Genomic DNA, 508066 nt, shown 5'->3' with positions numbered 1-508066 from the left:
TGGGAGCAGGAGTGTGGTCTTGCAGAAATGATCAGGAAAGCTCAAGTCACTGCCTCTTCACTCTCCTAGCTACATCAATACAATATGCAGCTACCCTACCTGGTTTGGCTGACCTCCAAATGAGTCAACTGGTTTTTAACTTGGTGCTTTTAGAATGCTCTGGTTGATCTCTAGAGCTTTCTACCTCACTTTTCTCTCATATTATCATCTAGTTCCCCCTACCTCCTCCTCTGTCATTTCCCTCCCTTGAACTGCCTATCTTGTCTGGTTGCTTACTCTTTAGCTCTGTTGTATTTCTGCCCTCCCTGCCTCAGAAGCAAACCTATGCACCATAAAGCATTTTGCCTATCATAGCAACTTGATTTCTGGAGAACTGACCTAGTGTTCCTTGCTCTATCCTCTTTGAGCTCCCTGGGTGAGATTCTAAAGATTGTCTGATAAGTGTGTTTCATTCCTCTACTGATTTGGTATCTATGTTCACTCTGGAACTCCCCATCTTTCCCCTTTTTCCACAAATCCTGTCAACTCACCCTAAATACATCTATAAATTATCTACTGCTGCAGAATGGAAATAAATGCAGCTACTTTGCTGGCACTGACTTGTGGCTTGGCTCTGACTCAACCTCTTGGGTGCAGGCAAGAGTAATAACTGAACAGTGGCATGTCAGCCAGTGGAAAGAAATGGCTTGGAAATAGACTGAAGCAGGTAGGATATCGGTCTTTCTTGGACATTGTTCTGGATGAAATGATAAAAAACAATTGAAAGAAAATTGGTCCACAAATTTAGGTATAATGATCAACCTGAATAAGGTGTCTGTACTACTAGTCTTCAACTACAAATAACAGAAAACAATGTAACCTCGGGCAAAATAGGGAAATTTATTATAAGTTAGGGTGTGTCACAAAACCCAAGGTTAAGCAACTTACTGGACCTCAGAAATGGACTAGAACAGGCAACTTCAAAGTCTTCAGAAACTCGGACAACAGGCAACATCATTTATTCTTCTCTTTATGTTTCTCCTTGTTTCATCATCTGTGATGAGTAGCTTTCTCTGCTCCTTAGAAAGCATGGGAAAATAGCTTGCCCATACTGCCAAGGCAGTATTGTTTACTTTCTAACCTTCAGCTACAGGGAAAAAAAATCTCTCCCTTCCTCCCTGTCTCACTCTCTTACTCTCTCTCTCTCTCTCTCTGTTTCCCCTGAAATTTCAAATTCCTGGAAAGCGCTTCGAAATAGTCAGGTGCTCCTCCTTGGGCCAATCAAGTTAGGCCTAGGGTTGGGACAGCAGTTATAACCCACATCCACTTTAAGGATCCCACCCCTATGAGAATGGAAGTAGAAAATGAGGGATAGTTTAATGGGTCACCTGAAATACACAGTCACTCCAAAAGGGATTTACTCAGTGGCCAAGCAGAGGGCATGCATCTGAGAACAAGCCCCAAAGGGCTTTGCTTCCTCAGTAACTGCTCTCAGTTTTCAGTTCCTTAAGAGTGAAGAAAACAAAGATTTAAACTCTGATGGGTGTTGTGGCTCACACCTGTAATCCCCGCAATTTGAGAGGCTGAGGCAGGCAGATCACTTGAGGCCAGGAGTTCAAGACCAGCCTGGCTAGCATGGTGAAACCCCATTAAAAACCCCATTTTCTATTAAAAATACAAAAAAATTAGCCAGGCATGATGGCACACGCCTGTAATCCCAGCTACTTGAGAGGCTGAGACACAAGAATTGTTTGAACCCAGGAGGTGGATGTTGAAGTGAGCCAAGATTGTGTCACTGACCTCCAGCCTGGGCAACAGAGAGACTGTCTCAAAACAAAAACAAAAACAAAAACATGAAATGCAAGAGGAAGTTAAAGTAGTGAAATAAAATGGCTAGCAACCTGTTTAGTGGGTTGAGTCAAACCTAACTATGACTAGGACTGTAACATAGCAAACACTTAAGAAATGTTAGCTATTATTATGGCAATCAGAAGAGGCTAAGTGCAGTTGGACTCTGAGCAAAAGGGATTAGACAATCTTTGCAGATAGTTGCTACAGAGCATGAAGGAGCCTGAGAAAGGTTTCCACTATGTAGGAGAATATACCTCCTTAGGATCCAAGACTCAGGCTGCTACATACAATGGTCTCTTCCTTGTACAGGGCTGATCAACAATGACAAATTCTTGGGTTTGGGCTCTATTTTTTCTAGATTCTGTGCAAACTTTTCTTTTGTTATGACAACACAACAGTTACCTCATCCTTGTTACAGTTGAACCCAACCAAGACAACTCTCTGCACATCCTGCTCCCCCTCCACCCAAATAATTCTATTCCAGTCGTTTCTGCTTCAGAATCAGCCAGATTGAATGTGTAAAGTTCCTGGTGTTTTTTATTATGCTTAGAAGACATATAGTCTCCTTAATAAAAATATGGAAAACACTCAAGTAACAATATAATAAACACACACCATCCCTCCAGGTCGACTACCTTTTGCTAATCTCCATTTTCTGTTGATTTCTTGAGAATTCCAACTGGAAAGTCTCTTTCTGACCTTGTCCCCAAATGCACCCTTTGGGGCCTGTGACTTCCCCTTGATAGTGGAGTCACATCATACATACATGTGAAAATAAGAATATAAATAATGGGAGTGAATCTGCCTACCATTCCACTAAGTAAGTCTATGTCCCAGAATGAGTGAAGGTTGGGAGACTTGAATCTGCTGTTCAATTAGGTGATTTCAGTTTCTGTGTGCTTCTTGTAATGTATTTCATCATCTTGAGTGTGTTACTAGTGTTTAAGTATATTTACTTTTCATGCAGTAGGGGCCATAACCAGAAGCCAGCTACTTAATCTGTTGCTTAATTGAAGAAACAGGGATCTGTTCCAACACTGACCTCACTGATAAGCGTTATGTAGATCTTTAACATGGAGCCTTCATAAATGAGTTTCAATGATAATTTTGACTATATGTCATTTTCCCTTAAATTTTGAATCCCCTTTAGAATCAGGCCTCAATATAAAATGAAATTTTACTGTACGAACTATAATCTGCTGGCTGAGAAAAATGGCTTTTTTCCCCTACCAGCTTACTAAGAGTGTGTGTTTTAGACAAGCTACTGCAAAGTAGGTATAGCATAGAGAGAAGAGAAAAAGGGTTGGTCATGGACACCAACCCTCTGAACACTTGGCCAGTGGTTGTGAAATTTTCTAGTTGGTGCTTGAGGACTGGGGACTGGAGATGGACATTGTACCCTCCATATCCCACCTTACAACCTGTCTTAGTCCATTTGTGCTTCTATAACAGAATACCTGAAACTGGGTAATTTATAAAGAACAGAAATTTATTTTCTTACAGTTCTGGAGGCTGGGAAGTCCAAGATCAAGTGCTGGCAGGTTCAATTGTCTGGCAAGGGCCTTCTTGCTGCATCACATTGCCATTAAGTTCCAACACCTGAATTTCAAAGAGGACACATTCAAACCATAGCACAACCTAAGATTCTATTCTGCCAGTAAAGCAAAGGTTTATGGAAAAATAATGAATCAGGTAGTATATTTTCAAATTAGCATCCAGGAACAAGGCAATTGTAAAGATATGTGGGATGAGGAATGGGGAATAAGATGCAGAAGTTCTGTTAAAAAGAGGACATTTGTTGGGAAGGGATGGGATCCTGAAAATTGGAGTAGGGGACTATGAGAAGATCCCAATGAAGCTGGGGACATCAGACTCCTAAATTCTACAGAGTCTTCTTTGCCAGCCATTCTAGTCTTGTCTGAAAAGGTTAACCCTGCTTTGCCTGAAGAACCTGCAGTGACCTTCCTTGAGGTAGTTTCCTTGCAAGGCACTGATGAGTTTCATGAGGACTTACCCACAACCCCTCTTTGCTTCTAGACATACAGTTCGGCTCAAGTTGCAGGAGGCCTTGAAAGGTGTGCTACACACCAAAACAACTGCAAGATTTTTTTTCAGTTTATATAGATAGAAATCTGGGGAATATGTGTGGAAGTGGATATTAAGGGTGTGGGATAATTTTGGAAGGAATAGGAAGTTGAATCAGGCTAACTTTATTAATATAGGCCCACTAAGAAGAAATAGTGAATTGAATGTTTTAGCTCAATGTGTTAGGGCGCTAACAGTTTGGTTGGTTGGCTGAAACATGGACCAAAAGTGGCCTACACCAAATGAAGTTGAAATGACAGAACTGTCTTGGTATACTGTAAAGGAAGGGATTTAAAGGCTTAGGAAGATTAGAATGTTAGAGTCAATTTATTGTTTAAGATCCCTTCACCCACATTGGGAGAACACATCTTTCAACATGGTTGTGAGAAATAGATTTGTGAGGGGGAACCCCTGCATCTTTGAAGAGTTCTGTGGTTGCTTTTCTCTGTAGGTCAGAAATTATAGTGGGAACTGCTGCCACCAAACTGGGATCCCTGAATGCAATAGAGGCAATCGGATCCTGGGGCAGCAGGGGCCAAATGGCAGAACTAAATCATCAAAGACAAGGTGAGTGTGGTTGCTGTGATGGACAGGGGAGTCAAAGCAATAATCAAAATAGTGTAACTTTCGGAGACCTTTGGCATTGGCTGGTTGATCATCATGTCCCTAGAAAAGAAATAGATGGATATAAATTCTTCCTTGATCTGTATAAGCAGGAGCATTCTAGTTTGAGTGAACAATGTCTAACTTGAATCACCAAAACATAGACTCACTGTCCAACGAACTCCCAGACTTCAGCCAGTTAACAGACCCACAACCCCTTGAATGAAGGGGAAGCCCTTGAGGAAGAATCCTGTTATACTGCCAAAACTTTATACTGTTACTCTTCTTTATAGACTTCCTCAAAGGAACCTATGGCCATTTATCAAGTGGCTATGCATTGGGGAAAAAGAAATAATCAGACATTTTGGGTATTACTGGACACTGGCTCTGAAGTGACACTCATTCCAAGAGACCCAAAATGTCACTATAGTCCACCAATTAGAGTGGGGCTTATGAAAGTCAGGGGATCAATGTAGTTTTAGCTCAGTTCTGTCTCACAGAGGGTCCAGTGGATCTCCAAACTCATTTCGTGGTTATTGTCCAAGTTCCAGAATGCATAATTGGAATAGACATACTCAGCAACTGGCAGAGTTGGCACATTGGTTTCCTGATTGTTGATTGAGGTCTACTATGGTAGAAAAGGTCAATAGGAAGCCACTAGAGCTGCTTCTACATAGGAAAATAGTAAACCAAAAGCAATACCATAGCCCTAGAGGGATAACAGAGATTAGTACAAACATCAAGTACTTGAAAGATGCAAGATAGTGATTCCCACGACATCCCATTCAACTCACCCATTTGACTTGTGCAGAAAGCAGATGAATCTTGGAGAATGACAGTGGATTACTATTAACCAGGTATTTATCTCCAATTACAGCTGCTGTTCCAGATGTGATTTTGTTGATGAGCAAATTAATATATCTCCTGTTACCTGGTAGGTAGCTATTGATACTTATTAATAAAAAAGACCACCAGAATCAGTTTACTTTCAGCTGACAAAGCCAGCAATACATCTTTCACTATCCTATGTCATGGGCATGTCAACTCTGTGGCCCTCTGTCATAATTCAGTCTGCAAGGACCTTGATCACCTCTTCTTGCCACAAGCCATCATACTGGTCCATTGCATTGATGATATTATGCAAACTGGACCTAGTGAACAAGAAGTAGCAACTACTGTAAACATATTGGTGAGACATTTGCATGTCAGAGGGTAGAAAAAAATTCAGGGAACTTCCAACTCAGTGAAGTTTCTAGGTGTCCAGCGGTGTGAGGCATGTTGAAATATCACTTCTAAGATGAAGGATAAGTTGTTGCATCTGGCCCTTACTACATCCAAGAAAAGAGGCACAATGCCTAGTGAGCCTCTTTGGATTGTGGAGGCGACAAATTTCTCACTTGGGTGTGATACTCCTGACACATTTACCAAGTAACCTAAAAAGCTGCTAGTTTCCAGTGGAGCCAAGCGAAGGCTCCACAAAAGTTTTTGGCTGCCACGCAAGCTGTTCTGATATGTGGGCTACTTGATCCAGCCGATCTAGTGGGACTTGCAGGGTCAGTGGCAGGTAAAGGTGCTGTTTGAAGCTTCTGTAAGGCCCCTATAGATTAATCAAGTTCAGGCCATTAGGATTTTGGAGCAAAGCCCTGCCATCCTTTCTGAATAACTATTTTATTTTTGAGAAACAGTTTTTGGCTTCCTAGTAGGCTTTTTTTTTTTTCTAGGGAAAGAGAGGAAAGAGAGACAGTGTTTCACTTTGTTGCCCACGCTGGAGAGTGGAGGCATGATCATATAACCTCAAATTCCTAGGCTCAAACAATCCTCCAGCTTCAGCCTCCTGAGTAGCTGAGACTACAGGTGTGCATCACCATGCCTAGCTAATGTTTTTACATTTTTTCTTTTGTAGAGATGAGGTCTCACTGTGTTGCCCAGGCTGATCTCAAACTCCTGGCCTCAAGCGATCCTCCTGCTTCAGCCTGCCAAAGTGCTGGGACTACAAGTGTGAGACACCATATGAGGCCCTTACGGGGTCTTAGTAGAGACTGAACACTTAGCCATGGACCATTAAGTTACCATGCAACCTGAGCTACTTTAATTTGTGTGAATAATTTCTTAGACACGACTGTCTGTGTATCTTTTAATTATTGTGTGGTACTCTATACTTACGTTGTTCTACTGCCCACCCCCCACCACCCCGATTTAATAATACTATTGCCGCTAGTACCAGGGAGATTGTGGGGAAAACTCATTTGTAGCATTGGAGAGTTGCACTTAGTATAGTTTGTAGGGGCAAGTACTTTGTAAGGGGGTGGGATGGGGGGTTGCTACTCATTAGAAATCTACTGGAATTTTGAGCCAAACACAAGTGAGGGATATATCATCCAGGGTCAGACAAGCAAAACTTGTGACAGGGGAAGTCATCTGATTCCCTTACAGGTTCTCCAGGTTCCCTCTGCTGCCTGTATTATCTGAATACCTATGAAGGCAAGTTTGTGTGACTTAGTGCAATTCCAGATTGTGTTAATAGGAGCTTATAATGTTAAAGTCAGACAAGCTTGTGTGTTATCTGTCTTGCACTCAGCACCTAGATCAACTAAACTGGTTATGAGCTCAGCTCACCATTTCACATTTCACATTTGTGTGAAATTACCCTCTGGATGTTGTCATTGGATAATGATAGAATATGTTCATCTTGCTAAGTGAGGTTTTGAAAGGTGCTTGGCCAGGGGAGAGGATTATGCTATATGTACTAAAATCAGGTTGGTAGAAGCAAGCCCAGCATGGTTGGATTTGCTGTCTTATATATCGCTGTGGCCAAAACTATATACAAGTTTGGTTTGGTGGGCAACTTTCTGTTTCTACTTGCCCAAATTAGTGTGTATTGGTACTTGGATTTCCTGCTGATTGCTAATAGTAAATAGCATCAGTGTGTTTCCATGGGCATGGAATAGGTTTCACAGATGCTCTTAATGGTTCAAAACAAAAGTTGTCAATTTAGCAGCACACAAAATTATATCCTAAACTGTGAAACACTCACACGTGGGATCTTTACAGATGGATCAAGTTATTTGGAAAGTAGTCGTCAATTATATTACACATGTGGCCCATTCCCTTCCCTGTTTATTGCAATATTGCTGTGCTTCAGTGGAGGACCATGGCCTTCATTTTAGGGGAAAATTTTCTAGGATGGCCATTTATACAGTTTTATTAGCCTCAGGGGTGGTCCCTTGGGAGGTGGCCATGTGACTATACCAATACATTTAGCTTCACTACTAGGCTTCTCATTACTGCTTCTGTCTTCTGTAAGCTGGGGCATTTGCTTTATAAGGTGCCCCAGAGGAGTAACATTGGGTGGCCATTTTGCTTAAATATTTTCTAAGTCATTGTTAATGATGGTCTTGGTAAACCCAGCAATTTTTATAATAGTTGTAAGCAAGTAGTTGGTCAATTTGGGTAAATAAGCTTCTATACAGAGAGAGGTTGGATTTCTCCATGGGATCAAATATGTTTTTTACATGAATTGGCTTTGCTTTAACACTTAAGAAATATGATTCTTTTCTGTGAACAGCCAGAGATGCAACTGTTATAGAGTTTGCTTCCATTTAAGGTTGTGTAAAACTTGCAGTTGATATTGTGAGAGGTTGGGTTAGGGAAGCATTGCCAAGATGGTGGTTGTTCCTGATTTTTTAGACATGCTTTGGCCCAAGTAATATGTGGTAGACATTGCCTTCCTTGGATACTGACTGTTGTCTAGGAAAGGTATATTGGTCAGGGTTTCTCCAGAGAAACAGAACCAAGAGGATGTATATGTGTATGCATGTGTGTGTATGTGTGTGCATGGAGAAAGAAAGAAAGATTTATTTTAAGGAATTGGTTCATGTGATTTGGAGGACTGGCAAGTCTAAAATTTGATGAGATAGGATGGCAGGCAGGAGCCTCAGGGACAAGTTGCAGTTCCAGTCCAATATCTGTTGGCAGAATTCCTTCTTGCTCAAAAGAGGTCAGACTTTGCTCTCTTAAGGCCTTCAACTGATTGGATGAGGCCCACCCACATTATGGATGGTAATCTGCATTAGTCAAAGTCCACTGATTTCTTCAATTTAATTTATTTTTTAAATTGACGAATAAAAGTTGTATAGTTTATCATGCACAACATGTTGTTTTGAAATATGTATACATTGTGGAGTGGCTATATCATAATGATTAACATATTCATTACCTCACATACTTATTTTTGTGGTGAGAACTCTTAAAATTTACGCTCTTAGCAACTTTCAATAATACAATACCTTGTTATTAACTATGGTCACCATGTTGTACAATAGATCTCTTGAACCTCTTCTTCCTATCTAGCTGAAATTTGGTATCTTTTGATCAACATCTCCCCAACCATACCCTCTAGCCCAGTGCCTGGTAACCACTGTACTACTTCCTATTTCTATAAGTTCAACTTTTTAGATTCCACATTTCAGGGTGATCATGTTGTATTTGTCTTTGTACAGAAAGACAAACATAAATCTAGCTTATTTCACTTAATATAATGTCTTCCAGGTTCACCCATATTGTCACAAATGACAGGATTTCCTTCTTTTTTTAAGGCTAAATAGTACTTGTGTATATGAACCACATTTTCTTCATTCATCTGTTGACAAACAGGTTAATTCCTTATCTTGGCTATTGTGAATAATGCTGCAATGAACATGGGAGTGCTGGTATCTCTTTGAGGTACTGATTTCATTTCTTTCAAGTATATATCCAGAAAAAGGATTGCTGGATCACATGGTTCTATTTTTATTTCTCCCTTTTAAAAAATGAGATCTCACTCTATGATTCAGGCTAGAGTGCAGTGGCATGATCATAACTCACTGCAGCCTTGAACTCCTGGGCTCAAGTAATCCTCCCACCTCAGCTTCCCAAGTAGCTGAGATTATAGGTGTGTGCCACCATGTTCAGCCAATTTTTAAAATTTTTGCAGAGATGGGGGCCTCACTCTGTTATCCAAGGGGGTCTCAAACTCCTGGCCTCAAGTGATACTTCCACCTTGGCCTCCCAAAGTGCTGAGATTACTAGCATGAGCCACCATACCTAGCCCTATTTTTTATTTTTTGAGGAACCTCCGTACTGTTTTTCATAATGGCTGTATTAATTTACATTCCCATCAAGAGTATATAAGAGTTCACTTTTCTTCATATCCTCTCCAAAACTTAACTTTCACTTTTTTGATAATAGCCATTCTAACTGGTGTGAAGTGATATCTCATGGTGGTTTTAATTTCCATTTCCCTAGTGATTAGTGGTTTTGAGCATTTTTTCATATACCTGTTGACCATTTGTATGTCTTCTTTTAAAAAATGTCTATTCAGAGCCTTTGTCCATTTTTAAATTAGGTTATTTGTTTTCCTACTACTGAGTTGTATGAGTTGCTTATATATCCTAGATATTAACCCCTTATCAGATGTAAGGTTTGCAAATATTTTCTCTCATTTCATAGGTTGTCTCTTCACTCTATCAATTGTTTCTTTGCCTGTGCAGAAGCCTTTTAGTTGATATAATCTCATTTATCTATTTTTGCTTTCCTTGACTGTGGTTTTGGGTTCATATCCAAAAAATCATTGCCTATATCAATGTCATGGAGATTTTCCCCTAGGATTTCTTCTAGCAGTTTTACAGTTTTAGTTCTTATATTTAAACCTTTTATCCAGTTGAGTTGATTTTGGAATATGGTGTGAGATAAGGGTCTAATTTCATTCTTCTGCATGTGGATATCCAGTCGTTCCAATGCTTTTCTTTCCCTATTGTGTGTTCTTGATACTTTTGTCAAAAATCAATTGACTGTAAATGAGAGGATTTATTCCTGGGGCTCTCTCTTCTGTTCTATTGGTCTATATGTCTGTTTTAATGCCAGTACCATGCCTTTTGATTACTATCACTTTGTAATATATTTTGAAGTCACGTATTGTGATGCCTTCAGCTTTGTTCTTTTTGCTCAAGATTGCTTTGGCTATTTGAGGTCTTTTGTAGGTTCCATACAAATTTTGGGATTGTTTTTCTATTTCTATGAAAAACGTCATTGAAATTTTTCCTTCCCTTTTTTTTTTTTTTTGATGTCATGGAGGACTGTAAGTCATTGAAATTTTTATCAGGATAGCATTGAGTCTATAGATTGCTTTAAGTGGAATGGACATTTTAACAATATTAACTTTTCTAATCCATGAACATAAGATATCTTTTCATTTATTTATGTCTTCATCAGTTTCTTTCATCAATGTTTTATAGTTTTCAGTGTACAACTCTTTCATTTCCTTAGTTAAATGTATTCCTAAGTATTTTTTGATACTATGATAAATGTGATTGTTTCTTGATTTCTTTTTTGGATAGTTCATTATTAATGTATAGAAACACTTCTGCTTTTGTATGTTGGTTTTATATCCTGTAGCTTTACTGAATTCATTTATTAGTTCTAACAGTTTTCTATGGGTTTTCTATAAATAAGACCATGTTGTCTGCAAACAGGGACAATTTAACTTCCTACTTTCTAATTTAGATGCATTCCTTTCTCTTGCCTAATTGTTCTGGCTAGGACTTCCAGTACTATGTTGAACAGAAGTGGCAAGAGTGGCCATCTTTGCTGTCCTTAAGTGCCATCAACTCTCAGCTGCCTTGCAGCTTTTGTGGGATTTAACAAGTAACAAATTCTGTTGGGTTTTCCTGGTATACATCTTTCTAGGAAAAAAAAAGAGAGCTGTATAATGATTTTTCGTTTACATGTTGAAAAGTAATTATCAGTTCTACATAGCAGCAGATGCAGGTTTTTCAAAGATGCAGTTTGATTTATCAAACTAATGTGCAGACGACAATACTGGCTTTGTTACTCTATGTTCAGCTAATTTAGGTTTGTGAGATTAATTTGGGATTTTTTTGTTTTGTTTTGCAAGACAAAGAAAACTATTATTTGTGCAAGCATTACTCTTTGAAATAAAAATTGGCATGTAGCCAATGTTTCCTGCCCACACTTATTTTTTCTACAGACCTTTAACATAATTTGACTTGGAACTAATGGTTTCTTTATTGGATTTCTTATTTATTTCTTTATAGATCATTCTACTTCAAAATATGGATCACATTAATATATTGGCAAAGTGTCATTGTGGAACAAATACAACCATATTGAACTATTTCACATTTGAAGATGTTTATATATCAGATATATAATCACTGGGAGAAATCTGAGAAAGCTATATTGACGTTACTTCCTTTTTTTTTTTTTTTTTTTTTTTTGAGTCAGAGTCTCGCTCTGTCACCCAGGCTGGAGTGCAGTGGCGCGATCTCGGCTCACTGCAAGCTCCACCTCCCGGGTTCACGCCATTCTCCTGCCTCAGCCTCCAGGCGTCCGCCACCGTTCCCGGCTAATTTTTTTTTTGTGTTTTTAGTAGAGACGGGGTTTCACTGTGGTTTCGATCTCCTGACCCGTGATCCGCCCGCCTCCACTACCCAAAGTGCTGGGATTACAGGCATGAGCCACCGCGTCCAGCCTTGCCTTTACTTCTAACATTTAACTATAGTTTCTTATAGCTCTTATCATGTCTCTTACATTACACAGTGTAGGCAGGGCCATCTAACTTACCAACTATTTCCCCTTTTGATGACCGATACCTTCCTTCATTTTCAAAGGAATTTACTGATCATGAGGTTGGAAAATCTGTACTTCTCTTGCTTATTATGTATTAATGATCATAAATGTCTAGATTCACCAGAATATCTGTCTCAGTGAGGAAAACATATAAAGCCACTTTATTGCATTTTGTCTTTTAATGTTACAATTTGAGATCTGTATATTTGTACACAGCAATGTGTTTTTTATTAAAATAATGTACAAATAAAAGAGTGGCCATCTTTGTCTTGTTACTGAGCTAGAGGAAAGGCTTTCAACTTATTACCATTGAGTATTATGTTATCTCTGGGTTTGTTACATATGGTCTTTATTATGTTGAGGTACATTCCTTCTACACCTGATTTGTTGATAATTTTTTATCATGAAGGAATGCCGAATTTTGTCAAATGCTTGTTCTGCATTTGTTGAGACGATCATATGGTTTTTGTTCATCATTCTGTTAATGTGCTATATCACATTTATAGATTTGTGTATGTTGAACCATCCTTGGGATAAATCCCACTTGAATATCATATATTATCCTTTTAATGTGCTGTTGAATTTAGTTTGCTAGTTTTGTTTGAGATTTTTGCATCTATATTCATCAGGGATGCTGGCCTGTAATTTTCTTTCTCCTTTTCTTTCTTTTTTATTTGAAAGAGGGTCTCACTCTGTCACGCAGGCTAGAGTGCAGTAGCACAATCACATCTCACTGCAGCCTCAACCTCCCCAGGCTCAGGTGATCCTCCCACCTCAGCATCCCGAGTAGCTGGGACTACAGGTGTGTACACTACAGGTGTTTTTGTGTTTTTTTTGTAGGGATGGGTTTTTGCCATGTTGCCCAGGCTGGTCTCAAACACCTGGGCTCAAAAAATCTTCCTGCCTCAGCCTCCCAAAGTGCTGAAATTACAGGTGTGAGTGACTGTGCCCAGTCATCCCATAATTTTCTTTTTGTGTAGTGTCCTCTGGCTTTTATACCGGGGGCCTTATAAAATGAGTTTGGAAGTGTTCCCTCTTTTTCATTTTTTCTTGGAAGCATTTGAGAAGAATTATTAGTTCTTTAAATGTTTGGTAGAGTTCCTCAGTGAAGCCATTAGGTCTTGGGCTTTTCTTTGATGGGAGATTTTTATTACTGGTTCAATCTCCTTACTCATTATTGGTGTCTTCAGATTTTTTTATTTCTTCATGATACAGTCTTGGTAGGTTGCCTGTGTCTGGCAATTGATCTGTTTCTTCTAGGTTATCCAATTTGTTGGCATATCATTGTTCATAGATGTCTCCTTTGTATTTCTGTGGTATCATTTATAATATCTCCTCTTGCATTTCTGATTTAACTTAGTTAAGTCCTCATTTTTTCTCTTAGTCTAGCTAAAAATTTGTTGATTTTGGGCTGGGCGTGGTGGCTCATGCCTGTAATCCCAGCACTTTGGGAGGTCAAGGCGGGTGGATCACCTGAGGTCGTGAGTTCTTGACCAGCCTGACCAACATGGAGAAACCCCATCTCTACCAAAAATACAAAATTAGCTGGGCGTGGTGATGCATGCTTGTAATCCCAGCTACTAGGGAGGCTGAGGTAGGAGAATCGCTTGAACTCGGGAGGCAGAGGTTGTGGTGAGCCAAGATCGCACCGTTGCACTCCAGCCTGGGAAACAAGAGCGAAACTCCATTTCAAAAAAAAAAAAAAAATTGGTGATTTTATCTTCTCAAAACACAAACTCTTAGTTTTGTTGATCTTTTCTATTGTTTTTATAGTCTCTATTTCATTTATTTCTGCACTGTTATTTATATGTCCTTCCTCCAGCAAACTTTGGGCTTAGTTTATACTTTTTCTTTTCTAGTTTGTTGATGAGCAATGTTAGGTTGTTTTGCTTTCTTCTTTTTTGATGTAGGTGTTTATAGCTATAAACTTCCCTCTTAGAACTACATCTTTTGAGAATGGCGATCATTAAAAAGTCAGGAAACAACAGCTGCTGGAGAGGATGTGGAGAAATAGGAATGCCTTTACACTGTTGGTGGGAGTATAAATTAGTTCAACCATTGTGGAAGACAGTGTGGCAATTCCTCAGGGATCTAGAACTAGAAATACCATTTGACCCAGCAATCCCATTACTGGGTATATACCCAAAGCATTATAAATCATGCTACTATAAGGACACATGCACACATATATTTATTGTGGCCCTATTCACAATAGCAAAGACTTGGAACCAACCCAAATGTCCATCAATGGTAGACTGGATTAAGAAAATGTGGCACATATACACCATGGAATACTATGCAGCCATAAAAAAGGATGAGTTCATGTCTTTTGCAGGGACATGGATGAAGCTGGAAACCATCATTCTCAGCAAAGTATCACAAGGACAGAAAACTAAACACTGCATGTTCTCACTCATAGGCGGGAATTGAACAATGAGAACACTTGGACACAGGGCGGGAGACATCACACACCAGGGCCTGTTGGGGGGTGGGGGGCTGGGGGAGGGATAACATTAGGGGGAATACCTAATGTAAATGATGAGTTGATGGGTACAGCAAACCCACATGGCACATGTATACCTATGTAACAAACCTGCACGTTGTGCACACATACCCTAGAACTTAAAGTACAATTAAAAAAAAAGAACTACATCTTTGGGTTGTTTGTTTTGTTTTGTTTTTATGTATTTCTTTCTTTTTGTGAGACAGGGTCTCACTCTATTGCCAAGATTGGAGTACAGTGGCATGATCATGGCTCACTGCAGCCTTAACCTGCTGGGCTCAAGCAATCCTCCTGAGTAGCTGGGATGACCATGTGTGCCACCATGCCCGGCTAATGTTTTATGTTTTGTTGAGATGGGGTCTCACTAGGTAGCCCAGGCTGGAGTCATACTTTTGGACTCAAGCAACCCTCCTGCCTCAGTCTCCCAAGTAGCTGGGACTATAGGCATGCACCATCTCACCTGGTTTTTGTAAAAAATTCATTTGGCCGCTCTATGTCTTGTGACAGGAAAATTTAATCCTATTACATTCAAGGTAACTATTGATAGCTAAGGACTTACTACTGCCATTTTGTTCATTGTTTTCTGATTGTTTAGTAGATTTTTCCCTTTTATTTCTCTCTTGTTTTTTTCTGTGATTATGTATTTCCTCTAGTAGTAGTATTTTTTTTTTTTTGAGACAGAGTCTTGCTCTGTCGCCCAGGCTGGAGGGCAGTGGTGCAAACTCGGCTCACTGCAACCTCTGCCTCCTGGGTTCAAGCGATTCTCCTGTCTCAGCCTCCCGAGTAGCTGGGATTACAGGCATGGGCCACCACACCCTGCTAAATTTTTGTATTTTTAGTAGAGACGGGGTTTCACTATGTTGGCCAGGCTGATCTCGAACTCCTGACCTCAGTGGATCCGCCTGCTTCAGCCTCCCAAACTGCTAGGATTACAAGCGTGAGCCACCATGCCTGGCCAGTAGTATGTTTTGATTCCTTACTTTTTATCTTTTGTGTATCTGCTATAGGTTTTTGCTTTGTTGTTACCATGAGGCTTACAAAAAGCATCTTATAGTTATAACAGGCTAATTGAAGTTGATAACAACATTACTGTGATTGCATAAAAGAACTCTACAATTTTACTCCACCCTTCCCGACATCTAAAATTTTTGACATCACAATTTCCTTTTTTTGTATTTCGTATCTCATAAAAATTATTGTAGCTATTGTTATTTTAATAGTTTTGAATGTTAAACTTCATACTAAAGATTTAAATGATTTACACATTGCCATTACAGTATTAGAGTATTCTGAATATGATCATGTACTTACTTTCACCAGTGAATTGTATACTTTCATATGCTTTTGTGTTACACTACTAGCAGGATTTTTTCTTCAGTACTTTGAATATATTATCTCATTCTCTCCTGGCCTGCAAGGTCTCTGCTAAGAAATCTCCTACTAGCTTTATGGAAAGTCCCTTATACTTTATTTGCTTCTTTTCTCTTGTTGCTTTTAGGATTCTCCTTTTGTCCTTAATTATTGACAGTTTTATTATAAGATGTCTTGGTGTAGTCTTGTTTGGATTGAAGAACTTTGCCTTTCCTGTACCTGGATATTCACATCTTTCTCCAAATTTGGAATGTTTTCTGCTATTATTTCATTAAACAAGATTTTGACCCCTGTGTCTCTTATTTAAGAACTCTTAGCTCCAATATTTGCTCTTTAATGCTGTCCCATAAATCCTATATACTTTCCTTATTCTGTTTCATTCATTTTTTTCTCCTCTGATTGTATATTTTCAAATAAACTGATTTTCTACAGCCATACCATCCTGAACAAGCCCAATCTCATCAAATAACCTGATTTCTAGTTCATGGATTCGTTCTTCTGCTTGATCTATTCTGCTGTTGATGTTCTTTTACATTTTTCATGTCGTTTATTGTATTTTTTTAGCACTAGAATTTCTGGGTTTTTAAATATAATTTTAATCTCTCTGTTAAATTTCTCCTTCTTGTCATTTATTATTTTCCTGACTTCATTGAATTGTTCCCCTGGATTTTCTGGATTTTCTGGGTTTTCACTGAGCTTTCATAAAACAATTATTTTGAATTCTTTATCTGGCAATTTGTATATCTACATTTCTTTGAGGTCAGCTACTGGGAGATTATTGTGTCCTTTTGGTTGTATTATGTCTCCTTGGTTTTTCATGTTCTTATTGATTTACATTGGTGTCTGTGCATTTAAGGAAGTAGGGGCTTATTTCAGTCTTTTCAGACTGCCTTTATCTTGGGAGGCCCTTCACTATTCAGCCCACCCAGAGATTCTGGGCTGGCCGTCTGGCACGATCCAATGGCAAGATTGCCATCAGAGTCCTTGGGCAGGCTGGCCAGGCACCTGGGACAGTAGGTAGGTGGGCCTGACACCTGGGCCCACAGGGTTGAGTCTGAAGCCTCAATCCCCTGGTGTGGAACTGTTGGTTGGTTGTGCATGGATGACCAGGGGCCTGGGTTCATGTCAGTGAGCCTGGAGCCTATATCTATGGGAGCCAGCTTGAAGCCTGGGTCCACAGGTGCTGACCTGGTGCTGGAGTGGTGGGCCTGCAGCCTGAATCTATGGGGCTGGCCTGGCACTAGGACAGTCCTGGAGCCTCAATCAATGGGGCAAGTCTGGATCCTAGGTCTGTGGGGGCTGGCCTGGAGTCTGGGTCTGCAAGGGGTCTTGGAGCCTTCATTCATAAGGTTCAGCCTGGCACTCAGGTCTGCTGTGTTGGATCTGGAACCTGGGTATGCTGGAGCAGGCCTGGACCCTGGGTCCTCTGGGGCCTGGGGCCCCAGTAACATGACTGGAGCCTGGGACTGGCCTGGTGCTGGGCCAGTGTGAAGTCTGGGCCTGTGGGGGGGTAGTCTGGTGTTTGGAGCTTGCTAAGGCTAGCCTGGAACCGGGGGCTATGGGAACCAACCTGGAATTTATCTGCTGGTCCCAGCCTGGATGCTGAGTATACAGATTCCGGTCTATAGGGTAGGTCTCCGAGGGCTAGCCTCAGTCCTTAGGCCTTGGGAACCTAGATACATAGGGTCAGCCCTGGAGCCTGGGTCATGGAGACCATGCTAGTGCAGGGGTCTACTGGGATAGGCCTGAATCCTGGGTCTGCTAGAGCATGGGGCTGCAGGGGCCAGCATGGAGGGTGGAGTCAAGGTGACCTGCCTGGTACTGGACAAGCCTGGAGCCTGTGTCCACAGGTACCCACCTGGTTTTTGAGGCCAGAGGTGCTGACCTGGTGCTGTGGCAGGCCTGAAGCCTGGGGCTTCAGGAGCTGGCTTGACACTGGGTAGACCTGGATTTTATATCTGCAGGGGCCATCCTAGAGGCTGAGTCTACAGGTGCTGGTCTGATGACTAGAGCTGCAGGGGCCAGCCTGGTGGTGTGGTGGGCTTGAAACCTAGGGCCATAGAGGTCAGTCTGGTGCTAGGGATGGTCTGGAGTTTAGGGCTACTGCAGGCATGAAGATCAAGTTCACTGGGCAGGCCTGGAGCCTCAGGCTGCAGGATCCTGGCTGGTGCTGGGGTGGGCTTAGAGGCTCAATGAGTGGGTACCAGCATTGAGCCTGGGGCTGCAGGAGCTGGCCTGGTGCTGGGTGGTCTTGGAGCCTGTCCATAGGGGCCAGGCAGGAGGCAGGGCACCACAGGTGTTTGCCTGATGACTAATGCTGTAGGGGTCAGCCTGGTGTTGGGGTAGCTTTGAAGCCTGTGGCATGGGGACTAGCCCAGTGCTGTAGGGGCAGGGGGTCCAAAGCCTGGGGCCACTGGGGTGGGCCTGATGCCCGAGGCCACAGTGGCTGGCTTGGTGCTGGGTGGGCCTGGATCCTGTATCCACAAAGTCTGGCCTGATGAACTAACTAGGGCTGTGGTGACCAGTTGGTGCTGGGGTGGGCCTGAAGCCTGTGGCCATGGAGGCCAGCTGGGTTCTGGGGGCAGTTCAGAGCCTGGGACTGCTGAGGTTATCCTAGTGGTGGAACAGCCTGGAGACTGAGTCCACCATGCAGGCCTGGAGCCTGATGTTGTTGGATTTTGCCTGGTATCAGGCCAGGCTGGAGGCTCAATCCGTAGGTACCAGCCTGAAGTCTGGATCTGTGGAAGCCTGCCTGGTACTGAGTTTTACAGAGGCCCTCTCTCCTTCCCCCAAGCAGAGGGTATCTCCATGTTGTGCTGTCTAGAGCTAGGGGAGAGGTAACATGGGTAATGTAAACTGGTTCTTCAATGTATCTTTTCTTATTTTTGTGCTACACCCAGGTACTGTAATCTCTCACCTGGTTTTCTTAGCTCTTCTGAAGGTATTTTTATGTGTGGATAGTTTTTTTAATTGATGTTTCTGCCAGGGGACAAGCACTGGAGAGTCCTATTCCACTATCTTGCTGATGTCCATCCAAAAGTCCACTGATTTAACTATTAACCTCATCCAAAAAACATACCTGCACAGAAACACCATCAGAGAAATATTCAGAATAATGTTTGACCAAATATCTAGGCACCATGGCCCAGCCAAACTGATACATAAAATTAACCATCACAGAGGAGGTTCATGGTAAAGTGCCAATTTCTTTCCACCCCAATAAATGGGGCTTGTACTGGAGGAGGAGAAAGATCATAATAATGAATAGAAAAACTGGCCGGGCGTGGTGGCTCATGCCTGTAATCCCAGCACTTTGGGAGGCCAAGGCAGGTGGATCACGAGGTCAGGAGATTGAGACCATCCTGGCTAACACGGTGAAACCCCATCTCTACTAAAAATACAAAAACTTAGCCGGGTGTGGTGGCAGGCGCCTGTAGTCCCAGCTACTCAGGAGGCTGAGGCAGGAGAATGGCGTGAACCCGGGAGGCGGAGCTTGCAGTGAGCCGAGATCACGCCACTGCACTCCAGCCTGGGCAACAGAGCAAGACTCCCTCTCAAAAAAAATAAGAATAATAATTAATAGAAAAACAGGCCAATAGTTGTTAGGGCATACATTGTTGGTAGGGTTTACATTTATCATCATCCCGGGATTAGGAATTATAATTACCTCTGTAATCCCAGATAGTTTGTTGGTATTTCTTGTGGATTACAGTGTTTTTAATTTGATTGCAACAATCATGAACCTCCTAGTTGCAATATTGGGTGCATACTATCATAAGGAATTTCTTTTTTTAATTAATTCATTTATTTATTTATTTTTATTTTTATTTATTTATTTATTTATTTATTTATTTATTTATTTTTTGAGACAGAGTCTCGCTCTTTCGCCCAGGCCTGAGTGCAGTGGCGCTATCTAGGCTCACTGCAAGCTCCGCCTCCCGGGTTCACGCCATTCTCCTGCCTCAGCCTCCCAAGTAGCTGGGAATACAGGCGCCCGCCACTATGCCCAGTTAATTTTTTTGTATTTTTAGTAGAGACGGGGTTTCACCGTGTTAGCCAGGATCGTCTCGATCTCCTGACCTATCATGAGGAATTTCTTAAATGAGATTTGATAGACAGTGGACAGTAGTTCCAATTGCTTGATTACACTAATTAATAACAGTGGGTTTCATTTTATTTGAAGTAAAAATTGGTTCACAGGGCTTAGAAGGCACCTATGGGTCACCAGCAATATTATAGACTCTGGCTTGGCTGGGATAAGTGTTGCTAGCAATAGTAGAGATAGGAGGTAGAATGCTAGCTGGAGTGTTGATATCTGTGATCATGTTAGTAGAATTAACAAATCTGAATAACCAACGGAGTGGTTTTCATTGTCCCTAATCTGAGCAGTGTTGTGTATCTCCCTTTGGTATACACGTGGCATGCTAAGGTGATCCACCAATGGACATGTAGTTAACACTTGAGAATAGGAAAAAGTTAGGAGTCGTCTATGGCCAGCAGTAATGAATCTGTTTTTCCCCTTTGTATTGCCCAAGGGCAATTAATTTCACCTCCGAGGAAGCAGATCCAGATTTGTTCCACAGTGTCTTTAGAGGAGCAAAGTATGTGAGTCACAGATAAGTATGTCTGTCTTTCTCCAGATAGTAGTGGGTGGTTTTCTCCACTTATGCTAGATGATGAGCAGGCGCAGGCTGAGGATTATTCCAGAGTTGATGGTTTACTTCAGGTCCTCATTGGGATTGAGGAGGAAGTGGCTAGGCTCTGTATTTTCTATGAAGAGAAAAGGAAAAGTGAAAGTATCAGGTGAATGTTCCTGTGCTGTGGGTGGTAATGTCGGGGCTCCCATGTCTGTAAAAACTGGTAATTGTGTTGCATTAAGTGTGGGTATATACAGCAACAGAAGTTACAACATCTCTGTTGGTGGTCTCCCGGTTTGTTGTAAATTTAAGTATGATATAGTTGTGCCATAGGGGTGTGAATTTAATGTAATCAAGACTATGAATAGTATTTTTAACTATTTACAGGACCACTGTCCTCAAAGTTCTCTCAATAGCCATTGCTTCTTTAAAAATTAGCATAGAAATTTATTTGAATCCAAAATAATATGGTTATATCTCAGTTATCCTTGTTTTAAAAGCCCATTACATCTTTTTTTTTTCTTGAGATAGGGTCTCACTCTGTTGCCTAGGCTGCAGTGCAGTGGCACAATCGGGGTTCACTGCAGCTTCACCTACCAGGCTCAAGTGATCGTCCTACCTCAGCCTTCTTAGTAGTTGGGACCACAGGTACATGGTACCATGCCCAGCTAATTTGTGGACTTTTTTGTAGAGACAAGGTCTCAGTATGTTGCTCAGGATGGCCTTAAACTTCTGGGCTCAAGCACTCTTCCTGTCTCAGCCTTCCAAAAATTTTGGGATTACAAGTGTGAGCCGCCATATCTGGCCCCATTACAACTTTCTTTTTTTTTCTTTTTTTTGAGACGGAGTCTCAATCTGTCACCCAGGCTGGAGTACAGTGGCGTGATCTCGGCTCACTGCAACCTCCACCTCCAGGGGTCAAGCAATTCTCTGCCTCAGCCTCCCGAGTAGCTGGGATTATTTTTTTGTGTGTATTTTTAGTAGAGATGGGGTTTCACCATCTTGGCCAGGCTGGTCTTGAACTCTGAACCTCGTGATCCACTGCCTCGGCCTCCCAAAGTGCTGGTATTACAGGCGTGAGCCACTGCGCCCAGCCACAACTTTCTATATCTCTTGCTCTAGGATGATAGGGCAGGTGAAAAACCTCAGCAATATTCTTTCATAAAGCCCACTGTTGCATTTGCTTTGCAGTGAAGTGGGAGCTCTGATCTGATTGTATAACTTGTGGTACTCCCAAAATCTGTAAAAACTGTTTTGTTAACTACTCAATAACATTAGGAGAGGTTGGTGCCTTACATAAGTAAGCCAATAGAAGGCCTTATCTGCATTGTTAAGGCATATCTATTGGCTCCTACTATTGCAGGGAAAGGCCCAATGAAGTTGATTAGCCAGTTCTGATGTGGCTCTCCTCCTCTGTAAATTTCTCCAATGTCTACATTTCTGGCATGTGGTATAGTCCCTAGTGACTTTTTGTAAATGTCTCTGTACTCCATCAGCTCCTATATTAACAATCCATTTTCATAACCCCATGATGTCCAAATGCCCTGACCTCTAGGGTACCCACCAAAAGAAGGGGTAGGAGTGGCTCATCTCAAAATTCTGGGAACTCTCCCTTCTTTAAGAGACCTACCTGTTTTGATTATCTGGTTAGTTCATTGGCTTTAGGGTTTTATCATCACTTCTCTGTGTCTTGTTTGGTATTAACAAAGATATGGTGCACTAAGATGGGCAAAACAGAAACTAACATGACTGCTTTTTTCTTGTATCCCTTGACCTCAAATGTCTTGGCCTTGTGTTTTCCAGCTGTGATTTTTGCCAAAGTTCTGACCAAGTAGTTAGCCCATTAGCCACCAACTAAGTGTCAGTGAAAATAAAAACCTTAGGAAAATGTTTGTCCAGGACATTGCCTATTGCTAGGAGTATTGCACATGGCTCAGCTCATTGGGCACTTTGTCTGTCCCCCTTATGAAAATTAGGGTATTTGCATAGGTGTGATAGGCTGTGGCTGTCCATTATCTGGCTCCCTTATACCCCGTGCTAACTTCATTGGAAGACAAGCCATTGTTCTTGGTTTGAAAGTGTTAACCATCCTCTTTATTCCATATTGAGCAAAAGGTGAAGGCATTTCTGGAGGTTATGGCAAGTTAACCTCTGAGGCGGGGTATGTGGTTATTTCCTCATGGAGTTGTTACACTCCAATAAGGACAGGTTTAGCTCTATCCTGTAGATACCATATCCACTTTAATAGGAAGTGCTCTGTTACTGATACAATTTTACAGGGAGATTTTTCCATTACCCAGGGAAAAATAGGAATCTCAATCCATACGGTAATTGACTCTGTTTCAGTAAGGGCTTCGGTTTCAGTAAGTGCTCAATACACTGCCAGGAGTTGCCTCTCTAGTGGTGAATACCTTTGGGCTGAGTCAGGAAGTCTCATACATCAAAAGACCATGTGTATATAAGCATTTACTTGTTATTTGGTTCAGAGCCTCCAGAAGGCAAATCTTTAAGTAGTCTGCTATGATTTGAATGTGTTCCCCAAAGTTTTTTGTGTCGGAAACTTAATCCCCAATGCAACAGTATTGAGAAGTGGGACCTTTAAGAGGTGATTAAGTCATGGGGGCTCTGCCTTCATGAATGGATTGATGTCATTATAGAGTGACTGTGTTCCTTATAAAAGGATAAATTTTGCCTAATTCCCTCTCTCTTTCTCACCTATGTGATGCCTTTTGCCATAACAGCAATAAGGCCCTCATCTGATGCTGGCACCTTGATCTTGACTTCTCAGCCTCCAGAACTATGAGAAATAAATTTCTTTTCTTTATAAATCACCCATTCTCTGTTATTGTGTTATAGCAGCACAAAATGAACTAAGACATGGTTGAAATTCATTGTTAAGTCCTGTTCTCAAAGCACTGGTGGAACTTTCAAAGCAATAGCCTCCTTTAGTTTAGCATTTGTTGTTGGTCAGAGCCCTACTGGAAAATGAAAGACTATGGGCTTTTCAATATATAGGAACTAGCAAATATTGGAGGTAAGGAACGTGTTGGCACCAAAATCCAAACATTGGTACCAAATGTTAAGCCTTCTTTACCAATGGGGGAGGTTGGAGTGCTAGGAGCTTATCCTTTACCAGATCAGGAATAGTTTGCCCTCCTAAATTCCAGATATAGCCCCAAATTTAACAGACTGTGATGGCCTTGTATCTTATGCAGGACAATTGCCCATCCTTTCTCAGTGAGGTGTTTACTCACAGTTATGATGGACTGTGAGACAGTCTTAATCAAGTACAGTGAGGAGGATGTCATATATGTAACTCAGCCAAAGCCAAGTTTCTGGTGGAAACGCAGGGTACACATTTAGGTCCTGTTTGCAAAAACTGTGCAATTCCAGAGCTATTTAAATTTCCGATAGGTAACTGGGAAAAGGCATACTGTTGACCACCAAAGGCAAAGGTACATTGTGATTGACTTTCCTGTGAAATTTTTACTGAATTGAACATGTTAGCCAAGTCTGTAACTACAAACGATTTACCCTTGTTGTTTTGAATGTTGTTTACTAAGGCAACAATATCTGGTGGGGATGCTCTAATAAAGAGAACAGCCTTGTTAACTCTCTTTAGGCTAAGTTGGCCACCATTTGTTAGTAGTGGTTTTAAGCACAGACCATATTGGAGAATTTAAAGGCGAGCTGGTAGGAATCAGTGCCTTTCTTTAACTAAGGCAGCTATGAGAAGTCATAATCCTTCAGTGTCTTGCCTTAGCCAGTACTGTGGTATATTTACCTTCCACACCAATAGGGGAAGGTTAACTGATTCCCACTGGGCAGCACCCATCAATAGTGTAAAAGCCTTAAGTTTGTTCCATGAAGTTACCTGCTAACTGAGGAGGTCCATTCTATTAATGGGAAAAGGGGGTGAGGGTGGAGAAGAACTAGGACAAAAGCATCTTTGAGCAGAAAGTGGGCCAATTTTAATAGTTAAGCAAGTAATTTCCCACTTAATTAGTCCTCTTTGGAGAGGTCGGGTAAGTGGTCTCTTTAAAACATGAGTGATTTGGGGGATTGGGGAGATTTGGGTACCCATGTACAACAAAACCAGTCAGCATTATTTCTTTTTTGGAGCCCAAACCACAGTTAATGTGGTAAATGGTGATATTCTACCAGAAGAGGTTCACTTCCATGACCATTGGATCCCTATGTGGAAGTGAGCTTCTGTTACTGACAGAGATCAAGAACAAGTACAGAAGGTAAAAGGGCTTTGAAATGAGAAGACTGGCTGAGTGTGGTGGCTCACGTCTGTAACCCCACCATTTTGGGAGGTTGAGGCTGGCGGATCACTTAAGCTCAGGAGTTCAAGACCAGCCTGGGCAACATGACAAAACCCCACCTCTACAAAAAATACAAAAATTAGCCGGGCATGGTGGTGTGCATCTGCAGTTCCAGGTACTCAGGAGGCTGAGGTGGGAGGATGGCTTAAGTCCGGGAGGTGGAGGTTGCAGTGAGCTGAGATTCTGCCACTGCATTCCAGCCTGGGTGACAGAGCCATACTCTGTTTCAAAAAAGAAAAAAAAAAAAGGCTGGAGCCGGGCACGGTGGCTCACACCTGTAATCCCAGCACTTTGGGAGGCCGAGGCGGGCAGATTGCCTGAGCTCAGGAGTTCACGACCAGCCTGGGCAACACGGTGAAACCCCGTCTCTACTAAAATACAAAACATTAACCAGACATGGCAGCGTGCACCTGTAGTCCCAGCTACTTGGGAGGATGAGGCAGGAGAATTGCTTGAACCCAGGAGGCGGAGGTTGCAGTAAGCCGAGATTGCACCATTGGACTGCAGCCTGGACGACAGAGTGAGACTCCATCTCAGAAAAAAAAGGCCGGGCGTGGTGGCTCACTCGTGTAATCCCAGCACTTTGGGAGGCCGAGGCGGGCAGATCACAAGGTCAGGAGATTGAGACCATCCTGGCCAACATGGTGAAACCCTGTCTCTACTAAAAATACAAAAATTAGCTGGGTGTGGTGGCACATGCCTGTAATCCCAGCTACTCGGAAGGCTGAGGCAGGAGAATCGCTTGAACCCGGGAGGCGGAGATTGCAGTGAGCCGAGATCACGCCACTGCTCTCCAGCCTGGTGACAGGGCAAGACTCCGTCTCAAGAAAAAAAAAAAAAAAAAAAAAGAAATGGGAAGTCTGCAACCGGTTGTAATCTAACTGTAGTAAGTATTATGATTGTTGCACTGATTTACCAGAGATCATCCAATTTGGGGCCTTCTTCCCCTTTAGGGTGCAATAATCCCTCTTGTTCATCTCAGGGTTCTTGCTTAACCAGGGCCCTGACTGTAGGTGGTTTGTTTGGCCTAGGAGGGAGGTGACCTTACTGTTGATAGTTATTTTAATTTAGGCCAGGTGGGGTATTGTTTGTAGAATTAACAGGCAACACTTGGCTTTGAATTTGTGTTTCATGAGTTTCTACTAAATCTAGGGCATCTATGGCCTCTTTACTGTTTTAGTATTAGCCATCATTGCCAGTAAAGAGGACATAACATATATTTGTTGAGAGCCCTCCTGAAAAACAACTAGATGGATTCAGGATTTAATTCAACATCCTCTGGACTTGCCAAGTCATCATACCACAAAATATGTGTTGCCTGATAAGCCCACTCCAACATCCCCAAATAGCGGAGGAGATCATTGGCCTTGACTAACATTTTCCATTGACAGTTGGCTTAGGCTGTTAAAAGGCCTACGATAGCCTGTGCAGCCTGTAAAGCCATAAAAAATCCATATCAACAAGATATATTTGGGCCAACATCCAAAGTCTGTTCTGGGGATCATTACAACCTTCTGTACAAATTGTGCAGGATCCTTTAATAGAGACACCATTTTTTCATCTCATACTATGGCAGCCAACTGTTTAATGTCAGTGCCCTTTAGGTGGAGCTAGCTCTTTGCCAGGTTCCTTCTATATAGCTAGGCAGACCCTTTATCATTCAGTTTCTGGGCTAGGTCTTTAAGGAGAGAAGCAGCCTCAAGGTGAGAGAGAGGATATATCTCCTCCACCAAGTAAAAATTAGCACCTCTTTTTTGGTCCTCCCCTTTTGTCTTTTCTGTCTTTATTACTTTGCAGGTGGTTACCAGCAAAGCAGAGGGCAAGTCATCCCAGTCACTACTGTGGTGACACCATGCTGCTTTTTTTTTTTTCTAGTGAGCACCAGTCCTCCTCTACAGGTAGTTTGGGGGGGGGGGGGTCCTACTTCCTCTTCAGGTGGCATGCTGATGAGAAGCTGCCTAGAGCAAGGTCCAGCTTATATCTTGTGATTTGGAGCACATGTATAGCAGGACAGTGACTTCTTTTAGAGTCCTGGGAGGAGCAGGGGTATAAATTTCCTTAACTTTAGTCACTTTGAGCAATGCAGCTGGGTGCGGTGGCTTGTGCCTATAATCCCAGCACTTTGAGAGGCAAAGGCAGGCAGAACACTTAGGGCCAGGAGTTCAAGACCAGCCTGGCCAACATGGCGAAACCCCATCTCTACTAAAAATACAAAAATTAACTGGGTGTGGTGGTGCACGCCTGTAATCCCAGCTACTCAGGAGACACAAGAATCGCTTGAATTCGGGAGGTGGAGGTTGCAGTGAGCTGAGATGGAACCACTGCATTCCAGCCTGGGGAACAGAACAAGACCCTGTCACCAAAAAAAAAAAAAAAAAAAAAAAAAAAAAAAGGATGGGCGCAGTGGCTCACGCCTGTAATCCCAGCACTTTGGGAGGCCAAGGCAGGCGGATCACGAGGTCAGGAGATGGAGACCATCCTGGCTAGCACGGTGAAACCCCATCTCTACCAAAAATACAAAAAATTAGCCGAGTGTGGTGGCAGGCGCCTGTAATCCCAGCTACTCGGGAGGCTGAGGCAGGAGAATGGCATGAACCTGGGAGGCGGAGCTTGCAGTGAGCCGAGATCGCGCCACTGCACTCCAGCCTGGGAGACAGAGCAAGACTCCGTCTCAAAAAAAAAAAAAAAAAAAAAAAACCCAGAAAAAAAAGAAAATGCTTTAGCCAGCTCAGCCCAAGAATTGGGATCTCAACATCCTTCCAAGGAAGGGATAGAGTGACAACATTCTCAACAACATAATTGTGTCACATCAGCAGAAGCATACTAACTGCTTGCAAAGGCATCTTTCCCACCTGCATTTAGGTGACCTACCCTAATCTGACGCATCTGCCTTATTAATTAGCTCCTTTGCCTACTATAGTGGTCCCCAAGGACAAAGATGTCCTCTCATCTCAGAGTACTTCAAATCCTTAGCTGAGCTAAGGGAGCTCCTTTCACTGTAGCTGTTATGGGATCAGGGGCAGCCCACTCTTGGTCCAGAAGCATGAACTCTTCTCCTTTTCCTGTTTGGGACCGTGGATCTTACAACTTCTAGCACCTGCCTAGCGAGGGACCCAGGTGGGCTGGCTGATCTTTCCTGGGCAGCTTAGCATTTCTGACCATAAAAGTTCTAATGATGTGAGTTCACTAAAATACTGGTGCTACAACTTGGCCAGGCGAATGAGGTATATAGGGAGACCACAAAAACTATAGAATGAAGTACAGCAAAGAGTGATGCCATGCCAAACTGATGCAGAGGTATTCCAAATATTGAATTCCAATCACTTAAAGGCCTTCCAAGATCAATTTGCCTATTTATTGTCCTACCGATGGGAATAGACCTCTTCCCAATTGCTTGATCACCAGGATCCTATAGAACTCACTTGTAGGATTTTGAGGCTGAGCCAAAAAAGATAACCACAAGGTGGCAGTAGCACATAACAAGCTTTGTTTGGGTGGCACTTGGAGAGGTTGCTTGAGAGAGGAAGTCCTTCACAGCAGGAGACTATCCAGAGGCAACTGTACCGGGTCATTACTCAGAAGGGGAAAGGGCAAGGGAACTCCCAGGGGAAAGCTGAGGGCTGAATCAGAGATAGAGTTTATTTGTGTAGGTTATATTACTCAGCAGCAAGATGGGGAGTGTATTAGTCCATTCTCACACTGCTATAAAGAAATACCTGAGACTGGGCAATTTATAAAGTAAAGAGGTTTAATTGACTCATGGTTCTGCAGGCTGCATAGGAAGCATGGCTGGGGAGGGCTCAGGAGACTTTCAATTATGGCATAAAGAGAAGGGGAAGCAAGCACGTCTTGCATGGCTGGAGCAGGAGGAAGAGGGGTTGGGGAAGTGCCACACACTTTTAAACAACTGGATCTTGTGAAAACTCTATAACAAGACAGCACTAGGAGGATGGTGCTAAACCACTGGAAACCACCTCCATGATCCAATCACCTGCAACCAGGCCCCACCTCCAGAATTGGGGATTACAATTGAACATGAGATTTGGGCAGGGACGCTGATCCAAACCATATCAGGGAGTTTCTGGGTTAGAGAGCATCAAAGGTCAGCATTAGCTTGGTTTTTTATAGATACAGGGTTTGTCTTATCAATGTCTAGCAGATGTTAGGTATAGTGTTGTGGAGTATGTAAAGCAGGCTGGCTGTAACTGGCCAATCTGCCAGAATCTGCTTAGTTGATTTATATTTAAAACAACTGGATGTGTAAAAATTTTAGGCTTTTGAGCTACAGGTACTAGCCTGCTGTGAAGAAGTAACAATATGGGGGCAATCTTTAGCTTAATTATATAACAGTAGTAGCCATACAGTTTATAATTGAAACACTTTGATATAGACTTTATTTCCTGGTCATTGGAACACTTTGATTGTAGACATTGTTTCCTGGTGGATATCAATGACACATCTCCTCAGAGGGATTGTTTCAGATCTGGCCATGCGATGGTGTAATGAGGCCAAAGAACCAGCAAACCCTCTGAGTACTGTATCTGATATCATAAGTGTTTTCCATTGTATCTAATAAGGAGTTAGAATTAAACCCTGAGTTTATAAATCTTCCAAACAAAAACTCAAAGGGAGAAATAACACACTTGCTGAAACAGGTGACCTTATTTTTAATAAAATCAATGGTAAAGTGTGATAAGATTCTGGGCTATCACAAGCCAGTGGTTTGATATTATTTAGCCAAAAAATTCTTTAGAGTATGGCCTTACTCTTCCATCACGGTATATGCAGTCAACTCTATTCCTTTCCTTGTCGTCTCACAAGACACTTAGGATCAAGTGATTCCTAGCTAAGAAACAAGTATGAAATCATCCCATTCTGGATTTGGATGAAAACTGGTAATAAAATCAAGTAAAACTCCTGGAGGATGCATTGGTTAAGAACCAAGCTTAGTCTATAAGTGTAGCAGGACAAGCCGCAGACAAAACTCCTCAGACGCCGGGTTAAAGAAGGAAGGAGCTTTATTCGGCCGGGAGCGTCAGCAGACTCACGGCTCAAAAACTGAGCTCCCTGAGTGAGCAATTCCTGTCCCTTTTAAGGGCTTATAACTCTAAGAGGGGTCCGCATGAGAGGGTTGTGATCGATTGAGCAAGCAGGGCATACGGGACTGGGGGCTGCATGCACCGGTAATCAGAATGGAACAGAACAGGACAGGGATTTTCACAATGCTTTTCCATACAATGTCTGGAATCTATAGATAACATAACCAGTTAGGTCAGAGGTCGATGTTTAACTACCAGGCCTGGAATGCAGCACCAGGCTGTCTGACTACTGATTTCACTTCTGTCTTTTCTTTAACTCCTACTTTTTCTTTGAGGCAGAAATTGGGCATAAGACAATATGAGGGGTGGTCTCCTCCCTTATTAGGAATTGAACATGAGATGGCACACATATTTATGCTGTATCAAGGTCACAATTATCTTACTGTATAAAACTGAAAACATCACTATCTGGACAGTTGGACATGTTTATGGGGAAAATTATGTTTATCTTTATTTCTATGCTCTGTACTAGTAGGTTGGTTCATTAATAAATATGTGAAAACTTTTGTTTAAAAAAATTATTTAGAATATGCTTCATTCATTCTTCTTGTCCATAAGACTGGGAATAATAAGGAGTATTGTAAATTACTGGCAATTTTTTTTTTTACAGAGCTCTTAAGTTACCATAGAAATGAAATAGCTTTTCCCAACAGATTCCAGATATTTAGAATTCCAAAGGTTGAGATGATAAAATTCAGTAAGGCCTTGATCACTGTTTGAGCATCTGCTTTAGCTGATAGGAGCACTTCCAGTAATTCAGACATCATATACAATTATTCTAATCAATATCTCTTACCTTCTGAGGACGGAAACTCTATAAAATCCGTTTGCTACCAGATTCCAGGTAATAATGCCTTCAGTAGGCTTCCTTAGCTTCCTTATGTGCCCCCTGTAAACAATTTTTCTGACAAGCAACATACCTTTGTATTATATCCTGAATTATTTGATCTTTATTCCAAGTGTGATAAGATTCCAAGGTGTTCAGTATATTTCTTTTGTTTAAATTAGTTTGTTGACAATATGAAAAAGGCATCCAAGGTACAACAATTGAAGTGCAGGAATAATTTTATTGTATAATTCCCAAAGCCCTATGGTGTTCTTAGATACCCTTGGTTTCCAATTTTCTAAATCTTGTGAAGTTGCACGTTTCTGAAATTGTGAATAGGAATCCCCGGATATAAGTAATGGTGATTAAATTTCTCCAGTCAAAACTTTAGTAGCCTTTTTCACAGCTTGGTGTGCAAATTAAATTTCTTTAGACGTTTTACTGTGTCTGGTATGCACACCACAATGAATTACAGAAATCTGTTGGAGAAGCTGGGATAACTCTAAAAGATTGAGAATTAGTTTACAATGTGATATTTTAGTTCACATGGATGTTAGAAAGCCTCTATTCTTCCATATTTGTTTCATAGCATGATAGACTCCAAATGCATATTTGCTATCAGTATAGATATTTACTTCAAGATTGGTGGCTAATTTAAAAGTTTGTGCAAGAACTATGAGTTCTACTTCTTGGGCTGATTTTATGTTTGCAGAGGATAAGCCTCTAAAACCTCATAAGGAGATTCTGGGAATATGGGAGAATAGAAAGTCCCAGGAACCGGCCGGGTGCAGTGGCTCACGTCTGTAATCCCAGCACTTTGGGAGGCCAAGGCGGGCAGATCACAAGGTCAGGAGATCGAGACCATCCTGGCTAGCACGGTGAAACCCCGTCTCTACTAAAAATACAAAAAAATTAGCCAGGCGTGGTGGCGGGCACCTGTAGTCCCAGTTACTCGGGAGGCTGAGGCAGGAGAATGGCATGAACTCGGAAGGTGGAGCTTGCAGTGAGCCAAGATTGGGCCACTGCAGTCAAGCCCAGGCGACAGAGCAAGACTCTGTCTCAAAAAAAAAAAAGAAAGTCCCAGGAACCTATCTCCCCACATAGACAATAATCACACTGGAAGAATCTGTCTGATGTAACTCTTTGGAACTCTGGAGACTCCAAAGTCTGGAGACTTCTGAATGCTTGGAACTTCCTTGGAAAGGCTTAGATAGTAAATTGTGGTTAATTCCAATCAATTTCAGCTCTTAGTATAGTAGCAACTACCCATCCCCTACTCCCAGCCACGTGGCATGCAGGTGTGCACATATTTCTGGAGCAACCTACACACAGCTTGTAGGAGCCAGGGTAGGCAACAATGGACCCTGTCCTCCAAATATCAGGGATTCATGCTCTCTAATCACTAATTGCTGCTTTTAATCACAGAAGTGCAGACAAAGAGGTGGGTGGCCATTGCTGTTCTACTTCCCAGTATTGTTTCAAGTCCCTCCCACTCTGGCTAAAGTGACTTCCAGGGCATTTTAAGGTCTGGTTCTCTTTTCTCTCCCCTTCATTTTTCTCTTTTTCCTCTTTTTGGGGACTAGGACATTCAAAAGCAACTGCATACACAGGGAAAAGTAGAAAGTGACTGTGCACACCCAGGGAAAGTTACAGACTCAGAAAAGACCTATGAAGACCTTAAGTTTATACCTCAGGCTGCTCCTTGGTACAAAGATAGCCTACAACAATAAGAAACAAAAACAAAACCAATAAGCACTAACAAAAAAAGTAAACTCTGGGGGAAGGGGGATATCTGATATCCAGTATTACCACATATTAGATTCAAATGTCCAGTTTGCAACAACAAAAACAAAAAAACACAAGGCATACAAAGAAACAAGAAGGTATGGCCCATTCAAAGGAAAAATAAACAGAAACTGTCTCTGAATAAAACCTGATAGCACATCTACTAGAAAAAGACTTTAAAATAACTGTCTTAAAAATGCTTAAGGAACTAAAAGAAGATACGGAGAAAGTCAAGAAAACTGTATGAACATAATTGAAATATCAATAAAGAGATAGAAAAACTAAAAAGAGGCTGGGTATGGTGGCTTATGCCTGTAATCCCAGCACTTTGGGAGGCTGAGGTGGGCAGATCACCTGAGGTCAGGAGTTCAAGGCCAGCCTGACCAACATGGAGAAACCCCATCTCTACTAAAAATACAAAAAAAATTAGCCAGGCGTGGTGGCGCATGCCTGTAATCCCAGCTACTCGGGAGGCTGAGGCAGGAGAATTGCTTGAACCTGGGAGGCAGAGGTTGCGGTGAGCTGAGATCACACCATTGCACTTCAGCCTGGGCAACAAGAGTGCAATCCTGTCTCAAAAAAAAAAAAAAAGAAAAAAGAAAAACTAAAAAGAAACCAAAAAGAATTCTGGAGCCAAAATGTATAATAATTGAAATGAAAAGTTCTCTAGAGGTGTTTAGAGGCAGATTGGAGCAGGCAGAAAAGAATCAGCAAACTTGAAGATATGACAATGGAAATCACCAAGTCTGAAGAACAGAAAGAAAAAAGGTTGAAAAAAGTGAACAGAGCCTAGGGACCTATGGAACACCATCAGACAGACTAAAATATGCATTGTGGGAGTCTCAGAGGAAGTACACAGAAAGAAAGGAACAGAGAAAATATTTGAAGAAATAATGGCTGTAAACTTCCAAAATTTGATGAAAGACATGAATATAAACATCCAAGAAGCTCAAAAATAAAATCCAAGTAAGATTAATTCAAAGAGATTTACACTGGCTGGATGCAATGACTCATACCTGTAATCTGAATACTTTAGGAGGCTGAGATGGAAGGATGGCTTGAGCTCAGGAGTTCAGGACCAGCCTGGGTAACACAGTGAGACCTCATCTCTACTAAAAATAATTTAAAAATTAGTTGGGTATGGTGGCACATGCCTGTACTCCCAGCTACTTAGGAGGCTGAGGCAGGAGGATCACTTGAACCTGGGAGATGGAGGCTATGTTGAGCTATGATCATACCACTTTACTCCAGCCTGGGTGACAGAGTGAGACCCTGTCTCAAAAAAGTGAACCAAAACAAGCCAAAGAGATTTACACTGAGATACATAATAATCAAATATTCAAAAGACAAATATAAGAAGAGAATCTCAAAAGCATCAAGAGAAAAGCAACTTATCACATACAAGGAAATCATCAATAAGATTATCAAGGGATTTCTCATCAGAAACCTTGGAGACTAGAAGGCAGTCAGCTGATATATTCTAAGTGCTAAAAGAAAAAAAAAAACCCTGTCAATCAGGAATCCTATATCTGGCAAAAACAGTCTTTCGAGAGTGAGGGACAGCCAGGTGTAGTGGCTCACGCCTGTAATCCCAGCACTTTGGGAGGCAGAGGCGGGAGGATCATGAGGTCAGGAGTTCAAGACCAGCCTGACCAACATGGCGAAACCCTGTCTCTACTAAAAATACAAAAATTAGCTGGGCATGGTGGCACACGCCTGTAATCCCAGCTACTTGGGAGACTGGGGCAGGAGAATCGCTTGAACCCAGGAGGCAGAGGTTGCAGTGAGCTGAGATCACGCCACTGCACTCCAGCCTGGGCGACAGAGCGAGACTCTGTCTAAAAAAAAAAAAAAAAAAAAAAAAGGAGTGAGGGAGAAATTAAGATGTTTCTAGATAAGCAAAAGCTGAGGTCATTTATTATCGCAAGACATACTATGCAAGAAATGCTCAACGGATTCTTCTACACAGCAAAGGAAATAGTCAAAAGCATGAAGAGACAACCTGCAGAATGAGAGGATATATTTGTAAACTATTCAGCTAACAGGGGGTTAATATCCAGAATATACAAGGAACTCAAGTGACTCAACAGCAATAAATAAATAAATAAATAAATCTCTGATTTTAAAAATGGCAAATAATCTGAATAGACATTTCTCAAAAGAAGACATGCAAATGACCAACAAGTACATGAAAAAATGTTCAACATCACTAATCAACAGGGAAATGGAGATCAAAACTACAATGAGTTATCATCTCACCCTAGTTAGAATGGCTATTATCAAAAAGAAAAAAAGAATAACAAATGTCGATGAGGATGCAGAGAAAAGGGAACTCATACATTGTTGGTGGGAATATAAATTAGCACAACCATTATGGAAAACAGTTTGGAGGTTCCTCAAAGAACTAAAAATAGAACTAACATATGATCCAGTAATGCCACTATTGGGTATATATCCAAAGGAAAGGAATATCAAAGAAATATCTGTATTCCCATATTTATTGCAGCCAAGATTGTTTATTCACAGTGGCCAAGATATGGAATCAACCAAAGTGTCCATCAATAGCTGAATGGATAAACATAATGTGGTATGTAAACACAATGGTGTGAAGCCCCATCTCTACTAAAAACACAAAATTAGCCAGCTGTGGTGGCACATGCCTGTAGTCCCAGCTACTCAGGAGGCTGAGACAGGAAAATCGCTTGAACCCGGGAGGCAGAGGCTGCAGTAAGCTGAGATCATGCCACTGCACTCCAGCCTGGGCGAGACAGAATGAGACTCTGTCTCAAAAAAAGAAAAAAAATTGCATTTACAATAACACCAAAAAGAATGAAATACTTAGAAATTAAGTAAGGAGGTAAAAGACTTGTATGATGAAAACTATGAAACATTGCTGGAAGAAATTAAAGACATAAACAAATGGAAACACATCCCACGTTCATGGGTTAGAAGATAGGCTTTTTTTTTTTTTTTTTTGACAGAGTCTCGCTCCTTCTCCCAGAGCAAGAGGAGCATGATCATGGTTTACTGCAGCCTTGACCTCCCAGGTTCAAGTGATCCTCTCACCTCAGCTTCTTGAGTAGCTGGAACTACAGGAGTGCACCACTATGCCTGGCTAATTTTTGTATGTTTTGTAGAGATAGATCTCCCTATGTTGCCCAGGCTGGTCACAAACTCCTGGACTCAAGCGATCTTCCTGCCTCAGCCTCCCAAAGTGCTGGGATTACAGGCCTGAGCTACCATGCCCAGCGTATAAGAAGATTTAATACTGTTACAATTTTAATACAATCCAAAGAAATCTATAGATTCAATGCAATCTATAGCAAAATTGCAAAGACAGTTGTTGCAGAAATAGAAAAACCCATCCTAAATTTACATGGAATCTCAAGGGACCTCAAATAGCCAAAACAATCTTGAAAAAGAACAAAGCTAGAGGACTCACACTTTCTGATGTCAAAACTTACTACAAAGCTACAGTAATCAAAACAGTGTGGTACTGGCATAAAGACAGACATATAGACCAACGGAGTAGAATAGAGAGCCCAAAAGTAGCCCTTATACTTACAGTAAAATGATTTGTATGGTCAGAAGTTGGCCTAATTGGAAACTTACATTTTGAGCCTGTTAGGAGCTGTTTTTTTTTAAGTTCTCTATGTTCTATTTGATCCTATTCTTCCCATGGGAACTTCTTAGTTGGCTGAAACCCCCTTCTTGAACTCCTACTGACTGTATGCTTCACCAACTCTGTCCACCTGTTTTTCTTGTGGGTTTGATTTTACTGAGGATAATTTGGAACTTCATTGGCCTTTTGGAAAACTTAGGATCTCTCCAAACTAGTCATTTAAGACCTCTTCTTTCCTATTGCTTTTCCTTCTTCATCCTCCTTTTGCCACCTTTGAACTTCCATTCAGCTCCCTTCAGTTTTTTAATATATCCCCCTTCAAACTCCTATCTCACCTTGTTCTCTGTCTACCTCTGCCAGAACTTTCTCCTAGCTGCTCAGTCACCTGAACTTTACCTCCCCGCCCTGTCCCTGCTCTTAGTCAACCCAGGGTCCTCAAAAAGCAACTTCATAAAGCTAAAAAGAAAAAACCTTAATTGGAAATAAACTTGAAATTTTATCTATTCAGATGGACTTTGGAAACATCCTGACAGCTGCTAGATGCCTCTTCATTCACTCACCTAAAATTTAGTCCACAGCCTCCATAAGATGACTTATTGAGGAAGATGGAAATCTTAAAAATCTTCCCCACAAATATTGGTAAACAGGTAATCTTAATTTGTCCCACTTGCCAAAAAAAAAACATAATTCAGATAAAAATATAAAGTGGAGAAAAAAATGAATACTAGCTATTTTATATAAACTAGTGAATTTATATTAATATGCTTTACTGATTTATGACTAAAATTTTAAAATGAAAATCACAGAGATCTCTGTGTCTACATATATGTTTTTGTGTATCGGTATATGTATATTATACATGTGTGATTTTTTTTTTTTTGAGACAGAGTTTCGCTCTTGTTGCCCAGGCTGGAGTACAATGGCACGATCTCCACTCATGCAACCTCTGCCTCCCGGTTTCAAGTGATTCTCCTGCCTCAGCCTCCCGAGTAGCTGGGATTATAGGCATGTGCCACCACGCCCAGCTAGTTTTTGTATTTTTAGTAGAAACGGGGTTTCACCATGTTGGCCAGGCTGGTCTCGAGCTCCTGACCTCAGGTGATCCACCCACCTCGGCCTCCCAAAGTGCTGGAATTACAGGCGTGAGCCACAGCGCCTGGCCCTTTAAAATATTTTTTGACACTCAAATAGATAACTAGGTATTGTTTTATAGTGATCTGTGATCCTATTTAATCAAGCATTCAAACCTTTTAATATTTTTGACAAACTTCCAAAAATCAAATTTTAAATGAAGTCTTTTTGACCTCCAACTAAATTTGGTATATTCCAGAGGGCCTCTGAAAAATCTCTAAAGACTTACTCTCTCTCCTTATAAAAAGAGAGATATTGGCTGGGCACGGTGGCTCATGCCTGTAATCCCCAGCACTTTGGGTGGCCAAGGCAGGAGGATCTCTTGAGCCCAGGAGTTTGAGACCAGCCTGGGTAACATAGGGAGACCCTGTCTCCACAAACATTTAAAAAATTAGCCAAGTATGGTGGCGAATGCCTGTAGTCACAGCTACTCAGGAGACTGAGGTGGGACGATCACTTGAGCCCAGGAGGTTGAGGCTACAGTGAGCCATGATCATACCACTGCACTCCAGCTTGAGCAACATAGTGAGACCCTGTCTCAAAAATAATAAAAATAAGGGCAGGCGCAGTGGCTCACGTCTGTAATCCCAGCACTTTGGGAGGCTGAGGAGGGCGGACCACAAGGTCAGGAGATGGAGACCATCCTGGCTAACACGGTGAAACCCCATCTCTACTAAAAATACAAAAACAAAATTAGCCTGGCGTGGTGGCAGGCACCTGCAGTCCCAGCTACTCGGGAGGCTAAGGCAGAAGAATGACATGAACGCAGGAGGCGGAGCTTGCAGTGAGGCAAGATGGCACCACTGCACTCCAGCCTGGGCGACAGAGCGAGGCTCGGTCTCAAAAAATAAATAAATAAATAAAAATAAAAAGTCATTCTCATAAAAAATAAAAATAAAAAGAATATTAAACTAATTAGGCTATTGATATGTTAAATTACATGGAAAGCATTGTCAAATAAAAATATTTAAAAATTTTTTAATGGTGTTTAACCTTCTTTATATTATATTTGTATGGGTACCTGTTAGTAATATAAATGTTTCAGAAATTGTATGAAGTTCATAGAAATTTGTCAATACCCTTGCTCTTTATTATATGTCCAGCATAATTATGTTATCAGTCACAATTCCAGTTTTTATGTTAAAATGTTGTATGCCACAGAAATAACTAAATTTGCTTATCAAGTGAACTCTCATCAGATCTTTAACTTTGACTATTTTAAGTCTTTTGTCATCACAGATAGTTTTTACTTTACTTTGATTCTTCTGTGAATGCATTATAGAACAAATGCTTCATCTTCAAAGAAGCTCATGAGAAAGACAGGTACTCTGAAATATAAACCTCTGATAATTTGAGACCATGCCATTCCATTGAGTAAGAATTTCCAGAACGAATGAAGAACTTGATGGATTTGTAAAACTGCTAACCCAAGATTAAGCAGAACAATAATTAATTACATGAAACTGAATTAGCTGATGAGGGTGATTATCTTTTTTTTTTTTTTTTGAGACGGAGTCTCACTCTGTCACCAGGCTGGAGTGCAGTGGTGCCATCTCAGCTCACTGCAACCTCCGCCTCCCGGTTTCAAGCGATTCTCCTGCCTCAGCCTCCCAAGTAGCTGAGACTACAGGCATGCGCCACCATGCCCAGCTAATTTTTGTATTTTTAGTAGAGACGGGGTTTCACCATGTTGGCCAGGATGGTCTTGATCTCTTGACCTTGTGATCCGCCCGCCTTGGCCTCCCAAAGTGCTGGGATTACAGGCGTGAGCCACAGCGCCTGGCCGATGATTATCATTTTTAATGACTTTTTGTTTGAAACATTGCCAGTTGAATGTTTTGTTTTCCAGATTTAAAGAAAGTCTTTTCTTTTAAGCTATCTATAACTTACAGCAATTTGGTAAAGTATACCTTTGTGAACAAAGATGAAACAATTACTTCTCCCTACCTGATCCCCCAGAATTCAGAAACTCTTAGTGAATGTTTTTATGTTCATGGCAATATAGTTATTCGCATAAATTCAGCAAGAATCTGTTCTCCTTGTAACAAGACACAATTGGAAACATTGGTTATATTATCAAAACTTTTATTGGAATCTCATATTTGAGAATGATGTGCATAGAATTAACTTATGGTCAAGTTGTTTTAAGGAACTAAGGTTGACTTTATGAAACCAATGCCTACAAAGCCCTCTTGGAAAAATCAGCATGCTACCTGGCTTACAAGGTTCCCAGACTTTCAGGTGAGTAAGGAAATTCACTTTCTGGCATGTCTAGGAACCTCAGGATATTTTGGAGACCTCAAGAAGGAAGAATTTACCCAAATCTGTAGGTATTGCAGGTGAAGTCTAATGGCAAGATCTTAGCTTGGCTTCATAGCCTTAAGAAGCTTTTAAAAGTCCATTCCAAGATTTCTTATTAAAAGTTTCAGCAAGACAAACCAAAAAAGACCTATGTGGTGAGTTACAATTCTTGCTTCATTTATGTGAATAATATGGCCAAATCTCATGAGATCAGACTTATTTTGTAAACAAGAAACAGAAGTGGGGTGACTATAGAGGGAAATTTTATGTTTCAATGGAAAACTATAGCACACTCTTGTGGGTTATTATAGTCCTGTTCATTGTCCTTGAGCTATGTTTTTTTTTTTAACCTCTTGTTAAACTCCATTTTACTTTCTACATTTTTATCTTCCATAAATTAGACTGGATCCTACCATTATCACACATTTTGTTAGTTGTTACCAAATTATCAATTCCAGTTTTCACCAACATCTGATTACAATTCTCCAAATTAACATGTCCATTTTTTCCCCTATTCTCCTGATTTGGCATGACTGAGAACTAAAACTTGAATGCCTAGATCTTCATTGAGACTATTTAAAGAAGCCTCGCAAGCTAAAGCTGGATGCATCCATGCTCTTTTCTAGGAAATAACCATGACTGTGACACTGATATGTATGCTATCACCAAAGACATTCAAACTGCAAACCAGGAAATTCATCAAATTGCCACTGCTATCCTCACTCCATAATCTAAAGATGTTTTGAGACCAACATCTAGAAATCTTAACTTGCTGTACTCTGGACGCAGAAACTGGGTTTAGTATCTGTTCCAACCATTAGTCTTTGTTTTCCTTCTTCTTCTTCTTCTTTTTTTTTTTTTTTTTTTGAGATGGAGTTCTCCTGTTGTTGCCCAGGCTGGAGTGCAATGGCGAGATCTCAGCTCACTGCAACCTCTGCCTCCTGGGTTCAAGCGATTCTCCTGCCTCAGTCCCCCTAGTAGCTCGGATTACAGGCGGATGCCAGACGCCCAACTAATTTTTGTATTTTTAGTAGAGACGGGGTTTCACCACGTTGGTCAAGGCTGGTTTCAAACTCCTGTCCTCAGGTGATCTGCCTGCCTCAGCCTCCCAAAGTGATGGGATGACAGGCGTGAGCCACTGCTCCTGCCCTGTTTTCCTTCTTTTTCCCGGAGAAATCCCCCTTGTTTGAATGATGATTTAGACCACCCAGCAAATACCCTCTACTACCAGTTCTGAGCAGATGGTTCAGCTAGTCCTGAATGAACAAAATGGATTTATATTATTCAAAGTAAAGAAAATGTATCTTATTTATTTAAACAAGAGGAGGGAATGACAATGAAACTCTCCTTGACCAAACTTTAGTTGGTCTCCTCTAAGCCCTCTTGTCAAGTAGTCCTTGACCTTGGACTTCAGTGTCTATCCTTTTTGGGCCTGCATTGCCCAATTTTAGCAAGAATCCTGCTTATTCAATTTAAAGAGAATCCCCCCAACACATACACCTTGATATCTGATCGCCATGGCCTACCTTCAACAAGAAATGTGTTAGGTTAGTTTAGCAAGAATTCCCTCTACCCTTGATGTCTCCACTTAGTAATTTTACAGGCTCAACGTGGTGGCTCACGCCTGTAATCCCAGCACTTTGGGAGGCCAAGGCGGGCGGATCACAAGGTCAGGAGTTCAAGAACAGCCTGGCCAATGTGGTGAAACCCTATCTCTACTAAAAATACAAAAAGTTAGCCGGGCATGGTGGCAGGCACCTGTAGTCCCAGCTACTCAGGAGGCTGCGGCAGGAGAATAGCTTGAACCTGGGAGGTGGAGGTTGCAGTGAGGTGAGATCATGCCACTGCACTCTAGCCTGGGCAACAGAGCGAGACTCCGTTTCAAAAAAAAAAAATATTTACAAATACCAAGTGACTCCCCCTACCCTGCATGTTGGTTATAAACCCTACTTTTTCTTTATTCAGAACTGAGCCCAGTTCTATATCAAGGTCTTATTTTCCTACTGCAGTAACTTCTGAATAAAATCTGTTTTTACTACTTTACTGTTTGGCTCTGCTTTTCTTTAATAGTGCATATGCTTAACCACATCCTTCAACATTCCTCAGTAAGGTTAGCTTAAATTCAGTTTCCCACAAAAGTTGATTTTTTTTCTAATGGCTCCATGATAGAATATCATGTCACAATTTATTTTAAAACTATTTTCCTCTTGTTAGACATTTACATGATTTCAAATATTTTCCCATTATAAGCAACACCATGATAAATATCTTTCTTTTTTTTTTTTTTTTTTGAGATGGAATCTCACTGTGTCGCCCAGGCTGGAGTGCAGTGGTGCCATCTCAGCTTACTGCAACTTCCGCCTCCTGGGTTCAAGCAATTCTCCTGTCTCAGTCTCCCAAGTAGCTGGGACTACAGTCGCACACCACCACACCTGGCTAATTTTTGTATTTTTAGTAGAGACAGGGTTTCATCATATTGATCAGGCTGGTCTCAAACTCTTGACCTCAGGTGATCCACCTGCCTCGGCCTCCCAAAGTGCTGGGTTTACAGGCGTGAGCCACCATGCACGGCCCATGACAAATATCTTTATGCATAAAACATGATGCACATTTCTAATATTTTCTTTAGGCTATCTAGAAGTGGATGCTCATGAAGATGAATATTTTTAAGCTTTAGTACATATTGATACACCATCTTCTGAAAAAACTTTACTAATTTACACTCCCGAGAGCAGTGAATGAGAGGACTTATCTCACCAAAGATAGACATATCTTGTTGATAGACACGAAGATAGACATATCATGTTGCAGACGGGGAAAAGGTTATTAAGCTTTTTATAAGAAAGAATGATGGAATGAGGTCTTGCTGATTGAAACTAATGTGGCTGGACATGTTTTGCATATAATGTGAACTTGTCTGTTTTAGCATAACAACTTGATAGTAGTGGCAAGTTATAAGTTATCAGTGATAATTAAATATAGGCTGCCTAGAAGAATGGCAGTTGAGGGGGCATATAACATAGGTCCATATGACTAGTGTCTGAGAAGCAGATTCACAAATAGTAGTGCCTGGAGTTTCTGGAGATGATACAGTGAGTTGCCTTTTATTTCTGCAGTTTTTCAGTTCTTTCTAAGCCTTACATTTTTAATAAAAATGTTTTTAAAAGTAATACATGATAATGGTACAAAATTCAAAAGGCAACAAAAGGTACATCATGAAAAGTATGTATTCTATGCCTGTCCTTCAGCCATCTAACTTTCCTTCCTTGAGTCAACCATTATTATCAGTTTCTGGTTTATCTTCCCAATGATATCCTGTGCAGTTACAAAAATAAATCTCTCTCTTATATAGTTCTCTTTTGTCCTCTCACCCAAAAGGTACCATATAATACATACTGTTTTGTACCTTGTTTCTTTCAGTCAGAAATTTGGCCTGGATATCATGCCATATAAGTATACTGCAGGAGCAGAAAGGGTGTGATACCTTTAATCCCCATCGTAAGGGTCACAGCAGACACTTCTATAACAAAAGACAGGTTAACAAGAGAAAAGCATAACAAGTTTATTTGATTACAGTTTTATGTGACACAGGAGCCATCAGCTTGCAGATCCAAAGACCCAGGGTAAACAGTATATTTTTATCCTTAGGTATAATGAAGCATGGACAGCCATGTAGAAATATGATTGGCCAAAATGATGTGAGCTAATAGTAATAGACTGAGGAGAGGCAGGGGACACCAAGCAAGCCCTGTCCATTCAGCTTATTCTTGGCCTCTTTATGCAGCATACCTTCTTTATGGGTATAGGACAGGACCCTCTCTGGAATGGGGGTCTTGTCACCTACACTCAAAAAGGTAGATCGGGCCGGAGATGGTGGCTCACATCTGTAATCCCAACACTTTGGGAGGCTGAGGTGGGTGGATCACCTGAGGTCAGGAGTTCAAGACCAGCTGGCCAACAACAACAAAACAAAAAAAATTAGCGGCCGGGCACGTGGCTCACGCCTGCAATCTTGCACTTTGGGAGGGCGAGGCGGTCAGATCACTTGAGGTCAGGAGTTTGAGACAAGCCTGACCAACATGGTGAAACCCTGTCTCTACTAAAATACAAAAAAATTAGCCGGGCGTAGTGGCTCTTGCCTATAATCCCAGCTACTCAGGAGGCTGAGGCAGGAGAATCGCTTCAACCTGGGAGGTGGAGGTTGCAGTGAGCCAAGATCGTGCCATTGCATTCCAGCCTGGGCAACACAGTGAGAGTCAGTCTCAAAAAAAAAAAAAAAAAATTAGCTTGGCGTGGTGGCTCATGCCTGTAGTCCCAGTTACCCAGGAGACTGAGGCATGAGAATTGCTTGAACCTGGGAGGCAGAGGTTGCAGTGAGCCGAGATCATGCCACTGCACGCCAGCCTGGGCAACAGAGTGAGAGTCAGTCTCAAAATAAATAAATAAATAAATAAAGACAGGTCAGATAATTTCTTTATGACCAGTCTTTACAAAACAAGATAGATGAAAAGGTTTTATGGCTGGCACTGGGGAAAAGGGGTTCTGGTTTCTATGACCCCCCATGGGGAACAGGGATTTTAGTTTCTGTGGCTAGCCGTGGGGGAGAATGAGAGGTGAGAGACAAGAGAGCAGGAGAAGGTCAGAGAGAAACTTTGTTTCTGAGGCTCTTTCTGAGGCTTTCATTTTGTTTGCTTGTTTTTTTTTTTAATTTTTAATTTTTGCGGGTACATAGTAGGTGTGTATATTTATGAGGTACATGAGATATTTTGATACAGGCATACAATATATAATAGTCATATCAGGATAAATGTGGTGTCTATCACGTCAAGCATTATCCTTTGTGTTAGAAACAATGCAATTATACTCTTTTAATTGTTTTAAAATGTACAATGAAATTATTGTTGACTACAGTCACCCTGTTGTGCTATCAAATATTAGACCTTCCTGGCTAATAAGGTGAAACCCCGTCTCTACTAAAAATACAAAAAATTAGCCAGATGTGGTGGCATGCGCCTGAACTCCCAGCTACTCGGGAGGCTGAGGCAGGAGAAACGCTTGAACCCGGGAGGCGGAGGTTGCAGTGAGCCGAGATCCTGCCACTGCACTCCAGCCTGGGCGACAGAGCGAGATTCCGTTTCAAACAAAAACAGAAAAGAAATCTTTACCCAGTCCAATGTTCCAGAGAGTTCTCCAATGGTTTTTTGTTGGTTTGTTTGTGTTTGTTTTGTTTTGTTTTTGAGAAGGAGTCTCGCTCATGTCGCCCAGGCTGGAGTGCAATGGTGCAATCTCTGCTCATTGAGATCTCCGTCTCCCAGATTCAGGTGATTCTCCTGCCTCAGCCTCCGGAGTAGCTGGGATTACAGGTGTCTGCCACCACACATACCCAGCTAATTTTTGGATTTTTGGTAGAGATGTGATCGCACCATATTGGCCAGGCTGATCTTGAACTCCTGATCTCAGATGATCCACCCGCCTTGGCCTCCAAAGTGCTGGGATTACAGGCGTGAGCCATCGTGCCCGGCCCCAGTGGCTTTTTTTTTTAAGTAGTTTCATAGTTTGAGGTCTTACAGTTAAGTCTTTAATCCATTTTGATTTGATTTTTGTATATGGCGAGAGATAGAGGTTCAGTTTCATTCTTTTGCATATGGATAGCCAGTTTTCCCAGCACCTGAGGCCTTCATTTGGGGTAATTTTTTTCTGAGTCCCAACAATATAAAAAGCTTATTTACATATGTAAGCATATATTCATTATTCAACATATATTTCTTGAGCACCTACTAGGCGCCACACTTGTTCTACACACTGAAATACAGCAATTAACAAAACACAGAAATATCTCATCCCTCATGGACATTGTGTCATAGTTGGAAGGAAAAGAACCAAAACAAAAAGGTAAAACATATGTTAAATCATAGAAAGTGTTATAGAAAAATATAAAATGTTTGTTCAGCCAAACTGAATGTATCCTTGATCACTGTGGGGTACGTGCAGAGGGAAAGTGGTCTGCCACCTGGGCTGAGCTTGCCAAAGCCTAGACAGGCACAAGAGCAGGGAAGAGTCCTGCTCAGAAATCAGGATCCAAGACCTGAAGACCTTCAGGATCAAAGACCAATACTTAGCATGGAGAGGACCCCTTGCCTTCTCCTCCTGACCCAGCCGGTCCTCCTGAAAACAGAAACCCCACTAGAAGGAGAAACACCTGTCCACTGACATGGTCTTGAGCCAGGAGGTCCCTGTCTGAGCAGGGCAGTGAAAGAAGTCTGAGACAAGAATTGTGTCCTGGACTCTGCAAATTCATCAAAAGTAGCAGTTCACTCTTTAAGGAGATTACAATATATCCCTATGCACATAAAGACCAAGTGGAAAGTAGGGGATCAGAGGCCTGCAAACTGTGGTGAGGGCTGTCCCCTGAGAGGTGGCTAGTGATGGGGGTTAGGGGGTCACAGAAAGTAGAGGTTACAGATCTCTATAGCAAAGCAGATTGGAGTAGCTGCCCTCCTCCCCTTACTCGCTCCTTCCTCCCTATGCCCCTTGCAGGAAGGAGCCACAAGGAGACTGACTTGGATTCCACAGAAAAAAGTACTTTCTACTGATAAGAAACAGAAAGGGGCTGGGCGCAGTGGCTTACGCCTGTAACCCATCACTTTGGGAGGCCAAGGCGGGCGGATCACGAGGTAAGAAGCTCGAGACCAGCCTGGCCAACATGGTGAAACCCCATTTCTACTAAAAGTACAAAAATTAGCTGGGTTCGTGCCTGTAATCCCAGCTACTTGGGAGGCTGAGGCAGGAGAATTGCTTGAACCCGGGAGGCGGAGGTTGCAGTGAGCCAAGATCACGCCACTGCACTCCAGTCTGGGTGACAAGAGCGAGACTCCGCCTGCTCAGGGGCCGGGGCGGGGCGGGGGGGTTTGGGGGGGGAGGGGTGCGGGGCGGAGATACAGAAAGGCCTGCCTCAGGAGGAAGTAAGCACCCGGTCATCAAAGAGAATATCTAAGCAGAGACGGAGGGTCCTTTGTCATTCAGCCAGTGGTTAAACTCCAGGACACTTGGGGGCCCATTGACCCTAAAATGCATTGATCCTCTGTATTTGGAGAAGGAACTCTGCTCAGTTTTGTCTAGCCAAGTCAGGTGATTCCTAGGATTTTTGACATAATAAGAGTTCAGAAACACCCCCAGGGACCAGAGGCCTTTCCTGGGGTTTTGCAAAGGAGCAGCATTAGCATTCTTTACTGCTCTAATCAGCATCTTAATTGCCAGTCTGTCTCTCAGTCTTTATACTAAGTACCTGGTGCATATTCACCCTCCACCCCCAACCTCCAGTTAAGCTTGAGGGCAAACCTGATATTCCCTAGACCATCTGTATTCCACCTCCTCTCCCTCCCCCTTTTAGAGAGCTCAGGAAATTGGTTTTCATCCAACAGGCTCCTGTTGCTTAGTAACAGAAGCACCTGCTCCTAGCAACCAGGAGCCACAAAGATGCTGCAGAAAGAGGGGGCTGTCTGGACCCTGCTCTTGCTCAGCTATAGACAGCTGGCCTTCCCAATATTTTCCTCATCCAGCACAGACACTCTGTCTCAGATGCCTGTTCTTGAAAAGCTGATCTCTGGGGCAGCTGCTGACCTCACCCCCAACCTGCCTGCCTGGAGCCCCTCTGAATCTCACCTCCCAGGCCACCAGGAGGCAGCTCATGATCACAACTTGGTGGCTCTGGGAAGTGCCCCCACTTAAGAGGGAGAGAGGTAACCAGCTATGTTGGTTTCTTCAGTCTGGCCTGGTGGGTGAGAGTAGGGTGTGCCACACAGGCTCCTATAACCCTGGGTGAGAGCGATTCCTGCCCAGGATGTAGGTGGGGGAGTGTGTCATAATCCAGTACATTTGAGAGTGAAGAGAGACCATATCATTCCCTCCTAGAGATCAGGAAACTGAGAGTAAGGACTGGCTCGGGCCCACACAGCCCTTCGGTGACAGCTGATTCTGAAGCAATGCCAGAACGTGGGGCTCCCCAACATAGTCAGCATCCATGAGACTGCCAGCCCACCGTGCAGTGCCAGAGGCTTCTGCTTCCCCTCCCCAAAGGACACCAAGAACACATTTCTCCACTGCCTAAGAAGACCCCAGCCATCTTGCCTTCTGGGATGGCCCGAGCTCAGGGTGATCGCCAATGCAGATTTTTCCATTTGACGAGCTGCTTTCCTAGAATTTTTGAAATAACAAGAGTTTAGAAGTACCCAGGAGAGGTCTGTCCAGAGCTCTAACTCTGTGGACTGGTGCTAATTGGCATCTTCCTTAGTCACAGATTTCTCTGACCTTCACAGGAGGTGCAGGTGCGTGCATTCCCTCTCCGTCTCTCTGGGGCTTCAAGCTCTGAAAGTGGGGCTGTCCACCAGGAGTAAACCACGGAAAGTAGGGGTTGTGAGGACTTTACCCCCATTCCCATTCCCCCAGCCCTGGGCCAGACTCTCAGGAGGGAGCAAGCCTTCGGGCTGTGAGCTTCTTTCTTGCTTCTCCCCTCCCTCTCCCCTTTCTTCCTCCCAAGAAAAGGTCTTCTGGTCTCTGCCTTCCATTGCCTGGCAACCAAACCAGCTGCCATAGGCTGAGAGGAGCAGCACAGACGCTGTTCAATGAGGGGCTGAAATGAGAGGGTGCAGTTGCTGTCTCCAGTCACAAGCACCCATCGGCAATACCACTGGTGCTCACACATTGCATACAAGGCTTTTCTTACATTTGCCAGCGTTATGTCTATTTGAAAAGTCTTCCAAAGGACAGATATGCCACAGTTAGGTAAACTGCTCCACACTTCACTATTTCATATTTAAAACTTGTCGTTATGGAAAATTTCAAGTCTATACACAAGTGGAAGGACATAGTGACCCCTCCTGTACACAGCATCCAGCTTCAGCGATTATCAGCACCTGGCCAGTCACACATCATTGGATGCATAAGTATTTCAATATGGAGCTCTGAAAGATAAGAACCCCTTTTAGCATAACTACAGTGTTATTATAACACTTAAAGTAATTAGTAATCATTCCATAATATCGTCAAATACCCAGGGAATGTCCAAACTTTAAATGTCTCATGTCTCATCAATGTTATGGAGGGTTTATGTTATGGTGTTTTTTCCACTTTTTGTAGTCAGGATGTAAATAAAGTCCACACATTAATCTATGAGTTCCTCTTCAGGAATATCATGAAATTACAAGGAACTAGGATTGTTCTGGAAACCATGGACCTGCAGACTCTTCCTGAGACCCCTGTGAGCTCCACTTAGAGTTACAGAAGGTATTGCTAGTTCCCAAATTTTGAGATGAGACTGAGATTCAAGACAGTGAAAAGAAGAACTCAGTGTCACCCAGCTACCGAGGGACTGGGTCAGGTTGTTAACTCATATCAGGAGTCCAAACTCCTATGTGTGCCATGATGACCACACTTTGACACCCTTACCTGCCCTACCTCCAGAAAGGTGAGGGAAGCCTTTAGGAAGGGGGCAGTAAAGGCCTCCACCACTGCTGCCCCCACCCTTGTACTAGTCCAGGTCCTACCCAGGATCTGTCAAAACCAGTGCAAGCCCACCTTCTGTGATCTCCCTGGCCCATTTCTCTCCTCCCAGGTGACTGCCCTTGGGTGCATGTACCTCAGTCTCCCCCTCACCCAGAAGAAACTTTTATTCCTAAATATCTGTGCCCCACACCCCCGGTGAGCCTCATCCAGAACTTTTGGAAGCAGCTCCCCAAAGAGGTGCTGACTGCCTGAGTGAGGGGCCTTCTGTGTGTGCGTGTGTGGCAGGGGAGGGTGCACTGCAAGTACAGGGAAGTCTCCGGGGAGAGATCACAGATCCTAGCCAGGGAGCCAGCCATCAGCAATGCCAGAGTGACAGTGTCCCTCTTGTCCTCAGCAGGGGCAAGGGAGTGTCCAGGCAACATCCTGGGCCTGAGCATCCTGAGGACAGGGGCTTTGGCCTCACCTCTCCCTCCCATAGGCCTTTTACCCTCTGGGGACAAGAAGTTCTCATCTGTACAGCAAAGATACTCGAGAAAATCAGCCAGGCTGTCCTGTGGTTGAAGGAGGCCTCTCAGCTTGGAGTAATGGAAACTGATCTGGCCAGAGAGTCCTAGCATCAGGTCTTGGTCTCTGCTCTTACATTATGCAGCTCTGTGACCCTGGGCAGGGACCTTCTTTTGTGGGACTCAGTTTTCTTATCTATACAATGAAGGGGCTGGACCAGCTGCTCTCTGGGGGCCCATTAGCTTCCAGGTTTCTATAATCTCCAGGAAAAGGAGACCCATACATTCCTTGGTAAATGGTTTCTGATCTTAATTACCTTTACTGTCAGGAAGATCTTCCTGCCTTTTTGCTTCTGTCTCTGAGCCTTGTTTCCTCTGGCCGAGGCCCTTGTCTAGATAAGCATGTTTATTGTCCCAGAAGTGCCTGGGCAGGCAACAGGCATTTTCATCACCACAACTCAAGCCACCATGGTGGGAGAGTGGGGTCTAGACCCCCGCCAAGTCCCTGCTCCCAATCTCCAAGGTGTTCAGGAGGGGGCAGTGTTTAGGCCACAGGTAGAAGAGAGATCATGGAACCGACGGGCTCCTTGCTCTTCAAGGAGCCCAACTGCCCGGTCTTCCAGATAAGGAAGCAGGAACTTTCCCCAGGAAACACAGAGCTAGGGAAGGGAACAACTGGGACCCCTCAGGAGGGATCTTTCCTGAGCAGGGGTGGGGATGGTGAAGAGGAGAGCCAGTCACCTAAGGAGCAGAGTTGGGGCATGAACTAAAACCAGTTTATGAAAGACATCCTCAGGGAGCTCCTGGGTCCTCCTCGGGGAAGACAGAAAACACACACAAAAACACACACACACGAACACACCCCAAAGAGAAGAGATTAGAAGCATATCTGACTACCAGGTACCTGAGATGGGACTCTAACCTGACCACCCCACCCAGGGGCCACGAGTCTCCCAGCAGCTTCATGTATTCAACAAATAGTGACTGAGTTACCGGGCATCAAACAGTAAACAAGAAGGACATGGTCCCAACCCTGTCTCTCAGGAACTTGCAGCCCAGCTAGGCAGGGGGCAGATGCTCAAGAGAGGATTCCAATCCAGGGAGCTACCCCAGGCTAAAGTAAGCCAGGGGACTGTGGGAACCCAGAACAGCCCATCTCATGGGCTCAGGAATGGTCCTGTGCTGCAGGCTGTGTCCTGGTGAAGCTCAATTAGATCCTCTACCTTGTCACAAGGACAGAGGACTCTCTGTATCCTGGGTTCTTGCCTTGGTGTATTGGAAGAATCGAATCACACCTGGGTTTGGAGAATGAGTGCAAAGTTTATTGAGTGGAGGTGGCTCTCAGCAGATGAGGGAAGCCAGAAGGGGATGGAGTGGGAGGGTTTTCCCCTGGAGTCGGGCCGCTCAGTGGCCTGGGCTCTCCTCTGAGTGTCCCGGCCAAACTCCGCGCGTTGCTCTGCTGGTCTGGGCTTGCGGCGCCGGTGCCTGTTGGTGCGTTCCTCTCGACGTCCAGCCGCCCGTGTGTTCCTCTCGACGTCCAGCCGCCCGTGTGTTCCTCTCGACGTCCAGCCGCCCATGTGTTCCTCCGCTGATGTGCTCCTCGTCCAGCCGCCTGTGTCTTCTGCGATTTGCTTCTCTGGACGTCCAGCAGCTTGTATGTGTGTGTGCTAGGATCTGGGGGTTCTTAAAGGCACAGGATGGGGGCGTGGCAGGCCAGGGGAGGTGTTGGGAAATTCAACATTTGGGCAGGAAAACAAAAATGCCTGTCCTCACATAGATCTGTGGGCACAGGCCCGGGGATGGAGTCCTAGCCAGAGACCCTGCCCTTACCCTCTTCTGTATCATTTAAAGGGACTACGATCTTCCCTTTCCAGCACTTCCCTTCCGTATCACTGGCTGTGTCCATTTCTGGAGGGGTCAGTTCTGGTTTCTTGGAGAAGGTAGCCTTAGGGAGAAATTGGTCTCCCTCTTCAGGACAGACAAGGAAGGTTGAGGATGTGGATGACCTTCAGGCACTTTTTGTCATCTCAGCGAGAATTGGGCAGCTTCTGGGGCTTGGAGGAGAGCTGAGGCTATCCTTCTTTAGGCTAGGGGTTCTCAAAGTTTTTTATTTTTGGTTCTCAAGGTTTTGGAGTTGGTACCCCAAAGGTCATGGTTGACGCTTTGGTGTTTTTTCCAAGCAGAAATTGCATATTGAAACTGGGTGCCCCTTCTCTTGCTGTCTGTGGGGATGTAAAGTGTGGGCTGTTGGGCCTCAGATAATGGCACAATTTTAATCAATTGTTCTGCAAAAAGTTTTCTTCTCTTCCTTGCTGATGCAGAGGGCCAAAATGTTACCTTCTTCAAACCAGTGTCTGTGATTTAGCTTCCATTGACCTTGACAATGAACATAAAGGTCCCTGAGCAAGGCTGCCCCTTTTGTACATCCTTGCTGGTCTTCTCCTATGTATGGGGGTGGTGGTGGGGGATGACACTGGACGGAAGGGGGAACGAATGAGAAAACGTCCTGTAGATTCTACATTTAATGTGTTCAGTGACATGCAGAGAAGTTTAAGTGGACTTTTTGAAACCACCTTTGCAAAAATGATGACAGTAAGAGAAATCTGACATAGTTGAGTCCATCTTGCTTCTAACCTCCAAGTAGTCCTTGGTCACTTCTGGGCATAGGCCAAGCTAACTTTGGGAGGAATTTAGTTTATGGTTTAACCTTAAAGCAAGGATGATAATAGCCTTTTCCAAAACTAAGCAGCCTTTGTAAGACTAATGAAAGGTCACAGGTTAGGATTATGAGAGGAGCCTGAATTCTGCTAAGATGTAGGGTATAGTTAGACAATAACCAGCCATTGTTCTGGAGGTCACAAGATTTGTAACTTCTTCAATTACTCCTGTGGATAACATCACTATTGTAGAACCTAAGATTGGTCTTCTGAGATATTTTTCAGACTTTTGCATTCTGACAACCAACAACTGACCCCACCCAGAGGCGGACTCAAGACTCATGACCCAACTGATCCCATGCACGCCCCTCAACCAGAGGCAGTCTCAGCACATGATCATAGTTTTCCACACCTCTATGATTGCATTCCAAATCAGTCAGTAGCATGCATTCCCTAGTCCCCTGTCCACCAAACTATCCCTGAAAACCCTAACCTCTGAGCCTTTCGGAAGACTGATTTGAGTAATAACTCTGTCTTCTGCATGGCTGACCTTGTATTAATAAAGCTTCTTTCTCTACTATAATAACATGATCTCAGTGAATTGGTTTTGTCTGTGCAATGGGCAGGAAGAACCCATTGGTTGAGTACACTTTCAAGGAAATACTAAGGAAATTCCTTATTTTAGCTGCCTGGTCAGTTCCATTGTTCAGGTTTCTGGGTCTTCCTGTTTCAAAGGCTGGTTTGTAAATCCTGAGCTATTGAGGAGCTGTATGTTTTCTCAAAAGAGCAGATGGGGCCAGGTGCAGTGGCTCATGCCTGTAATCTCAGCACTTTCGGAGGCCGAGGCTGGGCAGATCACAAGGTCAGAAGTTCAAGACCAGCCTGGCCAACATAGTGAAACCCTGTCTCTACCAAAAATACAAAAAATTAGCCAGGCATGGTGGTGGGCACCTGTAATCCCAGCTACTCGGGAAGCAGAGGCAGGAGAATCGCTCAAACCCGGGAGGCAGAGGTTGCAGTGAGTGGAGATCGTGCCACTGCACTCCAGCCTGGGCATCAGTGTGAGACTCCGTCTCAAAAAGAAAAAAAAAAAAAAAAAAGTAGATGGGCCCTCTGGTCCCCAGCATAACCCCCACCCCCACCACTGACTCTTCATCCACCTGGGGGTTTTTGCTCTTGGCTGCTAGCCCAGGCAAGAGGCCAGTGCCCATGGAAAACAGTGGGTCTCCAGTCCTTTGGGGGTGAGGGTTCCACCTCCCTTCTCTTTCCCCGACCAAGCCCCACCCCATCAGACTTTGGATAAGGGAGAAGGCACAGGCATGGTAGCATTGGCAACGAATCTGTCTTGCATCACATTTTAGTCAGGCTCTTCTAAGTCCTCTTCCTGATTGCACCTGGACCTTGGCCTCATCCTTGCCAGACCTGCATAGCCCCGATTTGCAATAATCTTGTTAAGTCAGTTTATTTATTTATTTATTTATTTGAGATAGAGTTTCACTCTTATAGCCCAGGCTGGAGTGCAGTGACATGATCTCGGCTCACTGCAACCTCCACCTCCTGGGTTCAAGTGATTCTTCTGCCTCAGTCTCCCCAGTAGCTCAGATGACAGGTGCATGCCACTACACCCAGCTAATTTTTTTTTTTTGAGACGGAGTCTTGCTCTGTTGCCCAGGCTGGAGTGCAGTGGCGTGATCTCGGCTCACTGCAACCTCCACCTTCCAGGTTGAAGCAATTCTCCTTCCTCAGCCTCCCAAGTAGCTGTGACTACAGGTGCGTGCCACCCCACCCAGCTAATTTTTGTGGGCTTTTTTTTTTTTGAGACAGAGTCTTGCTCTGTTTCCCAGGCTGGAGTGCAATGGCGTGATCTTGGCTCATCACAACCTCCGCCTCCCAGGTTCAAGCAATTCTCCTGCCTCAGCCTCCTGAGTAACTGGGACTACAGGCGTGTGTCACCGTGCCTGGCTAATTTTTGTATTTTTAGTAGAGGCAAGGATTTCACTATGTTGGCCAGGCTGGTCTCGAACTCCTGACCTCGTGATCTGCCTATCTCGGCTTCTCAAAGTGCTGGGATTACAGGCGTGAATCACTGCAGCTGGCCATAATTTTTGTATTTTATTAGAGCCAGGGGTTGGGCACGGTGGCTCATGCTTATAACCCCAGCACTCTGGGAGGCTGAGGTGGGCAGATCACAAGGTCAAGAGATCGAGACCATACTAGCCAACATGGTGAAACCGTGTCTCTACTGAAAAAAAACAAAAAACAAAAATTAACTGGGCATGGTGGTGCGTGCCTGTAGTCCTAGCTACTCGGGAGGCTGAGGCAGGAGAATTGCTTGAGCCTGGGAGGTGAAGGTTGCAGTGAGCTAAGATTGCGCCACTGCACTCCAGGCTGGTGACAGAGCAAGACTCCGTCTCAAAAAAAAAAAAAAAAAAAAAAAAAAAAAAAAAACATAGAGATGGGGTTTTACCATGTTGGCCAGTCTGGTCTGGAACTGCTGACCTCAAGTGATCCACCCACCTTGGCCTCCCAAAGTACTGGGATTACAGGTGTGAGCCACTGTGTCTGGCAACGTCAGTTTAAAAAGAATCCCCTCATTCTTAATATCTGATCACCCTAGTCTGCTCTCAGAAAGAATCCTGTTTGGTTAATCTAGCAAGAATCCTCCCTTATCCTTGATGTCTCTTAGTAATTTTCCATCCATCAATTGTACCCCCTGGCTGCACCTGCCAGTACTCTGCTCCTTGACTAGAAATTCCCAGTCCCTCAGAATTCAGTATTCAGCTCCTCCTCACTATTCAGAATTGAGCCCAGTTCCATATTGAGGTTTTCCTCTCTTGCAATAGTTTCTTCTTTCTTTTCTTTTCTTTCTCTTTTCTTTCTTTTTTTTTTTTTTTTTTTTTTGAGACAAACTCTCGTTCTTGTCCCCCAGGCTGGAGTGCAACGGCGCAATCTCGGCTCACTGCAACCTCCGCGTCCTGGGTTCAAGCAATTCTCCTGCCTCAGCCTCTCGAGTAGCTGGGATTACAGGTGCCCGCTACCATGCCCGGCTAATTTTTGTATTTTAGTAGAGATGGTGTTTCACCATGTTGGCCAGGCTGGTCTTGAACTCCTGACCTCAGGTGATCTGCCCGCCTCGGCCTCCCAAAGTGCTGGGATTAGAGGCGTGTGCCACCGCGCCCGGCTCCCCTCCCCTCCCCTCCCCTCCCCTCTCCTCTCCTCTCCTTTCCTTTCCTTCTTGACTGAGTTTTGCTCTTGTTGCCCAGGCTAGAGTGCAATGGCACGATCTTGGCTCACCGCAACCTCTGCCTCCCGGGTTCAGGCGATGCTCCTGCCTCAGCCTCCCGAGTAGCTGGGATTACAGGCATGCACCACCATGCCCGGCTAATTTTGTATTTTTAGTAGAGATGGGATTTCTCCATGTTGGTCAGGCTGATCTCGAACTCCCGACCTCAGATGATCCGCTGCCTCGGCCTCCCAAAGTGCTGGGATTATAGACATGAGCCACCGTGCGTGGCCCTTCTTCTTCTTCTTTTTTGAGATAGAGTTTTGTTCTGTCACCAAGGCTGGAGTGCAGTGGCCCGATCTCAGTTCACTGCAATCTCCACCTTTCAGGTTCAAGCAATTATCATACCTCAGCCACCTGAGTAGCTGGGATTACAAGCATGTGCCACCACACCTGGCTAATTTTTGTACTTTTAGTAGAGATGGAGTTTTGCCATGTTGGCCTGGCTGGTCTCGACCCCTGGGCCTCAACTGATCTGCCCACCTTAGCCTCCCAAAGTGCTGGGATTACAGTTGTGAGCCACCACTCCCCACCATCTCTTGCAATAGTTTCTGAATAAAATCTTTTTTTACTGATGTCATCCAAAAAGCCACCAGGATGGCTAAATAGTAGAAAGGAGAGCTTTATTAGTAATACTGGTCTGCAAGCTGGGAAGAGAAAGTCTCTAGCACAGAGAGAGACCAAAGGCACTCTCTCTTCAAAGAAGGGAAGGACGGATTGGGTCGTATACCTCACAGGGCTGGTATCTCACATATTCAGTAGGTTTTGGGGGGAAAGCTATACTATTTATGAGGGGAGCCAAGCACATGCAGGTTGGCTAAACATGTATGTAACATACATCCCATGTTCACTTTGGGATGAGGTTTCGGCATTAAAATGAGGTAGAATTTGGCTTTTTATGTCAAAATTTAAATTACAGGACACAAGACAGTTTGTGCCCATCCTCTATAAAGTGGCTGAAACTGGCAAAAAGTCTTCAACAGCTCGTCAGAAAAGAATGTTTTTAAGGCTGGTCCTCTGTCCAGTCAGAGTTATAGTGGTCTGAGTTGTTAATTACAGTTATCATAATTTTCCTGATAATTTCTGTTGTTAAGTAAGAGTGTGCTTTTTCTTGTAGGAATTTGGAAATTTGCCATGCCAGCCAGGCCCTGAACCCTGGACCCATAGGTAACTTTTTTTCCTTAACCTTAGGGTCTGTCTTAGTTGAAAAAGAGGAGTTTATTTTGGTCTCTCAGAGCACACTGGCTTAACTAGTGTCTGGCTCTGGTTCTGTTTTGACAGTTTTTTTGGTGCTGTGACTGGGACCTAAATGGAAACCACACTGTCAGACTCTTGGACACGACAAGCAGGTCTCCCAGCAAGCACTACTACTTTGTCTCCAGTCAGCTTGCTCATTTGGGCATCTTGTTTTTAGACCAACTCCAAAATCTAGTGCTTTGGATAAATGTCAGTTTAAGCATGTTGGGCTAGATTTTGATTCTTAAGATTCTGCATATACTCTAGAAGCTGGATTAGAGTTCCAGGTAAATAGACACTGGGTTAGAGTCCTGGGGTTCTCTGTAAGAGTTTAGTGTCTCTAAGAAACAGGCTGGATTAGAATCCCAGTTTTCTCTGTTCATAAATGTAGGGGTACCATTAGTCAAGGACATGAGCACTTCTTAATCAACTGAAATCCCCTCCCCCATCCCTTTTTTTTTTTTGAGACAGGATCTCGCTCTATGGCCCAGGCTGGAGTGCCGCGGCATGATCATAGCTCACTGTAACCTCTGCCTCCTGGGCTGAAGTGATCCTCCCGCCTCAGCCTCTGGAGTAGCTGGGACTACAGGCGCATGCCACCACACCCAGGTAATTTTTGTATTTTTTGTAGAGACAGGGTATGACCATGTTGCACAGGCTGGTCCCCAACTCCTGGGCTTAAGTGGTCTGGAGCCCACCTTGGCCTCCCAAAGTGCTGGGATTACAGGTGTGAGCCACTGTGCCCGGCTGAAATCCCCTCCTCTGAAACTCCTGCTGACCACATGCTTTGCCACTATAGCATTGTTTACTTTCTTACTGGGAAAACTTTACTAAAACTCTCTTGACCTACATGGCCCCTCTGGAGCTCCTGGAATATCCCCAAGTTTGTTTATCTAAGAAGAGCCCTAGAACAAAAAGGAACAAAAATCTTGAAAACACAATTGTCGGCCGGGCGCGGTGGCTCACGCCTATAATCCCAGCACTTTGGGAGGTCGAGGCGGATGGATCACCTGAGGTCGGGAGTTTGAGACCAGCCTGACCAACATAGAGAAAACCCGTCTCTACTAAAAATACAAAATTAGCCAGGTGTGGTGGCACATGCCGGTAATCCTAGCTACTTGGGAGGCTGAGGCTAGAGAATCTCTTGAACCTGGGAGGCAGAGGTTGCCATGAGTCGAGATTGCGCCATTGCACTCCAGCCTGGGCAACAAGAGTGAAACTCCGTCTCAAAAAAAAAAAAAAAAAAAAGAACACAATTGTCCACTTGTTTCACCTGGTATGAAGAAGTTGAAAAATGGCCAAATAATTCATACCTCACTCAAACTATTCAAGCTCTTAATGACTTCAGAAAAGTTTTTCTGGTCCAGTAAGCCCCTAGAGTCCTTAACAGCATCCCCATATTCCCCTCTCAGCTCACCTTTGTATCCTTCTCTCCCAGAATGTCCTCTACCAGTTGCACCCCCAGCCGATCAATCTTATAGCTGTATGGTTCACAAGGCCTCCACCTCCTGCAGATGAAGCCAAGTGTATGGCTGGTACCTGATCCCAAGTGAGTCCAACAGAAGAGATAACATTTAAACCTAGGTATTGGTCTGAATTACATGCCATCAACAAAGACTTTCCTGACCCCCAAAAGAAAAGGTAAAGGTGTGTTGAACAATTTAGAACTGTCCTAGGGGTATACTCTCTGGGTTCCCCAATTTATATCAAGTTATCCACCTATTGGTTGGTCCTTTAGTTTAAAAAAGCCAAATGGACCACCATTCCAGAAGACTTTCAAGGATCTCAGACTACCCCCAATTCTCATCAGAAAATGAAAGAAGTAAAAGAAAAATTATTAGGAGAGGATCCATCCCTCAGATCTATCACAGAGACTAGATTTGTCATATATTCAAAATTGTAAACAACAAAAGGATGAAACCGTAGCTAATTATCACCCTCAATTGTTGCCATCGAGACAACATGAAAAGAGCGTTTGGGCCTGAAATTGGCTTGCCAAACAGCCTCTGCTCTGGCCACAAACTTTGAAAATAGTCTCAGACTGGAATTCCATGACATTTTCCAGAAAACTTATATTAGCTGACAAAATCCAAACATGTCTGAACTCCAGACATTAGCCCAGCATTATGAAAAGAGTATTTTTTAAAAATTGGAAAATGCAGAATACAAGCTTATGGCATTGACATTAAAATAGTTAGAAAAACCTGAAAAATTTAATCTATGGCAAACTCCAAAATCACAGGTTCCCATTCACTGGGACACCCACCAAAATTGTAAGGAAGAAGGGCATGGTGTCCAGGTTTTCCTGGACCTCAAGAGGAAGGATAAAAACTGGAGCCCCCCTCCTTAGGGGGCCTTCTGGTTACCTCATCAGAAAATTGTTGACTGTCCTCCAATGCTCTCAACTGCCATTAAATTCACAAGGGAAAATTACCCTACAAGTTGAAGGGCACCACCAAAGTTTTCACTGATACCAAGGCAATGCCTTATACCTTTAGCACCACTTCATTTTTTGCCCTCCTTCCTTGGACTCACCCAACTACCAGTGGTGGGTTTTGATAATTTGCCTCACAATTTGCTGCTTTCTCAACCTTTTAACATTTCTATGAGACCCATCAAAACTCAACACAACTTCCTTCTCATTCTATTACCCCAGTAAAACTCTTAGGAAAGGATCTTCTTATAAATTGGGGTTTTAAAATTTATTGTACCCCTGAAGGACTTCTACAGGTCCCTGACTCCTCTCCTTCATGATTATGTCTCCTAACTTTTTTTCTGATCTGAGTTACTTTGCCCCCTTCAACCTAGAACTTATTTAACTGAAGATTTAAATAAAGTATTAGACAGAATTCCTGCATTAGGGGCAAAAAAACTCCACCGAGATTGGGTGCATATGGGATGCAGAGCTCCCTAAGGTAGAAATAAATTCTTCTGTGCTCCTCCCCAAGATTCCCAAATATCATTTAAAACAAGAAGAACAAGAGTGACCCTGCTCAATAATCCAAAGTTTATTTGATAAAAAAACTTCTTGTCACAACTTCTAATCCATGCAATACAACCATCTTGGCCACTAAAAAACAAAATGGAGCCAGGTGCACATCTGTAGTCCCAGTTACTTGGGACACTAAAGCAAAAGGATTGAATGAGCCCAGGAGTTTGAGGCTGCAGTGCACTATGATCATGCCTGTGAATAGCCATCATACTCCAGCCTGGGAAATACAGCGAGACCCTGTTTCTAAAAAGAAAAAAAAAAAAAAAAGGAAATGATATTGGTTAGTTTAAGATCTGAGCTCTATCAATAAAATTGTCAAACACAGATTTCTTTTGGTGCCTGATCCTAACACTATCCTGTTTGCTACCCTTTCTAACACCCAATATTTCATCGACATCAATTTATGTTTTGCCTTTTTGCAGTAATCCCCTTCATAAGAAATCTCAATACATGCTTGCCTTCACCTGCGAAAACCCACAATATACCTAGACCATTATGCCCCCAAAATTTACCGAGACCCCTACCTCTTTCTTGCATACATTAAATGTCCAGTTGAGGGACTTAAAATTCCTAGGAGACACCACTTTAGTCCAATATGTAGATGACCTCCTCCTATGTTCTGACATTTATGACAACTCCCTTTTGGACACTGAATACCATCTTAAGGCCTTAGAAAGGGCCATAAGGTGGCTAGAGCTAAAACTCAATGATGATCATTGTGTGTGTTATACCTGGGTCATGATTTCTCAGCCATGAGCAAAACTGTCTCTGAGCCTCTACTATTTAACATTTTACTTTCCCTGAAACAAAATGACAACCAAGAGGAAATGGTAGAGTGTGGACACCTAATTTCTCCATGATTGCCTCATTCCTCTATTCTATGACTAGGGAGTCTCCCCAGACCCAGTAGTCTGGGATTCCCTATCCAATGATGCTTTTAAGGTCCTTAAAGGCTCTCTGCTTTCACCTTCTACCCTTGGATTTCCCAAGTACTCAGCCTTTTTCCTTTTTTGTGCATGAATGAGAGAGTCATGCCCTTGGAGTATGATTCCAGAAGCATAATGGTCACCACTCAGTTGGGCATATTTGTATGTGTTTACTTCTTTTTTTATTCTGTAACATTGATCTACATGCCTATATCTCTACCTATATCATTCTATCTTGTTTATTAAACTATATATTTTAAAATAAAGTAGACTGATTCTTCCCATTTTATCCTTGTTTTTCAAAATTGCTTCAGCTATTCTTTCTCTATCAATTTTAGAATAATCTATATCTACAAAAAATCTTGCTGGGATTGTAACGGAAATTCCATCAAACCTGTATATCAATTTGAGGAGAATAGATATATTTTATTTGTTGAGCCAATCCATGAACATATGATTCTCCATGTATTTAGATCTTTGATTTCCTTCATCAGTATTTTTTACTTTTCAGCATACAGTTACTGTACATGTTTCATTAATTTACACTTAGTTATTTCATTTTTGAGTGACTATTAACTGATATCATATTTTAGTTTTAGCATCCATGTATTCATTACTAATATATAGAAATACAATTGATTTTTGTATGTTTTCCTTGTTTCTTGCAACCCTGCTATAATTATCAGTTCCAGGAGGTTTTTTTGTGTGTGTTTTTTCCCAGTAATTACTTGGGATTTTCTCTGTAGACAATCATGTCATCTGCAAATAGGAACAGTTTTGGTCTTTCCCCTCTGATACGTATGCCTTTTATTTTCTGTTACTGCCTTATTACACTAACTTGAACTTCCGTCACTATGTTGAAAAACACTGTGAGTGTAAAATCCTACATCCTTGCCTTTTTTTTTTTTTTCTTTTTTCTTTCTTTTTGTTTTTTTGAGACAGAGTCTTGCTCTGTCACCTAGACTGGAGTGCAATGGCGCAATCTCAGCTCACTGCAACCTCTGCATCTGGGGTTCAAGCGATTCTCCTGCCTCAGCCTCCTGAGTAGCTGGGATTACAGGCATGCACCACCATGCCCGGCTAATTTTGTATTTTTAGTAGAGACGAGGTTTCTCCATGTTGGTCAGGCTGGTCTTGAATTCCCGACCTCAGGTGATCCACCCGCCTTGGCCTGCCAAAGTGCTAGGATTACAGGCATGAGCCACCATGCCCAGCCATCCTTGCCTTTTTTCTAATCTCCAGTGAAAGGCATTCTGTCTTTCACCATTAGGTATAATGTTAACTGCAGGTTTTTTGTAGATGTTATTTATTGCATAGAGGAAGTTCCTTTTTATTCTATTTTTCTGAGTTTTTATCATGAATGAAAGTTGGATTTTGTCAACAGCTTTTGCTGCATCAATTCATACAACTATGTGATTTTCCTCTTCAGCATATTAACTTGGTGGCTTACATTTATTGATTTTTGAATATTCATGAGGGTATAAGTCTGGGCTCCCCACTAGGCCTTTGCTGGTGGTGAGACCATAATATATATATATATTTTTTGAGACGGAGTCTTGCTCTGTCGCCCAGAGCTGGAATGCAGTGGCGTCATCTCGGCTCACTGCAACCTCCGCCTCCCAGGTTCAAGCAATTTTCCTGTCTCAGGCTCCTGAGTAGCTGGGATTACAGGCGCGTGCCACCACACCCAGCTAATATTTGTAATTTTAGTAGATACGGGGTTTCACCATGTTGGTCAGGCTGGTCTTGAACTCCTGACCTCGTGATCCACCCACCTCGGCCTCCCAAAGTGCTGGGATTACAGGCATGAGCTGCTGTGCCCGGCCGAGACCATAATTTTTTTTTCACGATGTTTGCCTGAAGGAGAGCAGTTATTGTCTAAAAGTTTTCTATCTTTCTAGGCTGTGTCTTTTCTGGCCCTTTGGCTGATAAGAGCAAGCTTTTCTTGGGGCTTTTTATGTCTGTGCCTATTGAAGTTTCTGGGTTGCTGGCTTCTTCTGCTTCAAGTCTGGATATATGAGGTTAAACAAAAAACCAAGGAACTCACTACTGTGTAGTTCCTTGGTTCAGAGGTCCCTAGCCTGTTTGACTTCTTCCCACCACCTTTCAGTTTTCTTTTTTTTCAGACGGAGTCTCGTTCTGTCGCCCAGACTGGAGTGCAGTGGCGCGATCTCAGCTCACTGTAACCTCTGCCTCCTGGGTTCACGCGATTATCCTGCCTCAACCTCCCAAGTAGCTGGGATTACAGGCGCACACCACCATGCCCGGCTAATTTTTTTTTTGTATTTTTAGTAGAGATGGGGTTTCACTATGTTGGTCAGACTGGTCTCGAACTCCTGACCTCGTGATCCACCCGCCTCAGCCTCCCAAAGTGCTGGGATTACAGGCGTGAGCCACCGTGCCCAGCCCAGTTTTCTTATGTGTATTTTACATACAATGTTCAGAGGTATTTGTTTGCATTTAGCCAGAAGAATAGTACATGTATTTTATCTTCTTGGAAGCAGAAACCCTGTTAGCCCTATCTTATTTTTTAACAGATATTTTGTTTGTAAATCAGGAAGACGCTTCAATTTTATAAAATGCTTTTTTAGTCTCTATTGGTGTGTTTTCCTGTTTGTATCTATTAATACAGGGCTTATATAAGCAGTTTTACCTAAAACTTGTGTGGTGGATGTTATATAGTTGTCTACCCATGTCCCAAGGCATACAGCATGGGTTATGGACTCAAGTACAGAATACTGGCTGTGACTTTTGCAAGACTACAGGGAGTAGTGCACCTGAAAGTCTTCCACAGGAATGTGTGTTTTTTGCTTCCTGATCCTTGCTTTTGCTCCAGAGAGACTAAAAATAAGTTGTTGTTTTTTTTTTTGAGATGGAGTTTCGCACTTGTTGCCCAGGCTTGAGTGCAATGGCGTAATCTTGGCTCACTGCAACCTCCGCCTCCCGGGTTCAAGCAACTCTCCTGCCTCAGCCTCCTGAATAGCTGGGATTATAGGCATGTGCCACCACGCCTGGCTGATTTTGTATTTTTAGTAGAGACGGGGTTTCTCCATGTTGGTCAGGCTGGTCTCCAACTCCTGACCTCAGGTGATCCACCCGCCTCGGCCTCCCAAAGTGCTGGGATTACAGGTGTGAGCCACTGTGCTCAGCCAAAAATAAACATTTTTATGAGAAATGTTCCAATTTTTAAATGTTGACATGTAATTCACAAATACTGTTAAACAATCTGTGGGTCAAACTAAACACATTTGTTAACCTGATTCAGTAAGAGGGCTACCATTTCATGTTTACTGACATAAAGATATTGATGAGTCAAAATAAGGCTTTCCTTCCCCTGAGACTAGAAAAGATTTCCTAGAGACAGGAAATGTAGAGGGCTTAAAAGGCTGAGTGTATCCTTAATAAAAGGACACAGACTCTTCCTCCTCCAACTGTGGGCCAAACTCCTGAGGGCATGGGAAATGAAACTCCAGATTTGGAGGAATTCAAACACAGAATCCTGTGTTCCTCCTTTCCTAAATAGAGTCCAGCACAGTGATGAGACCCAATAATTTTTGTTTGCTCAGTGTGATGTAGGAGTTTCAAGTTGTGTCTTGGCAGATTGGACTGAGATGGCCCCACTTAGGGGCTGAGAGTCACAGAGAATGACAGAATTAATCTCTAGGAGCCCAAGAGGGTCACAGAAGTGGAAAGGAACTCAGCCGAATGGAAGGGATCTTTTAGCTGGGAATGAAAGATTACACTTACGGTGTTCATAAAAGAGTGTGGCTTCAATGAGATACTATCTCACACTAGTCAGAATGGCTATTATTAAAAAGTTAAAAAATAACTGATGTTGGTGAGGATGTGGAGATAAGGGAACTCTTATACACTGTTGGTGGGCAAGTAAATTAGTTCAAACTCTATTGAAAACAGTATGGAGATTTCTCAAAGAACTAAAAATAGAACTACCATTCAACCCAGCAATCCCACTACTGGGTATCTACCCAAAGGAAAAGTACTCATTCTATGAAAAAGACACCTGCACTCATGATTATCACAGCACTATTCACAATAGCAAAGTCATGGAATCAACCTAACTTCCCTTCAACAGTGGACTGGTCAAAGAAAATGTGTTACAAGGCCGGTCACGGTGGCTCACACCTGTAATCCCAGCACTTTGGGAGGCCGAGGCAGGCGGATCACGAGGTCAGGAGTTCGAGACCATCCTGGCTAACACGGTGAAACCCCGTCTCTACTAAAAATACAAAAATTAGCCGGGCATGGTGGTGGGCACACCCGTAGTCCCAGCTACTCGGGAGGCTGAGGCAGAAGAATGGCATGAACCCGGGAGGCAGAGCTTGCAGCGAGCCGAGATCACACCACTGCACTCCAGCCTGGGCGACAGAGCGAGACTCCATCTCAAAAAAAAAAAAAAAAAAAAAAAAAAAAAAAAAATGTAAACAGACACTATACAAGGACATGTAAAGACAGCAAACAAATCTACAAAAAGATTTGAAAAAATAATATGGCCAGGCACAGTGGCTCATGCCTGTAATCCCAGCAATCTGGGAAGCCCAGGCTGATGCATCAATTGAGCTCAGGAGTTCAAAAGCAGCCTGAGCAACATAGTGAGACCCTGCTTCTACAAAAAAAATACAAAAATTAGCTGAGTGTGGTGGTGCTCACCTGTAGTCCCAGCTACTCAGGAGGTTGAGGCGGAAGAATTGTTTGAGCCCAGGAGGTTGAGGCTGCAGTGAGCCCAGATTGCACCATTGCACTCCAGCCTGGGCGACAGAGTGAGACTCTGTCTCAAAAATAAAGAAATAAATAATGTGGCTTCAGTTACAAATAAGTTACATTTTTTAACCCTTTGAGTTTATGTGTCAAAAACTGTACCCCTGTACTAGACTTTCTGCTATAAACGGTATCATATCCTAGGTTTGACATTATTATTTTATAAACCAGTTTCCATTACAACTTCAATTTTCTCTTGACACAACAGTTACCTCTCCCACCCTCAGTTTTATTTAGAGTTTAAAAGTGCTTTTTCTATTTTATAAAAGTTTGGTTGTTTTTCAAATCTGAATTTTAAAAATGGATTCCAGCATATGAAACTCAATATTTTTATATCTGAGAAAATACATTTTGAGCCGGGCACGGTGGCTCATGCCTGTAATCCCAGCACTTTGGGAGGCTGAGGCAGGCGGATCCCCTGACATCAGGAGTTCGAGACCAGCCTGGCCAACATGGCGAAACCCCATCCCTACTAACAATACAAAAATTAGCTGGGCATGGTCGTACATGCCTGTAATTTCAGCTACCCAGGAGGCTGAGGCAGGAGAATTGCTTGAATCCGGGAGGCGGAGGTTGCAGTGAGCCAAGATTGCGCCACTGTACTCTGGGCGACAGAGCGAGACTGTCTCAAAAAAAAAAAAAAAAAAAGAAAATATATTTTCAGAAACTCCTAAATATAAATATGATTTTCATTTCTGTGAAGAGTATTTTTCAAATTACTGAATCCCCAAACTCTGCTTAATCTTAATGTTTATACTTGTTTTCTTATATACTTATATATTTAAAAAATATGTAAGTCCAGGCTGGGTGCAGTGGCTCACACCTGTAATCCCAGCACTTTGGGAGGCCAAGGCAGGCAGATCACTTGAGGCCAAGAGTTGGACACCAGGCCAATATGGCAAAACCCTATCTCTACTAAAAATAGAAAAATTAGCTAAGTGTGGTGGCAGGCACCTGTAATCCCAGCTACTCAGGAGGCTGAGGCAGGAGAATCACTTGAACCTGGGAGGTAGAGATTGCAGTGAGCTGAGATCGTGCCACTGAAGTCTATCCTGGGCAACAGAGTGAGACTCCGTCTCAAACGAACTATATATGTATATATACGTCCAAACTTTGCCATCAATATCTATATGTCCATGATTTGCTGTTAAGGTTTTTTGTTTTGTGTTTTTAAAGACAAGGTATCTATCACTCTGTCTCCCAGGCTGTAGTGCAATGGTGTGATTGATCATGGCTCACTGCAGCCTTGACCTCTCGCGCTCAAGCAATCATCCCGCCTAAGCCTCTAGAGTAGCTGGGACTACAGGCATGCGCCACCACACCCGGCTAATTTTGTATTTTTTGTAGAGAAAAGCTCACTGTGTTGCCCAGGCTGCTCTCAAACTCCTGGGCTCAAGTGATCCTTCTGGTCTGGCCTCCCAAAGTGCTGGGATTACAGGTGTAAGCCACTGCGCCCGGCCTGTTAAGATTTTTTGTTTCTGTTTTTTTCTGATTGCTCTCTCTCTCAAAGCAGCTCATATACATTATACATTTTGTTTCTGGTTTATTTTCATTAAACTACACACTCTATGCAGGGCCAGACAGAGATGTCTCGTTCAATGTTGTTTAAAACCTAATGAGGCCAGATAATTCAAAGCCATCAATATGATAAAATTTAAGTTACTTTGGCAAGGTCATGGATTTTCAGAATCAGCTTTATTTGCCCTATGGATCTCTGAGGAAATATAACCTCCTCAGGGTGCCCTTGTGTATCTAAAACAGAACCACATTCTTTCCCTCTTTCCCCCACATACACATTCTCTTTTTATCCTTTTACCTCCTGTTCTTTCTCTCTATGGCAATTTACCTTCATCTGACACACTATTTTTCTTGTTAATAGATTCTAGGCCTGTGTTTCTAAATTTGTTCTAATTTGTTCACCATTTAGATCCAGCTCTTCCAATAGTGCCTCTTAATTAAATGTGTTAAATCAAAATACAACAAAAGAACCCCTTAAGTGATTGGTGCTCAGAATGACTATTTAATAACTAGATTTGCCCGTGGGGCAGAAGCAACACGTTAATTGTGGGGCATCTACCAATGATTAACTTTTTTGAGGTTTTTTTTTCTAGCTCTTTCCTCCTTTAACATGGTAATTAAAGCTCACTTGCCTGAGAGTAGCCTCAATCTATCGACCTTTCGGTGAGTGAAGTTTTCGGAGAAAATAATACAATTATCAATCAGCAAAAGGGTGGGGGGTGGGGGGGAAGATTTAAGTGGTAACCTCACTGGGACATTCCTTGGCTAGATGTCGGGATTTGCCGCAGCGGTAGCAGTTGACCTGGCCTCGCCTTGCTGCAATTGATGGCCACGTGGCCAATCTCGCCGCATCGGTAACACTTGACCTGGGCGCAGTCTTTCTGAATGTGCCCAAGTTTGCCGCAAGAGTAGCATTTCTGCTCTTTCTGACGATCACAGTCACGAGCCAGATGTCCTAGTCTGCCGCAGGTATAACAGTGTTGGCGTCTCTCTCGTTTAGGATCCTTACAGTCTTTGGCGATGTGGCCGCTTCTCCCACAGTTGTAGCAGATGTTTCCGAGAAGGACACAGTTCTTAGCATTACGACCGGACTCACCACAGCAGTAACAGGTGTAAGATAGGGTGGTGGAACCACATTGAGAACCTCTGCCATGGCCTCCACCTCTTCGCCCTCCAGCTCCTCCTCTAGGGCATCCCCGAGCCCAATGGCCAGAGTGTCCACACGCGAAGAAATCCTTACTGCTCATGGCTGCGATGCGATCTTCCAATGAGCAGGCCCACCTCGGCCCCGGAGGCCCCGGCGCAACCCCGCTTTGGGCGGCTTAGAAAGAATTAGCTGTTTTCCGCTAGGTGTCTCAGTGATGTCATACAAGGTTTGCACACGGCCCCATTCACGTGTCACGGACATTCCTGACGCCCTTCCCGCCCGACTTTCCTCCTACTCAAGAAGCCAAAAGCACAATAATCTGTTAACTGAGTAGTGTTGTTTTCCGTTTTTGTTTGTTTCAACACTTGAATCATTGAGTTTGAATCCTTTCCTATTTAGAAAATTAGACTTGTAGAAGTTTTCATAATTTAAGACTTAGTCGGCCGGGTGCGGTGGCTCATGCCTGTAATCCCAGCTCTTCGGGAAGGCCAAGGCGGGAGGATCACGAGGTCAAGAGATTGAGACCATCCTGGCCAACATGTTGAAACCCCGTCTCTACTAAAAATACAAAAATTAGCCGGGCATGGTGGCGGGCTCCTGTAATCCCAGCTGAGGCAGTTGAACCAGGGAGGCAGAGGTTGCAGTGAGCCAAGATCGCGCCATTGCATTCCAACCTGGGCGACAGAGGGAAACTCTGTCTCAAAAAAAAAAAAAAAAAAAAAAAATTTGGTGTTCCAGTGGAGGTGAGGGGGACAAATTGTGTCGACTTCTATCCCATGATCTTGCTCTGTCCCCTGGGTTTCTTAATTCACTAAATAATTGGAACTCATAGTTTGAAGCATACTATTTAGAGGCATATGTGTAAACATATCTTTATATTACGAGTTATTTATTTATTTATTTTAGACAGGAGGAGTCTTGCTATGTTGCCCAGACAGGTCTCAAACTCTTGGGCTTGAGCAATCAGCCTCCTGAGTAGCTGGAACCACAATCATATGCTGGCTACTATGACTTTTTGATGTTTCAATTTTAGACATTATCTGTGTCTTTCCATTTTGGAGGATGAACATTTAGTCTTCTTTTACCACCCACCCTATGCACTTGCACAGTCCAAACTCCTCATTCCAACTATGCCTCCCTTCACTTAATATTGGTTGGGACAATATTCAATGTTTTTATAATTATAAGTATGTAAATGATACTCATGCCTGAGCCATTTGGAGAGTACTCTGATCACTTCATTACCTGCATGGTTTTTATGTTCTCTGGAGTTAGTTATTGTCATTCTTTATTTCTTTAGTTTCTCATATATTTACCTAAATACTATTTAATAGCTATATCTGTGTGTTTATCTTTATACCAGTACCACATAATCTTGATTACTGTAGCTTTGCATTATACTTTGAAATTGGGAGGAGTAAGGCCTCCAACTTTGCTCTTTTGATGTGACTATTCTGAGTTCCTTGCATTTTCATATGAATTTTAGGATCAGCTTGTCAATTTCTGCAAAAAAAGGCAAACGGGTGTTTGATATGGATTATGGAATCTGTAGATCATTTTGGAGACCATTGTTATCTTAAAAATATTGAGTCTGGCCGGGCGCGGTGGCTCACGCCTGTAATCCCAGCACTTTGGGAGGCCGAGGTGGGCAGATCATGAGGTCAGGAGTTCAAGACCAGCCTGACCAACATGGTGAAACCCTGCCACTATTAAAAATACAAAAATTGGCCAGGCATGGTGGCGCATGCCTGTAATCCCAGCTACTCAAGAGACTGAGGCAGGAGAATGGCTTGAACTTGGGAGGTGGAGGTTGCAGTGAGCCAAGATCGCGCCACTGCACTCCAGCCTGGGTGACAGAGAAAGACTCTGTCTCAAAAAAAAAAAAAAAAAAAAAATTGAATAATTAAATACATGAGCACAAGTTATTGTTTCACTTATTTAGGCTTTTATTTTCATTCTCTGATATTTTGTAGTTTTCAGTATACAAGTCTTGCACATCTTTTGTTAAATTTTTAAAGTATTTCATCATTTTTGATGTTATCTTAAATAGAATTATTTTCTTATCATTTTTCAATTGTTTATTGTTATTGTATAGAAATACAATTATTTCTGTATGTTGATCTTGTATCTTGCAACCTTGCTGAACTGATTTAATAGTTCCAGTAGTTTTTTAGTGGATTCCTTAGGATTTTCTATAGACAAGATTATGTCATCTATAAGTAAGGATAGTTTATATTCTTCCTTTCTAATCTGGATGCCTTTTATTTCATGCTCTTGCCTAATTGCCCCAGCTAGAACTTCCAGCACAATGCTGAATAGAAATAGTGAAAGCAGACATTCCTGTCTCGTTCTTTATCTCAGGAGGAAAGCTCTCAGTCTTTGACCATTAAGTATGATGTTAACCATGGTTTTTTAATTAAAAAAAAAACTACATACTTTTTTATTGGGTTAAAGAAGCTCTCTTCTATCCCTAATGTGTTGAGTGCTCTTATTATGAAGGGGTATTGAATTTATCAAATGATTTTTCTGTATCCTTGAGTTTGCCTTGCCTTTTGCATTGGCTATAACCAACAGTAGTACATTGTTGAATAGCAATTGTGAGAGTAAACATTATTGTCTTCTTTAAGATCTAAAGAGGAAAGCTTTCAGTCTTACCACCTAAGTATCATGTTAGCTGTGGGCTTTTAGTAGATGCCCTTTACCAGATTGAGAAAGCTCCCTCCTATTCCTAGTTTACTAGGTGTTTTTATCATGAAAGTGTGTTGAATTTTATCAAAGTGTGTCCACTGAGATGATCATGTTAGTTTTCTCTCCTCTATTCTGTTAATATGGTGTATTACATTGATTATTTTTCATAGGTTCATCTAACCTTACATTTCTGAGATAAATTCCACTTGGTAAAGGTATGTAAAGTAATCCTTTTTATATGTTGTTGGATTTGATTTGCTAGTATTTTGTTGAGGATTTTTATGTCCATATTGATGAGGAATATTGACCAATAGGGATTTTTTTCTTGTGACATTTTTGTCTGTTTTTTGTTTCAAGGTAATACTGACCTCATAGAATAATTTTGGAGGTCTTCCCATCTCTTCTTTTTTTGGAATAGTTTGCAAAGAATTGGTATTATTTCTCCTTTAAATGTTTGGAACATTTCATTAACGATGCCATCTTCGCCTGGGCTTTTCTTGTGGGAAGTTTAAAGATCACTAAGTCAGTTTCTTTACTTGTTATAAGTCTATTCAGATTTTATAGTTCTTCTTGAGTCAGTTTTGGCAGTTTGCATTTTTCTGGGAATTTGCTGTTTCATCATTTTTTCTAATTTATTGGCATAGCGTTGTTCATAGTATTCCTTTATACTGCTTTTATTTTTGTAATGATGAACACTCTTTCATTCCTGATTTTAGAAATTTGAGTCTTCTCTCTTTTTTCTTGGTTGGTCTAGCTAAAGGGTTTTTCGAAAAATGAACTTTTACTTTTTTGTTATTCTCTATTATTTCTATTCTATATTTCATTTATTTTCACTTTAATTTTTATTACTTTCTTTTTTCTGCTTGCTTTAAGCTTAATTTGCTTTTCTTTTTTCAGTTTCTTAAGGTGGATGGTGAGATTATTACTTTGAGATCTTTGTTTATAATGCAGCTGATTATAACTGTAAATTTCCCTCTAAGCATTGCTGTAGCTGCATTCCATAAATTTTGGTATGATATATTTTCTTTTTCATTTATCTCAAAGTATTTTCTAATTATTTTTATGATTGCTTCTTTGACCCTTTGGTTATTTAGGAATATAATGTTTAATTTCCACATATATGTGACTTTTCAAAATTTTCTTCTCATATTTATTTGTAATTTCATTCTGTTGGCATTGCAGAACATATAATTCCAATCACTTTACATTTGTTGAGGCTAGCATGCAGTCTGTCCTGGAAAATGTTTCATGAGTGCTTGAGAAGAATGTTTATTATGCTGCTATTGGTTGGATCATTCTATAGAGGTCAATCATTGCTGATTTTCCATCTACTTGTAGTATCCATTATTGAGAGTGAATTATTCAAGTATCCAACTCTTATTGTTGAATTACCCATTTGTCTATTCAATTTTGAAAGTTTTTCCCATGTATTTTGGGACTTTGTTTTTAGGTGCATACATATTTATGATCATTATAGTTTCTGGATGAATTGATCCTGTTATTATCATAAAATGCTTTAACTTGTTAAATATTTCTCAGAGGTGTCACATTTCTCTCCATCTCACTACTATACTAAGCAGGACACCATCACCTCTTGGCTAAGTGTTTCTTCTAAAATGTAAAGATGATCACACCACTCTCATGTTTAAAATCTGTATTCCCAATAATAACTAGATTAACTCTGTTAGGCCTGAGAGAAGATGAAACTTTCCCAAGATCAAATTAAGACTGTGAAGAAGGACTAGATCCCAGGTTTACCAACTCCCAGTTGAATATTCCCTTTACTATATCGTATCTACTATGGAGCTGGGTACTCTTGATTAGCCCACTGAACCTTTATTTAATTCCCCTTCATGTTTAAGAAGTTGTAAATTCAAAGTGTTCACTTTTCACACACGCTTGCAGCTATGGGCCTGGAGGTAAACTAGGTTACATCAATTAGAATCAACTTCTCAGCATTTGAAAAGCATATATGAAGTGAAAGCCATCTTCAAGCCACATTTTGCCTGTTTTTGCTGGCAAGTGAGTTGTGCAGACTTACCACTCAAATGTAATAGCATTTTAGCATTAATTCTCCAGCTTCCTATGCCAATAATCAGTTATAGTGGCAGCAGCAGCAGTGTTTTTTGTTCGTTTGTTTTTTGTTTTTCCTTTTGTCTTTCAATTCCCCAGATCACAGCTCTCTGAGTTCCTGAATTCATGAATCTGGTTGTAGCCTCAAAGGTCCTAATAACTCTGGTTGGTCAGCTTTATATTCTTCTGGGAGTCATTCCTTGAGACTCTCCCTAGAAAGTGTTCTTCCTTTCCTTACAAGTAACTTGTAAGCATCCAATTTCTTATATTAAGTTCCTTCATCTAAAATCCAGGAGGGTTTTTTGCTCCTTGCACTGAACCCTGATTAATTCAAACATCTCCAAAATTATAATAACTTCCTTAACAACATACCAGTTCTCTTAAATAACACTGTTTATTTTATAACCAGATATTTTTATTGTTTATACAGAAGAGTAGATATATTCTTAGCCCTAGTATATCTCTTTTTTTTTTCCCAACTGAATTTTGTTGTAAGAGGTAAATTTCTGCAGAATTTATCAGGGAGTTAGTAACAAGATCAATTCTCTTTCTTGGTCTCTTAGCCATCTTATTCACATATTCAAACTAATTAACCTTTAGCAATGAAATCAAGGCCTTTGTTAAGTTTGTTATTGTACCATCTTGCCAGCTTCTTCACTTCCCGTTACCTTCTTTTTCATTTTGTTTTGCTTTGCTTTTTGAGACAAGGTCTCACTGTGTCACCCAGGCTGGAGTGCAGTGGTGCAATCAGGGTTCACTGCAGTCTTGACCTCTCGGGCTCAAGTGATCCTCCCACCTCAGCCTCCCAAGTAGCTGAGACTACAGGCATGTGCCACCGTGCCTGGCTACTTTTTTTTTTTTTTTTTTTTAGACAGAGTCTTGCTCTGTCACCCAGGCTGGAGTGCAGTGGCTCAATCTTGGCTCACTGCAACCTCCGCCTCCCGGGTTCAAGTGATTCTCCTGCCTCAGCATCCCGAGTAGCTGGGATTAAAGATGTGCACCGCCACGCCCAGCTAATTTTTTGTATTTTTAGTAGAGATGGGATTTCACCATGTTGGCCAGGCTGGTCTTGAACTCTTAACCTTAGGTGATCTGCCCGCCTGGACCTCCCAAAGTGCTGGGATTAGAGGCATGAACCATCTCGCCCAGCCTACTTTTTGTATTTTTTGTAGAGATAAGGTTTTGCCATGTTGGCTACGCTGGTCTTGAACTCCTGGCCTCAAGTGATCCTCCTGCCTTGGCCTCCCAGAGTGCTGGGATTATAGGCATGAGCCACCATGCCCAGGTAACCTTTTTTTTCAAAGTCACAAAGAACACACCAGTTCTTCTTGTGCCAGAGGAGATTAGTACTATCATGAAAAATTAATGGACTCTAGGAAGACAAAAGGTACTTCTTGTTTTCCAAGTTGTTTTACATTTTTGTAATGGTAGCTTTTGGAAAGTTAAGGCCAGTCCCATGTCAGATTTAGTCAACATACAATTTGGCAAGGTAAAGCTGAATTCAAGGGACTGAGAGAGTCTTCTTGACTACCTTTCCTTCCTGTGCCACAACCTCAATTGAGAGTATTCATAGGTTTCAGGAAATCTGTATTAGTCATGGTTCTTCAGAGAAAGAGAACACCGTGTGTGTGTGTGTGTGCATGTGTGTGCGTGCACACACACACACATGCATGCATGTGCGTAAAGAGAAAGAGAGAGAGAGATTTTAAAGAATTAGTTCACATGACTATAGAGGTTGGCAAGTCCAAAATCTGCAAGGTGGGCTGGCAGCCTGGAGCTCCAGGAAAGAGCTGATACCGTAGTTCAAGCCCAAAGGCCATCAGACTGGGAACCTAGAGAAGAGCCAATGTTGCAGTTCAAAGGCCATCTGTTGGCAGAATTCCTTCTTACCCAGAATAGGTCAGTCTTTTGTTCTATTCAAGTCTTCAACTGATTGATGAGGCCGACCCACATTATGGAGGGCAATGCTTTATTCGAAATCCATTAATTTAAATGTTAATTTCATCCAAAAGCACCCCTCACAGAAACATCTAGAATTATGTTTCACCAAATATCTGGGCATCGTGGCCCAGCCAAGTTGACATATAAAATTAATCATCACATCCTCTAGAAGAAGCCCAGTCTCCTAAGAAATGTATAGGATGGGGGAAAAGAGAAAAATAAAGTCTCAGATGTTAGCTTAAAATGAGTGGATACAACAGAGGTTCCCAAATTTCTTCCTTACCACTCCTTAGGAACGGCTTGTGAACTGGGAAGTTTAGACAAATAGGTAGGCCTAGGACTCTAAGTATTTTACAGGGTTCAAGATTTACCAGCTGTGTCTCTTTTTCTTTTTTTCTTCAAGATGGAGTCTTGCTCTGTCACCCAGGCTGGAGTGCAGTGGCTCGATCTTGGCTCACTGCAACCTCTGCCTCCTGAGTTCAAGCAATTCTCCTGCCTCAGCTTCCCGCATAGCTGGGATTACAGGCACCTGCCACCATACCCGGCTAATTTTTGTATTTTTAGTAGAGATGAGGTTTCACTGTGTTGCCAGGCTGGTCTCAAACTCCTGACCTCGTGATCTGCCTGTCTCGGCCTCCCAAAGTGCTGGGATTACAGGCGTGAGCCACCGCACCCAGCCCGTGCCTTTTTCCTGAATTTCTCTTCTTAAGGGGCCATGGTACATTATGGAAGTTTTTCAAAATAAAGAGACGTGGAAAGAGTAAGTAACTCAATCTGTAAGAATTATGTGCTGATTTCAATTTTATAATACTTTCAAAAAATGCAATGTTGTCCATTTATTAAAAATAGTGAAGATAATTAATAATTAGGGGCATGGAAAAGCAGTGAAAACATCACAATATTGTATCTATAAAATGTTGATGTTTGTCTGTGCCATTGGTAAATAGTGTTGGTGGGGGAAAAGTTGAGTCTCTTATGCATTGAACCTTTGGGGTAATGTGTAGTGATTTCCATATGGCTGAGCCTAGGACCAAGCTCCTTGCCTGAGATGAAGGTAGAAGTAGAAGTTCCTTGGAAGAAACAGAACTAAATCTGTTTGCTGATGAATATTCATCTGTGCATGGTAAAAACACAGCCTCAAACACAAATATAGTGTCATAAAAAATGTTAACGTTAGGCCAGGTGCAAGGGCTCCCACCTGTAATCCCAGCATTTTGGGAGGCCGAGGCGGGCGGATCACGAGGTCAGGAGTTCGAGACCAGCCTGACGAACATGGTGAAACCCCATCTCTACTAAGAATACAAAAATTAGCCGGGCGTGGTGGCGGGCGCCTGTAATCCCAGCTACTCAGGAGGCTAAGACAGGAGAATCGCTTGAACCTGGGAGGCAGAGATTGCAGTGAGCCGAGATCGTGCCATTGCACTCCAGCCTGGGCCACAGAGCAAGACTGTCTCAAAAAAAAAAAAAAGTTAATGTTAAAACATTATATATACATTTTTTCTTTTTCTTTCTTTCCTTTTTTTTTTTTTTTGAGATGGAGTTTCACTCTATCACCCAGGCTGGAGGGCAGTGGCATGATCTCGGCTTACTATAACCTCTGCCTCCCAGGTTCAAGCGAGTCAGCTGCCTCAGCCTCCCGAGTAGCTGGGATTACAGGTGCCCGCCACCACGCCCAGCTAATTTTTGCATGTTTAGTAGAGACGGGGTTTCACCATGTTGGCCAGGCTGGTCTTGAACTCCTGACCTTAACTGATCTGCCTGCCTTGGCTTCCCAAAGTACTGGGATTACAGGTGCGAGCCACTGTGCTTGGCCCCCACCTCTTTTTTTTTTTTTTTTTAAATAGAGACAGGGTATTGCTATGTTGCCAAGGCTGGTTTCGAACTTGTGGTCTCAGGCAATCTTCCTGCATTGGCCTCCCAAAGTGCTGGGATTACAGGCATGAGCCACCACGCCCAGCCAAAACATTATATATTTGAACAAAAATCATAAGAGAACACAAAGATGCTTGCTATGGTTTGAATATGTCTCTCAAAGTTCATATGTTGGAAATTTGATGCCCCATGTGGTGGTGTTGGGAGGTGAGGCTTAAAGGGAGGTGTTTGAGTCATGGGGGCACCACTCTTATGAATAGCTTAATGCTATTATTGAGGGAGTGGGTTTGTTATTTCAGTAGTGGGTTCCTTATTAAAGGATGAGTTCTGGCCCCCTCTTGCGCGCACTCTCTCTTTCTCTATCTCTTTGCCCTTCCACCATGGGATGATGTAGCAGGAAAGCCACTGTCAGATGCCAGCTCCTCAGTCTTGGACTTCCCATTCTCCAGAACTGTGAGGAAATAAATTTCTGTTCTTTATAAATTGCCGAGTCTGCAGTATTTTGTTACAGTGGTACATAATGGACTAAGACAATACTAATGGGTATGAAGTTTCTTTTTGGGGTGATGAAAATATTCTAAAATTGATTGTAGTGGTGGCTGCATAATTCTGTGAATATACTAAAATCCATTGCATTGTACACTTTAAGTTGGTTAACTGTATGATATGTAAATTATATATTAATAAAACCATTAAAACAGAAAAATAACAGAGATAAGAGCATTTGTTAAAATAGTGTTGTAGAATTTGGGGTAAAATTTCTTATATTTTAACTTTTGTGTAATAATAAATGATTATTTTAATTTAGAAGAGGTTCTTTGTACCACTGAGATTTCGGCATTTCTTTTTTATTTAATGCATGCCTATTTCTCTTTTTTCTTCTTCATATGCACATTGTTGTATAATTTTTTGGGCGTATTATATAACAAATGCAAACCCATTTTTCTCTGAATAATGTTGATATAACATTCTTAAGTTAATTTGAGAGGATGGTGATGTATAAGTTTATGAGTTTTAGGATTTATGAATTTGCGGGTCTCAGTTTTTGGTATTTCCAAACTGGCTCTTTTAGAAAGCAATAAGAACCAGACACCAAAGTAAAACATAATAAAGAGAAACAAAATATTATTTTGTATTCTTTCTAGTTCACACCCAAAGAGGGATCTATTTCAGAGCCTCTTAAGTAAATAATGCCATTTCCCTCAAAATTAATATTTGAGTTCTTACAGAAGACAAGAACAGGCCTTGTAGTAAGCAGTGAAGGACATTGAATCTCATTTTTAATGTCCAGACAATACCAGGGTTGTGAATAGAAAGAAAAGAGCTTTCCATGTTGGTGGTCTACTGCCTCTTACCCCCAAATTGATTGAACACTTTTGCAGTTTTTGTTCTGGTTCCCTGTCTCTGGATCTTCCCTGTGGGTCATCATCAAAAAGGTGTTCTCTTTGCCCAAGACAGGCTGGTTGAGCTCACCCTGAGAGCTGCTTTGGAGAGGATGTGTGGAAATATTTTTTTTCTTTTTTTGAGATGGGGTCTCACTCTGTTGCCCAGGCTGGCAACATCATAGCTGGCACAATCATAGCTCACTGTAGCCTCGACTTCCTGGGCTCGAGTGATTCTTCCACCTCAGCCTTCTGAATAGCTGGGAGTACAGGTGCGCACCACCACGCCCGGCTAATTTTTGTATTTATTTGTAGAGACGGGGTTTCGCCATGTCACCCGAGCTGGTCTCGAACTCCTGAACTCAAGGGTTCCGTCCACCTCGGCCTCCCAAAGTGCTGGGATTACAGGTGTGAGCCACCGCGCCCGGGCTACAATTATTTAAAAAAAAATTTTTGCGGTAATTTTTACAAATTTCAACATCAGGCATAGGAGGAGAGGAGTAAGAGGCCCAAGAGGGCTGCAGACTGGCAGGGAAAGTGAAGAATTGAAGGGTAGACCACTAACGATAGCAGAGGAAATAAAGGTAGATGGTGGGCTAAGAATAATGGGAGAGGGATTGACGAAAGAAGTATGGGCTGAGGGAGGGATGATGGTGGAGGCCAGTGTGACCGAGGGGAGGGGAAAGGTGGAAGAAGCAGAGTGGGATAGCGTCCTGGGAAAGAAGTGAAGGAGGTCGGTGGACCGCTAAGGGTTAGACTCCTAGAGGCTGGAGAGCGGCGCGTGGGGGAGGCGGGGCGCGGAGGGGGGGTTAAGGGGCGTTAGCAGCGCATGCGCTGGAAGCACACTGCGGCGATTCTGGAGAGGTTGTCCTTTTCTGGCATCAGCGTTGCGGCTCGAGGCAAAGCTGGTCCTGTGCCTGCTGTCCATTGCCGCTAAGGCCTGCTGCTGCCATTCAGGCGTGTCTCTCTCTCTCTCTCTCTTTCATGCCGCTCTCTCCACCCCATCTTGGGACGGCCAGCTCTAAGAATTCCTGCTACGACACTGAATTCAACCAGGAGGTAAAGGAACGATGTAGGGGAAGAACAGAACATGGAGGGCGGCGGAGGGAACTTGGGCCAGGAAGATCCTTAATTTGTGCATTTTTCCAGTTCACGGGAGGAAAAAATGGAATACGTTACAGGCCCCAGTTTTCCAAAAGGATGTTGAGCATTTGCTTCCCATTGTGAAAGGAATGCGGGTTCCTTTCCTCTAACTAGAGTCAAGGCACCTGAGCATCGGTGTTTTCCATAATGTTCCCTGTTTAAAACATTTGTGGTTCGTCATTTGTAGCAGATGTATTTAAAGGGCGAGGCCTTAGGATTATGTTCATCCGATGGTTTGTGAAAGTTTTCCTTGCCTTTGTTCAGGTTGACCGGTCTTATGTGAATCCTGGGGTACTCTAGCCCCCTCCCTTGGAGTTGGGACCGATTCCATCTAGATCTGGGATTCACTCTGATCACCTGCAACGCCTTCTTTCCCCGATTCAACTTCCCTAGTTTATCGCATCTACTCGCATTAGGGAAGGCTGGTAATGGCTCTCCTTGGGCACTGGGGCAGAATTGTGGCGAGAAACACGTCCAGATAGCATCAGGCATGCATACTGTATACAAATGGGAGCAAGAAGAGAGAGGACTATCGCGGTGCGCAGGGTATTTGAGAGGCTGGATGAGGAGGCGCGGCGCCGAGGGGCGGCGCTCAAGCTTACAGTATTTGAGAAGACCTGAGTTAAGGGGACGGGCTCCAGTGGGGCGGGGGTGGGGAGAGGGAGGCACGCATGCGCAAGGCTTGAATGGCGTCGGGGTTGGAGGGTTGGAAGGTCGGGAAGTGAAGGACTCGCAGGCATATTTAACAACGCAAAGTTGCTAGGAGTTGGTACCAGCGTTTGGGAGGTAGAGGTGGCGCTCATGCATATTTGAGACAACATCTGGATGGTTGGGGAGAACGGTAAGGAGGAAGCGGCGCGCATGCGTATTTCAGACGGAGTGCCGGGGAGGGGAGGCGCTCAGCATTCGGGTAATTAAGGTTGCAAAATGGCGAGGGGGGAGGTAAGCTGTCTTTGCTTGGCCATCTTGGGCTAGCAGGCCTTGCAGAGAACTACCTTTTTAGCTGAGTGAAGGGATCAACCTGAGTTGGAGTTCTCCTATGCTGTGGCCAGATCCACTAGAAATTAACCCAGAATCTTAGCCTCTCAGTGGCCTATCGGTAAGTGGGTACAAAAATGAGGAGGCGATGATGACTCTGCAAAAGGTTGCGGCAGCTGGCGGTGCGTAGGAAATGCGTAAAAAGGGAGCACTTGGAGACAGGCCACATTTGGGCAGTACGCATTCGGAGGGCTCTCTGGCTTTCCGATCTTGGGTCGCTGTACTTGGCTCTGAATACAGTCACCCCATCAGAGTAGCAAAACACTGTGGTTGTAGTGTGAGAATCCAATGTTAATGTTGGCCGAAAGCTCTTGATTTTCTTCCCTGAGAACATAGGCGTGAGGATTTGGATGTGTTTCCAAATGCTTGTTACTCTTTGCCGTAAACCTGGAATTTGGACCTATGGCTGCCTGGGACTCATACTGTCGTGGAGAAAGATTGAAAAGTAGTTAATGGCAGTGGTGGTATGAAGGTAACCTGGGCTTTCACCCTTTCCTTTATTTTTTCTTCTGTAGAACTTTCAGCACGGTTTTGTCAAGGGAGAAGATTAGAGTTTCTATTTTAAAGGCAGATGTACTGTCATGACTCTCTGAAGACTTGCTGTTAATCGCTAAAACTAGTAAGTTAGCACTTAGATACAGACATAGTTAGAAGGAGCACAGGATTAAAAACTGAAAAAAACATCTTTTCCCAGTAATCCTAGCTATTATTTCATGGTGGTCCTTTTCCTTCTCTGGGCCTATTTCTCTCTCTCGCTCATTTATTTATTTACTTTTAGACAGAGTCTTGCTCCGTCGCCCAGGCTGGAGTGCGGTGGCGCGATCTCAATTCACTACAACCTCCGCCTCCCGGGTTCAAGCGATTCTGATATCTCAGCCTCCCAAGTAGTAGCTGGGGTTACAGGTGCGCGCACGCCCGGCTAATTTTTGTGTTTTTAGTAGAGACGGGGTTTTGCCATGTTGGCCAGGCTGGTCTCGAACTCCCGGCCTCATGTGATCCGCCCGCCTTGGCCTCCCAAAGTGCTGGGATTACAAGCGTGAGCCACCACGCCCGGCTGCTGGGCCTATTTCTCTATCTGTAATAATGATTAAACGTCAATAGCACTTACTACGTTCGAGGTTCTGGTCTGCGTGCTTTTACATAGGCCGTAACTCATTTGGTACTCTCGACAATCTTACGAAACACAGTACTGTTATTAAGTTTATACAAATGAGAAATTTGAGGGACACGAGACTAATTTGTTCAAGGCTTTACAGCCAGTTGAATGGCTGAGACTGGGTTTTTATCCAGGTGGGATGGCTCCAGAAGCATGTGCTTTTAAGCATTATGCTTTATTCCCTAAAAAGAGGGGGCGAATTTAAAGGAACCTTCTTTTATGATTTCAAAATTTGTTTGTAACTAACCAAAACCATTTGAGAAAGAAGACCTGTTTTCTGTTTCTGACTGTGCAGACTACAGGGTTACATACCTAGGAGACAAAAGATAAAGAATTGTTGATTTGGTGCCTAGTGGGGTGGCTATCCTTAACTACCCTTGTTTTCTGTGCTTTTTGTTCTGCAGAGGGTCTAAAATGGCCGACTGCGGCAGGCTGGACACACCCTTCTTGTTTTGCCTGATTTTCTGTCTGATCTAATGCTTTGAGACATCTAACCAGTCATTTACTGCAGTAGTTTTTTTTTTAACCCATTATTAGTATTTCGTGTTGATCTAAATATACAATAGTGATGGAAAGGTTATTGTCTTTTTTCTTGTAATAAAAGACTGAAAATACATTTGTTTTATTTTTATTATTTGCTTAGGATACATTCGTGGAAGTGGAGTTAGTACATCAAAGGGTATGAACATTTTAAACTCTCAGTATCTATTGCCAAATTTCTTCCTAAAAAGGTTGTATCAATTTTTACTCATACAAGCGCTGAATGTTGTTGTTTTTTAATTTTTAATGGATAAAAACCAGTATTAATTTTTCGTTTGCCTATTAGTTTGGATTTTCTTCCTCCATATATATCTCAGCAGTTTTCTTTCATGTAATGATAGTTCATATCTTATGTTGATTTATGCGTTGAAGTTTTAGTTTACTGTTTATTATTATCTGTTTGTGTTCTGTAAATAAAGATTAGTATTCAGACTTTTGTAATGTTATAAATACCTACTCCATGTTATTGTTTGCCTCTTAATTTTTGTCTTTAAATTTTTGGCTAGTAGAGATTTGAAATTATTTGACAAATTTATCTTCTATTTTGTGATTTTTATTCTATTGTTTAAATTTGAATAGCTCCCTCAGTCTAGAAATTTGGTAAATATTGTAACTTTGCCTGAGGGTAACTATCAAGCATGGGAGAAAAAACATCCATGATTTTACCACCCAGAGATAACTATTGTTAATACATTTATTCACTTCATTCTCTGCATTTTTCTTTGCAGTTGATAATATATGTGTACTATTTTATATTGTGTTTTGTTTTTAACATTATAACATGCGCATGTCCATGTTAAACATTCTTTGTAATTGTCATTGTTTCATGATGTTCTGTTGTATGGAAGTATTTTACAGATTTTCAGTATTTTAAATTATGTAATGAATATCTTTTCATTTGGTTTTTATTATTTATTTTGGGTTGTTTATCGAAGAGACTTCTAGAATTAGTTATTTGTCAAAAGATTTGAACATTATAAAGAATTGGCATATTTACTTTTCAAAAAATTAATGTCAGTTTTTGTACCCAGTCATTTAGGTACTTATAAAAAATGTTTTTGCTTTTTTTTTTTTTGCTGACTCCATATGTAAATGAATGAATGATATCTCTGTGGGGTTTTTTTGTTTTTGTTTTTTTCTGAGACAGGCTCTCCCCCTGTCGCCTAGGCTGGAGTACAGTGGCGTGATCATGGCTCACTGAAGCCTCAACTTCCAGGGCTCCAGAGATCCTCCTACCTCAGCCTCCTGAGTAGCGGGAGTACAGGTGTGTGCCACCATGTCCAGCTAATTTTTAAATTTTTTTGTAGAGATGGAGTTTTGCCATGTTGCTCAGGCTTGTCTTGAACTCCTGGGCTCAAGTGATTTTCCCACCCCGGCTTCCCAAAATGCTGGGATTACAGGGGTGAGCCACCATACCTGGCCGATATCTTTGTTTTGTGATACAGTTCTCTGATTATTAGTGAGGCTGGACTTTTAGATCTTAATTACTAGCTCTTATTTCCTTTTGTGAATTATTCAATTTGTGCCTGAATGTTATTTGTAAGTTGCAAATGTCGTTTGTTGCAGATATGCTCCCAGTAATATTTGTTGCCATTGAGTCTGAAGAAATGTTTGCAATTCCAAATATAACTGCTGTGTGGATACATGTCTGGTTCTTGGTAGCCATTTTGAGATAACATTTGTCTGACCTCTATCTTATTTTTGTTTTTATTTTTAGAGTGGAGGTCTTGCCCAGGCTGGTCTCGAACTCCTGGGCTCAAGCAATCTTTCTGCCTCCGCCTCCCAAAGTGCTGGGATTACAGGCATAAGCCACCTTACCCAGCCTTGTCTGACCTTTAAACAGAAATCCATTTCTTTTTATCTAAAAGGAAAGCACTTTTGAGTACTGTACAACAGTGGTGCTTCCTGGCTCTGGGCATGGGGAGAAGACAGGGCAACATTTTGTCCCTAATGAGAAACTAATTTAGACAAGAAACAAAACAGCGGTCCCTTCTCCCCCATCCATTCAGGGACTGGTCTTATTTTAAATATTTCTGAGTGGTCTGAGGGAGGATATGGGCAATATTGAAGTGTCCACATTTATACATACTGTTAAATGCTTTGGGGATGTGAAATGCTAATAGGAACACGCTAGCATGTGAGAAGGCACCAGGAGTGGGCTAATTGGCAGAAAGGAACAGTGTATAGGCAAGAGCAGTGAAATAACTTTAGGGGAAAATAGTATGTTAAGCTTATTAAATAACAGCCTCATAGAGACATTGGGTCCCAAAACAGTGATCTCAGTATAACTGTCAACAACTTGCTGATGTTATCAGCCCTATTTGCTGGTCAGAGACAAAAAAGCCAGTAAAAACCTAGGTATTATTAAGAAAGGTATGAGGCACAGAAAAATGCCATCTTATCTTTGTATAAAACCATCTGAACCAAATAACTATTACAGTAATAATCTTGCCTCAAGGAGTCTGTTACTATCACTCACATGATTTTGAAAAGGGAGTGGGCAGAGTGTGTTATCTCTCTGTTTCATTTTTCTTGTTTATAATACATAGGTGAATTAGATATTCTCAAAGGTCTTGGAGGGGTCTAATTCTGGTTTCCTGAAACTGAATGTTATTTCTAGTTTAGAGAATCTGTTTAATTATGTTTATTAAATAAACTTTTCTAACTTATTCCTACTCTGATCTGTATATTATCTATTTTGTATTTAATAACATTCTAACTTTTTTTTTCCAGTGAAGGATGAGGATTATTGGATTTAGAAGTGCCAAATGAGCTATTACTTACTGCTTTTTGCTATCCGGTTACACTGGGTTAATCCAGTTAGTTGTAAGCTCCCATTTTTCAGCATTTTGCTAGCTGTAGATATTAAACCAGGCTCATGTGGGTAGTAGGGTGGGGAGGTTAAGAGGAGTATAAGCAAAAAGGAAAAAAAAAAGCTCATATTTTAGAGGAGGGGATTGAGAAGTTCCTTTATTGGAAGTCTGTGCATGGAAGTCCCATTTTACATCATGCCAGTGTCTAGTTCCCAATTCCGTCTATGGCCACGGGTTAGGGAAAGCCTGAATATTTGAAATAACCGAAAAGCATTTAACCTTTGATTTCTATAATTTGTTCCTCACCTCTCTTGATGTTACAGCCAGCAGCAGCCTGGAGCAGCACCCCCTGGGAAGAAATTTTACATCGGCCATTATAATACAACCTGATAAGTGTTATAGCACTTATCAGATTGTATTGTAATTGTCTGTGTATATGCCTGTCTCTCTTCCTGTTATCAGTTAGACTGTGAGCTCCTTGAGGGCAAGGAAGGTGTCTTCATCTCCAGAGCCCAGCCTGGCACATTAGTAGGCCTCAGTAAATGTTTATTAGATGAATAAATGAATGACTCATCAGCAAACATTTATTGTGTGCCTGCTAAAGTGAGCTCCACAGGCTCTGGATTGTCAGCTGTTTCTTCAAAAAGCATGTGGTCAGAAATTTGATATTTCTGTATATATCTTCCTAAGAGTTTCTCATGAGACAATGCCATTTTTGTGTTTGGATTTCAGTCCTTGATATTTACAGATGTTGCAACTGTTGCTATTGCTGACACTTGCTTTCTTGGTGGGACTTGAGTGATAACTGTTAGATTGGGGCCTCATCCTCAGGGCCCAGGTAATCATCCAAATAGTATTCTTAGATAGGACTTTGCATTTTTCTTTCTTTTTTTTTTTTTTTTAAGGGACAGGTTCTCACTCTGTTGCCCAGGCTGGAGTGCAATGGTGCGAACACGGGTCACTGCAGCCTCGAACTCCTAGGCTCAGGTGATCTTCCACCTCAGCATTCTGAGTTAGGACTATAGGTGTGTGCCACCACCCCTGGCTAATGTTTGTATTTTTCGTAGAGAAGGGGTCTCGTTATGGTGCCCAGGCTGTTCTTGAACTCCTGGACTCAAGCGATCTACCTCCCTCAGCCTCCCAGAGTGCTGGGATTACAGGTGTGAGCCACTGCACCCAACCAGACTCCATATTCTAAACCAAGGGTGGGCAAACTTTATTGCCCATGGGCTACCTGTTTTTGTAAATACCATTCTATATTGGAACACAGCCATGTTCATTCATCGATGTTTTACCTGGGGCCGCTTTTGCGGCCCAGTGGCACAATTAAGTAGCTATTAGGTTGGTGCAAAAGTAGTTGCTGTTTTTGCCATTAAATATATTGGAGACATTGTGGCCCACAAAGCCTTTGTAGAAAAAGATCTGTGCCCACTCTGGATCATCACTCGACAGTGATGGTTTCATTTCTCATTCCATTCACCAGACCAGAAATTCATATTTATTTACTTCATTTGTCATTGCTTGTGACAAGTCTTTTTCCTCTTTTACAGATAAGCCAGCTAAGACATGTTTTAAAGTAGAAGATTATAAGACCTCCCCCAGGGTCCTGCAGTCAGTCAGTTATACCCTGCCCTTCAACATCAAGCTTTGAACCTCTACTCTAGAAATACCTTTTATTATATTCAAACTTGAAGCACGTGGACATAGCATGCTTTGGTGCCTTCGTCCTTGCCCCCCTCCTTCCTACACAGTTCTTTGCAATGAGAATATGGGAAATAAGGACTTAATGTGAGATAAGGCAGAAAGGTAAGCTGAGGCAAATGTTTAGAGGGTCCCTAACACTAATTTTTAAATGAAGAAGTGGGGTGTCTGAAATACTCATTTATTTAGATGTATACAGATAGTGAGCCTAGACTTCCAAGAGCTTAGAGCCCCTCCCCTTGTGCCTCCCCAACTTTACATGTACTATCTTGGTAACCTGCCTATGAATACATGTTGATTCATTTCACTTCATTAAAAAGTCGGAGAGCTCAAAGTCATATTTGAGAAAGCTAAATCTAAAACAAAATGGAGGAAACACTGAATAGGTTCATCTCGTTGGATAGGATCATCCTAGGAATAAAATATAATAGAAGGAAAGGTCTTACAGCCATATTTTTAAAGCTGCTTGCTGGATTTTTCCCAAAATTGTATTGTGAAAGTTGTCAAACATACATACAGAAAAGTTGAAAGAATTGTACGGTGAAAAGCCATGTACCCAACACCTAGATTTTATAATTAACATTTAACTATACAGTCATGTGTTGCTTAAAGACAGGATATGTTCTGAGTAATGGATCATTAAGTCATTTTGTTGTTGTGTGAACATCATAGGGGAGTGTACTTATACAAACCTAGATGGTATAGCTTACTACACACCTAGGCTATATGGTATAGCCTATTCCTCCTAGGCTACAAACCTGTACAGCATGTTGCTGTATTGAATACTGTAGGCATTTGGAATACAGTGGTAAGTATTTGTATATCCAAACATATCTAACATAGAAAAGGTACAGTAAAAACGTGGTGTTATTATCTTATGGGACCACCATTGTATATGCGCCTGTGACTGAAATGTTACTATAAGATTCAGGACTGTTTGTGTTATCACAGTAACTCATCTTTGTTGAATAGGTTTTAAAAATCTGTCTGTCTTCTGTGTTAATGTCATCTGTATCTGACCCATCATGGTGCTGAAAAAGCTTCTTTTCATTCTTATTTTTGTCTTCTAAGTCAGCATGAATACCAGCACAGCCCAACTATGTGTAAGCAGATCTGTGCAGGAATGAGAGTCCCAGGGAGAGAATCCACGTTGTTTCTGAAAGAAAATGGCTATAGCTCACTGTTGTTTACTGGAAATAGTAGGGGGAAGGAAAGATGGAAGTCCAGGTCCAGTGTCATATACTGCCCTGCACCTTACTCACTTCTCTGCCTTTAGGGTAGGTGGTTTTCTGAGCAGCTTCTGCTTGGTTCTCTCCTTTAAGGCTTGCTAAAGGAGAAACAACAATGTCATATTGAAATGCCAATGAGGCAATATTTAGCATTAGAATAACTTTGGAATTCTAGCAAATGGAATTTTAATTTGGGCTACTGTCTAATAGTATTCTTTGAGCCTTTTCTGTTAGCAACAGCTGCAGTTTCAATTAGGAAGCACCATGAAATTTTGTTTATCTTTATCCATGGACATGATAATGGTAAATGTTACCTGTTTGTGTCTCTCTCCTTTGATTTAAACTCAAGGGTAGAGATGTGTTTTACTGATCTTTGCAAATCTCTTACACTGTAAGATTTGTATTCATTTATAGGGATATACCCCCAAATATATGTTTAACATTATTTAAAAAAAGATTTAGATATGGGCATATTCACGGTGTTCATAACAGTAAATAATGGAAAAACTTACCTAGTCATGAATAGGAACTTGGTTAAATACATTTTGGTGTATTCATGTAATGGGACAGCATAGCCATTAAAAATAAAAATAGTCTTGAAGATAAATATTTGACTTGGAAAGAAGTATACAGTATATTAATTGAAAAAGGGCTAAAGGGCAATAGTATAGTTTCATCTAATCATTGTAAAATAAGAATTCATGTTTGTGTATGTACATGGAAGTTGTTGGATGAACATACCCCAAGTGTTAAACTTTTCTGGGATTCTGGCTGATTTTTTTTTTTGAGACGGAGTCTTGCTCTGTCGCCAGGCTGGAGTGCAGTGGCGTGATCTCGGCTCACTGCAACCTCCGACTCCCTGGTTCAAGCAATTCTCTTGCTTCAGCCTCCCGAGTGGGATTACAGGCATGCGCCACCACGCCCAGCTAATTTTTGTATTTTTATTAGAGACGGGGTTTCACCATGTTGGCCAGGATGGTCTCGATCTCCTGACCTTGTGATCCGCCCGCTTCGGCCTCCCAAAGTGCTGGGATTACAGGCCTGAGCCACCGCGCCTGGACTCTGGCTGATTTTTACATTCTTTGCCTAATATAGTTCTGGAATTTTGTTTTTTTTTTTGCAGTGTTCATCTATGACTATCAAAGTTAGAGGCACATTGAAACTATTTCCATTTTGAAATTGTTGACCTGAACAGAAGTGGAATAAATGGGGGTGGTGAGGGGTTCTGGAAACTGGAGAAATTTAGTTTGGAAAAGAACTGGGTGGGGTGGGGGGAAGGGAATGGTGGAAATAAGATCACTGCCTTCAGAGGAAGGCACTAACTACCACCTACCCCTCTATTCCTGGCTCCTTAGTGCAAGCATTTTCTGGATCAGTGTTTACACTTCTCATTTATTTCACAGTTAGGCCCTCTACACATTCCTTTTCTGCCCTTGTCCCTCTGGGCTTTAAAGCTACAATAATTGCTAGTGGCAGCAGCTGCTTATGAATATGCAAGTCTTGCTCTAGTAAATGGTGGCCTTAGTTGCTCCAATAAAGAGATGGCTCAAACCTATCAAGGCTCCTGCTTCCCCTCTCCTCTCAGCTAGGCAGCACCAATCTTCCCTATCTATGGTGGGAGAACTTTCTGCCTGGGTCTCATGGTCACTAGTAGATTAGAGGACAGATACTTTCTTGCTGGTGGTAGGTAAAACAGTTAAAAATGAGTCCTGGGTAACTGCTCCTTGGGACTTCCAGGGGTTTGAGTTGAGGGTTGCCCTCATCTCACTGAGTAACAGGACACTTAGCAGTATTGGCTTGTGCTGCCAGCATATAATAATAACAGTAACCTGGGCTTTGGGCCATTGCTGAATTGCCAGATTTCTGGGTTACTTTTCATGCTAAGCAGCTAGGGACTGAGAAACTTACAGGCAATAGGCTGCTTCCTTAGAAAGAAAGGACCCTTTGGCCGGGCAGCGTGGCTCACACCTGTAATCCCAGCACTTTGGGAGGCTGAGGTGGGTGGATCACCTGAGGTCAGGAGTTTGAGACCATCCTGGCCAAGATGGTGAAACCCCATCTGCTAAAAATACAAAAATTAGCCGGGCGCGGTGGCAGGTGCCTGTAATCCCAGCTACTCTCACACCACTGCACTCTAGCCTGGGCGACAGAGCAAGACACTGTCTCAAAAAAAGAAAGAAAGAAAGGACTCCTTGATGGTCTTTGGCTTGTATCTCATGACTCGAGCCTGTTACTCCAGTGGTTGATTCTTGGAGTTAGGGGCATAGCCACTGGTCTGCCTAGCTTTTTGTGGTCCTATTGATAACCCAGACAGCTGGGTGAGGGAGCAGATAATGTTCAATTCCTTTTCACTTAAGGTAAGGTGAGTCGTGGTGGGAGTTGAGATTGTAAATGATAGGGTCTTGGTCCAAGAGCCCAGAGTTTTGTAACCTTTTCCTATCAGTGTGAAAACCAGATGCCATCTGATGACTAGATGAAGGTTTCATTCACCTTTTGCAGGCTGTTTTGATCAGGACTAAAGAATGTAGGTTCATTAACTACCAGACACAGAAGGGCCACTAAGGGGTCAAGTTTGCCCACTTATTCAAAGCGATATTGAAGTCTAAAGAGGGGAAGAACTTGAAGGAAACTATGAAGATAAGCACTGGAGTTCACATCTGGGTACTAACACTTTGGTGTAGTCATTGGTACCTCTGTACCCAGGTTCTCTCGTTTAAAATAAGGGCAGGAATCCTTACTAACAATTGTAGACCTTGCAACTGCCTTTGCCAGAAAATATAATTGTGATGCTAAGTGTGAATGCTTAGCAAGAGTAAAATCTGAGATCCATGGTGTGGCTGGCTGGATAACTTGACTAAGGTATAAAAATAAAATTAAAGCTGGATCTCAAACCTTGACTGTTCCATCTTACGTTTGTTTCTTTTCTTCTCCCTGTCCTATAGGTGATGCCACACTCAATCAGAAACTATGCTACTGCTGAAGAGGTATATTGAGCCCTGCCTGGTTAACCTCCAGTGAGGTTATTAGAGAATTGGGAGAGGCTCAAATCAGCATCCTGCACCTAGTTATCAAACCATTGTGAAGTCTTGGTAAGTGGCCAGTGGCTTTGGTGGGCTTGCCCAGTTAGTGGGATGGGGTAGGGTAAGAGTGCTTAATAGGCACTAAGCAATTACTGGATATTTTCACATTATGATATGAAAAAAAAGTCTTAAAATATTCAGGCTGTACTACAGAATAAAGAGTCTAACCTCTTTTTTCCCTATTCTCCCATTTTTATAGATGGGGGAATTAGAAATTGCCCAAGATTATATGAGACCACAGTAGATGGCACAAATTGCCCAAGATTATAGCTAGTTGGCATAGAAAATGGATTTGAGTCCAAGCCAGTACTGTGTCTTCTACTCAGTGCTTCATCTAGGTTCTATCAAATCCAAGGAAGCCATGTGAGACAAAAATGTTTTTATTTCACAGTAAAAGATTTTTTTTTCTTTTTCTTTTTTTTAAATTAGAGATGGGGGTCTTAAACTATGTTGCCCAGGCTGTTCTTGAACACCTGGGCTCAAGTGATCCACACACCTTGGACTCATTTCACACTAAAAGATTCTGTAATAGCTCCTGAGATTTTACTCCTCTGATGTTGGAAATTTCCATAGTGTGAAGTTTTGTTATGCATAAAATCACCTGGGGTGCTTGTTAAACATGCAGATTCCTGGATGGCCAGAAAACTTGTCATTGGTCAAGAGCAACATTAAGATCTGCCTGTTACTCATACTGATGCTTCCTGCCCAGCAAGTTCATCAGAGGGCGAGGATGAATTACGGTTGCCATGAATGTCCTTGTGAGGCAGTTGGGAAGCCTTGGTAAGTTGTCAGTGGCTTTGGTGGGGTTCCCCAGTTGGTGGTAGAAAAGAGAAGGGAAACTGGTCGTGATCTGGCCCTTTCTAGCTTTCTAGCTTATTAAGTACTTACTAAGTGCCAGAGACTGTTGCAGATATTAACAAAGTCTTACCATGGAACTTTCATTCTTGTGAAGTTAGACAAAGGGATAAGTAACCAGTAAATGTATAATGTATCATAAGTGTTATATCAATTGTTTTTTCCCATTATAATGTAAAAAATTGCACTTAAAAATGGTTAGGTTAAACTAAGCAACATCTTGTGTTTTTCTCCCTTTTTCCCATTCTCCCTTTTAATACCTGCCACAGTTGCTCAATGCAATGGAGGCTGACCAAGCTGAGTGTCAGGAAGGTCATAGATGATGCAAACACTCTTTTCTCTTTTTGTAACTTCTCACTAGGCTGGATTGTGAAGGATATTTGAAAAGTATTTTAGAGTCCACCAGATCATCCATGTGAGTGACCATGCAGCAAAAGAAGGAGGGTCCTCTCAGTGATTAAGGTAACATAGTGATTAAGGTAAGTAGGGAAAGAGAGGCTTACTTTGCCCTGATTCTTGTCAGGGAGGCTCTTAGAGATGCCATTTCCAGAGCATAAGTGACAGGCCAGCATTTTCAAAGCTTGCAACTTATTCTATAATATATCCTTCTTAAAACAATTCATGTAGATTATATGCTCACCCAGTCTGGGATCACTCCTGCAGAAGATCAGAAGAACTGAAATATAGGTGACATAAGCTCCTGCTTTTGTAAATGTTTTGTTGAAACACAGTTGTGTTCATCCATTATTGTCGATGGCAGCTTTCATGCTACAGCAGAGTTGAGTAGTTGGGAGAGAAACCAAATGGACCATAGAGTTTGAAATATTACTGTCTGGCCCTTCACAGAAAGTTTGCCAATTCCTGGCATAGGTTAAATAAATGTACTATATCCACAAATCCTCCTCTCCCCATTTTCCTTTCAATGGGACTTGCATTTACAGTTGATCCTAGAATGTATGGAATCTCATAGTAATCAGCTTGCTTCTGAATTTCTTCCCACTCAAATTAAGCTCACTCAGAAAGCACATTCACAAATTGGGCTACATATACAGAAGGAGCTATGTTTTATATGCCTCACTGTAGTCAACTCATTTATCCTATATGTATGGTTCCCCCATTTTTTCCTTCTTTTCAGGGGTAACTTTTAAACTTGAGCCATTCATGAGTATCCAAAAAGTTACAACTTATGTTCTCTAATTAAGACTTCATCCTTATTTTAGTATACTTCCCCTCTCTGGCTTTTTTGCATATTTCTGCAGATGTCTTGACCTTTCTGGGGAGTAAGCCCCCTTAGAAGATTAATTTTCTGTAGTTCTCTATTGAGGAAATACATGACATTTAGCTTTTTAATAATTTGATGCCATTCATTGAGTACCTACTGTGTGCTTTATGTACCCTGTCTCGTTGAATTTTTACAAAAAACTGAAAGAGTTAGTTTTGTGTTATTACTACCTCCATCTCAAAGATGAGTCTTGGAAAGCTTAAGTAACTTTAGGTCACATTGTAATCAGTGGCAGAACTGGGACTTAAGAACATAATTCATGACTGCATTTTCTTTTCTTTCTTTCTCTTTCTTTCTCTCTCTCTCTTTTTTTTTTTTTTTTAAAGAGATAGCATCTCACTCACTATGTTGCCCAGACTGGTCTTGAACTCTTGGGCTCAAGCAATTCTTCCACCTCCGCCTCCCAAAGTGTTAGGATTATAGGCATGAGCCCTCATGCCTGCCCCTTGCATTTTCTATTTAAGTGATCTTGAAGTTTTTTTTTTTCTTTTTTAAATCTCGGAATTTGGCCTTTAGTAAGCATAGAATAGCAAAGTGTAATACCTGAGCTGGGGGAAAAAGTCCTTGAATTCTTTAGGAAAGACTTAATTGGTGGGTACAAAGTGAAATGCTCACTGGAATCAGGAATCAGAAACCAGTTCTGATCACCTATCCCTACATATCCTTCTTCACTCTGCCCTGGCATATCATGGTTGATGTACATAGCAATGATCATCCCTTCTGTAATCCCACTTGACAGTTTAGAAGTGGATTGATAATACTCTTCTGGCTTAAAACCCTTCTTCTCTGGGCAGGTGTGGTGGCTCCTACATTATCCCAGCACCTTGGGAGGCCGAGATGGGAGGATTGTGTGAGCCCAGGAGTTTGAGACCAGCCTGGGTAACATAGCAAGACCCTGTCTCCACAAAAAAATAAAAAATTAACTGGGCACGGTGGTGCTCACGCCTGTAATCCCAGCACCTGGGGAGGCCGAGGCGGGTGGATCACGAGGTCAAGAGATCGAGACCATCCTGGCCAACATGGTGAAACCCCGTCTGTACTAAAAATACAAAAATTAGCCAGGCGTGATAGCAGGCGCCTGTAGTTCCAGCTATGGGAGGCTGAGGCAGGAGAATCAGATGAACCTGGGAGACGGAGGTTGCAGTGAGCTGAGATCACGCCACTGCACTCCAGCCTGGTGACAGAGTGACACTCCGTCTCAAAAAAAAAAAGAAACGATCACATCCAGATGTCCTGTTACTGGAAGGGCACCATAGTTTATCCTGCACCTAACACTAATACACCTACTCTGGGAATTCTTCTACCTACAACTATTTATTTATCTGATCCCATCTGGTATTAAAGTTCTAAAAGTTAACAGAATTCTTAAAGGTTCCCAATGCCTCCCAGAAACCCCATCATCTCAAAATCACTAGCTATTAAAAGAAGCAAAAAAAAAAAAAAAAAAAGGTGGCTCCTGACCTAGTCTCTTTGAGTATGAAGACCTATTTACTATGTAAAGCTGTCACCTGCCTTGAAAAGATTAAGACAGCAAGAAAGTTCTTAGAAAGTGGGTATGTGGCTGGCCTCAGATAAGGATAAATTGCTGAGAAGAAGGAGTTGGGTTTTTTTTGTGTTTTTTTGTTTCTTGTTTTTGAGACAGGGTCTTGCTCTATCTCCCAGGCTGGAGTGCAATGGTGCGATCACAGCTCACTGCAGCCTCAACCTCCCAGACTCAAATAATCCTCCCTCCTCAGCCTCCCAAGTAGCTAGGACTACAGGATGCACCACCGTGCCCATTGTTTCTATATCAGGGTCTTATAATATGGCAGACACAATGGCCTCCCACAGAGAAATGAGCCATAAAAGGACCCTGTAAAAGCAAGGATGGCTCATTGTTTTAAGACAGCCAAATGTATGGCACTTGGAGAATTTCAAAGAGTAGAAGGCCTTCTTGATTGCACTCCCCTTTAACAGCCTTGCCTCTTATGGGGCTATGTGGATCGTTGAAATGGTTCACAAGTAAAGTGAAAAATGGTTATGCGTAGTGTGTCAGCCCCACCCTAAGCTCCCAGAGCCTCCATTCTGAGTACAAAGGTCAGTTTTCTTCTCGGGACAGGCCAAGGATGATGGGGTTTTAATTTCTCTCCTGATCCATGGCAAAGCATTCCTAAACTAGGCACTGGAAGTCTTGGTAACTGGAAAGAGACATTCACCAAGATGAGGAAGGCCAAAACCAAGTGCCTTATATAGTCCCTAGAAAGCATTTCATTTTATGGAACAATCTTTGGTCTCTCTTTTTTTTTTTTTTTTTGTGAGACAGTGACTCAGGCTGGAGTACAGTGATTAGGTCACTGCTCATTGCAGCCTCAACTTCCCGTGCTCAGGTGATCCTCTCACCTCAACTTCCCGAGTAGTTGGGACTGCAAGCAAGCGCCACCATGCCCAGCTAATTTTTTGTATTTTTTTGTAGAGACGGGGTTTTCCCATGTTGCCCAGGCTGGTCTCAAACTTCTGGACTCAAGCAATCCACCTGCCTTCGCCTCCCAAAGTGCTGGGATTACAGGTGTAAGCTACCATGCCCAGCTCTGGTCTCCTTTCTTAATCCTGTTGAATAAGGAAGATTTTTTTTATCTGAACCCTCCTCTTACTCTTCTTTCTGTTCTCCTTCCATGATCACTTTGTCCATCTTCCTCTTTGTCATAGGCATGTCCTATTTCTAATTCCCTTTCTCTTTTCTTTGGTAGGCTAGCCTTCGAGACTGCATTACCCTCCCCAACTTAAAATCTTTTGATAACCCAGGCAGCTGGGTTATCCCCAATTTAAAGTCTTTTTGTTGTAGCTGTATGGCATTTATCTAGAGCATGGGGTACACACAGTAGGTTTCTCTCCTCTCTTTTTTAACATATTTATTATGTTTATGCATGTAAAGAGTTTGTTGTTGGCCAGGCCTGATGGCTCACGCCTCTAATCCCAGCACTTTGGGAGGCTGAGGCGGGAGGTCAGGAGTTCGAGAGCAGCCTGGCCAACGTGATGAAACCCTGTCTCTACTAAAAATACAAAAATTAGTGGAACAGGGTGGCTCATGCCTGTAATTGCAGCTACTCAGGAGGCTGAAGTAGGAGAATCACTTGAGCCTGGGAGCTGAGATCGTGCCATTACACTCCAGTCTGGGTGACAGAGGGAAACTCTGTTTCAAAATCAACAACAACAAAAAAAAGTTTAAAAATTGGAAACCACCAAAAGGTAGTATTAAAAGGGAAATAAAAATTACTCATAATCCCAGAACGCAGTCATATGCTATTTTTAGTCTTATTTTATTCAGCCATTTTTCTCTTTACACAAACTTTTTTTTTTTTTTTTGAGATGGAGTCTCACTCTGTTGCCTGAGCTGGAGTGCAGTGGTGCGATCTCGGCTCACTGCAACCTCCGCCTCTTGGGTTCAAGCGATTCTCCTGCCTCAGCCTCCTGAGTAGCTGGGACTACAGGCGACCGCCATTACACTCAGCTAATTTTTTGTATTTTTAGTAGAGACGGGGTTTCACCATGTTCACTGGGCTGGTCTCGAACTCCTGACCTCATGATTCGCCCACCTCGGCCTCCCAAAGTGGTGGGATTACAAGCATGAGCCACTGTGCCCTCCCTACAGGTTTTAAAATTTATTATTATCTAAATATTCATTTTAAATGTTAATTTTAGTGTACTTCTTTGATTATTTTCTTTAGAGAAATTTCTGATTTCAGAACCAAGTTTATTAGCATTCACTGTATACATTAGCACCATTAAAACTAGCTAGACCCAAGAAGCAGTATTGAATGGGTACCCCTTCTTTACTTTCCTCTGATTCACTCTACTCTGGTGCTCACAGCTAAGTAAGTATGTACAGCAATGGCCTGTCATTTGGTCGATTATCTTTTGTGCTCTGAAATGTCTTTGTTTTTTCATCTGCTCTCAATACCTCTGTGCTCTGATCCTTTGTATATAAGGGTAACCATATTTGTTCTTTCCTGTGAAATAATAATTCTTTTCCTTCCATTCAGAGTAGCTGCCTGACTCATACAATGAATAAAGTCACATAGACTCAAAGAGTGGAGATGGAGGTCGGATGTGGTGGCTCGTGCCTGTAATCCCAACACTTTGAGAGGCTGAGGTGGGAGGATCGCTTGAGCTTGAGCACAGGAGTTTGAGATCAGTCTGGGCAACGTAGTGAGATCTCATCTCTGCCAAAAAATAAAAATTAGCTGGGTGTGGTGGTGCATGGCTGTAGTCTCATGTAGTCCCAGCTACTTGGGAGGCTGAGGTGGGGGGTCACACATACTTTTTGTTGTTACTGCTTCATCATTGGTTCTGATCACTCAGTGTTCTTTCCCTTACACCAGATCATAATACAGTATTCTGACTAGGCAACTTAGCTCAGTTTATTACGAATAGCCTTAATTAATTTGGTAAATTACTATGAATGAACATTTCATTCATTCTGCTAGGTCTAGGTTTTGCCAGCTGTTCCATTAAGGGACACTATGGCACGGGTTGGCAAACTTTTTCTGTAAAGGGCTAGGTAGTCTCTCTATTCAACTCTGCTGTTGTAGCATGAAAACATCCATAGACAATATGGATACAAATGAGCATGATTATGTTCTGATAAAACCTGATTTACAAAAACAGGTAGTAGGTTGGATTTGGCCCAGGGGCCATAGCATGCTGACCCCTGCTCTACAGTATACATACACAAAGACTTTCAAACAAAGATGTATACAATAAAACAACCATTCAGAGTTATTTGATTCACAGTGTGTATAATATAATAAAAATAATACAGCTGTATTTGAGTCAGCACTGAAAAGTCTCTTGTGATCTGTGTCTTACGTGCATGAATTGCAGAATATTCATACGAATACCATGAATATTCTTCACGGGCCATGTTATTACCATCCCTTAGAGGAATCTCTTCCTTGTCGTGGGTCTTTCTTTGTATGGCTTAGAAGTGATGTTGTCTTTATATTGTGTTATTTGTTCTTAACTTTACATTATCAGCTCTGGTGTGCTTACCTTTTTCACCAACGTGTCTTCTACCCTACTTACCTCATAAGTGAATCTAATACAGAGGTTATTTTGGATATAATCATTATCTTAACAGGCAAGATAGTGGGCTGTGCTATTTCAAACCCTAAATTTGGCTTTCAGGATTATGAAGTATTAATTCTTCCACTGATATCTCAAAAGGTGATCTGGACAAAGGAACAGGTATCTCAGGTAAGCAATTGTTGAATATGAAAGTAAATATTCTTCTTTGATCGTTTGTTGTATTTGTTATGTTTAATAGCTTTCCTAATAATGAACCAACTTTGCATTTCTGGAAGAAGATTCGTACTTTTTTGAGACGGAGTCTTCTTTTTTTTTTTTTGAGATGTAGTCTCGCTCTGTCGCCCAGGCTGGAGTGTAGTGGTGCAATCTCAGGTCACTGCAGCCTCTGCCTCCTGGGTTCAAGCAATTCTCCAGCCTCAGCCTCCCGAGTGGCTGGGATTACAGGTGTGCATCGCCATGCCCAGCTAATTTTTTGTATTTTTTTTAGTAGAGACGGGGTTTCACCATGCTGGCCAGGCTAGTCTCGAACTCCTGACCTCGTGATCTGCCCACCTCAGCCTCCCAAAGTGTTGGGATTACAGGCATGAGCCACCACGCCCGGCCAGATTCATAGTTTTCAAGAATTTTGAATTATATTTGCTAAATTTGATATTTCAAATTTTATTTTCTATTTTATTTATTATTTTTTTCCTTTATTTATTTATTTTTTTTGAGACAGGGTCTCACTCTGTTGTCCAGGCTGGAGTGTGGTGGTGCTATCATGGCTCACTGCAGCCTTGACCTCCCAGGCTCAAGGGATCCTCCTACCTCTCAGCCTCCTGAGTAGCTGGGACCATAGGTGTGCACCACCACACCCAGATAATTTTTGTATTTTTCGTAGAGACGGGGTTTCTCCATGTTGCCTAGGCTGTTCTCAAACTCCTGGGCTCAAGCTATTTGCCCACCTTAGCCTTCCAAAGTGTTGGGATTACAGGGTGGGCTACCATGCCCGGCCTTTTTCTGTGTTCAAAAGTGAGTTGTTTTGCGGGGGATGGCAGTCTTTTTCAATTGTTGATGTTAGGGTCATTAATGAAATCTTTTGTTGCCTATTGTTTTAAACTGAACCAATCTCAAATATATCCCATGCCATTAAATATACTTTAATAACATCTTTTAAAAATTGGCACATAATACACCACTGCATGAATGTAAAAATTTAACTTGTATCTGATATTTGGAACCTTGTTTTAATTACTGCTCTTTTAATTGTGTGTAAATAGTGCTACAGTGAATAACTCTATAGATAAATTTTTGTACATATGTGTGTTTTATTTCCTGAGGTTGGATAAAATATATGGTCCTTCTATTAGTGTATAAGAATGCCCGTTTTTTTTTTTTAACTTTTTCACCAGTACACTATGTTAAGGTTTCAGAAGAATTTGCCAATTGTAAAGGTAAAAAATGGCCTTTGATATTTTAATTTGTATTTCTTTGATTCCTAACAAGATAGAACAGATAAAAATCTTGGGTCTTATTTTTGAGTTTATTTTTCACACTTAGTTTTAGTCTATCATATGTTGCAGATATTTCCCCCAGTTTGGCCTATAAATTATTAATTTGTATGTAGCTCAAATATCTTTTTCTTTATGGTTTATTCTCCACTTGCATTTTATAATAGGAAGATAAATATATTTTTTATAGTTCATAATTCCTTTATACTTTTTATTATTTTTTTAAATACAAATCTTTCCCATTGGGAACCTTTTTGGTGTGTGGTATGTAACTGATTTTTCTAAATGTTCAGCACATTCAGGGTTTGGGGGGTTGTAGTAAGGGTACTTGTGGAGCTCTCAACAGCAGGACTTTAAAAATCTTTTCTCCAGTGCTCTGCTTTTAACATGACTTAAATATTCTCTCAGCCTGTTTCAGTTTTCCTGCCATTGGCTTATGCTATCTTCTATGAGGGGAGTTAGCAAACTTTTTCTATAAAAAGCCCAGTGGTAAATATTTTAGGTTTTGTGGGCCATATGGTTTCTGCTCTTGTAGCATGAAAGCAGTCATAGACAATACATAAATGAGTGAGTATGGCTGTGTTCCAACAAAACTAGTTACAGAAAAAGGTAGTGGGCTGGATTTGGTTTATTGGCGGTAGTTTGCCAATACCTGCTTTATGACACTGTACTCTTACAACTTCTGCTCACCTAGTTTCTGCTTCGTCATAGTGGGCTTTCTCATAGTTATGCCTCTGATTTTCCCTTGTAACTTCTTAGAATACCTTCTTCACCTCTCATCTTTGCTACTGATTACCTGTTTCCATATTTCACAATTTTAAGTTTCCGAGAGCACAGGCGATAGCTAAATTAAGATGCTTTGCATGTTACCACTATTATGTACTTTGCTTGGCTGTCTACCCTGTTGCTTCAATATAACCAATTCCAAATAGCTGCATTCCTTTTGAGGGTCTCTTCCTTGCAATCCAGAGTTCATTGCAAGAAATGGGGTGATTTGGATCATTTTAAGGAAGTTTATGGAATTCAACTCTAGTGTGGTATCATTAATGTAATTAAGCTCTTCTCTCCTTATGTGTATCATGTTGGTCCTACTACAGTTTGGTTTCCTCATACTCTGTCTTCCTCTAACCTCCTGGTTACTGAATACTTAGATTTTTTTTCTCATTCATAACTTGAGCTTTTGCAACTACTATAGGTGTGACCTTCCTTCTACATTATCTTTCTCTCTACAGACTATCGACTTTAGCTCTTGCTACTCTCCATGTTGCCAAGTTGTCATTAAACTGAGAATCTGATTCCCTGTGGGTTAAGTTTCCTGAGACCGCAGGGATAGTAGTTGCTATTTGGCAGGTCTAGGACATTTCCCCCTACTGATTACTATGTGCAAATGTATCTCTTTCCCTATTTATGATGCAAAATTGCTTTAGCCTAACACAATCCAGCTACTATAAGTGTATCCAGAATCAAGCTCTAAAACTAGAATGCAACCCAGTCATGTAGCATCCAGAAGTACCTGAACCATCTTTGGAACTTGACAGTTTCACAGTTAACTCTGCAACCTTACTCTCCTTATATCCTGATGCTATTTTATATGCCTGTTAGGTTGTATCAGATCTACATTCTGATCTATAGTTTGGAGATTATAATTTTCTAAGCAACCCTTTGTGAGGTCACAGATACTTTTTGTTTGTTACTGGTTATAGGCATTATTGGTTCTCATCACTCAGTATTCTTTCCCTTTTCCCTTACACCAGATCATAATATAGTATTCTCTCTCTCTTTTTTTTTTTTTTTGGAAACAGGGTCTTGCTCTGTTGCCCAGGCTGGAGTGCCGTGGTGCAATCTTGGCTCACTGCAACCTCCGCCTCCCGGCTCAAGTGATTCTCTCACCTCAGCCTCCCAAGTAGCTGGGAATACAGGCGTGTGCTACCATGCCCAGCTCATTTTTGTATTTTTTGTAGAGATAGGGTTTCACTATGTTACCCAGGCTGTTCTCAAACTCCTGAGCTCAAAGCGATCTGCCTGCCTCAGCCTCCCAAAGTGCTGGGACTATAAGCATGAGCCACCATGCCTGGCCCATAATATAGTATTCTGACTTGACAACTTAGCTAAGTTTATTAGGAATGTCTTTATTTAATTAATTTGGTAAATTACTAGGAATGTAGTAGTTTACATTACTGCTATGAACTCCCTTCTTGCTACATACTCACTTCCTCATTTCTATTCTTTATCCCATTGCTAATGGATAGTTTCTGCTTATTTATTTATTTATTTATTTATTTTTTAACTAATAGAGACAGGGTCACGCTGTGTTGCCCAGGTTATTATTGAACTCCTGGCCTCAAGTGATCTTCCTGCCTTAACCTCCCAAAGTGCTAAGATTACAGGCATGAGCCACCATGCCTGGCCAGTTTTTGCTTATTTATAGCTTCTGACTCCTGTGCCTATTCCTCACAAGTTGATCTTATTTAAATCTTTCATGCTTCTTACGTAGCTGTGGTATGTTCTTTTACCATGTATCCATTCACTTCAGCTGAGTTTCTGTTCTTCTGTTTTTCCCAATTGCAAATTTAATCTAATTTTCTCACGTCATCCTTGTTTGGGGAGGGCTTTCATGTTACAAGTCATAGGCTGTTGATCAGCGTGTAGACATATGCCTTTGAGTCTGAGCTTTACTTTCCCTTGGTCTGATCAACTTTGGATTTGGAGGAGGGGTAGTTGGTCATAAGAATGCTTTCTTAGCAGGCTTGTTTGCCTGGCTAAGGAAGTTTTTCTTTAGAAAGATTTTGGGTGTGGGTAACACTATGACACATTCACTCTATCTGGTTTAGCTCTTTAAAGCTGCTTGATTGCAGCATCTACCAAGTCTCTTAAAGACTCACCTTCCCCTGGGTAAAAGTTCTAAAAGTTCCATGATATCACAAGCTGGTTTGCACAACATCATCAAAACAAAGAGGATTCTCTTCAGGTTCGTAGCCAGCTTCCTAAACTGCATTCCTCTTAGGGGGCTGTTCTGCTTCTTACTATTGGTTAGGCACTTGTGATTGCTAGAAACAGATTCTCTGTTGAGCTCACATAATGACAGGTTATTTGCAGGCCACCTGTGGGGAAATAATGGTGACTTGGATCACATGCAGTTTCACATACAGGTGATCTTTTGTGTCTGTGTGTTTCACATCTGTGGATTCAGCCATCTGTGGATCAAAAATATTTGGCTAAAAAATATGGATGGTTGTGTCTGTACTGAACATATACAGACTTTTTTTAGTTGTTATTCCCCAAACAATAGAGTATAACCACTATTTACATAGCATTTATATCGTATTAGGTATTATAAGTAATCTAGAGATGATTTAAAGTATATGAGAGGATGTGTATAGGCTGTATGCATTTACTAGAATATTTTATATAAAAGATTTGAATATCTGCGGGGGATTCTGGAACCAGTTCCTCTGTGGATACCAAGGGACACCTGTTTAGGGGGACCTTAATGTGATTATGCCTGTTAGGGATGGGAACTGGATTCAGAGAAGCTCTAGAAAACTCAGCAGCCAGAGCTTGTACATCTTTCCATTAGCATTGCGCCATTTATTTAACTGAGCTACTTTGTCTCTCTGCGTATCTTTTTTTTTTTCTTTGAGATGGAGTTTTGCTCTTGTTGCCCAGGCTGGAGTGCAATGGCACAATCTCGCCTCACCACAACCTCTGCCTCCTGGGTTCAAGCGATTCTCCTGCTTCAGCCTCTCAAGCAGCTGGGATTACGGGCACCCGCCACCACGCCTGGCTAATTTTGTATTTTTAGTAGAGACGGGGTTTCTCCCTGTCTTGAACTCCTGACCTCAGGTGATCCGCCTGCCTCAGCCTCCCAAAGTACTGGGATTATAGGTGTGAGCCACTGTACCCGGCCTCTCTGCTTATCTTTGGTGTCTTATAATTTCTGCTTTTTAAATATTGGCTCGCCCATCCACTTTGTTTTTTCTCCATCTCTCTTTTTTTTTTTTTTTGAGACGGAGTCTCGCTCTGTTACCCAGGCTAGAGTGCAGTGGTAAGATCTCAGCTCACTGCAACCTCTGCCTCCTGGGTTCAAGTGATTCTCCTGCCTCAACCTCGAATACCTGGGATTACAGGCACCAGCCACCATGCCTGGCTAATTTTTGTATTTTTAGTAGAGATGGGGTTTCACCAAATTGGCCAGCCTGGTCTCGAACTCCTGACATCAGGTCATCCTCCCGCCTCGGCCTCCCAAAGTGCTGAGATTACAAGCATGAGCCATTGCGCCCAGCCCTCCATCTCATATTTTTAGCCTATTTATAGGTTCTGCTTACTTATGGCTTCATCTTCCTCATAAGTTTTGCTTGCTTATGACCCTCTTGACCTCACCTCTGCATTGTGTTGGCTTGCTGTGTATCCTTTCAGCTTCAGTTTCCTTTGCGAACTGTGATTACTTTTAATAGCTCGATTCCAATTCCTGAAAAGACAAATTTACTAGGCCTGTTGTATCCCAGTTTAGTTAAGATATTTATATACCCACAGCAACAGTTTGTGGATCTTCACTTTTGTTTTCTGCCATTAATATGATGATTACCCTGTTTTGCTGCTTTTACTTTGCTTGTTTCTTATAGCTTAGCTTATAAAGTATCCATTAACAACTGACTGTTGGACTTCTCTCTCTTTGTTTCAAGGACTGCAATTGCAAATGCCTGTAGGATCCAGATGCCATAAATGTATAAGATGGTTCTGGTGTTTTCTTCTTTTCTTGAAACACTGTCTTGTGTGTGTGAGGGGGGTGATCTTTTGTTCAGTCATTTTTGATAGAGACATTAGAAGAGCGATTTCTTTAAAATATAAACAAGGGTGCAAATGGGATGGTAAAGGGCAACTGACGCTACTAGGAGGATAGTAGGGAGTGTTTGACATTGTGTGTAATTGGGACATACATATTTCCTCCAAAAGGGAAGACTTTAGTACTTCTGCTGATTGTTGCCTAGTGGAAATGTCTGCCTAAGATTACCAGTTGTCTACAAAAAGCCTGATTGGCTTCAGGTTTTTTTTTTTTTAATTTAGATATGATTTAACGTATATGATAGGATGTGTATAGGTTGTATGCAATTACTAGAACATTTTCTATAAAGGTCATGAATATCTGTGGTGGATCCTGGAACCAATGGGGTTGGGAGGGCAGCTTCAATTGTTTTAAAATGTTTCAGGCCAACAGAATATGCTTATAAATGCTTTTATAACCTCATAGCTTCTGTTTCTTTATAGTTTTGGCTTATTTGTAATGTTTCCTTTTTCTCATGTGGTACAAAACATGGTTATGTACCATTACCTCTTCAACTCAGCCAGTGGCTTGGCAGTTTCCCTTGTGCAGTGTTTAAAACTGGGCCACAGTTTTGAATGCAGTTGTGGATATTAAAATGAAATAGATTAGGAAAGAATAGATTAAGATAGAATACAGATAAGAAAATAAGAAAATATCAGCCTTCATCTGGCAAAGAAAATACCAGCCTTCATCTGGCAAAGGGCATCATCAGGCATCACCAGGAGGTGCTCTGTATCCATAGGTTCCCTATCTGTGGGTTCCACCACCACTGATAAAAAATATTTGGAAAAAAATACAACAATGCAAAATAATACAAATTTTAAAAAATACAATATATTTATGTGGTGTTTACATTGTATTCGTTATTATAAGTAATCTAGAGATGATTTAAAGGGACGGGAAGATATATGTAGGTTATATGTAAATATACCATTTTATATAAGGAACGTGTATATCCATGGATTTTAGAATCTGTAGGGATTCCTGGAACCAGTCTTCCATGGATACCGAGGGATGACTGTATTGTTCTGTGAAATTTTTGTCCCAGCTACATATTTGTATGTATGTATGTTTTTGGTCCGGTATAATTGTATAATATTTCTTACTATGGGTTAAACAACTTTATAAGACATTGTGAGGAACCTGGTATCCTCTGGACTAGATCATTCCCGTAGACAGTTCCATTGTGCACACATAGTATTTCGTTAAAATCAGGTGACTGTTTAAAAATTAAAAAGATTTTAGATAAAAATCTAGATTTTTACTTTCTCCTGAAATATCAGAAGATGGGGTCTAAATTCACACTGAGGCCAAGCAGTGGTAGGCTCATTTTAAAGAAGGGCTTTCTGCTCTCTGGTTTACCCCATTGTATACTAATTAGCCTGGTCTTACTTTTATATATTACCTGAATAGCCACTTAGGGCATTTTGAACACGTGGCTTGCATTGCTTTGTCTTTTTGAAATCCGCTGTGGCAGGCCCAAACCTTGCCTTTGGTGGGCTTAAGTAAGGTCTGGTTTCCAGTACAAAGGCAAAGGCAAATGAGGATTATTAGTATTCCATTTTGCCCTATGGATATTCTCAGTGCTTTCTACTGGAAACTCACAACCAATTCTGAATATGCCACATACTGTGTGATTTGCCCTTGCTGTCCAACCCTGTTCTTGCTGCCATTTAAAAATAATCAGGCCAGGTGTGGTGGCTCATTTCTGTAATCCCAGCACTTTGGGAGGCCAAGGTGGGTGGATCATTTGAGCTCTGGAGTTCGAGACCAGCCAGGGCCACATAGCAAGACCTCGTCTCTACTAAAAATTAAAAAAAAAAAAAATTAGCTGGGCATGGCGGTGGTTCATGCCTGTAGTCCTAGCACTTTGGGTGCCAAGGCGGGAGGATCGTTTGAGCTCAGCAGTTCAAGACCAGCCTGGGCATCATAGTGAGACCCTGTCTCTATTTATAAAAAAAAAATGAAAAAAAAAAAAAAAAAAAAAAAAAAAGAAAACAATCAGGCCAGGTGCGGTGGTTCCTACCTATAATCCCAGCACTTCAGGAGGTCAAGGTGGGTGGATCACTTGAGCCCAAGAGTTTGAGACCAGCCTGGGCAACATAGTAAGACCCTGCCTGTACTAAAAATTTTAAAAAGCATTAGCTGGGCATGGTGGCTGGTACCTGTAGTCCCAGGCTGACGTAGGAGGATAGCTCGAGCCTGGGAGGTGGAGGTTGCAGTGAACCATGATAGTGCCACTGCACTGAAGCCTGAGCAACAGAGCGAGACCCTGTCTCCAAAAAAAAAAAAAAAAAAAAAAAAAGAATCACGTACGAGGAAGAGGTTGTGAAGCTATACATAAGACAATTGGCAATCTTGTATTTCACAAGAATCTAATTAGAGAATTTGGGTGGCCAATCCCCTCAGCATAGTAAGGGAGTCAAGGAAGCTTTTAAGAACCTCATCAGTTTTCTACCTTCCCTGAACAAGTGTCTCTTATTTGTAACTAAATTTGTCAGCTTAACAGTAAGCAGTAACTGGTATTAGACTCAATTTTTCAACTAGATTTGTAATTTGGCACAGTAATGAAATCTTAAGCCCATGCACCTATTCTGGGCTTCTTGTTTGTTTGTTTTGAGACGGAGTCTAGCTGCATGCAGCTGGAATGGAGTGGCACAATCTTGGCTCACTGCAACCTCTGCCTCCCGGGTTCAAGCGATTCTCTTGCCTCAGCCTCCCGAATAGCTAGGATTACAGGCACACACCACCATGCCCAGCTAATTTTTGTATTTTTAGTAGAGATGGGGTTTCACCATGTTGGCCAGGCTGGTCTCCAACTCCTGACCTCAAGTGATCCGCCTGCCTCAGCCTCCCAAAGTGCTGGGATTACAGGCGTGAGCCACTGTGCCTTGCCACCTATTCTGTTTTGAACTTCATTTTCCTAACAACATCCTGAATTACTGAGCTTTTGTATCACTTCATGTTAAAGTTTTCATTCTTATGTACCAAAGTACTAATTTGAATTTGTAATGAGTCTGATGGTATATTTCAATTTTTTGCTTTGAGGGACTGGCTGCTACATTGCAGAATATCTTATATCCCTGACTGCTTTCCACTAAGTGTCAGTGGTGACCCCAATCCAATTATTATGACAACTGAACATGCTTATGCATCCCTCATGCCTTTATTTTTTATTTTGGGAAATCTTTCAGCTTCAGTTTTTGCTGATATTTATGTGATTCTTTGTTCTGCAATTCAAATTTCTGGGAGCCAAACAGTCTCCTTGGTTCAGATTACTGTTTTTTGACTAGAGCTTCTCACTTCAGATTCTGTCATAAGATTATGGCTTAACCTATGGTTGTCCTTTGATTTGGTGCCATATGAAATAAAACATTATTTTCTATGGCTATGTATTAAGAATTTTGTGCAATTCTGTTTTTCTTAGAAGGCTGAGGGTGTGTTGTCAGACACCATGACTGATGTGACAGGTGTATTTTATTATGCGGCCGCCAGGCAGACAGGCATTTCTTCATATTTATATATTACTTAAATTTAATATTATTTACATAATTTTTTTTTTTTTGAGACAGAGTCTTGCTCTGTCGCCCAAGCTGGAGTGCAGTGGCACGATCTCGGCTCACTACAACCTCCGCCTCCTGGGTTCAAGCGATTCTCCTGCCTCAGCCTCCTGAGTAGCTGGGATTACAGGCACCCGACATCATGCCTGGCTAATTTTTGTATTTTTGTATAGATGGGAGGTTTCACCATGTTGGCCAGGCTGGTCAAGTGATCCGCCTGCCTTGGCCTCCCAAAGTGCTGGGATTATAGGGGTGAGCCACCACGCCTGGCTATTTACATATTTTTAAACTAGAGCCCCTTAACATATTACAATTTTCATGTATGGAATCTCTAATGTATTCACCCCTGCCAGTCTAGATAGTAACACAAATTGCTGTCTAGTTCTTGTGTCCCAGAATGATGGTATGGGGTAGCCTGAAGCATGAGCCAAATTAATAGAAACAGAAAGTAGTTGCCAGGGTGTGTCAGGGTTGTTGCCAGGGGCCGGGGGAGGGGGAAAAGGGTCATTGTTTAATGGGAATAGAGTTTCAGTTTTGCAAGATGAAAAAGTTCTGGAGATTGGTTGCACAAAAATGTGAATATACTTAATACTACTGAACTGTATATACTTAAAGTGGATAAAATGGTAAGAAAAATAGAGCAACAATATTTCACTAAGTAGGCAGTTTACACTGAATATCCTTGGGGACATCAGAATATCCTTGAGAATATTAAAATACAGCATCTTCAAACAAAAGTAAGTTAAAGGACTATCTTTGATGCAGCCTCCCAGTTCTCTATATCAGGGTCCAGCAAACTGGCCCAAGAGCCAAATCTGGCCAACCGCTTGTTTTTATACAGTCTGTGAGCAAAGACTGTTGTTTACATTTTTTAATTGTTGAAAAAAAATCAGAATTATAAAACTTAATTACATCAAAATTACAAGAAATTCAAGTGTCAGTGTCCATAAATAAAGTTTTATTGGAACACAGTCACATTCATTCATTTTTTTTTTTATTTTGAGACGGAGTTTTGCTCTTGTTGGCCATGCTGGAGTGCAATGGTGTGATCTTGGCTCACCGCAACCTCCGCCTCCCGGGTTCAAGTGATTCTCCTGCCTCAGCCTCCCAAGTAGCTGGGATTAGAGGCATGCGCCACCACGCCCGGCTAATTTTGTATTTTTAGTAGAGACAGGGTTTCTCCATGTCGGTCAGGCTGGTCTCGAACTCCTGACCTCAGGTGATCCACCTGCCTTGGCCTTCCAAAGTGCTGGGATTACAGGCATGAGCCACCGCACCCGGCCTCATACTCATTCTTATGTGTGTCATGTATCGCTGCTTTTATGCTACAGTAGCAGAATGGAGTAATTGGGACAGAGACCATATAGCCTACAAATCCTAAAATATTTGCTGCTTGGCCATTAATAAAACATTTAAAGTCAGACTATTACAAAAGTTGCCAGGTCCCTCACAGCATCATCTTTGATAGCTTTAAATGCCTAATTGGCAGCCTTGTCATGGACTAGTAGGGACTATTATCATTCTGTTCTCTTATGTTTGGTGGGGATTCTTATTTCCTTACTCCCTACTGTGACACTTTAACCAGTTCCAGAAAACTCATTCTTGGTGAGCTTCAGTTGTGGCTGAAATCCCTTTAGCAATTTCTATAGGCTCTTGTATTGTTAAGAACCAGACATCTCTTGGGCCAGCCAAGCAATTGGGACCACCTAAGCAATTTGGACCACCCATGGCTGGGCTTGGTCAGCCTCTAAGATGGACAGGGATCTCATAAGAATTCAAGTAAGGAATTTGAGTAAAGACAATTAAAATTTAAAGAAAAATTTTAATTCAGTTTCCTGAGTTTGGAAATTAGTTCCAAGACAGATCTGGGAATGTCAGCGCAAGAGTTTGTGTCATCCATCCTAGTATACCACCTTTAACATTTTTTAATTCCTCTGTGTGTTTGTTCAGTGCCTTCCTCATTGTTGACTCAACCTTTACTTTACCTCCTAGCTTAGTCTGCATTCTGCTTCCCCTTCAATTTTCAGCTATTCATAATTAAATGTTGCTTGTTGCCCCAGTGTATGAGATAGTGCCCAAAGGTATTTATTTCATGTTTTCCAGCTTTCTTGCATTTCACAGATTCTATTTATTTTGCATTTCATAGACTTTATTCCTTAGTGTAAGAATTTCAGTGGCATAACTCTGCCCTGCTTGGGAGTCACTTTTTGAATCTTTTAATGATATATAATGGCACTTGGAAAGTGTCCCCCACACCTGATACTTTCTGCTTTGGACTACAAGGCAGATCGTATTCTAAAAATCATTGCTGTCTAGGACTGCTTCCCAGAACTATGTTCTCCAGAACTATAGGTGGAACAGTTTACCTTAGATGGGAATGTGAGTGTGGCCACCACTTGATTCAGATGTGTTCATATTGCATTTCTACATCTTGGCCGCTAAGCACATGTGCCCTTCATCTTATATATACGTTTCTGAAGATGCTTCTGTTTATACTATTCCAACTCTTACTGAAGCAGCAGTGTTAGAATGTCAGCCAGATGCTATAGTCTGAAGTAATGTCATGAGACCGTTTTAGAAATTTACCTGCCACTTTCACAAGCCCAGGAGGCGGAGGCAGGAGTATTGCTGAGCCCAGGAGTTGAAGACTGCAATGAGCTATGATCGCGTCACTGCACCCCAACTTGGGTGATAGAGCAAGACCCTGTCTCAAAAAAAAAAAAAAGGTAAAGAGATACTAATAAATAATTCAGATAACACATAAAGAAATAAATATAGTCAAGATAAGCTATAATCTTGTCACTCAACTAAAACTATGAAACTTTTGGTGTATAGACTTTTATTACTTTTATTTTTTTGAGACAGAGTCTCAGTCTGTCACCCAGGCTGGAGTGCAGTGGCAAGATCTCGGCTCATTACAAACCCTGCCTCTCAGGTTCAAGCTATTCTCATGCCTCAGCCTCCTGAGTAGCTGGGATTACAGGTTTGTGCCACCACACCCAGCTAATTTTTGTATTTTTTAGTAGAGATGGGGTTTCTTCATGTTGGCCAGGCTGGTCTCAAATGCCTGGCCTCAAATGATCTGCCTGCCCCGGCCTCCCAAAGTGCTAGGATTACAGGCGTGAGCCACCGCACCTGGCCTTTGTATAGATTTTTAAATGCTAGACTTCTTTGATATTATTGAGCATATATTTTATCTAATTATGACACCTGTTTTGATTCTGTGCTTAATTAAGCAATTTTATGATTATAATTTGGCTATAGGAAAAGAATGTATGCTTTATATGGAAACAAGTATTCTGGTTACATTGATGGGTATATTGTAGTAAATTAATAAACTGGCACATTGAAGATTATTCATCTTCTTATGTCAGCTGTGCTGATTGTCCTTATAATTTATCTTTGCACAGTTGACTAATTGTTTCCTTACCAAATGTAATTTTAGTCATAGAAGGTGCAGTGAATACTCTCAGGACTCTGAAATATGGTTCATACCCATGGAAAAAAGCCTAACAAAAATACTGATAGCATGGTTCCAAAGCGGGCATGAGGAGGAATATGCATTTGGAGGTGTTAGAGAAGATAATATGATAATAATCAGTTACTATAGTTTTGTTAGGAGAACCTCCCTCATTTTTTAACTGTACCTAGATAACGAACTTTGTCAGTTTATTTATTTTTTTTAATTTCTTAATTTTTTGAGATAGGGTCTCTCTCTATCACTCAGGCTGGAGTGCAGTGGCATGATCATGGCTCACTATCCTCAACTTTTCAGTCTCAAGTAATTCTCCCACCTCAGTCTTCTGAGTAGCCAGGACTACAGACATGTACCACCATGCCTGGCTAATTTTTTGGATTTTTTTTTGTAGAGACGGGGTTTCTGCCATGTATCACAGGCCGATCTCAAACTAGGCTGGTCTCAAACTCCTGGGCTAAAACAGATCACCCGCCTGAGCCTCCCAAAGTGCTGGGGTTAGAGGTCTGAGCCACCGCACCCAGCCAACTTTGTCATTTTAGAGATAGCAGCATATGCTTTATCTTGGTCCTGAGGCATGGTTGCTGGAGGTCAAGTCTATGCAGTTAGCTACGATGGGCCACGGAAAGATTCTAAACTTCTTGTAGTCATCCAAGTAGGTGGATTGCATGCACTATTTGTAATTGAAAAGTATGAGTTCCTGTTTTTTTGTTGTTGTTGTTTTTGGTTTTAAGGAGCTGAGAGTTTAATAGGCAAGAAGGAAGGGAGAAGACAGAAGGAAGAAGCTCCCCCTATACAGAGGCAGAGGGAGGGGGGATACAAAGCCGAAAGAGGAGGTCCCTACCTGCTAACCATACCAGCCAGGTATATATGCAGAGGCTGGAGGAGGCGGTGTTTGATTTGCATAGGGCTCAGGGGATTGGTTTGATTAGGCATTTCATTCACATGGCCCATGGAAAAAGCTGGCCCTCCCACTCTAGCCTTTTAATATGCAAATGTAGGGTGCCATGATGGTCTACACACGTGGGGATATGTGGGGGTGGCCATGTTGCCAGGAACCTGTGGGGAAAGGGCAAGAAGGCCCGGGGCATCTCCATGTTTGGGTGGGCCCAGTTTCTAATGGCCTGCATTTGCATATCAATGGTTGCTGGCCTGGCTCTGAGAGCCAGGGCTTTGCAAGAAACTTTTCCAGAGGTGCTTTAACAAACAAAAACTTCCCAAGGACCCCTTTTCCTACAACATTCCCCCCTGTGGAGATGCCACACTAACTGCTGTTAGGGGGTTTGGGGCGATGACTCTTTCTGGCTACTTCCTGCTGAAAAGGGGCATCGAATGGGGAACAGCAGCTAAGGCTCCTTCTGGGGTCGATCTAAGGATCCTCGGAAGAATGGCGTGTGGTTCAGTTTACAGCACCATTTGAAGTTTGATTGCTTCTAGGCGAGAAGAAACAATTTGAGTTATAATATTGAGTATACAGGGTCCAAATATCAATACAAGACAGATAAGCAAGAGAGTGCTTAATAAAGGGGTTAACCAATTCCATAAAGAAGACTGGAATTTATTAAAGAGGGATTGTAGCCACTCGGGCTGAAGCTGGCATTTTCCCTGAGCCTGTCAATAATTTTGATTTGATTTCTAAGTACGCGTAGATTTTCCTCTACTTTACTAGAGTTGTTAATCCAAAAGCAGCATGTTTCATTTAAAACTACATTACTAAACCTAATAAAAAGTCCTAGCAGACTCAGTGATAGTAAAACTTTCATGCTTCCTTTTTGTCAACTATTATCCTTGCTATAAGGATAATAATTAAGCAAAATACTACAGCAATGGAAACTCTCTGTCCAATATTTCAGTTAGAAGGTGGTACCATGTGTAACGCTATTGCAAATAGTAGGGTGAGGACAGCAGTTCCCACAAATGTGGTGTGGCAGGTAATTTCCATCTAAAATTTTACTTGCCAAGATATTAGAATTCCCCTTTGGGGGTCTATGAAGTTCCCTGGTTTTATTTTCCCAAACAGAAACCTCCAGGTTATGGGCACTTACTTTAATTATCTGGCAGAATTTGCAAGATAATTGCCCAGAACTAGCATATTGATTCACATTTTTACCTTACCCATCCCTATTCTTTTATTCCAAGCTGCAGAAGATCACCACGTGATTCACAGGAATAAGCAAGGTTAGTCTAAAACATAGGCAAAAAGCTTAAAAACAATTAATGAGAGTAGGCTTTAATGACAAATTTATGATAAGCTTTGGGGCAAAATTTTTCTCTCCAGTCCTCATTTTTGGTAAAAACTATGAATAAACTTTAGTCTTATACTTGGCCTGATTATTTGCATAAAGTGCAGCAAGAATGGTTATTTTTACATAGGCCTTTTGGATTGGCTTTGATGAAACTCTGTTCCACAAGGAATTTCAGATAAGACTTAAAGCCGAGCCCAGCCATGGGTTGTATCCTTTAATACCTGTGAGTTGGGTGATCCTCTCCTCTTGAGTTCCCAAGATAAACTCTGAGCTTCTATACCTGTTAGAAAGTGACATTCTTTACTGACCACAGGTTAGGAACCCTGTGTGGGGACTGTGCAGACAAGGTATGAGGCCAGTTCTCCACAAGGGGCTTTTATTGGCTTTGCATGTCAAGCTTGATTCCTTAAAGGGAAACACACCCTTTCAGTCAAAGCCTTGGTAAAATAACCAGTTTTTCCAATTGTGTCCTGTTGACAAAGAAAAATGGATTCGTATTGCACTGATGCAAACAACTATATTGCCATAAATTAAGAGTACTCACAGATAGTTTCCAAATTCTAGGGGAACCAGGCAGAGAAAAGTAAACATGCTCCAAATTTTGTTCACAGGGGTATACCTTACTCAATCATTAAAGGCCATAAATAGTTTAAAATAACTTCCCTTGACTCTGAAAATCAAAACAAGGATTAGCAATATTCCAAGCAACAGTCAAAAAGGTTGCTTTAACTTTCTGAGTGTAGTCCACTTAGTTAACTTTTGTTTTGCTTGGTATTTGTCAACATGTCAATTCTTTGAGTCCTGTACATTCTTTATTTCAATGTTACAATCTTTAAGGCTATTAAAAACCTGCATTTAACAACACCTGTTAAAGTCCCTAATATAGCTTTATTATAAACTGTCTTTTGAGAAGGAACAAAGGAAGACAACAATTGTCTGCGAATGACAAATTTCCAGGATAGTTACAGTTAAATATATGACTAAGAAAGAAGTTTACTTATCTTCGTGGTTTACAATAACTTTACCCTTAATTATGATTGATAGCATATACTTAGACATTAGAATTTTAGAAATCTCATACAATTTTGGAACATATTAGTATTTATTCACCAAAATATAACTTACAACAATATAACTTTATAGCAATAAAGAAGATTGGACATCATTTTGGCAATCTCATGTGACTAAACATGTCAAGTGATCTTGTTTACCTCTTTTCTGAATATTTCAGGGGCCCTCTGAACCATCCAGAAAGCCAGGCAGCAGTAATGACAATTTCCAGATTGCCATAAATTATTTTGTAAAAATAACTCAAAAGGCAAAAGCCTTTCATCAGCCTTTACTATGATATGAAAATTTTGTTCAAAGCAAAATTTTTCCCTTGCATTAGTTTATTAATGTTAATTCCAGTTCGTTTCCATGAACCCTTATAGATTATCCCGTCTAATCCTAACCAATTTGACCATGAGGTGAAATCTTTACAAACCTTTTGTAACCCTTTTACTAAAGGGCAGATTAGTGTCTTAAGACCTCCTTGCTGTGCTTCTATTTTAATGCTTAATTCATGAAAAGACCGTATAGATGCTATGGGAGAAGATGGTGTAGTGCTTCTACCATGCATTTCATTGCAAGGCAACCCAAAGCCAATTGGCTTATTTTGTAATCAGCCCATCCCTGATGGGCGTCTCATCTCCCAGTGGGGGATGGGGATGTTTCCTTATCTTCCAGGTGGCCAAGAGCATGCTTCTCTGTTTTGTAACTGCTATTAGCCATCCCTTACTGTGTATTTTCTACCTAGTTATTACACACCAAAGCTCTCTCATAATGCAAAGTAATTTCTGATAACCCCCAAAACTCAAAACCGTCAGATAACACAGTGCAAAACAGAATAAAGCCTTTGATTTTGAGAGGGATCTATCTCCTTTTAATTCCTGGGGTTTCATGAGGAAAACAGGCTTTTTCTGAAAACAGGGTTTGCGGTGCCTCCTCTGTTTTTCCCCAGGAGTCCCATACTACCAGAAGTTATTTTAGGGCTTTTTATGCATGCATTAAGAGGGGTAAGACAAAAAACGGAGAAAATAATTCAGTCAACTGAGAAGAAAAGAGCCCTTTTCCAGAAAAGCAAGATTCAAGAAGAGAAAAGCATAAAGGCCTTTAAATATACCTATAACTTGAATATTTACTTTTAATTAAGCTGAGCACTCTTTAAGAAAATCCTTTTAAATCCCTTGTTACTTGACTTTAGCCACACCAAGCAGTTAAGATTTTCGGCTTTTGAACTTTACAGAAAGTACCCTTATAGGTGAAACCAACGAGCCTTAATTAGGTTATGATTTAATTACGAGTGTACAAGGTATTTTTAAAGGAGTGATAGACAGCTTTTGAAACTGTCATTGCAAAACTGTCACTGAGACAGTCAAAGAGATCCCACCCAAACAACTCCATTTTGTTTCCAGGTTTCCAGCCCTCAAGCTGTCCTTGCCCATCTCTGGGTGTAGGCTAAACCAACTTTGGGAGGAGCCTGGTTTACAGTCTATAGTCTAAAACAAAGACGATAACAGCGGCTTCCCAAGATATATTTCCCTCTTACCTGGGGACCAGTCCAAGAAACTAACCACAGGATTAGAAACCATGGCCCAGGAGCTGGAGGCCACAAGATTTTGACCCTCCCTAAACTGCTCTCAAGATCAGTACTTAAGATATTTTGTAAACCCTGCCCTTGATAGATCAGCTGGCACCACCCAGATTGACAAACTGGCTTATCTGATTTAGCACAAAAAGACAGCCACCATTGTAAAATGGCGGAGACTAAAACAAAGTATTGCCATGCAGTTACAGATGACATTCCCAAAGACATGAAACAAGATGGAGACCTGTAGCCGACTTTGCCACTGACCGCTTTGCTGGACTGGCTTGAACAGCAGGCTTATGGGGTCCTGGGCCTGCATCCTAACCTAAGATTCCCTTTCTTTGACAGAACCATACAGAAAGACATGCAAAGCACACAAGATTGTCTACAGCTTAAGGCCAGCCTTACAAATCCTTTTTCATTAGTTATACATTTACAGAGAACATCAACAGTGATCCTTATTATCCCTTTTACCGGTTTGCACAAGGAGAGAGAAGCCAAAAGCCCAACTGCTAAGAAATGTTTACCCTTTTGCCGGCACATCAGGCTTCTGGGTCCACTTTCCCCTAGCTCAACTCTATGCCAAGCATTTTAAGATTTGGCAAATTAACTTTTCCTAGGTTGGAACAACATTATAAAAGAGACAGAAGCCATTTTAAACCACAAAAGAAGGAAAAACACCTTAGAAAGGAGTTTCAATTAGGGTTGTTAAGAAGTAATACCTCTCTTCCTATTGGGAATGGTGTTTCCCCTATTTCTTTGCCTTCCCTATTTTTCTCTTTTCCCTTCTGGCCCACTATAGGAGACATATTGCTTATCTCCAAAATTTTCTTCTGCTTGCAGAGCTGCCTGTTTTAGCAGCAGTGAGGGTTTGACTTAGCAGCAACATAACATCCCTCCATATGAGGTCAAATACGTGAGTTAAATTTTGGAAAGCTTCTATATACCTATCAGGGTCGTCAGAAAATCAGCCTCAGTTTGCCTTTACTTGCCTAAGGTCATTAAAGGGGCCCAAAATAAGAGGGACCATCAGATGATTTCCTTGAAAGTTACTTTTTTAATTTTGGGGAACTAGTTTCCCTGGACCTGCCCGATATGGTTGCTAAAAGAGCTGGCTTGATCTTGCAATGTTGCAAAGGTCTAGTAAAAAGACCATACCCTTGTGCAAAAGAAAATAAGCCACTTTTTCTTCAAAGTTTCAAGGTCGAAGGAGTCCCAGTGCTTCAACATATACTCCATGGGAGTGCACATTGAAGACGATCTGTTACCCATCTAGAAAAAGAAGTGAGAATAAAAGCGTCCTTTTAGTCTCCTTCCTTTCAGTATGTGATCCAGGGTGGAGATGAAAACAATAGAGGGCATCCCCCCAACTATTTTCTCTCTGTTGCTCCAGGATTCCCGGCACCTGCTTAAATGTGCCACCCATGACTGCAGGTGTGACCCTCCAAGCTGTGGCACCAGAGGAACTGAGTTCCTTGGTCACGCTGTCCCCAAGCAATCAGTACTCTGCCTTTTATTTCCCTTTGACCTTCTAGACTTGCGTGGCCTGTGTGCCTTCCAAAACACGGATTTCAAGAAAAACCATGTAATTGGGCAAGGCCCCTTTAAGGGAGGGGGAGTGCTAGATTGAACTGTGTATTCTGCTATTATAGCCCATGCTAAAGCATTTACTCATGGAAGAATGGTTCTGGTTAACTTCCGGACTCAAAAATCCCCTTACTAATTCAGTACTGTCTTAATAGGAGACAAAATCAATGCCTTAAAGGAACGTAGGAGCCTAATGGCCGTTTTCCTGCCAGTGGGGACAATATCGAGACTAAAATTCGGCTAGGGAAGACATCTTACTCCTAACTGTTAAAAGCAAAAACTTCCCGTTCCCAAAAGAGGCCTAGAGCCTGATTTCTACTAGGCGGCTTAGAAATACCATGTGCTTGCCAGGGAAAACAGAGAGAGAAACATTTATTGAGTTACTGCCTGCCGTGATTCACGATCTTTTCTGACAGACCTGTTTTCCCTGAACTGTAAAGATTCCTGCACATTGAACACCCAGAGAGAGGGTAAGAGACCACCAATAGAAAGTTTGGTGACAGGGTAGCTGGAAGAAAGTCTTGAGATTAAAGGACAGATTTGAAGTTGAGATCCGCTCCATACTCACCAGTCTGATGATTGAATTTTCCTTTTCCCGCCCATGCACCAAAATGATATGGCTCTGATGAGTGGAGGAACACCAGGGTTCTTGTTCCTCAGGCTGGTTTAGATAAAACAACATGGACACATGTGGAGTGGTTTTAAGGAGTGGAGAGTTTAATAGGCAAGAAGGAAGAGAGAAGACAGATGGAAGAAGCTCCCCCTTACAGAGACAGAGGGAGGGGGGCACCAAAGCTGAAAGAGGAGGTCCCCCAAGTTCCTGTTTTTATTAGCCTGGAACTTGATAGTAATGACATTAACTGAAAGTAGGACATAAACTATATATTTTAGTTTAATATGTAAAAGGATCTTCTGCATCACTAAAGAAGAAAAGTGTCTTGCTGGGAATGAGATTAGGAAACAAATTTGGGAAATACCATTGTTCCTTTTTTGTGGAGAAAGGTACCCTGTCCAAAAAGAAAAATGTCTTGCTTTGCTAGATAAATGCACCGTTTTGCCTAAAAACCAGTGTAACATTTTATTCTAAGTCAGAAGTAATTACTGAGCTGTGGTTTTGTGTTCTGTATGTATAATCTCATTTATTGACAGTTCTAACCTAGTAATGAAAGTGCAACAGGAGAATTATAACCAGAAACATCTAACTGTTATATTATACATACATGTACTGTTTAACTGTAATTGTGAAAATGCATTTTGAAAGTTGGAAAAAAAGAAAGGTTGCCTCTATGGTTTGGCAGCTTAATACCGAAAAGTAGACAGTGTCTTGCGGGTCATAGATCATGGGACTCAACATAAAGTCATACAGCTAAGACTTGTTACAGCAACATAATAAGCATATATAGCCTTTCTAAGGTTAGCATAAGGGAAAAAGAGAAGGTAGAGTCTGGAGGAACCAGCGTGCAGGTCTCCTTATGCTCTCTCCCTCTCATGAGTGGTCATACAGAGCGCATTCTTGTAGCAATAAAAATTTGGCAACACGTGTGCCATGTTTCTGCTCGAGGAGCCCATTAGAGACTTGGCACCCAAAGTTTCTATTGTAGGTTGGTCCTGTAGGCACTTTCTGCTTTGCATGTACCAAAATTCCACATTCCCAGAAGGAAAGCAGGTATTCAACATGACCCACTTTTATTTGCACAAACAATCTAGTAAAAGGCCAACCTTGGCAGCAGGTCTTCCTAAGGATACTAGTCTCAGTCTGTGCACATAAGCTGAATGTGTAAAATGGTTAAATACTGGACCCTTCTGTAACTGATCACATGCAAACTGCTTAAGGGCAGAAGTGGGCCAGTTTAATAAGAATGAGTTTAAATACATGATTCCTGTTGTATTTGGGGCATGCTAAAAAATACTGGGAGTCCTTTAGGTTAAGTTAAAGACAATAACCTAAGCTTACAGGATTTTAAACAAAATCTTTGATATATTGGCTGTTTTTGTTTGCTTCCTTTTGCTCTCATACTATGCATAGAGTTACCTGAAAGAATTGTGTTAATTTAAAAATTTGGATGTCATTCCTTCCCCACAGTTTACTTGGAAATTGGTGTTCAAATATTTGGAAGGAGCCATTCTTTTTTTTTTTTTTTTTGAGACGGAGTCTCACTCTGTCGCCCAGGCTGGAGTGCAGTGGCGCGATCTAGGCTCACTGCAGGCTCCGCCTCCTGGGTTCATGCCATTCTCCTGCCTCAGCCTCCCGAGTACCTGGTATTACAGGCACGTGCCACAATGCTCAGCTAATTTTTTTGTATTTTTAGTAGAGATGGGGTTTCACCGTGTTAGCCAGGATGGTCTCGATCTCCTGACCTTGTGATCCACCTGCCTCGGCCTCCCAAAGTGCTGGGATTACAGGGGTGAGCCACCGTGCCCGGCCTGGCACCATTCTTTAAGAAAGAAGTACAAGGGAATATTAGATTTTTATTGTGTGGTTTCACATCAGTGTAATTAGAATATAGGAAATTTGTTTAAAATAATAGGCCTTTTCATTTGACGAGATTTAAAAACACAGATTGGCTGTGGTATCTGGGCATAATTTGATATAGATAATAGTATTTTCCTCCATATCGAAAATTGAGGTAAGTTTTATAACCTCTTTGATGCATTTTCCTAGTAGAGTTAAAAATGTTGAAGTATAGCCACCAAAACATTCATGTTGGTTATCCTTTTTTTTTTCCTTAATGAAAATGTACTACTTTGGTGGAAAAAAGTTAATAATTTCGTTAGTTGGTAGGTGAATAATGAGTGATAGAGACTGTTCTGACACCAATTGTCTGACACCAACTGGGTATCCTGCAATTCATTTCAATTCTGACACTAACTACCCAGAGTTAACACAAACTACCAGGCACACAAAGTGTTCATCCACCAGGAAGCTCCTTGAACTTTGAGTTTGCAGAGTTTTATTGGCCACATGATTAACTTCCTTCTCCAGCTCCTCTTTAATCTCTGAACATCTGGGGGTGTGGCTAAAAGTTCCAACCCTCTAACCATATGCTTGGTCTGTCTGGCATGGCCAGCTCGTCCTTTCAAACTATGTGAGGGCCTACCTTGAGTCACCCCCAAGTATAAACTCAGATATAGTCCAAAGGGGCTTCTTATGAATAACAAAGACACTTCCATTAATCAGGAAATTCCAAGCCTCTCTAAGCTCTGTACCAGGAACAGGAGACAAAGACTAGATTTATTCTTCATTATATGACAGATACATTTTTATATTTTGCCTCTGGTTTTAGTAAAGTTTTTGTTGTGAAGAACACAAATGCCAGATCAAATGAGGGGGCTGTAATTAGCAAGGCTGCAAGGGATTGTGAGCAGTAAGGGAGATAGGGATTTTACTGGAAATCCACCAAAGGAACTGGTATGTAGCTATGCCTCTCAGTAAGGGGAACTAGAAAGCTATTAGGAAATCAAGGCATCTGGAGAAACTATGTGTGTGTGCCCACCAACATGTTCATGTTTGCGCTGCATTTTTGCTTTGTCATCCTCTTGCCTCAGGTTGTTTTGCTCTCTTGTTTGACTTTCTATGCCCTTCTCTACCCTAGGGCTTCTACTTAGAGTTTCTGCTTCCACAGGACTCCTTACAGCTTAAGTTCTAGTTTATATGTGGCTATGCATATTGAAAACTTGGGTTCTTTTTTTGGAGACAGGGTTGTACAGGCTGTTGCACAGGCTGTATTGCGGTGGTGTGATCATAGCTCACTGCAACCTTGAACTCCTGGGTTCAAGTGATCCTCCTGCCTCAGCCTCCTACCACCCCCTGCTAATTTTTGTTATTGTTGTTGTTGTTAGAGAATGGGGTCTGGCTATGTTGCCCAGGTTGGTCTTGACCTAAGGGCCTCAAGTGATCCTCCCACCTCAGCCTCCTAAAGCACTGTGAATTTCAGGCATGAGCTTGAGTTCTTATTAACTGTCAGCCTGACTGGCTCTTTCCTAGCTAGGCTAGTCAGCTCGGCTGAGGAGTCAAGGGAGGACAGGCTTATTACTATGGAAAGCACTTCCAAAACATTAAAATGTTTCTCTTTAAAGAGTGTTTATCAATGCTCAAACCTGAACCAGAAAAAGAAAAAAGAAAAAAAATGGAAAAGAGTGCTTAAAATATTAAGGATATTAAGCATGTCAATCCTTTTCTTATTCCTAATACCAAAAGAAGAATTCCTAAGATAAAAGATTGATAAGTGTCATGACATGAAATTTAATTGAGTTTAACATATTTAAGTAAATATTTGACTTTTGATTTTGTAAGATCAGCCGGGAGAAAGGACAAGAGAGCAAGACCCAAGTTCAGGCAAGCTTTTATTAAACCCGCCGGCTGCTTTATCACAGACAAAGGAGGCAGCAGCAGCCAGCTTACAGAATGAGGGGTTTATATTGGGGAGGGAGTTTGAGGGAGTTCTTTGGTATGGCCGCATCCCGGGGTTGTTTGCTGGTTTATTCTGCCACATTATCACCTTGTGACGTTTATGGTACCGGAGATTGTAGGTAAAGTTTGTTTATGCTTCCCACGACCTCCCTCTGTGCGGTCCGGATGGTTTGTAATTGGGGTTTGCTTTATAGCAGCGAGGCCTGATAGGTAAAGTCTGCTGGCTTCACTGTGGCGCCTAGATAAGGGCTTAGAAATGTAAAAAGGCTTGGGGCAGCATGGAGAGGAGTTGCAGAGTGGGGAGGGGCAGGCAGCACCAAGAAGCTTCTTGAGGCAGTTTGTCCCTAACAGATTTATTTTCGGAAAGGAATTCTGAACTCTGAGACCAAATCAGTATATTTGTGTATATTTTTTCATATACTTCCAAAGTCTTTTAATTCTTAATTAACCTGATATTTAAGTGAAAAGGGTTTACTCTTTATCCTAGTTAATTACATATTCCATTTGTTAATGAAACTATCCTTTGCTCACTGCGTTGTAAACACATCTTTATCTTTCTTTCTTCAAACATAGAAGCCATAAAATAAGATTCATAAATGCAGCTACATAAAAAATATTTTTAAATATTTAAATATTAATATTAATTTTTTTAAAAATAAAATATTTTGTGTCAAAATGCTCTAAATGAAGTCAAAAGAGAAACAAGAAACTGGAAAAAATATTTGCAACACACATTAAGTGCTAATCTCCATTAATATATAAAAAGCTTCTAAAAAAATAAGGAAAATTAAAAGACCCTAGTTAAAAATGAGCAATGGTCATGAACAGATAGTTCCCAGGAAAACCAATGGCACTTTAATATATAAAAGCATGCTTAAGTCATTTATAGGAGAAATGTGAAAAACTACAGAAAGTTAATATTTGAGAACTTTGTTGGCAGGACTGTGGGAAAACTGGCACTTATAGAATGCTGGAATGCAAAATAATATAATACTTATGAAGGATACTTTGGAGATATTTATCAAAGTAATAGTTGCCCTGGGGAATCTCCCTGGGCTCTGGTGGGTGGTGGCTGTGGGGCTGCAGTTAGTGCGTCCAGGCCCTGTGGCTTGTTGGGCATGAGGCAGCATTCGTACACCTTCCAGGGTGGCTTTTCTTGCTCAGTTTCTGGAAAGGAGGAGGAAATGCTGCAGCTTCCACAGTACTTTTGCTTAAGACAAAGCCAGGGATCTGGAATTTCAAAAGAGCTGGGGATAGAAGGTTTGAGCTGGCCCCACCCAGCCCTCCATTTGACCTCCAAAGCAGGCTGTTTCCTGCTGCTGGCTGAGTAGAGGCGGCCTTCCTGGAGGGAAGGGAGAAAAAAAAATTAAAGTCGCCTTTATTTGATCTAGTGAATCCTCTTCTAAGAATTATCCTACATAGCTGAAAAAGTGAAACAAGTTGTATATGTAACATTGAAGAATATTTTATAATAGCAAAAGGTTGGAAACGATCCAGGGGCTCATCAATAAGGGACTGGATAAACTGGTAGATTCTCACAATGGAATACTAGAATGCTTTAGAAATGAATGAGGTGGCAGTCTATGCAGTAATAGAAAATTTGAAGGCTATATTAAGTGAACAAAGGCATATAAAGATAATACATATAATGAGTTTTCTTCTGTGGAAGAAAATGGGTGAAACATATGTTTACTTATATTTTTTAAACATATAGCACTGAGATATGAAAGCAGTTACCTCTAGGTGCTAGGAGAATGGGGCAGGTGTATCCAGAGTGAGAACAAAAATTTTCTATATACAATGTTTGGAAGATCCAGGTGATTTGTTTTTCCTTTTGTGTGTGGTAAAATATATATAGCATAAAATTTACCATTTTAATCATTTATAAGTTGCAGTCCAGTGGCATTTCTTTTTTTTCCTTTTTCTTTTTTTTGAGACAGTCTCACTGTGTTGCCCAGGCTGGAGTGCAGTGGCAAGATCATGGCTCACTGTAATCTCGACCTCCTGGGCTCAAGCAATTCTTCCACTCCTTCCACCTCAGCCTCCTGAGTAGCCCGTGCCACCACGCCTGGCTAATTTTATTTTTTTGAGACAGGGTTTCCTTTTGTCACCCAGGTTGGAGTGAAGTGGCACCATCTTGGCTGGCTGCAACCTCCACCTCCTGGCCTCAAGTGATCCTCCCACCACAGCCTCCTGAGTAGCTGGGACTATAGGCGCAGGACACCATTCTCCACTAATTTTTTAATTTTTTGTAGATATGAGATTATAAGTTGTTTTAAAAAAAGTAATATGTGCAAATGGTAAATAGTACAAAATTCAATTTGTACTAAAGTTGTTTTAGTTAAAAGTCTTCTTTCTGCTTTTAGATTCCCAGTTCTCAATCTTCCTTCCTCCTTACAAGATACAAGCAACCTTCAACCTTCCCAGAGATGGTCTCTGTATATGAAAGACAATGGTCTTATTATGAAGTCGGCATATTTATAGCTTGATAAAAACTGAAAAATCTGTAGCCTATTTTTAATAGTGATATATAAGGAAATAACATAAATAAAAATTTGGCAACAAGAATCCAGGAGCAAATTTATGATCAATACACAATTGGGCAAGTGGTGTTCATACCAACCATGCAAAAATGGTTCAATTTTAGGAAATCTTTGAATATAGCTTTTAGTAGGTCAGAGGAAATCAGTATCTCAAAGTACTTTCATGATTTAGTTATTTTTAAGTTATTGATCATTTTGGATTTTATTTTGAGGTTGATAGCCATATAATGATTTCACATTTTATTTTAAATGGCTAGCTGTTGTCCCAATACTATTTACTGAAAAATCTACATTTTGCTCACTCTTTTTTTTTTTTTTTAAGAGACAGGGTTTTACCATGTTGCCCAGGCTAGATTTGAACTCCTGGGCTCAAGTGATCCTCTCGACCCAGCCTCCTGAGTATCTGTGACTGCAGGCAAGTACCCCTGTGCCTGCTCACTTATTTAAAGTTCTACACATCAAATACTAAATTCTCATCTATTTGACTTCTGGACTCACTGGTTGGTGTCATTGACTGTCTTTTCCTGTGATAGCATAGAATTATTTTGATTGTGGAAGTACTATAAATGTTGCTATTTATTGTGCCTCTTGCTGCCTATCTATATTTAGACTCATTTATGTGATGCCATTCTGTATACTCTAAATTTTTTGGTTCTATTTTAATAATGTTTGAGTCAATGACTTTTCATGACTCTTGACTTCCCTACTTCAACAGTTTACTAGTCTCCATCTTGAATGTTTTTATTAATCTATTTTGTGTTAATTCTACCCAGGTTTTTTGTTTTTCCTTGCTACTATTATATATATTTCTGCCAGATGTCACATGGTATAAATGCCTATATGGACTTTTGTAACAGAAAATTTACTTACTAGAATTAATGTAGGGGGCTTTTTAATAAGAGTGCATGTAACATAGTAACAGTAGCAGAGCTATATCAGAAACAGTTCTGATAATATTTCATGATCTATAGTTTGTTGCATGCCCATTGCTTCATACTGCTTGTGTTCTTGGTTGAGTCATAAGTAATTTTTATGGGGTGTGTCATGACTGTCATATTCATAGAGAGTTGTCTGCCTTGCCCCATGGTCTTTGCATGGCTTAAACAGGACCCCTTTTCATACACAAGTCATTCAATTTTATGTTTTTAATAGCATCAATTTTAGTGTTTAACATGTGTCTCTGGACTATGCATCAGAATACTTGACTGTTAGTGTGAAATGAAAATTCATGGATATCATAATTTATGTAACATAATTTAACATTTCTTTATTAATAAGACTTTAGATTGTCCCTTTCACAAAAAAATGGTGCGGTTAAAACTTAATCCTTGTGTCTTTTTGTGAGTAGTTCTATGATTTCTATATGATGGCATCCTTGAAAAAGTTGGTAAAAATAAGAATAGTTCTTATTTATTAAAGTTCTTCTCAAATTGCTCTTCCAAAACATTTTAGTTTATACTGCAATGTTAACCATTTTACACTTGCTTAAGTAATTTTCTTCAAATACACACGAGTCCAGGCTATTTAACCTTATTTTACCGCTATAGCACAAAACAGGTTTTCCAAAATTGTCCTTGCACACCTGGGATTTTACAAGGATATTATAATCTTGGTTCAGTTTGACTTACTGAATTTGTAGTAAGTATATTTTAGCACATAGAAAATTCAAAATATGTGTTAATCTGTTTATAGGGTAAATTTTTATGAGGGTGGATGTCATCCTGTTTTTTTTTTTTTTAATAAATGTTTTGTTTCAGAATGTTTTTTATTTACAGAAAAGTTACAAACATAGTACAGAGAGTTCCCAAATGCTCCACACCGAGTTTTCCCTATTGTTTTTTTTTTTTTTTTTGAGATGGAGTCTCGCTCTGTTGCCCAGGCTGGAGTGCAGTGGTGCAATTTCGGCTCACTGCAAGCTCCGCCTCCCGGGTGCACCCCATTCTCCTGCCTCAGCCTCCGGAGTAGCTGGGACTACAGGTGCCCGCCACCGTGCCCGGCTAATTTTTTGTATTTTTATTAGAGACGAGGTTTCACTGTGTTAGCCAGGATGGTCTCGATCTCCTGACCTCGTGATCCGCCCGCCTCGGCCTCCCAAAGTGCTGGGATTACAGGCCTGAGCCACCGAGCCCGACCAGTTTTCCCTATTGTTAATATCTTGAATTAGTATAGTACATTTGTCTCCTTCTCCTTTTTGCCCTTGGTAACCTCTAATCTACTTTCAGTCTCTGAATTTGCCTATTCCAAATATTTTGTATAAGTGGAATCATACAATATTTGTCCTTTTGCTTCTGGCGTATTTCACTTAGCACAATGCCTTCAAGGTTCATCCATGTTATAGCATATGTCAGAACTTTATTCTTTTTTATAGCTGAATAATATTTCATTGTGTGTATATGCCACATTTTGTTTATCATTCATTTTGTTTATGTACCATGTTTTGTTTATATACATCTATTAGTATGTATTTGTTTAGATATACAATTTGCTTGTATACCACATTTTGTTTTTCTGCTATCTAATGGATTATGCTGCTCTGGAACATTCATGTGATGCTTTTGTTAATTGCTTATACATTTTATTAAGCTAATGAGCTTGGTCATAGTAACATATAAAATCAAGAATCGTTTAACTTTTGCAATAAAAATCTTGATGTTGACTCTGAAGTAGTAAGATGCAACTTCAATGTACTGGGATTGAGGCAGCCATAGCAATATTACCACAGGTTTTCCAAAAATTAACACAAATATTTTCTATTCTAGATGTGATATCTTTGGCATCACTGTTCATTCTTTTCCTCCTTGATTAAAGTGAAACAATTACATTAAAATAGTTTTATGATTTAAAAATCATTCTTTTTTTAAGCTATTATTTTTAATGTAGGTCAGTGTGTTATGTAAATTGATGTCCACTACCTGAACATGTGATGCTTTCTCTTTTATTCCTTGGTATTTCCTCCATATTCTCTGAGGGCCTTCAGTCAATTTTTTTAAAGGAAATAATAAGTTCAAATATGTATCTATGACTTAGGGTTACAAAGAATATTTTCTTTGCCTCCAGTATACTTTGTATTAAAAAAATTATAAAAGGCCATAGGTATTCATTTTCAAATATTTGAAAAAAAAAGGCATGGCACAATTAAAGCATATGCAGAACCAACTTGGATTATTGCTATATTTCTTTCTTTCTAGTGTGTACGGATATTGATGACATTTTTAGGTGGCTCTTAACAAGAACATTTTCCTCTCTTTAGATGTGAATGCATAGAATTCTTTCATTTGGACCAGGATCGTTTTAAAACATTTCCTTTATTTTTTGATTAAATTTTTTTCCTTTTAAATATTAGGACTTAGTTTTTTATTAAATTTGAACATAATATATTTAACATACTTACGGATACATTTTTGTGGGCATATTTCTCTGACAATTTCTCTTATTACAAACCAAACTTGTTAGTGACCTGATTTTGTGTGTGTGTGTGTGTGTGTGTGTGTGTGTGTGTGCGCGCATGCGCGCGTGTTTTGCATTTCTATTCTTTGTTTTCTAGTTTCATCCCTATGCTAGGACATGGCTGTGTTCGTTTCTCTTTCACTAGATTTTTTTAATGACTGTAAGGTTATTCTACGCTTGTAATCTGCTTTTGCAGTACTTTTCCATCAAAAACAACTGTGTTACTTCTCATTTAAATATTTATTTATTTATTTTTGAGACAGGGTTTCGCTCTGTCACCCAGGCTGGAGTGCAGTGTCGTGATCTTGGCTCACTGCGGCCTCTGTCTCCTGGGTTCAAGCAATTCTCCTGCCCCAGCTTCCCGAGTAGCTGGGACTACAGGTGGACACCACCACTCCTGGCTAATTTTTGTATTTTTAGTAGGGACGGGGTTTCACCATGTTGACCAGGCTGGTCTCCAACTCCTGACCTCAAGTGATCTGCCTGCCTCAGCCTCCCAAAGTGCTGGGGGATTATAGGAATAAGCCACTATGCCCGGCCTCATTTAAATATCTCTTAATCATCTTTTACCTGTTTTTCCATTCTAAGCAGTGCATTCTTTTTTTTATAGCAGTCTTTTGATAACAATAGCTAAGAGGCCAGGCACGGTGGCTCATGCCTGTAATTCCAGCACTTTGGGAGGCTGAGGCAGGCGGATCACCTGAGGTTGAGAGTTCGAGACCAGCCTGGGCCAACATGGTGAAACCCCGTCTCTACTTAAAAAAAAAAAAAAAGAATTAGCTGGGTGTAGTGGTGCATGCATGTCATCCCAGCTACTCTGGAAGCTGAGGCATGAGAATTGCTTGAACCCAGGAGGTGGAGGTTGCAGTGAGCCAAGATCGCGCCACTGCACTCCAGACTGGGTGACAGACTAAGAGAGTCTGTCTCAAAAAAAAAACAAAAAACAAGCAAACAAAAACCTCCCAAGAGTTAACATTAACTGAGCATACATTAAATGGTAAGTGTCACACACTGTTCTATGTATGCATAGCTCAGTTTTTAACTTAGGAAGTAAATTCTAATAATATTCCTTATTTTTTTCTGATGGGGTAATTGAGGGCAGCTACTCTCAGTAACATTGAACCCGATAGCACATAGTGAAGACTCATTATCTTTATCAATGATGTGTCAGTTGGAGGTAAAAATTAGGTCCTTTTCAATATCCAGTGGTGACTGTGCTCCTAGGAAGATCAGCCAAGGATACACAGTCCGAAAAGTTTATAGCTTAGGTAGGTAGGATTAAGTGCAGTGCCTCTCTAGTACACACCTGGATGTGACTCTTGTGTCCACATGTTTTTCAAACCTGGCAGGAACAATAACCCCATTCAGAAATGACTTCTAAAAAGGCTATTTTTGCGGGCTTGCAGGCATGCACTTGTAGCCCTAGCTACTCAGGAGGGTGAGGAGGGAGGATTGCTTGATCCCAGGAATTCTGAGCTGTAGTGAGCTATGCCGATTGGATTCCTGCACTAAATTTGGCATCAATATGGTGACCTCCCGGGCACGGGGGATCACCAGGTTGCCTGAGGAGGGGTGAACCAGCCCAGGTCGGGAATGGAGCGGGTCAAAACTCCCATGATGATCAGTAGTGAGATCATGCCTGTGAATAGCCATTACACTTCAGCCTGGGCAACATAGCAAGAATCAATCTCGCTCTCTCTCTTTTTTTTTTTTTTTAAAGAGCCAACCTTAGGAAGAAATGCCTTTTTTTTTTTCTTTTTAAAGGACATTTCTTCTAAGGTTGGCTTGTTTTAGGGATAGCCAAACCTACAGGTTGTTCTAATTGATATACTCATCTCACCAACACTAATGTTACTATTGTTTTTATTACATTTCAAAGAGGTCATCAAATCAATAAAAGTTCAGAACTTGGCAAGAATGGCTAGCCAGTAAATTCTAGACTTTCTCTTTGAACCCCCATGTCTTACAATGCAAGAATGTAACCTCTTAATTGCTCTATTTGTATTACATTGTCATCTTTGGACTTTCCTGGATACCCTTGATCTCTCTGGTATTTCCTGTTATGGTGAGTCTGTCCTAACAGCCTTATTTATAGACATGTTTTTGCACATTAACCACACTCCATGGAAGAAGCCCTTTAACATGAGACTTGTTCCTAAGTACTCCACTGGCTTACCAAGTATAGGATTACCCTTTGATTACTTTATCTGGCTACCAGGACAGAGAGATTCTTGGGAGCCAACCAGCCATCAGGTCAACTATTTTGCTACAGATACTGCTTTCTGGGTTTAGTCCCCTGTACTTTCAGGTCTTCAGCCTCAGTTTGACTTCCTGGCTTCTTCAGTGAGGATTTTAGAGTTATGTCAGGTGAGGAATCAATCCATCCAGTCTGAAATGTTGCTGGGAGGAGGGCTGTCTTTCTGTAACAGGGGAAAGTTTTATTTATTTGAACTACAGAATAAGTTATAGACTATAATGCATTGTACAATTGTTTGATTTTAAAGAAAACTCATTATAGCTTTACTGTTCCAAAACTGAACATCTTATGTCTGCATTCCTATTTATTTATGATCTACTCTGGGCCTTGCAGATATTCTGTTTCCTGGGTCCTCTAGCAAGTTAATTATTGGTATTAATCATCTAACAAATTAGTTATTAATGTACATTGTACAGATAAGTGTGAATTGGAGAGAATAATTTTAACAAGATCAGAATGCCTTCCAGTTCAATTTGAATTCGAAGGCTTAATTCATGGCATTTTATAGTTCAAAGAAAGCTTTGAATTATTTTGGATATACTAACATATATTACAGGAAGAGAAGTATGGATAAATTTCCCAATAGTTGCCTAGCAGAAGTATATACTTAGTATATGACTTACCAAGAGAGTGATCACGAGTGATTTAGGGAGCACTTTGTAGGTTTCCCCTATTTACCTTTAGCCTTTTACCACATCACCAATGACCTCTTATTTTCATACTGTCTATAGAATTAAGTTAGTCTGCCCAAGAAGTCACTTTGTTTGACCCTGGTCCCAGTGCATTCCCAAATATCAGGGATTATATTCCCTTACTTTTACCTGGGCATTGGATGCCTCATGTTCCCTTATATCAAACCTTAAAGGTAGCTTTTAGGCAGAATCTGGTAGTGCTCTTGTGTCCTGAGGGTAGGACAATAGAAGAAAAACTCATTTGGCATTAGACTTTTTCATGGTGCTTATTTGGAAGACCTTCTTCATCTTCAGAATATTGATCCAAGTCCTTTGGGGCCACTGCTACTGTCAGAGTTGTTTTGAGTTTGGCAGTACCTCTCCAGAGCCTCAAGGTAAGGGACATGTGGTTTGAGAAGTGGAATACAAGTCCATAATCTATACAATACTAGAGCTTAATAGATGATTACTTTATTACCTTGATTATACCCATCAATTTTTAGGTGTGAACATTGAGATCTGGGGTTGGGTGTAGGGTGGCTTGTGTGGGCTTCCCCAGGCTAGATTGAAAACTCAAACAAACTGCATATACCCTTCTATTACTTTTGTTTTTGGAGTTTAAGAAGTTTTAGAGTCTTGGCTTCTCATTTATTATATAACAAAAGGGAAATAAAAAGTAGGAGTGGGATAGTGTATAGCTGGTAAACATCTCCTGTAATACAAGTGCTGATGTTATTGGGAATTTTATTTGAAAGTTTTTGGGAAGGGGAGATAGTTAAGGGTAGGGCCCTGAGGGTTTGGGACAGGAGGGAAGGGAAGGGATGGAGGATCTATCTGTAATCTGTTTCAAAGAAGGAAAAACTGCATAGTGCTTTGAAGAAATTGGGCATCAGTCCAAGAAGAAATGTGATGCCAGCAGCCATCTTCACATCACCCCCAAGCCTGTTCCCCTATCTTGCTGGCAAGTCATAGCCCTACTTTTACCCCCTTTTGCTGGTTTCATGTATTTTGAGGGTCAGCAATTGTCCATGCGCTGGGTGAGTTCAAACACTGTGTGAGGGACCACTTGGGTTTAGGACACGGGAACTATGTGGAAGGGATGGTTTCTTGTGATATGGGGCTGTGGTGTCTGTGTGATGGGGAGCATCAGAGAAGGTGTTTGGGGCAGCATGGAGGGAAGGGTGCATATCCTGTAAGAATCAGGGGACAGGGTTTCATAACCTATCATGTGCCCAGAAAGTCAGGAATGGCTGCAGTTCTATTACCAAGCCCTGACAAGCAGCCATTTTGGTTATTAGCAGTGACTTTTAAAAGTTTCTCCTTTGCAACTTTACTATTTCACTTTCAACCTGCTCAGTATGTTGAAAATGAAGTTTATGGACTATCTTTATATAAAAGTCGCAACTTGTAATGCCTCCATTATTATATGCAGGCTTTCTCTTTGCCCCTTCCTTGGCTTCTAGTGCCGTGTTGGGGTTGATGGGCCAGCCTGCGTCCTGTGAGTGTTTTCTGAATACTTATTATTGTGTTCAATTTTTTGATTGATGGGAGAGGGGCAGAGGGACTAAAATGGGGATTGGGCTGTGTATATTCCTAAAGTTTTCTTGTGGTTTTCACATGTTCCAGATAATCTTAGTGTTTGGTAAGTACAGGACATTTAAGCAACAAACACAACTACAGACATTAGAAGTCATCTGCTTCAGCAAGACTTTAAGCACTTCCTATATTCCATGTTTTACACTTGAGGGTACAGTTAAGAAAAGTTAACTTACTGAGAAGTTTCTTTGATCCTGAAACTATATTCACCTGATACAGGAAACCAGTCTTCTTCAAAGGTGATGAGAATGCCTTGACAAGATGATAGGGACCAGCACTGTACATTTGTTCCCAAGGGAATACTGCAACATGCAGGCACAGCCCTTGGTCACCTAATACATGTATTTGTGAAATTCCATGGGTTCCCTTAAGTTGGGAGCTAAAAGGGTTAGCTTTGGGTTAGCTGTGGTTTTCACTAGTTTCTGCTTGACAGGATCAGAAGACTGCCGAGACAGATACTGCTATGCTGAATTTTTCATGTTCATCTCAGGGACTCACTGCATACTATTTTTTAACTACATGTGCTATTCAGAGTTAGGAGATCTTGGATGGGACTCCAAAATAAATGATTTAAGAAATTCCATACCTTACATTAGGACCAGAGCTTGTAGTAAAGGATGTTGTGATATGGTTTTGACCCAGAAGGATGCTTTTGGGTATCATCCTCAAGAATGTCTGCAAAAGGTTTTCAGTGAAGACAACAAAGAATACCTGTGCTTTCACTGGGAGGAGGAATGAGCCTGATGGTAGTAGTGCCTTTTGCTTGTGGTACATGTAGCCAAAAGAGCTCTGTGATGCCAACAAACATTGAGAAAGGTAATCTTTGGTCACTGCCAGCTGGATTGGCCAGTGCACCTTGTATTCAGTACTCTATATTGAAGTATCTGTCCTTTGACTGTATGCGGTGCTTATTGTACTTAGTTTTTAGGGCCCTGAAAGCTTTCTTTGCACTTACTGGTTCAAATCCCAACATCAACTACATGTTAAAAGCAGTCAGGAAAAGAATGATTTGGCTTATTTTAAGCTTTAAGCATAACATACTGACAGAGCTTATGAATATATATACAATAAAATTTATATAATAATATAAATATATAACTAGCTTACACATCTTAAAATTTAGATCCAGCACACAAAATAACATTTTAAAGCTAAATACTTTGGATTTTATGCATGAGGGAACTACAAACTGCACACTTTCCACAAGGGAGGGAATAAATACTTTTTTCTGTGTCCTTGGAGTGTGGGTGGGATTCGTGGATACATTTCTCTGGTTCACTATTTCAATGATATGAAGGAGCCTCATGTTGCAGCACAGAAGATTTTTCATCGTTGGAAGTTAAGGTTAGTTCACCTTCATTGATTCCTCCCTACACTGGACTAAAGCATTTAATCTAGAAACACTTAGGTCTCTATATAGCTTGTCATAATCTCTATGCATAGAAAGGGGCTTTCTAGAACCTGTCAGCATATTGTGAAATATCTCCTATATCAACTGATAATAAGAAATCAGAATTGCTTAATTGTGGCATTAATAAAGTATCACCTAGATTGAACTAAGCAGGAAAATTTTAGATGAGAGTTTACCATCACAAGCAATAAACACACAACAGTCCCTGAATCCTAAAAAGGTGGAGTTCTTGATGGTATTAGTGCGTATCTTCAAATTATTTGCTCTCTGGAAAGATGCTGATAAAATTTTGTCCACTACCATAGTATCCCTGCTGGATGGGAACCATATCTTTACAATAGACTCTCCACCCATTGGCAAGGTGATAGCTGTAAGGACAGTCACCTTGCAAGTGGGCATGAAGCTGTTAATTTTTTTTTTTTTTTTTGTCAACTGAGGTTTTTCTGCTATGGTTCTGAACCATTTACCTGATAGACTGGGTTATATATTCCCAGTTAACCACTACTGGGTTAAGTGACCTAATGATATTAGTAGCCACTTAATTATTTTCAAGCATTCTGCCTAGGACATCGTTTCATAAAATTAAGGTTTAACAGACTGAATCCCAACATTAGTAGTATAACTAAATTCTCTCAGGAGCTTTTTATGAATGCCTTAGTAGTACTTTGGCTTCTTGAAGAGGAGCTAATGCCATAACCCTTTTTAAATCATCCATCTGCAGCTGGGCATGGTGGCTCACACCTGTAATCCCAACACTTTGGGATGCTGAGGTCGGCGGATCACAGGGTCAGCAGTTCAAGACCAGCCTGGCCAGCATAGTGAAACCCTGTCTTCACTAAATACAAAAAAAAAATTACCCGGGTGCGGTGGCGAGTGCCTGTACTCCCAGTTACTTGGGAGGCTGAGGCAGGAGAATCACTTGAACCCGGGAGGCAGAGGTTGCAGTGAGCCGAGATCATGCCACTGCACTCCAGCCTGGGCGACACAGCGAGACTCTGTCTTAAAAAATAATAAATTGTCCATCTGCTCCTGTTATACATGTTGATATATGCTGCTTTGCAGTTGCATTGTCAACATCCATTCCCAGATTATTGCTGTCCTGAAGTAGGATAAACATTTTAAGTAGTGCTACTCTATCTTCTAGCTTCACTGGTTACTTTTTAAATTTTATGTGGAGACAAGGTTTTCTTGCTATGTTGCCCGGGGTGGTCTCAAACTCCTGTGCGCAAGCTATCTTACCACCTGGGCTCCTCAAGTGCTAAGACTACATTACAGGGGTCAGCCACGGCACCTGCCCTGGTTTTTCAAATTGGATTTAACATCCAATTAGCAGCTAAACTCAGCAAATGGGATATTTTGATCTGTGTATAATTGAAATTCCAATTTTGGCTTCTCTGGACAAAATGGGAAACAATGGAAATCTTTCATATGTATTTGCATGGCCTTGTCTTTTGGAAATAACAGGTACAGTGCTGTCTTCTAATGTTGAGACAGTAAAATTTTAGTAAGATTTTTCAGCTGAGGAAAATACAGGATCTTAAGGACTTCTTGGAGATAGTATTCATGCTTTCTCATATACACAGTGATAGGTGAATTGTGTTTAGGGTTTTGTTTTGGGTTGGTTTTGGTGCAATGTCTAATTACATTTGCCAACTCATGTTACCTAGTAGGGATATTTCCATTCTGTGCCAATTGATATTTGGTACAGTGAATGTACTCAATAAAATTAAAGGTTTGGTACTTGTTTTTGAGATGGTGAACAACTAACGTGCAAATCTGTAGTCCCTAATGTAGCCTTTTGCTATCTGACATCTGTTTGACATATGCTTTGTCAAATTGATTCAACTCAAACTTGAATACTTATGTTTTGCCAAATTTGTGTGATCACATTGTGTTACTAATGTGTAACATCAGCCTGTAACTTCAGCCACCTACTTTTTATTTGTGGATGCTGCTTAGAAACTTGCAAATAACACTATGAATATGTGGAGTTCCTTGACTGTCCACTCTGTTGTCCCTTTAGAGAGTACATTACATGCACATTTCTTGTGTATTTTCTAGTTCAATTAGAATTCCTCCGTTCTTTCCAGCCAATTATAAAGGTTTTAAAGGAACTATTCAATGCAATGTATTTCCATAAGTTTAGTACCTATGTACTTTTTCTTGGGAGTGGGGAGTTGGCGAGGGGAGTCATGAATTTTTGGCAATGTTAAGTAGTATCTTATTGCCCATATTTTTCGCATGTCTAAATGCCAAATTTTGTGATGTATTTTGCACAAATAACTCATTACTCTGAATCTTAAGTAGTGCTTTATTTGCCCTCACAATGTTGCCCTTTATAAATTGATAAATTTATGAAAAAAGAAAATTCCTCTTAATATAACACTTCAGCAACATTGGAAATCAATTATTCAATAATAAAGACATTTGATGAAGCAACCAACATTTTTGCTTTAAGTGTAGAGGTATATATGCTTTGATCCTTTAGCCTGAATGTTTCATAACCAAATTTGATTTCTTAACCATTGTCATTTGCAAGTAATTTTAGAACTCCCTCCCCTGTAATGGTAGCATGTATTTATCTAGCACATTTGTAATCTTAAAATTTTTAATTTGGTGCTTCTTCAGGGACTTGGTAATGAATCAACTGGAAGTTTTGTACTAAATTTGTCTACACAGCAGCGCTCTTTAGCTGGTGGCATAGAGTCCAAAGTTAAGAATCTGTATCTGCTCCTAATTAATAGAAATATCATTCTTGTCCTACAGACAAAAATAGTTTTTATAAGGACTTTTGACAAAGTATATACAGTATAGGTGAATTTAGTCAAAAATATTTGCCAGATTCTCTTGGTTCTCATATGGCCATTTGTTCAATCCCAGTAGCTCCAGGATAATAGTGTTCAGTTTTCATAGGTTGTAATATATTGGGCCTTTCCAGATTTGTTGTGGAATTCTGGACAGTTGATGTCTAATCACAAGTTCTGTGGTACATAATTTGTACCATGCAGTGTTGCATTTTGCTGATATAGATGGTTGGAGGTTCATGTGAGTTTAGGAAATCAGTTCCATTAGCACTACAGTTTAATGGCTCAGTGCTATTTGCCCAGAAATATATTGAAATTGGTAGAGACCTTCAAAGTTTTAAAATGTAATTTTTTATTGTACACTGGTACTGTAATTCTTTGGTTCCCTGTTGTCTCATTACAGTTATGCCCTTTTAAAGTCCTCTAAAATTAAGGGCCCTGTAGAAGTGATGGTCAACTCTATTTTCCATATGAATTATTAGATTTGGTGCTGTCTTGTGAAGTAACTTGATACGATAGATGTGTAGTATGAATTTTGTCCACATGGTTGTGCCCTTGGCAGAACTGCACGTACCTGAAATGGTTCCCTAATTTTTTTCTAGTATTACTATCCAACACTTCCTCTCATAATCACTAGTGTATTGTATAATTGTTAAGTGTCCTTTATTCATATATTTAAATTAAAAGAGTACTCTGGTAGGATTTTGAGGGCCAATAGTGTATTTCCACTGTTTGAGGTATTAGGAGGGCTATTTACTGATACCTGTAGTGCCTTCCCATTCTGTTTATCATGCACCTCTAAATTTTGTGACTTCCTGTTGCACTAAGCAATGATAATGGAAATTCACTAGTAATTGATTATTTATAGTTTGTGATAGTGGCATTGGTAATATTGCCCTTCAGAGATTATTACTCCAGTAGCTATCTAGTTTGCTGTTCTATTAGTAAACCAACATTAATGTAGCTTTCTTGAGGGCATTGTGATTTTTAGCTATTGTGGTAGGTTCTGATATGTAGTTTTGCTTGTATGATTTCCTTGTTTATAGCTCAGTTTTTGTTACATGGTATGTGAAGTAGTAGGCTTGACATTAGCTGTATACAACACATAAACTAGATTTTTCATCCTTGAACCTTGAAACTCCAAGGAGCTGTCCAGATTTGCGTACTCTATTGGAATAAAAAGACTAGAAAGAAGCATTGTTATGGAAACCTTGCAGTACTCAGTTCACCCAAAAGACCTTTTAGAAATGTTAGTTCACCATTCCCATCAGAAATTTGATTATAGGAAGATCATAACAATATAATCTGATCTCCTTACTATAGAGGCAAAAAATATATTCAGTTAAAAGCTGTTTACATATAATGTCATTTTATTTCCACACGAAGGTGACATCTTAAAATCGGTCAGTGTAATTATATTAAAGTGGCTAATTTCCTGTACAGTAATTTCCTCCACCACTTATCTATGGGCGATAGGTTCTAATTCTCCTGGTGGATCCCTTAGACTGGATAGTACCGAACCCTATATGTTTTTATCTACACATACATACTTGTGGCAAAGTTTGAGGTGTGACAGCAAAACTAGCACGAATTTCTTTTTCCTGCACAATTTCTCAAACTCCTGAGTTCAAATGGTCCTCCCACCTTGGCCTCCCAAAGTGCACTTAGAAAATTTGTTACTGCAACCTCAGTATACAATTTTTTTTTCCTTATTCTGTTGAAAATGTTCGCCTTTTTACTAAAGGAAGCATTTTGTGGCTTCTCTTTGGCACGTCTGTATTGATGGCATCACAGCTCTTATATTGGGGTCATTGTTAAGCACTGTGTTACTGCAGCAGTCAATCTGAACTGAGAAGGGTGCTAAGTGACTAATGGATGGTAGCATATAATGTGGGGTATACACTGGAAAAAGGGGTGATTCTTTTTGCTGGACAGTTTGAGATTTCATTACATTACTCTCAACGGCAGACAATTTGGAATTTATGAATTGTTTATTCTTGGAATTTTCCATATAATGTTTTTGAACCACGTTTGACCCCAGGTAATAGAAACTTTGTAAAGGAAAACCATAGATAAGGGGAGAATACTGTAACGTTAGGCTTCTTTCCCCCCATTTCTGTTTTATTTTGTTTCCCTTATTGTCAGAAAGTATGTTCAGTATGGCCTCCTTGTGTACACAAAGTAATTTTTGGTGGAAAAGAAAGTACTACCATTAGTCCACAGCATGTCCTTCTGAAATTATGTTGGATGCTTGTTATCATGGATTTGGTTCTCATAGGGATATTAATACAGTACCCTAGTCAGTGTGTTAGTGAGCCAAAAATATGTTTGAAAATGTTCATGGATGTTTGCGTCTTTTTTTTTTTTTTTTTTGGCTTGTTACAAGTTCTGGTTTATAGGTTTTGACATCCTTTGCATTGTTGGAAGTGTGCCCAGTGTTGCTACCTAATTTGTGGAAATTCTGTAGTACCACCTTAGTCCACAGTGCGTCCTTCTGAATAGTTGCATAGCTTGCATAACTAATTTGGTGTGAAATTCTAGAGTGAAAACTAATATGGTAACCTAATCACTGTGCTATGTTGAGGATTTCCAAGGGTGCATGATGTATTTTACGCATTTTTCTAATTACAATTCCTGGCTTATAGACTGCATAGGTATTTAATATTGTCTAGTAAAGTGTGTTGATGTACAATTTCTTGTTTAATTCAGTACTATTATTAGCTACATGGTTCTGCTTTATCGTTGCCATTAAACTAAATATATACTGATTATTTTCATCAGGCACCAGCGTTAATGTGTTTCTCCTAAGTGAGTTGACCTCATGGGAATTCATCACATCTGTGGACTATATTTTAGTGTTAAAGGCTTAATGTACTACTGTTTCAAAACTTACAAGTATTGGTATTTCACATGCTTTTAAAAGTACTGTTGTACTTTTTTTTTTTTTTTAAGACAAGGTCTCTCTGTCACCCAGACTGGAACATGGTGGAGCAATCATAGCTGATGGCAGCTTTGAACTCCTGGGCTCAAGCCATCCTCCCGCCTCAGCCTCCTGAGTAGCTGGGACTACAGGTGTGCACTACCAGCCCAACTATTTTATTTTATCTTATTATTTTATCTGAGACAGCATCTCGGTATGTGACCCAGGGTGGTATCAAAGTCATGGGCTCAAGTGGTCCTCCCACCTTGGCCTCCCAAAGTGCTGGAATTACCACACCTGGCCTACATGTTGTAGTTTTGTTGCAGTAAGTTCAGTTGACTTTTGTTAAATGTACCCCAGTAAGCACATGCCCTGTGGTAAGTCCTGTTGTGTAATAAAAAACATGGTATGTATCAATGTGCTTTTCCTATAGTTGTCCTCTGTCTTCCCAGGTTTTTTTTTTTTTTTTAAACAGTCATCTAGGGTCCATAAATATGATGCAGTAATGAGTGATGGTTTAGTTTTGCTGGTGTTCTCTAGCAGCCCCTATTATATACTTCACAGTATTTTCATTCTCATCTCACTTCTGGTTTCAAAAATAATTTTTTTTCATGGCAAAATTTGTTTAGGTAGTGTGCTTTAGTGTTGTCACCTGGTGGTTCAGCACGTTATAGTGCTTTACACGTGTAACTTCATTGTTTACCTTTAATTCAACGTTGCTATTTAGAAAGGGTGCATTCCAATAGTATTAACCACTTAACCCATTGCCACTCCAATTGGCTGTCTGGAATTTTTTCTGTTGGTAAAATGTTAGTTATTAAGAGTTGCTAACCATAGGTTGAATGGTTCCTGAGGTACTTTAACTTGCCATATTATGAAAGCACAGCCCATGATTTGTCATACTGCAAAGATTGACTTAACTACTTTAACAAGAAACGTATTCCAGAATTTTATCGTGGTGTGCAGTCATTGCTTCTATCTTGCTGTCCTTTATTAAATAGTATTAATTTACACCATAGTCACCAAGAAGACTATATTTTGGTAGGCTTTGGGGTTTATCTGCCTGCAAGAAAATTTATTTTCCACTGCTTTATACTGGTAATTAGATATTATTGTACTTTCAAATCTTTCACTGAAAAATATCTAGTTAGGTCAGCATGCCCTATGTATTGTAGATGCGGTTCTGCTATGGTTTTTCACCACCGGTGGTTGAATGTAGGGTGGTACCTTTATCTAGTTTTGAGTTTCTTTAGTGACTCATTTTTGCAGTCTTACATCTGCTACTCCTCTATTAGATTATTATTTAGCCCAAAAGTATTATGGGATCATTTGACTTCATGGCGTCACTGGAAAACTTAAATGTTCTGTTGGATGAAAGTGTTTCACTTATAGTACTAATCGCCATGTGGTATTCCTTTACTTTCCCTAACATTTGCTTGTTTGTTTTTATTGTGTATCTACATGTATTGAGTAGTTAGGTGCTTGTACAAATCTTCTACCTTCACTCATGGTCAATCAACTGTAAACCTTACCTGGGGCCAACTTGCCAAAGGTTTTACAGTTAACAAATGGTATTTGAAATTTGTAGTAAGAGTAAATGCTTTGGAGTAGGAATGCCTATCTCAGCAATCCTGCTAAGCACTATACTCTGGATAAGGTAATTACCTTCTTTTGTAGAAAAGAACTCGTGATATAATTCATATAATATAAAGTTCACCATTTTAAAGTTTAGTGACTTTTAGTATATTCATAGAGTTGTGCGACCATTGCCACTATTATAGTTTACAACACTTTCATCACCACCTCATTAGCACTTATTCCCTATTTCCCTTTTGCCAACCCTGACAACTACTAATTTAGCTTTTTGTCCCTATGGATTTGTCTATTCTGGGCAGTCATATAAATCATGCAATTTCTTACCCTTGTTACTGGCTTCTTTTAACTACCATGTTTTTTTGAGATTCATCTAGATTATGGTATATATTACTGTTCTTTATTGATGAATAATATTTCACTGTATGGATATATTTCATTTTGTTTATCCATCATTTGACGGATGTTTGCATTTACAGATGTTGTCTTTTGTCAGTAATGGTGCTAAAAACATTCATGTACAACATTTTATGTGGGCATGTTTTCATTTTTCTTGAGTATACATTAAGGAGTATAATTGCTTTGTCATGGCATGTCTAGGTTTAATGTTGTGGGTAATTAACAAATTTTAATAAGGTGCCTGCACCATTTTACATTTTCATCTGCAATATGAGGAATTACATTTATTCATATTCTCACTTGTTATTTTCTGCCTTTTAAAATTATGGCCACCTAGTGGATATGAAATATCTTATTGTGCTGTTGACTTGTATTTCTGCATTGAGCAACTTTTCATGTGCTTAGTGGTAATTTGTGTATCTTTGGAGAAATGTCTGTTCTAATCCTTTGCTCATTAGAATTGGGTTATATGTGGTTTTGTTGTTATCAGAGTTCTTTATATAATCTGGATAACAGACTCTTATTGGATACATGATTTACAATTATTTTCTTCCATTCTTTGTATTGCCTTTCCACCTTTTTGATGACATTGTTTATAGCACAGAAGTTTTTAATATTGATGAAATCTAATTTATCTATTTTTTTTTGTTAGTTGTGATTTTAGTGTCATAACAAAGAAACCATTACCTGACCTAAGTTGTAGCTCTTACATTTAGGTGTGTGATTCATTTGGAATTTACTTTTGTATATAGTTTAAGGAAGAAGTCCAACTTAGTCCCTTTGCATATGGATATCCAGTTTTCTCAGCACCATTTGTTGAAAAGACTACTTCATCATTGAATTGTCTTGGTACCCTTGTTGAACATCAGTTGATTCTAAATATAAGAGTTTATTTTGGACTCTCAATTTTATTTTATTTATCTCTATATCTATCCTTATGCCTGTACTACACAGTATTGATTATTGTAGCTTTGGAGTAAATTTCAAAATCTGGAAGTATGAGTTCTCCAGCTTTGTTCTTTGCTTTGGCCTTGATTATTCTGAAGGCTTTGAATTTCCATATGAATTTTAGGATCAGCTTGTAAATTTCTAGAAAATGCCAGAATTTTGCTAAGGAAAGCATTTAATCTGTAGATCAATTTGTGGAGTATTGCCATGTTAGAAATATTAATATTCCCAATCCATTAACAATAGATACCTTTCTATTCATTTTATTTTTCATAATATTGAAAATGGAATTATTTTCCTAACTTTAATTTTGGATTGTTCATTGCTAGTGTATTAAAATACAATTAGTTTTCTGTTGATCTTGTATCCTCCAATGTTTCTGAACTTATTGGAAAAGCTTTTCTAATAGTTTCACTATTAGCATTTTTTTGTGGATTCCTCTGGGTTTTTATGTTTATGTCACCTATAAATATAGATAGTTGTACTCTCTTTCCAATTGCATTGATTTTTTTTATTTCTTTTTCTTGCCTAATCACCATGGCGAAAACCGGCACAGAAGTAGCAAGAGCAGTCATCCTTGACTTGTTTCTGACTAGGGGTAATACAATTAGATTTTGACTATTAAATGATGTTAGCTGTATGGTTTTTTTTTTCTTTTTCTTGCCTAGGTTCACAGAGCTAGCTATACAGTATTTGTAGATACCCTTTGTCAAATGTAGATAGATCCCTTTGTTCCTAGTTTGTTGAGGATTTTAAAATTATAAATGAATTTTGTCAAATGGCTTTTTTATGTCTGTTGACACAATCATGAGGTTTTATCTTTGTTCTATAAATACCATGCATATGTAAATATCATGTATTGAATTAATTGGGGAAGTGTTTCCTCCTGTAATATTTTTTGAAAAGTTATGTAAATAACTGATGTTTATTATTTAAACGTTTGCAGAATCATCAGTGAAGTCATCTGTTCATGAATGTTTCTTTATGGGAATTTTGTAGATTAACCATTCAATCTGTTTTTTTTTTTTTGAGACGGAGTTTCACTCTTGTTACCCAAGCTGGAGTGCAATGGCGCGATCTCGGCTCACTGCAACCTCCGCTTCCCGGGTCCAAGCTATTCTCCTGCTTCTGCCTCCCGAGTAGCTGGGATTACAGGCATGCGCCATCACTCCCGGCTAATTTTGTATTTTTTAGCAGAGACAGGGGTTTCCCCATGTTGGTCAGGCTGGTCTCGACCTCCTGACCTCAGGTAATCTGCCCGCCTCAGCCTCCCAAAGTGCTGGGATTACAGGCTCGAGGCACCGTGCTCGGCCTTCAATTCTGTTTTTGTAAGTATTCAGGTTTTTTTTCTTGTGTCAGATTTGGTTGTTTGTGTCTTCCTAAAAACAAACATTTTGTATAAGGTATCTAATTGGCATACTGCTTTTGATGGTATTCCTTTCTAATTCTTTTATTTTCCTATAACATTGGTGATAATGTCTTTTTTATTCTGATTTTATATGTGTTTTCTCTGTTTTTCATCTTTGGTCTAGCTACAGATTTGTTCATTTTTAAAATTATTTCGAGAACCACATTTGCTTTCCTTAATTTTCTGTTTCTCTGTTTTTTAAATTTATTTTTACTCTATTTTTTAAATTATTTTCTTTGTCCTAATCAATTTTTTTTTTTTTTTTTTTGAGACCAAGTCTCACGCTGTCACCCAGGCTGGAGTGCAGTGGCGTGATCTTGGCTCACTGCGACCGCTGCCTCCTGGGTTCAAGCAATTCTCCTGCCTCAGCCTACTGAGTAGCTGGGACTACAGGCACATGCTGCCATGCCTGACTAATGTTTTGTATTTTAGTAGAGACGGGGTTTCGCTGTGTTGCCCAGGCTGGTCTTGAACTCCTGAGCTCAGTCAGTTCACCTGCCTCAGCTTCCCAAAGTGCTAGGATTACAGGTGTCAGCCACTGTGCCTGGCCCCTAATCAATTTTAGTTTGATCTTTTCCTAATATCTCAAATTGGAAAGTTAGCTTATTTATTTGAGATCTTCATTTCTAATGTAGATGGTCACAGTTTTACTTTTCCCTATAAGCACTGTTTTTGCTGCATTCCATAAATTTTATGTTTTGTTACATTTTCACTCATCTCAAAGTATTTTCTAATCATTTTTGGGATTTCATTTTTAATCCATTGGTTGTTTAGGAGTTTGTTGTTTAATTTACACATATTTGTTTGTTTATTTTGAGACAGAGTACCACTCTGTTGCCCAGGCTGGAGTGCAGTGGTACAATCATGGCTCATTGCAGCCTTGACCTCCTGGGCTCAAGTGATCCTCCTGCCTCAGCCTCCTGAGTAGCTGGGACTACAGGCATGTGCCACCACACTTAGAATTTTTTTTTTTTTTTTTTTTTTGGTTGAGATGGGGTCTCGCCATGTTTCCCACACTGATCTTGAACTCCTGGGCTCCAGGAATTCTCCTACTTTGGCCTCCCAAAGTGTTGGGAATATTGGCATGAACCACAGCACCTGACTTGCATATTTGTGAATTCCCCAAATTGCTTTTTTTAAATTGATTTCTAATTTCATTTCATTGTTATGGGGAACATACTTTGTATGGTTTCAATGTTTTAAAATTAATTGAGACTTGTTTTATGACTTAGCATATGGTCTGTGTTGAAGAAGGCTCCATGTACACTTGAGAATAATATGTATACTGTGGTTGTTGGGTGGATTTTCTATGTATGTTTAGGTGATATGGTTTTATAGTGTTGTTTAAGTCTTCTATTTTCTTCTTTTTCTGCCCAGTTTTATTTTTGAAAGCATACTGAGGTCTCCAACTCAGTGCCTTAGCCTCCTGAGCAGTTGGGACTACAGGCATACGCCACTACACCCAGCAATTTTTTTGTATTTTTCTGTAGAGACAGAATTTCACCATGTTGCCTAAGCTGGTCTCAAATTCCTGGACTCAAGTGATCTCGATTCCCGGCCTCTGCCTCCCAAGGTGCTGGGATTGCAGGCATGAGCTACTATGCCTGGCAAATTTTATTTTTCCTTTTATTTTGTCACATAATTAAAGCTACTCCAGAATTCCCTTGATTTCTGCTTGCCTGGTATATCTTTTTTCCATTTTTTAACTGTCAGCCTTTTTTGTGCCTGTTAATCTAAAGTATGTGTTTCGTAGATAATATGTAGCTGGATCATATTTTAAAAATATTTATTCTGCCAAGCTCTGTCTTTTGATTGGAGTATTCTTTCATTTATGTTTGTAATTACTGATGAGGGGGGCACTAATGTCTGCTGTTTTGCTATTTGTTTCCCCATGTCTTATGTCTTCATTACTGACTTTTTTATTAAACAACTATTTTCTTGGGTACCATTTTAAGTCCCTCTCCCACTCATTTTTTAATGTTTTTTTGTGTTTACTTTTGTTTTTATTGTTTGCCCTGATATTAAAATTAACATTTTACCTTGAAATAGTTGGCTTCAGATTAATATCAACTTAGTTTCAATAGCATAGGAAATTTGCTTCACTATATTTCCATTTTCTCCCCGTCCTTTGTGCTATTATTACTATACCAATTAGATCTCTACACAATATAGGCATATCAACACATTTTGTAATTATTTCCTTATCCAGTTGTCTTTTAATATAGATCTGTGAAGAAAAGTATTACACAAATAGATCTATTCTGTTTTTTATAATTATTTAATTACCTTTGGTGGTGCTGTTTATTTTTCATGCATTTGAGTTACTGTCTAGTATTCATTCATTTCTCTCTGAATCACTCCCTTTAGTATTGCTTGTAGGGCAGGTCTGCTAGCATTGAATTCTTTTAATTTTTGTGACTCTTCAAATGCCATAATTTCTCTTTTGTTTGTGAAGGATAGTTTTGCTAGATACAGAATTTGCAGTTGGCATTCTTTTTACTTTAGCAGTTTGAAAATATTTCCCATTGTTGGCCGGGCACAGTGGCTCACACCTGTAATCCTAGCACTTTGGGAGGCCGAGGCAGGCGGATCATCTGAGGTCAGGAGTTCAAGACCAGCCTGGCCAATATGGTGAAACCCTGTTTCTACTAAAATATAAAAATTAGCTGGGCATGATGGCAGGTGCCTCTAATCCCAGCTACTCAGGAGGCTGAGATGGGAGAATCGCTTGAACCCGGGAGATGATGGCTGTGGTGAGCCGAGATAGCGCCGCTGCACTCCAGCCTGGGCGGCTGAGTGAGACTCCATCCCCGAAAAAAAAAAAAGAAAAGAAAAGAAAAAGAAAAAAGAAAAAAAATTATTTCCCATTGTTTTCTGGTCTCTGATTTATGATAAGAAGTCAGCTGATTATCTTATTGAAGATCAGTTAAATGTGATGTTTTTTATTTTGTTTTTTCTCTTGCTGATTTCAAAATTTCTTTCTGACATCTGGCTTTGATGATGTTACTACTATGTGTAAATTTGAATGTCTTTGAGTTTATTTTTAAGACAGGGTTTGGCTCTGTTGCCCAGGCTGGAGTGCAGTGGCACAATCGCAGCTCACTGCGTCCTCCACCTCCCAGGCTCAAGCAATCCTCCCACATCAGCCTTCCGAGTAGCTGGGACTATAGGTGTATGCCACCACGCCCAGCTAATTTTTGTTCTTTTTTTTTTTGGTATAGACAGGGTTTTGCCATGTTGCCCAGGCTGGTCTTGAACTCTTGGGCTCAAGTAATCTGCTCACCTCAGCCTGCCAGTTTATCCTTTCTGGCATTTGTTGGTCTTGCACATATTGATTAATATTTTTGATCAGATTTGGGATTTGGGAGCCATTATTCATTCACATATTTTTTCTGCCCCTTTTCTCTCCTCTCATTATGTTTGTTATATTTACTAAGAGTAATTCTTTTTCATTATTTTATAATAAGAGAACTTATGATAGCATTGGCTGAATTTCCTAAGTAATGTTCTTGTTTTGTTGTTTGCTAAATATGCTTGATTATAACTTATATTTATTCTTTTACTCAATAGTTATTTAGTGTGATGCTTCATGTTGAGGATTTCTGGCTTTCTTTTTCCTCAAAAAAATCATGTTTTTATTTCATTGTAATGAGACAATGTGGGTGCTGTCATTTCCTACATGCTTAGTTTTTAATAACAACCTTATGTTGCAGGACACATCCCTCATTCTTCTTTTTTCCAAAATTTTATCTCATTATCATGTAGTTATTTTATGTGAACTATAGAAACAGCTTGTCGAGTGTTCACAAATATCACTGGAATTTAAATTGGAATGGCCCTGAATTTGTAGATTAATTTTGGGAGAGCTGTCATTTTTACAATCTTCCCATACATTAATGTAATATTTTTCTCCTTTTATTCGGGTCTTCGGTATCTGCGTATGTATATTCTACTTATTACTTTTAATCTCCCCCATTTTCTGGAAAAAAAAGATGTCTTTGGAAGTGCAATTCTGGTGGGAAAAGTGTAGATGTCATCTGCATAGACTAGAGCCAATCAGTAGGGAATGTCATTCAAAATGTGTTTTGTGTTTGATCTTACCATTTCTTTCAAATGTTCCTAGCAGCCTGCATTATTTATAATGTTCTGTATTCCTGGTTTAGGTAAGTCCAGAGGTGAGAGCTGGTATTAGGAAAATGACATAGTAAGGCATTTGTTTTCAGTAATGGCAGCATCCGTTTGACCTCCTTTCCCATTTGGAAGGGCTTTCTCCATCCTGAAAGCTCCTGTAGACTTGGTGCTCTTTTTTTTTTTAGGATTCATACCAGTTGAAGACTTTCAAAGCCTTCAGTGTAACTGGTTATGTTCTTACTAGAAAAGTATTTAGGGCCAGGCGCAGTGGCTCATGCCTGCAATCCCAGCACCTTGGGAGGCCGAGGCAAGTGGATCACTTGAGGTCAGGAGTTCGAGATCAGCCTGGCTAACATGGTGAAACACTGTCTCTACGAAAAGTACAAAAATTAGCCAGTCGGGGTGGTGCGGGCCTGTAGTCCCAGCTACTCAGGAGGCTGAGGCAGGAGAATCGCTTGAACCTGGGAGGTGGAGGTTGCAGTGAGCCGAGATTACACCACTGCACTCCAGCCTGGGAGACAGAGAGAGACTCTGTCAAAAAAAAAAAAAAAGAAAGGAAGGAAGGTAGGTAGGTAGGTGGGTATTTGGGGCCAGCTGGCCTGTAATCCCAGCACTTGGAGGCTGAGGTGGGTGAATCACTTGAGGTCAGGAGTTTGAGACCAGCCTGGCCAACATGGTGAAACCCTGTCACTACTAAAAATACAAAAATTAGCTGGGCGTGGTAGTGCCACTTGTAATCCCAACTACTGGGGAGGCTGGAACCTCGGAGGCGGAGATTGCAGTGGGCTAAGATCGTGCCACTCCAGCCTGAGTGAGACTCCATTTCACAAAAAAAAAAAAAAAAAAAGAAAGGGAAAAAAAGAAAAGAAAAGAAAAAAGTATTTGGAACCAAAGAAGATAAGAATTCTGTTCCATTTGGTAGTTTATTTTAATTCTAAGAGCAACTCTTTGAGAGGAAGCTGGAGGAGAACATCCATGATACGGAGAGGGATCTGAATGTAGATGTTATGAGAAGCATCATAGGAAGTAGAGCTGTTTATATTGTAGGAGAACTCCAAAAAGAAGAATTTGTCTTTGCTTTGTTGTCTTCTGTCTGTTTTCAGATCTCTTATTGGGTCAGGGACAGTTGTCTTTTGCTGCTTTTGAAGGCAGTTCTAATTAATAGAGAAGCAGTTTTAAGGACTCTCCAAAGATGATTCTTGGAAGTGACACCTAGAGGCTTGTATGAACACTGGGAATTGAACTTCAGAATCTCCTTGGGTGGAATGAGTTGGATTACATGCACTCGAAGGTCACTTTTATTCCTGAGATTCTGTGAAGGTCTCGATTGGCAAATGAGTGTGCTACTTTACATGTTCCCATTTAATCATCACACCAACCCTCTGAGGCATGTTAGAGAGGTAGAGTAGGTTTTCTAAGGTAATGTCTAATTAATGGCAGAGCACACTCCCCCACACATATAGCTTAATTCTCCTACATTTGTATAGCCCTTCCTTCTTTCCTTCGTTCCTTCGTTCCTTCCTTCCTTCCTTCCTTCCTTCCTTCCTTCCTTCCTTCCTTCCTTCCTTCCTTCCTTCCTTCCTTCCTTCCTTTCTGCATCTGGCTGTGTTGGCCAGGTTGGTCTTGAACTCCTGGGCTCAAGCAGTCATTCCACCTAAGCCTCCTAAAGTCCTGGGATTGTAGGGGTGAGCCACCGAGCCCAACCTTTTTATTTTTATTTTTAGTTAATTGATTTAGTTTTGTACTTTATTGTTTCTAGAAGCTTTTTACAAACATGGTTTTATTTGACCCTTATAACAGTTTGGTTAGGAATAAGAACAGATTCACCAATGTGTCTAATTTATAGGTGGAAAACAGGCTCAGAAGCTCTTTAGAATATCATGAGAAGAAGGGATGTGGGGAATTATTCAATACAACTTCTGTATTTTGCACTTCAAGAAACTGAGTACCAGAGTTAAAAATCTGGACATTTGGTGGATGTTCTTAGATTTGTGTTAATGCAAGAGGGTTGGATTAGATGATCTCACAGGGTATGGGAATGGATGGTGTGTTCCCTGTATCTACTGTGTAGTGTAAAGTTAATTGATACTAGCTCAACATATTAGATTAAGTGGCATTTTAGCAAACATGAATGAAAGGCACCAAAGGTTTAAGGGGGAATTTAAAACATTAGGTAGCAGCTTGTAGAGGATATATTTAGGGTCATGATGTCCTTCTTGTTGGCCTTAAAAACACTTCCTGCGCCAGGTTCAAGGGTCAATTGGGAACAGGATCAACAGAGGATGAGGGTTTTTTTTTGTTTGTTTTTGTATCATTTTAAGACAAGGTCTCACTCTGTTGCTCAGGCTGGAGTGCGGTGGTACAATCCCAGCTCACTGCAGCCTCCGCCTCCCTGAGCTCAGATGATCCTTCCACCTCTGCCTCCTGGGTAGCTGGGACTGCAGGCACATGTCACCATGCCTGGCTAATTTTTGTATTTTTCGTAGAGATGGGGTTTTGCCATGTTGTCCAGGCTGGTCTTAAACTCCTGGGCTCAAGTGATCTGCCCACCTCAGCCACCGAAAGTGCTGGGATTATAGGTGTCAACCGCCACACCCAACCAAATGAGTTATAAGTTTGTGATCTGTTTTTAGCCTTTGTCCACAACTGTGGGAGTCACCATTCACTCTGTGACATAGGCTCTCAGAATGATGGCTCTCTTGACTGTGGCACTGATCATAGATTTAGAAGCTCCAGTATGGGAGGACCTTAAAAGTCTCCTATCCCAAATAGATTATTTTAAACTAACCCCAGTTCAAGTCCCTGGATAACATACCCAACAAATGGTCTTTTAACTTCTGAGTAAGTTTACTTGGTAACTGGGGACTCCTCCTTGAGTTAGCTTGTCCCTTCTTTTGAGACCTCTTTACAACATTGAGCCCCAAAATGTTTTTCTATAGCTTCAATTCATTCAGCATATTTGTATTGTACCACTACTCAAGAACATTGCTTTATTCTCACTCCTGCATATTCAGCATCTCTCCTCTCTGCTGTCATTTGAGCTGCCAGGCACTGTGCTGGGTAGTGGGGATATGGAGATGAATTAGACACCATCCCCGTCCTCAAGGAGTTCTCAGTCTAGTGAGAGAGATCAACATCTATGTACACATATAATTACAACAATATGGTATGCTCTACAATGGAGGTATGTATAAGATACTCTGGAGTTCAAAGAGAAATCATTTTACAGAGTCTGGAGATGACAGAGCTCAGAGTACCTGGTATATGAGTTGAGTCTTTAAAGAAGTAAAGTCACCTTTTGACTAGGTGAAAAACAGGGAAAGGCTTTCCAAGCAAAAGCATGGACATTGGAAGTAGTATGATGAGTTTGGGGAACTACAAATAGTTCTCTAAATTAGGTTGGAAATGTAGGCCAGGAATAGAACTTTATATGGTATGCCATGGGATTTGGATTTCATTATAAGTGTTTTCAGAAAGGGATGCTTTTAGATGATCACTGGCAGTAGTGTGGGGTGTGTTCAGGAATGTTTTCAAATCTGGACAGGGAGATGAGTTAGAAGGATACTGTGGTGGCTAAGATGAGAAATGATGTAGGGCTGAAAGGAGTGGGAGTGGCGAAGAGGGGATAACCTCTTAGGAAGTTATAAAAATTTAGTCATGCATTGCTTAGCAATGGGGATATGTTCTGAGAAGTGTATTGTTAGGCGATTTTGTCATGTGAACTTCATAGAGTATATTAACACAAACCTCTCTAAATGGTATAGCCTATTACACACCTAGGCTACAAACCTGTACAGCATATGACTGTACTGAATACTGTAGGCAATTATAACAGAATGGTAAGTATTTGTGTACCTAAACATATATAAACATAGAAAAGCTACAGTAAAAATATGATATGATTTTGTGGTGGGACAACTGTGGGACAACTGTCATATATGAGGTTCATCATTGTCCTAAACATTGTTAGGCAGCACATGACTGTATAGACATAATAGAACTTATAGGAAAAGTTATAGAAAAACTTATAGAAAAAGACCTTGATGAAAAATACTGTCATATTCTTTGGATGAATGTTGCAATTAACTCCTTTTAGATCATAACTTGACTGTACAGATTGTGCAAGATTGTTTTCTGGGAACAGCTGTATATGAAATGTTGATTCTCAGGGAGACACCTAGACACCTGAATTGCAGCAGACATTTTATGGTGTTGCTAAGTTGCTGGTCCTTCTCATCAGTAGCAGGCCTACTCTCACTGTCACATATCTCCCACGGTTTTTTTTTTTTTTTTTTTTTTTTTTTTTGTAATTAACCAAAAGTGAAGGCTTTTATATCAAAGACTCAATTGAGGAAGCAGTGGCCTTAGTCATTATTGGCATAATTGCTTTAGTTTGCTTATGGATCTTAAAACGTTTATGACTATATCTGCAAGTAAAAAAAAAATTCAATAATTAAAAACCTAAACATATCGAGTGTTTATTTTCTCTTTTTGCAAAGGTATATTCTAAACTCAATGTTCTTCGGGAAATTTTCCAATTAAGGCTCTGAGTATTGATATTTGGGATTTAGAGAATGGCTTTCTATGACCAGAATGGTTAGTGATGAGATTTTATGTAAGTAGGACTGGGTTTTTCAGGGGGCCTTGTGTAACTTGCCATCAAGAGTTGGGAAAGGAGGCCCTGAGCAGTGCAGCAGAGCTATGTAAAGTGAGAGTTTGGGTCTTGGGACCAGGTAGCCTGGGCTCAAATCTGCTCTCACACTTAGCAATGTGGTCTTGAGCATGATTCTTCACTTCCCCAGGACTCTGTTTTCTCTTATGTAAAATAGGAATAATATTTATTTTCAATGATGGGGGTAAAAAGTACTTAAAGGGACTAATTATGTAAATTGCTTAGAACAGGCCTGGAATATACAGCTAAATGCTGTGTCAACTGTTGTTGCTGATAATGGTGTTGACTATGACAAGTATTAAAAGAAGAGATTTGACTAGAGGTACTTATATTTTGAATGATCAGTGACGATGTTAGGGTTGAGAAAGAAAAACAGTAACTGACTTGAAGGTTTTCAATGGTATGTAAGTGTGAGGTCATTTCACCTTTTATTTCTCTGCCAGGTAGAGTGGGAAACCAAATTAATCACTCCATGATCTAGTGACTAATCTATTGCCTTTGCTTTTAGTTCCAAATAGAAAGCTGTTGAAAAGTTGTTGTATTACACCTGCATAAAGGTTATCCTGAAAACAGAAAAATGCATTAGACTTTGTCAAAACTGGATTTGAAACCTAATTCAACTGCTTGCTGGCTGTGTGACTTAAACTTGTTGAACTTCAGTTTCTTCCTCTAATATAACTATTAATTTTCAGAGTTTCCATGAAGATATTTGTAAAGTGTTTGTCATAGGCACTCTATACATTAATTACAGCTATTATTGTTAGATCTTGGGACACCCAGCACGTGACAAAAACAACAGCAGACCCTGGTGCCTGGGAGGACTTCATGGATCCAGCAGCAACCTGGAGTGGTGCTCCTCTGAAGAAATCCTACTCGGATGGATATAATACAACCTGCTAAGTGTCCTAGCACTTAGCAGGTTGTATTATCATTGTCCGTGTCTATGGCTCTCGTCTACCAGACTTTAAATTCCTTAAGGGCAAGGACAGTGCCTTACTCATCTTTGTATTCACAGTGCCTAATCCGGTGCACATTGTAGGCCTCATTAAATGTTTGTTGAATGAAAAAATGAATCATCAACAGACATTAATTGGGCGCCTGCTCTGTGATCTCCATGGGCTCAGCTTGTCCCCGCCAGTTGCCAACAACGTCCAAGCTCTCTTCAGAATGCTTACTCCTGAAGCTTATTCCTGTCTTCTAATTCTTTTGTTGAGGACTTTTCTGTGTAGTGCAATGATAGCAAATACACTTCATCTCAAGTACCATCTCCAATTGATTGATAATGCCTGCCCTGATTATGTTTTATAACAAGATTCTGAAACCAGGTCTTATCTCAGTGTGAAAGACATTTATAACTATTTAGTGATGTCTGCTGAGGGTCGGAGAAGGGGGAGTAGCAGCACAAGTGCCTCATATGTCATATTTGCTACTCTGTTTTCTATGAAATACTTCATTTCTATGCCTGCATTTTGGTCTTAGCTACTTGCTGATGTTGCATGGCTGTTGCTGCTACTGTAATTGCTGCTAATTGCTCCCTGGGTTGGACCAGAGTGCTCATTGTCTGAACAGAAACCTCATCCTCACAGTCTGAGGTTTGCTCCTGTGGCTGATATTTAAAGTTTTCCCCTTTCAACTTTACTCCAGCTATCCCCTTACCTGCACTGACAGGTAATCCTCCACCGTCCTGTTCACCTCTCACCAGGTTCATATTTTCTTTATCTTATTTATTGTACTTAATCATTATTTTGTGAGAAGCTTTTCTGATTGTAGATGTGACAACCAGAATACAAGTTAAAACCACTTATCCAGCGCCTTACAGTGAATCATTTAACATGAGAAAAAAATTGAGTGTGTTTGCAGACCATGGGGCAGAAGGAATTGAGAAGGGAGTCATTGTAGATGTGAGAAAGAGAGAGATGATAATAGATGGAAGATGATCTTGAAAGATGATGCAGGTGAAGCTGGAAGGGTGAAATTTATGGCTCTAGAACACATGCAGGTGGAGGGTTAGCCTTAGGTAAGTGGAACTACCTCTTTGCTGGAGCACAGAGATAGGGATAGGAGTAAGGAAGAGGACTTGGCAAGGGTGGTGAAGATTTGTAATTGTAGAGGTGGATGATGGGGAGGAAGCTGACCAGGAACAGGAATATGAAGACAAAAGCTGCTGGAACAGAAATACTAGAGGGCTAAATATGAACCAGAGTCCCTAAGGAATATTCAGGCCAAAACGCTGGAGTGAGACCATTAACAGGAGAGCTTATGGTATATCAAAGTAAGAAATGAGTTTGAAACTGGGTTAGAAGCTCAGGAAAATATGAAGTGGTTTTGGGGCATTGTCACTAGCAGTATTTGGTTGCCTTGATTGATTGAGGGGTGGACAGCTAGCAAGAGACGAGTTACACAGAAATGGATTTAAGAATCCAAACTAAGGCCGGGCGCGGTGGCCCACACCTGTAATCACAGCACTTTGGAAGGCCAAGGTGGGCAGGTCACCTGAGGTCAGGAGTTCGAGACCAGCCTGACCAACATGGTGAAACCCTGTCTCTACTAAAAATGCAAAAATTAGCCAGGTGTGGTGGCACATGCCTGTAATCCCAGCTACTCAGGAGGCTGAGGCAGGAGAATCACTTGAACCCAGGAGGCGGAGGTTGCAGTGAGCCGAGATCCCACCCACTGTACTCCAGCCTGGGTAACAGAGTGAGACTTCATTTAAAAAAAAAAATCCAACCTGGACATGGAAGGAAGTAAGGTCAGGAGTGGCCTCAGTCTGGGCCAAAAAGAGGCTTTAATGTGAACAAGGTGAGTGCTGAGTAATTGGAAAACTGGAGTGATAGGACCTGTAATCAGAGTAGACTTTGGAGTGTTAGATTTCAAAACTGGAGTGGTTAAGATACCTGTGAAGCTAGGATGTCAGATGATCATTTACATGACTATTATAGTAACCCAGGATTATAGTAGAAGCTAGGCTTAGAATGAACACTGGGCCAGGTACAAAAGGCTTCAGTGACTGTGAGGAATGACTTGGAGGTTGGCACATGTTAACTGCAAATACTAGAGAAGAAAGGCTGTAGTGGGATAGTAGATGAGCCTTAGAAGAGTGGGGGGATCCAGGTGATTCCTTCTTTTATTGAGTATTTGCTCTATGCCTGACACCTTGCTATATGCCATCTGTTCCCTCTTTTGGGTCTGTCACACTTCAGGAGTGGGAGAATGCGCAAGAATTCCTGGTGAGAACAGCTAGGGGAGCTGTTGGCCTTTAGCACTGCTGGAATCCTGTGGCCGTCTCCTAACTCTTTCAAAGAGCTGCAGGCTGGTCAGCTTGAAGTGGCATAAAAAGATTTATTTAGGATCTAAATTTTTCCTTGATCTTGACCTAAGTTAGTTACATGTTACAAGCATTTGTTGGCCATGTTCCATAATGTACTTTGGCTTCTGAGCCTCTGAGTTGAAGAGTGAGCTAGTGCTGCTCTTAAAAAACAACAACAAAAACAAAAAACCAGTCATAGTACACACATGTTGATTAACCGGAGCAAGACACAATCCTATTAATTCAGCTTTTTAGGATAAAGGGTAGACAAAAGAAAGCTCACATCAATAGGTGAGTAACAACTACTTTGTAAAAGCCACTCTAGGGTCAGAATACATCCAGTTTAGTGGTCCATATTGTAGAATTTCCCTGTGCTGTTAGGGAAGAGGGCTGGCAATTGAGGCACAGAGATGGCCTTAAGGACAAGGAAGGTAAAGCTTAGGAGAAGAGAGTCTATAAAACCTCTGACATGGCATGCAGACATTTTTCTTTTGAGTACATTTTACTGGGGAGAGGATCCATGTCTTTTATATTCTCCAAATGACTCAATATTCCAAAAGAAGTTTAAGAACTACTGTGTTAAAGTGATCAGGCCCTCAGACAACCCATCCCCTCTTGTAGGGGCTGCTTTGTATTTATTCCTCAGGAGGAGCTGGTAGAAGACTTAATGTGAGGGAGAAGAAAAGGAAAGAAGTAGCGGGGGATGACTACAACCTCTCTTCATCTCAGCTTCACAAAGCATCATTCAACAAATGGATCACTATTAAGATCCTCTCCAGATCACAGGTTGCTATTTTCAAATGCATGCTTAGATTTCTCTTTTCTCTTGTCGCATTTCAGAAGTTACTGTACTCACCGATATGTGTATATGAATAGTTACTTCCCATACAGCTCCCCATGTTTACGGGAAAAAAAATTCTTAAAACATGGTAGAGTACTTGCTCTGTTTGGCCTTCAATAATGTTGTGGATCCCCACTGCTGGAATATAGGCCACCAGAGATGGGTTTGGATTTCAGCAATAAATGACCCAGCTTCATAGAAGGAGAGTAGTCAGCTGATTTGAAAGTAAACCCAATCCTTGTGCTCATATTTGTTTACTTTTTCCTTAAGCCTTATAAGTAAGACATATCACTGATGAGATCAAACAAAAGCCATAACTTTCTCCTTCCACTGGCACTTTTCTTTCCCACGTATATGCCTTTGGGAGCCACCCTCTTCTTTCATTTGCACTTTCGTCCCATCACTTAAGACCCAGAGAGGCATGAATGCTAAGGTTGAGGTTGAATTTGTCATAGTTATGGCTGGAGTTGAAAAATACTCAAATTGATTACTCTGATGCCCACGCCTTACCTGATCTCATATCAGCCATTGGAGATGTAGTCAAGGCCAGCAACTCTGCGAACTCCAGCCCCAGGATTTATGCCTGATGTCTCAACTGATCATGAAATACTGGTAGGAGGGCTTTCCCCATCCCAGGTCCCCCTTCTGATTTGGTCATCAGATATGTCCTTGTTTTAGGACATACAGATATGAACAGAAACAATATCAGGAGTCCTGGTTAGTTTTTGTCTCTCGAGGATGGGCAGGATAGGTTATAAGGGAAGTGGAAATTCTTGTGTGTTTCAAATACATTCCTTCTTTGTGGCGGGGAGATGGAGTCTTGCTCTGTCGCCCAAGCTGGAGTGTAGTGGCGCCATCTTGTCATCTTGGCTCACTGCAACCTCTGCCTCCTGAGTTCAAGCAATTCTACTGCCTCAGTCTCTCAAGTAGCTGGGACTATAAGCACATGGCACCACACCCAGCTAATTTTTGTATTTTTAGTAGAGATGGGGTTTCACCATGTTGGCCAGGCTGGTCTTGAACTCCTGACCTCAAGTGATCTGCCTGCCTTCGGCCTCCCAAAGTGCTGGGATTACAGGCGTTAGCCACTGTGCCTGAGTCAAATACATTCCTAATGAATCCCCAGGAGACCTTTGCTCACATCTTCTGTCACCTTATCCTGGCTCTTGCCTCATTTTTCTTTTCTAGAGTCATCCTAGGGAATTTCTTGCCCTCACTGACCTTCCTCCATTTCTTTCCCCACCTTGATGAGTTTCAGTAGGTCTTTTTTGCTTTCTCTCGTCCTAAGCCATTTGTCTCTAACAAGTCCCCATCTGAAAGTTTTATTGTGAATGAGTGAATGAAACCTTAGAGAGTGTTGCGAGTTACATTCATGTTGCCCTTGGATATAAAAAGAGAGGCAGATGCATTTGCTTTTGGGGTCTTAGTCGTGAATCCTTTGCCTAGGCCAATGTCCAGAAAAGTTTTTCCTGGTTATACTGTAGAAATGTCATGGTTTCGGGTCTTAGATTTAAGTCATTGTTCTATTTTGAGTTGATTTTTGTATAAGGTAAGAGAGATGGATTCAGTTTCATTCTTCTACATGTGGGCTATCTACTTTTCCCAGCACCATTTATTAAGTAGGATGTTGTTTCCCCAGTTTATATTTTTGTGTGCTTAGTTAACGATCAGTTGGTTGTAAATAGTTGGCTGTATTTCTGGGTTCTCTATTCTGTTCCATTGGTCTATGTGTCTACTTTTATACCAGTACCACGGGTACACTAAAATCTCAGACTTCACCACTATACAATTCATCCATGTAACCAAAAACCACTTTTACCCCAAAAGTTACTGAAATAAGTATTTTTAAAGATTTTAAAAAATAGAGAGGAAAGAGGAGGCTATGAAATTCCATAATGGAGTTACAGATGCTTGACATAATTTAGTGGATATTGGATTTAGAAGCTTACATGAATGAGGCAAACCTGAGATCTGTGATATTTGTAAATGAAGATAGGAGTGAACTTACTGCCCTTAGGAGTGGAGGGAGGGAAGGAAGGGAGAAAATGAGAGATGCCATAAAATCTATTACTTCAATGGATTTGAAGTAATCCTTTGAAGCAGGCAGTGAGACTTACTTCATAAATCCATACCTTTTTAATGTGGATTGGAGAGAAGTTGTTGCGCTGTAATACCTCTGTTGCTACTGTGAGAGTCATTGCCAGCCACTATTCTCATGTCAAGCTGCCCTTGAGGAGGTTTCTCTTGACCCAATTTAGAAACAACCCAAAACAAGGTTTGTAACTTAGAGGAATTCTTTGATTCTGTGACAAGGGGTCTGTGACCCTCTTAAAGGGATCAAGTACACAGGAGATAGTACAAGTAGTACTAAATAGCCAGCTTAAAAAATTGGATAGGTGAGATGAGACAGGAACAGTGGACAGAATGGCTCTAGGCATCCCCAAACACCACATCTGGGATAAGGAAATAGTACAATGGAAAGTCTATCCTTGGACCTACTATTTGTCATTCCCCATGGCATGATGGAATATCTAAAATAAAAAGAGTTGCTTTGGAGAAGGATTGCAAAATATTATTTCATAGAAGAGATTTAGAAGAGGGGAAACTCCCAATTACATAAGGTGGGCATTATAGCTTCTCAAAACATTGGTTCCCTATATGGGTCATGAAGATTGATCCCAGTATCAGCCTATGGCTTACTAGGCCAGTTTAACTGAAAGATTTAATGAGCTTGGAAGGATGCTGCCACCTGCACTCTCACTTTGGCGGGTGTTTATCACCAGTGAGTGCGGTCCCTAAAGGAGCAAAAGGACAATAAGCACCCAGTGGACAACAGTGTGGCATTTTGAGTGAAGATAGCAACTGAAAAGGTCATCGGCTTGGCTAGATTGGGCTGGGCTTGTTTTTTAAAAATAAAAAAAAAGTTTTCCTTCATGATAAAAGTAACAGGTGATCATTGTTAAAAAATAAAGTATGAATTAAAAAGTAAATAATATGTATAATTTTATAAGCCAGAAAACTAATTTGTAATATTCAGGTGTATGTCCTTTCATTCTTTTTAAAAATTATGTATATAACACAGTTTTATAACAAAATTGACATCATATTGTATATATCATTTTATTATCTAATTTTTTCATTTGAAAATTCACAAGCATATTTCCATGTTATTGTTCTTTGAAAAATACAATATTAAGTGCTCCATAATATCTTATGGATTTAACAAAGTTTATTTAGATGATGTCATGTTATTGGACATTTTGATTATTACCAAGTTTGCGTATAAAATTTAAATGTAATGAACATCATTGTACATTAACCTTTATGCACATCTGGAATTATTTCTTTAGAATAAGGTTCCAGAATTAAAATTATTTAGTTTGGATGATGAGAGCATTTATTAGAGCATCTGACAGGTGATGCTGAATTTTCCTCAATACAGTTGTGCAAATTGCATTCCCACCAGTAGTGTATAAATGTGAATATCCCTCCATATATTCATCAAAACATGGCCTTTCTAATTTTGTAAATCTCTGCTAATTTAATAGGTAAAAATATACCTTTGTTGCTTTAAAATTTTTATTTCTAATTTACACACAGTAAAATTCACTCTTTTTAGTATATGGTTCTATGGGTTTTGACAAATGCACAGTCATGTATCTTCTACACTAGTACCATACAGAGAAGTTCTGTCACTTTAATAATTTCTCTTGGTGGCTCTTTTTGTATTCAACCCCTTACCCCATACTCAATCTCTGGAAACCATCAATTTATTCTTCATCCCTATGGTTTTGCCTTTTCCAGAAGGTCATATAAGTGGAATCAAGCAATATGTAGCCCTTTTGGTCTGGCTTCTTTCACTTAGTAAAACGCAGTCAAGATTCTCCCATGTTTTGTGGATAATTATTTCATTCCTTTTTATCACTGAGTAGTACTTCATTGTGTGGATGTACCACAGTTTTATTATCCATTCACTAACTGATGAACTTGTAAGATGTTTCTAGTTTTGGTGAATATGAACAAATTTGCTATAAACTTTCAGGTATAAGTTTTGTGTGATAAATGCTCATTTTTATAGGGTAAATGCTTTGGAGTGGGAATGAGTGCCAGACTGTTTTCTAAAGTTTCCCTAGCATTTTGCATTCCAATTACAAATATGTGAGAGTTCCAGTAGCTTTGTATCTTTACCAGTATTTAGTAATTTTGTATTATACATATATATGTATGTAAATATATATATATATTCATTTAAATTTTAATCATTGTTAGAATTTGTAATTCCCCAATGATATATGGTATTATCTTTTATTTGTTTATAATTGACACATAATTATTTATGGGATACATTGTGATGTTTCAGTACATGTGTACATTGTATAATGATCAAATCAGGATATCACCTCAAACCTTATGATGATCTTACAGTTAAAGATGATATATTCTTGCAAAGTGTCTGTTCAGATCTTTTGCTCCCCTTTTTATTGGATTATTCCTTTTCTTACTGTTTTTATATGTTTTTTAATATATTGATACAAATCCTTTGTCAGATACATTATTTGGAAATAGATTTTCCTAGTCTGTGACTTGTCTTTTCATTCTTTGAACACTGACTTTTTTAGAGCAAAAATTTTAATTTTGATACAATTCACTTTATCAATTTTTTTACTTTTGATGTGCAATGTAAGAACACTTGTCTAACCCAATGTCATGAAGATTATATATTATTTTCATCCAGGAATTTTATAGTTTTAAGTTTTACATTTATATCTATGATACTTTTTGAATAAAGGTTTGTATAAAGTTTAGCTATGGGTCAAGGTTCAGTTTTTAAAATATGGCTATCTAATTGTTCTAGTACCATTTGTTGAAAAGATTGTTTCTTTTTTATTGCATTGCTTTTGCACTTCTGTCAAAAAATCAATTGATTATATTTGTTTGGGTCTAATTCTGGGCTGCCTATTCTGTTCCATTGTTATCCATTCACAAATACCACACTTTCCTAATCATAGGAAGTCTTAAAATTAGATAGTGTGTACAACTTCGTCCGTCTCAAAAATCGTGTTGATTACTACTTTGCTTTTCCAGAAATTTTAGAATTGTTGCTTTCTATAAAAAATTCTGCTAGTATATCTGTTGAGTTAGAACTATAGATGAATTTGAAGAAAATTTACATCCTCACAATATTTTGTCTTTAGGCCACAAACATGATATAGCTGTATATTTATTTTGGTCTTGCTTTTTTTTCCACTTTCAGCATACAGATCCTGGACATATTTTATATTTATACCAAATATTTTATATATTTTCTACTGTTGTCAATGGTAGTGGTTTTTAAATTTTCAAACATTCATTACTAGTATATAGAAATAAAATCACTTTTTAAAAATGTAATGGCGTTTATTGTTTTTCAATTTAATAAACCACATTTAGACAACACAATGATTAAAAATGTTGACAATTGGGACGATGTAAATGTAAAGGTAAAGGTAACAATTTTTACCTTGATAATATAAAGGTAAAAATGTAGTAGACAGTATATGGGGACAGAAGAGGAAGTGTGTAGGAAGGGCAGAGTGGGAATATTAATAGCATCATCTTTTATAGAGAGAACACACTGATGTGATTGAACACCAAATAGGGGTATATGCATCTGAAAGTCACTTTTGGTATGTTGACCTTGTATCCTGCAACTTTGCTAAACTCATTTATTATATGAACTTTTATGTATATTTCTTGGCATTTTCTACATACAGTGGTGTCTGTATAGTTTACTATTTACATGTGAATATGGATAGTTTAATTTCTTCCTTTCCAATTTGCTTGCCTTTTATGTCTTCTTGAAATACTGCGTTGGCTAAGACTTGCAGTAAGAAGTTAAAAGGGAATGTTTGGAGCACACGTATTTGCCAAGTCTCTGATCTTAGTGTGGCTGGGGGGAAGCATTTAGTATTTCATTAAGTATGATGTTAGCTATAGGTTTTTTGTAGATATTCTTTATCAGTTTAAGAAAATTTCCTACGATTACTAGATTGTTCAGAATTGTTTTAAGATCATGAGTTGATATTTCAATTTTGTTAAATACTTTTTCTGTATCCATTAAGATAATCATGTGTTTTTCTTAGTCAGTCATTGTAGCCCATTGTATTGCTTGATTTTCTTTATTAAGGTATATTCATTCCCATAGAAAATTCATGGCTTTTTTTGTTGTTGTTTGTTTGTTTTTTGGGGGAGGGGTGGTGGGGGGAAGTAGTACCACTTTATTCAGTGTTGTAGGAAATTTCAGGTTACTTCTTAAAAACAAAACCTAGGCAGCCTGGCCAACATGGTGAAACCCCATCTTCACAAAAAATTATGACAATTTGCCAGGTGTGGTGGTGCATGCCTGTAATCCCAGCTACTTGGGAGGCTGAGGCAGGAGGATCCCTTGAACTCGGTGGCAGAGGTACCAGTGAGCCGAGATCGTACCACTGCACTCTCGTCTGAGCGATAGAGTGAGACTCTGCCTCAAAAACAACAATAACAAAAAGAAAAACCTGTGAGGTTGTAGGTTCTTTCCCCTTTTTCCTTTCCTTTTTTTTTCCCCCTTTTTCCTTTTTCCTTTCCTTTTTCTCTCACTCTGTCACCCAACCTGGATGGGAGTGGAGTATAGTGGTGTGATCATGGCCCACTGCAGCCTTAACTTCCTTGGCTCAAGTGATCCTCCTGCCTCAGCCTCCTGAGTAGTTGGGACAACAGGCATGCACTACCATGCCTGGCTAATTTTTTACTTTTTGTAGAGACAGGGTTTTGCCATGTTGCCCAAGCTGGTCTCAAACTCCTGGGCTCAAGAGATCCACCCACCTAGGCCTCCCAAAGTGCTGCGTCTACAGGCGCAAGCCACTGCACTGAGCCCAGGTTACTTCTTAAAACGTGGCCAGGTGCGGCAGCTCACACCCATAATCCCAGCACTTTGGGAGGCTGAGGCAGAAGGATTGCTTGAGTTTGGGAGTTCAAGACCAGCCTGGCTAACATAGCAAGACTCCAGCTATTGGGATGGCTGAGGTGAGTAGATTGTTTGAGCCTGGGAGGTTGAGGCTGTAGTGAGCCATGATTGCACCACTGCACTCCAGCCTGGGTGCAGAGGGAGACCCTGTCTCCAAAAAGAAAAAATGAAAAAAAAACACATACAAATAAAAACAAACAAAAGAAATAAAAAATTCCCAGAGTAACAAAGCAGGAAATAATAATTCTATAATCCAAAAAACACTGGGTGATCCTTCAGTTGGAGAGAGGAGGAGTCAGTTAAGTAGCTCACACAGTAGATATGGACAAACCAGAGTTGAGGTTGGTTGATGTGGCTTCTAGGAGTTAAGTTCTCCACCTAAGGCAATTAAGGGATAATTAATTGTTCTTGAGGGATAATTAGTCATCTTGAAAAAAGGAAAAAGTTTGATTGGGAGAAGGCACCTAGGGAGGGAGGATGGTGCATCACTTAATATTAAATTGCCTCCCTACACTATGTGGCTGAGTGTCATGGACCTTCCTCCCTCTCTGCGCCTTTGAACTCCCACTGTTAGCAAAGCTGGAAAGCACACACTTGTATCTCATTCTTACAGGCATGTGTACTACCCCTCAGGGTCCATAGCTGTTCAGTATGGCAAAGGGCAGACTTGCTTTCTCTTCCACTTTGCTGCCTTGATGAGGTTAACATACTGGAATGAAAGAGGAGGGCAGGACATCTGCCAAAGTGCAAGGAATAAGAGTTATTGAAACAATTGGGAAAAGGATTGACACTTCAGGAAGCTGACCTCGAAGTTGACCTCGAACTGTTCACTGGTATTTAATCTGATGCTTCCCTCAAGTCCTGAATACTCTTTCTGGAAGCAGAGAGGTGAGGCCAAGAGTTGTTCTGGCTCCTCCAGGCCACCCCTCCCCCCCCCCAGGGCCCATCAGGTAAGTGCCTGCAGAAGCTAGAGGCAAGTCCCAGCTCTCTTGTATAGCTGATGTATGCCCTGAGACATACTCCATTTGTAGGATTCTCCTGTGCTCCAATTCACCAAATTCTGCTGATGGCTCAGAGCAGGGTAAAGCTTCTCCTAGATAATCCCTCCCCCAAAATTGAGTCCTCGGGGACAGTTATTTATTGAATAACCTCCAGGTTATCTACTTTGGGAAATGCAGAAATGCTATAAACTGAATTTTTTTCCAGCAGTGGCAGAAGCCAGACACCTTGAAGTCAATTGTCCTTCATTCTCCAGAGTTCCCAAGTGGCATTTCAGAGCACAGGAATTCACTCTTCCACCCAGATATTCCTCTCACACTGAGTCACGCACCCCAGTTTCTAGCAGCAGATATCTTGAAGCCAACCACCCTAATGAAAAATGCGGGTTTCCACACCAGTTTTCCACACCAGCTCTCCAACCATTAAGAGTACACATGCCCCCATGGCACACTTGGGTTATCACAATAAAAATACGTTTATATAAAGTAAAAAACATAATGTGGAGCAAATATATACATATACATGTACATTGTTAGAGTTCAAGTGAATATACAGTTTTTAAGTGTGTAAATAAATTTCATAGCACTACAAAAATACAAGTCATCTGAGAGACGTTTACAGTGGTCCCCAAAACTATAGGAGAGAATAAAATAAAATAGCTATAGGTAATTAAAAGCTAATTAGATAAATCAAGTCACAGTTTCATCCTTCAGATTAAGGTGCTCCAATATAATCCATACCACAGCAAACAAAATCCTGAAGAATTCTGCTGCCAATCATCTTGCCTCTTAACCTCAATATAACAAGAACATACATAAAAGAGATTACCGATTTAGTAAATGCTATCATCTCATACCCCATTCACACCACTGGCCTGTGATATTCTTCCCCTGGGAGAGATGTCAAGATTTAATGAGATTCTATCATAACCTGTAGAAAAAATGAGCAACATGGAAACATTCCAATTCCAGTCTTAGGTGAGTTCCAATGAAATTACCTGAAGAACTGAACTAGTGCTTTTAGTTAAGGGGAAAAGTGCCCTAGCTTTTAAAAAATATGTCTATAAATCTAGTTTTAAAAACATAGCAATTGGCTGCATGTGGTGGCTCATGCCTATAATCTCAGCATTTTGAGAGGCCGAGGTGAGAGGACTGCTTAAACCCAGGAGTTCAAGACCAGCCTGAACAAAATAGGGAGACCCCCATCTCTACAAAAATAATTTTAAAAAGCTGGGCATGGTGGCATATACCTGTGGTTCCAGGTACCTGGAGGGCTGACGTAGGAGGATTGCCTGAGCCCAGCAGGCCAAAGCTACAGTGAGCTGTGATTGTGCCACTGCACTCCAGCCTGGGCGAGGAGAGCAAGACTCTGTCTCAAAAATAAATACATAAAATACAGCGTCCAAAAGTGTGTCATCTTCTTTCTCTTCACAATTTTATAATAAGGGGGTAAAATGCCTGTGAGTCTATTCATTATGGAAAATAAAAAAGAAACAACCATTTAAGGCTGAGGCATTTTGGTTTTCTGCTGGCTTTTAGATTATTAACTGCATTAAGCCCCTCACTACAACTTCACCAGTATCCTAGAAACAATTTGGGTTTCCTTTTAGGCAGGGACAGGAAGTATTCAAAGGACAGACATATGGACAGAGTTAGGCCCTTCAGGGTTGAAGTCTGTGGTTTCTTGTGTCTCAAGACTCAATGTCTTGAGAAGTTGGTGGACCCTGTCCTCCATCCAAGAAGTGCTGCCAAGGAAACCAGGGGACCTAGCAAAGAGTCAGGAGAAAATGGCCAAAGGAATTCTGACATTCCATACCTGAATGAACTGTTTTCGTGAGTGCTTTGATCACCCTATCCCCTATCAAGGCGCTGAACAGGTGGCCCGCAGGAAATCTGCTGTCGCAAGAGGAGGGCTTTGACTTACTTCCCCTAATTGTTGAGTAAAAAGTGATTCTCTTAATTTCTGTATTCTGTTTTTCATATCACCAGTAGAAGGGTCCTGTGGATCTAAATAGAGCACATTTTAAGGCTACAGAGTAGTAGAAATTGATGTTTAGACAAGGCAGCTTGTTCAAAATCTGAAAGGCACACCCAGAAGCTTTCTCTAAACATTTTGGCTCCCATTAAAAAAAAAAAAAAAACAAAAAACAAAAACAAAAACAAAAAACAAGACCCAAGTCTGAGAAGTTGAGTACATTTACATGGTATCAAAAATTTAGCATCTGCAGCCAAAAGCCACACCTGTGCTACTCAAAAGCTGAGAAAGTACATGTATGTAACACAGCAACTATTGCATGGTCCTTTTCTTATTTAAAGCTTTCTCAGGTAAGTTTTAATAGCTGGAGGATACATATTGAAAAAAATCTCAATATGAAAGAAAGAAAACTTCAGTGTTGAAATACATTAATACCTCCTGTGACATCTGAATCTCTGGCTCAGGATCAGAACTTAGGATCACGTCTCTGGTGGCCATAAAATATTTACAATCTAGTTAAAGGCACAGTGGCATTTAAAAATAAAGTCTTGGGGACCCATGGTAAAAGATTCACTGTAATTATTAACCTGGCTTCAATTGGTAGAATTGACTCTTGCCAGATAACATGCGAGGGAGATGGTGATTCGGAACCTGCTAGCTGGTTATGAGGCATAGCGAGTCCTTTACCTCAAGAACAGGTGGAAACAAACTCACGGAAACATGCCCGTGTTTAATTCTGGTGATTTACATCTTTCCCGCATTTTTTGCTAACCTGAGCCAGAATGTGGAGCGTGGGGGTTTCTTCCATGACTGATTGGCAGGTTGTCAGTATAGTCTTCCAGCTCAGGATCCTGGAAATCCCTCTTATTATTATTATTATTGTTTTCTTCTGTTTGAGGAGCAGCTGGATAAGCTCATTCTGGGTTAGCTGTGCATAGGCAAAAGCAGAATCTGAGGGGTTTTCTTGATCGTGGTCTTGTTGATCAAGTTCTCACTGATGATGGTGGCAGTTCCCAAGCTAGAGATAGCAATCTTGGTGGCCATTGTGTTCATTGGCTTCACAGGATGAAGTCAAGGTTTGACAGCTCTGGTTTTTGGAGCCATCACAGAGAGAATTGGTGATTCTGTTCAGACTTGGATTCTGGGTCAGTTTTTGGTTCTGTGATCTGCACATCTTCAAAGGGGTTCAGGGAGTTACCCCTTCTGGAGACAATAGCTGCAATATCTTTCTCCAATCTTCTCGTAAGGTCTTTAACAGGCCCTGAAGCATGCTACCCGGCTTGACCTCCATAAGCATGCCTTCCTTCTTCTCCAGGATGGTAAGAGGGTTTTCACCTTCACTGTTCTTAGCCATGTCCTTCTTCCCCGTCACCCGAGAAAGCAAAGAAGACTCTCGTTATTCTGCTTCTTGCTCTCTTTGGTTTCTTTTGCAGCTTCCAAGTTTGCTGGAGCCATGTTTTCTCTAATGTCCCCACAGAACAGTGGTTGGTAGGATGGCGGAGACATGGACTTCAGAGAGTTCTTGGTAGAAGACTCAAAGAGCCACCTGTCATGAGACATCCCACTTCCTTCCCCAGGTTACTTCCAAGACTGAGCAGCCAGGTTTTTGGTAGATGAGAACAAATGTTTCTTCCTGAAGCCCTGGGGCTTCAGGTAGGAAGAAGGACTGCTATACTTGTTCTCACCCTTGGCTTCTGGCTGCTCCAGTTAAACATGGTTCCCATTGATACAGACATTAGAGTGGGAAAGGACTTCGTTCATAGACCGAAGACCCTCAAAGGAAAGTCCTTCCATTTTGGGAAGGGTGACATTGATTTCGTTTAGCTGCTTAAGATATGTACTTGCTGTTGTCTTGTGAGACATGACATCTGAAGCTGAAGAGGAGTCCCTCTCATTGTTGTCATTGTCCCACCGGGACTGAAAGTCTCCCAGTTGAGGCAGCATTTTAGCTTTGATGTCTACAGGGCAATCATGGATCAGGAAATTTCTGCAAATTAGACTTGGAAAACAAGGTCTTGATCCTTCTTGTCTTTGGACGAAGACTAATCATCACTTTTGACTGAAGGTGTAGTGCTGGAGACTATGTTGGAGGCAGCACCTGATGCACTATCCATATTCTTCCCCTTGATCTTGTCTTAAAGTTTTCCAAATGGATTCCGAGGCTTGTCTTTGATGAAAAGGTCAAACATACTGGCAGTCATGTTGTTTCTCATAAGCTGGATGTCAACCTCAATTTCTCCTCTTTATCCTTCTCTCCTGGTTTGGATTTCAAGGTATACCACCGCATCTTCCTGCTCCCCTAGTCTGGGTGCAGGTCCTGCAGGTACACCTCGGCGAAGCCCAAGTACAGTAGCAGCAGCACCTCAAAGGTGGCCTCCTCCTCTGACACTGAGGTGGCATACTTCTCCTTACCCACCTGAATCACCGAGTACATGTTGCTTGTACCGTCAGGCTCTTGGTTCTTGGCCCCTGGCCCTATGCCTGCAACACTGTCACCTGCACGTGGATTGGGAACCACATAGCCCCCGGACCTGCTAAGGCCATTAAGGACAGGATGGTGATGCCTCGGCTGACTGACGTGAGAAGATTGTCATGACCCATGGCCTCTACTGCTGTCCTACCAACAGAAACTTCATAATGTTGTGCAGGCGTTACCACTACCTAGTTCCAGAACATTGCCATCACCCCCAAAATAAATCTTGCATTCATTAAGCAGTCACCCCTATTTTCCCCCATCCCTGTCAACCACTGATTTATGTTCTGTCTCTATGGATTCCCCTGTTCCGGATAATTCACGTAAATGGAATAACACAATAGATGCCTTTTATCATGGGTTTCTTTCACTTAGGATGTTTTGTAGGGTAATCCATATAGCATGTATCAGGACTTCATTTTTTTTTTTTTTTTTTTTGAGATGGAGTTTCATTCTTCTTGCCCAGGCTGGAGTGCAGTGGTGCAGTCTCAGCTCACTTCAACCTCTGCCTTCTAGGTTCAAGCGATTCTCCTGTCTTGGCTTCCCAAGTAGCCAGGATTACAGGCGCCTGGCACCATGCCCAGCTACTTTTTTTGTATTTTTAGTAGAGACAGGGTTTCACCATGTTGGCCAGGCTGGTCTCAAACTCCTGACCTCAGGTGATCCGCCTGCCTCAGCCTCCCAACGTGCTGGGATTACAGGCGTGAGCCACCATGGTCAGCCTTCATTCATTTTCATGGAGAAAAATATTTCATTGTATGAGTATACCACATTTTGTTTATCCATTTATCCATTGATTGGTTGTTTCTACTTTTTTTTAGCTATTATGAATAATATTGCTGTGAACATTTGTGTACAAGGTTTTAGTGGACACAAGTTTTTATTTTTCTTGGGTATATATCTAGGAGTGGAATTGCTGGGTCATATTGTAATTCTGTTCAACTTTTTGAAGAACTTCCCAACTGTTCTCCATGGTGGCTGTGCCATTGTATATTCCTACCAGCAGTGTATGAAGTTACAAATTTCTCCACATCCTGAGAACCCCTTTATTATTTTCTGTTTTTCTTTTTGATTATAGCCATCCTAGTAGGTGTAAAGTGGTATCTCATTGTGATTTTATTTTGCATTTCCCTAAATGATTAATGATATTGAGCATCTTTTCATGTGCTTCTTGGCCACTAGTATATCTTCTTTGAAGAAATGTCTATTCAAGTCTTTGGCAGTTTCTAAATGAGTTATTGTCTTTTTGTTGTTAGGTTGTAAGAGTTATAATCTGGATAACAGATCCTTATTAGATATGTAATTTGCACATATTTTCTCCCATTTTGTGGGTTGTCTTTTGTCTTTTTTATTTTTTATTGCTTGTGTTTTGGTATCATTATTGATAATTCATTGTTAAATTAAAGGTCATGAAGAGTTACTCTTACTTTTTCTTCTATAATTTTTAGTTTTAGCTCTTGTATTCATGTCTGTAATCAATTGAAGTTAATTTTTAATATAGTATGTGTTAGGAGTCCAGCTTCATTGTTTTGCATGTATCTATGCAATTGACCCAAAGTGATTTGTTGAAAAATATTATTTTCTGATGGTATGGTCCTGACACCCTTGTAGAAATTCAATTGAAGATATATGTATGAGTTTACTTCTGCAGTCTCAATTCTATTCTATTGGTCTAAATGTTTATCTTTATGCCAGTACCAGCCTGTTTTGGTTATTTTAGTTTTGTAATAAAATAGACAAACATTTGGCCGATTAATCAAGACAAAAAGAAAAGTATATAGAAATAATATTATGAAAGAAAAGGGGGAGCATATTGAAAAACACCATAAAGATTAAAAAGATTAAGGGACAGTGTTAACAATTTATGCCAATAGGGTTTGAAAGTTTAGAGAAAATAGACAAATTCCTAGCAAAATATAAATTATCAAAACCTACTCAAGAAAAAATAGAAATCTTATATAGTCACAAGGTATTAAATATTCAATTCTTCCTAGAGACCCAAATATATGCTTTCTACCCGTAACTCACTGTAAATAAAAAGAAAGGGATAATATATTGTGCAAACTCTAGTCAAAAAAAAGTTGGAATGACAATATTAATATAAACAAAAGTGGACTTCAAAAGAAGCAATATTATCAGAGAGAAAGAGGGCACTGCTTGGTGAATTGCCCCCTGATAAAGACATAACAATACCGGAAGTAAAAATTGACATAACTGCAAGGGGAAATTGACAAATCCACAATTATATTTGGGATTTAAATGCTTTACTCTTAATAATTAATAAAAGTTAGCTAAAAAATTAATTTTAGCTAAATAAATTAGCTAAAAAGTTAACAAGGATAGATCTGAACAACACTAGGATAAACTTGTCCTAATGGACATTTATAGACCACTATAACCAAAAGTGGTAGAATTCACAATTTTTGCAAGTACACATGGAATATTCACCAAAATAAACCATATCCTGATTTATAAAATAAACTAACAAACTGGCTTCTCTCACTTAGCAATATGAATTTAAATTTCCCCCATATCTCTTCATGGCTTTATACCTCATTTCCTTTTATTGCTGAATAATGTTTCATTTTATGGATGGGCCATAAAATGTTTATCTATGCACCTATAGAGGGACATCTTGGTTGCTTCCAAGTTTTGGCCAATATTAATAAAGCTGTTATAAACATTCATTTGCAGGTTTTTGTGTTATCATGAATTTCCACTCATTTGGTTAAATACCTAGGAATATAATTGCTAGATAGTATAGCAATTCTGTTTAGTTTTGTAGGAAACTGCAAACTGTCTTCCAAAGTGGCTGTATCATTTTGCATTTCCACTAACAGTGACTGGGAGTTCCTTATGCTAAACATCCTCTACAGTATTTGGTGTGGTCAGTGTTATAGATTTTGGCTATTCTTTCAGGTGCATAGTGGCATCTTATTGTTGTTTTAATTTGCAATTCCCTGATGATGTATGAGGGGACTTCAAAAATTTATGGAAAAATTGAACTAAAAGGTAAAAGTAAAAAATATAAACTTCTTAACATAAGCTCCATCGAGTTCAAGATACTTTGTAAGCAATGATACCAGCCATTTGGTTCATCCCTAAGGAACTGAGGGTTCTGAGAATTTAATCAGGTCAATGAAGTCTTTTTTACGTTATGAACTGAAGAAAAATGTGTGCAATTTAAAGGTTTGTTAAGACTTTGAAACAAAAAGAAGTCAGAAGGAGCCAAATCAGGACTGTAAGGTGGATGAATGCCTAATGATTTCCCATCAAAGCTCTCACAAAATTGCCCTTGTTTGATGAGAGGAATAAGCAGAAGCATTGTGATGGGGAAGGACTCTCTAATGAAGCTTTCCCAGGTGTTTTTCTGCTAAAGCTTTGGCTTTCTCAAAACACTTTCATAATAAGCAGATGTTGTTGTTCTTTGGCCCTCCAGAAAACCAACTAGAAAAATTCCTTTAACATTCCAAAAGACTATTGCCATGAGCTTTGTTCTTGACCAGTCCAGTTTTGCTTTGACTAGACCGCTTCCACTTCTTGGTAGCCATTGCTTTGATTGTGCTTTATCTTTAGGATCATACTGGTAAAGCCATGTTTTGTCTCCTGTTAAAATTCTTCAAGAAATTGCTACAGGATCTTGATCCTACTTGTTAAAATTTCCATTGAAAGCTCAGCTCTTGTCTGCAGCTGATCTGGGCACAACAGTTTTGGTACCCATTGAGTGGAAAGTTTGCTCAACTTTAATTTTTCAGTCAGAATAGTGTAAGCTAAGCCAATTTAGATATCTATGGTGTTGACTATTGTTTGTGCTGTTAATTCTTGTTCTTCTTCAATTAAGGCATGGACATAATTTTTTTCAATTTTTTTTTCAAACGATGTGGAAGGCTTGCTGCTATGTGCTTCATCTTCAGCATCATCTCATCCCTTCTTAAAATGAGTTATCTGTTTGCAAACTGCTGATTTCTTTTGGAGAATCATCCCCATAAACTTCTCATAAAGCATCAATGATTTTACCATTCTTCCACCCAAGCTTCACACTAAATTTGATGTTTGGTTTTGCTTCAATTTTAGTAGAATTTATGTTGCTCTGACAGGTGCTCTTTTCAAACTTACGTCTTACCTTTTTAGTGCCTCAAACTACATCCTGTTCAGGCATGTTATAACAAGTTAGTATGAGCTTATTTTGGTATAAAAAATTTGGACTCCATAATTTTTTCATAATATGCATTTTTCATTACCTTTTGGAAGACAACTCATATCACCTTGAGCTTCTTTTCATATGCCTATTTTCCATATGTATATCTTCTTTGGTGAGGTGTCCTTTTCAGATGTTTGTACATTTAAAAATCAGTTATTACCCACTCCCACCACTTCTATTCAACATAGTACTGGAAGTACTATCAAGAGAGAGCAATTAGACAAGAAAAAGAAATTAAAGATATCTAAATTGGAAAGGAAGAAGTAAAATGATCTCTCTTTGCACATCATATGATCCTATGTGTAGAAAACTCCAAAGACTCCACCAAAAAAACCTATTAGATCTAATAAATGAATTCAGTAAAGTTGCAGGATATAAAATTAATATACAAAAATCCATGGCCATTTTATTCACAAATAACAACCTAGCTGAGAAATCAAGAAAACAATCCCATTTATGATAACATAAAACACTTAAGAATACATTTGACCAAGAAGATGAAAGTGCATCAGTATAGCCTGCACACTGAAAACCACAAAACATTGATGAAATACATTGAAGAGGACACAAATAAATAAAACGATATTCCATGCTCATAGATTGGAAGAATTAATGTTGTTAAAGTGTCCATACTACCCAAAGCAATATATAGATTCAATGCAATCCCTATCAAAATCTCATCAGCATTCTTCACAGAAATAGAAAAAAATCATACAATTTCTGTGGATCCACAAAAGATCCCAAATAACCAAAGCAATTCTGAGAAAAAAAAATCCTGGAGGCATCATACTTCCCAATTTAAATTTATATTACAAAACGAGAGTAATCAAAACAATACAGTATTGGCATAAGAGATACACAGGACAGTGAAATAGCCAGAAATAAATCCAAACATGTATGGTTAATGAATTTTTGACAAGAGCACCAAAAAGACAAAATGAGAAAAGGGTAGTCTCTTCAATAAATAGGTGCTGGAATTTCCACATGCAAAAGAATGAAATTAGACTCTTACATTACACCATACACAAAAATCAATCCAAAATGGATAAAAGATCTGAATGTAAGACCTGAAGCCATAAATCTAGAAGAAAACATAAGGGAAAAGCTCCTTGACACTGGCTTTGGCAATGTTTCCTTGGATATCACACCAAAACCTCAGGCTACAAAAGCAACAATAAATAAATGAAATTATATCAATCTAAAAAACTTCTACACAGAACGAAAACAATCAACAAAATGAAAAGGCAATGTACAGATAAGGAGAAAATATTTGCAAACCATATATCAGGCAAGGTTTTAATATTCAGGATTTAGGAAGAACTCATACAACTCAATAGCAAGACAACATATAACCTGATTAAAAAAAAGTGGGGAAAGGACTTGAATAGACATTTCTTCAAAGATGACAGAAAATGACCAACAGGTATATGAAATGGTGCTCAATATCACCAGTCATCAGGAAAATGCAAATCAAAACTACTTTGAGATACCACCTCATACATGTTAGGATAGCTATTATCAAAAAGACAAGAGCTAACAAGTGTTGGTGAGGGTGTGGAGAAGAGGGAGCACTTGTACACTGTTAGTGGGAATGTATTATATATTGGTGCAGCCATTATGGAAGACAGTATGGAGGTTCCTAAGTAAATTAAAAATAGAACTACCATATGACCCAGCAATCCCTCTTCTGGGTATATCCCCAAAGGGAATGAGATTATCTCTGCACTCCCAAGTTTATTGCAGCACAATTCACAATAGTCAAGATACAGACACAACCTAGGTGTTCATCAATGGGCAAATGGATAAAGAAACTGTGATATAGAGAGATCAATAGATAGATAATTAGAATATTATTTAGCCTTTAAAAAGAAGGCAGTCCTGTCATTTGCCAAAACATGGATAGACCTAGAAGACATTATGCTAAATGAAATAAGCCAGACACAGAAAGAAAAATATTGCGTGATCTCACTTATATGTGGAATCAAGAAAAAAAAGGTTAAATATATAGAGATAGAGAATAAAACAGTAATTACTAAGGTCAGGATAAGGTGGAGGAAATGAGATGTAGGTCAAAGGATGCAAAGTAGTAAATATGCAGGATGAACAAGTGAAAAGATCAAAGATCAAATGTACAACATGAGGACTATAGTTAATACATATTGTATATTGTGTTCAGGACTTTTTGCTAAATGAGTAGATTATACCTGCTCTTGCCAATGGGGGAATAATCAGTAACTATGTGAGATGATGGGTATGTTCATTGTTCCACTATAGTTTTACTATATATATATATATGTTTCATTTAACATTGTGTTGTATACCTTAATATAGACAATAAAATTTATTTAAAACATAAAAAAAATCAGGTTTATTTTCTTATTGTTGAGTTTAAAGAGTTCTTTGTATATTTTGGATAAAAGTTCTCTATCAGAATGTCCTTTGCTAATATTTTATCTCAGTCTGTGGCTTATCTTCTCATTCTTTTTACATTGTCACAGGGTAGAAATTTTTAATTTTAATGAAGTTCAGTTAATCTATTCTTTCTTCCATTGGTTGTACTTTTGGTATTGCTTCTAAAAAGTCATTGCTAAACCCTAGGTCAACCAGATTTTCTCCTATGCTATTTTACAGGAGTTTTATAGTTTTTCATTTTACACTTAGGTCTGTGGTCCATTTTAAGAACATTTTTATGAAGGGTGTAAGGTCTGTGTCTAGCTCCCATTCAAGGCTTATTATATCTCACCTGGAGTGTCAGCCTGCCTGCATTTCTTGTCCCCTCCAATTCCAACTTGAATTGACTAAATTCCTGGTGAGTGTAGCCAAGAGTCATGCCTCCAGGCTTCAGGCCAGCACTTGTGGATGGAACCTCCAGGCCAGTACACCCAGGACCCAGCTCCAGGATAACCTTGGCAGTCTCAGGCACCAGGCCAGCACCCACAGCCCTAGGACCCAGCCATGACCTTAAGTACCCAGCTTCTAGGCCTGCCCCACTGCCAGGCCAGGCCCCATAGCCCCAGACTCCAGGCAGATACCCATGGACCTAGTTTCCAGGCCCTCCTCTGCACCAGACCAACACCACTATACCCTAGCTCCAGGCTAGCCTTTACTAACCTAGGAACCAGTCCACCACAGTGCCAGGCTAGCCACCACATCTCCAGACTCCAAGCCAGCATCTGCAGACCCAGGCTCCAGGCCTGCTCTAGCACCAGGCTGGCCCCTGAAGCCCCAGGCTTCAGGCTCACTGTAGTGCTAGGGTGGCACCAACAGGCACCAGCACCAAGCCTGCTCCTGCAGCCTCAGGGTCCAGGCTGGCCCCTGGAGACTCAAGCTTCAGGCCCAACCCAGACTCCAGATTGGCCCAGTACCAGACTGAGATTGGCCCAGTACCACATGGGCCCAGGCTTCAGGCGCCCCCCGCCCCATACCATTGCCTGGTCTGCCTCTTCAGCCCCAGACTCCAGGCCAACACTTGTGGACCTAGCCTCCAGTCTCACTCCAGCACCAGGTTGGCATGCATAGACCCAAGCTTGAGGCCACCCCTGACAGTCCAGCAGAATCAGGATCCAGGCCTGCCCCAGGAATCTCAGTAACCATAACGGTATGAATCTAGAAATCAATAACAAGAAAAATTGGAGAATTCACAAATATGTAGAAATTAAACAACATGCTCCTGAACAAAGAGTCAAGAAGAAATGAAAAGGAATTGAAAAATATCTTGGGACAACAGAAAGCGGAAACAACATGCCAAATGTATGGGATGCAGCAAAAGCAGTTCTAAGAGGGGACTTTATAGCAATAAATGCCTACATCAAAAAAGAAAAAAGACTTAAAAATCCAAACTAACATTATACCTCAAGGAACTCTAAAAGACCAGCCTAAACTGAAAGCTGGCAGAAAGGGAATAAAGGTCAGAACAGGAATAAAAATGAATAGAGACTAGAAAAACAACAGAAAGGATAAACAGAACTAAGAGTTAGTATTTTGAAAAGATAAGCAAAATTGACAAACTTTTAGCTTGACTAAGAAAAAGAGAGAAGACTGAAATGAATAAAATCATAAATGAAAGAGAAGACCTTACAACTGATACTACAGAAATATAAAGTCATAAGAAACTATGAGCAATTATATTCCCCCAAAAATTGATAACCTAGAAAAATGGATACATTCCTAAAAACATACAGCCTACCGAGACTGAATCATGAAGAAACAGAAAATCTGTATAGACCAATAACAAGTATATTAAATGATTAATCCAAAACTCCCAACATAGAAAAGCCCAGGACCTGATGACCTCACTGCTGAATTATACCAAACATTTAAGGAAGAACTAATACCAATCCTTCTCAAAATATTCCACAAAATTGAGGAGGAGGGAATACATTCAAACTCATTTTGAGGCCAGCGTTACTTGGATACCAAAGCCAGACAAAACACTACAAGGAAAGAAAACAGCAGACCAGTATTCCCGATGAACATAGATGCAAAATCCTCAACAAAATGCTAGCAAACTCAATTCAACAACGCATTAATGGGTCATTCACCGTGACCAAATGGTATTTATCCCAGGGAGGAAAGAATGGTTCAACATATGCAGATTAATAAATATGGTACATCACATTAATAGGATAAAAGACAAAAGCCAATTGATCGTCTTAATAGGTGCAGAAGCACTTGACAAAACATACTTTTATAATAAAAAGCCTCAACAAATTATGTATAGAAGGAATGTATGTCAACAAAATAAAAGCCATTTATATATAACAGCCCACAGCTGACGACATACTCAATGGGAAAAAGCTAAAATCTTTTTCTCTGTGATCAGGAACTAGACAAAGATGCCCACTCACTTCTATTCAATAGAATACTGGAATTCCTAGCAAGAGCAGTTAGTGAAGATGAAATAAAAGGCTTTTATTTCAGAAAGGAACAAGTGAAGTTATTTCTGTTTGCTGATAACATGATCTTATTAGAAAACTATAAAGGCTCCACAAAAGAACAATTGGACCTAATAAACATCTTCTGAAAATTTACAGTATACAAAATTAAGATACAAAATCTGAAGTGTTTCTATACACTAACAATAAATTTCTGAAAAAGAAATCAACAAACCAATCTCATTTACAATAGCTATAAAACTAAAACTCTGAGGAATAAATTTAACCATGAAGGTGAGAGATCTGTACAGTAAAAAGTATAAAACACTGATGAAAGAAACTAAAGAAAATGCGAATAACTAGAAATGTATCTTGTGTCTATAAGCTGTAAGATTAATATTGTTAAAATGCCCATATTAATCAAAGCAATCTACAGATTTTATGCCATCCATATCAAAACTTCAATGACATTTTTCACAGAAATAGAACAACCCGACAATTTGTATGGAACTATAGAAGATGCTGAATAGCCAAAGTAATCTTGAGCAAAAAGAATAAAACTGGAGGCGTCACATTTCCTGATTTTAAAATCTACTATAAAATTATAGTAGTCAAAACAACTTTATACTAGCATAAAAACAGACAAATAGACTAATGGAACAGAACAGAAAGCCCAGAAATAAATCCACACATTTACAGTCAATTGATGTTTGACAAAGGTGCCAAGAACACACAATGGGGAAAGGACAGTCTCTTTGATAAATGGTGTTGGGACAACTGGATATACATACACAGAAGAATAAAGAAGAATAAAATTAGATCCTTATTTCACACTATATACAAAATATCAATTCAAAATGGATAAAAGACTTAAATGTAAAACCTGAAACTGTAAAACTACGAGAAAACATAGGGCAAAAGTTCCATGTCACTGGTGTGGGCAATGATTTCTTGGCTATAACCCCAAAAGCACAGGTAACGAAACCAAAAATGGACAAATGCTATTACAACAAATTAAAAAGCTTATGCACAGCAAAGGAAACAATCAAAGTGAAGAGACAACCCATAAAATGGGAGAAAATATTTGTAATCCACACATCTGATAAAAAGTTAATATACAAAATATATAAGGAACTCAAATAACTCAATAGCAAGAAAACAAGTAACCCAATTAAACAATGGACAAAAAGACCTAAGTTGTTATTTTCAAAAGAAGACATACCAATGGCCATTAGATATATGAAAAAAATTGCTCAACGTTACTAATCATCAGGGAAATGAAAATTAAAAACCACCATATCACATCACACCCGTAGAGTGAGCTAGTATCAAAAAGGGGAAAGACGGTCAGTGTTGGGCAGAATGAAAAGAAAAGGGAACCATTGTACACTGCTGGTGGGAAAGTAAATCAATACTACTATTATCAAAAACAATACAGAGGTTCTTCAAAAAAATTACCATATGATCCAGCAATTCGACTTCTAGGTAAATATCCAAAGAAAATGTAATCAGTATTTCAAGAGATATCTGCACTCCCATATTATTTACATTATTCACCACAGCTGAAATATGGATGCAACCTAAATGTCCATTGACAAATGAATGGATAAAGAAACTGTGGTATATACACACATGGAATACTCTTTAGCCTTCTAAAAGGATATCCTGTCATTTGGGGAAACATGGGTGAACCCAGAGGATAATGTGTTATGTGAAATAAGCCGAGCACCGAAAGACAAAAACTCCGTGATCTCACTTATATGTGGAATCTAAAAATGATAGATTCACAGAAGCAGAGTGTAGACAGGAGCCCTGTTGGGGAAGTGGGAGATAGAGGAGATATTGGTTAAAGGATAGAAAATTTTAGTTAGACAAGAGGAATAAGTTCAAGAATATTGTCTAACATGGTGACTATACTTACAACAATGCATTAATGATATATTTTGTACTTGAAATTTGCTTAGAGTAGATTTTAAGTGTTTTCACCACAAAAATAAATATCCAAGGTAATGCATATGTGAATTAGCTTGATTTAGCCACTTCACAATGTATACATACTTTAAGAAATCATGTTGTACACCATAAATATATATAATTTTTATTTGTAATTCAATAATAATAAACACAAATTAAGCAGAAGAATGGAATCATGAAGATTAGGTCAGAAGTTAATATTATGTAAAAGAGAAAAACAACAGAGAAAATGAGGTAATCAAAAACTTGGTTCTTTTAAAAGATTAACAAAATTGATGAAACGAGCTACACAAATCAAGAAAAAAGGAGAATACTCAATTTACTAAAATAAAAATGAAAGAGTTGCCATTACTACCAATATTACAAAAACAAGAGAAATGTAAGGAAATACTGTCTACAATTATATGACAACAAAATAGATAACATGTGAAATGGATAAGTTCATAGAAGAACACAAACTACTGAAACTAACTCAAGAAAAAAATGTAAAATCTGAATGGACCTATAGAGAGTAAGGAGATGTAAATAAGCAATCGTTCAATTTCATACAAAGAAAAGGCCAGAAACAGTAGACTTCACTGGTTAATTCTATCCAACACTTAATAACATATACCAAATTTCTAAAACTAGAAGAGGAGGGCACACTTCCCTACACATCCTGTGAGTACATTACTATCAAGATACCAAAACCAGACAATATTACGAGGAAAGAAAACTACATACTGATATTGCTTATGAGTATAGACACAAAAATCCTCAGCAAAGTATTAACAAACCGAATTCAACAACATATAAAAAGAATTGTACGGCATGACCTAGTAAGATTTATCCTAGGAATGCAAGGTTGTTTTACATTTGAAAATCAGCTAATGTAATACACCATGTCAAAAGAATGAAAACAAAAACCAAATGATCATCTCAATAGAAGTAAAAACTGTTTGACAAAATCTAGCACTCTTTCATGATAAAAACACTCAACAAACTAGGAACAGAAGGAAACTTCCTCAAAGCTGACAAAGGGCATCTATGGAAAAGCCACAGCTAACATAATAGTTAATGATAAAAGCTTTCTCCCTAAGATCCAGAACAAGACACGGATGTTTGCCTTCACCACTTTTATTCCACATTGTACTGAAGATTCCAATCAGGGCAATCAGGCAAGAAAAAGAAATAAAAATCAACCCGATTTGGAAGGAAGTAAGACAATCTGTATTTGTAGATGACATAAATGTATGCATGAATATCCTAAGGAATCTACTACAAACTATTGGAAATAATTAACAATTTCAACACAGTGGCAGGAGAACAGATCAATATACAAAATCAATTGTATTTCTCTATAGCAGCAATGAACAAAACAAAAATGAAATGAAAAGAATGATTTAATTTGCAATATCATGAAAAAGAACAAAATCCTTAGGAATAAATGTAACAAAACAAGTGCAAAACATATACTCTGAAAACAACAAACAAACATTGTTAAAACATTAAAGAAGTCTTAAATAAATAGAATGACATTCCATAAAGACTTTATATTGTTAAAATGGCAATACCCCTTAAACTCATTTGCAGATTCAATCCTTATCAAACCCAGCAGACGTTTTGTTTGTTTGTTTGTTTTGTTTTGTTTGTATCTTTTTTTTTAAATTATACTTTAAGTTCTGGGATACATGTGCAGAACGTGCAGGTTTGTTACATAGGTATACATGTGCCATGGTGGTTTGCTGCACCCATCAACCCGTCATCTACATTAGGTATTTCTCCTAGTGCTATCCCTTCCCTTGCCCCCCACCTTCTGACAGGCCCCAGTGTGTAATGTTCCCTCCCTGTGTCCATGTGTTCTCATTGAGAGTTATAACTACATCCTAAAGAAGCACAGGGGACACCCAAATATTATTAGGGAAAAAAACCCATATATATATATATGGTCTTTGCTATATATATACATAGATATTTATATTTGCTTAGTGGTATATATATATAACCTTTCTTACATTCTTAAACCAGAATTTGAACATCCCATAATAGAGCCAAACTTATTATTGAGTGCTGTATGCCAGGTACTGTGTTAAGCACTTTCACATACCTTGAGAGCTTTATTCTCATAATTCTCATAATGCAATGACCTGAGCATCAGCTGTGTGGAGTGACCTACACTTTGACCATGATTCTGGGGGATGATGAATGAAAATGCAAAGTATAAATATATACTTTTTAGGAAAATGCCTCTATTTCAACACAAAGGAATCTCTCCACTTCTATCCCTTTGAACCCCCAATGGAATCCTGTGTCTTTTCTCTGAGCTACAATCTTGAAAGAAGAAAGTTACTGTGCTGTGTTATAACATAAGAATGTAAATATTTTAAGCTGTCAGAGTTGTTTCCTCAGAATTTATCCAACATTATAAGCCAAAGGGTCTACATCAGTGTCTGAACCATTTAAAATTATTCAGTGTATTGAGAAGCGAGTAAAACGCTAGGTATTTCATGTTTACATCTGAAGGAGACCACACTAGTTCATCCCCTACCCCTTTTCTAAATGATGAAACTCATGAGATCTAGCAAAGACCAAGGACTAAAATAAGAAGCATATTGTGCACACCTCAAAAGATTTTCATTTAAAAAGTTATTCTGTTTGATACAAACCTACTGTAGTTCATGAATTTACTATGTGTAATCATCAAGTCTTCACTTTTAAAAGAAAGTATTCCTTGAATCTATTTTGTAAAGTTTTTAAACATCTACTTGAGCATTTGCATTAGCAGTATTAATCAACCTGAGAAATGAAAAAAAAAAGTTGCAAATATATTTGCCTTTGGCATGAGGACAAGTAATTGGTGCAGTCCAGCTCTAAAAGTACAACTCTAAGTAATAATGTAATGCTTGGTCTGCCTCTGCTACATTGTGATTCACATATTGCTTCCCTATCCACAAATTTATATTTGATTTAGCATATAAAAGAGGGAAAAAAGCAATAAAAAGACAAATATGTGGCTTATTTACATATACTTTGCTTCTTTCCAAGTTCAGAACTGTGAAAATAGGCAAATATCTTATCCCATTGAGGCACTATAATTAAGAGATGCCTAACAAAATTACTCATAAAATATACTTTAATTGGGTTCAAAGAGAGTTAATTTAAAATATAAAAATCAAAGAGAGTGCCAGTTGATGAGTTTCCACTCCTTTCTGTAAATAGCATTAACTGTTCTAGAAACTTCGAAATGTTAATCTGATAGTGCAGGACAGTTAATTATAACTTAAAATATTTATAGACACAGGAAGCACAGATACTATATTCACATTAATTCACATATGTAATCTCTATCATTAAATAATTTCTATAAAATCTCAAGTTTCTAATTAGCATTTGTGGTGTTAAAAAAAGGCAATTGGTAGCTGGGTTCTTTTCAGTGAAGATATGATCAACTAGCAGAGTTAAGATGCTAGTCCACCTTATATGCATTTTAGGATCTAATTTATTAGTGCAGAGGTACTTGCAGCAGGATGCATGAATCCTGCCTATAAGGCTTTGTGGATGTCACTGTTCTGTGCACTTTATTAAAACGACTCCACCCCCCAAAACTAATAAAAATAATTGTTGCTTATGACTTGGGGAATATTTGGTGAAGTTGCTAATAAAGTACATTATTAAATGCAACATGATTTCACACTGTAAATGTCCTGAAAATTCAGTTTCTCCTACATATTTTCTTCCTAAAATAAAATTTTTATATAACCCTTGTCCTCACTCCCAATTTTTTCCAATAATCTGCTTCATTAGGGCCGTGTTAATAAAAGTTTGGGGCAAGAAGCCATTCATAAACAATATAAAGTGTTTCTAAAGTAGTGAATTTTTTCTTCTATATTATTTTTTCTGCTTATCATTTCTTTTTGAATGTCAGATATTTCTCTTTATATTTTTGTTCTAGGCTTCTATGCGATAGTCCATTTTTAAAATTTATGTTTTAATTGACAAAAATTATATATATTTATCATGTATAACATTGTTTTGAAATATGTAAATTGTGGAATAGCTAAATTGAGCTAATTAATATACACATTAATATATACATTTCATGTACTTATCATTAGATATTCCATATTAATGGCACTTGTTTTTAAAATGAAATAGTTTTAGGCACAATAGCCAGTTACTTCTGGTTCTGCTTTGTGGAGAAAGGTGTATGGAGTGAAATCTCTGCACTCTCCAGATAATAACTTTCTAATGCTTTAAGAGAACTAGATTGTTTTTAACTGCATGGAAATTAGAAGAGATCTTAAAAAAATTCACAAACGTAACTAGTGTATGTACAAATAACCCTAATTTTAGGGATATGCACACAAAAATGACATTCTGATATTAAAAATAACAGTTTTACTGTCCCTCCTGAGTGGTTACACACCTGGAAGGATGCCATGTGCTTTCACTGGAAGTACCACACTTGCATTTCTGTGTTGTGAGGTCAGTAGCAGAAACCCTTAGTTAGAGCTGGCAATTTAGCTCCCTTTTCTCCTGCTTGGAAGAGGCATCAAGTTACTACCCTGTAGAGATACTTCATTTTTCTATTTGGTTTTTTAAAAATCACCTGTTCTGATTGATCTTTAAGAACGAACGACATAAACAGCCATTAAATTTTTTTTCAAATTCATAAAACTATTCATACTTTTTTGAAACAGGAGTTAATGCCAGTAATCCATCAGAAGTATCTACTGTTTAGAAGGAAATGGGGCAGCACCAAATGGGTCTAATTCGACTGGTTGGGACTGTTGGGACTGCTGTAGAGTGATGCTTTGCACCACAAGTTCTGTAAAGGGCATGGCACCAAAATCATCCATTGTCAATACATCTGCACTATGGAATGACCCATGTAGTGAATTTTGCCTTGGCTGCTTAGGCAGGACAGTATTGTGATCAGCACGGATGTCATTCAGGCCCTGATGTAGAGGGTGCCATGACAGGTCTGGAGGATGGAAGGGCTTGGCACCAAAGGGGTCCAACAGACTCTCCTCGAGTTGTAAGACGTTCCCCCTATCGTTCCCATCAGTCACTGCGGCACCAATGTTCTCCTTGGAGTCTGAGATGGTTACAAATTCATTGCTGGTTTGAGAGACTCGGCGACCCACTTTTTTGTGCCTGCGAGCCCTCTCTGGAGTGCGGTAGGTAGGCTTCAAAGTCTTCTTTTTGCTAGTTGGCGTGCCATGATGCCGCTTCCCATTACTTTTGGACATATCCTGCTTTGTGCGCCTTTGGCGAGAGGACAGTTTCTGTAAGCTGCGCTGTTTGACTTTTTGCTGCTGGCTCCCCATTATTTCCTCAAAGGGCACAAGCCCAAAAAGGTCCTCGTTGCTTTCACTTTTACTTGTTGATGTGAGGAAGGGCTGAAATGGAGTGAAGTCAAATATATCTATGCTTTTGGGATGTGTCTCAGGCCCCACCGCATGGCATTCTTGTACATTCACCTTCTTGCTAAAAGGCGCCTTTGTGAATACATCAAATTCCTCCTGCTGGAGTCCCGTAGCAGGAAACCTGTGTTGAGGGAGGCTCTTTTCATTCTTTTCTTGCTGGGGCTGTTGAGCACACACTGCAAAGAAGGGGACGGCGCCAAATATATCGAACTCCTGTTTAGGAGTCTCCACTCCAACATCAGAGGACAATTGGGCTGAGGTGAGGAGTATTGTATTAATATCTTGGGTTGGTCCACTGCCAGATTTGTCTCTGTAGACAGGGCTCATATCACTGTACTTTGCTTTAGCCTGCTCATAATCAGAATCAGAGCTACGTTTCTCCTCTTCTTCCTCATCTTCAGAATCCATGAGGAGAGGCCTGTGACCCAGATTTTCTGGTTCGGTATCATTATCATTAAAATCTCCTTGTTCTCCCTGAAGAACTTCTTCATCCTTTTGCCCTTCCTCTTCACTGCTCTTAGGAGAAGGGGCAATCATACTAGATAGGAAAGCCAGGAAGCCAGATGGGTATCTGAGTATCAATATTAACACAGACACTGTGACTAAAAGTCCTTGACTTGTTTGAGTATTCTTCTTTCTTCAGTGCACAATTACTCAAGTAAATGGATGTAGGACCCTTTGGAGAAGGACTGAAAAAATCATTACCATGTATATTTGCCATGATGTTACAAATCTCTCCTCCTGGGGACCCAGTCCCGTTTCAGTTTATGGTGGCTCTGAACGTTGATTCAGGTCGAGAAACTGGACCAGGAAACTATGTCTTTTTATTGAGGCCACTGGCCCTCAGCCTCCTGATCATCCATTCAGGTTTTCTTTTTTCTTTTTCTTTTTTTTCTGAGATGGAGTCTTGCTCTGTTGCCCAGGCGGGAGTGTAGTGGTGCGATCCGGGCTCACTGCAACCTCTCTTTCTCGGGTGCAAGCGATTCGCCTGCCTCAGCCACCCTAGTAGCTGGGATTACAGGCGTCCGCCACCACACCCAGCTAATTTTTGTATTTTTAGTAGAGATGGGGTTTCACTATCTTGGCCAGGCTGGTCTTGAACTCCTGACCTCAGGTGATCCGCCCTCCTTGGCCTCCCACCATCCAGGTTTTATTTTTAAACTCTTTATTACTAAAATAATGTTACAGTCCAGAGAAATTTTAAAAAGGAGATAAAAATTTTCATTTCCCCTCACCCTTTTTTCCCTAATGTTAATAACTTACATAACCATAGTATAATTATAAAAAATTGGAAATTAACATGGTACAATATGTTAAATTAAACTACACACTTTATTTACATTTCACCAGTTATACAACTAATGTATTTTTCTGTCCCAAGGTGTAACTCAGGATCTCACATTGCCTTTAGTTGTCACTTCTCTTTGTTCTCTTTTAATCTGTGACAGGCCTTCAATCTTTCCTTGTCTTTCATGACCTTGAAAGTTTTGGAGAGTGTGTGTCAGTTATTGTATTATTTTCTATTGCTGCATAAAACTACCAAAAATTTAGAGGCTGCAAACAACACAAATTTATTACCTCACAGCTTTCATGGCTCAAAAGTCCAGGTATGCATTAGCTGAGTTCTCTGCTCCAGGTACCAGTGGGCTGAAATCAAAATGTCACCTGAGGCTGTGATCTTACCTGAGGCTTGGGATCCCCTTCCAGATTCGCTGGTTGTTGGCAGAATATAGTTCTAACAGTTTGAGGACTGCAGTCTTCGTTTTTTTTTTTTTTTTTTTTGCTATTGTCAAGGGTTTGCTCTGTTTTTAGATGCTTCCATCAGGTCCTAGTCATGTGTACCTCTCACAATATAGCAGCTTACTTCTTGGAAGCCAGCAGAGAAATCTCTAGTCTGCTATGGAAGATTCTTATGTAATGTAACATTATTATAATAGTTAGTATTTCATCACCTTTGCCATAAAATGTAACCTAATCAAGACATTGATTATCTCATCATATTTAAAGGTTACAACCACACTAAAAAAGAGGGGTTAACACTAGAGAAAGGGAAACTTGGGAGCCATCTTTGAATTCCACTTACTACTTTTATTGTTGAGTGTTCCTCAGTTTGGATTGATTGAATCTTATGATTAGATTAAGGTTATGCATTTTTGATGATAATACTACAGAGGACATGTTGTATCTTCTCAATGCATCATATCAGAAAATATATGATGTTGATTTGTCTTATTGCTGGTGATGTTAATTTGTTTTTTTAAGTTTTATTTTATTTTTAATTGACGAATAGTAATTATATATATTTGTGGGGTACAAGGTGATGTTTCAATACTTGTATACATTGTGAAATGATCAAATCAGGTAATTAGTGTATCTATAATCTTAAATATTTATCATTTCTTTGTGTGAGAACATTTAAAATCCTCTTTTAGATATTTTGAAATATACATTACAATATTAATTATAGTCACCTTGCCGTTCAATATAACACCAGAATTTTTCTCCTAATTGTGCCTTTGTACCAATTGACCAATGTCTCCTCTTTCCCCATTCACCTCTTTCTTCCCCAGCCTCTGGCAAACACCACTCTATTCTCTACTTCTATGAGTTTGACTTTTTAGATTCCTTATATAAGTGAGATCATACAGTATTTGTCTCTCTGTGCCTTGCTTATTTCACATAATGTCCTCTAGATTCATCCATGTTGTTGCAAATGACAGAATTTCCTGTTTTTAAAGAGCTGAATGGTATTCCATTGTGCATATATATCACTGTTAAAAATTAATTCTTCTGTTGGTAGACACTTAGGTTGTTTCCATATCTTGGGTATTGTGAAGAATGCTGCATTGAACATGGTAGTGCAGATATCTCTTCAGCATACTGATTTCATTACTTTTGTTGTTTTTAAGTTTTTAAATTTTTATTTTAAGTTCTGGGATACACATTCAGGATATGCAGGTTTGTTACATAGGTAAATGTGTCCCGTGGTGATTTACTGCACCTATCAACCCATCACCTAGGTATTAAGCCCAGCATGCATTAGCTATTTTTCCCTCCCTCGACCCCCACAAACAGGTCCCAGTGTGCGTTTTTCCCTACCCTGTGTCTATGTATTCTCATTGTTCAGCTCCCACTTATAAGTGAGAATATGCAGTGTTTGGTTTTCTGTTCCTGCATTAGTTTGCTGAGAATAATGGCTTCCAGCTCCATCCATGTCCCTGCAAATGACATGATGTTGTTCCTTTTTATGGCTGCATAGTATTCCATGGTGTATATGTACTACATTTTCTTTATCCAGTCTATCGTTGATGGGCGTTTGGGTTGATTCTATGTATTTGCTATTGTAAATAGTGCTGCAATGATCATATACATGTATGTATCTTTATAATATAATTATTTATATTCCTTTGGGTATATACCCAGTAATGGGATTGCTGAGTCAAATGGTATTTCTGGTTCTGGTCTTTGAGGAATCACCACACTGTCTACCACAATGGCTGAACTAATTTACATTTCCACCAACAGTGTAAAAGTGTTCCTGTTTCTCTGCAGCCTCACCAGCATCTGTTTTTTCTTGACTTTTTAATAATCGCCATTCTGACTGATGTGAGATGGTATCTTATTGTGGTTTTTTTTTTTAAAGACTCTTAATTATTGAACCAGAAATTTAAAACACATTTGTAAACTACTTAGAAAACAAGACTGCCACACATCAAAATGGATGGGATTTGAACATATTTGAACTTAAGAGATAGTTCAGAATCCTTCAATGCATTCCTTTGTATACAAACAAAAAATAAGCATCAGTCTCAAAGAGTTAGGGGAAAAAATCTAGAGAAAACAAAATAATAAGTCTAAAATGAGAAATTAGCATATTATAAAACAAAATCACAGTTGATAAACAAATCAAAACTCTAGTTTTCTGAACGGAAAACAGATATCCCTGAGAAGTCTAGTCAAGTAATGTTGAGCACCCGATTCTGTCGCTGCTCGGGGTGCCACTATATAACCCGCATGGACTTAGGGGGACTGAACAAAGCGGGGCAAATGTGGGAATAAAAGACATGAGACAAAAGAGTATATTTGGAAGGAGGGATCGGGGGGCGCCTTGCCTCTAGTGGACAAGGGCCCTGAGCTTTACACAGCCCTCTGTATTTATTAGGCAAAAGAGATAGTGAGAAAGGGGGTGGAAGAAAGGGTCAGCTGCTCAGTCCGGAGTAGGCTTGCAAGACTGCATTCCTCGATCAACAGGCTCTAGATGTCACAGTAGATAACTTTGGCGCCAGGGAGTGATTGCCTCCAGCAAACCTTCTGTCACCAGGAGCAGTCCTGAGTTTGCTCACATCCTGCATTCATGATAAACAGTTTGCTGTTTGATCATATAGCCTCCAGTGGAATGCTGAGTTGGTCATGTCCCACAGGCCTTCGGCTCCCTACATATTCCCCCTTTCTGTTTATGAATTAATTGGAAGAATGTAAGGCCAGGCTGGGCAGCTCTCATTCTCTGATTGGTGGTCCATCTGATTTTACAGACTATAAAAAGAATAGACAAAACAACATTATTCCAAGAACTACATATAAGATGTTAATGTGATGCTTTAGATAGGTCCAAGGGTTGGGGCTCTCCAGGCCCTGCTGGAATTCGGTCCAGTCTTCTAAAGAAGGCTGAAACTCTTGAGTTTGCCTATTTAAATCAAGAATTTTGTTTTGTAATTCACCAATATCAAAGGTGATGTTTGATGTGAAAGCTCCCTGCAAATGGGCTTTCACAAGGTCCCACGGATACTCACTTTGGTTGTATTCTAAGTTGATTACACAAATATGAGTGTGATTAAAATGACAACGCAATTACTGCTGCAATTGCAAGGTTTGTACTTGTTCCCCTAACCATAGAACCGTGGATTTCAACATTGGCACTTCAGTTTGTAACTCAGTGTTAATTTTATTCTGAAGTAGCCATGCTTGGTTAGCTGTACATGTCCAGTTCTCCATGTACTGAGCTGTTTGAACAGAACTATGCAAAGCTACAGAAGATATCACAATAGAAGTTATTAGTGTGACCAAGGAAACAATAGCAAAAATTATCATGCCTAAGGCTCTACGGACACAATAAGTAAGCAGAGTTAGAAGAAGTTTCATAAAATGCAAAGCAGGTGTGGCAGCTCAAGGCTCAGATAGATTAACAGGAATCCATAGCCCAGGGATGCTACCTAAAATCATCAAAGTAGAGATATTATGTGTTTGCAATGTGCTATGATTAATGCAGTGATATAACTGACAAGATTTACAGGTCAATCGGGTATTGTTTAACTGGAGCTGGTCCTTCTTAGCTGCTAAAAAGACATAAGAATTAAAAACACAAACTGTAAATTAAGTGGTGATATTCTTTACAAGTGTAATATTAGAACTGTGTCATGACTCCAGTCGGCCTTCTGTCCATCTTTGCACTCAGGCTCAGCTGACTCATGGCTCGTACCGGAGGGACCGGGCCTATAGTGGGCCACCCTCGGTTCCTCCAGTTTCCCATTCCATGGTTGCATGCACCGTGAGGGCACCCACATGGCTTGTTCATCTCCTGTAAAAACACAAGCATACCCTCTTCCCCACGTCAGTAAATCCACTGGACCTTTCCATTGTCCTTCTTCCGGGGATTTCCATAACACTTTCTAATAAACTTTCCTCTTTTCCTCTAACACTTGGCAATGTCTTTCTGCTGGAGTCTTACCATCAGTACCAGGAGTCAAAAAATTTAAAGTAAATAAGGCTAAATGTAGTTTTGATTGAGGTGGTAGTTGGCCTCCTTTACCCCCTTTTTGTCTTTTCAACATGCGTTTTAATATTCGTTGTGCCCGTTCTATAATGCCTTGTCCTCTAGGATTATAAAGAATTCCTGTTTTATGGGTTATAGCCCAAAGCGCAAGCAATTTTGAAAAGCATGACTAGTATAAGCAGGTCCATTGTCAGTTTTTAATTATTTAGGTATCCCCATATGAGCAAATGATGACAGACAGTGTTGCTGTACATGACCAACTGTCTCACCTGTTTGACATGTAGCATGCAGCATATGAGAATAAGTGAAAAAAATTAAGCAGTTCTGGGTCTAGTGTACTTTTAACTGTAGCAATTTCTATGTGACTGGCTACATTCACAACATAAGCTGAATCATAGACAATGTTGATAGGATCTGAATCTGTGAGCTATAAAACCTGAATGACTGCAATTAGCTCTGAGCGTTGAGCTGAAACCCCAGAGATCATTATTGTTTTTGGACCTTTTTGGGACAACAAATACCGGTGAATTCCAGGAGCTAACTGACTTTTCTATATTTCCTGCATTCAGTTGCTCTTTTGCCAACAGATGAAGTTGATCTAGCTTCTCCTGTGTTAGGGGCCATTGATCCACCCATACAGGTTTGTCACTAAGCCATTCTAATGGTAAGGCAGTGGGCGGAGGAGAAATATCAATGACCCCCATCAGAAATCCTGACCTCCTAGCGCTTTTCTATCTGTTTTTCCAGTTACTGATATCGGGTTAGGATTTCACTGTAGAAACCTCCCCAAACCTTTCCCACTGTGATATCACATGTTCTTCAACATTTTAAATACTGGATTATCAAAGTTTTCATTTGTAAGTCTCATATCCCATGCTGTAAGTCTTGACCCCATTAATTGACGGTTATATTTGCAACATAAGGCTGGAAAGTCCAGAGCGAGCTTAAGGTTGTAAAAGTTCTTTGATAAATAAACAGAGTAACCTTAGCTCTGTGAGTGCTAGTAAACTCAGATTGAGTGATTGAATTATGTGGTCTCTACTAGACTGCCGCTTTTCCATATTTACCAGACCCATCAGTAAACAGTGTTAAAACATTAGGTATGGGGGAGTGCAATACCGCTTTGAATTGCCTTTTACTTAAAGGAATCCTGATGATATCAGGGTCATAACTTAGCAAATGACTGCATTAATTATTAAGATGGCAAGCTGAAATAAGTAACAAGAAGTTTAAAAAGAAAATCTGAAAGCATCTCTAGAAGCAGAGACTGAAATAATATACTTTAACCATGTGCTTAAAGCCACAGGCAGAATAGCTTAAATCTTGTAATTGAGTTTTCAGGCTGACCAAGTTTATGGACTTTAATCTGGCAAACAGTCTTGAAAACAGTGACTCACTAGCTGGGGAACTCAATTTAGGACTCTCTTAGCAAGTACAAATCAAAGACTATCTGTAATCAGTGAGTTAAGACAGTCGTTCATGCATGAGTTTTCAGTACACTTACATACAACTTTTCTTCACTTTCTGAGAAGGACATGACATTTTTACCTTCTAATTTAACAAATATCATTTAATTAGGTTTAAAGTTCTCTTTTAAAGGGTAATGTGTGGTTTTACATGCTTAGCTTTTAATTACTCTTTAACTAATTCATGGGCCCTCTGTAATCTCTCTCCCTTTAGAGGTTACTGTTTTAATTAAATTGAATTTGGAAAGCTACGTCAGGGGTAGGAGAGCGATAACAATAGTGGCCATTATTAGAAAAGAGGTTTTTCAATTTCTTACATTTTACTAAAATATTAGCAAACAATCATAGCCTGGGATGTAACACATGAAATTTTGCTATGGGCTGCCCTCAGAGCCAGAGGGCAGCGGTTGCAGGTCTTGGGCGGCAGCCGCGTTGTACTTGCTTAGGCTTTGCCTGTGTCTGCTCCACTCACTCCCTCCTTTGCCGGTGGGGTGGGGGATGCTGCCGGCCTGGGCGGACCTTGTCGGCTTGGTTGCTGCAAACTTTTCTGCCGCTGAGCCTTTTTTTCTGCCCACCGCCTGCTTGGCCAAGTGGTTTCGACTTCTAATGTCTTTTTCTTATCTTTTTATAAACATACACCTGATTGCCTTGCCGATTTTGCATTACTGAGCATGTTAAGAGCTCTCCTTCTAATGCTGCCTGCTTAAGACAGGGACTGATAGCTGTAGCGTATCCTCTGTAATGTCTGCGTGTCCAGCAACACGGTTCTGTTTAGCCTGGTCTGCACACATTTCTTGCCAATTTAAATTCCATGTCAGATATGCACTAGTGGACAAGCAAGTTTGCGCCAAGTGTTTCACATCAAAGGGTAAAAGACGCAAAGCACCAAACACAAATTCTAACAATCCTAAGGTGAATGGGCTCTTTACACCATTATTTGCCACACTTGCTTTTAATTCCTTCAACAACTTTAAACTCTAGTGGAGTGTGTTCATGAATAAGCTGCTGTGGATTATTTGGATCAGGCCTTACAGAAATAGGAAAAGCGCAAGGTCCTAAGGGCTCTCCAGCTATGGCAGCAGAGTGTAAAATTCTTTGTATTAAGGTCTCTATTTCTGCCACTGAAGGAGGTGGTACAGATGTTTCTGCAATTAGAGGAGGCGGTATAGGCCAATTTTATCCTCCCTCTTCTGTTTTTTATTTTCTATTGGAGCTGTGGGTGGGTAATACTATTTTTAGTTTTTTGATGTACCTTCATACTATTTCCTAAAATGACTGTACTAATTTACAGTATCACCATTGGTGTGCTAGTGTTCCCTTTTCTCCACATCCTCACTGACATTTATCTTTCATCTTTTTGATAATAGTCTAACAGGTGTGAGGTGATATCTTGTGGTTTTGATTTGTACTTTTCTGATGATTAGAAATGTTGAGCATTTTAAAATATATCTGATGTCCATTTTTATGTCTTCTTTTGAGAAATGTTTATTCAAGTCCTTTACCCATTTTCTAAAAGGGTTATTTGTTTTCTTGTTATTGAGTAGTTTGAGTTCCTTGTAGGTTTTGGATATTACTTTCTTATTGAATGTATAATTTGCAGATATTTTCTCCCAGTCCCTGGATTTTTCCCTCACTCAATTGTTTCCTTTGCAGTACAGAAGCTTTTTAGCTTGATGCAATCTTGTTTGTCTAATTTTGCTTTTGTTACTTGTGCTTTTGGAGTCATATCCAAGAAATCTCTGCTCACGTCAATGTCATGGAAATTTTCTCCTACGTTTTCTTCTAGTAGTTATATAGTTTCAGGTTTTATGTTTAAGTCTAATCCATTTTGAGTTGATTCTTGTATAAGGAGTGAGATAGTGGCTCATTTTCATTCTTTTTTATGTGGATGTCTAGTTTTTTCAGTGGCATTTATTGAAGCAACTGTCCTTTACCCATTGCATGTTCTTGGTACTTTTGTTCAAAACCAATTGACCATAGATGCATAGGTTTATTTCTGGGATGTCTATCTTTCTTATTCCACTGATTGATATGTCTGGTTTTTTTTTTTTTTTTTTTTTGACAGAGTCTCGCTCTGTCACCCAGGCTGGAGTGCAATGGTGCGATCTCGGCTCACTGCAACCTCCGCCTCCTGGGTTCAAGCGATTCTCCTGCCTCAGCCTCCCAAGTGGCTGGGACTACAGGCACGTGCCACCACGCCTGGCAAGTTTTTTTTTTTTTTTTTTTGTATTTTTAGTAAAGACGGGGTTTCACCATGTTAGCCAGGATGGTCTCCATCTCCTGACCTCGTGATCCACCCACCTCGGCCTCTCAAAGTGCTGGGATTGCAGGCATGAGCCACCATGTCCGGCCTGATGTGTCTGTTTTTATGCCAGTAGCATGTTGTTTTAATTACTATAGATTTATAATATATTTTGAAATCTGGTAGTGTGGTGCCTCTAGCTAGCTTTGTTGTTTTTGGTCAACAGTGTTTTGGCTATTTAGTTTTTTTTTATGGTTCTATACAAATTATAGGATTGTTTTTTCTATTTATGTTAAGACTGATATTATATATATCTATATATTTTTTGAGACAGAGTCTCACTCTGTCACCCAGGCTGGAGTGCAGTGGCATGATCTCAGTTCACTGCAACCTTCGCCTCATGGGTTTGAGCAATTCTCCTGCCTCAGTCTCCCAAGTAGCTTGGATTACAGGCTCCCGCCACCATGCCTGGCTAATTTTTACATTTTTAGTAGAGACGGGGTTTCACCATGTTGGCCAGGCTGTTCTCAGACTCCTGACCTTAAGTGATCCGCCCACCTCGGCCTCCCAAAGTGCTGGCATTACAGACATGAGCCACCATACCCGGTTAAGATATTAGAATTTTAATAGAGATTTCATTGAATCTGTACATCACCTAGAGTATTATGGATGTCTTAACAATATTAATTTTTATAATTCATGAACACAAGGTATCTTTCCATTTGTTTGCATCCTCTTTAATTTTTTCCCATCAAAGTTTTATAGTTTTCAGTATATAGATATTTCACTTCCTTGGTTAAATTTACTCCTAAGTATTTTTTGATACTATTATAAATGGGATTGTTTTCTTAATTTCTTTTTACGTTCATTGTTAGTGTATAGAAATGCTACTAATTTTTGTAACTTGATTTTGTATCCTGCGATTATACTGAATTCATTTATCAATTCTAGCAGTTTTGGCAAAATCTTCAGGATTTTCTATATATAAATTCATGTCGTCAGCAAACAGAGACAATTTCACGTTATCATTTTCTATTTGGGTGCCTTTTATTTATTCTGTCTAATTGCTCTGGTTAGGGCTTCTATTACTATGTTGAAAAGAAGTGGTGAGAGTGGGCATCTGTCTTTTTTCCTTCTCTTAGAGGAAAAGCCTTTAACTTTTCACCATTGAGTATGATGTTAGGTGTGGGCTGGTCATATATGGCTTTCCTTTATGTGTTGAGGAACAGTCTTTCTATACCTAATTTGTTGAGAGCTTTTATCATGAAAGAATGTTGAACTTTGTCAAATTCTTTTTCTGCATTTATGGAGATGATCATATGGTTTTTGTCCTTTATTCTGTTAATATGGTGAATCACATTTACTGATTTGAATATGTTGAACCAACCTTGCATCCCTGAGATAAATCTCACTTGATCACAGTGAATTATCCTTTTAATGTACTGTTGAATATGGTTTGCTAGTATTTGTTGAGGAATTTGGCATTTATGTTTATCAGTGATACTGCATTGTAGAGTTTTTCTTTTTTGTAGTGTCCGTCTGGCTTTGGTATCAAGGTGATGCTGGCCTCATAGAATGAGTGTGGAAGTATTTTCTCCTATTCAACTTTTTGGAAGAGTTTGAGAAGGATTAGTATTAGTTCTTATTTAAATGTTTGGTGGAATTCAGTCATGAAGCCATCTGGTCTTGACCTTTTTCTTGACAGGAGACTTTATTACTGATTCAATCTCCCTACTCATTATTGGTCTGTTCAGATAATCAATTTCTTCTTAGTTCAGTCTTGGTAGGTTTTATGTTTCTAGAAATTTATCCATTTTTTCTAGGTTTTCCTCTTTGTTGACGTGTAATTATTTATAGTTTTTTCTGATTATCCTTCGTATTTTTGTGTTTTGAGTTTTAATGTCCCTTCTTTCATTCATGAGTTTATTTATTTGAGTCTTCTTTCTTTTTGTTAGTCTAGCTAAAGTTTGTCAATTTCATTTAGCTCTACCAAATACTAGCTTTTAGTTTCATTGATCTTTTCTTACATTTTTAAAATTGATACATAATATTGTACAAATGTATAGTGTATATATGATATTTTGATACATGCATACAATATATAATGATCAAATCAGGGTAATTCAGATAATTATTGCCTGAAACATTTAACATTTTTTGTGTTGGAAACATTCCAAATCTTCTAGTCTAGCTGTTTTGAAATATACAATACATGCTTGAAACTATAGTCACATTATGTTAAGGGAAATAATCCAGGCACAGAAAGACAAATATCACATGATCACATTCATATGTGGGAGCTAAAAAATGTGATCTCATGGAGATAGTGAGTAAATTAATGGTTACCAGAAGCTGGGAAGAGTGGGAGTGGGGAAGGAGGGGATAAAGAGAATTTGGTTAATGCGTGCAAAAATACTGTTTCATTGATCTTTTCTATTGTTTTTCTAGACTCTAATCCATTTATTTCTGCTCTGATTTTTGTTTTGTCATTTCTTCTTCTAACATTGGGCTTAGTTTGTTCTTCTTTTTCTAGTTCCTTGAGGTGTAGCATTAGGTTATTTTGTTGAGATCCTTTTTTTTTTTTTTTTGGTTTAGTATTTATTGCTATAAAATTTCCTCTTAGAACTGCTTTTGCTGCATCTCTTAAGTTTTGGTATGTTGCGTCTCCATTTTTGTTAGTCTCAAGATATTTTAAAATTTCTTCTTTAATTTCTTCTTTGCTCTAATATTAATATTTTCTCAGGAGCATATTGTTTAATTTTCACATATTTGTTAATTTTCCATGTTCTTTTTTTTCCAAGTTCATAATATATTGTACAAATTGAATTATCACATGATGAGTTGGCATTAGCTTCTCCAGGCATGGGAACTTAACAGATGAGATTAAGAACTGTAGACAGTTTAAAATCCATTTATGTTGCTTTCATAGCTGGAGTTTTTTTGGACCTTAACTTGAAATATAAGACAATCAAAGCAATGCTTCTGTATGTGACCAGTACACAATTCATTCTACCTGTGAGAGTATAAGAGTTGAAATATTTTTTAATACCAGTGAACTGGTATTGCGCATCACTTTCTGGACCTGCCATTATTTCAATCTGCCAAAGCCGCAAATTCCACCAATTTTCCATGGTTCTTTATGTTACAGATTTCTAGTTTTATAACATTGTGTTTGGAAAACATACTTGATATAATTTCAGTCTTCTTAAATTTGTTAAGACTTGTTCTGTGACCTATTACACACACACACACACACACACACACACACACACATATACGCACACACACACACATACATGTTTTTAGAGATAGGGTCTCAGTATGTTGCCCAGGCTGGCCTTGAACTTCTGGGCTGGGCTCAAATGATCCTCCCACCTCAGCCTTCCAAAGTGCTGTTATTACAGGCATGAGCCATTGTGCCTGGCCTGTGGCCTATTATATAATCTATCCAGAAGAATGTATCATGTGCATTGAGAACAATGTGTATTCTGTTGCTGTTGGGTTAAATGTTTCATATGTCTGTTATATTCATTTGGTCTAAAGTAGGTCAAGTTCAATGTATCCTTATTGATTTTCTCCCCGGATGATCTGTTCAATGTTGAAAGTGGAATATTGAAGTTTCCTCCTATTATTGCACTGCAGTCTTTGTCTCCCTTTGAATGTCTTAATTATTGCTGTACATTTATTTTAAGTGCTATAATGTTGGGTACATATAAATTTACAATTGCTACATACTCTTGATGTATTTACTCCTTTATTACTATATAATGACATTTTTCATCTCTTTTTATAGTTTTTTTTCCCTAAAGTCTATTTTTTTTTTTTTTTTGGAGGCAGAGTCTCACTCTGTCACCCAGGCTGGAGTGCAGTGGCATGATCTCAACTAACTGCTACCTCTGCCTCCTGGGTTCAAGCGATTCTCTCCTGCCTCAGCCTCCCGACTAGCTGGGATTATAGGTGCCCACCACCACAACTGGATAATTTTTTTGTTTAGTGGAGATGAGATTTCACCATGTTGGCCAGTCTGGTCTCTAACTCCTGACTTCAGGTGATCCACCCACCTCAGCCTCCCAATATGTTAGGATTACAGGCATGAGCCACCGCACCTGGCCCTTAAAGTCTATTTTGTCTCAAATAATTGTAGCTAACCCTATTCTCTTTTTGTTAGACTATCATTTTCCATTTCTTCACATTAAGTCTGAGTTTCCTTTAAGGTGAAGTGAGTCTCTTGGAGGTAGCATATACTTGGGTCTTGTTTTTAATCCATTCTGCTGTTCTTTTTTTATTGGAAAATTTAATCGATTTACATTTAAAGTAATTATTAATAAGGACTTACTAGTGCCATTTTGTTAATTATTTTTGATTGTTTTGTAAATAAATCCTTTGTTCCTTTTTTTCTCTCTTTTTGTGATTTGATGGCTGTCTGTAGTAATATTCTTTGGATATTTTCTTTTTATGTTTTGTGTATCTATTATAGACTTTTGTGGTTACCATGAGGTTTACATAGAACGTCTTATACTGGCCAGGCATGGTGACTCACACTTGTAATCCCAGAACTTTGGGAGCCTGAGGCAGGTGGATCACCTGAGGTCAGAAGTTTGAGACCAACCAGGCCAACAGGTTGGCCCCGTCTCTATCAAAACTTTGTCTCTACCAAAAATACAAAAATTAACCAGGTGTGGTGGTGCACACCTGTAGTCCCAGCTACATGGGAGGCTGAGGCAGGATAATCACTTGAACACAGGAGACTGAGGTTGCAGTGAGCCAAGACTGCACCACTGCACTCCAGCCTGGGTGACAGAGCAAGACTCCATCTCAAAAAAAAGCAAACAAAAAAAATCATCTTATACTTATAACAGGCTATTTTAATTTGATAAAAAAAGTTATAGGTATGAGCTGAGAGTAGTGAAAAATAATAACAACAATTTTGATTACATACACAGATTCTACAATTTTACTCCCCCTCCTCTCATGTTTTATGTTTCTGATGGCAAACTTAACATCTTTTTATAATTTGTATCCCTTAACAAATTCTTGTAGCTTTAATTGTTTTAATAGCTTCACCTTTCAATATTTATACTAGATATCATTGATTTAGGCACTCCAATTACTCTGTTAGAGTGTTTTGAATTTGACAATGTATTTACTTTTACCAGTGGGTCTTATGCTTTCATATGTTTTCATATTAATAATTAGGGTCTTCTTCCTTCAGCCTTAAGAACCCCCTTTAACATTTCTTGTAAGGCAGGTCTAGTAGTGATAAACTCTCTCAGATTTTGATTGAGAAAGTCTTTATCACCTCTTGGTTTTTAAAAGACAAGATTGCTGGTAATAGTATTCTTCGTTGACAGTTTTTTTTTTCTTTAAGCTTTTTAAATATATCATCCCACTCCTTTCTGGCCTGCAATGTTTCTGCTAAGAAATTCACTGATAGTCTTATAGTTGTTTGCTTACATGTAATGATTCACTTTTCCTTTGCTGTTTTCAGCACTCTCTCTTTGTCTTTAACTTTTGATAATTTCATTATGCTGTGTTTTGGTGTGAGTGTCCTTAGATTCATCTTATTTGGTGTCCTTTGAGATTTCAGATTCTGGCTTTCTATTTCCTTTTCCAGGCTTGTGATGTTTTCTGCCATTATTTCTTTGAATATGTTTTCCATCCCTTTCTCGCCTCTCCTTCTGGCATATCAGTGATGCATAAGTTGTTCGGCTTGATGGTTTCCCATAAGTCCCTTAAGCTTTCTTCACTGTTTTTCACTCTTTTTCCTTTTTTCCCTCAGATTGGATGATTTTCAGTGACCTGTCTTTGAGTTCACTGATCCTTTCTTCTTATTGATGTAGTCTGCTGTTGAGCCCCTTCTACTGCAGTTTTCAGTTTATTCATAATATTCCTCCAGATTTATGATTTCTGTTTGGTACTCTTCTCTGCTTTCTATTTGTGGAAGTTCTTAATTTGTTCTTGTATTGCTCTGTTGACTTTGGTGAGCATCTTTATGGCCATTATTTTGAGTTCTCTGTCAAGTAAATAACATTACTTTACTCAGGTTGGTTTCTGGAGATTTATTTAGTTCCTTTGTTTGGACCATATTCCCCTGTTTTAAAATATTTCTTGACTTTCCATGTTGGTTGCTGTGCATTAGCTAATACCACTATGTCTCCCAGTCTTGTCGGACTGGCTCCATATAGGAGAAGGGCATTGCCAATCCATCCAGCCAAAGATTTTAAGGTGCTTCTTAAATCTTTGTGTTTATCCAGGCTGCTGTCTTTGTTTTTGGTGCCCACCTGGAGCTTAGGATATGCCATACCCTGTCAGTACTTTAAGTCCAGAAAGATAGGAGCCAGAGTCTCTAGATGTCGATAAAATGGTGTGAGTATTGGCTCTATGTTTCAGTTACTTGTATCTTTACGGTGAAGCTGAGCATGGATGTTAATCTCCCACTCTGTCTGCACTAAGCCAGGTAGTGGATGTGTGGCAAAATTCGTATTCATGTTCAGGCTGCACCCTCTGATCCTAAGGAGATAGCTGCTGGATGTGAACCCATCGTATGTCCATCTGTTTGCTTTTTGTTGTCTAGGGTCACTAAGGAATGCAAAGCTTCATTAACTCTCAGAGAGAGTTTGTTAAGAAGGTAGCCTCTTGGGTGTGAGTATAGAAGTTGTGGCACACAGTGCATGGCCAAACTTCTTCCAGGAAGAATGTTAGGCCTGGGATGAGCCAGAGAAAAGGCTTAGGAACTGCCAAGCTCTGGCTGCAGCTGCCAGTGGGCTATTGTTTGTTTGCCCCATTGGCTCCCCAGTGCAAGTTTATTAGAACTCAAGCTGTCAAGTAGCCACTGGGAGTGTGTGCCATACACCCCTTGTGGAGAGAAAATGGGAGCTGCATATTCCTGCCCCTTTTTCACACTACTCAAAGGGGGCATCATTTGTAAACATGTTTGCATACCTGTTAAGACCACGTCTTTGTTCTGTCATCTAAGGAGACTCATGTATGCCTAGTGCTTTCTCCTCCCAGAGCTAAGAAGTTTAGGACTGGGTTCTTTGGGAGGGCGCTGTAAAAGTTGTGACACTTGATTAGTGGCACAAACGTCTTCCAGGGAGAAACAGGGAGTTGCATTTTATTTTCTGACATGGAGTCTTGATGTGTTGCCTAGGCTGGCCTCAAACTCCTATGCTCAAGTGATCTTCTCATTTAAGCCTTAGCTGGGACTACAGGCACATGACACCACACCTGGAAGGAGCTTCATTTTAAAAATAAAATTTTAGATTCAGGGGATACATATGCAGTTTGTTAACATGGATATATTGTATGATGCTGAGGTTTAGGCTTCAATTGATCCTATCACCCAGATAGTAAATATAGAACCCAATAAATAGTTTTTCAACCCTCCTTCCCCTCTTTTGGAGTCTCCAGTGCCTATTGGTCCCACCTTTATATCTATGTGTACCCAGTGGTTAATTCCCACTTATAAGAGAGAACATAAGGCTGGGCATGGTGGCTCAAGCCTGTAATCCCAGCACTTTGGAAGGCCAAGGTGGGCAGATCACAAGGTCAAGAGATTGAGGCCATCCTGGCCAACATGGTGAAAAGCCATCTCTACTAAAAATACAAAAATTAGCTGGGTGTGGTGGCGCTTGCCTCTAACCCCAGCTACTTGGGAGGCTGAGGCAGAAGAATCACTTAAACCCATGAGGCAGAGGTTGCAGTGAGCCGAGATCATGCCACTGCACTCCAGCCTGGTGACAGAGTGAAACTCTGTCTCAAAAAAAAAAAAAAAAAAAAAGAGAGAGAGAAAGAACATACAATATTTGGTTTCCTATTTTTGTATTAATTCAGTTAGGATAATGACCTCTAACTGCATCCATGTTGCTGCAAAGGACATAATTTCATTCTTTTTTATGGCTGCATAGGATTCCATGATATATATGTACCATACTTTCTTTATCCAATCCACCACTGATGGGCACCTAGGTTGATTCCATATCTCTGCTATTGTGAACAGTGCTGCGATAAACACACAAGTGCATGTGTCTTATTGGTAAAACAATTTATTTCATTTGGATATGTATTATTTCATTTTGCATTGCTGTAAAGGAATACCTGAGCCTGGGTAACTTATAAGGAAAATAGGTTTATTTTGGCTAATAATTCTACAGACTACAAGAAGAATGGAGCCATGATCTGCTCTGGTGAGGGCCTCAGGAAGCTTAAAATCATGGCAAAAGGTGAAGGGGAAAAAGGTGCATCACATGGTGAGAGAGGAAGCAAGAGAGAGAGCCAAAGAAATGCTAGGCTTTTTTCAACCACCAGCTCTCATATGAACCAACAGAGCAAGAATTTACCCACAACCATGAGGGGGACACGTAGACATTCATGAGAGATCTGCCATCATGACCAACACACCTCCCACCAGCCCTTAACTCCAACATTGGGTGGGGGGTGGTGGTCGTATTTCAGTAAAAAATTTGGAAGGGACAAATATCCAAATGATATCATGTATATACCTAGTAATGAGATTGCTGGGTAGAATGGTAATTCTATTTTTATTTCTTTGAGAAATCTCAAAACTGCTTTCCACAGGAGCTAAACCAATTTACCATCCCACTAACAGTGTATAAGCATTCCCTTTTCTCTGCAACTTTGCCAACATCTTTTACTTTTTGACTTTTTATTAATAGCCAATCTGACCTATATGAAATAGTATCTCATTGTGGTTTTGATTTACATTTCTCTGGTATTAGTGATGTTGAGCATTTTTTAAAATACATTTGATGGCTGCATGTATGCCTTCCTTTAAGAAATGTCTGTTCATGACTTTTGCCTACTTTTTTTTTTTTTAATTTTTATTTTTTTTTATTGATCATTCTTGGGTGTTTCTCGCAGAGGGGGATTTGGCAGGGTCATAGGACAATAGTGGAGGGAAGGTCGGCAGATAAACAAGTGAACAAAGGTCTCTGGTTTTCCTAGGCAGAGGACCCTGCGGCCTTCCGCAGTGTTTGTGTCCCTGGGTACTTGAGATTAGGGAGTGGTGATGATTCTTAACAAGCATGCTGCCTTCAAGCATCTGTTTAACAAAGCACATCTTGCACCGCCCTTAATCCATTTAACCCTGAGTGGACACAGCACATGTTTCAGAGAGCACAGGGTTGGGGGTAAGGTCACCGATCAACAGGATCCCAATGCAGAAGAATTTATTTTAGTACAGAACAAAATGAAAAGTCTCCCATGTCTACTTCTTTCTACACAGACACGGCAACCATCCGATTTCTCAATCTTTTCCCCACCTTTCCCCCCTTTCTATTCCACAAAACCGCCATTGTCATCCCGGCCTGTTCTCAATGAGCTGTTGGGTACACCTCCCAGACGGGGTGGTGGCCGGGCAGAGGGGCTCCTCACTTCCCAGAAGGGGCGGCCGGGCAGAGGCGCCCCTCACCTCCCGGACGGGGCGGCTGGCCGGGCGGGGGGCTGACCCCCCCCACCTCCCTCCCGGACGGAGCGGCTGGCCGGGCAGAGGGGCGCCTCACTTCCTAGTAGGGGCGGCCGGGCAGAGGCGCCCCTCACCTCCCGGACGGGGCGGCTGGCCGGGCGGGGGGCTGACCCCCCCCACCTCCCTCCCGGACAGGGCGGCTGGCCGGGCGGGGGGCTGACCCCCCCACCTCCCTCCCAGACGGGGCGGCTGGCCGGGCGGGGGGCTGACCCCCCCACCTCCCTCCCGGACGGGGCGTCTGGCCGGGCGGGGGGCTGACCCCCCCACCTCCCTCCCAGACGGGGCGGCTGGCCGGGCAGAGGGGCTCCTCACTTCCCAGTAGGGGCGGCTGGGCAGAGGCGCCCCTCACCTCCCGGACGGGGTGGCTGGCCGGGCGGGGGGCTGACCCCCCCACCTCCCTCCCGGACAGTGCGGCTGGCCGGGCGGGGGGCTGACCCCCCCCACCTCCCTCCCGGACGGGGCGGCTGGCCGGGTGGGGTGCTGATCCCCGCACCTCCCTCCCGGACGGGGCGGCTGGCCAGGCGGGGGGCTGAGCCCCCCACCTCCCTCCCGGACGGGGTGGCTGGCCCGGCAGAGGGGCTCCTCACTTCCCAGTAGGGGCGCTGGGCAGAGGCGCCCCTCACCTCCCGGATGGGGCGGCTGGCCGGGTGGGGGGCTGACCCCCCCACCTCCCTCCCGGAGGGGGCGGCTGGCCGGGCGGGGGGCTGAGCCCCCCACCTCCCTCCCGGACGGGGTGGCTGGCCCGGCAGAGGGGCTCCTCACTTCCCAGTAGGGGCGGCTGGGCAGAGGCGCCCCTCACCTCCCGGACGGGGCGGCTGGCCGGGTGGGGGGCTGACCCCCCCCACCTCCCTCCCGGACAGGGGGCTGACCTCCCCACCTCCCTCCCGGACGGGGCGGCTGCCGGGCGGAGACGCTCCTCACTTCCCAGACGGGGTGGCTGCCGGGCAGAGGGGCTCCTCACTTCTCAGACGGGGTGGCTGCCGGGCGGAGGGGCTCCTCACTTCTCAGACAGGGCGGTTGCTGGGCGGAGGGTCTCCTCACTTCTCAGACGGGGCGGCTGGGCAGAGACGCTCCTCACCTCCCAGACGGGGTCACAGCCGGGCAGAGGCGCTCCTCACATCCCAGACGGGGCGGCGGGGCAGAGGCGCTCCCCACATCCCAGACGATGGGCGGCCGGGCAGAGACGCTCCTCACTTCCCAGATGGGATGGCTGCAGGGAAGAGGCGCTCCTCACTTCCTAGATGGGATGGCGGCCGGGCAGAGACGCTCCTCACTTTCCAGACTGGGCAGCCAGGCAGAGGGGCTCCTCACGTCCCAGACGATGAGCGGCCAGGCAGAGACGCTCCTCACTTCCCAGACGGGGTGGCGGCCGGGCAGAGGCTGCAATATCGGCACTTTGGGAGGCCAAGGCAGGCGGCTGGGAGATGGAGGTTGTAGCGAGCTGAGATCACGCCACTGCACTCCAGCCTGGGCAACATTGAGCACTGAGTGAACCAGACTCCGTCTGCAATCCCGGCACCTCGGGAGGCCGAGGCTGGCGGATCACTCACGGTTAGGAGCTGGAGACCAGCCCGGCCAACACAGCGAAACCCCGTCTCCACCAAAAAAGTACGAAAACCAGTCAGGCGTGGTGGTGCGCGCCTGCAATCGCAGGCACTCGGCAGGCTGAGGCAGGAGAATCAGGCAGGGAGGTTGCAGTGAGCCGAGATGGCAGCAGTACAGTCCAGCTTCGGCTCGGCATCAGAGGGAGACCGTGGAAAGAGGGAGAGGGAGACCGAGAGGGAGAGGGGAGAGGGGAGAAGGGAGAGGGGAGAGGGGAGAGGGGAGAGGGGAGAGGGGAGAGGCGGTAGCCTTGCTTTCTTGCCTACTTTTTAATGGGGTTGTTTTTGCTTGTTGACTTGTTTCTGTTTCTTATACGTTCTGGGTTTCAGTCCTTTGTCAATTACAAAGTTTTCAAACATTTTCTTCCCATTTAGTAGGGTGTTTGTTTACTCTGTTGAGAGTTTCTCTTGCTTTGCAGAAGCTCTCTAGTTTAATTTGGTCTTGTCAGTTTTCGTTTGTGTTACATTTGCTTTTGAGGACTTAGTAATAAATTCTTTGCCTACGTCAATATCTAGAAGAGTATTTCCTAAGTTTTATTCTAGGACTGTCTTAGTTTGAGGTCTTACATTCAAGTCTTTAATCCATGTTGAGTTAATTTTTGTATATGGTGAGAAGTAGGAATCAACTTTCATTCTTCTGCATATGACTAGTTATGTTTCCCAGCACCATTTATTAAACAGGATGTCCTTTCCCCATTGCTTGTTTTTGTCAGCTTTGTCAAACATCATTTGGTTGTAGGTGTGTGGCCTTATTTCTGCATTCTCTATTCATTCCATTGGTCCATGCATCTATTTTTGTACCAGTCCCATGATATTTTGCTTACTGTAGCCTTGTAGTATAGTTTGAAGTCAGGTAATGTGATGCCTCCAGCTTTGTTCTTTCTGCTTAGGACTGCTTTGGTTATTTGGGTTCTTTTTAAATTCGTATGAGTTTTAGAATAGTCTTTTTTTCTGATTCTGTGAAAAAAGACTTGGTAGCTTGATAGGATTTGCATTGACTCTCTAGATTGCTTTGGTCAGTATGGACATTTTAATGATATTGATTCTTCCTATTCATGAGCATGGAATATTTTTCCATTTGTATCATCTCTGATTTCATTCAGCAGTATTTGGTAGTTCTCCTTAGAGATTTTTCATCTTATCAGTTAGATATATGTTTAGATATTTTTGTGGTCGTTTTAAATGGGATTGCATTTTTATTTGGTTTTCAGCTTGAATGTCATTGTGTGTAGGAATGCTACTAATTTTTGTACATTGATTTTATATACTTAAACTTGGCTAAAGTCGTTTGTCAGGTATATGAGTCCTTTGGAGAAACCTTTAAGGTTTTCTAGGTATAAAATTATGTCATCAGTGAAGAGAGAAAATTTGACTCCCTCTTTGGATGCCTTTTATGTCTTTCTCTTGCCTGATTTCTCTGGCTAGGACTTTCAGCACTATGTTGAAAAGGAGTGGTGAGACATTCTTGTATTATTTCACCTCTTGAGGGGAATGATTCCAGCTTTTGTCCATCCAGTATGATGTAGGCTTTGGCTTTTTCATAGATGGCTCTTATTGTTTTGAGGTATGTTCCTTTGATGCCTAGCTTGTTGAGAGTTTTTTGTTTTTTGTTTTTTTAAATGAAAGAAAATTGGATTTCATTGAATGCTTTTCCTATATCTATTGAGATGATAATTTAGTTTTTGTTTTGAATTTTCTTTGTGGTGAATCATATTTACTGATCTGCATATGTTGAACCATCTTTTCATCTCAGGAATAAATCCTACTTGATTATGGCAGGTTATCTCTTTGATGTGCTGCTCAATTCAGTTTGTAAGTATTTTCTGAGGCTTTTAGCATTTTTGATTTGGTTTTCAGCTTGAATGTTATTGTTGTATAGAAACGCTATTAACATTTGTACATTTATTTTGTATCCTGAAACTTAATTGTTTGTCAAGTCTAGGAGGCTTGGAGGAATCTTTAAGGTTTTCTAGGTATAGATACATATCATCAGAGAAGAGAGATTATTTGTCTTCATCTCTTCCTATTTGGATGCCTTTTCTTTCTTTCTGCTTCCCTTTCTTCTTGATTTTTCATCAGGGATATTGTTCTATCATTTTCTTTTTGTGTATGTCTTTGTCAGATTTTCGTATCAGAATGATATTGGTTTCACAGAATGAGTTAGGAAGGAATCCCTGCTCAAATTTTTAAAACAGTTTCAGTAGGATTAGTACCAGCTCTTCTTTGTATGTGGTAGAATTCAGCTGTGAAAGCATCTGGTCCAGAGATTTTTTTTTTTTTTTTTTTTGATGGTAGGTTTTTTATTACTGATTCAATTTTGTAAGTAACTGTTAGTCTGTTCAGGAATTCTATTTCTTCCTGCTTCAATCTTGGGAGGTTTTGTCTTTCTAGGAATTTTGGCATTTCCCTTAGATTTTCTAGTTTGCGTGTATAGAAATATTCACAGTAGTCTCTGAGGCTTTTCTGTATTTCTGCAGGATTAGTTGTAATGTCACCTTTGTCATTTCTGATTATACTTACTTGCATCTTTTCTCTTATTTTATTTCACTTTTGAGACGGAGTCTCACTCTGTTGCCCAGCCTGGAGTGCAGTGGCGCGATCTCGGCTCACTGCAACCTCCACCTCCTGGGTTCAAGTGATTCTCCTGCCTCAGCCTCCGGAGTAGCTAGGATTACAGGCCCATGCTACCATGCCCAGCTAATTTTTGTATTTTTAGTAGAGACAGGGTTTTACCATGTTGGCCAGGGTGGTCTCGAACTCCTGACCTCAAGTGATCCGCCAGCCTCGACCTCCCAAAGTGTTGGGATTACAGGCGTGAGCCACCATGCCAGAACTTCTCTCTCTTTTTTGAAAATCTAACTAGGGTGGGCCAGGCACAGTGGCTCACGCCTTAATCCCAGCACTTTGGGAGGCAGAGGCTGGTGGATCACCCGAGGTCAGGAGTTCGAGACCAGCCTGGCCAACATGGCGAAACCCGTCTCTACTAAAAAATACAAAAATTAGCTGGGTGTGGTGGCAGGCGCTTGTAATCCCAGCTACTCGGGAGGCTGAGGCAGGAAGAATTGCTTGAACTCTGTAGGCGGAGGTTGCAGTGAGCCGAGATCGCACCACTGTACTCCAGACTGGGCGACAGTGCGAGACTCTGCACCAAAAACAAACAAACAAAAAACAAAAAACCCCAAAAAACAAAACAACATCAACAACAAAAACTTCTAGCTAGGTCGGAGGTGGCAGGGACCGAGCGGGTGCCTCAGTCTCCTTCCCCTCCCCTCGCCTGGCCTCGTGGTCTTCTCCCAGCAGCCAGACAGGAACTATATAATCCCGGAAGTTCCGGGGCTTTGCTGTGTGGGATAACCAGCAATGGCGAGGCTGCAGCTCCCGGAACAACAGCCACAACATTAGGAGTAGGAGCGGCAGTTGCGGCGGCAGCAGCAGCGGCCTCCCCAAACCTGGTCCCCACAGTCACCACCCCATCCCCTGGGGCAGACGGAGGGGGCGGTGGCAGCGACGGCAGCAGCAGCAGCGACGGCAGTGACGGCTGGGCAGCCACGGCAGTGGCGGCGCAGCTGGACTAAACAGGTCACCTGCAGGTATTTTATGCATGGGGTTTGTAAGGACAGAGGTAACTGTGGATTCTCGCATGACCTCTCTGACAGTCCGTATGGTGTAGTGTGCAAGTATTTTCAGCAAGGGTACTGTGTTTATGGTGACCGCTGCAAATATGAACATAGCAAGCCATTGAACCAGGAAGAAGGAACTGCTGCAGAGCTAACTACAAAGTCATCCATTGCTGCTTCCTCAAGTCTCTCATCGATAGTTGAAATGAATACAAGCGAAGCTGAGTCAAGAAATTCAAACTTTGCAACTGTAGGAGCAGGTTCAGGGGACTGGGTGAATGCTATTGAGTTTGTTCCTGGGCAGCCCTACTGTGGTCCTACGGTACCTTCCTTCACTGAAGCACCCTTGCAGGGCCCAGTGACCAAGGAAGAATCAGAGAAAAAGCAAATTGCCATGGAAACAAAGAAGCAGCTGTGCCCCTTTGCTGCAGTGGGAGAGTGCTGATATGGGGAGAACTGTGTGTATCTCCACGGAGATTCATGTGACATGTATGGGCCACAGGTCCTGCATCCGATGGATACTGCCCAGAGATCACAGCGTATAAAATCGTGCATTGAGTCCCATGAGAAGGACATAGAGCTCTCATTTGCTGTGCAGCGCGGCAAGGACATGGTGTGTGGGATCTGCATGGAGGTGGTCTATGAGAAAGCCAACCCCAGCTAGCGCTGCTTTGTGGTCTTCTTCATCTGCAACCACACCTACTGTCTCAAGTGCATTTGCACGTGGAGGAGGGCTAAGCAATTTGAGAGCAAGATCATAAAGTCCTGCCCAGAATGCCAGATCACATCTAACTTAGTCATTCCAAGTGAGTACTGGGTTGAGGAGAAAGAAGAGAAGCAGAAACTCGTTCAGAAATACAAAGAGACAATGAGCAACAAGGCGTGCACGTATTTTGATGAAGGACATGGGAGCTGCCCATTTGGAGGGAACTGCTTTTACAAGCATGCGTAAAGAGGAGGAGAGAGGAGCCACGGAGACAGAAAGTGGGAACATTAAGCAGATATGGGGCCCAACAAAGGAACCACTTCTGGGAACTAATTGAAGAAAGAGAGAACAGCAACCCCTTTGACAGCAAAGAAGAGGTTGTCATCTTGGAGCTGGGTAAGATGTTGCTTATGCTTTTGGCTTCAGGTGGGGACGGCAAACTGACAGACTGAAGATCAGTGGGAATTGTTTCATGATGAGCTGGAAGATTTTTTATAACTTGGATCTATAGCAACCTTGTGTGGCATGTGATCTGGTCTGCTAACCCCAGACAGCAGCTGTCCCCTGTGGTGGTGTGGCAGTGCCTGTCTTCTCTCTGAGGCAAGCCTGTCAACTGCAGGTGCTGTCGTAAGAATTTCTACCCAGGGCCTGTCTGTCTTCTCAACCCCTCACCTTTCCCCGAGGAGTGTGTTGTTTTCCCTGTTGAAAAAAGTTACAAAAATAATTCTTAGTTTTTTGTAACACAAATTTAGCTGTCAGACAGTGTAGATGTGTTGCATCATATGTTTTCAACCAGATTGTGTTTACGGACTTTTCACACACTCATTTTGAGGACCCCAGGTTCAAAAGTAAAAGCAGTGGCCCTACTTTGGGATCCAAGAATAGGAGGGATGGGTGAAGGGACCTAAGTGGCCAATAGCCTTTTGCTCCAGACATGGGACATAGATCCTTGAGGTTTCTGGTGAAATCTGCACATCTGTGTTTTTGTATCTGTTCCCTACCCTGTAATCCCTACCACATGCACTTGTTCTGTGGTTTTGGTCTCTTGTTTAATTGCACACAAGTAATACTACTGGGTAACCAGAACCAGGTGTGAATGTGTTGAGATTTCTACTGTTTTGCATGATAGGAAAATTGAGAAAGAATACATATATAAGGTATAGAGGCGTAATGTCAATGGAAAGTTGGAAGTTGACTCCCAAGGGCTGACATGGTGTGTGTGAGTGTGGGTGTGTGATAAGCTTCTCATCCCTGCATAGATGCAGTATTCTTAGCCTTAGTAGAAAAACTTGGTTTAGTGGTTTAAGCCTTGTGTGGCAGATAGATCTTAAAGGACAAAGCAGTATATTGGTAGTTGTCAGTATAGCAGTGCTAGCTCTGTCTACATATAGATAAATAGGGTTAGCCATAAAGGTTAAAACTACCTGTTTATCCTATATATTAACAAAAACTGGGTCTTGGATACACAGTTGTATTTAATGTTTTACGATCTAGCCTTTCCAGTACAGGCATTTTCTGAAAAACCTTTGTCCTCATTTGGGGCATTTTGTTGTCGTATTTTTGTGTTTGCTTTTGTGGGTATTTGCCTTATTCCACCCCTGAACTTTCAGGTAGACAGATGTGATTCTAAACTCTGTTCTAAGGTGTTTATTGTAGTGGAGTAATGGGTTTGCAGTAATAAGTCATACTTTTCCATTGAAGGGAATCCGTAAGACCAGCTAAGGTTAAGTTGTTGGAGTAATTCGTTGATTGGAAATTTTACTTCTATGTTTTGTCACTCTGTTTCCTGAAAATGATTCAGGGATGCTCCTGGTTTGTCCATCTACTGCTTTGATTCCTTGGATCCCACCCATTCTTTCACTTTACGAAAAACAAATAATTGTTGCAGAGGTCTCTGTATTTTGGAGCTTCCCTTTTGTAAGAAGTGCTTTTCCCAAATGAAACAATTAAAAAGAAATCTAGCTAGCAGCCTATTAATCTTTTCTATCCTTTCAAAGAACAAAATTTTTATTTTGTTGATTTATTTATTTATTTTGCTATCCATTTTATTTAGTTCTGCTCTGATTTTAGTTATTTCTTTTCTCCTGCTAGCTTTGAGTTTAGTGCTTTTCTGAGTTTCTCGTCCCTTTAGGTGTTACATTAGGTTGTTAATTTGAGATCTTTCTATCTTCTTGATGTAGACAGTAAGCACTATACTTTTGCCACATCCTTGGGGTTTTGGTGTGTTGTGTCTCTATTATCATTTGTTTCAAAGATATTTTTTGATTTCTGCCTTAATTTTGTTATTTATCCTACAGTCATTCAGGAGCAAGTTATTTAGTTTTCATGTATCTGTATGGTTTTGACAGTTCCCGTCAGTATTGATTTATATTTTTATTCCACTGTGATCTGAGAAGATGCTTGCTATGATTTTGATATTTTTAAATTTGCTGAGACTTGCCTTTTGACTGCATATGTGGTCAATCTTAGAGTATGTTACATGTGGAAATGAGAAGAATGTATATTCTCTGGTTGTTGGGTGGAATATTCTGTAAATGTATATTAGGCCCAACTGGTCAAGTGTCAAATTTAAGTCCAGAATTTGTTAGTTTTCTGTCTTGATGATCTCTGTAATGCTTTCAGTGGGGTATGGAAGTCCCCCATAGTTACTGTGTGGCTGTCTAAGTCTTTTCCTAATATTAGTAGTGATTGTTTTATAAATCTGGGTGCTCCAATGTTGGGCGCGTATATATTTAGGATAGTTATGTTGGGAACAGGCCCCCCAAAATCTGGCCATAAACTGGCCCCAAAACTGGCCATAAACAAAATCTCTGCAGCACTGTGACATGTTCATGATGGCCGTGATGCCCACGCTGGAAGGTTGTGGGTTTACCGGAATGAGGGTGAGAAACACCTGGCCCACCCAGGGTGGAAAACCGCTTAAAGGTGTTCTTAAACCACAAACAATAGCATGAGCGATCTGTGCTTTAAGGACATGCTCCTGCTGCAGGTAACTAGCCAGACCCATCCCTTTATTTTGGCTCATCCCATTGTTTCCCATAAGAAATACTTTTAGTTAATCTATAATCTATAGAAACAATGCTTATCACTGGCTTACTGTTAATAAATACATGGGTAAATCTCTGTTTGAGGCTCTCAGCTCTGAAGGCTGTGAGACCCCTGATTTCCCACTCCAACTTCTATATTTCTGTGTGTGTGTCTTTAATTCCTCTAGCGCTGCTGGGTTAGGGTCTCCCCAGCTGAGCTGGTCTCAGGAAGTTAAATCTTGAATCACACACTTTATCATTATGTAATGCTGTTCTTTGTCCTTTTTTACTGTTGTTGATTTAAAGTCTGTTTTATGTGATACAAAAATAATAACCCCTGCTGTTTTTTTAATTTCTATTTGCATGATAGATCTTTCTCTATCCCTTTAAACTGTGCCTCTAGGTGTCATTACATGTGACATATGTCTCTTGAACACAGCAGAAGTTTGAGTCTTGTTTTCTTATCTAATTTGCCACTTTATGACTTTTAAGTGGAGGATTTAGGTCATTTACACTCAAGCTTCATATTGATATGTAAGGTTTTTTTCTTGTTGTGGTATTCTTAGCTAGTTGCTTTGTGGTCTTGATTGTGTAGTTGCTTTATGGGGTCTGTGGGCTATGTTCTTATGTGTGCTTTTGTGGTAACAAGTATTATTCTTTCGTTACCATGTTTAGAATTCCCTTAAGCATCTCTTGTAGGGCCAGTCTTGTTGTGATGAATTCTCTTAGTGATTGCTCATCTGGCAAAGATTTTATTTCTCCTTTGTTTATGAAGCTTAGTTTAGCAGGATATGAAATTCTTGGCTGGAATTTCTTTTCTTCAAGAATGTTGAAAATAGGCCCCTAATCTCTTCTGGCTTATATGGTTTCTGCTGAGAAGTCCACTGTTAGTCTGTTGGGATTCCCTTTACAGGTAATATGACTCTTTAGCTGCCTTTAAGATTTTTTATTTTGTGCTGACCTTGGAAACTGATGACTATGTGCCTTAGGGATAGTCATCTTGTATAGTATCTCGCAGGAGTTCTCTGTGTTTCTTTTATCTGCATGTGGACCTCTCTAGTAAGACTGGGGAAATTTTCCTGGGTTATATTCTCAAATATGTTTTCCAAGTTGTTTACTTTCTCCTCTTCTCTCTCAGGAATGCTAATGAATTGAAGGTTAGATCACCCTGCATAATCCCATATTTCTCAAAGGCTTTTCTAAAAAAATTGTATTTTAGGTACAGGGATACATGTGCAGGATTGTTATATAGGTAAATTGCACATCATGGAGGTTGAGAGTACACATTGTTTCATTACCCAAGTAATAAGCATAGTACCTGATAGGCAGTTTTTAATCCACAGCCTTCTCCCACCCTCCACTCTCAAGTAGGTGCTGGTGTCTCTTGTTCTCTTCTTTGTATTCGTATGTACTCAATGTTTAGCTCCCACTTATAATTGAGAACATGTGCTATTTGATTTTTTGCTCCTGCATTAGTTTGCTTAGGATAATGAGCTCCAGTTCCATTCATGTTGCTGCGAAGGGCATGCTCTTGTTCTTTTTTATGGCTGTGTGGTATGCCATGGTGTATACGTACCACATTTTTTTTATCCTGTCAACATTGTTAGGCATCTAGGTTGAATTCATGTCTTTGTGGTTGTGAATAGTGCTATGAGGAACATACACATTCATGTGTCTTTATGGTAGAACAGTTTATATTCCTTTGTGTATATGCCCAATAATGGGATTGCTGGGCCAAATGATAGTTCCATTTTAAGGTATTTGATAAATCTCTAGACTGCTTTCTACAATAACTGAACTAATTTACATTCCCACCAGCAGTGTATAAGCATCCTCATTTCTCTGCAACCTCACAAGCATCTGTGTTTTTTTTTAATAGCCTTTCTGACGGGTGTCAAACGTGGAATGTTTTACCATTTCATATCCCAAGCATGGAATGTTTTACCATTTCTTTGTGTCATCTCTGATTTGCTTCAGCAGTATTTTGTAGTTCTCCTTGTAGAGATCTTTAACCTCCCTGGTTAGCTGTATTCCTAGCCATTTTATTCTTTTGTAGCTGTTGTGAATGGGATTGTTTTCTTGATTTGGCTCTCAGCTTGGAGATTGTTGGTGTATAGATTATTAATAATAATTGTTTTAAATTTCTGATCATACAATTCCGACATCACTTCCATATCTGAGTGTGGTTTTGATGCTTGCTCTGTCTCTTTAAATTATGTATTTTGACCTTTATTATACCATGTAACTTTTTTTAACAGCTAGACAGAAGGTACTGGATAAAAAGAACCCTGGTAAGTGTTTTTTCAGTGATTTGATGGTAAAGCGTGGGGGGAAGGGAAGTGGTCCATGGTTCTATAAATTAGGTCTTAGCCTGTGCTTCTAAAATGTGAACCTCACCAATGCTTCTCAATCCTTTCTCCCCTGAGATAGGATGGCTAGAGTAATACTGAGTTTGATTTTTTTTCTTTCCTTATGTGGAAGCCTCCAAGGGGCTAGATTTGGGTATTTTCTTCTCCCAGGTCAGTTAGACTCTGATAAAATGCTAAAAGTTTAGGCTCTGGTAAGATAGTTTCTCTTTAGGGCAGGCCTTATTAAGAAAAATAAAATGCTCTGGCATATTTAAAAATGGTTTCCTTTTTCCTCTCCTTTTCAGAAGCATGGGATGATTTTTTCCCAATATTCACTGTGAGAATCTGTCAGGTAAAACTCGTCTGTGTTTCCCCATTATTAGACATATCTCCAGAGTTTTTTACTCCCAGACTTGTCCACTCGAAGCCTCCAGTAATTTCTCAATTACAGTTCAGGTTTTTCTACCCTGGTACTGGTACATGTTGAGGTTCTGCTTTGAGGTTTTTGCTCCAGTAAATTATGATTCTCTGTATTCATCTGTCTGTCTCTCTGATTTGGGGGACAGTAATTTTCCCTTTGATTTCACTTTTCTGACAGTTAAAAAGAGTTGCTTGCTTTTCAGTTTGATCAGCCTGTAACTTGTTGTTAAGGTGAAGTGACAACCTCCAAGCTCCTTACATGCCAAACAGAAGCTGGAAATTACCCATTCTCTTTTATGACCACATAGTACTCCACTGTATGTATGTATAATCTATGTCTAATCACTTTCCTATGTGTGCATTTAGGTTGTTTCTAATGCTTTGCAATTGAAACTATTCCACAATGAATAACCTTGATCATTTGCATTTTTACATTGTTGGAAATTTAATTTCTGGATAGATTTCTAAAATGAAATTTTTAGTTTAAAATGTAAGGGTATATGTAGCTTCATTAGGTATTATTGTTAAATTTATCTCTAGAAAAATTTTGACAATTTGCATTCCTGCTAGCAAAGGGTAAGAGAGGCTTTTTCCCCCTGGCCTCACCAACAGAATGTCTTTTTGTATTTTAAAATTTTTCCAGCTTGATAGGTGAGGAATGAAGAAAGTTTGAATATTTTTTGTATGTTGTAGGTCAATTTTTACATATTTATGTGAATTATCTATAAACTTTCCCCTATTTTTGTCTCAAGTATTTGGTACTTTGCCCCTCAATTGTGTGTTTGTGTGTGTGTGTATGTACATATGTAAGTATATGTGTGTGTGTATATATGTATAGTCACACACATATATATACATATGTATGTATAGTCACACATATATATACACATATATGTATATATAAAATGTATATTAGCCCTTTGTCTTTGGGATATGTTACAAATATGTTTTCCCCATTATCAGTTTTCCTTTGACTTATCTTCGTTTTCATACAAACAGTTTCTCTTTTATTTACTCAATTTTATCAATATTTTCTGCTATGACCTCCAAATTTTCATTCATATTTAGAATGTCTTTGTGTACATGAAACTTAAAGAGGATATGACCTATGTTTTCTTTTAGTATGTTGTCATTTTTTTTTCAGTTAGACCTCTAAATCATTTGGCATAAAGTGTTGTTTATATTATAAGATATAGAACTATTTTTTCTTTTTCCAAGTTTCTATGCAGTTGTCCCAGTGAAACAATAAAAATCCATTTTTTTCTAGTGATTTGATTTTCTTTAGTGATTTGATATGTGACTGTTATTATCTACTAAATATTCACATCTACTTAGACCTGTTTTTGGACTTTCTATTCTGTTATACTTATCTATTTGCGCTTCCATCTACCAGTATGTCACTCTTTTAATTATAGAGGCTTCCATGTATGTTTTATTGTTGATGATGATATTCCCTAGTCATATTGTCTCAGTTTATTTTATTATTTTATTTTTTCTTCAACTCACCTAGGTATAAATTATTTTATGTTTACATATCTAATGGACCCTAAATACCTACCACATTAAAAGTTGATTTTAGGATAAGTTCCTGACAGCATCTTGTTTTCTTGCCTTTGAGTCTTTTTTTTTTTTTTCATTGAAAGTAGAATGCAGCACAAAAAAAAATGGGTTCAATTTGGTTGGGTTTCAATTAATGAAAGTTTTGTTCTATCTGCTTAATGGGTTAATAAAAGCAACTTTAGCACTGGGAAAAAAATTATTTTTTTGTCTCAGTTTTTTGTATTCTTTCTTGCTTGTTTTCATATATGAACTTAAATATCAATTTTAATGATATTGCAAATTCTTGGCATTTTTATTAGGATTCCAGTTGTGTTTTAAATTTTTCCTCACACTTTTTGCATATTTCTCGTTAAATATACTTATAGGTAATCTTATTTAAAATTATTTTACATGAGATATTCTCTACTGTATTTTTTCAATCAATAACAGTTTATTTTAATTTTATCTCAGAAAGTTTCAACAACAAAAATTTTAACATGTGGTGTTAGAAAATATTTTCATAAGATCAAATTTATTGTAAACATGTGTTTACACTTTGTGTTGAAATCCATTTAAACTTGCATTTTACTTTATTTTTGATTTTTGAAACACCAATATTTTTATTTACTTATTTAAATTATTTTGTAAATTTCAACTTCTATTTTAGATTCAGGGGTACATATGTAGGTTTGTTACACTGGTATATTGCATGATACTGAGGTTTGGGGTTATGATTGATCTTATCACCCATGTAGTAAGCATAGTACCCAATAGGTAGTTTTTCAATTCTTCCACTCCTCCCTGCTCCCCCCTTATGGAGTCCCCAGTGTTTATTGTTCCATTTGTGTCCATGTCTCCCAAATCTTTAGCTCCTACTGATAAATGTGAAGATGGAGTATTTGGTTTTCTGTTCTTGTGTCAGTTCACTTTGGATAATGACCTCCAGCTGCGTCCATGTTGCTGCAGAGGACATGATTTCATTACTTTTTATGGTACATATTTTCCATGGTATATATGTACCACATTTTGTTTACCTAATCCACCATTAATGGGCATTTAAGCTAATTCTGTGTCTTTGCTATTGTGAATACTATTGCTATAAATATACAAGTGCATATGTCTTTTGGTGGAATGATTTATTTTCCTTTGGGTGTATACCCACCAATGGGATTGCTATGTTGAATTGGTAATTCTGTTTTAAGTCCTTTGAGAAATCTCCAAATTGCTTTCCACAGTGGCTGAACTAAATTACATTCTCACCAACAGTGTATAAGAGTTCCTTTTGCTCCACAGCCTCACCACCATCTATTATTTTTTGACTTTTTAATAATAGCCATTGCAATGGATGTGAGATGATATCTCATTAATTTGTATTTTTTTTCTTAAACTTTTATTTTAGGTTCAGAGGTACATGTGCAGGTTTCTTATATAGGCAAACTCACGTTTGCCTATAAAAGAAGAAACAGGAGTTTGTTGTACAGATTATTTTGTCACCCAGGTACTAAGCCTAGTACCCAATAGTTATATTTTTCTGATCCTCTCCCTCCTTCCAACCTCCACCCTCAAGGAGGCACCTGTGTCTGTTTTTTTTCCCTTTGTGTCCATGTATGTTCATCATTTAGCTCCCACTCATACGTGAGAACATGTGGTATTCAGTTTTCTGTTCCTGCATTAGTTTACTAAGGATGATGGCATTCAGCCCCAATTATCATTAATTGCAAAGGACATGATCTCATTATTTTTATGGCAGCATACTATTCCATGGTGTATATGTACCACATTTTCTTTATCCAGTCTACCATTGATGGGCATTTAGGTTGATTCCATGTCTTTGCTATTGTAAATATTGCTGCAGTGAACATACACATACTTGTGTCTTTATGATACAATGATTTATATTTTGGGTGGTATATACCCAGAAATGAGATTGCTGGGTCGAATGGTACTCCTGTTTTTAGTTCTTTAAGGAATTTCCACACTGCTTTCCACAATTGAACAAACTTACACTCCTGCCAACATTGTAGAAGTGTTTACTTTTTTCTACAACCTCACCAGCATCTGTTATTTTTTGACTTTTTAGTAATAGCCATTCTGACTGGTGTGAGATAGTATATCCTTGTGGTTTTGATTTTCATTTTGCTTATAATCAGTGATATTGAGCTTTTTCTTATGCTTGTTGGCTGCATGTATGTCTTTTTTTTTTTTTTTTTTTTTTGAGACAGCGTCTGGCTCTGTCGCCCAGGCTGGAGTGCAGTGGCGCGATCTCGGCTCACTGCAAGCTCCGCCTCCTGGGTTCACGCCATTCTCCTGCCTCAGCCTCTCAAGTAGCTGGGACTACAGGAGCCCGCCACCGCTCCCGGCTAATTTTTTGTATTTTTAGTAGAGACGGGGTTTCACTGTGTTAGCCAGGATGGTCTCGATCTCCTGACCTCATGATCCACCTGCCTCGGCCTCCCAAAGTGCTGGGATTACAGGCGTGAGCCACCACGCCCGGCCGCATGTAGGGCCCTTTTGAAAAGGGTCTATTCATATCCTTTGTGTACTTTGTGTGTGTGTGTGTGTGTGAGCAACAAGGCTGTTTATTTCACCTGGGTGCAGGCGGGCTGATTCAGAAAAAGGAGTCAGCCCCTTTGTGCACTTTTTAATGGGGTTGCCTCTTTTTTTCTTATAAATATGTTTAAGTTATTTATAGATGCTAGATATCAGGCATTTGTCAGATGCATAGTTTGCAAATATTTTCTCCCTTTGTGTAGTCTGTCTGCTTACTCTGTTGATAGTTTCTTTTGCTGTGAAGAAGCTCTTTAGTTTAATTAGATTCCATTTGCCAATTTTTGCTTTTGTTGCAATTGCTTTTGGTGTCTTTATCATGAAATCTTTACCAGTTACTATGTTCAGATTGGTATTGTGTAGGTTGTTTTTGAGGGTTTTTATAGTTTTGGGTTTTACATTTATTAATCCATCTTGAGTTGATTTTTGTATATGATGTAAGGAAGGGAACCAGCTTAAGTCTTCTGCATCTGGCTAGCCAGTAATCCCAGCACCATTTATTGAATGAGGAGTCCTTTCTCCATTGATTGTTTTTGTGAGCTTTGTCAAAGATCAGATGATTGTGGGTGTGCGGCCTTATTTCTGGACTGTCTATCCTGTTTCATTGGTCTATGTGTCTATGTGTCTGTTTTTGTACCAGTACCATGCTGTTTTGGTTACTGTAGACCTGTTGTATAGTTTGAAGTCAGCTAATGCGTTACTTCCACTTTTGCTCCTTTTGCTTAGGATTGCCTTGGTTATTCGTGCTCTTTTTTGGTTCCGTATGAACTTTAAAATAGTTTTCTCTAGTTTTGTGAAGAATGTCAATGGTAGATTTATAGAAATGGCATGGAATATGCAAATTGCTTTGGGTAGTGTGGTCATTTTAATGATATTGATTATTCCTATCCATGAGCATGAAATGTTTTTTTTTTTTGTTTGTGTCATCTCTGATTTCTTTGAGTAATGTTTGTAATTCTCATTGTAGAGATCTTTCACCTCCCTGGTTAACTGTATTCCTAGTTATTTTACTCTTTTTGTGGCAGTTGTGAATGGAATAGCATTCTTAATTTGGCTCTCCACTTGGCTCTTGTTGGTGTATAGGAATGCTAGTCACTTTTGTATTTTGATTTTGTATCCTGAAACTTGTTGAAGTTGTTTGTCAGGTTAAGGAGCTTTTGGGCTGAGACTATGAGGTTTTCTATATGTAGAATCATTTCATCTGCAAACAGGGATAGTTCAACTTCCTCTCTTCCTATTTGCATGCCTTTCATTTTTTTCTCTTGCCTAATTGCTGTTGCCAGGACTTATAATATTATGTTGAATAGGACTGGTGAGAGAGGGCATCCTTGTCTTGTTCAGGTTTTCAAGGGGGAATGCTTCCAGCTTTTGCCCATTTAGTATGATGTTGGCTGTGGGTTTGTCATAAATGACTTACTATTTTGAGGTATGTTCCTTCAATATGTAGTTTATTGAGAGTTTTTAACATGAAGGATGTTGAATTTTGTTAAAAGCATTTTCCACATCTACTGAGATAATCATGTGGTTTTTGTTTTTAGTTCTGTTAATGTGATGAATCACATTTGTTGATTAGTATATGTTGAAGCAACTGCATCCCAGGGATAAAGCATACTTGATCATGGTAGATTAGTTTTTTGGTGTGCTTCTGGATTTGATTTGCCAGTATTTTGTTGAGGATGTTTGCATCAATGTTCATTAAGGGTATTGGCCTGAAGTTTTCTTTTCTGTTGTGTCTTTGCCAGGTTTTGGTATCAGAATGATGCTGGTCTCAAAGAATGAGTTGGGGAAAAGTCCCTTCTCCTCAAGTTTTTGGAATAGTGTCAGTAGGAATTGTATCTGCTCATCTTTTTACATCTGGTAGAATTTGTTGTGAGTCCATCTGGTCCTGGGCTTTTTTTCTGGTTTTTAGGCTATTTATTACTGATTCAATCCTGGTTAGTGGTAACATCCCCTTTTTCATTTCTAATTCTGTCTGTTTGCATCTTCTCTCTTCTTTATTAGTCTAGCTAGCAGTGTATCTATATTACTGTTTTTTTTTTCAAATAAAAAACTCCTGGCTTTGTTAAACTTTTTAATGGTTTTTTGTGTCTTGATCTTCAGTTCAGCTCTGATTTTGGTTATTTCTTGTCTTCCACTAGCGTTGGGTTCAGTTTGTTCTTGCTTCTCTAGCTTTTCTTCTTGGGATGTTAGGTTGTCAATTTAAGATTTTCTAACTTTTTGATGTGAGTGTTAGTGCTGTAGATTTTCCTCTTAACACTGCCTTAGGTGTGACCCAGAGATTCCACTATGTTGTATTTTTGTTCTCATTAGTTTCAAAGAACTTTATTTCTGCCTTAATTTTATTATTTACCCAAAAGTCATTCAGAAGCAGGTTGTTTAATTTCTATATAATTGTATGGTTTTGAGCAATTTTCTTAGTCTTGTTTTCTACTTTTATTGTGCTGTGGTCCAAGAGAGGGGTCAAAATGATTTTAGTTATTTTACATTTGCTGATTGTTTTATGTTTGATTGTGTGGTCAATTTTAGAGTTTGTGCCATGTGGCATGAGAAGAATGTATATCCTGTTGTTTTGGGGTGGACAGTTCTGTAGATGTCTGTCAGGTCCATTTGGTCTAGTGTTGAGTTCAGGTCCTGCATATCTTTGTGAATTTTCTGCCTTGATGTATACTGTCTAGTACTGTCACTGGAGTGTTGATGTATCCAACTATTATTGTGTGGGAGTCTACATTTATTTGAAGGTCTCTAAGAGCTTGCTTTATGAATCTGGGTGCTCCTTTGTTGGGTGCATACATATTTGGGATAGTTAGGTCTTTGTCTTTTTTGATCCTTGTTGGTTTAAAGTCTGTATGAGATCAGGATTGCAACCTCTGCTTTTTTTTTCTGTTTTCCATTTGCTTGGTAGATTTCTCTTTTTTCCTTTATTTTGAGCCTGTTGGTGTCATTGCATGTGAGTTGTGTCTCTTGAAGATAACATAGTTTCGGGTCTTGCTTCTTTATCCAACTTGCTACTCTGTGCCATTCATTTGGGGTGTTTAGCTCATTTACATTCAAGGTTAGCATTAGGTATGTGTGGATTTGATCCTGTCATCATGTTGTTAGCTTCTTATTTTGCAGACTTATTTGTGTGATTGCTTTATCATGTCACTGGTCTGTGTACTTAAGTGTTTTTTTGTAGTGACTGGTAATGGTCTTTCCTTTCCATATTTAGTACTTCTTTTAGTAGTTCTTGTAAGGTAAGTTTGGTGGTAACAAATTTCTTCAGCATTTGCTTGTCTGAAAAGGATCTTACTTCTCCTTCATCTGTGAAGCTTAACTTAGCTGGATATGCAGTTCTTGGTTGGAATTTCTTATTTTTAAGAATGTTGAATATAGGCCCACAATCTCTTCTGGCTTTTAGGATTTCAGCTGAGAGGTCCACTGTTTGTCTGATGGACTTCCCTTTGTAGATGACCTGTCCTTTCTTTCTAGGTGCCTTTAACCTGTTTTTTTTCATTTCAACCTTGTAGAATCTGATGATTATGTGTCTTGTGGATGATCTGGTAAAGTATTTTGCGAGGGTTCTCTGCATTTCTTGAATTTGGATGTTGGCATATCTAGCTAGGTTGGGGAAGTTTTCACGGATCATATGCTAAAATAACGTTTTCCAGGTTGATTCCATTCTCCGTATCTCTTTCAGGGACACAAATGAGTTGTAGATTTGGTCTTTTTACATAATCCCGTATTTCTCAAAGATTTTCTTCATTCCTTTTTCTTTTTTTTTTTATTCTTGTCTGACTGTCTTATTTCAGAAAGCCAGTCTTTAAGCGCTGAGATATTTTCCTCTGCTTAGCCTATTCTACTGTTAATACTTGCGATTGCATTATGAAATTCCTGTAGTATGTTTTTCAGCAATATCAGGTTGGGTTATGTTCTTTTCTATACTGGCTATTTTGTCTGTCAGCTCCTGTATTATTTTATTGTGAGTCTTAGCTTCTTTGGATTGTGTTTCAATGTTCTTCTAAATCTTGATGATCTCCATTCCTATCTATATTCTGAATTCTGTTTTTGTCATTTCAGCCATCTCAACCTGGTTAAGAACCCTTTGTTGCAGAACTAATGTAGTCATTTGGAGGAAATAAGGCACTTTGGCTTTTTGAATCTTCAGAGTTCTTGTGCTGGTTCTTTCTCAACTTTGTAGACTGATGTTTCTACAGTCTTTAAGGTTGCTGGCTTGTGGATTTTTTTTTTCTTTTATCCTATTTGATCACCTTGGGGATTTGATTGTAGTACACCGTACATTCGGTTGACTGGCTTCATTACTTGAAGATTTTAGGGTGCCAAGGAAAACTTGGGACTCCTGGACTGTACGCTCTATCTCTGGGGGACTGATATCAGGCTCCAGCTTTGATCTCTGGCTCCTTGAGGTAAGGAACCTTCTGTGCTGGAGGGGCTGAGGTGTTCCCAGTTGCTGGTCACAATACTCCAATGGCTGGTACCAGCCAAAGCATTTTGCAGGGTGGTGGCAGTGGGATCGTCCTTGTTTGCATATGCTGGCAGCAGTGGCAGTAGCAACTCAACAGATTTCTTGCTCGTTGGTAATGGCAAGGTGGTAGCAGGCACAGGGGTGCTGGCCTCCATGTGGGCTTTTGCAGCCACAGTAGTGGCAGTATGGCTCATGGGCAGGGGCCCCTGCTGGGGACTGTGCAAGTATTTGTGACGGTGGTGGTGTTAACATGGGGGTGAGGTGCTGGTGGTTGCAGGACTGTGTGCACCTTCTGTGTGCATTCACGCTGGCACTGGTGGCTGCTCAGGGCTGGAGGTGGGTTAGCTGTTTTCTGTGCCTAGTTTTGTGTTGGCAGCCTCAGTGCAGAGTCAGGGCACTGGTGGGGGTGGGGCTGATGGGCTTCATGCCCACCAATGCTCCCATGACAGTGGCGGTGCAGGGGTGGGGAGTGGGTGAAATGTACTCACACCAGCAGCAGTGGCATGGCAAGGTGCATACACACACATGAACTGGTGGGGAAGGAAAGGAAAGACTAGGTCACCTCATGCAAACATGTGCTGGCAAAGTGATTGGATGGTGGGGATGGGCAAATACCTGGAGGCAAAATGGTATGTGGGAGAGTCTGCAGTTGAGGGATGGTACAGGTCAGCTGGTGTGTCCACTGGGGCTGCTCTGCTGGAGCACTCTGCTGTCAGGTGTGGTCTGCCAGTGCTGGAGCTATAGATGTGGCACCCCAGGAGGTACCTGGGGGCTGCACTGTAAGCAGGTGCGGCTAAGCTGGGGCCCTAGGAGAGGCCAGCAGACCAAGGAGTGCTCTGGTCGGACTAGCCCCATTTCATGGGCAAGACTGCCTTTCAGAGTTCAGGCCCAACAGTTCCTCTAGGGCTAATATCTATGGGAGCAAGTCAAGCCTAGGTGGATGGGTGTCCCTGGCCACAGTCCACTACAGATACTCTCACATCAAACCCTCTAGGCTCCATACTGGCTGGAGTTCTGCCTCTACCACTTCCCTAAGCAGCTTTCCCTGCCAGCCCAAGTTTCTGTGGTGGTCATGGGGTGTCCTCCTGCTGGGACTCCAGAGGCCTGTGCTGAGAGCAGGTTGTTCCTTGCCTGTTCAACTCATCCCCTCTGCAGGAGTTGTTAGGGGCCATGAATTAGTCCTGGTGCACAGTAGCTTGGTACAGGGTTCCCAGCTTCCTCCCCCTTTTGTCTTCCTCTTTGTCTTCCCTTCATCCACTCTCGATGCTTTCCCTCTGAAGATCTGCTAGGAGTGCACCAGTCTTCTCAAAGTCCTGGCCTGTCAGTGGGAGATGTTCCTCCTGGCTGCATTTAGACAGCCATCTTGGAGCAGGAATCTTTGTGCCTCCAATGGGCTAGTTTCCTCACCTTTTAATCCTCAGAATAGTGATTTTTTTCTTTGCTTTCCTTTCTAAAGTACTTCTGCTTTGGTGGGGCACTGTTTTTCCCTTTAATCTTCTTCCCTTCTTTCCTTTATGTAAGTCAAATGAATCTCCCATTTATCCTAAACAACCTCAGAGAGAGCCTAGTTTGTTCCTTTTGTTGTTGTTGTTCAACTTATTATTTTAGTAAAATCAGAATAAACACAGCACATGCACTGCTAGCATCTAAAACTAATAGAGTAAGCAGTTACTAAACTTACAGTGACTAGAGGTTCAATGATTACATTCAGCAATTCCATTCTTTATTTACTGAAAATATTGCTGGCTGATAAAACTGAATGTAAACGTTACTGATTATGGCAATACACAAAAATAACCATGTTTGAGGATTGCAAATATGCCAGACAATCACTGAAAACCAAACCAAACGAAACGCAAAACTAAACAAAACTCAGAGAACCTTTTGTGGATGTGGACACTTCATATCAGTGTTTAGAAGTGTTTCATTAATGTCTTATGACAAGTATATCAAAACCTTGGCATGTTTTAATTTCAAGTTGACAATTTTGTCTTAAATTTTCTCAGAAAATTACAGCTATATTGCCAATGCTGGATCTGCTTAATTTGACTCAAGTTTAATAAGACTTAACATTAAAAGCTCACACTACCCCGAAATACATTATTTCTCATATGGTGACATGCAACATTCAAGTACCAGTGTTTTTTGTCCTGTCTTTTGGTCAAGTTTCTTTAAACTTTCAAAGAATGATTTTTAAGCTTACAAAAATAAATATTTGTCAAAAATGTTTAACAAATATTACACAACTAGCAGCAAAAAGTATCTAAAATCTGTTGTGTGCAAATAGTTTTCTTCTCAACTATTATTCCATGCTCCCAAATTAAATTTTAGAATCTACTTCTTGACAAGCTGCATTCAACAATCTCCAAGAGACAAAACAACATTGGAAGTTTGGGGATATGCACACAAGACATACATATATAAAAGTCTCTGAATGTGCAGTAAAATAAGAATTTTGTAAAACATTATGGGTAAAATGTACAGGAGACGAAACCTATACTAAATAAAATAGCACCATAACAAATGGCCTCAATACTGTCAAGTGCACCTACTGATAAGTTTTAGAACAAGGCACAATACACCTGAAAATCGATTGCACTTTAAGAAATTTTTGCCAACTTATTATACCACTGTAAAGATTTGTTTCTAGCCACAAAATCTACAGAATTCCGAGTGGGAGAGGTATTTTTAGTAGTGGACAATCATACTTGGCCAAATTTAGCATAAGAGACTATAAATACAATGGAAACCTATGTAACTAAAATACGCTAAAACTGCACTATATACAACACACACCATGTGCAGCTTAGTACATATTTACAACCTGTGTAATCTCAACGATTTCTGTTATTCTTAGATTTACAAAGTCTGCATGTATAAGCCACTTTAACATTTCGATGCAGCTTTAACAGAGCAATATAAATCTGCATTAAGTTAAAGCCTGCTGCATAATCCTTCCTGTTCATACTCCTTTTTTTTTTTTTAATTTTACTTTAAGTTCTTGGATACTTGTGCTGAATGTGCAGGTTTGTTACATAGGTATACATGTGCCATGGTGGTTTGCTGCACCTATCAACTTGTCATCTAGGTTTTAAGCACTGCATGCATTAGATATTTGTCCCAGTGCTCTCCGTCCCGTTTATTCCCACCCCCTGACAGGCCCTGGTGTGTGATGTTCCCCTCCTTGTGCCCATGTGTTCTCATTGTTCACCTCTGACTTATGAGTGAGAAAATGCAGTGTTTAGTTTTCTGTTCCTGTGTTAGTTTGCTGAGGATGATGGTTTCCAACTTCATCCATGTCCCTGCAAAGGACATGAACTCATTGTTTTTATGGCTGCATAGTATTCCATGGTGTATATGTGCCATGTTTTCTTTATCCAGTCTATCATTGATGGACATTTGGTTGGCTCCAAGTCTTTGCTATTGTAAATAGTGCTGCAGTAAACATACATGTGCATGTGTCTTTATAGTCGAATGACTTATAATCTTTTGGGAATATACTCAGTAATGGGATTGCTGGGTCAAATGGTATTTTTGGTTCTAGATCCTTGAGGAATCACCACACAGTCTTCCACAATGGTTAAACTAATTTACACTCCCACCAACAGTGTAAAAGTGTTCCTATTTCTCTGCATCCTTGCCAGCATCTGTTGTCTCCAAACTTTTTAATGATTACCATTCTAACTGGCATGAGATGGTATCTCATTGTGATTTTGATTTGCATTTCTCTAATGACCAGTGATGATTAGCTTTTTTTCATGTTTGTTGGCTGCATAAATGTCTTCTTTTGAGAAGTGTCTGTTCATATCCTTTGCCCACTTTTTGATGGGGTTGTTTTTTTCTTGTAAATTTGTTTAAATTCCTTGTAGATTCTGGATATTAGACCTTAGTCAGCTGGATAGATTGCAAAGATTTTTCTCCCATTCTTCAGGTTACCTGTTCACTCTGATGCTAGTTTCTTTTGCTGAGCAGAAGCTCTTTTGTTTAATTGGATTCCATTTGTCAGTTTTGGCTTTTATTGCCATTGCTTTTGGTATTTTAGTCATGAAGTCTTTGCCCATGCCTATGTCCTGAATGTTATTGCCTAGGTTTTCTTCTATTGTTTTTATGGTTTTAGGTCTTACGTTTAAGTCTTTTTTTTTTTTTAGGTGGAGTTTCACTCTTGTTGTCCAGGCTGGAGTGCAATGGCGCCATCTCGGCTCCCCACAACCTCCGCCTCCTGGGCTCAAGGGATTCTCCTACCTCAGCCTCCCAAGTAGCAGGGATTACAGGCATCCACCACCACGCCAGGCTAATTTTGTATTTTTAATAGAGACGGGGTTTCTGCATGTTGGTCAGGCTGGCCTTGAACTCCTGACCTCAGGTGATCCACCCGCATCAGCCTCCCAAAGTGCTGGGATTACAGGTATGAGCCTCCGCGCCCAGCCACGTTTAAGTCTTTAATCCATCTTGAGTTAATTTTTGTATAAGGTGTAAGGAAGGGGTCCAGATTCTCTTTTCTGCATATGGCTAGCCAGTTTTCCAAGCACCATTTATTAAATAGGGAATCATTTCCCCATTGCTTGTTTTTGTCAGATTTGTCAAAGATCAGATGGTTGTAGATGGTGGTGTTATTTCTGAGGCCTCTGTTCTGTTCCATTGGTCTATATGTCTGTTTTGGTACCAGTACCATGCTGTTTTGGTTACTATAGCCTTGTAGTATAGTTTGAAGTCAGATAGAGTGCTGCCTCTAGCTTTGTTCTTTTTGGTCAGGATTGTGTTGGCTATATGAGCTTTTATTTGGTTCCATATGAAATTTAAAGCAGTTTTTTCTAGTTCTGTGAAGGAAGTCACTGGTAGCTTGATAGGAATAGCATTGAATTTATAAATTACTTTGGGCACTATGGCCACTTTCACGATATTGATTCTTCCTATCCATGAGCATGAAATGTTTTTCCATTTGTTCATTTCCTGTCTTACTTCCTTGAGGAGTGGTTTGTAGTTCTCCTCAAAGAGGTCCTTCACGTCCCTTGTAAGTTGTATTCATAGGTATTTTATTTCTTTGTAGCAATTTTGAATGGGAGTTCACTGATGATTTGGCTCTCTGCTTGTCTATTATTGGTGTATAGGAATGCTTATGATTTTTCCACATTGATTTTGTATCCTGAGACTTTGCTTAAGTTGCTTATCTGCTTAAGGAGTTTTTGGACTGAGATGATGGGGTTTTCTAAATATATAATCATGTCATCTGCAAACAGAGACAATGTGACTTCCTCTCTTCCTATTTGAATACCCTTTATTTTTGTCTTGCCTGATTTCCCTGTCCAGAACTTCCAATACTATGTTGAATAGAAGTGGTGAGAGAGGGCATCCTTGTCTTGTGCCAGTTTCCAAAGGGAATGCTTTCAGCTTTTGTCCATTCAGTATGATATTGGCTATGGGTTTGTCATAAATAGCTCTTATTATTTTGAGATATGTTCCATGAATACCTAGTTGAGAGTTTTTAGCATGAAGGGATGTTGAATTTTACCGAAGGCCTTTTCTGCATCGATTGAGAAATCATGTGGGTTTTGTCATTGATTCTGTTTATGTGATGGATTACATTTATTGATTTGTGTATGTTGAACCAGCCTTGCATCCCAGAGATGAAGCCAACTTGATCGTGGTGGATAAGTGTTTTGATGTGCTGCTGGATTCAGTCTGCCAGTATTTTATTGAGGATTTTCGTATCGATGTTCATCAGGGATATTGGCCTGAAATTTTTGTTGTTGTTGTGTCTCTGCCAGGATTTGATTTCAGGATGATGCTGGTCTCATAAAATGAGTTAGGGAGGAGTCTCTCTTTTTCTATTGTTTGGAATAGTTCCAGAAAGAATGATACCAGCTTCTCTTTGTACCTCAGTACCTCTGGTAGAATTTGGCTGTGAATCCTAGTCCTCGGCTTTTTTTGGTTGGTAGGCTATTAATTACTGCCTCAATTTCAGAACTTGTTATTGGTCTATTCATGGATATGACTTCTACCTGGTTTAGTCTTGGGAGGGTGTATGTGTACAGGAATTTATCCATTTCTTCTAGCTTTTCTTGTTTATTTGTATAGAGATGTTTATAGTATTCTCTGATTGTAGTTTGTATTTCTGTGGGATCAGTGGTGATATCCCCTTTATAAATTTTTATTGTGTCTATTTTACTCTTCCCTCTTTTCTTCTTCATTAGTCTGGCTAGCGGTCTATTTTGTTAATCTTTTCAAGAAACCAGTTCCTGGGTTCATTGATTTTTTGAAGGGTTTTTTGTGTCTCTATCACCTTCAGTTCTGCTCTGATCTTAGTTATTTCTTGTCTTCTGCTAGCTTTTGAATTTGTTTGCTCTTGCTTCTCTAGTTCTTTTAATTGTGATGTTAGGGCTCTGTGAGAGTGGGACCCACTGAGAGTCACCATTTGGTTTCCTGGCTTTAGCCGCCTTTCCAGTGGAGTGAATGGTTTTGTCTTGCTGGGGTTCCAGGTGCCACTGGGGTAAGAAAAAAAAACTTCTGCAGCTAGCTTGGTGTCTGCCTGAACAGCCACCCAGTTTTGTGCTAGAAACCCAGGGCCCTGGTGGTGTAGGCACATAAGGGAATCTCCTGATCTGCAGATTGCAAGAACTGTGGAAAATGTGTAGTATCTGTGCCGGATAGCACAGTTCCTCATGGCTTTCCTTGGCTGGGAAAGGGAGGCTCCCTGTTCCTTGCACTTCCCAGGTAAGGCAATGCCTCACCCTGCTTCTGCTTGCCCTGCATGGGCTGCACCCACTGCCTAACCAGTCCCAGTGCGATGAACAGGGTACCTCAGTTGGAAATGCAGAAACCACCTGCCTTCTGTATTGGTCTGGCTGGGAGCCACAGACCAGAGCTGTTTCTATTCGACCATCTTGCCAGATCCTACCTCTCCCCCTTTTTTTTTCATACTTCTTTTTCACCAGAAAACATCAACCCTAGCATGTATTGAAGACCAGAATCCGACCAGGCCTGTGGTGAGAACTGGTCATTGCCATTGTCAGCCATTCTAACATTTCAAATTTGTTTGTGGCAGGTATTGAAAAAGCTAATTAAATGAAATCGCCCCCAAACTTTTTTTTTTTTTTTTTCGAGATGGAGTCTCACTCTGTCACCCAGGCTGCAGTGCAGTGGCATGATCTAGGCTCACTGCAACCTCTGCCTCCTGGGTTCAAGCAATTCTCTTGCCTCAGCCTCCTGAGTAGCTGGGACTATAGGCACATGCCACCATGCCTGGCTAATTTTTGTATTTTTAGTAGAGAAGTGGTTTCACTATGTTAGCTACGATGGTCTTGATCTCCTGACCTCGTGATCCACCTGCTTTGACCTCCCAAAGTGCTGGATTACAGTTGTGAGACACCGTGCCCAGCCCATTTGTCTAGCTTAGAATAAATTGCCTATACGTTAAATGTGAAATTGCTATATTTACTTGAATTAACTTCAAAGAGTGCTTTCAAAAATGTTAATGGGTATATTGATACATCCCACCTCATCATGATTGGACTGGTTTATTTAAAGAGTATAAGGTTCTAAATGCCTATCCAGGATAGAGTGAGCAAGTTCAAGCTTAACTTAGTAGAGGTTGGCCACATAAGAAACTATGTTTTAATGCTTTAAGATGTTCTCCCAGCCCCCAAGTCTGCAAGAATCAAACAGTCCTAATGCAGGCTACTGCCTAAGGGTATTTTTCCTTCTTATATTTATGGGTGAATTGATGATTCCTGTTAAAGTTGTGTCACACCTGTATGCCAAGGTTTGATTTTAGCCAAAGTTTAGTAAATTTATTTTGTCAAAACAATTGGTATCTTGAGCATTGCTGAGCCAACAGGACATCAAAGTAACAAGTTGTCTAAAGTTAATGTTACAGTACATTAACAAACCAATGATCCTCAGTCACAAAATTATAAATGCAGCTTAGGGTGGGACTAAAGTAGGAGGGGAGAGTTAAACCCAAACTACAGCAATTAAGTCCTGAAACCAACTTCTGAATAGGGCTGCTGATTATTCCTTTCATTTCTTCTTGTGACTTTTATAAGAGTTAAAGAAAGAGGAAAGAAACATTAAATGTGGCTGGCAGTTAGAGACAGGTTTACTTTAGATAAAACCTGAGAGGGGCTTCTGGCTGATTTCAGTCAGGAGTGCTTTTTCTTATAGACTAAGAGTATATATTGGTTTTAGGGTGAGGGGCTTATTACAGTCTTGGAATGTTTCTGTGTGAGAGAAGTTCTATGGCAGGGTTGGAATGTCTCTGGGAGGAGGGGAAGTTATCTTGGAGCAGACATCTTTCTGGCCAGAGAGTGGTTATCTTGAGGCTGGCATCTTCCTGACCAGAGGGGACTTACCTTGGGGCTAGCATGTCTGTGGTTGGGGAGGAGTTTGGGATGTTTCTGGTTGGAGATGTTATTGTGGTTTATGGTTGCACTGACCTTAGCCATTAGGCTGATGACCTTTGGATTTAGGCAATTTTTTATTAAGGTGAACTTTAGAATGAGGGGCTTATCCATGATGGCAATGCTCCTGCTCTGTCGACTTTGAGCTCCCTTGAATTTTCAGGAGTTATCACAGCTGGTAATGTACTGCAATTTCTTGAAGTTACATGATCTAGTCTGGCTAAGTTACATGTGGTTCCCATATTAGCTTGTTTGCAAGGGTGACTTTGCTGCAAAGCAGATTCTGTTGCCCCACCAGTGAGCCCTTTTGGAGTGATACAGCTCCAATGACTGGAGGAACATCAGGGTCCTTAGTCTCGTGCCAATTTAGATAAAATGACACAGACACACATGGAGTGGTTTTAAGGAGCAGAGAGTTTAATAGGCAAGAAAGAAGGAAGGAAGAAGAAAACAGCTCCCCCTATACAGAGACAGAGGGTGTATTCAAACAAAGAGAAAAACCCCAAGTGCAGCAGAAAGTGGCTGCTTATATGAGGAGGCTGGAGGAGGTGGTATCTGATTTGCATAGGGCTCAGGGGATTGGTTTGACCAGGCATATCATTCATGTAGCCCACAAATAAACTGGCCCTCCCACCCTAGCCTTTTAATATGCAAATGCAGGGCACCATGATGTTCTAACACATGGGGATATGTGGGGGCGGCCATGTTGCCAGGCACATGTGGAGGCAAGGGCAAGAAGAAGACGGTAGGAATCGCCATGTTTGGGTGGACCCAGTTTCTAATGGCCAGCATTTGCATATCAAAGATTGCTGGCCCAGCTTTAAGAGCTGGGGCTTTCCTGCTAGACAAGAAACATTTCTGCAGCTACTTTAAAAGAAACAAAAATTTCCCAAGGACCCCTTTTGCTCTCTATCTGCCTAAGATAATTTCTTAATAACTCCTATAACATTTCCCCCCTGTGGAGACGTCACCCCAACTGCTGTTAGGTGGTTTTGGGCAATGACTCTTTCTGGCTACTTCCTGCTTGAAAAGGGGCATCAAATGGGGAACAGAAGTCAGGGCTCCTCCTGGGGTTGGTCTAAGGGTCCTCAGAAGAATGGCGTATCCATGCGTAGTTCAGTCAGCAGCACCAGTTGGAGTTTGATTGCTTCTAGGCTAGAGGACACAATTTGAGCTATAGTATTGAGTATACAGGGTCCAAATATTAATACAAGACATATAAGCAAGAGAGGGCTTAATAAAGGGGTTAGTCAATTCCATAAAGAAGACTGGAATTCATTAAAGAGGGATTGTAGCCACCTGGGGCTGAAGCCTGCATTTTCCCTGAGCCTGTCAATAATTTTGATTTGATCTTCAAGTACCTGTAGATTTTCCTGTACTTTACTAGAGGTGTTAATCCAGAAGCAGCATGTTTCATTTAAAAGTGCACAGGTACCTCCTACTTCAGCTGTAAGGACATCTAAGGCCCATCTATTCTGTGCTACTACTGAGGCTAAAGAGTCTATGGGTGGTGTGCTTCTGTGGCTCCTACTGTTGCCTTCCATCCTTGTTGCATCATAATGGCAAGGAGAGGAATACCAGCAAACCAGAAGAGGCCTTTGGTTATAGAATTCCCCACTCATGGTCTAAGATGTTATCGTCATGTGTTTGCCCTCTCCAACCATCTCTTTCAGTTAAATCTCCATATGAGGGCATGGAAACGATAGATCTCTTTGTTCGGTATGTCCAAGATAGTGCACTTTCTAAAAAGGAGCCTAGGTTAGGGATGTCTCCAGATGATGCGGCCATATCAGAGGAATTTAAAAATAATAAGTTGGAGATCATTGCTACTATAGTGTAGTTTCTTAGTGTTATTGAACTGAGCAAACCGCTCAGGACAGATCCAGCAATTAGTCTTATTACAAATGGGCCATGGCTGATATTGTAGGAGCTAAAGGGTATGATGTATTACTAAACCCAATAAAAAGTCCTAGCAGACTCAGCTGGAGAATTTCCCTTTGGAGATCTATGAAGTTCTTTGGTTTTATTTTCCCAAACAAAGAAACCTCTGGGTTATGGGCACCCTATTCACTTTCATTGCCTGGCAGAATTTGCAGGATAATTGCCCAGAACTAGAATATTGATCCAGATATTTATGTTACCCATCCCTTTTTGTTTCTTCCAAGCTGCAGGAGATTGCCACTTGATTCACAGGAATAAGCAGGGTTAGTCTAAAATGTAGGCAAAATCTTAAAAAAAATGAATGAGACTAGGATTTAATGACAAATGTATGGTAAGCTTTGGAGAACAATTTCTCTCTCCAGTCCTCATTTTTGGTAAAAACAAATTATGATAAGACCGTGTGTGTTGTTCATAGAATAAACTTTAGTTTCATACTTGGCCTGATTATTTGCATAAAGTGCAGCAAAGCAAGAATGGTTATTTCTACATAGGCCTTTTGGATTGGCCTTGATAGAACTCTGTTCCACAAGGAATCTCTGATAAGACCTTTAAAGCCAAGCTCAGCCATGGGTTTGTATCCTCAAATACCTGTGAGTTGGGTGATCCTCTCCTCTTGAGGTCCTAAGATAAACTTGGAGCTCCTGGACCTGTTAGAAAGTGACATTCTTTACTGACCACAGGTTAAGAACACTGTGTGGGGACTGTGTAGACAGTGCACAAGGCCACTTCTCCCCAAGGAGCTTTTATTGGCTCTGCATGTCAAGCTTGATTCCTTAAAAGGAAACATACCCTTTCAGTCAAAGCCTTGGTAAAATAACCAGATTTTCCAATTGTGTCCTGTTGAAAAAGAAAAATGGATCCTTATTGCACTGATGCAAACAACTATATTGCCATAAGCTAAGAGTACTCACAGATAGTTTCCAAATTCTAGAGGAACCAGGCAGACAAAAACAAACATGCTTGAAATTTTGTTCACATGAATATACCTTATTCAATTATTAAAGGTGGTAAATAGTTCAAAATAAGTTTCCTTGACTCTGAAAATCAAAACAAGGATTAGCAATATTCCAAGCAACAGTCAAAAAGGTTGCTTTAACTTAGAGTGCAGTCCTTTTAGTTAACTCGTTTTGCTTGATATTTGTGAACATGTCAGTTCTTTATGAGTCCCATATGTTCTTTCTTTCAATGTTACAATCTTTAAAACTATTAAAAACCTGCATTTGAGAATACCTGTTAAAATCCTTAATATAACTTGATTATAAACTGTAAAATACCATAATATCCTTTTGAGTCTAATTAATGTTTACACATTTTGCAAGATTAATATTTTCAATCTTTCTATAACTTGCTTAAACCTCTAGCCCTATCTTATCAAATTTAACATAATCCCTCATCCCAGGGCAAAATTTACATTGCCCTGCTTTCTTATAATATTTTACTGAAAAAAAAAACCCACATTTTACTGTTTTTATATGCCTTGCATGTAAAACTATTTGGTGATCTCAAATACATGTTGCACTGTTAACTTTTAACAACTTTTCTTTTTGGTGAAAAACCTGGTTGGTAAGTGATTTTAATTACGTACAAAGTGTGGATCGTAGGACCCAGACAGAAGTGCAGATAAAGTCTGACTTTTCAGCATCTAGCTCCATGTGTCCCAGGCCTTACTTATCTGTAAAGCAGGCAGTGTACAACCTTGAAACATCTAGCAAACCTAGTATCTAAGTTGTATGATTTACACCACCTTTTTGCATTTTGATGACACTTGCATTTTACCAATAATCCTTGACTATTTTTATTTCTTAAAGTCATGTGAACTAAAAAGTATTTGATTTAAGACACTTATTTTTCTTTAAGCCAATCAATTAGAGCTCTTTTTATAGACATTGCACACAACACATATACAGCAACGTGAACAGACAAAAGATTCAACACTTGTAAGATTTTTTATTTGCCAGTTTCTTAATTGGATTACTGGCTTCAGGGTGGAGCCCTTGGATGAACAGGGTCAGGTAGCATGCATTAAGACTGGTAAGACAAAAAATGGAGAAAAGTAATTCAGTTGACTGATAAGAAAAGAGCCTTTTCCTAGAAAAACAAGATCCAATAAGAGAAAAACATAAAGGCCTTTAAAATATACTTATAACTTGAATATCCACTTTTAATTAAGCTGAGCATGCTTTAAGAAAATCCTTTGAACTCCCTTGTTACTTGAGTTTAGCCAAGCCAAGCACTTAAGGTTTTCGGCTTTTGAACTTTACAAAAAGTAACGTCACAGGTGAAACCAACAAGCCTTAATTAGGTTATGACTTAATTGTGAGCATACAAGGTATTTTCAAAGGGGTGATAGGCAGCTTTTGAAACTGTCATTGCAAAATTTTGGGTCAGGCGTGGTGGCTCACACCTGTGATCCCAGCACTTTGGGAGGCTGAGGCGGGCGGATCACGAGGTCAGGAGGTCGAGACCATCCTGGCCAACATGGTGAAACCCCGTCTCTACCAAAAATACAAAAATTAGCCAGGCATGGTGGTGGGCGCCTTTAGTCCCAGCTACTCTGGAGGCTGAGGCAGGATAGAAGTGAGAATAGAAGCTTCCTCTTAGTCTCCTTCCTTTCTGTATGACCCAGAGTGGAGGAGAAGACATCGAGCATCCTCCAAGTGTCTCCCCTCCCTGGTTTCTGGATCCTGGCACCATGTTAAATATGCCCCCCATGGTTGCAGGCATGGTCCTCCAAGCCATGGAACCAGATGAGCTAAGTGATGGGGCCAACCACGCTTACCCATGCAGCCTTAGCTTATCTGCCTTGTATGATTTCCCTTTGACTTTCTAGAACCTGTGTGATTTGTCTGGCTCTCTGAAAAACAGATCTCTGAAGAGACTGTGTCACTTTTGGGCAAGGCTCCTTTAGTGGAGGCAATGTGCTAGATTACCTGCTATTACAGCCCATGCTAAAGCACTTACCCTTAAAAAAAGTGGTTCTGGTTAACTTCTGAATTTAAATTTCCCTTACTAATTAAGTACTGTTTTAATCAGAGACATAATAGGTGCCTTAAAAGAACGTAGGACCCGAATGGCCATTTTTCTACTGATGGGACAATATTGGGACTAAAATCTGGCTGCGGAAGACATCTTACTCCTAACTGCTAAAGGCAGAAAATTCCCATTTCCAGAAGAAGCATAGAGCCTGATTTTTAATGGTGTAAAAAGAAGCTGCAGTGTTACCATGAAAGAAAAAGGAAAAAAATGTGTCTCATGTAGAGGATTCCTATTTCCACTAGGTGGCGGTGTTAGCTTAGAAATACTATGTGCTTGCCAGAGACCTGGTAGCAAGTAACTTCACTGCAGAGCAATGGGGAAAACTGTTTCTAGAGGCATTTTCCTGATCTTGCCTAACAGGATTTCTTTCCTAGGCTGTAAAAATCCCTGCACATTTCAATCAGAGAAAGAGTAAGACGCCACAGATAGAGAAGGAAGAAGAGTTTTGCAACGGTATAGTTGAGGGTTCTCTGCCACACACCCAGAACAGGCTATTGGAGGCTGGGTCTGGTCCAGAGGCCTTTGAATCATGCCAGTATGTCCCCTGGCCAGAAATTCTCAGTTACCTCAGAACTTTTCCCAGCCTCAAGCGATGAAAAGAAACTAGTTCAAAACATGGCCAACATTCCCAGTACTCATGGGTATTGGGGGGTTCTCCATGTTCTCACCAGCAAGCCTCACATCTGAGTCTTTAGTACAGCAGCCAACGCTGTGTATGTACTAGGCTGATGCATGCCCGTTCCTAAAGAAATACAAATGCTTACTCATGACTTTTTGGATGAATATATCTTTTTGGCTGTAGGCAGAGTAGGCTCTACATCTGAGAATATCACACAGAAAGTAGTTTGGGTTTATCTATCTAATTTTATTTTAATATAGAGGCCAAGAGCACCTTGTGAATGATGCAACAGATTTTAAGCTCGCTCCCATACTTACCGCTCCAACAAAGGCTGTACCTCAGTTTCCTGGCCAATGGATCAAAATGATATGGCTCCGATGACTGGAGGAACACCAGCGTCCTTAGTCTTGTGTCAATTTAGATAAAATGACACAGACACATGTGGAGTCGTTTTAAGGAGCAGAGAGTTTAATAGACAAGAAAGAAGGAAGGAAGAAGAAAACAGCTTCCCCGTACAGAGACAGAAGGCAGGGGGATTCGAACAAAGAGAAAAACTCCAAGTGTGATAGAAAAGTGGCTGCTTATATGAGGAGGCTGGAGGACGTTTGTGTCTGATTTGGATAGGGCTCAGGGGATTGGTTTGACCAAGCATGTCATTCACGTAGCCTGAGAAAAAACTGGCCCTCCCACCCTAGCCTTTTAATATGCAAATGCAGGGCACCATGATATTTTACACATGTGTGGATATGTGGGGGTGGCCGTGTTGCCAGGCACATGTGGAGGCCAGGGCAAGAATAAGACTGCAGGAATTGCCATGTTTGGGTGGGCCCAGTTTCTAATGGCCGGTATTTGCATATCAAAGCTTGCTGGCCTAGCTTTCCTGCTAGACAAGAAATGTTTCTGGAGTTGCTCTAAAAGAAAAAAAAGAACTTCCCAAGGACCCCTTTTCTTATCTGCTTAAAATAATTTCTTAATAACTCTTTCTTTTTTTTTTTTTTTTTTTTTTTTTGAGACAGAGTCTTGTTCTGTCACCCAGGCTGGAGTGCAGTGGCACGATCTCGGCTCACTGCAACCTCCGCCTCCTGGGTTCACGTGATTCTCCTGCCTCAGCCTCCCAAATAGCTGGGATTACAGGTGCACAACACCACGCCTGGCTAATTTTTTGTGTATTTTTAGTAGAGATGGGGTTTCACTATGTTGGCCAGACTGGTCTCGAACTCCTGACCTCGTGATCCGCCTGCCTCAGCCTCCCAAAGTGCTGGGATTACAGGTGTGAGCCACCGCGCCCAGCTCTTAATAACTCTTATAACAAGAATTATAATTTCCTCCACATCCATCACTGTTGTAGAAGCCTCCATAGCTACCTCCACCACATCTGCTGCTGCTGCCATGACCACCTCCACCACTGCAGCTGCTGCTTGTATGACTACTACTGAAGCCAGAACTGCTGGAACCACTACTTTGTCAATAGTCTCTGGCACCAAATCCTCCACTGAATCTTTTAGATCATGCATGAATACCACCCTTGTAGTGGTGTTTATAAGCTTTATTTTCCAACCAAGCAGGCACTTCTTGTTTAGCTTCTATAAGAATATCCAACAAATCCTTTGTAATATTCATATTTCTTTAATTAAAGAATGAGGTGGCAAGACCCTGGATTCCCACACATCCTGTACAGCCAATACAAGGCACATATTCTTCAATATCACTTGGCAAATCAAAATTGAAGCATGTTTCACATTTGAAATGTCTAGTCTTCATGCTGCCACAGCTGTAGCCACTAGAATTGGGATTTTCCCCAAGCAAAACTGATGAAGGGCCTCCTTCTCGATCTCTCTGTGATTGGTCTCCATGAATACTAGTACAAGGATATACTTCATGGTATAAGAAATTCTCCAGAGAATCTTCTCCCTTTTTGGTCTCCACAAACACTAAAGTCAGTGAATCCTTCCCTGGTGCATTTAAGAGATCAAGCAGAAATGACCGTTTATCTGGCTCTTCCACCCAAACTACTTCCTGTGTGATAGTCTCAGAGGTAGAGCCTACTCTTCCTACAGCCAAAAAGATATATTCATCCAAAAAGTCACGAGCAAGCATCTGTATTTCGTTAGGAAAAGTAGCACTAAACATCATGATGTGATGAATGCCCTTCAGTGGCATAGTATCTTGTTCAAGTATAAGATGTATCTGAGGTCCAAATCCCATATCCAGCATCCTATCAGCTTCATCCAACACTAAGTATTTGCAGAAGTCTAATCCAATCTTTCCTCTTTCCATCAAATCCACTAGACCTCCTGGCGTGGCTACTAACAAGTGGCATCCATGTTCTAAGACCTGAATTTGCTGACCAATATCAGCATCACCATAAACTACACAAGGATGAACTCTAGGCTGGTATGAAAATTTTCTGACTTCCTCATATCTGTACAGCCAATTCTCTTGTTGGGGCTAAAACCCAGGAGATTGAGTATTGTTCATGGCATCCATACCTTCCATTTTCCTTCACAGCCTTCAAAGCTTTTCCTGGACCATCTATATATATCTGACTCAGTACGGGTAAAAGAAATGCTGCAGTTTTCCCAGACCCTGCTTGGGCACAAGACATTAAGTCTCTTTTTTTCCCCTAATAATAGGAATGGCATGTTTTGCAGTGGAGTAGGATGAGTATAGTAAGTAAGCTCTGTAAGGTCCTCTGAGCTGGCCGCACCATGGTCAAGCCATCGTGACATTCCCCCGCCCTTGTGATAATGTACTTTGTGATATTCCCCATCCTTGTGAAGGTAGTTTGTAACATTCCCCGCCCTTGTGACAATACACCCTCCCCGCCCTTGTTAATGTATTTGTAACATCCATCCCCTGCCTGCAAAAAATTGCTTCTGACTCCACTGCCTATCCCAAACCTATAAGAATAAATGATAATCCCACCACCCTTTGCTGACTCCTTTCTTGGATTCAGCCCACTTGCACCCAAGTGAATAAACAGCCTTGTTGCTTACACTAAGCCTGCTCAGGTGGTCTCTTATACGGACACACATAGTATTTGGTGCTGAAGACCCGGGACAGGGGAACTCCTTCAGGAGACTGGTCCCCTGTCCTCATGCTACCTCTGTGAGGAGATCCACCTACGACCTCAGGTCATCAGACCAGCCAGCCCAAGGACCATTTCACCAATTTCAAATCGGTAAGCAGTTATTTGCACTCGGGTAAGCAGTGTTTTTGCTCTCTACCTAACCTCTATTGCCTCCCTTCAATCTCTCTCCTTTCAATTTCAGTTTCTCTCCCTTCCTGGTAGAGACAAAAAGGAGACACACTTTATCTGTGCATTCAAAAACTCCGATGTTGGTCACGGACTTGGGAAGACAGTCTTCCCTTGGTGTCTGATCACCGTGGGGACACCTGTCTTGATCATTCACCCACATTCTCTTGGTGGCAGGTCAATTATGGGGATGCCTGCTTTGGCTGCTCACCCACATTACAGCCCAGGACTCAGTCAGGGATGCCTACGGGAAGCCTGTAGTTGCCACCTCCATTTCTCCGTGTCTCTACCTTCCTCTTTAAACTTACCTTCTCCACTATGGGCAACATTCTGCCATCCATTCCTCCCTCTTCCCCCTTAGCCTGTGTTCTTAAAAACCTAAAACCCCTTCGACTAACACCTGACCTAAAACCTAAACATCTTATTTTCTTCTGTAATACTGCTTGGCCCCAGTACAAACTCGACAATAGTTCCAAGTGGCTAGAGAATGGCACTTTTGATTTGTCTATCCTACAAGACCTAGATAATTTTTGTTGAAAAATGGGCAAATGGTCCGAGGTGCCTTATGTCCAGGCATTTTTTTACAATTCATTCCCTCCCTAGTCTCTGCTCCCAATGCCACTTGTCCCAGATTTTCCTTCTTTCTCTCCCATCCACTCCTCTTGTCTCCACCCCAAACTCAGAGTCCTCTGAATCCTCCTTTTCCACTGACCCCTCTTACCTCTCTTCTCCCCCGGCTGCTCCTTGCCAGGCTGAATCAGGTCCCAATTCTTCCATAGCCTCCGCTTCCCCACCCTATAACCCTTCTATTACCTTCCCTCCTCACACCTGGTCTGGCTTACAGTTTCGTTCCGTGACTAGGTCTCCCCCACCTGCCCAACAATTTCCTCTTAGAGAGGTGGCTGGAGCTGAAGGCATAGTCAGGGTACATGTGCCTTTTTCTCTATCAGACCTTTCCCAAATCAGTCAGCATTTTGGCTCTTTCTCATCAGACCCCAATAAATATATACAGGAATTCCAATATCTAACTCAGTCCTTCACTTTAACCTGGAGTGACTTAAATGTCATCCTGACCTCTACCCTCTCCCCAGATAAATGAGAAAGAGTTTATTCTCTAGCCCAGTCCTATGCAGACACCTGCCGGCTTCATAAGCCAGGCCTCCAAGAGGGCACTAGGGCAGTTCCCCGAGAGGATCCCCATTGGCAATACCACACAGACTCCCCAGGTATAGCTAGGTGAGATTACATGGTCTCCTGCCTAGTCTAGGGGCTCAAAAAGGCAGCATACAAAGCTGTTAATTATGACAAGCTAAAGGAAACTACCCAACGTGAAGATGAAAACCCAGCCCAGTTCATGGCCCACTTAGCAGCTACCCTTAGATGCTTTACAGCCTTAGACCCAGAGGGGCCAGAAGGCCGCCTTATCCTTAACATGCATTTTATGACCCAATCCACTCCTGACATTAGAAAAAAACTCCAAAAGTTGGATTCCGGCCCTCAAACCCCACAATAGGATTTAATCAACCTCACCTTCAAGGTGTTCAATAACAGAGAAGAAGCCGCCAAGTGGCAACGTATCTCTCAGTTATAGCTACTTGCCTCCACTGTAAGACAACCCACAACCACGTCTCCAGCATACAAAACCTTCGGAACATCCAAGCCACAGCTCCCAGGGGCTCCTTCAAAACCTCCCTGTGGACCTTGCTTCAAATGCCAAAAGCCTGGCCACTGGGCCTCGGAGTGCCAGCAGCCCAGGATTCCTCCTAAGTCGGGCCCTGTCTGTGCAGGCCCCCACTGGAAGTCAGACTGTCTGACTCACATCGCTGCCACTCCTAAAGCTCCTGGAGCTCAAACCCAACATTCCTTGGCCGACTCCTTCCCAGATCTCCTCGGCTTAGCAGCTGAATGTCGATGCTGCCTGATCGCCTCAGAAGCCCCCTGGACCATCACGGATGCCGAGCTTTGGGTAACTCTTACAGTGGATGGTAAGTCCATAACCTGTTTAATCGATACGGGAGCTACCCCCTCCACATTACCTTCTTTTCAAGGGCCTGTTTCCCTTGCCCCCGTAACTGTTGTGGGTATTGACGGCCAGGCTTCTAGACCCCTTAAAAGTCCCCAACTCTGGTGCCAACTTGGATAACATTCTTTTATGCACTCTTTTTTAGTTATCCCCACCTGCCCAGTTCCCTTATTAGGCCGAGACATTTTAACTAAATTATCTGCTTCCCTTGCTTCCCTGACTATTCCTGGACTACAGTCACACCTCATTGCTGCCCTTTTACCTGATTCAAGGCCTCCTTTGAATCCTCCTCTCATGTCTCCCTACCTTAATCCACAAGTATGGGATACCTCTACTCCCTCCTTGGTGACTGATCAGGTACCCCTTACCATCCCATTAAAACCTAGTCACTCTTACCCCGCTCAATGCCAGTACCCCATCCCACAACAGGCTTTAAGAGGACTAAAGCCTGTTATCACTCACCTGTTACAGCATGGCTTTTTAGAGCCTATAAATTCTCCTTACAACTCCCCTATCCTACCAGTCCAGAAGCTGGACAAATCTTACATGTTGGTTCAGGATCTTCACCTTATTACCCAAATTGTCTTACCTGTCCATACTGTGGTGCCAAACCCATATACTCTCCTATCCTCAATACCTCCCTCCACAACTCATTATTCCATCCTCGACCTCAAAGATGCTTTCTTCACTATTCCTTTGTACCCCTCATCCTAACCTTTTTTCGCTTTCACATGGACTGACCCTGACACCCACCAATCTCAGCAACTCACCTGGACTGTACTGCCACAAGGTTTCAGAGACAGCCCCCATTACTTTAGTCAAGCTCTTTCTCATGATCTACTTTCTTTCCATCCATCTGTTTCTCACCTTATTCAATATATGGACGACCTTCTCCTCTGCAGCTCCTCTTATTTATTTATTTTTTTTGAGATGGAGTCTTGCTCTGTTGCCCAGGCTGGAGTGCAGTGGCAAGATCTCGGCTCACTGCAAGCTCCACCTCCCAGGTTCAGGCCATTCTCCTGCCGCAGCCTCCCGAGTAGCTGGGACTACAGGTGCCCGCCACCATGCCCGGCTACTTTTTTTGTATTTTTAGTAGAGACAGGGTTTCACCATGTTAGCCAGGATGGTCTCGATCTCCTGACCTTGTGATCTGCCTGTCTCGGCCTCCCAAAGTGCTGGGATTACAGGCGTGAGCCACCACGCCTGGCCTGCAGCCCTTCTTATGAATCTTCCCAAAAAGATACCCTCCTGCTTCTTCAACATATATTCTCAAAGGGGTGTCATATATCCCCCTCTAAAGCCCAAATTTCTTCCCCATCCATTACCTATCTTGGCAGAGTCCTTCATCAAAGCACACATACTCTCCCTGCTAACTGTGTACAGCTAATCTCCAAAAACTCCAACCCCTTCTACAAAGCAACAACTCCTTTCCTTCCTAGGCATGGTTGGATACTTTCGCCTTTGGATACCAGGTTTTGCCATCCTAACTAAACCACTATATAAACTCACAAAGGGAAACCTGACTGACCCCATAGACCTAAGTCCTTTCCCCACTCTTCTTTTCATTCCTTAAAGACAACCCTAGAAACAGTCCCCACATTAGCACTCCCTAACTCGTCCCAATCCTTCTTATTACATATAGCTGAAATACAAGGCTGTGCGTTCAGAGTTTTTACACAGGATCCAGGCCCATGACCTGTAGCCTTCCTGTCCAAACAACTTAACCTCACAGTTCTAGGCTGGCCCTCATGTCTACGTGCAGCAGCAGCTGCCGCTTCAATACTTCTGGAGGACCTCAAGCTCACAAACCATGCCCCACTTACTCTCTACAGCTCTCATAACTTTCAACATCTATTTTCCTACTCACACTTGGTGTATATACTTTCCACCCCCTAACTCCTCCAACTCTACTCACAATTCATTGAAACTCCCACAATTACCATTGTTCCTGGCACAGACTTCACCCCATCCTCTCACCTTATACCCAGCACCAAACCTGAATCTCATGATTGTATCTCCCTAATCCATGTGGCATCCTCCCCATTTCCCCATATTTCCCTCTTTCCTGTTCCTAATCCAGACCACACTTGGTTTATTGATGGTAGTTCTTCAAGGCCCAATCATCAGTCACCAGCAAGGGCAGGCTATGCTGTAGTGTCTTCCACATCTGTCATTGAAGCTACTGCCTTGCCCCCTTCCACTACCTCTCAACAAGCCAAACTCATTGCTTTAAACTGGGCCCACACCCTTGCAAAGGGACTATGTGTCAATATCTACACTGATTCCAAGTATGCCTTCCACATCCTACATCACCATGCTGTTATATGGGCAGAAAGAGGTTTTCTCACTACACAAGGGTCCTCCATCATCAACTGCCTTTATAAAAATCCTCCTTAAGGCTGCTTTACTGCCCAAAGAAGCTGAAGTCATTCACTGCAAGGGGCATCAGAGGTCACCAGATCCCATTGCTTGAGGCAACACTTATGCTGATATGCAGCAAAAGAAGCAGCTAGTATTCCCACATCTGTCCCTCACAGCCAGTTTTCTTCCTTCTCATCTATCACTCCCACCTATTCTCCCACTGAAACTATTACCTATTAATCCATTCCTACTCATGAAACTATTACCTATTAATCCATTCCTACTCAAGGCAAATGGTTCTTGGATCAAGGAAAATTCCTCCTTCCTGCCTCACAGGCTCATTCTATCTTATCATCCTTTCAGAACCTCTTTCATGTGGGTTACAAGCCAATGGCCCATCTCTTAGAACCTCTCATTTCTTTTCCATCATGGAAATCCATCCTCAAGGAAATTACTTCTCAGTGTTCCATCTGCTACTCTACCACCACTCAGGGATATCTCACGCCCCCTCCCTTTCCTACACATCAAGCTAGAGGATTTGCCCCAACCCAGGACTGGCAGACTGACTTTACCCATATGCCCCAAGTCAAAAACTAAGGTACCTTTTGGTCTGGGTAGATACATTCACTGGATGGGTAGAGGCCTTTTCCACAGGGTCTGAGAAGGCCACCACAGTCGTTTCTTCCCTTCTGTCAGACATAATTCCTCGGTTTGGCCTTCTGACCTCTATATAGTCTGATAATGGACCGGCCTTCATTAGTCAGGTCACGTAAGCAGTCTCCCAGGCTCTCAGCATCCAGTGGAAACTTCATACCCCCTTACCATCCTTCATCTTTGGGAAAGGTAGAAAGAACTAATGGTCTTTTAAAAACACACCTCACCAAGCTCAGCCTCCAACTTAAAAAAGACTGGACAGCACTTTTACCATTTGCCCTCCTTAGAATTAGAGCCTATCCTCAAGAAGCTACAGGATATAGTCCATTTGAACTTTCATACGGATGTACTTTCTTGCTGGGCCCCAACCTCTTGACAGACACCAGCCCTCTAGGCGACTATCTTCTGGTACTCCAGCAGGCTAGACAGGAAATTCTCCAGGCTGCTAATCTTTTCTTGCCTACTCCAGATTCCCAGCAATATGAAGACACCCTAGCTGGATGATCAGTTCCTGTTAAGAATATGACCCCTCAAACCTTGATGGACTGGACCCTGCTTAGTCATCTATAGTACCCCAACTGCTGTCTGCCTGCAGGACCCTCTGTATTGGGTTCACCATTCCAGAATAAAGCTGTGTCTGCCAGCCAGCCAGCCTGATCTCTCCTCTTCCTCCTGGAAATCGCAAGTACTCTCCCCTGCTTCCCTTAAACTCACTTGCATTTCTGAAGAACAGTAATAACCCTTATGAGCCTAATATATCCCTTCATTCTATTAGGTCTATTCATCCTTACCCTACTTTTTGCAACAGGGCTTTACACAGTCACCCCCACTACTTGGACTGTGCCCCAAAAACTTGTCATCCCTACTATCTTCTGTCTAGTCATACTCCTATTCACCATTCTCAACTACTCATAAATGCCCTGCCCTTGTTTACACTGCCAGTTTACACTTTTCCTCCAAACCATCATAACTGATATCTCCTGGTTTTACCTCAAACCGCCACCCTTAACTCTCTCTGGGAGTGGATAGAAGCTCTTCAGTGGCAAGGTACACTCCAATTCCTCTATCCTGATAAAGTCCTTTTTTTTTTTTTTTTTTTTACTTTTCTACTTACTCTTATCCTTGACCCCATTCTCCAGTCACTATCTACCTCTCCCTAGTTACCTCCAGCATACTATCAATCTCACCCACTCTCTCCTCACTGCCTCCAATCCTTCTCTAGCAAAGAATTGTTGGCTATGTGTTTCCCTTTCTTCCTGCTCTTACAAGTCCCCGCTCTACAGGCCGACTGGGCTACCTCTCCTGTCTCCCTGCACCTCCAAACCTCCTTTACCTCATCTTTACCCTCCTGAGGAACTTCTTTACTTTCTAGACAGATTTGGTGAGAACTCCCCAGACATTTCACACCAACAAGCTGCCACACTTCTCCGCATCTACTTATGGTACCTTTCTCCTTATGTCAAGTCCACCCCCCCCCAAATTTGGACCCCTAACCACACAAACAACTATCCCTGTTGCTGCTCCTTTTTGCATCTCCTGACCACAGCCTACTGGAATCCCTTTAGGCAACCTTCCACCGTCCAAATGTTCCTTTACTCTTTATCTCCAGAACCCAGCCACACACACTACCAAACAGATGGGAGCATTCCAACTTCGCATTGCTGATAAGCCCTCTATCATTATTGACAAACTAAAAAACATTGGCAGTCACTATTGTTTAGGAAGACACCTACCCTGCATCTCACTCCATCCTTGGCTACCCTCCGCTTGCTCATCTGACTCTCCTCCTGACTCCTCCTCTTGCTTGCTTATACCCAGCCCCATCAATAGCAGTGAAAGGTTACTCATAGATACTATGCTCTTTCTCATATACCATGAGAACCAAACCTTTCATCTACACAATTGCACCATCAATCCCCATTACAACCTCTAACAGCTGCTGTCCTTGCTGGATCTCTAGGATTTGGGGTGCAGGACTCCTCTTTCAGTACACCCTCTCACCTTTTCACTTTACATTTCCAGTTCTGCCTGACACAAGGTTTCTTCTTTTTATGTGGCTCTTCCACCTACATGTGCCTACCTGCCAGCTAGATGGGCACATGTACTCTAGTCTTCCTTACTCCCAAAATCCAGTTTGTAGATGGGAATGAACAACTGCCTGTCCCCCTCATGACACCAACATGACAAAAAAGAGTCATCTCACTAATCCCTTTGCTTGTGGGTCTAGGACTTTCTGCCTCCACTCTTGCACTTGGAACTGGAATAGCAGGCATCTCAACCTCTGTCACAGCATTCCGCAGCCTCTCTAATGACTTCTCTGCTAGCATTACAGATATATCACAAGCTTTATCTGTCCTCCAAGCCCAGGTTGACTCTTTAGCTGCAGTTGTCCTGCAGAACCGCCAAGGCCTCAATTTACTCACTGCTGAAAAAGGAGGACTCTGTATATTTCTTAATGAAGAGTGTTGTTTTTACTTAAATCAATCTGGCCTGGCATATGGTAACATCAAAAAACTCAAAGACAGAGCTCAAAAACTCACTAATCAGGCAACTAATTATGCTGGACCCACCTGGTCACTCTCTAACTGGGTATCCTGGCTTGTTCCAATCATTAGTCCTGTAATACCTATCTTCCTCCATCTCTTATTCGGGCCTTTTGTCTTCCGATTAATCTCTCAATTCCTACAAAACTGCATCCAGGCTATCACTAATCACTCTATATGACAAGTGCTGCTTTTAACAAGCCCACAATATCACCCCTTACCCCAAAATCTTACTTCAGTCTAATCTCTCCCACTTTAGGTTCCCATGCCACCCCTAATCCCACTTGAAGCAGCCCTGAGAAACATCGCCCATCACCCCTCCATACCGCCCCCAAAATTTTCACCTCAAGTTTTCATTAATCTTTCTTGTTTTATTTCTTCATTATTAACATAAAAAGACGGGAATATAAGGTCCTCTGAGCTGGCCGCACCATGGTCAAGCCATCGTGACATTCCCCTGCCCTTGTGATAATGTACTTTGTGATATTCCCCATCCTTGTGAATGTACTTTGTAACATTCCTCCCCGCCCTTGTGACAGTACACCCTCCCCACCCTTGCAAATGTACTTTGTAACATTCCCCCCTGCCCCTGTGAATGTACTTTGTAACATCCATCCCCTGCCCACAAAAAATTGCTCCTGACTCCACTGCCTATCCCAAACCTACAAGAACCAATGATAATCCCACCACCCTTTGCTGACTCCTTTCTCAGATTCAGCCCACTTGCACCCAAGTGAATAAACAGCCTTGTTGCTCACACTAAGCCTGCTCAAGTGGTCTCTTATATGGACACGTGTAACAAGCTCAACGTTCCCCATGATAATTTCTCCCATGTCAACATTGCTGAAATTTTCAATATGTGGAGGACAGTTACTGCTGGTTGCCTCTATTGGTAGATAATCATATTTCTCAAAGTTAATCCCAGTGTTTTCTCCAGAAAAGAGTACCTGCTCCAAGCATTCACTTGGTGGAAGTGGTTTTGACCAATAATCTTTATCTGACTTGTCACACCAATGACTGTGTCCACTCCATTCAAATTTGCCAAAGCCAATTCTGTCACCATAACTGCCAATACCATCATAGTCACTCCATCCAGGATCATCACATCTTCCCCTTGATCCACTTCCACAATCACTGAAATAACCAGGCTTTCCTCTTGAATCTCGAGACCCAAAACTGCTATATGCATCCTTATTTTTGCTACAACTCCAATCTGAACTGTCTTTATCATGGAATCCTTTAGATCCTTCTCTGTTCCTTAAGTGAGGGGGTATATAGCACTCTTGGCTTGCTGTACTTCCTCCACTCTGTTTATCAGAGGAGTTCAGGTCCAGATGAGCAAACTGCTCCTCCAGGTCGAGGGCATTTTCTACCACCACATGACTCATCCCTGAAGAGAAGTGGAAAATCAAGGTCGTCCACCATAAGTATGAGACCAAATATCCTAGTTTGTTCATTTTTAAAAATTATTTCTTTATTTCCCCCCACCCCCACCCCACTGGGTTAGCTCAAATGGCCAGTCTTCAAGCTCTGAAATTCTTTCTTCTGCTTGGTCTAGTCTAGTCTAATGATAAATCTTTCAATTGCATTTTGATATTCTTTAAGTAAGTTTTTCAATTCCAGAAGCTCTGATTGATTTCTTTTTAAGGTGCTTATCTCTTCCTTCGTTTCCTGGATCGTGTTAGTAGTTTCTTTTTGTTGATTTTCAATCTCGTCTTGAACATCTTTGAGTTTTCTTGCAATCCATGGTTTGAATTCTTTAGCTGACATTTCTGAGTTTCCATTTTAGTTGAGGGCCATTGTTGGAGAGCTAGTGTGATCTTCTGGTGGTGACACAACATTCACATTTTTCATGGTGCCAGAATTTTTGTGTGGGTTCTTTCTCCTTTGGAGATAACTGGCATTTCTAATTTTTGTAATTATTTTCCTATAGATACAATTCCCCCCCTTTCAATCTGTATATTATTGTTTTTTCTTCTTCTTTCCCTTTCTCCTCCTTGACAGAGGATGTGACTATAGAGTATGTTGGAGAGGGTCTTTTGGCTTTACTTCCATATTGATACATAATTCTGTCAGCAGGTTTCATATTGGGCTGTGTAGTTCAACCTACATGCTGGTATATGGTGTTAAAGCAAACTAAATATGGCCTGAGAAGGACTCTGTACTTCTATATTTGAGTCCTTGTGGATGAACTGTAACCTAGCTTAATAGGCAGACAAAATGGAAAACCTAACTTAGTAGTATGCACTTGTAACAATAGCTAAGCCTTAGCCAATCCCAGCGGCCATACTTTAACCATTCATATACTGCTGAGTGTTCAAACTATGTTCAAAGAAGGCATACATTGAGCTGTAACCAGTCCAGCTGTTCTGTACCTCACTTCCAATTTCTGTATGTCATGTCCCTTTTTTTGTCTATAAATCTTCCACTATGTGGCTGCACTGGAGTCTTTGTGAATCTGCTGTGATTCTAGGGGCTGCCCAATTCACAAATTGTTCATTGCTAAATTAAACTTTTAAAAATATAATTCAACTGAAGTTTTTCTTTTATCAATGGTTTTATGGTTCAGAGCTAGTGGTTGTACAACAGATGGATATGTAACTGATCTTTGTTTACTGTGAGGTGCTCTGTGTTGTTTCAGCTAATGGGCTGAAGCATGAAGTTCTCTGTGACATGTGCTTCCTGTTCTGTGGGGGTAGGGGGACACAGCTAGGCAGAGCTGGAACTTCTGGCTTACCCTCAAATACTCCTATGTCAAGTGCAGGCACCAGCCCTAATGGAGGTGGCTAGGAGTGTGAGGAGCTCCTAATGAAATGTGCTGAAGTTTTTGTGTGGGACTGTGGGGCGCTGCACAAGCCCCTTGTCGTAAAGAGACAAGAATATGAACTGTTGCCTTATCACAACCCGGTTCCAGAGCTCATGACTCTTAGATGAGTCACATACTGTAGTCTGTCTCTGGGCCACAGTGTGGCTGAGAGCCTTGGGGACTGCTTAATTCGTGACTCTCCATGGGAGTGGTTTTGGGGCAGAACTTCATCACTCAGCCTAATTAATATAAATAGCTTCACAGCTTCCCTGTTCTCCAATGTGATATCATTACTTCTTTGTGTAAAAGGGGGTGAGTCTGCCTTTGGGTCTGTGTGTTGGTTATGGCGATATCAGCTGGTTGTGTCAGTTGGACCTCAGGCTCTGAGGGAAGTGGTCAGATGTCAGCAGAATTTGAATGGGGTAGGTAGTTCTCTAACTCCCCAGCCCCTAGATTGCTGGCTGAACATCATGTATGAGTCCTGATGGAGCTAGGTTGGGGTGGGGGGTGGGGTTCCTCAGGTGCTGGTCGTGATGGTAAGGGGCAGTCTGGTCCCTGGGTCACTGGCTGAACTCTTAGGTAGGGTTAGGCAGAGCACTTAGGCAGTGAGAGCCTAAGGGAAGATCACAGGCTTGTGGGGGTAAGGATTTTAGTAGGGCTCTGGACCACAGATGAAATAGTCATGTAGGGATTGAGTAGGTACACTGGAAGCCAGAAGGCATCAAACCCCATTTGGGAGGGTGCCCTGGTGGTGGTGGGTCACGCAGGAAGCATTCTGGCTGCCTCTGCAGGGTAGCTGCTGGTATGCTGGAGGCTTGCATAAGGGCTCAGGCTTTTTGTTTCCTCCCCAGCCTGGGGGCAGTAAGGGTGGGGACTGTGGTGGCTGCAACCACACCTCTCAGTTGCCTCAGGGAGCTCCACCCCAGAAAAATGCAGAGCCACAGCTGATCAGAGTGATCATGTCTGGGCTGGGCAGCTATCCTATGGGCCCCAGCAGTGTGGGGCCCAAGCAGTTAAGGGCAAGGGGAGCCTGCTTGCCGAAGAGCAGGGCGAGAGATGGTTCTTGTGTAAATAAGTCTGTCCTCTTTCTACATAGGGTAGATGCACAGGTGCTATGTGCTGGAGGTGTCAGTGAAAGCAATCAGGCTCTTCGTTCCCTCCCTAGCCTGTGGGCAGCAAGGGCGGGTACCCTGGCCCCAGCAATGGAAGAAGGCCTGTGAGTTTCTTCTGGGAGCTCCACCCCAGAGAAATGCTGAGCCAAGACTGGCCCGAGTGCTCAGGAGATGGTGGAATGGCTGCGCTGCAGGCCCCATTTGGGAGGCCCTGTCATGTGAGGAGCTGCAGAGATGGGGCCTGCAGTCCGTCTGCTTCTCATCACTGTGGATGCAATCTCTATCCTAGGGGCATGTGAAAGAGCCCGTCCTTCCTTGTTGGCAGGTCTATGCAAGCTGGTGCCTGGGTGCTCAGTGATCCAAGGTCCTTGGGGCTTCACATGACCTTGAGTGACGGCTCTGCCCAGACTCCAGGTGTTTCTTTGTGTCAGTCTGGAGGCCTGGGGGGTTGGGAGGATCTCCCATTCCTAGGATTGCAAAGGTCAATGGAGGAATTGTGGGTCCCTGGGGCTCTTCCTCACTCACCCTTTCCCTGTGGTAGTGAGCTTCCACTGCCTCTGCGCCAGTTCCAGGTGGGTGGCTGCTCTGCTTCATTCCTCTCTGTTCTCCATGGGTCCCGTTGCTTCTGTTACGAGTCCCAATGCGTTCTCGTGGATGATCCATTTGAAGAACTAGTGTTTACTAGCCATTCTGTTTCTTCTTCATGAGAGCAGAGCGCACTACCTGCTTCTAGTCAGCCATCTTTATTCTCTACTATTATATCCCACTTTTATTATTTTTGATATGAATACATATATTTTTTTATTGTGGTAAAAAGCATATAACATAAAATTTACCATTTTATTCATTTTTAAGTGTAGAGTTCAGTACTGTTAAGTATATTCACTTTTTCGTGAAATAAATATAAAGGTATAAATTTTAAATTTAATGTTTTTTTCTACTTATTCACTGAGTTGAATTATTATCTGAATTAGTTTTATCATTGATTCTTTGAAATTTTCCAGATATACTATTATTATTAACCACATTTATATCTGTATTTCTTCTGTCTTCCCTGATTGCATTTGAATAATACCTCTAATATAATGTTAAATTAGAGCAGAAATAGTGGGCATTTTTGTCTTGATCTTATTGAAAATGCTTTTAGTATTTCTCCATTCAATTAGACACTGGATTTAGGACTAAGGTATGAGTATTTTATTATGTTAAAAATATCGCTTATTTCTTACTATCTTGGATGTCTTTTTACATTTAACATGGATGGGCGTTTTCTCCAATTGTTTTTGCCGTATCTGTGGGGATAGTAATAATTTTCCTCTTAGATCTATTAATATTGTTTATGATATAAATGAATTTCCTAATATTAAACCTACCTTGAAATTTTGCTATAAATCCAATTTGCTAATGATGTATTATTTTCTTCACATCTTGTTAGATTCTGTTTACAAGTATCTTATTTAGTTTTTTTGCATCGACTTTTCTGACTGACATTGGTCTACAATTGTTTTAATACTGTCCTTATCTAGCTTAAGTGTGTGTTATACTTGGTACATGAAAGGAGTTACAATATTTTTCTTCTTTTTCAAGAAGAAGTTTGATGTTTTGGTAGAAGTCTCATGTGAAACAACTGCACCGGTTGCTTTTTTTTGTGAACTAGTTTCTTAATAACTTTATTTCTTCTATGAAATTGTTCTGTTTAAACATTTTAACTCTAATGGATTCAATTTTGGCAGTCTGTATTTTATTAAAAGATTATTTATCTTCTCCAGGCTTTCAAATTTATTTGCATAGAGGTCTAAAAAATATTGTAATTTTATTATTATTTTTTGTTTCAATAGTTATTTCCTCCTGAATATTTCTTGGTTTGTTAGTGCATTCTCCTACTTCTCCTGAACAAATTATCTAGTGATTTGTCAATTTTCTTAATCTTTTCAACAAACCAGGAATTTTGTTTATTAGTTTAATTAATTTATTTTAAAGGTCTCCTACCTTACTGATTTCTGCTTTATTATTTCCCTTTGCTTATTTTGATTTACTTTATTGTCCTTTTATTCAGTTTTTGATGCTTGGAATTTAATTAATATATTTTCAATCTTTGCTTTTTTATTGATTAAAGTGTTTAGTTCAATGAATTTTCCTCTGAGCACTGCTTTACATACATCCCATAGATGCTGATATGTAGTGGGTTTTTTGTTATTATAATTTATTAACTTCTGTCATTGTAGTTTGCATTTCCCCTTGCACACACTAAACTTGTTTAATGGGATGTTTTAAATTTCCAGGTGGAAGAATCTTTCTGGGTGTTTTTGTTTTGTTTTTGTTAGTAATATCTTGTTTTATTGCATTATCACCTGTATTGTTTATAATATTTATATTTTATAAAATTGCAGATTATTTTGCTGATCAATTGATCAATATTTGTAAATGGATCATGAGCCCATATACTACTCTAATACTCATGCAAATATTCTCTATTAGGAGCATGTATAGTTTAATATATATCCCTAACATTTACCCTAAGGATTATGTTGTCTATCTTTTTTCTCTCCTTAGTCATTTTTTCCCCTAATTGATCTGTCATGAACTGAGAGTGATGTATTAAGGTCTCCAATTATTAACATATTCTATCTATATTATTGACCCTCATTAGGTTTTACTTTATCAAGGTGGTTGCTGTTTTTGATGCATAGACATTCATAAGTTATATACCTTGATTGTTAATTGTGGCTTATAGCATTTAAGATTGATATTTGTTATGATTAATGCCTTTGGGCTTGAATTCTACTTTGCCTGATATCAGGTAACTATTACTACTTTCATTTTGCTTCAATTTGTCTACTGTTTTCTTGTTCATTACTGTATTTTTAGCCTTCTAAAACACTTCTTTCACGTATGTTTCTTGCATATAATATATGATTGGATCTTATTTTATAAGTCAAGTTGTAGAGCTTTGTATTTTAGAAAGGTAAGCCTATTTACATTTATTGATATGACTTGTAGATTTAGATACAAATCTGTTATTTTATACTATGGCTAATTTGATGTATTTGCTATGTTTGTCTCTATGAAAGCTGTAGCCTGTGTTTTTAAATATATATGTTTTCATATTTGGAAGGTTTTTCTTTTTGTCCTAATGATTAATTTTATATATGCCTTTCTTAATGCCTTAGTACTCTGTTTCTCATTTAAACTTTAGGAATTTTGTCTGTTTCTTTTTTTAAACTTTTAATGCCGATTTATTGCCTCTAATACAAAGAGCTTTTTCTACTTTCTTCTTTTTCCCATCTTAGTGCATTATTTCCACTTTGCCACAATATATAAGATCTGTACATTAGTTTTATCACTGTTTATGCCTTGGTTTTATTCTTTTATATATATATATATATATGTATACACACATGCACACATATTATATAAAATATATATATACACACACACAAAATATTGAAATAGTCTCCATAGTATATGAAATATATTTTTTGAACTTTATTGAGATATAATTGACAAATGAAATTGTGTAAATTTAAGGTTTCAATTTGATGATTAGATATATGTATATGTTGTGAGATGATTTCTGCACCCAAGTTAGTTACCATTCTGTCACCTCACTCAGTTAACATATTTTTGTGTGTGTGGTATGAACATTTAAGGACTACTTTCTTAGCACATTTCAAGGGTACAGTACAATATTGTTAAGTATAGTCACCATACTGTACATTTGATCTCCAGAATTTATTCATCTTATATCTAAAAGTGTGTGCCCTTTGACCGACATCTCCCAATTTCCCTCACACCCAGCCCCTAGTAATCACCGTTCTACACTGTTTCTCTGAGTTCCATTATTTTAGATTCCAAATATAAGTGAGATCATACCTCATTTGTCTTTCCCTGTCTGACATCTCTCACCTTGCATAATGCCCTCGAGACTCATCCATGTTGTCACAAATGGCAGGATTTCATTCTTGTTTATGGCTGATTAATATCCCATTTTGTATATATAGCCAAAACATGGAAACAATCTAAATGTCTGTTGACAGATGAATGGATAAGTAATTGTAACAATTACTGTCAACAGACACAGGTTGTTTCCTTGTCTTGGCTATTGTGAATAATGCTGCAATAAACATGGGAATGCAGATATCCCTTTGAGCTACTGATTTTGTCCAATAAATATATACCCAGAAGTGGGATTGCTGGATAATATGGTGGTTCTATTTTCATTTTTTTTAGGAAGCTCCGTACTGTTTTCCTTAATGGTTGTGCCAGTTTATGTTCCAATCAACCATGCACAAGAATTCCATTTTATTCAGATTTTGCCAAAAATAGTTATATCTTGTCTTTTTAATAAAAACCATCCTGACAGGTGTGAGGCAATAGCTCATTATGGTTTTGATTTGCATTTTCCTGATGAATAGGGTTGTTGAGCACCTTTTCATATACCTGTTGGCCATTTGTATGTCTTCCTTAGAAAATGTCTATTGAGGTAATATGACCATTTAAAAATCAGATTATTGATTTTTTTTTTGCCATTGAGTTGTAGGAGTTACTTATGTTATAAGCATATTAACCCCTTATTAGATATAAGGTTTGAAAATATCCTCTTCTATTCTGTCAGTAGTCTTTTCATTTTTTTGAATGTTTCCCTTGCTGTGCAGAATCTTTTAGAGTTTGATGTATTCTCATTTATTTGTGTTCTTGTTGCTTGTGCTTTTGGTGTCATATCCAAAAAATTATTGCCAAAATTAATGCCATGAAGGTTCCCCCCATGTTTGATTCCAGTAGTTTCATAGTTTTAAGTCTTATGTTTAAGCCTTTAATACATTCCAAGTTAATTTTTGTGAGGAGTGTAAAATAGGGATCCCGTTTTATTTTATTTTTGCATGTGTATATCCAGCTGTCCTTAAACCATTTATTGAAGAGACTGTCCTTTTCTAATTGTGTATTCCTGGAAACTTAAACTTAACTCAGATATTAGTTGATATGGTTAGTCTATTTCTGGGCTTTCAGTTCTGTTGCATTGGTGTAGGTATCTGTTTTTATGCCTGTGCTACATTGTTTGGATTTCTATAGCTTTGCAAAATAGTTTAAAATCAGTAAGTGCAATGCCTCCACCTTTGCTGTTCTTTCTCAATATGCATTAGCTATTTGGGATCTTTATAATTCCATATACATTTTAGGATTGTTTTTTCTATTTCTGTAAAAAATGTCACTCAGATTTTGATAGAGATTGCATTTAATCTGCAGGTTGCTTTGGGTAGTATGGACATTTTAACAATATTAATTTTTCTGATCCACGATCATGGGATATGTTTCCATTTATTTGTGACTTCTTCCATTTCTTTCATTAATGAATGTTTTATGCTTTTCATTATGCAAATTGTTTGCCTTCTTGATTAAATTTATTCCTAGCCTTTTAATGTTGATTTTGATGCTATTTTAAGTGGGATTGTTTTATTTATTTTTCTGATAGTTTGTTGTTAGTGTATAGGCAATTCTAATTTTTGAATGTTGATTTTGTATCCTGTATCTGTATTAAATTTGTTGTTAATTCTGAAAGTTTTTGGTGGAGTCTTATAGTGTTTTTATATATAAGACCTGACATCTTCAAACAGAGCAATTTTACTTTCCTTTCCTATTTGGCTATATTTTTTCTAATTGATACATAATAGTTGTAGTATTTGAGAGGTACATGTGATATTTTGATACATGCAAAAGTGTGTAATGATTAAATCAGGGTGATTGGTATATCCATGGCCTCAAATATTTATCTCTTTTTTTACAGTTGAGAATATTCTAATTCTTCTTTTCTAGCTATTTTGAACTATACAATAAATTGTTAACTAGAGTCACCCTACTGTACTATTGAATGCTGTATCTTATTTCTTCTATTTAATTGTATTTTTGTACTTATTAACCAACCTTTCTTCACTGCTCCCTCCCCCTATGCTTGCCTGACTCTGGAAGCCATCAGTCAACTCTCTACCTCCATGAGATCCTTTTTTTTTTTTTTAGCTCCTACATATGAATGAGAACATATGCTATTTGTCTTTCTGTGCCTAGCTTATTTCACTCAATATAATGACCTCTTATTCCAAGTTCCTGAAAATAATAATTTTATTCTTTTAGAGGGATGAATAATATTTCACTGTATATGTACCACATTTTCTTTATCCATTCATCCATTGATGAATACATAAGTTGATTCCATACATTGGCTATTGTGAGTAGTGCCACAATAAACATGGAAGTACAAATAGTTATTTGATATACTGATTTCCTTTCCTTTGGATAAATACCCAGTACTTGGATTGCTGTATCATATGCAAAAAACTAAAAGTTTTACTTTTAGTTTTTTGAGAAGTCTGCATACTGTTTTCCATAATGGCTGTACTATTTACACTCCTACCAACAGTGTATAAGAGTTCCCTTTACTCATCATCCTTGCCAGCATTGCTAATTTTTGTCTTTCTGATAATAGCTATTTTTTTTTTTTTTGAGACTGAGTTTCACTCTTGTTACCCAGACTGAAGTGCAATGGTGCAATCTCGGCTCACCACAACCTCCACCTCCCAGGTTCAAGCAATTCTCCTGCCTCAGCCTTCCGAGTAGCTGGGATTACAGGCATACACCACCATGCCAGGCTAATTTTTTGTAGTTTTAGTAGAGACGGGGTTTCTCCATGTTGGTCAGGCTGGTCTCGAAGTCCCGACCTCAGGTGATCCGCCCACCTCGGCCTCCCAAAGTGCTGAGATTACAGACATGAGCCACTGCTCCCAGCCTTGCTAATAGCTATTCTAATTAAGGTGAGATGATGTCTTCTTATGCTTTTAATTTGCATGTTCCTGATGATTATTGATGTTGAGCATTTTTTTCATATACCTGTTGGCCATTTGTATGTCTTCTTTCAAGAAATGTCAAAATCCTATGCCCACTTCTTAATGGGATTATTTGTTTTTGTTTTGTTTTGTTTTGTTTTTTGTTTGCTGTTGAGTTATTTAGGTTCCTTGTGTATTTTGAATGTTAGCCCCTTGTCAGATGAATAGTTTGCAAATATTTTCTCCCATTCAACAGGTTGTCTATTCACTCTGTTGATTGTTTCCTTTGCTGTGCTGAAGCTTTTTAGTTTAATATAGTCCCATTTGTCTATTTTTATTTTTGTTACCTGTGCTTTTGAGGTCTTAGTAATAAAATCTTTGCCTAGACAAATATCTGAAGTGTTTCTTCTAGGTTTTCTTCTAGTATTTCTATAGTTTGGGGTCTTTCATTTAAGTCTTTAATTCATTTTGAGTTGATTTTTGTATATGATGAGAGAGAGGAGTTTAGTTTCATTCTTTTCTGTGGATATTTAGTTTCTTCAGCATCATTTATTGAAGAGAGTGTTATTTACCCAATGTATGTTCTTGACACCTTTGACAAAAATCAGTTGGCTGTAAATATATGAGTTTATTTCTGGGTTCTCTTTTTTGTTTCATTGGTAGTTGTGTTTGTTTTTATACCAATACCATGCTGTTTTGGTTAATATAGCCTTGTAATATATTTTAAGTCCGGTAGCATGATGCCTCCAGCTTTGTTCTTTTAATTCAGGATCACTTTGGCCATTTGAGATCTTTTTTGGTTTCATACAAATTTTAGAATTCTTTTTCTCTATTTCTGTGAAAAAATGTCACTGGTATTTTGATAGGGATTGCATTGAATCTATAATTACTTTTTGATTCATGAGCATAGGATATCTTTCCATTTGTATCCTGTTTAATTTCTTTTACCAGTGTTTTTTAGTTTGTCTTGTAGAGGTCATTCATCTTCTTGGTTAAATTTATTCCTAAGTATTTTTTTTCATCTATTGCAAGTCGTTTTCTTGATTTTTTTTTCAACTAGATTGTTATTGGTGTGTCAAAATGCTACTGACTTATGTAGGTGGATTTTGTATCTAGAAATGTTACTATACTTATTATCACATCTAAGAGTTTTTGGTGGAGTCTTTAAATTTGTATAAATATAAGATCATGTAATCTGCAAAGATGGACAATTTGACTTCCTCTTTTCCAATTTGTATGACTTTTATTTCTTTCTCTTGCCTGATTACTTTGGCTAGGACTTCCAGGACTATTTTGAATAGGAGTGCTGAAAGTGCGCATCCTTATCTAATTCCAGTTTATAGAAAAAAGACTTTCAGCTTTTCCCCATTTGGTATAATGATAGCTGTGGACTTGTCATATATGCCTTTATTATGTTGAGGTATGTTTCTTCCATGCCTAGTTTGCTGCATGTTTTTATCAGGAAGGGATGTAGAATATTATCAAATGCTTTTTCTGTTTCTATTTAGATGATCATGTGTTTTTGTCTGTAATTCTATTGATGTGAATATCATGTTTATTGATTTGCATATCTCAAACCAATCTTTCATCCAATGAATGAATTCTATTTGATCATAATGAATTAGCTTTTTGCCATGCTGTTGGATTTGGTTTGCAAGCATTTTGCTAAGTATTTCTATGTTTATATTCATCCAGGGATATTGGCCTGTAGTTTTCTTTTTTTCATTGTGTCTTTGCCAGATTTTGGTTTCAGGGTAATGCTGCCCTTCAGAGAATTAGTTAGGGAAGAGTCCTTCCTATTCTGTATTTTGGAATAGTTTCAGTAGAATTGGTACCAGCTCTTCTCTGTGTGTCTGGTGGAATTTGGCTGTGAGTCCATCTGGTTCAGGGCTTTTTTTGGTTAGTAGGTTTTTTTAATTACTGATTCAATTTGAGAACTTGATATTGGTCTGTTCAGGATTTCAATTTCTTCCTGATTCAGTCTTGGGAGATTTTGTGTCTTCAGGAATTTATTTATTTCCTCTAGGTTTTCTAGGTTGTGTGCATAGAGGTGTTCATAGTTTCTGAGTATCTTTTATATTTCTGGGGGGTAGGTTATAATGCCAGCCTTGTCATTTCTGATTGTGCTTATTTGAATCTTCTCTCTTTTTCCTTTGTTAGTCTAGCTAATGGTGTTTATCCTTTTAAAGAAGAAACTTTTGGTTTTGTTGATCTTTTGTATGAATTTTTGGGTCTCAATTTCCTTCAATTCTGCTCTGATTTTAGTTATTTCTTTTCTTCTGCTAGCTTTGGAGGTAGTTTGTTCTTGTTTTTTTAGTTCCTCTGGAAACTAGAGGTTAGTTTATCAAAACTAGAGTTTCAGTTTAGCTAAAGTTTTGATGTTAGATAGTTGATTTGAGATTTTTTTTAGTTTCTCTATAGGTTACTGGGGTACGGATGGTATTTGGTTACATGTGTAAATTCTTTAATGGTGCTTTGTGAGATTTTGGTGCACTCATCTCCCAAGCAGTATACAACACACTCTATCTGTAGTCTTTTATCCCTTGCCCCTCTCCCACCCTTCCCCACAAGTCCCCAAAGTCCATTGTATCATTCTTATGCCTTTGCATCAGATTGATTTTTTTATGAGGTATTTATCTCTTCCTTCATTTTTCTGGACTGCTTTAGAAGTTTCTTTATGTTGATTTTCAACTTTGTCTTAGATCTCATTGAGCTTCTTTGCAATCCATACTTTGAATTCTTTATCTGTCATTTCTGAGTGTCCATTTTGGTAGGGACCATTGCTGAAGAGCTAGTGAAGTTCTTTGGTTGCATCACTACATTCAGATTTTTGATGGTGCCAGCATTTTTTTTCTGCTCATAAAATATTTACTAAGGTATACTTTAGGGAATATAGTAAGTATAAAATTTAGGATCACAATATAAAGCAATTTCAAATCCTCTCAAAGGTCAAAACTCTGCAGATGTAAAACCGCTGTGGAGACATTAAAAGCAGTTCGACTAGTACAGAAGTGGATTTTCATGAACATTTACAACTAGAGCATATGAATACCTTTCAAGTGCAAAAACATACCACATTACACTAATGCAGCAACAATACATTCATTATTGTTCTCATTAGCCATTAGTAGTCAACTTGCATAAAACACCAGAAAAAAGCACAGTGGAGTTCACAAAGTGGTCAAAAAAATGAACCTGTCCTTGCAACACACACATTGTAATGGAAGAAGAGATGTTAAAAGAGTATATGCACACTATAGAAGCTGTGTTCATTCCAAGGATCTCAAGTGTCATTTCCTTTTCTGTAAAATCAAATTACATGAACCAGGCACAATTAATATTTGGGAGGCAGTGTGTAGCTAAAATTTCATTTAACTGGTTATTCAATGATTTTTTAAATCTCCATGAATCTTTTCTGTCCTGAGGTAGTTGCAAAATAAATCATAACTTGGATATCATCTAGAGCTGGGGCTTTGACTTTTTACTCATTAAAACTAGTTGTTACAGGAACTACCTTTAGATATTTAAAAGACAGTTGAGAAATGGGCCTCTTACTACACACAAAGATGATGGCTATGTGGGAAAGAGAATTAGCTGCTTCAGAACATGAGAGATACTGTACACCATTCCACCCTCCCCACCCATTTTAGATTCTTTATTGTCCAAAAACCCACCATGAACAACCCAGTGAAAGCAGACAGATCATCATCCTTTGCTGTAGCCAGGGAAGAAAAGGTCTAGTAGAGTCTGCAGAATCTCATGGGGAATTATGACATAATTCTGGCCAAGATCATGCCAGCAAGCAGGGCAGGAGAAAACCTATGCCTTAAAGGAGCACTGTTGGCAATTTTTACAGACATTCTGGAAGCACTCAGTTGTCACAGGCTGGTAAACTAGCTTCTGGCAGCAAACACACATAAAAGATTGTTCCAATTTTTTCAGAAAATTTGGTCCTTCCACAAGATATGCAAGCACTTCATCCCACAGCTTCTGGTTTTGACAGTCTTCTCTGATGAGATGTTGCTGTTGAGGAGTTAGTTGAAAAGCCTCAATTGCTCCTGCTGAATCTGATGCTTTGTATACTTTGGAGGCACTTAGACATTTGAAATCGGCCTTTTTGTGGTTCCACTGGCCTGCTTCTTTGACTGTCCTTTAGTCTTCTTCCTTTCTTTATCTGAAGGGTAACCTGCTGGATACTGTAAATGTAGACATAATCTCCTTGACCATTCTATTCCTTCAGAGGTCCAAGGAGCAGGTTCAACATCATCTCTTCTTAAAAGATAGCGCCAAATCAAGAGTCCATGGCTTGATGAAATCTCTGGCCAGTATTTCACTACCTTATAAATGCCATCATATCTGTTGCCTTCTTCAGGAGCATATTTGCTGATCTTCCTCCCTTTAAAACTGCATATCACTCTGACTGGCTTACCAGCTCTCCAATTCCAAGACTCTGCTCCAATTTTATCACCCAATGTAGCATCACAGTTTAGGGCCAATGCCCTGTTTGTGTTTGTTAATGTTTGATCAGCTGAAGGTGTGCCAATTCTTTTATTACCAGCAAGCTTTTTACCACCACTTCCAGTGTACAAGAACTCATCACCTCGGTCAACTTTATCCACAAATCCACCAACCAAGACAAGAGAATAAACTCCATCATTACTTCGACCATGAAGTCCACCAACATGGGGTCTGTGAACACCTACTTCACTCACCTGAACTCTAAATCTCCAAGTTGATCCAACAGGAATAGGTCCATAATGATTAGAAGAGACAATAGTGCATTCTGTCATATGACCAACACAAGCCATTCTCCTGCACCAGTCTCTCTGGCTTTCAGTACTAGCGGATGGCATCTTTGCTTTCTTTTCACTCATCTCGAGTCTTTCACCAGCCTTTACAACTTAACTGGAATCAGTTTTACAGGAAGAACAATACCAGTATTCCTCTTCTGGGACTTTATCCAAAGGTGTATTCAAGCAGTAAATATGATAAGCCGCATTACATTCATCACATAGAAGCTGCATGTTGGGTTCATGTTTCCCACCATATACATGAAAGAAGCAAGAATGGCATTTCTTATCTGGGTCTCCACCACACAGGTCATATTCAGAGTTATTTCTCCTTAAAAACTTTACATCTGCAAACGAAAGAGGATAGGCTCCAGGTTTCTCAGTCTTGAAGATTTCATCTACAGATATTATTTTGCACTCATTTAATGCCCCTTCAGAACCCCCCCACACCCAGGAAAATTTTCACACGAAGTTCATTTTTGGTCCTGGAGATTGCCTTCAATGTGGTAATTTCTGCATCAAACAGAATCCTCTTTGTCTAGGACTTTCTACATTATAATTAACCATTACCACATCACCAACATTTAGTTCCTTTCATTTCAAAATGGTTCTAGCTCATGGTCTAAGGTTCTTGCCATTCATTTCTAGAGTACCACTTTCTGGGTATTCATCATACTGGATATGGTAAATAACGTCTTCATCGGCAGCGACAGAGTCTGAATTAGATGTAGAGAGTACATTGTCCAATTTATTTATGTTCTCTTTGATTTATGATGTATATTTCCATTAGTCCTTTTACAAGAACTGCCATTCTTCAGTGGAGTTTTGCCACGTGACTGTCCATCAGAAGCTCTAGCAACACTAGGTATGTGTGCTTGAAACCAAGCACCAAGGCCAACATCTCTGGCATCCACCAATTCATTTACCTTATATAGTCCAAAGCTAGGATCAGTAAGATGGGCACGAGCTGATGTAGGTGGCTGACTGGAAGGTCCCACCCTTGGAGCTTTCTTTGCTTTAGGTGGACTATCAGAACAGGGTTTAGCCTCAATCTGTGTAGATGTTCCAGGAAGATGATTAGGGTCTGGGCAAACTAGCAGCTGAATTATATCATTCAGTCCAACATCCTAGTCAAATAAGGCATATCCATTTTCAAACTGCTTGCCCCGGTAGAAGAGGTGCTGGCACTCGGGCCGCACGTCGAACAGCACCCACATCTGCTCCGCAGCTCCTCAATCGTGGCTTTGTGAGACACGTCCTCTGTGGTGCACGTCTTGGAGCCGTGATGGGAACCTGGATCCACATCTTGGCGTTGGGAGAGGAGCCGGTCCCATTTGTCTCCCGCTGCGCTCGAGGCGCCGCGCCCCGCCCGGTCCACGCCGCTTCCCCTGCGGCTACGGCCCTCCGCGGCAGGCGGGCGAGCGCACGCACTGTACCGACCCGGACTGACGCCGGGCCCGACAGGCGGTGGCAGCTCTCATCCCGCTTGCCAGGCCGCCAAGCTGAGAGATAACCGGAACCACTCCGAGTCGCTGCTGCAGCCACCGCCTCAAAAATAGAAAGAGGCCATGCTTGTGCCTTGCGGAGTGTTTACTTATAGAGCTGAATCTCCCTCATGGAGGTCAGGGTGCCAACCAGATCTCTGGTGCCAGCAATTTTACACTGGTTCTTTCTCACCCAGAGACGCTTGAACCTCTAATTTTTATAATTATTTTTTGTTCAGGTAGGATTTTTTTTCTTTTTTACCCTCTGATATTTTTTATTCTTTTCCTTTCTCTTTTTCTCCCTCCCTAGGGGGTGTGACTGTAGAAAATGCTGGGTAAGGTCTTTTGGCTTTTCTTCTATAGCCTTATGCACTCTGCCATCAGGTTCTATATTGGGCTGTACAGTTTAACCTACAAGCCAGAACATGCTGCTTACGGGCAAGAGCCAGCTGTGGTCAACATGGATGAGTATATACTTCATCCTTATTTACTGAAAGAAGTTCTCTGTTCCCTCAGGCAATGGGCTGATTCATGGAGTGCTCAGTGGTCTAAGTTCTCTGCTCAGCCCCAGGGGGATGGGGGCCAATATAGGTGGGGCTTGACTGGGCAGGTCTGCCCAAAGTTCTCCTAATGGCAGGCAGAAGCACCAGTACTGAGGGAGAATCTAGTGGGTGGCCAACAAGCACTTAGAGCTGTGCCTGGGTGTGGAGCTGGGAAACCTCAGACCCAAGTTCTCTGGATGAGGATGGGTGCTGACCGAAATTCTTAATCCAGAAGTGTGGGTACTTCAGATTCCTGGAGATCTGCCTCAGGGTGGAGCAGAGAGGCCTCCGCTCCACCAAGATCTCTGCACAGCAGGGGTGGAGTGACTCAGGCTGCTGAACCAGGCAAGCAGATACTTTTGAATGCCTGGAGATGTGCCTGGGTATGAAGCAGAGAGGGCCTCCCTGCACATGGATCTCTGCACAGAAAGGGTGGGGCAACTCAGGCTACCAATCTGGACAAGAAGATCCTTGAATGCCTGGAGATATACCTTGGCGTGGAGCAGAGGGGGCGTCCCTGCACCAGGATCTCTGCACAGAAAGTATGGAGTGGGTCAGGTTGCTGATCCATGTGAGCAGGTGCTCTGAATGCCTAGAGATCTTCTTGTGTGTGGAATGGAGAGAGTCTTACTTCACCATGATTTATGCCCAGGAAGAATAGGGTGGCTCAGGCTGCTGAACCAGGTGAACATGTGCTCCAAATGCCTGGAGATCTGCCTGGGCATGAATTGGAGAGAGCCCCCCATACTATGATCTCTGCATAGGAAGTGTGGAGCAACTCAGGCTGCTAGTCCAGGTGAGCAGGTGCTCCAAATGCCTGGAGATCTGCCTATGTGTGGAGCTTAGAGGATTCCACTATGCCACAATCTATGCACAAGAAGAGTGTGGCAGCTGAAGCTACTGATCCAGACAAGGAGATTCTCCAAATACTTGGAGATCTACCTGTGTATGGAGCTTAGAGGGCCCTACTGCACCATGATCTATGTCTATGTCCATGAAGGGTGGGACAGCTCAGGCTGCTGCTCCAAATACCTTGATTTCTTCCTGAGGGTGGGGCAGAGAGGGTCCTGTTGTACCATAATCTCAGAGGAGTAGGCTGGGGCACCCAGCAGTAACACATGCAGACCAGTTCCAGGTTGCCAACCTGGGCCTAGCTGCAAGTCTTGTTGCCCAGGAGAAACCACAGCTGTAGCCGCTCTCCTCCTCTCCTAAGGCTGCTACGGGGGAGAGCACCATTCCAGTGCCTACTGCTGAGGCACTTTCCTCAGTTCTGGCTTTGGAGGCCTGTACCCCACTCCAGAGCAGGTGTTCCAATCTCTGGCCTGAGACTAAAAGGCCTGCATGACCATGCAGCTGCATCACCAAAGAATGGATGACTTTGTATGTACCCAGATTAAAAATGGCATCCTGTTCTTAGTACAGGGTCTAAGAAAATGTCGGCAGCTTTTCCTGGTGTCTTTCCCTCACAATATTTCCAAGCCTGTCTCCAAGTTAGCACCAGGGCTTGGGAGAAACAGTATGCTCAGTAGGCCTGGGTTGCTCAGGTCCCCAGTGGAAAGGCGAGTCACAGAGGGCAGCTCTCTTCCTCTTTCACATACTCGGGCTTCACTCACTTTTATCAGCTGGACACCATCATGGAGGCTGTTTGCCCATGTTCTCCTCTCTTGGGTCTTGTGTGTCCTTCACAATTCTAGTAGATTCCTATTTTCCTTCTTGAATTAAAGCTCACAGGGTTTATCTTTATGCACTATTTTGCTATTTCCAAGTGGCTAAATTATGCTAAAAGCCTCTAATCTGCCATCTTGGAAAAAAAAATCTGTGATTTCTTTTAAAGGCCCCTTGATTCCTCTAAACCATGGTTTCCTTGTCAGCATAATGGAGTTAATATCATTAGCTCTGCCTACCTCTTTTCGGTGACCAAATAATGTAAGGAACATACAAGTCCCAGTTTGAGGTATTCTTAGAACAGTAAAGTTCTGGTTAGCCCTTCTGAATGTTTGTCAATTGTGTTTATTTTTTCAAAAAGCCTACTTTTAGTTTCATTACTTTTTTGTTTTAGTATCAATTTAATTTATTTCTGCTCTGATCTTTATCATGTCTTCTACTAATTTTGAGTTTAGTTTATTCTTGCTTTTCTAGTTCTTTAGGTGCATTGTTAGGTTTTTTCTTTGAAATCTCTTCACTCTTTTGATGTAGGCATTTATTGCTCTAAACTTCCCTTTTAGTACTACTGCTTTTGCTGTATTCCATAGATTTTGCTATGTTGTGTTTCCATTTTCATTTGTTTCAAGAGAATGCTAACTTTGACATTTCTTTGTTTATTTACCCACTGGATGAACTGTCTGTTACTGAGATTGGGCTGTTAATGTCTCCTATTATTATTTTGTTGTATTTCTCCCTTTAAATTTATTGTTTGTTTTATATAATTGGGTGCTCCAGTGTTAGCTGTATATATATTTACAATTCATATGTCCTCTTGTTGAATTGATTTATTTATCATTTAACCTTCGTTTCTATTTATAGTTTTTGACTTGAAGTCTCTTTTATCTAAGTACAGCTACTCATGTTCCTTTTTGGTTTCCATATGCATGGAATATCTGTTTCCATCGCTTCATTTTCAGTCTTTATGTGTCTTTTTAGGTGAAGTGAGTTTCCTATAAGCAGCATATCATTGAGTCTTGTTTCTCTAGCTGTTTGTCCACTCTGTCTTTTATTGGAGAATTTAGTCCATTTACATTCAAAGTTATTTTTGATATGTAAAGTCCTACTAATACCAGCTTGTTCCTTGTTTTCCGGTTGTATTGTAACTCTCTCTTTCTTACTGTTTCCCTTTCAGGAAAAGTTATTTTACCTGATGGTATGTTTTAATTTTTTCCTTTTTATTTTTTAGCGTATCTATAGCAAGTTTCTGCTTTGTGGTTACCATAGTACTTAAAAAATGTCTTATGGATGTAGCAAGTTATTTTAAACAGATGAGAACTTAATTTTAATTACAGACAAAAGAATAGAAAGAAGCAAACAAAGGAAAACTAAAAACAACTCTGTACTCTAACTTCATCCTTATCACATTTTGGCTTTTTATTGTCTCAATCTACATCTAGTATTTACATTTTCCAGTGAATTTTTTGTCTTTGAGTGTTTTCTTTTGCAGGTTACCATTCTTTTCTTTTCTTTTTAAAATTGTATGTTAAGTTCTGGGATACATGTGCAGAACATGCAGGTTTGTTACGTAGGTATCATGGTGGTTTGCTGCACCCATCAACCTGTCATCTACATTAGGTATTTCTCTTAATGCTATCCCACCCCCTAGCTCCAAACCCCCCGACAGGCTGCAGTGTGTGATGTTCCCCTCCCTGTGTCCATGTGTTCTCATTGTTCAACTCCCATTTATGAATGAGAACGTGCAGTGTTCGGTTTTCTGTTCCTGTGTTGTTTTGCCAAGAATGATGGTTTCCAGCTTCATCCATGTCCGTGCAAAGTACATGAACTCATCCTTTTTTATGGCTGCATGGTATTCCGTGGTGTATATGTGCCACATTTTCTGTATCCAGTCTATCATTGATGGGCATTTGAATTACTTACTGGTTTATCTTTGAGTTTGTTGAGTTTCCTTAGATGTGCTGTTTTGAATTGTTCATCTAAAAGCTCACACGGGGGGGTGGAGCCAAGATGGCCGAATAGGAACAGCTCCCAGTGTGAGCGACACAGAAGACGGGTGATTTCTGCATTTCCAACTGAGGTACCGGGTTCATCTCACTGGGGAGTGCCGGACAGGGGGTGCAGGACAGTGGGCCAAAGCATGCGTGAGCCAAAGCAGAGCGAGTCATCGCCTCACCCGGAAAACGCAAGGGGTCAGGGAATTCCCTTTCCTAGTCAAAAAAAGCGGTGACAGACGGCACCTGGAAAATCGGGTCACTCCCACCCTAATACTGCACTTTTCCAACAGGCTTAACAAATGGCACACCAGGAGATTATATCCCACACATGGCTTGGAGGGTCCTATGCCCATGGAGCCTCGCTCATTGCTAGCACAGCAGTCTGAGATCAAACTGCAAGGTGGCAGTGAGGCTGGGGGAGGGGTGCCCGCCATTGCCAAGGCTTGAGTAGGTAAACAAATGGCCAGGAAGCTCAAGCTGGGTGGAGCCCACCACAGCTCAAGAGGCCTGCCTGCCTCTGTAGGCTCCACCTCTGGGGGCAGGGCACAGACAAACAAAAGGCAGCAGTAACCTCTGCAGACTTAAATGTCCCTGTCTGACAGCTTTGAAGGGAGTAGTGGTTCTCCCAGCATGCAGCTTGAGATCTGAGAATGGGCAGACTGCCTCCTCAAGTGGGTCCCTGACCCCCAAGTAGCCTAACTGGGAGACACCCCCCAGTAGGGGTGGACTGACACCTCACACGGCCGGGTACTCCTCTGAGACAAAACTTCCAGAGGAATGATCAGGCAGCAGCATTTGCGGTTCACCAATATCTGCTGTTCTGCAGCCACCACTGCTGATACCCAGGCAAACAGGGTCTGGAGTGGACCTCCAGCAAACTCCAACAGGCCTGCAGCTGAGGGTCCTGACTGTTAGAAGGAAAACTAACAAACAGAAAGGACATACACACCAAAAACGCATCTGTACATCACCATCATAAAAGACCAAAGGTAGATAAAACCACAAAGATGTGGAAAAAACAGAGCAGAAAAACCGGAAACTCTGAAAATCAGAGTGCCTCTCCTCCTCCAAAGGAACGCAGCTCCTCACCAGCAATGGAACAAAGCTGGACGGAGAATGACTTTGATGAGTTGAGAGAAGAAGGCTTCAGAAGATCAAACTACTCTGAGGTAAAGGAGGAAGTTTGAACCAATGGCAAAGAAGTTAAAAACCTTGAAAAAAAATTAGATGAATGGATAACTAGAATAACCAATGCAGAGAAGTCCTTAAAGGACCTGATGGAGCTGAAAGCCATGGCACGAGAACTACGTGACGAATGCACAAGCCTCAGTAGCTGAGGCAATCAACTGGAAGAAAGGGTATCAGCAATGGAAGATGAAATGAATGAAATGAAGCGAGAAGTTTAGAGAAAAAAGACTAAAAAGAAACGAACAAAGCCTCCAAGAAATATGGGACTATGTGAAAAGACCAAATCTACGTCTGATTGGTGTACCTGAACGTGATGGGGAGAATGGAACCAAGTTGGAAAACACTCTGCAGGATATTATCCAGGAGAACTTCCCCAATCTAGCAAGGCAGGCCAACATTCAAACTCAGGAAATACAGAGAACACCACAAAGATACTCCTCGAGAAGAGCAACTCCAAGACACATAATTATCAGATTCATCAAAGTTGAAATGAAGGAAAAAATGTTAAGGGCAGCCAGAGAGAAAGGTCGGGTTACCCACAAAGGGAAGCCCATCAGACTAACAGCTGATCTGTCGGCAGAAACTCTACAAGCCAGAAGAGTGTGGGGGCCAATATTCAACATTCTTTTATTTATTTATTTATTTATTTATTTTTTATACTATTTATTGATCATTCTTGGGTGTCTCTCGGGAATTTGGCAGGGTCATAGGACAATAGTGGAGGGAAGGTCGGCAGATAAACATGTGAACAAGGGTCTCTGTTTTTCCTAGGCAGAGGACCCTGCAGCCTTCCGCTGTGTTTGTGTCCCTGGGTACTTGAGATTAGGGAGTGGTGATGACTCTTAACGAGCATGCTGCCTTCAAGCATCTGTTTAACAAAGCACATCTTGCACCGCCCTTAATCCATTTAACCCTGAGTGGACATAGCACATGTTTCAGAGAGCACGGGGTTGGCGGTAAGGTTATAGATTAACAGCATCCCAAGGCAGAAGAATTTTTCTTAGTACAGAACAAAATGGAGTCCCCCATGTCTACTTCTTTCCACACAGACACAGTAACAATCCGATCTCTCTTTCTTTTCCCCACATTTCCCCCTTTTCTATTCGACAAAACTGCCATCGTCATCATGGCCCATTCTCAATGAGCTGTTGAGTACACTTCCCAGACGGGGTGGCGGCCGGGCAGAGGGGCTCCTCACTTCCCAGATGGGGCGGCCAGGCAGAGGCGCCCCCCACCTCCCAGACGGGGCGGCTGGCGGGGTGGGCGCTGCCGTCCACCTCCCTCCCGGACGGGGCGGCTGGCTGGGCGGGGGATGCCCCCCACCCCCTCCCAGATGGGGTGGCTGGCCGGGCGGGGGCTGCCCCCCACCTCCATCCCGGACAGGGCGGCTGGCCGGGCGGGGACTGCCCCCCACCTCCCGGACGGGGCGGCTGCCGGGCGGAGATGCTCCTCACTTCCCAGATGGGGCAGCTGCCGGGCAGAGGGGCTCCTCACTTCTCAGATGGGGCGGCCGGGCAGAGACGCTCCTCACCTCCCAGACGGGGTGGCGGTCGGGTAGAGACACTCCTCAGTTCCCAGACGGGGTTGCAGCCGGGCAGAGGCGCTCCTCACATCCCAGATGGGGCGGCGGCGCAGAGGCGCTCCCCACATCTCAGACGATGGGTGGCCGGGCAGAGACGCTCCTCACTTCCTAGATGGGATGGCGGCCGGGAAGAGGCGCTCCTCACTTCCCAGACTGGGTGGCCGGGCAGAGGGGCTCCTCACATCCCAGATGATGGGCGGCCAGGCAGAGACGCTCCTCACTTCCCAGACGGGGTGGCGGCCGGGCAGAGGCTGCAATGTCGGCACTTTGGGAGGCCAAGGCAGGCAGCTGGGAGGTGGAGGTTGTAGCGAGCCGAGATCACGCCACTGCACTGCGGCCTGGGCAACATTGAGCACTGAGTGAGCGAGACTCCGTCTGCAATCCCAGCACCTTGGGAGGCCGAGGCTGGCAGATCACTCGGGGTCAGGAGCTGGAGACCAGCCCGGCCAACAGGGCAAAACCCCATCTCCACCAAAAAAATACGAAAACCAGTCAGACGTGGCAGTGCGCGCCTACAATCCCAGGAACTCAGCAGGCTGAGGCAGGAGAATCAGGCAGGGAGGTTGCAGTGAGCCGAGATGGCGGCAGTACAGTCCAGCCTTGGCTTGGCATCAGAGGGAAACTGTGGAAAGGGGAGACGAGGGAGAGGGAGACCGTAGAAAGGAAAGAGAGGGGTAGAGGGAGAAGGAGAGGGGGGAGAGGGAGAGGGAGAGCTCAACATTCTTAAAGAAAAGAATTTTCAACCCAGAATTTCATATCCAGCCAAGCTAAGCTTCATAAGTGAAGGAGAAATAAAATCCTTTACAGACAAGCAAATGCTGAGAGAATTTGTCACCACCAGGACTGCCCTAAAAGAGCTCCTGAAGGAAGCACTAAACATGGAAAGGAACTACCAGTACCAGCCACTGCAAAAACATGCCAAAATGTAAAGACCATCAAGGCTAGGAAGAAACTGCATCAACTAACGAGCAAAATAACCAGCTAACATCATAATGACAGGATCAAATTCACACATAACAATATTAACCTTAAATGTAAATGGGCTAAATGCTCCCAATTAAAAGGGACAGACTTGCAAATTGGATAGAGTCGAGACCCATCAGTGTGCTATATTCAGGAAACCCATCTCACGTGCAGAGACACACATAGGCTCAAAATAAAGGGATGGAGGAAGATCTACCAAGCAAATGGAAAACAAAAAAAGGCAGGGGTTGCAATCCTAGTCTCTGATAAAACAAGACTTTAAACCAACAAAGATCAAAAGAGACAAAGAAGGCCATTACTTAATGGTAAAGGGATCAATTCAACAAGAGCTAACTATCCTAAATATATATGCACCCAATACAGGGGCACCCAGATTCATAAAGCAAGTCCTGAGTGACCTACAAAGAGACTTAGACTCCCACACATTAATATAGGGAGATTTTAACACCCCACTGTCAACATTAGACAGATCAAGTTGGCTTCATCCCTGGGATGCAAGGCTGGTTCAACATACGCAAATCAATAAACGTAATCCAGCATATAAACAGAACCAAAGACAAAAACCACATGGTTATCTCAATAGATGCAGAAAAGGCCTTTGACAAAATTCAACAAGTCTTCATGCTAAAAACTCAATAAATTAGGTACTGATGGGACGCATCTCAAAATAATAAGAGCTATCTATGACAAACCCACAGCCAATATCATACTGAATGGACAAAAACTGGAAGCATTCCCTTTGAAAACTGGCACAAGATAGGGATGCCCTCTCTCACCACTCCTATTCAACATAGTGTTGGAAGTTCTGGCCAGGGCAATCAGGCAGGAGAAGGAAATAAAGGGCATTCAATTAGGAAAAGAGGAAGTCAAATTGTCCTTGTTTGCAGATGACATGATTGTATATCTAGAAAACCCCATTGTCTCAGCCCAAAATCTCCTTAAGCTGATAAGCAACTTCAGCAAGGTCTCAAGATACAAAATCAATGTGCAAAAATCACAAGCATTCTTATACACCAATAACAGACAGAGAGCCAAATCATGAGTGAACTCCCATTCACAATTGCTTCAAAGAGAATAAAATACCTAGGAATCCAACTTACAAGGGATGTGAAGGACCTCTTCAAGGAGAACTATAAACCACTGCTCAATGAAATAAAAGAGGATACAAACAAATGGAAGAACATTCCATGCTCATGGGTAGGAAGAATCAATATTGTGAAAATGGCCATACTGCCCAAGGTAATTTATAGATTCAATGCCACCCCCATCAAGCTACCCACGACTTTCTTCACAGAATTGGAAAAAAACTACTTTAAAGTTCATATGGAACCAAAAAAGAGCCCTCATTGCCAAGTCAATCCTAAGCCAAAAGAACAAAGCTGGAGGCATCACGCTACCTGACTTCAAACTATACTACAAGGCTGCAGTAACCAAAACAGCATGATACTGGTACCAAAACAGAGATATAGACCAATGGAACAGAACAGAGCCCTCAGAAATAATGCCGCATATCTACAACTCTCCGATCTTTGACAAACCTGAGAAAAACAAGCAATGGGGAAATGATTCCCTATTTAATAAATGGTGCTGGGAAAACTGGCTAGCCAGATGTAGAAAGCTGAAACTGGATCCCTTCCTTACATCTTATACAAAAATTAATTCAAGATGGATTAAAGACTTAAATGTTAGACCTAAAACCATAAAAGCCCTAGAAGAAAACCTAGGCAATACCATTCAGGACATAGGCATGGGCAAGGACTTCATGTCTAAAACACCAAAAGCAATGGCAACAAAAGCCAAAATTGACAAATGGGATCTAATTAAACTAAAGAGCTTCTGCACAGCAAAAGAAACTACCATCAGAGTGAACAGGCAACCTACAGAATGGGAGACAATTTTTGCAACCTACTCATCTGACAAAGGGCTAATATCCAGAATCTAAAATGAACTCAAACAAATTTACAAGAAAAAAACAAACAACCCCATCAACAAGTGGGTGAAGGATATGAACAGACACTTGTCAAAAGAAGACATTTATGCAGCCAACAGACACATGAAAAAATGCTCATCATCACTGGCCATCAGAGAAATGCAAATCAAAACCACAATGAGATACCATCTCACACCAGTTAGAATGGTGATCATTAAAAAGTCAGGAAACAACAGGTACTGGAGAGGATGTGGAGAAACAGGAACACTTTTACACTTTTGTTGGGACTCTAAGCTAGTTCAACCATTGTGGAAGTCACTGTGGCAATTTTTCAGGGATCTAGAACTAGAAATACCATTTGACCCAGCCATCCCATTACTGGGTATATACCCAAAGGACTATAAATCATGCTGCTCTAAAGACACATGCACACGTATGTTTATTGCGGCACTATTCACAATAGCAAAGACTTGGAACCTACCCAAATGTCCAGCAATTATAGACTGGATTAAGAAAATGTGGCACATATACACCATGGAATACTATGCAGCCATAAAAAATGATGAGTTCATGTCCTTTGTAGGGACATGGATGAAGCTGGAAACCATCATTCTCAGCAAACTATTGCAAGGACAAAAAACCAAACACCGCATGTTGTCACTCATAGGTGGGAATTGAACAATGAGAACACATGGACACAGGAAGGGGAACATCACACGCCAGGGCCTGTTGTGGGGTGTGGGAGGGGGGAGGGATAGCATTAGGAGATATACCTAATGCTAAATGAAAAGTTAATGGGTGCAGCACACCAACATGGCACATGTATACATATGTAACAAACCTGCACGTTGTGCACATGTGCCCTAAAACTTAAAGTATAATAATAATAAAATTTTAAAAAATAAATAAATAAATAAATAAAAGCTCACACATTGCCATCTCACTAGGGTCAATCACTGGTTCCTTGCTTTGTCCATTTGGGAAAGCTATGATTTTATGTTTGCTTTTATTTTTTCTAGACTTTTGTCTATGAAAGATTAGTGATTTATTCCAGTCTTTGCTGGCTGGCTTGCTTTGGTATTTCTATGGTGTGTTTGTTTAGAAGTTCTTTGAAGTTTGCCTGTTGAGCACCCTTAATCCTAGATCATTGCCTCCTTTTCGGCACTAGATAGCACCTTAAGCCCAGGATTGCCTCAATTCTTGGTCACGTTTGGAGCACTGGTCATCCAAGATAAAGGGGTTTCCAAAGGAAATACCCTGGTTGTGTGGGAAGGCTGGCTAGAAGTTGTTGCTCAAAGTACCCATGATGCATGCCTCCTCCAGCATGGTGCTGCTGAAAGCCACTCTTATTTGGCATCCCTTTTGGTTCGGATAAAGAGCAAAATTTTCCAGGTTGGGGTTGCTAGTCACATCTCCCTTCTTTGTCTCTAGCTTCCCTCAAAATTTTTCATCCCTATTGGCCTTACAATATTTTTGTGGGTTGAGACAGAAACATTTTTCCTGTGAGAGTACAAGATAGTGTGGAAGCTGACTGTCTGCTTCAGTCTAACGTTTTCTAGTGTAGAAACTGTGAGTCCAGGGGGAATTGTCTATGCACAGTGCCCAGCAGATTTGGGGACAGTCCGTTCCTCTTAGTGTCCACTTGAAGTTCTTTTTACTTCTCTGTGTTCCTGGGGAAATCCCAGCATCAGATTTTAGTTATAGATATTTCTGGTTGAAATCTTGATGCTAGATATTATTTGTTTGTTTTTGTTTGTTTGTTTTTGTTTTTGTTTGTTTGTTTTGCTTTCTTTGGAGGTAAGTGAAGACAGATTGCTTCTATTCTATTCTGCCATCTTGGTAATATCACTCCCTTTATGTCTTCCGTTTCTTTTATTTGTCTAATTGCTCTGGCTAGACTTTTCAGTACTTTGATGAACAGAAATGTTGAGAGTGGGTATCTGTCTTTCTTCTGGTCTTAGAGAAAAAGCACTCAACTTTTCACCATTGAGTATAATGCTAGCTGTGGGCTTGTCATAGATGACCTTTATTATGTTGAGATACAGTGCTTTTATACCAAATTTGTTGAATTTTAATCATGAAAGAAGTTGGATTTTGTCAAATGCTTTTTCTGCATCTATTGAGATGATATAATTATATACTTTATTCTGTTAATTTGGTGTATTGCATTTATTGATTTGTCCATGTTAAAGCATCACTGCATCCCAACGATAAATCCCAGTTGATTGTGGTATATGATCTTTTAAACGTGCTGTTGAATTTAGCTTGCTAGTATTTGGTTGAAGATTTTTGCATCTATGTTCATCAGAGTTATATGTGTGTAACTTTCTATTCCTATGGTGTCCATATCTGCCTTTGGTATTAGGGTACTGCTGGTCTCATAAAATGACTTTGGACCTGTTCTCTCTTCTTCAGTTTTTTTGGGAGAGTTTGAGAAGTGTTGGCATTAATTATTCTCCAAATATTTGATAGAGTTCACTATTGAAGCCATCTTATTCTGGTATTTTCATTGTTGGGAGGTTTTATTACTGATTTAATTTCCTTGCTCATTATTGATTTGTCCATATTTGCTATATTTCCATGATTCAGTCTTGGTAGGTTGTATGTTTCTAGGAATTTATCCATTTCTTCTAGGTTATCCAATTGTTGGAATATAATTTTTCATAGCACTGTCTTATGATCCTTTGTATTTCTGTGGCGTTAGTTGTAATGCCTTCTTTTTAATTTGTAATTTTATTTTAGAGACAGAGTCTTGCTCCATCACCCAGGCTGGAGTGCAGTGGTGTGATCTCAGCTCACTGCATCCTCTGCCTCCCAAGTTCAAGTGTTTCTTCTGCCTCAGCCTCCCAAGTAGCTGGGATTACAGGTGCACACCATCACACCTGGCTGATTTTTTTGTATTTTTAGCAGAGACATTGTTTCACCGTGTTGGCCAGGCTGGTCTCAAACTCCTGACCTCATGATCCACCCACCTCAGCTTCCCAAAGTGCTGGGATTAAGGCATGAGCCACTGTGCCTGGCCTTCAATTTATAATTTTATTTATTTGTGTCCGCTTTCATTTTTTTCATGGCTAGTCTTGCTAAAGATTTGTGATTTTTTTAACAAAACAACTTTTATTTTCATTAATTGTTTCCATTTTATTCTACTGTTTCATTTATTTCTGCTCTGTTCTTCATTATTCCTTTACTTCTACTAACTTTGGACTTAGGTTGTTCTTTTCTAGTTCCTTGAGGTGTAACATTAGGTTGTTTATTTGTAATCTTTTTTCTTTTTTGATGTAGAAGTTACTGCTATAAACTTCTGTCTTAGAACTGCTTTTGCTGGTCACATAAGTTTTGTATTTTGTATTTCCATTTTCCTTTGTCTCAAGATGTTTTAAATTTTTCTTAAAATGATCTCTTTGACCTATTGGTTGTTCAAAAGTATGTTGTTGAATTTTCACATGTAAGCATTTGCCCATTTATGATGGGAGTATATTCTGAGAAATATGTTATTAGGTGATCTCATCATTGTGCAAACATCATAGAGTGTGTTATACAAACCTAGATGGTATAGCTTACTGTACTTTTAGGCTGTATTGTATAGCCTATTACTCCTAGGCTACAAACCTATACAGCATGTTACTGTACTGAATACTGTAGGCAATTGTAACAATGGTATTGTGTTTCTAAACTTAGAAAAGGTAATGTGTGGTAATGTCTTGATCTATGTCGTTATAACAGCTACAACATCAAAAAGTAATAGGAATTTTACGGCTGCATTGCAATCTTATGTGACTGCCATTGTATATGCAGTTCATTGTTGACCAAAACATCATTATGTGTTGTATGACTATATTTGTGAGTGATATAGTTTGGATATTTGTCCCCATGAAAGCATGTTGAAATGTAATCCCAAAGTCAATGGATCATGGGAATGGATTTCTCTTAAATGATTTAGCACCATTAGCTTGGAGCTGTCCTCATGATAGTGAGTGACCCTTCATAAGATATAGTTGTTTAAAAGTATGTGGCACAGGGCTCACGCCTGTAATCTCAGCACTTTGGGAGGCCAAGGTGGGCGGATCACCTGAGGTTGGGAGTTTGAGACCAGCCTGACCAACATGGAGAAACCCTGTCTCTACTAAGAATACAAAATTAGCCGGGCGTGGTGGTGCATGCCTGTAATCCCAGCTACTCGGGAGGCTAAGGCAGGAGAATCACTTGAACCCAGGAGGCAGAGGTTGCAGTGAGCCATGATTACACCACTGCCCTCCAACCTGGGCAACAAGAGTGAAACTCCATCTCAAAAAAAAAAAAAAAAAAAGGAAAAGTGTGTGGCACCTTCCCCACCCTTTGCTCCTGCTTTCACATGTGATGTGCCTACCCCTGCTTTGCTTTTTGCCATGATTGTAAGAAGCCCAACTCCTCACAAGAAGCCAAGCAGATGCTGACACCATGCTTCATGTACAGCCTGCAGAACTGTGAGTCAATTAAACCTCTTTTCTTTACACATTACCCAGTCTCAGATATTTCTTTATAGCAATGCAATAACAGCCTAACACAGAAATTTGGTTTTGAGGAATGGGACATTGCTATAAAAATATGGAATAGGCTTTGGAACTGGGTAGCAGGCAGAGATTTGAAGAGTTTGGAGGCCTCAGAAGAAGATAGGAAGATGAGGGAAAGTTTGGAACTTGTTAGAGACTGGTTAAATGGTTGTGACCAAAATGCTTATAGTGATATAGACAGTGAAGTCCAGGCTGATGAGGCCTTATATTGAAATAAGCAATTTATTGGGAACTGGAGCAAAGTTCACCCTTCTTACACCTTAGCAAAGAACTTGGCTATATTGTGTCCATGCCCTGGAGATCTGTGGAAGCTTAAACTTAAGAGTGACAAACTAGGATATCTGATGGAGGAAATTTCTAAGCAGCAAAGTATTCAATAAGTGGCATGGCTACTCCTAACGGCATATACCCAGATGCAAGAGCAAATAAATGACTTAAGTTGGGAATGTATATTTAAAGATAAAGCAGAGTGTTAAAGATTGGAAAATTTGCAGGATAGCCACATGGCAAATAAAGGAAATGATTTTTGGGGAGAGGAATCCAAGCAGGCTGCAGAGCAAGCACTTGCTAGAGAGATTTGCCTGACTAAAAGGAATCCAGGTGCTGATAGCCAAGACAATAGAAAAAAGGCCTCAATGGCATTTCGGAGATCTTTAATGCAGCCCTTCCCATCAAGGGCCCAGAGGCCTAGGAGGACTGAATGGTTTCATTGGCCAGGCCCAGGGCACCAGTGCCCTGCACCACCCAGTGGTATGATTTTGTTTTTGTTTTTGTTTTTTGAATATGCTTTGCATTGTTTTATGTTTGATTGTCCCGTCAATTTTAGAGTATGTGCCCTGTGGCAATGAGACGGATGTATATTCTGTTGTTTTGGGTAGAAACTTCTGTAGATGTCTATTAGGTCCATTTGGTCAAATATTGAGTTCAGGTCCTGAATATCTTTATTAATTTTCTGCTTTGATGATCTGTCTAATACTGTCAGTGGGGTGTTGAAGTCTTCTAGTATTATTGTGTAGTCATCTAAGTCTCTTTGTAGGTCTCTAAGAACTTGCCTTATGAATCTGGGTGCTCCTGTGTTGGGGGCATATATATTTAGGATAGTTAGATTTCTTGTTCAATTGAATCCTTTATCAGTATACAATGCTCTTCTTTTTCTTTTTTGATCTTTATTGGTGTAAAGTCTGTTTTGTCTGAAATTAGGATAGCAACTCCTACTTTTTTTCTATTTGCCATTTTCTTGGTAGATTTTTCTCCATCCCTTTATTTTGTGCCTATTTGTGTCATTGCATGTGAGATGGGTCTCTTGGTCACAGCATGCCATTGGATCATGCTTCTTTATTCTTTATTTATTCAGCTTGCCACTCTGTGCCTTTTAATTGGGGCATTTAGCCCATTTTCATTCAATGTTAGTATTAATGTGTGCAGATTTGTTCCTTTCACTATGTTGTTAGCTGGTTATTATGCAGACTTGTTTGTGTGGTGCTTTCTAATGTCATTGGTCTGTGTACTTAAGTGTGTTTTTGTTGTGGCATGGCTTCTAATGGTTTTTCCTTTCCATATTTCACACTCCTTTTAGGACCTCTTGAAAGGCAGATCTGTTGGTAATGAATTTCCTTAGCATTTACTTGTCTGAAAAGGATCTTATTTTTCTTTCACTCGTGAAACTTAGTTTGGTTGCCTCTGGGACTCCTCTCCAGGGAAACTTAGAGCCACTACTAGTGGGTATGGTCAGCTGTGGGTGGGGTGGCTCATCTGTGGTCCTGATACAGGGACCCTAAATAGTAGGGGGTAGGGGCTCACAGGGAAGAAGTACTGGCTGCCTCTTTGTGTGGCGGCTGTGGTGTTCTGGAGGTTCCAACATAGTGACTAGGTCCTCTGTTCCTTCCCTACCCTAGGGCTGTTAGGGTGCTACCAGTGCAGCTGCAATGGTGGAGGAGTTGTGGGTTGTTTCGGGGATTTTCTCCTCAGAGAACTGAAGAACTGTCTTTAACCAAAGTATTCGTGTGGGAGCAGGGTAGATGTTCTGCAGTCCCAGGTTGGAAGGCCCTGCCTAGTAAGGAGAAGCAGGATTGGGGACCCATGTAGAAAATAGTCTTGCCACTTTTTCTGTGGAGTGGCTGCATCAGCTGGTGATATGCCCCAGTCTCTAGTCACTGCTCACTCCCTGGAGCCTGAAGGGAACAATGGTGAGGACTGTGAGACAGCAAAACTGGTGGCCTGCTTCTCCCTGTGGGAGCTCTGTCCCAGGGAAGTGCAGAGCTGCTGCTAGCCTGAGAGCCCTGACAGGGGGTGGGCTGGAGTCCCTGGTCGGAAGGTCCTGCCCAGTGAGGAGAAGCAGGATCATGGATCTGTGCACTAACAGTCTGTCTGTTTTTCTGTGGGGTGGCTGCATTTTGCTCAGGATCTGTGACAGTCCCTAACCACCACACAGTCTCCAGAGCCTGAAGGCAACAGTGGTGAGGGTTGCAAGACAGCAAAAATAATGGCTTGCCTCTCCCTGTGGGTGCTCCATCCCAGAGTTCAGAGCTGATACTGGCCTGAGAGCTCTAGCAGTGGGTGGCTGGAGTCCCGGACCAGTGAGTCTTATCCTCCGAGGTGCAGCAGAGGCAAGGCCTGCAGGCTCTCGCTGTTCAGCCCTATGTATTTGGCACATTTCCTGAGTGCACACGAGGGAGCCTGACTTCCTCCATTGCTGGAGATGCAGCCACCAATACCAGGATGCCTGGGGATCCAAGGCTTCTGGGACTCCACGTGTACCTGAACAGTGGTGCTGCCCAGACTCCATGTAGCTCTGCATATCAGTGTAAAGGCCCCAGTGGCATGGGCTCATGAGGGCTCATGAAGGTTGCAAAGGTCTGTGGGAAAAGTATGGATCTCCAGGGACTTTCACTCACTCACCATTTCCCTGTGCTGGAAAAACCTCCCCTGGCTTGATGCTACTCCCAGGTGGGCAGTCATCTTGTCTCGCTCCTCTCCATTCTCTGTGGGTTGAGTTGTTTCTTTGTCTTCCTGGATGTTTCAGTTGAAGATCTAGTATTTACTCACCACTTTTTCTTCTCTCCATGAAAGTGGTGCACATTAGTTGCTTCTAGTTAGCCATCTTGGCCCTGCCCCCAATAATACTACTTTTACAAAAATATGTTTCAGAGCTGATCCTGCTAAGTTAATTATCCTGGTTATCTTGTGACTCATTTTGTATCAATTATCTGTTGCTGCATAACAAAGTACCACAAATTTAGCAGCGTAAAACAACACACATACATTCATTATCTCCCAGCTGTTGTGACTCAGCAATGTGGGGCTGGCTTAGGTGGATCCTCTGACTAGTTCTCATAGGCTGCAATTAAGGTGTTGCCCAGGGCTGAGTACTCATCTGGAGACTTGATTAGGTCCCAAATATGTGAGAACATATGATATTTGTCTTTTTGTGCCTGGCTTATTTACCTTAAGATAAAGTCCTTTAGTTCCATCCATGTTTCAGCAAATGACATGATTTTATTCTTTTTTATGGCCAATTAGTATTTCATTGTGTGTGTGTGTGTGTGTGTGTGTGTGTGTGTGTATTTTTTCTTTATCCATTCACAATTAATGGACACTGCAGTTGATTACATATCTTCACCATTGTGAATAGTGCTGCAGTAAAAATGTGAGAGTGGGTATCCATTTGATATATTGATTTTTTTTTCCTTTGGCTGGATGACCAGTAGTGAGATTGCTGAATTGAATGGTAATTCTATTTTTAGTTTTTAAAGAAATCTCCATATTGTTTTCCATAGTGGCTATAATAGTTTACATTCTCACCATCAGTGTATTCCCTTTTCTCCACATCCCCACCAATATCTGTTATTTTTTGTCTTTTTAGTAATAGCCATTATTTTCAGCTATAAACAGTGTTAGTAGTATTTGTGATGAACTCAGTGGCTTAGAGTATAGTTATTAATGGAGGCTGTGGTGAAGTTCTTGTATGCCTGATGGGCCAGTCTTCAGGTGCCAGTAGTGTCAGTGGTGGGTTGAACATGCCTGTATTTGGGCCTCAGGGTGGCATATGTTGGCATCTGTGTATGTAGGTTCAGGTGGGCTGATTCCTGGTCCTCTAAGTGGCTTGCTCATTTGCTGGTAGTAGCAATGATAATCTGGGCATGTTGGTGACTTCTTGAGTCTCTAGAGAGTGGTTATGATGTGCACAACGGCAGTAGTGATGGTGGAGCAACCTATTGGAACCCAAGTAGTTTATGATGGTGTTGGCAGTGGCTATGACAGGTTGGGTGGATTAGTCACCTGGCCCATTGGTGGTACATGTGGGTGGGTGTCAGCTGTGATGGTATTGGTAGGTTTTTTTGGCCCAACTTTATACACCAGGAGGGGTGTTCAGGTACCAATGTTGGTGGACTTGGCTGGGTGGTTTCCATGCCCCTGATAGCATGCTTGAATACTGATAAGTTAGGACTGGATGAGTGGACTTGTTCTCAGGCTCCCTGGTAGTCCATTCAAGTGCTGGCTTTGACTGGTAGGAACAGGGTGGTCCCCCGGCTGCCAGAAGGATACTCAGGTGTAGGCAGCAGTGGCTGCATTGTGGGCCTTCCACTGGGGAGGGTGAGGCCATTCTTAGCGAGATCAATGTAGGGAGGTAGCTGTAGGATGCATGGTTTCCTTGCATTTTTATCCCACAGCATCCCACAGTAGCATTGGTGGAATTTATCTTCATAGCATGTGAAAGTGCCCAGTATTCCCTCTCCCAGTGTGGCCCAGTAGCTGCAGTGGCATTGTCAGCCCTAGCCCCAGAGCAGAACACAGCCTTTTGGAGTATAGGCTCTCAGAATGGTGCTGGCTCTGGGCCTGCAATCAGGAAGGTCATAGTCCTTTCCAGCTGGAGCAGTGTAGGCAGGTAGCTGTGGGGAGCATGGTTTGTTTGTGCTTTGGTCTCACAGCAGCCCACAGCAATGGTGGTGGAATTTGTCCTTGCATCATGTGAAAGTGCCTGGCCTCCCCCCTTTTCCTCCTTGGCCCAGCAGTGGAAGCAGCAGCAGCAGCAGCCCAGGACTCAGGGCAGGATGCAGCCCTTTTGAGTCTAGGCTCTCATAATGGTGCTAGCTGTGGGCCTGTGATCAGGGATGGTGAGGCCCTTCTCAGCAGGAGCAGCATAGGTGGACAACAGTGGGGAGTGTGGTTTGCTTGCACTTTGGTCCCATAGCAGCTTGCAGCAGCAGTGGTGGAATTTGTGTTTGCAATGAGTAAAAATGCTTGCCCTCTCCTTTCCCTCCTTGGCCTGGGGCAGCAGCAATGGCATCAACCCCGGGACAGCACACAGTCTCTTGGGGGCTTAACTCTCAGAATGGCACCAAGCTGCAGCTGCTTGGGGCTCAGAAGCCTTTGGGACTTAGTTATCTCTTTGGAGAAATGCCTTTGCACAATCTCTAGGAATCTCCTTATATTAGTCTTGAGGTCTGCATGGGTCAAGTAGTTCTCCTGTAACTGGGATTATGATAGTCTGTATTGGGAATATGGAGCCCTGGGGGACTCCCACTTACCCCTTCCTCATGTCTGTGTGCCTCTTCCAGGTCCTAGCCCATTCTGGCTGAGCAGGCTACCTAGATTCCCTCTCCTTTGCTTTCAGTGCTTCCTGTCATTTCTCCCTTGAATCCCAATGTTCTCTCTTAGATTATCTATTTGAAGTGTGAATACCTACTTGCTATTTTGGTTCTTCTCCAAGGAGGCATATTCTAGCTGCATCTATTGGCTGGCTTGAACCAAACTTCAGTGTTTTCATTTGTTATTTGTACTGCCATTACTCACTTGAGTTTATTACCTCTTGGGCATGTTTCAGCATAGTCTTTGCTTATGAGATATGCTTTGTAAGTTCAGTAAACTCTTTTTCATGTTTATTTTGTTTATATCTGAGTTTAGTTTTCTAATTTCTGATGCAAGGTAGTGTTTTTTATACTCTCAAGTGCTTGTTTGAGTGTACTTATTTATGAACTATTAACTTATCGTTTCTTTGTTCCATGTTTGTTTATTATGGAACATTTCATTTGATATGGGTAAAATTTTATTACCTGATATTTTGCAGTATTTTTGTATGGACTTGCTGAGCTTCCTTTTGTTCACTTTTGTGGTATTGTCATGTTTGAGAGGATTTGGAGTTGAAGCATGAAATTATCTGTCAATACAGCACAGTCCAGATACATGCTCAGGGTTTTGTTTCTTTGTTTGCTATAATAGTGTAAGGGGTTGTAAATTCTCCAGTTTTATAGCTCTGTTTTCTCTCGCAGAATCCTAAATTTGGGGCAAGGCTGGGTGGGTGGGGGGGCAATTTGTAAATCCTCCAGTTTTATGGTTCTATTTTTTTTTTTTTTTTGTAGAAGCCTTATTTTCCCCCTTTTCCTTTTTCTACTTTTCACCACCCAGTTGCTGTAGGATTCTTCCGTTTTCCTTTGGCATCTTTTGTCATTATCCAGAACCTACACATTTTGAAGAGTGCTGGCTTATTGTGCCTTTTAATGTGCTTCTACTTCTTTAAATCATCTTTTAAAGGCACACATCCTTTAAAATATCATCCCTATAGTCAATGTTCTGATCTTCCCAGATAGTCTTCCAGTATTTTCAGAATTGTGTTGGACAATCCTTTTGGCAGTTAATCCAGGTCACCTATAGCCCCCTTATTGGCCTCCCTCTTCTGTGTTCTCTACAGTTTTTCATGATTTTCCTTTGCTTGCCACAAATCCTTCATGAGGGGAGGAATGGGGTGAAGGTAAGCAAGATCATACACTTTGATTTGATAATTTACTTATCATTATTCACAATTATTTGCAGTTTTGGCATTTTTTGTCTTCAAGTTATGTTGGAGCATATTTTGGCTTAGGATTTAACTTTTCCCTGTGTTATTTCATATACCTTGGAGAAGAAATTTTGGGAGGTAGGTGACTATGCATTTACCCATGTCTTTGTAAACCCAGAAATATCTGCTGAGATTATTTTATAGACTACCTTAAATTTATACATCAATTTTAGAAAAAAGTTGTTTTCTTAATGTTGAATCTTCCAATCCATGTGCATTTTATATATATAATTTACTTTATCTCATCAATGTTTGTCAGTTTTAGTGTTCAGGTGTTGGACTTTTGCTTTAATTTATTTCTAAAAATTACATTATTCTGATGTTATTGTGAATGGAATTTTTTCTTAATATTTTTTGACTTGTTCATTGCTATTATATAATGATACAATCTATTTTTATGTGCTAATCATGGGTTTCTGTGACCTTGTTAAACTTGCTTATTAGTTTTGGTAGTTCTAGTAGTTTTTTGGTAAGTTCCTTGGGATTCTTTTTTCAACAACCACTTGTCCAACAGAATCTTGGGATTTTTTTTTTTTGTTTTAAAAAAACATATGAGATTCTGTCACATGAGAATAAATACAATTTTACTTCTTTTTCCAGTCCGTATGCCTTTAGTTTCTCTTTTTTGGCATGACTGTCTTGGCTGAAACTTTCGGTTGAGCATAAATGGCAAGAGTGAACATCTTTTCTTTTACTAATCTTATAGAGAAATTTCTTAGACTTTTACCATTAAGTGTGATTTTAATGGCGGTTGTTTAATAGATGATTTTACCAGTATAAGAATGCTTTCTTCTATTCCTTGTTTTTGAGAATTTTCATCATGACTGAGAATTAGATTTTTGTCAAATGATCTTTCTTCATCTATAAAGAAGTTGATGTGGTTTTTGCATTGTATTCTATTGCAGTATATTACATCAATTTTTTTGTTTGTTAAGTCAACTTTGCATTCCTGCAAAAGACTCCTTTTTTACAATATAGAAATGTTTTATACACTTCTAAATTTTATTTGCTGATATTTTATTAAGATTTCTTAAAATGTATTAGAAATATTGTTTTATAATTTTATCTTTTTGTTATGTCTTTGATAGTATTATCAGAGTAGTATAGACCTTATAAAATGAGGTGACACAAACAACAAACAACTTAAACGAGCATTTTTTAATATGTTTGTTGGCCATTTGTATATCTTCTTTTGAGAAATGTCTATTCATGTCCTTTGCTCACTTTTAAACGGGATTATTTGTTTTTAAAATGTTATTATGAACTCATAGATTCAAACATAGTTACTATGTTTCCATCCATTGCCTTTATTATTATTTTATTCTTCTAGATTTAGGGGTACAAGTGCAGTTGTGTTACATGGATATATTATGTGGTGATAATGTTGGGGTTTCAAGGGAACTCAAGAGCCAACTTCAAGAGGCTTCCACCAGACAAATATGGTACAATTTGAGCATCAATAATATCTGTTGTTTTTTGACTTTTAAATAATGGCCACTCTAACTGGGATGATTGGATTTAAAATGCAATATATATATATATATATATATATATATATATATATATATATATATATATATACACACATACATATACACACACATACATACACACACTATGGAATACTACTCAACCATACAAAAAGAATAAAATCATATGTTTTACAGCAGTACAGCTAGAACTGGAGGCATTATCCTAAGTGAAATGACTCGGAAACAGAAAGTCAAAATCCACATGTTCTCACTTAAAACTGGGAGCTAAGCAATGTGTACATGTGGACATACAGAGTGGAATAACAGACGTTGGAGACTACAAAAGGTGGGATGGTTGGGAGTGAGATGAGGGATTAAATACTACCTAATGGGTACAATGTACACTATTTGGGTGATGAGTACACTGTATTTCTTTTAAATAATAGATTCCACCAGAGATGCCACATAGGCCTGGGCTTTCATTGTGAGAAGCTTTTAAGTTTGGAATTCAACTTTTTATTTGACCGAGGCCTATTCATATGGTCTATTTTTTTAGAAACAATTGGTAATTTATGTCTTTGTCAGAATTTGTACATTTTATCTGAGTTTTATTATTTGTTGGTATAAAGATTTTCATAATATTCTTTTATAAATCTTCTAATATCTATGGGTTCTTTGATATTGTTCCCATTTTCATTCCTGATTTTGATAATTTGTGTCTTCTCTCTTTTTTCCTTATTCATCATGAACTTTTATCAATTTTGTTGATCTTCTCCAAGAATCAAGATTAGTTTTAAGTATTATTTTTTCTATATATTTGTGTTTTCAATTTTACTCGTTTATTTTTTGTTCTTTATTATTTTCTTCCTCCTACTTATTTTGTGTTTGGTGTGATGCTATATTTTCTTTACTTTTTTTTTTTTTTTTGAGATGGAGTCTCACTCTCTGACCCAGACTAGAGTGCAGTGGCATGATCTTGGCTCACTGAAGCCTCTGCCTCCCGGGTTCCAGCGATTCTCCTGCCTCAGCTTCCTGGGTAGCTGGGATTACAGGCACACACCACCATGCCTGGCTAATTTTTGTATTTTTAGTAGCGATGGTATTTCACCATGTTGGCCAGGCTGGTCTCAAACTCCTGACCTCAGGTGATCTACCCACCTCAACCTCCGAAAGTGCTAGGATTACAGGCATGAGCCACTGTGCCCAGCCTGTTTTCATATTCTTAAAAGCTTAGAATATTGATTGTAGATTTTCCTTCTTTAAACATTTTATTTTTGTTTTTTGTAAGGCGGACCAATATGGCAGAATAAAGGCTCCACTGATCATTTCACCTACAAGGACACCAATTTAACAACAATCTACACAGCAAAAAAACACCTTCATAAGAACCAAAAATCAAGTGAGCACTCATAGTACCTGGTTTTAACTTCATATTGCTGAAAGAGGCACTGAAAAGATAGCAAAAAACAGACCTGACTGGAGTCACCAACTCCATTCCCTCCCCCACCCTGTGGCAGTGCAGCATGGTACAGAGAGCATCTCTGGGCACTGTGGGAGGGAGAACACAGTTGTGAGGCATTGAATTCAGTACCAGAGTAGAGTAGAAAGGAAATAAAACTGAAAATCAGTAACAAGAGAGATTTTGGAAACTACACAAATGCATGGAAATTGAATAATATGCTCCCAAATTACCAGCAGGTCAATGAAGAAATTAAGAAGGAAATTGAAAAACTTCTTGAAACAAATGATAATGAATACCCAATATACAAAAACCCATGGGATACAGCAAAAGCAGTACTAAGAAGGAGGTTTGTATTTATAAGTGCCTATATCAAAAAAGAGGAAAAACTTCAAACATCTTATAAATCCTGTCAAAAATTAAAAGCAAAGTTATAAACCAAAATTACAATATTAATTACAAAATTACAAATTACAATATTACAATAATATTTGGTTATGTATCTATATGGACATCTTTACCTGAGACCTTTTACTGTCAGATAGCTTTGTGTTACTGTCAAGTATCTTTTTATTTTAACTTGAAGGACTTTCTTTGCATTTCTCATAGAGCAAGTCTAATGATAATGAATTACCTCAGCTTTTATTTATCTGGGAATGTCTTAATTTCTACCTCATTTTTATTTTTAAAGTATAGTGTTGATGGTTGTAGAATTCTCATTAGACAGATTTTTTCTTTTAATACTTTAAGAATGTCATCCCACTGTCTTCTGGACTGTAAGGTTTCTGCTGAGTAATCTGCTGATATTGGAGAATCCCTTGAATGTGATGAGTCACTTTTCTCTTGGTGCTTTCAGGATTTTCTCATTGTCTTTTGCTTTTAACAGCTTGACTATAAAGTGTCTAGGTGTATTTCTGGTTTATCCTACTTGGAGTTCATTGAGCTTCTTGAATTTGTACATTCATATCTTTCCTCAGATTTGGTAAACTTTCAGCCATATTTCTTCAAATAATCTTTCCTTTTTCTGTATCTCTTCTTCTTCTGGAACTCATACAATGTGTATATTAGGCCACTCAATTATGTCTTATAAATCCCTTTAGGCCCTGTTCACTTTCTTCCATTTCTTTTCTTTTTTTTTCTGACTCAATGATTTCAAATGACCTATGTTGAAACTCACTGATTCTTTTTTCTCCCTGTTTGAGTCTGCTGATAAATACCTCTAGTGAATTTTTCAATTCTTTTATTGTATTTTTAGCTCCAGAATTTTTTATATAGTTTCTATCTTTTTGTTTATATTCTCATTTTGTTCATAAAATGTTTTCCAGGCTTCCTTTAGTTCTTTGTTTCTATTTTCCTTTGGCTTTTTGAATATATGTAAGACAGTTGTTTTAAAGTTTCTGTCTAATAAGTCTGTTGAATGTCTCATCAGAGACTGTGTCTAGAAATTTAATTTATTCATTTGAATGGCCATCTTCCCCTATTTCTTTATATTCTTTGTCATCTTTTGTTGGAAATGGAACATTACAATATAACATCTATCCCAGTCTTTGAAGACTGCTATGAAGGCCTTTACTAACTAGGGGGTTGTTGAGCTTTGAGATCAGTCAGGAGTCAATGCTTAAGGGCTTCCCTGGTCTTTTGTGGGTATGAGTTCTGTCTGGGCTTCTGTATGTGTGCTGTATTTCCCCCCAGTTTACCTGAGATTATTAATATTTAAAACAGTATCACCCGAGGTTCTTCTCTGAGCCTTAGATATGCCATTATATTCCTCTACCCACAATCTATTGCTACCAGTCATGTGTGACTCTGTAGTACTTCTTCAGTATCACATGCTGCTGCACCTGCCACTCCCTTCTTCACCTTTCAGTCTAATATTCAAACTATGCACTGTTATCTCTCTGAGCTCCAAGACAGGTAAGACACATACCAGTCCCTTGGACACAGGCAATAACTTTACAATTAGCACTCTGCTTTTTCCATTTTAATGGAGGGGACCAGGGAGTGAGCCTCTTTCTTCTGACCATTTTGCTTTGTGCCAGTGAAGTGGTGGGGCAAGGGTGAGTAAAAACACCATGAAATTGCCTACGATTTTGAATGTGGCTTTTTCTTGACTGGGCATTTGTTTGTTTGTTTGGTTGTTTCAGTAGTATCTTGTCATCTAAGAAAAGAGAACAAATGAGGGTGGATAGTTGATTAAATCTTGATTTTTCTGACCATGCCTGTTTTATGAATTTGATATGGTAACTATGAAATAGTGTATAGAATTGTAAAACAAAACTATTTTTTAAAAAAAAATCTCTAAAACTCAAAAGAAAAATGAAATAATTGAATTTAACCATGTGACAGGTTGATGGCTTAACCACTCAGAAAGTTCTTTGAATGACTTTAAAACATAGTAATTTGTCATTTGACTATACGTTTTTAACAAAACATATCCTAAGTACAAAAAGAGCTACCAAAACAAAAATGAAACAAATGTAAAAACACTAAAGTGTTTAATTTTGTGGTGTGTGTATATGTGCATGTGTTTGGATAATGGAAATGTGCAACATTGTTAATATCGATAAAATTTGAATTTTCAATTTAAGAGAAAGGAGATACAAAAGTAACATCAATGAGGCTATGCAATCAGTATAATATCATGATGTATATTGTCATCACATACAAATGTATTCACGGCGGCTGCTGGCAATATGGCTGAATAGTAACAGCTCCAGTCTGCAGCTCCCAGTGAGACCAATGCAGAAGGCAGATAATTTCTGCATTTTCAACTGAGGTACCCTGTTCATTTTATTGGGACAGGTTAGGCAGTGGGTGCAGCCCATGGAGGGTGAGCAGAAGCAGGGTGGGGCATCACCTCACCCAGGAAGTGCAAGGAGCAGGGTAGCCTCCCCTTCCCAGCCAAGGGAAACCATGAGGGACTGTGCTATCCAGCCTAGATACTTTGTTTTTCCCACAGTTTTTGCAATTCACAGACCAGGAGATTCCCTCATGTGCCTACACCACCAGGGCCCTGGGTTTCAAGCACAAAACTGGGCGGCTGTTTGGGCAGACACCAAGCTAGCTGTAGGAGTTTGTTTGTTTGTTTGTTTTTCATACCCTAGTGGTGCCTGGAACCCCAGCAAGATAGACCCATTCACTCCCCTGGAAAGGGGGCTGAAGCCAGGGAGCCAAGTGGTCTCGCTCAGCAGGTCCCACTCCCACAGAGCCCAGCAAGCTAAGAACCACTGGCTTGAAATTCTTGCGCCAGCACAGCAGTCTGAAGTCGACCTGAGATGATTGAGCTTGGTGGGGGGAGGGGCGTCCATCATTACTGAGGCTAGAGTAGGTGATTTACCCCTCACAGTGCTAAGGACTAGGTGGAACTCAACACAGTGTGACAAAGTGGCTGTGGCCAGACTGCTCCTCTAGATTCCTCTTCACTGGGCAGGGCATCTCTGAAAGAAAGGCAGCAGCCCCAGTCAGGGCTGTAAATAAAACTCCCATCTCCCTGAGACAGAGCACTTGGGAGAAAGGGTGGCTGTGGGCACAGCTTCAGTGAACTTAAATGTTTCTGCCTGCCAGCTCTGAAGAGAGCAGCAAATCCTGACAAGGAGGGTTCTCCCAGCACAGCACTTGAGTTCTGCTAAGGGACAGACTGCCTCTTCAAGTGGGTCCCTGACACCCATGCCTCCTGACTGGGAGACACGTCCCAACAGGGGTTGACAAACACCTCATACAAGAGAGCTCTGGCTGGCATCAGGCCAGTGCCCCACTGGGATGAAGCTTTCAGAGGAAGAACTAGGCAGCAATCTTTGCTGTTCTGCAGCCTCTGCTGGTGATAACCAGGCAAATTGAGTATAGAGTGGATCTCCAGCAAACTGTAGCAGACCTGAAGAAAGGGGCTTGACTGTTAGGAGGAAAACTAACAAACGGAAAGCAATAACATCAACATCAACAAAAAGAACCCCCACACAGAAATCCCATCCAAAGGTCATCAACCTCAAAGATCAAATGTAGATAAATCCCTGAAGATGAGGAAAAGCCAGCACAAAAATGATGAAAATTCCAAAAACCAGAATGCCCCTTCTCCTTCAAATGATCACAAATCCTCTCCAGCAAGGTCAAAAAACTGGACAGGGAATGAGCTTGACAAATTGACAGAAGTAGGCTACAGAAGGTGGATAATAACAAACTCCTCTGACCTAAAGGAATATGTTCTAACCCAATGCAAGGAAGCTAAGAACCTTGACAAAGGTTACAGGAAATGCTAACTAGAATAACCAGTTTAGAGAAAAACGTAAATGACCTGATGGAGCTGAAAAACACAGCACGAGAACTTTGTGAAGCATATACAAGAATCAACAGCCGAATTGATAAGTGACAGAAAGGATATCAGAGATTGAACATCAACTTACTGAAATGAGGCATGAAGACAAGATTAGAGAAGAAAGATTGAAACAGAACAAACAAAGCCTCCAAGAAATATGGGACTATGTGAAAAGGCCAAATCTACGATTGATTGGGGTCCCTGAAAGTGACAGGAAGAATGGAACCAAGTTGGAAAACAGACTTCAGGATATTATCCAGGAGAACTTCCCCAACCTAGCAAGACAGGCCAAGATTCAAATTCAGGAAATACAGAGAACACCACAAAGATACTCGTCGAGAAGAGCAACTCCAAGACACATAATGTTCAGATTCTCCAAGGTTGAAATGAAGAAAAAAATGTTAAGCACAGCCAGAGAGAAAGATCAGGTTACCTACAAAGGGAAGCCCGTCAGACTAACAGCAGATCTCGCTGCAGAAACCCTAAAAGCCAGAAGAGAGTGAGGGCCAATATTCAACATTCTTAAAGAAAAGAATTTTCAATCCAGAATTTCATATCCAGCCAAACTAAGTTTCATGAGTGAGGGAGAAATAAAATCCTTTACAGACAAGCAACTGCTACGGGATTTTGTCAGCAGCAGGCCTGCCTTACAAGAGCTTCTGAAGGAAGCACTAAATATGGAAAGAAAAAACCGGTACCAGCCACTGCAAACACACCACATTATAAAGACCAACGACACTATGAAGAAACTGCATCAACTAATGTGCAAAATAACCAGCTAGCATCATAATGACAGGATCAAATTCACACATAACAATATTAACCTTAAATGTAAACAAGCTAAATGCCCCAATTAAAAGACACAGACTGGCAAGGTAAATAAAGAGTCAAGACCCATCAGTGTATCCAGTATCCTGTATCCAGAAGACCCATCTCACATTCAAAGACACACATAGGCTCAAAATAAGGGGATGGAGGAATATTTACCAAGCAAACGGACAGCAAAGAAAAGCAGGTTTTGCAATCCTAGTCTCTGATAAAACAGGCTTTAAGCCAACAAAGATTTAAAAAAGACAAAGAAGAGCATTAAATAATGGTAAAGGGATCAATGCAAAGAGAAGAACTAACTATCCTAAATATATATGCACCCAAACAGGAGCACCCAGATTCATAAAACAACTTCTTAGAGACCTACAAAGAGATGTAGACTCCCACACAATAATAGTGGGAGACTTTAACACCCCACTGTCAATAATAGAGAGATCAACAAGACAGAAAATTAACAAGGATATTCAGGACCTGAACTCAGCTCTGGACCAAGTGGATCTCATAGATATCTACAGAACTCTCCACCCCAAATCAACAATATATATTCTTCTCAGCACCACATAGCACTTGTTCTAAAATCGACAACATAATTAGAAGTGAAACACTCCTCAGCAAATGCAAAGGAATGGAAATCATAACACGCACCCTCCCAGACCACAGTGCAATCAATTAGAACTCAGAATTAAGAAACTCACTCAAAACCACACAACTACATGGAAACTGAACAACCTTCTCCGGAATGACTACTGGGTAACTAACAAAATTAAGGCAGAAATAACAAAGCTCTTTGAAACCAATGAGAACAAAGGACAATGTACTAGAATCTCTGAAACACAGCTAAAGCAGTATTTAGAAGGAAATTTATAGCACTAAATGCCCACATCAGAAATTGGGAAAGTGGGAAAGATCTAAAAGTGGGAAAGTGGGAAAGATCTAAAATCAGAAAGTGGGAAAGATCTAAAATCGACACCGTAACATCACAATTAAAAGAACTAGAGAAGCAAGAGCAAACAAATTCAAAAGCTATCAGAAGACAAGAAATAACTAAGATCAGAGCAGAAATGAAAGACATAGAGATATGAAAAGCCTTTCAAAAAATCAATGAATCCAGGAGCTGGTTTTATGAAAAGATTAACAAAATAGATAGGCTGCTTGCCAGAATAATAAAGAAGAAAAGAGAGAATAATCAAAGAGATACAATAAAAAATGATAAAAGGGATATCACCACTGATCATACAGATATATAAACTACCATCAGAGGATACTATAAACACCTCTATGCAAGTAAACTAGAAAATCTAGAAGAAATGGATAAATTTCTGGACACGTAATCCCTTCCAAGACCAAACCAGGAAGATGTCAAATCTCTGAATAGACCATTAACAAGTTCTGAAATTTAGGCAGTAATTATTAGCCTACCAACAAAAAAGAGCCCATGACCAGACTGATTCACAGCCAAATTCTACCAGAGGTACAAAGAGGAGATGGTACCATTCCCTCTGAAACTATTCCAAACAATAGAAAAGAAGGACTCCTCCTTAACTCATTTTATGAGGCCAGCATCATCCTTATACCAAAACCTGACAGAGACACAACAAAAAAAGAAAATTTCAGGCCAATATCCCTGATGAACAGCAATGCAAAAATCCTCAAAATACTGGCAAACCTAATGCAGCAGCACATCAAAAAGCTTATCCACCATGATCAAGTCAGCTTCATCCCTGGGATGCAAGGATGGTTCAACATATGCAAATCAATAAATGTAATCCATCACATAAAAAGAAGCAATGACAAAAACCACATGATTATCTCAATAGATGCAGAAAAGGCCTTCGATAAATTCAACACCCCTTTATGCTAAAAACTCTCAATAAACTAGGTATTCATGGAATGTATCTCAAAATAAAAAGAGCTATTTATGACAAACCCATAGCCAATATCATACTAAATGGGCAAAAGCTGGAAGCATTCTCTTTGAAAACTGGCACAAGACAAGGATGCTCTCTCTCACCACTCCTATTCAACGTAGTTTTGGAAGTTCTGGCCAGAGCAATCAGGCAACAGAAAGAAATAAAGGTATTCAAATAGGAAGTGAGGAAGTCACATTGTCTCTGCTTGAAGACAACATGATTGTATATTTAGAAAACCCTATCATCTCAGCCCAAAAACTCCTTAAGCTGATAAACAACTTCAGCAAAGTCTCAGGATACAAAATCAATGTGCAGAAATCACAGGCATTCCTATACACAAATAATAGTCAAGCAGAGAGCCAAATCATGAGTGAACTCCCATTCACAATTGCTACAAAGAAAATAAAATACCTAGGAATACAATTTGCAAGGGACATGAAGGACATCTTAAGGAGAACTACAAACCACTGCTCAAGGAAATAAGAGAGGACAGAAAAAAATGGAAAAACTTTCCATGGTCATGGATAGGAAGAATCAATATCGTGAAAATGGCCATACTGCCCAAAGTAATTTATTGATTCAATGCTATTCCCATCAAGCTACCATTGACTTTCTTCACAGAATTAGAAAAAGCTACTTTAAATTTCATTTGGAACCAAAAGAGATCCCATATAGCCAAGACAATCCCAAGCAAAAAGAACAAAGCTGGAGGCATCACGCTACCTGACTTCAAACTATACTACAAGGCTACAGTAACCAAAACAGCATGATACTGGTACCAAAACAGATATATAGACCAATGGAACAGAACAGAGGCCTCAGAAATAACACCACACATCTACAATGATCTGACCTTTGACAAACCTGACAAAAACAAGCAATGGGGAAAAAATTCCCTATTTAATAAGTGGTGCTGGGAAAACTGGCTACCCATATGCAGAAAACTGAAACTGGACCCCTTCCTTACACCTTATACAAAAATTAACTCAAGATAGATTAAAGACTTAAATGTAAAACCTAAAACTATCAAAACCCTAGAAGAAAACCTAGGCAATACCATTCAGGACATAGGCATGGGCAAAGACTTCATGACTAAAACACCAAAAGCAATGGCAACAAAAGCCAAAATTGACAAATGCAATCTAATTAAACTAAAGAGCTTCTGCACAGCAAAAGAAAATATCATCAGAGTGAACAGGCAACCTACAGAATGGGAGAAGCTTTTTGCAATCTATCCAGCTGACAAAGGTCTAATATCTAGAATCTACAAGGAACTTAAACAAATTTACAAGAAAAAAACAACCCCATGAAAAAGTGGGTGAAGGATATGAACAGACACTTCTCAAAAGAAGGCATATATATGGCAAACAAACATATGAAAAAAAGCTCATCATCACTGTTCATTAGAGAAATGCAAATCAAAATTAGAAAATGAGATACCATTTCATGCCAGCTAGAGTGGTGATCATTAAAAAGTCTGGAAGCAACAGATGCTGGCAAGGATGCGGAGAAATAGGAACAATTTTACAATCCTGGTGGGAGTATAAATTAGTTCAAACATTGTGGAAGACTGTGTGGCGATTCCTCAAGGATCTAATACCAGAAATACCATTTGATCCACCAATCCCATTACTGGGTATATACCCAAAGGATTATAAATCATTCTACTATAAAGACACATGCACACATATGTTTATTGCAGCACTGTTCACAATAGCAAAGACTTGGAACCAACCCAAATGCCCATCAATGATAGACTGGGTAACAAAAATGTGGTTCATATACAACACGGAATACTATGCAGCCATAAAAAAGATGAGTTCATGTCCTTTGCAGGAACATAAATAAAGCTAGAAACCATCATCCTCAGCAAAGTAACACAGGAACAGAAAACCAAACACCATGTTTTCACTCATAAGTGGGAGTTGAACAATGAGAACACATGGACACAGGGAGGGGAACATCATACACCAGGGCTTGTCAGCGGGTGGGGGGAAAGGGGAGGGAGAGCATTAGGACAAATACCTAATGCAGGCAGGGCTTAAAACCTAGGTGATGGGTTGATAGGTGCAGCAAATCACCATGGCACATGTATACCTATGTAACAAACCTGCACATTCAGCACATGTATCCCAGAACTTAAAGTAAAATAAAAAAAGTATTCCTTAAAAAATTTCTTGAAATAATTACCAATCCAGTAGGAATGAGCACCCTTAGCGACCCAGATTGGGATCCCTAACTATCTCTTCTCTCCAAAGGAATGAGGGCCTGTTCATCAAATGGCTGATTTCACAGCTAGAATTTATTTTCATATTGAATACAAGGAGAACAACTATATGCCAATAAGTTGGAAAATCTAGAAGAAATGGACAAATTCCTAGACACATACAGCCTACCAAGATTGAACCAGTAGAAATCCAAAACCTCAGCAGACCAATAACAAATGATGAGATTGAAGTCATAATAAAAATTCTCCCAGGTTTAAAAAAAAAAAGAAAGAAAGAAAGAAAAAAAAAAAAAAACCTGGGGCCCTATGGCTTAATTGCTGAATTCCACCAAACATTTAAAGAACTAATATCAATCCTACTCGACCTCTCCGGAAGGAAGGAAAATATAGTCCAATATCTCTGATGGATATTAATACAAAAATCCTCAACAAAATACTAGCAAACTGAATTCAACAATGCATTAGAAAGGTCATTCATCATGAACAAGTAAGATTTATTCCTGAGACACAAGGTGGTTCAACATACACAAATCAATGTGATACATCAATATCAACAGAATGAAGGATAAAAACCTTATGATCATTTCAATGGATGCTGAAAAAGCATTTGATAAAATTCAACATCCCTTCATGATAGAAACCTCAAAAAGCTGGGGATAGAAGGAACATACCTCAACGTCATAAAAGCCACATGCAGCAGACCCACAGCTTGTATCATACTGAATGGCGAAAAACTGAATGCCTTTCCTCTAAGATCTGGAACACAACCAGGATGCCCACTATCACCACTGTTATTCAACATAGTACTGGAAGTCCTAGGAAGAGCAATGAGTCAAGACAAAGATGTAAAGGGCTTCCAAATTTGAAAGGAAGGAGTCAAATTATCCTTGTTTGCAGATGATATGATCTTATAGTTGGAAAAACCTAAAGACTTCACCAAAAACTATTAGAATTGATAAACAAATTCAGTAAAATTACAGGATAGAAAATTAACATAAAAAAACAGTAGCACTTCTTTTTTTCAAGTCAAGCTATTTAATTATCCAAAAGACTCCTTCTGTGGTAAGAGGAGGTGAGCACCCTGAGCCCTCACTTCCTAGCACTCTGTGTGCTGATGTAGTTCTGGAGAAGTGATAGCACCTCTGCCTGTTGGCTCATGTTGGTGACTTTGCCCTGAAAGCAGCCTTTCTTCCCTGCTCCTTTGCCTTCTAGGACCTCATCCACCCTGGGCCCCAGGGTCTCCATGGTCTCAGGTGGCCCTGCCAGTAAAAAGAGCCCAGCACCTTTCTCATCACCCATGTTTAAGAACAGGAAGGAATCCTCTGACCCAATCTCATTGGCAACAATATTCATGAACTATGAATCACCCTCCTTCCTGTGTAATATGACCACATCCCCCGAGTCTGGGTTGGTCCTGAGGCTATGGGCAATGTGCACAGCTGAGTCTCTGAGCAGATTCAGGTTGTTCTTCTGCAGGAGCTTGGTGGAGTTCTGGAACTTTTTCTTTTTTATTTTATTTTATTTTATTTTATTTTATTTTATTTATTTATTTATTTATTTATTTATTTATTTATTTATTTAGAGACAGAGTCTCGCTCTGTCGCCCAGGCTGGAGTGCAGTGGCGTGATCTCAGCTCACTGCAAGTTCCACCTCCTGGGTTCACGCCATTCTCCTGCCTCAGCCTCCCAAGTAGCTAGGACTACAGGCGCCCGCCACACGCCCAGCTAATTTTTTATATTTTTAGTAGAGACGGGGTTTCACCGTGTTAGCCAGGATGGTCTCGATCTCCTGACCTCGTGATCTGCCCGCCTCGGCCTCCCAAAGTGCTGGGATTACAGGCAGTAGCCACCATGCCTGGCTACATTCTGGAGCTTTTTCACTGCTTCCATGTGATCCTCTGCTCCACACTTAAGCAGAGTGATTCAGTGCTCTTTCAGTTTCATGACTTCTCTTCATCCATTTCAGCATCTGGTTCCCAGCCAGAAATATCAGTTTGATTTTATTCCTTTTCCTCTTCTCGGTGCCTAATCTTAATGACTGGAAAGTCACGGAGATTGCTCATGGGGATCCCACAGCACATGTTGGAATCAACACCCTTGATGGTAACAATTCCAATGGGCCCAGCATGATCATCTGGCAGGCCCCAGCCTCTCACCTGCTCCGCCTCAGGATCATTCAGGCTCAGTTCTCATACTTTGTTGAGCAGCTGATCTCTGATATTTTTATTGACACTCTTTTCAGTGGCGGTTATTTTCTCTGCATTCACAGAGGGGCTTTCCAGCATCACACTCCGAAATTTCCCTAACTCCCATGATGTTGTCTTTAACTCAAACAGATAATCAGCAACTGCTGTGATGAGATGCTGCCTTTAATGCTGCTGCATGTGGTCAAACCTCCACTCCCAGTCTACCCAGACCAGGACTTGGCTTCCAGGATCCAGGGGTGTCTGTGTGAAATGATCAGCCTGGGCCCCCAAGCAGGTCACTCCCAGCACAGAGATGTCATTGATTGTACCACCGTCATCAGGCTGTCTTCCGCCCTCAGGGAAAAGTAGCATGTCTTCCAGCACCATATGACAACTGCTCAGCACTTATTTCTTGTCATTGCTCCCTTCTGACTGCAGCTCCGTGGGATCACAGGAGATTATGGTGGTGGTGGACTCCCAGGCATTGCTATTCTCCTGACACCAGAACACCATCATGGTCATCTCTGAGGCATCAGTAGTGTTTCTATATGCCAACAGTGAACAATCTGAAAAAGATATTAAAAAGTAATCTCATTTACAATAGCCACACATAAAATTAAATACCTAGGAATTAACCAAAGAAGTTAAATATCTCTATAATGAAAACTATAAAACACTGATGAATGAAATTGATGAGATCACCAAAAATGAAAAAATATTCCATGTTCATGGATTGGAAGAATCAATATTGTTAAAATGTCCATACTACCCAAAGCAATCTACAGATTCAGTGCAATCCCTATAAAAATACCAATGACATTCTTCACAGAAATATGATCCTAAAATGTATACAGAACCACAAAGACCCAGAATAGCCAAAGCTATCCTAAGCAAAAAGAACAAAACTGGAGGAATCACATTACCTGACTTTAAATAATACTACAGAGCTGTTGTAACCAAAACAGCATGGTACTGGCATAAAAGCAGACACACAGACCAATGGAACAGTACAGACAACCCAGAAACAAATCCACACACAAACAGTGAACCCATTTGTGACAAAGGTGCCAAGAATATGCACTCGGGAAAACACAGTCTTTACTCCACAAGCACAAGCAACCAAAGCAAAAATGGACAAATGGGATTACGTCAAGTTTAAAAGCTTCTACACAGCAAAAGATACTATCAACCAAGTGAATAGACACCCCAAAGAATGGGAGAAAATATTTGCAAACTACCCATCTGACAAGGGATTCATAACCAGGATTTATAAGGAGCTCAAAGAACTCTACTGGAGAAAATCTAGTAATTCCAGTCAAAAATGGGCAAAATATTTGAATAGGCATTTCTCAAGAGAAGACATACGTATTGCAAAGAGGCATATGAAAATGTGCTCAACATCATTGATCATTAGAGAAATGCAAATCAAAACTACAATGAGATCATCTCACCCAGTTAAAATGGCTTATATGCAAAAGTCAAGTAATAACAAATGCTGGCTAGGATGTGTACACTGTTTGGTGGGAATGTAAATTAGTACAACCTCTATGGAGAACAGTTTTCAGGTTCCTAAGAAGACAAAAAATATTGAACTACTATATGATCCAGAAATCCCAGTGCTTGGTATATACCCAAAAGAAAGAAAATCAGTATATCAAAGAGATATCTGTGTGCCTATGTTTGTTGCAGCAGTGTTTACAAGAGCTAAGATTTGGAAGCAACGTAAGTGTTCATCAACAGATGAATGGGTAAAGAACGTGTGGTACATATACACAATGGAGTACTATTCAGCCATAAAAAAGAATGAGATCCAGTCATTTGCAACAACATGGATGGAACTGTAGATCATTACATTAAGTGAAATAAGCCAGGCACAGAAAAACAAACATTTCATGTTCTCATTTACTTGTGGGATCTAAAAATCAAAACAATTGAACTCATGGAGATAAAGAGTAGAGGAATGGTTATCAGAGGCTGGGAAGGGTAGTGGGGGCATGTGGGGGCAGTGGGGATGTTCTATGGGTACAAGTAATAATCAGAAAGAATGAATAAGAACTACTATTTGATAGCACAACAGGGTGACTATAGTCAATAATAACTTAATTGTACATTTTAAAACAACTTAAAGAGTGTGATTGGATTGTTTGTAACTCAAAGGATAAATGCTTGAGGGGATGGATATTTCATTCTTCATTATGTGCTTATTTCACATTGTATGCCTGTATCACATCTCATGTACCCAATAAATACATACCTCTACTATGTGCCCACAATTTTTTTCCAAACTATTGCATTTATTATAAACAAGGGTGCAGACTCTAGACTCTCAGAAACACAACAGATACGAAGCTGAGACAGCTCTGGTGAAACAATAACTGAGAGACAGGGAATACCGAGGTATTCATGTCTGCCATCCAGGACCCCACACCCCACCTTTGGTCCAGATGGCCCCTTGGCCCAGGTGTCCCTGCTGCCAGAACACACTGGACTGGGGTACAGGAGTTGCATATTCCATGAGGCTGGTGTCAGGGGAAGCAGGGACTCACAGTTGCCAGGTTTTCCCTCTTCTCCTGGCCAATTTCCCTCCACAACCCAGGGGTTTCAGTCTCACATCAACTATCACATTTTAAAACAGAAAACAGGCAAAATGTTTGGTTAAAATAAAATGAAAACACTGCAGGGAAGAGACCTGAGTGTGCTGGTGGACAGAGCGCCCTGTTCACCTGTGGGAAGGGCAGGGCCAGCAAGGGCAGGAGAGCTCCCTGTGGGTAGCTAGGCTGTGTGTGTGGCCCTCCAGGTGGTCCTAGGGAGGATGTAGGGACAGGAACAGTCCAGGTAGACAGCTATCAGGTAAGCAGGGCTCTGCCTGAGGTGTTCTGGCATCAGGAGGCTGCCTGATCCCCAGTCGGCATGACACAGGCTCCAGGAAGCAATGGGACATCTGCCCAAAGGATCAAAGCCCAACTTGGTCAGATCCCAAGCTTCACCTGCATCATGTCTCTGGCTCTGCAAAGGGTACCCCCAACTCTGGGGACAAACCATGCCCCTGAGCAGCAGCTGGCTACGTTGCCAAAACCAGGACACATCTGTATCATACTCACAGAAAGCTGCACCATCCTGGTGTGACAGGCCACACTTGGTCACCCTAGGGTAAGCTGGAAAAGAACTCCAGATGTGCCATGGAGAGCCCCCCACCTCTCAGGGGCCACCTCACAGGGTGCTCCCCACCCCATTCTTTGAGTTTGGCTTGAGATTTTAGGAAGCATAATTTCAGGTGAGGAAGAGAAGAAAGTCTGGTCCCAGCCCACTCTGGCAAGGAACGTTCCCCACCTCGTCAGCATCAAAGGAAGCCACATATACAGGCAGGACACACACAGCACGCACGGGGCGTAAGGAACCGTGCTTGCACACCACTCACACACACACACAACATAATCTAGTGGCAGCCGGAGAGGCCGGGGCACGCTCCGGGAGCCGCCTTCGGGGCATATATGTAGGCCGGGTTGTAAGGAGGCTGGCTCGTGGGGTATGGCGCGGTTGCTCCTCCAGCCAGCGTCTCCTGGTAGGCCGGCGGGCCCATGGGCTGGGCCGAGTAAGGTGGTGGGTACTGTGTTGGGTAGGGTGCTGCTGTCATCCCTGGCTGGGGGAGCATGGGGTAGTAGCCCTGGTAGCTCGATCCAGGGTAGCTGGGCGGCACACTTGGAGGCTGAGTGTAAGGGGCGTGCACCACAGTGGTGAACGTGATGCTGGTGACAACCGGACGTGTTCGGCGGCACATCTTGTACAGGCAGCAGCAGGAGCAGGTGAAGCAGATGATGATAGTGATGACAGACAGCACAAAGTTGGTCAGGCTGATGGCCACCCATAGCTACGAACCCCATGTTAGCCTCTGCCTTCACCCAGGGGCCTTCTGCACCCCTGGACTTCCCCTCTTTCCATCATGGGCCACTCAGTTTCAATTTCTTCCCCTTTCGGAGAAAAGGAAAGGAAATCTCCCCCCACAAGTTTTTTTTTTTTTTATAATACAAGGAAAGTGTCAGGCGGGGCGTGGTGGCTCATGCCTGTAATCCCAGCACTCTGGGAGGCCAAGGCAGGCAGATCACTTGAGGTCAGGAGTTCGAGACCAGCCTGGCCAACATGGAGAAACCCCATCTCTACTAAAAGTACAAAAATTAGCCGGGCATGGTGGCAAGTACCTGTAATCCTAGCTACTCGGGAGGCTGGGGCAGGAGAATCGCTTGAACTCAGGAGGCGGAGGTTGTAGTGAGCTGAGATTGCACCACTGCACTCCAGCCTGGCGACAGAGTTAAGACTCCATCTCAAAAAAAAAATATATATATATATATATCAAAGACCATTGGGTCATGTCAAAGAGACTCAGAAGTCAATTTGATGAAAATCTCACAGGCCAAATATGGGACAATCTGAGCATCAATAAAAATCATAACTGCAATGAACTGTAAGCATAAAATATGTCTCACACAGAGATTTCATATTGATATTTGCAAAAAAAGTAATGTTCCTGTTGGTTGAATTGTGTCTCCCAAAAACATTCACATGTTGAAGTTTGGCTCAGTGGTACATGCCTATAGTCCCAGCTACTCAAAAGGCTGAAGCAGGAGGATAAAGTCCAGAGGTTCAAGGCTGTAGTGAGTTATAATCATGCCTGTGAATAGCCACTACACACTAGCCTGAGCAACATACTGAAACTCTGTCTCCAAAAAAGAGTCCAAATGTTGAAGTCCTAACCCTCAAAACCTGAATGTGACAATAATTAAAGTTAGGATTTTTGAAAAGGTAATTAAAATAAAATGAGAAGCATGTTAGTAGAAGCCTTGATTCCTTTGAAGTGACTATTGGTAGAAATATGAACATTAAAATGATTTTGGTGAAGGCTCAGAAAGAAAAGAGAAGAGCTGTAAAGACAGAAAGCTTCTGTCATCTTATGGAATATATATATCATCATGAACATCATATGGTAAAAATATGAATGTTTAAGGTTCTTCTGGTGCGGTCTCAAACAGAAATGAGGAACATGTTATTGGAAACGGGAGGAAAGGTTATTCTTGTTATAAAGTAGCAAAGAACTTGGACAAATTGTGTTCTAGTGTTTGGTGGAAAGTAGAATTTGTAAGTGATGAATGGATATTTAGCTGAGGAGATTTCTAAGCCAAGTGTCAAAGACCTGACCTGGCTTCTTTTTGCTGCTTTATAGTAAAATGTGAGAGAAGAGAATTAATTTGAGGAATGAATTGTTAAGTAAAAAGGAACCAGACTTGAAGATTTGGGAAATTCTCATCCTATTCATATTGCAAAACTTAGAAAATGTGTTCTGGAGAGAACATCAAGGATATGGCTGGAAAACAATTTACTAAAGATATTACATGTGCAATTCATAGATCCAATGAACAGCTCAGCAGAATCCAGGAATAGACAGGCAGTTGTCTAGGAAATATATGTCAACGACTCTCATCTGATTTTGTACCCCCTTTGAATTGCACAGGAGGCCCAAAAGGGTTTTGAGAATTTTGTACCAGCAGAAATGCTGCTAGCTTGGACTGAAGGGGACAGAGACGGGATAAAATGAAGGAAGGCTGTTGGACTTCTGGAATTCTACAAAATGGGCCAATAGCGCTATCCAGCTGTAAACATGTCTTATCCTTCAAGAAAAGAGAAGAATAACCCAAAGGTAGATCAGAGGTCAGCAGGGCTTACTTCTCCCTTGGGCCCAGAGGCATAGGCCTAGGGAATGTGGCTATATCCTCCAGATTTCATCTAGCCAGGCATCTGCTTGTGAGTGCCAGAGGGTGTGGGTCTGTTTTCTAGGGCTGAGGTGAGTAGGGCTGCTTTCCAGAGCTGAGAAGGCTTGGCCACCACCTGGGTGGGCTCAGAGGACAGAACACTGAGCCAAAGAAATTTATTCTTGAGCCTTAAAATCTAATGGAATTTTCCCTGTTCTGATTTGAATTTACTTGCAATCCATGATCCTTTTTTTTCTCATTTTTTCTCCTTGAAATAGGAATTTCTATCCTATGTCTGTTCTACTATTGTATTTTTAAAGCAGATAACCTGTCTGGTTTTACAGGTTTTCAGATGGAGAGGAATTTTGCCTCAGGTTGAATCATACCTCAAGTCACTCATATCTGATTTAGATGACATTTATATAAGATTTTGGTGCTGAAATGTGGGGTGCTGCTTTAAAAATATAGAAGTGCCTTTTGAATTGAGTAATATGTAGGTGCTGGTAGAGTTTTGAGGAACAGAGTGAAGACAGTGTGAAGGCACAGGGTGAAGATGGCCATCTCTAAACCTGAAAATTCTTCCCTGGTGGCCCCTCAGGAGGAACTAACTCTGCTGACAACTTGACTTCAGCCTTCTAGCCTCCATAACTGTGAGAAAATAAATTTCTGTTGTTTAAAGCTACCCAGTCTGTGGTACTTTGTTATGACAGCCCTCGCAAATTAATAAATGTCCTTTGGAAGATGATAGAGAACAATTGTTTGGAAAGCTGATTTTCAAAAAGGTAAAGAGAGAAGCATTTATTTTGACCTCCTATACAAACTGTACCTCAAGTTAAACAAAGCATCTGTACTTTTAAATTTTTTTTATGGGTGGGGTCTCATTGTGTTTCCCAGGCTGGAGCACAGTGACTGTTCACAGGTGTGATCATAGCATACTGCAGCCTTGAACTCCTGGTCTAAAGAAATTTTTTTGCCTTTGCATCCTGAGTAGCTTGGACTACAGGTGTGTGTCACCCTGCCTAGCTTATATTTTGTAAGAAACATAGAGCCAGGGGAACATGTTAAATGACATCATTGAAACTCAATCAGCAAAATCCAGACTCTGGAAAAGTCTAAACAATAATTGACTATATTTCTTCAACAAATAATTTGCAAAGAATAAAAAAAATAAGAGAACGAGGGGGAACTTAGAGAGTTAAAGAGGCTTAAGAGATATATTAACAAAATGCAAAACAAGTACCTGTAAGGTGCTTTGGGTACAGCTTGTGTGCATGTCAAATCATGTCTTCTCTTAATCGAGTCACTGCTGTGGTGACCAGTTCTATGCAAGCATAATCTGACAAGGCCTTGCACTGGCCCAGTGCAGTGTATATCTTGCTTCTTGCACAGGGGCTTCTCTGATGCCAAATCACTGGGCAAATTACAGACCAGTGGGCAGTCAGACATGTGCAAATAGGATGTGTGGCAGAATTAGGTTACATGGGATTATCTTGACTAATAAGGGAATGGGAGGTGTTGGCTAAATCCTTCCCTCTTATGTCCTTCAACTAGACAGTTCTGAGATATATTTCATAATGCAACTCAGAAGGTCCCCAAGATCATATACCTGTTATCAGTTGCATGGTAACTAAAATTTGGAATTATTCCTTGTACTGGCTTTCCTTCCTTTTTAAAATACTCCTATATACTTCATTTCTACTCTTGGGATCAGTTCCCAAATAAATTACCCCACAGAGCTTTTGTCTGTTTGGGGTAGTGTTTTAAAATATGGCTTTTATTATTATTTAAGTAGGTAAGACCAACAAATCAGGAAATCTCTGCCATTGAAAAGACTGTTATACTCACAGATCACAAGAAGAGGCATGCCACACCGTCAGGGTTCACCCAGGAAAGCACCAGTGTCAGTCAGGAGGCAGAGGGTGAGGGAAGAATGTGGGCGAGAGCCTTTATTGTGGTTTCTGAGGGAAGGAATAGGCAAGTTAAAGTAAGCAGGTTTAGAATTAGCTAGTTTGAATAATTTTAGCAGGCTCTACAGCTTAGGGGCTTTTCCTAGTTGTCTGATACCCGACCCGGGGGTGATTTGGGCAGGTAAATAGTGGTCCTGTGCCTGAGAAGCCAATAAAGGAGGTGATGGAGGATATGGACTCTGGAGTGGTTGGTTTGCATATGAAAGACACTTTCATAATCCAGTTGTTTACTGTCTCTAGAAATTGGCTAATCCTGGGAGGAGCAATCCTTCCAAGGTCAGCACTGCCTCAAGATGTCAAAGCATCAGAATATAGAAAATTAAAGACATGGTTAATACAATTGAATACAATTGGCCCTGTGATACTTTGATATCATATTAAAAACATATTGGGATGATGATAGAGACTATACATTAGGACATATGTTTTCCCAAATGGCCTAGAAAACATTTTATAATGGGAATCAAAAGAAAGGAATGCAAGTAGAAGTATTAAATATAAGAGTCTTTATAGGCTGGACCATGATTAAGTTTCTCATTTATATGGCATTAACCAAAAAAAGTAGATCTGAAATTTCTGAGATCTCTAACAATATCTTGTTGGAGTTGTAAAGTGTGTTAAAGTTTATATATATGTATGATATATATATATTTATATATACATACGTATGTGGATATATATCACATATACACATATAAATGTGTGTATGACAGATATAGATACACACACACATATATACGTATATATAAACAGTAATATCTTGGTGTATTTCTTGAGTCAAAGTGAAGAGTCAAACAGTTATGTTGCTGCAGGCAGGTTACGAACTGATAAGTTAGTAAAGTATATGTAGATATTAGTGGTATTTTTGTGTGACCAAGGGGAAAGGGTGATTGCTGTGGTAGTGATTGGAGAAGAAGGGCAGGATGTAACGCTGGAGGTGGAGAAGGAGAGGGCACAGTAGAGTGAGTGGTCCCCTCTCTAGGGAGTCAAGGAGTTGACTGATACGTGACAGGTCCTTCTGGGGAAAATAATGATCTCCATTAATTTTTAGAGAGGTACAGATAGTAGTAACCTCTCCTAGATTTCGTATATATGTAACCTCCATGTACTTAAAAACACATTATATATGAGACTGCTATAGTTCGGAAGTTTGTCCCATCCTAATCGCATGGTGAAATTTGATCCTCAATGTTAGAGGTGAGGCTTAGTGGGTGGTGTGTGGGTTATCTCCCTTGGGTGTGAGTAAGTTCTTGTTCGATTATTTCCCACCAGAGCTCGTTGTTAAAAAGAGCCTGGTACCTTCCTTCTTGAGACAGGCAGGCTGGTTGGTTTCCTGTTTTAATATGGTCTGGAGAAAAAGGATAAAAACCTCTCACTCAAGATCTAGCTTATGTGACCCTCAACCAGTCAGTAACAAAAGACCCAAGAAATAATTATCGCAAGTTTCTGTTTCAGGGGGCTAGAGACTTCCCTGGAGTACCTGCATGTGCAGATATACTTAAATTCCAACCTATAGTTAACTCTTCCTCATTTTTAATGCGAAAAATCATGCCCAAGGGTGATTTAAAATGCTAATGCTACATACAATGTATGAAGAAGCATGTTGAGCCACTGCACAAACACTAGAAAAACCTCTCCTATACATGCCCTGATGTAACCCTTCCCTGTAGAAAGATCCTACAAAACTAACTCAGACACTTCCCTTGTGGAGCAGCCTATTTCTATTTGTAAATGAGGAATGCGTTGCCATCAGAACTCAAAAAGGATTAAAAGATGTTGGACTTGTAGATTCTAAATGAATGTATCAAATGAATCTCCTTGGAGGATGATGTTATACCTGTGATCCTGGTAAAAGGTGAAAGTAGTTAGGCTCTCATCTGCAAAGATTGTGTGCAATGGCAAAGCTGTTTAGGTACCCCATGGGTAGCCTGAAGAAGAGTATTGTGTTCCTTTGGAGATGAAGGCAAACTGTGGTGAGATGCTGTTGAAATAGGCACTGAACAGAACATATTAGCCAAATACGTAATAGCAAAATATTTATCAGTTGTTGATTGGATAGAGTCAGTAATTTTCGTAATATTGGGTATTTCGTATGGGGGCCTTAATGGATGAGACCACAGGTTGTAATAATCCATCCTGAGATGCCATCAGGTGTATTTTTGTATCTATGTATCTATGCCAAATAAATATATTTTTAATTTTCTTGTTAAGAACAAGAAAATTTGGCTATCAAATCAAGAAGCAGTGGAGATAATCACCTCTTTATTAATTAGGTTTTTTAAATTGTGGTAAAATATACATAATATAAAACTTACTATCTTAAAACCATTTTTAAGTTTCCAGTTCAGTAGTTGTAAGTACATTTTCATTGTGGTACAACCAATCTTTTGCAAAATTGAAACACTATACTCATTAAACAAGACTCCCATTTCTCCCTCCTTTCAGCCTCTAGAAACCACCCCTCTACTTTTTGTTTCTATGAATTTACTCTAGGTACCTCATATAACTGTATACAGTATTTATCTTTTTATTATTGATATATTTCACTTAGCCTAATGTCCTCAAGTTTCATCCATGTGTCAAAATTTTCTCCCTCTTTAAGGCTGAATAATATTCCATTGTATTTATATACAACATCTTGTTTATTTATTAATCAATTAATGTACACTGGGTTGCCACCATCTTTTGTGTATTGTGAATAATGCTGCTATGAACATGGGTGTGCAAATATCTGCTTGAGTCCCTGCCTTCACTTCCTTGGAATATATACTGAGAAGTGGAATTACTGGATCATATAGTAATTCTGTTTTTAATTTTTTTTTTTTTTGAGACAGAGTCTCCCTCTGTTGCCCAGGCTGGAGTACAATGGCATGATCATAGCTCATTGTAACCTCGAACTCCTGGGCTCAAGTGATCTCTGTCTCAGTCTCCTGAGTAGCTAGGACTACTGGTATGCAGCACCATGCCTGGCTAATTTTTTTTATTTTTATTATTTTTGTAGAGACAGGGTCTCACTATGTTGCCCAGACTTCTCTTGAATTCTTGGCCTCAAGTGATCCTTTCACCTCTGTCCCCCAAAGCACTTGGATTACAGGTGTGAGCTATTCCTGGTCAGGACCATTTGTTGATCAGGGCATCCAATGCTAAGATGACTGCCTGAGGTTTGGCTAAGTGTGTTGTTTCTTGGGCCCTATCCTAAGATGGGCTCCACCCAAGTTTGGCTCCACCCTGTTTTAACGAGGTCTTCCTTCATAGCCAGGCTGAGCTTGTGGCGTGCTGCTTCCATGACCCAAAGCATAATGAGCAGCTGGGTATGGAGGGTCACAGGCTCAAGGTCTATGAGATCTTCTATTTCCAAATGTGCCCAGTATGTAGGCAGGTATTTGTTGTTTTAATGGTGCATAGCACAAGGCCAAGAGGGGCAATATGTTGCATTAGAAGCCCTGGAGCAACTAATGGCCATCAGGAGTGATCCACAGACTCCAGAAGGCGTGAAAAAGTTGTCGTGAATGAGGTTTTTTGAAAGCACTAATAGGAGTGATGGTCAATTTTAATTTATAAGTAAAAAACATACTGGACTTATATGTACTTAGTGAGTGTGTCACATGAATCTCCTTGAAAGAGGATGTCATTCATGTAATATCAGACCTTTATTCCTGGAGAAAGATACATGCCATCAGGGTCTTATCTCCAAAGATTGCATGTGATAAAAAAGCTATTGTGGGCTGGGCGCGGTGGCTCACGCCTGTAATCCCAGCATTTTGGGAGGCCAAGACGGGTGGATCATCTGAGGTCAGGGGTTCGAGACCAGCCTGGCCAACATGGTGAAACCCCATCTCTACTAAAAATACAAAAATTAGCTGGGTGTGGTGGCACACACCTGTAATCCCGGCTACTCAGAGGCTGAGACATGAGAATCGCTTCAACGCAGGAAGCGGAGGTTGCAGTGAGCTGAGATCGCACCATCACACTCCAGCCTGGGCAACAGAGTGAGACCCTGTCTCAAAAAAAAAAAAAAAAAAAGCTATTGTGGTACCCCATCAGTAACCTAGAAAAGGTGTATTGTGTCCCTTTCGGAGGTGGAAGCAAACTGCAGCTGAGAGACTGTTGAAACAGGCATTAAACAGAACATATTAGCCAATCTATAAGAACAAAATATTTACTGATTGTTGACAGAATAGAATCATTAATATTAATAATTTCACATATTGGGTAGGGAGCCTTGATGATTGGGACCACATCATTAAGGTGGTAGTAAGCCATCTTGAGAACCCCTTTTTAAATTTATTTATTTCAGATTTAAGAGCAATCAAATGTCAAAATGGTCTGCTAAATGGAGAAGCATTGAGAATAATCACTTCTTTATTAGTTGGGTTTCATGTAATAAGTTTTAAGCTTTGCAGCCCTCATTTTAGCTTACATTGGGCCATATGAAGTCTTTTAACTGGGTGTTCATGGAATCCCATTCCATCAAGCCAGTTTTTAACAGCCAAAGATTTGCTTTGACTTTAATTCATTATTTGTTGTGTCAGAGCATTTAATTCCAATATGGTATATGTTACAGCATTGGGTACTATGACTATGAGAAATTTAGGCAAGGCAACAAATTAAGGCATATCTATTTTTCTCTATTATATTTAGTTACCATTTTAAGAATATAGGGGGCACAATGTTTAAATTTATTGAGGTGCCCAGGTATAATTTGAGCCCTAGTATTGATTAAATCCATAGATTTTTTTCAATTTTGGTCCATTCTACCAGTTGTTAAAGTTAAGTTATAATCTATGTTGTAGAGGCACAAAAACCAATCAGCACCCTTTTTAAACATTTTTTTTTTTAGACAGGGTCTCACTCTGTTACCCAGGCTGGAGTGCAGTGGCATGATCCTAACTCACTGCAGCCTCAGACTCCTGGACTCAAGCAATCCTCCCGTGTCAGCCTCCCAAATAGCTGGGACTACAGGCACGGGCCACCACTCCCAGCTAATTTTTAAATTTTTTGTAGAGATGAGATCTTGCTTATGTTGCTCAGGCTGGCTTCAATCCTCCCACCTTGGCCTCCCAATGTGCTGGGATTACAGGTGTAAGCCACCATGCCTTGCCTAAACCTTTTTGTTATATAAATTTTGAATTTTTAATTGAATCAAGGTGTGGAATTTTGCTTTTAGTTACATATCATATATACACATATACACAATTTATCATACATTGATATCAAAATATATGTATATATAATTTATTATGTATCTTTTATCCCCTTTTATTAGGGGTTTATTTATAAATCGATAAGTAATCTAGGGCTAGTATTTTGCTTGCTAGAGCTGATTTTCCTCAATTCTTAAAGTTGAAGTTCCTCTTTGTTTTTTTCCTTCAACTTGAAGCCACTGAAAGCAGCAGTATTTTTTCCTTATTGTGTTTTGTTTTGTTTTAGGTTTTTAGCCTCCTGACACTGTGGTTCATAGTTTCTGTATCTGGTTTATTAGAGGAATACAGGGAGGAGGAAGGGACCTGGTGTCTCCAGGTCCCTTTCCCTGGGACAACCTCCCACAACAGGACAATGAGCCTCCACCATTCTTTTCTTTTAAGTAAAATCTTTAGAATGGCTTGTATTTCTAGGTGACTAAAAACATTCTCTTTTCTCTCTCTTTTTGGATGTTTGCCTAACAAGCTCCTGGTGGTTCCAAGTGGCTCCTGTTGTGACCAGTGGCCTCCATTTGTGGTTTTCATTGGTCCTGTTGTAGGTAGCTGCCTTGCTCTCCAAGGCATCCCGATCAACATCATCTGGATTTGGATCAGCCTCCACTAGTGCAACAGTGGCAGGATCACTTGGCAAGGCCCCAAGCCCTATTTCTTTAATAGTTTGCTAACCTCCTCAGAGATCATGGGAGAGTTGGCAAAGAAATGTTCTGGCCTTTTAATTTGAATCATTAAGTTCTTTGTCATCACACACAATGGGGTTAAACCAATAGGGTAACACATAGGGTAAGGGGATCAAGAGTGACAGAAGGAAGAGAAGACAGAAACATATCGATTGTAGATCACAGTGCCACTGCTGCCAGTGAGATGCTGTCATCTCCCCAGTGAAGTAGGCACCCCTCTTGTCATACTGGAAAGTCTAGCCCCAGATACTGCCTCACCAATTCAGTGGGTAGTCAGAGTATATCTTCCTCTTGCCATCTGCTAAGGCTTACACTGGCCCAGTATCTTCCTGACAGCCCCTTAGCACAGGTTACTCCCTTTAACCTCTCAGTAATAAGCCATTCGAATCTGGGCAAGGCCTTCAGAATACAGTCAACTTAACTGTGACTAGTAGTTCCCATTCAGGAGAGTGATAGCGATCATGGTTGCCTCTCTTGCTGTACTAAGGCAGGTGATTGTTGGTTCTTGGAGAGAACTCCAACTTTCTAGGACGCACTCAATTTAGGGAGGGGAGTTTTGGCGGTACTTAATAAAGACAATAAGCAGTAGGATGCAGCAGCACAGACACACATCAGCAAGCCATGGAGCCTTCTCAAATGGTGTTAGCCAGGTGAGAGGGCCAGCTAACAGGCCAAAAGCAGTCTAAAGGCATTTTGTTGTATCCCTCATGGTCATGACCACTCTGCTTGATGCATCAATTGCTATATATATACACGTATATATATATACACACACATACACACACACACACACACACACACACACATATATATATAAAATTTGGTCTTGGGGTCTCTCTCTGGAGAGTGGCCACAAATCCTTGCTCTGCGCTGACAAGACTCCAGGGGAGGTTGTCCTGGATGTTTACAATGTACCTTTTATGGGATACCTCTTTATCCTGGAGGACAGCCTAATGCCTAAGTGTCCAACCCACTTGACCATGATCAGGTGTCCTTCTGATAAGAAACATGTTTATACTGGAAGATGCCCTTGTGGCTCTTCTCTGATCTGTGTCCAGTTTATTCCTACCAAGATAGCCACTCTCTAGGAAAGCTCTAACTAGGAGGAGAATTAGATTCAGGTGTGATGGTCAGGTGAGACACAGAAGAGGCAGCACAAAAAAAAAGGATATATGAAATAAGAAGCAGTTTTTATTACTTACAGATATTTGAGAGAAGAGGGCAGCATGCCTCAGAGGGCCATTGGGAAATGGGGAGTTCTTCAAGATATGTATGTTCCAACAGTGGGTGAGGAGCAAGAGCAACTCAAGAGTAGATTTGATTTGCCAGAAGAAAGAATCAGTGAACTTGGAAATAGATTAATAGAGATTATGCAATCTGCAGAGCAGAGTGAAAAACATAAACAAAAATGAAAAGAAACTCAAAGAAAGATGGGCCACCATTAAGTGCACTAACGTATACATAATGGAACTACCAGAAAGAAGAAAATGAGCAGAAAAACTATTTAATTTAAATAATGGCTGAAATCCTCCCAAATTCGGTGAAAACATTCGTCTACATACATCTAATAGGATCAACGAACTGCAAGGAAGATAAACACAGAGATCGACACCCATACAAATCAGAGTAGAATTGGTTTTGCTAGTTGAGCTCATTTTTGGTTCCAAATGAATTTTAGAATGTATTTTTATAATTCTTTGATAAATATCATTGGTAGTTTGATATGAATAGTATTGAATCTGTAAATTGCTTTATGCAGTATGAACATTTTAACAACATTGATTTTTTCCTATCTGTGAGCATGGAATGTTTTTCCATGTTTTTGTGTCTTTGATTTCCTTCAGTACTGTTTGGTAATTCTTGTAGAGATTTTTTGCCTCCCTTTTTAGCTGTCTTCCTAGGTATTTTATTTTTGTGGAGATTGTGAGCAGGATTGCATTCTAGATTTGGCTCTCAGCTTAGACATTATGGGTGTCTAAAGCACTACTGATTTTTGCACATTGATTTTGTATCCTGAAACTTTGCTGAAATTGCTTATCATATCTGGGAGGCTTTGGGCAGAGACTATGGGGTTTTGCAGGTATGGTATCATATCATCTGTGAAGGGAGATAGTTTTACTTTCTCACTTCCCATTTGGATGCCTTTTATTTCTTTCTTTTGCCTGATCGCTCTGGCTAGGACTTCCAGTATTATGTTAAATAGGAGTGGTGAGAGTGGGCATCCTTATCTTGTTCTGGTTCTCAATGGGAATGCTTCCAGCTTTTGCCCATTTAGTATGATGTTGGCTGTGGGTTTATCATAGAGATGGCTCTTATTATTTTGAGGTATGTACTTTTGATGCATAGTTTGTTGAAGGTTTTTAACATGAAGTGATGTTGAATTTTATCAAAACGCTTTTCTGCATCTTTTGAGATGATCATGTGGTTTTTGTTGTTAGTTGTTTATGTGACAAATCACAATTATTGACTTGCATATGTTGAACCAATCTTGCATTGCAGGAATAGATTTGACTTGAGCATAGTGGATTAGCTTTTTGATGTGCTGCTGGATTTGGTTTGTTTGCATTTTGTTAATAGATTTTGCATCTGTGTTCATCAGGGGTATTGGTATGAATTTTTTTTTCACTGTTCTCTGCCAACTTTTGGTATCAGAATGATACTAGTCTCATGGAATATGTTAAGGAGGAGTCCCTTCTCCTCAATTTTTTGAAATATTTTCAGTAAGATCAGCACCAGCTCTTATTTATACATCTGGAAGAATTCACCTGTGAATCAGTCTGGTCTAGGGCATCTTCTGGTTGGTAGACTTTTTATTTCTGATTCAATTTCAGAACTCATTATTTGTCTGGTCATGATTTCAATTTCTTCCTCGTTCAATGTTGGGATGTTGTATGTGTCTGAGAATTTATCCATTTCTTCTAGGTTTTCTAGTTCATATGTGGAGAGGTGTTGTAATAATCTCTGAGGGATTTTTGTATTTCTGTGGAGTCAGTGGTAATGTCCCGTTTTTCATTTATCTTTATCATCTTTTTTTCTTTATTAGTTTAGCTAGTAGTCTACCAATCTTATTTAGTCTTTTAAAGAACCAAGGTTTAGTTCATTGATTTTTTGTGTGTGTGGTTTTTCTCATCTCTATTTCATTCAGCTCAGCTCTGATTTTGGTTATTCCATGTCTTCTTCTAGCTTTGGGATTGGTTTGTTTTTATTTTTCTAGTTCCTCTAGGTGTGATGTTAGGTTGTTATTTTGAGATCTTTCTAACCTTTTGATGTGGGTGTTTAGCACTATAAACTTTCCTCTTAACACTGCTTTAGCTTGGTCCCAGAGATTATGGTATGTTGTATCTTTGTTGTCATTAGCTTCAAAAATGTCTTGATTCCTGCCTTCATTTCATTGTTTACCCAAAAGTCATTCAGGAGCATACTGCTTAATTTCCATGTAATTGTATGGTTTGAAAGAACTTCTTGGTTTTGATTTCTATTTTTATTGCACTGTGGTCTAACAGTATGGTTGATATGATTTCGGCTTTTTAAAAAAATTTCTTAGCAATTGCCTTATGGCTGAGCAAGTGGTCAATTTTAGAGTATGTGCCATGTACAGATGAAAAGAATGTATATTCTAATTTTGTTGGGTGCAGTGTTCTGTAGATGTCTGTTAGGTCCATTTGATCAAGCATCAAATTTAGGTCTGGAATATCCTTGTTAGTATTGTCCCTTGATGATCTGTCCACTATTGTCAATGGGGTGTTGAAGTATCCCACTATTATTAAGTGGTTATCTAAGTCTCTTTGTAAGTCTCTAAGAACTTGTTTAATCAATCTGGATGCTGCAGTGTTGGGTGCATATATATTTAGTTACATCTTCTTGTTGAATTGAACTTTTTATAATTATGTAATGCCCTTCTTTGTCCTTTTTGATCATTGTTCATTTAATGTCAGTTTTGCCTGATATAAGAACAGCAACCTCTGCCCTTTTTTGTTTTCCATTTGCCTGATAGACCTTTCTCATCCCCTTACTTTCAGCCTATAAATATCCTTTTGTGTAAGATGGGTATCTTGAATACAGCATACAGTTGGGTCTTGCTTCTTTATCTAACTTTCCACTCTGTGCCTTTTAAGTGCGGATGTTTAACCCATTTATGTTCAAGGTCAATATTGATAATGTGTAGATTCGATCCTGTCATTATGTTGTTAGCTGGCTGTTAGGTAGACTTGATTGTGTATTTGGTTTATAGTGTTGATGGTCTATGCACTTGAGTGTGTTTTGGTGGTGGTTAGTAATGGTCTTTTCTTTCTATGTTTAGCACTACATTAAGGACCTTTTGTAAGGCAGGCCTGTTGATCACAAATTCCCTTAGCGTTTGCTTGGCTGGGAAGGATTTTATTTCTCCTTTGCTTAAAAAGCTTAGTTTGGCTGGATATGAAATTCTTAGTTGGATTTCTTTTCTTTTCTTTTTTTTTTTTTTTTTGAGACGGAGTCTTGCTCTGTCGCCCAGGCTGGAGTGCAGTGGCCTGATCTTGGCTCACTGCAACCTCTGCCTCCTGGGTTCACACCATTCTCCTGCCTCAGCCTCCCGAGTAGCTGGGACTACAGGCGCCTGCCACCATGCCCAGCTAATTTTTTTGTATTTTTTTAGTAGAGACGGGGTTTCACTGTGTTAGCCAGGCTGGTCTCGATCTCCTGACCTCGTGATCTGCCCACCTCGGCCTCCCAAAGTGCTGGGATTACAGGCTTGAGCCACCATGCCCGGCCCGGATTTCTTTTCTTGAAGGATGCTCAATATAGGTCCCCAATCTCTTCTAGAATGTAGGATTTCTGCTGAAATGTTCACTGTTAGCCTGATGAGGTTCCCTTTTTAGGTGACCTGCCCCTTCTCTCTAGTTGCCTTTAATATTTATTCTTTGGCATTGACCTTGGTGAGTTTGATCACTATGTGTCGGGGATGGTTGTCTTGTATAGTATATTGCAGAGGCCACCTGAATTTCTTGAATTTGAATGTTGACCTCTCTAGCAAGGTTGGGAAACTTTTCATGGATGATATCCTCAAATATGTTTTCCCATTTGCTTGCTCTCTCTCCCTCTCTTTTAGAGATGCCAAAGAGTCATAGGTTTGGTCTCTATACATAATTCCATATTTCTTGGAGATTTTGTTCATTTTTTAAGTTTTTTTTTCTTATTTTTGCCTGACTCAGTTAATTTGAAGAACCGGTCTTTGAGCTCTGAGAGTCCTCAGCTTGATCTATTCTGCAGTTAATTCTCCCCATTGTGTCATGAAATTTTTGTAGTAAGTTTTTCAGCTCTATCAATCAGGTCAGTACGGTTCATTTCATAAAATGTCTATTTTGTCTTTCATGTATTGAATTATTTTACTGTATTCCTTAGATTCCTTAGAATGGGTTTCAACTTTCTCCAAATTTTGATGGTCTTTATTGCCATCCAGATTCTGAATTTTATGTCTGTCATTTCAGCCATTTAAGCCTAGTTACGTACTATTGCTGGGAAACTAGTGCAGTCATTTGGTGGTAAGGAGACACTCTGGCTTTTAGAGTTTCAAAGGTTCTTGGGCTGGTTCTTCCTCATCTGTGAGGGCTTACGCTTCTATAAATGTGGGATAACTTGGGTATAGTCAGTTGATGACATTTTTATATGTTTTCAGAGAGTCAAGGCTTTGTTCAGGGTCTTTATTTGTGACTGAATTTTTCACCTTGATTTTGCAGGGCGGATATATTAGGAAAGAATTTTTGGTGTTGAAGTTTGGGCTGCGACCTTGTAGATGGTGCTTAAGTGTGATGGGTAGTAGGTAGGCTCTTGCTCAGCCACACAGCTCCCCTGTATTCCTTCACAGTTGCAGCCATGCTTCTTCTAAGTGCTCTGAGAGTGTTGGCTCCTATCCCACTTCATTGCTGGCTTCAGATCTCACCTTGGCACCATCAGGCTGCACACCACAGCCACGGGGCATGCTCAGGCTTTCTGTTTCCTTTCCATTTGGGGGCAGCAGTGGTGGGGCCTTGACAATGACAATGGCAGAAAAATGTTCACTTGTTTCTTGAGGTGCCAACCCAGAGAAATGCAGACTCACTGCTGACTGGATCAATCAGCCAGGTGTGGGGCAGCTGTGTTGCAGGTCCAAGCCAGGGGGCCATGCCTGGTGATGAACACAGTGGGTGTGTGGCTTGAGTGGAAGACAGACTGGCTTCTTCTTCATAGGGCAGCTATATTGTGGTGTAGGTATGAGTAGAACCCTCAGGGTCTTGACACCTTCCCCAATCCAAGGGCAGCAAGGGCAGTACCACTGCTGTGGCAGTAGCAGAGGGGCTTTCAGTTGCCTCTGGGAGTTGCACCCCAGAGAAATGCAGAGCCACTGCCAATGGAAATGTTCAGCCAAGGGTGGAGTGGTTGCATTGCAGTCCCTTGCTGGGGGGCCCTCCTGGTGAAAAGTAGGTGGTGGGGGCTCACAGGGAAGAGAAATTTGACCCCTCGCCATATGGCAGCTGCAGCATACTGGAGGTGCCAGTGAAGTGAACAGGTCCTTTGTTTCTTTCCCAGCTTGAGGACAGGAAGGGCGGTACTGCTGTAGCTGCAATGGTAGAGGGGCTGTGGGTTGACTCTGGGATTTTCTCCTCAAAGAAACAGACAGCCACCACCAACAAGTGTTCAGGCAGGGGCAGGGCAGCTTTACTGGGGGCCCAGGTCAAGACACCCTGACCAGTGAGGAATGGCAGGGGCAGGGACTCATATGGAAAGCAGCCTGGTTACCTTTCCATAAGGCAATTGTGCTGTGCTGGAGGCCCATGATCATTCTTAAGCTCTTTACTTCCTGTTATGCCTGAGGGCAGTAGGGGTAAGAGCTGCAAAGCAGCAAAAATGGCAGGCCTGTCCTTTACCTCTAGGAGCTCAATCCCAGGGAAATGCTGGGATAGAGTTCAGGTGGGGCCAGGGTGGCTGTGCTGGGGTCCCAGATTGGGAGATCCTGACCAGTGACAAGTAGCAGAGGCAGGGGCCCATGTGGAAAACCATATGGCTTCTTTTCTGTAAGGAAGCTATGTTGTGCTGGAGGCCTGCAATAGTCTTTAAGCATTTTGCTCTCTGCCAAGCCTAAGGGCAGTAGGGGTGGGAGCTGCAATGTGGCAAAAATGAGGGGCCTGTCTTTTACCTCTGGGAGCTCTGTCCCAGGGAAATGCAGAGCTGCTAGTAGCCCAAGAGCTCAGGCAGGGGTGGGGTGGCTGGGCTGGCTTCCCATGCCAGCAAGCGTTGTTCTGATGAGATGTAGTGGAGGTAAACCTGTGGTCTGTTTGCTCTTCAGAACCTTGGATGTGGCACGTATCATTAGATTTTGTGAGAGAGCCTGGCCTCCTTTACAACTAATTTTTGTACATTGGCCTTTAATCCTGCAATCTTGCTAAATTCATTAATTTTAATAGAAATTTTTGTATATTCTTTGGGAATATTTTACATAAATAGTCATGTCATCTGTGAATAGAGACAGTATTTTTCCTTCCTTTCCAATCTGTATGGTTTTTTCACTGTAAGTCTTGCTTATTTTATTTATTTATTTATTTATTTTTGAGACAGAGTATTTTCTTTTCTTTTCTTTTTTTTTGAGACAGAGTCTCGCTCTGTCATCCAGGCTGGAGTGCAGTGGCACCATCTCGACTCACTGCAAGCTCCACCTCCCAGGTTCATGCCATTCTCCTGCCTCAGCCTCCCAAGTATGAAAGCTACAGCCACAGCTTTCTTTACTTGGTAGAGCCCTGGAGGCCATAATTACCCCACAGAGCTTCAGACTGCTGTTTTACTATGAACAGATTTTCTCCATTTATGAGGTTTTTAGGTGACTGAAATTTTCTCTGATTGGCACAAAAGTATACTTTTTTAGTCAGAAAGGGCTGTCTAGGAAAGACATAGGATATATATATATATATATTTTTTTTCCTCTGTATGTGTTTCTACCTATTGTGTGTGAATATGTATCTAATGTGCTTATGTGTGTGTATTTAGAATATAGTGTATATGGCTATGACAGAAAAATTTTTAACTAAGTTGCATTTAGTGTTGCTCTCCTGGGACTCTGGGAGTGATGTCAATAATTTTTTCTAGGAAGTGATTAAATAGGCCTCAAGAATTATTTTTCTCAAATTTTCTTTTTATTTTTGGTTTGAGACAGAGTCTTACTCTGTCACCCAGGTTGGAGTGCAGTGGCGCAATCATGGCTCGCCGTCGCCTTGACATCTAGGCTCAGGTGATCCTCTCATCTCAGCCCCCCAAGTAGCTGGGACTACAGGTGTGTGCTACCACACTTGGCTAACTTTTGTATTTTTTTTTTTTTTTTGAGATGGGGTCTAGCTCTGTCGCCCAGGCTGGAGTGCAGTGGCGCAATCTCGGCTCACTGCAACCTCTGCCTCCCAGGTTCAAGTGATTCTCCTGCCTCAGCCTCCTGAGTAGCTAGGATTACAGGTGCCCGCCACCACGCCTGGCTAAGTTTTGTATTTTTAGTAGAGACAGGTTTTCACCATGTTAGTCAGTATGGTCTTGATCTCCTGACCTCGTGATCCTCCCGCCTTGGCCTCCCAAAGTGCTGGGATTACAGGCGTGAGCCACTGCACCTGGCCCAAGACAGAGTCTTGCTCTGTGGCCAGGCTGTGGTACAGTGGCGTGATCTCAGCTCACTGCAGCCCCCGGCTCCCTGGTTCAAGCGATTCTCCTGCCTCAGCCTCCCAAGTAGCTGGGATTACAGGCAGGTGCCACCACGCCCAGCTAATTTTTGTATTTTTAGTAGAGACAGGGTTTCACCATGTTGGGGAGGGTGGTCGCGATCTCCTGACCTTGTGATCCGCCCACCTCAGCCTCCCAAAGTGCTGGGATTACAGGCATGAGCCACCGCGCCCGGCCTGGCCCTTGGCATTTTAATTTACAACTGTTCCCATTCACCACCCCATCCCCCAACACTCAGTATCACAGCATGGTAAACTGGCAGTTTTGCTGTCCCCAGAGTCACCTGACTTAATTTGGATCGCTACAAAAATGCTTCTCACCTAACTAATTGTCAAAAACAATTAGTTGGTGGCAAACAATTAGGTAAATTCAACATTGTGGCTCTTTATTGCTGCAAGAAACAAGATAAAAAATTCAGTGGACAACCTGAGAAATGGGAAAATAATAAAAAGCTTAAGGGGGTGGCAGGCAAGATGGCTGAATAATAACAGCTGTGGTCTGAAGATCCCAGCGAGCTCATCACAGAAGGAAGGTGATTTCTGCATTTCCAACTGAGGTACCCAGCTCATCTCATCGGAATTGGTTAGACAGTGGGTGCAGCTCACGAAGGGCCAGCTGAGCAGGGTGGAGTGTTGCCTCACCCAGGAAACGCAAGGGGTCAAGGAACTCCCTTCCCTAGCCAAGGGAAGCTGTGAGGGACTGTGCCATGAAAAATGGTGCAGTCCAGCCCAGATACTATGCTTTTCCCACGCTCTTTGCAACCCACAGATCAGGAGATTCCCTCAGGTGCCTATGCTACCAGGGCCCTGGGCTTCAAGCACAAAATTTGGTGGCTGTTTGGGCAGACACCGAGATAGCTGCAGTTTCTTTTCATACCCCAGTGGCGCCTGGAACACCAGCGAGACAGAACTGTTGACTCCCCCTAGAAAGGGGGCTGAAGCCAGGGAGCCAAGTGGTGTAGCTCAGTGGATCCCACCCCAGCTTCGTGGGGGTAGAGGCGTCTGCTGATACTGAGGCTTGGTTAGGCAGTTTTCCGCTGTCAGTGTAAACAAAGCTGCCAGGAAGTTCGAACTGGGCAGAGCCCACCACAGCTCGGCAAAAACTGTAGCCAGACTGCCTCTCTAGATTCCTCCTCTCTGAGCAGGGCATCTCTGAAAGAAAGGCAGCAGCCCCAGTCAGGGGTTTATAGAAAAAACTCCCAACTCCCTGGGACAGAGCACCAGGGGAAAGGGGCATCTGTGGGTGCAGCTTCAGCAGACTTAAACGTTCCCACCTACCAGCTCTGAAAATAGCAGAAAATCTCCCAGCACAGTGCTCGAGCTCTGCTAAGGGAAAGATGGCCTCCTCAAGTGGGTCCCTGACCCCTGTGCCTCCTGACTAGGAGACACCTCCCAGCAGGGGTTAACAGACACCTCATACAAGAGAGCTCCAGCTGGCATCTGGCAGGTGCCCCTCTGGGATGAAGCTTCCAAAGGAAGAAACAGGCAGCAATCTTTGTGGTTCTGCAGCTTCCACTGGTGATACCCAGGCAAATAGGGTCTGGAGTGGACCTCCAGCAAACTGCAGCAGACCTGCAGCTGAGTGGCATGACTGTTAGAAGGAAAACTAACAAACAGAAAGGAATAGCATCAACATCAACAAAAAGGACTTCCATACAAAAACCCCATCCGAAGGTCACCAACATCAAAGACCAAAGGTAGATAAATCCATGATGATGAGGAAAAACCAGTGCAAAAGGCTGAAAATTCCAAAAACCAGAACACCTCTTCTCCTCCAAAGGATCACAACTCCTCGCCAGCAAGGGAACAAAACTGGATGGAGAATGAGTTTAACAAACTGACAGAAGTAGGCTTCAGAACGTGGGTAATAAACTCCTCTAAGCTAAAGGAGCATGTTCTAACACAATGCAATTAAACTAAGAACTTTGAGAAAAGGTTAGAGGAATTGCTAACTAGAATAACCAGTTTAGAGAAGAACATAAATGACCTGATGGAGCTAAAAAAACACAGCACGAAAACTTCATGAAGCATACACAGGTGTCAATAGATGAATTGATTGTAGAGTTTCTGCAGACAGATTCTGTTTCAAGCAGTAGAAAGGATATCAGAGATTGAAGGTCAACTTAATGAAATAAAGTGAGAAGACAAGATTAGAGAAAAAAAGAATGAAAAGGCACGAACAAAGCCTCCAAGAAATATGGGACTATGTGAAAAGCCCAAATCTATGATTGATTGGGGTCCCTAAAAGTGACGTGGAGAATGGAACCAATTTGGAAAACACTCTTCAGGATATTATCCAGGAGAATTCCCCCAACCTAGCAAGACAGACCAACATTCAAATTGGGGAAATACACAGGACACCGCAAAGATACTCTTTGAGAAGGGCAACTCCAAGACACATAATTGTCAGATTCAGCAAGGTTGAAATGAAGGAAAAAATGTTAAGGGCAGCCAGAGAGAAAGTTTGACTTACCCACAAAGGGAAGCCCATCAGACTAACAGCAAATCTCTCTGCAGAAACTCTACAAGCTAGAAGAGAGTGGGGGCCAATATTCAACATTCTGTAAAAAAAGAATTTTCAACTCAGAATTTCATATCCAGCCAAACTAAGCTTCATAAGTGAAGAAATAAAATCATTTAGAGAAGCAAATTCTGAGATTTTGTCACCACCAGGACTGCCTTACAAGAACTCCTGAAAAAAGCACTACACATAAAAAGGAACAACGGGTACCAGCCACTGCAAAAACATACCAAATTCTAAAGGCCATCGACACTATGAAGAAACTGCGTCAACTAATGTGCAAAATAACCAGCTAGCATCATAATGAGAGGATCAAATTCACACACAATAATAACCTTAAATATAAACAGGCTAAATACCCCAATTAAAAGACACAGACTGGCAAATTGGATAAACAGTCAAGACCCATCGGTGTGCTGTATTCAGGAGACCCATCTCATGCAAAGATGCACATAGGCTCAAAATAAAGGGATGGAGGAATATTTACCAAGCAAATGGAAAGCAAAAAAAAAAAAAAAAGGCAGGGGTTGCAATCCCAGTCCCTGATAAAAAAGACTTTAAGCCAACAAAGATCAAAAAAGACAAAAAAGGGCATTACATAATGGTAAAGGGATCAATGCAGCAGGAAGAGGTAACTCCTAAATATATATGCACTCAATACAGGAGCACCCAGATTCATAAAGCAAATTCCTAGAGACCTACAAAGAGACTTAGATTCCCACACAATAGTGAGAGACTTTCACACCCCACTGTCAATATTAGACAGATCAACGAGACAGAAAATTAACAAGAATATTCAGGACTTGAACTCAGCTCTGGACCAAGCAGAACTGATAGACATCTACAGAACCCTCAACCAAAAATCAACAGAATATACATTTTTCTCAGCACCACATGGCACTTATTCTAAAATTGACCACATAACTGGAAGTAAAACACTCCTCAGCAAATACAAAAGAATGCAAATCATAACAGTCTCTCAGACCACAGTGCAATCAAATTAGAACTCAGGATTAAGAAACTCACTCAAAACCACAAAACTACATGGAAACTGAACAAACTGCTCCTGAATGACTACTGGGTGAGTAATGAAATTAAGGCAGAAAAATAAAGATATTCTTAGAAACCAATGAGAACAAAGACACAACGTACCAGAATCTCTGGGACACAGCTAAAGCAGTGTTAAGAGGGAAATTTATAGCACTAAATGCCAACAAGAGAAAGCAGGAAAGATCTAAAATTGACACCCTAAAATTACAATTTAAAAAACTAGAGAAGCAAGAGCAAACAAATTCAACAGCTACCAGAAGACAAGAAATAACTAAAATCAGAGCAGAACTGAAGGAGATAGAGACAGGAAAAAACTTCAAAAAAATCAGTGAATCCAGGAGCTGTTGTTTTGAAAAGATCAACAAAATAAATAGACTGCTAGCCAAACTAATAAACAAGATAAGAGAGAAGAATCAAATAGATGCAATAAAAAGTGATAAAATGATATCACCGCTGATCCCACAGGAATACAAGTTACTATCAGATAATACTATAAACACCTCTATGCAAATAAACTAGAAAATCCAGTAGAAATGGATAAATTCCTGGACACATGCACCCTCCCAAGTCTAAACCAGGAAGAAGTCGAATCCCTGAATAGACCAATAACAAGTTTTGAAATTCAGGCAGTAATAGCCTACCAACCATAAAAAGTCCAGGAACAGACGGATTCACAGCCGAATTCTACCAGAGGTACAAAGAGAAGCTGGTGCCATTCCTTCTGAAACTATTCCAAACAATAGAAAAAGAGAGACTCCTCCCTAACTCATTTTATGAGGCCAGCATCTTCCTGATACCAAAACCTGGCAGAGACACAACAAAAAAAGAAAATTTCAGGCCAATATCCCTGATGAACATCAATGCGAAAATCCTCAATAAAATACTGGCAAACCGAATACAGCAGCACATCAAAAAGCTTATCTACCATGATCAAGTCAGCTTTATCCCTGGGATGCAAGTCTGGTTCAACATAGGCAAATCAATAAGCATAATGCATCACATAAACAGAAGCAATGACAAAGACCACATGATTACCTCAATAGATGCAGAAAAGGCCTTCAACAAAATTCAACACCGCTTCATGCTAAAAACTCTCAATAAATTAGGTATTGGTGGACCCTATCTCAAAATAATAAGAGCTATTTATGACAAACCAACAGCCAATATCTTACTGAATGAGCAAAAACTGGAAGCATACCCTTTGAAAACCAGCACAAGAAAAGGATGCCCTCTCTCACAACTCCAATTCAACATAGTACTGGAAGTTCTGGCCAGGGAAATAAGGCAAGAGAAAGAAATAAATGATATTCAAATAGGAAGAAAGGACGTCACATTCTCTCTGCAGATGACATGACTGTATATTTAGAAAACCCCATTGTATCAGCCCAAAATCTCCTTAAGCTGATAAGCAACTTCAGCGAAGTCTCAGGATACATAATCAATGTGCAAAAATCACAATCATTCCTACAAACCAATAACAGACAAGCAGAGAGCCAAATCATGAGTGAACTCCCATTCACAGTTGCTACAAAAAGAATAACATACCTAGGAATACAACTTACCAGGGAGGTGAAGGACATCTTCAAAGAGAACTACAAACCACTGCTCAAGGAAATAAGAGAGGACACAAATAAATGGAAAAACATTCCATGCTCCTGGATAAGAAGAATCAATATTGTGAAAATGGCCATACTGACCAAAGTAATTTATAGATTCAATGTTATCCCCATCAAGCTACCATGTACTTTCTTCACAGAATTAGAAAAAATTACTTTAAATTTCATATGGCAGCAGAAAAGAGCCCATATAGCCAAGACAATCCTAAAAAAAAAGAATAAAGCTGGAGACATCACACTTCCTGACTTTAAACTATACTGCAAGTCTACAGTAACCAAAACAGCATGGTACTGGTACCAAAACAGAGATATAGACCAATGGAACAGAAAAGAGGCCTCAGAAATAACCACACATCTACAACCATCTGATCTTTGACAAACTTGACAAAAACAAGCAATGGGGAAAGGATTCCATATTTCATAAATGGTGTTGGGAAAGCTGGCTAGCCATATGCAGAAAACTGAAACTGGACCCTTTCCTTACACCTTATACAAAAATTAACTCAATATGGATTAAAGACTGAAACGGAAGACCTAAAACCCTAAAATCCCTAGAAGAAAACCTAGGCAATACCATTCAGGACATAGGCATGGGCAAAGACTTCAGGACTAAAGCAACAAAAGCCAAAATTGACAAATAGGATCTAATTAAACTAAAGAGCTTCTGCACAGCAAAAGAAACTATCATCAGAGTGAACAGGCAACCCACAGAATGGGAGAAAATTTTTGCAATCTATCCATCTGACAAAGGGCTAATATCCAGGATCCACAAAGAACTTAAACAAATTTACAAGAAAAAAAGGAACAAGCCCATCAAAAAGTGGGCAAAGGATATGAACAGGCACTTCTCAAAAGAAGACATTTACACAGCCAACAAACATGAAAAAAAGCTCATCATCACTTGTCATTAGGGAAATGCAAATCAAAACCACAATGAGATACCTTCTCACGCCAGTTAGAATGGCGATCATTAAAAAGTCGGGAAACAACAGATGCTGGAGAGGCTGTGGAGAAATAGGAACACTTTTACACTGTTGGTGGGAGTGTAAATTAGTTCAACCATTATGGAAGATAGTGTGGTGATTCCTCAAGGATCTAGAATTAGAAATACCATTTGACCAAGCAATCCCATTACTGAGTATATACCCAAAGGATTGTAAGTCATTCTACTATAAAGACACATGCACACATATGTTCATTGTGGCACTATTCACAATAGCAAAGACTTGGAGCCAACCCAAATGCCCATCAATGATAGATTGGATAAAAAAATTGTTGCACATATCTACCATGGAATACTATGCAGCCATAAAAAAGGATGAATTCATGTCCTTTGCAGGGACATGGATGAGGCTAGAAACCATCATTCTTAGCAAACTAACAAGAACAGAAAACCAAACACTGCATGTTCTCACTCATAAATGGGAGTTGAACAATGAGAACACATGGACACAGGGAGTGGAACATCACACACTGGGGCCTGTTGGGGAGGTGGGGCACTAGAGGTGGGATAGCATTAAGAGAAATACCTAATGTAGATGACAAGTTGATAGGTGCAGCAAACCACCATGGCACATGTATACCTATGTAACAAACCTGCACATTCTGCACATGCACCCCAGAACTTACAGTATTAAAAAAAAGAAGAACAGAAACCAAAATAGATCCATCCTTGTATGGTTAATTAACATACAGACAAAGGTGCCAAAGCAATCCAATGGGAAAAGAAAGTCTTTTTAACAAATGGTGTTGAACAACTAGACATCAGTATGGAAAATAACAATGTTGTCTCCTACCTTATACCATAGACAGAAGTTAATTTGAGTTGGCGATGTGGTTTGGATTTGTGTTTCCACCCAAATATCATGTCAAATTGTAATCCCCAATGTTGCGGGAGGGGCCTGCTGGGAGGTAATTGGATCATGGAAGCACATTTCCCACTAGCTGTTCTCATGATAGTGAGTTCTCACGAGATCTGATTGTTTAAAAGTGTGTAGCACCTCCCACTTCACTCTCTTCCTCCTGCTCCAGCCATGTAAGATGTGCTTGCTTCCCTTTCTACCATGACTGAAAATTTCCTGAGGCATGCCCAGGGATGCTTCCTGTATAGCCTGTGGAACCATGAACCAATTCAAAATAAAAAAAAAAAAAAACAAAAAAACAAACAAACAAAAAAAGAAGATGGCCGAATAGGAACAGCTCCAGTCTACAGCTCCCAGCATGAGCGATGCAGAAGATGGGTGATTTCTGCATTTCCAACTAAGGTACCAGGTTCATCTCACTGTGGCTTGTCGGACACTGGGTGCAGGAAAGTGGGTGCAGTGCCCCGAGCATGAGCCGAAGCAGGGCGAGGCATTGCCTCACCCACGAAGTGCAAGGGGTCAGGGAATTCCCTTTCCTAGCCAAGCAAAGCTGTGACAGACAGCACCTGGAAAATCGGGTCACTCCCACCCTAATACTGTGCTTTTCCAATGGTCTTAGGAAACGGAACACCAGGAGATTATATCCTACACCTGGCTCAGAGGGTCCCATGCCCACAGAGCCTCACTCATTCCTAGCACAGCAGTCTGAGATCGAACTGCAAGGCGGCAGTGAGGCTGGGGGAGGGGCACCCACCATTGCTGAGGCTTGAGTAGGTAAACAAAGTGGCTGGGAAGCTCGAACTGGGTGGAGCCCACCGCAGCTCAAGGAGGCCTGCCTGCCTCTGTAGACTCCACCTCTGGGGGCAGGGCATAGCCGAACAAAAGGCAGCAGAAACGTCTGAAGACTTAAAATGTCCCTGTCTGACAGCTATGAAGAGAGTGGTGGTTCTCCCAGCACAGAGTTTGAAATCTGAAAATGGACAGACTGACTCCTCAAGTAGGTCCCTGAGCCCGGAGTAGCCTAACTGGGAGGCACCCCCCCAGTAGGGGCAGACTGACACCTCACACGGCCAGGTACCCCTCTGAGATGAAACTTCCAGAGGAATGATCAGGCAGCAACATTTGCTGTTCAGCAATATTCGCTGTTCTGCAGCCTCTGCTGCTGATATCCAGGCAAACAGGGTCTGGAGTGGACCTCCGGCAAACTCCAACAGACCTGCAGCTGAGTGTCCTGACTGTTAGAAGGAAAACTAACAAACAGAAAGGACATGCACACCAAAACCCCATCTGTACGTCACCATCATCAAAGACCAAAGGTAGATAAAACCACAAAGATGGGGAAATAACAGAGCAGAAAAACTGAAAATTCTAAAAATCAGAGCACCTCTCCTCCTCGAAAGGAATGCACCTCCTCACCAGCAGTGGAACAAAGCTGGAGGGAGAATGACCTTGACGAATAGAGAGAAGAAGGCTTCAGAAAATCAAACTTCTCTGAGATACAGGAGGAAGTTCGAACCCATCACGAAAAAGTTAAAAACCTTGAAAAAAGATTAGATGAATGGCTAACTAGAATAACCAGTGTAGAGAAGTCCTTAAAGGACCTGATGGAGCTGAAAACCATGGCACGAGAACTACGTGACGAATGCACAAGCTTCAGTAACCGATTTCATCAACTGGAAGAAAGGGTATCAGGGATTGAAGATCAAATGAATGAAATGAAATGAGAAATTTAGAGAAAAAAGAATAAAAAGAAATGAAGAAAGCCTCCAAGAAATATAGGACTATGTGAAAAGACCAAATCTACGTCTGATTGGTGTACCTGAAAGTGACGGGGAGAATGGAACCAAGTTGGAAAACACTCTGCAGGATATTATCCAGGAGAACTTCCCCAACCTAGGAAGGCAGGCCAACATTCAAATTCAGGAAATACAGAGAATGCCACAAAGATACTCCTCAAGAAGAGCAACTCCAAGACACATAATTGTCAGACTCACCAAAGTTGAAATGAAGGAAAAAGTCTTAGGGCAGCCAGAGAGAAAGGTCGGGTTACCCACAAAGGGAAGCCCATCAGACTAACAGTGGATCTCTCGGCAGAAACTCTACAAGCCAAAAGAGAGTGGAGGTCAATATTCAACATTCTTAAAGAAAAGAATTTTCAACCCAGAATTTCATATCCAGCCAAACTAAGCTTCATAAGTGAAGGAGAAATAAAATCCTTTACAGACAAGCAAATGCTTAGAGATTTTGTCACCACCAGGCCTGCCCTAAAAGAGCTCCTGAAGGAAGCACTAAACATGGAAAGGAACAACCGGTACCAGCCACTGCAAAAACAAGCCGAATTGTAAAGACCATCGAGGCTAGGAAGAAACTGCATCAACTAACGAGCAAAATAACCAGTTAACATCATAATGACAGTATCCAATTCACACATAATAATATTAACCTTAAATGAAAATGGGCTAAATGCTCCCAATTAAAAGGCACAGACTGGCAAATTGGATAAACAGTCAAGACCCATCAGTGTGCTGTATTCAGAAAACCCATCTCAAGTGCAGAGACACACATAGGCTCAAAATAAAGGGATGGAGGAAAATCTACCAAGCAAATGGAAAACAAAAAAAGGCAGGGGTTGCAATCCTAGTCTCTGATAAAACAGACTTTAAATCAACAAAGATCAAAAGAGACAAAGAAGGCCATTACATAATGGTAAAGGGATCAATTCAACAAGAAGAGCTAACTATCCTAAATATATATGCACCCAATACCGGAGCACCCAGATTCATGAAGCAAGTCCTTAGAGACCTACAAAGAGACTTAGACTCCCACACAATAATAATGGGAGACTTTAACACCCCACTGTCAACATTAGACAGATCAACGAGACAGAAAGTTAAAAAGGATATCCAGGAATTGAACTCAGCTCTGCACCAAGCGGACCTAATAGACATCTACAGAACTCTCCACCCCAAATCAACAGAATATACATTCTTCTCAGCACCACATCACACCTTCCTAAATCGACCACATAATTGGAAGTAAAGCACTCCTCAGCAAATGTAAAACAACAGAAATTATAACAAACTGTCTCTCAGACCACAGTGCAATCAAATTAGAACTCAGGATTAAGAAACTTACTCAAATCTGTTCAACTACATGGAAACTGAACAACCTGCTCCTGAATGACTACTGGGTACACAACAAAATGAAGGCAGAAATAAAGATGTTCTTTGAAACCAAGGAGAACAAAGACACAACATACCAGAATCTCTGGGACACATTGAAAGCAGTGTGTAGAGGGAAATTTATAGCACTAAATGCCCACGAGAGAAGGCAGGAAAGATCTAAAATTGACACCCTAACATCACAAATAAAAGAACTAGAGAAGCAAGAGCAAACACATTCAAAAGCTAGCAGAAGGCAAGAAATAACTAAGATCAGAGCAGAACTGAAGGAGATAGAGACACAAAAAACCCTTCAAAAAATCAATGAATCCAGGACGTGGTTTTTTGAAAAGATCAACAAAATGGATAGACCACTAGCAAAAGTAATAAAGAAGAAAAGAAAAGAGAGAAGAATCAAATAGATGCAATAAAAAATGATAAAGGGGATATCACCACCGATCCCACAGAAATACAAACTGCCATCAGAGAATACTATAAACACCTCTACACAAATAAACTAGAAAATCTAGAAGAAATGGATAAATTCCTCAACACATATACCCTCCCAAGACTAAACCAGGAAGAAGTTGAATCTCTGAATACACCAATAACAGGCTCTGAAATTGAGGCAATAATTAATAGCTGACCAACCAAAAAAAGTCCAGGACCAGATGGATTCACAGCCGAATTCTACCAGAGGTACAAGGCGGAGCTTGTACCATTCCCTCTGAAATTATTCCAATCAATAGAAAAAGAGGGAATCCTCCTTAACTCATTTTATGAGGCCGGCATCATCCTGATGCCAAAGCCTGGCAGAGACACAACAAAAAAAGAGAATTTTAGACCAATATCCCTGATGAACATCGATGCAAAAATCCTCAATAAAATATTGGCAAACGGAATCCAGCAGCACATCAAAAAGCTTATCCACCATAATCAAGTGGGCTTCATCCCTGGGATGCAAGGCTGGTTCAACATACGCAAATCAGTAAACGTAATCCAGCATATAAACAGAACCAACGACAAAAACCATATGATTATCTCAATAGATGCAGAAAAGGCCTTTGACAAAATTCAACAACGCTTCATGCTAAAAACTCTCAATAAATTAGGTATTGATGGGATGTATCTCAAAATAATAAGAGCTATTTATGACAAACCCACAGGAAATATCATACTGAATGGGCAAAAACTGGAAGCATTCCCTTTGAAAACTGGCACAAGACAGGGATGCCCTCTCTCACCACTCCTATTCAACATAGTGTTGGAAGTTCTGGCCAGGGCAATCAGGCAGGAGAAAGAAATAAAGGGTATTCTATTAGGAAAAGAGGAAGTCAAATTGTCCCTGTTTGCAGATGACATGATTGTATATCTAGAAAACCCCATTGTCTCAGCCCAAAATCTCCTCAAGCTGATAAGCATCTTCAGCAAAGTCTCAGGATACAAAATCAATGTGCAAAAATCACAAGCATTCTTATACACCAATAACAGAGACAGAGCCAAATCATGAGTGAACTCCCATTCACAATTGCTTCAAAGAGAATAAAATACCTAGGAATCCAACTTACAAGGGATGTGAAGGACCTCTTCAAGAAGAACTACAAACCACTGCTCAGCAAAAGAAAAGAGGATACAAACAAATGGAAGAACATTTCATGCAAATGGATGGGAAGAATCAATATCCTGAAAATGGCCATACTGCCCAAGGTAATTTATAGATTCAATGCCATCCCCATCAAGCTACCAATGACTTTCTTCACAGAATTGGAAAAAACTACTTTAACGTTCATATGGAACCAAAAAAGGGCCCACATTGCCAAGTCAATCCTAAGCCAAAAGAACAAAGCTGGAGGCATCACGCTACCTGACTTCAAACTATACTACAAGGCCACAGTAACCAAAACAGCATGGTACTGGTACCAAAACAGAGATATAGACCAATGGAACAGATTGGAGCCCTCAGAAATAATACCACACATCTACAACCATCTGATCTTTGACAAACCTGACAAAAAACGAGCAATGGGGAAAGGATTCCCTATTTAATAAATGGTGCTGGGAAAACTGGCTAGCCATATGTAGAAAGCTGAAACTGGATGCCTTCCTTACACCTTATACAAAAATTAATTCAAGATGGATTAAAGACTTAAATGTTAGACCTAAAGCCATAAAAACCCTAGAAGAAATCCTAGGAAATACCATGCAGGACATAGGCATGGGCAATGACTTCATGTCTAAAACACCAAAAGCAATGGCAACAAAAGCCAAAATTGACAGATGGGATCTAATTAAACTAAAGAGCTCCTGCACAGCAAAGGAAACTACCATCAGAGTGAACAGGCAACCTACAGAATGGGAGAAAATTTTTGCAATCTACTCATCTGACAAAGGGCTAATACCCAGAATCTACAAAGAACTCAAACCAATTTACAAGAAAAAAACAACCCCATCAAAAAGTGGCAAAGGATATGAACAGACACTTCTCTAAAGAAGACTTTTATGCAGCCAACAGACATATGAAAAAATGCTCATCATCACTGGCCATCAGAGAAATGCAAATCAAAACCACAATGGGATACCATCTCACACCAGTTAGAATGGCAATCATTAAAAAGTCAGGAAACAACAGGTGCTGGAGAGGATGTGGAGAAATAGGAACACTTTTACACTGTTGGTGGGACTGTAAACTAGTTCAACCATTGTGGAAGACAGTGTGGCAATTCCTCAGGGATCTAGAACTAGAAATACCATTTGACCCAGCAATCCCATTACTGGGTATGTACCCAAAGGATTATAAATCATGCTGCTATAAAGACACATGCACACGTATGTTTATTGTGGCACTATTCACAATAGCAAAGACTTGGAACCAATCCAAATGTCCATCAGTGATAGACTGGATTAAGAAAATGTGGCACATATACACCATGGAATACTATGCAGCCATAAAAAAGGATGAGTTCATGTCCTTTGTAGGGACATGGATGAAGCTGGAAACCATTACTCTCAGCAAACTATCACAAGGACAAAAAAACAAACACTGCATGTTCTCACTCATAGGTGGGAATTGAACAATGAGAACACATGGACACAGGAAGGGGAACATCACACACTGGGGCCTGTTGTGGGGTGGGGGGAGGGGGAGAGATAGCATTAGGAGATATACCTAATGTAAATGACGAGTTAATGGGTGCAGCACACCAACATGGCACATGTATACATATGTAACAAACCTGCATGTTGTGCACATGTACCCTAGAACTTAAAGTATAACAATAAAGAAAAAAAATCCACCGGCACTCCATTTCCAGATAATTGAAAAGACATAGGGCCTTGCTCTGGATTAGGCGTTGGCTTGATGGTATGTTATAACTTGTTTGATATTCTATATGAATCACTAAAATGTTCTCCATATCAGCAATAAGGCTGTTTGGCTTTCTCAATATATATGTGTTTAGTGAAGTAACACTTTTAATTTTTTTCAAGAACTTTTCCTTTGCTTCCACAACTTTGCTATTTGGTGCAAGAGGCCTAGACTTCAGCCACTCAGCCTGCCATGTGCCTTCCTCACTAAGTTTAATCATTTTGAGATTTTGATATAAGGTGAAGAAAGTGCAAGTCTTCCTACCACTTAAACAACTAGAGGCCATTTCAGGATTACTGTGTCTCCTATATTCAGTATGTTTCTGTCTCAGGCAATAGGGAGGCCCTAGGTGGAGAAAGAAGATGAGGTAACAACTCATCAGAAAAGCAGTCAGAACACATTTGCTGATTAAGTTCATGATTTTACCTAAGTGAGATTCATAGTTCAATATCATAATAAAAATGGTAATAAGAATTCTGAAGAAAGTTCACTTACTATACCTAACAATGATAAAGAAAAGTGGAAAATTAACAAAATGTGGTATAGAGACACAAAGTCAACACAATGCTGCTGGAAAAAATGGCACCAACTGACTTGCTGGATGGAGGGTTGCCACATGGGTGGGTTTAAAAAAAAAACCCACCATGATATCTGAGAAACATAATAAAGCCACATGCAATAAAAGTAAAAATTTTTAATATTTGGTGTGTAGGCATTAAAATTCCTTGGGTAATTTAATTCTAAATATTTTATTTTTTGTTAGATATTGTAAATGGGATTGTTTTCTTGATTTGTGTCAGATAGCTTGCTGTTTCATTATAGAAATATTACTAATTTGTTTTTGTTGCATTTGTCTCCTCCAGTGATATTTAATTCCTTTTGTAGACTTGTTTTTGGTGAAATTCTTAAGAGTTTTCTGTACATATGATCATGTCATGTTTAAAAAATAAATAAATAAATAAATAATAACTCTTTCCAAGTTAAATGCTTTTTATTTTCTTGCCTTATTGCTGTGGTGAAAACTTCCAGTACTATGTTGAATGCAAGTGATGAGATTGGGCATTTGTGATGTGTTTTTTATTTGAGGAAAAGCTTTTATGTTTTCCCCTCTGAATAACATGTTAGCTCTAGGTTTTAAAATCATGGGATTTATTGCACTAGTGGCCTAGATTTCAGCCACTCAGCCTTCAACATTCCTTCCTCACTAAGTTCAATCATTGTTAGAGGCCATTTCAGGGTTACTGTTTGTCCTATTTTCAGTGTGGTTCTGTCTCAGGGAATAGGGAGACCCAATTCTTTGCCTAAATGTTTGAGTTGTTACCATGAAAAAATTATAAATATTCTCAAATGCTTTTATGATATTGACTGAGATGATCATATGGTTTTAATCCTTTGTTCTCTTAGTGTAATGCATAACATTAATTTCCATATATACAATCATTTTTGCATCACTGGGATGAATACCGCTTGATTATGAAAAATAAAATGTTTAATGCAGTGTTGAATTCAGGTTGCTAGTTTGTTGTAGAGCATTTGTGTGTCTATGTTCATCATAGATATTGGCCTCTGCTTGTCATAATTTTTTAATTTTTCTTTTTCATTATCTCAAAATTATAATTGCATATATTTATTGAATTTAGTGTGATGTTTTCGTATGTATTTAGGTTGCATATTAATCCAATCACATGCAGTTATCATTTCTTAGTGGTGAAAACATTGAAAAGTGTCTATTCTAACTCTTTTGAAATATACAGTATTTTACATTTAACCATAGTCATGATAGTGTGTGAAAGAACAGAATAATTTACTAGTCTTCTCTAATTGTCACTTTGTACCTAATGGCCAAATCAAAGGCCCCTCCCCTGTCTATTGTAACCACAGTTCTACTCTCTGACCTTAGGATATCAAATTTTTATTTTCTTAGTATCCATTTGAGTAAGATAATACAGCATTAGTCATTCAGTATCTAGCTTATTACAGTTAAAATGCTGTCTTCAAAATTTATTCATGTTATTGCAAATTACAGGATTCCTCCTTGGTCACTTTTCAGCAGCAGCCTGCTCTTCTTTTGCAATCTCTTCAGGATCTCTGTAGAAGTAGAGATCAGGCATGAACTCCCACGGGTGTTCACGGGAAATGGTGCCACGCATGCGCAGAACTTCCCGAGCCAGCATCCACCACATCAAACCCACTGAGTGAGCTCCCTTGTTGTTGCATGGGATGGCAATGTCCACGTATCACAGAGGAGAATCTGTGTTACACAGAGCAATGGTAAGTTGGTTAACATAAGATGCCTCCGTGAGAGGCTGGTGGTCAGCCCTGGGGTCAGTAACCACAAGCCATGGCTCCCGGAAGGCTGCCTGGATCTGGTTAGTGAAGGTTCCAGGAGTGAAGCAGCCAGCAATTTTTGCCAATTTTTTAAAATTCATATTACTTTTTTCTTGCTATTGAATTACGTTGGTTATATCTTCTTAACTCTTTGTCACATATACTGTTTGCAAATATTTTCTCCAATACTGTAAATTGACTCCTCACTCTTTTATTTTTTATTATTATTATACTTTAAGTTTTAGGGTACATGTGCACAATGTGCAGGTTAGTTACATATGTATACATGTGCCATGCTGGTGTGCTGCGCCCATTAACTCGTCATTTAGCATTAGGTATACCTCCCAATGCTATCCCTCCCCCCTCCCCCCACCCCACAACAGTCCCCAGAGTGTGATGTTCCCCTTCCTGTGTCCATGTGTTCTCATTGTTCAATTCCCACCTATGAGTGAGAACATGCAGTGTTTGGTTTTTTGTCCTTGCGATAGTTTACTGAGAATGATGATTTCCAATTTCATCCATGTCCCTACAAAGGACATGAACTCATCCTTTTTTATGGCTGCATAGTATTCCATGGTGTATATATGCCACATTTTCTTAATCCAGTCTATCATTGTTGGACATTTGGGTTGGTTCCAAGTCTTTGCTATTGTGAATAGTGCCACAATAAACATACATGTGCATGTATCTTTATAGCAGCATGATTTATAGTCCTTTGGGTATATACCCAGTAATGGGATGGCTGGGTCAAATGGTATTTCTAGTTCTAGATCCCTGAGGAATTGCCACACTGACTTCCACAAAGGCCGAGAAGCGATGACTCCTCACTCTTTTAATACTCTTTCGCTGTGCAAAAGCTTTAAACTTTGATATACTCTCATTTGGTTATTTTTCCTTTTATTCCCTGAAAAGTTCAGGTCTCATTTCTAAATCCTTGCCCAGCAAAATATCATGAATCATTTCCCCCATTTTCTTCAAGAAGTTTCATAGTTTCCAATTTTACATTTAATTCTTTATTCAATTGGGAGTTAATTTTTGTGTATTTTTAGATGTAGACTTCTAATCTAATTCTTTTGCATGTAATTATCAAATTTTCCCAGTACCATTTACACGGTAAATGTTTTATTTTCCCTGAAGTGTGCTCCTGGCAACTTTGTGAAGAATCAGTTATGTTTAGGAGCTTTAGTTTATTTCCTTTCTACTCTGTTCCAGTTGTGTCTGTGTCTGTCTTATGCCAGACAATGCTGTTCTGGTTACTATAATTTTGTAGTCTATATTAAAGCCAGATACTTCAATTACCCTGGATCTCCTCATTTTCTTTAATATTTTTTCATTTAAGATTTTTGTTGCTCCATACAATTTCAGAATTATTTTCTTCTGTTTATAGACAAAACTAACATAACATCAGAAATTTAATAGGGATGCACAGATCAATAGATTGCTTTGAGTAGTATATATATTTTAAGATATAAATTATTCTAACACATAAATATAAAATATATTTCTACTCATTTGTGTCGTCAATTTCTTCCTTCAATGCTTTTATTACAAAATGAATTATTTTTTAAAGAGTTTTCATTACAGAAATCTTTGGCTTGTTCAGATCTCTTCCTCGGTACTTTTGTAAGCTATTGTCAATGAGACTCATTTCTTGTTTTCTTTTTGAAATTACCCACTGGTGGGATATAGAAATGCTACAGGTTTTTGTATGGCTGTTTTGTATTATGCAATTTTACTGAATTTCTTTATCACTTCCAAAAGGTTTTAAGGGGAGAGTGTATTTTCTTTCTTTCTTTCTTTTTTTTTTTTTTTTTGAGACAGAGTCTTGCTCTGTCACCCAGGCTGGAGTGCAGTGGCACGATCTTGGCTCACTGCAAGCTCCGCCTCCCAGGTTCATGTCATTCTCCTGCCTCAGCCTCCTGAGTAGCTGGGACTACAAGCGCCCGCCACCACCCCCAGCTAATTTATTTTTTTGTTTTTCTTTTAGTAGAGACGGGGTTTCACCGTGTTAGCCAGGATGGTCTCGATCTCCTGACCTCATGATCCACCCGCCTTGGCCTCCCAAAGTGCTGGGATTACAGGCGTGAACCACCGCGCCCGGCCAGGAGAGTGTATTTTCTACACATAAGTTCAGGTCATCTCCACACAGACCCAGTTTGCCTCCCTCTTTTCCGATCTGAATGCCTTTAATTTCCTTCTCTTGCCTAACTGTACTGGCTAGAACATCCCGAACTAGGTTGAATGAGGTGCTGAGAGTGGGCATAATTGGCTTCTTTACCTCCGAAGAAAATATTTCATGTTTTCTTCATTGATTATGATGTTAGTTGTGGGTATTTCATTTACTGCCTATATGGTATAAAGATACATTCCTTCTATGCCTAATTGGTTGACAGCTTTTATTATATCAAATTCTATAAAACTGTTTTATTTTTAAATCTATTGAGATGATCAAATGGCGGTGTCCCTCCTCCTTTATAAGACTATTTAAAACATCCTTGCCTCAGAGGGACAAATCCCATTTGAACATGGCAAGTAATCCTCTTAATATAAAGTGGAATTAGGTTTGACAGAAATTACCAGTGAAGCACTATGGGCATATATTTGATAGGAGATTTTTATTATGGATACAATTTACTTGTTATTGGTCTCTTCAGATATTCTTTCTCATGACTGGATTTGCGTACGTTGTATGAGTACAAATTTTTTCATTTATTCTACGCTGCTCTTTATTATATGCTTCCTTCTGTAAAATTTGGACTGTTTGTTCTTCCCATTATATTAATAGTTGCTTCAGGTGTAACATAAGGTTATTTTTTAAGTACTTTTCTGGTATCACAAATATTGGTGTTTTGTGTTTCATCTTTCATTTGTCAAAATATTTTTTAACTTCCATTTGGATTTAATGATTCACCCATTCATTATTCAAAAGCATATTGTTTAATTTCTATGTGTTTGTGAACATTCTAATGTTCATTCTACTAATAGTTCCTAGGTTCATGCAATGTGCTTAAAAATGTGGTATAATTTCTGTATTATTAAATGTAAAACTAGTCTTGATTCGTAACATAAGGCCTACGCAAAGATCCATCTTCTGCAGAGAAGAATGTAGATTGTGCCGCTGTTAGACGAAGTATTCTGTATACGTCAGTTTGCTTTATTTGGCATAAAGTGTAGTGTAAGCCAGATGTAGTGTAAGTCAGATCCAGATGATCTGCCCATTGCTGAAACTTCAGTACTTAAGTCCCCTATTATTATTGTATGGCAATCTATCTGTCCACTCAGAAGTTATTATATTTGTTTTATATGATTGAGCACTTCTGTTTTGGGTATATATGTATTTACAATTACTATAACCTCTTGCTGAATTAACCCCTTTTACCATTATGTAATAAACTTATTTCCCAAATTTTATGGTTTCTGGCTTCATGTATAGTTTGATGGAATAAGTTTAGCTACTGATACTCGTTTGCTTTCGATTTCTATACAATAGTTTTTCATCCCATTACTTTCAGTCCATGTGTCCTTACAAGTGAAGTGAGTGTCTTATAGGCAGTATTTTATAATATCCATTCTGCTACTCTATTTTTAATGAAGAATTTATTCCATTTAGATTCAAAATATTGTTAATATTTAAAGAAATGTTTGTAAATTGCTTTCTTGTTTATTACTAGATCCTTCCTTCATTTTTTTATTCTCCCACTATCTTGTAATTATTTTTTAATCTTGTGGTGTTGTAAAATGTCTTACTTTTTATTTTTTGTGTATCTACTATAGATATTTGGTGGTTCCATGAGACAACAAAAACACCTGATAAGCTATTTTAATAACAATTTTGATGGAAAAATAAGCGGTAACATTTTCACACTAATCTCTGAATTTTGAATATTCACCTGGATACATAAAAGTTGTACATTTTAGAGGGTACATGTGGTATTTTGATACATGAATACAGTCAGTAGTAATTGAACTAGGGTAGTTGAAACATGCATCACCCCAAACATTAGTCTCTTTTTATGTTAGGAACATTATAATTCCTCTATTATTTCAGCAACCTTAAACAATAACATGAAATACTGTTTACTGTTGTCACCTTACTGTACTATCAAATATTAGGACTTATTTATTCTACTTGTTTTTGTACTCATTAGTCAAAATTGTTGTCTTCCCCCCTTGAATAGAAGATCATTCAGTAACCAGCAATCAACTCTGCGCACCAAGCAGATCAACTATTTTATATTTTAACATATACATGAGAACACGCAGTGTTTATTTTTTTGTGCTTGGCTTCTTTCACTTACCATAATGACCTCCAATTCCAGTCATATTACTGAAAGTGATATGATTTTGTTCCTTTTAATTAACAATTTTCAATAGTGCATATATATAATATTGCCATTTTCCATGCATCCCTTGATGAACTTTCAGGTTAATTCAAAAGCTATTGTGAATAGAGCTGCAATAAGGAGATGGATGAAAATATCCTCCTAATATACTGATACCTTTCATTGTGATAAATACTGAGTAGTGGAATTGACACAGTATAGTGGTTACATCATTTGTTTTATGAGACAACACAATACTGTTTTCAAGAATGGCTATACAAATTTACATTCTCAGAAACAGTACATGAGCATAACCAATTGTATGCATGCTCAACACCATCTGTTGTCTTTTAGATATTTGTTTTAATTGCACAACATTCCATTGTGGCTTGAAATTGCACTTCCATGATGATTAGTGATGATGAAAAATTTTACATATACCTGTTGGCAACTTATGCCTTCTTTTAATCTATCCTTTAAAATCAGATTATTTGCTTGCCTTCTGATGATATGAATATATATTCTCATCGCTGTAAAAAACATAGTTATCAGGTTTTTTCCCATTATAATTTTGGTTTCACTATTTTGTTACCTCTATTGTGCAAAAGCATTTTAGCTAGATGTATGAACTTATGTCTATTTTTGCTTTTGTTGCCTCTGCTTTTCAGAGCTTACCAAAATATCTTTGCCTAGACAAATATCCAGAAGCATTTATACAAAGATTTTATCTACCACTTTTTATAGTTTCAGACATAAGCACTTAACCCATATTAATTTTATTTTTACATATGGTAAGATTCATTCTTCTGCATATGATTACCAAGTTTTCCCAGCAACTTTCATTGAAAGCACTATCCTTTCCACAACATATATTTATGGTGATTTTTAAAAATGAATTTTTTGTAAATGTCTGTATTTATCACTGGGTTCTTGATTTCATCCCACTGATCTACGTGTATATCATGCCAATATCATCACATTGTGTTTACAATGACATTGTAGTATCTTTTGAAGTAGTATGATGTCTTCATCTTTGCTTTTCCTCAGGATTACTTTTGATACTCAGTATCTCCTGTGGTCTCATGAATTTTATGAATTCTTTTTCTATTTCTATGAGGAATATCATTGATTTTTGATACAAAAAGAATGAATCTGCAGACTGCTTTAGGCAGTAATGATATTTTAATTATGAATAATTTCCCATTTCATTGTGTCCTATTCAGTTTCCATTATCAATGTTTTCCTTTTTGTTGCGGGAAGTCAGGGACCCCAAATGGAGGGACCTGCTGAAGCCATGGCAGAAGAACATAAATTGTAAAGATTTCATGGACATTTGTTTGTTCCCAAATTAATACTTTTATAATTTCTTACGCCTGTCTTTACTGCAATCTCTAAATATAAATTGTGAAGATTTCATGGACATTTATCACTTCCCCAATCAATACTCTTATAATCTCCTATGCCTGTCTTTAATCTCTTAATCCTGTTGTCTTCGTAAGCTGAGGATGTATGTCGCCTCAGGACCCTGTGATGATTGTGTTAACTGCACACGTTGTTTGTAAAGCATGTGTGTTTGAACAACATGAAATCTGGGCACCTTGAAAAAAAGGACAGGATAACAGCGATGTTCGGGGAACAAGGGAGATAACCATTAGGTTTGACTGCCTGGGAGCCAGGCAGGACAGAGTCATATTTCTCTTATTGCCGAAAATGGGTAAGAGAAATATCGCTGAATTCTTTCCCCAGTAAGGAATATTAATAATTAACAGCCCTGGGAAAAGAATGCATTCCCAGGGGGAGGCCTCTAAAATGGCCGCTCTGGGAGTGTCTGCCTTATGCAGTTGTAGATGGGGATGAAACATGCCCTGGTCTCCTGCAGCACCCCCAGGCTTGCTAGGATTAGGAAATTCCAGCCTGGCAAATTCTAGTCAGACTGGTTCTCTGCTCTTGAACTCTGTTTCCTGTTAAGATGTTTATCAATGACAATGCATGCACAGTGGGACATGAAACTTCATCAGCAATTCTAGTTTCACCCTGGCCTTGTGACCTTGCCCTGCCCATTTGCCTTGTGATATTTTATTGCCTTTGAAGCATGTGATCTCTGTGATCCACACCCTATTCGTACACTCTCTCCCCTTTGAAAATCGCTAATAAAAACTTGCTGGTTTTGTGGCTCGGGGCATCACAGAACCTGCTGACATGTGATGTCTTCCCCAGACACCCAGCTTTAAAATTTCTCTCTTTTGTACTCTTACCCTTTATTTCTCAGACCGGCCAACACTTAGGAAAAATAGAAAAGAACCTACATTGAAATATTGGGGGCCGGTTCCCTCAATACCTTGTAGGGATGTTTCATGACTTCAAAGTTTGACTATTTGATTTTTTTGTAGAGATTCCAAATGAGATTGCTTTCTTGAGTTCTTTTTCAGATTTTTCACTGTTGGCAAATGTAAATGCTAAAAATTTCTGTATTGCTCCTTAGAATCCTGCAGCAATATTATTTAACTTCTCTTCATTTGGATGCCCATTATTTCTTTCACTTGCCTAATAGCTCTGGATAGAATGTTATATGGAATAAAAGTGGTGAAAGTGGGCATCCTATCCTGTTCCAGATATTAGAGGAAGGAATTTCAATTGTTCATTATATTAGCTGTAGACTTGTTATATATAGATTTATGCTTGTTTTTATTTTAGATTTATCTACCCCTAACTAGTTCACTTGTTTATAAAAATCACATATGCTTAAATATTATTGGGACATGATAGTTGTATATATGTACATATATATGGGACACATGATATTGCAATACAAATGTGTCATGTGCAACAATCAAAACAAGGTAATGGAGATATACATTCCCTCGAGCATTCATCATTTCTCTGTGTTAGGAACAATCAACTTCTACTCTTGTAATTACTTTCAAATATACAATAATTATTTACTATAGCTGTCCTATTGTTCTCCCGCAAAACAGATCTTATTCCTACTTTCAAATGGCATTTTGTACTCCTTAACCATACCCTCCTTATTTCCTTTTCCTAACACATCAACCCATTACTGATAACCGTCATTCCACCCTCTAAATCCATAGGTTCTTTGTACCTACCACAAATGAGTGAGAATACACAGTCTTTCCATGCCTGGCTTATTTTACTTATTATGTCCTACTGTTCCATACATGTAGTTGCAAGTGACAGGATGTCATTCTTAAGTATGACTGAATATTCATTCTATTGTGTATACATACCACACTTTCTTTATCCATTCATCAACTGATGGACACACAGGGTGATTCTATATCCTAGTGATTGTAAATACTGCCATAAACATATCAGTGCAGCTATCTCTTCAATATATTTACATCCCTTCTTTTGGATGTAGCCCATGGAAGAAATGCTGAATAGTATGGTAGTTTTATCAACTAATTGTTTTAGAAAACCGTGAATATTGGCTGGGCGTGGTGGCTCACACCTGTAATCCCGGCACTTTGGGAGGCCAAGGCGGGTGGATCACCTGAGGTCAGGAGTTGGAGACCAGCCTGGCCAACATGGTGAAACTCTGCCTCTACTAAAAATACAAAAATTAGCTAGGTGTGGTGGCATATGCCTATAATCCCAGCTACTTGGGAGGCTGGGGCAGGAAAATTGCTTGAATCTGGAAGGCAAAAGTTGCAGTGAACCGAGATCATGCCACTGCACTCCAGCCTGGAATACAGAGCAAGACTCCCCCAACAGTGTTATCAGAGATCCCTTTTGCCTTCTTGCTTGACAGCATTATTTGTCCTTTTGATAACAGCTATTTGAACTGCAGTGAGAGAATCTCACATTGTGGTTTTGACTTGTGGTTTTTTTTCAGTTACTTCTTGGTCATGTTTGTGTATTCTTTGGAGAAATGGTTACTCTATTTGCCCATTTACAAAATCATATGGTTCCTTTTCTTCTGATGATTTGACATTGCTGCCACGTATTTTCAAAATAGTTCAACCATGTTGGTGCAAAGGACATAATTTCATTCTTTTTTATGATGTTGTAGTGTACCATGGTGTACATGTATGTTTTCTTCATATGGTCAGCCATCAGTGGGTGTTAAGCTTCACTTCATATCTTCACTATTATGAAGAGTGCTCCAATTGACATGCACATTCATGTGTCTTTATGGTCCTAAAATCTATACTCCTTTTGGTATAAAACCAATAATGGGATTCCTGCATCAAATGGTATTTCTGTTTGATGTTCTTGTTATTGGCAAAATCACCAAGCTGCTATCCACAATGGATGAAATAATTTACAATTCAACGAGCAATCCATAAGCATTCCCTTTTATCTGTAGATTCGACAACGTACTATTTTTGACTTTTTAGTAACAGCCATTCTGGTTGGTGTAAGACAGAATTGCATTGTGGTTTTAATTAGCATTTCTCTATAGATTAGTGATGTTCAGCATTTTGTCATATGACTCCTAGCTGTATGCATGTCTTCCTTTGAAAAAATGTCTATGTACTTTTTCATATTTTCAATGTGGTTTTCTCCCCATGAATTTAAGTAGCTTATAAATTCTGGATATTAGAACTTTGTCAGATGCATAATTTGCAGATATTTCTCCCATTCTGTACATTGTGTTCACCATTGATAGATTCTCTTGCTGTGCAGAATCTCTATAGTTTAACTAGGTTCTATTTGTCAATTTTTGTTTTTGCTGTAATTGCATTTGGAGTCTTCATCATAAATATTTTTCAGAACCTATGTTCAGCATGGTATTTCCTAAGTTATATTTTAGCATTTTTATGGTATTATATTTTACATTTAAGCCCTTAATCTATATTGAGTCATTATATGTAATGTAAGGAAGCGGTCCAGTGTCAACCTTGAATATATACGTAGTCAGTTATGCCAGCACCATTTATTGAACAGGAAGTCCTGTCTTCATTGCTTGTTTTGTCAACTTTGTTGAGAAGCAGATGACTGTTGGTGTACAGCTTTGTGTTCTATATTCTGCTCCATTGGCCTCCATGTCTACTTTTATACCGGTACCATGCTGTTATGGTTACTGTAATCTTGTAGAATACTTTCAAATTCAGGTAATGTTATGCTTCCAAGTTTGTTTTTTGTCTAGAATTGCCTTGGCTATTAGGACTTTTTCACTCCATATGAATTTTTAAAGGTTGTATTAATTCTGCAAAGAATGTCATTGGTAGTTTGAATAGCAATTAATGTATAAATTGCTTTGGGGATTATGGCCATTTTAACAATGTCATTTCTTCCTATTTGTGTCATCTATGATTTCCTTCAGTAGTGTTTTGTAATTCTCCTTATAGTGATCTTTCACCTTCCTGGTTAAATGTGTTCCTGGGTGATTTATGCTTTTTGTGGCTATTGTGAATGGGTTTGCCTTCCTGATTCAATTCTGAGCTTTGATGTTGGTGCTGTATAGAAATGCTAAGTTACAGACTGACTTTTTATACTGAAACTTTGTTGAAGTTTTGTATCTAATCTAGGAGCTTTGGGGCTTTGAGGTTTTCTATGTATAAAATCATGTTGTCTGCAGAGATAGTTTTACTTCTTTTCCTATTTGGATGCCTTTTCTATTAACTGATTGCTCTAGCTAGAACTTCCAGTAGTATGTTGAATAGGTGTGGTGACACTGAGCATCCTTGACTTGCTCTGGTCATAAAAGGAATGCTTCCAACTTTTGCCAGTTGATTATGAGGTTGGCTGTGAGTTTGTAACAGATGGGTCATTATTTTGAGATATGTTTCTTCAATGCCTAATTTGTTGAGGGTTCATAACATGAAGTAATGTTAAATAAATAGTTTCTGCATCTATAGAGATGAACATGGTTTTAGCTCTGCTTATGTGATAAATCACATTTTTTTCGTAAGTTCTGTATGTTGTACCAACCTTGCATCACACAAATATAGCCTCCTTAATCATGGGGAATTTGCTTTCTGATATGCAAGTGGATTAGGTTTGCTGGTATTTTCTTGAGAATTTTTCCTTTTAAGTTCATCAAGGATATTTGTCTCAAGTTTGTGTTGTGTCTCTGCCAAGTTTTGGTATCAGGATCATGCTGGCTTCATAAAATGATTAAGGGAGGAGTCCTTCCTCCTTGATATTTTGGAATAGCTTAACTAGGAATTTCACCAGCTCTTTCTTACATATCTGGTTGTATTCAGCCATAAATCCATCAGGTCCAGGTAGGGTTGGTAGGGTTTTTATTACTGATTCAATTTCAAAACTGGTTAGTTATTTCTTGTCTGCTGCTAGCTTTGGAATTAGTGTACTCGTTTTCTAATTCCTCTGTTTGTTATATTAGCTTGTTAAATTGAGATATTGAACTTGTCCATTTCTGCTTTAACTTCATTATTTATGCCAACATAATTAAGGATCAAGTTGCTTAATTTCCATGTAATTGTATAGTGTTGAGTAATCTTCGTGTTGATTTCTATTTTTATTGTGCTCTGGTCCAAAGATCTGTTTAGTATGATTTTGCTGTTATTTGAATTTGGTGAGGATTGTTTTATGGCCCACTGTGTAGTCAACTATAGAGTATGTGCCATGTGCAGATGAGAAGAATGTGTACTTGGTGGTTTTGGGTGGACATTAATATGGATGTCTGATAGGTCCATTTGGTCAAGTGTCAAGTACAGGACTAAAATATCTCTTAGCTTTCAGCCTCAGTGATCTAATAGTGTCAATGGGGTAGTGAAGTTTCCCACTCTTATTGTCTGCTTATCTAAGTCTCTTCATAGGTCTGTAGGAACTTCTTTTATGAACGCGCATGATCCTGTGTTCAGTGCATATATAGTTAGCTCTTGTTGAGTTGAACTCTTCATGATTATATCTTTCTCTGTCCTTATTGACAATTGCTGTTTTAAAGTCTATTTTCTATGAAGTTAGAATAGCAATCTGTCCCTCCTCCTTTTTTCTGTTTGCTTGGTAGAATTTTCTCCATCCCTTTACCTTGAGTCAATGGGTGCCATTACTTCTGAAATGGGTTTCAGGAAGACAGCATACAGTTCGGTCTTTTTTATCCAACTTGCCTCTTTTTATCATTTATTAGGACAGTAGTCTATTTAATTTCAAACGTAACACTGATATGTTTATATTTGATTCTGTATTACTATTAGCTGGTTGCTGGTTAATTGTGCATTTGGTTTATAGTGTCAGTGGTCTGTGTACTTAAATGTGTTTTTTTGGTGGCCAATAATGGTCATTCCTTTTCATATTGAGCACTCAGTTAAGGACCTCTGGTAAGGCAGGTCTGGTGGTAATGAAATGCCTTGGCACTTCCTTGCCTGTAAAGGATCTTATTTCTCCTTCACCTATAAAGCTTAATTTGGCTGAATATGAAATTACTGGTTGGAATCACTTCATATTAAAAACGCCGAATATAGGTATCCATATCTTCTGGCTTCTAGGGATTCTGCTGAAAGGTATGCCGTTAGCCTGATGGGCTTCCCTTTGTAGTTTACCCGGCCCTTCTCTATAGTTGTTTTGGACATTTTCTTTCATTTCAATCTGATAACTGTCTGGGGGACAGTATTTTGCAGTGTTCTCAGAATTTCCTGAATTTGAATTTTGGCCTCTCTAGCAAGGTTGCAGAAAAACTGATGGACAATAAACTAAAAAGTTGCTTGCTTTCTTTGCCTCTTTCAGGAATGTCAGTGACTCATAGATTTGAATGCCATATTTCATAGAGATTTTGTTTAGTTTTTAAATTTTTTAAAATATTTGTCTGACAGCTAATTCAACTAAATAGTCTTAGAGCTGAGATTCTCCTTAGCTTCATCTATGCTGTTAATACTCCCAATTACATTATGTAATTATGTAGTGTGCTTTTCAGCTCTACCAGATTTTAAAATGGCCATTTCAGTTTTCAACATCTGTATTGTTTTATTGTGTTCCTTAAATTCCTTAGATTAGGTTTCAACTTTCTCCTGAATCTCAATGATCTTCATTCATACCCATATTCTTTACCCTGTGTCATTTAACCCATCTCAGCCTGGTTAAGAACCTCTCCCAGAAAGCTAGTGTGGCCCTTTGGAAGTTAGAAGACACTATGGCTTTTCAAACTGCCAGAGTTCTTGCAATACTTCTTTCTCATGTATGTGGACTAATATTCTTTCCATCTTTGAAGATGCTGTGCTTTGTATGATGTTTTTCTTTAATCTTCTTCAATGCCCTTGGGTTTTGATTGAGGTGTAAAGTGGGTTCAGTTGACTGGCTTCATTTCTGGAAGATTTTAGGGGGCCAAGGCTCACCTCAGGATTCCTGGGCTGCATGCTCTAACTCTGGGGAAGCAGGGTCAAGAAAGGACGCTGTGTTCTCTGGTCCCTCAAGGTTAGAAACATGCCGAACTGGAGGGGCGGATGTGTTCCTGTTACGCTGCCCACAGTTTTCAAATAGGGGGTGGTAGCCATACTATTTCATTGGGTTGGTGGCAGTGGGATCCAGGCTCACTTGCTCGTGCCAGTAGCCTCAACAGCATGGAAGAGTGTACATGTGTCAGATGGGGAGGGACACTGGAAGAGTAGGGTTTAACATCGTCCATGCTAGAACTCATGCCACTGGCTGCAAATATGAGGCCCTAGAGGAGGCTAGTTGCTGCCACCCATGTGCACATTTGCACTTGGGGCAGAATGGTAGGTGTGGAGTTGCTGGTGCCCATTCGCACCAGTAACAACAAACAAGGGGCGAGGTTACCGTTGTTCATGCACACGATTGCACGAGTGATGGCCCAGCAGGAGCGGGATTACAAACACCTATAAATACATTTGTGCTGGCAGCACTCACTCAACCTGTGGAGCCTGGGCTGTTGGAGCTCTCTGATAGGCCAAGTTTAGTTTCAATACATGGATTTCTGGTTTGTAGATGTTACATTGGTGTATGTATATGTATGCAAGTCACATTCGGTTTTGGTTAGTGTTACGTTGTCATATAATTTTAAGTCAGGTAATGTGATGACTCCAGCTTTGTTCTTTTGGCTCAGGATTACTGTGTCTATTCTTCGTCTTGTTCCTATTTCTGTGAAAAAATAACACTGGCATTTTGAAACTATAGATTGCTATATGTAGTATGGGTTTTTAACAATATAACTTCTCCCGCTAAATGAACATGCAGTATCTTTTCATTTACTAGTGTCCTCTTCAATTTCTATCAATGACTCATAGTTTTCCTTGTAGATACATTTTACTTGATTGGTTAAGTTTCTTCCTATATATTTTATTTGTATCTGTTGGGATATTTATAATTCTCCCTTTCTAATATGAATGCCCTTATTTGTTTCTCTTTTATACTTGCTCTGACTAGAACTCCCAGTAACATGGTGAACTAAAGTGCTGAACATGGGCATTTTTAATGTCTTCCAAATCTAGCAGTATGCTTGTCAGTTTTCCTTGCTCACAAGGACAGTGTAAGTTCAACTGCCAGTCTGTTGAGATATCTTAACTCTATACCCAATTTTGAGATAATTTTTAATAAAATATTTAATTTATAAAATACTTTTTGGACATCCATTACAACATTATGGTTGTTGACTTTGTTATACGACATAAAACTAATTGATTTGCATAGCTTGAACAATCCATGCATTCCTAAGATTAATCCACCTTGATAAGTATGAATTATATTTTTAGTGTGTTGTTGAATACAGTTTACTAGCATTTTCTTCTGGATTGTTCCATCTGTGTGAATCAGACATATTTGTCTTCTGGGGTTTATTGTTGTTTGGGGGTTTTTAGACCTTTTCCTTTAGTTATCGGGGAAACACTGGCCTTGTAGAATGAAACTGAAAGTGTTTGCTCCTTTTCCATTCTTTCAAATTTTGCTTAGTTGGTCCTCTCGTCCATTCTTCTTTCCTCCCTGTATTCCATTAACTAATTTTTTTCTGATAGTATATTTTAATTCCTTGCTTTTATTTTCTGAGGTTTTTGCATGGTTGTTGTCATGCGGCTTGCAAAAACCATCATATAACCAATAATTTTAAATTAATGACAAGGTATCTGTAGTCACAAGGAATGACAAGCAAAGAGAAAACCAAAGAACTCCACACTTAATCTCCACCCTACATGCTATGATCTTATCTTTGTTATGTTTATCTATCTCTAATATTTTTGTAGTTATAATTTTAATAGAATTACCTTTTAGTCTTCTTCCTGCTAAAAATATGTTTACATACCACAATCACAGTATTATTCTATATTTATGTACCTCCTTTTTCTATGAGTTGTAAACATTCGGATGTTTTCTTTTTGCTCATTAATGTCCTTTCAGACTGAATTACTCTTTCTAGCATTTAAGACAAGTCTGATGTTGACAAAAATTCCTCAGCTGTTGTGTGTCTGGTAAAGTATTTATTTTTCAAGTTTGAAGAATATTTTGCTGAATTTGATATTCTGATTTGGCAGGTTATTTCCTTCAGCACTAAATATGTCATCATACTCCCTCCTAGCCTGTAAACTCTTCACTACCGGATGTATCAGAGCTCATTTATACATTATTTGCTTGTTTTCTTGCAGCTTTTAGGACCATTTAAATTTTTCTCTACCTCTGAACATTTGATTGTTACATTCCTTGGCAAAGCCTTATTTTGGTTGAATCTGCTTGTTTTTGTTTTTTACTGTCTTCTACCTGGGTAATCACATCTGGATATACACATACATAGCTCACTGCAACCTCTGCCTCCCTGGTTCAAGCAATTTTCGTGCCTCAGCCTCCCAAGTAGCTGGGACTACAGGCGTGAGCCACCACGCCCAGCTAACTTTTGTATTTTTAGTAGAGACGTGGGTTTCACCATGTTGGGCAGGCTCGTCTCGAACTCCCGACCTCAGGTGATCCACCCACCTCGGCCTCCCAAAGCGCTGGGATTACAGGCGTGAGCCACCATGCCCGGCCTACTTCTCTAAACTTTCAACTCCAAACTCTCCCTCTTTAAGAATGGTAACTCTGAGGTTTGTGCTTTCAAGATTATTTTCTTCACCTTGTACGCATGCTTCATACTTTTTTGTTCTTTTTGCTTCTTTCTGCACTCACTGTGCATTTTCATATAGCCTGTCTTTAATAATACTGATTCTTGTTCTGCTGGATCAGTGCTGCTGTTGAGACCTTCTGGTGCATTTGTCCATTCAGTCATTATTTCTCAGTTCCAGTATTTCAGTTTGGTTATCTATTGTTTCAGTATTTGTTACATTTAATAAATTACTGAATTGCTTTCCTGCATTATCATGGTGTTTGCTATTTTCCCAAAACGTTTCTCCTGAATTCTTACCCTGACATCACACACATCACCATCTCATTAGGGTCGGTCAGTGGCTACTTCCTTTGTATATTTTAGATCATAGTTCCTAGCTATTTTGAGTTTCCTGTATGAGAGGCAACATAACTACATCGCTCCAAAACTAGATCCCATAGTCCTTTTGGAGATGTCATGTCTCCTGGATGGTCTTATGCTTGTGGAAGTTCTCCAGTGTCCAGGCATTTAAGAGTTAGGTATTTATTCCAATCTTTGTAGTCTGCTACTTCGTAGCTGCCCTTCTTCACAGGGCGTCCCAAAAATTAAATGTGATTGTGTTGTTTTATCTAAGAATGTGGTCACTGCAACCATTTCATCACTAGAGGGCGCCCTAGGACCAGGAACACAGCCAGGCTTAAAGCCTGGCACATACACAGCACTGGTGGACTTGGGGAATACCAGGGTAGAACTGCCTGGGTTACTAGGCAAATTATCCCACTGTCTTCTATTTCGTTCCCCCAGTTGGAATAAGCCTCTGTGTACTCAGGTGACAAGAGTTGAGGAAGGGTTACTAAAGTCCCCTACTATTACTGTATTGCAGTTTCTCTCGCTTTAGGTCGCTTACAGTTTGCTTTATATATTTTGGTGTTCTGCTGCAGGATGCATACATATTTACGATTTTTATACCCTCTTCCTGAATTGACCCTTCATAAGTATTTACTACATAATACTTTTTTGTCTCTATTCACACCTTTTCACCTAATAAATATTAAGTGAAAATTTTCTGTTATCTGATACAAATACAGCTGCTATTTATTGGTTTCCATTTGAAAACTTTTTGCATCCCTTCACTTTTAGTCAATGTGTATATGTAAGTTAATTTTTTACATGCAGCATATAGTTGGGACTGACTATTGTTATTATTTTGAGACAGAATTTCGCTCGTTGCCCAGGCTGAAGTGCAATGGCGTGATCTTGGCTCACTGCAACCTCCGCCTCCCGGGTTCAAGCTGTTCTCCTGTCTCAGCCTCCCGAGTAGCTGAGATTACATGCGCATGCCACCAAGCCCGGCTAATTTTTTTGTATTATTTTTAGTAGAGACGCGGTTTCATCATATTGGTCAGGCTAGTCTCCTGACCTCAGGTGATCCGCCCACCTAGGCCTCCCAAAGTGCTGGGATTACAGGCGTAAGCCACCACACCCAGCCGATTTTTTAAAATATCCACTGAGCCACTCTCTGTTCTTTTTAGGGGGATCCTAGATAATACCTATCAATATTATTATTGATAGGTAAGAAATCACTATTGACATTTTGATTGGTACTTTTTTGTCGTTTTCCAAATTATTTCTTTCTTCCTTCTCCCATTGTGGTTAAGTGACTTTCTTTGGTAGTATCTCATAGATAAAAGTATTTTTAAACCGATAATAATTTTCATCATAAGGAATATAAACAGCCAATCAATTTTATGCTTTAATTCAATTCCCCCACATTTTGACTTTCTCATGTCTATTTTTAAATTGGCTATATTTTATGATGCTGCTATAGTTACTTTTCATAGACTTGCATCTTACTCCTCGTATTATGGATATAAGAGGCTTACACAAAACAAGCGTATTAATTTATTCTGCATTTGCCTATGTATTTGCATTGGCCACTGAGTTTTGTAATGTCAAACTTTTTCTCTTTGGACGTTAGCATAATTTTCTTCAGGATAAAGAACTTAGCATTTCTTGAATGACGAGTCTAGTGATGAATTCTCACCATGTTTCCTTTTCTTTTTGTAAACGATGTTATCTCTCAATCTTTCAAGGAAATCTTTTGTGGGTACAGTATTGTTGGTTAACTTTTTTCCTTTAGCACTTTATGTCACTTCACTCCCTCCTGGTATGTACAATTTCTGATCAGAAGTCTGTTAACAAACAAATTGGAAGTATATAATGTTATTTGCTTTTCTCTTGCTGTTTTCAGTGTCCTTTCTCTTTGTAGTATGTTTTTGAGATGATTATATATATATATATATATATATATATACACACACACACACCTTGGGGTATTCTTAATTAAACTGAATCTATTTGGTCTTTAACGTTGTTGTACCTGAAAAGTACTTTCCTCTACATTTGGAATGTATTGTTATTTCATTGAATAAGCTTTACTGCCCTTGCTATTCCAAAACTACCACTTGAACACCAATGATTATTTAATTTGCTGTTTGGACGTTATTCTCTATATCCTGTAGCTATTCTCTAGGCCTTTTCTATTTCTTTAATCTCTACAGATTCTCCAATACCCTATCTTTAAGATCACTGTTTTTTTATGCTTGATCCATTCTGCTAATGACATCCTCTAATAATTATTTCAGTTGAAACAATTATTTCTCATTTGCAATATTTGTTTGGTGTATTATTTCAATCTCTTCAAGTTTCTAATACATTCTTGGATTCCTTTTCTGCATTATCTTGGGTTTTGCTACATTTCCTTAAAATTGCATTTATGAATTCTTGATTCTAGAGTTCAAACATTACCATCTCATTAGGGATGGCAACTGGCTCCATGCTTTCTCTGTTCAGGGTAGTCATGGTTATTGGCTTGCTGCTGTTTCTTGTAGACGTATGCCTACAGTTTCACATTGAACAATTAATTATATATTTATTCCAGTCTCAGCTGTCTAGCTTTTTTTGGTCTTCCTAGAGTATATTTTCTTAGATATTATTATTTGTAGTTCCCTGTCAAGACTACTTAATCCGTGAGTGCTGCCTGTTTTAGATTTGACTCAGCTCTCACAAACATTTGGAGCATTGCCCATCCCATATAGGGGTCCCAAAGTCAATCCTCTGGCTGTGCAGGAAGGTTGGATAGGCATTTGTGCAAAGAACTATGAACTCTGCCTACTACATTATAGTGCTGCTGAACAGCCACTCTGACTTGGCATCTATGTTGTCTGACGTAAAGAAAATTTTCAGGCTGGAGTTGTGAATCTCAACTGGCCCAATTGTCTTTCACTGCCATCATGGGATTTTCTTTCTACAAGCACACACAATACTTCCCATGTTTTAAGCTATTAACAGCTTTTCAACAAGAGAAGCCAAGATGGTGAAGAAGCTGTGTGCCAAAATCTCACATTTATCCCATGTTGAACTGGTGAATGTCGATAAAATTTTCCACACATGATGGCAGGCACATAGGAGTCTCATAAATACAGAAGAAGCCTTTTATCATCTGCTCCAAGTTTTTCACTTCTCTGTAGTCTGAGGAAATGTCTCAGCCTCGGATTTCAGTTCTGGGATATAACTTGTGATAATATTGGTGCTGGATATATTACTGAGGTTCTATGGGGGTGAGTAAAACCAGAGTGTTTTTACTCTGAGATTTTGGTGACCCATTATGTTCTTGATGTCACACCTTACATATATTTATATCACATATGGCTAAACAAATTGTTGTAATTATTAATAGTTTTGTAGATGGACATCATGGCAGGTGCCCATAATACCGTCTAATCAGAAGGCTGAGGGGGGAAAATTGCTTGAGCCCAGAAGTTTCAGACCAGCCTGAGCAACATAGCAACAGCCATCTCATTAAAAAAGTTTTGTGTATTAACCTTAACAATAAAGATATACGTTATTTGTACACCACCATTACAGTATACCAGTACTGTGAATTTGAGTTACTTACCTTTTACCAGTCAGTTTTATACATTCATGTTTTTGTGTTATGCATGAGCTGCTTCTTTCAATTTGAAGAATTCCCTATAACATTTCACTTGTTTTAATGAATAATGAGATAAAAAAGGTTAAGTCTTCAATATCTGTGGATCCGTTAATATTTTCAGTTTATTTTCCAGATATATTAAAATTCTGTATAGTTCCATCCAAATATTGGAATTTAGGAATCATCCCAGATAATTTTCCCTGTCCTTTATTTCTCTGTTCCACCCTTCCTTTGGTAAGTGTTCACATTATTTATCATTTTTCTTTCTCTTGCTTATAAGCTGTTACTCTCCTGTATTAAAACCATTCTTCTAGTTGCTTTACATATTTACATATTATGTTAAAATAAAGACTCACAAAATGCTGCAAATATAGTACCGTTTACACATACCACTCAATTTTCCCCAGTGGTGATATTTTCCATTAACATTGTACAATATCACAACCAGCACATTGTCATTGGTGAAATGTGCACATTTACATGACATTTTATCACATGTATACATTTTTGTAACCACTGCATGAATCAGAATGCAGAACTCATCCATCATTAAAAACGTATCCCTTCCACTAGTCTTATAATCACATACAACCCTAACTTCTACCATCCCTAACAGATGAATACGAACAATGTTCTCTAAACTATTTAACTTCATCACATTAAGATACATAAAAATAAGCATTATGTTACAACTTGAAATGGGTTTTTCCTTCAGAATTGAGAATCATCTAAGGCTTATTTGTATAGTAGTAGTTTATTCCTTTTAATTTTTGAGTTGTATTACACAATACGGAAATAACAGACTTATTTAACTGTTTACCTGGTGAATAACATGTGAGTTGTTTCCAGGTTCTGACTATTACAAATAAAATTTCTGTGAACAGTCAAGTGCAGGTTTGGTCTACACATAAATTTTCATTTCTATGAAATAGGCCATGACAGCAATTGCTAAGCCTAACTAACTGTATGTGTGTGTTTAGCTTTAAAAGAAATTGCCAAATTATTTTCCAATGTGGTATACAGTTTTATATTCCCATCAGCAATAAAGATTCAATTTTTTCTGCATGCTTCTCAGCCTTTGGAATCATTATGTTTTAACTATTTCAGCTACTGAAATAAATCTGCTGTAGGCCAGGTGTGGTGGCTCACACCTCTTAATTCCAGCACTTTGGGAGGCTGAGGCAGGTGGGTCACCTGAGGTCAGGAGTTTGAGACCAGCTTGGCCAACATGGAGAAACCCCGTCTCTACTAAAAATACAAAAAAAAAAAAAAAAAAAAAAATTAGCTGGGCGTGGTGGCAGGCGCCTGTAATCCCAGCTACTTGGGAGGCTGAGGCAGGAGAATCGCTGGAACCCGGGAGGTGGAGGTTGCAGTGAGCTGAGATCATGCCACTGCACTCCAGCCTCGGTGACAGAGGCAGACTCCGCCTCAAAGAAAAATAAATCTTCTGTAATATCTCATCATAGTATTAATTTCCATCATGTCCTTATTGACATTTCCCTATCCTCAGGGGAATGTTCTTTCATGACTTTTGCCCATTTTCTAATTTAAAGCTTTGGATTTTTAATACTATCTTTTGAGAATTATGTAAATATTCTAGCCATAAGTCCAATGTTGGATATGAGATTTGAAAACAAAGGGCCGGGCATGGTGGCTCACACCTATAATCCCAGTACTTTGGGAGGCAGAGGCGAGCAGATTACCTGAGGTCGGGAATTCGAGACCAGCCTGACCAACATGGAGAAACCTCATCTCTACTAGAAATAACAAAAAAATTAGGCGGGCGTACTGGCACATGCCTGTAATCCCATCTATTTGGGAGGTTGAGGCAGGAGAATCACTTGAACCCGGGAGGCAGAGGTTGTGGTGAGCTGAGATCGTGCCATTGCACTCCAGCCTGGGAAACAAGAGCAAAATTCTGTCTCAAAAAAAATAAAAACAAAACATTTTCCATGAATATAGTTTGTATTTTCATACTATTTATGGTTATTATGAAAAAGTAAAAGCATTAAACTTTGATGTCCTTCCCTTTTTCAATTTATTATTTCCATTAATGAACTATCCTTTTGATGCTTTTTTTTTTTTTTTTTTGAGAGGGAGCCTAGCTCTGTTGCCCAGGCTGGAGTGCAGTGGCCCGATCTTGGCTCACTGCAACCTCCGCCTCCCGGGATCAAGAGATTCTCCTGCCTCAGCCTAGAGGGATTGGGATTACAGGCATGCGCCACCACACCCGCCTAATTTTTTTGTATTTTTAGTAGAGACGGGGTTTCACCATATTGGCCAGGCTGGTCTCGAACTCCCGACCTTGTGATCCGCCCACCTCAGCCTACCAAAGTGCTGGGATTACAGGCGTGAGCCACCGCACCTAGCGATGCTTAAATCTTCTAGTCCACAAATATGAGATGTCTTTCCACATATGTAGATATTCCTCAACTCCTCTGACAAATATTTTGTGTTATTCACAGTTCATGCTGAATTTCACTTTATCCCACAGTATTTTGCCTTAATAATATTGTAAATAAAAATGTTTCAATGATGTCACTTTTGACTTCTTTAATAATATATAGAAATACAACTGATTTTTGGATTGTAATCTTAAATCACAAAAACTTGCTGAGATGATCTTGTTATTGGAATCCAAATTTATTGGATCCACTGGGGTTGTGTATGTACAAAACCATGTCATCTGCAAAAGGTTTTGCTGCTTCCTATTTAAAAAATTTTATTTCCTTCCATATGCAATGCAATTAATGTCACAGATACTTCCAGTACACTGTTGAACAGAACTGGCAAGAATGTTTTATCCTGTCCTTGCTCCTCTTCTTACAGAGAAAGCATTCTTTAAATACTAAGTGTAACATTAGTTTTGAGGGTTTTGGGTTTTCTGTTTTGTTTTGCTTTTTAGAGACAGGGTCTCACTCTGTTGTTCAGTCAGGAGTACAGTGGCATCATCATAGCTCATTGTAAACATGAACCTCAGCTTCCCAAGTAGCTAGGCGTACAGGCATGTGTCATCACATCTGGATTTTTTTTTTTTTTTTAAGATACAGAGTATCCTTATATTGCCTAGGCTGATCTCAGACTTCTGGCCTCAAGTAATCCTGCTTTGGCTTCCCCAAGTGCTGGGATTACAGCCACGGCACCAGGTTCTAGTTGTGAATTCTTAAAATATGCCCTTTACTAGGTTGTGGTTTACTTCTTAGTTTACCAAATACTTTTTCCACCTTCTATTTTTTTTTTCTCTCTCTTTTTTTTTAAACATAGTCTTGCTGTGTCAGCCAGGTCCAAGTGCAGTGGCACAATCTCCGCTCACTGCAACCTCCACCTCCTGGGTTCAAGTGATTCTACTGCCTCAGACTCCCGAGTAGCTGGGATTACAGGCACTTGCCACCATGCACAGGTAATTTTAGTATTTTTAGTAGAGATGGGGTTTCACCATGTTGGCCAGGCTGGTCTCGAACTCCTGACCTCAAGTGATCCGCCCACCTCAGCCTCCCCCAGTGCTAGGATTACAGGCGTGAGTCACTGAGCCCAGCCCATGGCTATTACAAAGTCAAAAACAAACAAACAAACAAACAAAAAAACAGATTCTGGTGAAGTTACAGAGAAAAAGGAATGCTTATACACTGTTGGTAGGAGTATTAGGATTACAGGCGTGAGCCTCCACTTCCAGCCGTCCACAATCTATTGAGATGACCATGTTGTTTTCTTCCTTCAGTCTGTTGCACTAATCATTTCCAGCTGATGAAATAACGTTGCATTCCAGGGATACACTGTACTGGGTACTGGTGTACATTCCTGTTTATATGTTACTGTATTTGGTTTGCCAAAATTTACTAGGAAATTTCACAGATCCACTCATAAGCGATATTATCAGAGTTTTCCCTGTGTATGATGTTTCACTTTGGTATCTAGATAACAATAGCATCATAGAACCAGTAAAAAATATTACATGCTCTTCCAAGTTTTTAAGACATTTTTATCGAATTGGTAATTTTCATGTGTTTGGTATAATATACAAAAGAATACATTTGAACTGGGAATTTACATGTGTGTCAGGGGCAGGGGTGAGAGTTTTTAAATTACCAATTTATTGTCTTCACTTTGTTCTTGAATGAGTTGTGGTAGTCAGTGTCTTTCTAGGAATTTGTCTACTTCCACAAAGATATTTGTCAAAATACTAATCCCTTGTATGGAATAAGGTCATTAGGAACATCACGTTTTACATTTCTCATTTTAATAAAGCTTTATTTTATGAATAAGTCAACGAAGTGCTGTGTTTCTCAATTATTTTTAATTCTCTATTTCCACACTAAACTTTATATCCTTTCTGCTTTGATTTTAATTTGTTCTTTTTTTACTGTATTTTCTAAAGTTGGAAAGTTAGGTTAGTAATTTGAAGTACTTCTCATTTCATTACAATGTTCATAGCTATTAATTTCACTGTAAGCGTTGCTTTCACACATCTCACAGAATTTGATATGTTGTTTCTGTATTTTCATTCACCTCAAAGTATTTTCTGATTTCCTTATAAATTCTCCTTTGACTTGTTGGTTACGTAACTTTTTTTTTTTTTTTTTTTTTTTGACAGTCTTTGTCGCCCAGGCTGCAGTGCAGTGGTGTGATCTCGGCTCACTGCCACCTCTGCCTCCTAGGCTCAAGTGATTCTAGTGCCTCAGCCACCCGAGTAGCTGGGACTACAGGCGCACACCACCACATCTGGCTAATTTTCTGTATTTTTAGTAGAGACAGGGTTTCACCATGTTGGCCAGGCTGGTCTCCAACTCCTGACTTCAAGTGATCCACCCTCCCCGGCCTCCCAAAGTGCTGGGATTACAGGTGTGAGCCACCACACTCAGCATAACTTTTTAAATTTGCACAAATATGTATAGTTCCTATCTCTGTGTTATTTCTAATTTCATTAAATTTTAGTCATAGAACATATTTTGTATAATTTCAATATTTTTAACCTTCATTTGGTTTGTTTTGTATGATGTTAGTGCAGACATTCCAGTTTTTTTGTGGTTGCTACTTGGATATTTCTATTTCCATCCTATTTCTTTCAACACTTTTGTATTTTATAAACTGCCTACAACAGACACCTTATAGTTTGATTGTTTTTTAAATATCCACTTGGTCAATCAGACTGGTTTGGATTGCTTGATCCATCAGTACAGCTGGATTTAAATTTTCCATTATACATTTTAAAATTCTATGTCTATCTTCTTTTACAGAATCCCTCCTATACTACTTTTTATAAGTTAATATTTTCTAAAATAATGTATTATTATCTTTAACGATTTTTCCCTCTATTATATGAAAATCCTTTTTAGTGGTTGCAGTAGGGCTTTTTTTTATAATTGACAAGTAATAATTGTATATAATTCCAGGGAACTATCTGATGTTTTTGTATGTATACATAGTGTAATAACTAAATCAAGCACATTAACATATCCATAACTTCACCTACTTTTGTTGTGACAACTTTAATATCTACTTATAACAATTTTAAAATATACAGTCAGTGACAATGGTCACCATGCTGTGAAATATGTCTAAAACTTATTCCTCCTAACAGAAAATTGGTACTCTTTGACCAACGTCTTGCCTTTGCCCATCTCTCCAACACCCACATCCTGGAAACCATAACATCCAACTTTCTACTTGTATGAGTTAGCCTTTCTTAGATTCCACATACAAATATAATGTAGTATTTGCCTCTCTGTGCCTGTCTTACAACACTTAGCATAGTATACTACAGATTCATCCATGTTGTCACAAATGACAATTTTCCTTCTTTTCCAAGGATAAAAAATATTCCAATATGTATATACAACACATCTTCTATGTCCATTCATCTGTTATGAAAACTTAAGTCTTTTCCATTTATTAGCTTTGTAAATAATTTCAAAATAAGGGAGTGCAAGATCTCAACATACTGCTTCAATTCCTTTGGATATATACCTAAGTAGAGATTGCTAGATCATATAGTAATTGTACTTTTAGTTTCTTAAGGAACCACCATATAGTTTCCTAAATTGGCTATACTAATTTATATTCCCACTAACAGAATGTTGGGACTTCCTTTTATCCACATCCTTGCCAGCACCTGTCTTTCATCCTTTTAATAATAGCCATTCTAAAAGGTGTAAGGTAATATCTTGCAGTTTTGATTTGCAACTCACTAATGATTAGAGATGTTGAGCATTTTTTTCATGTATCAATCAATTGGCCACTCATGTCTTCCTCTGAAAAATTTAAGTTGAGGTCCTTTTCCCCCTTTTAAAGACAGTTGTTTTCTTGCTATTGGGCTTGGGTTTCTTAATACATTTTGGATATTAGCCCCTTATCAGATATATGATTTGAAAATGGTTTCTCAAAACCCGTGTCTTCATTCTGTTAACTGTACCCTTTGCAGTGCAGATGCTTTTTAGTTTGATGCAACTCAAGTTGTCTGTTGCGGGAAGTCAGGGACCCCAAACGGAGGGACTGGCTGAAGCCATGGCGGAAGAACGTGGATCGTGAAGATTTCATGGACATTTATTAGTTCCCCAAATTAATACTTTTATAATTTCTTATGCCTGTCTTTACTGCAATCTCTAAACATAAATTGTGAAGATTTCATGGACACTTATCACTTCCCCAATCAATACCCTTGTGATTTCCTATGCCTGTTTTAATCTCTTAATCCTGTCATCTCGTAAGCCGAGGAGGACGTATGTCGCCTCAGGACCCTGTGATAATTGTGTTAAGTGCAGAAATTGTAGAGCATGTGTGTTTAAACAATATGAAATCTAGGCACCTTGAAAAAAGAACAGGATAACAGCAATGTTCAGGGAATAAGAGAGATAACCTTAAACTCTGACCGCCGGTGAGCCAGGCGGAACAGAGCCATATTTCTCTTCTTTCAAAAGCAAATGGGAGAAATATCGCCGAATTCTTTTTCTCAGCAAGGAACATCCCTGAGAAAGAGAATGTGCCCCTGAGGGTGGGCCTCTAAAATGGCCCCCTTGGGTGTAGCTGTCTTCTATGGTCGAGACTGTAGGGATGAAATAAGCCCCAGTCTCCCATAGCGCTCCCAGGCTTATTAGGACGAGGAAATTCCCACCTAATAAATTTTGGTCAGACAGGTTGCTCTCAAACCCTGTCTCCTGATAAGATGTTATCAATGACGATGGTGCCCGAAACTTCATTAGCAATTTTAATTTCAACCCAGTCCTGTGGTCCTGTGATCTCGCCCTGCCTCCATTTGCCTTGTGATATTCTATTACCTTGTGAAGCACGTGATCTCTGTGACCCACCTCCTATTCGTATACTCCCTCCCCTTTGAAAATCCCTAATAAAAACTTACTGGTTTTACGGCTCAGGGGGCATCACGGAACCTACCGACATGTGATGTCTCCCCAGGATGCCCAGCTTTAAAATTTCTCTCTTTTGTACTCTGTCCCTTTATTTCTCAACCCGGCCAATGCTTAGGGAAAATAGAAAAGAACCTATGTGACTATCTGGGCAGGTTCCCTGATAGTTGTCTGGCTGTTTTTGCTGCCCATGCTTTTAAGGATGTATCCAAGAAATCATTGCCCAGAACAACATCATAGAGCTTTTCCCCTATATTTTCTACTAGTAGTTTTACAGTTTCAAAGGCAACATTTCAGGCTTTAATCCATTTTGAGTTGATTTTTCTATATGCTATGAGAAAATGGTTCAATTTCACATATAGATATACAGATATCTCAAAACAATTTATTTATTTATTTGTCCTCTCCCCATTCTGTGTGCCACTTTTGTCAAAAATCAATTGGATGGAAATGTATGAGTTATGTCTGGGCTTTCCTGTTCCACTGGTCAGTGAATCTGTTTTTATGCTGGTACCACAGTTTTTTGATAATGGATTACAAAATCAGGTAGAGTGATGCCTCCAGCTGTGTCCTTGTTGCTCAAGATTACTTTGATTATTTAATGTCTTTTGTAGTTCCATACAAGTTTTAGAATTTTTTTTGTATTTCTGTAAAAAAAATAAAAATAAAAAGGACATTGAAATATTGATTACACAGAATCTGTATGTTTCTTTTGGCAGTATGAAAATTATAACAATATAAATTTCCCAATCCATGTACAAAGAAAAATTTCTATTTTTGTAATCTTCAATTCGTTTCATCAATGTTTTCACTATACAGATCTTTAACCTACTTGGTTAAATTCATTCATAAGTTTGTTTACTTAGTAAATAGTGTAAATGTGATTAGTTTCCTGATTACTTTTTTGGATAGATTGTTGTTTGTTAGTGTATAGAAATGCTACAGACTTAATTGTCAATTTTGTACGTAGCACTTTTTATGGAATTCATTTTATTAGTTCTATAGTTTTTTTTTTTTTAATGGAGTCTTTAAGGTTTTCTAGCTATAAGATAAGATAATCAGGAGAGGCAAGTTTTTTCTTCTTTTCCTACTTAGATGTCTTTTATTTCTCTTGCCTAAATGCTCTTGCTATGACTTCCAGTACAACACTGAACAGAAGGAGAAAAAATGGCATCCATGTCTTGTTCCTGATCTTAGAGAAAAAGCCTTCAACTCTTCGGTGTTAAGATTTCAGCTCTGGGCCGGTCATATAGGGCCTTTAATGTGTTGAGACATCTTCCTTTTATACCTAACTTGTTCAGGTTTTTATCATGCAAAGATGTTAAGTATTGGGCCGGGGACTGTGGCTCATGCCTGTAATCCCAGCACTTTGGGAGGTCAAGGAGGGTGGATCACCTGAGGTTAGGGGTTCAAGACCAACCTAGCCAACATGGTGAAACCCTGTCTCAACTAAAAATACAAAAGTTAGCTAGGCATGGTGGCAGATGCCTGTAATCCCAGCTGCTCGGGAGGCTGAGGCAGGAGAACCCAGGAGGCAGAGGTTGCAGTGAGCCAAGATAGTGCCACCACACTCCAACCTGGGTGACAGAGCAAGACTCTGTCTCCGAAAAAAAAAAAAAAAAAAAAGGTTGTTAAATATTGTCAATTCTTTTTCTGGAAGTATTGAGACATGTAGTTTTTGATGTTCACTTTAATGTGATCTATCAAATTTATTGATTTATGTATGTTTAACCATCCTTAAATGCAAAAGGTTATCTCCCCATGTGATCATGGGAAAATGATCTTTTAAATTTGTTGTTGAATTCAGTTTGCTGGTATTTTGTTGGGGGTTTCTGCATCTATGTTCATCAGGGATATTGGCCTGTAATTTTGTATTCTTTTAGTGTCTTCATCTGACTTTGGTATCAGGTTAACGTTGGCCTCATAAAGTGTGATTGGAACTTATTCCCTCCTCTTCAACTTTTATAAAGAGTATGAAAAGGATTGATATTAGCTTTTCTTTAACTCTTTTCCCATTTAGGAAAAAAAAAGGGCAGCTCGCTGCCAGGACTTAAATATTTTACATAAACATGCGCTTTGAGGCTGATGCAAATCTGACTGATTTTCAATGTGAAAATAAAATACAAAAACTGTTCTTGGAGTTATTTCTAAACAGAACATCACAATCATCGGAATTGTCTATTTCTGAAGAAAATCAATGCATCTTTGGACAATAACTGTTCAAGAATATTAACATCATACACAGGAATACTATGTTTTCTAGAATTTGACATTTTCAGTGATTGAGAGTTACTATACTTTGTAAATGGAAATACCACTACTAAAGACAGAATGCTATAAATAGAAAAATGTGTTTTGCTTCCAAAGTCAATATACTAGAGCAATACGAAAATAATGAAAGCAAGATATTTTGTAGCAAAGTTATCTCAGGGTAAATGCTACAGCCACAAGGGCCACCAGCGAGTTTGGGGCAAACGGGAAAAGGGTTAAACATCTGTAGAATTCAGAAGGGAATCTATAAGTTCCTGGTTTTATGAGAAACTTTTAATTATTGATTCAGCCTTCTTACTCACTATTGGACTGTCTTTTTACTTATTTTATTGTTCATTGCTTAATTTTTTTAGTTTATCAAAATATCCCCTCAGTTTTGTTGGTATTTTCTATTATTTTTCTAGTCTCATTTATACTATAATCTTTGTTACGTTCTTCTTTTAGTTCTCTTAGGTATAACATTAAATTGTTTGAGCTATTTCTTCTTTGTACTTCTAGACATTTATTGCTAAAATTTCCCTCTAGGAATTGCTTTTCTTGCATATTATAAGTTTTGGTATTTTGTGTTTCCATTTTTGTTTTTCTGAAAATAACTTTTAATTTCTTCCTTGAACCACTGATTGATATGTTATTTAATTTCCATGTGCTTGTGAATATTCTAAAATTCCTCCTATAACTGATTTCTAGTTTCATACCATTATGGTCAGAAAAGATATTCAATATTACTTCAATCTTTTAAAATTTCTTAAGACTTCTTTTGTGACCTAACGTATGATTTACTCTGGAGAATATTCTGTGTGCACTTTTGAAAAACGTGTATTCCACTGCTGTTGAACAGAAGACTGCATCAATGTCTTTTAGGTCCATATGGGCAACTTTGGTTTTCAATTGTGGTTTAAGTCTGATGTCTCATTGATGTTCTGTCTGAATGATCTCACCATTGCTTAAAGAGGTGTGCTGAAGTCCCATCAATTATTGTATTAGATTTTATATTTTCCTTCAAAGCTTTTAATATTGGCTTTATATATTTAGGTGCTGTAATGTTGAGTGCATATACCTTTATGACTTTTATACCCCATGGATGAACAGACCACTTTTTATCATTATATAATGACCCTGTCTCTGCTTAAAAATTTTTACTTTAATTCTATTTCATCTGATGTAAATATTAAGAGATCTGCCTCTGCTCTCTGTTAGTTTCCATTTACATGGCATATCTGTCCATCCTTTCACTTTCAATTTATATGTATCCTTAAAAATGAACTGTCTTGTAGGCAACATATAGATGAGACTTTTCAAAATCCATTCATCCACTTTATGTACTTTGATTAGAGAATTTAATCTATTTACATTCAAAGCACTTATTGACAGGTAAAGAATTTCTGCTGTCATTTTGCAATTTGTTTTCTGGTTGATTACAAATTCTTTGCTTTTCTCTTCCTTTCTTGCTGTTTTTTTATGTGATTCAATGTTTTCCTTTTTATATTTTGCATATCTACTTTCTTTTTATATTTTGCATATCTACTAAGGGTTTTTTGCAAACGTTGTGGTTACCATGAACCTTAAACAGTCTCTTACACTTATGAGACTATTTTAAATTAATACAACTAAAATTAGATCAATTACTCAAATGCTATGCTTTTACTTTCAACCCCACATTGTGTTCCTGATGACACAATTTATATCATTTTATAATTTGTATAATTTAAATTATTGTTGCTACAAGTTAAGTTTTGTCTTAACTTTTATGATAAATACATAATTTGTTTTCACACCACCGTTACAGTATTAGCATATTCTCAGTTTGACTGTGTACTTTTTCTGTTTTGAGATGGAGTCTTGCTCTGTCACCCAGGCTGGAGTGCAGTGGTGCCATCTCGGCTCAGTGCAACCTCCACCTCCCAGGTTCAAGCGATTCTCCTGCCTCAGCCTCCAGAGTAGCTGGCATTACAGGCACATACCACCACGCCTGGCTAATTTTTGTATTTTTAGTAAAGACGATGTTGTGCCATGTTGGCCAGGCTGGTCTCGAACTCCTGACCTCAGGTGATGTGCCTGCCTCGGCCTCCCAAACTGCTAGGATTACAGGCGTGAGCCACCGCACCCAGCCAACTATGTACTTACTTTTATCAGCGAGTTTTATACTCACGTTTTCATGTTTCTAATTAGCACTCTTTTACTACAGCTTGAAGGACTCCCTTTAGCAATTCTTCCCGTGCAGGTCTAGTGGTGGTAAACTCCCACATCTTTTGTTTGAGAACTTTATATTTCTCCTTAATTTTTGAAACACAGGATAGTTGGAGATAGTATTCCTGGATGGCAGTGTTTTCCTTTCAGCTTTTTGTATATATCACGACTGCCTTCTGGCGTGAAAGTTTTCTGGTGAAGTCTGCTGACAGTCTTCCGTGGATCATTTTGTATGTAAGAAGAGACTATTCCCTTGCTGCTCTGAAGATTGTCTTTAACCTTTATTTAATTACAATATGGTTTGGTGTGAGTCTCCTTGGATTCATCATACCTGATGTTCGAGATTCTTAGATCTAAATTTCTATTTCCTTGCCAGAATTATGAGGTTTTCTGACATTATTTCTTCAAATATGTTTTCTGTCCTTTTCCCTCTATCTTCTCCATCTGGTAATGTATAAATTATTCCCCTTTGAGGATGTCTCAAAAGTCTCTTAAACTATCTTCAATCTTTTTTCTTTTTTCTCCTCACATTACATGATTTCCAATGGCCTATCTACAAGTTTGATAGCCCTTTCTTCTGCTTCATCGATTCTTCTGTTGGACACATTAAATTTTTGAGTCCAGTTATTGTATTCTTCAACTTTATACTTTTTGTTATCTTTTATTTCTTTATGAAAATTCTCAGTTTGTTCATGCATTGCTCCCATGAGACTCTTTATGGTTGCTCTTTTTAATTTCCTGTCAGGTTAATCACATATCTTCATTTCATTAGGGTTGGTTTCTGAAGACTTATCTTCTTTTATTTAGAGTGTTTCTGTGTTTCATTTTTCTTGACTCAATGTGTTGATTTCTGTGAATTAGATAAGATAACCTCCTCTACCAGTCTTGTTAAACTGGCCTTCGGTAGGAGATGTTTCTCTCCAAATAACCCAGTGAAAGATCTAGATGCCTCTTTGTTCTTCTATAACCCACTTTTACTGGCCTCCAGAGGTGAGGATGAACTAAGTCATAATTTTGCCTTGAGACAGGTACTGGTCCCTCATAATGCAGCTGGAAGGGTTAGTGTTATATGTGTGTTCCAGTTGCTTCTTTCCTTTGAAGAAACTGAGAGACAAAGTTTACATCATACTGATTTTGCACCACACCAAGTAGAGAATTTGTGGTAGATGTCTGTAATCTCTTTGAGACTACTCAATCTGAAACTGAGGCGATAACTTCTGAATGTTTCCAAGTTTGAAAATCACCTATTCTTGCTGGACGCGGTGGCTCATGCCTGTAATCCCAGCACTTTGGGAGGCTGAGGCGGGCGGATCACCTGAGGTCGGGAGTTCGAGACCAGCCTGACCAACATGGAGAAACCCCGTCTCTAGTGAAAATACAAAATTAGACGGGCGTGGTGGTGCATGCTTGTAATCTCAGGTATTCAGGAGGCTGAGGCAGGAGAATCACTTGAACACGGGAGGTGAAGGTTGCAGAGAGCCGAGATTGCGCCACTGCACTCCAGCCTGGGCAACAGTAGTGAAACTCCATCAAAAAAAGAAAAGAAAAAAGAAAAGAAAAGGGGGGGAGGGGAGGGGAGGGGAGGGGAGAGGAGAGGAGAGGAGAGAAAACTACCTATTCTCAGTGGTACAGGAGACTCAGGAATGAAGAGCTCTTTCAACTCCAGAGCTGGGTGATACAGGAGCCAGTACCTTGAATGAGGGATGTAAAATATGGGGCAGTCAGTATGTGTACAAATTACTCCCAGGGAAAGTCTGCAGAAACGAATTCATCACCAGAGCAGGCCAAGTAGGAAAGCATGGGAAGTACCCAATCTCACAATAAGGCACAGTAAGTCACACAACCTCCTGCCAGTAAGGATTTGGAAGCCTGGACTTATTGCTGGAGCAATCTGAAGAAGAAATTGCGAAGAACATTCATCTCCCTTTAAGGCTTCCTGAAGTCTCACAAACTCACTTCACACAGAATCTCCAGGCCAATATGTTGTTGGAACAAGACTGGTACATAGGAAGGCAGGTGAAGTACAGTTCCTCACATATAGCATAAGAGAGGTCTGTCTCCCAGTCTCCTTCCAGGGAGAGATTACAAGGTTATACATATCTGGAGAAAGCTGGGAAAAGGCATGGTGGGTTTTGACCCTTCCATTTTTGCTCACTGAGGCCTCAAATCTCTTTCAAGGGAAACTATAGACCTGGATTAATCACTAGAGCAATCCAGGGAAGATGTAGGGAGTGCCATCCCTCCCATTAACACTTGAGGAGGTTTATGCTTCATTTGCTACACGGGCTCCTAGGTGCAGGCATGATAGAAGACACAAACACAAGAAGCTGCTAGAAATGTGCAGCCAAACTGTTTCCAGTGAGAAGCTAGAGGGTATACTGATCCCAGGAGATACAGCTGTTGGAAGTGCTCCTGCAGTTCAACCCCCCACCCATTCTACTGTTCTTCAAGGAAATACTCTAGTGCCAAGTCCTTGTGCTCCTCATATAATGGGATTTAAGGGCCAAGCCTTCTGGTAGAGAATGTAAGAACTGGGACACTATATGTGTGCTATCAACCCGTCACCCCTCAGGAAGAGGGTGGGAGTTAAGGATTCTTTCCAAATTATACCAGCCTGTGCTCAAGGTGAGGTTTAACCATCAGTATACCTCAGTTTATCCTTCCCATTTTGTTGTAGATATTTTCTCAGTCATCCAGTGTGTGAGCATCCTTCAACTACATTTTGGCTTTCTCTTGGATAGAATTGATCCACATGCATGTACTTACTTGGTGTATCCATGAAAGGAGGGACAAAACAGGTACCTCCAATTCTTTTTTTTTTTAAATTATACTTTAAGTTCTAGGATACATGTGCACAATGTGCAGGTTTGTTACATATGTATACATGTGCCATGTTGGTGTGCTGCACCCACTAACTCGTCATTTACATTAGGTATATCTCCTAATGCTATCCCTCGCCTAGCCCCCCACCCCACGACAGACCTGTGTGTGATGTTCCCCACCCTGTGTCCAAGTGTTCTCATTGTTCAATTCCCACCTATGAGTGAGAACATGCGGTGTTTGATTTTTTGTCCTTGCGATAGTTTGCTGAGAATGATGGTTTCCAGCTTCATCCATGTCCCTACAAAGGACATGAACTCACCCTTTTTTATGGCTGCACAGTATTCCATAGTGTATATGAGGCAGCTCCAATTCTATTATGTCACTGACATCTCTCTAGGACTTTTCTTACACATCCTAAAGGACTCGACTTCATATTTACACTAACATGAGTATAATATAGAAATATTACCTCTATATGGGCTGGGCGCAGTGGCTCACGCCTGTAATCCCAGCACTTTGGGAGGCCAAGGCGGGTGGATTGCTTGAGGTCAGAAGTTCGAGATCAGCCTGGCCAAAAGGTGAAACCCCTTTTCTACTAAAAATACAAAAATTAGCTGGGCCTGGTGGTGCGTGCCTGTAATTTCAGCTACTCAGGAGGCTGAGACAGGAGAATCGCTTGAACCCAGGAGGTGGAGATTGCAGTGAGCTGAGATCACACCACTGCACCCCAGCCTGGGCAACAGAGCAAGACTCCCTCTCAAAAAAAAAAAAAAAAAAAGAAAGGAAAAATCATTATACCTCTATATATCTCTATAACTTCTCCCTTTTCAGCCATTATTATAATACAATAAAATCCTCAAAATTATATACTTAGTTATATAATTTTATATAATCAGGTCAGAGAAGAATGGTAAGAAAATTTTTTTTTAGCATTTTATTATCCTTCTTATTATTTCTGGTTCTTTTATATTACCCCTGTGGATCTGAGTTACCATCAAGAATTATTTCCTGGCCAGGTGTGGTGGCTCACGCCTGTAATCCCAGCACTTTGGGAGGCCCAGGCAGGCAGATCACCTGAGGTTGGGAGTTTGAGACCAGCCTGACCAACATGGAGAAAACCTGTCTCTACTAAAAATACAAAAAATTAGCCGGGTGTGGTGGCTCATGCCTGTAATCCCAGCTACTTGGGAGGCTGAGGCAGGAGAATCGCTTGAACCTGAGAGGTGGAGGTTGTGGTGAGCCAAGATCGTGCCATTGCACTCCAGCCTGGGCAATAAGAGCGAAACTCTGTCTCCAAAAAAAAAAGATTCATTTCCTTATTACAACAGTTTTGTTCTCAACCACATACTTTGTGATATTATTAAATAGATCTCATTTCTATATGTTGTAAGCTCACAAATACAAATATGGAAATACTGCACACAATACACATATATGAATATTTATAAGTATACAGTGTATAGGCATATATGCCAGCTAATACATAAAAAATATGCATTTATACTAGCCTCTATAATTATTACATAATTATGACTGGTACTCTGATTTTTCATAGGAATTTCAATTACAGTTTGGGGTCAGTATTCTTCATTCTCAAAAACTAGCTTTTCTTACAAGGTGGGTCTGCTAAGAACACATTCCCAGTTTTTGTTTATCTAGCAATGTCTTTACTTTGATTTAAGAATGTCAGTCGTGCTTCAGGTAAAATTTTGAATTTACTTCTTCTACACTATTAATATGTCATACACCTCCACTGTGGCCTTAATTATTACTGTATTATTAGAGTTTCCTTGTATATCAGCCATTATTCTCTTCATGCTTCCAAGATGTTTTTTTACTTTCATAATTTTACTTTGATGTGTCTAAGGGGGAATATATTTGCAATTATTATACTTCAAATTCTTTACACTTCTTGGATTTTTTTTTCATAATATAGAAAATTTTCAGGTATTATTTCTTTAAATATTTTTTCTCTCAGCTCGTTGTCCTTATGTTCTGGCACTACCACTGCACATATGTTGGTATTCTCAATGGCTTCTGCCATTTCTCTGAAACTGCATTTTACTTACTTCTTTATTCTGTATTTTTTAAACTGGGTGATTTCTATCAATCTATCTTCAAATTCAATGATTGTTTATTCTACCAGTTAAAATCTAGTATTAAACCTCTCTAATGAATTGTAATTTCTGTTATTATACTTTACAACTCCAGATTTCCATATGGTTCTTTTCTATAATTCTTACCTATTTATTTATATTCTCTAGTTGCAAAATTATTGTAATTATATCATTGCCTCCTGAGGTATGGTGTCCTCTAGTTCTTTTAAGATATTTATAATGGCCAATTTGAAATATTTGTCTGCTTAGTAACACATCTTATGCCTTCAAAGTTGAGATGTTTTGCCAGTCTTCTTCCCCATAAGGTCACGTTTTCTTACTTCTCTTTATCTCTCAATTATTTTTGTTGTTGAAAATTAAACATTGTCAGTAATATATGGTAGCAATACTGGCTACTATCACTCCAGGACAAGGTGTTACTATTTACTGTCTTATTTTTACTAATTGGCTGTAATATTTTAGTGAAGTCTATTTCTCCTACAAGACCAGTCTGACCAACATGGAGAAACCCCGTCTCTACTAAAAATACAAAATTAGCCGGGCGTGGTAGCGCATACCTGTAATCTCAGCTACTCGGGAGGCTGAGGCAGGAGAACCACTTGAACTGGGGAGGCAGAGGTTGCAGTGAGCCAAGGTCATGCCATTGCATTCCAGCCTGGGCAACAAGAGCGAACTCCATCTCAAAAAAAAAAGGGTAGGAATATGAGTCCCTCATGGTACTAAACAAATAAGGGAGAAGGGAGGTCTTGTGCTTACAGTATTTTGCTAAGGCCTGACTAGTAAATCTAGCAGGAGTACTACAGTTGCAAAGTAACCAAGGTAAAGAATGAGCAAGGAAAAGGGTAATCAATGAATGCCAAATCCACAGGGAATATATCTTAAAATGTCTCACTACCTTATCATGAAACCATTCTGTATCTAGACTGTAACAGTGTGAATAGTCTGGTTGGGATAGTGTACTACAGTTTTACAAGGCTGTGGAAACACCATAGATGACAGAAGGCTAAAAATACATGACAACCAAATGTAATACCTGCTTCTAGACTGGATCCAGTATTGAAGAGGTTAAAAATGCTATTAAGAAAACATTTTTATAAAACATGGAAGGTAGTTTAGACAAAAGTATGATATCAGTGTAAATTTATGAGGTTGACAAATGTACTGTGGTTATAAGGTTATAAGTAAGGGTGCTTAGGAAGCACCCACAGAAAGTATATTTCAAAATAGCTAAAAGATGTAGAATGTTACCAATACAAAGAAATGATAAATGTTTGAGGTGACAGATAAACCAATTACACATGGTATGTATGTATCAAAATATCACATGTGCCCCATAAATATGGGTAAATATTATGTATCAATTTAAAAAACTGCCTCTAAACATCTTGCCAAAAGCCCTCTAGGGGGCCAAAACCACCCCTGGTTGAGGACAACTGGACTAAATGCATCAGACATTCAATCCTACCTGAGTTCTGTGAGGGTAAAGAAAAGGAATGACATGAAGAAAACCTTGAATTTTGCTGAATTTGCTAGAAAACAAAAGCATCTGAATGATTGAAACAGGAAAAAAAAACACAAATCTCATAAAATCACTATACCCTTCTACCTATTCCCTAGAGATGAAAGGAAGAATACTGACAAGACTGTTTCTTATAATATAAATAACTAGTATATACATGCTAAACAGAATATTCTCTACAATATAAGAATAAAAGTAATAGATCTGGAGTTAGGAGGCATGAGTTCTCACTAAATAGCTTCATTTCATTGGGCTTCAGCTTAATGATCTGTAAAATGGAGGTGTCATGGGAAGGCAGTAGAGAGGGCTGTAAATAGATTTCTGAATTTTTTTAATTCAACAAATGTCAATGACTTATATTCTAGGTACAATAGTCATTATTATATAAATGATGAAAAGACAGATCTCCTCCTGCAAGGAGATTACAGTCTATTAGAATGACAGACAAAATTAAAAAACAACTACAATAATATATATAAGCATTATAATAGAAGCATGTACAAAGAGCAGCAGAACCCTAGAAACGTAACCCAAATCTGCTTAAGGAAATCAGGAAAACCTTTACAAGGAAGTGGCATTTGAGCTAGAACTTGAAAGATGAATAAGAATTTTGTGAGAACACAAGAAGGGGGAAGATATTCCAGTTAGAAAGGCAACTGCACAGAGATTTGCTGCTTTTTCAAAAAGAATAGCATATTTAAGGAACTACAAGCACTGCAGTGGTGCTAGAAGATAAATGGAAAAGAGGTGAAAAGAGATCAAGCGGAATATCTAGACTAAATTATTGAAGCTTGTATGCCATGAAAACTGTTTTACTACTGTAGATGATAATTCAAAATCTATGTGGTAGACAGATCACCCTTGCAGTAGTGTAGAGAACAAGATTGGAGGGGAACAAGCCAAGAGACCAATCAAGTGACTATTGCTATAGTCCACATTAAGGTAGTGAAGGCCTACAAAAGGACAATGGTTATATGGACAGGAATAAAGAATACTGAGGAAAGAGAATAGGCAGAACTTAAGTCTGAATGTTGGAGGGATTATAACCAATGTTTACTGAGAATTTTGCTAAGTACCTTTTTGTTGGTAATACTTCATTTAATCCTTATAATACTCCTAATAGGGATGGAAAGCAGTCCAACATGCTAAAAGCTAATTTGCCAAAGAATAAGTTTGCCATATTTACCAAATATTTGTTTTTGGGAATATTTATCCTGGATATATTTAATAAATGTATCCTGGTTAACTCAAAAAAGAAAGAAGAAAGGACACTGGCCGTAAATAACTACTGTGGTTACACCAGTCCAAACTTCCGGAATATCCCATAAGTCAAAAATAATAATAAGTGAGAAAAACAAGTTGCAGAATAAGTAAAATATAGATAGCATTTTTAAGAAACTTTAATAACATGGAGAATGCCACCTTTTTATTAGTATATAGCTATACAGTAAAAGTATTTTAAAAATGCATGGTAAGGATATATGACTTCAGAATAGAACTTCATGGTGGTATGAGATGGAAAGGTACAAAGCTTCAATTGTATCTATGATGTATTAATTTCTTAAAATCTGAAACAAATATAGTAAGGTATAAGATTTGTTAAAGCAGGGTAGCGGTAATAAGTGTTCAGTATGTCATTCTATGTATTTTCTGTTTGAAATATTTCATTTAAAAAACTCCTTTAAAAACTTTAGACGCTAAGCTTGCTATTTTACACAGAATAAAGTCCAAGTTATCAAGGAAGGTACTCTAGGTTCTGTACACTCTAGACTCAAACTGCTTTTCCTATTGCATCACCTACTGCTCTCCACCTAACATAACCCATATGCCACAGATAAAGTCAATATACCATTCTAGGCCAGGTGCTGTGGGGTCGCGCCAGTAATCCTAGCACTTTGGGGGGCCAAGGCGTGTGGATCACTTGAGACTTGGAGTTCGAGACCAGCCTGGCCAACATGAAGAAATCCATCTCTACTAAAAATTTAAAAATTAGCTGGGGCTAGTGGTGGCACATGCCTGTAATCCCAGCTACTTGGGAGGCTCAGGCACCAGAACTGCTTGAACCAGTAGGCAGAGGTTACAGTGAGCCGAGATTGCACCGATGGACTCCAGCAAGACTCTGTCTCAAAAAAATAAAAATACGGTTCTAAATATGCCAAAAGCCTGAAAAATAAAATTATTTTGCTCTTATTTCCTCTCAGAATATTCTTTTTCCCAATCTGTATCAGGAAAAACTTACACTAATTCTTGAAAGCCAAACACAAATTTTACCACCTCTCTGAAACCACCTTTGAAAACCAAATTCAGATCAGCCTCTGTGTTCCACACTATGTACTTTATTCCTTTACTATTACAACATGTCGCATTGTCAATTTCTTGTTCACTGAAGATAAGGGTTTATTACTGTTGTTGATCTTACCAAAGAACCAGATTTTGGCTTTTTAAAGTTTCTCTATTATCTGTTTTCCACATCATTGATTCCTACTCTATTGTTTCCTTACTTGTACTTACTCCAGGTTTACTTTGCTGTTCTTGTTCTAGCTTCCTAAGGTAGAAACTTTGGTTACTGACATTTAGACTTTTCTTCCTTTATAATAAAAGCATTTAAACTATAATTTGCCCTCCAAGCACTGCTTTAGCTACATTCCATGAATTTTGACATTATATTATCATTACCATTCGATTAAAAATGTCTTCTAATTGTGATTTCCCTTTGACTCATGATCATTTAAACTTGTGTTGTCTAATTTCCAAATATTTGGATCATTCCTAGATATTTTAATAATTTCTATTTTAATTTTACTTCCATTGTGGTGACAGAACATATATAAATTTCAATCATTTTAAATTTACCAGCTGGGCATGGTGGCTCACATCTGTAATCCCAGCACTTTGGGAGGCTGAAGTGGGAGGATCACCTGAGGTCTGGAGTTTGAGACCAGCCTGGCCAACATGGTGAAACCCTGTCTCTACTAAAAATACAAAAATTAGCCAGGCGTGGTAGCATGCACCTGTAATACCAGCTACTCGGGAGGCTGAGGCATGCAGAATAGCTTGAACCCAGGAAGCGGAGGTTGCAGTAAGCCAAGATCGCGCCATTGCACTCCAGCCTGGGTGACAGAGCAAGTGAGACTGTCTCAAGAAATAAATAAATTTATCAAGACACACACAAAAAATTTATCAAGGCATATTTCATGGTCCACCATTTGGTCTATGTTGAATATATGATGTACAATTGATAAGAATATCTTCTTCACAATTCGGGGAAGTAGTGTTCAATACTTATCAATTATATTGAGGTGGTTTGTAGTATTCCTCAGATCATCTATGTCTTTACTAATTTTGTTTTTTTGCTAGAAATTCTATCAATTGGTCAGAGTAGGGTGGTAAAAATCTTCAGCACTAATTGTAAAAGTATCTTTTACCTCTTAATTTTGTCGATTTTTGCTATATATACTTTTTTTTTTTTTTTTGAGATAGAGTTTCACCATTTTGCCCAGGCTGAAGTGAAGTGGGGCAATCTCAGCTCACTGCAACCTCCGTCCCCCAGGTTCAGGCAATTCTCCTGCCTTGGCCTCCCAAGTAGCTAGGATTATAGGCGCCCACCACCACACTCAGCTAACTTTTGTATTTTTAGTAGAGACCGGGTTTCGCCATGTTGGCCAGGCTGGTCTTGAACTCCTGACCTCAGGTGATCCACCCCCGCCTCAGCCTCCCAAAGTGCTGGGATTTCAGGCGTGAGACACCGCGCCCAGCCACTTTATATATTTTTAATAAAAATATGTTTATAATCATATATAAATTTATGATTGCTACCGCTTTCTGATGAATTGATACTTTTAACATTATGAAAAATCCCTCTTTATTTCTGATAATACTCTGTCTTATGGTCTATTTTGTATGTATTAATAGCACTACCCCACCCCCAGCTTATCTGTACCTTCAAGGGTTTCTTTTTTTTTTTTTTTTTTTTTTTTGAGACGGATTTTCACTCTTTTGCCAAGGCTGGAGTAAAGTGGCGCAATCGCAATCTTGGCTCACTGCAGCCTCTGCCCCTCGGGTTCAAGCAATTCTCCTGCTTCAGCCTCCCAAGTAGCTAGGATTACAGGCACCCGCCACCATGCCTGGCGATTTTTTGTATTTTTAGTAGAGATGGGGTTTTGCCATGTTGGCCAGGCTGGTCTCTAACTCCTGACCTCAGGTGATCCACCCACCTCAGCCTCCCAAAGTGCTAGGATTTCAGGCGTGAGCTACCGTGCCCAGCCTGTACTTTTATATTTTAAGTAAATTTCATGTTGATAGCATATAAATGGGTCTTGCTTTTTAATCCATTCTGATAATCTCTGACTTTTAATTGAAGTGTTTAGCCCATTAACAATATAGTTGCTTAAGACTCCCATTTACTTATTTTCTATTTGCTTTCTCTGTTTTTTTGAACCTCTGTTCCCCTTCTTCATATCACACTGCAAACAGGGATGTGTTATTCAAATAACAATTTCAGTGCCTACCCACATTAGGGTTTTTACTGAGGCTACACTCAGTAAAAATGCAGAATAAATTAATTAGTAAAACCAGATAAATATAAGATGTAAATGAAAACTTAAGGGGCAATTTCATTCAACATATACTGACAACACTATATATTAACTTGAAAAATAGAATAATTTATATTCAGCTCTGGAATACACTTAAATGTTATGATTGGTGGTGCCAGAAATTTACAATATTTCATATATAATAACAAACAGAAAGGTACCAACTCCATATAACTACAAAGCTCTTTTTTTCTTTTATTTTTTTCAATTTTCCTTACTCTATTTCAGGGATTAGTATCATCAGCTCTCAAAATTATGACAAACACTAATCTAAGAAACACTTCATACCCTTTTTCTCTTTGAACCTGCTCTTTTCTGGTTCATACCTTTCCTAGGATGGAAGACAGTTTTGCTTTGAAGCATTTGCCTTTTTAAAAAATATTCTTTTCTTATTTAATTAATAATCAGGTTTTGATTTTTTTAACCTAAGACTTACTACCTAAAATAAAAAATCAAATAATACAAAAAAGGCCAGGCATGATGGCTCACACCTGTAATCCCAGCACTTTGGCAGGCTAAAGCTGGCAGATTGCTTCAGCCCAGGAGTCCCTGAGACCAGCCTGGGAAACATGGCAAAACCCTGTCTCTACAAAAAAAAACACAAAATTAGCCAGATGTGGTAGCAAGTGCCGGTAATCTCAGCTACTTGGGAGGCTGAGGTGGTAAGATTTCTTGAGCCTGGGAGGTCGAGGCTGCAGTGAGCTATGATTATGCCACTGCACTCCAACCTGCGTGACAGAGCAAGACCTTGTCTCAAAAAAAAAAAAAACAAAACACAATACAGAAAAGTATAAATAAGAAAGCAATGAATTACCCAAACTGCCATCATCCTAAAAAGCTTAACATTTATTGGACATTTTTTGGCATATAATTTAGCAAGAAAAATGTGAATGTATTAAAAACACAGTTAGAAATAATTTCATTAACCTGGGAACCTGGGATTATACCACAAAGTGGCTACTGGGAAGAGGAGAACTGACTGGAAAGGAGCACAAGGAAATTTTCAGGAGTAAAGAAAATGTGATCTATTTTGTCAAATGGAACACCTATGATGCATTTTAATGTATGTAAATTATACCTCAATATTTTAAAATGGGGTTATTTTAATGCCATTTATTATATAATTTATTTCAAATTACTCCATTTAATTTTACTTGCTATAAAGACAGGAAAATGAGAGCAAAATGACAGTGAAGGAGTTACTAATGTTCAGATAAATGTTATTTCACAAGAAATATAACTACCTAAAAAAGGACCACTGAAAAAACTTTTTAATAAAAAATAGGGTAAAACATTTTGTATTTATTTATGTATATAAATGAATATATATTTACATATAAAATAAAATTAATAAAATAAAAATAATTGAATAAAATATATTTATATGCATAAATTATATATATTATACACATATAATATATATATAAAATGTTTTACCACATAGTAACTTTAGAGTAAGTATTGGCACCATACCATGATAAGATTAGCACTCAATAATTATTCCTACACCTTTCAGAAAAACATTTTATTATGCAATCTTAATTCCCTCAGTTGCTCTTCTAGTTCAATACTTACATGGATTCAATGAATAGCACCAGCCCACTGTCACATTTCTTCTATTCCAGTGTTATTTTTGTTTACTTCTTGGTTAACTATAATTGACTGTTAAATACCTTGATCAAGAAGGGTTTATAGATGTTAATCCCAATAGTTATTTTATATTTGATAACATCTGCCAGTCTCCTTAATATTTGCAGGACAACTTGTCTGGTTATAAAAAAAATTGTGATGTGCTCCAGTCGTCATGGTGAACTTAAGTGCTATAGAAAACCTCACCCAAAGCAACAGAAAGTAGAAATGCTGAATAAAACAAAACAAAACAATAAAAATACATAAGAAATACCAAAAGGATGAGAAGAAATTCCTCAGGTACCAGAAACAGGGCAGAACTCAAAGCCACTGTTGTAAAGTCTGAGTAACAAATGTGGCCTCAAAGCATGAAGAGGTGCTTAAAGCAGGAGCTCCCTGATGAGGCCAAAGCACTACCTATCCAAAAAAGAAAGTGAAAATTCACAGTTCCCACAAGCAATATATAAAAGTAACCTTTCCCCATCACTGCCAACAGTAGTTGTATCCAGTTAATTTTATCCCAATAAAGTAGATGAGAAAGGATCTTGTACTAACACTACAAATTTGCATTTACTTCAGTATCATTTTTATGTCTTTTATTGATTGGATAAGCACTGCCATTGAATTAACTATTCATTTATTTTACCCATTAATCTACGATTTTTCTTACTAATTCCTTGAAATGGCATAAATAGCAAGCCTTTATCTTTTTTTGGAACAGGGTTTTACTCTGTCACCCAGGCTGGAAATGGCGTGATCTCAGCTCACAGCAACCTCCACCTCCTGGGCTCAAGGGATCCTCCTGCCTCAGCCTCCTGAGTAGCTGGGACTACAGACGCACACTACCATGCCCAGCTAATTTTTGTATTTTTGGTCGAGATTGGGTTTCGCCATGTTACCCACCAGGCTAGTCTCAAACTCCTAAGCTCAAGTGATTGTTGTCTCAGCCTCCTGTGAGCCACCATGCCCAGCCAAGCCTTTATTTACCTTTTATACACAAAGCAAGTTAGGTATCTTTCGAATTGTTTGTGGCATATTTTATCATAAAACTTTTTATCTTTAAACATTATATATTTAAATCTAATTTTGTTTTTAAAAATTCAGTATTTTATTTAGAAGCTGTAATTTTCAAAACTGAAAAAAGTTAATTTTCAGAAATATTAAAATGTTCTAAGTCTTCACAGTTTTAGCACTCGCCTTCATCATCTATTACTAAAAAATTGATGCAATGGCCGGGCACGGTGGCTCCCACCTGTAATCCCAGCACTTTGGGAGGCCGAGGTGGGTGGATCACCTGAGGTCGGAAGTTTGAGACCAGCCTGACCAACATGGAGAAACCTCGTCTCTACTAAAAATACAAAATTAGCCAGGTGTGGTGGCACATGCCTGTAATCCCTGCTACTCAGGAGGCTGAGGCAGGAGAATCACTTGAGCCCAGGAGGCGGAGGTTGCAGTGAGCCGAGATGCGCCATTGCACTCCAGCCTGGGTAGTAAGAGCGAAACTCTGTCTCAAAAAAAAAAAAAAAAAAAAAAGATGCAAGTCTTAACACAGCCTGAACAAATTTATTATCAGCAATCCCTTGGAATCAATAATTTAAAAATGATTTATGTTTAAAAAACAATCATTTTTTAAATTATTTTTCCAAGTTTTCTTTCCTTCATGGGTTAATTTCCTACAGACCAAAGACCCCTTGGGCAGACAAAGCAGATTTCTGAACAAAGAATACTACCATGGATGAAGACCATTTCATAATGACAAAGAAGTTAAGATAGACTTAACAGTGTTAAAAGTCTATGCAGAGCTTCAAAATAAATTAAGCAAGAATTACTAGAATTTCAAGGAAAAACAGACTAATTCACAATTAGATTGAAAGACTTCAATATATCTTTCTCCATAAATGACAGAAGTGGATAGAAAAATCACTAAGGATATAAAAGACTTGAAAACTCAAATGACTTACTTGACCTAGCTGATATTTTATAACTCTTCAGTCAACAATGGCAGAACACACATTTTTTAAAGAAGACACTGAACATTTACCAAGACATACCACATTCTGGGTCATAAAACAATCTTGAACCAATTTTTAAAAAATGTAATTCATACAAAGTATATTCTTTGACCATATGAGAATTAAAATAGGTAACAGTCACAGAAACATCTCTGAAATATCCCTAAATATACATAAACTAAATAGCACATTCCAGGACCAAAAAGAAATCAAGAGGGAAATCAGAAAGTATATTGAACAGAATCAAAATGAAAATGTCAGAATATGTGGGGTGACACCAAAAAACGTATGTAGAAAAAAACAGCACAAAATGCCAATTTGAAAAAGAAAAACCTCAATTCAGTGACTTGGAGTTAAGAAACTAGAAAAAGAACAAATTAAACAAAAAGCAAGCAGAAAATAAGAAAATAATAAACACCAAACCAAAAATCGATGAAATAACTTCCTTAGTAATCTTTTCTTATCCACCTTTTATCTTTTAATTCCTTAAGATACAAACTACCAAAGAATATAGAGGCCGGGTGCGGTGGCTCACACCTGTAATCCCAGCACTTTGGGAGGCCGAGGCAGGTAGATCATTTGAGGTCAGGAGTTCAAGACCAGCCTGGTCAACATAGCAAAACTCTGTCTCTACTAAAAATACAAAAATTAGCTGGGTGGTAATGGTGTGCACTTGTAATCCCAGGTACTCGGGAGGCTGAGGTAGGAGAATCATTTGAGCCTGGGAGGTGGAGGGTGCCAGTAAGCCAAGATCGCTCCAGGTGGAGGGTGCTGGTGAGCCGAGATCGTGCCACTGCACTCCAGTCTGAGCAAGAGAGTGAGACCCTGTCTCCAAAAAAAAAAAAAAAAAAAAAGATACAAACTACCAAAGCTCGTTCAAAAAATATATAACCTGGCTGGGCACAGTGGCTCAGACCTATAATCCCAACACTTTGGGAAGCTGAGGCGGGCTGATCACCTGAAGTTAGGAGTTTGAGACCAGCCTGGCCAACATGGTGAAACACTGTGGCTACTAAAAATACAAAAATTAGCCGGGTGTGGTGGTGCGCACCTATAGTCCCAGGTACTTTGGGAGGCTGAGACTCAAGAATCACTTGAACCCCGGAGGTGGAGGTTGCAGTGAGCCGCGATCACACCATTGCACAGTGCACTCCAGCCTGGGCAACAGAGTGAGAATGTCTCAAAAGAAAAAAAAAAAAAAATCGGGCGTGGTGGCAGGCACCTGTAATCCCAGCTACTTGGGAGGCTGAGGCAGGAGAATCGCTTGAACCCGGGAGGCGGAAGTTGCAGTGAGACGAGATGGCGCCATTGCACTCCAGCCTGGGGGACAAGAACGAGACTTCATCTCAAAAAACAAAACAAAACAACACAACAACAACAAATATATCTACATATAACCTGAATATTCATATATCCATTAATGACATAGAATTAGTAATTTTAAAACTTCCATAAGGAAAACAACAGACCAAGCTGTTTCACTGATAAATTCACAAGTGAATTCTACCAAAACATTCAAGGATTAAAAAATATGGATTCTAGGCCGGATGCAGTGGCTCACACCTGTAATCCCAGCACTTTGGGAGGTCGAGGTGGGCGGATGATCTGAGGTCAGGAGTTCCAGACCAGCCTGGCCAACATGGTGAAACCCCATCTCTACTAAACATACAAAAAAAATTAGCTGGATGTGGTGGCGCACACCAGCAATCCCAGCTACTTGGGAGACTGAGGCAGGGAGAATCGCTTGAAACGAGGCGGCAGAGGTTGCAGTGAGCCGAGATCACGCCACTGCACTCCAGCTTGGGCAACAAAGCAAGACTCCGTCTCAAAAAAATAAAATAAAATAAAATATGGATTCTAAAAAAATCATTACAGAAAACTGAAGAGGTATTACTTACTGTCCTACTCATTTTAATGTGGCCATAAACACCGTGATACTAAAACCTCATAAAGACATTATAAGAAAAGGAAATCACATTCCAATCTTCCTCATGAAGATAAATGCAACAATCCATGGGTGGTTTTTTTTTTTTTTTCAACTTTTATTTTGGTTTCAAGGTATACATGTGCAGTTTTGTTACATGGGTAAATTCTGTGTCACTGGGGTTTGGTGTACAAATTATTTAATCACCCAGGTAGTGAGCATAGTACCCAATAGGTAGTTTTTTGATCTTCACCCTCCTTCCACCACCCTCTCTTGAGTAGGCCCTGGTGTCTATTGTTCACATTAGACATTTATGTGAACATGTGTACTCATGTTTAGTTCTCATGAATAAGGGAGAACATGGGGTATTTGCTTTTCCGTTCCTGCATTAATATGCTTAGGATAAAGGTCTCCAGCTATATCCATGTTGCTGCAAAGGACATGGTTTCATTTTTTATGGCTGTATAGTATTACATGATATAAATATACCACATTTTATCTAGCCAACCATTTGGGTACCTAAGTTGACTCAAATGCAACAATTCTTAACAAAATATTAGGAAATCTAATCCAACAATATGCAAATTGGATAAATTATATCATGAGAAAGTAGGGTTTATCATAAAATGTAGGCCTGTTTCATAACTCAAAATTCAATCAATGCAGTTCAATATATTACATTTAAAATATATATATTATCACCTCGATGGACATAAAAATAGCATTTGACTAAACTGAAAACCCATTCAAGGCTTTAAAACTCTCCTAAAAGTGAGAATGAAAAAGAACTTACTTAATCTAACAAAAGAAACCTATAAGACAACAATAACAAAAACCTATAACTAACGTCATTCTTAATGGAGAAAGACTTAATGCTTTACTTTCTCCAGAAGATGGGAATAAGACATAGATTCCCATTCTCACCACTCCTTTTGTGTGTGGTGGGGGGGGAGTTGTTTGTTTTTCTTTGAGACGGGGTCTCTGTTGCCCAGGCTGGAGTGCAGTGGCACAATCATGGCTCACTGCAGCCTTGACTTCCCAGACTCAAGTAATCCTCCCACCTCAGCCTCCCTGGCAGCTGGGACTACAGGCGCATGCCACCATGCCTGGCTACTATATATTTTTTTTTTGTAGAGACAGGGTTTCGCCATGTTGCCCAGGGTAGTCTTGAACTCCTGGACTCAAGCGATCCACCCGCCCTGGCCTCCCAAAGCGCTGGGATTACTTGCATGAGCCACTGTGCCAGCTTTCTCACCACTTCTAGTCAACGCTGTACTAGGAGTTCTAGGCAGTAAATAAGGAAAAAAAATTAAAGACAATGAGATTGGAGAAGAAATAAAATTGTCCTTATTTGCATATGAAATGATCCTATTTGTAGTTCTATTATGAAATCCTTATTCTTAACCTAAGAATTTCACAGTAAAACTACTATAACAAAGTTTAAGGAAGTAATCGGATACAAGATTAAAATCAACTATATATCTATATACTAGCAATAAACTGAAATTAAGAGAACTCTATTCTGAATAGCATCAAAAAGAGTAAAATACTTAAGAATAAATTTAACAAAAGAAGAGAAAGATTTATACATTAAAAACTGCAAAATATTGCATGGAGAAATTGAAGTAGATATATAAATGGATGAAAATATATGAAAATCCTTGTTCATGGATTTGACAATGCAATATATAATTATGAAGGCACGTCTCATCATGTTGATCTATAAATTCAATACAATCCCTATCAAAATCCCAGAAGGCTTTTTTTGTAGAAAATTGCAAGCTCATTTTAAATGCAAAGAATGTGGATCACCTGAAATAATTTTGAAAAACAACAAAGTAGGAGATCTGTCACTACCCAACTTTAAAACTTACTTTAAAACTAATCAACAGAGTATAAAACTTATGAAAAATGAGACACAGAAAATAACTGATGTAATGGACTTCACGAAAATTAAAAATTTTAGCACTTCAAATGACACCATTAAGAAAATAAAAAGACAAGCTACAGACTGAGAAAAAATATGTAAATCATATTTCTGATAAAACACTTGAGTACAAAATACATATAAAGAACTCTTACAATGCAATAAGAAAATAACTTTAAATGGAGAAAAGATTTAAATAGATATTTCATCAAAGACATACAAATGACCAATAAGCAAATGAAAAGATGCTCAATCTCATACAGTTTAAGAAAATGCAAAACAAAATCATAATGAGATACTACTTCACACCAATTAGAATGGCTATAATCAGGTAATAACAAGTGATGATGTGGAGAAATGTTAACTCATACATTGCTGGTGAAAATGTAAAATAGTATATCCACATTGGAAATCAGTTTGGTAGTTTCTTTAAAAGCTGAATAAATATTTGCTGTACAACCCAGCTATTCTATTCCAAAGAATCTACAGAATAGAAAAGAAAATATACTAGGACATTTACATTAATGTTCACAGCAATGTTTATTCATCATAATAGCCCCCCCCCACCACCAAAAAAAGGAAACAATCCAACTTTCAGTCAAGTGCTGCATGGAGAAACAAAATGTGACATTAGTAAAACTGAACAACATTCAGCTCTAAAAAGGAATGAAATACTTATTAATGCTACCACATGACTAAATCTCAGAAACATTTTAATAAATGAAGGAGGTCAGATTCAACGGAATAAATATCGTACGATTTCATTTACATGAAATGTCTAGAAAGGGTAAACTTACAGACAGAGGATATCACGGTAGCCTGGGATGGGAGCAGAAGTGACTTGAGGAAACTTTTGGAAATAATGAAATGTTCTAAACTGGATTATGATGACAACTTCAAGCCATAAGTTTACTAAAACTAGGTGAATTGTATACTTACAATAGATAATTTTATGGTATGATATTATACCTTAATAACACTTAAAGAACCAAATTGAGTTTTTTTAATGAAAACATACAACATTCACAATAAAAAATATCCACTGAAGATCTCAATAACAGAATGCAGCCAGGAACATGAAACAGAATTTGAAGACAGATCAACAGAAATTACCCAATCTGAAAAATAGAATTAAAAAATAGATTGAGCCAGGCGCGGTGGCTCAAGCCTGTAATCCCAGCACTTTGGGAGGCTGAGGCGGGCGGATCACGAGGTCAGGAGATCAAGACCATCCTGGCTAACATGGTGAAACCCCGTCTCTACTAAAAATACAAAAAAATTAGCTGGGCATGGTGGCAGGTGCCTGTACTCCCAGCTACTTGGGAGGCTGAGGCAGGAGAATGGCGTGAACCCGAGAGGCGGAGCTTGCAGTAAGCTGAGATCATGCCACTGCACTCCAGCCTGGGCGACAGAGCAAGACTCCGTCTCAAAAAAAATAATAAAATAAATAAATAAATAAAAAATAGATTGAAACAGAACAAACAGCACCTCAGGACCTATGGAACAATATCACAATATCTAATATACATGTCATCATAGTCTCAGAATGAGAAAAAAAAATCATGCAGAAAAAAAGTTTGTAGAAATAACAGCCAAAAACTTCCCAATCTGATAAAAGATAAATCTACATATTAAACAACTTCAGCAAAACCAAACAATATAAACTGAAAAGACACACCCAGAAATACTATAAACTGTTGAAAATCAAAGACAAAGGAAAAAATTTGAAAGCAGCTATTAAAAAAACAGCACATTACATCTGAGGAAGCAATGATTCAAACGACGGCAAATTTTTTATCAGAAACGATGAAGGACAGTAGTAGAAAAATAACTTTAAAGAGCAACAAGAAAAAAATCCCATCAATTAACAATTCTATATCCAGTGATTGAAAATGTCTTTCAGGAATGAAGGTGAAATGAACACATTCCTAGATGAAGGGAAATTAAGACAATTCACCTCAAGCAGAGTGCTGATTAAATGATAAAGGGAGTTCTTTAGTCTGAAGGGAAATGATACCCAGGGAAAGCTTAGATCTTTAAAAATGAGAGAACAAAGAACTGGTTTAAAAAAAAAAAAAAGAAGTGGTAAATTACTGAGTAAATATAAAAGACTATTTTTCTCCTCTTAAGTTCTTTAAAATATGTATGACTCCTGAAAGCAGAAACACAATGCAAATGTAAAACACATGGCAACTACTTAAAGAATCAGTGAGGGAGTATAAAGAGCTTTATATGGATGTAAGGCTTCTATGTTTTACCTGAAGTGGTAAAACACTGAATCTACATAAACTGTTAGATATGTATTTATGAGACAATTCGAATGTATAAAAGATAATTAAGACCGGGCACGGTGGCTCATGCCTATAATCCCAGCACTTTGGGAGGCCGAGGCAGGCAGATTACCTGAGGTCAGGAGTTCGAGACTACCCTGGCCAACATAGCAAAACCCTGCCTCTACTGAAAATACAAAAATTAGCTGGGCGTGATGGCATGCACCTGTAGTTAGTCTCAGCTACTCATGAGCCTGAGGCAGAAGAAGTGCTTGAACCCAGGAGGCGGGGGTTGCAGTGAGCTGAGATTGTGCCATTTGCACTCCAGCCTGAGCAACAGAGCGAGACTCTGTCTCAAAATAAATAAATAAATAAAGATAATTAAAATGGAATATTAAAGCCTGGGCGCGGTGGCTCACGCCTGTAATCCCAGCACTTTGGGAGGCCAAGGCAGGTGGATCACCTGAGGTCAGGAGTTCAAAACAAGCCTGACCAACATGGTGAAACCCCGTCTCTACTGAACATAAAAATAATGAGCCAGGCATAGTGGCGGGCACCTGTAACCCCAGCTACTTGGGAGTCTGAGGCAGGAGAATCGCTTGAACCCGGGAGGCGGAGGTTGCAGTGAGCTGGGATCACACCACTGCATTCCAGCCTGGGCGACAAGAGCGAAACTCCATCTCAAAAAAAAATAAATAAATAAAATAAAATACTAAAAAATGTTCAAATGATACAGAAGAAAAAATAAGAAACAGAAATAAACAAAAATAACAAAGACAACAAATCTCAAATATATAGGGCACTAGAAACAACATCACTACCTCACTTAGAAAAGGCTTGACAAAAGCAAAGTTATGATTTTCTTGACCCTATCAGAGAACTGAAGTTACAGGAAAAAAAAAAATACAGAAATCTAAAAAAATGGTAGGTGCCTGCAGGGGAAAACAGAATCTGAGCATTTGATTACTGGGACAAATGCCATGAAAATCAATATAAAAGCAGGTAGAAAGATTTAACTAGAAATTACAATAAATTGCTAAAGGCCAAGTGTGGGCTGGCCTGAGAATAGGAATCCCCTCAGGTTTCAAATATGGGGGTGGGGTTGCAGCCACCTGCAGCTGTTATCAATAGGAAGCCACAGGAAAGATCAGAGATCACAGAGAAAGACCCCTTTGGTACTATCTGGGGGAAAGGAGTAGCAGCTATGGCTGAAAATCTGCCCCAATCTACCTTTCTTAAAAAAAAAAAAAGTTTCGCTCTTGTTGCCCAGGCTGGAGTGCAATGGCGCGATCTCGGCTCACCGCAACCTCCACCTCCCGGGTTCAAGTGACTCTCCTGCCTCAGCCTTCTGAGTAGCTGGGATTACAGGCATGCACCACCACACCCAGCTAATTTTGTATTTTAAGTAGAGACAGGGTTTCTCCATGTTGGTCAGGCTGGTCTCAAACTCCTGACCTCAGGTGATCCGCCCGCCTCGGCCTCCCAAAGTGATGGGATTACAGGCGTGAACCACCACGCCCCACCAAAAAAAGTTCTTCATTTACAGAAAAGATCATGAAGCAGTGGAAGGGAATATAAAGCAGACCAAAATTCCCCAGAGGCCCGTCTCCTATCTCGCCTAAGAAGCAAAAACCTTAGAGCAATTTGCAGGGACACCCTGGAGTGGAAGCAACAGGGGCTGGGTAAGGAGGTAAGGAACACATAAAGCTTTAGCCATAGGGGAGGAATGGGAATAAATACTAGGCATTGACTGGAAAAGAAAGACTTATGACAGCCACACCCACAAGACCCAGATTCACAGTGCCTACTTAAGACTGAGTTTAAATTAGAACATTAGAGAACATGCCTCTTTTTCGCCCCAACCACAGACTAAACATCAAATAAAATTAAAGTAATGCACAGGGGAAAGCTGAAAACCACAGGCCTTCTCTAGAGAAGAGTGAAAAGGTGAAAACCCACGCCAAACAAGGACACAAAAACAAGGTATCATTATAGGGTTTGAAGTTTCTGATACACAGAGAGTAACCATGGTAACAACAAAACTTCAATCCCAGACCAACTCCTGACTAATTTCACAAAAACCTCCACGCTAATAGCCTAGATGAAGGAAAGGTGTGCTTATCGCAAAGAAAATACATATATATACCTCAGTATCTACTACTTTATATGTTTGACTCTCAACATTATAATGTATACAAAAACAAAGAAAAAAATACCATCTGAAAAGAATGCAATCTTGAAAACCAGACTTAAATATGAGATGCCAAAACTAACAGAAAATGAAAAGTAACTGTAATACCTTGTGTCCTTCTTACTCCCATTTGTTAGTTCTAGGTTTCTGGAGATGCTCTAAAAACGTCTATGTAGACAATCTTATAATCTACAAATAAAGATTTATTTTTTCCCTTCCAGTCTATATTTCCTTTTCTTGTATTAGGAGTGGTGAGAGAGGACATCTTTGCATTGTTCCCGATCTGAGCAGTATGTCCAGTCTCTCACCATTAATAAGTGGAGTCTGTAAGACTAAATGCAAAAGAAGCTATACATAAGCATTATACTCCAGTTGATAGAGTTGTTTCCAGTAAGGGTAAAAATCAACAATTCTGAAACAGTTATACCTGTATAATGGGATAGTACAATTATGTAAATGAATGGTAAATGTTAGGAGACAGGCTCTTTCCTATTGGAGTGAGAGAGTGAGGACAGACAAACAAGGAGATATGACTAGAATTAACCATGTGGTAATGGATTAGTTAGAAATACCAGTATGAACTCACATTTAACTTAAAAAAATCGATAGTTACATATAAAAATGTGTATAAATATGTAGCTATACATGGGTTAGTATACATATCTATCTATACTTCCTCTGAGAAGAGTTGGCTGTAGAATACAAACCTATAGGCTGGGTGCGGTGGCTCACACCTGTAATCCCAGCACTTTGGAAGGCTGAGGTGGGTGGATCACCTGAGGTCAGCAGTTCAAGACCAGCCTGGCCAACGTGATGAAATCCCATCTCTACTAAAAATACAAAAAAATTAGCCAGGCGTGGTGGTGGGCGCCTGTAATACTTAGCTACTCAGAAGGCAGGAGAATTGCTTGAACCCAGAAGACAGAGGTTGCAGTGAGCCAATATCCACCACTGCACTCCAGCCTGGGCAACAAGAGCAAAAACTCCATCTAAAAAAAAAAAAAAAAACAAAAAACCTATATAATAAATTGTTCTGTTTTCATACTAGCAATGAATGATCCAAAAATGAAATTAAGAAATCAATTCCATACAAAATAGCACCAAAAAGACTAAATCTTTAGGAATAATTCAACAAAACACCTGCAAGATTTGTATAAAGAAAGCTACACAATGTTGTTGAAGAAAATTTTAAAAGACCAAAATAAATGGGGAGATATTTCATGTTTAAGATGCGTTATTGGCTGGGCGCAGTGGCTCACGTCTGTAATCCCAGCACTTTGGGAGGCCGAGGCGGGTGGATCATGAGGTCAGGAGTTCAAGACCAGCCTGGCCAACATGGTAAAACCCTGTCTCCACTAAAAGTACAAAAAAATGAGCTGGGTGCAGTGATGGGCACCAGTAATCCCAGCTACTCGGGAGGCTGAAGCAGGAGAATTGCTTGAACCCGGGAGGTGGGATTTGCAGTGAGTCAAGATCGTGCCACTGTACTCCAGCCTGGGTAACAGAGCAAGAATCCATCTCAGAAGAAAAAAAAAAAAAAAAAAGATGCGTTATTATAGCTAAGATGGTAATTCTCCCAAAACTAATCTATATAGATTCATTACATTCCCTATCAAAATAACAGCAGGCTTTTTTCAGAAATTAACAAGTTTATTCTAAAATTCACATAAAAATGCAAAAGACCCTGAACAGACAAAAGTACAGATTTGGACAACTTCTATTGCCAGATTTAAAAATTATGCAAAAGATTTAAATACACATTTCACCAAAGAAGAATGGCTAATAAGAACATGAAATATTTCCTACTCCATTAGTCATTAAGGAAATGCAATAAAACCACAATGAGATAATTTTACTTTCACAAAAATGGTTTTAATAAAAGACAGTAATAAATGTAGACAAATATGTAGAAAATCACTAACCCTCATATATTGCTGATAGGAATGTAATGTAGTACAGTCACTTTGGAAAAGAGTTTGCCAGATTCTTAAAAAGTCAAATTACCATATTATCCAAAAAATCCTACATAAGAGAAATGAAAGCACGTCCGCTTAAATATTTCCACATGAATGTCAACAGACGCATAATTGATAATTGCCAAAACACAGAAACTACTTAAATTCCCATCAAGTGTTTAATGGAGAAAGAAAATGAGACATATTGACACAATTGAATATTATTTACAAATAAACTAAATGAAAGGCTGATACATATAATAATATAGACAAACCTCAAAATAATTAACCCATGTAAAAGAACTGAGACATAAAATACTATATGTTATATGATTCTAATTGTATGGAAGGTCCAGAAAGGGCAAATCAACATAGATGAAAGTAGATTAGTATTTGCCTGGGGGTGAGGATGGGAACAAAGGTTAACTGTAAAGTGGTATGAAAAATGTTACTGGGGTGGTAAAAACATTACAAAACTGGAATAATGGTGTTAGTTGCAGAACTCACTAAATTTACTAAAAATAATTTAATTGTACCCTTAAAATGAGTAAATTATATAAGTTTTGCCCAAATAAAGTTTTTTTTTAAATTGTAATGGTCTAAACACCACCAGTAAAAGGATGAACACTGTCACATGGAATAAAACACAAGCCAACCCACCTATCTATTTAGCCTACTTACCTACCTAAAAACCCAACCACCCACCTACTTACTGTGAAATACATACATACACAAACTATAAAGGCATACAATGATTAAAAGTACAAGGGTGGAGAAAGATACAGCATAAAACACTAACCAAAGAAATAGGTTGAAAATATTTATTAATATGAAACAAAATAGACATCAGAACAGGAAAGATTATCAAAGGATAAAGAGAAACCTCATGAAAAGACAGTTATTTCCCCAAGAACACATAATAATCTTATAGGTATACGCACCTAATCAAAGGTTTTCAAAATGAATAAGACAATAAATGAGGTATGAAAAAACAAGTAGGCATATCTAAAATTAGTTTGAGATTTGAACACTGCTAAGAAATTAATAAAACAAGTAAAAAATCACAAATGATATGGAAGGCCTGAACATTACTATCAAACAACTTCATATAATGATAGAACACTTTAAGCAACAACAGAATACATATTCTTCTCAATTATATGTAGCATTCACAAAGACAGATCATGTTTTGGCTTATTAAATAAACCTCAATTAATTATTTAAACATAGAAAAAAATACAAGGTGCATCCTGAGATCATACAAATTAGAAATGAAAAAAAAAAATCTGGAAAATTCCCTCAAACAATTGGATATGAAACAAGAAACTTTCAAATAACACATAGGTAACAAACAAAGTCTCATGAGAAATTAAAACATGGATTGAACTAAAGAACAATATAAATACAATATATCAAAACATATAGGATGCAGACAAAGCAGTGTTAACAGGGAAGTTTATAGCATTCAATATATACATTAAAAAATAATATCTAAAGTCAGTAACCAAAGTTTGTCTCAAAGGAACCAGAGAAAGAAGAGCAAAGTAAATATAAAGCAAGATGAAGAAAGGGAATAATAAACATTGAGAGCAGGAATCCAAAACAAAAAACGAAAAAACAGAAACATACAAAAGAAAGAAATCAATAAAACCAAAAGCTGAGGCTGGGCACGGTGGCTCATGCCTGTAATCCCAGCACTTTGGGAGGCCAAGGCAGGTGGATCACCTGAGGTCAGGAGTTCGAGACCAGCCTGGCCAACATGGCGAAACCCCATCTCTACTAAAAATACAAAAATTAGCCGGGTGTGGTGGCGGGCGCCTGTAATCCCAGCTACTCCGGAGGCTGAGGCAGAAGAATCGCTTGAACCCAGGAGGTGGAGGTTGCAGTGAGCCGAGATCATGCCATTGCACTCCAGCCTGGGCGACAAGAGCAAGACTCTGTCTCAAAAAAAAAAAAAAAAAAAGCTGATTATTTGACAACACTGACAAAACTGAACAACCTCTAGCCAGGCTCACAGAAATAGAGAAGATATAAATCATCAGTACCATAAAATGATGCCAAAGACATTAAGAGGATAATGAAGGAATACAATTCTATGCCTATGAATTTGCTAAGTTACATGAAATGGAATGATTATGTGAAAGACACAGACTACCAAAATTTGCCAAGAAAACCTGAATAGCTCTATTTCTAGTAAATAAGTTAAATTGAAAGTTATAAACCTCCTAAAGATAAAAACTGTAGGCCTACATGGTTTCAATGGTGGATTCTACCAAACAATCAAGGAAGAAACAATATCAATTCTACACAATTAGTTCATTAAATAGAAGGGGAGAAAACATATTCCAATTACGAGGCTAGCATTACCCTGATCACAAAAGCAGAGAAAAACATTACAACAAATGAGAATTACAAATAAACCCAGACATTTACGTTAAAGTGGCTTTTGACAAAGGTACCAAGAACGTACAATGGAGAAAGGACAGCCTCTTCAGTAAATGGTGTTGGGAAAGTTGTATATCCACATATAGAAGAATCAAATCAGACCTTTGTCTCATACCATATACAGAAAAGAACTCAAAATGAATTAAAGACATTAGACCAGAAACTGTAAAACTACTAGAATAAAACATAGGGAAAATGCTCCACAACATTGGTCTGTGCAAAGATTTCATAAATATGACCTCCAAAAGCACAGACAACTAAAACAAAAATTTTAATTTAAAATGGGATTGCATCAAACTAAAAAGTTAACTACACAGCAAAGGAAACAATTGAGTAAAGCAACAACCCACAAACTGGGATAAAATATTTGCAAATCACATATGAAATAATGAGCTAATATTCAAAATATATGGAACTCCAACAATTCAATAGCAAGAAAACCAAGAACCCAATTTAAAAATGGGCAAGGGACCTAAACATACATTTCTCAAAAGAAAACATACAAATGGTCAATGGACATATGAAAAACTGTTCATTATCACTTGCAAATTAAAACCACAATGAAGTATCACCTCATACCTGTTAGCATGGCTATTACCAAAAACAAAAAAGATGTTAAGTGTTGGTGAGGTTGTGTACAAAAGGGAATCCTTGTGCAGTTGGTGAAGAATGTCAATTAATATAGCCATTATGGAAAACAGTACAGGTTCCTCAAAAAACTAAAAATAAATTTACAGATAATTCAACAATCTCCCTTTTGGGTACATATCCAAAGGAATTGAAATCAGTATGTCAAAGAGATATCTGCACTCTTGTGTTCATTACATCATTATTTGCAATAGCTAAGATATAGGAGCAACTTACATGTCCATCATCAGATAAATGAATAAAGAAAATATGATATACGTACATAACAGAATACTATTCAGCCTTAAAAAAGAAGGAAATCCTGTTATTTGTGACAACATGGATAAACCTGGAGGACATCATGTGAGTGAAAAAAGCCAGGCACCAAAAGACAAATACCACAAGATCTCACTTATATGTAGAATCTAAGAAAGTCAAACTCATAGACATAGAGTAGAATAGTGGTTACCAGTGACTGGAAAAGTGAGGTGGACGGGGAAAGGGGAGATGTTGATCTACTGCACACAATGGTGAGTATAATAAATAATAATGTACTGCATTTTTCATAATTGCTAATAGATTAGATTTTAATTGTTTTCACCATTAAAAAACTGGTAAGTATGTGAGGTAATGGATTTAATTAGGCTGATTCAATCATTCCATGATATAAACATATATCAAAATATCACACTGTGCCCCAAATATATAATATACACAGTGTTTAAAAAAAATTTAAATAGGAAACTACAAGTCAATCTAATGGGCATAAATAGAAACTTGTCAACAAAATATTTACAAATCAAATCCAGCAATATAAAAAAATGATAGGCCAGGCATGGTGGCTCATGCCTGTAATCCCAGCACTTTGGGAGGCCAAGGCGGGTGGATCACGAGGTCAGGAGATCGAGACCATCCTGGCTGACACGGTGAAACCCCATCTCACTAAAAATACAAAAAATAATTAGCCGGGCATGGTGGCGGGCACCTGTAGTCCCAGCTACTCGGGAGGCTGAGGCAGGAGAATGGCGTGAACCCAGGAGGCGGAGCTTGCAGTGAGCGAGATAGTGCCACTGCACTCCAGCCTGGGTGACAGAGCAAGATTCCGTCTCAAAAAAAAAAAAAATAATAATACATCACAATCAGCTGGGTTTCATACAAGGAATGCAAAGTTGGTTCAACATTTAAAAACAATCAATAAATAAAATTCAGTATCAATAATTTAATGAAGACCGCACAATCATGTCAATACAGGAAAACGCATTTGGCAAATTCAACATATTTTCAAAATAAAAACTCCCAGAAAACTAAAAATAGAATGGAGGTGCTTAACCTAATAAAGGGCATCTATGAAAGACCTACAGGTAACATGCAGAGTGGAAAACTACTAGTAAAGTATGCCCTCCCACCCTGCCCTATTCAACATTGTATTAGAAGGCCTATAAAGCCAGAAAAACAATTATAGGGCACATACATTGCAAAGGAAGAAATAAAAAAAGACTCTTACTTGCAGAAAACAATTGTGTGTCTGGAAAATATCAAATAATCTATATTTAAAAAAACCTTTTAGGCTGGGCACGGTGGTTCACGCCTGTAATCCAGCACTTTGGGAGGCGGGGGGGGGGGGGGGGGGGCAGATCACAAGGTCAGGAGTTCAAGACCAGCCTGGCCAACATAGTGAGATTCCGTCTCTACTAAAAATACAAAAAAATAGCTGGGCGTGGTGGCGGGTGCCTGTACTCCCAGCTACTTGGGAGGCTGAGGCCGGAGAATCGCTTGAACTTGGGAGGCGGAGGATGCAGTGAGCAGAGATCGTGCCACTGCACTCCAGCCTGGGCAACAGCGCGAGACTCCATCTCAAAAAACAAAAACAAAAAAAAACAAAAAACCTTTTAGAACAAAAATGGTGAGTTGAACAAGGTTGCAGAACACAAGGCCAATAAACAAAAATCAATCATGTTCACATAACAGCAGCTATAAATAACTGGAATTTGAAATGAAAAAAATACAAACAACACAATTTTAATCACAGCACCCCCAAAATGAAGTTCTTACATCATTTGTTAAATCTAACAAAATATGTCAGGATTTATAGGCTGAAAACTACAAAACATTGATGAAATAAATGAAAAAAGATCTGGATAAATAGGAAATACTAGGTTCATGAATCAGGAGACTCAGTGAGGTACAAATGCTCTCCAATTTCATCTAATAGATTCAATAACATACCAACCAAAATTTCAGCAACGTCTTCTTGTAGCTATTGCCAAATTTATTCAAAAATTTAAGTTAAAAAGCAAAGAAATTAGCGAAAACAATCATGAAAAATAAAAAAGGTTGAAAGTTCATACTACCTCATTTATAGACTTAAAATAAATACTTAGTAATACCATGTGGTATTGGAGAAACAATAAATACAAATATCAATGGAAAAGAATAAGCAGTCCGGAAAAATACCATGCAAATCTAGTTATTTTCAACACAAATGCAAAAACCATACAATATAGGAAAGATAAGCTCTTTTTGAGACCAAGTCTCGCTCTGTCGCCCAGGCTGGAGTGCAGTGGCACCATCTCGACTTACTTCAACCTCCGCTTCCCGAGTTCAAGCGATTCTCCTGCCTCAGACTCCCGAGTAGCTGGGACTACAGGCGCCTGCCACCACACTTGGCTGATTTTTGTATTTTTAGTAGAGACGGGGTTTCACCATATTGGCCAAGCTGGTCTCGAACTCCTGACTTCGTGATCCGCCGGCCTCGGCCTCCCAAAGTGCTGGGATTGCAGGCGTGAGCTACTGTGCATGGCCTGCAATCTCTTTAACAAAAGGTGCTGAAACAACTAGAGGACCACATACCAAAAAAAGTGACAACATATTACCTCGCTCATTCAAATATTAATTAAAATGGATCATGGACCTAAAGGTAAAAAGATAAACTATATGACATCTACAAGGAATAATGTGAAAACACTTGAGCATTTTTAGAAACTGTAATAAAGGTACAATATTAATGCTAACTGATAAAATTTTTACAGGAACTTAGGCAGTTATAAAACCACTTTAAATGTATAGTAAAGTAGAACAAACAAGTAAATATAGATAACAGGACTCAGTTTTCTTACTATTAGAGAAAGAAGTTTTGTTGTTGTTGTTGTTGTTTTGAGACTAAGTCTTGCTCTGTCACCCAGGCTGGAGTGCAATGGTGCGATCTCTGCTCACTGCAACCTCCGCCTCCTGGGTACAAGCGATTCTCCTGCCTCAGCCTCTCAAGTAGCTGGGATTACAGGTGCGCACCACTATGCCTGGCTAATTTTTTGTATTTTTAGTAGAGACGAGGTTTCACCACGTTGGCCAGGCTGGTCTCGATCTCCTGACCTCATGATCTGCCCACCTCGGCCTCCCAAAGCGCTGGGATTACAGGTGTGAGCCACAGCACCCAGACTGTTTTGTTTTTTTTTTTTTTTTGGAGACAGAGTCTTGCTCAGTTGCCCAGGCTGGAGTGCAGTGGTGCAATCTTGGCTCACTGCAACTTCCACCTCCTGTGTTCAAGTGATTTTCTTGCGTCGTGGCGCATGCCTGTAATCCCAGCTACTCGGGACACTGAAGCAGGAGAATCGCTTGAACCCAGGAGGCAGAGGTTGCAGTGAGCCGAGATTGCACCACTGCACTCCAGCCTGGGCGACGGAGCAAGATTCTGTCTCAAAAAAAAAAAAAAAACAAAAAAAATTAGCTGGGTGTGGTGATGGGCACCTGTAATCCCAGCTACTTGGGAGGCTGAGGCAGAAGAGTCACTTGAACCCGGGAGGCAGAGGTTGCAGTGAGCCGAGATCATGCCACTGCACTCCAGCCTGGGCAACAGAGCAAGACTCGGTCTCAAAAAATAAATATATAAATAAAATAAGCAAGTATGAGAGCTAATCTCAAATAAGAGTCAGATATCACTGTACATTCATGTTTACTTTAATGGACACATAGCTACATACATGTGTATGTAAAAATAATTAAATAGATCCAAACATTACTATGCATACATATATTTTCTAGCTTTCTGTTTAGGAGGTACAGAATCAGTGCTACCTCAGTAACTAAAAGGGCACTCAGTGCTCAGACCATGGTTTCTAAATGTATTTTTCAATAAAAAGTACCCGGGCTCCTTATTAAAATGGCTAAAAGTAAGGCTGGTGCAGGGAGAATACAAGATAAGCCTATACTACCTTGTACCAGAAAGTAAGCAATAGCTCCAAAAAAAAGATGTGGGATTATGTATAATTAACAAATTAATAATTATTCACGAATCCAGAATGATAGAAACAGATGACCAAATAAATAAGGGAGAGAAAAAAAATCTTCCTTAGAGAAAATTTCCCAAAAATAAATACATATATACAGGTAGATACCCCTCCAGATATGGAGGTTAATTCTGCTTCCCTTAAATGTGGACTAAATTTAGTAACTCACTTCCAAAGCATAGAGGATGGAAACAGAAAAACAGTAACTTTACAGTGGAGAAACCGGGCAACCTGAACTAAGTGATTAAGAGTAACATCCTCAGTAATAAGTAATGCTAAAATCGTGTATATATATATATATATATGTATGTATACATATATGTGTGTATATATGTATACATGTGTATATGCATACATATAGGTATACGTGCGTATATGCACACATATATGTATACGTGCGTATATGCACGCATATATGTATACGTGCGTATATGCACGCATATATGTATACGTGCGTATATGCACGCATATATGTATACGCGTGTATATGCATGCATTTATGTCTACGTGTGTATATGCATGCATTTATGTCTACGTGTGTGTATACATGTCTACGTGTGTATGTGTATACATGTCTACGTGTGTATACATGTCTACGTGTGTATGTGTATACATGTCTACGTGTGTATATGTATACATGTCTACGTGTGTATATGTATATATGTATATATGTGCGTATATGTATACATGTATGTATATGTGTGTATATGTGTGTGTGTATGTATACATATATATCCTGATATGAAGCTATGAGAATGGTATATCTGTGTGGTATTCTTCCCCAAAATTCATATCATTTAATCATGAGACTATATCAGACAAATCCAAATTGAGAAATATTCTACCAAATACCTAACCAGTACACTTTTTAAATCTGTCAAGGTCATGAGAAACAGGGAAAGACTAAGAAACCATGGGGACTATGATACTTTGGATTGCATTATGAAAAAACCATTCCAAACCAAATCATTTTTTTAAATTAGAGATATAAATCCAACAATATGAAGAAAATCACAGTAAATATAATGGGGCTTCACAGTAAGTGAAAGACAGTACCAGACTAGACTAGAAAACATCATCTGGTTCTGGTAGGTAGAGAGCTAGAGAGAGCATCACTTTCACCCTTACAAATAAAGAGGGTAGGAGAATAGGAAAGAAGTTCACAACTTTCCTTGAATCCCCCAGAGACAGGAGTCTTACTGGGGCCAACCAAAATCTAAGTTGTGGTGCCCCAAAGGAATGATGAGACACACCCCCGGCTTACCTGTGAAAGTAGATGCAACCAGACATCAGTAAGAGATCAACTAAAATGGTTGGTCAATTGGCAAAGGGTAAGTGTTAACTGGCAAGTAAGTATGAAGCCCAGGGTGGGGCAGCACAGAATTGAGAGGTCTGCAGACTATTCAGGTATTTTCTCCACTAACCCATTCAAGAGATCACACAAAAGATTGATGACAGTCTTGAGAAACTACCCTCAAGGTACACACCTGGGAGAGGGGAACAAAATCTGTTTTGGGAAGGTCAAAGAAATCTGTTCAGATCCTACTCCATCTACAAAACAAAGTCCTTACTCAGTGGGAGGAAGGGCAACAAACACTGTGGCCATTAGGATAGTTGTAAAAACTGTGACCCTGGGAGAATGAAATAGAGAGAAAAAAAAAATTAGCTATGAAGAAAGAGCAGAAATACACAATGGGTCCAAAATTACAGCAGGAGGAAGAGGCAGGAGTACTGAGTATAACACAACCACGAGACCCCAGGACACTGGTGCCTAAAACTAAGCCTTAATTAATAAAACAACAGATAGGGCACACTCCTGCCAACCAGTGACCAGGCTAAAAATGTCATATAGCAACACCAAGAGGACCACTACTGAGAAAGAAACAATAATGTGGAAACATTCTCTGAGACATAGCACAAAGGGAAGACTTAACCTTAGGGTGACATTTAGGAAAACCAGAGGCCATCTTCCCCTGCCAAACACCTTGCTTGCGTCACAGGGAAAACTGAGACAGTTTCCTTGCCCTCAGCTCCAGAGCAGCAATGCAGAGGTTTTGCCCGAGGGGAAAGGCAGGCTGCAATAACAGAGTTCTGAAGGTATCCCCAAAATAAATGACTTAATTTGGAACACAATGGGGAGAAAAAAAAGCCTAAGGATGTTCCCAATAACAATAGAGATTTGGGTGGTAAGCTATTAAGAGAAGATTAGTAACTACTTGAGAGCAACAAGCTATAGAAACACCAGCTAGAAGACAGCCAGAGACCCAGAGAAAAAGACAAATAAGAGCCTACCTGGGATCTGAGCCAACCTCAAAGGTTGGTCTCAAATACTATCTCTATAAAAGGGCCCAAATTTGGATCACATAGTTAGGCAATTTATGCCCCTGGACATGGTCAAAACCAATAGAGTAATCAGTCTGAAATTAGTGCAAACTAATGATTAGGTGAGATAACAGAGGCTGACAGATTAACAGAGAAATTAGAAAAAGACACTGAAAGACAGCCCTGCTAAAACCAATCATTCCATAGTGACTATGCTTATTCCCAAAGCTGTCCCACTAAAGAGGGACACCAAAGGATGTACACTGTAGGTTAAAAAACACATCACAGCCAGGCGCGGTGGCTCACACCTGTAATCCTAGCACTTTGGGAGACTGAGGCGGGTGGATCACCTGAGGTCAAGAGTTCGAGTCCAACCTGGCCAACACGGTGAAACCTCCTCTCTACTAAAAATACAGAAATTAGCCAGGCATGGTGGCGGGCACCTCTAATCCCAGCTACTCTGGAGGATGAGGCAGGAGAATCGCTTGAACCCAGGAGGCGGAGGTTGCTGTGAGCCGAGATCGTGCCATTGCACTCCAGCCTGGGCAACAGAGCAAAAACTCCGTCTCAAAAAAAAAAAAAAAAAAAACCAAAAAACAACAACAACAAAAAAAACACTATAAGTTCTGGCAAATAACTAAACAAAGAAGTAAACAATACCAATGAGCCCCACAGTAGAGGAGGGGGTAGCAGTATCCAGAAATCACTGCAATATATTATCTAAAATTTGTAGGTTTCAGCAAAAAGTATGAGGTATTTTTTAAAAAAAGTGAGATTCATATAAGAAACCAAAAAGCAAGTAACAGAAAAATGCCTTGAGAAGGTGATATAGAGTTTACATTTGAGGCCCAAGACTGTTATACTTAAAAAGGCCTGCCTTCAAGGATGGCCCTTAGCTGGCATCTGAGAACCTGGATTTCAAGAGAGTTGCCACTATTCCCTGATAAGAATGGCTCACTGTGGCTAAACTGTATAAACAATGGGGTTTGTGCTGAACACCTGCTTTCCTTCCGCAAGCCTGGAATTTTGCTATGTGCTAGGCAAAGGGTGCCTGCATGACCAGCCCCCAATAAAAGCTATGGTCACTGAGCCTCTAATGAGCTTCCCTAGTAGACAACACTTCATATGTGTTCTCAGAATGCATTCCTGGAGAAATGAGGTATGTCCTGTGTGACCATACTTGGAAGAGAACACTTGGAGGCTTGCACCTGGCTCTAACAAACTTTAGCCCCAGACATCTTTTCCCTTCGCTGATTTTGCTTTGTATCCTTTCACAGGAATAACTCATATCCATGAGTACAATTATACGCCAGTCCTGTGGGTCCTTGCAAATCACTGAAACTACCCTTGTGCTGGGGCTCGCCAACGCAAAAGCACAGATCTCAAACACAGCAGACAAAGACATCAAGGAAGCTAATACAAACATGTTCAGAGAACTAAAGAAAACCACACTTAAAGAAGTAATGTGCCAGGCGCAATGGCTCACGCCTGTAATCTCAGCACTTTGGGAGGCCGAGGTGGGTGGAACACCTGAGGTCAGGAGTTCAAGACCAGCCTGGCCAACATGGTGAAACCCTGACTCTACTAAAAATACACACAAAAAAGAAAAAATATTAGCCAGGCCTAGTGGCAGGTGCCTGTAATTCCAGCTACTCAAGAGGCTGAGACAGGAGAATCGCTTGAACTGGGGAGGTGGAGGTTGTGGTGAGCCGAGATCGCACCACTGCACTCCAGCCTGGATGACAGAGCAAGGCTCCATCTCAATCAAACAAAAAAAACCCCAAGACCCTAGCAGGCAGAGACACAAGCAGCTGGACGTTGAAAGGAACACAGCAGCAGCAGAAGACACAAGCGGCTGGACGTCAAGAGGACGTCAAGGGGAGGATGCCAGTGGAAGAGCACACCAACAGATGCTGGCAGGCCATCAAATGACCGGTTGAATGACGTGGAGTTTGGCCTGGGCAGTCGGAGGAGAGCCTGGGCAACCAAGCAGCCTAACGCCAGGGGAAAACCCTATCTCTTCTGGCAACCCTATCTGTTGGAGCTACTTCCACTCAATAAAACCTTGCACTCAAGCCCACGTGTGATCCAATTCTTCCAGTACAACAAGGCAAGAACCCCAGGATACAGAAAGTTCTCTGTCCTTGCCATAAGGCAGGGGGTTTAATTGTGCTGACTAACACAAGCTACCTATGGACGGCTAAACTAAAAGAGCACCCTGTAACAAATGCCCACTGGGGCTTCAGCTGTAAACATTCACTCCTAGAGGGCCGGGTGCAGTGGCTCCTGCCTGTAATCCCAGCACTTTGGGAGGCTGGGGCAGGTGGATCACGAGGTCAGGAGTTCAAGGCCAGCCTGACCAACATGGTGAAATCCTGTCTCTACTAAAAATACAAAAATTAGCCAGGCATGGTGGCACACGCCTGTAATCCCAGCTATTTGGGAGGCTGAGCAGGAGAATCGCCTGAACCTGGGAGGCGGGGGTTGCAATGATCCGAGATCGCACCACTACACTCCAGCCTGGGCAACAGAGTGAGTCTCCATCTCAAAAAACAAAAACAAAATTCAACCCTAGACACTGCCGTGGGGTCAGAGCCCCGCAGCCTGCCTGACTGCATGCTCCACCTAGAGTTTTGAGCCAGCAGGCACTGAAGAAGCAATCCACACCCTCATCGCGTGCCCTGCGAGGGGAACAAGGGAACTTTTCCTGTCTCACTTCCAGCAGGGGAAGAACATACAACCATTTTGAAATACATAACAGCATTCTGTTCATATCAAGGCCTCCACTCAAGACAAACTACTTAATTAGAGCCTAACTGACCTGGAGAAAGGGAAATACCCATTACCTGCCCCTCTAGCCTTTCTCTTGGGGTAAAGGAACTACCCAACTCAGCCCCCTCTAGCCATCATATCCCATATAAGTGGAGGATAGAGAAGACTGAGAAGCAGTTGCAAAGTTCGCAGCCCAGGAGCACAGGCTAAGAATTAATCGTAGGTATACAGAACATTTCCACTTACCATACATCTTACCACCACATCACTAAAGGCCTGTGTACCGAAGTTCCTTTTACTCAATACATCATGTCTGGCTTTCAAAAAAAAAAAAAAAATTACAAGGCATTTTAAAAAGTAAAAAACATTGCTTGAAGAGAAATAGCAAGCATCAGTACCAGACAGATATGTCATGGGTGTTGAAATTATCACACTGGAAATTTAAAATAACTCCGATTTGATTAACATACTAAGGGCTCTAAGGAAAAAAGTAGACAATATGCAAAAATACATGTGTAATGTAAGCAGAGATGCAGAAAGAATCAAAAACAAATGCTAAAGATCTAAAACACTACAACAGCAATGAAGAATGACTTTGATAGACTCTGTACACTGGACACAGCTGAGGAAAAGAATCTCTGAACTTGAGGATATGTCAATAAAAACTCTCAAAACTAAAAATCAAAGAGAAATGACTAAAAAAAAAAAAAGAACAACAACAACAACCGGCCAGGCGCGGTGGCTCACGCCTGTAATCCCACCACTTTGGGAGGTTGTGGCAGGTGGATCACGAGGTCAGGAGTTCAAGACCAGCCTGGCCAAGATGGTAAAACCTCGTCTCTACTAAAAATACACAAATTAGCTGGGTGTGGTGGCAGGCGCCTGTAATCCCAGCTACTCAGGAGGCTGAGGCAGAGAATCGCTTGAACCTGGGAGGCAGAGGTTGCAGTGAACTGAGATCGTGCCACTGTACTCCAGCCTGGGCAACAGAGTGAGACCCCATCTCAAAAAAAAAAAAAAAAAGAACAGAATATTGAAGAACCGTGCAACCATAAAAGGTGTAACATGCATGTAACTGGAATAACAGAGGAGAAAAAATGGAAAAGTAGTATTTGAAGCAATAATGATGGAGAATTTTCCCCAAATTAATGTCAGACACCAAACTACAAATTCAGGAAGCTAAGAGAACACCAAACAATATAAATGCCAAAACAAACAAACAAAACTACACCTAGGCATATCCTACTCAGCCTGCAGAAAATCAAAGATACAGGAAAAAATCTTCAAAGAAACCGCCCAGTGGAGAAAAAAACACCTTACCATAGAGGAGTAAAGATAATTATATCTGACATCTCAGAAAACATGCAAGCAAGAAGACTGAAATACTTAAGAGTTTTTAGAGAGAGAGGAAAAAAAAAAACCTAGAATTCTGTACCTGCAAAATCATCCTTCAAAACTAAAGGAGAAATACTCTTTCTCAGACAAAAACAAATTGAAGGAATTTGTTGTAAGTAGATCTAGCTTGTCAGAAACGTTTTTCAAAAAAAGTTCTTCAGGGAAAAGGAAAACTATACAGCTCAGAAACTCAGATCTACATAAAGAAAGGAAGAAGAATTTCTTCTTGATCAGAAAAGGAATAAGTAAAGCTATTATAAAAACTTTTATTATTTTATTCTTAATTAATCAGTTAAGTTTGTTCAAAGTAAGAATACTAACAATATATTCAATGATTATAGTTTATGTACATATGAAATGAATGATAGCAAAGACACAAGGGAGAAAAAAGAGGAATTAGAACTATTTTGTTATTAAAAAGTACTTGCACTATCAATGAAGTAATGCAGTGTTACTTCAAAATGGACTTGTAAATATATATTGCAAGCTCTAGGGCAACCACTAAAAAAGGTAAAATAGACCAAATAGACCAATACCTTGAAAGAAACAAGGTGCCAAAACTCACAGAGAAGGAGAAAATAATATACACTATGAACAAGTGGGGTTTATATCAGGTATACAAGACTGGTTCAACATTTGAAAATCTACTAATGCAATCCATAATATCAGCAGGCTAAAGAAGAAAAACCACATGATCATTTAAATGGATGGAGAAAAAGCATTTCACAAAACCCAACTCCCATTCATAGTAAAAACAACTCAGCAAACTTGGAATAGAGGGGAACTTCCTCAACTTTATAAAGAACTTAACAACTAACAACATACTTAAAGGTAAGAAACTGGCTGGGCGCAGTAGCTCACGCCTGTAATCCCAGCACTTTGGGACACAGAGGCAGGCGGATCACCTGAGGTCAGGAGTTCGAGACAAGTCTGGCCAACATAGTGAAACCCTGTCTCTATTAAAAATTTAAAAATGAGCTGGGTGTGGTGGCAGGCACCTGTAATCCCAGCTACTAGGGAGGCTGAGGCAAGAGAATCGCTTGAACCCGGGAGGCAGAGGTTGCAGTGAGCCAAGATCGTGCCATTGCACTCCAGCCTGGATAACAAGAGTGAGACTCCATCTCAAAAAAAAGAAAAAAAAAAAAGGTAAGAAACTGAACACCTTTCCATTAAGATCAAGAACAAGGCAAGCATGTCTCCTCTCACCGCTCCTTTCCAATATTGTACTGGAAGTCCTACCTAATGAAATAAGACAAAAAAAAAGGAAATAAAAGGTACACACACTGGGAGGGAAGAACTCACACTGTCTTTGTTCACAGATAACATGATCATCTATGTAGACATTCCAAAACAATCAACCAAAAAAAACCAAGGTTCATATTCAGTAGCAAGGCCGGGCGCGGTGGCTCATGCCTGTAATCCCAGCACTTTGGGAGGCCTAGGCGGGGGGATCACCTGAGGTCAGGAATTCGAGACCAGCCTGACCAACATGGAGAAACCCTGTCTCTACTAAAAATACAAAATTAGCCAGGCGTGGTGGCACATGCCTGTAATCCCAGCTACTAGGGAGGCTGAGGCAGGAGAATCACTTGAACCTGGGAGGCGGAGGTTGTGGGGCGCCGAGATCGCGCCATTGCACTCCAGCCTGGGCAATAAGAGTGAAACTCCGTCTCAAAATATATATACACACACACACACACACACATACAGTAGCGAATTGCTTCCCAATATACCAGCAATGAACAGGTGGAATTAAAAACAAAATAGCATATACACTAGCAGCCCCAAAAATGAAATATTTAGGTATAAATCTACCAAAATACATACAAGATCTATATGAAAAAAAAAAACTACAAAAGTCTAATGAAAGAAAAAAAAATTACACAAATGGAGAGATATTCTATGTTTGTGGATACAAAGACAATACTGTCAAGATGTCACTTCTTCCCAACTTCATCTACAGATTTCATGCAATTCCAAACTCCCAGCATATTTGTGGATATCAGCAAACTGATTGTGAATTTTATATGGAGAGCCAAAAGACTCAAAATATCCATCACAATATTGAAGGGGAAATAATAAAGTCACTGCGCCAGGCACAGTGGCTCACGCCTGTAATCCCAGCACTTTGGGAGGCCAAGACGGGCAGATCACTTGAGGTCAGGAGTTCGAGGCCAGCCCGGCCAACATGGTAAAAGCCCGTCTCTACTAAAAATACAAAAATTAGTTGGGTGTGGTGGTGTGTGCCTGTAATCCCAGCTACTTGGGAGGCTGAGGCAGGAGAATCGCCTGAATCCAGGAGGCAGAAGTTGCGGTGAGCCAGGATTGTGCCACTGCACTTCAGCCTGGGCAACAGAGCGAGACTCAGTCTCAAAAAAAAAAAAAAAAAAAGAATAGTCACTGCTTGACTTCAAGACTTAATAAAAAGCTATGGTAATCCAGACAGTGTGAAATTGGTGAAGGAATGGATAAATGGATCAATGGAACAGAATAAAGAGCCCAGATAGAGACATAAATATAGTCAACTAATCGTTGAGAAAGAAGCAAAGGCAATACAATGGAGCAACAAATAGTGTTGGAATAGCTGAATATCCAAATGCCAAAAAATGAATCTAATACAAACTTTACACCCTTCACAAATATTAATTCAAAATGGATGCCAGACCTAAATGTAAAATGCAAAACTGTAAATAGAACTCCAACATTTGAGAAAATCTAGACATCACTGGGTATGGCAATTACTTTCTAGATACAATACCAAAAGCATAATCCATAAAAGAAATCATTGACAAGCTAAATGTTATTAAAATTAAAAAAAAATTACTCCACAAAAGACACCATTAAAATATGAAACGATAAGTCAAAAAAAATCTGCAAAACACATAACTGATAAAGGACTGTTACCTAAAACATACAGACAGCACTTAAAACTCAATAAATAGCCCAATTTTTAAAATGGACAAAAGATGTCAACAGAAATCTCGCCAGAGAACATATACAGATGGTAAATAAGAACATGAAAACATGCTCAACTTTGTATGTCATTAGGGAGTTGCAAATTAAACAGTCCCATTGCACACCTATTAGAATGGTGAAAATCCAAAACACTGGTAACACCAAATGCTGTTGAGATTGTGGAGCAACAGGAACTCTCATTCATGGCTGGTGGGAATGCATCAACAGTACAGCAATTTTGGAAGACAGTTTCGTGGTTTCTCACAAAACTAAATATACTCTTACCATATGAACCGGCAGTCATACTCCTTGGTTTTTTGTTTTGTGTTTTTTTTCTTTTTGAGATGGAGTCTCACCCTGTCACCCAGGCTGGAGTGCAGTGGCGTGATCTCGGCTCACTGCAACCTCCACCTCCCGGGTTCAAGCAATTCTCCTGCCTCAGCCTCCCGAGTAGCTGGGATTATAGGTGCCTGCCACCACGCCTGGCTAATTGTTTGTATTTTTAGTAGAGCCAGGGTTTCACCATGTTGGCCAGGCTGGTCTCAAACTCCTGACCTCAGGTGATTCACCTGCCTCAGCCTCCCAAAGTGCTGGGATTACAGGCGTGAGCCACCATGCCCAGCCATGCATGATTTTTAACATCCTAAATGGATCATTTACAAAATACTGTTTCACTGAGCAATGCAGATGTTTCAAATGTTGACATATTTCATTAAGCAATATTTAAAAACCACTTTCTTTAAAATCTGATGTTAACAGAAAAGTCTTTAAGTACTGGGAAGCTATCAAGTTCACAGAAGTAGATACAAGTATACAGAAATTCTAAATTTTGTTTGAAAGCTAATTTAAAATAGGCAACAAGTACTATCAGTTGTTTTCCTTGAAAGGATAAGCCCATTTTATTTAGAAAAACATATCTGGTCAATACCCAAGTGTAAAAAACTGTAGCTTGTCTATTAGTTATTCTTCTAAGTATAATGTTGTAAATTTTAAAAAGTGAGCAGTACAGCTTGCTGACAATGTTACAGGTGATTTTCCTCAAGATAATTTAAAATTCAGTTTGCAGAACTGCTTCACGCATACTTCCCTTTTCATCACACCATATTAAGAAGACACGTACTCAAGGGTCCATATTTAATGAAACTAGTAACTTTACTGCTCATCAAAGACATTTTTTGAGAGAGTCTTACTCTGTCACCTAGGCTGGAGTGCAGTGGCACGACCACAGGTCACTCTTAGCCTCGAACTCCTGGGCTCAAGGAATCCTCCCGCCTCAGACTCCCACCTCAGCCTACGAAGCAGCGAAGACTACAGGCATAAGCCACGGTGCCCCACCCTCATCAAAGACATTCTTAAAAGAAACTGACTTTTTTTAAAAAAAACTACAGGTGTGGGGTGAAGAATACAATGACTACTGATACAATTTGGTGCCACTACCTTGATTTGTATTCAGGTAAAATGTTTATTTTCCACTGCTTCAACACCATCAGTAAAGATGTCAATACGGTAAAAACAACTTAGTATTAAGAAAAACAGCTTTCACTTTACAGATCCCTTGAAAGGTCCACATATTGAGAACTGTTGGCCGGGGGTGGTGGTTTACGCTTGTCCCAGCACTTTGGGAGGCCAAGGCGGGTGGATCACGAGGTCAGGAGTTCAAGACCAGCCTCGCCAACAGTGAAACCTCATCTCTACTGAAAATACACAAATTAGCCGGGCATGGTGGCGGGCACCTGTAATCCCAGCTACCCGGGAAGCTGAGGCAGGAGAATCGCTTGAACCCGGGAGGTGGAGGTTGCAGAGAGCCGAGATCGTGCCACTGCACTCCAGCTTGGGCTGAGTGAGTGAGACTTCTTCTCAAAAAAAAGAAAAAAAAGAAAACTATTGGCCACCACCTCAGCTAGATGTTCCCCTAGATCTGCCCCCACCTTATGGCTTATTGCCCTATCCCAAAAACATTATCTGATGTCTACTCAGTGACAACTTCCCTATCAGTTAACCTAACATTCTTGTAGAAAACAAGGTATCAGGCTGGGCACGGTGGCTCACGCCTGTAATCCTAGCACTTTGGGAGGCCAAGGTGGGCAGATCAGGAAGTCAGGAGTTCAAGACCAGCCTGGCCAACATAGTAAAACCCCATCTCTACTAAAAATACAAAAATTAAACGGGCATGGTGGCGCGCGCCTGTAGTCCCAGCTACTCGGGAGGCTGAGGCAGGAGAATCACTAAAACAAAAATTAGCCGAGCATGGTGGCTGGCGCCTGTAAACCCAGCTACTCTGGAGGCTGAGGCAGAGAATCACTTGTACCCAGGAGGTGGAGGATGCAGTGAGCCGAGATCGTGCCACTGCACTCCAGCCTTGGCGACAGAGTGAGACTCCATCTCAAAAAAAAAAAGAAAAAAAAAGAATATTATGTAAATAGTATAATATAGTATGTAACTATACGTCAGAGATTGGCTTTTTTCATTCAGCATAATTCTCTGGGAATTCATCCAGGTTGTTTTGTGCATCAGCTTTGTTTTTCATTCCTGTGTGGTATTATGTTATGAATGCACCACCATTTGTTTAGCCATTCACCCATTAAAGGACATCTGGGCACTTCTGTGTTGTTACTATCATGAACAAAGATGCCATGAACATTCATACACAAATTTTTGCAAGAACGTTAAGTTTTCATTTCTCTGGGATAAACACTCAAGAATGAAAATGCTGGGTCATATGGTAGTTGCAGGTTTGTGGTTTTTTGTTTTGGTTTTGTTTTTTTGAGACGGAGTTTCGCTCGTTGCCCAGGCTGGAGTGCAATGGCACAATCTCGGCTCACCGCAACATCCGCTTCCCAGGTTCAAGCAATTCTCCTGCCTCAGCCTCCCGAGTAGCTGAGATTACAGGCATGCACCACCACACCCAGTTAATTTTTGCTTTGTTTTGAGACAGAGTCTCTGTCGCCCAGGCTGGAGTGCAGTGGCGCGATCTCTGCTCACCACAAATTCTGCCTCCCGGGTTCACGCCATTCTCCTGCCTCAGCCTCCCGAGTAGCTAGGACTACAGGCGCCCACCACCATGCCCGGCTTATTTTTTGTATTTTTAGTAAAGACGGGGTTTCCTCATCTTAGCTAGGATGGTCTTGATCTCCTGACCTCATGATCCGCCCACCTCGGCCTCCCAAAGTGCTGGGATTACAGGCGTGAGCCACCACGCCCAGCCAATTTTTGTATTCTCAGTAGAGACGGGGTTTCTTCACGTTGGTCAGGCTGGTCTCAAACTCCTGACCTCCAGGTGATCAGCCCACCTCTGCCTCCCAAAGTGCTGGGATTACAGGAGTGAGCCACCCCACCTGGCCTGCAGGTTTATTTTAATAAGAAACTACCAAACAGTTTCCCAGAGGGGCTATGCCATTTTACATTCCAATCAGCAGTGGATAAGTAATCCATATTCTCTTCATCCTAACCAATACTTGGTGTTATGACTATTTGATAAGTGTACAGTGATTTCTGTTGTGATTTTAATGTGCATTTCCAAAATGGTTAATAATGTTAAACATCCTTTTATTTTATTTGCCATCTGTGTATCTTCTTCCATGAAATAATCTCTTCATGTCTTTTGCTCATGTTCTAATTGGACTGGTTGCTTTTTTACTGAGTTTCCAGAGTTTATGTATTCTAAATACAATTAATTTGCAAGATATGTGGTTTACAAATAAATTATCCTACTCTGTAGCCTCTCTTCATTCTCTTAACAGAGTCTTTAGCAGAACAAGAGTTTCTAACTTCAATAAAATTTAATTCATCAATTTTTCCTTTTACAGATCATCCTTTTAAGCATATTAAGAGTAAGAACTCCTTGCCTAGCACAAACTGAAGATTTCCTCCTATGTTTTCTTCTAAAAGTTTTATAGTTTTAAGTTTTACATTTAAGTCTCTAATTCATTTTGAGTACATTTTTGTATTAGATATGAGACTCAGGTTCATCTTTTTGCCTACAGATGGACAATTGGTCAAGCACCATTGTTAAAAAGGCTTTCTTTCATTACTGAACTGCTATTCCACGTTTGACAAAATTCAGTCGGGCCTAATTGTATATGTCTATTTCTCAGTTCTCAATTATGTTACACTGATTTATGTGTCTATCCTCCACCAATACAACACTGTCTTAATATAGGAATATAGTAGGCATTAATGTCAAGTTAATGATTCTACCAATGTACTATTTTTCAAGATGGTTTTAGCTATTTTAAGGCCTGTGCCTTTCCACATACATTTTAAAATAAGCTTTTCTATATCTACAAAAACATACTAGGATTTAAATGGAAATTCCATTAAACCTATCAATTTGTGGAGAATTGACATCATTACTATGTTGAGTTTCCCAAGTCATGAACATGATAAGTCTTTTCAATTATATAGGACTTCCTGAGTTTCTTTCACCAGCATTTTGTAATTTACAAAATACAAGTCCTGTACATGTTTACTTATGTCTAAATGTTGTGTTTCTTTGCAGTGCTTGTAAATGGTACTTTGTATATAATTTCCGTTTCCACATATTAAATTGCTAGTATATAGAAATGTGATTCATTCCGGGCGCAGTGGCTCATACCTGTAATCCCAGCACTTTGGGAGGCTAAGGCGGGCAGATCATGAGGTCAGGAGATCGAGACCAGCCTGGCCAACATGGTGAAACCCCATCTTTACTAAAACACAAAAAATTAGCCGGGCATGGTGGTGCATGCCTGTATTCCCAGCTACTCAGGAGGCTGAGGCAGGGGAATCACTTGAACCCGGGAGGCAGAAATTGCAGTGAGCCGAGATTGCAGTGAGCCGAGATCAGGCCACTGCACTCCAGCCTGGCAACAGAACGAGACTCCATCTCAAAAAAAAAAAAAAGCAACGTGATTCATTCATTTTTGTGTGTAGATCTTTTAGCCTGTGGTGTTACTAACTCATTAGTTCTAGAAATTTGGGGGTTGTTTTTTAGATTCCTTGAGATTTTCTACATAGACAATCATGCCATCTGCATATAGGGACAAATGTCTTTCTTTCCAATTGGGATATCTTTTATTTCTTGTTCTTACCTCACTACAGTGGCTTGAATTTCTATTACTATGTTGAATAAGGAAGATAAGAATGGACATCCTTTGCTTTTTCCTGATCTTAGGGGTAAGAGTCAGTTTTTCACCATTATGTATAATATCAGCTACAGTTTTTTTATAGATACTTATTCCTCATTTTCTGAAAATCATTATCAAGAATAGGTATTTGACTCTGTCATATGTTTTTTTCTGCATCAATATAATCAATTATGATTGTTTTTCAGACTGCTGATATAGTACATTATATTGACTGATTTTCAAATGCTGAACCAATCTTACATATCCATAAGATTGATTTTCAATTGCTGAACCAATCTTATATAACTATAAAAATTCCAACTTGGTCGTGGTCTATCAATTTCTTTTCATATATTGCTGGAATCAATGTGTTAATACTTTGTTAAAAGTATTTGGGGTCAGCCAGGCACGTTGGCTCACGCCTGTAATCCCAGCACTTTGGGATGCTGAGGCGGGAGGATCACCCAAGGTCAGGAGTTCGAGACCAGCCTGGACAACATGGTGAAACCCCGTCTCTACTAAAAATACAAAAATTAGCCAGGCGTGGTAGCGGGCACCTGTAATCCCAGCTCCTTGGGAGGCTGAGGCAGGAGAATCGCTTGAACCCAGGAGGCAGAGGTTGCAGTGAGCCGAGATCGCGCCACTGCACTCTAGCCTGGGTGACAAGAGCGAGACTCTTGTCTCAAAATATATATATATATATAAAATATATATATATAAAATATATAACATATAATATATTCAAAATGTAATAATTCTACAGTTGTTGAGCATTCTATAAATGGCAATTAGATCTTGTTGGTTTATTACATTGTTGAACTGTGTACTTGCTGATTTTCTAATTGTTCTGCCAGTTGTTGTGAGAAGGCTGCTGAACTCTCCAACTATAATTATGGACCTGTCTATTTCTACTTTCAGTTCTAGCAGTTTTTGCTTCACATATTTTGTAGCTCTATTGTTTGATACAGGTGCTTTAGAACTGCCATGTCTTCTTGGTGAATTTCATTATAAAACATCCCTCTTTTGTCTATAGTAATTTGTCTGAAGCCTACTTTATCTAACATAGCCAGTACTGCTTTCATTTGATTAAAGTTTGCATGGTATATCTTTGCCCATCCTTTTACTTTCAATCTGCTTATACAGTCATATTTGGGGGGGTTTTTTGTTTGCTTTTTGAGATGGAGTCTCACTCTCTCTCCCAGGCTGGAGTGCAGTGGCACGATCTCGGCTCCCTGCAACCTCCGCCTCCCGGGTTCAAGTGATTCTCCTACCTCAGCCTCTCGAGTATCTGGGACTACAGGTGTGTGCCACCACGCCTGGCTAATTTTTTGTATTTCTAGTAGAAATGGGGTTTTGCCATGTTGGCCATGCTGGTCTTGAACTCCTGACCTCAGGTGATCCACCCACCTCGGCCTCCCAAAGTGCCAGGATTACAGGTGTGAGCTACCATGCCCAGCCTATATAGTCATATTTGAAGTCTCATATTAACACATACAGTTACGTCATTGCCACTCTGAAAATCTCTTATCTTTTAAATGGTACATTTAAACGATTTAAATCTAATGTAATTGTTCATATGTTAGGGTTTAAGTCTGCGATTTATTTTTCCTTTGTTCTTAGTTTTCTATTTGTCTGTTTTTATCTGCCTTTCTGTGAGTTAGCTGAACATTTTATAAAATTCTGATTCCTCTCTAGAGTTTTTGCATATATGCATGGCATTTTTAGTGGTTGCTTCACATTATATATATACATTACTTATTACATTCTACGGCTGTCAACATTAATTCAAGTCCAGTTTAGAAACTAACTTTTCTTTATGTCCCTTCACCATCCCCAATTTATACCATATTGTCTTACTTTTTTCTTTTTTTGAGACAGACCCTCACCCAGTTGCCCAGGCTGGAGTGCAGTGGCGTGATTTCAGTTCACTGCAACCTCTACCTCCCAGGCTCAAGCGATCCTCCCACTTCAGCCTCCCAAGTAGCTGGGACTACAGGTGCAGGCCATTATACCCAGCTAATTTTTGTATTTTTTGGAGAGATGGGGTTTCATCATGCTGCCCAGGTTAGTCTCGAACTCCTGGGCTTAACCGTTCTGCCGGCCTCGGCCTCCTACACTGCTGGAAGTATAGGTGTGAGCCACCATGCCCAGCCCCATATTTTCTTTAAATACATTTTCTTGGCTGTGTGCGGTGGCTAACGACTATAATCCCAGCACTTTGCGAGGCCGAGGAGGGCGGATCACGAGGTCAGGAGTTCCAGACCAGCCTGACCAACATGGTAAAACCCCGTCTCTACTAAAAATACAAAAAAAATTAGCCGGGCATGGTGGCGTGTGCCTGTAATCCCAGCTACTCGGGAGGCTGAGGCAGAAGAATCGCTTGAACCTGGGAGGCGGAGGTCGCAGTGAGCCGAGATCGTGCCACTGCACTCCAGCCTGGGTGAGAATCCGTCTCAAAAAAAAAACCCAAAAAAAAAAATTTTATTTAAATGCATGTAAATACATTCATCAACTGATGAACAAAAGGTGGTACATTCATATATAGATTATTCAATCATAAAAAGGAATTAAGTACAAATTATATGCTACAGTATGGATGAATGTTGAAGATGTTATGCTAAATGAAAGAAGTCAGACACAAGAGATCACATATTACAGTTGACCCCTGAACATGGTTTTGAACTGCGTGGGTCCACTTTTATGTATTTTTTTTCAGTAAAAGTTACACCAGGTATGTCTGCCTCTCCTGCCTCCTCCATCTTTTCCACCTCTACCACTCCCTAGACAGCAAGACCAACCCCTCCTCTTCCTCAGCCTACTCAACATGAAGACAAAAAGGATGAAGACCTTCATGATGATCCACTTACATTTAATGAATCGTAAATATACTCTCTCTTCCTTCTGATTTTTAATAACATTTTCTTCTCTAGCTAATTGCAAGAATATAGTAGATAATAAATTACCATAGAAAGTATGTGTTAATTGACTATGTTATTGGTAAGGCTTCCAGTCAACAGTAGGCTATTAGTTAAGTTTTGGTGGAATTAAAAATTTTATGCAGATTTGACTGTATGAGGGGTTGGTGACCCTAACCCCCCCATTCCTCAAGGGTCTACTATATATGATCCCACTTGTATACAATATTCAGAACAGGCAAATCCATAAACAGAAAGCAAATTAGTAGCCATGGGATAGAGGGCAAAGGGAATGAGTACAGGGTTTCTTTTAGAAGTGATTAAAATCTGTTGGAACTAGACAGCAGTGATGGATGCACAACACTGTGAATGTATGAAATGCCACTAAATTGTATACTTTAAAATGGCTAAAACACTAATGTGTATTGTGCCACAATTAAGTAAAAAAATACTATAAAGTGAAAAGAAAAGTAGCTAACTGAAAAAAATATCTGCAGGCCGGGTGCAGTGGCTCATGCCTGTAATCCCACCACTTTCGGAGGCCAAGGCGGGCGGATCAAAAGGTCAAGAGATCGAGACCATCCTGGCCAACATGGTAAAACCCCATCTCTACTAAAAATACAAAAATTAGCTGGGCATGGTGCCACACGCCTGTAGTCCCAGCTACGCGGGAGGCTGAGGCAGGAGAATCGCTTGAACCTGGGAGGCGGAGGTTGCAGTGAGCCAAGATCGTGCCACTGCACTCCAGCCTGGCGACAGAGCAAGACTCCATCTCAAAAAAAAAAAAAGTCTGCAATATTATAACAAAAAAAGGCGAATTTCCTTAATTTATGAAGAGTGTCTACAATAAGAAAAAGTCCAAACACCAATTTTTTTTTTACAGGACCAAGAATATTAACAAATAGTTCACCCAAAAAAAATACCTTTCAAATGGATAAAAAAAAAAAGTTCAAATATCTTTAACACTGACATTCTCCGTTTCCCCTTCAATTTTCTCACAACTGGCATTCTTATCTCTTTCACTGGATAGGGGAGAGTTTTTAATGCTCAGTTTTAGATCCCCTGGTTTGCTTTCCTGATACTGGAAATGCTGCCATGGTATAGCTGGCAGAGTGAATGGACCAACATTCACAAATTATTTTCCCTATATGTAAACTAATCACTAACGGTACAGTTGGCATGACCCCAACTCGTGTTTTGTGAAGTTCAACAAGCCAATTTCATAAAACAAACAAAAGAAGGGGTTATAGGGAACTGCTCTAAATTTTAAAAGGCTCAAAAGACATAAAAATCAAATGCAATGTGTGGTCTCCGAATAGATCCTGGTTTGAAGAAAGCAGCTATAAAAGACATCCTGCGGACAACTGGGAAAATCTGAATATGCACTGGGTGTTAAACATTAAGGAATGGCCGGGCGCGGTGGCTCACGCCTGTAATCCCAGCACTTTGGGAGGCCGAGGCAGACGGATCACCTGAGATTAGGAGTTCCAGACCAGCCTGGCTAACATGGTGAAACCCCATCTCTACCAAAAATACAAAAATTAGCCGGGCATGGTGGCAGGCCCCTGTAATCCCAGCTACTCGGGAGGCTGAGGCAGGAGAATCACTTGAACCCGGGAGGTCGAGGTTGCAGTGAGCCGAGATCACACCATTGCACTCCAGCCTGGGTGACAAGAGCAAGACTTCATCTCAAAAACAAAAAAAAAATTACGGAATTACTGTTAATCCTACTATGTATAGTGATGGCATTGTGACTATATAGAAAAAGGTCCTTGTTTATTATATGTTTATATTGACTTATTTAGAAGAAAATGTCATGATAACTGTAATTTACTTTACAGTATTTTGGGGGAAAAGGCAAGTAAGGCAAAATCATAACGGTTGCTAAATCTAAGTGATCCATATATGGAAATTCATTTATGTTATTCTCTCTACTTTCATGTGAATGTCTAAAATTTTTCCCAACAGATAATAAATCACTAACCTATTAATTCATTTCTCACCAACTAAACATGCACCCCATTAAGCAAATAATTATTCTAGAAAGAACATTTGTGAATATACAATATAGAAATTAATATTATTCATTATTTTGAAACATCCTTTAAGGAGCTTTTATACTTTTTTTTTTTTTTGAGACGAAGTCTTGCTCTTGTCACCAGGATTGTAGGCACAAGGCAGCATTTATACTTTCTTAGGTTATGTTTCAGAAAACATGCTTCCCGGCCGGGCGCGGTGGCTCAAGCCTGTAATCCCAGCACTTTGGGAGGCCGAGGCGGGCAGATCACGAGGTCAGGAGGTCGAGACCATCCTGGCTAACACGGTAAAACCCCGTCTCTACTAAAAATACAAAAAAATTAGCTGGGCATGGTGGCAGGCGCCTGTAGTCCCAGCTACTTGGGAGGCTGAGGCAGGAGAATGGCGTGAACCTGGGAGGCGGAGCTTACAGTGAACCAAGATCGTGCCACTGCACTCCAGCCTGGGCGACAGAGCGAGACTCCATCTCAAAAAAAAAAAAGAAAAGAAAAGAAAATACGCTTCCCGATTATCTTTGAGTTATGCATTTCGACCAGTATGCTACTTCACATAATTATTTACTTATTAGCACCCTTTAAATGTCCACTCTGTTCTGGTTCTGCTGCTTCACTTTCCCTAACCCCCAATCAGCCCATATCAATCTCTTCATTGCTAAAACAGTACAACATCAACAGCACTGGAACACAGTATCTAGCTACGTAAGAAAACTTACATTTACCCTGCTGCAAAATATGGAGAGGAATCCATAAGAGCTAAGTTTCTTTTCTGTCCAGTGTGTATGGCATTAACTAATCACCATTTTCCTTTTTTCTTTTAAGTTAATGTGTCAAACATAGAAATAACCTGAAGTACTATGAATTATTTTTAAAAAGTTATGTTGATAATTATTTTACCTGGAAAGTATTAGTTTGCTTTTAAATGTTATTCAAAGATATACTCCACAAGTATAATTTTATTATACCTCAAGAATATTTTATAAGAACTCATCTTAATTTTATAATTATTAACCTCTTAAATCTGTGTAAGACATTCTATTTAATGCAACTCCTTATAAAAATCATATCCCACAAATTATCTTTAACGACAAAAATCTAAGTCTAGCTTGTCAAGTTTTTCTCTGTAACATATTCTCTTAACAATTTGTATCCTTGATTACTAATAGTCAGTTCCTGCAAATGAACCAATCAATAATCAATTAAAAAAACCTAAAAAAATTAAATGATGTCCAACATTGTTCTCATAAAAATATATACAAAATTAACATACCAGTCGTCAATGCAATTTCAAACAAACAATGCAAAATTGGTAAAATGTTTTAGTCTTTATGTAGATTTCATCAAGTGTTTTGCCTTCTCCCAAGGGTTAGGAAGTTTAAAACTAATGTTCTGGCCGGGCGCGGTGGCTCACGCCTGTAATCCCAGCACTTTGGGAGGCTGAGGTGGGCGGATCACCTGAGGTCAGGAGTTCAAGACCAGCCTGACCAACATGGAGAAACCCCATCTCTACTAAAAAATACAAAATTAGCTGGGTGCGGTGGCACATGCCTGTAATCCCAGCTACTCGGCAGGCTGAGGCAGGAGAATAGCTTGAATCCAGGAGGTGGAGGTTGCAGTCAGCCGAGATCGCGCCATTGCACTCCAACCTGGGCAACAAGAGCAAAAATCCGTCTCAAAAAATAAATAAAACATAAATAAAATAAAATTATTAATGTTCTAACCACTGTTTACAGGGTTGTTGCACTAATAAATTCCACGTCCTGGACCTAAATGATTGCTAAAATGTTTTGCACACAGCAGCTAAATGTAATCACACTAACATGATGCCAGAAACAACTGATTCATCTACATGCAACCTCATTTCCCTCAGATGCCTCCAAGGCAACTGAAGTTCATAGATTTTGTCTAATTACAAGTGCAGGCTCAAATCACCTTGGATTTGAGTTAGGATCCACGGATTGTTTTTTGTTTGGTTAGTTGGTTTTGTTCTGTTTTTCAATTCAGGCATCTTGTTCATGGAACATTCATTATTTGCTTGAGATTGCTTTCACTGCCAGCTGCTTACTTTCTTTACCACTGTAGTATAATCTACACCCTTTGACTCAACTGCTTGCTAGATTCTCCCCTCAATTAAGAAATTTCTAGGCTCAAGGAAAAAAAAAAAGAAAAGAAGGAATTTTGATTGGCCACTGTTACAGTAATAGTCAGATAAGGCTGGGCACAGTGGCTCACGCCTGTAATCCCAATACTTTGGGAGGCCGAGGCAGGCAGATTACCAGAGGTCAGGGGTTGGAGACCAGCCTGGCCAATATAGGGAAACCCGTCTCTACTAAAAATACAAAAATTAGCCAGGCGTGGCAAGGTGTGCCTGTAATCTCGGCTACTCTGGATGCTGAGGCATGAGAATCGCTTGAACCCAGGAGGCGGAAGTTACAGTGAACCGAGATCGAGCCACTACACTCCTGCCTGGGTGACAGAGCAAGACTCCATGTCTGTCTGTCTCTCTCCCTCTCTCTCTCTCTATATATATATAAAATAAATTAAAATTAAATTAAAATTAGCCGGGCACAGTGGCAGGCGCCTGCAATCCCAGCTACTCGGGAGGCTGAGGCAGGAGAATCGCTTGAACTGGGGTGGTGAAGGTTGCAGTGAGCCAAGATTGCGCCACTACGCTCTAGCCGGGGCAACAAGCAAGACTTCATCTCAAAAAAAAAAAAAAAAAAAAAGTCAGATAGACACTTGCTTTCTTCTTTCATTGACTTTTTTTAAAAATTCATCTTCAATATTTACAAAAAATAATCCATGCTAGAAGTTGCTATGTCACAGAAGTTTAAGAAATGCATGGTAAAAATCACTAAGTTTAAAATAATGGTTACCTCTGGGGATGAGAGAAGAGAGAGATGCAATCAGGGATGGGTACACAGAGAACTTCAACTGTCACGTTAATGTTTGATTTTTTTTTTACGTTGGGTGGTGAGAAGAGAGGTTCATTGTATTATTCCTTGTATATCTGTATATGTCTTAAGTATTTCATAATATATTTAACGTCTCCTCCAAAAGATAAAGAAGTTAATCTTGCATTCCTTCATCACCCCATCAAAAAAAAAAAAGGACTCATACTAGACTATTCTGCAACTTACTTTTCTCACATAACCATCCATCATAAGATTCTCTAGGTCAAAAGTCAAAATATTTCATAATATTTATGTACCAAAATTTACTCAAACATTCTCCTATTGATGGATACACAGGTTGTTTCCAGTTGTCACAAGAACAAAATAGTACAAAAGTATCCTTGTTCATGCGTCATTATATACTGGTACTTTTATTTCTGTAGGATAGATTCTTAAAAGTCAGACTTTTGAATTCCAGTTTTTGTTCAAGTGATATCTGTATTTTTTATTTCCCTAAATATTGCCAGATTCTTTTCTAAAAGGTTGCAGCAATTCATACTCCGCGGTAATGCATGAAATTTACTTTAATCACATAAGCATTTAACAACATATTAGATGTCACTCTTAACTGTCTTCCCCATATATATAGTAAACATGCTATGCTTAACATAAACTTAATTTCGCCAACAGATTTGAAAACAGGAAATCTAGCTCTTTTCTTAGTGAGTAATCAACCTGGCAATGTAAGTCCCCCAAAGATTACACACACACACACACACCTCTGAGATGCTTCAAGAACAAATGTTAAGTTTTTGCCCAAAACTCCACATTTGGGGTATAGTGGGCACAGAAAAAAATTGTTTAATCTAGTGCATAATGAATACGTTACAAACAAATTAATTAAAACTAATAAGTCTGGACATGAAAGGCAGAACAAAAAAAAAATAAAGTTAGGCCCAAGAGGTTAGGCTGTTCCTAGGAAAGCTCTGAGGAGATGGAATCCATTTTGGCGCGACATGGTGTCAATAAAAACCCATTTAAATAAGGAAAAAGGAAAGAACGACCCATATATCCCTCCTAGGAGCTACCTTCTGCAACTTCCAAGCTTCGTCAGTAGAAGTTAGGCGATCAGCGAGAAAGAAATTATTCTCCGATATTTTGAAGAGACTGGAGAGAGAAAAATGGAATACAGGCCGGTTACTCCCCCGACTCAGGCCACGCGATCCCAAAGTGTGTAGCCTCGCTAACGGCCACTTCTCTAGCCAACGTGAGGCTCATCACTCACCACAATACTATTAACTGGCGAGTTTCTGGACTTTTGTTAGTGGACTCATACTTCGGACGCCTTGCAACCCCCGTAAGGACGCAGTGATTGCACTCCGTGCAAACGCCGCCATCTTAAGTCTTCCACTAGCCCTAGGGCATAGGCGGATGAAAGCCGGGGGTGGGCGTCACAGCCAAACAGGCCCGGCGCCCAGCCGTCGTGCACTACCTAAATGCCTCCGCCGGCAACATGCACCAGCCGTTGCCGTGCCCCAGCCGTTGCCGTGCCGCAGCCGTTGCCGTGCCGCAGCCGTTGCCGTGGACCCTCCCCCAGTTTCCTGACCTGTTGCACTTCCTCTCACAGCCTTTATCTCTTTTGAAATTCCCTTTTCCTTTTTCTTTCTCTTCATTTCTTTTTTCCTTTCCCAACCCAAATTTCTTTTAGCTTTGCCTCGACTCCTTTCTTTCTTCCCTATTTCCAGATCTCTCACTCTCATTAACTTTACCTCACAAGTATGATAGACAAAGCTGCCATTCACTTCTGTTATCTCACTAAGTCATTGCAACATCAGGTAAGCTGAGGACTGATTTTTTCCTGTTTTATAGATGACGAAATTAAGGCCCAAAGAGGTGACCCAATTTTCCAAAAGTGCTAGAATGAGCTAGAACCTACTTCTTTTCACTTTACTAAGCCCCGTGTTCCGATAGATGAGGGTGTATGTACTTCAACCAACTAATGGGAAAACAGAAACCAGAGGGTTTTGGCCTAGTCATACAGTGAGTCCGTCAATGGCAAAACTGGATTCAGAACAAGGTGCTTCCTTTAATTCTGTAAACAAAAGAGTCTTCATAAAAGAGTTGGTAGCCAGGTGTGGTGGCGCTTGCCTGTAATCTCAGTGTAATCCCAGCTACTTGGGAGGCTGAGGTGGGAGAATCGCTTGAACCCGGGAGGCGGAGGTTGCAGTGAGCTGAGATCGTGCTGCTGCATTCCAGCCTGGGCGACCGTGCCAGACTCCGTCTCAAAAAAAAAAAAAAAAAAAAAGAGTTGAGATGCTGCTCTTGAGCCTAAAAGTCCTTCCATCTTCCCTCTTCTTTTATTTATTTTTGTTTTATTTTTTTGAGACGGAGTCTTGCTCTGTCGCCCAGGCTGGAGTGCAGTGGCGCGATCTTGGCTCGGTGCTACCTCCGCCTCCTGGGTTCAAGCGATTCTCCAGCCTCAGCCTCCTAAGTAGCTGGGATTACAGGCATCTGCCACCATGTCCAGCTAATTTTTACTAGAGACGGGGGTCTCACCATCATGGCCAGGCTGGTCTTGCACTCCTGACCTCAAGTGATCCACCCGCCTCAGCCTCCCAAAGTGCTGGTATTATAGGCGTGAGCCACCGCACCCAGCCTCCCTCTTCTTTTAGATTCAGCTCTTTTAGATTCAGTCCTGACACTTCTAAGAGGCCTCTATATTTATCAAAACCTTTATCTCTGTTGTTCCCGCTCCATGAGGGAAAATACACTAGCTGGATACCAGCCCCAAAAGTATGAAAAAACCGAGGCCAAAACTTGTTTGTGAAGCATTATGTGTGAGTGGTGCAGGTTTCTGGGGGAAGGCTTGTGCTTCACCGGTAAGGAAAAGACACTTTAGAGGTCCTAATCCCTTTCCAAAGCTATAGTTTCTCTCTATGCACTAATGTTGTCTCTGGTTTTCTACGAGACCCCCACATAGAACACCTCTTATTCTATTCATTTGCATCATTACTTTTCTGTCTTTATTTTGATATCGTCACCCTCAAAAGGAAGGTAATGATACACAGTTGTATAAAACATCTGGGCATTGACATATGGACATTTTGGAGTAAAACACCAAAAACACCACATAAAACCAGTTACGTGTTCAAAGGTCAGTAATAGAGGTGGAGAGGTCTCTAAGCTTAAACTGTTTCATCTCCTAGGGTTTAGGCATATTTGAGCACATCTTGGAAATTTGTAGGACAGGCACCAAAAACCAATTGCAAAAGGAACTGTTGAGCTCCTAAGAAAGAACTAGTACTAAAAGAGTAGGGAATCAGATAGACAATGTAGGGTAAAAGAAGGATCAAGTCTGAATGTTGCAGAGGAGGCAAATATGACTGTAAATTCTGTCATATTTTCTTTTGGCAGTAGCACACCATGCATTTATTTTGGGGCAGGTACAAAACATCCCTCTGTAGTAATTTAATGGTAAGTAGAAAGGGGGATAAAAATGAGTGAAACCTGCCGGGCACGGTGGCTCATGCCTGTAATCCCAGCACTTTGGGAGGCCGAGGTGGGCGGATCACCTGAGATCAGGAGTTTGAGACCAGACTGGCCAACAATTACAGCAATACAAAAATTAGCTGGATGTGGCGGTGGGCACCTGCAATCCCAGCTACTCGAGAGGCTGAGGCGAGATAATCACTTGAATCCAGGAGGCGGAGGTTGCAGTGAGCCGAGATAGCGCCACTGCACTCCAGCCTGGGCGACAGAGCAAGACTCCGTCTCAAAAAAAAAAAAAATGAAATCTATTGCAGTTTTGTTCTGATGACTCTTGGGACTTTGTCTGTTTGGGAGGAAAATGACTTTTTATTTATTTATTTTTTTTATTTTTTTGAGACAGAGTCTCACTCTGTCACCCAGGCTGGAGTGCAGTGGCGCAAACTCGGCTCACTGCAACCTCTGCCTCTCCTCTCTCGGGTTCAAGCGATTCTCCTGTCTCAGCCTCCCATGTAGCTGGGACTACAGGCGCAGGCCCCCACACCTGGCTAATTTTTGTATTTTTAGTAGAGACGAGGTTTCACCGTATTGGTCAGGTTGGTCTCGAACTCCTGACCTCAGGTGATCCACCCGCCTTGGCCTCCCAAAGTGCTGGGATTACAGGCATGAGCCACCGTGCCTGGCTGAATTTTTTAAATACACATATAAAGAAATAATCAGCAGGAAGCATTATTCGAGAAATAGGCTTATAAAGCTGCCAGTCAATTTTTTTTTTTTAACAAATTGATGCACTGGTTTTATTTGGTAATGTTTCGAATTGAAAAGTGCTAGACCCAGAGACCCAGGGACAGAAAAGCTATATTAATTCACAGCCACGGTGCAAGCTTCATGCCCCTGCCTCCACTCACTCACATTTCCCCTAGTCTACCTGCCTCAATTCCAACTTAAGAAAAATGCCTCCAGAAAACACCAGAGACAGAGTTTGGTTGCCAGGTTACAATATTTCCTCTTGAAGACTGATCTTGGTAGCTTCCTGGACTACTGAACTAGCTAGTACCTATTTCATTCTCTGTGGAAACCCACTTTTCCTCTTACATAAGTAATTGTTCCAAAGGTAAGAAAGCTGCCTCCTGAAAGAATATAAAATCCAAATAGGTGAAAGGAGAGTTGGGATTTTACCATCATCCAGCCATATTTGGCAGGCACTTGCTTAGAAAGGGCTCTTATTTGGAAATTTTACAAACAAATTTACAAAGGCAATGACCCCTGGGACAATAGTTCATGTTATCTTTGCATTCACAATTTAAGACAAATAAATGAGTAACAGTCTTAACAGCTAAAATGATAGATGCTGAGTTACACTAGAACAAATTCATTTGAAACATGAGTTGGAACAAGAGTGAAACCATCTCAAAAATAAAATAAAATAAAATAAAAAAGTACAATTTGCGGTGGCATGTGGGAGAACAGATATAACAGAATTTATTCATTCATTAAGAACTTACATGTAAAGAATAAGACTACACAAGTGGGTGATGAATGCAATCCAGTATTAATCTTCAAGGAGATTACATTCAAATCGGAGAGGGGAAAAAGAAAAAGAATCGTAAGAAGTGTCTTTATCCAAGGCACTGTGCTAGGTACAAGGTAGAAATAGAAGTGAGAGTTGGGGCCGGGCACGCTGGCTCGCGCCCATAATCCCAGCACTTTGGGAGGCTGAGGGGGGCAGATCACTTGAGGTTAGGAGTTCGAGATCAGCCTGGCCAACGTGGTGAAACCCCGTCTCTACTAAAAATACGAAAATTAGCCAGGTGTGGTGGTGTGCGCCTGTAATTCCAGCTACTCAGAAGGCTGAGGCAAGAGAATTGCTCGAACCCAGGAGACAGAGGTTGCAGTGAGCCAAGATTGTGCCATTGCACTCCAGTCTGGGTGACAAAGCGAGACTCTGTGCCAAATAAATTAATAAATAATAAATAAATAAATAAATAAGGTAGAGTTGGGTATGGAGATGAATCTACCATGAATCTTAGCATTAGGGAATTTATTTTCTAGTAGGGAGAAATAAAATGTGAAGGTTGGGTAATTTTTTTTTATTAGGGGCTTAAGGGGATGAAAAAGTATTTCATACATAAATTTCAGCACCCAAAATAATTTATAAAGTTATACATTTTGCAAAGCACTGTACCAAGTGATGTAGGGAATGGGAAAAACAACAAGAAGGGAATTTATAAATGTAATGTGAGCCAATGAAGGCAATATATTAGAAAGAAGGATGTATCATGAGATGTAAAATCACGCCACTTAAACTATATATAAAGTTGACCAATCCTAAAGCTCCTTTTTAAGCTGAGCTATAATTCACATACCATAAAATTCACCCTTTCTAAGAGTACAAGTCAGTGGTTGTTGATATATTCACAGACTTGTGTAACTGTCACTACTATCTAATTTCAGAACATTTCCATTACAATAAGAAACCCCATACCCGGCCGAGTGTGTTGGCTCACACCTGTAATCCCAGCACTTTGGGAGGCCGAGGCGGGTGGATCACCTGAGGTCAGGAGTTCGAGACCAGCCTGACCAATATGGTGAAACCCCGTCTCTAGTAAAAATACAAAAATTAGCTGGGCGTGGTGGTGGGTGCCTGTAATCCCAGCTACTTGGGAGGTTGAGGCAGGAGAATCGCTTGAACCCGGGAGGCAGAGGTTGTAGTGAGCCGAGATCTTGCCACTGCACTCCAGCCTGAGCAACAGAGCAAGACTGCATTTCAAAAAAAAAAAAAAAAAAAGAAACCCCATACCCATTAGCAGTTACTACTCATTACCTCTTCACCCAATCAGCCCCTAGCAAACACCATTTTTTTGTCTCTATGGATTCGCTTCTTCTGAACATTTCATTTAAATGAAATCAACAGGTGACCTTTTGTGCCTGACTTCTTAGCACAATATTTTCAAGGTTCATGCATGTCGTAGCATATATCAGTGCATTTCTTTTTACGACTAAATAATATTCCATTGTATAAATATACAACATATTGCTTATCCATTCATCAAATGATATATATTTGGGTTGTTTCCATCTTTTGGCTATAATGAATAATGCTACTATGAACATTTATGCACAAGTTTTTGTGTCAACCCACGTTTGCAGATATCTTGGGTATATACCTAGGCGGGCAACTGCTGGGCAACACGGTAACTCTATGATGAACTCTTTGAGGAATTGTCAAAGGGTCTTCCAAGGCACTGCATCATTTTACATTTCTACCAGCAATATATGAGTGTTACAATTTCTCCACATTGTTGCCATACTTGTCATTTTAACTATAGCCAGCCTAATGGGTGTGAAGTAGTATCTCAAATGCTTTTGATGAGCATTTTCCCAGTAGCTAATGATGTAGAGCATCTTTTTATGTGCATATTGGCCTTTTATATATCCTCTTTGGATAAATATCTATTCAAATACTTGGCCTATTTTTCAATCAGGTTATTGGTCATTTATTGAGTTGTAGGAGTTTTACATTATCAGATATATGATTTGCAAATATTTTCTCCTATTTCGTAAGTTTTTTTCAGTTTCTTGATGCGTTCTTAAAGCACAAAAGTTTTTTATTTTCACTAAGTACAACTTACTTTTTCTTTTGTACCTTGTGTTTTTAATGTCATAACTAAAAAAAAAAAAAAGCCACATTGTCTAACCTAAGGGCATGAAGATTTTCTTATATGAGTTTTATAGTTTAAGCATTTACATTTAGGTCTTTGATACATTTTGAGTTTTTTTTTTTTTTGGTTGTTTTTGTTTGGTTTTTATTATTTATTTATTTGTTTTATTTGTATTTTTATTTATTTATTTATTTTGAGACAGGGTCTCGCTGTGTCACCCAGGCTGAAGTGCAGTGGCAAGATCTCGGCTCACTGCAGCCTCCGCCTCCCGGGTTCAAGTGATTCTCCTGCCTCAGCCTCCCGAGTACCTGGGACTACAGGTGCGTGCCACCACGCCCGTCTAATTTTTGTATTTTTAGTAGAGGCGGGGTTTCACCACGTTCTCCAGGCTGATCTCAAACTCCTGACCTCAGGTCATCTGCCCGCCTCGGCCTCCCAAAATGCTGGGATTACAGGCATGAGCCACCGCGCCCGGCCTTTTTTCTTTCTTTCTTATTTTTTTTTTTTTTTTTTTGAGACAGGCTTTCACCCTCATCACTGCTAGGGTGCAATGGCGCAATCTTGACTCACTGCAATCTCTGCCTCCCAGGGTTACGCAATTCTCCGACCTTCGCCTCCCAAGTATCTGGAACTACAGGCGCAGCGCCACTACGTCTGGCTAATTTTTTTTTTTGTATTTTTTTGTAGAGATGGGGTTTCACCATGTTACCCAGGCTGGTCTCAACTCCTGGACTCAAGCGATCTGCCCACCTCAGCCTCCCAAAGTGCTGGGATTATAGGCATGGGCCACCGCGCCTGGGAGTTAATTTTTGTATGTGATGAGCAATAGTAATCTAACTTCTTTCTTTTGCATATAGATACCCAGTTTTCCCAGCACCATGTGTTTAAAAGAGTGTTGCTTCTTTGTTTATAATTGACCATAAATGTAAGGGTTTATTTCTAAACTCCCAACTCTATTCCTTTGATTTATATATATTTATAAATGTAACTTTATACCAATCCCACAGTCTTGATTACTGTAGCTTTGAAGTAAATTTTAAGATAAAAAACCATGAGTATCTGACCCCACTGGAAACGAAAAAGAAAAAAAAAAAAGAAACATGAATGCTTCAACCTCCAACTTTATTCTGGATGATTTTCACTATTCTGGACCCTTGCAGTCTCATATGAGTTTTAGCATCAGCTTGTCGATGTCTGTAGTAATCAAGCTGGGATTTTGATAGGGATTGTGTTGAGTCTATAAATAAATTTGGAAACCTTTGACATTATAACAATATTAAGTCTTTAAATTCATGAACATGCGATGGAGGTCTTCCAATATATGTAGATCTTCTTAAACTTTTTTCAATAATGTTTTGTGTACAAATTTCGATAATGTTCTGTGTACAAGTTTTGAACTTCTTTTGTTAATTTATTCCTAAGTACAAGTATTTTTTATGCTATTTTAAATGGAATTTTTTGCTTAATTTTATTCAGATTTGTTTATTGCAAGTCTATAAAATACAACTCTTTGTTGTATATTAGTTTTGTATTGTACAATGTTGGTAAAGTGTCTTGTTAGTTCTAGTTCTAGTTCTAGTTCTAGTATAGTTGTCCCTCAATATCCAAGGGGATTTGATTCCAGGACCCCTCACAGATATCAAAATTCTCAGATGCTTAATTTTCTTACGTAAAATGGGGTTATATAATCTATGTACATCCTTCTGAATGCTTCAAACCATCTCTGAATTACTTACAATACTTGATACAATGTAAATGCTATGTAAATAGTTGTTATACGGTATTTGTTTCATTTATATTATTTTTATTGTTGTTTTTTTAATATTGCTTTATTTTTGATCCACAATTTGTTGAATTTGTGGATGTGAAACCCATAGATATGGGGGGCTACTGTAGTTTTTTGTGGATTCCTTAGGATTTTCTATATGCAAGGTTATATCTTGTAAAAGTAGATATAGTTTTACTTCTTCCTTAACAAAAGTAGATATAGTTTTACTTCTTCCTTAAAATTCTAAATGTCTTTTATTTCTTTTTCTTGCCTAATTGCCCTGGACAGAACCCCTAGCACAAACGTGAATAGAAATGATCAGAGCAAAACATTCTTGCCTTTTTTTTTTTTTTTGAGACGGAGTTTCACTCTTGTTGCCCAGGCTGGAGTGCAATGGCACGATCTTGGCTCACTGCAACTTTGCCTCCCGGGTTCCAGTGATTCTCCTGCTTCAGCCTCCCGAGTAGCTGGGGTTACAGGCACCCACCACCACGCCCGGCTAATTGTTTGTATTTTTAGTAGAGACGGGGTTTCACCATGTTGGTCAGGCTGGTCTTGAACTCCTGACCTCAGGTGATCTGCCCGCCTCGGCCTCCCAAAGTGCTGGTATTACAAGTGTGAGCCACCGCAGCTGGCCAGCTTTTGTTTTTTGTTTTTTTTTTTTTTGAGCACTATGAATGGTGTCATCCTCCACTTTTCTAGCCTCCATGACCTCCTTGTGGCCTTCATGATGAGAAATCACTTTTGTCTTCCGGGAGATACCTTAGACATAAATAACCTCCCTCTTGCTGCTTTCCTGATTTTTAATGGAAGCAAATTCATCGATAATAATTTCAAAAGTTACGTCTTTCCTTATCTTGTTTTCAAGTAAGAGAAATCGATGTTTGGCAATTTCTCTTGACCAACTGAACAATCTTAAATTAATTTTTAATTAATTTTAGCATATGGAAATTGCTTTCACAGGATATCGTTTTAAAAATATATTAAGTCTACTTCCAAATTTGAATAAGATTACACTAAAGCAACTTTATGAACCAGCTTTAGAATACTCAAACTCAATGCTGATTTTATATTACACATTACTGATTTTGCAGGATACTTAAAATTATTTTGGATGAAATTCTGGGGCCAGGTGCAGTGGCTCATGCCTGTAATCTCAACACTTTCAAAGGCTGAGGCGGGCGGATGACTTGAACTCAGGAGTTTGAGACCAGCCTGGCCAACATGGTGAAAGCCCATCTCTACTGTAAATACAAAAATTAGCCAAATTAGCCAGGCATGTTGGCAGGTGCCTATAATCCAGCTACTTGGGAGGCTGAGGCAGGAGAATCACTTGAACCTAGGAGGCGGAGGTTGCGGTGAGCTGAGATTATTGTGCCACTGCACTCCAGCCTGGGTGAGGCAGAACAAGACTCCATCTCAAAAAAAACCTATTTTGGGCCAGGTGCGGTGGCTCACACCTGTAATCCCAGCACTTTGGGAGGCCGAAGCAGGCAGATCACCTGAGGTCGGGAGGTCAAGACCAGCCTGACCAACATGGAGAAACCCCGTCTCTACTAAAAATACAAAATTAGCCCGGCGTGGTAGAGCATGCCTGTAATCCCAGCTACTTGGGAGGCTGAGGCAGGAGAATTGCTTGAATCTGGGAGGTGGAGGTTGCAGTGAGCTGAGATCGTGCCGTTGCACTCCAGCCTGGGCAAAAAGAAAAAACTATTTTGGATGAAATTTTTACAGGATTTTAGTCATTAGAATATTTTTGAGCCAAGTCGTTGACTGCTTTTCGTTATTTTGTTGTTGTTGTTTGTTGCTGTTTTTAAGTATTAAGAGATTTATCACAAGGAATTGGCTTACATGATTTATTGCAAGGAAATGGCTATGCAAGTCCAAAATCCATAGGGCAGGCTGGAACTGTTGGGCATGAGCTAAAGTTCTATCCTCAGCGAAAATGTATTCTTCAAGTAAGCCTCAGCTCTGCTCTTAAGGCCTCCAGTTTATTGAATCAGCCTACCTAGATTATCTAGAATAATCTACCTTAAAGTCAACTGATTGATTATAACCTTTAGTCACATCAACAAACCACCTTCACAACCAGACCTAGATTAGAGTTTCATTGAATAACTGTAGAATGTAGCCTAGCCAAGTTGACATAAAACTGACCATGACACACGTGTTACATTCATCATGCTATGTCCTTAACACTGAAGACAGCCTCTAGTGCATTTCTATATCTCCTTCCCCAGGTCCCAGGTACAGATAAACACACATAAGTTAAATGAGCAAGTCTACAGGCAAATATGCTTATCCTTTCATCATTCTACTTTTCATCACTCTCTTCTGCTGTGCCATACAACCCCACTGGTTCCTTTTTTAATTTTAATTTTAGATTCAGAGGGTACATGTGCGAGTTTGTTACAAGTGTGTATATTGCATGATGCTGAGATGTGGGCTTCTATTGACCCCATCACCAGATAGTGAACATAGTACCTAATAGAAAGTTTTTGAGCTCTTGCCTCTTCTTTCTTCCCTACCATTTGGAGTCCTCAGTGTATATTGTTCCCATCTTTATGTCTGTATGTATCCAGGGTTTAGCTCCCACCTATAAGTGAGAACATGCAGTATTTGATTTTCTCTTTTGGCATTAATTTGCTTAGGATAATGGCCTCCAGCTGCATCTACGTTGCTGCAAAGAACAGGATTTCATTCATTTTTATGGTTGCATAGTATTCCATGGTATATATTTACCACATTCTCTTTTTTTTTTTTTTTTGTCTTTCTTTTTTTATTTTTCACTGAGACGGAGTCTTGCTCCGTAGCCCAGGCTGGAGTGCAGTGGCGCAATCTTGGCTCACTGCAACCTCCGCCTCCCGGGTTCAAACGATTCTCCTGCCTCAGCCTCCTGAGTAGCTGGGACTACAGGTGCACGCCACCATGCCTGGCTAATTTTTGTATTTTTAGTAGAGATGGGGTTTCACCTTGTTGGCCAGGATGGTCTCCATCTCCTGACCTCGTGATCCTCCTGCTTCAGCCTCCCAAAGTGCTGGGATTACAGGCGTGAGCCACCGAGCCCAGCCTATATGTACCACATTTTCTTTATTTAATCCACTGTTGATGGGCACCTAGGTTGTTTCCATGTATTTGCTATTGATTGGCTACTCTTTGGAAATCAGAAGTATTTAGAGAAAATAACTTTTTACTGGCTAAAAATGAAAATTCTAATGGTATTTTATTTTATTTGTCACAGTTCCACTTCAAACATGAAATTGGGGCTTGTATAATCTTCTAACTTTCTGTTGTTTTTATTTTTGTTGTTTTGAGCCAGTGTCTCACTCTGTCTCCCAGGGTAGAGTACAATAGCATGATCTGGCTCACTGCAGCCTCGACCTTCCAGGCCCAGGTGATCCTCCCACCTCAACCTCCCGAGTAACTGGGACTACAGGTGCATGACACCATGCTCGGCTAATTTATTGTATTTCTTGTGGAGATAGTGTTTTGCCATGTTGTCCAGGCTGGTTTTGAATTCCTGGGCCCAAGCGACCCACCCACTTTGGCCTTCCAAAGTGCTGAGATTACAGGTGTGAGCCACCATGCCCAGCCTACTATTCTTACTTTCTATTTGATATCTGCTTGTTCCTTAATAATTAATGCTCTCATCTGGTGATTTGTACATTTCTAATTTTAATTTCCTTTTTTATTTCTGTTCATATTCAGGAGGAATAGTAACATGTCTTGATAAAGTTTTATATTAAAAACATACTTTCAAAGTTAGTCTCTTTCATTACCATTCAGAATAAATAGAAATGTACATAGGGACACACATTTTTCTTTTTGCTTCAGGCCCCAATGTGGCTAAGCACAGCACTGCTAGATCCTGTATTTATTTAAAATTTTGATATTTTGTTCATGGACTTTTTGAATTGATTTTAAATTTTTAAAAATATTGCATTTATTACTTCATGTCCATTAGAAGGTCTATAATTAAAAAGGCAGACAAATAAGTGTTGGCAAAATGTGGGGAATTTAAGACCCTCATACACTGCTGGTGGGAACATAAATAAGGAACAGTTACGCAGTTTCTCGAAAAGTTAAACATAGAGTTATCATATGACTCAGCAGTTTTAGTTATAGGAATATGCCCAAGAGAAATTAAAACATAGGTCCACACAGAAACTTGTTCATAACAGCACTATTTATAATAGCCAACAAGTAGAAACAACTCTAATGTCCATCAGCTGATGAATGGATAAACAAAATGTAGTATATCCACACAATGGAATATTATTTTATTTTATTTATTTAATTTTTTTGGAGACAGAGTCTCACTCTATTGCCCAGGCTGGAGTGCAGTAGTGTGATCTCAGCTCACCGCAGCCTCTGTTTCCCAGGTTCAAGTGATTCTTGTGCCTCAGCCTCCCAATTAGCTGGAATTACAGGTGTGTGCCACCACACCCAGCTAATTTTTGTATTTTTAATAGAGACGGAGTTTCACCATATTGGCCAGGCTGGTCTCGAACTCCTGACCTCAGGTGATCTGCTCACCTTGGCCTCCAAAGTGCTGGGATTACAGGCGTGAACCACTGCGCCCAGCCTCAATGCTGCCTTTTAAATATGATTTTACATCTCTTTTTCTTTTTCTTTTTCTTTTTTTTTTTTTGTGACAAGGTCTGGCTCTATTGCCCAGGCATGATCTTGGCTCACTGCAACCTCCACCTCCCACACTCAAACTATCCTCCCACCTCAGCCTCCCGAGTAGCTGGAACTACAGATACACACCACCACACTCAGCTAATTTTTGTAATTTTTTGTAGAGATAGGGTTTTGCCATGTTGCCCAGGCTGGTCTCAAACTCGTGAGCTCAAGCGATCTGCCCGCCTCAGCCTCCCAAAGTGCTGGGATTATAGGCGTGTACCATCGCGCTCAGCCTAAATATGAATTTCTTATGATCGATATATCTAACATTTACTGAATGCTTACTCTGTGTCTGGCTCTAGGGTATATAGAGGGGTATAGCAATAAAAAGAACAGGCCCCTGGCGCAGTGGCTCACGCCTGTAATCCCAGCACTTTGGGAGGCTGAGGTGGGTGGATCACCTGAGGTCAGGAGTTCAAGACCAGCCTGGCCAACATGCAAAACTCTCTCTCTACTAAAAATACAAAAATTAGCCAGGTGTGGTGGTATGTGCCTGTCATCCCAGCTACTTGGGAGGCTGAGGCAGGAGAATCACTTGAACCTGGGAGGTGGAGGTTGCAGTGGGCCGAGATTACACCACTGCACTCCAGCCTGGGCAACAGAGTGAGACTCCATCTCAAAAAAATAAAAATACAAATAAAAAGGACAGGCGTATTTCCTGGTTCTAATGAATTCACAGTCTGTCAGGCGAGATAAACTAGTAACGACCTGATTTTGTATAGTATAAGTATTATGATAAAGGGCATGAGATAAAGGCATTTTTTAAAAGTACAGTCACCTTTTTTTTTTTTTTTTTTTTTTTGAGGCAGAGTCTCACTCTGTCACCCAGGCTGGAGTGCAGTGGCATGATCTCGGCTCACTGCAACCTCCGCCTCCCGGGTTCAAGCAATTCTCCCTGCCTCAGCCTCCCGAGTAGCTAGGATTACAGGTGTCCGCTACCATACCTGGCTAATTTTTCTATTTTTTAGTAGAGATGGGGTTTTGCTTTGTTGGCCAGGCTGGTCTTGAACTCCTGACCTCAGGTGATCCGCCCGCCTTGGCCTCCCAAATTGCTGGGATTATAGGAGTGAGCCACTACACCTAGCCCACAGTCACTATTTTGGGAAGGTATTTTACTGTTTAGAAATTTCCATCAAAACTATCATTAAGTATCTCTGTCAGAAGATGACTATGACAATTTTTTTTTCTTTTTTTGAGACAGAGTCTCTCTCTGTCTCCCAGGCTGGAGTGCAGTGGCGCGATCTCAGCTCACTGCAACCTCCGCCTCCTGGGCTCAAGCGATTCTCCTGCCTCAGCCTCCCAAGTAGCTGGGATTACAGGCGCACACTACCACACCTGGCTAATTTTTGTATTTTTAGTAGAGAGAGGGTTTCACCATTTTGGCCAGGCTGGTCTCGAGCTCCTGACCTCAGGTGATCTGCCAGCCTCGGCCTCCCGAATTGCTGGGATTACAGGTGCCAGCGAACTATGACAATGTAGATTGAAAAACAGCCCCAGGCAGGACTAAACCTGCTTTTCCCACAAACTCTACAAATCATAACAAAAACAACCAACCCAGTCTTGAAATGCAGGGTAATGGAATACCCAAGGTACCACCCAGCATGAGCTTTCCTGGGATTACTCATATTTTGATCCAGATGGATGACAGAAAACTTCACAAGTGTAAATGCAAAGTGCACAATGTGAGATGACATCACCATGATGACAGAGCAGGAAATAGTGGCTTTCATCCCCTTATACACACACAAAAAACAAAGATAGCCAGCTATCCCCATGAAAAAGAATGAAAAAAAGCTTACAGGATTTATGATACAACCAAAAGAGCAAATATTCAAATTATAGGAATTAAGAAGGAGAAGGTAAGACAAAGAGGCCAAAATATTATTTAAAGAAACGATAGGTCAGTCTCGGTGGCTCACACCTGTAATCCCAGCACTTTGGGAGGCCAAGGCAGATGGATCACCTGAGGTCAGGAGTTCCAGACCAGCCTGGCCAACATGGTGAAACCCCGTCTCTACTAAAAATACAAAAATTAACCAAGCGTGGTGGTGGGCACCTGTAATCCCAGCTACTCGGGAGGTTGAGGCAGGAGAACCGCTTGAACCCTGGAGGCGGAGGTTGCAGCGAGCCGAGATCACGCCACTGCACTCCAGCCTGGGTGACAGAGCGAGATTCCATCTAAAAAACAAAAAGAAACAATAACAGAAAACTTGGGAAAGATATAAATATCCAAGTACAAGCAGGTCAAAAGTCCCCAGTTAGATTCAATCCAAACAAGACTATACCAAGACACATTGTAATTAAATTGTCAAAAATGTAGGACAAAAGAGGATCCTGAAAGCAACAAGAGAAAAGAAGCATATAAAACATAAGGGATATGGCCAGGCCCGGTGGCTCACGCCTATAATCCAAACACTTTGGGAGGCTAAGGTGGGCGGATCACCTGAAGCCGGGAGTTTGAGACCAGCCTGACCACATGGAGAAACCCCGTCTCTACTAAAAATACAAAACTAGCCGGGAGTGGTGGCACATGGCACATGCCTGTAATCCCAGCTACCTGGGAGGCTGAGGCAGGAGAATCACTTGAACCTGGGAGGCGGAGATTGCGGTGAGCCGAGATTGTGCCATTGTACTGCAGCCTGGGCAACAAGAGCAAAACTCCGTCTCAAAACAAACCGACCAACAAAACAAAACATAAGGGAGTTCTATTAAAGCTAGCAACAGACTTTTCTTTTTTTTTTGAGAAGGAGTTTCGTTCTTGTTTCCCGGGATGAGTGTGATGGCACTATCACGGCTCACTGCAACCTCTACCTCCCCGGTTCAGGCGATTCTCCTGCCTCAGCCTCCCAAGTAGCTGGGATTACAGGCATGCACCACCACACCTGACTAATTTTGTATTTTTAGTAGAGACAGGGTTTCTCCATGTTGGTCAGGCTGGTCTCGAACTCCCAACCTCAGGTGATCCGCCCGCCTTGGTCTCCCAAAGTGCTGGGATTACAGGCAGGAGCCACCGCACCCAGTGCTGCAACAGACTTTTGAGCAGAAACCTTAGAGGCCAGGAGAGAGTAGGATGATATATTCAAAGTACTGAAAAAGAAATACTGCCAATCAAGAATACTTTACTCAGTAAAGCTGTCCTTTAAAAAACTAGGAGAGGTAAAGACTTTACCATACAAAAGCTGAGGAAGTTCATCAGCACCAGACCTGTCTTAGAAGAAATGCTAAAAGAAGTTCTTTGGCTGGGCACGGTGGCTCACACCTGTAATCCCAGCACTTTGGGAGGCTGAGGCGGGTGGATCACTTGAGTTCATGAGTTCGAGACCAGCCTGGCCAGCATGGTGAAACCCCATCTGTACTAAAAATACAAAAATTAGCCAGGCATGGTGGTGTGTGCCTGTAATCCCAGCTACTCGGGAGGCTGTGGCAGGAGAATCGCTTGAACCTGGGAGGCGGAGGTTTCAGTGAGCCTAGATCGTGCCACTGCACTCTAGCATGAATGACAGAGCTAGACTCTGTCTAAAAAAAAAAAAAAAAATTCTTCAAGCTGAAAGAGAAGGATGCTAATTAGTAATATAAAAACACCTGGGCCAGGCAAGGTGGCTCACGCCTGTAATCCCAGCATTTTGGGAGGCCAAGGTGGGCAGATCACCTGAGGTCGGGGGTTCGAGACCAGCCTAGTCAACATGGTGAAACCCTGTCTTTACTGAAAGTACAAAAATTAGCCAGGCATGGTGGGGTGCACCTGTAATCAGAGGTACTCAGAAGGCTGAGGCAGGAGAATCCCTGGAACCTGGGAGGCGGATGTTGTAGTGAGCTGAGATCATGCCACTTCACTCCAGCTCGGGCAACAGAGCAAGACTCCATCTCAAAAAAACAAAAAACAAACAAAAAAACCCAAAAAAAACCCATGAAGGCATAAAACTAACTTTTAAAAGCAATTGCATAGTTAAATTCAGAATACTTCAATACTTTAATGTTGTTTAAATCACTTATATCTTTAGTATGAAGGTTATAAGACAAATCTATTAAAAACAATAATAGCTACAAAAATTTATTAATGTATACACAATAGAAAAATGTGTAAATGATAACATCGAAAGCATAAAATGTTAGGAGAGCACTAAAAGTGTTGATTTTTTTAATGTAATCAAACTTAAGTTTTTATCAATTTTATTTATTTATTTATTTATTTTTGAGACGGAGTTTTGCTCTTGTCGCCCAGGCTGAAGTGCAATGGCATGATCTTGGGTCACTGCAACCTCCGCCTCCCGGGTTCAAGCGATTCTCCTGCCTCAGCCTCCCGAGTAGCTGGGATTACAGTCACCTGCCACCACGCCTGGGTAATTTTTTGTATTTTTAGTAGAGACGGGGTTTCTCCATGTTGGTCAGGCTGGTCTTGAACTCCCAACCTCAGATGATCCACCCGCCTTGGCCTCCCAAAGTGCTGGGATTACAGGCATGAGCCACTGCGACCAGCCATTTTTACCAAGTTTAAATAGCTTGTTATACCTGTAAGATGTGACACACTAAGCTACCAGAATAAAAGACAAAACCCATGTAATCATCTCAACAGATATTAATACAGAAAAAGCATTTGCCAAAATTCAACTTCCTTTTATCAAAAAAACTCTCAAAAAATTAGGTATAGGAAAAATGCACCTCAACACAATAAAGGCCATATTCAACAAGCCCACAGCTAACATAATAATAAATGGCGAAAAGTCGAAAGCTTTTCCTCTAAGATCAGAAACAGGCAAGGATTACCACTCTTGTTGCTTATATTTAACATAGTAGTAAAACTGTGCTAGAGCAATTAGGCAAGAGAAAGCAATAAAAGGCATCCAAATTGGAAAGTTAAATTGTCTCTGTTAGCAGAGGACATGATCCTACATATGAAAAACCGTAAAGATCTACCAAAGACCTGTTAGAGCTAATAAACAAATTCAGTAAAGTTACAGGATACAAAATTAAAATAACAAACATTAGTAGCATTTCTGTACACTAACAATGAACTACCCATAAAAGAAATCAAGAAAACAATCCTATTTACAATAGTTAAACAAAAAATAAATAATAGTAAGTTCAACCAAGGAAGTAAAACTTTTTATACTAAAAAGTATAAAACATTGATGAGGCCAGGTGCGGTGGCTCACGCCTGTAATCCCAGCACTTTGGGAGGCCTAGGCGGGTGGATCACCTGAGGTCAGGAGTTCAAGACCAGCCTGGCCAACATGGTGAAACCCCATCTTTACTAAAAATACAAAAATTTGCTGGGCGTGGTGGTGCACGCCTGTTATCCCAGCTACTCGGGAGGCCGAGGCAGGAGAATCGCTTGAACCATAGAGGCGGAGGTTGCAGTGAGTCGAGATCGTGCCACTGCACTCCAGCCTGGGTGACAGAGAGCAAGACTGTCTCAAAAAAAAAAATAAATAAATAAAACCCCTTGATGAGATAAATTGAAGGCACAATTAAATGGAAATAAATCTTGTGTTTCTGAATTGGATGGGTTAATATTCTTAATGTGTCCATACTACCTAAAACAATCTCAAGATTCAATGCAACTGCCATCAAAATTCCAATGACATTTTTCACAAAAATAGAAAAAAAATCCTCAAATGTGTATAGAACTATAAAAAATCACAGATAGACAAAGTAATCTTGAACTAAAAGAACAAAGCTGGGCCAGGCGCAGTGGCTCATACCTGTAATCCCAACACTTTGGGAGGCTGAGGTGGACGGATCACCTGAGGTCGGGAGTTTGAGTCCAGCCTGACCAACATGGAGAAACCCCGTCTCTACTAAAAATACAAAATTAGCCAGTCGTGGTGGCACATGCCTTTAATCCCAGCTACTCGGGAGGCCGAGGCAGGGAGAATCGCTTGAACCCAGGAGGTGGAGGTTGCAGTGAGTCAAGATCACGCCATTGTACTCCAGCCTGGGCAACAAGAGCAAAACTCCATCTTAAAAAAAAAAAGAGAACAAAGCTGAAGACATCACACTACCTTTCCTCAAAATTGACTGCAAAGCTATAGTAACCAAAAGAACATAGTACTGGCATAAAAACAGACATATTAACCAATGGAATAGAAGAAAGAGTCCAGGAATAAATTCATGCACTTACAGTTTTTAATTTTTTTTTTTTTTCTGAGACGGAGTTTCGCTCTTGTTGCTCAGGCTGGAGTGCAATGGCGAAATCTTGGCTGACAGCAACCTCCACCTCCGGGGTTCAAGCGATTCTCCTGCCTCAGCCTCCCGAGTAGCTGGGATTACAAGCATGCCCCACCACGCCCAGCTAATTTTGTATTTTTAGTAGAGACAAGGTTTCTCCATGTTGGTCAGGCTGGACTCTAACTCCCGACCTCAGGTGATCCGCCCACCTCGGCCTCCCAAAGTGCTGGGATTACAGGCATGAGCCACCATGCCCGGCCTATAGTTTTTAATTTTCAGCAAATATAACAAGAACACACAATGGGAAAGGACAGCGTCTTCAACAAATGATCCTTTGAAAACTGGTTATCCACATGCAGAAGAGTGCAATTAGACTTTCATCTCACATCATATACAGAAACAAACTCAAAATGGGATTGAATTAAACATAAGACCTGAAACTGTAAAACTACCAGAAGAAAAAATAGGAGAAAAGTTCCATGAAATTGATCTGGGCAATTCTTTTTTGAGTATGAACCCAAAAGCACAGGCAACAAAAGCAAAACTACACAAGTGCTTTTGCACAGCAAAGGAACAAACCAACAGAATGAAGAGGCATCCTATGGAATGAGAGAAAATATTTGCTGACCATACATCTGATAAGGGATTTATTTTCAAAATATATAAGGAACTCAATTCAGTAATAAGAAAACAAATAACCTGATTAAAAAATTGGCAAGGGACATGAATAGGCCTTTCCCAAAAGAAGACATACAAATAGTCAGCAGATATATATAAAAAAGCTCAAGGCCAGGTGCAGTGGCTAATGCCTGTAATACTAGCACATTGGGAGGCCAAGGCAGGCAGATCACTTGAGGTCAGGAATTCGAGACCAGCCTGGTCAATATGGTGAAATGCCATTTCTACTAAAAAAAAAAAAAAAAAATTAGCCTGGCATGGTGGTGCATGCCTGTAATCTCAGCTACTCGGGAGGCAGGAGTATTGCTTGAACCTGGGAGGCAGAGGTTGCTGTAAGCCAAGATCACACCACTGCACTCCAGCCTAGGTGAAAGAGTGAGACTCCGTCTCAAAAAAACAAACAAACAAAAAAAAAGCTCAAAACCACTAATGATCATGGAACTGCAAATTAAAACCACAATGAGATATTACCTCATTGCTGTTAGAATGGCTATTATCAAACAGATGAAAGAGAACAAGTGCTGTCAAGGATGCAGAGAAAAGGGGACCCTTGTACACTATTGGCGGAAATGTAAACTGGTGCGGCCATTATGGAAAACAGTATGGAGGTTCCTCAAAAATTAAATTAACGGCCGGGCGCGGTGGCTCATGTCTGTAATCCCAGCACTTTGGGAGGCCGAGGTGGGCGGATCACGAGGTCAGGAGATTGAGACCATCCTGGCTAACACGGTGAAACCCCGTCTCTACTAAAAAAAATACAAAAAAATTAGCTGGGTGTGGTGGCCGGCGCCTGTAGTCCCAGCTACTCGGGAGGCTGAGGCAGGAGAATGGCGTGAACCCGGGAGGTGGAGCTTGCAGTGAGCGGAGATCGAGCCACTGCACTCCAGCCTGGGCGACTGAGCAAGACTCTGTCTCAAAAAAAAAAAAAAAAATTAAATTAACTACCATATGATCCAGCAATCCCACTACTGAGTATATATCCAAAGGGTATAAAGTCAGTATATTGAAGAGACATCTGCACTCCCATATTTATTGCAGCATTATTTACAATAGCCAAGATATGAAATCAACCTAAGTGCCCATCAGTGGATGAATGGATAAAGAAAATGTGGCATATATACCCAATAGTATACTATTCAGCCTTAAAGAGAAGGAAATGCTGTCATTTGTCATAACATGGATGACCCTGGAAGGCATGTTAAGTGAAATAAGCCAAGCACAGAAAGACAAATAGTGCATGATATCGTTTATGTGAAATCTAAAAAGTCAAACTCATAGAAACAGATATAGTATAGCATGGTGGTGATAACTACCCAGAGGGTGGGTGGTGTGTATTAGGGAGATGTTAGTCAGAGGACACAAAATCTGAGTTATACAGAAGGAATAGTTTAAGAGATCTATTGTACATCATGGTAACTGTGGGTAATAACAATATATTGTTTACTTGAAAATTGCCAAGAAAGTCGATTTCAAGTGTTTGCATCTCAAATAATGATGTATGTGAGGTAATGTATATGTTAAATAGCTTGATTTAGTCATTCCATAATGTGTGTGTATGTGTGTATGTACACACATACACATATCAAAACATCATGTTGTATACCATAAATTTATATAATTTTTACTTGTCAATTAAAAAATACATTAAAAATCAGAGTGCACAAAGAAGGGAGGGTATTGGGATTGGCACAGCACTATACAATTTACAAAGCATCTTTTCACCCACGATTTCATTGGATTGTCACAACTCTAAGTTTGGCAGCACAGAAATTGGTATTGTCATTTTACACATGAGAAAACTGAGGCTCAAATAAATGGTAGTTATGACTAGAACCTAGATTTTATGATCTTTTTACTACATCCGGCAGCTCCTCACACAGAGGAGCCAGTCTACGCTCATTTGGCTTGTAGTGCTGGAGCTATAAGAGATGTGACTGGATGAATTTCATTTTATATTCTCCCTCATACCCCTCAAAATCTGCTTTCCTAGATATTTCTAAAATGCAGCCAACATTGAAAAAGATGAAGGAGACATGAGTAAAGAGATCCTTTGCCAAATGATTCACACACATTATATTGGGATGTGCTAATGTTGTTCTTTACAAGTTGTTTTCCTTTTTGCCAGCTTCTGGATTTTTGCCAGTAAAATAGAATAATAAATGGTATTCTTGTTCACTCCTAAACAAAAACCTCAGACTATTCAAATGTGAACTGAAGAGCTCTATGCCTTCAGGATCATTATACTACAATTATTCAATGATTCTATTTTACAGAATTTACCCCAACCAACTACCATACACACATACACACAGAAAGACATTCATACCCTACAGAACACATACACCAAGCATAAACATGTATGGGTTTGAATAAAGGTTTGTCTCAAACTATTTCCCAAACATTTGGTGCTTGTTAAATTATTCTGCCTCAGGCAGTTTTGTGTAATTTTTTTCTTTTTTTGAGACGGACTCTCACTGTGTCGCCCAGGCTGGAGTGCAGTGGCACGATCTCAGCTCACTGCAACCACTGCCTCCCAGGTTCAAGCAATTCTTCTGTCTCAGCCTCCAGAGTAGCTGGGATTACAGGCGCCTGCCACCGCACCCGGCTAATTTTTGTATTTTTAGTAGAGATGGAGTTTCACCATGTTGGCCAGGCTGGTCTTGAACTCCTGACCTCAGATGATCCACCCGCCTCAGCCTCCCAAAGTGCTGGGATTACAGGCGTGAGCCACTACCCATGGCCTTTGTGTAAATTTTTGTAACTTTGTGTCATTTCAGGAAAATTCCTGACATGTATTTCTGATTTTTTGCATTTAACTCATCAAAACATCTAGAAAGAGCTATGTGTTGCTCCAACATCTCTTGTGCCTTGTGATATAGTTTGGATGTTCAAATCTCATGTTGAAATGTGATCTCCGATATTGGAGGCAGGCCTAGTGGGAAGTGGCTTGGTCATGGGGGTTGATCCCTTACAAATGGGTTGGTGCTCTCCCCATGTAATGAGTGATTTCTTCCTGTATGACTTCAGGTAAGATCTGGTTGTTTAAAAGAGTCTGGAACTTCCTCCCTTCTTTCTTGCTCCCTCTCACCACGTGATACACTGATTCCCTGTTTGCCTTCTGCCATAATCATAAGCTTCCTGAAACCTCACCAGAAGCCAAGCAGATGCTGGCATGATTCTTATACATCCCCCAGAACCATGACCCAAATAAACCTCTTTTCTTTATAAATTACCCAGTCTCTGATATTCCTTTATAGCAATGCAAAACAAACTAACATATTTTCTTCAATAGCCTTTTAAGTCATCATTTTCTATTCTTTTTTTTTTTTCTTTTTGAGACAGAGTCTCGCTCTTTTGCCTAAGCCGGAGTGCAGTGGCACTATCTTGGCTTGCTGCAAGCTCCGCCTCCCAGGTTCATGCCATTCTCCTGCCTCAGCCTCCCGAGTAGCTGGGTCTACAGGTGCCCACCACCATGCCCAGCTAATTTTTGTATTTTTAGTAGAGACGGGGTTTCACCATGTTGGCCAAGCTGTTCTCGAACTCCTGACCTCAAGTGATCCACCCGCCTTGGCCTCCCAAAGTGGTGGGATTACAGGCGTGAGCCACTGCGCCCAGCCCATTTTCTATTCTTAAAACTAGGCCAATCTGTGTCAAGGATGTCCACTTTTTTTTCTTTTAAGAGATGGGGTCTTGATATGTTGCCCATGCTGGATTCAAACTCCTGGGCTCAAGTGATCCTCCAACCACAATCTCCTGAGTAGCTGGGACTACAGGCATGCACCACCATGCCTGACTTTCCATTCATTTTTGATATACCAGAGTACTGCACAAACAGGCCATGCTATTTGGATTTGGTTTGGATTTAAATTTGACCAAAGAGTGAAAAACAAAATTCTAAATTTAGTCACATAACTTCACTTGGGTATTTAGCTTCCCAATCAGATAGATCATCTTCACACTCTGAACTTAGGTTATAAGCATATCCCTGAGACTGAAATTTTAAAACTTATCTTCAGGTTCACTCTCCTAACATTTACACACTCTTCCACTTTAAAGAAACAAACAGAATTGCTCTTCTTTGGTGACCACAAATAAAGATATCAGGCTTCTATTGAATCGGATAGGATTTATATTAGATAAAAACATCCTAACTTGGCCTTAGATGAGAGAATCTTTGGGTACAGTAGGTTAAGGATGGCTCTAATATTCCAAGATTATAAATACCTGGATGCTAAAATAACTCAAGCTTTAGAGATGAACAGATTTAGATTTGCTAGTAGGGTTAAGGAAGCTGTGTATATAGTGTGCCAGGTATTATCTTAAGAGCTTTACATATATTTACTTTTTAATTGTGCAGCAACCCTATGAGGTTGTACTATTAATCCATTTTACAGATGGGAAAGCAGTAGGCACTGAGAGGTTAAGCAATTTACCCAAAATCACATAACTGGAAAGTAACAGAACTAGAATTTAAACACAGGCAACCAGGATCTAGAGCCATGATATTAACTACTGTGCTATATGATCTTGCTAAAAGACCGGTTCCTTCTCTCCCCTTCATTCGCCCAAATATCAGCTCTCAGGTGACTGGAACTCTACAATTATATACATACACACACACTTTTTTTATTTTTATTTTTTTTGAGACAGAGTTTCGCTCTTGTTGCCCAGGCCAGAGGGCAATGGCGTGATCTTGGCTGACTGCAACCTCAGCCTCCTGGGTTCAAGTGATTCTCCTGCCTCAGCCTCCCGAGTAGCTGGGATTACAGGTATGCACCACCATGCCCAGCTAATTTTGTATTTTTAGTAGAGACAGGGTTTCTCCATGTTGGTCAGGCTGGTCTCGAACTCCCAACCTCAGGTGATCCTCCCACCTCGGCCTCCCAAAGTGCTGTGCTGGGATTACAGGCGTGAGTCACCGTGCCTGGCCTTATATACACACATTTTAATAGAGTATAAAGCTTTAAAGGGTATATATCTCCATTGATTTAAAGCTTTATATTCTATTAAAAGGTATATAGTCTTTTCAGAACAAATAGGTTTTGTTCTCCAAACTTGCTTTTAAGTTTTTGGGAACTCAGAATGCATTTTCCCATGGAAGAAAATGATATACATGTTTAGTAGTCAGGGTTCTCCAGAGTAATGGAACCAAGACAACTGGTTTTCCTGGGTCTCCAGCTTGCAGTTGGCTAACCATGGGACTTGGAGAGAGAGAAAGAGAGATTGACAGAGAGAAATTGGTTCATGTGATTATGGAGGCTGAGAAGTCCTATGATCTGCCATCTGCAAGCTGGAGACCCAGGAAAACCAGTGGTATAGTTCAATCCTAGTCCAAAGGCCTGAGAAGGCAAGGGTGGTTGATGGTGTAATTCTAAGTTTGGGTGCAGAAGACTGATGTCCCTCCTCAAGCAGTCAGTCATAGATTGCAAATTCACCCTTATTCCACCTTCTTGTTCTGTTCATGTCCTCAAGAATTGGATGATGCTTATTCACATGGGGAAGGGCAATCAGCTTCACTCTGTCTACTGATTGAAATGCTAATCTAATCTGGAAACACCCTCATGGACACATCCAGTAGTGTGTCTAACCAAATATCTGGAGACCTATTGATCCAGTTAAGCTGACACATGAAATTAATCATTACAACATTAAATTCTCAAGCCAAACTGTGAAAATCTATTTAACTCATGTAAAACTGAGCCTTAGAAACACAGTCCTGATTTAAGTGCTGGGTGCTAGAAGGTCCTGTTGTTTATGGGCTGAGACATAGGAAGAAAAAAGGAAGAGAGTTACCTTCCACCTTCTTGGGTAGAGCCAGTTCATCAGCAAAATATTCAAATAGGTAAGTTTGCTTTTGGTAGCCCATTGCTTTATAGAGCCCTTCTCCCCAGACCCTTGAATGCCAATACCCTCAGGCTCATCCCAGGAGATCACATTTGTATTAGTTTCTATTGTTGCATGGCAAAAGAATACAAACTGAATGGCTTAAAATAACAGCCATTTATTAGCTCACAGCTGCTATGGATCAGGAATCTGGCATAGCTTAGCTGGATCCTCTGTGGAGGTCTCAAGGCTGAAACGAAGATGTCAGCCAGGGTTGCAGTTCTGATCTGGGTCTCAGGGTCTTCTTCCAAGCTCATTCGGGTTGTTGGCAGAATTCAATGCCTTTCATATGTAGGTCTGAGGTTTCCATTTTCTTGCAAGCTGTCAATTAGTGGCCATTTTCATCTCCAAGAGGCTACCCATATTCCTTTCCACCTATCCCTCTCCATTTTCAAACCAGCAACAGAGAATTTCTCAAGCATCAAATCCCACTAATACTTCAAGTCTCTGACTTCTTCATCTGTGACTAGTTGGAGAAAACTTTCTACTTTTAAAGAGTTTGTGTGGTTAGATCAGACCCACCCAGATGGATACTCTTCCAATTATATAGTCAAGTGATTTAGCATCTTAATTTCATCTGGAAAAATCCATTCACAGCAGTACCTATACTACCATTTGATTGAATAACTGGAACTAAGGGAGGAGACCACCCCTCATATTGTCTTATGCCCAATTTCTGCCTCCAAAAAAAGAAAAAGTAAAAAGTAAAAGGCAGAAATGAAATCCACAAGTAGACAGCCCAGTGCCACACCCTGGGCCTGGTAGTTAAAGATGGACCCCTGACCTAATCGGTTATGTTATCTATAGATTACAGACATTGTATAGAAAAGCACTGTGAAAATCCCTATCCTGTTTTGTTCTGATCTAATTACCGGTGCATGCAGCCCCCAGGCACGTACCCGCTGCTTGCTCAATCGATTACGACCCTCTCACGCGCACCCCCTTAGAGTTGTGAGCCCTTAAAAGGGACAGGAATTGCTCACTCAGGGAGCTCAGCTCTTGAGACAGGAGTCTTGCCGATGCCTCCGGCCGAATAAACCTCTTCCTTCTTTAACTCGGTGTCTGAGGAGTTTTGTCTGCGGCTCGTCCTGCTACAGAACAAGGTGTGTATGCGAAAGGGACTCAATAATCTTGTGGGGCCATCTTAGAATTCTGCCTACTTACACCATTGAAGTCTGCTAAGCCCCACAGAGTGGAGTACCCTTTCTATCACAACTGAAACTCTCAGTTTCTCAGCTATCCTAATATTCACTGTGTCATCAGGAAAAGTAAGCTGATTAATTGCCTTTAAGCAATGAGCACTCATTTGGCAAAGCAACACCAATAAGCAAGGGTCTGGTAACTGCCCTAGTCCTCCTAGATGTTGTTTGTATACATTAAAATAAAGTGCTTATTTATCTCAATGTGTTTCCATATAGTATATCTTCAGGCAGAATTAAAAAGTTTTGAAAATAATTCAAGCTATGTGAGAAAAGATATTTTGGGGCAGAAAGCCATCATATAGTCAGGCAAGACCTATTTGGGAACATACACCTACCCTCTTCCTGTCTCCTAAACTGTTCTGGTCATCATAGCTTTGTCCCTTTCTCCCACAGATTTTCTACAAAATCGTTTTTTTTGTTTTTTTTTCCTGAATAGCTCAACTGCCAGTGTTACTGGGGGGCCTTTGAGAAGGGAGAGGAAAGTAAGAGAGAGGAAAGCAAGAGATGGCAGTTAATTTTATGGAAGTATCATTTTTGAATCAAGCATTTGTAAGTTAGAGATTGTCCAAAATATTATTTCAGAGGCTGTAGGAAGTCTCCTTGCCCTGTAAGTGACTTCACATAACAGTTCACAAATGTCTCAGGGAAACAAGACATAAAACCTCTCTTATCTTTTGTTAGGGCCTTGAGAGCAGAGCTTAAATTCCCAAGGGCACTTGTCATTTCCTGGAGAGGCTTTCTTCATCTTATACAAAGGAAAGGAATGTTCATCTGTCTCTGTTGGTCAAAGTTCAACTCAAGCTTTCAGTTGTTTTTTTCTTCTCCTGAATTTTCAAGTACATGTTGGGGCCTATTTTTGTTTCACTGAATTTTACATATGACCACAAGCAAAATCAGGAATTTAATTCATAATCTAACTGCCAAACTCCTTCATATTTCTTGTACTTTGATTTACACTGCTAGATACTCTGGAGTTACAAAGATATAGAATACCATTTTTGCGCTCAAAAAGTTTATAACCCAGTAGACAGCTGGAACATATAGAAGTAAAAGTTCAGCTGAGGCTATAAATACCAAATAGCAGCCCATTGCTTCTTGGATAAGGTCCAAGCTCTTTACCCTAGAAGTCAAGCCATTTCTGTGTGTCTGTGGCTGCTCCAGCTTCATTTCTCACTACTTTGTCTCTATTTCACCCAAAACCCCACAGTGTCCTACTATACTCATTCTGTATATCTTTACCTTTGCCTAGGCTGCCTTTGTCTCTCTGCCCCGCCACCACCCCATTCTTCTTCACCCCTTTAAATTTTACCCATCCTAGTCTTGAAACCTCTCTTGACCATACAAATCATCCCCTTCTCTGAACTGTAACATTTACTACAATTACCATTCATTTTGCCCTTGGAATACAACTGATTTGTGTGGGAGCTGTTTTTATTCACTTTAGTCTTTTCTCTCCACTTACATCTGAAGAGGTTTAAGAGACTAAATTTTTCAATCTCTGTATTTCCCATAACAAAGCCTGGTTCAGTGTTCAGTTAAGGCTTGGTTAATTACCCTGATCAGAGTAAGAAAGAGAGTGAAGACTGCTGAGAAATGGCTTTGTAAAGGACATTGAGGACCTCTTAGAGAAGAATGTATCCATTGCTCACAAAATATTCACTCTAGGTAGCTCTTTTGGATAGAAAAGCCACAACAGGGTTGAATTTTTCCCTCAGAAGAATAAACCTATTTCCATAGTAAATTTGACCAAGTTGTCCTAATGAAACTAGACTGCAGAGTTTGGACCACGTCTTCTCTTGATCTTACCCCTACTCCATCCATTAGGAAGGACAAAGCCTAGCTTTAAAGCAGTTCATTCCTAAAAATAAAATGATTTTAACAGAAATTTAAAAGTTGTCCTGTTATAGTAACTTGCAGAAATGAATCCAACCTGATGCTTGAAGTAAGAAAGAGAGGACAGGGTCCTAGGGCCTTCCCCTTAACCACTATTTCTCTTGCTTTTAGAAATCTCTAACAAAACCTTAAGCTCCCTGAGTACAGAGACCCTATCTTACTTATAACTTTAATTTACATATCAGGGCCTAGCACTGTGTGCTGAAAACATATCGTCATACTCAGCAAAGGCTTATTGAAATAAACACAGACACTTAAATGTTACAGATCAACGGTGTCCAGTGTTAGGAGCAGAAAGAGAATATACGTTTTGAGAAATCAATTAACCACACACAATCATTGCCTCATTCAAGACAATGTGGTTGCTGCTTTAGGGGATAGAGAGATCAGTAATACAAGATCCCTGCCCTGCATGAGTTCATAATCTCATTGGGAAGACAAGTCATACTCAATTCCAAAAGAAAATCAGCTTAGCATAAAAAAAAGAATTGGACTAGAAGTTAGGAGTAGTGCTGGGGTTCCATCGGCTATTGGCTTACTTGTGATCTTCAACAACCTCTCTGGACATGTTTGGTCCTCCCTGCTTCACCTGAATCATAGGGTTATTTAATAGTTCAGATAAATTAGAGAATTTACTCATATGTAAAAGTGTAAAATACTTGGCCTGGCTCGGTGGCTCATGCCTGTAATCCCAGCACTTTGGGAGGCCGAGGCAGGCGGATCACCTGAGGTCAGGTGTTTGACACCAGCCTGACCAACATGGAGAAACCCCGTCTCTACTAAAAATACAACATTAGCCAGGTGTAGTGGTGCATGCCTGTAATCCCAGCTACTCGGGAGGCTGAGGCAGGGGAATTGCTTGAACCTGGGAGGCGGAGGTTGCAGTGAGCCGAGATCGCACCACTGCACTCCAGCCCGGCGACAGAGCAAGACGTCGTCTAAAAAAAAAAAGGAGGAAGCAGATCCCACATGGAGAAATAAAAACTCCTTTAAGCTTTCCTCTACCCTCTCCCCACTTCCCATCCTGGAATACCTCCAATTTATTCCTGTTCTTTTCTTCCAGTCTTTGCATCTGTCCTTCCGATTGGGTCACAGCATTAAAAGAGGTGAGCCATCCAACCCTGAACCTTCTAAGGAAGGAGCAATTTCTCCAAATCTCCATGAGCCTCTCTCCCCCAGCAAATCCACCCAATGATGTGAGGTTAGAGGAAAAAGCCTTCTGATAGAGTGAGGATGGGGTTAGGCAAACCATCACACAGGCAACTGGTGCAACAGCAAGACTTCCTAACAACTAAGAGCTAGGCCTACATGGGAAATGACACAACTGGCAGTGACATATGTGATTCAGTGAATGTTGATCCCTGCTAGTATGAAAGCTACAGCCACAGCTTTCTTTACTTGGTAGAGCCCTGGAGGCCATAATTACCCCACAGAGCTTCAGACTGCTGTTTTACTATGGACAGATTTTCTCCATTTATGAGGTTTTTAGGTGACTGAAATTTTCTCTGATTGGCACAAAAGTATACTTTTTCAGTCAGAAAAGGCTGTCTAGGAAAGACATAGGATATATATATATATATTTTTTTCCTCTGTATGTGTTTCTATCTACTGTGTGTGAATATGTATCTAATGTGCTTATGTGTGTGTATTTAGAATATAGTGTGTATGGCTATGACAGAAAAATTTTTAACTAAGTTGCATTTAGTGTTGCTCTCCTGGGACTCTGGGAGTGATGTCAATAATTTTTTCTAGGAAGTGATTAAATAGGCCTCAAGAATTATTTTTCTCAAATTTTCTTTTTACTTTTGGTTTGAGACAGAGTCTTACTCTGTCACCCAGGCTGGAGTGCAGTGGCGCAATCATGGCTCGCCGTCGCCTTGACATCTAGGCTCAGGTGATCCTCTCATCTCAGCCTCCCAAGTAGCTGGGACTGCAGGTGTGTGCTACCACACTTGGCAATTTTTGTATTTTTTTTTTTTGAGATGGGGTCTAGCTCTGTCGCCCAGGCTCTAGTGCAGTGGTGCAATCTCGGCTCACTGCAACCTCTGCCTCCCAGGTTCAAGCAATTCTCCTGCCTCAGCCTCCTGAGTAGCTAGGATTACAGGTGCCCACCACCACGCCTGGCTAAGTTTTGTATTTTTAGTAGAGACAGGGTTTCACTGTGTTGGCCAGGCTGGTCTCGAACTCCTGACCTCATTATCCGCCCGCCTCGGCCTCCCAAAGTGCTGGGATTATAAGCGTGAGCTACCACACCCAGCCTAATTTTTGTATATTTTGTAGAGACGGGGTTTTGCCATGTTGCCCAGGCTGGTCTCGAACTCCTGGGCTTAAGCAATCTGCCTTCCTTGGCCTCTCAAAGTGCTAGAATTATAGATGTGAGCCACCACGCCTGGCCTTTTCTCAAATTTTCTAGTTTGGTACTTTAGCAAGCCGGCAGAAGATTTGTTAGCACTTCCAAAAGACAAGAGAGGTACTGTGCCAGAAGCCTCAGGGGCAAAAGTCTATTGGTAGACTCCCGGCAATCAGGCTCAGCTAATCCTCTCCCTTATGAAGCTTTCCTTTCTTGGACCTTGGCAGTGGTCCAATCACAACACCAATATCCACTGAATTTCCTACGACAGATACACGGGAAAGCTAACTATTTAAAGGCTATTCTGGGAAGTATCAAGCTAGCCCTTATATCCCAAAAGTATAGCCAGGTATCCAACCCTATGACTAGACCAAAGGCACTGTACTGGTGGCACCAGTAGAAAGGGAGAAGTAAGCCTTCAAAAAAATCAGGTTAAACTGAATTCTTGTATCCCTCCTTTCCTGAGAGATATATCTCTCTCAGGTGCCCTGTCCAACTCTACCCCCACAGCAATTTCTTCACTGGACATTAAAACCTTATCCATTTCCTGGCTGTTAATGGATTGTGGATCCTTTTCCCACTCAGGCAGCTATTTCAGTTCTGAAGACTCTTAGAAATTGTGTGTCGAGCTCCCTCAACTTTCATCCAGAAAATGGAATTTCATAACATGGAAGGGGTTTGCTAAAGTTATGCAGCAAGTTGTAGAACTGGACATGTCTCCTGATTCCTTGATGCATGGTTTCTACTACAAGGTTCTCCAACTTGTGGCCTGGAGGCCACATGCAGCCCGGGACAACTTTGAATGTAGCCCAACACAAATTTGTAAACTTTCTTACAACATCATGAGATTTTTTTGTGATTTTTTTTTTGGTACATCAGCTATCATTAGTAGAGTGAATGTATTTTATGTGTGGCCCTAGACAATTCTTCTTCCAATGTGGCCCAGGGAAGCCAAAAGATTGCACACCCCTATACCACAACATAGTGAGTCTTAAACTTTGTTCTCTCTATCATGTGTATTATATTCCCTCTGGCTTTCCATGGATGAGGAGCAGATCTATCTCCAAGTTTAGGATACCTCCTCTGTGGCTTTGTATGTAAGAGCTGTTTCTATCAGTCTCCTCTTTGGATTAGCTGTATATATGTCACACTGGCTTCAGCAAAAACTCGTTTTCTTGTCAAGGTCTCAAGTGCCCAATACAAGGAAAGAGAGGGCTTTCTCAGTCGCAGCCTTGGAAGGGGGCCCTTCCCTATGTAACTCTTCTCATGGATTCCCTAGGAATTTAATAAACCAGCCCCTGGAAGAACAACTGGTTCTAAAACTACAAGAAGTGTGATGGTAGTTCAAAGCCACATATAGAGGTCCAGATACCTCAATATTAAAGCTAAGAACTGAGAATGAAAGCCAGAGGTTCTAAATGGGGAGCAGAAGATATTCTTTTTCTTTTTTCTTTTTCTTGAGACAGAGTCTCACTCTGTCGCCCAGACTGGAGTATAATGGCGTGATCTCGGCTCACTGTAACCTCCTCCTCCTGGGTTCAAGCAATTCTCCCTGCCTCAGCCTCCCGAGTAGCTGGGATTACAGGCATCTGCCACCACGCCCGGCTAATTTTTGTATTTTCAGTAGAGATGGGGTTTCTCCATGTTGACCAGGCTGGTCTCAAACTCCTGACCTTAGGTTATCTGCCTGACTTGGCCTCCCAAAGTGTTGGGATTACAGGCATGAGCCACTGCACCTGGCCAAAGATATTTCTTGCTTGAAACCTCCTCTTCCAGCTGGGTGTGGTGGCTCACGCCTGTAATCCTAGCACTTTGGGAGGCTGAGGTGGGCGGATCACCTGAGGTCAGGAGTTTGAGATCAGCCTGGCCAACATGATGAAACCCCATCTCTACTAAAAAATACAAAAGAAAAACATTAGCTGGGCGTGGTGCTGCGTGCCTGTAATCCCAGCTGCCTGGGAGGCTGAAGCAGAAGAATCGCTGGAACCTGGGATGTGGAGGCTGCAGTGAGCTGAGATTGTGCCACTGCACTCCAGCTTAGGCCACAGAGCAAGACTCCATCTCAAAAAAAAAAAAAAAGAAAAAAAAAGAAACCTCCTCTTCCTGTGTCACTAAATTTCTTGATTATTTCTAAATTTGCAGTTTTGTGGTCTTTTTTGTTATTTCTTATGGAAGCAAAAACCCTCTGAAAGAATCCATCCCTTCATACCACCTGATGCCTCCCCATCTGACCATATTGGCCTTTAGCTTAGAGAAGGTGGGATTGGGTCCCCCTACTGCTCAGTACGTCAGGAAATACCTCACTTGTGGCTTAGTCTTTAGGTGTTTTCTTTCCTCCTCTCCATCTTATACATTTATTTGTGAAGTTCAAGATATGACATTGCTTCTGAGATTTGGTTTGATTTTCCCTTTTTTTCCTCAAGATGTTCCCAGTGGCCTCCTCTCCAAAACTGGTACACAACTCGATGTCATGGTCTAATGGTTCTGAATTCACATTGTCTCTGTTTCCCCAACTCCTGTTATGTTTTCTTGCTTCTGTTTGTTAGCTATTTTTCTCTGCCTAACCTCTTTCCTCCATCACCCAGGTTGACTCTATGGGCTATTCATGATAAAATGAAAAAGAAAGCTAGGCGCAAGACAGCATGTTAAGGCCAAGTACGGTGGCTCACGCCTGTAATCCCAGCATTTTGGGAGGCTGAGGAGGGCGGATCACCTGAGGTCAGGAGTTCAAGACCAGCCTGACCAATGTGGAGAAACCCTGTCTCTACTAAAAATACAAAATTAGCTGGGCGTGGTGGCACATGCCTGTAATCCCAGCTACTCGGGAGGCTAAGGCAAGAGAATTGCTTGAACCTGGGAGGCAGAGGTTGCGGTGAGCCGAGATCACGCCATTGCACTCCAGCATGGACAACAACAGTGAAACTCTGTCTCAAAAGAGAAAAAGAGAGAGAGAAAAAAAGATAGCATGTTAATATCTCTAGCCAGGCACAGTGGCTCATGCCTACAATCCCAGCACTTTGGGAAGCTAAGGTGGGTGGATTGCTTGAGCCCAGGAGTTTGAGACCAGCCTGAGCAACATGGTGAAGTCCCATCTCTACAAAAATTACAAAAATTAGCTAGGCAGGGTGGCGTGCACTTGTAGTCCCAGCTACTTGAGAGGCTGAAGTGGGAAGATGGCTTGAGCCCAGGAGGTTGAGGCTGCAATGAGCCGTGATTGTGCCACTGCACTCCAGTCTGAGTGAAAGAGTAAGACCCTGTCTCAAAAACAAAGAAAAGTCCCCCCCACCCAAAAAAAACCCACCCAATATCATTCTCTAGCATGGTAACAGCTAAATTCCCATAAATGTGTGTATATGCATGCATGTGTGTAGGGTAGTGTTTGGGTACTAAATTTTAACATTTTCTGTCACAAGTAGATGTCAGAGGAAGAGTCATTAAATAAAAAATATATCCTGCTTTTCAATGAAATGCATTATTGTCTTTTAGTGAGCCTGTCACTTTGACCGAAATACCATTTTTCTGAAACTCATACAATTTGTATTTCTGGTAAGAAATAAGATGGGAAAAAAGCTGAATAAAATTCATTTCTTTATTAAAGAGTGTCTGCTCTGTGCCAAGCACTGGGACTGGAGCCAATGACATATTCATGTAAGAATAAGCTATAGCCTCTGCTCTCAAAGATACAGCACTGTAAGCATCCTAGTAGTCAAAATGCTAGAAGAGTTGAGAGAAAGGAACAATCACGTATGATGTGGTTATCAGAGACTGCTAAAAGGAGGAAGTAAGACTTGAATTGGTCTTTTGATTGAAATGGAAGGGATTACATTTGATTGAAATGGAAGGGATTACATTGCATGTAAAAGCATAGACGTGAATCTGACAAAGACATAACAAAAGAAGAAAACTACAGGCCAATATCCCCAATAAACACAGATGCAAAAATCCTCAAAAAACACTACCAAACCAAATCAAAAAGTTAATTCACCATGATCAAGTGGGCTTTATTCCTTGGATGCAAGAATGGTTCAGCATATGCAAATTAACAAATGTGCTTCACCACATAAACAAAATTTAAAACGAAAACCATATGATCCTTTCAACAGACACAGAAAAAGCATTTGATAAAATTCAACATTCCTTAATAATAAAAACCCTCAACAAACCAGTCATTAAAAGACCGTATCTCAAAATAATAGGAGCCATCTATGACAAACCCACAGCCAACATCATGCTGAATAGGCAAAAGTTGGAAGCATTACCTCTAAGAACTGGAACAAGACAAGGATGCACACTCTTGCCACACCTATTCAACATAGTACTATAAGTCCTAGCCAGAGGAATCAGGCAAGAGAAAGAAATAAAAGGTGTCAGCCAGGCGTGGTGGCTCACGCCTGTAATCCCAGCACTTTGGGAGGCCGAGGCGGGTGGATCAAGAGGTCAGGAGATGGAGACCATCCTAGCTAACACAGTGAAACCCCGCCTCTACTAAAAATACAAAAAATTAGCTGGGTGTGGTGGCAGGTGCCTGTTGTCCCAGCTACTCGGGAGACTGAGACAGGAGAATGGCATAAACCCGGGAGGTGGAGCTTGCAGTGAGCAGAGATCATGCCACTGCACTCTAGCCTGGGAGACAGCCAGACTCTGTCTCAGCAAAAAAAAAAAAAAAGAAAAGAAATAAAAGGTGTCTAAATAAAAAAAGAGGAAGTCAAATTCAAATTATCTCTTTGCTAATGATATAATTCTATACCTAGAAAATCCTAAATATTCCCCCCAAAAACTCCTAGGCCTGATAAATGACTTCTGTAAAGTCTCAGGATACAAAATCAATGTACAAAAATCTATAGCATTTCTATATACCAATAATGTTTAAGCTCAGAAACAAATCAAGAATGCAATCCCATTTACAATAGGCACACACACATATACAACAATACATAGGAATACACCTAACGAAGGCAGTGAAAGATCTCCATGAGAAGAACTACAAAACACTGCTGAAAATAATCACAGACAGCACAGACAATTGGAAAAGTATTCCATGCTCATGGGTTGGAGGAATTAGTATCATTGAAATGTCCATATTGCCCAAGGCAATATAGAGATTCAACACTATTCCTATCAAATAGCCAATGTCGTTTTTACAGAATCAGGAAAAACCTATTCTAAAATTCATATGGAACCAAAAAAGAGCTGGAATAGCCAAGCCAATTCTATGAAAAAGAATAAAGCCGGAGGGAGGCGGAGCTTGCAGTGAGCCGAGATCGTGCCACTGCCCTTCAGCCTGGGCGACAGAGTGAGACTCCGTCTCACACAAAAAAAATAAATAAATAAAATAAAAAGAATAAAGCTGGAGGGATCACACTACCCAACTTCAAACAATACTACAAGTAACCAAAAACAAATGGTACTGGTACGAAAATAGACACATGGACCAATAGAACATAATAGAGAACCCGGAAATAAAGTCACATAGCTACAACCAACTGATCTTTGACAAACTCAACATGTATAAACAATGGGGAAAGGACACCCTATTCAATAAATGGTGTTGGAAAAACTGGGTAGCCATATGCAGAAGATTGAAACTGGACCCCTATCTATCAGCATGTATGAAAATTAGCTCAAGATAGATTAAATACTTCAATATAAGATCTAAAATTATAAAAATCCTGGAAGAAAACCTAGGAAATACTCTCTTTGATATTGGTCTAGGCAAAAAAAAAAAAAAAATTATCACTAGGTTCTTAAAAACAAATGCAATAAAACCAAAAATTGAACAAGTGGGACCTAATTAAACTAAAGAGCTTCTGCACAGCAAAATAAATTACCAACAGAGTAAACAGAAAAAATGGGATAAAATATTTACAAACTATGATTCTGGCAAAGGACTAATATCCAGGATCTATAAGAAACTTAAATCAACAAGTAAAAGACAACCCCATTAAAATGTGGGCAAAAAACATGAACAGACCCTTCTCAAAAGAATACATTCAAGTGGCCAGCAAACATATTAAAAAAAGTTCAGGCCAGGCGCGGTGGCTCATGCCTGTAATCCCAGAACTTTGGGAGGCCAAGGTGGGCGAATCACGAGGTCAAGAGATCCAGTCCATCCTGGCCGACATGGTGAAACCCCATCACTACTAAAAATACAAAAATTAACAGGGTGTAGTGGCTCATGCCTGTAGTCTCTGCTACTCGGGAGACTGAGGCAGGAGAATCACTTGAACCCAGGAGGCAAAGGTTGCAGTGAGCCAAGATCGCACCACTGCACTCCAGCCTGGTGACAGGGCAAGACTCGGTCTAAAAAAGAAAAAACAACAAAGTTCAACATCACTAATCATCAGAGAGATACAAATCAAAATGACAATGAAATACCAGCTCACACAAATCAGAATGGCTATTAATTATTAAAAAGTAAAAAGGTTGTAGAGAAAGGGAGTGCTTATACACTGTTGGTGGGGATGTAAATTAGTTTAGCCACTGTGGAAAGTATTTTGGAGATTTCTCCAAGTAGAAAAAAATAGGACTACCATTCGAGCCAGCAATCCATTAATGAGTATATACCCAAAGGAAACAAATCATCTACCAAAAAGACACCTGCACTCATATGTTTATCTCAGCACTATTCACAATAGCAAAGACATGGGATCAACCTAGGTGCCCATCAATGGTAGATTGGATAAAGAAAATGCACATATACACCATGGAATACTATGCAGCCATATAAAAGAATAAAACCATGTCCTTTGCAGCAATATGGATGCAGCTGGAAGTTAGGATTAGAGGGGTGAGTCACTGCTGCCAGCCAACATGCTTTTCTATGTAGAAAATTCCAAAGAATCTCCAAAAAATTTCATAGAATTAATGAGTTCAGCAATGTCACAGACTACAAAATCAACATACAAATATCAACTGAATTTCTACATACTGACAATGAATATGTAAATACTGAAATTAAAAACACAACATTTACAACCATTCCAAGGAAAATGAAATCACACTCACGTATAAACTTAACATGTACTGGACCTATATGCTGAAAATTAAACAATGCTGATGAAAGAAATTTTAAAAGAGCTAAATAATTAGAAACATTAACAATATTCATGAATTAGAAAATTCAACATAGTAAAGATGTCAATTATCCCCAAATTGATTTATAGGTTTAGTGGAATTCCTATCTTAACTCATTTCAGCATTAACTCAAAAGTCCGAAATCCAAAGTCTCATCTGAGACAAGGCAAGTCCCTTCCACCTGTGAGCCTATAAAATCAAAAGCAAATTAGTTACTTCCTAGATACAATGGGAGGTACAGGCATTGGATAAATACACCCATTCCAAATGGGAGAAATTGGCCAGAATGAAGGGGCTGCAGGCCTCATGCAAGTCTGAAATCCAATGGGGCAGTCAAATCTTAAAACTCCCAAATGATCTATTGTGGCTACATGTCTCATATCTAGGTCATGCTGATGTAAGAGGTGGGTTCCCATGGTCTTGGGCAGCTCAGTTCCTGTGGCTTTGCAGGGTACAGCCCCACTCCTGACTGCTTTCACAGGTTGCTGTTGAGTGTCTGTGGCTTTTCCAGATGCATAGTGCAAGCTGTTGGTGGATCTACCATTTTGAGGTCTGGAGGACGATGGCCCTCTTCTCACAGCTCCACTAGGCAGTTCCCCAGTGGAGACTCTGTATAGGGGCTCCAATCACACATTTTCCTTCTGCTCTGCCCTAGCAGAGGTTCTCCATGAGGTCCCCACCCTTGCAGCAAACTTCTGCCTGGACATCCAGGCATTTCCACACATCCTCTGAAATCTAGGCAGAGGTTTCCAAACCTCAATTCTTGACTTCTGTGCACCCACAGGCTCAACACCACATGGAAGCTGCCAAGGCCTGGGGCTTGCAGCCTCCAAAGCCACAGCCCAAGCTGTACCTTGGCCCCCTTTAGCCATGGCTGGAGCAGCTGGGACATGGGGCAACAAGTCTCTAGACTGCACACAGCAGGGGGCCCCTGAGTCCAGCCCATGAAACCATTTTTTTCTCCTAGGCCTCTGAGCCTGTGATAGGAGGGGCTACTGCAAAGGTATCTGGCATACTCTGGAGACATTTTCCCCATTGTCTTCATGATTAGCATTCGGCTCCTTGTTATTTATGCATATTTCTGCAGCAGGCTTGAATTTCTCCCCAGAAAATGGGTTTTTCTTTTCTATTGCATTGTCAGGCTGCAAATTTTCCAAACTTTTATGTGCTGCTTCTTCTTGAATGCTTTGCTGCTTATACATTTCTCCTGCCAGATAATCTAAATCATCTCTCTCAAGTTAAAAGTTCCACAGATCTGTAGGGCAAGGGCAAAATACTGCTAGTCTTTTTGCACAGCAAGAGTGGCCTTTACTCCAGTTCCAAACGAATTCCTCATCTCCTTCTGAGACCAACTCAGCCTGGACTTTATTGTCTATATCACTGTCACTATTTTGGTTAAAGCCATTCAACAAGTCTCTAGGAAGTTCCAAACTTTCCCGCTTCTTTCTGTTTACTGAGCCCTCCAAGTCTCTAGGAAGTTGCAAACTTTCCCACATTTTCCTGTCTTCCTCTGAGCCCTCCAAACTGTTCCGACCTCTGCTTGTTACCCAGTTCCAAAGTCTCTTCCACATTTTCAGGAATCTTTATAGCAGCACCCCACTCTACTGGTACCAATTTACTGTATTAGTCCATTTTCATGCTGCTAATAAAGACATACCTGAGATCGGGTAATTTATAAAGGAAAGAGGTATAATTGACTCATAGTTCCACATAGCTGGGGAGGCTTCACAATCATGGCAGAAGGCAAATGAGGAGAAAAGTCGCATCTTACATGGTGGCAGACAAGAGAGCATGTGCAGGGGAACTCCCCTTTATAAAACCATCAGATCTTGTGAGACTTATTCACTATCATGAGAACAACATGGGAAAAACCTGCCCCCATGATTTAATTACCTCCCATTGTGTCTCTCCCAGGACACGTGGGGATTATTACAACTCAAGGTGAGATTTGCATGGTGACACAGAGCCAAACCATATCACCTCCAATGTTGGAGGTGGGCCTAGTGGAAGATGTCTGGGGTCATGGGGGTGGAGTCCTCATTTATGGCTTGGTGTTTTCCTCATGGTAATGAATGAGTTCTCACTCTGAATTCATGTGAAAGCTGGTTGTTTAAAGGGGCCTGACACCATCCTCTCCCTCTCTCGCCATTTGATGCTGGCTCCCTTTCACTATTTGCCATGATTGTAAGCTTCCTGAGGCCCTCAGCAGGAGCAAATGATGACACTATGCTTTATGTACAGCCTGCAGAACTGACAGCTAAACAAACCTCTTTTCTTTATAAATTACCCAGCTTCAGGTATTTCTTTTTTTTTTTTTGAGATGGAGTCTCGCTCTGTCGCCCAGGCTGGAGTGCAGTGGCACCATCTCTGCTCACTGCAAGCTCCGCCTCCTGGGTTCACGCCATTCTCCTGCCTCAGCCTCCTGAGTAACTGGGACTACAGGCGCCCGCCACCACACCCGGCTAATTTTTTGTATTTTTAGTAGAGACGGGGTTTCACCGCATTAGCCAGGGTGGTCTCAACCTCCTGACCTCGTGATCCGCCCGCCTCTGTCTTCCAAAGTGCTGGGATTACAGGCGTGAGCCACTGCGTCTGGCCAGCTTCAGGTATTTCTTTACAGCAACACATAAATGAACTGATACGGTTTCCAAGACCAAAACCAGAAGTCTCTGTCAAATGTTTTTTTCAAATTACTGGTTGGGGGAGGAGCTTTGGCCATAGTTTATCTTGGCACCAAAAAAGGAACTGGATTGGCTTGATTACAGAAAGGGAGGTCTTGTGATACTTTTACATCTTTCTGAGAACAGAGTGCATGACTGCTCCCACACAAAGCCATAACTGCCTGGTTCTTTTTGAACTTTGAGCATCTCAAGTAGCCATGGGGAATCATTTTGCCTATCAGCTGGAGGCATACTTTAACATCTGTTAGGTCTAGACCTGACCTAGCTTTCAGGGTCCTGGAGTATCCTATGATCAGGAGTCCAATCCTAGAGATGTGTTTATTTAAATTCACTATATGTAACTGGAATGAAATACAAACTCTGGCTGGGCACAGTGGCTCATGCCTGTAATCCTAGCACTTTGGGAGGCTGAGGCAGGTGGATCACGAGGTCAGGAGTTCTAGACCAGCCTGGCCAACATACTGAAACCCTGTCTCTAATAAAAATACAAAAATTATTTGGGCATGGTGGCACACGCCTGTAGTTCCAGCTGCTCGGGAGGCTGAGGCAGAAGAATCGCTTGAACCCAGGAGGTGGAGGTTGTGGTGAGCCGAGATTGCACCACTGCACTCCAGCCTGGGCAACGGAGGGAGACTCCATCTCAAAAAAAAAAAAAAAGACAAACTCTGGAGTTATAGGAGGTGGGAGACAGGAACACCAGTAATAAGGACAAAAACTTATAAAAAGCGTCAAATTCCATACTGACTACCTTTGTGATGTATGCTATTCTGATGCAGAATACATATTATACATGTTATATATATATATTTATAGATATATAAATTTCTTTCAAACCCTGAGTGTGGGTGTTTATTTATTTATTTGTGTGTGTGTGTGTGTGTGTGTGTGTGTGTGTGTGTGTCCTCTTCAATTTCTTTCATTCAAGCTTTTGTAGTTTTCATTGTAAAGTTCTTTCTCCTATGTATAGTGGGGTTTAAAAATTGTCTTTAGGCTGGGTGTAGTGGCTCACACCTGTAATCTCAGCACTTTGGGAGGCCGAGGCAGGCAGATCACCTGAGGTCAGGAGCTCGATACCAGCCTGGCCAACATGGTGAAACCCTCTCTCTATTAAAAATACAAAAATTAGTCAGGTGTGGTAGAGCATGCCTGTAATCCCAGCTACTTGGGAGGCTGAGGCAGGAGAACCACTTGAACTCAGGAGATGGAGACGGAGGTTGCAGTGAGCCGAGATCCCACCACTGCACTCCAGCCTGGGAGACAGAGTAAGACTGTCTCAAAAAAAAATGTTTTTATTATGATAAATACACATAACAAAATTTATAATCTTGTGTGGTACAACGTAAGCAAATCAATAAATGTGGTACATCACATCAACAGAATAAAGGACAGAAACTAAATGATTTTCTCAATAGATGCAGAAAAAGCATTTAATAAAATTCAACATTCCTTCATGATAAAAACTCTTCATAAACTAGGTATACAAAGAACATTCCTCAGCCGGGCGAGGTGGCTCGCGCCAGTAATCCCAGCACTTTGGGAGGCCGAGGCAGGCGGATTAACTGAGGTCAGGAGTTTGAGCCCAGCCTGATCAGCATGGAGAAAACTGTTTCTACTAAAAATACAAAATTAGCCGTGTGTGGTGGCACATGCCTGTAATCCCAGCTACTCGGGAGGCTGAGGCAGGACAATCGCTTGAACCCAGGAGGCAGAGGTTGCAGTGAGCCGAGATCACACCATTGCACTCCAGCCTGGACAACAAGAGCGAAACTCCATCTCAAAAAAAAAAAAAAAAAAAAAAAAAGAAAGAAAAAGAAAGAACATTCCTCAAAATAATGATTGTATATGACAAACCCACAGCTAACACCACACTGAAAGGGGAAAAGATGAAAGTCATTCCTCTGAGAACTGGAAGAAGAAAAGGATGTCCACTTTCACCACTTTTATTCAATATACTGCTTGAAATCCTAGCCAGAGCCACTAGGTAAGAGAAAGAAATAAAGGGCATCCAAATTGGCAATGAGAATTGTTTCTCTTTGAAGATTACATGATCTTATATCTAGAATAACTGAAAGACTCCACCAAAAATGTCTTAGAAGTGATTTTAAAAATTTAGTAAAGGAACACGATACAAAATTAACATACAAAAATCACTAGTGTTGGCAAGGCGCAGTGGCTCTCGCCTGTAATCCCAGCACTTTGGGAGGCCGAGATGGGTGTATCACCTGAGGTCAGGAGTTTGAGACCAGCCTGACAAACATGGTGAAACTTGTCTCTACTAAAAGATACAAAAAAATAGCTGGGTGTGCTGGTGGGCACCTGTAATCCTAGCTACTTGGAGGCTGAAGCAGGAGAATCGCTTGAACCCAGGAGGTGGAGGTTGCAGTGAGCCGAGATCGCACCATTGCACTCTAGCCTGGCCAATGAGAGTGAAACTCTGTCTCAAAAAAAAAAAAATCACTAGTGTTTCCATATATCAATAATAATCAATAGCAAACTAGCCGAAAAGCAAATCAAGAAAGCAATACCATTACAGTAGCTCTAAAAAATTAAATAGCTAGGAATAAATTCAACCAAGGAGGTGAAAGAACTTTACAATAAAAACTACAAAACCCTGATGAAAGAAATTGAAGAGTACACACACACACACACACACACACACACACATACACAAATAAAAAGACGTTCCATGCTCCTGGTTTGAAAGAAATAATATTGTGATAATGTGCTGCAATAAACATGTGAGTGCAGGTATCTCTTTGATGTAGTGATTTCTTTCCCTTTGGTTAAATACCCAGTAGTGGGATTGCTGGATCAAATGAAAATTTTATTTTTTGAGAAATCCCCATGCTGTTTTTCACAGTGGCTGTACTAGTTTACATTCCCAATAACACTGTATAAGTGTTTCTTTTCTCCACATATTAATCAACATTTTTAAATTTTTTGTCCTTTTCATAATAGCCATTCTGAATAAGATAAGATAATATCACATTGTGGTTTTGATTTGTATTTCTCCGATAATTAGTGATGTTAAACTTTTTTTTTCTTGAGATGGAGTCTCAGAGTCTCCCTCTGTAGCCCAGGCTGGAGCGCAGTGGCACAGTCTAGGCTCACTGCAACCTCTGCTTCCCGGGTTCAAGCGATTCTCCTGCCTCAGCCTCCTGAGTAGCTGGGATTACAGGTGCACGCCACCACATCCAGCTAATTTTTGTATTTTTAGTAGAGTTGGGGTTTCGCTATGTTGGTCAGGCTGCTCTCGAACTCCTGACCTGGTGATCCGCGCCCCCTTGGCCTCCCAAAGTGGTGGGATTACAGGCGTGAGCCACCACGCCTGGCCAAACATTTTATCATATACCCATTGATTGTGTGTCTTCTTTTGAGAAATGTCTATTTATGTCTTTTTCTTTTTTCTTTTTTCTTTTTTTTTTTGTTGAGACTGAGCCTCACTCTGTCGCCCAAGCTGGAGTGCAGTGGCTCCATCTCGGCTCACTGTAACCTCTGCCTCTGGGGTTCAAGCAGTTCTTGTGCCTCAGCCTCCCGAGTAGCTGGGATTACAGGCGCCCACCACCACACCCAGTTAATTTTTGTATTTTTAGTAGAGATGAGATTTCACCATCTTGGCCAGGCTGGTCTTGAACTCCTGACCTAGTGATCCACCCGCCTCGGCCTCCCGAAGTGCTGGGATTACAAACGTGAGCCACCATGCCTGGCCTGTGTTTCCATTTTCATTCGTTTCAATAAACTTTTTGATTTTCATCTTTTTAAAAATTTTAGATTCAGCAAGTACCCATCATATTTGTTACATGGGTATATTGCATAATTGTGGGGATTGGGCTTCTAGTGTACTCATTACCCAAATATTGAACATTGTATCCAACAGGTAACCTTTCAATCTTTATCCCTCCCACTCTCCCCTTTTTTTTGAGCCCCCAGTGTCTATTATTTCCATCTTTATGTCCATGTGTATTCATCGTTTAGTTCCTGCTTATAACTGAGTACATGTGATATTTGATTTTCTGCTTCAGAGTTAGTTTACTTAGGATAATGACCTCCAGGTATAACCAGGTTGCTGCAAAAGACATGAATTTATTGTTTTTATGGCTGCATAATATTCCATGGCATATATGTACCACATTTTCTTTATCTAGTCAACCACTGATGGACACTTAGGTTGGTTCTATGACTTTGCTATTGTGAATAGTTCTGTGATACACATGTCAGTGTAGGTGTTTTGGGTTTTTTAAATTAAAAAATTTTTTTTGATGGAGTTTTCGCTCTTGTTGCCTAGGAGTGCAATGTTGTGATCTCAGCTTACTGCAACCTCCGCCTCCCAGGTTCAAGTGATTCTCTTGCCTCAGCCTCTTGAGTAGCTGGGATTACAATAATGTGCCACCACGCCTTGCTAATTTTTTTTTTTTGTATTTTTAGTAGAGATGGGGTTTCTCCATGTTGGTCAGGCTGGTCGAACTCCTGATCTCAGGTGATTCGCCCACCTTGGGCTCCCAAAGTGCTGGGATTACAGGCGTGAGCCACCATGCCCAGCAGGTGTGTGTGTGTGTGTGTGTGTGTGTTTTCTATTTTCCTCCAACATTTATTATGAAAATGGGCAAACATATAGAAAATTCAATAAAAACTCTATAGTGAATATCCATAAACTCAGCTCCTAGATTTTACACTAACATTTTGCTGTATTTGTGATAATATCTCTATCTGGGTCTCACTCTGTCACCCAGGTTGGAGTACAATGGTGTGGTCTTGGCTCACTGCAACCTCTGCCTCCCAGGTTCAAGCAATTCTCCCTCCTCAGCCTCCTGAGCAGCTGGGACTGCAGGCACGTGCTACCACACCTGACTAATTTTTGTATTTTGTTAGCAGAGACCGGGTTTCACTATGTTGGCCAGGCTGGTCTCGAATTCCTGATCTCGTACTCTGCCTGCCTCGGCCTCCAAAAGTGCTGGAATTACAGGCGTGAGCCACCGTGCCCGGCATCATTCTATTTTCTTATTACTATGTTTTTTTTTTTTTTACTTACAAAAGAATACTTTAATATAAGTATATAATACAAGGAGTATGTTTTAATCAAGATGGAGTCTCACTCTTTTGCCCAGGCTGGAGTGCAATGTCAAGATCTCGGCTCAATGCAACCTCCGCCTCCAGGTTCAAGCAATCCTCTCACCTCAGCCTACAGGATAGCCAGGATTACAGGTGCGCCACCATGTCCAACTAATTTTAGTATTTTTAGTAGAGACAGGGTTTCATCATGTTGGCCAGGCTGGTCTCGAACTCCTGACCTCAGGTGATCCGCCTGCTTCGGCCTCCCAAAGTGCTGGGATTACAGCTGTGAGCCACTGTGCCCGGACTGATTCTGTTTTATTATTACTGTAGTTTATTAAACTTTAAGTTCTGAGATACATGTGCAGAACATGCAGGTTTGTTACATAGGTATACATGTACCATGGTGGTTTGCTACACCCATCAACACATCATCTACATTAGGTATTTTTCCTAATGCTATCTCTCCCCTAGCTGCCCACCCCCTGACAGGACCTGGTGTGTGATATTCCTCTCGCTGTGTCCATGTGTTCTCATTGTTCAACTCCCACTTATGAGTGAGAACATGCAGTGTTTGGTTTTCTGTTCCTGTGTTAGTTTTCTGAGAATGATGGTTTCCAGCTTCATCCATGTCCCTGCAAAGGACATGAACTCATCTTTTTGAAGGCTGCGTAGTATTCCATGGCATATATGTGCCACATTTTCTTTATCCAGTCTATCATTGATGGGCATTTGGGTTGATTCCAAGTCTTTGCTATTGTGAACAGTGCTGGAATAAATATACGTGTGCATGTGTCTTTATAGTAGAATGATTTATAATCCTTTGGGTATATACCCAGTAATGGGATTGCTGGGTCAAATGGTATTTCTGGTTATGGATCCTAGAGGAATTACCACACTGTCTTCCACAATGGTTGAACTAATTTACACTCCCACCAACAGTGTAAAAGTGTTCCTATTTCTCCATATCCTCTCCAGCATCTGTTGTTTCCTGAGTTTTTAATGATCACTATTCTAACTGGCGTGAGATGGTATCTCATTGTGGTTTTGATTTGCATTTCTCTAATGACCAGTGATGATGAGCTTTTTTTCATATGTTTGTTGGTTGCATAAATGTCTTCTCTTGAAAAGTGTTTGTTCGTATACTTTGCTCACTTTTTGATGGGGTTGTTTGTTTTTTTCTTGTAAATTTGTTTAAGTTCCTTGTAGATTCTAGATATTAGTCCTTTTTCAGATGGATAGATTGCAAAAATTTTCTCCCATTTTATAGGTTGCCTGTTCATTCTGATAATAGTTTCTTTTGCTGTGCAGAAACTCTTAGGTTTAATTAGATCCCATTTGTCCATTTTGCCTTTTGTTGCCATTGCTTTTGGTGTTTCAGTCATGAATACTTTCCCCATGCCTATGTCCTGAACGGTATTGCTTAGGTTTTCTTCTAGGGTTTTTATGGTTTTAGGACTTAAGTTTAAGTTTTTAATCCATCTTGAGTTAATTTTTGTATAAGGTGTAAAGAAAGGGTCCAGTTTCAGTTTTCTGCATATTGCTAGGCAGTTTTCCCAACACCATTTATTAAATAGGGAATCCTTTCCCCATTGCTTGTTTTTGTCAGGTTTGTCAAAGACCAGATGGTTGTAGATGTGTGGCATTATTTCTGAGGCCTCTGTTCTGTTCCATTGGTCTATATATTTGTTTTGGTACCAGTACCATGCTGTTTTGGTTACTGTAGACTTGTAGTATAGTTTGAAGTCAGGTAGTGTGATGCCTCCAGCTTTGTTCTTTTTGTTTAGGATTGTCTTGGCTATATGGGCTCTTTTTTGGTTTCATATGAAATTTAAAGAAGTTTTTTTTAATTCTGTGAAGAATGTCAATGGTAGCTTGATGGAGATAGTATTGTAAAGTTCTCCTTGAAGAGGTCTTTCACATCCTTTGTAAGTTGCATTCCTAGGTATTTTATTCTCTTTGTAGTAATTCTGAATGGAAGTTTGGTCATGATTGGGTCTCTGTTTGTCTATTATTGGTGTATAGGAATGGTTGTGATTTTTGCACATTGATTTGTATCCTGAGACTTTGCTGAAGTTGCTTATCAGCTTTAGGAGATTTGGCGCTGAGATGATGGGGTTTGCTAAATAGACAATCATGTCATCTGCAAACAGGGACAATTTTACTTTCTCTCTTCCTATTTGAATACCGTTTATTGCTTTCTTTTGCCTGATTGCCCTGGCCAGAACTTCCAATACTATGTTGAATAGGAGTGGTAAGAGAGAGCATCATTATCTTGTGCCAGTTTTCAAAGGGAATGCTTCCAGCTTTTTCCCATTCAGTATGATATTGGTTGTGGGTTTGTCATAAATAGCTCTTGTTATTTTGAGATACGTTCCATCAATACCTAGTTTATTGAGAGTTTTTAGCATGCAGGGGTGTTGAATTTTATCTAAGGCCTTTTCTGCATCTATTGAGATAATCATGTGGTTTTTGTCATTGGTTCTGTTTATGTGATGGATTACATTTATTGATTTGCATATGTTGAACCATCCTTCCATCCTAGGGATGAAGCTGACTTGATCATGGTGGATAAGCTTTTTGATGTACTGCTGGATTTGATTTGCCAGTATTTTATTGAGGATTTTCGCATCGGTGTTCATCAGGGATATTGGCCAGAAATTTTCTTTTTTTGTTGTGTCTCTGCCAGGCTTTGGTATCAGGATGATGCTGGCCTCATAAAATGAGTTAGGGAGAAGCCCCTCTTTTTCTATTGTTTGGAATAGTTTTAGAAGGAATGGTACCAGCCCCTTTTTGTACCTCTGGTAGAATTTGGCTGGGAATCCATCTGGTCCTAGGCTTTTTATGAGTGGTAGGCTACTAATTACTGCCTCAATTTCAGAACTTGTTATTGGTCTATTCAGGAATTCAACTTTTTCCTGGTTTAGTTTTGGGAGAGTATGTGTCCAGGAATTTATTTCTTTTAGAGTTTCTAGTTTATTTGTATAGAGGTGTTTATAGTATTCGCTAATGTTAGTTGGTATTTCTGTGGGATCAGTGATGATATCCCCTTTATCATTTTTTATTGTGTCTATTTGATTCTTCTTTCTTTTCTTCTTTATTAGTTTGCCTAGCAGTCTATCTATTTTGTTAATCTTTTCAAATAACCAGCTCCTGGAATCATTGATTTTTTTTTTTTTTTGAGACAAGGTCTCACTCTGTCACCCAGGGTGGAGTGAAGTGGCACAATCTCAGCTCGCTGCAACCTCTGCTTCCTGGGTTCAAGCAGTTCTTCTGCCTTAGCCTCCCGAGTAGCTGGGACTACAGGCACGTGCCACCACGCCCAGTTAATTTTTGTAATTTTAGTAGAGACAAGGTTTCACCATGTTGGTCAGGCTGGTCTCGAACTCCAGACCTTGTGAACTGCCCGCCTTGGACTCCCAAAGTGCTGGGATTACAGGCATAAGCCACCACGCCTGGCAATTCATTAATATCTTGAAGGGTTTTTTTGTGTCTCAATCTCCTTCAGTTCTGCTCTGATCTTAGTTATTTCTTGTCTTCTGCTAGCTTTCAAATTCGGTTGCTCTTGCTTCTCTAGTTCTTTACATTGTGATGTTAGGGTGTTTAGATCTTTCCTGCTTTCTCCTGTGGGCATTTAGTGCTACAGATTTCCCTCTAAACACTGCTTTAGCTGTGTCCCAGAGATCCTGGCACATAGTGTCTTTGTTCTCATTGGACTTATTTATTTCTGCCTTAATTTCGTTATTTATCCTGTAGTCATTCAGGAGCAGGTTGTCCAGTTTCCATGTAGTTGTGTGGTTTTGAGTGAGTTTCCTAATCCTAAGTTCTAATTTGATTGCACTGTGCTCTGAGAGACTGTTATGATTTCCCTTCTTTTGCATTTGCTGAGGAGTATTTTACTTCCAATTATGTGGTCAATTTTAGAATAAGTGCAATGTGGTGCTGAGAAGAGTGTATGCTCTGTTGATTTGGGGTGGAGAGTTCTGTAGATGTCTATTAGGTCCACTTGGTCCAGAGCTGAGTTCAAGTACTGAATATCCTTGTTAATTTTCTGTCTCGTTGATCAGTCTAATATTGACAAAGGGGTGTTAGTTTCCCACTATTATTGTGTGGGAGTCTAAGTCTCCTTTTAGGTCTCTAAGAACTTGCTTTATGAATCTGGGTGCTCCTGTATTGGGTGCATATATATTTACAATTGTTAGCTCTTCTCGTTCCATTGTTCCATTTACCATTATGTAATGCCCTTCTTTGTCATTTTTGATCTTTTTCGGTTTAATATCTGTTTTATCAGAGACTAGGATTGCAACCCCTGCTTTTTTTTTTTTTTTTGCTTTCCATTTGCTTGATAAATACTCCTCCACCCCTTTATTTTGAGCCTATGTGTGTCTTTGCTCATGAGATAGATCTCCTGAATACAGCACAATGATGGTTCTTGACTCTATCCAATTTGCCAGTCTGTTTTTTTAAATTGGGGCATTTAGCCCATTTACATTTAAGGTTAATATTGTTATATGTGAATTTTGGCAGTCATTAAGATGCTAGCTGGTTATTTTGGCTGTTTGTTGATGCAGTTTCTTCATAGTGTCAATGGTCTTTACAGTTTGGTATGTTCTTGCAGTGGCTGGTACCAGTTGTTCTTTCCATGTTTAGTGCTTCTTTCAGGAGCTCTTGTAAGGCAGGTCTGGTGGTGACAAAATCCCTCAGCATTTGCTTATCTGTCAAGGATTTTATTTCTCCTTTGCTTATGAAGCTTAGTTTGGCTGGATATGAAATTCTGGGTTGAAAATTCTTTTCTTTAAGAATGTTGAATATTGGCTTCCACTCTCTTCTGGCTTGTAGGGTTTCTGCAGAGAGATCCACTGTTAGTCTGATGGGCTTCCCTTCGTGGATAACCTGACCTTTCTCACTGGCTGCCCTTAACATTTTTTCCTTCATTTCAACCGTGGTTGAAATGTCAGACACATCTGACAACTATGTGTCTTGGGGTTGCTCTTCTCGAGGAGTATCTTTGTGGTTTTCTCTGTATTTCCTGAATTTGAATGTTGGCCTGTCTTGCTAGGTTGGGGAAGTTCTCCTGAAGAGTGTTTTCCAACTTGGTTCCATTCTCCCCATCACTTTCAGGTACACCAATCAAACGTAGGTTTGGTCTTTTCACATAGTCCCATATTTCTTGGAGGCTTTCTTGGTTCCTTTTCATTTTTTTTTTCTCTAATCTTGTCTTCTCACTTTATTTCATTAAGTTGATCTTCAATCTCTGGTATCCTTTCTTCCACTTGATCAATTCGGCGATTGATATTTGTGTATGCTCACGAAATTCTCATGCTGTGTTTTTCACCTCCATCAGGTCATTTATGTTCTTCTCTAAACTGGTTATTCTAGTTAGCAATTCCTCTAACCTTTTTTCAAGGTTCTTAGCTTCCTCGCATTGGGTTAGAACATGCTCCTTTAGCTTGGAGGAGTTTGTTATTACCCACCTTCTAAAGTCTACTTCTGTCAATTCGTCAAATTCATTCTCCATCCAGTTTTATTCCCTTGCTGGCGAGGAGCTGTGATCCTTTGGAGAAGAGGCATTCTAGTTTTTGGAATTTTCAGCCTTTTTGCACTGGTTTTTCCTCATCGTTGTGGATTTATCCACCTTTGGCCTTTGATGTTGGTGACCTTCAGATGGGGTTTCTGTGTGGACATCCTTTTTGTTGATGTTGATGCTATTCCTTTCTGTTTGTTAGTTTTCCTTCTAACACTCAGGCCCCTCTGCTGCAGGTCTGCTGTAGGTTGCCTTAGGTCCACTCCAGAGCCTGTTTGCCTGGATATCACCAGCAGAGGCTGCAGTACAGCAAAGATTGCTTACTGTTTCTTCCTCTGGAAGCTTCGTCCCAGAGGGGCACCTGCTAGATGCCAGCTGGAGCTCTCCTGTATGAGGCATTTGTCAACCCTTGCTGGTAGGTGTCTCCCAGTCAGGAGTTATGGGGGCAGGCCGTCTGTCTTTTAGCAGAGCTCGAGCGCTGTGCTGGGAGGTTTTCTGCTCTCTTCAGAGCTGGCAGGCAGGAACGTTTAAGTCTGCTGAAGCTGCTGCCACAGCTGCTCCTTCCCACAGGTGCTCTGTCCCAGGGAGATGGGAGTTTTATCTATAAGCCGCTGACTGAGGCTGCTGTCTTTCTTTCAGAGATGCCCTGCCCAGAGAGGAGGCATCTAGAGAGGCAGTCTGGCTATAGTGGCTTTGCTGAGCTGTGGTGGGCTCCGCCCAGTTTGAACTTCCTGGTGGCTTTGTTTACACCGTGAGGGGAAAACCGCCTACTCAAGCCTCAGTAATGGCGGATGCCCCTCCCCCTACCAAGCTTGAGCATTTCACGGTGACTTCAGACTGCTGTGCTGATAGCGATAATTTCAAGCCAGTGGATCTTAGCTTGCTGGGCTCTGTGGGGGTGGGATCCGCTGAGCTAGACAACTTGGCTCCCTGGCTTCAGCCCCCTTTCCAGGGGTGTGAACGGTTCTGTCTCGCTGGCATTCCAGATGCCACTGGGGTATGAAAAAAACCTCCTGAAGCTAGCTCGGTGTCTTCTGAAACGGCCACCCAGTTTTGTGCTTGAAACCCAGGACCCTGGTGGCATAGGCACCGGAGGGAATCTCCTGGTCTCTGGGTTGTGAAGACCGTGGGAAAAGCATAGTATCTGGGCCAGAATGCAATGTTCCTCACAGCACAGTCCCTGAAGGCTTTTCTTGGCTAGGAGAGGGAGTTCCTCAACCCCTTGCACTTCCCAGGTGAGGCAATGCCCCATCCTGCTTCGGCTCATACTCCATGGGCTGAACCCACTCTCTAACCAGTCCCAACGAGATGAGCCAGGTACCTCAGTTGGAAATGCAGAAATCACCTGTCTTCTGCATTGATCTTGCTGGGAGCTGCAGACTGGAGCTGTTTCTTTTCAGCCATCTTGCCAGCCATCCCTCAGTGTGTTTGTTATATAATGATTTATTTTGGGTAGATATACAGTAATAAGGATGCTGGGTTTAATGGTAGCTCTGTTTTTAGTTCCTTGAGATATATTTATTCTGTTTTTCATAGCAGTTGAATAAATCTACATTCCCACTAGCAGTGTATAAGCATTCCCTTTTCTTTGCATATTCACCCTGAATGGGGTGTTATTTCCACATTGCTTATGTTTGACAGTTTTGTCAAATATTAGTTGGTTGAAGGTATGTGGCTTTATTTCCATTTACTCTCCTCTGTTCCTTTGATCAATGTATCTATTTTGGTAACAGTACCATGCTGTTTTAGTTTCCATAGTTTTGTAGTATAATTTGAAGTCAGGCCATGTAATGCTTCTGGATTTGTTCATTTTGCTTATAATTGCTTTGGCTATTTGGCCTCTTTTCTGGTTCCATATGAACTTTAGGATTGTTTTTTATAATTCAGTGAAAAAAATGAAATTAGTAATTTGATGGTGATAGCATTGAATCTGTAGATTGCTTTGGAAGATATGGTCATTTTAATCATATTAATTCTTCCAATACATGGAATATTTATCCATTTGTTTCTCATCTACAATTTCCTTCTTTTTTTTTTTTTTTAAGACAGAGTCTCACTCTGTTGACCAGGCTGGAGTGCAGTGGCACGATCTTCGCTCACTGCAACCTCTGCCTCCTGGGTTCAAGAGATTCTCCTGCCTCAGCCTTTCGAGTAGCTGGGATTACAAGTGCCTACCAGCATGCCTGGCTAATTTTTGTATTTTTAGTAGAGACAGGGTTTCACCACGTTGGCCAGGCTGGTCTCAAACTCCTGACCTCAGGTGATCCACCAGCTCGAACTCCCAAAGTGTTGGGATTACAGGTGTGAGCCACTGCACCCAGCCTACAATTTCTTTTTTTTTTTATTTTTAATTTTTTTATTATACTTTAAGTTTTAGGGTACATGTGCACATTGTGCAGGTTAGTTACATATGCATACATGTGCCATGCTGGTGTGCTGCACCCACTAACTCGTCATCTAGCATTAGGTATATCTCCCAATGCTATCCCTCCCCCCTTCCCCCACCCCACCACAGTCCCCAGAGTGTGATATTCCCCTTCCTGTGTCCATGTGATCTCATTGTTCAATTCCCACCTATGAGTGAGAATATGCGGTGTGTGGTTTTTTGTTCTTGTGATAGTTTACTGAGAATGATGATTTCCAATTTCATCCATGTCCCTACAAAGGACACGAACTCATCATTTTTTATGGCTGCATAGTATTCCATGGTGTATATGTGCCACATTTTCTTAATCCAGTCTATAATTGTTGGACATTTGGGTTGGTTCCAAGTCTTTGCTATTGTGAATAATGCCGCAATAAACATACGTGTGCATGTGTCTTTATAGCAGCATGATTTATAGTCCTTTGGGTATATACCCAGTAATGGGATGGCTGGGTCAAATGGTATTTCTAGTTCTAGATCCCTGAGGAATCGCCACACTGACTTCCACAATGGTTGAGCTAGTTTACAGTCCCACCAACAGTGTAAAAGCGTTCCTGTTTCTCCACATCCTCTCCAGCACCTGTTGTTTCCTGACTTTTTAATGATTGCCATTCTAACTGGTGTGAGATGGTATCTCATAGTGGTTTTGATTTGCATTTCTCTGATGGCCAGTGATGATGAGCATTTTTTCATGTGTTTTTTGGCTGCATAAATGTCTTCTTTTGAGAAGTGTCTGTTCATGTCCTTTGCCCACTTTTTGATGGGGTTGTTTGTTTTTTTCTTGTAAATTTGTTTGAGTTCATTGTAGATTCTGGATATTAGCCCTTTGTCAGATGAGTAGGTTGCGAAAATTTTCTCCCATTTTGTAGGTTGCCTGTTCACTCTGATGGTAGTTTCTTTTGCTGTGCAGAAGCTCTTTAGTTTAACTAGGTCCCATTTGTCAATTTTGTCTTTTGTTGCCATTGCTTTTGGTGTTTTGGACATGAAGTCCTTGCCCATGCCTATGTCCTGAATGGTAATGCCTAGGTTTTCTTCTAGGGTTTTTATGGTTTTAGGTCTAACGTTTAAATCTTTAATCCATCTTGAATTCATTTTTGTATAAGGTGTAAGGAAGGGATCCAGTTTCAGCTTTCTACATATGGCTAGCCAGTTTTCCCAGCACCATTTATTAAATAGGGAATCCTTTCCCCATTGCTTGTTTTTCTCAGGTTTGTCAAAGATCAGATAGCTGTAGATATGCTGCGTTATTTCTGAGGGCTCTGTTCTGTTCCATTGATCTATATCTCTGTTTTGGTACCAGTACCATGCTGTTTTGGTTACTGTAGCCTTGTAGTATAGTTTGAAGTCAGGTAGTGTGATGCCTCCAGCTTTGTTCTTTTGGTTTAGAATTGACTTGGCAATGTGAGCTCTTTTTTGGTTCCATATGAACTTTAAAGTAGTTTTTTCCAATTCTGTGAAGAAAGTCATTGGTAGCTTGATGGGGATGGCATTGAATCTGTAATTTACCTTGGGCAGTATGGCCATTTTCACGATATTGATTCTTCCTTCCCCCTGAGCATGGAATGTTTTTCCATTTGTTTGTATCCTCTTTTATTTCCTTGAGCAGTGGTTTGTAGTTCTCCTTGAAGAGGTCCTTCACATCCCTTGTAAGTTGGATTCCTAGGTATTTTATTCTCTTTGAAGCAATTGTGAATGGGAGTTGACTCATGATTTGGCTCTCTGTTTGTCTGTTGTTGGTGTATAAGAATGCTTGTGATTTTTGTACATTGATTTTGTATCCTGAGACTTTGCTGAAGTTGCTTATCAGCTTAAGGAGATTTTGGGCTGAGACAATGGGGTTTTCTAGATATACAATCATGTTGTCTGCAAACAGGGACAATTTGACTTCCTCTTTTCCTAATTGAATACCCTTTATTTCCTTCTCCTGCCTAATTGCCCTGGCCAGAACTTCCAACACTATGTTGAATAGGAGTGGTGAGAGAGGGCATCCCTGTCTTGTGCCAGTTTTCAAAGGGAATGCTTCCAGTTTTTGCCCATTCAGTATGATATTGGCTGTGGGGTTGTCATAGATAGCTCTTATTATTTTGAAATACGTCCCATCAATACCTAATTTATTGAGAGTTTTTAGCATGAAGGGTTGTTGAATTTTGTCAAAGGCTTTTTCTGCATCTATTGAGATAATCATGTGGTTTTTGTCTTTGGCTCTGTTTATATGCTGTGTTACATTTATTGATTTGCGTATATTGAACCAGCCTTGCATCCCAGGGATGAAGCCCACTTGATCATGGTGGATAAGCTTTTTGATGTGCTGCTGGATTCGTTTTGCCAGTATTTTATTGAGGATTTTTGCATCAATGTTCATCAAGGATATTGGTCTAAAATTCTCTTTTTTTGGTTGTGTCTCTGCCCAGCTTTGGTATCAGAATGATGCTGGCCTCATAAAATGAGTTAGGGAGGATTCCCTCTTTTTCTATTGATTGAAATAGTTTCAGAAGGAATGGTACCAGTTCCTCCTTGTACCTCTGGTAGAATTCGGCTGTGAATCCATCTGGTCCTGGACTCTTTTTGGTTGGTAAACTATTGATTATTGCCACAATTTCAGCTCCTGTTATTGGTCTATTCAGAGATTCAACTTCTTCCTGGTTTAGTCTTGGGAGAGTGTATGTGTCGAGGAATTTATCCATTTCTTCTAGATTTTCTAGTTTATTTGCATAGAGGTGTTTGTAGTATTCTCTGATGGTAGTTTGTATTTCTGTGGGATCAGTGGTGATATCCCCTTTATCATTTTTTATTGTGTCTATTTGATTCTTCTCTCTTTTTTTCTTTATTAGTCTTGCTAGCGATCTATCAATTTTGTTGATCCTTTCAAAAAACCAGCTCCTGGATTCATTGATTTTTTGAAGGGTTTTTTGTGTCTGTATTTCCTTCAGTTCTGCTCTGATTTTAGTTATTTCTTGCCTTCTGCTAGCTTTTGAATGTGTTTGCTCTTGCTTTTCTAGTTCTTTTAATTGTGATGTTAGGGTGTCAATTTTGGATCTTTCCTGCTTTCTCTTGTGGGCATTTAGTGCTATAAATTTCCCTCTACACACTGCTTTGAATGTGTCCCAGAGATTCTGGTATGTTGTGTCTTTGTTCTCGTTGGTTTCAAAGAACACCTTTATTTCTGCCTTCATTTCGTTATGTACCCAGTAGTCATTCAGGAGCAGGTTGTTCAGTTTCCATGTAGTTGAGCAGCTTTGAGTGAGATTCTTAATCCTGAGTTCTAGTTTGATTGCACTGTGGTCTGAGAGATAGTTTGTTATAATTTATGTTCTTTTACATTTGCTGAGGAGAGCTTTACTTCCAACTATGTGGTCAATTTTGGAATAGGTGTGGTGTGGTGCTGAAAAAAATGTATATTCTGTTGATTTGGGGTGGAGAGTTCTGTAGATGTCTATTAGGTCCGCTTGGTGCAGAGCTGAGTTCAATTCCTGGGTATCCTTGTTGACTTTCTGTCTCGTTGATCTGTCTAATGTTGACAGTGGGGTGTTAAAGTCTCCCATTATTAATGTGTGGGAGTCTAAGTCTCTTTGTAGGTCACTCAGGACTTGCTTTATGAATCTGGGTGCTCCTGTATTGGGTGCATATATATTTAGGATAGTTAGCTCTTCTTGTTGAATTGATCCCTTTACCATTATGTAATGGCCTTCTTTGTCTCTTTTGATCTTTGGTGGTTTAAAGTCTGTTTTATCCGAGACTAGGATTGCAACCCCTGCCTTTTTTTTGTTTTCCATTTGCTTGGTAGATCTTCCTCCATCCTTTTATTTTGAGCCTATGTGTGTCTCTGCCCGTGAGATGGGTTTCCTGAATACAGCACACTGATGGGTCTTGACTCTTTATCCAATTTGCCAGTCTGTGTCTTTTAATTGGAGAATTTAGTCCATTTACATTTAAAGTTAATATTGTTATGTGTGAATTTGATCCTGTCATTATGATGTTAGCTGGTGATTTTGCTCGTTAGTTGATGCAGTTTCTTCCTAGTCTCGATGGTCTTTACATTTTGGTATGATTTTGCAGCGGCTGGTACCGGTTGTTCCTTTCCAGTGAGATGGAGTCTCGCACTGTCACCCAGGCTGGTGTGCAGTGGCTCGATCTCCGCTCACTGCAAGCTCTGCCTCCCAGGTTCACGACATTCTCCTTCCTCAGCCTCCAGAGTAGCTGGGACTGCAGGCACCTGCCACCACGCCCGGCTAATTTTTTTATTTTTTTATTTTTAGTAGAGATGGGGTTTCACCATGTTAGGTGAAACCAGGATGATTTCGATCCCCTGACCTTGTGATCCGCCGCCTCGGTCTCCCAAAGTACTGGGATTACAGGCGTGAGCCACCGTGCCTGGCCTACAATTTCTTAATTAGGATTTTGTAGTTATCTTTTTAGAGAGCCTTCACCTTTTTAGTTAAATGTATTCCTCAGTATTTTATTTTTTGTGGCTATTGTAAATGGGATTGATTTCTTGATTTCATTCTCAGCTTGAAGATTATTGGTGTATAGAAATGTTACAAATTTTTGTACATAACTTTTTTTTTTTTTTTTAGATGGAGTCTTGCTCTGTCACCCAGGCTGGAATGCAGTGGTATGATCTCAGCTCACTACAACCTCCGCCTCCAGGATTCAAGTGATTCTCCTGCCTCAGCTTCCCAAGTAGCTGGGACTACAGGTGTCTGCCACTACCCTCGGCTAATTTTTGTATTTTTAGTAGAGGCGGGGTTTCATCATGTTGGCCAGGCTGGTCTTGAACTCCTGACCTCAAGTGATCCACCTGTCTTGGCCTCTCAAAGTGCAGCGATTACAGGCATGAGCCACCACACCCAGCCTAAGGTGGTTTCTTTTTGTTTTTTATTTATTTATTTTTTTTCAGACAGTCTTGCTCTGTCACCAAGGCTGGAGTACAGTGGCCCCATCGCGGCTCACTGCAACCTCTGCCTCCTGGGTTCCATCAATTCTGCTGCTTCAGCCTCCTGAGTAGCTGGGATTACAGGCATGCTCCACCATGCCCAGTTACTTTTTGTCTTCTTAGCAGAGACGGGGTTTCACTATGTTGGTCTCGAACTCTTGACCTCATGGTCTGCCTGCCTTGGCCTCCGAAGGTGTTGGGATTACAGGCGTGAGCCACTGCACCCGGCCTATTACTTTTGTATTCTGCAAATTTATTGAAGTAGTTCATCAAGTCTAGAAGTCTTTTAGAGGAGTCAATTTATAGGTATAAAATAATGTCATCAACAAAGAGATACTTTGACTTCCTCTTTTCCAATTTGAATGCCATTTATTTCTTCCTCTTTCCTGATTTCTCTGGCTAGGACCTACAGAACCATGTTGAAAAAGTGTGGTGATAGTGTAGATCTTCATCTTGTTTCAGATCTTGGGGGAATTGCTTTCAAGTTTTCCCCATTGAACATAATATTGTCTGTGGGTTTATCATATATGGCTCTTATTATTTTGAAGTATGTTCCTTCAATGCTTAGTTTGTTGTGGACTTTTATCATGAAGGGATATTGGATTTTATCAAATCCTCTTTTACATCTATTGAGATGATCATATATGGTGTTTGTTCTCAGTTCTGATTATGTGGTGAATCATATTTAGTGATTTGCATATGTTGAACAGTGCTGGCATCCCTGAAACAAATCCACGGGATCATGATGAATTATCTTTTTGATGTGCTGTTGGATTTGGTTTGCTTGAATTTTGTTGAGGATTTTTGCATCTATGTTTATCATGCGTATTGGCCTGTAGGTTTCTTTTTTTTTTTTTTTTGAAACGGAGTCTCGCTCTGTCGCCCAGGCTGGAGGGCAGTGCCGTGATCTCGGTTCACTGCAAGCTCCGCCTCCTGGCTTCAAGCCATTCTCCTGCCTCAGCCTCCCGAGTAGCTGTGACTACAGGCGCCTGCTACCGCGCCCGGCTAATTTTTTGTATTTTTATTAGAGACGAGGTTTCACCGTGGTCTCGATCTCCTGACCTCGTGATCCGCCCGCCTTGGCCTCCCAAAGTGCTGGGATTAGAGGCGTGAACCACTGCACCTGGCCTGTAGGTTTGTTTTTTTTTACTGTGGCCTTGCCTGGCTTTAGTGTCAGGGTGACCCTGGATTCATAGAATGAATTAGGGAGGGATCTCTTCTCAAGTTGTTGATATAATTTCATTAAGATTGGTACGAGGTGTTCTTTGTATGTCTGGTAAAATTCAGCTGTGAATCCATCTAGCCTTGGGCTTTTGTTGTTGTTTTTGGAAGATTTTTTTTTTTATTACTATTTCAATTTCATTACTTGTTATTGGTCTGTTCAGGATTTCTATTTCTTCCTGGTTCAATCGTGGGACTCTGTATGTTTCCAGGAATTTATCCATTTCCTCTAGGTTATCTAGTTTGTATGCATAGGGGTGTTCATAGTAGTTTCTGATGATCTTTTGTATTTTTGTGCTACCAGTTATAATGTCACCTTTATCATTTCTAAATTTGATAATTTGAATCTTCTCTCCTTTTTCCATGATTAGCCTAGCTAATGGTCTCTCAATTTTTAAAATTCTTTCAAGGAATCAACCTTTCATTTCATTGATTCTGTGTATCATTCTTTTTTGGCTTCAATCTCATTTAGTTTTGCTCTGATCTTTCTCATTTATTTTCTGCCAGCTTTGATTTTGATTGGTTCTTGTTTTTCTTGTTCCTTGAGGTGTAATACTACATTGTTACTATAAGCTCTTTCTAATTGTTTTATGTTTTTGTTTTTGTTTTACTTTTAAGTTCAGGGGTACATGTGCAGATTTGTTACATAGGTGAACTTGTGTTATGGGGGTTTGTTGTACAGATTATTTCATCACCCAGGTATTAAACTAGTACCCATTAGTTATTTTTCCTGAACTTTTCCCTCCTCCCACCCTTCGCCCTCTGATAGGCCCCAGTGTGTGTTGCTCCCCTCTATGTGTTTATGTGTTCTGATCATTTAGCTCCCACTTATAAGTGAGAACATGCGGAATTTTGTTTTCTGTTCCTGTGTTAGTTTGCTAAGGATAATGGCCTCTAGCTCCATTCATCTCCCTGCAAAGAACATGAGATGTACGTGCTTAATACTATAAGCTTTCCTCCTATTACTGCTTTTGCTACATTGCAGAAATTTTGGTATGTTGTATCTCTATTTTTTCATTCATTATAAAGAACTTCTTTTTATTTCTTGTTTGTTTTTATTGTTTATCCAGGAGTCACTCTAAAAAAGTTGTTTAGTTTCCATGTACTTGCATAATTTTGAACATTCCTCTTGGTATTGGTTTTTAATTTTATTCCACTGTGGTCTGAGAAGACGCTTGATATAAGTCTGATTTATTTGAATTTGTTGAGACTTGCTTTGTAATGAGGCATGTGGTCAATCTTAGACAATGTTACATGCACAAATGAGAAGAATGTATATTCTGAAGTCATTGGCTGAAATGCTCTGTAAATGTCTATTAGGTCCATTGGGTCTATAGTTTATGTACAGAGTTTCTTTGTTGATTTTCTTTTCTTTTTTTTTTTTTCTTATTTTTTGAGACGGAGTTTTGCTCTTGTTGCCCAGGCTGGAGTGCAATGGCGCGATCTCGGCTCACTGCAACCTCTGCCTCCTGGGTTCAAGCGATTCTCCTGCCTCAGCCTCCCGTGTAGCTGGGATTACAGGCACATGCCACTATGGCCGGCTAATTTTTGTATTTTTAGTAGTGACGGGGTTTCATCATATTGGTCAGGCTGGTCTCGAACTCCAGACCTCAGGTGATGCACCCACCTCGGCCTGCCAAAGTGCTGAAATTACGGGCATGAGCCACCACACCTGGCCTTCTTTGTTGATTTTCTACCTTGATGATTTGTGTAGTGATGTTAGTGAGGTGTTGATGTCCCCCACTATTATTTTATTCCTATAAATCTGTTTTCTTAGGACTATTAGTATTTGCTTTGGGAATCTGGGTGCTCCAGTATTGGATGAATATATATTTAAAATTGTCCAATCTCCTTGCCATGCTGAAACCTTTAGTATTATCTAATGCCTCTCTTTGTCTTTTATTTTTTAGTGTTCTTGTTTTAAAGTCTCTTTTACATGGTATGAGAATGGTTTTTCCTGCTTTCTTTTTTTTTTCATTTGTGTGATATCTTTTTCCATCTGTTTTTTTGTTTTGTTTTGTTTTTTTGTTTCTTTATTTTAATTTTTTTTTTTTTTTGAGACAGAGTCTTGCCCTATCGCCCAGGCTGGAGTGCAGTGGCGCCCTCTTGGCTCACTGCAACCTCCGCCTCCCAGATTCAAGCAATTCTCTTGCCTCAGCCTCCCAAGTAGCTAGGATTACAGGCATGTGCCACCACACCTGGCTAATTTTTTTTTTTTCCCAAGGCAGAAGAATTTTTCTTAGTACAGAACAAAATGGAGTCTCCTATGTCCACTTCTTTCTACACAGACACAGTAACAATCTGATCTCTCTTTCTTTTCCCCACATTTCCCCCTTTTCTATTTGACAAAACTGCCATTGTCATCATGGCCCGTTCTCAATGAGCTGTTGGGTACACCTCCCAGATGGAGTGGCAGCTGGGCAGAGGGGCTCCTCACTTCCCAGACGGGGTGGCCGGGCAGAGGCGCCCCCCACCTCCCAGATGGGGCAGTGGCCAGGCGGAGGCGCCCCCCACCTCCCTCCCGGATTGGGCGGCTGGCCGGGCGGAGGGGCTCCTCACTTCCCAGATGGGGCGGCTGTGAGGCGGAGGGGCTCCTCACTTCCCAGATGGGGCGGCTGTGAGGCGGAGGGGCTCCTCACTTCTCAGACGGGGCGGCCGGGCAGAGACGCTCCTCACCTCCCAGACGGGGTGGCGGTCGGGCAGAGACACTCCTTAGTTCCCAGATGGGGTCAAGGCCGGGCAGAGGTGCTCCTCACATCCCAGACGAGGTGGTGGGGCAGAGGCGCTCCCCACATCTCAGACGATGGGCGGCCGGGCAGAGACGCTCCTCACTTCCTAGACGGGATGGCGGCCGGGAAGAGGCGCTCCTCACTTCCCAGACTGGACAGCCGGGCAGAGGGGCTCCTCACATCCCAGACGATGGGTGGCCAGGCAGAGATGCTCCTCACTTCCCAGACGGGGTGGCGGCCGGGCAGAGGCTGCAATCTTGGCACTTTGGGAGGCCAAGGCAGGCGGCTGGGAGGTGGAGGTTGTAGCGAGCCGAGATCACGCTACTGCACTCCAGCCTGGGCAACATTGAGCACTGAGTGAGCGAGACTCCATCTGCAATCCTGGCACCTCAGGAGGCTGAGGCAGGCAGATCACTCGTGGTCAGGAGCTGGAGACCAGCCCGGCCAACATGGCGAAACCCCGTCTCCACCAAAAAATGCAAAAACCAGTCAGGTGTGGCGGCGCGCGCCTGCAATCCCAGGCACTCTGCAAGCTGAGGCAGGAGAATCAGGCAGGGAGGTTGCAGTGAGCCGAGATGGTGGCAGTACAGTCGAGCCTCAGCTTTCACAACTTTGATGGCATCAGAGGGAGACCGGGGAGAGGGAGAGGGAGAGGGAGAGGGAGAGGGACTAATTTTTGTATTTTTAGTAGAGACAGGGTTTCACCATGTTGACCAGGCTGGTCTTGAACTCCTGACCTCAGATGATCTGCTGGCCTCGGCCTCCCAAAGTGCTAGGATTACAGGGGTGAGCCACCACGCTCAGCCTAAATTTTTTTTAAATTATACTTTAAGTTCTGGGGTACATGGGCAGAATGTGCAGGTTTGTTACATAGGTATACACGTGCCATGGTGGTTTGCTGCACCCATCAACCCATCATCTACATTAGGTATTTCTCCTAATGCTAGCCCTCCCCTAGCCCCTCACCCCTCAACAGGCCCTGGTGTGTGATATTCCCCTCCCTGTGTCCATGTGTTCTCATTGTTCAACTCCCACTTATGAATGAGAACATGCGGTGTTTGGTTTTCTGTTCTTGTGATAGTTTGCTGAAAATGATGGTTTCCAGCTTCATCCATGTCCCTGCAAAGGACATTAACTCATCCTTTTTTATGGCTGCATAATATTCCATGGTGTATATGTGCCACATTTTCTTTATCCAGTCTATCATTGATGGGCATTCGGGTTGGTTCCAAATCTTTGCTATTGTGAACAGTGCTGCAATAAACATATGTGTGCATACTATCATCAGAGTGAACAGGCAACCTACAGAATGGGAGAAAATTTTTGCAATCTATCCATCTGACAAAGGGCTAATATCCAGAATCTACAAAGAACTTAAACAAATTTACAAGAAACAAACAAACAATCCCATAAAAAAGTGGGTGAAGGAAATGAACAGACACTTCTCAAAAGAAGACATTATGCAGCCAATGAACATATGAAAAAAAGCTCATCATCACTGTTTATTAGAGAAATGCAAATCAAACACAATGAGATACCATCTCACACCAGTTAGAATGGCGCTCATTAAAAAGTCAGGAAACAACAGATTCTGGAGAGGATGTGGAGAAATAGGAATGCTTTTACAATGCTGGTGGGACTGCAAATTAGTTCAACCATTGTGGAAAACAGCGTGGCAATTCCTCAAGGATCCAGAACTAGAAATACCATTTGACCCAGCAATCCCATTACTGGGTATATACCCAAAGGATTATAAATCATTCTACTTTTTCCATCTTTTTACTTACAGACTGAAGGTATCTTTGGCCAGTAAGTGGGTCTCTTGTAGGCAGAAGATAGTTAGGTCTTGTTTTATTATCCAATTTGCCACTTTGTATATATATATATATATATGCCACTGTGCCCGGCCCACTCTGTATATTTTAAGTGGAGCATTCAACCCTTTAAGGTTGAATTTACATTTAAGGTTAGTATTGATATATGACATTTTGTTTTTGTCATAGTGTTGTTAGTTGTTTTGGAGTTTTAATTTTTCAATTGTTTTATGAGATCTGTGAGCTTTGTGGTTATGTGTCCTTTTATGATGGTATCATCCTTTCATTTCCATGTTTAGAACTCCTTTGAACACTTCTTGTAGGACCAATCTAGAGGTGACAAATTCCTTTAGTGTTTGCTTTTCTGGGAAAGACTTGATTTCTCCTTCATTTGTGATGTTTAGTTTGGAAGGATATAAAATTCTTGCTTGTTTTTTATTCCTTAAGGAGGGTAAAAATAGGCCCACAGTGTTTTCTGGCTTGTAGGAGTTCAACTGAAAAGTTGGCTGTTGGTATGATGGGTTTTCCTTTAAGGTGATTTGACTCTTCTCTAGCTGCCTTTAAGATTTTTTCTTGGGCTGGGCATGGTGGCTCATGCCTGTAATACCAGCAATTTAGGAGGCTGAGGCGGGCAGATCACGAGGTCAAGAGATTGAGACCAGCCTGGCCAACATGGCGAAACCCCATCTCTACTAAAAATACAAAAATTAACTGGGCATGGTGGTACACGCCTGTAATCCCAGCTACTTGGGAGGCTGAGGCAGGAGAATCGCTTGAACCCAGGAAGCAGAGGTTGCAGTGAGCCATGATTGTGCCACTGCACTCTAGCCTGGGTAACAAAGCGAGACTGTGTCTCAAAAAACAAAAACAAAACAAAAAAAAGATTTTTTTCTTTAGTGTTGGCTTTGGATAGTCAGATAACTATACGCCTTGCTAATGTTTCCCCTTGTATAGTATTTCATAGGTGTCCTCTGAATTTCCTGTATCTGGCTGTCTACCTCCATAGAAAGGTGAAGGAAGTTTTCTTGAATTATACATAATTCCATATTTCTCAAAGGCTTTGTTTGTTTTATAAAATTACTTTTTCTTTATTTTTGTCTGACTGGGTTAATTTGAAAGACCTATCTTTTGCCAGGTGTGGTGGATCATGCCTGTACTGCCAGCACTTTGGGAGGCTGAGGCAGGAGGATCTCTTGGGTCCAGGAGTTTATGCCTAGCCTGGGCAACATTGTGAAATCCCATCCCTATAAAATTAAAAAAAAAAAAAAACCTATCTTCCTCTTCTGCTTGGTCTAGTCTATTGTTAAAGCTTTCAATTGCATTTTGAAATTCCTTAAGTGAATTTTTCATTTTTAGAAGTTCTGTTTTTTTTTTAAAGATATTAATATCCTCCTTCATTTTCTGGATTGCTTTCACGGTTTCATTGTGTTGATTTCCAATCTTCTCTTGGATCTCATTGAACTTCCTTGCAAAACCATGCTTTGATCTCTTTATCTGTCATTTTATCTTTAAAATGTCTTTATCTGTCTTTATCTTTAAAATGTCTTTATCTGTCTTTATCTGTCATTTTGAGTTTCCACTTTCCTTAGTGACTGTTTCTAGAGAGCTAGTGTGATCCTTTGGTGGCATTACAACATTCAGATTTTTCATGGTGACAGAATTCTTATGCTGGTTCCTTCTCATCTAGAGAGGCTGCCACTTCTTTATGAATTTATTTTCATTCAGGTGGGATTTTTTTCATATATATATGTGTATACACATCTATATATCTATACACATATAGATGTGTATACACATCTATATATCTATACACATATATGTATATGTGTATATACATCTTTATATCTATACACATATATATGTGTATACACATCTATATATCTATACACATCTATATATCTATACACATATGTGTATATATGTGTATACACATATATACACATATACACATATATACATACATACACATATATACATATATACACGTATATACGTGTATATACGTGTATATACACATATATACGTGTATATACGTATATATACACATATATACGTATATACACATATATACGTATATACGTGTATATATGTGTATATATACATACGTATATATGTATGTTTACATATATGTATGTATACATGTATACACATATATATGTATACACGTATACACATATATGTGTATACACATATATATATACACACACATATATATATTTCCTCTAGAGAGTGTAACTGTAGTGTATGTTGGGTAAATTCTTTGCCTTTGGTTGTGCACTTTTGTTATTAGGTTTTACATTGGGCTGTGCAGTCAGACCTGCAGGCCAGTAAGTGGCACTAACAAAGACCCAGCTGGGGCACAAGCTGCTGTGTATGTAATCACTCCTGACTTGCCCATAAATACCCCAATGACAAGCAAAGGCACCAGCCCTGCCTTGCCCATAAATATCCCAATGACAAGTGAAGGCACCAGCCCTGACTGGGGTGGCTGGGGGAGCTCCTAGTGAGATGCACCAAGGTCTCTGCAGGGGGTAAGGGAGCTGCACTGACTTCACACCCTAGATATGCAGGAATGTGATCTGTTTCTCCTTTACACCCCTGTCCTGGTGCTAATGACTCTCCTTTCAGATGCACTGTTTTCTATCTCCAGGCCACAGTGTAGCTGAGAGCCATGGAAATTACCTGACTCACAGTTCTCCACTGGAGTGGTTTGGGGATGGAACCTCTTCACTCAGCTCAATACAGACAGATTTATGGCTTGCCTGTTCTCTGATGGAGCAACCCTGCTGCTTCATGTAGAAAGGAGTAGGGGCTCTGTCATTTGGCCTGTGTATGTGGGTGTCAGTTGTGGTGATATTGGCTGGTTGGGCTGGTCCAACCTCCGACCCTGGGGGTGGGGGTGGTCAGGTGCCAGCAGTGGTGGACTAGAGTAGATGACTCCTCTATTCTCAGGCCCCTATATGGCCCATTGAATGTCATGTATGAGTCTGAAAGGGGCTGGACCAGGACTGTGTCAGCCCACATTTCAGGTGCTTGATGTGATTGAGAATGGTAGTCTGGTCCCTGGGTCACTGGCAGAACTCTTAGGCAGGGGCAGGGAGACAACAGGCTTATGGGGGCTGGGCTGCAGTTGAAATGGTCTGGCAAGAGCAGGGTAGCTGTGCTGTCAGACTTTCACTGGGGAGGGCAGGCCCCCTCTTCTGAGGCAGTAAAGACTGGCAGCTGTGGAGCATGCGGCCTGCTTGCACTTTCCTCCACAGAAGCAGTTCTGGATTTCACTGTTGGGGCCTATGAAGGTGCCTGCTGCCCTGGCCTGTGGGCAGCAGGGGCAGAAGCAGCAGTGGCAGAGGGTGTGGAGGGCCTATCAGCGGCCTCTGGGAGTTGGCAGCCTCTGGGAGTTCACCCAAAGCCACAGCATTCAGGCAAGGGTGGGGCAGGTACATGTGGGGCCTGTTACTGAAACAGGCAAGCCTTAGCTTGCATGGAGCCATGGAAGCATGGGTTCACACTGTGTGTATTCTGCCTGCTCCTTTGCATTGTGGCTGCAGGTTGTGTCTTTCTTTTGGAAACAATATTTTATGTCTTTTTTCTGTTGTTGAGAGGATAGATCACAATAGAGAGAACAGCAGTATGGTCATAGCAGCAGTTTGGTTTCCACAGGAACATGGAGGACAGTAGGGGCAGAAACTGGTTTGAGTTACTGTTCTTATTGTAACCTCTGACCTCTTGCTGTTCCCTCTGCAGCAGGGCTATACAGAGTCTTCCAGATCTCTAACCTTCCTCACTCACAACTCTGAATACTGACAGGCAAAGCAAAGGATGCAGGATTTGTCTCTGTTGTCTGACCAAGGGAACATGGGCAGAGAATCAAAGGACCCCTACTCTCACTCTGCCCATCCCAGTGTGTTGGCCCCAACAGAATGGGGGTCCCTCAGCCATCACCTGCCAGTTACCCAACTTTAGGGATAGGAGTCTGCATCCTGATGAGCTGGCTTGTAGATTGAAATCTCAGAAGCAGGGAAGGTTGAAGAGGGGTACAGTCCCAGAGCCCATGGGGTTATTGCTGAGAAGATACGCAAGGGTCACATTCCCCAGGGGTAGAGTAGAAGCCCTTAGCCTAAAATCACTGGGAACTCTGCAGAAGGGCAGGGTTGATGCAGACTTCTCAGTGGAGGCCTCCTGGAAAAAAATGATCATGAAAGGGAGTAGCTTGCCTGAAGGCAATGGCTGGGCTCACCAGCTTCTTGCTTTGAATCTCCAATTATTAATACTAAGAGACCTTCAGGATAGACTCATGTGAGGGTGAAATAAGGAAGCGAGTTTCTTGTAGAGGAGTGAAGAGGGTCCATGAGGAACTATAATGACGGTGATGCAAACCTCCCCAGGTCCTAGGATAATTGGAGATTCCTGCCCATGCTCCTACCCAAACCCATCCCTAAATCAACAAAAGGGGTTGGTCTCTCAGGGAATAAGTGGACTCCTAGAAGCAGGAGATGATGGAGACTCGTGGTGGCAGGGAGGGATCAGTGGTGACATGGCTCCGCTCCTGCCTGGAAAAGTGAGTCTCCACAGTTCACTAACACAATATCATCCATGAACAAGTAGCCACAAAGACCACAGTCGACAAACACGCACATACACAGACACGTAACAGGAGCTGGGCAAGACCACAGGCTGCATGAGGGAGGCAAATGTTAGTTGCATCATTAGGTTGAAGAATGTTGTTAGAAGAGATAGGGATGGGCACAGGGAGATGCACAAGTTCTTGCCTTCTCCTGGGAAAATATCTGTTGCTAAAGTGGCCGGTTTTCTTAAGCATCGATATTTGCATCTAAAGGTTCAAGCAGCTACCTTCCAGTTCCAGAGGCTGCCTACCTGTGGGCTGCACTTCAGTTTTTTGCTTTCTGGGGCTCTTTTGCATTTGCAGTGATGAAGTTTTCCACCTGAGCTTCCTTATCTCCTGGATCCTGGGGCTTCTGATTGAAACTGCACTTGCACCTGTGACTTAGAAGATGGCAGCTCGGCTGGGCACGGTGGCTCACACCTGTAATCCCAGCACTTTGGGAGGCCGAGGCGGGCAGATCACTTGAGGTCAGGAATTCAAGACCAGCCTGGCCAACATGGTGAAACCCTGTCTCTTCTAAAAATACAAAATTAGCGGGGCATGGTGGTGCATACCTGTAATCCCAGCTACTTGGGAGGCTGAGGCACGAGAATTGCTTGAACCCAGAAGGCAGTGATTGCAGTGTGAGATCCTGCCACTGCACTCCAGCCTGGGCAACAGAGCAAGACTCTATAGAGGCTCACAACCAGGAAGAGGACCACATCAAATACCAATCCTCCAATCCTCAGGGTCTGGTAGTTATAATGAAAAGGATCTATTTCCTTCTCCTTAGCTGCACTGGCCAGGACCACCGGGACGAGCAGGCTGTATACAAAGATCAGTACCACCTCCATGGTATCTGCACAGCTGGTCCCTTCCAAAACAATCCTAGAAGGACATGCTAAGTCCTGAGGAGCCTTGGTTCTGTCTTAGGGGTGTTCAATATTGCCCCACCTCCCCATTCCCTCCCTGGCCTGCAGGCAGCAGGAGCAGAGGCAGCAGTGGCAGCAACTTGGAAGGGCCTAACAGTGACCTCTAGGATTTGGGCCCTCAGAGGAATGCCAAGATATAGCCACAGTGTTCAGGCAAGAGCAGGGCAGTTGTGCTGTGCTGGGAGACTTTCATTGAAGCAGGCATATCATGTCTGGTGGGGAGCCATGGAGGTGAGGGATCATGCAATGTGCAGCCTGACCACTCCTCTGTATCATGACTGGGGTGCACAAAAGTTTCCTCCCTCCTCATTTCTTCCCTGGCCTGTGGGTGGCAGGAGTTAAGGACGCAGTAGCAGAGGCTACAGAGGGCCTTTAGATGGCTTCTGGGAGCTGGGGGCCTTTGGGAGTTGAACTGTGCCTGCAATGTTAAGGTGGGGGCAGGGTTGGTTTGTTGGTGTTCTGCCCCAAAAGCAGGCAAGCCCTGTTTGGCAGGGTGCAGCAGAGGTGGGAGCCATATGGTTTGTCATGTACCCATTCCTTCTTACCATGGCCATGGTATCTCTCCTAGGAGCATGTGAAAATGCCTGACCTCCCTCCTTGGCCAGGGCAGCAGCACCTGGCTCAAGGCTGCTTGGGGATCAAAAGTCTGTTGAATTCCACGTGGGCTTGAGTGGTACCTCTGCTCAGTCTCCAGGTGGCTCCCTGTGTTAGTCTGGAGACCTAAGGGGAGTCAAGGGGGCTCTTCCATGACTTGGATTGTAATGGTCCGTGTTGGAGATGTGGAACCCCTTGAATCTCTCACTCACTCACCTGTCTCCCATGTTAGGAAGCCTCTCCTAGCTCCACACCCATCCTGGCTAAGCACAGTGCCTAGCTTCATTCTCCTGTGTTCTCCATGGTTCCTATTGTTTCTCTGGTGAATTTCAGCATGCTCTCTTACATGATCCACTCGAAATGTTAGTATTTACTCACTATTTTAACTCCTGTCCATGAGAGAGGTGCCCACTAGCTGCTTCTAGTCAGCCATCTTGAACCAGAACCTGATTTTCATCTTAATTTCTTTGTTGATGCAATGGTTATTCAGGAGCATTGTGTTTGATTTACATGTATTTGTATAGTTTCCAAAGTTCCTCCTGGTATTGATTTCTAGTTTTATTCCATTGTGGTCTAAGAAGATACCCAATATGATTTCGATTTTTAAAAAATTTGTGGAGTCTTGCTTTGTGGCCTACCATATGGTCTATCCTAGAGGATGTTTTATGTACTGATGAAAATAATATATATTCTGCAGTTGCTAGATAGAATGTTTTGTAAACATCTGTTAGGTCAATTTGGTATAGAGTGCAGTTGAAATCCAATGCTTCTTTGTTGATATTCTGTTTAGATAATCTGTCTAATGTTGAGAATGGATTGTTTAATTTCCCCACTATTATTGTATTACAGTCTCTTTATATCTAGTAATATTTTATTTATTTATTTATTTATTTATTTATTTATTTATTTTGAGACGGAGTTTCACTCTTGTCACCCAGGCTGGAGTGCAGTGGCGCGATCTTGGCTCACCACAACCTCTGCCTCCTGGGTTCAAGCGATTCTCCTGCCTCAGCCTCCCGAGCAGCTGGGATTACAGGCATGCATCACCACCCCGGCTAATTTTGCATTTTTTAGTAGAGACGGGGTTTCTCCATGTCAGGCTGGTCGTGAACTCCCGACCTCAGGTGATCCACCCACCTCGGCCTCCCAAAGTGCTGGGATTACAGGCATGAGCCACCACGCCCGGCCAATATTTGATTTATGAATCTTGGTGCTCTAGTGTTAGGTGCATATATATTTACAATTATTATATCCTCTTGCTGGATGGATCCCTTTGTTATTATATAATAACAATAAGACAGGGTGCCCAGGCTGGAATGCAGTGATGTGATCATGGCTCACTGCAGCTTTGAACTCCTGGGCATAAATGGTCGGTACCTTAGCCTCCTGAGTAGCACATGCCACCACATCTGGCTAATTTTTTAATATTTATCTTGTCAACACAGGGTCTCACTATTTTGCTCAGGTTTGTCTCAAACTCCTGGCCTCAAGTGATCCTCCCACCTTGGCCTCCGAAACTGCTGCGATTACATGTATGAGCCTCCATGCCTGGCCTGTTCTTGACTTAAAGTCTGTCTTATCTGATATAAATATAGCTACTTCTGCTTGCTTTGGGTTTCAATTTGTGTGAAATATTTTTTTCCATCTCTTTTAGTCCATATGTGTCTTCACTGGTCAAGTAGAGAATTTAATCCATTTACATTCAAGGTTATTTATTTATTTATTTTTTTGAGACGGAGTTTCGCTCTTGTTGCCCAGGCTGGAGTGCAATGGTGTGATCTTGGCTCACTGCAACCTCCGCCTACCAGGTTCAAGTGATTCTCCTGCCTCAGCCTCCTGAGTAGCTGGGATTACAGGCATGTGCCACCATGCCTGGCTAATTTTTTGTATTTTTAGTAGAGATGGGGTTTCTCCATGTTGGTCAGGCTAGTCTTGAACTCCCAACCTCAGGTGATCTGCCCACCTCAGCCTCCTAAAGTGCTGGCATTACAGGCGTGAGCCACCGCACCCAGCCTCAAGGTTATTTTTGATGCTTGAGGTTTTGTTCCTGTCATACTGTCAATTGTTTTCTGGTTGTTTATATATTCTTTGTTCCTTAGGTTTTCTCCTATTGCTTATTGTTGGGGTTTGGTGGATTTCTGTAATGGTAAAATTTGAGGTTTTCTTCTTCCTTCTTTGTGTGATGATTGCTTTACCAGTGAGTTTTATCCTTTCATGTTTTTATGATGGCAAATGTCTTTTTTTTTTTTCTAGGTTTAGAACTTCCTGACAATTACTTTTAAGGTTGATCTAGTGGTTAACAAGTTTCCTCAGAGATTGCTTATTTGGGACAGGCTTTGCAGATAACATTTTGATGACATCTACCTTTCTCCAGGAACACAGGTATGCCATTACAGTAATGACATCCTTTTTCAAGGAGATTCATCTGACACACTCAATAAGTACATATAAGTCCAATGTCTTTTTTTACTTATAAATTAAAATTAACCATCACTCCTGTTAGTACTTTCAAAAAACTTGTTCACAGCAACCTTTTTCATGCCTCCTGGAATCTCTGGACCACTCATGATAGTCATTAGTTACTTCAGGGCTTCCAATGCAAGAAATTCTCATGTTATGCACCATTAAAATAACACATGGCTGGCTAACTGGGTTGTCCTAGAAATAAAGGCTTTCACTGGGTGCGGTGGCTCACGCCTGTAATTCCAGCACTTTGGGAGGCCGAAGCAGGCAGATTACTTGAGGTCAGGAGTTCGAGACCACCCTGGCCATCATGGTGAAACCCCATCTCTACTAAAAATGCAAAAATCAGCCAGGCATGGTGGTGTACGCCTGTAGTCCCAGCAACTTGGGTGACTGAGGCACGAGAATCACTTGAACCCAGGAGGCAGGGGTTGCAATGAGCCAAGATTGAGCCACCGAACTCCAGCCTGGGTGGCAGAGCAAGAGTGTCTCAAAAAAATAAAATAAAATAAATAATAACTGGGCACAGTGGCTCACGCCTGTAATCCCAGCACTTTGGGAGGCTGAGGCGGGCAGATCACGTGAGGTCGGGAGTTCGAGACCAGCCAGACCAACATGAAGAAACCCTGTCTCTTCTAAAAGAATACAAAATTAGCTGGGTGTGGTGGCGCATGCCTGTAATCCCAGCTACTCGGGAGGCTGAGGCAGGAGAATCGCTTGAACCCGGGAGGCGGAGGTTGCGGTGAGCCAAGATCATGCCATTGCACTCCAGCCTGGGCAACAAGAGTGAAACTCAGTATCAAATAAATAAATAAATAAAATAAAATAAAAAATAAAACAAAAGATAGATTCCAAATAACTGATTTAATTGGGAGATACAATGATATCTTCAAACAATTTCTTTTTTCTTCTTTTTTTTTTTTTGAGATGGAGTTTCATTCTTGTTACCCAGGCTGGAGTGCAATGGCATGATCTTGGCTCACCGCAACCTCCGCCTCCAGGGTTCAAGTGATTTTCCTGCCTCAGCCTCCTGAGTGGCTGGGATTACAGGCACCCACCACCATGCCTGGCTAATTTTTTACATTTTTAGTAGAGGCAGACTTTCACCAAGTTGGCCAGGCTGGTCTCAAACTCCTGACCTTAGGTGATCCGCCCGCCTCAGCCTCCCAAAGTGCTCGGATTACAGGCGTGAGCCACCGCACCTGGCAACAATTTCTTTTCAAATTCCAGTCCAACAAATACACTCCTAAAGCTCTCTAATTTGCCCCAGGCCTTAATCTATTTTTTGAAATAATTTTTTGATCTTACTCCCATCCCATAAAGGCTGGAGACCAGATCAAAGACACTTACTCTCCTCAGATTCATTAACCATAGCTTTTCCCATAGACCAGACAGCTTCTCATATGATAAGGTACCATTTGAACCTAAATTTCCACCTAAAACAAAACTCTATCAGGTGCAACTGCATTCTATTCTGTTGATCGTTGGTCTTCTTACCAGTGGTTTGGGTGCTTTAATTGGTTTAGAACCAGAGGCCCAAACCCTCCAGTAGTTGATTGTTTCAAGTAAACATGAAAAATGCTGAGGCCCACATCTACTTGAGTGGGTACCCACTTGTAAAGGATACCCAGTCCCATATCCTAGATGACATTGTCTTGGCCCAAAATCTCACCTATGGAGATGACATAGCTTCAGAGGATATTGCCCCAACTCAAAACTTTACTGCTGGGTATGACATTGCCTCAGACAATATCACCCAACCCAAGACGTTGGTGTTGGGAATGACTCTGCCTCTGTGCTGCAGAGGACATCCCCACTTGCACTAAATCTGCACTCTAGTGATGTCCATGGACTGCTTCTCCTAAGACACAAATGGACACAGGACTTTTTTTGCTTAGCCCATGATTCTGGTACATTTCTTGCTCTCTGTTACCCTCACATCCCACACCTACAAGGGACTCTGATACATGTTACTAAAATTAATGGAGATTAGTACTTTCCCCAGGAAACACCAGCCCCTATATTCATCAACCCCTTGACACCCTAGGGGAGGACTACCCACTCCCTGATGTCTTTTTCTACTACGACCCCCAGCTTTCCACCACAGTTTCTCACCTTGCGAATATAACCACCACAACCTCTCTTTCTCTTTAAAGTTAATATATCTTCACCATTCAACCACAGCTGCTTTAGACTTAAAATATAATGCTGAGGCACCAATGGGTGGATTGTAGAAAATTCTTAAAATTTTATGTTGCCTCAATATCCATTTTGAATACAATTTTATTTTAATATTATTATTATTTTTTGAGACGGAGTCTCACTCTGTCACCCAGTCTGGACTGCAGTGGTGCAGTCTCGGCTCACTGCAGCTTCTGCCTCCCGGGTTCAAGCGATTCTCCTGCCTCAGCCTCTTGATTAGCTGGGACTACAGGCGTGCGCCACCACACCTGACTAATTTTTGTATTTTTAGTAGAGATGGGGTTTCACCATGTTGACCAGGCTGGTCTTGAAATACTGACCTCAGGTGATCCGCCTGTCTCGGTCTTCCAAAGTGCTGGGATTACAGGTGTGAGCCACCATGCCTGGCCACCTGACCAGAATCTAAGTAAAAATCTTTGAACTTGTTTCCTATTGTGGTACATATTGATTTTTTACCTTTCACCTGAAGAACTCGGGGCTGCTCCAGGCTGAGTTTTGCCCAGAATGCTGGTGAGAAAATCATGTCTGGCTCCCAGTGGCAGAGTGATGGCAAGCATGGCATAAATTGGACACAAGTCAGACAAAAGTCACAGTGATCTGGTCTCTGCCAGTATAAACAAGTTTCCTGTGTGAGGGCACTCTCCTGGTTACAGGTCAGACAGCTAGGCATTAGGCTGTCAACCAGGTAAAAGAAGTATCCCATGAAAGGCACACTGTAAACACCCATGTCTAACTCCCTTTCATGTTCCCCTAGGTCAAGGTTGCTAGCCACTCTAGTACTGGAACCTTAATTTAACTGGGGGGTCTCAAAACAACGTCCTATGTTTCCTCATTGATTTACTTTCTATAGAATGTGTTCATTGTTGAAAGTGAGTTATTGAAGTTCCCTACTTTTATTATATTATAGTTTGTCTCTCTCTTCAGATCTATTAACATTTGCTTTATATATTTAAGTGCTCCAATGTTAGGTGCGTGTGTGTGTGTATATACATATATATATATATACACACATATACATATACACATATATACATATACACACATATACATATACACATATATACATATACACACATACATATATACATATACACATATGCATATATACACACATATATATACACACAAACATATATATATATACTTTTTTTTTTCGAGACTGAGTCTTGCTCTGTCACCCAGGCTGGAGTGCAGTGGTGAGATCTCGCCTCACTGCAAATTTTGCCTCCCAGGTTCAAGCAATTCTCCTGTCTTACCCTTCCAAGTAGCTGAGATTACAGGTGTGAACCACCACACCTGGCTAATTTTTGTATTTTTGGTAGAGATGGGGTTTCACCATGTTGGCCAGGCTAGTCTCGAACTCTTGACCTCAAGTGATCTGCCTGCCCTGGCCTCCCAAAGTGCTGGAATTAGAGGCATGAGCCACCATGCCCGGCTGGTACATGTACATTTATATTTGTTATGTCTTTTTAATGAACTGACCCCTTTATCATTATAGTGTGATCTCCCTTGTCTCTTTTTATGGTTTTTGACTTAAAGTCTATTTTGCCTAATATAAATACAATGTACTCCGCTCTCTTTTGATTCCATCTGCATAGAATATCTTTTTCCATCCTTTTACTTTGTGTGTTTTCCTACAGGTGAAGTGCATTTGTTGTAGGTAGCCTATAGCTGAGGCTTTTTTTTTTTTTTTGGCTATAAAAAAACTCGTTCAGCCACTCTTTCTTTTGACTGGAGAATTTAATCCAATTACAGTAAGGTAATTATTCATAGGTAAGGACTTACTACTACCATTTTGTTAGTTATTTTCTGGTTATTTTGTAGACCTTTTGTTTCTTTCTTCCTGTCTTTTCTTCCTTTGTAATTATATGATTTTATCTATTAGCATGCTTTCATTCCTATTTATTTATTTATTTATTTTTTGAGACAGGGTCTTATTTTGTTTTCCAGGCTGGAGTGCAGTGGCATGCTCATGGCACACCGCAGCCTCCACCTCTTGGGCTCAAGTGATTCTCCCACCTCAGCTTCCTGAGTAGCCAGGACTACAGGTATGCACTACCAAACCTGGCTAATTTTTAAAAAAATTTCTGTAGAGATGGGGTCTTACTGTGTTGCCCAGGCTGGTTTCAAACTCCTGGCATCAAGGAATACTCCCACCTCAGCCTCCCAAAGTGCTAAGATTAGAGATGTGAGCCACCATGTCTGACTCATTTCTTACTTTTTATATTTTGTGTATCTACTATAGGTTTTTGCTTTGTCCTTACCATGAGGCTTACATAAGGCTTCTTATAGTTATAATAGTCTATTTTATGCTGATAACAGCTTATCTTAGATACATAAAAATACTCTACGTTTGCCAGGTGCGGTGACTCACACCCGTAATCCTAGCACTTTGGGAGGCCGAGACAGGCGGATCACTTGAGGTCAGGTTGGAGACCAGCCTGGCCAACATGGTGAAACTCCATCTCTACCAAAAAATACAAAAACAATTAGCTGGTCATGGTGGCATGTGCCTGTAATCCCAGCTACTCAGGAGGCTGAGGCATGACAGTCGCTTGAACCCAGGAGGTGGAGGTTGCAGTGAGCTGAGATTTTACCACTGCACTCCAGCCTGGGTGACAGAGTGAGACCTTGTCTCAAAAAAACACAAAAAAACAAAAAAAACAAAAACTTTACATTTTATTCTGTTCCCTCCCTCATTTAAAATTTTTGATGTCACAATTTACATATATTTATATTGCGTATCCCTTAACAAATTATTGTAGCTATTATTATTTTTATTATTTTTCAGAAAGAGTCTCACTGTCACCCAGGCTGCAGTGCAGTGGTGCCATCATGGCTCACTGCAGACTCTACCTGTTGAATTCAAGCAATCCTCCCACCTCAGCCTCCCAAGTAGCTAGGACCACAGGCATGTGCCACCATTCCATCTAATTTTTTAAAAATTTTCTTGTAGAGACAAGGTCTCTTTATGTTGCCCAGGCTGGTCTTGAACTCCTGAGCTCAAGCGAGCCTCCCACCTCAGCCTCCCAAGGTGCTACTATTATTTTAATAGCTTTGTCTTATAACCTTCATACTAAAAATAAAAATGATTCACAAACCACCACCATTACACTATTAGAGCATTTGACCTTTCACTTATTTTTGTTTTGGTTTGTTTTGTTTTTGAGATGGAGTCTCACTCTGTTGCCCAGGCTGGAGTGCAGCAGCACAATCTTGCCTCACTGCAGCCTCCGCCTCCTGGGTTCAAGCAATTCTCTTGCCTCAGCATCCCGAGTAGCTGGGATTACAGGCGTGTGCCACCATGCCTGGCTGATTTTTTGTACTTTTAGTAGAGACGGGGTTTCACCATGTTGGCCAGGCTGGTCTGGAACTCCTGACCTCTAGTGATCTGCCCGCCTTGGCCTCCTAAAGTGCTGAGATTACAGGTGTGAGCCACTGTGCCCAACCTCATCTTTATTTCTAAAGGACAGCTTTTCCAAGTACAGTATTGCTGGTTGGCAGTTTTCTTCCTGCACTTTGAACATCTCATCCAAGTTTCTTCTGGCCTATAAGGTCTCTGCTGAGAAATCTGCTAGCCTTATTGGAAAAACCATTATATATTATTTGGTTCTTTTTTCCTGCTGCTTTTATAATTTTTTCTTTGTTTTTGATTTTTGACAGTTTCATTATAATATGTAATATGTTTTGATGTAGTCTTATTACATTCGGATTGAATCTGATTGGAAACTTTTGACCTTCCTGTATTTGGATATTTACATCTTTCTCCAAATTTGAATTTTTTTTCTGCCATTATTTCTTTAAATAAGCTTTCTTCCCCTTTGTTCTTCTCTTTCTCTCTCTCTCTCTTTTTTTTTTCATTTGAGACACAATTTTGCTTTTGTTGCCCAGGCTGGAGTGCAATAGAGTGATCTTGGCTCACTGCAACCTCCACCTCCTGGGTTCAAGCGATTCTCCTGCCTCAGCCTCCCAAGTAGCTGGGATTACAGGCACCTGCCACCACACTCAGCTAATTTTTGTATTTTTAGTAGAGACGGGGTTTCACCATGTTGGCCAGGCTGGTCTTGAACTCCTGGCCTCGGGTGATCCACCCACCTCGGCTTCCCAAAGTGCTGGGATTACAGGTGTGAGCCACTGCGCCCAGCCTGTTCTTCTCTTTAATGAACTTCCATAACTTGAATATTTGTTCTGTTGATGTTATCTCATAAATGAAGTAAGCTTTCTTCATTCCTTTTCTTCTTTAGCCTCTGATGATATATTTTCAAATTGCTAGTCTTATGAGTTCACAGATTTCCTCTTCATTTCATTCCTTTTACTTTTCAGCTTCAGAATTTCTGTTTGATTTTTTTAAAAATTAATTTCAATCTCAGTTAAATTTGTTCTTTTAGTCATTATTATTACTTTTAATTGTTTTATTTAAGCTGTTGAACTTTTTTTTTTTTTTTTGAGACTGGGTAGGTCTCACTCTGTCACCCAGGCTGGAGTGCAGTGGTGAGATCTCAGCTCACTGCAACCTCCACCCCCAGGGCTCAAGTGATCCACCTCAACCTCCCAAGTAGCTGGGACTACAGGTGTGCACCAATAAACCCGACTAATTTTTTTTGTATGTTTAGTACAGACGGGTTCTCACCATGTTGTCCAGGCTGGTCTTGAATTCCTGAGCTAAAGCAATTGACCCTCCTCAGCCTCCCAAAGTGGTGGGATTACAAGCATGAGCCACTGCGCCAGCCTGAACTTTCTTAAATAATTATTTTGAATTATTTGCCAGGCAGTCTGTACATCTCCATTTCTTTGGGGTCAGCTACTGAGAGATTATTATTATTATTATTATTATTTTTGAGATGGATTCTTCCTCTGTTGCCCAGGCTGGAGTGCAGTGGCACGATCTTGGCTCACTGCAACCTCCAACTCCCAGGTTCAAGCAATTCTCTGTCTCAGCCTCCCGAGTAGCTGGGATTACAGGCACCCGCCACCATGCCCGGCTAATTTTTGTTTTTTTTTTTTTTTTTTTTAGTAGAGATGGGGTTTCACCATCTTGGCCAGGCTGGTCTTGAACTCCTGACCTCGTGATCCACCAGCCTCGGCCTCCCAAAGTGCTGAGATTATAGGCGTGAGCCACCGTGCCCGGCCTACTGAGAGATTAT

At 40.4% G+C, this 508066-nt stretch overlaps 1 protein-coding gene, 3 long non-coding RNA genes, 5 other non-coding genes and 13 pseudogenes across 10 annotated transcripts, besides 13 other annotated features; 10 read left to right on the top strand and 12 right to left on the bottom strand.

Annotated features, from left to right (window-relative positions):
- Positions 11126–12424, top strand: LOC727681 (NSL1, MIND kinetochore complex component, homolog (S. cerevisiae) pseudogene; annotated as a pseudogene).
- Positions 46127–46893: an enhancer, noted in NCBI's record as "OCT4-NANOG-H3K27ac hESC enhancer chrX:73545595-73546361 (GRCh37/hg19 assembly coordinates)". NCBI's record gives its function as "activates a minimal SCP1, AML or CMV promoter by ChIP-STARR-seq in naive and primed H9 embryonic stem cells {active_cell/tissue: H9 hESC(naive and primed)}" and the evidence as "EXISTENCE:reporter gene assay evidence [ECO:0000049][PMID:30033119]".
- Positions 46894–47659: an enhancer, noted in NCBI's record as "OCT4-NANOG-H3K27ac-H3K4me1 hESC enhancer chrX:73544829-73545594 (GRCh37/hg19 assembly coordinates)". NCBI's record gives its function as "activates a minimal SCP1, AML or CMV promoter by ChIP-STARR-seq in naive and primed H9 embryonic stem cells {active_cell/tissue: H9 hESC(naive and primed)}" and the evidence as "EXISTENCE:reporter gene assay evidence [ECO:0000049][PMID:30033119]".
- Positions 67619–68473, bottom strand: ZCCHC13 (zinc finger CCHC-type containing 13). Its single transcript, NM_203303.3, has one exon. It carries the CDS (start codon positions 68384–68386, stop codon positions 67886–67888), a length of 501 nt encoding a protein of 166 aa, NP_976048.1. The 5' UTR covers positions 68387–68473; the 3' UTR covers positions 67619–67885.
- FTX (FTX transcript, XIST regulator) lies at positions 79079–344517 on the top strand. Its single transcript, NR_028379.1, has 7 exons — positions 79079–79301; positions 90805–90951; positions 91568–91722; positions 92159–92259; positions 98243–98311; positions 340813–341057; positions 343102–344517. It is a non-coding gene; the product is annotated as an FTX transcript, XIST regulator (long non-coding RNA).
- Positions 79825–80615: an enhancer, noted in NCBI's record as "H3K27ac hESC enhancer chrX:73511873-73512663 (GRCh37/hg19 assembly coordinates)". NCBI's record gives its function as "activates a minimal SCP1, AML or CMV promoter by ChIP-STARR-seq in naive H9 embryonic stem cells {active_cell/tissue: H9 hESC(naive)}" and the evidence as "EXISTENCE:reporter gene assay evidence [ECO:0000049][PMID:30033119]".
- Positions 80057–84788, top strand: LOC124905199 (uncharacterized). 2 transcript variants are annotated; one of them, XR_007068266.1, is made up of 2 exons: positions 80057–80895; positions 82223–84788. It is a non-coding gene; the product is annotated as an uncharacterized LOC124905199 (long non-coding RNA). The 2 variants fall into 2 exon arrangements; XR_007068265.1 differs by lacking the exon at positions 80057–80895 and adding an exon at positions 80902–81042.
- Positions 81407–82198: an enhancer, noted in NCBI's record as "NANOG-H3K27ac hESC enhancer chrX:73510290-73511081 (GRCh37/hg19 assembly coordinates)". NCBI's record gives its function as "activates a minimal SCP1, AML or CMV promoter by ChIP-STARR-seq in naive H9 embryonic stem cells {active_cell/tissue: H9 hESC(naive)}" and the evidence as "EXISTENCE:reporter gene assay evidence [ECO:0000049][PMID:30033119]".
- On the top strand, positions 85296–85367 carry MIR374A (microRNA 374a). Its single transcript, NR_030785.1, has one exon. It is a non-coding gene; the product is annotated as a microRNA 374a (primary transcript).
- On the top strand, positions 85444–85549 carry MIR545 (microRNA 545). The gene has a single exon (NR_030258.1). It is a non-coding gene; the product is annotated as a microRNA 545 (primary transcript).
- Positions 88334–88943: an enhancer, noted in NCBI's record as "H3K4me1 hESC enhancer chrX:73503545-73504154 (GRCh37/hg19 assembly coordinates)". NCBI's record gives its function as "activates a minimal SCP1, AML or CMV promoter by ChIP-STARR-seq in naive H9 embryonic stem cells {active_cell/tissue: H9 hESC(naive)}" and the evidence as "EXISTENCE:reporter gene assay evidence [ECO:0000049][PMID:30033119]".
- Positions 122252–122812: an enhancer, noted in NCBI's record as "OCT4-NANOG-H3K27ac-H3K4me1 hESC enhancer chrX:73469676-73470236 (GRCh37/hg19 assembly coordinates)". NCBI's record gives its function as "activates a minimal SCP1, AML or CMV promoter by ChIP-STARR-seq in primed H9 embryonic stem cells {active_cell/tissue: H9 hESC(primed)}" and the evidence as "EXISTENCE:reporter gene assay evidence [ECO:0000049][PMID:30033119]".
- On the top strand, positions 129745–130045 carry RN7SL648P (RNA, 7SL, cytoplasmic 648, pseudogene; annotated as a pseudogene).
- Positions 149489–149989: an enhancer, noted in NCBI's record as "H3K4me1 hESC enhancer chrX:73442499-73442999 (GRCh37/hg19 assembly coordinates)". NCBI's record gives its function as "activates a minimal SCP1, AML or CMV promoter by ChIP-STARR-seq in primed H9 embryonic stem cells {active_cell/tissue: H9 hESC(primed)}" and the evidence as "EXISTENCE:reporter gene assay evidence [ECO:0000049][PMID:30033119]".
- Positions 149990–150490: an enhancer, noted in NCBI's record as "H3K4me1 hESC enhancer chrX:73441998-73442498 (GRCh37/hg19 assembly coordinates)". NCBI's record gives its function as "activates a minimal SCP1, AML or CMV promoter by ChIP-STARR-seq in primed H9 embryonic stem cells {active_cell/tissue: H9 hESC(primed)}" and the evidence as "EXISTENCE:reporter gene assay evidence [ECO:0000049][PMID:30033119]".
- On the bottom strand, positions 154035–154104 carry MIR374C (microRNA 374c). Its single transcript, NR_037511.1, has one exon. It is a non-coding gene; the product is annotated as a microRNA 374c (primary transcript).
- MIR374B (microRNA 374b) lies at positions 154035–154106 on the top strand. The gene has a single exon (NR_030620.1). It is a non-coding gene; the product is annotated as a microRNA 374b (primary transcript).
- Positions 154192–154276, top strand: MIR421 (microRNA 421). Its single transcript, NR_030398.1, has one exon. It is a non-coding gene; the product is annotated as a microRNA 421 (primary transcript).
- On the bottom strand, positions 167797–169609 carry RAB11FIP1P1 (RAB11 family interacting protein 1 pseudogene 1; annotated as a pseudogene).
- On the bottom strand, positions 185345–186726 carry BMP2KL (BMP2 inducible kinase like (pseudogene); annotated as a pseudogene).
- On the bottom strand, positions 198467–198792 carry ATP5MKP1 (ATP5MK pseudogene 1; annotated as a pseudogene).
- Positions 209982–213046, top strand: MKRN5P (makorin ring finger protein 5, pseudogene; annotated as a pseudogene).
- On the bottom strand, positions 233199–251610 carry DDX3P1 (DEAD-box helicase 3 pseudogene 1; annotated as a pseudogene).
- Positions 239539–239649, top strand: DDX3P2 (DEAD-box helicase 3 pseudogene 2; annotated as a pseudogene).
- Positions 263835–267374, bottom strand: UHRF2P1 (ubiquitin like with PHD and ring finger domains 2 pseudogene 1; annotated as a pseudogene).
- On the bottom strand, positions 301757–303396 carry AARSD1P1 (AARSD1 pseudogene 1; annotated as a pseudogene).
- On the bottom strand, positions 302269–428329 carry JPX (JPX transcript, XIST activator). Its single transcript, NR_024582.1, has 5 exons — positions 428188–428329; positions 427991–428069; positions 377692–377813; positions 310505–310617; positions 302269–303484 (listed from the first exon to the last, which is right to left on the bottom strand). It is a non-coding gene; the product is annotated as a JPX transcript, XIST activator (long non-coding RNA).
- SHISA5P2 (SHISA5 pseudogene 2) lies at positions 305198–306917 on the bottom strand (annotated as a pseudogene).
- On the bottom strand, positions 340814–341192 carry RPSAP14 (ribosomal protein SA pseudogene 14; annotated as a pseudogene).
- Positions 394504–395063: an enhancer, noted in NCBI's record as "NANOG-H3K27ac hESC enhancer chrX:73197425-73197984 (GRCh37/hg19 assembly coordinates)". NCBI's record gives its function as "activates a minimal SCP1, AML or CMV promoter by ChIP-STARR-seq in naive and primed H9 embryonic stem cells {active_cell/tissue: H9 hESC(naive and primed)}" and the evidence as "EXISTENCE:reporter gene assay evidence [ECO:0000049][PMID:30033119]".
- Positions 405598–406161: an enhancer, noted in NCBI's record as "NANOG-H3K27ac hESC enhancer chrX:73186327-73186890 (GRCh37/hg19 assembly coordinates)". NCBI's record gives its function as "activates a minimal SCP1, AML or CMV promoter by ChIP-STARR-seq in primed H9 embryonic stem cells {active_cell/tissue: H9 hESC(primed)}" and the evidence as "EXISTENCE:reporter gene assay evidence [ECO:0000049][PMID:30033119]".
- Positions 406728–407292: an enhancer, noted in NCBI's record as "OCT4-NANOG-H3K27ac-H3K4me1 hESC enhancer chrX:73185196-73185760 (GRCh37/hg19 assembly coordinates)". NCBI's record gives its function as "activates a minimal SCP1, AML or CMV promoter by ChIP-STARR-seq in primed H9 embryonic stem cells {active_cell/tissue: H9 hESC(primed)}" and the evidence as "EXISTENCE:reporter gene assay evidence [ECO:0000049][PMID:30033119]".
- Positions 428205–428304: an enhancer, noted in NCBI's record as "active region_29765". NCBI's record gives its function as "activates an Ori minimal core promoter by ATAC-STARR-seq in GM12878 lymphoblastoid cells {active_cell/tissue: GM12878}" and the evidence as "EXISTENCE:reporter gene assay evidence [ECO:0000049][PMID:35858748]".
- Positions 457150–457650: an enhancer, noted in NCBI's record as "H3K4me1 hESC enhancer chrX:73134838-73135338 (GRCh37/hg19 assembly coordinates)". NCBI's record gives its function as "activates a minimal SCP1, AML or CMV promoter by ChIP-STARR-seq in primed H9 embryonic stem cells {active_cell/tissue: H9 hESC(primed)}" and the evidence as "EXISTENCE:reporter gene assay evidence [ECO:0000049][PMID:30033119]".
- FXYD6P3 (FXYD domain containing ion transport regulator 6 pseudogene 3) lies at positions 495693–497144 on the bottom strand (annotated as a pseudogene).

This window comes from Homo sapiens, chromosome X, assembly GCF_000001405.40.
Source record: "Homo sapiens chromosome X, GRCh38.p14 Primary Assembly".
Lineage (NCBI taxonomy): Eukaryota > Metazoa > Chordata > Mammalia > Primates > Hominidae > Homo > Homo sapiens.
The sequence above is the reverse complement of the archived record's forward strand: the minus strand, read 5'-3'. Positions and strand labels throughout refer to the sequence as shown.

Coding starts and splice junctions, on each gene's coding strand:
- ZCCHC13 (NM_203303.3), bottom strand. CDS start 68,386: ATGAGCAGTAAGGATTTCTTCGCGTGTGGACACTCTGGCCATTGGGCT.